Here is a 576,716-nt window from a genome sequence, read left to right as displayed (position 1 = left end):
TGCTCTTCTCCACGTAAACATCTTTTTTTTTTTCTTCTTTCTTTCTCTTAAGTATTTTCGTTATTGTTTCCCTACTTTTCCCACCCAGGAGTTGGTAGGCATGGAGGTTGGTTTGAGCTCTGCCCTGCGCCAGGTGTGGACTTCTGATGGCTGCCAAGTGGAAAAGTAAGAAGGTGCTGGTGTGGTTTGGGGGTGCTTTTTTGTGTGTTTTGAGTTTACCTTTGTTTATTTTCTTACTCCTGAGAACCAGCATAATGTGGCAACAGTGCAGGCTTTTACTTGTTTTCTGATGGGAATGCTATATGTAATAAGGAGGGAAGGAACGTTTACTTTACATTTACTTTACTCATGTCTAAAACATGAGTCTTAGATGAGCAGTTTAGTTTCCTGCATAGCCATTCTTTTGCATAACAAAACCCCGCGTATCTAATGCCATTTGTTACGCATGTGTGGTGTGGATTAATTTATTTTTTTTAATACTAAGAACAAGAGCTGGTGAATGAACATCTTGTTTTTTGTGGACAAAGACACTGTTTCCCTTTCTATTCTTCCCACCACTTCTCTCACCTTCCCCAGGAAGGCTTGCGGCAGTGGCTGCGGGGGTGATGTGGGATGGTGATGGGGATACTTGGCCTGACCCCTGCCACTGGGACATTGGCTGCCAATACTGTGCGGGCATAGCCTTGACTTGTAGGGCTTTGGTTGCTGTGAGTCTTGTGAGTCTGGGAGGCATCCAGGCCCAGGCAAGGATGCACCACCAGTCTCTCGCTCTCTTGCTAGAGGCAAAAAAACCCAAATATGTTTGTGGGGACTACTGGCTCAGGCTCGCAGAGCAGCTGCATTTTTTGGGAAGATCTGAAGACACATGACTCATCTTCTTTTCTTTGGCCTCATGATTTCCAGCACAACCAAATGATGTGGCTGACAGACCCACAGCCCTTGTTCTGTAGGTTATTGTAGACTTTGTCACAAAAAAACAAACGAAAAATCCCCACAAAGCAGAATAGAGACTTTGGCTATAGCTGGAGGGAAAAAAAACTAACGTGAGCTTTAGTATGTGGCAATTGGGCTTCTAGTTGTGTTCGGGTGACCAAAGCTAAGCTTCCCCTGTGTGTGTTCTGTGCTGTCCAAATTCAGGCCCCATTTCCCTGTGCAGCACCTCCACCTTCACGGATCCTATACACAAATGTGCTGTGTCAATGCTGACTTTTGTTGTCATACTTGAAAGGGCTTCTTAGTCTTGTCTTAGTGTTAACGTAATAAACATGACTGGTTTTCAGAATGTGCGGTGTTCTCTGCTTCATTTCTGTTCTTTTGCATTACAAATCACAAAGAAACCAGAGTGTTGAGCAGCAGGGGGCAGGGCTGGGCCTCCTGACCTGGCTGTTCTGGGAAGGGCAATGCTGGCTCAGCAGTGGTTCCAGGCCCCTTTACCAATGTGTCCCAAAGGAGGGGCACTGCTGTCCCAAAGAAGCTGCCCAGCAGGGGCATGCAAACAAAAAGGCATCTCTGTTAGTGGAAACACACCATAAGAAGAAACACATCATGAGAAGTTTTCAGCGTATATATTTTTTTGTTATTTATTACAAAATTATCCAGAGTTGTAATACAGAATAACTGGAAAAGTCTCACATCATAATAAAACATCTTTATTCCTTCTTAAATATGATCTCTAAGACTATAAGCCTATAATTCCCACTAAATCTCACTTAATTAAATCTCACTTAATTGAATGGTCTTTATAGGCTTTCCTTGTGGAGAATGAACATTGAATACTGGCTTCAACACAGCACTGGGAAAAGAGCGGAACATGGGATACATCACAAGGTTTTAGTTCCCCCGTGAAGCACTGCAGAGCCTGGAGGAGACACAAGCCAGGGAAAGGAGCACGTGTGGAGCTGTGGCTATGGGACCAGGGCTGAGCAGCGCTGATGGGACTGCATCTCCCCTCTCTCAAATGGCCGTGGCTGGGGAATGAAGACATAGTGTGTTATGCAAGGGCCTGAAGCCAAAAGAAGGGATGAGCAGCAGGCCCTTAGGGGAAGCTGGAAAACACTGGAGTGATGAAGAGCACAGTGGGAAGGGTGGTATGGTACCAACAAGGGCTGCTATGATGCTGCTTCTTCCTGCTGAGCATCCATCACTCCACTGAGGGTCTGTGGCTGTCTGGCTCCAGCCATCACACTCAGATTAAATTGTCCTTAGAGGACTCCATAAAAGGATTTAAAGCCACATGGCTCCTCACCCAGCTCCTTGTGCAGTCCTAAACCTGTGGCCTGCTTCAGAGAAGTGCATTTGTGAGTGAACGTATATTATTTTGTGTTCCCCCACAAAACCAGGCTGACCACTGTTCCCCTCTACTCTGCAGTTTTCAGTCCCTGATCTACATGGGGTCTAAACCTCTGTGCTACCCCAGCACGGTCAGGGAACTATGTCCACTGCATTGTGTTCCTGATTCTGCTAGATCCAGATGCAGAGGGACGACCTGGAGCCCTGCACTCTCCCTGTAAGCCTGGACTCACTGGCAGAGCAGCACTGGACACCACGGTTCCTCTCTGCTGCTCCTTGATCAGCCCACTGGTGGCAAGAACATGGTATGGTGAACTGGAGTGAATAGAAGTTAAAAAACATGGGATTGTTTCTTGCACGTGAGTAGTTTCTTGTTCAGCATGCTAGCTCCTCAGCTGATGGAGTCTTGGTGCAAATGAAAGGAATAGAGAAGCTAATGGAGTGAGGGAAGAGGAGCACCAGAGGGGCCGGGCTGCTGGTCCAGCTGAAAGGACTCAAAGCAGTTGTATGAGAAGCTCCACAGCCCCTTTGGATTAACACAGAGTTCTGTCACTTAGAGTTTGCTCCCGATCTCAATGTTCACGGTGTCCATCCATGACAGCCAACCTAAGGGCAGCAGTATGGGCACAGCGTGCTTCTCTCCAGTCGGACCAATGCACGCTGCCTTCTCCCCAGGTCCAGCTTAAAACACCTCCTCAGAGACAAGCGTGACATAGAAACTAGGGTAGACCCAGTAAAAATCTGCTCTGTCTCCAGTGCCTTTTTACTGTCACATAGCAGGAAAAAATGTGTTTCCACTTAGCTGTTGCATAATTCAGGCAAAATGCTGCTAGTACAAACCAGAATATTTTATGGAACCTCCTTTTGCACTCTCCAGTCCCTGGAGCAAGCTGGTAGAGATGACAAAATCTGTTCTCCAGTCCCCCTGCTGGAATTGGACAGAACCAAATAATATTTCCAGCCACATCTCTGACCAACATAGATGACTTTCCAACACTTTGTTTCAATTTTTCACATATCATTTTTGTCTTGGCTTTACTTTATCTTCCCCACTGCTTTAATCACATCCTTCTCCCGACAGCTTGCCTCTCATTATGGGATGTGGTGTCAGAAGGAGGCAGTATCAAGTGAGCACTGCTACTGAATTCCTGCACTTGCATCCTGCCCCGGCTGTCCTCTCATCCTCAGGTTAGCTGGTAAGCTCAGGGCAGAAGCATCGTACCAATGTGCTCTGGCAAAATCCAGCATAAGCTGCAGGAAATCAAAGAATTTTCCAAGCTTGCACATTTATCTGCAGGACGAAGGGTGCCATTGCCATCAGCACATATTACACCAGCTTCTGCACATCATGCCTGAGGACAGGTATCACCTACACACAACTTGCTCTCAGCATTCTGTGAGCTGCTGCAGGAGACCTGCACTCCGCCGCTGGTGCCACAGCCAGAACAATGCCTTCTTAACTAGTTATGGGGTTTGAAGTGATTGGTTTTTGGTTACTTCAGCTCCACCTGCCAGACCTGATCAGAAGTGCAGAGCACCTGGCTTGAAAACCAGGGTGCTGGCTAAGAGCCTCTGGAACCCAGCCCAAAGCCCTGCTCACTTTGGGAGGCTCTGGTTGACGCGAGAGCATATGGAGCACCCTGGTTAGACAGCTGCAGGGTGGAACCAGCGCTGGGACATGGGATGAAGGAACTGCAGTCCTAACTGGGCACAGACCACAACGTTTGATACAGGTGAGGTGACACCACAGCACATAATGCTTCTGGAAGGTGAGGGGCAGCTATCACAGCGAGAAGCTGCTCTCAGTTCATGGGTATTGACAGACACAGGGAAGACCACGGCATGTAACATACCCATGTGCAGCCACAACCTGCAGTCTCTGGGGCTGCCAAGAGCACCTAGACGTGGCCTAGATGTGTGGCTCCCCCATAGCTGCATTTCTCTTCTCAAACTTCATTTTGAGCTCTGACACCAGGGCATTGTGGGCACTGCTATGACCTCTCTTCTTCAGCTGCTTGTTGATGAACTTGGGAGTGAGGGAGCCGGACACAGTTGGCACCCGCCACACTGCGGTGTTCCCGCTGGCGGCCAGGGCAGGGGGCGGTGGGGGCAAGGGAGCGGCTGGGGGCACTGGAGCTGCCTGGACGTTGTTGTTGCTGTTCTCGTTCTGCAAGCTCTTTGCATCGTCCTCGACGACAAACTTCTCCGCGGCATTACTGGGCCTCTTGAACTTCAGCCACTCCATCCTCACTGTGCGGGACTGCGGGGTCTGTCTCTTTTTAATGATCCTTCTTACCGGCATGATTTTGTTGGACCGCTTATTGCGCCAGAACATGGCAGTAGAGATCATGATAGTTATCAGCACCATTATGCCCATGACACCAGCTAGCACTCCTAAGGCTTTCATGGGGTTATCTTTAGTTTGCATCAAAAAGGCGGCCATAGGCCCTTTGTGAAGAGTCTGTAAAAGAGTACAAAGAAAACACATGACTTACTCTGTGGGACAGACAGTGACCTAGAAATTTCATTTGTCCAAAATATGTATTGAGCAGGGATCACTAATGGAAGTTGCCTCTAACGAAAATAAGAGTCAACGAGCCATTCCAGCTTTGGGCAATTTAGAGCTTGGGCAAGCACGGCAGTACTGTTAGATGGATGGCCACATATCATGAGCATGTACAGGAGTAGTACTGCCAGATAAGAGTGGGCTCCTGAGTATCACCTAGCATTTGCTTAATTTGCAAGAAGTGAGCAAGAAAATAATTGGCTCTGGGAACTGCAGCAGCACTGTTGCTCTGCATTGCAGAATTAATTTCCTAGGAATAACTGCTCTAAACCAGATACAGGTTTATGATTAGAAAATGATCTTTCAAGAGCAGCCACAGGTGACACGATGATGTGCTTTGCAGGACTCTTACTGAATATGGCATTACAAAGATTATGAGAAAACTTTGCTTTATAAAATTACAGTGTATAGATGAGTGATCTGCAGATAGGTGCTGCATTCTGTTTTCAAGTACTCTTTTACAGACATAACAAAACTCTTCGAGGTAGGGGACATGAGTAGTACTAAAGAGCTTTGTTTTTAAAAGAAATAAGCAAAAAACATAAGCTACATATGGCATATTAAGGACAAATGAATGACCAGTTCACTTTGCAGCTTAGCACAATGTGCGTCTTGGCGGTCCCCGTATAATTTTGCGGATTTTGCCCTGGGGGTGGAGCTTGGATCTTTTCACACTTTTCCAGTACATGATGGTGGAGATCACCATTGTTACAGAAATGGTGGAAAGGACGCCACTCATGCAAATTCCAAATATCGTCCATGGACGCTTCTTGAGGCCTAAAATATAGGTTTTTACCCTGGACTTGATCTGGAAATGTCAAAAATAAGAGAAACGGTCAACCCATACACAGTTATACTTGAAAGAGGTGAGCACCTATTATAAATGCAACTGGGGAAGTAAGCTAAAATGCGTATGGAACATGGACAATTAAGAAAGTTAAGCGTCTTCACCTCACTTCTGTATTTTCACTAACTGCCTGTGAGGCCACTGTTCCCCTATCGTAAATATTTCTGATTGCTAACTAGAAATGGGCAAAGAAACGCTGTTGAAAGTCATATAGCGTCTTACTTTAAAGGAAGGGAGAAATTTTCATAGTTTTGCTGTGCAAAGAGTTTTTCCATTATGTAATCAGCAACAGAGCTTAGCTAGAAAAAAAAAAAAGCAGAACAGCCAGTGACTGTCAGAGCTTTGCCATGCTGTATTACATGGAAATTGTGTACATAAATTCCATCAGATGGCTATAATGAGAACCGGCCCAGGGAAAAGTTGGGAACAACTGAACAGTTACAGAACCAAGATGGAAGTCTGGAATTAGCTGTATATCGGTTTTGAGAAACCTGAATTCTGCTCCTGGGACAAGATTATAATTCTAAACCTGAATTAACCAGATAGGATGTCCATGCCTCTTTTCGTTACTGATCTTGTGACTTCTTTCCTTTGGTTTTCACTCTTCTGCCACTACAGTTTGCAGCAGGCAGACATCACAGCGTGCACACACCTGGCAGTATCTCAAAAGGCCCTCATAGCGCGTGGGTTGCTGTGAGCAGAATGAGTGGGCAGCACATCCAGAAGTAGGACCCAACTGAAGGAGCACGTGGTTGAGCTTTCAGACATGAGAGCAGCTATGGCTCATTGTCTATATTTAGAAGCTTAAGTAAGCGTGCAAAGCTGTTAAGAGCCCCAGTCAGATTATGTCAACTTGAGCAAGTGGGTATGTAAAACCAACCAGCTGGTTCTGAGGAGCCCACTCCCACCTTTTCAGCATCCCTTGAGTTCTTCCTCAGATTAAACCTAGGCTTGTTACAGCTGTGGTCACAGAGTATGGTAGAGGAGGAAATATGCATATTAATTCAAAGACAATATTTGTTGAAACTTTAAATCAGAGGCATCTAAAACTAAGACTCACCAGCTATGTTTAGACATCTAAACCAGTGGTCAAAGCTATTAAGAACCAAAGGTATCACAGATTAAGCTGTCTAAATGTGGATTTAAGCTTCAGTCCTCAGAGAGCTGTAAATAAACACCCCCATATCCTTGCAGGACTGCAAGAAGGAGGCAATGGGATCCCCCATCAGGTCGAGATTCAGAATCAGTTGCTATCAGTGAAAATCTTGGGCAGGAGGAATATATCTTGGTATGATATAAGGGTGAAAAAAGCATAGCTTTTTCAGCACATGCTTCTTACTCTGTTGAAAAAGGACAGGAGGTTAACAGATGCTATTCAACACCAATTTCTGTAAAACGAAACTCCATTAAAGTAAAAGACCTCTGGAGTTTTTCATTGCTCTATTTTTCAAAGAACCAAAGATCCTTTTGATGTGCAATACTGTTGAACTCAGCCACAAGGCATCTATCTTGAAGGGTACCGCCTTGCATTAATTGTGGTGGTAAATGTTAATAAGAAAATATGCCTGTTTAATTGCTTAGTGTGATTAACCCTGCAAGAAATCCCTTAGAGAACACACTCAAAAAATATCTTTTTACCCAAAATCAGTAATACATAAACAACCATGTGACAGCTAACTAAAAGAACATTTTTTTCAGCTGGAGCATAAAGGGAAGATGTGGACACTTGTAATAGTCAGAGAGAGAGCAAACACACGATGTCTCTACACTAAGAGGCTGTACTCCAGATCCTGTTGAAGAGACCTACTCAACTGAAGAAGAAAGATGCTGTTGCTATTTCAGCATATGTGTTCAGACTTGACATGGAGGAAAGCATGGGAAGAAGGAATAGCTGTGTTTGAGAGGTGTCCCTGTCTTCAGAGCCCTCTTTGCTTCTCCTTTACACTTTATTGGGACAAAGTCTCCCTCACTTTGTGCCAGATTTGTATTCCTGGGATGAAAGGAAGCAGAAACGGGTTGTTGTAGGAGACACCTTCTTTACATCAGGTGCTAATGTCGCTTCACAGGTTAGAAAGAAATCCAATAAACTCTTCATCCCAAAGCACTAGATACTTTTTTTTTTTTTTTTTTTTTTTTTTTAAAATTTTTTATTTTTTTCCCTTCCAGATATCCTTTATCTACCAGTGTAGATGCTGGAAACCTCAGCTCAGGTATGTATTAGCTCATCTCAGATGAGGAAGCGTGGGGCTCTCTTTCTCCCCTCAACACCCCTCAGACCTGTACCTTAGCTCCTATGGAGCCCCAGTGCTGCCGCCTTGGTGGGTTGGTGCCAAGAGCAGGTATGGGGAGCTCCTCCTGTGCACTTGGTACTCAGTTTACCTTCTTGATGAGCATTAGTGCTATGTGCTGAAACTTTTTAACTTCCAGCAAGCCCTGAACCATAATCAAGGAGTGTAATATAAATCCACTTGATAAGGAATATCAGTAGGGAAAAAAAAGGAGGCAGAGATAAGAGAAAAAAATCATCTGATTGTATTTTTTCCAAAGCAAAAAGAGAAGGTACTGTGTGTAGGAAGAAATTTGTATGTTTACCCAGTCTGTGCCTGGTCCAGTAGCTAATGAAGTGGATCTCATCCACATTAAAGCCCATTTCCTCTTTGCTAGTGCCTACTTAAAGACACGGTAAGTAGCAATAAATAACAATTATGTAAGCATGCACTGCTCACCATAAATCACTCCCTGTTCTTTGGTAGACGATAAAGTTGGACTGATGAGAAAGCCAACCTATGTGTGCTGTCTTTTACAGTTTGGCTACACTTTGGTGCCTCTCAAGAATCATCCCACCTAAGATTTTTTCTAAAACGTTTTCTTACCTCCTCTGTAATATCAATCTTCAGGACTGCTGTGGTACTGAAGGACGGGGAGCCTCGGTCTTTGGCCTGCACCACCAACGACCATATGCAGTCTTTATTCTTTGTAATGTTGTGGATAATGTCCAGGGAACGGATATAGGACTTCAGCTTGATTTCCCCTGTGCTTTGGTCTATATCAAACACATTGGCTGGATCTGCTTGCATGATGGAATAATCCACGATGTTGTTTGGTTCTTCTGCATCTTGATCTATAGCCTGGCAGGTAAAGCATAGAAAACAGAGATGACAGTGCTTGTGTCTTTGCCCAGAGACAAAACTTCAGAAATTTCTGAGCGTTAACTTTCGGTAATGTCCATGCAATAAAATTACCGGTCTGTTTAAATCTGACCTTGGAAACAAATGATCCTTTCTTGATATCAGCTGTGCTTTATTTACTAGTGAAAAACATCAGCGCTAGCAATGTAGCATTCTGTAAATGATATCTATGTGAGATTAGAGGAAAGAAGAGGAGAAGCTGTAGAATGCGAACAGCTCATTGCTAGGAACTATCTCACACAGTGTTGTGGACAAAAGTTGAAGTGAATAGGGAACAATGGGATTAGCTCCATACACTTTATAGTGCCTTAAGTTTTGTGCAGTAGTATTTATTCTATTCATGCTAGGTGTTGCATATTCAGGCTTGACTACATGAGTTCAAATATGTGTAACACAGGATGTTCTGCTCTTTTGCCTGTGAATTGCTACTGCAATAATTTCTAACCCTGTTCTGCACTGGATCACTATGTACAGTTTTACAAAACAAAGGGAAAGAGCACAGTGGAATCATGGGAAAGTTAAGTATTCAAAACACTGTACTTTCAGTCACTGTGTTCAGATTTCTTATGATCACCACATTATCCTAGATTCTCCACTGGCTGATGGTTCAAATGCCGTAATAGAACTGTATCTTTTGCCTATAAAATTTTATTTCTCTTTTTCAGCAGTCTGTAAATACTATTTTTTCATGCTGTCATGCATTTGTTACGCATAAATGGATGTGAAGAATGAAGCCTAGAGGGAAAATGGCAACTGTCAGGCATTCGTCATAGTGATCCCTGAGCAATAAACCACATAGCTGGGGCTTTTCCAAAGCACTCTGCTTTGTGATACGCTATGTTGTTTCTCACCTCTATCTTCACTGGTGTCCCAATGATCATCGTCTTTTCCTGGATGTTTTCATTGAATTCTGGAGAATGATCATTGACATCTAGCACTGTGATAAACACTTCAGCCAAGCTGTATTTCCCATCTGTGTCCTCTGCTTTCACGTAGAAATTATACTTTGAGTTTACTTCAGCATCTAGTACAGCCCAGGGCTGGGTGTAAATTATACCTGTCGATGGGTGGATTAGGAACCTGAAAAAGAAGCATTGAGAGATTTCTGGGTGGGTTTGTTTTTCTTTATTTTGGTTGCTTAGTGTGTATTTATAGTCTAGAGCAAAGGTGTGTTCTAAACACTGAAATGCCATGCCCCAGAGGTTCATATAGTTCACCAACCTTACGCCTGGCTGATGTTTTCGTATAATTCATTCGGCCTATCACAAAACAACCAATGTCTGGTGTTTTTCTATTCACTGTTCATGTCATTTCAGCTGCCTTTTCTGTTAAAGGCTTTGTCCTGAATAAATTTTCACCACATTGGCCTTCTCCCAGAATATTTTCTTTGCATTAAAACATTAAGGAACTGCCTATTCCTTCAGTTTATAAGAAATGCAATATATTAGATCATGTTCTGAATAAATTAAGATTGGTTGATATATCCTTGTTAGCTAATGGAAGTTTGCTGCATATCATCTTTAAGCTCTTTTCTTCTTAGAATGGCTAAGAAAAATAACTGTTCTCAAATCCTCAAAACTGCAGGCCAAATTATTTCTTGCAAATATAATCACTTTTCCACAGACTTGTGTGGGGATGGAGTGGACGTTCAGATCTGTCTGTAGCAAGTTCAATTCTATACAATTGTAATTACTGAGTCACTGTCAAAAATGACAGGCAAAAGCTTGGATTTATAGTGAAGATACTAACACACCATCATTTGTAAATGGACTGCTAGTATAGGCTCCAAACAGCAGGGCTTTTAACGAATAGAAGGTTTTGTCTACCCTTTAATTAGTGTAAAGAATGACAAAATGTTTTCTGTACTACAAAGGTGAGTAGAGTGGAGAGTGATTATAAAACAAGGACTTAATAACAGAGGTTCATCAATTGTTCCCACTTATCTGTTTAATACAAATAATAGACATGGAGGTGGAAAGAAGCTGTGCGTAATCTTAGTAGGAGTCAGTGCCTGTGCTGAGTGCCCTCTTAATGTCCAGCTCACTGAAACCACGTAGAGAAGACTCTTGCCACCCCCAGATGGGTAAATGGAATAACAGAAGCACAGAAAAGTGAAGATACTGCAGCAATGTACCCCATTCCCAGAGCCATCTTGGAGGGAACAGGAGAAATGTAATGCTTATGTCTTCAACAGCTATCAGCATTCCTCTTACTCAAGTAAAATCACTTTTCAGTCAACGTAACTGCATTCATGCTACTGTAACAGTGAGACAAGAAAAACATGTTCCTAACTGAAAATCTCAGATCCGTGCAATCAGTGGATCTGAAGATACAATACTGAAAATCATTCCAGCCTTGGAAAGCCATGCCAGCCTGGCACAAGTAGAACAAAACAACAAAAAAATCATGTTTGAGAACAGAAAAAAGTCCTGATATCCCAGTTTCCTTATTTGACAGTGTAAGAACAGTAAGTCTGAATATCCCCACAACTCCAATCAGAAGAAAGTAGCACCTACACCTTTTCCTGAATCCTTCATTAACACCTTTCACAAGCTTTTTTGCACCAGCTGTTACATTTTAAACCAGAGAGGCCTGCCTTTATGACCTGACCTTTGCCTGCTTGCCTCTATGCAGCTAGCTTAAGGACTTATTGAGTAGATCAAAATAATCCATCCTGGAAATGCTCCCATATGTGTTCCTCTCTGTCTACAGAAGAGGTTCACCCTTAGCATCTGGGATTCTGGACTTTGACTATGTCATCTAAATGGCTTTTACCCTAACAAGAGGAGTTCAGCTCTAACTCCAGGGGATAAAGCATGGAGAAAAATGGATTGTGGGGATGATTGCCTGAACAGCTCATTCTTTTCCAGGTTCTGTGTTCAGGAGATGTGGCTTCCAGCAATGTTATCTGTGACTGACCACTGATTCTAGGCAAGGCTGGGAGCCCCAGCCAGCAGACCAGAGGAACCACTGGGATTGGAGCAGCGTGGGCAAAACCAGTCTATTGGGATTCTCTTACCCCATGCTTCCCAAAGGCAAGGAGAGGGAACTAGAGATCATTACACCATCAAGTAAGCATCAAATTCCATTCTTCCCTGGTGTAGGGTTATAAGGTTTAAATATACTGGATGCTTTGAACATTCAATACAGTTGGCCTTCAGTGTTCAGGTTTATATCTTTGAATGTGTTGTCTTCTTTGATTTATTTTGACAGGAGTTGAAACTCAGCTATTTGTACAGATATATGGAAAGGGAAGGTACAGAGCGAGGAATTTTTTTCCCCCTCAGAATGGACTTTTCACAACTAGACCAACATCTCTCATTTCTCTCCCCCATGTGCTTTAATAGTCTGCTCAAATGTCATTTAGTTTCCTTTTTTAACTTACAGATCTGCTCCCGTTCCATAGATGGAGTACTTGACTTCTCCCCAAAGCCCAGAGTCTGGATCCGTGGCCTTAAAAATAGAAGGGAGTCAGCCTTATTTATTTATTTATTTTTAAATTCCAAAAAAGAAACAGGTTCATTTCTCCCTTAAAAACAAGTCACTTAACAATGAAAAGACTTTGCTCTCCTTACACGGCAACATTTTCAGGGGGAAGTTGCATTAACAGTCGTGCACCTCAAAAACTGTCATTAATAAATGATGACGATGATTATTATTTTTTAATGCAGGCAAATGTTCTCCGTTAGCACAAAGAAATGCACCTGGGTGTTTCCAGGGAGGCAGCTTAGATGCTGCAAGTCTCCCCTCCAGGGCTGGTGCCGGAGACTTTGGCAGGAGAGCCACTAGATGGCTCCATTCATTAACATTGAACTCATCCTTCCTTTACGAGCAGCAACGTTGATCTCAATGACGCAAACTGCCCGCCCTCAAGCATTCCCAATTATCACTGACATATTAATGGGCATTCCCAGGTCAAAATTATTTACTTTAGCCAGAAATTTTTATTATTATTATTATGTCTGCTTGTTTAATTGATTCAGTTCAAAGCAATGCATTAAAGAGGTACAGCTTGCATCTAATAGCTGGAAGCACTACTCCAGCACAGCACCTGTATAACACTCTGATTTTCTTATTATGAAAATGTGAGATTCGTAGGCATATTATTCCCTCCGTGAGGAGGTGCTTACAATAATCTTTCTTTCCCAGCTCTAAGCATTTCGGTGTCATAATCTTGCTTTCAGTAATTGTCTAATTAGGATCGGAGCAGCCAGGTTCTTTCCAGGAAGAGGATACTAATACCCACTAAACAGCCATCTTGTTTTCTTTTTACTCGTACTTAAGCAAGCAAATCCAGTAAATCTAATACCACTTAGTCATAATCAAATATTCCCAATGGACACAGACTTGACCAGGGCTTTCCTAGTACTTGCTGATCATGTGATTTCTCTTAAAAGCAGATGGCCTTTAATTCAAATGAAATACATAAATAGATAAAAAAAAATTGTTGTTCTGAAAAATAGTTGCCTGCAAGCTTATCAATGTATTTTATATATATATATATTAAATACATATATATATTATCTTGTTGATTCTGGAAAGGAACTGGAGCTGAATCCAGAGGCTAAATGGCAAGTTGGCTTTTTAGGATCCCTTCCAACTCAAACAGTTCCATGACTTTATGATTTTTCAGGCCTTTGAGCTGTCTGCACAAATAGCTAGAAAATAGAACGTTTATTTACAAGTGAATAAAACTTACAGTTACAGCAACTACATTTGAACCCCCTGGAGAGTTCTCAGGGATCCTGGCAATGTAGTAGTCAGAGGAGAACTTTGGGACGTTGTCATTGGTGTCCAGCAGGCGTATCGCTACGTCAGCCGTCGAGCTGAATTTCTCTGGTGTGTTCACCTCTATTGCAAGAAGCTACAAAAAAAGAAACAGAAAATGATTACAAAACACATGTTATTACATCTTAAAGGAATGTCCTATTGCAAGTTTTGAGTTTCAAATGGCGCAGAACAGACACAAAACTAATCACACGGAGTGGGTGGGAACAAAACCCAGGAAGTCTGTCTTCTGGACTCTGCTAAAAATGCCATTTTGTATACAAAATGAAACTTAGCTTGTGTTTGCACTCAACTATATAGTTTTGATTTTTTTTTTTTTTTTTTTTAATGTCTACAGGGATTGTCTACACCATTTGATGCGGACAGAACAGAGTATCTATGCTTATGTTCAGAGACAGCTGATGGAAACCAGGCTACATAATTATCTCCATGAACCAATGAATACGTCAAGGAAGGTGATAATTTAAGTTTCCAGCTTTTGGATGAACTCTGGCTCTTGCATGGCTGGCTTGGAGCATCGGTAAGATGGCCTTGGATTGATCTGCAAAGGGCCACATAGGTAGATGCACTCTGACAAAGGCAGTGAGCAATACTGGAAAATGATCTTCTGGTCAGACAGGGTGTTTGGCCAGCCAGTATTCAGTGTATGATAACAAACTGAATTACTTCTGGCTAAGCAGAATTTCTGGCTCCAAGGACATTAGAATTTCACTCTAGCACTGTAAGAACAGCAATAACACCCTTAGAGTTGGACCACATACAGTTTTCACTGAGACTTAATACTCAACAGTTCGTACTGTCTAGAGTAAATTATGGATTTAATGGATGCACCCACTAAACTTTTTGGAAGTTGAAGAAACACAATGGGATATGAGTATTATTTCTGTGGAATATAAATTCAGTCACAAATCATCAGAAAGCTCCACGAGGATGCAGGAGATAAATCCCATCAGATTTATCAGCCATCATACACATGATGGAGAGGGTCCAGAAAGCACAAGTACCTTGAAGGTTAACACCTTGAATTTTTCATAGTCAATAGCAGCAGAATTTTCCACTATTATTGTGACCTGAGCCTCATTCAGGACCGTCTGGGGAACCACTCGGAAGATGCCACCGGGTCCGACAAGACGGAGGTTGAATTTAGCGTTGGCTCCCTGTGAAGAAAAGCAGGTACTGCATGGTTTTTGGTGAATGATGCATTTCTTACAGCTAATGCTGCCTCTGTTTCTTCATGCTGTATAAATTTAGAATCAGTCCCACTGTTCTCCATCCCCAGGGAAAGAAGCTTAGCTATATAATCCCTCCAGCCCTGGTCACAAGACAGATATGGCTTTTCTGTACATAGATTGACAGGCTTGGTTATTCTTTCAGTCATCACAGAAAAGCCCTGCAGCAGGGCTGGCTACTGGAAGCACTCCTTTGGCAAGAAGTTTTTGGCTTCCTGCCTCTTGCTGCAGGACAGTGCAGGTGAGAGGGGTGGCAACGCTTGCGTATGAGCCGGGAAGTTCTGCCTTCTGGTTCCTGCTGAGGGGAGATGACTGACCCACCCGAGCCAAGTCGATGGACCTGTCAAAAAATCCAACATATGGCTTAAGAGCTCGCATCCTGGGATGAGCAGAGCTGTGAAAACATGTGACTTCCAAACAGAAGCGGGACCTGACATCTTACACCAACTGGGTTAAACTGGCCCTGAGCTGTGGCCTCTGAGCCTTTTGGAAGTCAATGTGCCTGGGAGCAGAATGAAATGTGACACAAAACTGACGTCTCCAGGTGAAGGGAAAGACCAAATCCCATCATATAGATAAACCTTATAGATAGGGAGGACCAGAGAAGCGATGATACCTGGAAGGTTAGCAGCACTGGTGTGTGAGATGGCAACGGTGTGCCAGAGTGCCAGACAAACTCTTTAAAATTAGCCAGAGCATGGAGAAGAAAAATGAAGCGGGGATTCCCACATCTCTGCCTTACAGGGGAGCCCACCGAACTGCCTTTCTGACATCACTGCTTTCTGCATCAGTGGAACGATAACACTGGGGTAACAAGCCACATTCCCCAGCTGGCTGGCTCCCCCACAGTCAATCTTCAGATGAAGAATTTCTAATAACAACTTTTGAACAGGATAATTTTGATGTATTCCTGAGGGTCTTGCAGTTCCCACTGCAGCCCTGTGTCAAGAGGAAAAGTATTCCATGGTAGATCCCAAGGAAACAGAAGCGATCCTGCATCTAAGTTCAGTGGTCTGAGTCATTCAGTTCCAAAACCCCCCTCAGCTATACAGGAGACAGCAGGCTTCTTTATGCCAGGCACAAAAGCGTGCAAAGCAAAGCCAGAGCTGTCAGGATAAGGGGAACTGTGCCAGTGGGGAAAACTGACCACAAGAAGCCCTCTGTGCTTGAACCAGCAGCACTGCTGGGGACAGCGCTGCCTGCCTTCTAAGGCTGAGTGATTTTTGGCAGTGAAATCTACCGAACCCAGATTTGCGCAGAGTAAACCATGCCGCATATAGCAAAGCAGACAGCCATGGGACTTAGGAGCAATACAAGGGACAATGACACCAGGCCTTCAATGGTGTCAGCTGGCTAAAGAGAGTGGAGTGAGAAATTTCTGCACAATGTTCTTGCAAGATGGCGTTTCCATCAAACTGTAGATCACAGCTTCCTTCTCAGCTGGACCACCAGAAACATAGATGTCTGTTACAGAAACAAAAGTCTTTATATGAGCGTAAACATTGCTTTCGGTGCCTTGAAACAGTATCAACCTGTAGCGGAAATGCTAAATCAGGGCCCTAACCAGTGATGGAGCACCTGGTGGGAAGGCTGAGCCATCCCAGGTGCACAAAATGCAGCTGAGTGACAGGAAGGGCTGGAGCTGGGATCCACCCCTTCCCAGACCTCATTTAAGGGTTGGCAGTGGAAGCAAGAGCCTTTTTGACTAGGGACCCTGTCTTCCTGAGGCCTTCTGAAGGTAAGTAGCTCATTTTCTTCATTTCTATGTCTGTGGCTGCAGCATCTGGGCTTGTTCTCATTTGCCTTAGTCAAAGGTTTTGCCATCATAGTGCTTTCTATCCTGTGATAACATTACACAACTCAGTCCCTATAGAGTGATGTTGTACTAGTAAGTTTCTTGAGAAGTCTGTGTTTTTAGCTATATTTTTTGCTTATTGTGTAGCCTGGCTTGGTGCCCTGAATATTCAGTGAGTCTAGGTGATATGTATAAGTTTTGTTTCCAGATGAAAGAGATGAGTTTTGTTTCTTTTCTTCTGCTGCAACATCCTCAGTGACAGTAGTAGGATAGATGCAGAGCTGCTTTGAAAGCAGTCATTTATCTGCTTGCTGCAGAGTAGTAGGAGGGAGGGGGAAGAAGCTGGTGGGTTTGATGGAGTACAACACAGTCAAAACAGTGCAATATTAAGAACAGTTGAATAAGAGCATTCTTTGCAATAGAGGTGCAGTTCTTGATGCTTTGAGATTTCTCTTGTTGCTACCTATCCTGAGGTTAACTCAGATGCATCTAGCTTAGGGATTCCTATAGTAACCATTGCTATAGTATCTGTGGGTACCAGATGTCAGTTTCATAACAGGCTGAGATGGATGGAGTCTTCCTTTATTTGGCAAGAGTTGGTTTGACTGTGGCTTTATTTTTAAGATCACGTGAACATATCATTCCAAAGGGCATGATATATCAAAGCATGGATTACAGACTCAGGTTGTAACATAAGCTCTAGAAGGATAATATGCTGTCATAAAAATAATGTAAGGGTGAGGACAGCATTATTTCTGGAGGGCTTTGAGATGCTCTCAACAGAAATTTAAAGCACTTAAAGTTACTAAAGCAATCGGGAGCCCAAAGTAGATATCTAAAGGGCATATGTTCCAGACATAATGCTGACAGCAACCAAATGTAACCAACAGACAAAAGAAATATGTGGCCACGATTCTATTTTAGTGGACTCGAGAGGTGGGCTGCCGATTCAGGACTGCCATTCTTCTCTTTGACATGATGGTCAGACTAAATGACGTAAGACAAACTAAATATGGTGTGGAGTCAAAACACTCTGTGATAATGGACCCTGTAGATAATTTGCCTGACATAAATTTTCTGGAAATGCGTGTGAAACAATTGTGTTCCAAAAAAGCAAAGACCTGACATTTCTCACTCTCATGTCCCTTTCTTCCTTTGGGAAAACAGGGCAAGAAAACTTACAGTTTCCACATACCTGATCTGAATCATTGACAGTAATCTTCAGTCCTCTCAAGATTTCACCCTCTGGGGGATGCTCGTACATGGTCAATTCAAATCTGTTCTGGGGACCGCTTTCTCCATAAAAAGTTGGCGGGTGGTTGTTGAGATCGACCACCCTTATAGTCACTGTGGCGAAGGCGTACGCTGAGACATCGCCTTCTGGGCTGACTTCTGATGCCTGCACAAAGTAAGGAGAGAGAGAACAGCAATAAGGGAATATTCCCTTCTTAGCCACAGCTGGTTCCTTCCTTTGCTCCACGTTTGTGTATTGTTCTGCGTGCCCAAGTCACCCCAACAGCAATTTTGCACAAGCATTCACAGCCTTACATTTCCATAGAAACCTCAGCCTGCTGTACACTGGAACTTGTGATTGTTAGAAAGTTTGGTAATAATTCAGTCCCAACCAAGCTCTGACAGAAAAAATTCTTGTTTTATGAGCTTTGTTTTTCACCCCTGGTAAAAACAGTTTTCTAAAGACGGGTAACCTGGTAAGGTAATTACTTGTCTGAAGTGTTGATGAATTGGAACAGGAAGATGAACTTGACGTTTCCTGAATAACTCGTGTGTTTAATTGGCACAGTTTTGGAAGGACATCAGCTTTGGAACTCTGAGAGATAGGCTCTACTTGCAGAATTGGGGCTGTGTGAAATTTTAAAGGGCAAAATGACAAATCTGTTCTCTGCTTTAGAATTCTGCTTTGTCACCTCGATTGGCTTAATTTATGCTGGGTGTAGGTTGTACAGATGAGCAAATCTAGTCAGTGTTTTATTAACTGAAAAATGAAATCTGTTTAAACAATTCTAACATACTGTCAAACTCAGCTCCTTCAATATAAGGTGTTTATTCTGTCAGGACAGAAACTGTTGTAACAAAACACATCCCTAACTGGCATGTTAGCATCCAAAGGTCTTAGAAACAAAGGTGTTGGTCTGCTGAACCCCTCTGAAGAATTACTGTTCAGTCTTTTAGAGCATGCCAGACTTAGGGCAGTGCTTAATTAAATTACTTACAACACTTGCTGACTTCCTTTTGAACAATTTAGATGTTCACTCATATGGTATTACAGCTCTGCAATATAGAGATATAACTGAATTTCCCTAAAAGATTGTTGTCTTTCTCTGAGTATGGAAAGAAAGATCCTCATCTTGATGTAGGTGCAGTTAGAACTGATAGCAGTACCAAGGTGCCATATCACTTTAGTTATCAGGGGGGATTTGTAAATGATTTCTAAACTCCTAGATGTATAACAATGTACTGTGATGCATCTGGTCACAACAAGATAAGGATCAACACCAACAACAAGCAGGGGATTTCCCTGCAAAGGACCTGCCAGGAAGGTCGGGGTAGCAGGGTAAACCGAGCGCAGCCAGTTCTGTCAGTACATACCTGAACTCTTAGTTCATACACTTCTTTCTTGAGCTGATTTGGACTTTTTATTACAGAAATTGCTCCAGTTGTGTTGTTGATTTCAAATGAACCTTCACTTCCTGCAGTAAACCAAGATATTCCAGTTACATGCCATTCTTTCTGTTTCTGGAACAAGCATGATATACTAACTGTATGCTGTATTAAGCATATCTCTGTCTGTGAATCCACTTCTATCATCACATCTGTGGCTATTTTTATTTTTTATTTTTCCTTAAGCTGAAGCATTTCTATGCCTGGTGCATAGATGAAAGCACAGATGAGGACCTCCAAGACTTTGCTCCCCTAGGAGCTGCTCAGCAGAGCTCTGACCCTGCAGGCAGCTGCCGTCGCTTTCCTTTCTCCTGTGTTTGCAAGGTTCCCTTTAAGCCTCAGCAACCAGGCATGCATGTTTGGTATTTGTTGCCATTATGCTGTCTACTTAACGTGCTGTCTTAGATTAAAAAAAAAAAAAAAAAAGCACTTTTTAATTAGTCAATGCATACATAATTAGGTATCTGAGCAACAGCAACATCTCTCTTGCTAATATCAGCTAAGGTGAGAAATTTGACAATTGATCCTAAAGAAGCTTTGTCACTCTGCAAACAGCACCTTGGGAGAAGCATCTTCTAGTTTTAGACACCCACTTGGTTAATAAACACTCAGCTTCTTGCAAGGCTGGCCTGTATGAAAAGGGATTTAGGAGAATCTAGATTAAAGGCCAGGCTTTTTTCATAGAGGTTGAGGCTGTGCTGCAGGTCTTTTTCTGAACAGAAGACCAGTTACAGGGCTTTGATCCCTTTACATCTGGTGAATTTGCCTTGCTCAGGGAGGGGACAGCTGGCAGCTGAGGACTTGTCCTGCCCTGTGCACCCCCGTGTGCTGTCTCACCTGTAGGATTGGCCACATGCCCTGCTGTGTTGCAGAGCCTATCAGTGAAAGGAGACAAGGGAATATCTCCTAAAAGGGAGGAACTTGAGGCTTTTAGAAAAAAGGATGACAATCTGAAAGCTCAGTCACGTCTATTTCTCTCTAACTCAATTCCAATGTTGTTTTTTTGTTGTTTTGTTTTAAGCCTTATGGTAGGATCCCATTGTGCTAACACCTGCAGCAACCGCAATTTCACTGAAGTATACTTGACATGACTTTGAACATATAATGACTTATTTAAGGGTCAATTACTAAGAAATGTTGGCCTGGAAAGCACATCCTGACTGAGAAGGAGCTGAAATCAATAGCGGTTTTAATTCGCAGTAGCTCACTTTATTGTCTATGTACAGGGTTATGGTGCATAGGGAAACTGATAACTCAGGCTGTGTAGCACTGCACGTTTTCCTCCATTTGGAGTTTTTAGAGGTTTAGAGTACTTTAAGTTGTCCTACACAATCCGAATAAAAAAAGTCTTATTCTTCATAAGATTCCTGTTTGCTGATTTCCTACCACCCCACCCTAACCTTCTCTTCTCCAGATTGAACAGTCCCATATCTCTCAACCTTCCCTCATATGGGAGGTGTTCCAGGCCCCTCATCATCATTGTGGCCCTCCGATGGACTCTCTCTAGGAGTATTCTGTCTTTAACTGGGGAGCCAAGAGCTGGACGTGGTCCTTCAGATACAGCAGAGTAGAGAGGGTAGATCACTTCCATTGACCCACTGACCTGACAGCTATGCTCATTTTAATGTGCCTCATACATGTTCCTCCAACTCCTCTGGTTCATCTGCCTTTCTTTACACTGCCTCAACAGTTTTCTCCCTTGTTTAGCTTCTTTCTGTCCCACTTATTTGTTTTTCCTTCTCATTCTCCACTTTTCTTTTTAACTTTTCTCATTTTTCATCTGTTTTTCTCTTTTGCAATCCCTACTCTACCTATTCCCTTGCATCAGGGGAGAAGGGATGGCAGCATGAGTTCCATTCCATGTGAAGACAAAATCTGAACTTTGACCCTCTCCATCTGCTCTAGACATTGCTATTTAGACAATATAACACACTGAACAATTTCCTGAATAGCTCTGCAAGTCAGCTTCACAGTTCTTGTATGAAACTGTGGGGTCCTGGAAGACTGAGTGCCCTGTTACTATTGAAGTCCTGTTTTGAATGAAGAGAAAACCAAACAAAACCAAAGGTGTAGCTTGGAGCTAAGTGGTTGTCTTCACTAGATAATGAATCATCTATTCAGCAAGCTTTGTACTCATGCTATTAAAAGACAGGCTACAGACGCCCTCAGATGAGTATTAATGTTTTGGTAATATATTCTTTCTTACAGTATGGTTAACAGATTCTCTTCACTAGTAAACATTATTTCTTCCAAGGAAGCCAGAGTTTTGGTCATTTACCCACTTCCATGAGAGTATTAATAAAAATAGTCCTCTTAATGCCATGTCTGTGTCTCCCAATGCATTTTCTCATTTCCTAGATTAAATGACAGAGATGTTCAGTGGCACCAAATGTGTTTCCCTTTATGTTTTCTGAAGCGACACACAGCCTACTAATGCCTAACAAATGGACCACGTTAACAACTCGAAGCACAGTGCTGTGAAGCAGTTACTGAAACTCAGTGAATCCTATCTTATTTTTCTGGTAGGCAGGGCCCTTGAGTGGTTTGAGTTATCTGATGCTATTCCATGAGAGTTGGTTACAGTGTTATTAAGCTTTAGGCTCATCTCTCTCTAATTCAATGTCACATCTAAATTTGACTTCCATTCAGATTTCATATGAGCCAAGTCTACTCACCATTCACAAAGCAGTAATGAATACCGTTTGGCTTTCCTCTGTCTCCATCGAGTGCGACGACAGTGAGGACCTCGGAGCCCTGGGGAGAAATAAGGAATTAGGGTTTGTGCGTTGAGATCAAAGCACAATGAAATCGCAGTGGTGTATTAATAAACTGAATTTCAGTGAATCTTTCTGCTGTATGGTGTGGAGGGAATAGCGATCCTTTTCTCATGCTGTATGGGGGACCCCCTGAGTTCCACTGATTTCCATTGAGAAACATGTTCCTGCCAAGAGACTGTGCCTGTTTGCCCAGTGCCCGGCCACTCATCTTTTTCTTCGGATTTGGAGTAACAAATCTGAGACCTGATTGCTTTGCTTTGCTACTGTGATGCCCTATGGCAGTTGCTAGTCCCATGGTAAATACTGATTTGTTTGTACCTGATAGTTATTTCAAGGTTTATATGTAACTTAGAATAAGTCAATGTACCATACTTTCTGAACATCCACAAAGCATGCAAGCATTACTCCGCCCTGCTGAAATGTAACAGCCTACAGATGGAAATGCAGCATACTGTAATGAATTTACCTTGCATTTTAGGATAGAAATTGAAGACGTGAACTTTCCTGATATGGGAGAAGAATGATGTGACTGGGGTGCCAACACACCAACAATAGTCTAAGGATAAGCTTCGTAAGTAGATACCATTTTTTATCCTATGTATGAAGAAAATGTTAACTGAAACATATGTATCTGGGTGAAAGTTGATCCATATTTAGTATTGTGCCTCTGCTTAGCTGTAGAGAAGACTGGTTAGTTTGCAGCTTCTGGAGTGATATGTGGCTGGAAGCATCAGCAGCATCAAGACTGCTGTGTGGCTGAAAGCACTGTAATAGGAACAAAACACTGACTGGCTAAAGTCTACATTCCCGTTTGAGCAAATCGGACAGTAGGAGTTTCTGAGATGATGGCACAGCTAGGAGATCACTGTACTCCTTAGACTGTCTGTGATGGGTAAGGGGCCTATCTGCAACAGCAGCATGCTGTTCCAGCAGATAAGTCTTTAGGAGAACTCATGTGGTTCCCCTCAGTATGCCCCTGCTTGCTTCGTGTTCTGGTGCTTTTAGGCCCAGTAGGATTTCCTGGGCCCTTCCTCCTGCCTAGATGAGCAGAAAGTGTCCTGTGCTACGCAGATGTCAGGGTTGCCTCAGCCCAGATGATGCCAAGAGGACAGCATGGCAGCTCAGAGCATGTGTTTACCTTGTGTGAGACATGAAAAACTGCACTTATACAGGCCAAAAGCAGGACTTACCGCAAGTGTATCCTCATAGACGTATCCATAGTAGGGAGTGCCAATGAACATGGGAGGAGTGTCCTGAACATCCTCCACGTTGACAGTAACAGTTGTTGTGGCTGAGAACACTTTGTTGTCTCCCCTCAGTTTCCCACCGCCATCCTAGAAAAGAATTCTGCGTCAGATCCCTGTGCTGAAATATGCAGGCAAATCCATTTATGGCACTGTGTGCATCATGTGAGTCTTCACAAACACAGTTCCAGGAATTTCTTATTTCTCCCAGTGCGCACTCCTTTGTACTGCCCTGTTCCCATCCCTTTTCCATCTGTTCCACTTTCTCTCTGATTGGGCAGGCACCTTGTGAAGCCTCAGAAGCACTTCCTTCTATTAATGTAGTTGTGCCTATTTATGCAGTCATATGTTATTACTTAATCAACAGCACGAAGGACTGAGAATTCAAGCTGTTTTTTCTTTTTGTTTGTTCTTTTTGGTTATTTTTTGTGGGGAGAGATGATAAGAGAAAGCTAGAAACAGATGCCAAAAGTTAGCATATCAAGACAGCAGTCTTTGCAGTAGCAAAGCAGTGCATTTTCAGAGGAAGATTAAACAGCTGAGTGTGACCAAAGTCTCTCAGGGGTTCTTCTATGGCCTAAGTGAGAGCGTGGTGGAGCACAAACCCAGGAGCTGTGCATTAACCACAGCATATAAACAGTCTCTGGAGACCTGGTGGTACGGCAAGGCCAATTAGAGAAATGCCTCACAGTTTCAGAAGCTTTTAATGCCCTCAGCCTCAGAGCACCATCCAGAGGTCTGTGGCCATGCTGGTGTGAATTGTTCTGCCTATCTGCTGTGGCCATTCTGAGAGTTCCATCCTAGGGAAGAGATTTGCTCCTTACTTCCCAAAGGCAGCAGTTTGCCCAAATTGTGTTATTATTCATCAGCTGAATCCTGGCTAAATAAATAACATAGTCTGCATATTTTTCTCAAAACAAGAACCTCACAGTCACTGTAAGTAGCAGCAAAGTTATTCTGTTTCCACCCATGTGGCTGGCTGCTTGACCGCTCTCCGCAGGATCCTGGGAGACTTTACTTGGGAAACTGCCACAGGCACCATACTGCTGAGAGCAACAGTGGCAAGAAAGGATTTGCAGCAGCAGCTGTGGGATTTATGTGAGATCACACAAAGTGGCAGAGGTGTGGAATGAAGAAATGAAGATAAACTCTTCGAGAGCTCTGCTGCTGTTGTGACAGGGCCGCGTGCCAGGCAGCATGAGGGAGTCCAAAGGGACTGATGCATCCCAAAGCTGGGGCTGACGATGCCTATGTTTGTTTCTGAGTGACTATCAAAGCATACTGTTGACTTTCTTCAGAGGAGATCTCTGCGCTGGCACTGGTGACTGAACTCTGTGTGGGGAATCTGCCCTGGCCACCTCAGGATGTTGCCAGGCAGCAGGCGCTGGCCAGCTTTCCACTTTGCCTCTCCCTGGTACTCTCTGCTCCTTCAGATGTGGCAGAGGGAGTGACTCTGCTGTCTCAACATTACTTGTCTTATTTTTTTTTAACCTTAATTTCCCTACTCAAATGCAATCCTTCATCTCCTCCAGTTTCAGCAGAAAGCTTTGTACCTTGGCTACCACGACGACAAAATGCGTTCTTGACTTCTCGTAGTCCAGGGTAACCCCCGATTTGATGCGCAGGACGCCGCTGTGACGGTCTATTGTGAACTTATTAGCGTGGATGTTCTAGAGGAAAAGGGAAGGAGGAACAGCAGAAGATTACAGGTACAGAAATAAAATTTCTGTAGCGATTAATCTTCTATTTCATCTGCTAAGGGAAAAGACTAGAATAATGATACAGCTTGGGTGAATAATGTATGTGATGAATTTCACCTCTGTGTGTTCATGAACAATTCATGAACCAGCCACAAGCCTTTCATTATTCAGAATAAATCAGGTAGCTTCAGTGTGGATTTCAAAAGTATTCTTCATAGTGAACAGAAACCTAAAAGACATCCGACTTTCAAAAGGGCCTGACAATGTCTCCCTCCCCTTATGGAGAGAATCCATAAACACACAACTTTGGGTTACCGTGTACCGCGGTCACTATCAGACACTCTTTGTCCTTTTGATAGACATTGCTACCTGCCCGCACCAAACCTTCTGAGTGTTCTTTCTGAGCAACTTAAGAACTGTGCCAAAGCATTTTTTCAAAATCTAGACTTATTTAGTTATTTTTTTGTTACAGAAGTATATTAACTAGGCCTGGAAGCTTGAAATAGCTGTTCCTGGCTTCAGAGTCTATTGGCTTACTGGAAAAAGCCCCGTGCTCGGCTGCTCACTGGCAGACAATATATGTTTGCCAAAGCTTGTTTTCTTGCGCGTGCTAAAGAATTGTCCCTATAGACACTAGTAGCAGCTCAGTCCTCTGAATCTTAAATGAGAGATGAGTCTTGAAGGTACAGAAGATACTTTACCTGCAAGAAGTAGGTGATGCTTCCTCCAGAACCAGTGTCTCTGTCCACTGCCTCGATCTTATAAATACTGCTGCCAGAGGGAGAGTTCTGTGACCAAAAAGAAGTACAAGATTCAGAGAGAAGTGGCAAAGCAGCAGAACTACAAAAAGTGAAAATGGAGCGTGCAAGGAGGCAGAGAAAGGGAGTGATGGTAGAAAAAACACTAATGAATGAGGGAACTAAACAGGCAGGAAATTAAGAATGGAGGAAACTGAAGCTGAACAAGGAAGTAAAGCTTTCTGGAAGAAACAGGACAGGAGATCTGCTAAAACAGAGCGTACTCTATTTCAACCGAAACCAATTCTAAAATCACATTGTGGAACTTACCTGCTAAGTAGCATGCCTTAAGTCCATATCAACTTTGGCCAAACCCCATAATAAAAGAATGCGAATTAGCCCTACACATCTTGTGACTTCAGTGAAAACATTCTGGCTCTTCTTTACATTCTACTGAAAGATAGCATGCAAAGAGACTTCACCAACCTCTGGGACTTGGACTATGTAAGGTGTATTGATGAACTCCGGGCTCTCATCATTAGCATCTGTTACAAGGATCCTCACTTTCTCTGAAACCTGGAGGACAATGTGAAGAACTCATTATGACTCTTGCTCTTTATATAGCAGGTTGTAGACTGAGGCCAATTTTCAAAAGTCTTTTTTCTGTTTTATGGCATTCAAGCTACTGCGACGCATTTTATGAGAATACCTAAAACACTAAAACACTGCATAAGTTGGTACCTGACAGCCAAGAGCATTAATTAATATCTCAATTGATATAATTTTTCTAGGTCAACTGCACGCAGAATTTGAATGTGTGATTACATGCTTTTAGTATTTAACAGTCTAGCCTGAACAATATGCCTTTTTAAAACCACAGAACCAAAATATATTTGATCAACAGAACTACACGGATTTCTGCAAAGTGGGCAAGTGGATGTGATCCCATTAATAGCTATTTACAGACATGATGAGAGCTGTTGTGCCAGTGGGGCGTAGGTGCACTCCAAACATAGGATAATTTCGCTCCGTTTGTTTGAGATGAGGAAGAGCTCTAGAGTTATCTGATTTTAGGGGTAGTCAGAGAATTGGACTGTTGTGGTGTGTCTAGGGGCAAAGCCCAGGTCCTCTTACAGGCAGACTAATATGCTGGCCGTGTAAACTGAAAATGTCATGCAAATTTGTAGAACTAGGGCTGGCTGCTTGTGCCTCATATAAGCCCTTAATGATTAGACATGATCAAAGCTGTGTCCAGCAGCAGTCAAGAAAACCACCTTGGCCTCAGGAAATCTTCTTAATGTCACTCTGGAGAAACATTATGGGGGTGGAGGGCCAGTCAGCTTTGCATGTCTAACTGGTTACAGTCCTTTTATACTTAGCGCCAAAAAAATCTTCATCTCTTTCTTAGTTATGATTCCCACTGAAAATTCATGGGAAGCTGCTGTTATTCTGTGAACTACTATGTCAAGCTTTCAGCTCACGCTGTAATTACCCTCAAAAAACTGGAGCGAGATCTGAGTTACTGGCAGTCTGGTGTTTCTTGAATCAGGAGGTGAGGCTCTAATGAGGTTGTATTTTCTGATAAGATGAGATAGTCCCTGCAAGGTAATTTAATGAAAGGAGGTACAATTGCAGGCTGAGCAGATGGACAAGTTAGAGTTAAATACTTACTGTACTCATGCCATCTGAAATACTGACGATGACTTCAATCTCATCTTCTTTCTGTAAAACAGTAGCATACATTGGTTAGATGCTTTTGCTCTTACTGGGGGAGGAACTGCAGACTTAAACACATCTCAGCATGTACAAGAAAATAGCAACTGATACAAGAAAACCACCGCAGCAGAGACTAAGGAGACCCCTCAGAGCCTTCAGCTAAAGTACTCCGCAGGCTTTCTGGACTTATGGTCAAGAGATGGCTGCTCCAGGAATTCATGTGGCATTATGAAGCACTATTGAAAAAAATCAGTCATCTTTGTAAAGAAATACTTCCTAGAACAGCATTATTAGTTGAAAATTATTCTGTGTCAGTATGCAGCATTTTGAAAGGTTTACTCAGTATTTTGTTGCCTTTAATGCGTGCGCAACACGATGGGTGACATCTGCGCTCTCAGAAGAAAGTTGTCTTCACTCCCATCTTTAACCCAAGTGATTGAGGGTTAACAGAGGGTGAAATAACCAGAAATGTGTCCTCAGACACCGCTTATATAAATTTCTACTTCCCAATATGACAGGAGAGTTCTGAAGAAATTTAGTTGTGTCTGAGGATTAAAGGACTGTTCTTGATAGTGTGCAGATAGGGGCAGATATGAATAAAAAATAAACTCTGCTGACAGAAGCTTGAAAAAAAGCCCTCAGCTGCCAGAATTTTGATCGTAGTGTCAGTGGTTCAAGTCAACTGGAAAACAACCCGATGGGGGAATTATAGCATCTCAGAATTACAAGTTGCACGTCACAGGTACAAACAAGTTGGCATTGTCCCTCAAGTACATCGATCGAGTGAAAGTCAAGGAAATTCCAGGAAAGCAGAGCGAGGGCATCTCACTGAACACTACCTCTCTGTCAAGTTCCTCAATCAGCGTCACGTTTCCAAGGTTCCCATCAACAGAAAAGTAGCGCCTGGATCCAGCCTCATAGGTCAGGCCGTACGTCACGGGATCTCCTTCCGGATCAGTTCCATTCAGAGTATACACATGGGCACCTGAAAAAGTAGCCACTGAACACTTCTCTGTGGTTATGTCAGCGGTGAATATTTCATCAGCCTGCTTCCTAGGGACTTAGCCATTCTGCAGCAGGCAAAGCTTTTGCGAATCAAACCTGCTGCGAAGTACGGGCATGTGGGCAGTTCAGTGGTTCCAACTATGGGCTTGTACCCTGACGGCTAAACTGAATTCACCAGTGCTGTTTTTCCTCATTTAGAGGCCTTTCCTGTGCAGCTGTACCATTTGCACCACAGAGTCTACACAGCTAACAAATTCCTGACTATCAACCCAGGCGAGTCTGAAGCGATGCTGCTGTAGAACAGGGAAACAACCTTGGCAGCACCAAAAGGCCCTCCCACAAACCAGCCTGGGCTGAAGGCAGAGCTCCCACTGGATAAAACACGGGCTCAGGAGACAAAGGGACATCTGTAAACTTCTTTGCTTTCAGAGATAGAAGCAGAAGTCTTCCTTCCTGTTTAGCTCCCATCGTTACTTCTCTCTCATTAACTGCTCTACTTAGCACATCCGCTTGTGCGCATACCACCGAATAAATTTTCTAACTTCACCAATACATTTCCTTCACAAGCTGGAGAAAGAAAGATCGTCATTTCTATTTTTACACATCTGAGAACTAAGTGCCAGTTTTCACAGTAAACTGACTTGGTGTAACAGAAGTGATAATTTCCAGGGGAGTTATAACACCCACACTTTCAAAAGATGGTGAGTGTTTATTGATATCATTCTTATTAAGCTTGGATGTCTGTCATTCTACTGTGCATTAATATCTTCATCCAAACAACTGCGGGCACTTCGTGATTATCAGTAACTGAGCCTGATATATAAAACACTTTTCTGTAGTTTTCTTGTACCTCATGGCAGCCTGCTGTGATCGTGGAGCCTTATCAGAGAGACCCAGGTTATGGAGATACAGAACAGAAACTGAGAGGGACGTGCACGGACAGGCCACCCCACCTGAGGTTATTCACCTGTTTTCTATGTGCCCCTCCAGGAAAGGCGATGAGCAATCAACACCAAGCTCACAAATAGCTCTGGACTGCAAGCTCACCGTAGGGCGAGGAGCTAATAGAGGACACTGACCATAAACCATGACCCCAGACCTATTCTTTATGGACCACTGCTGCTGCTGCTTTCCACCTGCACCCTGGCTGACTTGGGAGTGGAGGTGGCTGCGCCAGAAAACAGCAAAGGAACTGAAGGAGCCGTGGGGGAAGCTTGAAGGATGGAGAGATTTCAAGCTGTCAGACAGCCAGAAGCAGACAGCGGGGAGCTGGAGCTGTGAGCGCAAAGAAGTGCTACTGCAAACTGCTTTCAGCGGGAGGGAGCACATATGTGGAGGCATGGGGAAAAAAAAGAAAGAAGAAAAGCAAGCATGAGAGGAATGCAGAAATCTCCTAAGCACTGCCTGGACTTTCAGAAGTGAGCCCTTATGGGCGTGCTTCGATGCCTTGTTTTGCATCTCAGCGTTCTGCTATGAGGGCTTACAGGATTAATGGGGTAAGATGAAGCAAACAACCTGAAATAGCATCTCACACACACTCTAAGACCTTGATTAGGGTCACATACGTCTTGTATGTACACAGGCAGCTCTTTGCTGAGAGCTCAGCACCAAACATCCCTGCCTGCCCCACTGTGTGACTACTCAAACTGCAGCTGCCGCTTCAGCTCATTACTTTTCCCCTGGTTCTTATGCGTGCCACTGGAAGGGGCTGCTGCTCTGGCCCCTATGACAACAAGTCGTCTAATGATCTGCAGTTCTGAAAGGAATCTGGAGATACATGGGCAATTCCAAGCTGCCACATACAAATAGCAACTGTTTTCTTTATGGTAAACTTACATCATGAGGTAAATAACCAGTGGTCCACAGCTGCCTATGAGGTATACCACGAGGGAAAAGAAGATCAGCTCAAAGATGACACAAGCACGATAATGTGCTTTTCTGGAACTTGGCACGTTTTTGCAGCTGCAGCATTTCTTTCTGCATCAGCATAGACAACCATCACCTCCTTTCGGTGCTCTGAACTACCACATGTCCCACACCTGCACGTGCTGGCGATTGGAACTAACACACAACTCGTAACCTCAGCAGAGCCAAAGCCTGTAGCGTTTCTGGAGGTTTGTTAAAGCTTGTGGTGTTGATCCCATCAGATGCTGGCTGCAGCTGAGGCACAGCCAAATAAAGCATCCTCCCTGAACTCCCATTTCTTTGTGAGCACAGAGAAGACCGGATGCCAACCCGCCCCTTCATTTCTGCAGCACTAACACTGACAAACTGGTACAAACTGCAGCCCTGCAAGGGGGAACATCTCTGACCGTGCCACTCTCAGCTCACCATCCCCGTGGAGGTTGCTGAAGACCCAGCAGGGAGCAGCCAATGCTCTGTAAAGGCTTGCAGGCCAGCGGCACACCAGGGTCAGAGCCCAGTGGAATGGCTGCCTGCAGTGCAGTGGGGGCTGGCAGCCGTCACCCATGTGGACTGGGTCAGGTCTCACTTTGTTCCAGTATGCACCTCATGTTACAGGTGCTATCTACACGAGTATGGAAGCTATCCCACCATCCAGCCTTGGTACAGCAACCAGCTGAGTATTTCTGGTGGCTGAGGCCGGCTGTGGTTTCAGGCAAATCTGGGCAAAGGCACAACACAAATCTCAGCTTCTTGGTCTGCATGTGCTTCTGTACTGCTGTTGGTCCTCAGCTGAGGCTTCCACCTAAGCCTGGCTGAGCTTACAGCAAAGCCCTGCTGCATCATAAGCGAGATCAATGCCCGGTCACCCTCTGCATGCGTCTCTTCTATGCTCTGCAATGCTTTCTTCCCCTCTGCTTCTCTGGTTGAAGAACAAGAGTAGAAGTCGCTGCCTCCCAGCCATCTGCTCCTCACCTCGAACATGCCCAGTGTGGATCTTAGCTGGCATTTAAATCTCCTGGCCAGAAACTGAGATTTTTGAGCAAGCCCCAGGTACTGAATGTCTGGCCACGGTTAGGAAGCCTGTGCCCTCAGCCTGCCCTCAGCTCTGTCTCCACTGCTGCCTGAGCCCTTCCAGGGGAGGGGCTGGGTGCAGCCATCCTGTGTGCACATGGGCAATAGTAAATGGGTGCTCGGGTACTCTGTTGGCAATAGTTGAGTACTTTTCTTTACAGACAAACAAGCAAAGCCTAAAGAAAACCCCAGCGCTACACCTGGAGGTCTTCATGACAGTGATTTATTATATGTAGCATTTTTTAGGCCTTAGCAAGTTATCCTTTTCCCACGGGAAATGCTGATTATTAATCATCCATTTTTTTCCTATTGCATTTTTGTTAAATGCAATTACAGTTTTAAAAAGAAATGTGTAAGCCCACCCACAAAATATTCTGAGTCAGAAAATGCATCAGTTTTTGAATTGTCAGTAAACCAAAACTGGACTTGTTTAAGAAGAAACTGTTGTTACCAAGCAGTTCTCACTCTAAGCAGAAATGCATTCTACCATTTGTGCTGTACATGAGGAACATGGTGACTCTTCACAGAAAACCGTGCCTCTCACTTTGCCATGTACAGCTTGCTCTTTTCAGGGCTGACAAAGTTATCGGAGATAATTTTGTTCTCTCTTCTCATGAGCACTTACAGCCCTGATGAGAAGATCCCAAAGGTCCGTGCTCTGATGCCGTGAACACGGACCGAGGAAAGGGGAGCAAAACATCATGCTTTAAATTACAGCTGAGATTCAAATGTGCCGTTGTAAATCAAAAGCTCGAAAAGAAAACCCACAGTGTTTAACACCACCTATGACAAAAGCATGCTGCTGATCAAAAGAGCAACTGGCTTCAGCTCCGTATTTCAATCGTACGTGTTTGAATACTGACCAACAGGTGTGTCCTCGGAAAGGCTGAGGAGCGCCATGTTCCCATTTGTGCTCCTGGCTCCGTTGTCGAAGAAATAGGGGGCATAATTTGCCTGAACTGCAATTAAAACAGAAGCCAAAGAAAAGCACGTCATCGGTGGCAGTTACCAAGCTATTACCGACGCTCAGTAAACACGAGCTCCGTGGGGAACACTACAAGGGCACAACAAACCCATCGCTGCAGTGCGCTTTCAGGGTTCTATCTGCACAGGAACTTTCAATGCAATCACTTCTATGTGCTACCGTGCGTTCACACAGCAGCCAGCAGAGAAGAAGAGCATGTAATAAAACATCGAGGGAGCGAAACCAAGCAGCAGGATCTCTCTAAGAAGTCTCAGTCTGCTCTGGGCATCATCGTTGCAAAACGTTAACCCTCCTGGCAATGCCCGCAAGCCTCTCCCTGCACTGCACGAGCGGGTCTGCAGCTTGAGGTGCCTCAGCACCAATCCCAGCGCTCTGAACACATTCTGCCTTAAAGTTATGCCTACCACACGAGCAATTAGCCAGAATTAAATTGTTACTTACTTCCTGCCAGACAACAGCAGAGTTTAAGAAAACAAAAAACAAAGAACAGGTTAGTGGTGTGCCTACTGACACCTTCGCTTCAAAACAGCCCATCTGAAACAAATCTATGTAAGCACAGAGGGGAACAATTGCACGGGGGTCAGCAGTTGGCACGGAAAATATTTCAGGACAACATTACCACATCAGTAAGGATTACCATAGGATTTAAGGTTGTGCTGGACCCTCCTATATTCTTATTTAAATCGATGATTTTACTCACCCAGGCAAACATGCACCAGATGGAGAAATAAGGAAGGGACAAAGTGCCTCACATGCTTCATCCTGCTGGAGAAGGTGACAATTTCTTCTCTGTTTCAAGGATTTTAATTTGTTTTTCTCTGAATCGTTCAGGAAAGCGTCCTTCAGGCTGATGCAGGGGAGAAATGTGCAAGAGGCAGTAACAGATGCTAAGATGTTAAGCGGATGACACGTCTTAATTTCTGAGGAATTTAAAGAAGCTCCTTCCTACCCACTAATTAGAGTGATTAGTTTGCAGGGAGCTGTGGAACTCAGACAAGACTTGGAGGAAGCCGTGTACCTCTCACAGGTTCGGCTGCTGAGTTTGCGCTGCCCAAACGTGAAAGTCAGAGAAAAGGTGAATCTGAAGGTTTCTTTCTTTCTAATGTCTCTAATCCTCTAAGCCAGCCCTCTGCTTCTAAGGGGCAGACAAGGTTTCTCTTTGCTTCAGGACATTACAATAAACCATAAAGGAAGAAAGTCTAACCCAAGCAGCAAGGAGTAAATGCCATTGTTACTGGCTTAAAGGAGACGATCACATATATGATGGCAGAGAATACAAAAATTGCACACTGAAAATACAGAAGACAAAAGGGCTCCCCTCCCTTTCCCCCCTCCCACCTCCCCTGTGAGTTGGGAAGGTTATTTAATTGTTAAATGCAAGCATTTCTGGAAACACCTTGCATTCAGCAAGCAATTTGTCACCAACACGCTAAAAACACAGAAAAACTTCAGAACTAGCTTTTCTTTATTGCTTTGGTTCTCTGCGCATAAAACCTGTCTGTGTTAATTAAAATACATGTATCATCAGTTAATCATAGAGCTAAAAAGCAGTCAGTCTGGGAAAGCTGATGACCAAGTTTTTGGCTGCTGAAAGGAACTCCCTCAAGTGTGATGCTTCTGGTCAGGGATGCTTCATAGAGGATTAGCTGTTTAGGTGTGACTGTAGGCAGAATTTATCATTCTGCTTTGTGAAGATCTCTGCAGCTGTCAGATAACCCAGCTGAACTATGGCGTCTCTGCTGTTAAGTATAGAATATTGAAGATCTTTGATTTATTTTGTCATTTTCAGTAGGAAAGTAACCAAAGCAGAGCCATTTTGCTATCCCACTAGCCTGGTTTTAACGGAAATGGGCACTTTATTGCATGGTTTTGATCACTGCGTTGCGGTGAGAAAAACAAACACCAGCATACAGTTGAAAATGCATGAATAAAAGCAGAAGGATTAGTTCCTGTTAATACAGTTTACTCCTCATGTACTATTTATTTATGTAAATGAATTTTGAGGAGGGCATCAGAAGTATTGGAAATTCAGACTCGAATTTCCAACCTTTTTTTTTTTTTTTAATCCCCATTACTTGCAGCATAGTTCACGTGGCCATTGCATTTAGTTGCTTGGGGGTGGCCACTCAGGTGCATTCTGGGCAATAAGAAAAAACTCTATTGTTTCAGCTCATCAGATATGCTATTTTGGGAGAGCAATCCACATTGCTGATCGTTCCTTACTACTCACTTATACAGTTAGTTGCCTGTTTGCTTAATTAATGCTGTTATGGCAGAAATTAGCTCAGAGATGAGAAGGCTCCAGGGAGAACTCGTTGTGGCCTTCCAGTACTTGAAGGGAGTGTATAAACAGGAGGAGGAACGGCTGCTTACAAGGGTGGGTAGCTGGCTCAGTTGTGACGGAGAGAGATATAAGCAGTTCAGTGAAGTAATTTCAGAAGGCTTAGGGCCCAATAGTGTGCAGAGAAGTGGCATCAGTGCCTCTTTGTCCTGGTGTTTGGCTGTGAGTTCGGCTGTCATCTTTAATTTTGGCTGTGTGAAAGGTTTCTGTCACCTGTAGAAACCTCATGAGTATTGAACGCTGCAGTGAACTTCTCAGCAATGTTTTTCCACTCTGTTTTGAATTACTGTAGCAATCCCTTGTTAAAGCAAAGCTAGGTGAAACATCACTGACTGCAATTCCTCTTTGAATCAGCTGTAGCATCTTATAGCCACTTAAGGATAAATCTTTCCAGTTATGAAAGACAGAGGTAATTAACAAGCAAATGGGAATTCATCCACAGGCGTGTGTGTGTATGTTTGTAAGCTTTGTTTGCCTTCACGAGTGTCTGTGGATCTCACAAAGAAACTTGTGGAAAAATGAGTTGCCCTGTATTGACCTGGTCTTGTTTTTAATTTCTATAAGATCCTGAAAGAAAATGTAGATGTCCTAATTTTGATAACTTAGACATAACATATGCTTTTTATCAATGTATGAGAATGTACTCTGTTTCTGTTAGTCCAGAAGTTTTACCTCAAAGCAAAGGACCCATTTGGAGCACCGAGTCCAGAGCGGGGGGTCCCCACGCAAGAAGGACATGGAACTCTTGGAGCAGGTTCAGAGGAGGCCACTAAGGTGATCAGAGGGCTGGAGCACCTCTCCTGTGAGTAAAGTTTGAGGGAGATGTGATTGTTTAGCTTGCAGCAGACAAGGCTCTGGGGAGACCTCATTGTGGCCTTAAAATACTTGAATGGAGCATGTAAACAGAAGGGAAATGACTGTTTACATGTGTTGACAGTGACAGGACAAGGGGGAATGATTTTAAAACGAGACAGGAGAAGTATAGATCAGATATTAGGAGGAAATTTTTAACCCAGAGGGCGGTGATGGACTGGAACAGGTTGCCCAAGGAGCCTGTGGGTGCCCCATCTCTGGAGGCATTCAAGGCTAGGCTGGATGTGGCTCTGGGCAGCCCGGTCTGGTGGTTGGTGACCCTGCACATTAGCAGGGGGGTTGAAACTGGCACTCTGGTCCTTTTCAACCCAGGACACTCCATGATGCTAGGATTCTATATGCTCAAAATTGGGGAAAAAGTACAAGTGAAATTTGTTGATCTGCTAGTTTTGAACTTCATTCACCTTTTCTCTTGAGTATACTGCATGTTATTACTTCAAAATTAACATCTTCCTAGTTCTTCTTCAAGATCTCAGGGTCAGCAAACTAGGTTTCCTATATAACTGCTTGGAACTGTGAAACTCAGGAAAGCATGTACTAATACAAACACCTAAAAACCTTTTCAAAGATTATGGAGCTGGGGGCTGGGGGCTAACAGAATATTTTTGCTTTCTCTAACCTCATACAATCTTATTTAGCATTTAACTGCTTGGAAATTGTTAAAGAACTTTCATTCAGCTGTACCCAGTAAGAGCTTATTTGAAGTTGTCATTTTTTATGGTAGAATGTCACGCTTCTTCTGTTGCACTCTGGCATGGGATCAACTAGAAAATTTCATCTGACTGACAATGGAAAGCACTGGAAGGAGAAAGGAAAATTGGCTTTAGGACTTAGATATCAGTTGAGCTAATCTAAAATGCAAAGCTAAAGGGGGCAACTCTGTAAAAAAATAGCATTTTGAAGCTGAAAATGTGCTCCATCAAATAGTGTTGTTATGCTCTTTTTATCCGCTGTAGTTCACGCGTCAAGAAATAGGAAGCATTGCTTTCAGAGCAACCAATGCATATTTGAGGTACGTATATATACACATAGATTCTTCAAGATCCCACTAGTGTTTCAGCTCTGGAAGTCAGCATGTTCAAGTCATACACATTTTAGTATTTGCTGCATGGAATAATGTAGTTGTAATGGAAATACAAGTCACGGCTTGAAACAGTGACAAAGCACCTGTCGGGAAGGCAGGGGCAACCCAGGGCTCCTCAGGTGCGTGCAGTCCACCAGACCTCATTTAAGGGCTGGCAGTGGAAGAGAGGTTTTCTTACACGGAGATCTCAAGACCTTACAGTCTTTCTGAAGGTGTGTCTTCATTTTAGTATTGAAAGAAAACTGGTTTCGAGACATAGGTATCAGTTGAGCTATTTTACATCAAATACTCATGTGATAATTTTCACTTATGATGTTAGAAAATAATAGTAGCAATTGCAATGCAAGCTGAGACAGTGTTAGTAGTAGACAGGAGGTTTTGTTGTTGCTGAGTGATGAATGCATATTACCAGTGTCTATTTCTTGGTATTTCTTCCCTTCTGCACTTCAAGCCACTTCCTCCTTTGCATTTTTTTTAGAAGAAGAAAATAAATGTGCTCACATCTTTGAACAAGTCATTAGTTCAGATACTACAATTTTCCCCATCATTCTGACAAGGGGTTAATATCCATGTCATTGCTAGACCAATGGAAACATAAGGATATTTCAGATAGTGAAGCAATAGAAAATCAGCAGGCAAGATTTCTGTCTTGTGTTTCTTCTGGAAGATGGCAGATATTGGTTTGTTATCTATCCATTAAGCGGCAAAACAGCTTAGAGATAAATCTATGACATAAGAACTTCTGTTAGCGGAACATCAGCGTACTCAGGTTTGGGTATTCCCAACTGAGCTTTCAGTTTGTCTTTCTCAGAACAAATTCCCAGAGAGAAAAAATGTTCAGTGTCAATAGATCACCATCTTCAGTTTGTATTGGCAGCTGAGGAGAGCCGTTTGCCTCAGTAGCAAGCACAAAATGACTGAGGTTGCAAGGGGCCACTTATGGTAGTACTCTTGTTGGCTGACAGAGGAAAAAATGGAGGGAATCCAGGTTGTCTTTCTAGTTAATCTGTGTCCTGTTTACAGAATTACAGGTATTTCAATCTGGACTGTGTATGGTTTTCAGGTTTCTTTTGCCCTCATTCAAATTAGTTTGGATGTTTTGAGATTTGTTTCTAAAGAAGGGAAACATATTTTCCTTAGAGAAAATCACCAGATTGTGGAAGGTAAGTTCTGTTTAAACAGCTTTTTAGTTTTTCCTATAAGCTTTGCTTTCATACACCTTAGATAATAGGGGAAGTGATTACCTGTGTTGGAAAATTAATGTTTTATTCTGATTTACTAACTAATTTTATGGTGAGTTCTTTTACACATGGCTCATTTTCACGTGTCTTTACACAAGGAGAAGACCAGCCTCGCCTACCGTAGCTCACAGACTCCAAACTGCATGTAAGGGATGAGTCGGATGCATTCAAGCGTATTAGGTGGATCAGCGCTGGTCCAGATGAAACCACAAGAAGGTAAGAGCAAGGTTAGTAGAAAGGTTTTTTGAGCCCAAGTCGGTGAGCGATCAGTAGTTTAGCAGAGCCGAGATGAAAAAACTCAATTATTGATGTTTCGGGACCAACCAAAAGGTCAGAGGTTTACAAGTATTTGTTTGTAGACACTGCACAGTTAGGAAAGGCTCCAGAAGATGAGCTGAGAAACAAGCAGATGCAAAGGGCAATTCTTAATGTTGTAGTGCAGCCTATTCTACGGGTGGTCTGAGGTGTCAGAAATAGTACTGAAAAAGCAATTATGATTGTCCTGAACACTTTTCCCCTCCCTGTCAGTAACTGCAATGTTGCTCACTTTAAAACCCAACTTTATATTTCAGTGTCTTCCTCCTGCTTCAATAGTTTGAATTTGGTGGGTTCTCCTGAAATGACACTAATACATACAAAAGGCTGAAAATGAGCGTGAGCGATTGTCCTCGTATCTCTCATACATTGTCATCCTAATGCAATTCCCCTGAATTTTGGCAGCTTTTCCGTAGTGAAGATAGTGCCAGTCTCACGGAGAGCTTCATAACTTTAAAACTGATAGATTTCACAAGCAATCACAGCTGCCTCGCCCTTCCTAAAACTTTCTGACATAAGGGTTTCTAAACTGTATACGTAGCTCTGTGTGTTTTCCAGCTCAAAATGAGGTTTGATATAGTCAAATTAGAGATTTAGTGTCTGCTTTAATTCCAGTTTCTTTGTTCATTCCACCTATGTCTTTCGGTGTACTTCAGCTGTCACGTATGTGTTGCAAAACCTGAAGTGTGTAAGGAGCAAATCTGGCCATTAGGTTTACATACCACGTAGCGATGTTGCTCTGGACAGTGGGCGTGGGGAAAAATAAAACATACGCTTGGGAACTTATACTATTGAGGAAAATCTTTCCATCTTCATGTGAGTTTTATTTCAGATAACTGGGCTGTAGAGAGTAAGAAGCTGAGCTACCAGCTTTGGGTTCTGTAAAGTTTATCATAGGAAGAGGATAAGAAATGTTAAGGCATTGGTTGGGGTTGATTAAACATGTCAACAAAATGGAGGAGAAGCGTGCAAAACCCAGTATTGCGAGCTCATGTTAGATAATGCGATAGATAAAAATCATTTCAGGTCTGTATCCCAGCTACTAAAAGCACTCTTGTTTTAGTTTTGCAAGAATGTGGTATAAAGGCATAGAGACTTCTACTTTTGGGAGGGATAAGCTGAATACAACAGGAAATTATGCATTACTTATTTCTTATGTCATATTTTTGTTTTGAACAGGAATTAAATACTGTAGAGGAAACGCTAAGTCAGGGCTCAACACAGTGACGGACCACCTGGTGGGAAGGCAGGGCCAACCCAGGGGAGCCCAGGCATGCACAGTGCAGCTAAGTGTCTGGAAGGACTAGAGCCGGGATCCACCCCTTCCTAGCTGTCATTTAAGGGTTGGCAGCCAAGGTGAGCGTACCTTGCTGGAGATTCCAGCGTACCTGTGGTTTGCTGAAGGTGAGCAGTTTCTTTTCTTTCTGTATCCTCTGCTGTTGTGTTTGAGCAAGTCCAAATTTGCTGCAGCCTGCTTTTTTGGTGCTCTGTTGTCATTGCTGTGCTTTCTATTCTGTTACGAGTGTACGTGCAGTTTTTATGTCAACCTGAGTTTCAAGTCAGCTTTGGCCCTCTTTATTTCCAGCTGAAAAGCATTAAAAAGGCTGAATAAATATTTAAGTGTGTTCAACTTCAGCCTGTGCTGAATTGATTTAAATTACTGAGGCTAATTGCTTCTGTACTGAGTTTATGTTGTACGGAAATTTTGGAGTAACTCTGTTAAAATACCTTATGGGTAAAAGCTTTGTTACAATCAATATCCTTTAGTGAGAAACTAAGGCACTAAGTGCTTGAAGAGTCTGTTTTCCCGTGAAGTAGAAGTTTCATTCTGATTTGTAGAGTCAGATTTTCATCTCTGTATTTTTGGGTAAATTGTTTTAGCTTTTTAGTCAGTTAAGGAAGAAAAATGTTGTCCCGCTGCGTGTTCTACGGAAGTACCTGAGGATGTTTTCTGTCTCTTTGTAACTCTTTTGTACATGTGTTTATCTCTCCCTAACAAAAACAGGATGTGAATCTGATATTGAAATACTGCTTGCAGTAGAAGGAGATAACCATTTTGTCTTCTCCATTGTCTTGTGGGTAGATGTGGTGAGATATTGCAGTTCTGCACAGCATTTCGTACACAGTACAGACACGGATGTCCTGAGCGTTCCTAATATTCACCTCATCCACCAGACCGGTAAGTATCCGTGATGTACTTATTGAAATTTTAGTAATCAAACCCAGAATTTTATGAACTGGTGTGGCGTGTTATTTGTGAAAATAGAGTTGTTTTTTTTTTGCTTTTTGCAGCACTCCTGCAAGCACGGAGCACTGCTGTGTGACCGTGTATTCTGAGCAGCCGGAAGTTCTTACCAGTCAGAACTATATCAACATTGTTTTGATGCTAAGGTGATATTCTTTTTAGTATTTATATGCAGTTCTATATTGTATGGCAGCTTGTTTTAAGTGCATGTCATGATTTAAAATGCCACAATATATGCAAATATTGACTTGTAATTGTTTTCTGTCTGAGGCTTGTTTCACGTTTTGCACCTTTGAAAGACTTGTGGGAATGGGATCTTCCTTCAGTTGTTTGTTATTTATAGAATGCCAAAAACCTTTTTCTCTCTCAAGCACTGTTGCTTTTATTGCTGATGAAGCCTCATATCGCTTCAGTGACTCACAAGAAACTTGTGATGTTCTTTTCAGAGATCTGTCGGCCTCACCTATATCCTCCTGGAAGCTACGCTAGGGCACATGGAAGAGAGGGAGGTGACAGGTGACAACTAGCGTGGCTTCACCAGGGATGGATCCTGTCTTAACAATTTACTGGCCTTTCTTTCTATGATGGACTAAATGGACCAGAGAAGAGTCGCTGATATTAACTATCCGGATTTTTGGTAAGGCTTTTAACACTGTCCCCCACAGTATCCTTCTCTCCAAATGGCAAAGGTAAAGATTTGATGGCTGGACCATTTCGTGAATGAAGAAAATGAGTCACTGCCTGAAGGTGATGAGTGGTTTCCCTCACTGGGCAGTATTGGTACCAATGCTTTTCAGTGTTTTCATCAGTGGAATGAAGAGTACCCACAGCAGGACAGCAGATGGCACCTTGCTGTTCAGTGTGGATAAGAGGTTTGAGTGGCAGGATGTGATGCTAGGACACCTAGACGAGCTCAAGCAGCGGGCCTTGTAGAATCTCCACAAACTCATTTTCAGGATCTGCCACCCAGATGCCCCAGCTTCAACGTTTCCCACTACCAATAGAAGCTGGGGGACAAAAGGATTGATCACAGCCCTGCCCAAAAGGACTTTGGGGGTGCTGGTGGATGGGGGAGTTGGATGTGACCCAGCAACAGCCTCTGATTTGACTATTGTATTATAGATTCTTAGTTCTGTGGAAACTCAAAATGTGCCTGCCATACAAAACATAGGATAGATCATGCTGGCTACTTTACCTCCAATCCATTTTACCGTGAAATGGTTTTAAACATTTAAGCACTATGAACACTTCTGAGTCATTATTTTTTCTTCAAAGAAATCTACCTTAGTATTTTTCATGTTTAACGTTTTGCCCTGCGCTCATCACATGCTATGACAAAACAAATCTAAGAAGTGGGAAATTTATTTCTTTGGAAAGGGGCCATTAAAATCTGGGGTTTGCGGCAGCTTATTTTTAATTATTTTTAGGTCTGCTAGAGCTTCCAATAAATGTTGGGAACATGGAAGTTGTTTCACCTGCAAAAACATGAATAGCACTGTTATTTATGTATTTATTTTATGTTCTTTGCCCTGTCATGATCTGCCTGCTCAGCAGGGGGAAATCTATTGAAATACTGGAAGGCCATAGTGATATCTTCCGTCAAGCCTTCTGTTCTCCAAGCTGCAGAAGTCCAGCTCCTTCAAACTTTCTTCATAGGAGAGGTGCTCCAGCTCTCTGAGCATCTTTGTGGCCCTCTGGGTGACGGGTCTTCTAGTTCTGATAGAACTTTCCTGGGTGGAATAAGCAAGCTGTTGTATTTCTAAATAGACAGACATGGGTTTGAAAGGGTTAGTAAAGGTCTGCATAATCTGTTTAATTTATGATGAATCATTCTTATGATATGAGAACATTTTTATGATTAACATCTGCTAGAAGTGGGTCTAGCGACCCTATTGTCTATTTTTTCTGGGTGTAGTCAGCAAAGGTAGTAAGTTAAGTATTGATTTTTATCTTGCTGTATTGTTAGCCCTACCTGTGTTGGTCTGTTTGTGCTCATAGCTCCTTCTTTCCCTGCTTTTCCAGCACTTCAAACTATCCTTGGAATGAGAAACAGATCTAAGATTCAAGTCCAAGTTGCAAATTCAGCGCTGTTGTTGAAGAGCACCAATGCTGAAACTTGTCGTTTTCTACAGGGCTCTCTTGCTCCAGTTCTGGCAACTAAAGACTGACTGTAAGCTTGATAAGCAGCCGGACGCAAGTTATGCACCCTATAATGTGTTCAAAGCCTCTCGTGCAGTAACGCTTCAGTTTCTTTGTAACCATAAGGCCACAGTTTTTTCACTTTTTAATGAATTGTGTTTTTGAGAACTGTGGTTGGTAGGTGTTTGTCTGCCGCTTGCCCGCTATTATGTAAAACAACTTGTATTGTGTTACTTGTATGTTCTTGGAAACAATTTCTTGGAAATGATTGTGCACTGAGCATTGTATTAGTGATTTCAGCGAGTTGTTAATTGTTAATGCTTGGAAGACTAAGTAAGATCACCCCTAGGACATGAGTACTCTTGCTTCTTTGTATATGTAACAGTATTGGGCTGATACAAACTATCTGACCAAAGTGAAATAATGTTTCCTTTGCTGCGAGAAAAAAAATGGTTGTAGAGCTTTCAAGGGAGACACTTAACTTGTATCCTATGGATTATCAATGCTGTGTTTATGGAGCAAACATTAAATTGTTACTAACAGTAACCTGTTTGAAAACTTAACTGAGCAGTGGCATTCTTTGTCTTTTTGCGTTCGCTTCTGTTTGCAGATAAACATATATCAATGACCCACAGAGCATCACAGAATCGTTCTGCTGAGAGAACATGTTAGACAGATTGTATCTCAGAAACTAAATGCAGTTTATTGTCTAGACTTTATAAGCAGAACAAAGAATGTGGCCGCTGGAGCTTTGCTCATCCTTTCCAGCAAGCACAGACACATTTCCCTTGAAACAGAAAAGCACAGAGGGCAGAAAAACAGGCCATTTAAACTTTTGTTCACTGAGATTATTTTCATGCAGAACAATCCTTCACGATTGCAGTGTAACACCATATCTGTAATTAGGAAAACTTTCTGGTTTTGAAATCTGTTGCAATTGGTCTCAGTATGGCTGAGTGTGCAGCTAAACACCTCAAATCCTTCCTATCCTTCAAGCTACCTTCAGTTTTCAGAATGTTTCAGCTCTGAGATTCTGTTTGAAGTTTTCCCGTAGGGTTTCACCTGGGATCATTTATCTGGCAGTAACAAGAACCTGGCAGTTCCGATGGCCTGACCTCTGAGGTACGAGGCAGCTTCAACTGGGGAAACTCCAGGGCAGCAGCACGTCCTGGTGAAAAACACTCACTGTAACGAGCTTTTTGTCACTAGATTGTCAGTGCTCATAAAGCACGCTCAGGGTTTATGCATTTTACTGTTCAATACTGAAATAAAAAACGATACTTCAAATTCTGATATTAAAGTAGGTACACGAGGATGAAAATCCAGGGAGCTGCATGGAAGCATCGGAATGGAACATGAGAAAGTACACCTCAGAATTATTCTTTTAGATTTAAGTGTACCTAGTAAACCAGTCTGTATTCAGAAAGGTGTTTAAAGCCCATCTGATACCTGCACATATTTCTGCCTGTTCTCTTACTCAGAACTCCAGCCCCCATCCGGAACAAACGAAGCTACCGTGTTACGTCACACACCAAATTTCAAGCGGTGATAAATGGGGGAGTCGAGTAGCTGTATTGTAAACACCACAATTATCGAGGGTTCATTTTCTTTTGTATTTTCCCTCCATCATTCCCATACTACTGGATCTGTGGAAACTGAATAAATGATTTTACATTTAAAAAGATCTCTTGGGTATAACTTATCACATTTACAATATCTATATATTCTTTCAGAATTTTATTGAAATTACAAGCAAGACTAGCTTGATATGTTACAAATTGGCTTTCTCTTCCTTTTGCATTTCAATTATGTCTGCCAAAGCTATTTAAAGCCTTTCAGTACACTACTTAAAGGAGCTCTTGGAGAAAAATCTCTAGCAGTTTTCCAGTGCCAAAAACACCACTCATGTCATTACTGGGGAAGTTTTCTGGGTGCTGCCCTGTAGGGGATATGGTATTTCAGCATATATCCAGGGTACGTGAAGTAATTCAGAACAGCAGAGGTCAGATTCCAGCAACTGCCCTATTCTGCTCAGCCCCATTCCAGGAGCACAGGCGGCTCTACTAAGGGAAGCGATCTGCAGTTATGTTACACCCAGGTCAAGTTTAAAGAGCGCTTACAGTTCATCGGGAATCGCTGCCCGAGTGCGGTGAAATTCCCCCAGACGGCTGAACACAGCTCCCACCTTTGAAGAACAACTGTATTACTTTTCAGCTGTACCATTTCTGCTCGCTCAATTACTATTTAATCAATTGTTCTGGGAAAAAATAATTAAAGAAAACAAATAATAATAATAATAATTAAAAAAATAACCTATTGTCTCGCTTGAGCCAATTGCTATGAACAAGCTATTATTTTTGGGGGGCGTTATGATAAAATCTCCTAAGTTGTCTTCCTGGTTTATTTTTAACCTAACTTAAATGTGTATGGATTACAAACACAAAATCATACTTCATCAGTGCACCTGCTACTTTTCACCAGGCGGAATCGGCCTCTTTCTGCAGTTCAGGTACGAATCAATAAGAACCTTTGTGCATTTTCTTCAAAGAAAAAGTGACCGAACTAGGCCAGAAAAAAATGGAGCAGGTTACAGAAGGCGAGAGGAGCCCATTCCGCTTGAATCACTGCAGCTCCAGCGGCTTCACATCGCCTGTTGGTTTGCGAGCACGAAGCGGTTGGAGAAGAACCCAGCGGTGACCGCTTTGGGCCTCTCGTTCAGAATCTGTAACCCAGGACATGTTCGCTTTGAGCACACGCACCCATTTGCAGGCAGTAGGTTCGGAAAGCGAGAGATGTCTGTTATTTATACATTTATAAGCCAAGGAGTTGTATGTGCCAGTACCCAACCGCTGTAGTTCACAACTACATTAACTGATGGCTTTGCCAGAAAACCAGCAGGCAAAGGTTTCCTCCCGCCACCCCCAAAACATCCAGATTTCCAATTAAGAACAAGACTGCAAAGCAAAGTGAGTTTAATTACTGAAGTCTTTACACAGTACCGGTGTCCTTGGAGAGGATTGAACTCTTTCCGAAAGCGTTCCTACCCATGTATGCGTCACATCAATGTAACCCCGATAAGCACCGTACAGAGCCGTTCATAAAGCTGTGCTGCAAATGTCCTTCATCAGCTAATCTGTCAGGCACATCATTAACCCCTGCAGGAGTTTGCCACATCCCTGCTCCCATATTTCCACCTCCACCTTTAGTTTTTTTTCCTCAGTCAGGTATAAAGTTGTTACATATTTAACAAACTTGTTTTGTTGTCGTTTTTTGGGGTTTGTTTGGTTTTTTGTTTTGTTGTAGTTGTTGTTTGTTTTAGTGTGGTTTTTTTTTTTTTTTTCTCCTTTTTTTTTCTTTGGATGAGGGCCAAGAGAAAGCGTGGCAGAGACAGAAAGCGCACAGCAGGGGACTCTGGAGACCGTTAATGCCGGGGTCGTTCTTAGGAAGGGTGTCTCGTGAGACGCAAAGCGATCCGTTCCAATTTGACACAATTATTTAATTGATTTATGAATCCGTCAAAGAGGCGAGAAGGGGAAGCGCGTACTAAGCTGTCATTTACAGAAACGTCATCTCAGCCCCTAATTCAGATCTCGGGTTCACGTGTCAAACTGTCACGGCCCCGGGCCGACCGTAACGAGCCCCAGCTGCGCTAACGAGGCGGCGAGCGTCAGGCGGGGCCGCGACCGCTCCGGCGCAGCTGCGGCGGCCCGGGAGCGGCTGCGGTTCGTCGGCAGCCCGGGGGCGGAACCGCGCTGACGCCTCTTAAGCTCCGCCTGAGGCCGCCGGTAGCCACGAGGGATCAGACCGGAATCAGCATTACGAGGAGCCGGAGCGGGTGGCGTTTCTTCGTCCGGTCGTCGCGTCGGTGAGGCCGAAAGGCGGTAGGTGGGGCTGTTTTTTTAGGCGTGTTTTTGGGCTTGATTGTGATGGTTTTCGTCGTTTCGTTTCAGGCTGCTGCCGGACCTTTCGCGTCGAGGATCGGCCCTGACCGGTGAGTCGTTCTATTAGAACCGGAGCCGCGGAGACGGCGCGCTTCGGAGCCGTCAGGGGCCCGGCTTCCCCGGTGGGAGACCGCCGGGCTTTCGCCGCGCTCCGTTCGGGGCAGACGCGGGGTCCCTGCTGTGCTCCCCTGGCTTCTGGGAGCCGGCGCGGCGTCGCCGTCCGGCCGCCGTCACGTTTTCGGAGGGAGCCGCCGCTCGGTTTTCCGAGTCGCAGCGCAGCCCCGCCGCGTTCTCGGTCCACCCCGAGTTTTTCAGCGGCTTTCTCGGGTCCTTCCTTTTTGTCGAGCCGGAGCGAGCGGGACGGGGCCGCGTTCCTGCGGCCTCGGTGCCGCCGGGAGTAAGAAGCGACGGCGAGAGCCGCTTAAACGGAATCTTTTTCGCAGATCGACCGAGGGTCGCGGCGGAGACTCCTTTATGCCGGAATTGCTGAGGCGGTGGAAGCCTTGAGCCTTTAGAGGCTAACAGGTATGTCTTTTTTGTTTTGTTTTTGTAGTAATCTCGCAGGTCCGCCGTTCGGCCGCTTCTATTTCCTCGCCTTTAATTAGGCGCGGCGGTCGGGTTCCGACCCGGCGTTTCGGAAGGGCCGGCGCGGTACCGCCGCCGGACGAGCCCGGGCGGAGGGGGACCCCGGGGCGGCCTCGCCCCTTCGGCCGGCGTTTTTGGGCGCATCGGTCCGTCTCGCTTTCGGGGACGGGATCGTGTGTTCTCTTGTTTTCTGTGTAGTTTCAGGAGCGTCGCCTCATTCTCCACACGGAGACGCGGCTGGACAGGAACGCTGTCGTGGAGGACTTACAGATTTTTACAGGAATACGTTCCGGGGACGAGGCGGCGGAGTCGGTGTTGTGGCGAGAGTTCCTCGAGGGACGCGGAAGCGAGGGGAGCGCCGAGGAGCGGGGCTCGAGCGGCCGGTCCGCGTGGGTTTCATTGCCCGGGGTCGTCCGTCGCAGGCCGGGACCGAGCAGCGTGGAAATGGGCGTGCACGCATCCAAAAGGAGCTTCTCAACTTCAGTCGTTTGTTCTAGCTGTAGGTTTGTACGTCCCTGCTAGTTGTTAGGAAAGTGAAATGTACCTTTGCAGGAGGTTCGGTCAGCGAGTCTAACACTAAAATTTTTGTGCAGGTGACAGGAGACCGGGAGGAGCGCGAGGCCTCCGGAGCTCGTCTTCAATTGCGAGTAAGTGACGGGAGTAACCTGAACAAAGGGAGTTGGGGTGAGTGATTTTTCAGGTAGCTTTTCACTCAATGAATCATTTTATTTTTGCAAGGGACAGGAGGACTGCAGGGTAAAGACGATCGGCGCAGCTTTTCGGAAGCGTGAGAAGGACGGCCGGCAGAACTACAGGTTTTCACTCTCCAGACAGGTTGTGGAGTCGTGTGGTCCCGGGATACTCAAGTTGGGCCCGCAGCATTCGCAATGGAATAACCATCACAAAGCCACGGAAGCAAGGGAGATGAACAGCAGGATTTTTTTTCACATCGGCAAGGGAGATGAACAGCAATATTTTCTGTTCACATCGGCAAGGGAGCCGAAGAGCAGGATTTTTCTTTCACATCGCGTTCTGTAGCGGAGCATCGGCTTCGACGGGGAGGACGGAGGGGAGCGAGCCGTCAGACGAGAAGGTCGGCCACCCGGAAGCCCGTCGGGATGAGGATACGGCGTCACCAGGTAGGGGCTGTGTTTTTTCTACTCTTTTTTTGGAGGAAGGTGGAGCGGTTTCAGTCGTGCGAGTTGTTAGAGGATTAGGGTTAATGGAGAGAGGGTTGAGAAATATTGGTGTGGTTGTCCTGTAAGGGTTTTGTAGTGTGAGGTGCTATGTCTTAGAGCTGTTTAGTTTTGTCAGGTTCTAGTGCAGCTGGTGCGTCTGTCGATGCCGTGGCTGGCGGGCAAAGGCAGGAGAAAGGTCGTGCTAGAGTGTCTAGCGGGCTGTTTTTTGGGGTTCAGCAGACGGTCTGTTGGAGGTTAGCACTGCGGTGAGGGGGTTGTTTTTCTGTTGCCGTTTGGCCATAGTTAGTGGTTATGGTGGAATGTTTGTTCATGTTGCCGCAGGGAGTTGCAACGGGCACGGTGGCAGGGGGCGAGTCGGGTGGCTCGTTTGGATCAGGTCTAGGGGCTCGCATAGGTTGGCGTTGTGTTCTTTTGTGCTGTTTCTGTTAGCGCGGAGCCTGATGTCTGGAAGGCAGGGAAGCTCTGTTGAGGCGTGTAGCATCGGCAACTTGTGCAGTTTTTGGTGTATGTATGTTTTTTGTGTGGTTCGGAGGCTAGAGTATGTAGTGTTGTTTGTGCTTCATTAGGGGACGGAGCCGTCGGGGGTTAGCTCGATCGTGTTATTGTTGGCACCGTCAGTTTAGCGCATGCGGTGTCTTTGTAGCATTTGCCTCGGTCAGCAGTTGGTTTTGTTGAAGGTCAGTTAATGTTTCTCGCTGAGTAGTTGGTTGTTTGTGTCTTGTTAGGACTTGGCTGGTTTCTGTTTTTTGCGGCACCGAGTTTTCTGAGTTTTGGCTGCTGTTTTTTGAGGGAAAATCTTCGTGTCGGTGAGCGTGCAGAGTTTTCGGCTTTTGTCAGCGGTCGTTGAATTTTCTTCGTAGAGTAGTTGCGGTTGTGGTGTGTCAGGACTCGGTTTGTTTCTGTAGTGTTGAGTTCGGTGTTTTTTGCAAATTCAGTTTGTTGTTTGAGCATGCAGAGTTTGCTTTGGTTGTCGGTTAAATGTTGTTGAGGAGTTAGATGTTAGTGTGTTTGTTAGGACTTGGCTTGTTTTTTGTGGGAAAGTGTAGTTGCTTGAGTTTCTTTTTCTGTGATTGGTTTGTTAGGTGTTGGCTTGTTTAGTGTTTTGTGGTGTTGAGTTGTCTTTGTTAGTTTTGGCTGGTTTTTTGCGGAGTTAGTGTTTGAACACGGAGAGTTTTCTTCTTTTGTTGTTTAAATTTGGTTGGAGTTGGATGTTTGAGGTGTGTTTGTTAGGTCTTGGCTTGTTTAGTTGTCTTAGTTTTTGGCTGGTGTTTTTTTTTCAGAGTTTTGTTATTTGGTAGTTTCAACTTCTTTTTTGAGAAGTTAGATGTTTTGTTAGTACTTGGCTGTTGTTTTTTTGGTGTTTGTTTGTAAGGACTTTAGCTTTTTGGTAGGTCTTTGAGTCTGTTTTTTTTTCTTGGCTGTTAAGTGTTGTTTGTTTGGACTTTGCTTTTGTCTTGTATGATTTGGAATGTAAGGGGGAAACTCTGGCTGCTCACTCTTAGAGTGAGTGGTCAGAGTTTCCCCCTTTGTAATGGGGCTAGACACCGGGTTTTGCACTATCTCTAAAGAGATATATTTTTTTTATTTTTGGGCGGGATGGTGGGTTCATGTCGGTCTTTTTGCCGGTGGGGGGGGCCTGTCAAGGCCCCCCCTGAGTGGGGGTGTGAGGGGGGCCCCACCTGGCATAGGGGCCCCCTGAGTGGGGGTGAGGAGGGGGCCCCACCTGGCATAGGGGCCCCCTGAGTGGGGGTGTGGGGGGCCCCTCCTGGCATCGGGGCCCCCTGAGTGGGGGTGAGGAGGGGAAGCCCCTATAGAAGGGGCTTCCCCTGAGTGGGGGGCAGCTTCTGCTGATGTTGTCTTCCCTGTGTGCTTGACTGTTTCCCACGTGGTGATGGTGGTTTTGTGGTAGGGCTCCTGGGCTGTAAAGGAAGAGGCTTGGAGGAGCTGGGCTTTATGTCCTGTAAAAGAAGAAAAATGAATTGAAGTGTTAGGGCAAACCAGAATGATTAAATAGCTTTTCTCTGTGTAGTCACTAAATGGCAATTGAGAAGCAGAGGGAGCTGCCCTCTAAAAGGGTTTGGTAAGTGGCTGGAGGGTAAGTGTGCCTGCAGTGTATGTGTCTGGTGTGCTGTGGGTGTTTTATAGTATTGATTGAAATAGTTTGAGATACCTGAGAAGGAGTTAAGTTGCCACTTTGCTCTCTAAGTGTTTTGTGTTCTCTTCTAGGAAAGCAAGTCAATTAAGCAGAAGAATAAAGAAGATGGTCCTGATGGTTCCTCTTGTGCCAAGTCAAAGACTGACTCCACTGCTTTTCTACATTTGTATAACATTAAATAAACTCTTTTTGCATTACTGAGGTTTAACTTAGTATTTCTAAGTAAGTGTGCCTCCCTAAATGTGTGCTGATTGCAATCTGTAGGCAGACAACTTAAATTTCAAAAATAAAATATGAACTAGGACTTGCTTTGTAAGAGAAGTCTTCTACTTTGTATTACTACTTTAATAATAATTAAAATAAATTAATAATTAAAGTAATAATTAATACTTTATTACTACTTTATTATTTATTACTTAAGCCCAGCTGTAGAGGGCAGCATCAGGATATAACTCTGTTCTCATTTCAGCGTGTACCACTGGCATATCTCTAAGCTCGCTTCTGTGATGTGAGAAACAGGTTATGATGTCTGTCTTGTTTGGAGACAAGTAAAATAAAGGCTCAAAATGGTCTTTCAATAAAGCTGTTGTGGGTGTCAGAGTGAGTGCTGTGTGTCCTAAGAAGTGAGTGGGATGCCATGCAATTGAGGGAAAGAGAAGCCATGCTCAGCACTTTGTACAGAGGATGCCTGTCTGTCTCTGAATAAAACAAAGATAAACCCCACTGTAAAATGTCACTTACCTCAATAAAAGATGTGCTGGCTACTTCTGGACTTGAGCCTTGTTCCTTTGGTGGGGGTGTTAGGCTGTTTATCATGATTAAGGCAAAAGGTGATGAAGATGATCCCTTGTAAGCAAGCCTACTTGCTTGTTTTGTAGCCTGTAGAAACAGAAATTGAGACTTAAATTCAAATGAAGCTAATGCAGAACTATAACATATCAGATATGCTTTATGCGACAAGTAAAACTGCAGAGTATGATACCAGTGGTCTTATTGCTGCAGTTGAGCATATGGATAGAAGTATTCCTTTAATTCAGTAAAGCCCTGAGCTCTTGAGAAAACAATTCTTTCCGTGTTACAGTTAAGTTTGCTGACAATTTACTTGGTTTTTCCCTAGGAAACTCTCTAGCTGCTGCTTCTCTTTGAAAGCCTTTGCCTTGAAACTTGGTGATTTTCTGTGAGCCTTGGTCCCAAACTGAGACTTAACTCTAATACAAAAGCGTGGGTTGGTATTGTATCACATTGTTCTGACTGAAATAAAAGGAACTGCATTCCCTTCTGCCTCTGTAAAATAAAAGTAAACAGATTGAATCTTTTCTGCTGTAGTCTGCAATTATGTTTAATAAATGCTACATGTTTAATAAATGATCTGTTTCTGCTACCATTGAAGTGCAACAGTTGTTAGATAATTCAGGATTGTGTGCAGAGCTCACTTAAAAATGATTCTGCTTTCCTATTGATATGAACAGCACAGCACTACATTACTAGCTATTTCTAATTAATAGTTCAAGAACACGTTAAAAGGCAAATGATCATCACAACAAGCATAATGATGGATTGTTTTCCTGAGGAATGCTTGAAGTCTCTTTAACTGCGCTAATAAATGCTTATAAGAAACAACAAGCTCATCACAATTACAAGTCTGACTTTTCTAGTAAATACAAAAAGAAAACACCCTATTGCTCCTTGCTGCTCACTGTCAGTCTGTTGACTGCCCCGGCTATTGCTGAGAGTCCGGTCCAAATGCTTCGGCAAGGGGGTTATAACAGGTCAGTCTCCTGCACCCTCGCTGTCTATGTAAGATCTAAACCAGCTAACAGATAACCAGTCACAGCCACACTAATAAAGTATGAAACTTGGTGCGTTACCTACCCTTTCCTTGAACACCTCTCGGGATACTGACTATGAATCAGTAAAAAAATAATAAAAAAAAAAAAATAATAAAAAAGTATTTATATATATATATAAATAAAGAGCAGAATTGCTCTTGCCAAACTGCACATGCTTTGCCAGCCTCTCCTCTCGTCATTTATCCTAACAAACGCTTGCAGTCTCCTTTGTAGGGGGTCTGAGTCAGTGCTTAGCTTTTATTTTTATTATATATAAGAGGTACAAGGAGGAAGGGCTGTCTGCTGAGATAGGACTGACTTTCTGCATCCCCCTGCCCGACAAGCATCTTCCTTACATGCTCAGATAATACAGAACTAGAACACGGCACAGACGCCTCTCTTTTGTTATGCGTGCGCTCAGTGGAGCGAGCTGATGTTAGAAACGGCAAAAATAAAGGAAGGCAAACTCGAAAGCAGAACTTATAGCAATTAATTACTGAATCAGAATTGCTTCAACCGCTGCAGTTAATGAGCCTATCCCCTTCATGCAAAATGGCAAACAGGTCAGAATCAGTAATACCGATATAGCTAACAAGTACAGATTGTCTCCCACGCAGCATCAAAGACTTTCAATTGCTAAAATCCAAGACGTTTCACTAAACATATTGTCTGCATAGAATCAGTATTAGTGTGTTCTACCACCAATACCCAGAAGGGCTGAACAGAAAGTAAGTTCTGTAGCTATGAAGACTCAAACAGCCAAACACGCCCCTCTCTTGATCCCCTACATTGAAAAACGCCCTCCCTTGTCACGCCCTGTGGGAGCTCCCACATTCTCTAGGATCTACGCTCACGTGGGGAAATCTCATCTACAGTAATAGCCCTTCTGCATCAAATTGACTTTTCAAGCTGACAAGATAAATCCCTGCCCTCAAAACCGTGCAATAAATGTCAAAGTAAGGGGATTTTTTTCCCAATTAAAGAGAAATCAAACCTACAATGACAATAGAAGGAGATCTTTTAAATTCCTTTCTCTGATATAACCCTTCTCAGCAGTTTCTAAGTTCTTAATTACTTCACACGTCAAAATCCAGCCATATAAATAGAAATATTAAGGCTACAAAGGAAAGGCTACAGCTATTATCTTTGTAACAGCACCGGAACCACTGCCGTGAGATCACGTAACAAAAAGAACAAGGCTTACCTGTCTCTGAAGATCTAGGCTCACTGAAAAACTCCACAAAGGAGGGATCTCGAGAGAGATATCCTTCCTCGCTGGCAAAAGGCCCTCGAGTGAGGTCTGAGAGGGGCAGAACCTGGTTCCAGCCCTTCCCGTTGTTATGGTAAATCGCCTCCGCCTGTGCTCCTGAGACAGACCCGGTCTCCTCGCCCAGGTGCCGGATCCGGTGATTCGGACGTGGATTCTGCAGTTCCCTGACAGTCTTGCAAATCTTACTGCTTATGATACAAGCTATATATATGAATACTATATATGTATATATATATACACATATATACATGTATATATGTATATGTGTATATATATATGATGTATATATATATATACCGGTATCTATATATATATACTGGTATCTATCTATCTAAATATATCAATATATCTATATGTATCTATAGATATCTACAAATATATATCTATATATCTATATCTATAGATATCTATAGATAGATAGATAAAGATATCTATATATAAATCTATATATATATATCTATACCACTATATATATATATTGCTATACTCCAGTACCTAGACACACAAGCCTTGGATAAGTCAGGCACAACCACTTTGTAGAGGGAAGCAGAATCACTTATCCTTCTCAAAGCCTTTCCTGAGAAATGGGATCCCCCAAACTTCGCTAGCTTAGCAAAAGCTCAATGAGAGCTTAGCGAAAGCTCACCGGAACTCCATGGATTCTGACTGAGCTCAGTGCGTGAGGAAAGAAGGCTGCGGAGACTGTCTGACTGACAGGCTTTTTTACTGTTCTGTTTTAAATGGAACTCTGATCAAGTGAGATGATCACACAAGAAAGCTCACGCCTCAAGTCGCTGTCTGACTTGCTGAACCCTCATCTCCACTACTTGTTCAATCTGACATTTCTCAAAGAGAAGCCACTGGCAGAATTTGCTCAATTCCCAGAAGGGGCAATTGTTTAACTAAAAGAAACCTCACAGTCATATATTCAAAAGCTCACAGGTTTCCAACCCATCTTGTTTGCAATGCCAATACTCCAAGTATTTCACTTGTTTTACAGAGAAAAAAAGAACCAAACACACAACACCACCATCAACAACAATAACAACAACAAAAGATGAAATCATCCTTTCTTGACATCTCAAATCATTAACCCTGCAGCATGTACTCTGCTCACACAAGTCTCAGTTTTCTTTACCCCACGGGGACGAATAGCATCCCTTAAGACCCGCTCTATGGAGCAATGCTCTTCAGCCTCGTACCCGATAACGCAAATATTGGATTCGTGCGCACCCTAGACATGTTCACTGATGGCACCGAGCTCGGTGGTGCTGCTGATATAATAGAAGGGAGGGATATCATCCAAAGGGATCTAGACAGATATGAGAAGCAAGCCCACGTGAACACTACGAGGTTCAAAGAAGCCCGGTGTCCCGCTTGGGTCAGGGTTCTAGAGGACTAAAAGCTGAACGTGAGCGCAACGGCACCCCCTTGCGGCCAGGAATGCCGGCGGCATCTTGGGCCGCGACAGAAGAGAAAGGGCGTCGGGAAGAGGGAGGTGACGGTCCCCCTCCGCTCTGCCCCGAAGGGCCCCGGCTGGAGTCCCGCGCCCGGGCCTTGGGGGGAGAAATACTGCCGGAGCGGCTCCGGGGGAAGGCCGCAAAGGGAGCAAAGGGCTACAATACTTCTTCCAACGAGAAACATTGAGGGATTTGGGTCTGTTTATCACAAGGGACAAAGGCCTCATTACAGCCTCCTAGCACACGAAGCGAGCTCATAAACAGGACAGACGCTGACCTGTTATGCGGTCTGTGTGATACTGTTGTACTGACGTGAAGTACAGCAATAACAGGAGGGTGGCAAAGCGCTAGGCTGCGGCAACCTAAGACGAGCCCGAACGCAGCAACTGCCACAGAAGCAGCACCAAAGAAAAGAAAAACGCCTCACCTTCTAAAGATCTCTCTACTACTCACAGAACTCGGGCACGATGCTCTCACCTCCGCCGCCGAGTCTTAAATGAGGGCTGCGAAGGGGTGGATCCCGGCTCCGCCCCTTACGCTGCGGCGCCCGCACCTGAGCTCTCCCGGGTCGGCCCGGCCCCTTCTCGCCACGTGCTCCGTCATCGCTTCCAGCTGTGACTTGTCATCTCTGTTACAGCCTGAAAGAGACAGGATAAGGCAGAACGGCTATAAACTAACACAGGGGACATTTAGGTGACATCTGATGAGGCAGGAATGTCTTACTCGGGGCGGCGAGGCGCTGGCGCGGGGCGCGCGGAGGAGCCGTGACGGCCCCGCGTCCGGAGGCGTTCCGCACCCGGTCGGACGGGGCTCCGGGCGGCTCCGCCGAGCGGGTGGCGGCCCTGCCTGCAGCGGAGGTGTTCCGACGACGTGATTCTTAAGCTCTGTTGCCACCCGAGCCGCTCTGTCATAGAAATGGACGCTGAGCCAATATGTCAAAATGTTTTTTAACATTCGTAAGAAAACCCACAACCGACGCCCAAATTTCCACAGAGGATTTTACTGCACAGAGCAGAGCCAGAAGAGATTTATTGCAGAGAAACGAAGCTCTCTTTGGGAACTGAGACTCCATTCGCACGTGCTTCAACTGTGGTTCTCTCACTTCCTGACAATTAATGTTGAGAAAGTTCTTTGTGAAATATTGGTGTGATTCCTGTCTCTTCTATTTAAAATGAGTTTGTTTTTGTTTTTTGTTTGTTTGTTTGTTTGTTTTTTAGCAATATACTATGTAAAGCAGGCCATTAATATTAACTTGAAAGGCCTCAAAGAAGAATTTAATGACAATTGGGGCTGTTCAGCAGTACAGAGGATCCCAGACTGATTCCAGAGTTACCCCTTCTTTGAAGAGCTCCTTAGCACACGTCTGAAACGTTAGATTTTGATTTTGGTTTACTCTCGCAGGATGATCATACATAATAACTCAGTATTTTTAGTATTAAAAGCTATTCTTAAAATGGAATCTGTGTAAAATTATCTTCAATGTCTTGAACCGTAAACTTCTAAAGACAACACTAACAGCAGCATTATCACTTTCAGTCTACTGTAAATAGTTTCCATAATGACTCTCACATGCCAATAGAATAAATTTATTTTCCAATTGAACCGTCTCCTGTGAAACATGTTGCTTTCACTGAACGTGTGCTAAAAGAGGTTGGAAAAAAATAGTGCAGACTTATAGGATAGATATTAATTCAGTAAACATTTATTTAACTATTTATTTAATTAACTATTTATTTATTAACTCTATATTTTTTTAATTTAACTATTTAATTAACATTTATTGTGTTGTGTTTTTTTTTTTTTGTTCTGTTTTGTTTTCTTGTTTTTCTTTTTTCCTTGAGGATGATAGAGATCTCAAATGAAGGTCGTTGTTTCAGACCCTGCCACGTTCAACTGCAAAATCTGAATGCTCGCCCATAGCAGAGTGCATCTGAGCCCATGTGAAACATGTTTGCATTTAATAATAGAATTCATTATCTCCTCAAGGGTTTCTGCCAGAACCCGGACTCTAAATGAAGCTTCGGGTCCATCATATTGCCCTGTTGCAGGACACAAAGTCATCTTTCATTGTTCTAATTTTCAATTTCACTGTGACTCTTAATAGGCAGAGCTGGGAATTCCTATTGCCCTCAAATACCTATCAAAGATAGTGCCCAGGAAATGTAGAAACTATCCAAAGGCTCCGATGCTGTAAGATATGTGTGTGTCCCCCAGTGGCTCTCACACAGGAAGCGTCCAGCCTTTTGCAGCTATCGGTACCTAAGCGGACACTTAACAGGCAGAAGCCCTAATATTAAGATGAATGAAAGGGCGACAGCTGACCTGCATGGAAACCTGCCAGATGAAAAACTTGCTTAGGTTCTAGGTATTTACAGCAACCGCTGTTATATGATATGCTTTTCTAATTGCCAGATGCCTCTTTCTGCTGGAAGTACCTCAGAAAAGACTAGCAACACATTACACATTCATTACCAAGAAAATGAGGACTACGATACCTTTATTTCAAAATATTCTAAGTGAAAAATCATTGTGGAATCAGAATTCCAATTTTAATATGTCCTTACATCTCTATGTATAGTCATTTTGTAGCAGATGTACAGGAAGAAATCAGGAAACAAGCCTTCAATATATTAATTATCTGGTCCGCAAGTGAAGGCCAGGAAGAGTTTCACTCAAAACCACATAAAAAAGACTCTCAAGAACTACCGGTGAGCTCTGATTTTTGGTTGACGTTGCAGACGTAAAATCAGTTCAAGCACTGAGAATGTAATGTTTGACTTCCAGTTACCAAAGCCCTTCTGTTGGGTTGTTTGGATACTCAGCTCATTTACCCATAGCACACATAGGAACAATGGGACCGTACAGCCCTTCTTCACACTTTCATTTATATTCCTTCTTTTTCCATAAATACCAAAGGATGTCAGTTGTCATTTGTGACCATCTGATAGAGAAAATGAACCTTGTAACACACGGGGAAAAAAAGGAAAAAAAAAAAAAAAAAGAAAAAAAAAAGAGAGAAAGAAAGAAAGAAAAAGAAAGAAAGAAAGAAAGAAAGAAAGAAAGAAAGAAAGAAAGAAAGAAAGAAAGAAAGAAAGAAAGAAAGAAAGAAAGAAAGAAAGAAAGAAAGAAAGAAAGAAAGAAAGAAAGAAAGAAAGAAAGAAAGAAAGAACTATATTATGCAGTCATACATAATATTATGCAGTCTCAACTGGAAAAACAAACAAACAAACATTTCAAGCTGTGCCTTGTGAAGCTGTTACTAGAGATGAGTATGTTTTTCTCAGCATGCTTAGGGAAGTCTCTTTCCATTATAATAACTGGACACGCTGGAGCACAGAATAAAAAGCAAATCTCTTTGTGGAACAACTATTGTAACATTCTGAAAGGCTTGCGAGGCCTTTTTAGGCCACCGTTTTTGCCAGCCACAAAACTGAGAGCCCATTTTCCAGTGACAGATTGCACTTTGAGCATGATGCAATGTGCTGAGTCACCACAAATAGCAGAAAGGGATATCACATAACCAACACAAAAAGTTTAAGGATTAAAGAAAAAAACAAAACAAAACAAAACAAAAAACAAAACAAACAACAACAACAAAAAACAAAACAAACAACAGCAACAACAACAACAAAAAAAAAACAACGTTTATTTGTGAATAAAAGCTGCCTGACAAAATCTTCTTCACTTAAGAAAGCAAAACTTTCAGTAATAGCAGCTTTAAACAGCTTAGGGTTTATTACTTGATGCTGAGAAAGGAGACATATAATACAATGAAACCGCATGAAACTGAGGGTTCGAAAGATGAATACAAATAGAGTAAGGCATGCTTTGTGTTACACAGAGAGCCGTTCAGAATTCTGCATGATTCTGCAAATAATCTCTTGTGTTACAGATCTGCTTTTAATTCGGGTCCTTCGTTCAAATCCCTCAAGTGAACACAAGTAAAAATGTGATTTAAAGTCACAGATGTACATTAGGACTCAAAAGCAAAGGTGATCTTCTGCATAGAGCACTGTGTCTGGCAGAGATGCGCTAAGTGTGGAAAATCTGACAGTTATAATCCATTTTTAGTCTCAAATACTCTTTCATTTTATCGCGGTACAACTTAGGTTATTTATCCATAAATTGTAACATCAGAAATATTGAAAAACCAACCAGAATGTGTGACATTAGGAAAACTATACTTGGTATTTATACTGCATTGTAGTCTGTCATGCAGTTCGTTTGCCAGATTTAATATGGGCTTAGTGCTTCTCAGCTTTTCTCTTCACTCTCTTTATACAATGCTGTGTTTGCTCACTTCAGTTCTCCGTGGTCCATTCGCATTTTTCAGTCTTCAATAATAGGATTCCCACCTACGTGAGTGAAGCGCTGTCAGGCTTCTCCTCAGGAGGAGTCTGCCTTTTAACTTTGCCTTTTTGATGCAGACTCACGGAATGCCTTCTCTACCTCTTAAAAGAAGAAACTTGCTCCAACAGATTAAAAGCGGAGGGAAAGCAGATCATTTCCAAAGAAAAGAATTCATCGGTGTGCAGACTTTCAATTCTGTCCATAAAAATAAAGAGGGAAGGAGCCCGGGTAGGTGCACAGCCCTGAGACAAACCTAACCCAGCAAGTCTGTCGTCACCTTCATGTTGTTCCTCATCTGTACCTTGGTTTTTCCTGCAGTTTAACTAGCAGCCTGAATTCGCAAATGCACCACCTCATCCTGTCCTTAGAAGGGTGCAAACCATCGGCTTCTCCTCCTTTTCGGATTCCTTGTATCACCCTGCTCGTCTGCCAGCGCTGCGTATCAGTCACGTAAACCCTAGCGAGCATAAAACAGCCCCTAAGATTAAGCACCGTTACCTCTTCAGAGCACTTAAGTTTCAGTACGTGAAAACAACATCTGAAAGCACAATCAGTCAAATTTATCCATGTGGTTCCACTGCAGCTCTGCTTTCAAGCATTTTCATAAGCACGTCCCTCTAACTAGTCACGCAGAGAAGTAACACTAATAGCACATAGCACAGGATAAGAGGCAAAGGGCACAAGCTGCAATGCAGGCAGTTTCCCCTGAACATCAGGAAAGCCTTCTTTAATGTGTGGTTGTCAGAACACTGTCACAGGCTGTGCAGTACCCTACCAAGGAGACCTTCAAAAGCAGCCTGAACTTGACCCTAGGGGGCTTGAGATAGGGGGTCCAGCTTGAGGTCCTCTGGAAATATCTTCTGACATCGGCCATACCGTGTATTTAAATCCATCACAATCATGTGCAGTCACTCTCAAATATCAGAGAAGCTGGCTTATGGGTGAAAGCACATAAAAATTGACTGACATTAAAGAAAGACTTCTCTGTGAAATAGCACTGAGAATAGACAAGTGTACACATTTTTCAACACTAATAAAACTTAACTACTTTGCTGCTATTTCTCCTAACCATAATCAAATGTATTTGTGATGTAGGAGTACTTATGATGTACTGATAGATTTTTCCCAAACAGTCTCTCCCGTTTGAACTCCAACAAAGTTTCCGCTGGCATCAACTCACCAAGTGGGAAAAAATACATCCTATAGGAAAAAGGAGAAGAAAAAAACTACTGAAATGATGAGAAGAGTTACTGACTGAATGTATTAAGATTAAATAGGAATGCACTATTAAAACGCTAAAGCATAGGGGTGAGTACTACCGCAATCTTTGGCAAGTGTCTTCCTCCTTGAAAATCACGGTCTACAGTGGATTATTTGGACATCTGAGTGACATCGTGAGTTTGACGTGGAGGGGAAAGAAAGGGTAAATGCGCTCATGACAGCTGATTTAGCAAACACTTCCACTGCATCATGATAAGAGAGCTGAAAAAACAAAACAAAACAAAACAAAACAAAAAAATAATAAAACAGAAGGGCATTAAGGAGCCAGAAATAATCTTGTATTAAGCAGATTTCGGATGATTAGTAAACATTATAAAACGCTAGTTAGCAATGCTGAAAAATCAGATTATTCTGAAACAAGCTAAATTCACAACTCTCGCTTCCCAGTATGTGCTTTTTCCTTGGAAGAGATGGCAAATCAGGCTGCAAAATCGTCTGCTGTATCACATTTAAATATAATTGACTACTAAATTCAAGACTTTAGTACTTCATAAGGTAAACAAATCTATTTCCTTAAAATATAGCTCTACCTCACAGTCATCACCGAGTCATTTCACTGTTACTGTCTGCATTAGAGACATCGTTTGACATATAAATAAATAACTGCAAAAGCCAGTGAGGAAAAGTATGACCTGGTAACAACATAATAACACTGATTCATAGGATAGTTTGGGTTGGATGGGACTTCGAGGACCGTCAAGCTCCAACCCCCCTGCTAAAGCCTGTTAACTGAAGGCTCTCCATGAGCGCCGAATAACGCCTGCTGTCAATGTCTTCAGAAAAATAGTACCCTGCTTATAAAAGCAGAAAAAGCACAAGAGGAAAGAAAATTTCTAAGGAAAGAAAGACAGTGGACTTCACATACTAGAATATAGTGCTTTACGGACTATGCATACATGCATAGAATATAATGGCAGTTCCTTAGCAGACTAACATTCTGTTTTAGATCCCGTGTTAATAAAAATTAACTTACGTGCTGAAATAGACATACCTCAGGACTGAGATGGATTCATCACTACGGAGGAATGAGCGGTGACTTTTACTACTCAGAAATGTGTGTTACAGAACACTGGGTGGAGCAGGCAAAACCTTTGAAAAGGTGCTGTTTCAAGAACTGCCACGGACTTTCCTGCGTGAAAACACATAGGATGGATAAGATAACTGGATTTGGTCATAGCAAAAGTAGAAATAGATTCTTAAATGATAAGAAACAGTAAGAATAACCAGGCAGAAAAACTGCCCTTTAACAGGTGGGGTCTAAGAGGTCTTAGAGAAGTTCACAGCTTTTCAAACTGCTCTACACTTTTTGCTTAGTTTTAGCATTTCAGTTCAAAAGTTCAGAACTGCAGAAGAGTACATCTGATGGAACTAACTGAGAACAATAGTAAAACAAAGCAGTTATCAGCATAAACCTGACAGGTTTTTGGAATATAAATATATATATATATTACACAGAATAACCTAGGCCAAGAGCGTAAAAGGATTAAAAATACTAAAGCAGATGGAGATAGATAATGACTGAATCCAAATCACAACACCAAATCAATTTGTGAGTTTACTTCATATCTGCAGGAAATTTGTCATCAGCGTGTGGTGTTGGTCACTTCCAGGTCATAATTTCCACATGAACAGAAAAATGACAACATTAATCTTGTGTATGTGCTGAACAAAGAATAAACCCAATACTTTAAAACTAAAACAAAACAAACCAAAACAGAAAACCCATACGGCTACGTGCTGAATACAAGCCTCAGTGCTGAGGCAATTATTAAGATTCCCCAAAAAATACCAGAGATCCCTGATCTCTGATATGCATAGCATCCGATTAAATGAACAAAACCATTCCCATCTGGAATTTAAAAACCTATCACTAGCTCTAATTTAATGATCCCTTATGGCTTTCTAAACATATACAGGAGAACAACAGCAAGGACTTTGCCTTCTCAACTCCCGGTGCAACATACCTCAGACACACAAGGAACTGAAGATGTTTTTCCACCTTCCCTCATCTTTTATTGTACAGACGGGAGGATGTAAGAGAGAGTTCCTTCAGACTTTTGACAAACAATGTCTATAAACCGTTTGAGAGGATATGTGTCAAGTACAACAACATTGAAAGACTGCTTAATAAGCTTCATTTAGAAGACTTATCTGATCCATAAATACATGAGATAAATGGAAACTAGGGTCCTTCTGACATCCCTAGTTTGGAACCTGATTTCTTTTTTTTTCATTTATTTGGCAAGCTAACACTTTTTTAAATTCTTCTTTCTAAAAATATTGAGTACATTAGGCAACAGGCACAAGCACTGAGTACTGATATCTAGATTTCCACACCTTCTAACACACTTATATTATCTAATAATAGATACAAGTGAATTTAATCGCAGTTCCAAAAACTGAAACCAAAGCAGGATTACCCAACGTTGAAGAACAGCCAGGTTGCAGCATTTACAGCCCTGTGGTTGCTCCAGCTCCTATGACAAACCCTGTTGCTGCTCCAAGCCTTGCAACAAGTCCTGCAGCTGCTCTGCTCCCTATGTCAGGCCTCGCGATTGCTTCGAGCTGTGTGACGGACCTGTGGGTACAGCAACACTTCTAAAGGGTGCAGACATTGCCACAAAGCTCACATCTAGCCTTGAGGTCACTCCAATCACTCTAAGTCTCACAGTTCAACCAAACAACCAGTGCCTGTAACTGTTGTCCCCTATAAGCAAAAAGAAAAAATGCCCAAAAAGCCAGAACATTTAACAAGGAGAGCTCATAAGATAAGACAAAGGAGGAGCAATGTCACAACAAAAATGGGTGGAGAAAGAAATAGACTGACTTTTAGCATTAAACAAGCTATGAGGTATGCGAAAAGATTATAGCCATTGGCCACCCAAACACCACACACTTACAACCACTGGATCGTTGGAAACAGACCCCGTGTACGTGGCTACTGCCCAAAATACTGTCCTGGCCCCAATAAAAGCAAGCCTTCCGGTGACTCGACACCCCAGGACGAACTGAATCAGACAATGGGATTCATTTCTGAAACAATCACGCAATCACACAGGCCCACTGATCAGGGACACATTAATGCATGAAGTCCAATAAAATCACGTTCAAAGAAAGGAAGGATAAAGCACCAGAAGAGAAAATGACACAAAGAGTGGATGGAGAACCAGGCAAATATAATTACCCCCAAGAACCCAATTCATCCCATAAATCCAAATCAATATCTAGCTTTGGCAGACAGCGCTGACAAACGGCAACGGAAGAAAAGCTCAGCAAAAGGGTAGCTGGAAGTGAGGCAACGTACTTCACTGAATATCTAAACCAGACCCCGCCTGACAGAGGACGTGGGCAAGATTAAGGGAAGAGCTGTGCCATATCAGTCACGACTACTAACTAAAAAACAAGCCAGTATAACCCACAGCTCCAATAAAAGGATTTTCCTTACGGGTGCAGAAAGGAAACTAATGTGTAGCTGGCAGTTCAAACAGTAGGAAAGACGTTTCAAAGAACCAGAGACGTCATTTAAAACTAAAACTCAGTGCACGCCAGAGATTAAAAGCAAACGTCGCTGGAAGAAAACATGAAAATAAATTCTATTCTCAAAGGTATATGGTGGCAATAAGGAGCTAACAGGAGCAAAACACTTGCTTGAACCGAGGCTTCCAAGGACAAAAGGTAAGTCGAGGAGATCGATAATCGACAGCAGCCGCTTCGAGCTCGCTCCTGCCGGCCAGGTCCTCCGCGCCGCTTCTTCTTTCTTCCGCAGCAGCTCCCGAAACATCAGCGGCGACACCGTCAGACCCGCGGAGCGGCAAGTCCCAACAACAGAAGGAAAAGGGAAACCTGGCGTCAAAAAACGAACGGGTCACGCAACCACCCAGCCAAGGAAGGCCTTGCATTCCCCCCTAATTGCGCCCCCCAACCCAATTCACCCCGGCAAAACCCGCTTAGAGCAGCTTTTCTCACCTCACTGACTCACTCTGGACTACAGCCGATGCTGCGGGGGATCGCAGAGGCGGGCAGACCGGGCAAATGGTGCCGGGCACACAAAAAGCAGCGGCCAAAAGACAGCTTCCCTGCTTACAGGGGACCCCCAGCCACCGCCTCCGTTGCAAAGGGCCTGGGACCCCGGGACAGCTTCTCTCTGGCTTACGGGGCAGCCCCCGTCCCTACGGCCTAGGGAGGCTCCTTCTCCCACCAGTCCGGGGCACCCAGAAACGCACCCCGCTAACGGGGCGGTCACCCCACGCAGGCTGCCAGCAGAGCACAAAAGCTCACACACCAAGCACCTGATTACAGGCGGGTGGACGACACCCGTGGAGCCACAGAGCTCGGCTTCACCCCCGCCCCCCAGTGGCAGGAACGACTCTCAGCAGCCAGGTAACGGAAAGCCGAACGCCTTTCATTCTGCTTTTGGCTACATCATTCGCTTTCATTGTAGCAACGAGATAAACTCTATTGATTGTTACAGTAAAAAGCTTTGGAAACAATCTCGTGTTGATACATCAGTATCCTTTACGCTCAGTTACAGTCACCATCCTGACTTCTTGTCTGCAAACTGCAAAATGTAACAGCTTTTCAATCAACCTATGTAACTTCTTCCAAGAGCATATAAAAACCAACTGTCAATATATGAAAGCCACATAAAATGAACAAATAAAGAGATGCTTTTTATTAAAACACATAGCAAAATTCAGGGACTGTGCCAACTGGACTGTGCCAACTGGACTGTGCCAACTGGACTGTGCCAACTGGACTGTGCCAACTGGACTGTGCCAACTGGACTGTGCCAACTGGACTGTGCCAACTGGACTGTGCAAACTGGACTGTGCAAACTGGACTGTGCAAACTGGACTGTGCAAACTGGACTGTGCAAACTGGACTGTGCAAACTGGACTGTGCAAACTGGACTGTGCAAACTGGACTGTGCAAACTGGACTGTGCAAACTGGACTGTGCAAACTGGACTGTGCAAACTGGACTGTGCAAACTGGACTGTGCAAACTGGACTGTGCAAACTGGACTGTGCAAACTGGACTGTGCAAACTGGACTGTGCAAACTGGACTGTGCAAACTGGACTGTGCAAACTGGACTGTGCAAACTGGACTGTGCAAACTGGACTGTGCAAACTGGACTGTGCAAACTGGACTGTGCAAACTGGACTGTGCAAACTGGACTGTGCAAACTGGACTGTGCAAACTGGACTGTGCAAACTGGACTGTGCAAACTGGACTGTGCAAACTGGACTGTGCAAACTGGACTGTGCAAACTCTATGATTGCCCATAGAACTTGCTGTTAAACACATGCTGTTGATTAAATACATACAGGTGCACTATTCTTATTCAAAGCATGGTCCAGAAAATCTGCAATGGAGAAAAAATAAACACGTCTATTTAAGCTACAGCAGCGCGCAGTAAGTTTGGATGTCATCTAGATCTGCAGACAGAATACTTCCAGGCATACTTATAGGGACCGCTGGATTCATATACAGAGAAACATGTTCAAATACAGCATGAATGAAAAGTTAATTTTATTATCTAAGTACTCTTAATTTAGGAAGAAGACATGCAGATTATTCTGTGCTCAAAATGTATCTTTCTGGCAGCAGCAGGTTATCCAGCAACATCTATTTCCTGTCTTTATGAATACACAGTATTCAAGACTGATCAGATCTTAGGCTGTCACATCCATTAACATATCTTCTGCACCTGAAAGTGTAAAAATACATTGCTTTCTTAAACTGTATCCTCTCTCAAAGGTCTGTTTGGACATATACTTGCAGGATTCATTGCCTACTAAATACAGAGATGCTCTCTGCAAAGGGCATGCCATGATTTTCATTGGGCATCCAGACGTTGCACATCACCGTCATCAAGTATTCTGTAGATAGCAGATCTCAGTTCACATTATCGTGAAACAGCTGTACATCCATCTTATCACTGTAGATTACCTGCCAAGTACCACAGGTCATAACCATTTGAACACTGCTATACATGTCCTTGATTTTTGTAAAGCCTTTTGGTATTGCGTTACACTGCACCAATTGCACAGGGAAATGCTAATATGGGTGCAGTCACACCATCAAGCCAACTCTCACTTGGGTGATAAACTGTTCTACAAGCACCTTTCTCTTAAAAAGTAATTGAACAGATCTTACCTCTCGCTCCAGCAACATCAGAGATGCCACGTCTTGCAGGAGATGCAGTCGCGTCAGGCTCTAATTCAGACAGTCCTAGCGGCTTCTGGACATAGCTCTGTTGCACTAAACTGTGTTGTTTGTAACATTCTGCAACATTTACTGAGTAGAAATTTGACTGGAAGCTGATGAATGAAAATTAATTCTCTACAGCCAAATCCAGTTAAGTGTATCTCAAGCAACTTCTATTGCTTTGAATTAATGGTAAACTCATCATGGTATAAAATAATATAACCACTTTGCATAGAACACTTACTCTGTAATGTAACTATTTTTCTTGGTTGACATTGTTGTGTTAATGCAGACTTGTGGAATTAAAGGACAGCTTATTACACCTAATAAGTACTATAAATATCACTTCAACCTTCTTGTATTCTACCTGCTCTTTCCTCTCCAGCAAGAAAACTCCTTTAGGATTTCACAACGCAAGGGAACTTCAAGCAGCTCCTAAGGATGTTCATTGTGCCACATAGAACCGTCAGCTTTCAGGTAACTTGTAATACAGTTATCAGCATCTGCAAACACAACATAAAAAAGTCACAATGATTTTTATTATTAATTAAATAAGTATAAAGAAACATAAGTGACTTATCTTTGGCCTCACAGCTACTGAATCAAGCACCTGCACGCATCACCAAAGCCATAAATCATCAGTTGCATTCCAGAAGCATAGCAGGACAGAGATAGAAATCCCTACATCACAAAATAACACAAACTTATTGAGAATTCTTTGGCAGACCACCCAGTTGTAAACCAGCTGTACAAAACAAATAGTCTCTTAACATTACTGCTTTGAGGACATTCCTCTCTAGGATGATAGAAATGATTCTTAGGGTAAAAGTTGCTGTATGGATATATGCAGCATAATGCATATATTAAAAATAAATAAATAAACAAATGGATTCTGTGCCTTGAACATCACATGCGCGTTGACCTGAGAGCATACAGAGATAAAGTACTTCTAATCCAAGATGAATTTCAAAAACAATGAGCAGCACAAACTAAAACCCCACTCATATCATAATCCAGTAGGCCCATAACTATCACTGCTGCATCCAAAGTCACTTTGGTAAAGGCAAGCATTACAGGGTCCAGCATGTCTCAGTTTTACAAATTTGACTAGCGGGGATGTCTGCGCTACCTGGGCAAGTGGTGGTGCGTGCAGCTGATGGGTCCCCACAACATAACAGTTCTCAACCAATTTAATAATTTGTAATGACACAAACTGGTTGATAAGGACTACAATGCAGAGAAACCTTCTAAGCTTTAGCACTAATACCTGAACAGTAAGACTCATACAGTTATTTGAGTTGTTAAAAGCAGATTATTGTGAATCAGCCCTGTATTGGAGTTAGCATAGACAGATTTTTCTTCAAGCTGAAGTTGACTGAATATGAGCATAGGGGAGTATTCAAACTCATGAAGACTTTATTATAAGAGACATACAGAAATACAGTGCAAAATACTGGATACGTAGCTTCTACCACAAAATCAGAAGGATCTTTTTGATCTCAGAAACATTATAAGCACCCTTTATTCATTACTTTATTCATTACTTCCAGAGCAGTCCTGTTTTCACAGTTCACATGTAGATTAGCGTGAATGTAAATTTTGCAACAGAACATATTTGAAATAGATACCATCAATTTGCAGATTTAAGTAGCTATGAACAAGAACAATTTTATTTTTTAAGAACAAGCCATCAATTCACTTAATGTACTTCCAATAAAGTCATAGGAGGGATCCGGAATTTCAAGTCCTGTCCTATTCTTTTACGGTTATTTCATCTCTCTAATATACCTTCAAGAAAGCTTCAATTTTATAGCCATTTGCATCCAGAAAAAACCTTGTAAAAAAAAAATTCTGAGCACACAAAACAGCCATTCACTTTCTATACAGTGTCTTTGCATGCATACAACAAATGAATGACTGGGGAATTAATATTCCATACACAGGCTCATGCTGACATCCTCATAATAATGTACAGTCAGTGGCTTGATGCAGTGGCTGCTTAGCACTGTGCAGCTATTAAACTGAGCACCTCTTGGCAGACGTTTTGCCATTGGTTCCAGAGCAGACAAGTGTTAACAACACAGAGCTCTCAATAATTCTTAATGTCGATTTAAGTATGGACATTGATCTTAAAGTTTTAACTTCCGCCAGTGAACTACACAGGAAGTATCAGAACAATACTAAATAGAAAACACCCCTCTGACAACTATGCAAATGTAACACTGGAGATTCCAAGGACTGGAGTGTAAAGCAAAACAATTATAAACAACACAGTAAAAACCCAATAAATTCAGATTTAAGGTAGGTTTTACATGCTGTTTTTAGCTTCAATTTATGAAAAATCATATACAGCTGCTTAATCTGAATTATATTATTTTGCTCTGGAAGAGGAAGGTGATTAGAATACTAATTTAGGTCTCCCAGATAAAGCTCAGTTTTAATTTTTTGAAGTATTTATTTTCATTGGATTTTTCTCCTTGAAATAGACCACAGTAAAAATATCTGTTCCATTGGTAAACATTACCTGGAAACAGAAATTCCTCCCAGAGGCAGGACTAAGTCCCAGATATGTGTAATCACATTCTTATCCAATACACAAGCAACACTCAGTGAGCAAGCTTTATTTCCTCTTGGCTTCTACCAGGAGAAAGAGTAATTCTGGTTGCTATACAGACGAGGGAATAATTCATAGCTTTTTTCTATTAAAGAACTAAGCCATGTTCTCCACAAAGACATTAGATAGGAAACACAAAGTGAACTTAAGAAATGCATCTTCATATCTTCAAACAGTTTGCAATTGCCTTGCCACAGGATTTTGTGTCCAGTTCATCTTACAGATGTTGAAAAAAAAAAAAAAAGACCATCTAAACACAAAGGCTGCTAAACACGGAGCTACCTGTGGCTGAGGCAGGCACTCAACTGCAGCTTTCTGAAGGACAGAAGGATACCCAGTGAAGTGTACACCGTAAGTGCATCTTGTTTGATGCTTCCTAAGCATTTTCTGCAGGCTGTTACACACTGGGTACTGGGTTGGCTAAACTTTGGGACTTCATATAGACAGTCTTGTACTCTTAGGTATTAACCTTACATACTTGTAGTTCTTGATTTCAGTATTTTGAGTATTCCAGAGAGGCTAAAAGACATCCACACCTACAAGAAATGACAAGTTAAAACTTATGCCAAATACATGGCAAACATCACTGTAATGCTCAATTCAAGTTACAAGCTCACTGTACATCAGCACTCAAATCCATCTCCAGTCAACATTGCACAGTGTGTGATAAGTCAAGGCAATAACACTAAAAGTAGTTTTAACACCATGGCTAAAAAGATAAGAGAAACAGAATGGAGGTAAAAAACACATCAGCTTCAGACCCTAACATTAAAAATAAGAAAGCCCCCTCACCTTCTAATAGCATTTGGACAAATCTTTTTCGTCCTCTCCTAACTGTTTTCCAGGATAACATGTAAGCATTGGAGCATTCTCATTGCAGCATAAGCATCAGGCAAACAAAGCAATTCATGCTCATTTAGGAAAACTCTATATTGATGCAGCTAGATAGCAGTTCAACACTACTAATAACAACAAACTAAAATTAAAGCAGCAGACAGAAAATTAAAGGTGTGGGAAGATGGAGCTGAAACAATGTAACATAAGCAGAGGAAAGTTAGCAGAGAAAGTTTCTGATTTCTCTCACATTGCACACCAGGCAAGTAAGAGTTCATCAGGCTCCAGTTTACAGCTGGGGACAACTGAAAGTGTGAGACTGCAGGAAGAATAAAGGCCATTCTGGTGTATTTTTTCTTTTATAAATGGTGAAAATTACTGGACTCTGGGTTCACATTACAATGTACAAAGAAAACAATGAACACTTCTTTGAGAAGAGGTTATTTGTAGATCACAGCTCCTTTGAAGTACAATTCTCTACAACAATACGGCAACACATTAAGAAATCGCCACCAAACCAGCATCATATATCTACCAGGAAATATCAGTGAAGAACCAGAAAATGCACCATTAATTCCGTGATGGGCATGTACAGAGACCTACAGTCCTATTAGTAGTTGTGATTTTATTTTTTTATTATATATATTTATTATATATAAACTATTTTATTATAATTATGCATTACACAGAACCTGGTTGCCCCCTGTTAGTTACAGTTAGTACAAAAATCACGCACCAACCGCTTAGTTCTCAAGAATTAACAGAATGAGCATTCAACAGAGGAACACTCCTACTGGGCCTTTTCTGCCCTCAAGATCCACTGAACGAGGGGACCACAGCTCAGCTCCTCACCCTCTTCCCTGTAACATTCTTTCCTTTAAAGACAAATGAAAGTCCTGTAATTTGAACGGCGTAGATGGTAGATCTATCTGATGGTAGATGCCTACAGAAGAGCACACCCTTTTATCAGGCAAATAATGGCACTCCCCAGAGGGCTCCTACATCTTCAGCTATTTGTGATTCCAGTTCTGGTAAAGGTGGTTTCTCTATAGTTAACGGTCTTCAGTAGGTTTATCTTCCACAAATTTGTCACTCTTTCCAGCAGTGAATGCAGTACCTAAAAAGCTGTATCATCCTGGTTCAGTACATTTCATAGATCAAGAGGTTAAGCAAGATTTACTTCTGATCTGACCCAGTCACAGCTTGCAAACACTCAGAAACAGAACAGGAGCTGCCATAGCGTGGGAATCAAATGTTGTTTTTGCATTTAGAACAAAGTAAGAACACGTAAGTAAAGAAATTTGTAGTTATTAGGTAGAAGTCATAGGTACAAAGGCTGCAGCTCCTGTCTGTCCAGCTGTCTGAAATAAAACTACCGATTTTTGGAGCTGGACAAATAAGACCTGAGTAATAAAGGATCTAAAGAGGCGAAGTTAAAATAATTAACAGTATATAGATATAAACTAGCAACAACATGTGTTTTAATGTTTTCTACTACACACTGTAAAAAATATACAAGTAGTGACATATCTAAGGATGTGCCTGAAGAGATATCGGTAAGGACTGGAATCACCCCCCAGGCTCTTTGCTCAGCAAAGGTCTCCGGGACAGAATGGAAGAAGCTTTGAAGGGAATCAACATAATCAATACCATAAGAGTACCGAGACATCTTGGAAACAGAAGCAGTAGGATGGCGACTGACTGGCACAAGATAGCACGTGAATTAACAAGTTTTAGAATGAAATTAACAAATGCAAACCTCAGGTAAAACTGTAAAATTATATTACCAGCAGCATTTTAAAAACAGCAAGTGAAATAGCTCAGATCTGGGTTCAGGTGCCAAGTTGGTATTCATTTATGCTGACCTCACTTCACATGTATTTAATATACACTGTGTGCCCCCAGTGGCGCAGTGGTTTAAGCTGCTGCCTGCGGCACTGGAGGGCCCGGGTTTGAATCCCCCCCCTGTGGCGCAGGGGTAGAAGTGCCGCTTCGCTACACAGGGGGCTCGAAACCCGGGAGTTGAACTCGATGATCTCTAAGGTCCCTTCCAACTCGCACGATACTATGATACTATGATATCAACATACTCACTTGTGACCCATAGACCTGACCTCGGCAAGACCAATCCCTTCTAGAAAGGCATCTAGTAGCCTGCTGATAATCTGTGAAGAGAATGCACTACAGTAGTCCTTCACTGCCTGCTCCCTCCTGTTCTTCAATGGGGAAAACTGTTTCAGTGCAGTCGGTATTCTCTTGGTAATGCGCTATCACTCCTCCTTCCACGCAGAGCAAATAAACAGTTCATCCAAAATTAATTCATTGCAAGCTCCATGTCTTAGAGAAAGCCCAAGGCTGGTGATGTTTTCACTTCAGGTTGCAGTATCTCCAGGCTGTCCCAGGGAAAAAGAGAGAAGCAGCACAACTCTACAGTGGTGGTGCGGGGAACTATACACTGGTGTAATAACACTTGCTACATAAGACTGCACTCATCGAAAGTGCCGAACCAGAAATAACCCATACAAATCCCTTTGGTTTGAAAGCACTTTTCATCTAACAGACAGATGTTAACATGTGACCGTAAATAACACATACAAATAAACACATGGATAAACACCTAACAGTTCTAAAGTTCTCATAGGGCTGAACTTGCTTCATAAGATGTGTGGAATCCTGTACAGCTTACATGGCAAGAGAAGTAAGAGTAGCTACAATGTATTTAAAAAGTACCACACTGAAGTACTGCTAGCCTTAGTGTTCTTCCAGACCTTGCCTGAAGCCATCTGTTCTCACAGCGCACAAAGGGCTAGTATACGCCTAGCCTGACTTCACCTGCTTTGCTGCCTTGAAGCACAAGGAGAAGGAGAAAAGGAAGATACGTTGAGATTCCTGCACTGAGAAACTTGAAATTCTCTGGGGGAAAGGCCTCCTTTTTGTCCAGCTGCATATACTAGAATGTAGTGGAAAAGATTGAATGCAGGAGTGGAGTACATTCGGGAGCAGAAGGCTTTGGGGGAGTTTTTAAAGGGCTAGGAGGCAAGCACAAGAAGCATTTTGTCTGTCATGGAGTGAAGAGGTGCAGGAGGAGAGGTTCTGGGAGTTACTCACCGGGAAAGGAGGAGCTGTAGCACAAAGTTGGATAGGTTGTCAACTATGTTGCTGAGACAGAAGGGGGATGGACAGTAGAAAGTGAGGAGCTAGATGCTCTGTAATGGAATGAGCTGCAAATTGGGACATACACTGAGGGGCATTCAGCTAAGAGACAATGAAAAGTAGAGTGAAAACCCTACAGGGTGTGCAGGACTTTGAAGGAGGTTTAAATTCAAAATAATTCTAGCCAAGGATACCCTAATTAAGGATTTGGGTACTTAAGCACATATTCGAGAATTTTCCCCTGATCACCCTACCCACACATCAAGTCTTCCTACTCCTATTGCCAGAGATGCACTAATTATGGCTCACATATTCCAGTCCATCAATTGGAGCATAAAAGACATTACATTCTCTATAGGTATTGGGAACCAAGGAAATACCCTGGTGTATTCCTGGATCCCAAAAATCCATGTGAGAGTTGAGCCTCAATCACAGAAAAACTAAGAGGGTACCAGGAAAACAGAGAAAATGAATAAAATTCCTTAAGACAGTGAAACTCAAAAACACTGTCTCAGTTCACAATGGTTTTGAGAAGTCAGATGCTGCACTGTTCGAGTTAACACTAATCACAACAGTTTGCTGTCTACTTGCTTTTACATGTTCACAACCTAATTGTAAAGGACGCCAAAGGACCCGCTTGGCTATTGAGGATACCAACTAAGCAGTAATCTAGTGACACACACACACAAAAAAAACATAAGAAATCTCACAGTCCATTTTCAGCCCTTAAGTAACCAGCTCTGCTTCTTTCATTAGGGAAACAGATTGAAGTAGGAGTTTTGCCTGCAGGCTCACGTGCCACAGTAAGGCTATAATAAACAGCACCTGAATTCGAGTAGACTGGGACTATGATAGGTAAGGGATCAGTTTGTTAGTCAGATCCAAATTCAATGGTGCTTTCTCAGGTGTCCTGGAATGTAAACAACATTGTAAACTATAAATCGTGTTGTAAACAAGGGAAACTAAGAAGCTGCATGCACTGCAAAATACACATTGCCAGGGCACATAAGCTGCTAGAAAATAACCAGAGTAACAGAAAAGATTGCTGAATTTCACCCCCTCGATCATCAGGAGACAAGAATTCCCGTCTGCAACACCAGGGGGCCCGGGTTCGAATCCCCCCTGCGGAGCAGGGGGTAGAAGTGCCGCTCTGCTACACAGAGGGCTCGAATCCCGGGAGTTGGACTCGATGATCTCTAAGGTCCCTTCCAACTCGCACAATACTATGATACTATGATACTATGAAAGTGCACCCCCACAAACAACAACATAGGACCCCAGCAATAACCTGTGCAGCCACAAGAATGACTGGAACATATGCAAGAGATAAGAACTGTGTAACTGCAGAACTGATCCTTTGTTCAAGTTGAGACCTTGGCACCTTGGTGGAGTGTAGACTGCCCTCAGCACCCAGCACTGTTTTGCTCACTGCACCACCTTGCTTAATTGAATAAATCTATCCCTTTATGTATCACACTAGACTTTGTCTGGCTTTGTCATGGGAATCAGTAACAGGGACATTATACTAGACCTTAAGGAGAAGTAGGTAAAGCATCTACTGAAGACACTGGGCAAAGAAGAGGAGGCCAGGAAGAAAACTAGCCTCAAGAGCAGCCTATGAGGGGAAATTGCAGTGCCAGCCTTGAAACTTAACAGGTTCCGTGCTACTCAGTTACATGCGCTGGGAGCCATCAGAGGTAAGCGGAAATAACTGACAGCCACCACAATACTCTTCCTACACTATCAAAACAGCACAGCAACATTGACAGCTAAATCCCATAAACAAGCTATTGCAATTAGAAGAAAGCATAGGGCTTACCTGTGGAGGTCAAGAGATCATCTTGCCAGCATGGGAAAACAGAGCCAATACAACTGTGTATATTGCTGATGCCCGTTCCGTTCAAAATTTCCAGCAAACTGAAAGGCGAGGTATCTAAAACAGGAGAGAGAAATATAAAGCCACAGTGGATCCTATAAAACACATTTAAATCAACACAGGCCCATAGACTGCTCAGCCATCATAAATCCCTCTGCCACAGGTAAGGAAGGAAAGCAGCAGTCCCTTGGCTTTCTGCCTTCACCTGTGTTGCCACTACACTGTAGGCTGCCCACCCTACACAACTGACCTCTTAACCTCCTGGTTGAAAAACATCCACTCTTCCTTAGGGGTGAATTTTGAACCTACAGCGTGCCCCACAGTTGCTTTCCCAAATGCAATACGGTGAGTAAGGCTAACAGCAACGCATTTACAACAGGACGCTTTCTGCTTCTGGTGTTCAAGGGAGATTTGACTACAGTAATTGTTCTGTTTCCTGTATTTAAAGAGGCTGCATTGCATACCACGGTTTTCATTTTATTTAACCAAGTGGAGAACAACATGACTAACCTAGAGATGGATTTAATAACTAACAAAATAGACTTGAAAAAAGGGCAATTAAAGGTCTTAAAAGTTCCCACAAGTATGGATGAACATTAAGAATACTCGTGGAATCACTAAATCATTTGGGTTGAAAGGAACATTTAGAAGATCACCTAGTTGCAATTGCCCTGCTGTCAGCAGGGACACCTCCCTCTAGACAAAGTTGCTTCATGCCTCATCCAGCCTGGCTTTGAATGCTTGGGAAGGGGGGGGAGGGATTCATAACCTCAATGGGCAACACGTTCCAGCATCTCACCGCCCTCACAGTAAAACACTTCTTTATGATTTCTAGTACAAATCTACCCTTTTCCAGTTTAAAGCTATTTTCTTCCATCCTGCTACTGCACACCCTTAAAGAAGTCCCTCCCCCATAGCCTTCAGCACATCAGCAAGCACAGGTAAGTCCTAATCAAAAACAGTTAACGCTGCAGGTGAGATGAGGGAAGAAAAGCAGTATGTGATGCAAAGTGGAAAAGTATAAGTCCTAATGATGCTTGCCTGGATGTTCCAGAGCAAACCTTCAACAAAACAGCTCTGACAGTGTTCATCCATACCTCAGCACCTCTGGAAATAACTGAGGACATACATGCATTCTTTGTTTTTATTTTATATATACAGGCAGCAGCTTCCAAAGTTTAATCAAGGCAAAAAGTTGATTAACTGCCTTCAGCTGAAGCCTGCCAAAAAAACAGCCCTCTACCTATGCACTGTGCATTTGTCGTGTGCTGTTTTAGCCTTTGAACATTTCTGTGGCACCCCATCCCAAAAGCTCACCACTCACCTCAGCAGCTGGCTGGAAGATTAGCTCTACAGCTCACATCAGAAAGGAACACTTTTACAGATAAATGTGGAGGAAACTGAGGAATTCTGACTGTGCATGAGGAAAAAGGGCCAGAACAGAAAGAAGTACAGAAATAACTTTTGCTTTGCAACGAAGACAAGCATTTCTAGGTATACATATGCAAAATGAAGCTGAAGTACTAAGAAATACCTTCAGACCAAACACAACACAACCTGTGTAAAAACAGCGTTCAATATAAGTAGTAGTACTACAAACATGTCTCACCCATTCCTTTCAGCAAGCAAATCTCTCTAGTCACTTAATGGAAGTCACCAGTTAACCGAGTTTGGGGAGAAACTTAGTAGGAATAGGCAGGACTTGGGAGGAGTTTGATAGAATGGGGGCAAGGCTTTGGCTTATCCATTGCACATTTCAAAGGAATAAGCTCCTGGAACTGCAGATCTGAAACCTTCAGATAAGAAACTGGACCAATCACCATAAAAGAAAGCTCATTCAAACTGACTTGACTATACGTTGTGCATGTCCAAGAAGGAGTGAAAAGCAAGAAAACATTCAAGGTATTAGTTAGCATAGGACAACCCACTGTGTAGAATGGTTTAGCAATACCTGCTTTGGGTAATCATGAATGTACAATTTGCATGGTATAAATATGACTGCTTGAGGGACACTAGTTGCACAGATCGGGTAGTGGAAAATCCACATCCTTCAGGTGTATATACTTTAAATGAACTACCTTACATTGTGACTCTTGTTAGTCAGAGTGTTGTTCTGCAGGTCAACTGCACTGTTCCAGCAACTGGTTAATACAATACAGCAGAGAGATGACAGGATGAACATGAAGTAGTCAGCATGTCAAGGTGTAGCTATGGCCTCATTCATTGAAATGTCATCATTTCATTATTCTTAAAAATAAAACCAATGCCATTATTTAAAGAACATGCAAAAGGATTTCAGAAATGTGAACCTGTACTTGCCTTCAGTGACACTGAAGAACTGGCTTCCTCTTCCGTCAGCTAACAAACTTGAGGATTCAAGTTGACTCCTTGTCAAAACATCCTGATCACCACTTTTTGCCAAGCAACACATGCCTGTACCCCAAAAGAACATAATATTAAGTGACAAATTAGTTAAGAACACCCCTCCCCAGAAGGAATTATGTCCTTACCTTACTTTTCTGAAAGAAATCAAAGACTAGTTAATAAAAGAAGGAAATTCTCACTTAGCACTCTAATCCTCCCAGGCACAACTGTTGCTGCAGAGTTTCAGCAACAGCTGTGTATGCCTCTTATTACTAATCCCTTCACTTCCCCTGGAGGCACCCATATCACCTGGGAGTGGTTACTGTGGAAACCACAGACAGTTGGTTTTCCCTCAGAGAAAGTGTTACTAAGAGGGAAGTGAGGAGGAAGGAGGGTATTCAGGTGATGTTATTGAACAGTGCAGCAATCAAAACTACATACTAAAGCTCAGAGGATTTGAATCAATTTATTTTTCCAGCAACAGGAATTTCAGTACATCTCCTCTGCTCAAAACAGACTTAACAGCCTCAGTGCCACTCACTCCACATTAGATAACGGTGCCACATAAAACCTCAAATGTCGGAAAGAAGCTATGGGAGTCAGTGAGGCAAGGTGTGCAACAGAGCAAAACCAGACAAGGCAAAATGCTGTCTACACAGCTTTGCCCTCAGCTCAAAGGAAACAAACCTATCCGCAACCATGGCAGGGCAAGCGAACATATCGGAGGCTATCTAGGAGACAGGAAGATGAGGGCCCCAATACTGTGGCTGTGTGGGCTGGCATGGTCTCCCCTTTTCAGTCAGCAACTGAACAAGCTGAACAAGGTGATCCTTTACTCAGCCCCAGTAAGGACTCATCTGCAGAACTGTGTCCAGTTCTGGGCTCCCTAGTACAAAAGAAGACAGGGACCTCTTGGAAAAAATCCAGCAGAGGGCCACAAAGATAGTGAAGGGACTGGAGCATCTCCCCTATGAAGAAAGGCTAAGCAAACTGGGTCTGTTTAGCCTTGAAAAAAGACAACTGAGAGAGGATCTAATTCAGGTATATAATTATCTGAGGTGTGGGGGCAATAGCAGCAAGGCCAGTCTCTCTTCAGTGGTATGTGGAGACATGACAAGGGGAAGTGGACATACTATGGAACATAGGAAGATCAACACAAATGTGCGCAAGAACTTCTTTACAGTGGGTGTGACGGTGCACTGGAACAGGCTGCCCAATGGGGTTGTGGAGTCTCCTTCTCTGGAGATATTCAAGTCCCACTTGGACTCCTACCTGTGCAACCTGGTCCCTTCCAACCCCTACAGTTATGTGACTTTGTGAAGTACATGGCTGGGGAAAGACACAAAGCAGTGGTCACAGTAATAGATGGTTAGTGAGCCCTGTGAAACAGGTTGGCACTGTGCCTCCCTGACAGCCACACCTGTGAGTAGGCTCTTAACAGGCAAGAAAAGTCACAAGTAGTTAAACATCAGAACAACACATTTACACAAAAATGAGCAACTTCAGATGGAAGAAAATTGCTGGGCAAGTGCTGAGGTTTAACCTTACAGGTGGGAATGCACCACACAGTCACTAACTACAGTGGCACGGGGAGAGAATTGGGGGAAAATTATATAACAGCACATAGGTTGATATAAGACTATTTCCTAAAATAGAGAAAAGGATATCCATTACAAGCTTATATACATAAATGGATATAAACAACTGGTGATGCACAAGTAATTGCTCACCACCTCCTGACCAATGCTCCAGCTAAACCCCGAGCAGAAGACAGATGAACACCCACCCCCCTTAGGTCAGATTCAGGCCACTCTCCTAACTCTGCTACCTCCCGGCTCCTTGCACACTTTGCCGAGAACAGTCTCAACTCTGTACAACAATGCTTCACAACACCTTCAATAATAATAAAAAATATTATTATTAATTAATAAAATGATACTGGAGTTATCAACTAGAGAAAAAATTAAACCAATATGCCACGCACTCTGAATAAAGCAATTACAGCCCAGTTGAAACAAAGACAGTAAACTGAGGACAGCTCTACCTTGGAGATGATAGTTGTGATTCAGAAGATAGCTCTCTTCAGACCAGTCAATCTCAACATCTATTAACATAACATGCATTAATACAAGGGCACCAATCTCGCTCCCCTGACATACTCAAAAGACAAACAAGACAAAGCCGCCTGTCTACAGACTATTTCCCAACAGCTTACCTAAAATCCTCATGCACTGCATGAAGGGGCAATCACCGTTAACGGACCACAGAAGCAGGAAGCATTTCTCTAAACCACACAGCCTTCACAATCCTGTCTCATGGACAAGAACTTCTCACGCTGCCTGAAGACAGGAGTCTATTGACAGATCTCTTCCCCAAGCAGCTAATGGAAAAACAAGTCCAGGGGCTCACAGAAAAAGCAGTAGCTGACTCAAGTGGCTGGAACATACTCTAAGCCCAGGCCCCCGCAAAAGATTTATCTACCTGGGAGCTCTCATGTTCTATCCAGAGAACCAATATTACAAAGACAACAACCACAGCACATTACAAACTACCTCTTTCTTTTTAAAATAGAAACTAAATGAGAGTTTTTCATTCTCTTCTGAATAAATCCTATATCCAAACAGCAAAGTAATTATACACTGTCTTACTGAAGCAACTGTGTAGTGTCATAGGTAATACAGCACACTCAGAAGAAAAACAACTAAATAGAAAGACACCGTGATCAGGTTCTAAAGAGTTAAGCTGACGCCTACATTCATGCAGTAAAGGCATTTTCCTACATAATTCCTTGAACTTCAAATGGCATATAGTACAGAGACAACACGATGGATAACTTGAGACATTAAAACCACAACAGAAGATGACAAAGAAATGAAGCTAAAAATTAACAAAAACATAAAATAGAAACATAACAAGTTCTCATGCCGTATCAGTTGTCACAGCATGAATCATCAGCTTAAGCACAGCGTTAGAGGACATGCTTACATGACTTTTATAACATGACATTTAGAACAAGTTAATAAACATTTGGTCAGCTCAGCATGAAGTCAGATCCATCTCCACTCACCTATGCAATCTTCCATGGGCGGTCACTTGCTGCTTCCTCAAGCACATAATAGGGTTTAGGGGTGTTAGACATCTCACTACCACCAGTAAGCTGCCTAAGAGGGAACATAACAGCACTTAGTTGGAAAAAGAGTTTAGGATAAGAAATCTAACTGGGGATTCCAGGCTACCCAGGTTTCTGATGTCACTAAGCTGATCCGCTGAGAGGATGCACAGCAATTGCTGTGTGGCTGGGCTGCTCGGAATACAAATCGTACTACCATCTCTCGGCAGTACGGAGAACTGCACCTTCAGAGTGCCTCCCTCCTCTAAGAAGTCACTGTACTCCTTCAATCTAGTCAATGAAACAACCGCTTCCATATGGAGATGCCCAGTACAGTCAATGAGCCGAGTCCTTCACAGAAAGCAACTTCTCGTGGATGTACCCAGAAGAAGGTTAGTAATTATGGACAACTGCATTACACTCGAAGGGAAAAAAACACCAGTCTTAAACTGATCAGTTATGATGCAACTACATCTACTTCACATCTCACACCAAAACCCTTGGAATCAGCTCCACATTTCCTCTAGCACTTCCTGTCTGTGGGACCATAGCAGCATTCAGTACCCAAATAAGTCAGTACCCATCAGAGCTGGTATTGATTTTAGACTCTGATTCACAATGTGTAGTTTTTATCTAGGCCAATTTAGTAGTGATGAACAGTACTACTTTAAATAGATAACCATACATTACACAAACTTATTTTCTAGGGAGAAGGTGTCATGCACAATTAACTCTCCTCGTTAGAAGAGTCAGCACCCTGCAAAGAAAGCACTGGCATTCAGGGCATGCATTTTGGCACATGGAGTTTTGTAACGCTCCACCAATTTATGATGAAACCAAGGCAAAAATCACACTCAATGATTTTTCATTTTCACTAATTATCTCCATGTACTCAATTAAAAAAAAGTAAATCCTTAGATATCTCTGAAAATAATGATCCATAATCCAACCTAAATACCCAACACATCTCTCTTGATACTCCTTAATCTCTTAGCTTTTGTTTCCTCAAAAACATGCATTTCATTTGAAAAGCATTAAAGCCACCTGCTTAATGCACATTTTCAACCTTTTATTATAAACCAAAAATACCCGGAAAACAGCATGACGACCCAAGTAAACATCTTAAAGGGACCTAAAAGAAAAAAAGTCTCACAGTATATTCTGGAAAAAAAACAAAGGGTTTGTGGAATAAATGCCAATTAGGAAGTTTAAAGATGACAGAAACCAGCTCATTTTCAAAAACATATGCACCAGTGAAAGGAACCTAAAACTGCAGAAACACCTTGAATCAGCCAAATAAACCCTCCCACACAAAACAAGACTATTAGCGAAACAAGAACCACAAAATATCCCTACTCAGACATCAGAGCTGGTTGAAGTAGGCCTGCTACAAGCATACACCTCAAAAAGCAAAGGAGAGAGGGATTACACATTGCTTCAGTCTATTGCAAAGCCAGGCAGATGAAAGGGCTCACCATGCCGAGATACCTACGTAGAATAAGGAACAAGTGAGCCACATAACGGCTAAAACCCTCCTCAGAAGCTTCATACCCGCTCAATTAGAGTGTGCCAGCAAAAATAAAAATGTACCTGGTGTACAGCTCGGTTCTACATCCACCCACGTCAGTTCGGACTTGCTGTCACTTCTTTCAAAAGGTCTCTGGATGAGCCGCTAAAAGACTAAGATCCATCAGATTCTGCATCCTTTCTTCCACTGTGAATAAAGAAAAAGATAAAATGTCACTCAATCAGATCATTCACAGCACATAGTATATGAAAGCATAAGCACATAAATCAGTTCCAGCAAACAGTGACATTTTAAAGTACCTAAGACAAAAATGAGCTTCTTCGCATTAACAGCAGAACACGCTCACGGAGGAGCCCGCATAAACATCCCTACCCTTGTTTTACCTCTGAAGAGATCCTGTATTTTCAGACTGCCATTCCTTTTCACCTCCAAAAGGTGACGCTGTATCGTACGTTCCTAGTTCTGCTCTTCACAAAGGCTGCCCTACAGCAGAAATTAACATCCTGCATAATTCAATAACTTGCAGGTACAAATTAGACAGGCAAGACGAATAAGTCAAAACTTTCTCCACATTTGCCAATTATATCCGCCCTACTCCAACTGATCCAAAGAAGTCAGTCTTTGTCCTTATGAGTAGTCTCAAGCAAATATAAATATGTTTATATTTCAGACACAGCCTAGCAGATAAATAAGTCCCAGGCCGAAAAGCCTCATTGGTAGCATTCCTGCCATCACACCCCAGGCCCAGCAACTTGAGGCAGAGCTAGCTACTTGATTTCAAACCCCTTAGCATAGTCAGTGGAACTCATAACTGAAAACGGAGTGCCCATCCATTCTTGGAGACTCCAGCAGCTCAGCTGCCTCCCAAATTGATCCACAAGAAGAATGATAAACAGCCAAAAGAGCATTAAAGGAAGGTTGTGATACTCTCCCATATTTAATTTGGGATTCCCAACCCAAAACACAACACATTTAGGCTGGCTCCATTCTCCTCCCATTATAGGAAGAGAACAATGCAGCAATACACCTTGCAGCAACGGAAAACAATGTTATCCCAGCCTGTACCAGGAGGTGTTACCACTACCTCAAAGGAGGACATCCAGCAGCATGAAGTGTACTGTGTTCAGACAAACTAAAGTGCAGGAATTCCCCTATGAGCATTGAGAATAATTCCTTACTGTTCCCCCACTGAGAATGGCCTGCAAAACTTACACAAACATTGCAGAGTCTGTCTACTTGTAGATATCCTGAAGCTGTTTAGATACAGTCCTGAGCCACCTGCCCTTTGTAGCCCTACCTAGGCACAAATGCTAGAGAAGACACCATCCTAGAGGTGCCTTAGAACCTCAACCATTCTGTAACTCCAGTCTCTATCCTAATAGGTCAAACCTGCGATTAACTTACACATACCTGACTCTTTTCTCACACATAACATCCAGTCTTTCACGCAGAAAAACCTAATTCTTACTTCCAGAGCTCCTCCCGAGCCCAGATAACCTATCAATACTACCTCCGAACACAATTTAACCACCATTAAGGACAAGCCTGCTTTTCAAATGAGAGCTATTAAATCCTGCATGTCACATTTCTGCAACAGTACAAGTTGAGTATTTGACACATCAGTTGGTGAATTACTCCACACGCCAGATACCTCAAAAACAAAATAATCCCATTAAAGCATGCAGGCTACTCAAAACAACTGAGAATAGTTAGCAAACTATGTAACAAATAAGAAACAACAACAAAAAGGAGAAGGAGAGTAACAATACCTATAGAAAGGTCAAAAGTTAAATAGGCACACACAGCTCCTTTCTTCACTGCTACACCTCCCACTACATTTTCACCTGAGAACTCCCACCTTCCAATTTCACTAGCTAAGTTCCCTACATCAAAACTCAACTTACCAATAGTATAACAAGCAACCACTTTATAGAGGACCATTCCTAAGCAACCTGAGCAGTCAAATCTGGTCTAAAAGAAAAAAATGGCCACACCCAACCAGCTGTGCAACATAAGTGAGTCATTAAGAGATAACTGAATAGAAACATCACTGAAGAGCAACCACAAAAAGCTAAAAATGAAGATAGGCCCCTAAAGTTTGTTCAACCTTCAAGTTTTAACACACTCTTTCTTTCTCTCACTGATAAACAGGGGAGATTTGTGTCAAAAGACACGCCAGATGCAGCATTACGCAAACACCTCCTTGTTCAGTTTGTAAGCACTCTCACTAACCTTGTGGATTTCTTTGCAGATAAAAACCCCATCCACTTCTCAAAATCTTCCCTTGTTTTGCGTAACAATCACTCGCTTGATCTTTACAGTTGCTCTTAGTAACTTCAAGCATTACCTGCTAATTTATGAAACCTATGAGCTGAGCAGGCTGCCAAAACATTTCCATAAAACATTAAGTAATAACCTCCAAAACTCTCAGTTCTGTCCATTTGAGTAAAAAAAAAACATTTCCACTAGTACTAAAGAGCAATTGAACTAGACAAAGACATTCATGAGCCACCTGTCAGCCCTATCAAGCCAGGCTTTTTTCTCTAGAACAGGTAGCTTCACACTACCTTAACCTGAAATAATGAACATAAAATAGAAATAAACGTGTATCTGTAAGCCAGAGAAAATAAGGTAAACAGCAAAAAAGAAACTCTAGAGGCAACTCTTCAGTCCTAACTCACAAAACTTCACAGCTTTGGTCCATAATTCATACCTGTTTATTCCTGCTTCTTCTGCACCTTTGAGAAGTTGCTACTCCTTCTCTAAAAAGTGGAAAAATAAATGTAGAAAAAGCCTGCCTGTTTAAAGTGGCTCACCCAGGCTTGGTAGCCTTCTACAACAACAGTACTACACAGCAGCAGGACTTCCTTTCCTAAGCAGCAGATGTTGGAACACTAACAATGTTTCTCAAGTCTGAAGAAACTGAAGGTATATGTGACTGATTAAAAAAATTAAGTAAAACACCACAGTACTCTTTTCTCTTACCAAAATAAAACCTCTGCTTCTGTTTCAAGGAAACTCATACACACACACTGTCTCTTAAGATCTTGAAGGATAGCTCACATTTTCTGACTATGATGCTTCCTGTTTCAAGATTCCAACTGCATACAAGAATAACACAACATAAAGAAAAAACAACAACGCAACAACAGCCCAAGCCACAGAAAGCTAAAATTTACTGAAAGAAAAATGCAGCCACAGGAAGAAAATTAAGAAAGCCCACCACTTACCTACAGAAAACTTCTCTTATTCAGATACCTGTAACAAAAGGTACCCCCAACATCCCATACCAGCCCTTAAATGAGGACTGCAAAGGGGAGGATCCTGGCTCCACCCCTTCTTGTCAGCTGCATTGTGTGCACCTGAGCTCCCCCAAGTCAGCCCTAGCTTCCTACCTGGTGCTGTCACCTGTTTAATCTCTGACCTGCAATTCTGCTGCCACATGAAATGAAAACCTGCTTTCAAAACATAACAAAAGGAAACATGCAGTGAGATCTCTAATGAGAAAGCATTATTTCATAGAATGACAGTTTATGGATTATGACAAATCATGAAATACACGTGAAATGTAAAGGTTAAGCATAAAAGACTGCAATTGCTGCTACAAATCAAACACTTGTAGTGAAAACAGTCCTCAGTAACATGTTCTTACAGAGAGAAAAATAGCTAAAGCTTAATGTACACATGCATGTACAGTGATGTTTAGCAACAATAATGCAAAGGTACTACAGGAGAGGCATCAGAGCCTAAACTGAAGCCATTTAGCCTGCTCAGGTTCAAGTAGGCCTTCTGGACAAACAACTGAGCCCTGAGCAGAGACACTGCCTGATTCACCCACAGACACAGCAACACTGCTAAAAAGGAGGTGGTGGAAGGGACCGCCTTCGTCCCAGCTAAGGAAGATGGGACAAAGGCTCCAGTGTGCAGAACTGATGACTTTATTCATGCCTCTAGAGAAGAACCTCACTGCAGGATGGCACAGGGACTGACTGGACTGTAACATGTGCCGTGAGGCTCCTCCCCGCTCTCCCCTGCTCCAAGCAAGGACCTGCTCTCCAGTGGGAAGACAGGTGGAATTTTAAGCCCATTCATCAATTCTGTATAAAGCTCTAGCTCTGCTTGGTGAACTTTGCTCCTATTTCAGTGCACATTGTGTGATCTGTAGGGAAGGAAGGGAACGAAGCCATTGCATTACTGATCATAACAACCTTGGCTGATAAGTAAGCCACAGAAACCAGCGCTGAGCTTAGAGCAGGAAAAGATCAGTAACAGCCCAAACAATGTTCTGTGGAACATACAGCTACGCTGACAAAATCTTGCTATGTATTAAGAATAAGGACTATCATTAAGGAGCTTCGGGCCAATTATGGATGAATGTATGACTGTGACTGGGCTGTAGCCAACCTGTGTACGCTATACAACTTCTGTGTTGCTGATCATTAGGGGCTCCCAGAACCAGGGTGAAGCATGAGATGAACAGAAACTGTGCATTGCAGAGAATTTTCCTTTTGTAATTCTGTTCTTAACAGTGTCTGTGTCTCTGTTGTGCTTTTGCCTTGGCATGCAGCTGTGTACCTCTTAGGTGCTAGATACACTTCCTGGGTGGAACAGGGGAGAGAATTGGGAAAGTGAATGTACAAGGATTCGCGAGTTGAGAAGAAGACTGTTTACTCAGTAAAGCAAAAGCTGCATGACCAAGAAAAAGAAAAGAACAAATTCATTCACTACTCCACACTGAGTAGTGAATATATGCAACATACTCCAATATATACTAAAATGTCCATACCCAGTGGAGGAATGGTGTTGGAACAGGTGACATCCAGGTGTTCCAAACACAACTATTCTGTGATTTTGTGAGTCTGCCTTTATGCTCAAAAAATGGCAACAGTTCATACTTGTCTTCACACAGGAGAGCTGATCCCTGCTAGAAACAGAGGAGCAGAGAAGCATGCAGTGAAGCACAGTCCCCCGTGCCACATCTGGGCTGGTGCAAGAAAACAAGTGGGGAGAGCTGCAGCGTGCCCACTGCGCCTCATCCCTTGCCATCTCCAACATCCCATCTCACGGACAAAGGCTGATACTGGTTGCATGGCCACGGAACTGTCATTAGTGGGCTCTCTGTGATTCACAAAGCAAGAAAAGAACATCTGTTCTCAGGCGAGGAAATAAATGGACAGTGCTCTGCCTTTTGTTGTTATAGCCACCAGCTTGGGATCCTTTACAGACTGGCAGGGGACAAAAATGCACTGGAACTTTTCTGTCGCCAAAAGGCGTTTGTGTCCTTGTAGTAGCAGTTAACACAGACCACAAAGCTGAAATTCTTTTGCGCAGTCACCAGACCACATCAACGTCTTTTTAAATGTGGAAGTGGTGAAGCACAAGAACATGGCAGAACATGGCACAGTCTTGGATGGTGTGTGATGCTGACATCTCCTTCCTCTTGGTTTAGAAGTTCATTTGGGCAGAGGAAAGAAGCCATCTTAAAAAGATGGCAATCTTTGCTCTTAGCTATTACACGTGCAGTCTCTCAGCACAGCGCCAAGTCTCAGTGTAATGTTCCACACCGTAACTTTGCCTTCTCCACAGTCCACCGTCCTTCCACGCAACCTGAATACTGTCCCTTGTGAATCTCTGTTTTTGGAGATGTCTGGAGCTGGTGCACTAGTGCTTGCTTGTGTGTTGCCTTCTTCCCTAATGGTGAATCTCATCTTCCAGACAGGATCTTGTGGCCTGGGTTCTACAACCACATCTCATCCAGGTATGCATTATAATGACATTCTTCTACTCCACAGCTGGCAGCAAGAAGTACCACAGATGTCCCAGGTGGGGATGTGCAGCCAGTGACCAAACCTGACTAGAAGGAAAGTGCCAGCAGTTCCTGGGGTCTTCTTGTACTCACTCTCTCATCTCCTGCTGTGAAAACTGGGTGAAACCCCTGCTTGGCTCTTCAGTGCTGCAGCTTTGAGCCTCGGCAGCAGCCTTAGGGCTGTAGCATGAAGTGATGCTTATGCATCTGTTTTGCAGCAATGCTGCCGGGCCACCTGCATGCTGCTTGCAGCACAGCCATTCACATCCCAGATCCCATGGACTCGACACCTCCACATCACCAGCTGACCAGCCAGCCAGCCCTGAGCTGTCTCTGACCATGGCCCTAATAATTTGTTTGGGACACCAGGGCCTTGGAGTTCCTTCCAAAGCAGCGGAGCCCGTAAGGTCTTAATTTCTATCCCATCCTCCAACCCCCAAGTGCCGCCTCTTGTGTGCTTCCTCCCCGCACTGTGGTGACTCCTCCTCATTTAGGAGTTTCCTGTCACACTGTACTAAATAAAAGTCACAGCTGATACCCTGAACCATTGCCAGACGGAGGAAACGGTCGAGGTGGAACTACCCAGAGGAGAGACAGGCACAGATCCTCGCAAATACCCAAAGAGTGGCAACGTGAGTCCTAGGTGGGCAGAGTACAAGGGACCTGGGGAAAAGAGGTGGCTCTGTGGGGTTGGCTGAGACGCTGAGGACAGTGGAGTATTTTGCTAGGGCACGTGTATGTGTTTCAGAGGATAAGGGGTGTGAAAATATATTGAAAAGGGGCTTATATGTGTAGCGTCCCCATTCTACAGGAAGCCCTCCAGAGGATCAGGAGGAAGTGTTCTGCCTCCTTAATAGCTTGAATTAGCACTGAATAATTAGAGGAGACTTTATGGTTATGGGCCAGGAGGGAGTTGGGCTTTCTTGTGTATGTAGAGTGGGCCCGGGTCATTTACCATTTGGGAGGGACAGGTGTCAAGGTGATCTTTCTTTGTCTCAATCCCCTGTTGGGCAAGAGTGCATCTGAGGGTCAGGAGAGTTTCCTAGGGAGTTGTAGGTTGTGTTGGGTGCAGCAGGGGCACCTGAGTTACCTGGGACTCTCACAGAGCAGTGAGTTTCTCTTACAATTTCCTTCCTAGGCAGCCGTGGCCATGAGCTCCCTGTGGTGGTCTGCTGTCCTGCTCCTAGCCCTGTCAGTGTCTATGTGCCATGGTCAAGCAACCTATCAGACTTTTTTGAACAGACACGTGGACTTCCCCAGGACACGATCCTCGAGTAATAACCAATACTGCAATGTCATGATGGCGCGACGTGGCATGGGTACCCCTGGAGCATGCAAAGCCCTCAACACCTTTGTGCATTCTCTACGCACACGTCTGAGAAATCTCTGCGTAAACCAGCCCAATCAGGCTCTACGTACTACTCAGCAGCAACTTCCTGTCACAGTCTGTAGGCTGATTGGGCGACGTCCAACCTGCACATACTCTGGCACACGGTTCAACCATCGGGTCCAAGTGGGATGTAGGGGAGGTTTTCCTGTGCATCTGCAAAACACCTTCCCATGACACTCGCCGCTTAGAACATGCCTTATTCTTTTGGGTGTCCCTGACCAACCCTGAGGCTGTCCTTACTCTGTCCACTGCTCTTCAGCTCAGAGAAGAAGGTGTCAAAGTCTCTGGCACCCTGAATGCTGCTCCTTAACCTTCGTATCCCCTAAAGCCTTGGGAGGTGCCTAAGTCCCACTGGATGCCCCTAATTTCCTGAGTCTCTTCTAGCAACGTTGGGCCATTTCCAACCCTCCTGAGATGGTTGCATTCAGGCTCACAGACACTCCCTTTCCAGCTTTTACTTGCATTGAAGAATACAAAATAAAAAAAATAAATAAATAAAAAAAAGCAAAGCAAAACAAAATAAAGAGTTCTTCATCAGTAATGTTTACAGAGAAATTCTTATTGGAATAGCTATTAAAAAGTACCATAAGGTACCCATGCAACAAGTTAAACATGTTTAACTTTGAATCACTGGATACCTCTGTCTCTGGTGTCGAAGCACCAGAGGACAAGGAGGATTGCTTCCACTTCTTGTTGGGGAGGGAGAGGCTGCACCAGCACTGCCCATGTATTCCTCTGGGCCGAGGGCTGAGGCTGCGCCCTGGGATCTGGGCTTTGTCTGTGGGCAGCGCTGCAGAGCAGAAGCCCTCATGCTTTCACCAGCTCGTGTGTCCTGAGCTCTCCACCAGGACATCCCCCAGGCTGAAGGCTGGGCTCGAGCCAGACCAGGGGAGAAAAACCCCCGCAGGCTCCTGCCACACAAAGCCCCTCGACTCCATTACCCTCGCCTTCCCACCTGATGCTCCATCACTGCTTCAGGCCGTGACTTGGCATTTCAGCTACACGCAGAAAGTAAAAATGCACACAAATAAAACCTGTTCACGACCCACCTGCCTGTATGACCAAGTGTATTCTTCACTCCGGTAGACAGTTGTCCTTTGTGTACACTACTAAGCGATTTGCAGAGATTTTCAAGGTCTGCAGAGAGGCTATAAGAAAAGAGAGGACACATTCTATTCTTTAGCAGGGTGTGTCATGATGGGGAAAGCAGAAATGATTTCAAACCATAGATTAAATCAGTGATACACGTTTGCTTCGTACACACTTGCACGTCAGGTGGCGTTCTGTCAGACTGACCCTCTGCTGCCATCTGTCACACAGCAACAACATGTAACGGGATGTCAGTGGGAAGGTTCAGACTCTTCTGTCGTACCGATGACATCTGTCTCTGATGTTGTGGGACAACTTCTGAAGCAACCCTTGTATATTGCCATCCTCTAGTTACATTAACGTACCTTTGAAAACCTGAGAGCTGAGCTCAGTCTCGTGTTGCATGTTAAACAAATACATATGTATTAGTATATGCATTTGTGCATGTATATGGGAAATTGGTAATCACAGCCTGAACCACTGATTGATCAGCTGAGGCAAGCTTCAGGTCAGCTATGGGAGCACAGGTGAGGGTAATTCAGCTGTGCTCTGTATGGGGTAGAGCCTGACTCCACCTCCTCTAGACCTCATTTAAGGGCTGACCACGGCTGGAGCAGCATCCCTTTGAGGTTGTTCTTTGGTGGAGTTTGCTCCAGTGTTTCCAGCTGACTGAAGGCCTCTATTGGGTGAGTCTTTCCTTTAAATTACATTTGGGATACTTATCACTGTTTCTCTTGTACTATCTTTATATTATTGTTGCTTTATATCACTGTATGTGCAAGTATACATTGAGCTTTAGCTATTTTTTTCACTGTAAGAACATGTTACTGAGGACTGTGTTTTCACTACAAGTGTTTGGTTTGTAGCAGCAATTCCAGACTTTTATGCTTAACCTTTACATTTCACGTGTAATTCATGATTTGTCATAATCCATAAACTATCATTCTATGAAATAATGCTTTCCCATTAGAGATCTCACTGCATGTTTCCTTTTGTTATGTTTTGAAAGCAGGTTTTCATTTCATGTGGCAGCAGAATTGCAGGTCAGAGATTAAACAGGTGACAGCACCAGGTAGTTAGCTGGGGCTGACTCAGGGGAGCTCAGGTGCACACAATGCAGCTGACAAGAAGGGGTGGAGCCAGGATCCTCCCCCTTGCAGTCCTCATTTAAGGGCTGGTATGGGATGTTGGGGGTACCTTTTGTTACAGGTATCTGAATAAGAGAACTTTTCTGTAGGTAAGTGGTGGGCTTTCTTAATTTTCTTCCTGTGGCTGTATTTTCTTTTTTTTTTAAGTAAATTTTAGCTTTCTGTGGTTTGGGATGTTTTTTAATCAGTCATAAATGCCTTCGGTCTCTTTAGAGTTGAGAAACATTGTTAGTGTTCCAACAACTGCTGCTTAGGAAAGGAAGTCCTGCTGCTGTGTAGTACTGTTGTTGTAGAAGGCTACCAAGCCTGGGTGAGCCACTTTAAACAGGCAGGCTTGTTCTACATTTATTTTTCCACTTTTAAGGGAAGGAGTAGCAACTACTCAAAGGTGCAGTAGAAGCAGGAATAAACAGGTATGAATTATGGACCAAAGCTGTGAAGTTTTGTAAGTTAGGACTGAAGAGTTGCCTCTAGAGTTTCTTTTTAGTTGTTTACCTTATTTTCTTTGGCTTACAGATACACTTTTATTTCTGTTTTATGTTCATTATTTCAGGTTAGGGCAGTGTGAAACTACCTGTTCTAGAGAAAAAAGCCTGGCTTGATAGGGCTGACAGGTGACTCCTGAATGTCTTTGTCTAGTTCAATTGCTCTTTAATACTAGTGGAAATGGTTTTTTTACTCAAATGGACAGAACTGAGAGTTTTGGAGGTTTTTACTTAATGTATTATGGAAATGTTTTGGCAGCCTGCTCAGCTCATAGGTTTCATAAATTAGCAGGTAATGCTTGAAGTTACTAAGAGCAACTGTAAAGATCAAGCAAGTGATTACGTTATGCAAAAAAAAGGGAAGATTTTGAGAAGCAGAAATCACATTGACTCCCTGTAGGGGTACAAATATCACTCTGCTAAGGAACAGGGTCTGTAGGGGCGTGTAGACATCCATTTGTAGCCGGGAGCCCGAATGCCAATGTTAATTTCTGAATAGAAGATGGTGTTCTGTGGTAATACTGTTTTTGTAATTCCTACAGAGTCTTCAGAGTTAATTCCCCACAGAGTCTACATTGAAGTAACAATTAAATAAGGAGAAAGAAATAAGCATCGGAGGAGCTAGAGTGCGTTCATTGTACTCCCTATTCAGCACTGTGTGAGCAGGTTGTAAAACTGAGCTTATCGCAGAGAGGGTTTTGTTAGCAGTCTTCTCTGAATGTTTCCTTCCTGAAGTTAATTGTGCTGCATGGTGTCCCTTAGCTGCCTCCATTCATACTGATGGAAAACACTTGGTGTGGACAGAGACTGACTTTACTTTTTTGGATCAGTTGGAGCAGGGCTGTTTTGGTGAATGTGGAGAAAGTTTGTACCTTCTATCTCCAGCTGTTTCAGCATAAGTATTTTTTACATTCTTTGTAGGACTGTGTTTATTAATGACAATACTGAGGTTTATTTTTACTTCTGTAGTTACTAACTTGCTTTTGTTTGGGATTTATTTTTACCTTTTTATAGACCAGCTGGCAGTTCACATACTGTTGAGTTTTGAAGCTTCTGATATCGGATGTATGAGGGTAAGGAGAGGTGTTAAGAACTTCCAGTTGGTGGATTCTTAATATTGTGTCATAGTTAATGAAGTAGTTAGCTATGAAGGTTCATTTCCTGCAGAGAGAATGATCTGTGAAGATTATTTGCTGAACTTTTGTTGATCCAGATTGTTATTCCAGAGTAATGTTATCTCAGTAGCTTCCAGCAGTTTGTCTTCAAGTGAGAGTTCACTTACTCTCATTTTAGCTGAGATGACTGGCTTCAAAGCTACGTCTAGGAAGTTGTCTGATTAAAACACAGAATGTATTCTCACTTCAGTAAGAGCAACCCATTTTGTAGCACTGTCTGTGGTGCAGTCCTGAACAGGGAAGCAGAAAACAGATGCTCTGCTGGAATTCAGAATAAAGGGGGGCTAGAAGGGGGATAGTTAAAGGTAGTTTTCAGAAAATGATTTAGTTAGGTAGAATAACAAGGAATGGAGTTTTCAGAAAATGATTTAGTTAGGTAGAATAACAAGGAATGGAGACAGTGGGTCTGGGAGAGCAGATAAGGAGTGAGAACTCCCTGAGACATCTGGCGAGGAGGGGATTAGGGGTTGTAAATATCAAAAGAGGAGTTGCATCTCCCTGACAAGATGGGCGATAACAAGAGGGGGTCTACATGATAAAGAATATGTATCAGAATTACGGGACATCATTGACTATGCATGAGGTGTACCTATATCTGTATCACGGTTTTACCAGTTGGTGTGCAAGTTTGGAGGAGCTATCCCCCTTGCACCCTGCGCTGAAATAAACATACCTGCTTTATAACCCATCTCTGGATTATAGAGTTTGATTCCGCAAATCAGTCCTGCTAGTTATTGAATTATGCAGGATGTTAATTTCTGCTGTAGGGCAGCCTCTGTGAAGAGCAAAACTAGGAACCTACGATACAGCGTCACCTTTTGGAGGTGAAAAGGAATGGCAGTCTGAAAATACAGGATCTCTTCAGAGGTAAAACAAGGGTAGGGATGTTTATGCGGGCTCCTCCGTGAGCGTGTTCTGCTGTTACTGTGAAGGAGATCATTTCTGTCTTAGATATTTTAAAATGTCCCTGTTTGCTGGAACTGCTTTATGTGCTTATGCTTTCATATACTATGTGCTGTGAATGATCTGATTGAGTGACATTTTATCTTTTTCTTTATTCACAGTGGAAGAAAGGATGCAGAATCTGATGGATCTTAGTCTTTTAGCAGCTCATCCAGAGACCTTTTGAAAGAAGTGACAGGAAGTCCGAACTGATGTGGGTGGATGTAGAACCGAGCTGTACACCAGGTACACTTTTTTTTTGCTGGCACAGTCACATACTCTAATTGAGCAGATATGAAGCTTCTGAGGAGGGTTTTAGCCGTTATGTGGCTCAGTCTGGTTCCTTATTGTATGTAGTTTGCAATAGCCTGAAGCAATGTGAAATCCCTCAGTCCTCTGTGCTTTTTGAGATGTATGCTTGTAGTATTGAAGTATGCCTACTTCACTTAGCTCTGATGTCTGAGTAGGGATGTTTTGTGGTTCTTGTCTCGCTGGTGGTCTTGTTTTGTGTGGGAGGGTACGTCTGGCTGATTGAAGATGTTTCTGCAGTTTTAGGTTCCTTTCACTGGTGCGTTTGATGTTGGAAATGAGCTGCTTTCTTTTAAACTTCCTAATTGGGATTTATTCCACAAATCCTTCGCTGTTTTCCAAAATATACTGTGGGACTTAATTTTCTGTTAGGTCTCTTTAAGATGTTTACTTGGGTCGTCATGCCGTTTTCCGGGTATTTTTGGTGTAGAATAAAAGCTTGAAAACGCGCATTAAGCAGGTGGCTTCAATGCTTTTCAAAAAGGAGTCCGTGTTTTTGAGGAAACAAAAGCTAAGAGATTAAGGAGCATCAAAAGAGATGTGTCGGGTATTTAGGTTAGATTGTGGTTCATTATATTCATGCTGAAGCATGCAGAGATATCTAAGGATTTACTTTTTTTTTAATTGAGTACATGGTAATAATCAGTGTAAATGAAAAATCATTGTGTGTTGTTTCCCATGTAGAGGAAGGTGCATTTTGTGGACCTGTTTCCTATGGTAAATCTTGTTTGAGTGGGCCTTTCCAATAGGAGTATTGTTCAAATTACTCTGTAAAAGAGAGTCCACATTGTGAACACGAGGAGTGTTGCCACAAATATTTCCTTTGAGTAATGCAATGCATAAGTCCAAAACTGTAAGTCTAACAAGATGGAAGTAGAAGAATGAGTTACTTACATAAACCAAGCATAGACAACTGTTAGTAGATAGAAATGAGCCGAAAGAAATCAAAACAACCCTTTACATCTACCTATATTTCAACTCCAGTTCTGCTAGGAAAGAGTCAGGATGCTTTAGTGTTTTATGGCTGGGATCCAGTTCTCAAAGCACTGATTTCAATATCACTGATGGATTTAAATACCTGGATTTAAATATCACCAATGAAAACTCAGTTTGCGGTTACCTCTGTCTGATAGATGCCCAGGCTTTTCTTAAAATTCTCCTTGGTTTCAGATGCTTTCCACGTTTTCTTTTACTGCAACAGTTTCTTAGAGGTTGGTTTGAATATTACTCATACAGGACTGGTACCATTGGGTGTGTTGTGTAGTGCAGTGTGGTATGAGAAAACTGGGTGAGATGGCTGGATGTCTGCCACTGCTTTGTATGAGCAGAGAAATATTATTAGTAATACTAGAAAACATGAGCTATTGCTCTGTTTAAACATAGCCAGGATAAAAGCATGTTCTATATAACTGAGGGAGTGAAAGCACTGCTGAGGGATGGGGGCTATGGAAGTTCAGTGTTTCTTGTAATACCGTGTGAATCTGAGTTATTCAGCTGTACAACATTACCTCCATCTAGCTGGTATGGAAGTCAAACTCGCACACTGGTTGTCCAGTGTGAGGGTGTTAGCCAGTGCTGTACTATGCTGTGTAAAGGTCTCATACTGGAAGGCTGTGGATTAGAGGTCAAAATGGAATGTGAATTGGGACCCTTGGTTTCTGGTTCAAATAACATTGTTGCCTTTATGGATTGTTGCAGCTGAGAACATCCAATGTATGTATTAGAGTTAGTAGGTACACTCCTTATTGTATATACTTCTAATTACACCAGAGGAACTTGGAGTTAGCGGGACTGGGTGAGTGAGAGTAGTCAATAGTAAGTAACACCTGTCTTGACTTCCTTTGTATTTCTTGACTTTGGTCATAGGTATGTACTGTGTTCTGATTTCTTTCCACCTGCATCGAATAATTGAGAGCTCCTTAAAACTGCTTTCTGTTGAATTAAAATACCTATCCTTTGTCTTCCTCCAGGCTGCGGATCCATTTATTAGATACCGCTGATAAAATTCCAGCTGCACTGAGGCCCGTATTAAATATGTTTTTCTTTTCAGTGAAGATATGATTTTTGCCTTGGTTTCATTATAAATTGGTGTAGTGCTACAAAACACCATGTGCCAAAATGCGTGCCCTGAATGCCAGTGCTTTCTTTGCGGGATGCTGACTCTTCAAACAAGGTCAGTTAATTCTGCATGACACCTTCTCCCTAGAAAACTTTCTGTAATGCATGGTTATCTACTTCAAGTAATACTGTCCATCGCTACTAAATTGTCCTAGATAAAAACTACACACTGTGAATCAGTCTAAAATCAAATCCAGCTCTGATGGGTACTGACTCATTTGGGTTTTGAATGCTGCTATGGTCCCACAGACAGGAAGTGTCAGAGGAAACATGGAGCTGATTCCAAGGAATTTGGTGAGATATGTGATGTAGATGTAGTTGCTTCTTAGCTGATCAGTTTAAGACTGGTGTTTTTTTTCCCTTCGAGTGTAATGCAGTTGTCCATAATTACTAACCTTCTTCTGGGTACGTCCACACAAAGTTGCTTTCTGTGAAGGACTCGGCTCATTGACTGTACTGGGCATCTCCATATGGAAGCGGTTGTTTCATTGACTAGGTTAAAGGAGTACAGTGACTTCTTAGAGGGGGTAGGCACTCTGAAGGTGCAGTTCTCCATACAGCCAAAAGATGGTAGTACAATTTGTATTCCCAGCAGCCCAGCGGCATAGAAATTGCTGTGCATCCTCTCAGCCGATCTGCTTAGTGAGATCAGAAACGTGCGTAGCCTGGAGTAGCCGGTTAGATGGAGAAAGAGTTTAGGATAAGAAATCTAAGTGCTGTTATGTTCCTTCTTAGGCAACTTACTGGTGGTGGTGAGATGTTTGACACCCCCACACCCCATTATGTGCTTGAGGAATGTGCAAGTGACCTCCCATTGAAGATCTGCATAGGTGAGTGAAGATGGATCAGACTTCATGCTGAGCAGGCCAAATGTTTCTTAACTTGTTCTAAAAGTCATGTAAGCATGTCATCTAATGCTGTGCTTAAGCTGATGGTTCATGCTGTGACAACTGATACAGCATGAGAATTGGTTATTTTTTTATCTTTTTGTTAAATTTTAGCTTCATTCCTTTACCATCTTCTGTTGTATTAATGTCTTAAGTTATCCATCATGCTGTCTCTGTACTATATGCTATTTGTAGTTGAAGGTTTTATGTCGGAAAATGCCTCTACTGCATGAATGTAGGTGTCAGCTTAACACTTTCAAACCTGATTACGATCTTTCTATTTGTTTTTCTTCTGAGTGTGCTGTCTTACCTATGACACAATATAGGTGCTTCAGTAAGACAGTGTATAATTACTTTGCTTTTTGGATATAGGATTTATTTGGAAGAGGATGAAGAATTCTCATTTAGTTTTTATTTTAAAAAGCAAGAGGTAGTTTGTAATATGCTGTGGTTGTTGTCTTTGTAATGTTGGTTCTCTGGATAGAATATGAGAGCTCCCAGGTAGATAAATCTTTTGCAGGAGCCTGGGCTTAGAGTATGTTCCAGCCACTTGAGTCAGCTACTTCTTTTTCTGTGAGCCCCTGGACTTGTTTCTCCATTAGCTACTCATCGAAGAGATGTCAATTACTCACGCTGCCTGAAGGCAGGAGTCAGTTTTTGTCCATGAGACAGGATTGGGAAGGCTGTGAGGATTAGAGAAATGCTTCCTGCATTTTGAGTATGTCAGGGGAGAGAATTTGGTGTCCTTGTATTAACATAACATGCATTAATAGAAGTTGTGATCGACTGGTCTGAAAAGAGCTATCTTCTGTGTCACAACTATCACCTCCAAGGTAGAGCTGTCCTCAGTTGACTGTCTTGGTTTCAACTGGGTTGTAATTATTTTATTCAGAGTGCATGGCATATTGGTTTAATTTTTTCTCTAGAAGAGAAATAATGTTTAACTCTGATATTATTAATAATATGATAATTAATAAAATGATATTTTTATTTATTATTGAGTGTTGTAAAGCAGCGTTGTTCAGAGCTGAGGCTGTTCTCAGCAAAGTGTGCAAGGTGCCGGGAGGTAGCAGAGTTAGGAGAGTGGCCTGAATCTGACCTAAGGAGGGTGGGTGCTCATCCGTCTTCTGCTCGGGGTTTAGCTGGAGCACCAGTCAGGAGGCAGTGAGCAATTACTTGTGCATCACCAGTTGTTTATATCCATTTATGTATATAAGCTTGTAATTGATATCCTTTTCTCTATTTTAGGAAATAGGCTTATCTCAACCTATGAGTTGTTATATAATTTTCCCCCGATTCTCTCCCTGCCCCACTGTACTGTTAGTGACTGTGTGGTGGTTTTGCCACCTGTAAGGTTAAACCTCAGCACTTGCCCAGCAATTTTCTTCCATCTGAAGTTGCTGGTTTTTGTGTAAATATGTTACTCTGATGTTTAACTACTTGACTTGTGATTTTTCTTGCCTGTTAAGAGCCTACTCACAGGTGTGGCTGGCAGGGAGGCGCAGTGCCTACCTGTTTCACAGGGCTCACTAATCATCTTTTACCATGACCACTGCTTTGTGTCTTTCCCAGCCTTGTACTTCACAGAATCGCAGAATTGTAGGCATTGAAAGGGACCTCCAGAGATGATTGAGTCCAACCCCCCTGCTAAAGCAGGCTCCCTACACCAGGTTGCACAGGTAGGAGTCCAAGCAAGACTTGAGTATCTCCAGAGGAGACTCCACAACCCCCTTGAGCAGCATGTTCCAGTGCACCGTCACACTCACTGTAAAGAAGTTTTTGCGCATATTTGTGTGGATCTTCCTATGTTCCATAGTATGTCCATTTCCCCTTGTCAAGTCTCCACATACCACTGAAGAGATTCTGGCCTTGCCACTATGGCCCCCGTACCTCAGATACTTATAAACCTGAATTAGATCCCCTCTCAGTTGTCTTTTCTCAAGGCTAAACAGACCCAGTTCGCTTAGCCTTTCTTCATAGGGGAGATGATCCAGTCTCTTCACCATCTTTGTGGCCCTCTGCTGGACTTTTTCCAAGAGGTCCCTGTCTTTTTTGTACTGGGGAGCCCAGAACTGGACACAGTACTGCAGATAAGACCAGGGCAGAGTAAAGGGGGAGGATCACCTTGTTCAGTTGCTGACTTAGAAGGGGAGACCATGCCAGCCCACACAGCCACAGTATTGGGGCCCTCATCTTCCCGTCTCCTAGATAGCCTCCAATATGTTTGCTTGCCCTGCCATGGTTGCAGATAAGTTTGGTTCCTTTGAGCTGAAGGTGGAGATGTGTAGACAGCATTTTGCCTTTTCTGTTTTTGCTCTGTTGCACACCATGCCTCACTGACTCCTGTAGCTTCTTTCAGACTCTTGAGGTTTTATGTGGCACTGTTATCTAATGTGGAGTGAGCAGCACTGAGGCTGTTAGCTCTGTTTAAGCAGAGGAGATGTACTGAAATTCCAATTGCTGGAAGTATAAATAGACTCATATACTCTCAACTTTAGTATGTGGTTTTGATTGCTGCACTGTTCAATAACATCACCTGAATACCCTCCTTCCTCCTCACTTCCCTCTTAGTAACATTTTCTGAGGGAAAACCAACTGTCTGGTTTCCACAGTAACCACTCCCAGGTGATATGGGTACCTCCAGGGAAGGTGAAGGGATTAGTAATAAGAGGCATACACAGCTGTCACAGAAACACTGCAGCAACAGCTGTGCCTGGGAGGATTACAGTGCTAAGTGAGAATTTCCTTCTTTTATTAACTAGTCTTTGATTTCTTTCAGAAAAGTAAGGTAAGGACAGAATTCCTTCTGGGGAGGGGTGTCCTTAACTAATTTGTCAGTTAATATTATGTTCTTTTGGGGTACAGGCATGTGTTGCTTGGCCAAAAGTGTAATTGGTGATCAGGATGTTTTGACAAGGAATCAACTCGAGTCCTCACGTTTGTTAGCTGATGGAAGAGGAAGCCAGTTCTTCAGTGTTGCTTAAGGCAAGTATGGGTTCACATTTCTGAAATCCTTTTGCATGTTCTTTAACTAATGGCATTGCTTTTATTTTTAAGAGCAATTAAATGATGACATTTCAATGAATGAGGCCATAGCTACACCTTGACATGCTGACTACTTCATGTTCATCCTGTCATCTCTCTGCTGCTCTGTGGGCAAAGCAGGCTGACAAGGCTATTAAATCTGGCAGCTGTGTTGTGTGCACATAAGAAGCAAGTAGATCAGAGAATATAGGGAATAAGTAGCTTTCGCTTCTAGGAGGCTTAAAAAGCAGACTAAAAATCTTTCTACTTGGTGTCATAACCAGTTGCTGGAACAGTGCAGTTGACCTGCAGAGCAACACTGATAACAAGAGCCAGAATGGAAGGTAGTTCATTTAAGGTACATACACTTGAACGATGTGGATTTTCCTCTACCCTAGCTGTGCAACTAGTGTCCCTCAAGCAGTCATATTTATACCATGTAATATGCACACTCACGATTACACAGAGCAGGTATTGCTGACTCATTTTACACAGTGGGTTGTCCTATGCAATTAATGCCTTGATTGTTTTCTTGCTTTTGGCTCCTTATTGGACATGCACAGTGTGTAGTCAAGTCAGTTTGAACGAGTTTTCTTTTACGGTGATTGGTCCAGTTTCTTATCTGAAGGTTTGAGATCTGCAATTCCAGGAGCTTATTCCTTTGAAATGTGCTATGGATAAGCCAAAGCCTTGCCCCCGTTCTATCAAACTCCTCCCAAGTCCTGCCTATTCCTACTAAGTTCCTCCCCAAACTCTGTCTCTGCAGTAAGGGGTCCCGCTTTCTTTGTTTTCTATGCAATTCAAGCGAGGGCCTCCCCCACTTGTACAGGGATCGTCCTAGGGTTTCTACCTTTACTCACATGAGTAATAGAAATTTAGTAGCTTATGTAAGTACTCTCTGCCTCTGTGGTGTTTTCAGATTGCTGTTCAGGATTTCTGCCTTGGTGTTCCTCTCAGAAAAGCAGAGCGATGGAAGCTGAAGCTGTTCTGGGAGTGAATGCTCCTCTACAGTATTGCTTTGGCTTTCAGTGGAGGAGCTGCTGAGAGGAAGGGGTTTGAGGAAGTTTTCTAGAATGCATTGCTTGCTGCTGTGTAACATTGTTTGGCCATGTTTGCTTGCTACTTTGTGAGGGGAGAAGCTGAGCAAATGCAGCAGGTGCTTCTGGGTAAGTGGTTTTCAGCTTATGTTAGATAGGCAGAGAGGAAAACCTTTGGCACTAACAACCAGCTTGTGAACATGCACTGGAGTACTGTCATGGTATTTTTCACTTCGAACCTTTAAAGCTTTAAAGCTTCATAAATGCTCAACTGGACTTCTTATGAAGTATCTCAGCAGTGCCTTATTGCAAGTGTAAACAAACCATTGTCAAGAGGGGCAGCTGTAAGTCTGGATCTGACCTGCTGAGAACAAGGGGAGTAGCATAATGAGTAGCGTAGCGTGTTGTTTTAAACCTATTTTAGCCTGCTTGTATTTTAGCCTGTATTTGTAGACGGTATTTGTCTGATGTGCGGCAATGAGGCCCCACGGTAAGAGATGGCTGGGAAGTAATGGAACTGCAGCGTACTTGGTATTGCAGTGAAACCATAGAGGAGAGAATGGTGAGTCCTTACCTGGATTTTTCCTGGTCCTCTGCCAAAGAAGAGTCTTGTTTCCTAGGCTCCTTTCTGATTCAAAGCTTCTGTTGTGCTACTGTTCCATGGAGTCTATGGGTAGGAAATTTTTATGCTGTGAATTAAAGCTTCTCGTTGAAAACTAGCATGCAAATATCCAATATGTATGAGAAATACAGAATGCAGCTAGTTTGCTTGAATTGCTCTATTGTGTTTTTTTGTTTGGTTTCCATGATTTGTTGTTTCTTAGGAGTCCTGTAAGCTTTTTGTGAGCCCTGTGACAAAAGTCATAACAGTTAACTGGTGACTACCATTAAGTGACTAGAGAGATTACTGAAAGGAATGGATGAGACACATTTGTAGTACTACTACTTTTCTTGAACGCTGTTTTTACACAGGTTTTGTTGTGTTTGGTCTGAATGTATTTCTTAGTACTTCAGCTTCATTTTGCATATGTATACCTAGAAATGCTTGTCTTCATTGCAAAGCAAAATAAATTTCTGTTCTTTTCTGGCCCTTTTTCCTCATGCGCAGTCAGAATTCCTTAGTTTCCTTCACATTTATCTGTAAAAATGGTCCTTTGTGATGTGAGCTGTAGAGCTAATCTTCTAGCCAGCTGCTGAGGTGAGTGGTGAGCTTTTGGGACAGGGTGCCACAGAAATGTTTGAAGGCTAAAATGGCACATGGCAAATGCTCAGTGCATAGGTAAAGTGCTGTTTGCTGGCAGGCTTCAGCTGTAGGCAGTTAATCAACTTTTTGCCTGGATTAAACCTTGGAAGCTGCTACCTGTGTGTGTACATATATATATAATAAAAAGAAAGAATGCATGTATGTCCTCAGATATTTCCAGAGGTTCTGAGGTATGGATGAACACTGTCAGAGCTGTTTTGTTGAAGGTTTGATCTGGAACATCCAGACAAGCATCATTAGGACTTGTACTTCTCCACTTTGTATCACATACTGCTTTTCCTCCCTCATCTCACCTGCAGTGTTAACTGATTTTGATTAGTACTTACCAGTGCATGCTGATGTGCAGAAGGCTATGGGGGGGCTGACAAGAAAGCTGGGGAGGGACTTTTTTAAGAGTGTGCAGTAGCAGGATGGAAGAAAATAGCTTTAAATTGGAGGAGGGTAGTTTTTAAACTAGAAAATGGAAAGAAATGTTTTACTATGAGGGCAGTGAGATGCTGGAATGTGTTGCCCATTGAGGTTATGAATCCCTCCCCCCCTTCCCAAGCATGCAAAGCCAGGCTGGATGAGGCTTTAAGCAACTGTTGTCTAGAGGGAGGTGTCCCTGCTGACAGCAGGGCAATCGCAACTAGGTGATCTTCTAAACGTTCCTTTCAACCCAAATGATTTAGCGATTCCATGAGTATTCTTAATGTTCATCCACACCTGTGGAAACTTTTAAGACCTTTAATTGCCCTTTTTTCAAGTCTATTTTGTTAGTTATTAAATCCATCTCCAGGTTAGTCATGTTGTTGTTCTCCACTTCATTAAATAAAATGAAAATCATAGTATGCAATGCAGCCTCTTTAAATACAGGGAACAGAACAATTACTGTAGTCAAATCTCCCTTGAACACCAGAAGCAGAAAGTGTCCTGTTGTAAATGCGTTGCAGTTAGCCTTACTCACAGTACTGCATTTGGGAAAGCAGTTGAGGAGCACACTGTAGGGTCAAGATTCATCCTTAAGGAAGAACAGATGTTTTAAAACTAGGACATTAAGAGGTCAGTCATGTATGGTGGCCAGCCTACAGTGTAGTGGCAACACAGGTGAAGGCAGAAAGCCAAGGGACTGCTGCCTTCCGTCCTTACCTGTGGCAGAAGGAATTACGGTGGCTGAGCAGTCTTTGGGCCTGTGCTGCTTTAAATGTGTTTAATAGGATCCACTGTGGCTTTATATTTCTCCTGTTTTAGATACCTTGCCTTTCAGCTTGCTGGAAATTTTGAACGGAACAGGCATCAGCAATATACCCAGTTGTATTGGCTCTGTTGTTTGCCCATGCTGGCAAGATGATCTCTTGACCTCCACAGGCAAGCCCTATGCTTTCTTCTAATTGGTATTGCTTGTTTATGGGATTTAGCTGTCAATGTTGCAGTGCTGTTTTGATAGTGTAGGAAGGGACTTGTGGTGGCTGTCAGTTCTTCCCTCTTAGCTCTGGTTCAAAGCGCATGTAACTGAGAAGCACGAAAGCTGTTAAGTTTCAAGGCTGGCAATGCAATTTCCCTCATAGGTTTCTACTGAGGCTAGTTTTCTTCCTGGCCTCCTCCTCATTGTCCAGTGTCTTCAGTAGATGGTTTGCCTACTGCTCCTTAAGGTCTAGTATAATGTCCCTGGTATAGATTCCCATGACAAAACCAGACAAAGTCTAGTGTGATACATAAAGGGATAGCTTTATTCAATTAAGCAAGGTGGTTAAAGTGAGTAAAAGAGCACTGGGCAGCATGGGGATCCTACACTCCACCAAGGTCACAATTTGAATAAACGATCACTTCTGCAGCTTTGTGGGAGGGAAGGGCTGTGCACTTTCTTGTCTCCTGATGGTTGTGGGGGTGAAAGTCAGCAGTCTTTTCTGTTATTCTCTGGTTATTTTCTAGCAGCTTATGTGTCCTGGCAATGTGTAGTTTGTAATGTCTGCAGCTTCTTAGTTTCTCTGGTTTACAACATGATTTATAGTTTACAATGCTGTTTACATTCCAGGACACCTGAGAAAGCACAACTGAGTTTTGATCTGACTAACAAACTGAACCCTTACCTATCACAGTCCCTGTCCACTTGAATTCAGGTGCTGTTTGTTATAGCCTTACTGTGGCATGTGAGCCTGCAGGCAAAACTCCTACTTAATTCTATGTTTTCCTAATGAAAGCAGCAGAGCTGGTTACTTAAGGGCTGAAAATGGACTGTGAGATTTCTTATGTTTTTTGTGTGTGTCATTAGATTTATATGATAAACATATATAAACATATAAACATATGATTTAGCAGAGTTTTGGTGGTGATGGTTTTTTTTGTTTTTTTTTTGTTTTTTTTGTTTTTTTTTTTTTTAGAGATAGGCTACTGGTTAGGCTGTGGTTGGACTTGATGATCTTCAAGGTCTTTTCCAACCTGAGAAATTCTATGGTTCTATGATTTCTGCTTAGTTGGTATGCTTGCTAGCCAAGCTGGGCCTTTGGCCTCCTTTACAATTAGGTTGTGAACATGTAAAAGCAAGTAAGACAGCAAAATGTTGTGATTATTGTTAACTCGAGCACTGCAGCATCTGACTTCTTAGCTCACAATGGTTCCTAGACAGTATTTTGAGTTTTACTATCTTAAGGAATTTTATTCATTTTCTCTGTTTTCCTGGTACTCTCTCTTAAATTTTCTGTGATCTAGGCTTTGACTCTCACATGGATTTTTGGGATCTAGAGATATACCAGGGTATTTCCTTAGTTCCCAATAGCTATAGAGAATATGCTCCAATTCATAGACTGGAATACATGAGCCATAATTAGTGCATCTCTGGCAATGAGAGTAGGAAGACTTGATGTGTGGGTAGGATGATCAGGGGAAAATTGTCAAATATGTGCTTAAGTAATGACCAAAATCCTTACTTAGGGTATCCTTGGCTAGGATTCTTTGAATTTAAACCTATTTCTAAGTCCTGCACACCCTGCTGGGTTTTCACTCTACTTTTCATTGTCTCCTAGCTGAATGCCCCTCAGTGTATGTCCCGATTCGCAGGTCATTCCAGTACAGAGCATCTAGCTCCTCAATTTCTACTGTCCATTCCCCCCTCTGCCTCAACAACATAGTTGACAACCTGTCCAACTTTGTGCTACAGCTCCTCCTTTCCCGGTGAGTAACTCCCCAAACCTCTCCTCCTGCACCTCTTCATGACGGACAAAATGCTTCTTGTGCTTGCCTCCTAGCCCTTTAAAAACTCCCCCAAAGCCTTCTGCTCCCTAATGTACTCCACTCCTGCATTCAGTCTTTTCCACTGCATTCTAGTATATGCAGCTGGACAAAAAGGAGGCCTTTTCCCAACAAGAATTTCAAGTTCCGCAGTGCAGGAATCTCAACATATGTCCCTTTTCTCCTTCTCCTTGTGCTTCAAGGCAGCAAAGCAGGTGAAGTCAGGCTCGGTGTGTACTAGCCCTTTGTGCATTGGGAGAACGGATGGCTCCAGGCAAGGTCTGGAAGAACACTAAGGCTAGCAATACTTCAGTGTGGTACTTTTTAAATACATTGATGCTACTTTTATTTCTCTTGCCAGGTAAGCTGTACAGGATTCAACGTATCTTATGGAGCAAGTTCAGCCCAATGGGGGCTTTTGAACTGTTTGGTGTGTTTATCCATGTGATTATTTGTGTATGTGTTATTTACGGTCACATGTTAGCATCTGTCTGTTAGATGAAATGTGTTTTCAAACCAAAGGGATTTGGATGTATTATTGCTGGTTTAGCACTTTTGATGAATGCAGTCTTAAGGAGCAAGTGTTATTACACCAGTGTTTCCTGCATGTGTGTTTGAAATGTTAGCGTACGTAAATGTAAGTCTGTGGAAAACAGTAATGTTGACACATAGTAGCTTAGCAGGAGCTGAGACCTCTACTGTAGAGTTGTGCTGCTTCTCTCTTTTCCCTGGGGACAGCCAGGAACTACTGCAACCTGCAGTGAAAACATCACCAGCCTTGGGCTTTCTCTAAGACATGGAGGTTGTAATGAAATAATTTTGGCTGAACTGTTTATTTGCTCTGTGTGGACGAGGAGTGATATCGCATTACCAAGCAGAATGCTGACAGCACTGAAACAGTTTTTCCCATTGAAGAATGGGAGCAGGCAGTGAAGGACTACTGTAGTGCATTCTCTTCACAGATTATCAGCAGGCAACTAGATGCCTTTCTAGAAGGGATGGGTCTTGCCAAGGTCAGGTCTATGGGTCACGAGTGAATATGTTGATATTAAATACATGTGAAGTGAGGTCTGCATAAATGAATACCAACTTGGCACCTGAATCTAGATCTGAGCTATTTCACTTGCTGTTATTATAATGCTGCTGGTAGTATAATTTTACAATTTTTCCCGAGGTTTGCATTTGTTAATTTCATTCTGTAACTAGTTAATTCACACGCTATCTTGTGCCAGTCAGTTGCCATCCTACTGTTTCCAAGATGTCTTGGTACTCTTATATTGATATGTTGATTCCATTCAAAGCTTCTTCCATTCTGTCCTGGAGACTGTTGCTGGACAAAGAGCCTGGGGGGTGATTCCAGTCCTTCCTGATATCACTTCAGGCACATCCTTAGATATGTCGCAACCTGTATATTTTTACACTGTGTACAACAAAGCATTAAAACATAAGTTGTTGCTAGTTTATACAGGTATACTGTTAATTATTTTAACTTCTCCTCTTGAGATCCTTTATTTCTCAGGTCTTATTTGTCCAGCTCCAAAAATCGGTAGCTCTATTTCAAACAGCTGGACAGACAGGAGCTGCAGCCTTTGTACCTATGACTTCTACCTAATCACTACAAATTTCTTCACTTATATATTCTTACTTTGTTCTAAATGAAGAAACATTTGATTCCCACACTATGGCACCTCCTGTTACATCTATACCGAGTATTTGCAAGCTGCGACTGGGTCAAATCAGAAGTAAATCTAGCTTAACCTTGTGATCTATGAAATGTACTGGTACAGCTTTTTAGGTATTGCATTCACTGCTGGAAAGAGTGACAAATTCATTAAAGATAAACCTATTAAAGAATGTTAACTATAGAGAAACTACCTCTTCCAGAACCAGAGCTGGAATCACAAATAGCTGAAGATGTAGGAGCCCTCTGGGGAGTGCCATTATTTGTCTGATAAAAGGGTATGCTCTTCTGCAGGCATCTAGCGTCAGCCGCCGTTCAAATTGCAAAGCTTTCATTTGTCTTTAAAGGAAAGCATGTAACAGGGAAGAGAGTGAGGAGCCGAGCCGTCGTCCCCCGTCCCTGTTCAGTGGGCCTTGAGGGTAGAAAAGGCCAATTAGGAGTGTTCCTCTTTTGAATGCTTGTTCCTTAATTCTTGACCACTATGCGGTTGGTGTGTGCTTTTTGTACTAACTTACTTAAACTAACGGAGGGCAACCAGGTTTTGTGAAATGCCTAAATATATTGAAGTATTTTATATACAAAACATAAATAAAAATATAACTACTGATTGGACTGTAGGTCTCTAAGTGCCCATCATGGAATTAATGGTGTGTTTTCCAGTTCTTCACTGATATTTTGTGATAGACGTATTATGTTGGTTTGGTGTCTATTTCTTAATGTGTGGCTCTATTGTTGTAGAGAATTGTACTTCAAAGGAGCTGTGATCCACAAATAACCTCTTCTCAAAGAAGTGTTCGCTGTTTTCTTCATACTTTGGGCTCTGGGTTCACCTTACAGTAGTTTTCACCATTTATTAAAGAAAAAATACACCAGAATGTCCTTTATTCTTCCTGCAGTCTCATACTTTCAACTGTGCCCACCTGTAAACTGGAGCCTGATGATCTCTTAGTTGCCTGGTGTGGAATGTGAGAGAAATCAGAAACTTTCTCAGCTAACTTTCTTCTGTTTATGTTACGTTTTTTCCAGCTCTATCTTACCACACCTTTGATTTTCTGTCTGCTGCTTTAATTTTAGCTTGTTGTTATTAGTAGTGTTGAACTGCTGTCTAGCTGCATCAATATAGAGTTAAGTTTTCCTAAATGAGCATGTATTGCTTTGTTTGCCTGATGCTTATGCTGCAATGAGAATGCCCCGATGTTTACATGTTATCCTAGAAAACAGTTACGAGAGGATGAAAAAGATTTGTTCAAATACTATTAGAAACTGAGGGGGCTTTCTTATTTTTTACATTAGGGACTGAAGATGATGTGTTTTTACCTCCATTGTGTTTCTCTTATCTTTTTAGCCATGGTGTTAAAACTACTTTTAGTGTTATTTCCTCAACTTATCACACACTGTTCAATATTGACTGGAGATGGACTTGAGTGCTGATGTACAGTGAGGTTGTAATTTGAATTAAGCATTACAGTGATGTTTGCCATGTATTTGGCATAAGTTTTAACTTGTCATTTCTTGTAGGTGTGGATGTCTTTTAGCCTCTCTGGAATACTCAAAATACTGAAATGACTACAAGTATGAAAAGTATGAAGTATGAAATACTTCATAGAATTATAAAGCATGAAAGAACTACAAGTATGTAAGGTTAATATGTAAGAGTACAAGATTGTCTACATGAAATTCCATAGTTTAGCCAACCCAGTATCCAGTGTCTAACAGCAGCCAGCAGAAAATGCTTAGGAAGCATCAAACAAGATGCACTTATGGTGTACACTTCACTGGGTATCCTTCTGTCCTTCAGAAAGCTGCAGTTGAGTGCCTGCCTCAGCCACAGGTAGCTCTGTGTTTAGCAGCCTTTGTGTATAGGTGGTATTTTTTATTTTTTTTTCAACATCTGTAAGATGAACTGGACACAAAACCCTGTGGCAAAGTATTCGCTAAGTGTTTGAAGATACGAAGATGCGTTTCTTAAGTTCACTTTGTGTTTCCTATCTAATGTCTTTGTGGAGAACATGGCTTAGTTCAATAATAGAAAATAGCTATGTATTATTCCCTCGTCTGTATAGCAACCAGAATTAGTCATTCTCCCAGTAGAAGAGCCAAGAGAAAATAAAGCTTGCTCACTGAGTGCTGCTTGTGTATTGGATAAGAATGTGATTACACATATCTGGGACTTAGTCCTGCCTATGGGAGGCATTTCTGTTTCCAGGTAGTGTTTACAAATGGAACAGATATTTTTACTGTGGTGGTCTGTTTCAAGGAGAAAAATTCAGTGAAAATAGATACTTAACAAAAAAGTAAAAATGAGCTTTATCTGGGAGACCTAAATTAGTATTCTAATCACCTTTCTCTTCCAGAGCAAAATAATATGATTCAGTTTAAGCAGCTGTATATGATTTTTCATATATTGAAGCTAGAAACAGGATGTAAAACCTACCTTAAATCTGAATTTATTGGGTTTTTACTGTGTTGTTTATAATTGTTTTGCTTTACACTCCAGTCCTTGGAATCTCCAGTGTTACATTTGCGTAGTTGTCAGAGGGATTTATTCTATTTGGTATTGTTCTGATACTTCCTGTGTAGTTCACTGGTGGAAGTTAAAACTTTAAGAACAATGTCCATACTTGATTTGACATTAAGAATTATTGAGAGCTCTGTGTTGTTAACACTTGTCTGCTCTGGAACCAATGGCAAAACGTCTGCCAAGAGGTGCTCAGTTTAATAGCTGCACAGTGCTAAGCAGCCACTGCATCAAGCCACTGACTGTACATTATTATGAGGATGTCAGCATGGGCCTGTGTATGGAATATTAATTCCCCAGTCATTCATTTGTTGTATGCATGCAAAGACACTGTATAGAAAGTGAATGGCTGTTTTGTGTGCTCTGAATTTTTTTTTTACAAGGTTTTTTCTGGATGCAAATGGCTATAAAATTGAAGCTTTCTTGAAGGTATATTAGAGAGATGAAATAACCGTAAAAGAATAGGACAGGACTTGAAATTCCGGATCCCTCCTATGACTTTATTGGAAGTACATTAAGTGAATTGATGGCTTGTTCTTAAAAAATAAAATTGTTCTTGTTCATAGCTACTTAAATCTGCAAATTGATGGTATCTATTTCAAATATGTTCTGTTGCAAAATTTACATTCACGCTACTCTACATGTGAACTGTGAAAACAGGACTGCCCTGGAAGTAATGGCTTCCTCCCAGGGTGCATATAATGTTTCTGAGATCAAAAAGATCCTTCTGATTTTGTGGTAGAAGCTACGTATCCAGTATTTTGCACTGTATTTCTGTATGTCTCTTATAATAAAGTCTTCATGAGTTTGAATACTCCCCTATGCTCATATTCAGTCAACTTCAGCTTGAAGAAAAATCTGTCTATGCTAACTCCAATACAGGGCTGATTCACAATAACCTGCTTTTAACAACCCAAATAACTGTCTGAGTCTTACTGTTCAGGTATTAGTGCTAAAGCTCAGAAGGTTTCTCTGCATTGTAGTCCTTATCAACCAGTTTGTGTCATTACAAATTAGTAAATTGGTTGAGAACTGTTATGTTGTGGATACCCATCAGCTGCACGCACCACCACTTGCCCAGGTAGCGCAGACATCCCTGCTAGTCAAATTTGTAAAACTGAGACATGCTGGACCCTGTAATGCTTGCCTTTACCAAAGTGACTTTGGATGCAGCAGTGATAGTTATGGGCCTACTGGATTATGAAATGAGTGGGGTTTTAGTTTGTGCTGCTGATTGTTTTTGAAATTCATCTTGGATTAGAAGTACTTTATCTCTGTATGCTCTCAGGTCAACGCGCATGTGATGTTCAAGGCACAGCATCCATTTGTTTATTTATTTATTTTTAATATATGTATTATGCTTAATATATCCTTACAGCAACTTTTACCCTAAGAATCATTTGTATCATCCTAGAGAGGAATGTCCTCAAAGCAGTAATTTTAAAGGACTATTTGTTTTGTACAGCTTGTTTACAATTGGAAGGTCTGCCAATGAATTCTCAGTAAGTTTGTGTTGTTATTTTGTGATGTAGGGATTTCTATCTCTGTCCTGCTATGCTTCTGAAACGCAACTGATGATTTATGGCTGTGGTGATGCATACAGGTGCTTGATTCAGTAGCTGTGAGGCCAAAGATAAATCACTTAAGTTTCTTCACACTTATTTAATTAATAATAAAAATCATTGTGACTTTTTTATGTTGTGTTTGCAGATGCTGATAACTGTATTACAAGTTACCTGAAAGCTGACGGTTCTATGTGGCACAATGAACATCCTTAGGAGCTGCTTGAAGTTCCCTTGCGTTGTGAAATCCTAAAGGTGTTTTCTTGCTGGAGAGGAAAGAGCAGGTAGAATACAAGAAGGTTGAAGTGATATTTATAGTACTTACTAGGTGTAATAAGCTGTCATTTAATTCCACTAGTCTGCATTAACACAACAATGTCAACCAAGAAAAATAGTTACATTACAGAGTAAGTGTTCTATGCAAAGTGGTTATATTATTTCATACCATGATGAGTTGACCATTAATTCAAAGCAATAGAAGTTGCTTGAGATACACTTAACTGGATTTGGCTGTAGAGAATTAATTTTCATTCATCAGCTTCCAGTTAAATTTCTACTCAGTAAATGTTGCAGAATGTTACAAACAACATAATTTAGGGCAACAGAGCTATTTCCACAAGCCGGTAGAACTGTCTGAATTAGAGCCTGACGCGACTGCAGCGACTGCAAGAAGTGGCATCTCAGATGTTGCTGGACCGAGAGGTAAGATCTGTTCAACTATTTTTTTTTAAGAGAAAGGTGCTTGTAGAACAGTTTATCACCAAAGTGAGAGTTGGCTTGATGGTGTGACTGCACCCATATTAGCATTTCCCTGCGCAATTGGTGCAGTGTAACGCAATACCAAAAGGCTTTACAAAAATCAAGGACATGTATAGCAGTGTTCAAATGGTTATGACCTGTGTTACTGGGCAGGTGCCTACAGTGATAAGATGGATGTACAGCTGTTTCACAATAATGTGAACTGAGATCTGCTATCTACAGAATACTAGATGACAGTGATGTGCAACATCTGGATGCCCAATGAAAATCATGGCATGCCCATTGCATAGAACATCTCTGTAGTAAGTAGGCAATGAATCCTGCTAGAATATGTCCAAACAGACCTTTGAAAGAGGATACAGCTTAAGAAAGCAATGTATTTTTACACTTTCAGGTGCAGAAGATATGTTAATGGATGTGACAGCCTAAGATCCGCTCAGTCTTGAATACTGTGTATTCATAAAGACAGGAAACAGACGTTGTTGGATAACCTGCTGCTGCCAGAAAGATACATTTGGAGAACAGAATAATCTGCATGTCTCCTACCTAAATTAAGAGTACTTAGATAATAAAATTAACTTTTCATTCATGCTGTATTTGAACATGGTTCTCTGTATATGAATTCAGCGGTCCCTGTAAGTATGCCTGGAAGTATTCTGTCTGCAGATCTAGGTGACATCCAAACTTACTGCGTGCTGCTGTAGCTTAAATAGACATGTTTTTCTTCTTCTTTGCTGATATTCTGGACCATGCTTTGAACCAGAATAGTGCATCTGCATGTATGTAATCAACAGCATGTGTTTATTAACAAGTTCTATGGGCAATCTTTGTTTGCACAGTCCAGTTTGCACAGTCCAGTTTGCACAGTCCAGTTTGCACAGTCCAGTTTGCACAGTCCAGTTTGCACAGTCCAGTTTGCACAGTCCAGTTTGCACAGTCCAGTTTGCACAGTCCAGTTTGCACAGTCCAGTTTGCACAGTCCAGTTTGCACAGTCCAGTTTGCACAGTCCAGTTTGCACAGTCCAGTTTGCACAGTCCAGTTTGCACAGTCCAGTTTGCACAGTCCAGTTTGCACAGTCCAGTTTGCACAGTCCAGTTTGCACAGTCCAGTTTGCACAGTCCAGTTTGCACAGTCCAGTTTGCACAGTCCAGTTTGCACAGTCCAGTTTGCACAGTCCAGTTTGCACAGTCCAGTTTGCACAGTCCAGTTTGCACAGTCCAGTTTGCACAGTCCAGTTTGCACAGTCCAGTTTGCACAGTCCAGTTTGCACAGTCCAGTTTGCACAGTCCAGTTTGCACAGTCCAGTTTGCACAGTCCAGTTTGCACAGTCCAGTTTGCACAGTCCAGTTTGCACAGTCCAGTTTGCACAGTCCAGTTTGCACAGTCCAGTTTGCACAGTCCAGTTTGCACAGTCCAGTTTGCACAGTCCAGTTTGCACAGTCCAGTTTGCACAGTCCAGTTTGCACAGTCCAGTTTGCACAGTCCAGTTTGCACAGTCCAGTTTGCACAGTCCAGTTTGCACAGTCCAGTTTGCACAGTCCAGTTTGCACAGTCCAGTTTGCACAGTCCAGTTTGCACAGTCCAGTTTGCACAGTCCAGTTTGCACAGTCCAGTTTGCACAGTCCAGTTTGCACAGTCCAGTTGGCACAGTCCAGTTGGCACAGTCCAGTTGGCACAGTCCAGTTGGCACAGTCCAGTTGGCACAGTCCAGTTGGCACAGTCCAGTTGGCACAGTCCAGTTGGCACAGTCCAGTTGGCACAGTCCAGTTGGCACAGTCCAGTTGGCACAGTCCAGTTGGCACAGTCCAGTTGGCACAGTCCCTGAATTTTGCTATGTGTTTTAATAAAAAGCCTCTCTTTATGTGTTCATTTTGTGGCTTTCACATATTGACATTTGTTTTGTATATGCTCTTGGAAGAAGTTACATAGGTTGATTGAAAAGCTGTTACGTTTTGCAGTTTGCAGACAAGAAGTCAGGATGGTGACGGTAACTGACAATAAAGGATACTAATGTATCAACACAAGATTGTTTCCAAAGCTTTTTACTGTAACAATCAATAGAGTTTATCTCGTTGCTGCAATGAAAGCGAATGTAGCCAACAGCAGAATGAAAGGCGTTCGGCTTTCCGTTACCTGGCTGCTGAGAGTCGTTCCTGCCACTGGGGGGCGGGGGTGAAGCCGAGCTCTGTGGCTCCAGGGGTGTCGTCCTCCCGCCTGTAATCAGGTGCTTGGTGTGTGAGCGTTTGTGCTCTGCTGGCAGCCTGCGTGGGGTGACCGCCCCGTTAGCGGGGTGCGTTTCTGGGTGCCCCGGACTGGAGGGAGAAGGAGCCTCCCTCGGCCGTAGGGACGGGGGCTGCCCTGTAAGCCCGGGAGAAGCTGCCCCGGGGTCCCAGGCCCTTTGCAACGGAGGCGGTGGCTGGGGGTCCCCTATAAGCAGGGAAGCTGTTTTTTGGCCGCTGCTTTTTGTGTGCCCGGCACCATTTGCCCGGTCTGCCCGCCTCTGCGATCCCCCGCAGCACCGGCTGTAGTCCGCAGTGAGTCAGTGAGGTGAGAAAAGCTGCTCAAAGCGGGTTTTGGCGGGGTGAATTGGGTTGGGGGGGGAATGAGGGGGGAATGCAAGGCCTTCCCTGGCTGGGTGGTTGCGTGACCCGTTCGTTTTTTGACGTCAGGTTTCCCTTTTCCTTCTGTTGTTGGGACTTGCCGCTCCGCGGGTCTGACGGTGTCGCCGCTGATGTTTCGGGAGCTGCTGCGGAAGAAAGAAGAAGCGGCGCGGAGGACCTGGCCGGCAAGAACGAGCACGAAGCGTTTGCTGTCGATTATCGATCTCCTTGACTTACCTTTTGTCCTTGGAAGCCTCGGTTCAAGTAAGTGTTCTGCTCTTTTTAGCTCCTTATTGCAACCAAATACCTTTGAGAACAGAATTTATTTTCATGCTTTCTTCCAGCGACGTTTGCTTTTAATCTCTGGTGTGCACTGAGTTTTAGTTTTAAATGACGTCTCTGGTTCTTTGAAACGTCTTTCCTACTGTTTGAACTGCCAGCTACACATTAGTTTCCTTTCTGCACCCGTAAGGAAAATCCTTTTATTGGAGCTGTGGGTTATACTGGCTTGTTTTTTAGTTAGTAGTCGTGACTGATATGGCACAGCTCTTCCCTTAATCTTGCCCACGTCCTCTGTCAGGCGGGGTCTGGTTTAGATATTCAGTGAAGTACGTTGCCTCACTTCCAGGAGCACTTTGGCTGAGCTTTTCTTCCATTGCCGTTTGTCAGCGCTGTCTGCCAAAGCTAGATATTGATTTGGATTTATGGGATGAATTGGGTTCTCGGGGGTAATTATATTTGCCTGGTTCTCCATCCACTCTTTGTGTCATTTTCTCTTCTGGTGCTTTATCCTTCCTTTCTTTGAACGTGATTTTATTGGACTTCATGCATTAATGTGTCCCTGATCAGTGGGCCTGTGTGATTGCGTGATTGTTTCAGAAATGAATCCCATTGTCTGATTCAGTTCGTCCTGGGGTGTCGAGTCACCGGAAGGCTTGCTTTTTTAGGGGCCAGGACAGTATTTTGGGCAGTAGCCACGTACACGGGGTCTGTTTCCAACGATCCAGTGGTTGTAAGTGTGTGGTGTTTGGGTGGCCAACGGCTATAATCTTTTCGCATTCCTCATAGCTTGTTTAATGCTAAAAGTCAGTCTATTTCTTTCTCTACCCATTTTTGTTGTGACATTGCTCCTCCTTTGTCTTATCTTATGAGCTCTCCTTGTTAAATGTTCTGGCTTTTTGGGCATTTTTTCTTTTTGCTTATAGGTGACAACAGTTACAGGCACCGGTTGTTTGGTTGAACTGTGAGACTTAGAGTGATTGGAGTGACCTCAAGGCTAGATGTGAGCTTTGTGGCAATGTCTGCACCCTTTAGAAGTGTTGCTGTACCCACAGGTCCGTCACACAGCTCGAAGCAATCGCGAGGCCTGTCATAGGGAGCGGAGCAGCTCCAGGACTTGTTGCAAGGCTTGGAGCAGCAACAGGGTTTGTCACAGGAGCTGGAGCAACCACAGGGCTGTAAATGCTGCAACCTGGCTGTTCTTCAACGTTGGGTAATCCTGCTTTGTTTTCAGTTTTTGGAACTGCGATTAAATTCACTTGTATCTATTATTAGATAATATAAGTGAGTTAGAAGGTGCGGAAATCTAGATATCAGTACTCAGTGCTTGTGCCTGTTGCCTAATGTACTCAATATTTTTAGAAAGAAGAATTTAAAAAAGTGTTAGCTTGCCAAATAAATGAAAAAAAAAGAAATCAGGTTCCAAACTAGGGATGTCAGAAGGGCCCTAGTTTCCATTTATCTCATGTATTTATGGAACAGATAACTCTTCTAAATGAAGCTTATTAAGCAGTCTTTCAGTGTTGTTGTACTTGACACGTATCCTCTCAAACGGTTTATTGACAGTGTTTGTCAAAAGTCTGAAGGAACTTTCTCTTACATCCTCCCGTCTGTACAATAAAAGATGGGGGAAGGTGGAAAAACATCTTCAGTTCCTTGTGTGTCTGAGGTATGTTGCACCGGGAGTTGAGAAGGCAAAGTCCTTGCTGTTGTTCTCCTGTATATGTTTAGAAAGCCATAAGGGATCATTAAATTAGAGCTAGTGATAGGTTTTTAAATTCCAGATGGGAATGGTTTTGTTCATTTAATCGGATGCTATGCATATCAGAGATCAGGGATCTCTGGTATTTTTTGGGGAATCTTAATAATTGCATCAGCGCTGAGGCTTGTATTCAGCACGTAGCCGTATGGGTTTTCTGTTTTGGTTTGTTTTGTTTTAGTTTTAAAGTATTGGGTTTATTCTTTGTTCAGCACATACACAAGATTAATGTTGTCTTTTTTCTGTTTATGTGGAAATTATGACCTGGAAGTGACCAACACCACACAGCAGTGACAAATTCCCTGCAGTTACAAAGTAACCACACAAATTGATTTGGTGCTGTGATTGGATTCAGCCATTTTGTATCTCCATCTGCTTTAGTATTTTTGATCCTTTTAAGCTCCTGGTCTAGGTTATTCTGTTCCAAATATATATATATATATATATATTCCATATATATAGTCAAATTAGAGATTTAGTGTCTGCTTTAATTCCAGTTTCTCTGTTCATTCCTCCTATGTCTTTCGGTGTACTTCAGTTGTCACGTATGTGTTGCAAAACCTGAAGTGTGTAAGGAGCAAATCTGGCCATTAGGTTTACATACCACGTAGCAATGTTGCTCTGGACAGTGGGTGTGGGGAAAAATAAAACATACGCTTGGGATCTTATACTATTGAGGAAAATCTTTCCATCTTCATGTGAGTTTTATTTCAGATAACTGGGCTGTAGAGAGTAAGAAGCTGAGCTACCAGCTTTGGGTTCTGTAAAGTTTATCGTAGGAAGAGGATAAGAAATGTTAAGGCATTGGTTGGGGTTGATTAAACATGTCAACAAAATGGAGGAGAAGCGTGCAAAACCCAGTATTGCGAGCTCATGTTAGATAATGCGATAGATAAAAATCATTTCAGGTCTGTATCCCAGCTACTAAAAGCACTCTTGTTTTAGTTTTGCAAGAATGTGGTATAAAGGCATAGAGACTTCTACTTTTAGGAGGGATAAGCTGAATACAACAGGAAATTATGCATTACTTATTTCTTATGTCATATTTTTGTTTTGAACAGGAATTAAATACTGTAGAGTAAACGCTAAGTCAGGGCCCGACACAGTGACGGACCACCTGGTGGGAAGGCAGGGCCAACCCAGGGGAGCCCAGGCATGCACAGTGCAGCTAAGTGTCTGGAAGGACTAGAGCCGGGATCCACCCCTTCCTAGCTGTCATTTAAGGGTTGGCAGCCAAGGTGAGCGTACCTTGCTGGAGATTCCAGCGTACCTGTGGTTTGCTGAAGGTGAGCAGTTTCTTTTCTTTCTGTATCCTCTGCTGTTGTGTTTGAGCAAGTCCAAATTTGCTGCAGCCTGCTTTTTTGGTGCTCTGTTGTCACTGCTGTGCTTTCTATTCTGTTACGAGTGTACGTGTAGTTTTTATGTCAACCGGAGTTTCAAGTCAGCTTTGGCCCTCTGTATTTCCAGCTGAAAAGCATTAAAAAGGCTGAATAAATATTTAAGTGTGTTCAACTTCAGTCTGTGCTGAATTGATTTAAATTACTGAGGCTAATTGCTTCTGTACTGAGTTTATGTTGTACGGAAATTTTGGAGTAACTCTGTTAAAATACCTTATGGGTAAAAGCTTTGTTACAATCAATATCCTTTAGTGAGAAACTAAGGCACTAAGTGCTTGAAGAGTCTGTTTTCCCGTGAAGTAGAAGTTTCATTCTGATTTGTAGAGTCAGATTTTCATCTCTGTATTTTTGGGTAAATTGTTTTAGCTTTTTAGTCAGTTAAGGAAGAAAAATGTTGTCCCGCTGCGTGTTCTACGGAAGTACCTGAGGACATTTTCTGTCTCTTTGTAACTCTTTTGTACATGTGTTTTTCTCTCCCTAACAAAAACAGGATGTGAATCTGATATTGAAATACTGCTTGCAGTAGAAGGAGATAACCATTTTGTCTTCTCCATTGTCTTGTGGGTAGATGTGGCGAGATAATGCAGTTCTGCACAGCATTTCGTACACAGTACAGACACGGATGTCCTGAGCGTTTCTAATATTCACCTCATCCACCAGACCGGTAAGTATCCGTGATGTACTTATTGACATTTTAGTAATCAAAGCCAGAATTTTATGAACTGCCGTGGCGTGTTATTTGTGAAAATAGAGTCGTTTTTTTTGCTTTTTGCAGCACTCCTGCAAGCATGGAGCACTGCTGTGTGACCGTGTATTCTGAGCAGCCGGAAGTTCTTACCAGTCAGAACTATATCAACATTGTTTTGATGCTAAGGTGATGTTCTTTTTAGTATTTATGTGCAGTTCTATATTGTATGGCACCTTGTTTTAAGTGCATGCCATGATTTAAAATGCCACAATACATGCAAATATTGACTTGTAATTGTTTTCTGTCTGAGGCTTGTTTCACATTTTGCACCTTTGAAAGACTTGTGGGAATGGGATCTTCCTTCAGTTGTTTGTTATTTATAGAATGCCAAAAACCTTTTTCTCTCTCAAGCACTGTTGCTTTTATTGCTGATGAAGCCTCATATCGCTTCAGTGACTCACAAGAAACTTGTGATGTTCTTTTCAGAGATCTGTCGGCCTCACCTATATCCTCCTGGAAGCTACGCTAGGGCACATGGAAGAGAGGGAGGTGACAGGTGACAACTAGCATGGCTTCACCAGGGATGGATCCTGTCTTAACAATTTACTGGCCTTTCTTTCTATGATGGACTAAATGGACCAGAGAAGAGTCGCTGATATTAACTATCCGGATTTTTGGTAAGGCTTTTAATACTGTCCCCCACAGTATCCTTCTCTCCAAATGGCAAAGGTAAAGATTTGATGGCTGGACCATTTCGTGAATGAAGAAAATGAGTCACTGCCTGAAGGTGATGAGTGGTTTCCCTCACTGGGCAGTATTGGTACCAATGCTTTTCAGTGTTTTCATCAGTGGAATGAAGAGTACCCACAGCAGGACAGCAGATGGCACCTTGCTGTTCAGTGTGGATAAGAGGTTTGAGTGGCAGGATGTGATGCTAGGACACCTAGACGAGCTCAAGCAGCGGGCCTTGTAGAATCTCCACAAACTCATTTTCAGGATCTGCCACCCAGATGCCCCAGCTTCAACGTTTCCCACTACCAATAGAAGCTGGGGGACAAAAGGATTGATCACAGCCCTGCCCAAAAGGACTTTGGGGGTGCTGGTGGATGGGGGAGTTGGATGTGACCCAGCAACAGCCTCTGATTTGACTATTGTATTATAGATTCTTAGTTCTGTGGAAACTCAAAATGTGCCTGCCATACAAAACATAGGATAGATCATGCTGGCTACTTTACCTCCAATCCATTTTACCGTGAAATGGTTTTAAACATTTAAGCACTATGAACACTTCTGAGTCATTATTTTTTCTTCAAAGAAATCTACCTTAGTATTTTTCATGTTTAACGTTTTGCCCTGCGCTCATCACATGCTATGACAAAACAAATCTAAGAAGTGGGAAATTTATTTCTTTGGAAAGGGGCCATTAACATCTGGGGTTTGCGGCAGCTTATTTTTAATTATTTTTAGGTCTGCTAGAGCTTCCAATAAATGTTGGGAACATGGAAGTTGTTTCACCTGCAAAAACATGAATAGCACTGTTATTTATGTATTTATTTTATGTTCTTTGCCCTGTCATGATCTGCCTGCTCAGCAGGGGGAAATCTATTGAAATACTGGAAGGCCATAGTGATATCTTTCATCAAGCCTTCTGTTCTCCAAGCTGCAGAAGTCCAGCTCCTTCAAACTTTCTTCATAGGAGAGGTGCTCCAGCTCTCTGAGCATCTTTGTGGCCCTCTGGGTGACGGGTCTTCTAGTTCTGATAGAACTTTCCTGGGTGGAATAAGCAAGCTGTTGTATTTCTAAATAGACAGACGTGGGTTTGAAAGGGTTAGTAAAGGTCTGCATAATCTGTTTAATTTATGATTAATCATTCTTACGATATGAGAACATTTTTATGATTAACATCTGCTAGAAGTGGGTCTAGCAACCCTATTGTCTATCTTTTCTGGGTGTAGTCAACGAAGGTAGTAGCTGTAGAATTGATTTTTATCTTGCTGTATTGTTAGCCCTACCTGTGTTGGTCTGTTTGTGCTCATAGCTCCTTCTTTCCCTGCTTTTCCAGCACTTCAAACTATCCTTGGAATAAGAAACAGTTCTAAGAATCAAGTCCAAGTTGCAAATTCAGCGCCGTTGTTGAAGAGCACCAACGCTGAAGCTTGTCGTTTTCTACAGGGCTCTCTTGCTCCAGTTCTGGCAACTAAAGACTGACTGTAAGCTTGATAAGCAGCCGGACGCAAGTTATGCACCCTATAATGTGTTCAAAGCCTCTCGTGCAGTAACGCTTCAGTTTCTTTGTAACCACAAGGCCACAGTTTTTTCACTTTTTAATGAATTGTGTTTTTGAGAACTGTGGTTGGTAGGTGTTTGTCTGCCGCTTGCCCGCTATTATGTAAAACAACTCGTATTGTGGTACTTGTATGTTCTTGGAAACAATTTCTTGGAAATGATTGTGCACTGAGCATTGCATTAGTGATTTCAGCGAGTTGTTAATTGTTAATGCTTGGAAGGCTAAGTAAGATCACCCCTAGGACATGAGTACTATTGCTTCTTTGTATATGTAACAGTATTGGGCTGATACAAACTATCTGACCAAAGTGAAATAATGTTTCCTTTGCTGCGAGAAAAAAAATGGTTGTAGAGCTTTCAAGAGAGACACTTAACTTGTATCCTATGGATTATCAATGCTGTGTTTATGGAGCAAACATTAAATTGTTACTAACAGTAACCTGTTTGAAAACTTAACTGAGCAGTGGCATTCTTTGTCTTTTTGCGTTCCCTTCTGTTTGCAGATAAATATATATCAATAACCCACAGAGCATCACAGAAGCGTTCTGCTGAGAGAACACGTTAGACAGATTGTATCTCAGAAACTAAATGCAGTTTTTTGTCTAGACTTTATAAGCAGAACAAAGAATGTGGCCGCTGGAGCTTTGCTCATCCTTTCCAGCAAGCACAGACACATTTCCCTTGAAACAGAAAAGCACAGAGGGCAGAAAAACAGGCCATTTAAACTTTTGTTCACTGAGATTATTTTCATGCAGAACAATCCTTCACGATTGCAGTGTAACACCATATCTTACACATATATGTAATTAGGAAAACTTTCTGGTTTTGAAATCTGTTGCAATTGGTCTCAGTATGGCTGAGTGTGCAGCTAAACACCTCAAATCCTTCCTATCCTTCAAGCTACCTTCAGTTTTCAGAATGTTTCAGCTCTGAGATTCTGTTTGAAGTTTTCCCGTAGGGTTTCACCTGGGATCATTTATCTGGCAGTAACAAGAACCTGGCAGTTCCGATGGCCTGACCTCTGAGGTACAAGGCAGCTTCAACTGGGGAAACTCCAGGGCAGCAGCACGTCCTGGTGAAAAACACTCACTGTAACGAGCTTTTTGTCACTAGATTGTCAGTGCTCATTAAGTACGCTCAGGGTTTATGCATTTTACTGTTCAATACTGAAATAAAAAACAATACTTCAAATTCTGATATTAAAGTAGGAGCACGAGGATGAAAATCCAGGGAGCTGCATGGAAGCATCGGAATGGAACATGAGAAAGTACACCTCAGAATTATTCTTTTAGATTTAATGTACCTAGTAAACCAGTCTGTATTCAGAAAGGTGTTTAAAGCCCATCTGATACCTGCACATATTTCTGCCTGTTCTCTTACTCAGAACTCCAGCCCCCATCCGGAACAAACGAAGCTACCGTGTTACATCACACACCAAATTTCAAGCGGTGATAAATGGGGGAGTCGAGTAGCTGTATTGTAAACACCACAATTATCGAGGGTTCATTTTCTTTTGTATTTTCCCTCCATCATTCCCATACTACTGGATCTGTGGAAACTGAATAAATGATTTTACATTTAAAAAGATCTCTTGGGTATAAGTTATCACATTTACAATATCTATATATTCTTTCAGAATTTTATTGAAATTACAAGCAAGACTAGCTTGATATGTTACAAATTGGCTTTCTCTTCCTTTTGCATTTCAATTATGTCTGCCAAAGCTATTTAAAGCCTTTCAGTACACTACTTAAAGGAGCTCTTGGAGAAAAATCTCTTGCAGTTTTCCAGTGCCAAAAACACCACTCATGTCATTACTGGGGAAGTTTTCTGGGTGCTGCCCTGTAGGGGATATTGTATTTCAGCATATATCCAGGGTACGTGAAGTAATTCAGAACAGCAGAGGTCAGATTCCAGCAACTGCCCTATTCTGCTCAGCCCTGTTCCAGGAGCACAGGCGACTCTACTAAGGGAAGCGATCTGCAGTTATGTTACACCCAGGTCAAGTTTAAAGAGCGCTTACAGTTCATCGGGAATCGCTGCCCGAGTGCGGTGAAATTCCCCCAGACGGCTGAACTCAGCTCCCACCTTTGAAGAACAACTGTATTACTTTACAACTGTACCATTTCTGCTTGCTCAATTACTATTTAATCAATTGTTCTGGGAAAAAATAATTAAAGAAAACAAATAATAATAATAATAATTAAAAAAATGACCTATTGTCTCGCTTGAGCCAATTGCTATGAACAAGCTATTATTTTTGGGGGCGTTATGATAAAATATCCAAAGTTGTCTTCCTGGTTTATTTTTAACCTAATTTAATGTGTATGGATTACAAACACAAAATCATACTTCATCAGTGCACCTGCTACTTTATACCAGGCGGAATCGGCCTCTTTCTGCAGTTCAGGTACGAATCAATAAGAACCTTTGTGCATTTTCTTCAAAGAAAAAGTGACCGAACTAGGCCAGAAAAAAATGGAGCAGGTTACAGAAGGCCGGAGGAGCCCATTCCGCTTGAATCACTGCAGCTCCAGCGGCTTCACATCGCCTGTTGGTTTGCGAGCACGAAGCGGTTGGAGAAGAACCCAGCGGTGACCGCTTTGGGCCTCTCGTTCAGAATCTGTAACCCAGGACATGTTCGCTTTGAGCACACGCACCCATTTGCAGGCAGTAGGTTCGGAAAGCGAGAGATGTCTGTTATTTACACGTTTATAAGCCAAGGAGTTGTATGTGCCAGTACCCGATCGCTGTAGTTCACAACTACATTAACTGATGGCTTTGCCAGAAAACCAGCAGGCAAAGGTTTCCTCCCGCCACCCCCAAAACATCCAGATTTCCAATTAAGAACAAGACTGCAAAGCAAAGTGAGTTTAATCACTGAAGTCTTTACACAGTACCGGTGTCCTTGGAGAGGACTGAACTCTTTCCGAAAGCGTTCCTACCCATGTATGCGTCACATCAATGTAACCCCGAAAAGTACCGTACAGAGCCGTTCATAAAGCTGTGCTGCAAATGTCCTTCATCAGCTATTCTGTCAGGCACATCATTAACCCCTGCAGGAATCTGCCACATCCCTGCTCCCATATTTCCACCTCCACCTTTAGTTCTATTTTCTCAGTCAGGTACAACGTTGTTACATATTTAACAATTTATTCTTATTATTATTTCCTATTTTTTTCTTTGGATGAGGGCCAAGAGAAAGCATGGTAGAGACAGAAAGCGGACAGCAGGGGACTCTGGAGACCGTTAATGCCGGGGACGTTCTTTGGAAGGGTGTCTCGTGAGACGCAAAGCGATCCGTTCCAATTTGGCACAATTATTTAATTGATTTATGATTCCGTCAAAGAGGCGAGAAGGGGAAGCGCGTACTAAGCTGTCATTTACAGAAACGTCATCGCAGCCCCTAATTCAGATCTCGGGTTCACGTGTCAAACCGTCACGGCCCCGGGCCGGCCGTAACGAGCCCCAGCTGCGCTAACGAGGCGGCGAGCGTCAGGCGGGGCCGCGACCGCCCCGTCGCAGCTGCGGCGGCCCGGGAGCGGCTGCGGTTCGTCGGCAGCCCGGGGGCGGAACCGCGCTGACGCCTCTTAAGCTCCGCCTGAGGCCGCCGGTAACCACGAGGCAGCCGACGGGAATCAGCATTACGAGGAGCCGGAGCGGGTGGCGTCTCTTCGTCCGGTCGTCGTGTCGGTGAGGCCGAAAGGCGGTAGGTGGGGCTGTTTTTTTACGCGTGTTTTTGGGCTTGGTTGTGATGTTTTTCGTCGTTTCGTTTCAGGTTGCTGCCGGACCTTTCGCGTCGAGGATCGGCCCTGACCGGTAAGTCGTTCTATTAGAACCGGAGCCGCGGAGACGGCGCGCTTCGGAGCCGTCCGGTGCTCTCTGCGGGAGACCGCCGTGCTCTCGCCGGGCTTTCGCCGCGCTCCGTTCAGGGCAGACTCGGGGTCCCTGCTGTGCTCCCCCGGCTTCTCGGAGCCGGCGCGGCGTCGCCGTCCGGCCGCCGTCACGTTTTCGGAGGGAGCCGCCGCTCGGTTTTCCGAGTCGCAGCGCAGCCCCGCCGCGTTCTCGGTCCACCCCGAGTTTTTGAGCGGCTTTCTCGGATCATTCCTTTTTGTCGCGACGGAGCGAGCGGGACGGGGCCGCGTTCCTGCGGCCTCGGTGCCGTCGGGTGTAAGAAGCGACGGTGAGAGCCGCTTAAACGGAATCTTTTTCTTTTCGCAGATCGACCGAAGGTCGCGGCGGAGACTCCTTTATGCCGGAATCGCTGAGGCGGTGGAAGCCTTGAGCGTTTAGGAGTTAATAGGTATTTCTTTTTTGTTTTGTTTTTTGCAGTAATCTCGCAGGTCCGCCGTTCGGCCGCTTCTATTTCCTCGCCTTTAGTTAGGCGCGGCGGTCGGGTTCCGACCCGGCGTTTCGGATGGGCCGGTGCGGTACCGCCGCCGGACGGGCCCGGGCGGAGGGGGACCCCGGGGCGGCCTCGCCCCTTCGGCCGGCGTTTTCGGCCGCTTCGGTCCGTCCCGCTTTCGGCGAGGGGGACGGGGTCGTGTTTTGTCTCCTTTTCTCTTTTGTGTAGTTTCAGGAGCGTCGTCTCATTCTCCACACGGAGACGCGGCTGGACAGGAACGCTGTCGTGGAGGGCTCACAGATTTTACAGGAATACGTTCCGGGGACGAGGCGGCGGAGTCGGTGTTGTGGCGAGAGTTCCTCGAGGGACGCGGAAGCGAGGGGAGCGCCGAGGAGCGGGGCTCGAGCGGCCGGTCCGTGTGGGTTACATTACCGGGGTTGTCCGTCGCAGGCCGGGACCGAGAAGCGTGGAAATGGGCGTGCAAGCATCCAAAAGGAGCTTCTCGGCTTCATTCGTTTGTTCTAGCTGTAGGTTTGTACGTCCCTGCTAGTTGTCAGGAAAGTGAATGGTGCCACTGTGGGAGACTAACACTAAAATTTTTGTGCAGGTGACAGGAGACCGGGAGGAGCGCGAGGCCTCCGGGGCTCGTCTTCAATTGCGAGTAAGTGACGGGAGTAACCTGAACAAAGGGAGCTGGGGTGAGTGATTTTTCAGGTAGTTTTTTACTCAATGATTCATTCTATTATTGCAAGGGACTGGAGGACTGCGGGGTAAAGACGATCGGCGCAGCTTTTGGGAAGCGTGAGAAGGACGGCCGGCAGAACTACAGGTTTTCACTCTCCAGACAGGTTGTGGAGTCGTGTGGTCCCGGGATACTCAAGTTGGGCCCGCAGCATTCGCAATGGAATAACCATCACAAAGCCACGGAAGCAAGGGAGATGAACAGCAGGATTTTTCTTTCACATCGGCAAGGGAGCCGAACAGCAGGATTTTTCTTTCACATCGCGTTCTGTAGCGGAGCATCGGCTTCGACAGGGAGGACGGAGGGGAGCAGGGGAGCGAGCCGTCAGACGAGAAGGTCGGCCACCCGGAAGCCCGTCGGGATGAGGATGTGGCGTCACCAGGTAGGGGCTGTGTTTCTTTTTCACGTTTTGGAGAAAGGTGGAGCGTTTTCAGTGGTGCCCTCGAGGCGTGTGGTCAGTGACTTGTTAGAGGATTAGGGTTGTTAAATATCGGTGTGGTTGTATATGTAAGGGTTTTGTTGCGTGAGGTGCTATGTCTTAGAGCTGTTTAGTTTTGTCAGGTTCTAGTGCAGCTGGTGCATCTGGTGATGCCGTGGCTGGAGGGCAAAGGCAGGAGAAAGGTCGTGCTAGAGTGTCTAGAGGGCTGTTTTTTGGGGTTCAGCAGACGGTCTGTTGGAGGTTAGCACTGCGGTGAGGGGGTTGTTTTTCTGTTGCCGGTTAGCCACAGTTAGTGGTTATGGTGGAATGTTTGTTAATGTTGCCGCAGGGAGTTGGAATCGGCACGGTGGCAGGGGGCGAGTCAGGTGGCTTTTTTTGCTCAGGTTTAGGGGCTCGCTTAGGTTGGCGTTGTTCTTTTGTCGTGCGGTTTCTGTTAGTGCGGAGCCTGTTGTCCGGAAGGCAGGGCAGCTCGGTTGAGGCGTGTAGCATCGGCCACTTGTGTAGGTTTTGGTGTGTGTTCTTTTTCGTGTGGTTTGGAGGCTAGAGTTTGTAGTGTTGTTTTTTGTGCTGTTTGTGCTTCATTCTGGGTTGGAGTTGACGGGGGTTAGCTCGATCGTGTTATTGTTGGCAGCGTCACGTTTGCAGGGTGGCTACTTAGTTGCATTTGTATCGGTCAGCGGATGGTTTTGTTAGTGGCCGGTTAATGTCACTTGGCGAGTAGTTGGTTGTTTCTTGTTAAGAGTTGGCTGTTTTCTGTTTTTAGCGGCACTGAGTTTTCTGTATTAGTTTCGGCTGCTGTTGTTTTTTTTTTTTTAGAGAGAGTTTTTGTTGTTGAGCGTGCAGAGTTTTCTGCTTTTGTTTTGCTGAGTTTTCCTTGTAGAGCAGTTGTGAGGTTGGTCTGTTAGGACTCGGCTTGTTTTGCGTTTTAGAGGTCTTGAGTTGTCTTTGTTAGTTGTGGCTGGTGTTTTGTGTGGAAAGTCTAGTTGCTTGAGTAGTTTTCTTTGTTTTAGTGCTGAGGTTCTTTTTGTTGGTCTCTTAGGACGTGGCTTTTTTTATTGTGTGGATTTTAGTTGCCTTAGTTTAGGCTATTTTTTTTGCATATTTAGCGTGTTGTTTGAGCATGTGGAGTTAGCTGCTTTGGTTGTTGGTTAAATTTCGTTGTTGAGGAGTTAGATGTTTGATGTGCGTTTGTTAGGACTTGGCTTTTGTTTTGTGGGGAATTAGTTGCTTGAGTTTTCTGTGATGAATTTGGTCTGTTAGTCCTTGGCTTGTTTTGTAAGTTGCGGTGTTGTCTTTGTTAGTTTCGGCTGGTGTTTTTTTGCAGAGTTAGTGTTTGAACATGCGGAGTTTGCCTCTTTTGTTGTTGAGGAGTTAGATGTGATAGGTCTTGGCTTGTTTTGTTGAGTTGTCTTTGTTAGTTTTTGGCTTTTTTTTTCAGAGTTTACTTCTTTGGTAGTTTAAATTTCTTTGAGAAGTTAGATGTTTTGTTAGTACTTGGCTGTTTTTTGGTTAATTTATTGTTGTGAGTAGTTTGATTTTTTTTTTTGGTGTTTGTTTGTAAGGACTTCAGCTTTTTGGTGGCTCTTTGAGTATGTGTTTTTTGGTTGGACTTTGCTTTTGTCTTGTATGATTTGGAATGTAAGGGGGAAACTCTGGCTGCTCACTCTTGGAGTGAGTGGTCAGAGTTTCCCCCTTTGTAATGGGGCTAGACACTGGGTTTTGCACTATCTCTAAAGAGATATATTTTTTTTATTTTTGGGTGGGATGGTGGGTTCATGTCGGTCTTTTTGCTGGTGGGGGGGCCTGTGAAGGCCCCCCCTGAGTGGGGGTGTGAGGGGGGCCCCACCAGGCATAGGGGCCCCCTGAGTGGGGGTGAGGAGGGGCCCCACCTGGCATAGGGGCCCCCTGAGTGGGGGTGAGGAGGGGCCCCACCTGGCATAGGGGCCCCTGAGTGGGGGTGAGGAGGGGCCCCACCTGGCATAGGGGCCCCTCTGAGTGGGGGTGTGGGGGGGCCCCTCCTGGCATAGGGGCTTCCCCTGAGTGGGGGTATGAGGGAAGGCCCCTTCTTCCTATAGGGGCTTCCCCTGAGTGGGGGGCGGCTTCTGCTGATGTTGTCTTCCCTGTGTGCTTGACTGTTTTCTATGCGGTGATGGTTGTATTCTTGTAGGGCTCCTGGGATGTAAAGGAAGAGGCTTGGAGGAGCTGGGCTCTATGTCCTGCAAAAGAAGAAAAATGAATTGAAGTGTTAGGGCAAACCAGAATGATGAAAGGGCTTTTCTATATGCAGTCACTAAATGGCAATTGAGAAGTAGAGGGGGTTGCCCTCTAAAAGGGTTTGGATAAGTGGCTGGAGGGGAAGTGTGCCTGTAGGGTATGTGTCTGGTGTGCTGTGGGTGATTTATGGTATCGATTGAAATAGCTTGATATACCTGAGAAGGAGTTAAGTTGCTACTTTGCTCACTAAGTGTTTTGCCTTTTCTTCTAGGAAAGCAAGTCAATTAAATGGAAGAATAAAGAAGATGGTCCTGATGGCTCCTCTTGTGTCAAGTCCAAGGCTGACTCGACTGCTTTTCTACATTTATATTAAATTAAATAAACTCTTTGCATTAATGAGGTTTAACTCTGTATTTCTAAGTGTGCTTCCCTAAATGTGTGCTGACTGCAATCTGTAGGCAAACAACTTAAATAATTTCAAAAACAAAATATGAACTAGGACTTGCTTTGTAAGAAAAGTCTTCTACTTTGTATTACTACTTTAATAATTAAAATGAAAATAATTTTTATTTTATTATTTTATTTTTATTTTAATTATTTTAATTATTACTTTAAGTAATAATAAAGTAGTAATACTTAAGCCCAACTGTAGAGGGCAACATCAGGGTATAACTCTATTCTCATTTCAGTGTGTACCACAGGCATATCTCTAAGCTCGCTTCTGTGATGGGCTGTGATGTGAGAAGCAGGTTATGATGTCTGTCTTGTTTGGAGACAAATAAAATAAAGGCTCAAAGTGGTCTTTCAATAAAGCTGTTGTGTCTCTCAGAGTGAGTGCTGTGTGTCCTAAGAAGTGAGTGGGATGTCTTATGCAATTGAGGGAAAGAGAAGCCACGCTCAACACTTTGTACAGAGGATGCCTGTCTGTCCCTGAATAAAGCAAAGATTAAACCCCACAGTAATATGCCACTTACCTCAATAAAAGATGTGCTGGCTACTTCTGGACTTGAGCCTTATTCCTGTGGGGTGGGTGTTAGGCTGTTTACCTCAACTAAGGCAAAGGTGACAAAGATGTTCCCTTGTAAGCAAGCCCGCTTGCTGTGTTTCGTAGCCTGTAGAAACAGAAATTGAGACTTAAATTCAAATTAACTAATGCAGACCTATAACATATCAGATATGCTTTATTCAGCAAGTGAAACTGCAGAGTATGATACCAGTGATCTTATTGCTGCAGTTGAACATATGGTTAAAAGCATTCCTTAAATTCAGTAGAACTTTGAGCTCTTGAGAAAACACTTTGACATAGAAAGCAAAAGTGTTAACTTTGCTGAGAATTTACTTGGTTTTTCCCTAGGAAACTCTCTAGCTGCTGCTTCTCCTTGAAAGCCTTTGCCAAGAAACTCGGTGATTTCCTTTGAACCTTGGTCCCAAACTGAGACTTAACTGTAATACAAAAGGGGGTGGTGGTATTGTATCACATTGTTCCGACTGAAATAAAAGGAACTGCATTCCCTTCTGCCTCTGTGTTAATAAAAATAAACAGACTGAATCTTTTCTGCTGTAGTCTGCAGTTGTTATGTACTGGCTACATGTTTAATAAATGATCTGTTTCTGCTACCATTGAAGTGCAACAGTTGTTAGATAATTCAGGATTGTGTGCAGAGCTCACTTAAAAATGATTCTGCTTTCCTATTGATATGAAGAGCACAGCAGTACATTACTAGCTATTTCTAATTAATAGCTCAAGAACACGTTAGAAGGCAAATGATCATCGCAACAAACATAATGATGGAATGTTTTCCTGAGGAATGCTTGAAGTCTCTTTAACTGAGCTAATAAATGCTTATAAGGAACAACAAGCTCATCACAATTACAAGTCTGAATTTTCTAGTAAACACAAAGAGAAAACACCCTATTGCCCCTTGCTGCTCACTGTCAGAGTGTTGACTGCCCTGGCTGTTGCTGAGAGTCTGCTGTGGCCTCTCGTATCCCACTCCGCACGCTTAAGTAGAACTGCTCCTGCCAAACTGTACGTGCTTTGCTATCATAGGGCCCGATGCTGAGACAACATCGATCTGCAACACCTTCCTACCCCGGTGGAGTCCACAGCTCTTCCTTCTTTAGTTTACTGTCATCAACAAACAAACTTAACACACACACTGCGGTGCCCTGATTGTTCCTAGAAATACCCGAGTGGACTCTGCCCATAAATGAAGCAAGCCATGAGGCGAATGACCGGTGCCCCTCTGCTGGCCTTTCCCCTCGTCATTTATCCTAACAAACGCTTGCATTCTCCTTTGTAGGGGTCTGAGTCAGTGCTTAGATTTCTCTTTTTTTTTCTTTTTTTATTTTTTCTTTTTTTTTTTTTTTAATTATTTTTAATATGATATATATATACATATCATAATAATAAGAGGTACAAGGAGGAAGGGCTGTCTGCTGAGGTAGGACTGACTTTCTGCATCCCCCTGCCCGACAAGCATCTTCCCTACATGCTCAGATAATACAGAACTAGAACACGGCACAGACGCCTCTCTTTTGTTATGCGTGCGCTCAGTGGAGCGAGCTGATGTTAGAAACGGCAAAAATAAAGGAAGGCAAAATCGAAAGCAGAACTTATAGCAATTAATTACTGAATCAGAATTGCTTAAACCGCTGCAGTTAATGACTCTATCCCATTCATGTAAAATGGCAAACAGGTCAGAATCAGTAATACAGATATAGCTAACAAGTACAGATTGTCTCTCACGCAACATCAAATACTGCTAAAACCGCTACGAACCAAGTCATTTCTCTAAACACACTGTCTGCATAGAATCAGTATTAGTGTGTTCTACCACCAATACCCAGAAGGGCTGAACAGAAAGTAAGTTTCGTAGCTATGAAGACTCAAACAGCCAAACACGCCCCTCTCTTGATTCCCTACATTGAAAAACGCCCTCCCTTGTCACGCCGTGTGGGAGCTCCCACATTCTCTAAGATCTACGCTCACGTGGGGAAATCTCATCTACAGCAATAGCCCTTCTGCATCAAATTGACTTTTCAAGCTGACAAGATAAATCCCTGCCCTCAAAACCGTGCAATAATGTCATAGTAAGGGGATTTTTTTACCCAATTAAAGAGAAATCAAACCTACAATGACAATAGAAGGAGATCTTTTAAATTCCTTTCTCTGATATAACCCTTCTCAGCAGTTTCTAAGTTCTTAATTACTTCACACGCCAAAATCCAGCCATATAAATAGAAATATTAAGGCTACAAAGGAAAGGCTACAGCTATTATCTTTGTAACAGCACCGGAACCACTGCCGTGAGATCACGTAACAAAAAGAACAAGGCTTACCTGTCTCTGAAGATCTAGGCTCACTGAAAAACTCCACAAAGCAGGGATCTCGAGCGAGAGATCCTTCCTCGCTGGCAAAAGACCCTCGAGTGAGGTCTGAGAGGGGCAGAACCTGGTTCCAGCCCTTCCCGTTGTTATGGTAAATCGCCGCCGCCTGTGCTCCTGAGACAGACCCCGTTTCCTCGCCCAGGTGCCGGATCGGTGATTCCGACGTGGATTCTGCAGTTCCCAGACAGTCTTGCAAATCTTACTGCTTATGATACAAGCTATATATATGAATACTATATATGTATGCATATATATACACATATACATATACATATATACATGTACATATGTATATGTGTATATATATATGATGTATATATATATATATACCGGTATCTATATCTATATACTGGTATCTATCTATCTAAATATATCAATATATCTAAATGTATCTATAGATATCTATAAATATATATCTATATATCTATATCTATAGATATCTATAGATAGATAGATAAAGATATCTATATATAAATCTATATATATATCTATACCACTATATATATATATATTGCTATACTCCAGTACCTAGACACACAAGCCTTGGATAAGTCAGGCAGAACCACTTTGTAGAGGGAAGCAGAATCACTTATCCTTCTCAAAGCCTTTCCTGAGAAATGGGATCCCCCAAACTTCGCTAGCTTAGCAAAAGCTCAATGAGAGCTTAGCGAAAGCTCACCGAAACTCCATGGATTCTGACTGAGCTCAGTGCGTGAGGAAAGAAGGCTGCGGAGACTGTCTGACTGACAGGCTTTTTTACTGTTCTGTTTTAAATGGAACTCTGATCAAGTGAGATGATCACACAAGAAAGCTCACACCTCAAGTCGCTGTCTGACTTGCTGAACCCTCATCTCCACTACTTGTTCAATCTGACATTTCTCAGAGAGAAGCCACTGGCAGAATTTGCTCAACTCCCAGAAGGGGCAATTGTTTAACTAAAAGAAACCTCACAGTCATATATTCAAAAGCTCACAGGTTTCCAACCCGTCTTGTTTGCAATGCCAATACTCCAAGTATTTCACTTGTTTTACAGAGAAAAAAAAAAACCAAACACACAACACCAGCATCAACAACAATAACAACAACAAAAGATGAAATCATCCTTTCTTGGCATCTCAAATCATTAACCCTGCAGTACGTACTCTGCTCACACAAGTCTCAGTTTTCTTTACCCCACGGGGATTAATAGCATCCCCTAAGGCCCGCTCTATGGAGCAATGCTCTTCAGCCTCGTACCCGGTAACGCAAATATTGGATTCGTGCGCACCCTAGACATGATCACTGATGGCACCGAGCTCGGTGGTGCTGCTGATATAATAGAAGGGAGGGATATCATCCAGAGGGATCTAGACAGACATGAGAAGCAAGCCCACGTGAACACTACGAGGTTCAAAGAAGCCCGGTGTCCCGCTTGGGTCAGGGTTCTAGCGGACTAAAAGCTGAACGTGAGCACAACGGCACCCCCTTGCGGCCAGGAATGCCGGCGGCATCTTGGGCCGCTTCAGAAGAGAAAGGGCGTCGGGAAGAGGGAGGTGACGGTCCCCCTCCGCTCTGCCCCGAAGGGCCCCGGCTGGAGTCCCGCGCCCGGGTCTTGGGGGGAGAAATACTGCCGGAGTGGCTCCGGGGGAAGGCCACAAAGGGAGCAAAGGGCTACAATACTTCTTCCAACGAGAAACATTGAGGGATTTGGGTCTGTTTATCACAAGGGACAAAGGCCTCATTACAGCCTACTAGCACACGAAGCGAGCTCATAAACAGGACAGACGCTGACCTGTTATGCGGTCTGTGTGATACTGTTGTACTGATGTGAAATACAGCAATAGCAGGAGGGTGGCAAAGCGCTAGGCTGCGGCAACCAAAGACGAGCCCGAACGCAGCAACTGCCGCAGAAGCAGCACCAAAGAAAAGAAAAACGCCTCACCTTCTAAGGATCTCTCTACTACTCACAGAACTCGGGCACGATGCTCTCACCTCCGCCGCCGAGTCTTAAATGAGGGCTGCGAAGGGGTGGATCCCGGCTCCGCCCCTTACGCTGCGGCGCCCGCACCTGAGCTCTCCCGGGTCGGCCCGGCCCCTTCTCGCCACGTGCTCCGTCATCGCTTCCAGCTGTGACTTGTCATCTCTGTTACAGCCTGAAAGAGACAGGATAAGGCAGAACGGCTATAAACTAACACAGGGGACATTTAGGTGACATCTGAGGAGGCAGGAATGTCTTACTCGGGGCGGCGAGGCGCTGGCGCGGGGCGCGCGGAGGAGCCGTGACGGCCCCGCGTCCGGAGGCGTTCCGCACCCGGTCGGACGGGGCTCCGGGCGGCTCCGCCGAGCGGGTGGCGGCCCTGCCTGCAGCGGAGGTGTTCCGACGACGTGATTCTTAAGCTCTGTTGCCACCCGAGCCGCTCTGTCATAGAAATGGACGCTGAGCCAATATGTCAAAACGTTTTTTAACATTCGTAAGAAAACCCACAACCGACGCCCAAATTTCCACAGAGGATTTTACTGCACAGAGCAGAGCCAGAAGAGATTTATTGCAGAGAAACGAAGCGCTCTTGGGGAACTGAGACTCCGTTCGCACGTGCTTCAACTGTGGTTCTCTCATTTCCTGACAATTAATGTTGAGAAAGTTCTTTGTGAAATATTGGTGTGATTCCTGTCTCTTCTATTTAAAATGAGGGTTTTTTTGTTTTTGTTTTTTGTTTGTTTGTTTTTTAGCAATATACTATGTAAAGCAGGTCATTAATATTAACTTGAAAGGCCTCAAAGAAGAATTTAATGACAATTGGGGCTGTTCAGCAGTACAGAGGATCCCAGACTGATTCCAGAGTTGCCCCTTCTTTGAAGAGCTCCTTAGCAGACGTCTGAAACGTTAGATTTTGATTTTGGTTTACTCTCGCAGGATGATCATACATAATAACTCAGTATTTTTAGTATTAAAAGCTATTCTTAAAACGGAATCTGTGTAAAATTATCTTCAATGTCTTGAACCGTAAACTTCTAAAGACAACACTAACAGCAGCATTATCACTTTCAGTCTACTTTAAATAGTTTCCATAATGACTCTCATGTGCCAATAGAATAAATTTATTTTCCAGTTGAACCGTCTCGTGTGAAACATGTTGCTTTCACTGAACGTGTGCTAAAGAAGTTGGAAAAAAAATATTACAGACTTCACCTGGTATAGGAAAGTTATTAATTCAGTAACATTTATTTAACTATTTATTTAATGAACTATTTATTTATTAACTCTTTATTTTTTTAATTTAACTATTTAATTAACATTTATTTTGTTTTGGGTGTGTTTTTTTTTTGTTGTTGTTGTTTCGTTTTGTTTTTTTCTTTTTTCCTTGAGGATGATAGAGATCTCAAATGAAGGTCGCTGTTTCAGACCCTGCCACGTTCAACTGCAAAATCTGGATGCTCGCCCATAGCAGAGTGCATCTGAGCCCATGTGAAACATGTTTGCATTTAATAACAGAATTCATTATCTGCTCAAGGGTTTCTGCTCGAAACCAGACTCTAAATGAAGCTTCGGGTCCATCGTAATTCCCTGTCACAGGACACAAAGTCATCTTTCATTGTTCTAATTTTCAATTTCACTGTGACTCTTAATAGGCAGAGCTGGGAATTCCTATTGCCCTGAAATGCCTATCAAAGATAGTGCCCAGGAAATGTAGAAACTATCCAAAGGCTCCGATGCTGTAAGATATGTGTGTGTCACCCAGCAGCTCTCACACAGGAAGCGTCCAGCCTTTTGCAGCTATCGGTACCTAAGCAGACACTTAACAGGCAGAAGCCGTAATATTAAGAAACCTGCCAGATGAAAAACTTGCTTAGGTTCTAGGTATTTACAGCAACTGCTGTTATATGATATGCTTTTCTAATTGCCAGATGCCTTTTTCTGATGGAAGTACCTCCGAGAAGACTAGCAACACATTACACATTCATTACCAAGAAAATGAGGACTACGATACCTTTATTTCAAAATATTCTAAGTGAAAAATCATTGTGGAATCAGAATTCCAATTTTAATATGTCCTTACATCTCTATGTATAGTCATTTTGTAGCAGATGTACAGGAAGAAATCAGGAAACAAGCCTTCAATATATTAATTATCTGGTCCGCAAGTGAAGGCCAGGAAGAGTTTCACTCAAAACCATATAAAAAAGACTCTCGAGAACTCTGATTTTTGGTTGACGTTGCAGGCGTAAAATCAGTTCAAGCACAGAGAATGTAATGTTTGACTTCCAGTTACCAAAGCCCTTCTGTTGGGTTGTTTGGATACTCAGCTCATTTACCCATAGCACACATAGGAACAATGGGACCGTACAGCCCTTCTTCACACTTTCATTTATATTCCTTCTTTTTTCATAAATACCAAAGGATGTCAGTTGTCACCTTGTAACATACGGGGAAAAAAAGAAAAAAAAAAAAAAAAAAAAAGAAAAAAAAAAAAAAGAAAGAGCGAAAGAGAGAAAGAGAGAAAGAGAGTACTATATTATGCAGTCATACATAATATTATGCAGTCTCAACTGGAAAAACAAACAAACAAACATTTCAAGCTGTGCCTTGTGAAGCTGTTACTAGAGATGAGTATGTTTTTCTCAGCATGCTTAGGGAAGTCTCTTTCCATTATAATAACTGGACACGCTGAGCACAGAACAAAAAGCAAATCTCTTTGTGGAACAACTATTGTAACATTCTGAAAGGCTTGCGAGGCCATTTTAAGCCACCGTTTTTGCCAGCCACAAAACTGAGAGCCCATTTTCCAGTGACAGATTGCACTTTGAGCATGATGCAATGTGCTGAGTCACCACAAATAGCAGAAAGGGATATCACATAACCACAACAAAAAGTTTAAGGATTAAAGAAAAAAACAAAACAAAACAAACAAACAAAAAAAACCAAAACAAACAAACAAACAAAAAAAAAAACAACGTTTATTTGTGAATAAAAGCTGCCTGACAAAATCTTCACTTAAGAAAGCAAAACTTTCAGTAATAGCAGCTTTAAACAGCTTAGGGTTTATTACTTGATGCTGAGAAAGGAGACATATAATACAATGAAACCGCATGAAACTGAGGGTTCGAAAGATGAATACAAATAGAGTAAGGGATGTTTCGGTGTTACACAGAGAGCCATTCAGAATTCTGCATGATTCTGCAAATAATCTCTTGTGTTACAGATCTGCTTTTAATTCGGGTCCTTCGTTCAAATCCCTCAAGTAAACACAAGTGAAAATGAGATTTAAAGTCACATATGTACATTAGCACTCGAAAGCAAATGGCGATCTGCATAGAGCACTGTGTCTGGCAGAGATGTGCTAAGTGTGGAAAATCTGACAGTTATAATCCATTTTTAGTCTCAAATACTCTTTCATTTTATCACTGTACAACTTAGGTTATTTATCCATAAATTGTAACATCAGAAATATTCAAAAACCAACCAGAATGTGTGACATTAGGAAAACTATACTTGGTATTTATACTGCATTGTAGTCTGTCATGCAGTTCGTTTGCCAGATTTAATATGGGCTTAGTGCTTCTCAGCTTTTCTCTTCACTCTCTTTATACAATGCTGTGTTTGCTCACTTCAGTTCTCCGTGGTCCATTCGCATTTTTCAGTCTTCAATAATAGGATTCCCGCCTACATGAGTGAAGCGCTGTCAGGCTTCTCTTCAGGAGGAGTCTGCCTTTTAACTTTGCCTTTTTGACGCAGACTCACGGAATGCCTTCTGTACCTCTTAAAAGAAGAAACTTGCTCAAACAGATTAAAAGCGGAGGGAAAGCAGATCATTTCCAAAGAAAAGAATTCATCGGTGTGCAGACTTTCAATTCTGTCCATAAAAATAAAGAGGGAAGGAGCCCGGGTAGTTGCACAGCCCTGAGACAAACCTAACCCAGCAAGTCTGTTGTCACCTTCATGTTGTTCCTCATCTGTACCTTGGTTTTTCCTGCAGTTTAACTAGCAGCCTGAATTCGCAAACGCACCACCTCATCCTGTCCTTAGAAGGGTGCAAACCATCGGCTTCTCCTCCTTTTCAGATTCCTTGTATCACCCTGCTCGTCTGCCAGTGCTGCGTATCAGTCACGTAAACCCTAGCGAGCATCAAGCAGCCCCTAAGATTAAGCACCGTTACCTCTTCAGAGCTCTTAAGTTTCAGTACGTGAAAACAACTTCTGAAAGCAGAATCAGTCAAATTTATCCATGTGGTTCCACTGCAGCTCTGCTTTCAAGCATTTTCATAAGCACGTCCCTCTAACTAGTCACGCAGAGAAGTAACACTAATAGCACATAGCACAGGACAAGAGGCAAAGGGCACGAGCTGCAATGCAGGCAGTTTCCCCTGAACATCAGGAAAGCCTTCTTTAATGTGTGGTTGTCAGAACACTGTCACAGGCTGTGCAGTACCCTACCAAGGAGATCTTCAAAAGCAGCCTGAACTTGACCCTAGGGGGCTTGAGATAGGGGGTCCAGCTTGAGGTCCTCTGGAAATATCTTCTGACATTGGCCATACCGTGTATTTAAATCCATCACAATCATGTGCAGTCACTCTCAAATATCAGAGAAGCTGGCTTATGGGTGAAAGCACATAAAAATTGACTGACATTAAAGAAAGACTTCTCTGTGAAACAGCACTGAGAATAGAAAAGTGTACACATTTTTCAACACTAATAAAACTTAACTACTTTGCTGCTATTTCTCCTAACCATAATCAAATGTATTTGTGATGTATTAGTACTTACGATGTACTGATAGATTTTTCCCAAACAGTCTCTCCCGTTTGAACTCCAACAAAGTTTCCGCTGGCATCAACTCACCAAGTGGGAAAAAATACATCCATAGGAAAAAGGAGAAGAAAAAAACTACTGAAATGATGAGAAGAGTTACTGACTGAATGTATTAAGATTAAATAGGAATGCACTATTAAAACACTAAAGCATAGGGGTGAGTACTACCGCAATCTTTGGCAAGTGTCTTCCTCCTTGAAAATCACGGTCTAGAGTGGATTATTTGGACATCTGAGTGACATCGTGAGTTTGACGTGGAGGGAAAAGAAAGGGTAAATGCGCTCGTGACATCTGATTTAGCAAACACTTCCACTGCATCATGATAAGAGAGCTGAAAAAACAAAACAAAACAAAACAAAACAAAAAAATAATAAAACAGAAGGACATTAAGGAGCCAGAAATAATCTTGTATTAAGCAGATTTCGGATGATTGGTAAACATTATAAAACGCTAGTTAGCAATGCTGAAAAATCAGATTATTCTGAAACAAGCTAAATTCACAACCCTCGCTTCCCAGTATGTGCTTTTTCCTTGGAAGAGATGGCAAATCAGGCTGCAAAATCGTCTGCTGTATCATGTTTAAATATAATTATTTGACTACTAAATTCAAGACTTTAGTACTTCATAAGGTAAACAAATCTATTTCCTTAAAAAATAGCTCTACCTCACAGTCATCACCGAGTCATTTCACTGTTACTGTCTGTATTGGAGACATCGTTTGACATGTAAATAAATAACTGCAAAAGCCAGTGAGGAAAAGTATGACCTGGTAACAACATAATAACACTGATTCATAGGATAGTTTGGGTTGGATGGGACTTCGAGGACCGTCAAGCTCCAACCCCCCTGCTAAAGCCTGTTAACTGAAGGCTCTCCATGAGCGCTGAATAACGCCTGCTGTCAATGTCTTCAGAAAAATAGTACCCTGCTTATAAAAGCAGAAAAAGCACAAGAGGAAAGAAAATTTCTAAGGAAAGAAAAACAGTGGACTTCACATACTAGTATATAGTGCTTTACGGACTATGCATACATGCATAGAATATAATGGCAGTTCCTCAGCAGACTAACATTCCGTTTTAGATCCCGTGTTAATAAAAATTAACTTACGTGCTGAAATAGCCATACCTCAGGACTGAGATGGATTCATCACTATGGAGGAATGAGCGGTGACTTTTACTACTCAGAAATCTGTGTTACAGAACACTGGGTGGAGCAGGCAAAACCTTTCAAAAGGTGCTGTTTCAAGAACTGCCACGGACTTTCCTGCGTGAAAACACATAGGATGGATAAGATAACTGGATTTGGTCATAGCAAAAGTAGAAATAGATTCCTAAATGATAAGAAACAGTAAGAATAACCAGGCAGAATAACTGCCCTTTAACAGGTGGGGTCTAAGAGGTCTTAGAGAAGTTCACAGCTTTTCAAACTGCTCTACACTTTTTGCTTAGTTTTAGCATTTCAGTTCAAAAGTTCAGAACTGCAGAAGAGTACATCTGGTGGAACTAACTGAGAACAATAGTAAAACAAAGCAGTTATCAGCATAAACCTGACAGGTTTTTGGAATATAAATATATATATTACACAGAATAACCTAGGCCAAGAGCGTAAAAGGATTAAAAATACTAAAGCAGATGGAGATAGATAATGACTGAATCCAAATCACAACACCAAATTAATTTGTGAGTTTACTTCATATCTGCAGGAAATTTGTCATCAGCGTGTGGTGTTGGTCACTTCCAGGTCATAATTTCCACATGAACAGAAAAATGACAACATTAATCTTGTGTATGTGCTGAACAAATAATAAACCAAATATTTTAAAACTAAAACAAAACAAACCAAAACAGAAAACCCATACTGCTATGTGCTGAAGAGAAGCCTCAGTGCTGAGGCAATTATTAAGATTCCCCAAAAAATACCAGAGATTCCTGATCTCTGATATGCATAGCATCCGATTAAATGAACAAAACCATTCCCATCTGGAATTTAAAAACCTATCACTAGCTCTAATTTAATGATCCCTTATGGCTTTCTAAACATATACAGGAGAACAACAGCAAGGACTTTGCCTTCTCAACTCCCGGTGCAACATACCTCAGACACACAAGGAACTGAAGATGTTTTTCCACCTTCCCTCATCTTTTATTGTACAGACGGGAGGATGTAAGAGAAAGTTCTTTCTGACTTTTGACAAGCACTGTCTATAAACCGTTTGAGAGGATACGTGTCAAGTACAACAACACTGAAAGACTGCTTAATAAGCTTCATTTACAAGTCTTATCTGTTGCATAAATACATGAGATAAATGGAAACTAGGGCCCTTCTGACACCCCTAGTTTGGAACTTGATTTCTTTTTTTATGTATTTGGCAAGCTAACTTTTTTTTTTTTTTTTTTTTTTTTTTTCTTCTTCATCTTCTTTCTAAAAATATTGAGTACATTAGGCAACAGGCACAAGCACTGAGTACTGATATCTAGATTTCCGCACCTTCTAACTCACTTATATTATCTAATAATAAATACAAGTGAATTTAATCGCAGTTCCAAAAACTGAAACCAAAGCAGGATTACCCAACGTTGAAGAACAGCCAGGTTGCGGCCTTTACAGCCCTGTGGTTGCTCCGGCTCCTGTGACAGGCCCTGTTGATGCTCCAAGCCTTGCGACAAGTCCTGCAGCTGGTCCGCTCCCTATGACAGGCCTCGCGATTGCTTCAAGCCATGTGACGGACCTGTGGGTACAGCAACACTTCTAAAGTGTGCAGACATTGCCACGAAGCTCACAGCTAGCCTTGAGGTCACTCCAATCACTCTAAGTCTCACAGTTCAACCAAACAACCAGTGCCTGTAACAGTTGTCCCCTATAAGCAAAAAGAAAAAATGCCCAAAAAGCCAGAACATTTAACAAGGAGAGCTCATAAGATAAGACAAAGGAGGAGCAAGGTCACAACAAAAATGGGAGGAAAAAGAAATAGTTTGACTCCTAGCATTAAATGAGCTAAGAGATGTGTGAAAAGATTATAGCTGTTGGCCACCCAAACACCACACACTTACAACCACTGGATCGCTGGAAACAGACACCGTGCACATGGCTACTGCCCTAAAAAGCAAGCCTTCTGGAGACTCGACACCCAGGATGAACTGAATCAGACAACGGGACTCATTTCTGAAACAGTCACGCAATCACACAGGCCCACTGATCAGGGACACATTAATGCATAAAGTCCAATAAAATCATGTTTGAAGAAAGGAAGAATAAAGCACCAGAAGAGAAAATGACACAAACAGTAGATAGGGAACCAGGCAAATATAATTACCCCCGAGTACCAAATTCATCCCATAAATCCAAATCAATATCTAGCTTTGGCAGACAGCGCTGACAAACTGCAACGGAAGAAAAGATCAGCAAAAGGGTAGCTGGAAGTGAGCAACGTACTTCACTGAAAATCTAAGGCAGACCCTGCCTGACAGAGGACGTGGGCGAGATTAAGGGAAGAGCTGTGCCATATCAGTCACGACTACTAACTAAAAAACAAGCCAGTATAACCCACAGCTCCAATAAAAGGATTTTCCTTACGGGTGCAGAAAGGAAACTAATGTGTAGCTGGCAGTTCAAACAGTAGGAAAGACGTTTCAAAGAACCAGAGACGTCATTTAAAACTAAAACTCAGTGCACACCAGAGATTAAAAGCAAACGTCGTTGGAAGAAAACATGAAAATAAATTCTATTCTCAAAGGTATATGGTGGCAATAAGGAGCTAAAAGGAGCAAAACACTTACTTGAACCGAGGCTTCCAAGGACAAAAGTTAAGTCGAGGAGATCGATAATCGACAGCAAACGCTTCGTGCTCGTTCTTGCCGGCCAGGTCCTCCGCGCCGCTTCTTCTTTCTTCCGCAGCAGCTCCCGAAACATCAGCGGCGACACCGTCAGACCCGCGGAGCGGCAAGTCCCAACAACAGAAGGAAAAGGGAAACCTGACGTCAAAAAACGAACGGGTCACGCAACCACCCAGCCAAGGAAGGCCTTGCATTCCCCCCTTATTGCGCCCCCCAACCCAATTCACCCCGGCAAAACCCGCTTTGAGCAGCTTTTCTCACCTCACTGACTCACTCTGGACTACAGCCGGTGCTGCGGGGGATCGCAGAGGCGGGCAGACCGGGCAAATGGTGCCGGGCACACAAAAAGCAGCGGCCAAAAGACAGCTTCCCTGCTTACAGGGGACCCCCAGCCACCGCCTCCGTTGCAAAGGGCATGCGACCCCGGGGCAGCTTCTCCCTGGCTTACAGGGCAGCCCCCGTCCCTACGGCCGAGGGAGGCTCCTTCTCCCTCCAGTCCGGGGCACCCAGAAACGCAGCCCGCTAACGGGGCGGTCACCCCACGCAGGCTGCCAGCAGAGCACAAACGCACACGCACCCACGACCTGATTACAGGCGGGTGGACGACACCCCTGGAGCCACAGAGCTCGGCTTCACCCCCGCCCCCCAGTGGCAGGAACGACTCTCAGCAGCCAGGTAACGGAAAGCCGAACGCCTTCCATTCTGCTTTTGGCTACATTCTCTTTCATTGTAGCAACGAGATAAACTCTATTGATTGTTACAGTAAAAAGCTTTGGAAACAATCTTGTGTTGATACATCAGTATCCTTTATTGTCAGTTACCGTCACCATCCTGACTTCTTGTCTGCAAACTGCAAAATGTAACAGCTTTTCAATCAACCTATGTAACTTCTTCCAAGAGCATATAAAAACCAACTGTCAATATATGAAAGCCTCATAAAATGAACAAATAAAGAGAGGCATTTTATTAAAACACATAGCAAAATCCAGGGACTGTGCAAACTGGACTGTGCAAACTGGACTGTGCAAACTGGACTGTGCAAACTGGACTGTGCAAACTGGACTGTGCAAACTGGACTGTGCAAACTGGACTGTGCAAACTGGACTGTGCAAACTGGACTGTGCAAACTGGACTGTGCAAACTGGACTGTGCAAACTGGACTGTGCAAACTGGACTGTGCAAACTGGACTGTGCAAACTGGACTGTGCAAACTGGACTGTGCAAACTGGACTGTGCAAACTGGACTGTGCAAACTGGACTGTGCAAACTGGACTGTGCAAACTGGACTGTGCAAACTGGACTGTGCAAACTGGACTGTGCAAACTGGACTGTGCAAACTGGACTGTGCAAACTGGACTGTGCAAACTGGACTGTGCAAACTGGACTGTGCAAACTGGACTGTGCAAACTGGACTGTGCAAACTGGACTGTGCAAACTGGACTGTGCAAACTGGACTGTGCAAACTGGACTGTGCAAACTGGACTGTGCAAACTGGACTGTGCAAACTGGACTGTGCAAACTGGACTGTGCAAACTGGACTGTGCAAACTGGACTGTGCAAACTGGACTGTGCAAACTGGACTGTGCAAACTGGACTGTGCAAACTGGACTGTGCAAACTGGACTGTGCAAACTGGACTGTGCAAACTGGACTGTGCAAACTGGACTGTGCAAACTGGACTGTGCAAACTGGACTGTGCAAACTGGACTGTGCAAACAATATGAATGTCCATAGAACTTGCTGTTAAACACATGCTGTTGATTACATACATGCAGATGCACTATTCTTATTCAAAGCATGGTCCAGAAAAATCAGCAAAGAAGAAGAAAAACATGTCTATTTAAGCTACAGCAGCACGCAGTAAGTTTGGATGTCACCTAGATCTGCAGACAGAATACTTCCAGGCATACTTACAGGGACCGCTGAATTCATATACAGAGAAACATGTTGAAATACAGCATGAATGAAAAGTTAATTTCATTATCTAAGTACTCTTAATTTAGGAAGAAGACATGCAGATTATTCTGTTCTCAAAATGTACCTTGCTGGCAGCAGCAGGTTATCCAGCAACATCTATTTCCTGTCTTTATGAATACACAGTATTCAAGACTGATCAGATCTTAGGCTGTCACATCCATTAACATATCTTCTGCACCTGAAAGTGTAAAAATACATTGCTTTCTTAAGCTGTATCCTCTCTCAAAGGTCTGTTTGGACATATACTAGCAGGATTCATTGCCTACTAAATACAGAGATGCTCTCTGCAAAGGGCATGCCATGATTTTCATTGGGCATCCAGACGTTGCACATCACTGTCATCAAGTATTCTGTAGATAGCAGATCTCAGTTCACATTATCGTGAAACAGCTGTACATCCATCTTATCACTGTAGATTACCTGCCAAGTACCACAGTTCATAACCATTTGAACGCTGCTATACATGTCCTTGATTTTTGTAAAGCCTTTTGGTATTGCATTACACTGCACCAATTCTGCAGGGAAATGCTAATATGGGTGCAGTCACACCATCAAGCCAACTCTCACTTGGGTGATAAACTGTTCTACAAGCACCTTTCTCTTAAAAAAATAGTTGAACAGATCTTACCTCTCGGTCCAGCAACATCTGAGATGCCACGTCTTGCAGTCGCTGCAGTCGCGTCAGGCTCTAATTCAGACAGTCCTACCGGCTTCTGGAAATAGCTCTGTTGCCCTAAATTATGTTGTTTGTAACATTCTGCAACTTGTACTGAGTACAAATTTGACTGGAAGCTGATGAATGAAAATTAATTCTCTACAGCCAAATCCAGTTAAGTGTATCTCAAGCAACTTCTATTGCTTTGAATTAATGGTAAACTCATCATGGTATGAAATAATATAACCACTTTGCATAGAACACTTACTCTGTAATGTAACTATTTTTCTTGGTTGACATTATTGTGTTAATGCAGACTTGTGGAATTAAAGGACAGCTTATTACACCTAGTAAGTACTATAAATATCACTTCAACCTTCTTGTATTCTACCTGCTCTTTCCTCTCCAGCAAGAAAACTCCTTTAGGATTTCACAACGCAAGGGAACTTCAAGCATCTCCTAAGGATGTTCATTGTGCCACATAGAACCGTCAGCTTTCATGTAACTTGTAATACAGTTATCAGCATCTGCAAACACAACATAAAAAAGTCACAATGATTTTTATTATTAATTAAATAAGTATAAAGAAACATAAATGATTTATCTTTGGCCTCACAGCTACTGAATCAAGCACCTGCACGCATCACCAAAGCCATAAATCATCAGTTGCGTTCCAGAAGCATAGCAGGACAGAGATAGAAATCCCTACATCACAAAATAACACAAACTTATTGAGAATTCATTGGCAGACCTTCCAATTGTAAACAAGCTGTACAAAACAAATAGTCTCTTAACATTACTGCTTTGAGGACATTCCTCTCTAGGATGATAGAAAGGATTCTTAGGATAAAAGTTGCTGTAAGGATATATGCAGCATAATGCATATATTAAAAATAAATAAATAAACAAATGGATGCTGTGCCTTGAACATCACATGCGCGTTGACCTGAGAGCATACAGAGATAAAGTACTTCTAATCCAAGATGAATTCCAAAAACAGTCAGCAGCACAAACTAAAACCCCACTCATATCATAATCCAGTAGGCCCGTAACTATCACTGCTGCATCCAAAGTCACTTTGGTAAAGGCAAGCATTACAGGGTCCAGCATGTCTCAGTCTTACACATATGACTAGCGGGGATGTCTGCGCTACCTGGGCAAGTGGTTGTGCGTGCAACTGATGGGTCCCCACAACATAACAGTTCTCAACCAATTTACTAATTTGTAATGACACAAACTGGTTGATAAGGACTACAATGCAGAGAAACCTTCTAAGCTTTAGCACTAATACCTGAACAGTAAGACTCATACAGTTATTTGGGTTGTTAAAAGCAGGTTATTGTGAATCAGCCCCGTATTGGAGTTAGCATAAACAGATTTTCTTCAAGCTGAAGTTGACTGAATATGAGCATAGGGGAGTATTCAAACTCATGAAGACTTTATTATAAGAGACATACAGAAATACAGTGCAAAATACTGGATACGTAGCTTCTACCACAAAATCAGAAGGATCTTTTTGATCTCAGAAACATTATATGCACCCTGGGAGGAAGCCATTACTTCCAGGGCAGTCCTGTTTTCACAGTTCACATGTAGATTAGCGTGAATGTAAATTTTGCAACAGAACATATTTGAAATAGATACCATCAATTTGCAGATTTAAGTAGCAATGAACAAGAACAATTTTATTTTTTAAGAACAAGCCATCAATTCACTTAATGTACTTCCAATAAAGTCATAGGAGGGATCCGGAATTTCAAGTCCTGTCCTATTCTTTTACGGTTATTTCATCTCTCTAATATACCTTCAAGAAAGCTTCAATTTTATAGCTATTTGCATGCAGAAAAAACGTTGTTAAAAAAAAAATTCTGAGCACACAAAACAGCCATTCACTTTCTATACAGTGTCTTTGCATGCATACAACAAATGAATGACTGGGGAATTAATATTCCATACACAGGCCCATGCTGACATCCTCATAATAATGTACAGTCAGTGGCTTGATGCAGTGGCTGCTTAGCACTGTGCAGCTATTAAACTGAGCACCTCTTAGCAGACGTTTTGCCATTGGTTCCAGAGCAGACAAGTGTTAACAACACAGAGCTCTCAATAATTCTTAATGTCGATTTAAGTATGGACATTGATCTTAAAGTTTTAACTTCCGCCAGTGAACTACACAGGAAGTATCAGAACAGTACTAAATAGAAAACACCCCTCTGACAACTATGCAAATGTAACACTGGAGATTCCAAGGACTGGAGTGTAAAGCAAAACAATTATAAACAACACAGTAAAAACCCAATAAATTCAGATTTAAGGTAGGTTTTACATGCTGTTTTTAGCTTCAATTTATGAAAAATCATATAGAGCTGCTTAATCTGAATTATATTATTTTGCTCTGGAAGAGGAAGGTGATTAGAACACTAATTTAGGTCTCCCAGATAAAGCTCAGTTTTAATTTTTTGAAGTATTTATTTTCACTGAATTTTTCTCCCTGAAACAGACCACCACAGTAAAAATATCTGTTCCATTGGTAAACATTACCTGGAAACAGAAATTCCTCCCATAGGCAGGACTAAGTCCCAGATATGTGTAATCACATTCTTATCCAACACACAAGCAACACTCAGTGAGCAAGCTTTATTTCCTCTTGGCTTCTACCAGGAGAAAGAGTAATTCTGGTTGCTATACAGACGAGGGAATAATTCATAGCTTTTTTTCTATTAAAGAACTAAGCCATGTTCTCCACAAAGACATTAGATAGGAAACACAAAGTGAATTTAAGAAATGCATCTTCATATCTTCAAACAGTTTGCAATTGCTTTGCCACAGGATTTTGTGTCCAGTTCATCTTACAGATGTTGGAAAAAAAAAAATTACCATCTAAACACAAAGGCTGCTAAACACGGAGCTACCTGTGGCTGAGGCAGGCACTCAACTGCAGCTTTCTGAAGGACAGAAGGATACCCAGTGAAGTGTACACCGTAAGTGCATCTTGTACAGTGCTTCCTAAGCATTTTCTGCAGGCTGCTGTTAGACACTGGATACTGGGTTGGCTAAACTTTGGGAATTCATATAGACAGCCTTGTACTCTTACGTATTAACCTTACATACTTGTAGTTCTTGATTTCAGTATTTTGAGTATTCCAGAGAGGCTAAAAGACATCCACACCTACAAGAAATGACAAGTTAAAACTTATGCCAAATACATGGCAAACATCACTGTAATGCTCAATTCAAGTTACAAGCTCACTGTACATCAGCACTCAAATCCATCTCCAGTCAACATTGCACAGTGTGTGATAAGTCAAGGCAATAACACTAAAAGAAATTTTAACCGCTTCTAAAAAGATAAGAGAAACACAATGGAGGTAAAAAACACATCATCTTCAGACCCTAACATAAAAAATAAGAAAGCCCCCTCACCTTCTAATAGCATTTGGACAAACCTTTTTTATCCTCTCCTAACTGTTTTCTAAGATAACATGTAAGCATCAGGACATTCTCATTGCAGCATAAGCATCAGGCAAACAAAGCAATTCATGCTCATTTAGGAAAACTCTATATTGATGCAGCTAGATAGCAGTTCAACACTACTAATAACAAACTAAAATTAAAGCAGCAGACAGAAAATTAAAGGTGTGGGAAGATGGAGCTGCAACAATGTAACATAAGCAGAGGAAAGTTAGCAGAGAAAGTTTCTGATTTCTCTCACATTGCACACCAGGCAACTAAGAGCTCATCAGGCTCCAGTTTACAGCTGGGGACAGCTGGAAGTGTGAGACTGCAGGAAGAATAAAGGCCATTCTGGTGTATTTTTTCTTTAATAAATGGTGAAAATTACTGGACTCTGGGTTCACATTACAAAGTACAAAGAAAACAATGAACACTTCTTTGAGAAGAGGTTATTTGTAGATCACAGCTCCTTTGAAGTACAATTCTCTACAACAATATGGCAACACATTAAGAAATTGCCACCAAACCAGCATCATACATCTACCAGGAAATATCAGTGAAGAACCAGAAAATGCACCATTAATTCCATGATGGGCATGTACAGAGACCTACAGTCCTATCAGTAGTTGTGTTTTTATTTTTTATTATATATATTTATTATATATAAACTATTTTATTATAATTTGGCATTACACAAAACCTGGTTGTCCCCTGTTAGTTACAGTTAGTACAAAAAGCACGCACCAACCGCTTAGTTCTCAAGAATTAAAAGAACGAGCATTCAACAGAGGAACACTCCTAATTGGCCTTTTCTGCCCTCAAGACCCACTGAACGAGGGGACCACAGCTCGGCTCCTCACTCTCTTCCCTGTTACATGCTTTCCTTTAAAGACAAATGAAAGCTTTGCAATTTGAACGGCGGCTGACGCTAGATGCCTGCAGAAGAGCATACCCTTTTATCAGACAAATAATGGCACTCCCCAGAGGGCTCCTACATCTTCAGCTATGTGCGATTCCAGTTCTGGTAAAGGTGGTTTCTCTATATTTAACGGTCTTCCACGAATTTGTCACTCTTTCCAGCAGTGAATGCAATACCTAAAAAGCTGTATCATCCTGATACAGTACATTTCATAGATCAAGATGTTAAGCAAGATTTACTTCTGATCTGACCCAGTCACAGCTTGCAAACACTCAAACAGAACAGGAGCTGCCATAGCGTGGGAAACAAATGTTGTTTTTGCATTTAGAATAAAGTAAGAACAAGTAAAGAAATTTGTAGTTATAAGGTAGAAGTCATAGGTACAAAGGCTGCAGCTCCTGTCTGTCCAGCTGTCTGAAATAAAACTACCGATTTTTGGTGCTGGACAAATAAGGCCTGAGTAATAAAGGATCTAAAGAGGCAAAGTTCAAATAATTAACAGTATATAGATATAAACTAGCAACAACATGTGTTTTAATGTTTTCTAGTACACACTGTAAAAATATACAAGTAGTGACATATCTAAGAATGTGCCTGAAGAGATATCGGTAAGGACTGGAATCACCCCCCAGGCTCTTTGTTCAGCAAAGGTCTCCGGGACAGAATGGAAGAAGCTTTGAAGGGAATCAACATATCAATACCATAAGAGTACCGAGACATCTTGGAAACAGAAGCAGTAGGATGGCAACTGACTGGCACAAGATAGCACGTGAATTAACAACTTTCAGGATGAAATTAACAAATGCAAACCTCAGGTAAAACTGTAAAATTATACTACCAGCAGCATTTTAAAAACATCAAGTGAAATAGCTCAGATCTGGGTTCAGGTGCCAAGTTGGTATTCATTTATGCTGACCTCACTTCACATGTATTTAATATCAACATACTCACTTGTGACCCATAGACCTGACCCTGGCAAGACCAAACCCTTCTAGAAAGGCATCTAGTAGCCTGCTGATAATCTGTGAAGAGAATGCACTACAGTAGTCCTTCACTGCCTGCTCATATTCTTCAGTGGGGAAAACTGTTTCAGTGCTGTCGGTATTCTGCTTGGTAATGCGCTATCACTCCTCCTTCCACGCAGAGCAAATAAACAGTTCAGCCAAAATTAATTCATTGCAAGCTCCATGTCTTAAAGAAAGCCCAAGGCTGGTGATGTTTTCACTTCAGGTTGCAGTATCTCCAGGCTGTCCCAGGGAAAAAGAGAGAAGCAGCACAACTCTACAGTGGTGATCCGGGCAACTATACACTGGTGTAATAACATTTGCTCCATAAGACTGCATTCATCAAAAGTGCCAAACCAGAAATAATCCATCCAAATCCCTTTGGTTTGAAAGCACTTCTCATCTAACAGACAGATGTTAACATGTCACCGTAAATAACACATACAAATAAACACATGGATAAACACCTAACAGTTCTATAGCTCTCATAGGGCTGAACTTGCTTCATAAGATGTGTGGAATCCTGTACAGCTTACTTGGCAAGAGAAATAAGAGGAGCATCAATGTATTTTAAAAGTACCACACTGAAGTATTGCTAGCCTTAGTGTTCTTCCAGACCTTGCCATCCATTCTCACAGCGCACAAAGGGCTAGTATACGCCTAGCCTGACTTAACCTGCTTCGCTGCCTTGAAGCACAAGGAGAAGGAGAAAAGGGACATACGTTGAGATTCCTGCACTGAGGAACTTGAAATTCTCTGGGGGAAAGGCCTCCTGTTTGTCCAGCTGCATATACTAGAATGTAGTAGAAAAGATTGAATGCAGGAGTGGAGTACATTAGAGAGCAGAAGGCTTTGGGGGAGTTTTTAAAGGACTAGAAGACAAGCACAATAAGCATTTTGTCTGTCATGGGTTAAAGAGGTGCAGGAGGAGAGGTTCTGGGAGTTACTCACCGGGAAAGGAGGAGCTGTAGCACAAAGTTGGACAGGTTGTCAACTATGTTGTTGAGGCAGAGGGGGGAATGGACAGTAGAAATTGAGGAGCTAGATGCTCTGTACTGGAATGACCTGCGAATCGGGACAAACAGTGAGGGGCATTCAGCTAGGAGACGATGAAAAGTAGAGTGAAAACCCAGCAGGGTGTGCAGGACTTAGAAATAGGTTTAAATTCAAAGAATCCTAGCCAAGGATACCCTAAGTAAGGATTTTGGTCATTACTTAAGCACATATTTGACAATTTTCCCCTGATCATCCTACCCACACATCAAGTCTTCCTACTCTCATTGCCAGAGATGCACTAATTATGGCTCATGTATTCCAGTCTCTGAATTGGAACATATTCTCTATAGCTATTGGGAACTAAGGAAATACCCTGGTATATTTCTAGATCCCAAAAATCCATGAGAGAGTCAAAGCCTAGATCACAGAAAATGTAAGAGAGAGTACCAGGAAAACAGAGAAAATGAATAAAATTCCTTAAGATAGTAAAACTCAAAATACTGTCTAGAAACCATTGTGAGCTAAGAAGTCAGATGCTGCAGTGCTCGAGTTAACACTAATCACAACAGTATGCCGTCTTACTTGCTTTTACATATTCACAACATAATTGTAAAGGAGGCCAAAGGCCCCGCTTGGCTAGCAAGCATACCAACTAAGCAGAAATCTAATGACACACACAAAAAACATAACAAATCTCATAGTCCATTTTCAGCCCTTAACTAACCAGCTCTGCTTCTTTCATTAGGGAAACACAGAATTAAGTAGGAGTTTTGCCTGCAGGCTCACATGCCACAGTAAGGCTATAACAAACAGCACCTGAATTCGAGTAGACTGGGACTGTGATAGGTAAGGGTTCAGTTTGTTAGTCAGATCAAAACTCAATGGTGCTTTCCCAGGTGTCCTGGAATGTAAACAGCATTGTAAACTATAAATCGTGTTGCAAACCAGAGAAACTAAGAAGCTGCATGCACTGCAAACTACACATTGCCAGGGCACATAAGCTGCTAGAAAATAACCAGAGAATAACAGAAAAGACTTCTGACTTCCACCCCCACAGCCATCAGGAGACAAGAAAGTGCACAGCCCTCCACCTCCCCAGAACTGCAGACGTGATCCTTTATTCAAATTGTGACCTTGGTGGAGTGTAGGCTCCCCTTGGTGCCTAGAGCTGTATTGCTCACTTTAACTACCTTGCTTAATTGAATAAAGCTATCCCTTTATGTATCATACTAGACTTTGTCTGGTTTTGTCATGGGAATCTGTAACAGGGACATTATACTAGACCTTAAGGAGCAGTAGGTAAACCATCTACTGAAGACACTGGACAAAGAGGAGGAGGCCAGGAGGAAAACTAGCCTCAGTAAAAACCTATGAGGGAAATTGCACTGCCAGCCTTGAAACTTAACAGGTTTCGTGCTTCTCAGTCACATGTGCTTTGAACCAGAGCTAAGAGGGAAGAACTGACAGCCACCACAAGTCCCTTCCTACACTATCAAAACAGCACTGCAACATTGACAGCTAAATCCCATAAACAAGCTATTGCAATTAGAAGAAAGCATAGGGCTTGCCTGTGGAGGTCAAGAGATCATCTTGCCAGCATGGGCAAACAACAGAGCCAATACAACTGGGTATATTGCTGATGCCTGTTCCGTTCAAAATTTCCAGCAAGCTGAAAGGCTAGGTATCTAAAACAGGAGAGAGAAATATAAAGCCACAGTGGATCCTATTAAACACATTTAAAGCAGCACAGGCCCAAAGACTGCTCAGCCACCGTAATTCCCTCTGCCACAGGTAAGGAAGGAAGGCAGCAGTCCCTTGGCTTTCTGCCTTCACCTGTGTTGCCACTACACTGTAGGCTGGCCACCATACGTGACTGACCTCTTAACCTCCTGGTTGTAAAACATCCGTTCTTCCTTAAGGATGAATCTTGAACCTACAATGTGCTCCTCAATTGCTTTCCCAAATGCAGTACTTTAAGTAAGGCTAACAGCAATGCATTTACGACAGGAGACTTTCTGCTTCTGGTGTTCAAGGGAGATTTGACTACAGTAATTGTTCAGTTCCCTGTATTTAAAGAGGCTGCATTGCATACTATGATTTTCATTTTATTTAACCAAGTGGAGAACAACAACATGACTAACCTGGAGATGGATTTAATAACTAACAAAATAGACTTGAAAAAAGGGCAATTAAAGGTCTTAAAAGTTTCCACAGCTGTGGATGAACATATACATATATATGAGAATACTCATGGAATCGCTAAATCATTTGGGTTGAAAGGAACATTTAGAAGATCACCTAGTTGCGATTGCCCTGCTGTCAGCAGGGACACCTCCCTCTAGACAACAGTTGCTTAAAGCCTCATCCAGCCTGGCTTTGAATGCTTGGGAAGGGGGGGAGAGATTCATAACCTCAATGGGCAACACATTCCAGCATCTCACTGCCCTCACAGTAAAACATTTCTTTCCATTTTCTAGTTTAAAAACTACCCTCCTCCAATTTAAAGCTATTTTCTTCCATCCTGCTACTGCACACTCTTAAAGTCCCTCCCCAGCTTTCTTGTCAGCCCCCCCATAGGCTTCTGCACATCAGCATGCACTGGTAAGTACTAATCAAAATCGGTTAACACTGCAGGTGAGATGAGGGAGGAAAAGCAGTATGTGATACAAAGTGGAGAAGTACAAGTCCTAATGATGCTTGTCTGGATGTTCCAGATCAAACCTTCAACATAACAGCTCTGACAGTGTTCATCCATACCTCAGCACCTCTGGAAATAACTGAGGACATACATGCATTCTTTCTTTTTATTATATATATATGTACACACACAGGTAGCAGCTTCCAAGGTTTAATCCAGGCAAAAAGTTGATTAACTGCCTACAGCTGAAGCCTGCCAGCAAACAGCACTTTACCTATGCACTGAGCATTTGCCATGTGCCGTTTTAGCCTTCAAACATTTCTGTGGCACCCTGTCCCAAAAGCTCATCACTCACCTCAGCAGCTGGCTAGAAGAATAGCTCTACAGCTCACATCACAAAGGACCATTTTTACAGATAAATGTGAAGGAAACTAAGGAATTCTGACTGCGCATGAGGAAAAAGGGCCAGAAAAGAACAGAAATATATTTTGCTTTGCAATGAAGACAAGCATTTCTAGGTATACATATGCAAAATGAAGCTGAAATACTAAGAAATACATTCAGACCAAACACAACAAAACCTGTGTAAAAACAGCGTTCAAGAAAAGTAGTAGTACTACAAATGTGTCTCATCCATTCCTTTCAGCAAGCAAATCTCTCTAGTCACTTAATGGTAGTCACCAGTTAACTGTTATGACTTTTGTCACAAGGCTCACAAAAAGCTTACAGGACTCCTAAGAAACAACAAATCATGGAAACCAAACAAAAAAAACACAATAGAGCAATTCAAGCAAACTAACTGCATTCTGTATTTCTCATACATATTGGATATTTGCATGCTAGTTTTCAACGAGAAGCTTTAATTCACAGCATAAAAATTTCCTGCCCATAGACTCCATGGAACAGTAGCACAACAGAAGCTTTGAATCAGAAAGGAGCCTAGGAAACAAGACTCTTCTTTGGCACAGGACCAGGAAAAATCCAGGTAAGGACTCACCATTTTCTCCTCTATGGTTTCACTGCAATACCAAGTACGCTGCAGTTCCATTACTTCCCAGCCATCTCTTACCGTGGGGCCTCATTGCCGCACATCAGACAAATACCGTCTACAAATACAGGCTAAAATACAAGCAGGCTAAAATAGGTTTAAAACAACACGCTACGCTACTCATTATGCTACTCACCTTGTTCTCAGCAGGTCAGATCCAGACTTACAGCTGCCCCTCTTGACAATGGTTTGTTTACACTTGCAATAAGGCACTGCTGAGATACTTCATAAGAAGTCCAGTTGAGCATTTATGAAGCTTTAAAGCTTTAAAGGTTCAAAGTGAAAAATACCATGACAGTACTCCAGTGCATGTTCACAAGCTGGTTGTTAGTGCCAAAGGTTTTCCTCTCTGCCTATCTAACATAAGCTGAAAACCACTTACCCAGAAGCACCTGCTGCATTTGCTCAGCTTCTCCCCTCACAAAGTAGCGAGCAAACATGGTCAAACAATGTTACACAGCAGCAAGCAATGCATTCTAGAAAACTTCCTCAAACCCCTTCCTCTCAGCAGCTCCTCCACTGAAAGCCAAAGCAATACTGTAGAGGAGCATTCACTCCCAGAACGGCTTCAGCTTCCATCGCTCTGCTTTTCTGAGAGGAACACCAAGGCAGAAATCCTGAACAGCAATCTGAAAACACCACACAGGCAGAGAGTACTTACATAAGCTACTAAATTTCTATTACTCATGTGAGTAAAGGTAGAAACCCTAGGACGATCCCTGTACAGGTGGGGGAGGCCCTCGCTTGAATTGCATAGAACACAAAGAAAGTGGGACCCCTTACTGCAGAGACAGAGTTTGGGGAGGAACTTAGTAGGAAGAGGCAGGACTTGGGAGGAGTTTGACAGAACGGGGGCAAGGCTTTGGCTTATCCATAGCACATTTCAAAGGAATAAGCTTGTGGAATTGCAGATCTCAAACCTTCAGATAAGAAACTGGACCAATCACCGTAAAAGAAAACTCGTTCAAACTGACTTGACTACACACTGTGCATGTCCAATAAGGAGCCAAAAGCAAGAAATCAATCAAGGCATTAATTGCATAGGACAACCCACTGCGTAAAATGAGTTAGCAATACCTGCTTTGTGTAATCGTGAGTGTGCATATTACATGGTATAAATATGACTGTTTGAGGGACACTAGTTGCACAGCTAGGGTAGAGGAAAATCCACATCGTTCAAGTGTATGTACCTTAAATGAACTACCTTCCATTCTGGCTCTTGTTATCAGTGTTGCTCTGCAGGTCAACTGCACTGTTCCAGCAACTGGTTATGACACCAAGTAGAAAGATTTTTAGTCTGCTTTTTAAGCCTCCTAGAAGCGAAAGCTACTTATTCCCTATATGCTCTGATCTACTTGCTTCTTATGTGCACACAACACAGCTGCCAGATTTAATAGCCTTGTCAGCCTGCTTTGCCCACAGAGCAGCAGAGAGATGACAGGATGAACATGAAGTAGTCAGCATGTCAAGGTGTAGCTATGGCCTCATTCATTGAAATGTCATCATTTTATTGCTCTTAAAAATAAAAGCAATGCCACTAGTTAAAGAACATGCAAAAGGATTTCAGAAATGTGAACCCATACTTGCCTTCAGCAACACTGAAGAACTGGCTTCTTCTTCCATCAGCTAACAAACCTGAGGATTCAAGTTGATTCCTTGTCAAAACATCCTGATCACCAATTACACTTTTTGCCAAGCAACACATGCCTGTACCCCAAAAGAACATAATATTAACTGACAAATTAGTTAAGAACACCCCTCCCCAGAAGGAATTATGTCCTTACCTTACTTTTCTGAAAGAAATCAAAGACTAGTTAATAAAAGAAGGAAATTCTCACTTAGCACTTAAACCCTCCCAGGCACAGCTGTTGCTGCAGAGTTTCAGCAACAGCTGTGTATGCCTCTTATTACTAATCCCTTCACTTTCCCTGGAGGCACCCATATCACCTGGGAGCAGTTACTGTGGAAACCACAGACAGTTGGTTTTCCCTCAGAGAAAGTGTTACTAAGAGGGAAGTGAGGAGGAAGGAGGGTATTCAGGTGATGTTACTGAACAGTGCAGCAATCAAAACCACATACTAAAGTTGAGAGTATATGAGTCTATTTATTCTTCCAGCAATTGGAATTTCAGTACATCTCCTCTGCTTAAGCAGAGCTAACAGCCTCAGTGCTGCTCACTCCACATTAGATAACAGTGCCACATAAAACCTCAAGAGTCTGAAAGAAGCTACAGGAGTCAGTGAGGCATGGTGTGCAACAGAGCAAAAACAGAAAAGGCAAAATGCTGTCTACACAGCTCCACCTTCAGCTCAAAGGAACCAAACTTATCGGCAACCATGGCAGGGCAAGCAAACATATTGGAGCATATCTAGGAGACAGGAAGATGAGGGCCCCAATACTGTGGCTGTGTGGGCTGGCATGGTCTCCCCTTCTAAGTCAGCAACTGAACAAGGTGATCCTCCCCCTTTAGTCTGCCCTGGTAAGGCCTTATCTGCAGTACTGTGTCCAGTTCTGGGCTCCCCAGTACAAAAAAGACAGGGACCTCTAGGAAAAAGTCCAGCAGAGGGCCACAAAGATGGTGAAGAGACTGGATCATCTCCCCTATGAAGAAAGGCTAAGCGAACTGGGTCTGTTTAGCCTTGAGAAAAGACAACTGAGAGGGGATCTAATTCAGGTTTATAAGTATCTGAGGTACAGGGGCCATAGTGGCAAGGCCAGAATCTCTTCAGTGGTATGTGGAGACTTGACAAGGGGAAATGGACATACTATGGAACATAGGAAGATCCGCACAAATATGCGCAAAAACTTCTTTACAGTGAGTGTGATGGTGCACTGGAACATGCTGCCCAAGGGGGTTGTGGAGTCTCCTCTGGAGATACTCAAGTCTCGCTTGGACTCCTACCTGTGCAACCTGGTGTAGGGAGCCTGCTTTGGCAGGGGGGTTGGACTCAATCATCTCTGGAGGTCCCTTTCAATGCCTACAATTCTGTGATTCTGTGAAGTACAAGGCTGGGAAAGACACAAAGCAGTGGTCATGGTAAAAGATGATTAGTGAGCCCTGTGAAACAGGTAGGCACTGCGCCTCCCTGCCAGCCACACCTGTGAGTAGGCTCTTAACAGGCAAGAAAAATCACAAGTCAGGTAGTTAAACATCAGAGTAACATATTTACACAAAAACCAGCAACTTCAGATGGAAGAAAATTGCTGGGCAAGTGCTGAGGTTTAACCTTACAGGTGGCAAAACCACCACACAGTCACTAACAGTACAGTGGGGCAGGGAGAGAATCGGGGAAAAATTATATAACAACTCATAGGTTGAGATAAGCCTATTTCCTAAAATAGAGAAAAGGATATCAATTACAAGCTTATATACATAAATGGATATAAACAACTGGTGATGCACAAGTAATTGCTCACTGCCTCCTGACTGGTGCTCCAGCTAAACCCCGAGCAGAAGACAGATGAGCACCCACCCTCCTTAGGTCAGATTCAGGCCGCTCTCCTAACTCTGCTACCTCCCGGCACCTTGCACACTTTGCTGAGAACAGCCTCAGCTCTGAACAACGCTGCTTTACAACACTCAATAATAAATAAAAATATCATTTTATTAATTATCATATTATTAATAATATCAGAGTTAAACATTTTTCTCCTAGAGAAAAAATTAAACCAATATGCCATGCACTCTGAATAAAATAATTACAACGCAGTTGAAACCAAGACAGTAAACTGAGGACAGCTCTACCTTGGAGGTGATAGTTGTGACACAGAAGATAGCTCTTTTCAGACCAGTCGATCACAACTTCTATTAATGCATGTTATGTTAATACAAGGACACCAAATTCTCTCCCCTGACATACTCAAAATGCAGGAAGCATTTCTCTAATCCTCACAGCCTTCCCAATCCTGTCTCATGGAGAAAAACTGACTCCTGCCTTCAGGCAGCGTGAGTAATTGACATCTCTTCGACGAGTAGCTAATGGAGAAACAAGTCCAGGGGCTCACAGAAAAAGAAGTAGCTGACTCAAGTGGCTGGAACATACTCTAAGCCCAGGCTCCTGCAAAAGATTTATCTACCTGGGAGCTCTCATATTCTATCCAGAGAACCAACATTACAAAGACAACAACCACAGCATATTACAAACTACCTCTTGCTTTTTAAAATAAAAACTGAGAATTCTTCATCCTCTTCCAAATAAATCCTATATCCAAAAAGCAAAGTAATTATACACTGTCTTACTGAAGCACCTATATTGTGTCATAGGTAAGACAGCACACTCAGAAGAAAAACAAATAGAAAGATCGTAATCAGGTTTGAAAGTGTTAAGCTGACACCTACATTCATGCAGTAGAGGCATTTTCCGACATAAAACCTTCAACTACAAATAGCATATAGTACAGAGACAGCATGATGGATAACTTAAGACATTAATACAACAGAAGATGGTAAAGGAATGAAGCTAAAATTTAACAAAAAGATAAAAAAATAACCAATTCTCATGCTGTATCAGTTGTCACAGCATGAACCATCAGCTTAAGCACAGCATTAGATGACATGCTTACATGACTTTTAGAACAAGTTAAGAAACATTTGGCCTGCTCAGCATGAAGTCTGATCCATCTTCACTCACCTATGCAGATCTTCAATGGGAGGTCACTTGCACATTCCTCAAGCACATAATGGGGTGTGGGGGTGTCAAACATCTCACCACCACCAGTAAGTTGCCTAAGAAGGAACATAACAGCACTTAGATTTCTTATCCTAAACTCTTTCTCCAGCTAACCGGCTACTCCAGGCTACGCACGTTTCTGATCTCACTAAGCAGATCGGCTGAGAGGATGCACAGCAATTTCTATGCCGCTGGGGTGCTGGGAATACAAATTGTACTACCATCTTTTGGCTGTATGGAGAACTGCACCTTCAGAGTGCCTACCCCCTCTAAGAAGTCACTGTACTCCTTTAACCTAGTCAATGAAACAACCGCTTCCATATGGAGATGCCCAGTACAGTCAATGAGCCGAGTCCTTCACAGAAAGCAACTTTGTGTGGACGTACCCAGAAGAAGGTTAGTAATTATGGACAACTGCATTACACTCGAAGGGAAAAAAAAACACCAGTCTTAAACTGATCAGCTAAGAAGCAACTACATCTACATCACATATCTCACCAAATTCCTTGGAATCAGCTCCATGTTTCCTCTGACACTTCCTGTCTGTGGGACCATAGCAGCATTCAAAACCCAAATGAGTCAGTACCCATCAGAGCTGGATTTGATTTTAGACTGATTCACAGCGTGTAGTTTTTATCTAGGACAATTTAGTAGCGATGGACAGTATTACTTGAAGTAGATAACCATGCATTACAGAAAGTTTTCTAGGGAGAAGGTGTCATGCAGAATTAACTGACCTTGTTTGAAGAGTCAGCATCCCGCAAAGAAAGCACTGGCATTCAGGGCACGCATTTTGGCACATGGTGTTTTGTAGCACTACACCAATTTATAATGAAACCAAGGCAAAAATCATATCTTCACTGAAAAGAAAAACATATTTAATACGGGCCTCAGTGGAGCTGGAATTTTATCAGCGGTATCTAATAAACGGATCCGCAGCCTGGAGGAAGACAAAGGATAGGTATTTTAATTCAACAGAAAGCAGTTTTAAGGAGCTCTCAATTATTCGATGCAGGTGCAAAGAAATCAGAACACAGTACATACCTATGACCAAAGTCAAGAAATACAAAGGAAGTCAAGATAGGTGTTACTTACTATTGACTACTCTCACTCACCCAGTCCCGCTAACTCCAAGTTCCTCTGGTGTAATTAGAAGTATATACAATAAGGAGTGTACCTACTAACTCTAATACATACATTGGAAGTTCTCAGCTGCAACAATCCATAAAGGCAACAATGTTATTTGAACCAGAAACCAAGGGTCCCAATTCATATTCCATTTTGACCTCTAATCCACAGCCTTCCAGTATGAGACCTTTACACAGCATAGTACAGCACTGGCTAACACCCTCACACTGGACAACCAGTGTGCGAGTTTGACTTCCATACCAGCTAGATGGAGGTAATGTTGTACAGCTGAATAACTCAGATTCACACGGTATTACAAGAAACACTGAACTTCCATAGCCCCCATCCCTCAGCAGTGCTTTCACTCCCTCAGTTATATAGAACATGCTTTTATCCTGGCTATGTTTAAACAGAGCAATAGCTCATGTTTTCTAGTATTACTAATAATATTTCTCTGCTCATACAAAGCAGAGGCAGACGTCCAGCCATCTCACCCAGTTTTCTCATACCACACTGCACTACACAACACACCCAATGGTACCAGTCCTGTATGAGTAATATTCAAACCAACCTCTAAGAAACTGTTGCAGTAAAAGAAAACGTGGAAAGCATCTGAAACCAAGGAGAATTTTAAGAAAAGCCTGGGCATCTATCAGACAGAGGTAACCGCAAACTGAGTTTTCATTGGTGATATTTAAATCCAGATATTTAAATCCATCAGTGATTTTTAAATCACTGCTTTGAGAACTGGATCCCAGCCATAAAACACTAAAGCATCCTGACTGTTTCCTAGCAGAACTGGAGTTGAAATATAGGTAGACGTAAAGGGTTGTTTTGATTTCTTTCGGCTCATTTCTATCTACTAACAGTTGTCTATGCTTGGTTTATCTAAGTAACTCATTCTTCTACTTCCATCTTGGTAGACTTAGTTTTGGACTTATGCATTGCATTACTCAAAGGAAATATTTGTGGCAACACTCCTCGTGTTCACAATGTGGACTCTCTTTTACAGAGTAATTTGAACAATACTGCTATTGGAAAGGCTCACTCAAACAAAATTTACCATAGGAAACAGGTCCACAAAATGCACCTTCCTCCACATGGGAAACAACACACAATGATTTTTCATTTACACTGATTATTTCCACGTACTCAAAAAAAAGTAAATCCTTAGATATCTCTGCATGCTTCAGCATGAAAATAATGAACCACAGTCTAACCTAAATACCCGACACATCTCTTTTGATGCTCCTTAATCACTTAGCTTTTGTTTCCTCAAAAACACGGACTCCTTTTTGAAAAGCATTAAAGCCACCTGCTTAATGCACGTTTTCAAGCTTTTATTCTACACCAAAAATACCCGGAAAACGGCATGACGACCCAAGTAAACATCTTAAAGAGACCTAACAGAAAATTAAGTCCCACAGTATATTCTGGAAAATAGCGAAGGGTTTGTGGAATAAATCCCAATTAGGAAGTTTAATGATTAAAGAAACCACCTCATTTCCAACATCAAACGCACCAGTGAAAGGAACCTAAAACTGCAGAAACATCTTCAATCAGCCAAACGTACCCTCCCACACAAAACAAGACCACCAGCGAGACAAGAACTGCAAAACATCCCTACTCAGACATCAGAGCTAAGTGAAGTAGGCCTGCTACAAGCATACACCTCAAAAAGCACGAAGGACTGAGGGATTTCACATTGCTTCAGGCTATTGCAAACTACATACAATAAGGAACCAGACTGAGCCACATAACAGCTGAAACCCTCCTCAGAAGCTTCATATCTGCTCAATTAGAGTAAGTGAGTGAGCCAGCAAAAATAAAAGTGTACCTGGTGTACAGCTCGGTTCTACATCCACCCACATCAGTTCAGACTTCCTGTCACTTCTTTCAAAAGGTCTCTGGATGAGCCACTAAAAGACTAAGATCCATCAGATTCTGCATCCTTTCTTCCACTGTGAATAAAGAAAAAGAAAATGTTACTCAATCAGATCACTCACAACACATAGTATATGAAAGCATAAGCACATAAAGTAGTTCCAGCAAACAGTGACATTTTAAAGTATCTAAGACAGAAATGAGCTCCTTCACAGTAACAGCAGAACACGCTCACGGAGGAGCCCGCATAAACATCCCTACCCTTGTTTTACCTCTGAAGAGATCCTGTATTTTCAGACTGCCATTCCTTTTCACCTCCAAAAGGTGACGCTGTATCGTAGGTTCCTAGTTATGCTCTTCACAGAGGCTGCCCTACAGCAGAAATTAACATCCTGCATAATTCAATAACTAGCAGGACTGCACCACAGACAGTGCTACAAAATGGGTTGCTCTTACTGAAGTGAGAATACATTCAGTGTTTTAATCGGACAACTTCCTAGACGTAGCTTTGAAGCCAGTCATCACAGCTAAAATGAGAGTAAGTGAACTCTCACTTGAAGACAAACTGCTGGAAGCTACTGAGATAACATTACTCTGGAATAACAATCTGGATCAACAAAAGTTCAGCAAATAATCTTCACAGATCATTCTCTGTGCAGGAAATGAACCCTCATAGCTAACTACTTCATTAACTATGACACAACGCTAAGAATCCACCAACTGGAAGTTCTTAACACCTCTCCTTACCCTCATACACCTGATATCAGAAGCTTCAAAACTCAACAGTATGTGAGCTGCCAGCTGGTCTTTAAAAAGGTAAAAATAAATCCCAAACAAAAGCAAGTTAGTAACTACAGAAGTAAAAATAAACCTCAGTATTGTCATTAATAAACACAGTCCTACAAAGAATGTAAAAAAATACTTGTGCTGAAACAGCTGGAGATAGAAGGTACAAACTTTCTCCACATTCGCCAAAACAGCCCTGCTCCAACTGATCCAAAAAAGTAAAGTCAGTCTCTGTCCACATCGAGTGTTTTCCATCAGTATGAATGGAGGCAGCTAAGGGACGCCATGCAGCACAATTAACTTCAGGAAGGAAACATTCAGAGAAGACTGCTAACAAAACCCTCTCTGCGATAAGCTCAGTTTTACAACCTGCTCACACAGTGCTGAATAGGGAGTACAATGAACGCACTCTAGCTCCTCCGATGCTTATTTCTTTCTCCTTATTTAATTGTTACTTCAATGTAGACTCTGTGGGGAATTAACTCTGAAGACTCTGTAGGAATTACAAAAACAGTATTACCACAGAACACCATCTTCTATTCAGAAATCTCTTCAGTCCTAACTCACAAAACTTCACAGCTTTGGTCCATAATTCGTACCTGTTTATTCCTGCTTCTTCTGCACCTTTGAGTAGTTGCTACTCCTTCCCTTAAAAGTGGAAAAATAGATGTAGAAAAAGCCTGCCTGTTTAAAGTGGCTCACCCAGGCTTGGTAGCCTTCTACAACAACAGTACTACACAGCAGCAGGACTTCCTTTCCTAAGCAGCAGGTGTTGGAACACTAACAGTGTTTCTCAACTCTAAAGAGACTGAAGGCATATATGACTGATTAAAAAACAACATCCCAAACCACAGAAAGCTAACATTTACTTAAAAAAAAAAAAAAAGAAAATACAGCCACAGGAAGAAAATTAAGAAAGCCCACCACTTACCTACAGAAAACTTCTCTTATTCAGATACCTGTAACAAAAGGTACCCCCACCATCCCCTACCAGCCCTTAAATGAGGACTGAGAAGGGGAGGATCCTGGCTCCACCCCTCTTGTCAGCTGCATTGTGTGCACCTGAGCTCCCCTGAGTCAGCCCCAGCTTCCTACCTGGTGCTCTGTCACCTGTTTAATCTCTGACCTGCAATTCTGCTGCCACATGAAATGAAAACCTGCTTTCAAAACATAACAAAAGGAAACATGCAGTGAGATCTCTAATGAGAAAGCATTATTTCATAGAATGACAGTTTATGGATTATGACAAATCATGAAATACACGAGAAATGTAAAGGTTAAGAGTAAAAGACTGCAATTGCTGCTACAAATCAAACACTTGTAGTGAAAACACAGTCCTCAGTAACATGTTCTTACAGTGAAAAAAATAGCTAAAGCTCAATGTATACATGCACATACAGTGATGTATAGCAACAATAATACAAAGATAGTACAAGAGAAACAGTGATAAGTATCCCAAATGTAATTTAATGGGAAGACTCACCCAATAGAGGCCTTCAGTCAGCTGGAAACACTGGAGCAAACTCCACCAAAGAACAACCTCAAAGGGATGCTGCTCCAGCCGTGGTCAGCCCTTAAATGAGGTCTAGAGGAGGTGGAGTCAGGCTCTACCCCATACAGAGCACAGCTGAATTACCCTCACCTGTGCTCCCATAGCTGACCTGAAGCTTGCCTCAGCTGATCAATCAGTGGTTCAGGCTGTGATTACCAATTTCCCATATACATGCACAAATGCATATACTAATACATATGTATTTATTTAACATGCAACACGAGACTGAGCTCAGCTCTCAGGTTTTCAAAGGTACGTTAATGTAACTAGAGGATGGCAATATACAAGGGTTGCTTCAGAAGTTGTCCCACAACATCAGAGACAGATGTCATCGGTACGACAGAAGAGTCTGAACCTTCCCACTGACATCCCGTTACATGTTGTTGCTGTGTGACAGATGGCAGCAGAGGGTCAGTCTGACAGAACGCCACCTGACGTGCAAGTGCGTACGAAGCAAACGTGTGTCACTGAATTAATCCATGGTTTGAAATCATTTCTGCTTTCCCCATCATGACACACCCTGCTAAAGAATAGAATGTGTCCTCTCTTTTCTTATAGCCTCTCTACAGACCTTGAAAATCTCTGCAAATCGCTTAGTAGTGCACACGAAGGACAACTGTCTACCGGAGTGAAGAATACACTTGGTCATACAGGCAGATGGGTCGTGAATAGGTTTTATTTGTGTGCATTTTTACTTTCTGCGTGTAGCTGAAATGCCAAGTCACGGCTTGAAGCAGTGATGGAGCATCAGGTGGGAAGGCAAGGGTAATGGAGTCAAGGGACTTTGTGTGGCAGGAGCCTGCAGGAGTTTTTCTCCCCTGGTCTGGCTCGAGCCCAACATTCAGCCTGGGGGATGTCCTGGTGGGGAGCTCAGGACACACGAGCTGGTGAAAGCATGAGGGCTTCTGCTCTGCAGCGCTGCCCACAGACAAAGCCCAGACCCCAGGGCGCAGCCTCAGCCCTCGGCCCAGAGGAATATGTGGGCAGTGCTGGTGCAGCCTCTCCCTACCCAACAAGAAGTGGAAGCAATCCTCCTTGTCCTCTGGTGCTTCTTCACCAGAGACAGAGGTATCCAGTGATGAAAAATAAGATCCCTTGGGTCCATGAAGCACACTGTGACACTGTCTGTAGCAGGGGATGGTAACACGCAGCATTATCTGATTTCGTTCAGGGGTGGATGCTGGGAAACACACAAGGCCTGTGGTTCTCAAGTTCCTACGAAAGCGCTACAACCCACTGATGGCAGTGCTTATAGCTGTGCTGCTGCCTCAGCTGGTGATGACCTGTATTGTTTTCTCATGGATGTGGCACGAATGTCAGTGAGTTGGCTTTTCCCCAAAATACTGCTGCATTTGGCAATGAAGCATTTGTGGTGATAGGATCCTGGATGACCAACTCAGCTGCTGGCAGTATGCTGCTAGGATGAATGTTGCAATGTCTTTTAAGCATGCTCTTAGTTCCCATCAGCGAGCAATGCTTTCTGAAACTCATTCTCACAGAGTGTGCAAGAGAGAAGAGACAGCTCCAGGACAAGGTCATCCTGACCGTGACCAGGAGAGAGGCCAAACTGGAGGTGAAGCAGAGTTGCAGGAGGCAGCAAAAGAGGATGTACTTGCCCGAGAAAGAAAGAATCTCTGCAGCAGATCCGGCCCATTCTCCCGCTCCTTTGAAGCAGAGTTTGACTCCCTGTGCAGCAAAATCAGCACAGACCCTTCCCTTTGGCCCACGTGTCCCAGCAGCTCTCCCACAGACAGCGTCTCTTCCCCAGATACCCGCAATTCTCAGGGTTCCCCATAGCCATCTAGTGCCCCAGTTACCTGTGTCAGCAGGTCCAGGGTTCCCTGAAAGACCCCCTTTCTGAGTAATAAAGACACCCTTTGCAAAAGCAGCTGTTTTGACCATTTCCATTGGTTATAGTGCATAGGGCTGAGACCAGCACTTTGTGCAAGGGAAGGTGTTGGACAGCTGCACACCATTGAGGGACTCCTTGGTCCCAGCATCAGCTTGCTTTTCTAATTGGACTGTCACCCAGGCTCCCACCAGAACAGGGAAGTGCTAGGGAGGCTTGATACGTGAAGAGTTGTCCTTCTAGGCTACTGCCCTGAATAAGGGAAGGCAGTGAGAGAAGGAAGCACCTGGAAGGAGGAGTTTCCAGCAGTGAGCACATCTAGGAGAAACAACATGGTAGCTAAGGCTGCCAGTAAAATGCTTATGTCTGCAGGTGAATAGATGACAGCCTGCTTCATGGCAGAGACCAGAAATCACAGAAATCATTTTACGAGTCATGGCAGAAATCATCGAATGGTGTGGATTGGAAGGGACCTCAAGGACCTTTGAGTTCCAAACTCCCTGCCACAGCCAGGCTTGTGAATCATGAAAGCATCTTTTCTATATAAAGGTGGACTCCATTACCCAGCAAACAGGTTTTTTTTTAATAAAGGTCCCCGTTTTGCTGTGGACATTGGTTACAACTCTTGTCCAGGGAATTTGGTGTTCCCTTGCCCTGGGTAAGTAGGAGGACTCCATTACCCAGCAAAACACAAAGGATTTTCACCCTATACCTGAGACCAGCTAGCAGAAATAACTGTTATGGGGCAAAGGTTGTCAAAAGAGATACTGAGAAAGTGAAGGCTCCGGGGAGGCTTCATTGTAGCCTTCCAGTACTTGAAAGGAACATATAAATAGGTGGGGGAATGGCTGTTTATGAGGGTGTATAGTGATAGGACAAGGGGGGGATGGTTTTAAACTGAGATAAGGGATATTTTGTTTGGATATTTGGAGGATGGTTTTCACACAGAGGGTGGTGAAGCACTGGAACAGGTTGTTCAAGGAATTAGCGGATGCCCAATCCCTGGATGCAATCAAGGCCAGTCTGTATCTTGCTCTGGGCAGCCTGGTCTAGTGGTCGGTGATCCTGCACAAAGAAGGGGGGTAGAAAGTAGGTGATCATTCCGGTCCTTTTCAACCCAGGCCGTTCTGTGATTCTATGATTCAAAATTAAACACGTTAAACTTGTTGCATGGATACCTTATGGTACTTTTTAATAGCTATTCCAATAAGAATTTCTCTGTAAACACTATTGATGAAGAACTCTTATTTTTATTTTGTTTTGTTTTGCTTTTTTTTTTGTTTTTGTTTTATCTTGTTTTATTTTGTATTCTTCTATGCAAGTAAAAGCTGGAAAGGGAGTGTCTGTGAGCCTAAACGCAACCATTTCTGGAGGGTTGGAAATGGCTCAACGTTGCTAGAAGAGACTCAGGAAATTAGGGGCACCCAGTGGGACTTAAGCACCTCCCAAGGCTTTAGGGGATACCAAGGTTAAGGAGCAGCATTCAGGGTGCCAGAGACTTTGACATCTTCTCTGAGCTGAAGAGCAGTGGACAGAGTGAGGACAGACTCAGGGTTGGTCAGGGACACTCAAAAGAATAAGGCATGTTCTAAGCGGCAAGTGTCATGGGAAGGTGTTTTGCAGATGCACAGGAAGACCTCCCCAACATCCCACTTGGACCCGATGGTTGAACTGTGCGCCAGAGTATGTGCAGGTTGGATATCGCCTGATCAGACTACAGACTGTGACAGGAAATTGCTGCTGAGTAGTACGTAGAGCCCGATTGGGCTGGTATACGCAGAGAGGGTTCAGACTTGTGGGTGGAGCATGCACAAAGGTGTTGAGGCTTTTGCATGCTCCAGGGTTACCCATGCCACGCTGCGCCATCATGACATTGCAATATTGGTTAGTACTCGAGGATGGTGTCATGGGGAAGTCCACGTGACTGTTCAAAAAATCTTGGTAGGTTGGAACAGCATGGCACATAGACACTGTCAGGGCTAGGAGCAGGACAGCAGTCCACCACAGGGAGCTCATGGCCACGGCTGCCTAGGAAGGAAACTGTAAGAGTAACTCATTGCTCTGTGAGAGTCCCAGGTAACTCAGGTGCCCCTGCTGCACCCAACACAACCCACCACTCCCTAGGAAATTCTCCTGACCCCCAGATGCACTAATGTCCAACAGGAGATTGAGACAAAGATCACCTTGACACCTGTCCCTCCCAAATGGTAAATGACTCCAGCCCACTCTACATACACAAGAAAGCCCAACTCCCTCCTGGCCCATAACCATAAAGTCTCCTCTAATTATCCAGTGCTAATTCGAGCTATTAAGGAGGCAGAACACTTCCTCCTGATCCTCTGGAGAGCTTCCTGTAGAACGGGGATGCTACACATATAAGCAAATTCCCACCCCCTTTTCAATACATTTTCACACCCCTTGTCCTCTCAAACACATACATGTGCCCCAGCAAAATACTCCACTGTCCTCAGCGTCTCAGCCAACCCCACAGAGACACCTCTTTTCCCCGGGTCCCTCGTATCCTGCCCACCTAGGACTCACGTTGCCACTCTTTGGGTATTTGTGAGGATCTGTGCCTGTCTCTCCTCAGGGTCGTTCCACCTCGACCGTCGACCGTTTCCTCCGTCTGGCAATGGTTCAGGGTATCAGCTGTGTCTTTTATTTAGTACAGTGTGACAGGAAACTCCTAAACAAGGAGGAGTCACCACAGTGCAGGGAGGAAGCACACAAGAGGCGGCACTTGGGGGGTTGGAGGATGGGATAGAAATTAAGAACTTACGGGCTCTGCTACTTTGGAAGGAACTCCAAGGCCCTGGTGTCCCAAACAAATTATAAGGGCCATGGTCAGTGACAGCTCAGGGCTGGCTGGCTGGTCAGCTGGTGATGTGGAGGTGCCGAGTCAATGGGATCTGGGATGTGGATGGCTATGCTGCAAGCGACACGCAGGTGGCCCGGCAGCATTGCTGCAAAACAGATGCATAAGCAGCACTTCATGCTACAGCCCTAAGGCTGCTGCCGAGGCTCAAAGCTGCAGCACTGCAGGGCCAAGCAGGGGTTTCACCCAGTTTTCACAACAGGAGATGAGAGAATGAGTACAAGAAGACCCCAGGAACTGCTGGCACTTTCCTTCTAGTCAGGTTTGGTCACTGGCTGCACATCCCCACCTGGGACATCTGTGGTACTTCTTGCTGCCAGCTGTGGAGTAGAAGAATGTCATTATAATGCATACCTGGATGAGATGTGGTTGAAGAACCCAGGCCACAAGATCCTGTCTGGAAGATGAGATTCACCATTAGGGAAGAAGGCAACACACAAGCAAGCACTAGTGCACCAGCTCCAGACATCTCCAAAAACAGAGATTCACAAGGGACAGTTTTCAGGTTGTGTGGAAGGACTGTGCACTGTGGAGAAGGCAAAGTTACGGTCTGGAACAGCACACTGAGACTTGGCACTGTGCTGAGAGACTGCACCTGTATAGCTAAGAGCAAAGATTGCCATATTTTTAAGATGGCTTCTTTCCTCTGCCCAAATGAACTTCTAAACCAAGAGGAAGGAGATGTCAGCATCACACACCATCCAAGACTGTGCCATGTTCTGCCATGTCCTTGTGATTCACCACTTCCTCATTTAAAAAGACGTTGATGTGGTCTGGTGACTGTGCAAAAGAATTTCAGCTTTGTGGTCTGTGTTACCTGCTGCTACAAGGACACAAATGCCTTTTGGCTATAGAAAAGTTCTGGTGCATTTTTGTTCCCTGCCAGTCCGTAAAGGATCCCAAGCCGGTGGCTATAACAACAAAAGGCAGAGCACTGTCCATTTATTTTCTCACCTGAGAACAGATGTTCTTGTCTTGCTTTGTGAATCACAGGGAGTCCACTAATGACAGTTCCGTGGCCATGCAACCAGTATCAGCCTTTGTCCGTGAGATGGGATGTTGGAGATGGCAAAGGATGAGGCGCAGTGGGCACGCTGCAGCTCTCCCCACTCGTTTTCCTGCACCAGCCCAGATGTGGCACGGGGCACTGGGCTTCACTGCATGCTTCTCTGCTCCTCTGATTCTAGCAGGGCTAAGCTCTCCTGTGTGAAGACAAGTATGAACTGTTGCCACTTTTTGATCATAAAGGCAGACTCACAGAATCACAGAATGGTTGTGTTTGGGACACCTGGATGTTGCCTGTTCCAACACCACTCCTCCACTGGGTATGGACTTTTTAGTATATATTGGAGTATGTTGCATATATTCACTACTCAGTGTGGAGTAGTGAATGAATTTGTTCTTTTCTTTTTCTTAGTCATGCAGCTTTTGATTTACTCAGTAAACAGTCTTCTTCTCAACTCGCGGATCCTTGTACATTCACTTTCCCAGTTCTCTCTCCTGTTCCACTCGGGAAGTGTATCTAGCACCTAAGAGGTACACAGCTGCACGCCAAGGCAAAAGCACAACAGAGACACATACACTGTTAAGTACAGAATTACAAAAGGAAAATTCTCTGCAGCCCTTGTATATTGCCATCCTCTAGTTACATTAACGTACCTTTGAAAACCTGACAGCTGAGCTCAGTCTCATGTTGCATGTTAAATAAATACATATGTATTAGTATATGCATTTGTGCATGTATGTATATGTATATGTAATCACAGCCTGAACCACTGATTAATCAGCTGAGGCAAGCTTCAGGTCAGCTTTGGGAGCACAGGTGAGGGTAATTCAGCTGTGCTCTGTATGGGGTAGAGCCTGACTCCACCTCCTCTAGACCTCATTTAAGGGCTGACCACGGCTGGAGCAGCATCCCTTTGAGGTTGTTCTTTGGTGGAGTTTGCTTCAGTTTTTCCATCAGACTGGCGGTTTCTATTGGGTGAGTCTTTCCATTTATTAACCTGTTAAATACTTGTTACTGTTTGCTTGCTTCAGTGTTTCTAGCAGACTGAAGGCCTCTATTGGGTGAGTCTTTCCTTTCTTTCATACATGTGTACATTAAGCTTTAGCTATTTTTCTTTCTGTAAGAACATGTTTCTGAGGACTGTGTTTCCACTGCAAGTGCTTGATCTGTAGCAGCAATTCCAGTCTTTTATGCTTAACCTTTACATTTCACCTGTATTTCATGATTTGTCATAATCCATAAACTGTCATTCTATGAAATAATGCTTTCCCATTAGAGATCTCACTGCATGTTTCCTTTTGTTATGTTTTGAAAGCAGGTTTTCATTTCATGTGGTAGCAGAATTGCAGGTCGGAGATTAAACAGGTGACAGCATCAGGTAGGAAGCTAGGGCTGACTTGGGGGAGCTCAGGTGCACACAATGCAGCTGGCAAGAAGGGGTGGAGCCAGGATCCTCCCCTTTGCAGTCCTCATTTAATGGATGTTGGGGGTACCTTTTGTTACAGGTACCTGAATAAGGGAGGTTTTCTGTAGGTAAGTGGTGGGTTTACTTAATTTTGTTCCTGTAGCTGTATTTTTCTTTAAGTAAATTTTAGTTTTCTGTGGTTTGGGATGTTTTTTTCTAATCAGTCACTTATACCTTCAGTTACTTCAGAGTTGAGAAACATTGTTAGTGTTCCAACACCTGCTGCTTAGGAAAGAAAGTCCTGCTGCTGTGTAGTACCGTTGTTGTGGAGAGCTACAGTGCCTGGGTGAGCCACTTTAAACAGGCAGGCTTGTCTACTTTTATTTTTCCGCTTTTAAGGGAAGGAGTAGCAACTACTCAAAGGTGCAGGAGAAGCAGGAGTAAACAGGTATGAATTATGGACCAAAGCTGTGAAGTTTTGTAAGTTAGGACATAAGAGTTGTCTCTAGAGTTTCTTTTTTGCTGTTTACCTTATTTTCTCAAGCTTACAGATACACTTTTATTTCTGTTTTATATTCATTATTTCAGGTTAGGGTAGTGTGAAGCTACCTGTTCTAGGGGAAAAAAGCCTGGCTTGATAGGGCTGAGAGGTGACTCATGAATGTCATTGACTAGTTCAATTGCTCTTTAGTACTAGTGGAAATGATTTTTTACTTGAATGTACAGAACTGTGAGTTTTGGAGGTTATTACTTGACGTATAATGTAAATGTTTTGGCAGCCTGCTCAGCTCATAGGTTTCATAAATTAGCAGGTAATGCTTGAGGTTACTAAGAGCAACTGTAAAGATCAAGCAAGTGATTATATTATGCAAAACAAGGGAAGATTTTGAGAATCGGAAATTACATGCACTTCCTGTAGGGTTACGAATCTTGCTCTGATAAGGAACAGGGTCTTTAGGGATGTGTAGACATCCCTTTGTAGCCGGGAGCCTGAATGCCAGTGTTGATTTCTGAATAGAAGATGGTGTTCAGTGGTAATACTGTTTTTGTAATTCCTACAGAGTCTTCAGAGTAAATCCCCACAGAGACTACAGTCATGCAACATTTACATAGGGTGGAAAAAATAACATCCCAGGAACTAGAGTGCATTCATTATACTCCCTATTCAGTACTGTGTGAGTAGGCTGTAAAGCTGGGCATATCACAGAGAGGGTTTTGTTAGGAGTCTTCACTGAATGTTTCCTTCCTGAAGTTAATTGTGCTGCATGGTGTCCCTTAGCTGCCTCCATTCATATTGATGGAAAACACTCAATGTGGACAGAGACTGACTTTACTTCTTTGGGTCAGTTGGAGCAGGGCTGTTTTAATTGGCAAATGTAGGGACAGTTTGTACCTTAGGTCTCCAGCTCTTTGAGCACAAGTTTTTTTTTTACATTCTTTGAAGGACTGAGTTTATTAATGTCATTACTGGAGTTTATTTTTACTTCTGTAGTTACTAACTTGCTATTGTTTGGGATTTATTTTTTTACTTTTTTAAAGACCGGCCGGCAGCTCACATACTGTTGAGATTTGAAGCTTCTGATATCAGGTGTATGAGGGAAAGGAGAGGTATTAAGAATTTCCAGTTGGTGGATTCTTAAGGGTTCAATTGGGTTCTTAAGGGTTCTTTGAGGGTTCAATTTCTGCAGAGATAATGATCTGTGAAGATTATTTGCTGAATTTTTGTTGATCCAGGTTGTTATTCCAGAGTAATGTTATCTCAGTAGCTTCCAGCAGTTTGTCTTCAAGTGAGAGTTCACTTACTCTCATTTTAGCTGACATTACTGGCTTTGAAGCTATATCTAGGAAGTGGTCTGATTAAAACACAGAATGTATTCTCACTTCAGTAAGAGCAACCCATTTTGCAGTGCTGTCTGCAGTGCAGTCCTGCAAGTTATTGATTTATGCAGGCTGTTAATTTCTGCTGTAGGGCAGCCTCTGTGAAGAGCAGAACTAGGAACCTACGATACAGCGTCACCTTTTGGAGGTGAAAAGAAATGGCAGTCTGAAAATACAGGATCTCTTCAGAGGTAAAACAAGGGTAGGGATGTTTATGCGGGCTCCTCCGTGAGCGTGTTCTGCTGTTACTGTGAAGGAGCTCATTTCTGTCTTAGGTACTTTAAAATGTCAGTGTTTGCTGGAACTGCTTTATGTACGTATGCTTTCATATACTATGTGTTGTGAATGATCTGATTGAGTTACATTTTATCTTGTTCTGTTGTCACAGTGGAAGAAAGGATACAGAGTCTGATGGATTTTAGTCTTTTGGCGGCTCATCCAGAGACCTTTAGAAAGAAGTTACAGGAAGTCCCAGCTGATGTGGGTGGATGTAGAACCGAGCTGTACACCAGGTACACATTTTTTGTCTTTTTTTTTTTTTTTGCTGGCACAGTCACTTACTCTAATTGAGCAGTTATGAAGCTTCTGAGGAGGGTTTTAGCTGTTATGTGGCTCAGTCTGGTTCCTTATTCTATGTAGTTTGCGATAGCCTAAAGCAATGTTTAATCCCTCATTCCTTTGTGCTTCTTGAGGTGTATGTTTTTAGCAGGCCTACTTCACTTAGCTCTGATGTCTGAGTAGGGATATTTTGTGGTTCTTGTCTCACTGAAGGTCTTGTTTTGTGTGGGAGGGTACGTTTGGCTGTTTGAAGATGTTTCTGCAGTTTTAGGTTCCTTTCACTGGTGCATTTGATGTTGGAAATGAGCTGGTTTCTTTCATCTTTAAAGTTCCTAATTGGGGTTTATTCCACAAACCCTTTGCTTTTTTTCCAGAGTATACTGTGAGACTTAATTTTCTTTTAGGTCCCTTTAAGATGTATATTTGGGTTGTCATGCTGTTTTCCAGGTATTTTTGGTGTAGAATAAAAGCTTGAAAATGTTTGTTAAGCAGGTGGCTTTAATGCTTTTCAAATGGCTGGACATCTGCCACTGCTTTGTATGAGCAGAGAAATGGTGAAATGTTATTAGTAATACTAGAAAGCATGAGCTTTTGCTCTGTTTAGACATAGCCAGGATAAAAACATATTCTATATAACTGAGGAAGTCGGAGCACTGCTGAGGGATAGGGGCAGTGGGCAGTTCAGTGTTTCTTGTGGTCCTGAGTGAATCTGAGTTATTCAGCTGTACAACATTACCTCCATCTAGCTGGTATGGAAGTCAAACTCTCGCACTGGTTGTCCAGTGTGAGGGTGTTAACCAGTGCTGTACTATGCTGTGTGAAGGTCTCTTACTGGAAGGCTGTGGATTAGAGGTCAGAATGGAATGTGAATTGAGACCCTTGGTTTCTGGTTGCAGTGACATTGTTGCCTTCATGGAATATTGCAGCTGAGAACATCCAATGTATGTATTAGAGTTAGTAGGTACGCTCCTTATTGTATATACTTTTAATTACACCAGAGGAACTTGGAGTTAGTGGGACTGGGCGAGTGAGAGTAGTCAATAGTAAGTAACACCTGTCTTGACTTCGTTTGTATTTCTTGACTTTGGTCATAGGTGTGTACTGTGTTCTGATTTCTTTGCACCTGCATCGAATAATTGAGAGCTCCTTAAAACTGCTTTCTGTTAAATTAAAATACCTATCCTTTGTCTTCCCCCAGGCCATGGATCCATTTATTAGATACCACAGGTAAAATTCGAGCTCCACTGAGGCCCGTAGTAAATATGTTTTTCTTTTCAGTGAAGGTATGATTTTTGCCTTGGCTTCATTATAAATTGGTGACCTGCTACAATACAGTGTGCCAAAATGCATGCCCTGAATGCCAGTGCTTTCTTTGCAGGGTGCTGACTCTTCAAACAAGGACAGTTAATTGTGCATGACACCTCCATAGAAAAGAAAACTTTCTGTAATGCGTGGTTATTTATTTAAAGTAGTACTGTCCATCACTACTAACTTGGCCTAGATAAAAACTACACATTGTGAATCAGAGTCTAAAATCAATACCAGCTCTGATGGGTACTGACTTATTTGGGTATTGAATGCTGCTATGGTCCCACAGACAGGAAGTGCTAGAGGAAACGTGGAGCTGATTCCAAGGTTTTTGGTGTGAGATGTGAACTAGATTTAGTTGCTTCTTAGCTGATCAGTTTAAGACTGTTTTTTTTCCTTTCAAGTGTAATGCAGTTGTCCAAAATTACTAACCTTCTTCTGGGTACGTCCACAAGAAGTTGCTTTCTGTGAAGGACTCGGCTCATTGACTGTACTGGACATCTCTATATGGGAGCGGTTGTTTCATTGACTAGATTGAAGGAGTACAGTGACTTCTTAGAGGAGGGAGGCACTCTGAAGGTGCAGTTCTCCGTGCAGCCAAAAGATGGTAGTACAATTTGTATTCCGAGCAGCCCAGCCACACAGTAATTGCTGTGCATCCTCTCAGCGGATCAGCTTAGTGAGATCAGAAACCTGGGTAGCCTGGAATCCCTACTTAGCTGGAGAAAGAGTTTAGGATAAGAAATCTAAGTGCTGTTATGTTCCCTCTTAGGCAACTTACTGGTGGCAGTGGGATGTCTAACACCCCCAAACCCTATTATGTGCTTGAGGAAGCAGCAAGTGACTGCCCATTGAAGATTGCATAGGTGAGTGGAGATGGATCTGACTACGTGCTGAGCTGACCAAATGTTTATTAACTTGTTCTAGAAGTCATGTAAGCATGTCACCTTATGCTGTGCTTAAGCTGATGATTCATGCTGTGACAACCGATATGTTATGATAATTGGTTATGTTTCTTTTTATGATGTTGTTAAATTTTAGCTTCATTTCTTTACCATCTTCTGTTGTGGTATTAATGTCTCAAGTTATCCATCATTCTGTCTCTGTACTATATGCTATTTGAAGTTCAAGGTATTATGTAGGAAAATGCCTCTACTGCATGAATGTAGGCGTCAGCTTAACTCTTTAAAACCTGATCACGGTCTCTTTCTATTTAGTTGTTTTTCTTTGGAGTGTGCTGTCTTACCTATGACACTACACAGGTGCTTCAGTAAGACAGTGTATAATTATTTTGCTGTTTGGATATAGGATTTATTCAGAAGAGGATGAAAAACTCTCATTTAGTTTTTATTTTAAAAAGAAAGAGGTAGTTTGTAATGTGCTGTGCTTGTTGCCTTTGTAATCTTTGTTCTCTGGATAGCACATGAGAGCTCCCAGGTAGATAAATCTTTTGTGGGGGCCTGGGCTTAGAGTGTGTTCCAGCCACTTGAGTCAGCTACTGCTTTTTCTGTGACCCCCTGGACTTGTTTCTCCATTATCTGCTTGGGGAAGAGATATGTCAATTGAATCCTGCCTTCAGGCAGTGTGAGTAGTTCTTGTCCTCCAGACAGGATTGTGAAGGCTGTGTGGCTTAGAGAAATGCTTCCTGCCTCTGTGGCCCATCAACGGTGAATGCCCCTTTGTGCAGTGCAGGATCTTAGGTAAGCTGTTGGGAAATAGTCTGTAGACAGGCTGCTTTGTCTTGTTTGTCTTTTGAGTATGTCAGGGGAGAGAAATCGGTGCCCTTGTATTAATGCATGTTATGTTAATAGATGTTGAGATTGACTGGTCTGAAGAGAGCTATCTTCTGTGTCACAACTATCACCTCCAAGGTTGAGCTGTCCCCAGTTTACTGGCTTTGTTTCAACTGGGCTGTAATTGCTTTATTCAGAGTGTGTGGCATATTGGTTTAAATTTTTCTCAAGGAGAAAAATCATGTTGATAACTCAATTAATAAAATGAAAACTTTTATTATTGAAGGTGTTGTAAAGCATTGTTGTACAGAGCTGAGGCTGTTCTCAGCAAAGTGTGCAAGGAGTTGGGAGGTAGCAGAGTTAGGAGAGTGGCCTGAATCTGACCTACGGGGGGTGGATGTTCATCTGTCTTCTGCTTGGGATTTAGCTGGAGCATTGGTCAGGAGGTGGTGAGCAATTACTTGTGCATCACCAGTTGTTTATATCCATTTATGTATATAAGCTTGTAATGGATATCCTTTTCTCTATTTTAGTAAATAGGTTGATATAAGCCTATGTGTTATATAATTTTCCCCCAATTCTCTCCCCGTGCCACTGTAGTTAGTGACTGTGTGGTGCATTCCCACCTGTGAGGTTAAACCTCAGCACTTGCCCAGTGTATGGGAGATTGGTAATCACAGCCTGAACCTCTGATTAATCAGCTGAGGCAAGTATGGGGTCAGCTGTGGGAGCACAGGTGAGAGTAATGTAGCTGTGCTCCCGGAAGGGGTGGAGCTTGACTCCATCCCCTCTGAGACCTCATTTAAGGGCTGACTCCCACTGGATCAGTATCTCTTGGAGATCGCTCACCAGGGAGGACTGCCTCAGCTGCTTCAGTCAAGGCACCACCGTTGGTGAGTTTTCCCTTTACTCATTCACTTATATACCTTCTGTACATTTTGTTTCCATCTGTACATTTAAAACCAATACATTTGGCGAGCCAGGCAGGAGCCTGCAAATATCGGAAAAAAAAAAAATGTCTTTCCTATGGAATGTGTTTAGCTGGTTCAAGGGGGAGAAGATCACCCCCTTAGGGAAAATCCTCCCTGGACAAATACCAGGGTTTGAGGCGTCCCCATATTTTCAATTAGCGACGATTATCGAACAATGGGGGCCCTTACGGGTAACGGGCAATATGTCCCCTTACCATCTAACTGAATACTTTCAGGGGTTGCAAAAAGATATTTTGACAACCAAAGAAAGGCAAATGGCTGCATCCATGGCTGCTTGGCCTTTATTGAATGCTTTAAATCAGGCAGAGGTTAAATCAGATAAGATTGAACATGAAAATCAATTATTAAAAGCCCGCATTGAAAAATTGGAGGGCGAAATTAATCTATTAACGGGGAAAAATTCATCATTTTTTTCAAACACCCCCCAAATTAGATATATTACAATGGATGATAGTAAGGATCCTGAAACATCGGATCAAACTAAGGTCACTAAATCTGACCTAGAAGAGCCACTTAGGACGGACTTATTAGAAGTCCGTCCTATGGTAACTCAAAAAACAAAAAAAGTCCAGGAGCGACCAGCAGGGGTGCCTCCTGATCAATGGACCCCTGCTGACTCCTATTTACACGTAACAGCACGTCCATACACACCCACCGAACTTATGGATCTAGTACAGCGCTTCAGGCAAAGACCGAGGGAAAGTGTCCCAGCCTGGCTGCTACGATTATGGGACTCGGGAGCAGAAAGTGTAATAGTTAACGGCTCCGAGGTATCTAAGCTAGCAACAATAACAGTCCATCCTGCCCTGAGGCAGAGATTGTACTCAGGGTCCCAGTTCCCTGAAGAGAATCATTCAATCGTAGATTGGATAATGGCTGCCTGCCGTATGGTATGGTCAAATAAAACAGACATGCCAATACATACAGGAATGTGGTCTTCTATGGAAGACCTACAAAATTATATCCGGGAACTAGGCATGCGAGAGGCTGTCTATGAAGATGTATCTGTTAGTCCGGACATGGTGAAGTTTTCCGCGGGAATGAGGGACCTAATCTTACAACAGGCTCCCTCACATATGTATGGAACATTGGTTTCTATATTGAATCCTTTAGTGGCCGCAGAGGCAGCAGTCCAGCATGCTGCCCAATTGGTAGCGGACCTGGGGGAAACGGAGCGCCTGAGAACCAAGCGCAATATTAGAGTAATTGAAGATTCTGAAGTTTTTCCAATAGCCCGAGCCAGGAGATCGGCTCCGCGAACCCCTCGGGCGGGACCCATTAGGGTGTCCCGAAAACAAATGTTTAATGATCTACTCCGAGCAGGTGTTCAATTTGCCAAAATTGATGGGCAGCCCAATCACGTTCTGCTTCAGTTGTGGAAACAGCTGAAGGATGAACAAAAATTTCAAAACCGCCCCAAAAGACCGGGGATAAGGCTTATAGAACGACGACCAACAACAGTTTGGAATCTAGAAGACTTTATCGTGCCAAATAGGAAAAAGAGGCCACCTCAGGTGCCTCGGGTCACAGTACCAGAGGCATCAGAGGTAAAAGACTTGAATCTGGCCCAGTTTATGGCGTGATGAGGGACGTCAGTCACCCTAGGGCCTCTAGACGGGACCGGAGGCCCTATGTGGAATTGACAATATATTGGTCCCGAGAAAATGTGCAGAAGGTTATGGCCCTCGTTGATACTGGGGCGGAAACATCTATAATATATGGAGACCCAACAAAATTCAGAGGGAACAAAGTAATGATTGGAGGCTTTGGGGGACAGACCGTTCCAGTCACCCAAACTTGGGTAAAATTGGGGGTCGGGCGCCTCCCACCACGGGAGTACAAGGTATCTATTGCTCCAATTCCGGAGTACATATTGGGAATTGATATCTTGTGGGGTCTGGCTCTCCACACAACAGTGGGAGAGTTCCGGTTGCGGCAGAGATGCATTAGTATCCGGGCAATTCAGACAATATTGAGAGGCCATGCAAAACATGAGCCTATTTGTCTGCCCAAGCCACGTCGGATTACTAATGTAAAACAGTACAGACTCCCAGGTGGGCAGGATGAAATAACAAAAACAGTGCAGGAATTAGAAAGAGTGGGTATTATAAGGCCTGCACATAGCCCGTACAACTCCCCAATATGGCCAGTGCGAAAATCGGATGGAACATGGAGGATGACAGTGGATTACAGGGAATTAAACAAGGTCACGCCGCCCGTTCATGCAGCCGTACCCAATATTGCCTCCCTAATGGACACACTAAGTAGAGAAATTAAAACGTATCACTGTGTCCTAGACTTAGCGAATGCATTCTTCAGTATTCCAATTAGTGAAGAATCACAAGACCAGTTTGCATTCACATGGGAAGGCAGGCAGTGGACTTTTCAGGTTCTGCCGCAAGGGTACGTGCATTCACCTACTTTTTGTCATAATTTGGTGGCGCGTGATCTGGCTAAGTGGCAGAAGCCACATAATGTAAATTTATATCATTATATTGATGACCTCCTGTTAACATCCGATTCATTAGAGGCGGTGAGACAAGCAGCAGATTTATTGATAGCTTATCTGCAAAAGAGAGGGTGGGCTATAAACCCACAGAAGGTGCAAGGTCCGGGGCTATCTGTAAAATTCCTGGGAGTAATTTGGTCCGGAAAAACCAAAGTACTACCCAGTGCAGTAGTGGATAAAATCCAAGCATTCCCAGTCCCTACAACATCGAAACAGCTACAAGAGTTCTTAGGTATATTGGGGTATTGGCGCTCCTTTATACCTCACTTAGCTCAGTTGTTGAGGCCATTGTATAAGCTTACCAAGAAGGGTCAATCGTGGAACTGGGGGAAGGTAGAACAAGATGCTTTCCAACAGGCAAAGCTGGCAGTTAAACAAGCCCAGGCATTGGGTATATTTGATCCGACCCTCCCAGCTGAACTAGACGTTCATGTTACCCAGGATGGTTTTGGCTGGGGCCTGTGGCAACGCCAGAGTTCTGTTCGAACCCCCATTGGATTCTGGTCTCAGGTTTGGCACGGAGCAGAAGAAAGATACAGCATGATTGAAAAACAGTTATTGGCTGCCTATTCAGCGTTACAAGCGGTAGAGCCAATAACGCAAACAGCAGAGGTTATAGTTAAAACTACATTACCGATCCAGGGGTGGGTAAGAGATCTAACTCACCTTCCTAAGACAGGGGTGGCCCAAGCACAGACGGTAGCACGATGGGTCGCCTATCTAAGTCAAAGAAGCAGCCTGTCTTCGTCTCCACTCAAGGAGGAATTACAGAAGATCCTAGGCCCAGTGACATATCGCAGTGATACGCCGAAAGAACCAATGGTCGCTCCACCAGAGAAGAGCCCTGTTCAGGAAGGAAGATATCCTATTCCTGAAGATGCCTGGTATACGGATGGGTCCAGCAGAGGCAACCCGAGCAAGTGGCGAGCTATAGCATACCATCCCTCTACTGAGACAATCTGGTTTGATGAGGGGGATGGTCAGAGCAGCCAATGGGCAGAATTACGAGCCGTGTGGATGGTTATAACTAAAGAACCTGGTGATGGAATCCTGAACATCTGTACGGATAGTTGGGCCGTGTACCGGGGGCTTACTCTGTGGATTACGCAGTGGGCTACCCAGGAATGGACTATCCACGCCCGACCGATCTGGGGGAAAGACATGTGGGTAGACATTTGGAATACAGTCAAACACAGGACGGTATGTGTCTACCATGTCTCTGGTCATCAACCCCTGCAGTCACCAGGAAACGATGAAGCGGACACACTGGCCCGAGTTCGATGGATTGGGAATTCACAATCCGAAAATATTGCCCGATGGTTACATCAGAAGCTACGGCATGCTGGACAAAAGATAATGTGGGCAGCTGCTAAAGCATGGGGGCTGCCTGTACAGCTATCTGATATCGTCCAAGCATGTCAGGACTGTGACGCTTGCTCGAAGATGAGACCAAGACCGTTGCCTGAAACAACATCCCACATTGCTAGAGGATATAGTCCTCTTCAGAGATGGCAGGTTGATTACATTGGGCCCCTCCCTCGGTCTGAGGGGGCGAGATATGCCCTGACCTGCGTTGATACTGTAAGTGGACTGCTGCAAGCTTATCCCGTACCAAAGGCAAATCAAGCATATACAATTAAGGCACTCACTAAACTGATGTCTGCATATGGGACACCTCAAGTCATCGAGAGCGACCAAGGGACTCACTTTACTGGAGCGATGATACAGCGCTGGGCAGAAGAGAACAACATTGAATGGCGATTCCATCTGCCATATAATCCAACAGGGGCAGGCCTTATTGAACGCTACAATGGTATTCTTAAGGCTGCCCTGAAGACAGACTCCCAGTCCCTGCAGGGGTGGACAAAAAGATTATACGAAACCCTGCGGGACTTGAACGAAAGACCTCGGGATGGCAGACCCAGTGCTCTGAAAATGTTACACACTATATGGGCCTCCCCTCTTAGGATTCAAATTACGGGTGCTGATAATGAGGTAAAACCGCAGGTTGGTAATGACAATAATCTTCTGCTCCCTGCCCCTGAGAATCTAAAACCAGGAATCCATAAGATAAATTGGCCCTGGAAGGTGCAAGTAGGACCCAAGTGGTGTGGCCTACTTGCACCTTGGGGGAGACTATTGGAGGTGGGAGGTTCAGTTACCCCCTCGGTGATAGGTACATGGCCTACTGACATCGTGGTCAATACTCCGGTCTTTATTGCTAAAGGGACACCCATCATGTCCCTATGGCAGATCAGGACTCCTCCTCTGGTGCCAGATATAGTTATACAGCCACAGATATCTGGCCAGAGGGTATGGTATCGGAGGCCGGGACATAATCCGGTGCGAGCAGAAGTATTGACCCAAGACAAGAATACGGCCTGTATCTTGCCCTGGAGGGCAGACCTTCCTCTCCTGGTACCCTTGAAACATCTGTATTACTCTCCCTAAGATTCTAAGCCTCTAGGACCATCAGAGAACAATTTGTGTGGACTGATGAAACGCAAATGGACCTGCACCTCGAGATGGCTTGTCTCCAGTAACATCTATCAAGCACTGGCCCACGGAAGATCGTGAATACCCATCCAATCATCATTTGAATAACATCAGCATTCGGTGCGACGGGAAATTGTATCAGCGTCGCGTTGGGTCTCTGTGATAAGGGAAAACTCACCTAATCATTGGTTCACGCTGTGAAGGGGTGGAGTGTATGGGAGATTGGTAATCACAGCCTGAACCTCTGATTAATCAGCTGAGGCAAGTATGGGGTCAGCTGTGGGAGCACAGGTGAGAGTAATGTAGCTGTGCTCCCGGAAGGGGTGGAGCTTGACTCCATCCCCTCTGAGACCTCATTTAAGGGCTGACTCCCACTGGAGCAGTATCTCTTGGAGATGGCTCACCAGGGAGGACTGCCTCAGCTGCTTCAGTCAAGGCACCACCGTTGGTGAGTTTTCCCTTTACTCATTCACTTATATACCTTCTGTACATTTTGTTTCCATCTGTACATTTAAAACCAATACACCCAGCAATTTTCTTCCATCTGAAGTTGCTCATTATTGTTTAAATGGCTTGTTCTGATGTTTAACTACTTGTGACTTTTCTTGCCTGTTAAGAGCCTACTCACAGTGTGGCTGTCAGGGAGGCACAGTGCCTACCTGTTTCACAGGGCTCACTAACCATCTATTACTGTGACCTCTGCTTTGTGTCTTTTCCAGCCATGTACTTCACAGAATCACAGAATTGTAGGGGTTGGAAGGGACAAAGTTGCACAGGTAGGAGTCCAAGTGGGACTTGAATATCTCCAGAGAAGGAGACTCCACAACCCCCTGGGCAGCCTGTTCCAGTGCACCGTCACACTCACTGTACAGAAGTTCTTGCGCATGTTTATGTGGATCTTCCTATGTTCCATAGTATGTTCATTTCCCCTTGTCATGTCTCCACACACCACTGAAGAGAGACTGGCCTTGCTGCTATGGCCCCCACACCTCAGATATTTATATACCTGAATTAGATCCCCTCTGTTGTCTTTTCTCAAGGCTAAACAGACTGTTTTCTTAGCCTTTCTTCATAGGGGAGATGCCCCAGTCCCTTCACCATCTTTGTGGCCCTCTGCTGGATTTTTTCCAAGAGGTCCCTGTATTTTTTTTGGACTAGGGAGCCCAGAACTGGACACAGTACTGCAGCTGAATCCTTACTGGGGCTGAGTAAAGGATCACCTTGTTCAGCTTGTTCAATTGCTGACTAAAAAGGGGAGACAATGCCAGCCCACACAGCCACAATATTGGGGACCTCATCTTCCTGTCTCCTAGACTGGCTCCGATATGTTTGCTTGCCCTGCCATGGTTGTGGATAGGTTTGTTTCCTTTGAGCTGAGGGCAAAGCTGTGTAGACAGCATTTTGCCTTGTCTGTTTTTGCTCTGTTGCACACCTTGCCTCACTGACTCCCATAGCTTCTTTATGACACTTGAGGTTTTATGTGGCACCGTTATCTAATGTGGAGTGAGCGGCACTGCAGCTGTTATCTCTGTTTTGAGCAGAGGAGATGTACTGAAATTCCTGTTGCTGGAAAAATAAATTGATTCAAATCCTCTGAGCTTTAGTATGTAGTTTTGATCGCTGCACTGTTCAATAACATCACCTGAATACCCTCCTTCCTCCTCACTTCCCTCTTAGTAACACTTTCTCTGAGGGAAAACCAACTGTCTGTGGTTTCCACAGTAACTGCTCCCAGGTGATATGGGTGCCTCCAGGGGAAGTGAAGGGACTAGTAATAAGAGGCATACACAGCTATCGCTGAAACTCTGCAGCAACAGCTGTGCCTGGGTGGGTTTAAGTACTAAGTGAGAATTTCCTTCTTTTATTAACTAGTCTTTGATTTCTTTCAGAAAAGTAAGGTAAGGACATAATTCCTTCTGGGGAGGGGTGTTCTTTACTAATTTGTCAGTTAATATTATGTTCTTTTTGGGTACAGGCACGTGTTACTTGGCCAAAAGTGTAATTGTTGATCAGGATGTTTTGACAAGGAATCAGCTCGAGTCTTCAGGTTTGTTAGCTGATGGAAGAGGAAGTCAGTTCTGCAGTGTCACTGAAGGCAGGTACGGGTTTGCATTTCTGAAATCCTTTTGAGTGTTATTTAACTAATGGTGTTAATTTTATTTTTAAGAGCAACACGACATTTCAATGAATGTGGCCATAGCTACACCTTGACATGCTGACTTCATCATGTTTATCCTGTCTTCTCTCTGCTCTATGGGATATGCAGGCTGTTGAGGTTATTAAATCTGGCAGGTGTGTTGTGCGCATGTAGGAAGCAAGTAGATCCCAGCATATAGGGAATGAGTAGCTTTTGCTTCTAGGAGGCTTAAAAGACAGACTAAAAAGCTTTCTCCTTAGTGTCTTAACCTGTTGCTGGAACAGTGCAGTTGACCTGCAGAACAACACTCTGACTAACAAGAGTCAGAATGGAAGGTAGTTCATTTAAGGTATATACACCTGAATGATGTGGAGTTTCCCCTACACTACCCCAGCTTTGCAACTAGTGTCCCTCAAGCAGTGATATTTATACCATGCAAAATGCACACTCATGATTACCCAAAGTAGGTATTGCTAAACCATTTTACACAGTGGGTTGTCCTATGCTAACTAATACCTTGAATGTTTTCTTGCTTTTCACTCCTTCTTGGATATGCACAATGTATAGTCAAGTCAGTTTGAACGAGCTTTCTTTTATGGTGATTGGTCCAGTTTCTTATCTGAAGGTTTCAGATCTGCAATTCCAGGAGCTTATTCCTTTGAAATGTGCAATGGATAAGCCAAAGTCTTGCCCCCATTCTATCAAACTCCTCCCAAGTCCTGCCTATTCCTACTAAGTTTCTCCCCAAACTCGGTTAACTGGTGACTGCCATTAAGTGACTAGAGAGATTTGCTTGCTGAAAGGAATGGATGAGACACGTTTGTAGTACTACTACTTATATTGAACGCTTCTTTTACACAGGTTGTGTTGTGTTTGGTCTGAATGTATTTCTTAGTACTTCAGCTTCATTTTGCATATGTATACCTAGAAATGCTTGTCTTCGTTGCAAAGCAAAAGCTATTTCTGTACTTCTTTCTGTTCTGGCCCCTTTTCCTCATGCACAGTCAGAATTCCTCAGTTTCCTCCACATTTATCTGTAAAAGTGGTCCTTTCTGATGTGAGCTGTAGAGCTAATCTTCCAGCCAGCTGCTGAGGTGAGTGGTGAGCTTTTGGGATGGGGTGCCACAGAAATGTTCAAAGGCTAAAACAGCACACAGCAAATGCTCAGTGCATAGGTAGAGGGCTGTTTGCTGACAGGCTTCAGCTGAAGGCAGTTAATCAACTTTTTGCCTTGATTAAACTTTGGAAGCTGCTGCCTGTATATATAAAATAAAAACAAAGAATGCATATATGTCCTCAATTCCAGAGGTGCTGAGGTATGGATGAACACTGTCGGAGCTGTTTTGTTGAAGGTTTGCTCTGGAACATCCAGGCAAGCATCATTAGGACTTATACTTTTCCACTTTGCATCACATACTGCTTTTCTTCCCTCATCTCGCCTGCAGCGTTAACTGTTTTTGATTAGGACTTACCTGTGCTTGCTGATGTGCTGAAGGCTATGGGGGAGGGACTTCTTTAAGGGTGTGCAGTAGCAGGATGGAAGAAAATAGCTTTAAACTGGAAAAGGGTAGATTTGTACTAGAAATCATAAAGAAGTGTTTTACTGTGAGGGCGGTGAGATGCTGGAACGTGTTGCCCATTGAGGTTATGAATCCCTCCCCCCCTTCCCAAGCATTCAAAGCCAGGCTGGATGAGGCATGAAGCAACTTTGTCTAGAGGGAGGTGTCCCTGCTGACAGCAGGGCAATTGCAACTAGGTGATCTTCTAAATGTTCCTTTCAACCCAAATGATTTAGTGATTCCACGAGTATTCTTAATGTTCATCCACACCTGTGGGAACTTTTAAGACCTTTCATTGCCCTTTTTTCAAGTCTATTTTGTTAGCTATTAAATCCATCTCTAGGTTAGTCATGTTGTTCTCCACTTGGTTAAATAAAATGAAAACCGTGGTATGCAATGCAGCCTCTTTAAATACAGGAAACAGAACAATTACTGTAGTCAAACCTCCCTTGAACACCAGAAGCAGAAAGTGTCCTGTTGTAAATGCGTTGCTGTTAGCCTTACTCACCGTATTGCATTTGGGAAAGCAACTGTGGGGCACGCTGTAGGTTCAAAATTCACCCCTAAGGAAGAGTGGATGTTTTTCAACCAGGAGGTTAAGAGGTCAGTTGTGTAGGGTGGGCAGCCTACAGTGTAGTGGCAACACAGGTGAAGGCAGAAAGCCAAGGGACTGCTGCCTTCCTTCCTTACCTGTGGCAGAGGGATTTATGATGGCTGAGCAGTCTATGGGCCTGTGTTGATTTAAATGTGTTTAATAGGATCCACTGTGGCTTTATATTTCTCTCTCCTGTTTTAGATACCTCGCCTTTCAGCTTGCTGGAAATTTTGAACGGAACGGGCATCAGCGATATACACAGTTGTATTGGCTCTGTTTTCCCATGCTGGCAAGATGATCTCTTGACCTCCACAGGTAAGCCCTATGCTTTCTTCTAATTGCAATAGCTTGTTTATGGGATTTAGCTGTCAGTGTTGCTGTGCTGTTTTGATAGTGTAGGAAGAGTATTGTGGTGGCTGTCAGTTATTTCCGCTTACCTCTGATGGCTCCCAGTGCATGTAACTGAGTAGCACGGAACCTGTTAAGTTTCAAGGCTGGCACTGCAATTTCCCCTCATAGGCTGCTCTTGAGGCTAGTTTTCTTCCTGGCCTCCTCCTCTTTGTCCAGTGTCTTCAGTAGATGGTTTACCTACTGCTCCTTAAGGTCTAGTATAATGTCCCTGTTACAGATTCCCATGACAAAGCCAGACAAAGTCTAGTGTGATACATAAAGGGATAGCTTTATTCAATTAAGCAAGGTGGTGCAGTGAGCAAAACAGTGCTGGGTGCTGAGGGCAGTCTACACTCCGCCAAGGTCTCAACTTGAACAAAGGGTCAGTTCTGCAGTTACACAGTTCTTATCTCTTGCATATGTTCCAGTCATTCTTGTGGCTGCACAGGTTATTGCTGGGGTCCTATGTTGTTGTTTGTGGGGGTGCACTTTCTTGTCTCCTGATGATCGAGGGGGTGAAATTCAGCAATCTTTTCTGTTACTCTGGTTATTTTCTAGCAGCTTATGTGCCCAGGCAATGTGTATTTTGCAGTGCATGCAGCTTCTTAGTTTCCCTTGTTTACAACACGATTTATAGTTTACAATGCTGTTTACATTCCAGGACACCTGAGAAAGCACCATTGAATTTGGATCTGACTAACAAACTGATCCCTTACCTATCATAGTCCCAGTCTACTCAAATTCAGGTGCTGTTTATTATAGCCTTACTGTGGCATGTGAGCCTGCAGGCAAAACTCCTACTTCATTCTGTTTCCCTAATGAAAGCAGCAGAGCTGGTTACTTAAGGGCTGAAAATGGACTGTGAGATTTCTTATGTTTTTTTGTGTGTGTGTCACTAGATTACTGCTTAGTTGGTATCTTCAATAGCCAAGCGGGGCCTTTGGCGTCCTTTACAATTAGGTTGTGAACATGTAAAAGCAAGTAGACAGCAAACTGTTGTGATTAGTGTTAACTCGAACAGTGCAGCATCTGACTTCTCAGTTCACAATGGTTTTGAGACAGTGTTTTTGAGTTTCACTGTCTTAAGGAATTTTATTCATTTTCTCTGTTTTCCTGGTACCCTCTTAGTTTTTCTGTGATTGAGGCTCAACTCTCACATGGATTTTTGGGATCCAGGAATACACCAGGGTATTTCCTTGGTTCCCAATAGCTATAGAGAATGTAATGTCTTTTATGCTCCAATTGACGGTCTGGATTACGTGAGCCATAATTAGTGCATCTCTGGCAATAGGAGTAGGAAGACTTGATGGTGTGGGTAGGATGATCAGGGGAAAATTCTCGAATATGTGCTTAAGTACCTAAATCCTTACTTAGGGTATCCTTGGCTAGAATTACTTTGAATTTAAACCTCCTTCAAAGTCCTGCACACCCTGCAGGGTTTTCACTCTACTTTTCATTGTCTCTTAGCTGAATGCCCCTCAGTGTATGTCCCAATTTGCAGCTCATTCCAGTACAGAGCATCTAGCTCCTCACTTTCTACTGTCCATCCACCTTCTGCCTCAGCAACATAGTTGACAACCTATCCAACTTTGTGCTACAGCTCCTCCTTTCCCGGTGAGTAACTCCCAGAACCTCTCCTCCTGCACCTCTTCACCCCATGACAGACAAAATGCTTCTTGTGCTTGCCTCCTAGCCCTTTATAAACTCCCCCAAAGCCTTCTGCTCTCTAATGTAATCCACTCCTGCATTCAATCTTTGCCACTACATTCTAGTATATGCAGCTGGACAAACAGGAGGCCTTTCCCCCAGAGAATTTCAAGTTCCTCAGTGCAGGAATCTCAACGCATGTCCCTTTTCTCCTTCTCCTTGTGCTTCAAGGCAGCAAAGCAGGTTAAGTCAGGCTAGGCGTATACTAGCCCTTTGTGCGCTGTGAGAAGGGATTGCTCCAGGCAAGGTCTGGAAGAACACTAAGGCTAGCAATACTTCAGTGTGGTACTTTTTAAATACGTTGTTTCTACTCTTATTTCTCTTGCCAAGTAAGCTGTACAGGATTCCACACTTCTTATGAAGCAAGTTCAGCCCTATGAGAGCTTTAGAACTGTTAGGTGTTTATCCATGTGTTTATTTGTATGTGTTATTTACGGTCACATGTTAACATCTGTCTGTTAGATGAAAAGTGCTTTCAAACCAAAGGGATTTGGATGGGTTATTTCTGGTTTGGCACTTTCGATGAATGCAGTCTTATGGAGCAAGTGTTATTACACCGGTGTATAGTTGCCCGGACCACCACTGTAGAGTTGTGCTGCTTCTCTCTTTTTCCCTGGGACAGCCTGGAGATACTGCAACCTGAAGTGAAAACATCACCAGCCTTGGGCTTTCTCTAAGACATGGAGCTTGCAATGAATTAATTTTGGATGAACTGTTTATTTGCTCTGCGTGGAAGGAGGAGTGATAGCGCATTACCAAGAGAATACCGACAGCACTGAAACAGTTTTCCCCATTGAAGAACAGGAGCAGGCAGTGAAGGACTACTGTAGTGCATTCTCTTCACAGATTATCAGCAGGCTACTATATGCCTTTCTAGAAGGGATTGGTCTTGCCGAGGTCAGGTCTATGGGTCACAAGTGAGTATGTTGATATTAAATACATGTGAAGTGAGGTCAGCATAAATGAATACCAACTTGGCACCTGAACCCAGATCTGAGCTATTTCACTTGCTGTTTTTAAAATGCTGCTGGTAGTATAATTTTACAGTTTTACCTGAGGTTTGCATTTGTTAATTTCATTCTGTAACTAGTTAATTCACGTGCTATCTTGTGCCAGTCAGTCGCCATCCTACTGCTTCTGTTTCCAAGATGTCTCGGTACTCTTATGGTATTGATTATGTTGATTCCCTTCAAAGCTTCTTCCATTCTGTCCCGGAGACCTTTGCTGAGCAAAGAGCCTGGGGGGTGATTCCAGTCCTTACCGATATCTCTTCAGGCACATCCTTAGATATGTCACTACTTGTATATTTTTTACAGTGTGTTCTAGAAAACATTTAAACACATGTTGTTGCTAGTTTATATCTATATACTGTTAATTATTTTAACTTCGCCTCTTTAGATCCTTTATTACTCAGGTCTTATTTTTCCAGCTCCAAAAATCGGTAGTTTTATTTAGACAGCTGGACAGACAGGAGCTGCAGCCTTTGTACCTATGACTTCTACCTTATAACTACAAATTTCTTTACTTACGTCTTCTTACTTTGTTCTAAATGCAAAAACAACATTTGATTCCCACGCTATGGCAGCTCCTGTTCTGTTTCTGAGTGTTTGCAAGCTGTGACTGGGTCAGATCAGAAGTAAATCTTGCTTAACCTCTTGATCTATGAAATGTACTGAACCAGGATGATACAGCTTTTTAGGTACTGCATTCACTGCTGGAAAGAGTGACAAATTTGTGGAAGATAAACCTACTGAAGACTGTTAACTATAGAGAAACCACCTTTACCAGAACTGGAATCACAAATAGCTGAAGATGTAGGAGCCCTCTGGGGAGTGCCATTATTTGCCTGATAAAAGGGTGTGCTCTTCTGTAGGCATCTACCATCAGATAGATCTACCATCTACGCCGTTCAAATTACAGGACTTTCATTTGTCTTTAAAGGAAAGAATGTTACAGGGAAGAGGGTGAGGAACCGAGCTGTGGTCCCCTCGTTCAGTGGATCTTGAGGGCAGAAAAGGCCCAGTAGGAGTGTTCCTCTGTTGAATGCTCATTCTGTTAATTCTTGATAACTAAGCGGTTGGTGCGTGCTTTTTGTACTAACTGTAACTAACAGGGGGCAACCAGGTTCTGTGTAATGCGTAATTATAATAAAATAGTTTATATATAATAAATATATATAATAAAAAAAAACACAACTACTGATAGGACTGTAGGTCTCTGTACATGCCCATCATGGAATTAATGGTGCATTTTCTGGTTCTTCACTGATATTTCCTGGTAGATATATGATGCTGGTTTGGTGGCGATTTCTTAATGTGTTGCCATATTGTTGTAGAGAATTGTACTTCAAAGGAGCTGTGATCTACAAATAACCTCTTCTCAAAGAAGTGTTCATTGTTTTCTTTGTACTTTGTAATGTGAACCCAGAGTCCAGTAATTTTCACCATTTATAAAAGAAAAAATACACCAGAATGGCCTTTATTCTTCCTGCAGTCTCACACTTCCAGCTGTCCCCAGCTGTAAACTGGAGCCTGATGAACTCTTAGTTGCCTGGTGTGCAATGTGAGAGAAATCAGAAACTTTCTCTGCTAACTTTCCTCTGCTTATGTTACATTGTTGCAGCTCCATCTTCCCACACCTTTAATTTCCTGTCTGCTGCTTTAATTTTAGTTTGTTATTAGTAGTGTTGAACTGCTATCTAGCTGCATCAATATAGAGTTTTCCTAAATGAGCATGAATTGCTTTGTTTGCCTGATGCTTATGCTGCAATGAGAATGCCCTGATGCTTACACGTTATCTTAGAAAACAGTTAGGAGAGGACGAAAAAGATTTGTCCAAATGCTTTTAGAAGGTGAGGGGGCTTTCTTATTTTTTATGTTAGGGTCTGAAGATGATGTGTTTTTGACCTCCTTTGTGTTTCTCTTATCTTTTTAGAAGCGGTTAAAATTTCTTTTAGTGTTATTGCCTTGACTTATCACACACTGTGCAATGTTGACTGGAGATGGATTTGAGTGCTGATGTACAGTGAGCTTGTAACTTGAATTGAGCATTACAGTGATGTTTGCCATGTATTTGGCATAAGTTTTAACTTGTCGTTTCTTGTAGGTGTGGATGTCTTTTAGCCTCTCTGGAATACTCAAAATACTGAAATCAAGAACTACAAGTATGTAAGGTTAATACGTAAGAGTACAAGACTGTCTATATGAAGTCCCAACGTTTAGCCAACCCAGTATCCAGTGTCAAACAGCAGCCTGCAGAAAATGCTTAGGAAGCATCAAACAAGATGCACTTACGGTGTACATTTCACTGGGTATCCTTCTGTCCTTCAGAAAGCTGCAGTTGAGTGCCTGCCTCAGCCACAGGTAGCTCCGTGTTTAGCAGCCTTTGTGTTTAGATGGTCATTTTTTTTTTCCAACATCTGTAAGATGAACTGGACACAAAATTCTGTGGCAAAGCAATTGCAAACTTTTTGAAGATATGAAGATGCATTTCTTAAATTCACTTTGTGTTTCCTATCTAATGTCTTTGTGGAGAACATGGCTTAGTTCTTTAATAGAAAAAAAGCTATGAATTATTCCCTCGCCTGTATAGCAACCAGAATTACTCTTTCTCCTGATAGAAGCCAAGAGGAAATAAAGCTTGCTCACTGAGTGTTGCTTGTGTATTGGATAAGAATGTGATTACACATATCTGGGACTTAGTCCTGCCTCTGGGAGGAATTTCTGTTTCCAGGTAATGTTTACCAATGGAACAGATATTTTTACTGTGGTCAATTTCAAGGAGAAAAATCCAATGAAAATAAATACTTCAAAAAATTAAAACTGAGCTTTATCTGGGAGACCTAAATTAGTATTCTAATCACCTTCCTCTTCCAGAGCAAAATAATATAATTCAGATTAAGCAGCTGTATATGATTTTTCATAAATTGAAGCTAAAAACAGCCTGTAAAACCTACCTTAAATCTGAATTTATTGGGTTTTTACTGTGTTGTTTATAATTGTTTTGCTTTACACTCCAGTCCTTGGAATCTCCAGTGTTACATTTGCATAGTTGTCAGAGGGGTGTTTTCTATTTAGTATTGTTCTGATACTTCCTGTGTAGTTCACTGGTGGAAGTTAAAACTTTAAGATCAATGTCCATACTTAAATCGACATTAAGAATTATTGAGAGCTCTGTGTGGTTAACACTTGTCTGCTCTGGAACCAATGGCAAAACGTCTGCCAAGAGGTGCTCAGTTTAATAGCTGCACAGTGCTAAGCAGCCACTGCATCAAGCCACTGACTGTACATTATTATGAGGATGTCAGCATGGGCCTGTGTATGGAATATTAATTCCCCAGTCATTCATTTGTTGTATGCATGCAAAGACACCGTATAGAAAGTGAATGGCTGTTTTGTGTGCTCAGAATTTTCTTTATTTTCTTAAAATTTCTTTTTTTCTGCATGCAAATAGCTATAAAATTGAAGCTTTCTCGAAGGTATATTAGAGAGATGAAATAACCATAAAAGAATAGGACAGGACTTGAAATTCCGGATCCCTCCTATGACTTTATTGGAAGTACATTAAGTGAATTGATGGCTTGTTCTTAAAAAATAAAATTGTTCTTGTTCATTGCAACTTAAATCTGCAAATTGATGGTATCTATTTCAAATATGTTCTGTTGCAAAATTTACATTCACGCTAATCTACATGTGAACTGTGAAAACAGGACTGCTCTGGAAGTAATGGCTTCCTCCCAGGGTGCATATAATGTTTCTGAGATCAAAAAGATCCTTCTGATTTTGTGGTAGAAGCTACGTATCCAGTATTTTGCACTGTATTTCTGTATGTCTCTTATAATAAAGTCTTCATGAGTTTGAGTACTCCCCTATGCTCATATTCAGTCAATTTCAGCTTGAAGAAAATCTGTCTATGCTAACTCCAATACAGGGCTGATTCACAATAACCTGCTTTTAACAACCCAAATAACTGTATGAGTCTTACTGTTCAGGTATTAGTGCTAAAGCTTAGAAGGTTTCTCTGCATTGTAGACCTTATCAACCAGTTTGTGTCATTACAAATTAGTAAATTGTTTGAGAACTTTTATGTTGTGGGGACCCATCAGTTGCACGCACCACCACTTGCCCAGCTAGCAAGTAATGCTTGCCTTTACCAAAGTGACTTTGGATGCAGCAGTGATAGTTATGAGCCTACTGGATTATGAAATGAGTGGGGTTTTAGTTTGTGCTGCTCATTGTTTTTGAAATTCATCTTGGATTAGAAGTACTTCATCTCTGTATGCTCTCAGGTCAACGCGCATGTGATGTTCAAGGCACAGCATCCATTTGTTTATTTATTTATTTTTAATATATGCATTATGCTGCATATATCCTTACAGCAACTTTTACCCTAAGAATCATTTGTATCATCCTAGAGAGGAATGTCCTCAAAGCAGTAATTTTAAAGGACTATTTGTTTTGTACAGCTTGATTACAATTGGAAGGTCTGCCAATGAATTCTCAGTAAGTTTGTGTTGTTATTTTGTGATGTAGGGATTTCTATCTCTGTCCTGCTATGCTTCTGAAACGCAACTGATGATTTATGGCTGTGGTGATGCATACAGGTGCTTGATTCAGTAGCTGTGAGGCCAAAGATAAATCACTTAAGTTTCTTTACACTTATTTAATTAATAATAAAAATCATTGTGACTTTTTTATGTTGTGTTTGCAGATGCTGATAACTGTATTACAAGTTACCTGAAAGCTGACGGTTCTATGTGGCACAATGAACATCCTTAGGAGCTGCTTGAAGTTCCCTTGCGTTGTGAAATCCTAAAGGAGTTTTCTTGCTGGAGAGGAAAGAGCAGGTAGAATACAAGAAGGTTGAAATGATATTTATAGTACTTATTAGGTGTAATAAGCTGCCCTTTAATTCCACAAGTCTGCATTAACACAACAATGTCAACCAAGAAAAATAGTTACATTACAGAGTAAGTGTTCTATGCAAAGTGGTTATATTATTTCATACCATGATGAGTTGACCATTAATTCAAAGCAATAGAAGTTGCTTGAGATACACTTAACTGGATTTGGCTGTAGAGAATTAATTTTCATTCATCAGCTTCCAGTTAAATTTCTACTCAGTAAATGTTGCATAATGTTACAAACAACATAATTTAGGGCAACAGAGCTATTTCCAGAAGCCGGTAGGACTGTCTGAATTAGAGCCTGACGCGACTGCATCTCCTGCAAGACGTGGCATCTCAGATGTTGCTGGACCGAGAGGTAAGATCTGTTCAATTACTTTTTAAGAGAAAGGTGCTTGTAGAACAGTTTATCACCCAAGTGAGAGTTGGCTTGATGGTGTGACTGCACCCATATTAGCATTTCCCTGTGCAATTGGTGCAGTGTAATGCAATACCAAAAGGCTTTACAAAAATCAAGGACATGTATAGCAGCGTTCAAATGGTTATGACCTGTGGCACTGGGCAGGTGCCTACAGTGATAAGATGGATGTACAGCTGTTTCACGATAATGTGAACTGAGATCTGCTATCTACAGAATACTTGATGACGGTGATGTGCAACGTCTGGATGCCCAATGAAAATTATGGCATGCCCTTTGCAGAGAGCATCTCTGTAGTAAGTAGGCAATGAATCCTGCTAGAATATGTCCAAACAGACCTTTGAGGGAGGATACAGCTTAAGAAAGCAATGTATTTTTACACTTTCAGGTGCAGAAGATATGTTAATGGATGTGACAGCCTAAGATCTGATCAGTCTTGAATACTGTATATTCATAAAGACAGGAAATAGATGTTGCTGGATAACCTGCTGCTGCCAGCAAGATACATTTTGAGCACAGAATAATCTGCATGTCTTCTTCCTAAATTAAGAGTACTTAGATAATAAAATAAACTTTTCATTCATGCTGTATTTGAACATGGTTCTCTGTATATGAATTCAGCGATCCCTGTAAGTATGCCTGGAAGTATTCTGTCTGCAGATCTAGGTGACATCCAAACTTACTGCGCGCTGCTGTAGCTTAAATAGACATGTTTTTCTTCTTCTTTGCTGATTTTCTGGACCATGCTTTGAACCAGAATAGTGCATCTGCATGTATGTAATCAACAGCATGTGTTTATTAGCAAGTTCTATGGGCAATCTTTGTTTGCACAGTCCAGTTTGCACAGTCCAGTTTGCACAGTCCAGTTTGCACAGTCCAGTTTGCACAGTCCAGTTTGCACAGTCCAGTTTGCACAGTCCAGTTTGCACAGTCCAGTTTGCACAGTCCAGTTTGCACAGTCCAGTTTGCACAGTCCAGTTTGCACAGTCCAGTTTGCACAGTCCAGTTTGCACAGTCCAGTTTGCACAGTCCAGTTTGCACAGTCCAGTTTGCACAGTCCAGTTTGCACAGTCCAGTTTGCACAGTCCAGTTTGCACAGTCCAGTTTGCACAGTCCAGTTTGCACAGTCCAGTTTGCACAGTCCAGTTTGCACAGTCCAGTTTGCACAGTCCAGTTTGCACAGTCCAGTTTGCACAGTCCAGTTTGCACAGTCCAGTTTGCACAGTCCAGTTTGCACAGTCCAGTTTGCACAGTCCAGTTTGCACAGTCCAGTTTGCACAGTCCAGTTTGCACAGTCCAGTTTGCACAGTCCAGTTTGCACAGTCCAGTTTGCACAGTCCAGTTGGCACAGTCCAGTTGGCACAGTCCAGTTGGCACAGTCCAGTTGGCACAGTCCAGTTGGCACAGTCCAGTTGGCACAGTCCAGTTGGCACAGTCCAGTTGGCACAGTCCAGTTGGCACAGTCCAGTTGGCACAGTCCAGTTGGCACAGTCCCTGTATTTTGCTATGTGTTTTAATAAAAAGCCTCTCTTTATGTGTTCATTTTATGTGGCTTTCATATATTGACAGTTGGTTTTTATATGCTCTTGGAAGAAGTTACATAGGTTGATTGAAAAGCTGTTACATTTTGCAGTTTGCAGACAAGAAGTCAGGATGGTGACTGTAACTGAGCATAAAGGATACTGATGTATCATCACGAGATTCTTTCCAAAGCTTTTTACTGTAACAATCAATAGAGTTTATCTCGTTGCTACAATGGAAGCGAATGTAGCCAAGGGCAGAATGAAAGGCGTTCGGCTTTTCGTTACCTGGCTGCTGAGAGTCGTTCCTGCCACTGGGGGGCGGGGGAGAAGCCGAGCTCTGTGGCTCCACGGGTGTCGTCCACCCGCCTGAAATCAGGTCGTGGGTGCGTGAGCGTTTGTGCTCTGCTGGCAGCCTGCGTGGGGTGACCGCCCCGTTAGCGGGGTGCGTTTCTAGGTGCCCCGGACTGGTGGCAGAAGGAGCCTCCCTCGGCCGTAGGGACGGGGGCTGCCCTGTAAGCCAGGGAGAAGCTGCCCCGGGGTCCCAGGCCCTTTGCAACGGAGGCGGTGGCTGGGGGTCCCTATAAGCAGGGAAGCTGTCTTTTGGCCGCTGCTTTCTGTATGTCCGGCACCATTTGCCCGGTCTGCCCGCCTCTGCGATCCCCCGCAGCACCGGCTGTAGTCCGCAGTGAGTCAGTGAGGTGAGAAAAGCAGCTCAAAGCGGGTTTTGCAGGGGTGAATTGGGTTGGGGGGGGAATGAGGGGGGAATGCAAGGCCTTCCTTGGCTGGGTGGTTGCGTGACCCGTTCGTTTTTTGACGTCAGGTTTCCCTTTTCCTTCTGTTGTTGGGACTTGCCGCTCCGCGGGTCTGACGGTGTCGCCGCTGATGTTTCGGGAGCTGCTGCGGAAGAAAGAAGAAGCGGCGCGGAGGACCTGGCCGGCAGGAGCGAGCTCGAAGCGTTTGCTGTCGATTATCGATCTCCTTGACTTACCTTTTGTCCTTGGAAGCCTCGGTTCAAGTAAGTGTTCTGCTCCTTTTAGCTCCTTATTGCGACCATATACCTTTGAGAACAGAATTTATTTTCATGCTTTCTTCCAGCGACGTTTGCTTTTAATCTCTGGTGTGCACTGAGTTTTAGTTTTAAATGACGTCTCTGGTTCTTTGAAACGTCTTTCCTACTGTTTGAACTGCCAGCTACACATTAGTTTCCTTTCTGCACCCGTAAGGAAAATCCTTTTATTGGAGCTGTGGGTTATACTGGCTTGTTTTTTAGTTAGTAGTCGTGACTGATATGGCACAGCTCTTCCCTTAATCTTGCCCACGTCCTCTGTCAGGCGGGGTCTGGTTTAGATATTCAGTGAAGTACGTTGCCTCACTTCCAGGAGCACTTTGGCTGAGCTTTTCTTCCGTTGCCGTTTGTCAGCGCTGTCTGCCAAAGCTAGATATTGATTTGGATTTATGGGATGAATTGGGTTCTTGGGGGTAATTATATTTGCCTGGTTCTCCATCCACTCTTTGTGTCATTTTCTCTTCTGGTGCTTTATCCTTCCTTTCTTTGAACGTGATTTTATTGGACTTCATGCATTAATGTGTCCCTGATCAGTGGGCCTGTGTGATTGCGTGATTGTTTCAGAAATGAATCCCATTGTCTGATTCAGTTCGTCCTGGGGTGTCGAGTCACCGGAAGTCTTGCTTTTTTAGGGGCCAGGACAGTATTTTGGGCAATAGCCACGTACACGGGGTCTGTTTCCAACGATCCAGTGGTTGTAAGTGTGTGGTGTTTGGGTGGCCAACGGCTATAATCTTTTCGCATACCTCATAGCTTGTTTAATGCTAAAAGTCAGTCTATTTCTTTCTCCACCCATTTTTGTTGTGACATTGCTCCTCCTTTGTCTTATCTTATGAGCTCTCCTTGTTAAATGTTCTGGCTTTTTGGGCATTTTTTCTTTTTGCTTATAGGGGACAACAGTTACAGGCACCGGTTGTTTGGTTGAACTGTGAGACTTAGAGTGACTGGAGTGACCTCAAGGCTAGATGTGAGCTTTGTGGCAATGTCTGCACCCTTTAGAAGTGTTGCTGTACCCACAGGTCCGTCACACAGCTCGAAGCAATCGTGAGGCCTGTCATAGGGAGCAGAGCAGCTGCAGGACTTGTCGCAAGGCTTGGAGCAGCAACAGGGCCTGTCACAGGAGCCGGAGCAACCACAGGGCTGTAAATGCTGCAACCTGGCTGTTCTTCAACGTTGGGTAATCCTGCTTTGGTTTCAGTTTTTGGAACTGCGATTAAATTCACTTGTATCTATTATTAGATAATATAAGTGTGTTAGAAGGTGCGGAAATCTAGATATCAGTACTCAGTGCTTGTGCCTGTTGTCTAATGTACTCAATATTTTTAGAAAGAAGAATTTAAAAAAGTGTTAGCTTGCCAAATAAATGAAAAAAAAAGAAATCAGGTTCCAAACTAGGGATGTCAGAAGGACCCTAGTTTCCATTTATCTCATGTATTTATGGAACAGATAACTCTTCTAAATGAAGCTTATTAAGCAGTCTTTCAATGTTGTTGTACTTGACACGTATCCTCTCAAACGGTTTATAGACATTGTTTGTCAAAAGTCTGAAGGAACTTTCTCTTACATAGAATCATAGAATCATAGAATTACTCAGGTTGGAAAAGACCTTGAAGATCATCAAGTCCAACCGCAGCCTAACCAGTAGCCTATCTCTTAAAAAACAACCACAAAACAATACCACAACAACAAACCTCTGCTAAATCATATCCCTGAGTACCACATCCAAGCGGCTCTTAAACACATCCAGGGACGGCGATTTAACCACCTCCCTGGGGAGCCCATTCCAGTACCTAACCACCCTTTCTGTAAAGAAGTTCTTTCTAATATCCAACCTAAACTTGCCCTGGCGCAACTTGAGGCCATTTCCCCTCGTCCTGTCACAAGTCAGTAGTGAGAATAGACCTGCCCCACTCTCACTGTAAGAACCTTTCAGGTACTGGAAGACAGCAATAAGGTCTCCCCTCAGCCTCCTCTTCCTCAGACTAAACAGCCCCAGCTTCCTTAGTCTCTCCTCATAGGGCTGATTCTCCAAGCCCTTAACAAGCCTCGTTGCCCTTCTCTGGACCTGCTCCAGTACCTCCATGTCCTTCTTGTGCTGAGGTGCCCAAAACTGGACACAGTACTCGAGGTGAGGCCTCACCAATGCTGAGTACAGGGGCAGGATGACTTCCTTAGTCCTGCTCACCACACCATTCCTGATACAAGCCAGGATGCCATTGGCCTTCTTGGCCACCTGGGCACACTGCTGGCTCATATTCAGCCGACTGTCCATCAGCACACCAAGGTCCCTTTCCGTCTGGGAGCTTTCCAGCCACACCTCCCCAAGCCTGTAGGATTGCCTGGGGTTGTTATGACCAAAATGCAGGACCCGACACTTGGCCCTGTTGAAACTCATTCCATTAACCTTGGCCCATCGATCAAGTCTATCCAGGTCTCTCTGTAGTGCCCTTCTCCCCTCAGGCAGATCAACACTCCCTCCCAGCTTAGTGTCGTCTGCGAACTTACTGAGGGTGCACTCAATCCCCTCATCCAAATCATCAATGAAGATGTTAAACAGAAGCGGCCCAAGCACCGAGCCCTGGGGGACGCCACTTGTGACCGGCCGCCAACTGGATTCCACTCCATTGACCACAACTCTCTGGGCCCGGCCATCCAACCAGTTCTTCACCCAGCGGAGCGTGCACCCATCCAAACCACGGGCAGCCAGCTTCTCTACCAGAATGTTATGGGGGACAGTGTCAAAGGCCTTACTGAAGTCCAGGTAGACCACGTCGACAGCCTTTCCCTCATCTACTAAGCGGGTCACCTTGTCATAGAATGAAATCAGGTTAGTCAGGCAGGATCTACCATTCATAAACCCATGCTGACTAGGCCCGATCCCATGGCTGACCTTTAGTTCGTCCATGATGATACCTGAGATTATCCTTTCCATAACCTTCCCAGGCACCGAGGTGAGACTGATGGGCCTGTAGCTGCCAGGATCATCTTTCCGGCCCTTTTTGAAGATAGGTGTCACATTTGCCAGTCTCCAATCCACCGGGACATCCCCAGTCAGCCAAGACTGCTGAAAAATTATGGACAGTGGTTTGGCGACCACATCCGCCAACTCCCTCAGAACTCTAGGGTGCAACCCATCCGGCCCCATGGACTTATAAACATTCAGCTTTCTAAGTAGATCCAGGACCATCTCATCACGGATCACGCAAGGCTCTTTTGGTTCCCCCTTCCCGTCTACCAGTGTAGGGGGCTGCGTTCCCAGGGAGTTACAAGCATAACTATTGAAGACCGAGGCAAAGAAGGTATTAAGTACCTCAGCCTTGTCCCGATCCTCAGTGACCAAGTTGCCCTCAGAATCCAACAAGGGATGGGGATTTTCCTTAGCCTTCCTCTTGGTATTGATGTGTTTATAAAAACATTTACTATTCTCCTTAACCTTAGAAGCCAAACTCAGTTCTAGCTGCGCCTTGGCCTTCCTAATTTTCTCCCTGCACAGCCTCACTACAAACCTGTAATCCTCATAAGTAGCTCCCCCATTCTTCCAGAGACCGTAAACTCTCTTTTTGTTCTTTAGATCAAGCCAAAGGTCTCTGGTCAGCCAGCCCGGCCTCCTCACCCGTCGGCTCATCTTTCGCGATTTTGGGACAGTCAGCTCTTGCGCCTTTAGGACAATTTCCTTAAAGTATTCCCAACCTTCCTGGGCTCCCACACTCTCCAAAGATACTCCCCAGGGGGCCCTCTCAACCATAGTCCTGAGGAGGTTGAAGTCCGCCCTCCGGAAGTCCAAGGTGGCAGTTCTGCTGACTCCCTTCCGCGGTTCGACAAGGATCGAGAAATCTAGCATTTCATGATCACTTTGTCCCAGACGGCCTCCAACCTTTACATCCCTCACCAGACCATCTCTGTTAACAAACAGCAGGTCCAGAGTTTTGTTTCCCCTCGTCGGCTCCTTCACCAACTGTGTCAGGAAGTTATCTCCCACACACTCTAGGAACCTCCGAGACTGTTCCCTGTCTGCTGTATTGTAATCCCAGCAGATGTCTGGGAAGTTGAAATCCCCCACCAGAATGAGGGGGAGTGACCTTGAGACCTCCCCCAATTGCCTATAAAGCATCTCATCCACCTCATCATCCTGGGTAGGTGGCCTGTAGCAAACTCCCACAATAACATCGGTATTGTTGGCCTTGGTTTTTATTCTGATCCATAAGCTTTCAACCCTGTCATCATCATTATTGATTTCCACGCATTCACAATCTTTTTTAACATAGAGAGCTACACCACCACCTTTCCTACCTAGCCTATTTTTTTTAAAAAGTTGGTAGCCCTCAATCACTGCACTCCATGTGTGGGAGTCATTCCACCATGTTTCAGTGACGGCAACTATATCAAAATTTTCTGAACAAACAATGGCCTCCAGCTCCTCTTGTTTATTACCCATGCTGCGTGCATTAGCATAAAGGCACCTGAGCTTGGCCTCCTTGCGATCAGCAGCAGCCCTAATAGCCTTGTGACTACTATTAGGCGTTTCCACAGCCACCAGCTTAACACCAGCCCTCGTGTTTTTCCTACAAGGAGGCAAGTCATCCTCCTCCTTCACCAAGGGCCAAGACCTTAGGGGTTTAGAAGCATACCCCTCTCCTGCAAGCACAGGGACATTGCATGCAGTTTCCATATTGGTGACCCCAGCTACTGCCCCACCCCCCTTCATAACTAGTTTAAAGCCCTCTGGATGAACCTACCCAATTCTCTCCTTAAGATCCCTTTTGACCGGTGGAACCCAAGGTCAAAAAACCCAAACCCCTGCCGGGCACACCAAGCTCGGAGCCAGGTATTGATCTGTTGGCCCATTATATTGAATCCCTCATTCTTCCCTGAAGCAGGTGGGATAGAGTTGAACACAACTTGTGCTCCCGAACCCTTTACCTGTCGCCCCAAAGCTCTGAAATCCTTTTTCAGAGTCCTCATGGAAGTTCTGCCTACCTCATCACTACCAACTTGGAACATTAATAGGGGATAGTAGTCAGAGGGGTGGACTAGAGAAGGAAGCTTCATCCTTACATCCTTAACCCGGGCACCCGGGAGGCAGCAGACCTCTCTATGTAGAGGGTCTGGCCGACATATTGGCCCTTCTGCTCCCTTCAGCGCAGAGTCACCAATAACGATGACCCGTCGTTTTTTCTTTGATGGTGATGTTCTAATGGTGGGTGAGGAACGGATGGACTTGGGGGGCACCACCAACTGAGGAGTACTACCATCATCACCATCCGAGGACCTACTCAGCTTAGGGGGTTCCCTTTTAGGTAGTTCCTCCACCCTCTCTCCACTCACCTCCTGATTGATTTCCAGTGCCTGAAACCTATTGCTCAGGGAGAGTGGTGGACACGGGGCAGGCAGGCAGGGGGGATACCCACGACGGCGAGTTGGAATTCTCTGCCAGCCCTCCTCAGTGGTAGGGATTGTCCTCCTGTGGTAGGGCAGGGGGTCCACCACCTTCCTGGTGTTTTTTCCATACTCCTCACCCTGCTTCTTACTCCCACGTTCTCTGGTGGCCCTTAGCCGCTGCACTTCCTCCCTGAGTTCCACCACCAGGCTTAGCAGCTCGTCCACCTGCTCACATCTCACGCAGGTGGGGGCCCTGCCACCCTCCCCAGGCAGCAACAACTCCAGGCACTCCATACAGCCAGAAACCTGAACTGCGGCATTCCTGGCCTGGCCCTCTGTCTGAGTTGCCACAGTTTTGGAAGAGTAGGATCTCTTCCTGGTGGAGACCATGATTATACTGTAGTCCCAAGAACAGCAAGAAGAGCGTAGGAAAAACTAAAGGCTAATACTTACAGCCCCTGCTACTTCAGCCACTACCTATAAGCACAGCTTACTATGAGCAGAGATAGTGACTACCACGCTGGTGTAAGCTGTGGGCGGAAGCTAGCTTCCGCCCTCCTTGAGGCTCTTTAAAGCTTGTTGTCAGGTGCTGACGTTAATGACCAGCAACAACAACACGTTTGCAGGCTGTTTACAGGCTGTTTAAACTGCCCGGCAGTGTCAGCTCCACCCCGATGACTCAGGAGCCTGCCTACAGCTGACAGCTCCCCAGCACAGGCAAAGCAAGGCACTGCTACTGCCTTCACAGAAGCCTTAAACAGAGTTTTTCTTGAGGAAGAAGAACTTACTTTTGGTTTTTTCTACTCCAGATCCCTTCTACTCCAGATCCCTTGCCCAGTGCAGTCTTACCTGCTCTGTAGCTAGTCTCCGCAGAAAGTGATCAGTGATCCTCCCGTCTGTACAATAAAAGATGAGGGAAGGTGGAAAAACATCTTCAGTTCCTTGTGTGTCTGAGGTATGTTGCACCGGGAGTTAAGAAGGCAAAGTCCTTGCTGTTGTTCTCCTGTATATGTTTAGAAAGCCATAAGGGATCATTAAATTAGAGCTAGTGATAGGTTTTTAAATTCCAGATGGGAATGGTCTAGTTCATTTAATCGGATGCTATGCATATCAGAGATCAGGGATCTCTGGTATTTTTTGGGGAATCTTAATAATTGCATCAGCGCTGAGGCTTGTATTCAGCACGTAGCCGTATGGGTATTCTGTTTTGGTTTGTTTTGTTTTAGTTTTAAAGTATTGTGTTTACTATTTGTTCAGCACATACACAAGGTTAATGTTGTCATTTTTCTGTTTATGTGGAAATTATGACCTGGAAGTGACCAACACCACACAGCAGTGACAAATTCCCTGCAGTTACAAAGTAACCACACGAATTGATTTGGTGCTGTGATTGGATTCAGCCATTTTGTATCTCCATCTGCTTTAGTATTTTTGATCCTTTTAAGCTCCTGGTCTAGGTTATTCTGTTCCAAATATATATATATATATTCCATATATATAGTCAAATTAGAGATTTAGTGTCTGCTTTAATTCCAGTTTCTCTGTTCATTCCTCCTATGTCTTTCGGTGTACTTCAGTTGTCAGGTATGTGTTGCAAAACCTGAAGTGTGTAAGGAGCAAATCTGGCCATTAGGTTTACATACCACGTAGCGATGTTGCTCTGGACAGTGGGTGTGGGGAAAAATAAAACATACACTTGGGATCTTATACTATTGAGGAAAATCTTTCCATCTTCATGTGAGTTTTATTTCAGATAACTGGGCTGTAGAGAGTAAGAAGCTGAGCTACCAGCTTTGGGTTCTGTAAAGTTTATTGTAGGAAGAGGATAAGAAATGTTAAGGCATTGGTTGGGGTTGATTAAACATGTCAACAAAATGGAGGAGAAGCGTGCAAAACCCAGTATTGCGAGCTCATGTTAGATAATGCGATAGATAAAAATCATTTCAGGTCTGTATCCCAGCTACTAAAAGCGCTCTTGTTTTAGTTTTGCAAGAATGTGGTATAAAGGCATAGAGACTTCTACTTTTAGGAGGGATAAGCTGAATACAACAGGAAATTATGCATTACTTATTTCTTATGTCATATTTTTGTTTTGAACAGGAATTAAATACTGTAGAGGAAACGCTAAGTCAGGGCCCGACACAGTGACGGACCACCTGGTGGAAAGGCAGGGCCAACCCAGGGGAGCCCAGGCATGCACAGTGCAGCTAAGTGTCTGGAAGGACTAGAGCCGGGATCCACCCCTTCCTAGCTGTCATTTAAGGGTTGGCAGCCAAGGTGAGCGTACCTTGCTGGAGATTCCAGCGTACCTGTGGTTTGCTGAAGGTGAGCAGTTTCTTTTCTTTCTGTATCCTCTGCTGTTGTGTTTGAGCAAGTCCAAATTTGCTGCAGCCTGCTTTTTTGGTGCTCTGTTGTCACTGCTGTGCTTTCTATTCTGGTACGAGTGTACGTGTAGTTTTTATGTCAACCGGAGTTTCAAGTCAGCTTTGGCCCTCTGTATTTCCAGCTGAAAAGCATTAAAAAGGCTGAATAAATATTTAAGTGTGTTCAACTTCAGTCTGTGCTGAATTGATTTAAATTACTGAGGCTAATTGCTTCTGTACTGAGTTTATGTTGTACGGAAATTTTGGAGTAACTCTGTTAAAATACCTTATGGGTAAAAGCTTTGTTACAATCAATATCCTTTAGTGAGAAACTAAGGCACTAAGTGCTTGAAGAGTCTGTTTTCCCGTGAAGTAGAAGTTTCATTCTGATTTGTGGAGTCAGATTTTCATCTCTGTATTTTTGGGTAAATTGTTTTAGCTTTTTAGTCAGTTAAGGAAGAAAAATGTTGTCCTGCTGCGTGTTCTACGGAAGTACCTGAGGACATTTTCTGTCTCTTTGTAACTCTTTTGTACATGTGTTTCTCTCTCCCTAACAAAAACAGGATGTGAATCTGATATTGAAATACTGCTTGCAGTAGAAGGAGATAACCATTTTGTCTTCTCCATTGTCTTGTGGGTAGATGTGGTGAGATAATGCAGTTCTGCACAGCATTTCGTACACAGTACAGACACGGATGTCCTGAGCGTTCCTAATATTCACCTCATCCACCAGACCGGTAAGTATCCGTGATGTACTTATTGACATTTTAGTAATCAAAGCCAGAATTTTATGAACTGGTGTGGCGTGTTATTTGTGAAAATAGAGTTGTTTTTTTTTTTTTTTTGCTTTTTGCAGCACTCCTGCAAGCACGGAGCACTGCTGTGTGACCGTGTATTCTGAGCAGCCGGAAGTTCTTACCAGTCAGAACTATATCAACATTGTTTTGATGCTAAGGTGATGTTCTTTTTAGTATTTATGTGCAGTTCTATATTGTATGGCACCTTGTTTTAAGTGCATGCCATGATTTAAAATGCCACAATATATGCAAATATTGACTTGTAATTGTTTTCTGTCTGAGGCTTGTTTCACATTTTGCACCTTTGAAAGACTTGTGGGAATGGGATCTTCCTTCAGTTGTTTGTTATTTATAGAATGCCAAAAACCTTTTTCTCTCTCAAGCACTGTTGCTTTTATTGCTGATGAAGCCTCATATTGCTTCAGTGACTCACAAGAAACTTGTGATGTTCTTTTCAGAGATCTGTCGGCCTCACCTATATCCTCCTGGAAGCTACGCTAGGGCACATGGAAGAGAGGGAGGTGACAGGTGACAACTAGCGTGGCTTCACCAGGGATGGATCCTGTCTTAACAATTTACTGGCCTTTCTTTCTATGATGGACTAAATGGACCAGAGAAGAGTCGCTGATATTAACTATCCGGATTTTTGGTAAGGCTTTTAATACTGTCCCCCACAGTATCCTTCTCTCCAAATGGCAAAGGTAAAGATTTGATGGCTGGACCATTTCGTGAATGAAGAAAATGAGTCACTGCCTGAAGGTGATGAGTGGTTTCCCTCACTGGGCAGTATTGGTACCAATGCTTTTCAGTGTTTTCATCAGTGGAATGAAGAGTACCCACAGCAGGACAGCAGATGGCACCTTGCTGTTCAGTGTGGATAAGAGGTTTGAGTGGCAGGATGTGATGCTAGGACACCTAGACGAGCTCAAGCAGCGGGCCTTGTAGAATCTCCACAAACTCATTTTCAGGATCTGCCACCCAGATGCCCCAGCTTCAACGTTTCCCACTACCAATAGAAGCTGGGGGACAAAAGGATTGATCACAGCCCTGCCCAAAAGGACTTTGGGGGTGCTGGTGGATGGGGGAGTTGGATGTGAGCCAGCAACAGCCTCTTGCAGCCCAAGAAACCAACGGTATCCTGGGCTTCAGTTAAAAGGTACTTTTGGAAATTCATCAAAAGCAAACAAGCAACAAAGGGTTTTGATGAAGGGTTTTTGGTGAATGATATCTTGTAAGAAACAATTAAGTTAGACAGAGGCTTCACTTCATTCCCACTTCTGGTTGCCTCTTATTTGACTTTATATGTGACTACTGTATTATAAAGTCTTAGTTCTGTGGAAACTCAAAATGTGCCTGCCATACAAAACATAGGATAGATCATGCTGGCTACTTTACCTCCAATCCATTTTACCGTGAAATGGTTTTAAACATTTAAGCACTATGAACACTTCTGAGTCATTATTTTTTCTTCAAAGAAATCTACCTTAGTATTTTTCATGTTTAACGTTTTGCCCTGCGCTCATCACATGCTATGACAAAACAAATCTAAGAAGTGGGAAATTTATTTATTTGGAAAGGGGCCATTAACATCTGGGGTTTGCGGCAGCTTATTTTTAATTATTTTTAGATCTGCTAGAGCTTCCAATAAATGTTGGGAACATGGCAGTTGTTTCACCTGCAAAAACATGAATAGCACTGTTATTTATGTATTTATTTTATGTTCTTTGCCCTGTCATGATCTGCCTGCTCAGCAGGGGGAAATCTATTGAAATACTGGAAGGCCATAGTGATATCTTTCGTCAAGCCCTCTGTTCTCCAAGCTGGAGAAGGCCAGCTCCTTCAAACTTTCTTCATAGGAGAGGTGCTCCAGCTCTCTGAGCATCTTTGTGGCCCTCTGGGTGACGGGTCTTCTAGTTCTGATAGAACTTTCCTGGGTGGAATAAGCAAGCTGTTGTATTTCTAAATAGACAGACGTGGGTTTGAAAGGGTTAGTAAAGGTCTGCATAATCTGTTTAATTTATGATGAATCATTCTTATGATATGAGAACATTTTTATGATTAACATCTGCTAGAAGTGGGTCTAGCGACCCTATTGTCTATCTTTTCTGGGTGTAGTCAGCAAAGGTAGTAAGTTAAGTATTGATTTTTATCTTGCTGTATTGTTAGCCCTACCTGTGTTGGTCTGTTTGTGCTCATAGCTCCTTCTTTCCCTGCTTTTCCAGCACTTCAAACTATCCTTGGAATGAGAAACAGATCTAAGATTCAAGTCCAAGTTGCAAATTCAGCGCCGTTGTTGAAGAGCACCAACGCTGAAGCTTCTCGTTTGCTACAGGGCTCTCTTGCTCCAGTTCTAGCAACTAAAGACTGACTGTAAGCTTGATAAGCAGCCGGACGCAAGTTATGCACCCTATAATGTGTTCAAAGCCTCTCGTGCAGTAAAGCTTCAGTTTCTTTGTAACCATAAGGCCACAGTTTTTTCACTTTTTAATGAATTGTGTTTTTGAGAACTGTGGTTGGTAGGTGTTTGTCTGCCGCTTGCCCGCTATTATGTAAAGCAACTTGTATTGTGTTACTTGTATGTTCTTGGAAACAATTTCTTGGAAATGATTGTGCACTGAGCATTGTATTAGTGATTTCAGCGAGTTGTTAATTGTTAATGCTTGGAAGACTAAGTAAGATCACCTCTAGGACATGAGTACTATTGCTTCTTTGTATATGTAACAGTATTGGGCTGATACAAACTATCTGACCAAAGTGAAATAATGTTTCCTTTGCTGCGAGAAAAAAAAAAATGGTTGTAGAGCTTTCAAGGGAGACACTTAACTTGTATCTCATGGATTATCAATGCTGTGTTTATGGAGCAAACATTAAATTGTTACTAACAGTAACCTGTTTGAAAACTTAACTGAGCAGTGGCATTCTTTGTCTTTTTGCGTTCCCTTCTGTTTGCAGATAAACATATATCAATGACCCACAGAGCATCACAGAATCGTTCTGCTGAGAGAACATGTTAGACAGATTGTATCTCAGAAACTAAATGCAGTTTTTTGTCTAGACTTTATAAGCAGAACAAAGAATGTGGCCGCTGGAGCTTTGCTCATCCTTTCCAGCAAGCACAGACACATTTCCCTTGAAACAGAAAAGCACAGAGGGCAGAAAAGCAGGCCATTTAAACTTTTGTTCACTGAGATTATTTTCATGCAGAACAATCCTTCACGATTGCAGTGTAACACCATATCTTACACATATATGTAATTAGGAAAACTTTCTGGTTTTGAAATCTGTTGCAATTGGTCTCAGTATGGCTGAGTGTGCAGCTAAACACCTCAAATCCTTCCTATCCTTCAAGCTACCTTCAGTTTTCAGAATGTTTCAGCTCTGAGATTCTGTTTGAAGTTTTCCCGTAGGGTTTCACCTGGGATCATTAATCTGGCAGTAACAAGAACCTGGCAGTTCCGATGGCCTGACCTCTGAGGTACAAGGCAGCTTCAACTGGGGAAACTCCAGGGCAGCAGCACGTCCTGGTGAAAAACACTCACTGTAACGAGCTTTTTGTCACTAGATTGTCAGTGCTCATAAAGTACGCTCAGGGTTTATGCATTTTACTGTTCAATACTGAAATAAAAAACGATACTTCAAACTCTGATATTAAAGTAGGAGCACGAGGATGAAAATCCAGGGAGCTGCATGGAAGCATCGGAATGGAACATGAGAAAGTACACCTCAGAATTATTCTTTTAGATTTAATTGTACCTAGTAAACCAGTCTGTATTCAGAAAGGTGTTTAAAGCCCATCTGATACCTGCACATATTTCTGCCTGTTCTCTTACTCAGAACTCCAGCCCCCATCCGGAACAAACGAAGCTACCGTGTTACATCACACACCAAATTTCAAGCGGTGATAAATGGGGGAGTCGAGTAGCTGTATTGTAAACACCACAATTATCGAGGGTTCATTTTCTTTTGTATTTTCCCTCCATCATTCCCATACTACTGGATCTGTGGAAACTGAATAAATGATTTTACATTTTAAAAGATCTCTTGGGTATAAGTTATCACATTTACAATATCTATATATTCTTTCAGAATTTTATTGAAATTACAAGCAAGACTAGCTTGATATGTTACAAATTGGCTTTCTCTTCCTTTTGCATTTCAATTATGTCTGCCAAAGCTATTTAAAGCCTTTCAGTACACTACTTAAAGGAGCTCTTGGAGAAAAATCTCTGGCAGTTTTCCAGTGCCAAAAACACCACTCATGTCATTACTGGGGAAGTTTTCTGGGTGCTGCCCTGTAGGGGATATTGTATTTCAGCATATATCCAGGGTACGTGAAGTAATTCAGAACAGCAGAGGTCAGATTCCCGCAAGTGCCCTATTCTGCTCAGCCCCCTTCCAGGAGCACAGGCGGCTCTACTAAGGGAAGCGATCTGCAGTTATGTTACACCCAGGTCAAGTTTAAAGAGCGCGTACAGTTCATCGGGAATCGCTGCCCGAGTGCGGTGAAATTCCCCCAGACGGCTGAACTCAGCTCCCACCTTTGAAGAACAACTGTATTACTTTACAGCTGTACCATTTCTGCTCGCTCAATTACTATTTAATCAATTGTTCTGGGAAAAAATAATTAAAGAAAACAAATAATAATAATTTAAAAAATAACCTATTGTCTCGCTTGAGCCAATTGCTATGAACAAGCTATTATTTTTGGGGGGCGTTATGATAAAATCTCCTAAGTTGTCTTCCTGGTTTATTTTTAACCTAACTTAAATGTGTATGGATTACAAACACATAATCATACTTCATCAGTGCACCTGCTACTTTTCACCAGGCGGAATCGGCCTCTTTCTGCAGTTCAGGTACGAATCAATAAGAACCTTTGTGCATTTTCTTCAAAGAAAAAGTGACCGAACTAGGCCAGAAAAAAATGAAGCAGGTTACGGAAGGCCGGAGGAGCCCATTCCGCTTGAATCGCTGCAGCTCCAGCGGCTTCACATCGCCTGTTGGTTTGCGGGCACGAAGCGGTTGGAGAAGAACCCAGCGGTGACCGCTTTGGGCCTCTCGTTCAGAATCTGTAACCCAGTAACTGTTCGCTTTGAGCACACGCACCCATTTGCAGGCAGTAGGTTCGGAAAGCGAGAGATGTCTGTTATTTATACATTTATAAGCCAAGGAGTTGTATGTGCCAGTACCCAACCGCTGTAGTTCACAACTACATTAACTGATGGCTTTGTCAGAAAACCAGCAGGCAAAGGTTTCCTCCTGCCACCCCCAAAACATCCAGATTTCCAATTAAGAACAAGACTGCAAAGCAAAGTGAGTTTAATCACTGAAGTCTTTACACAGTACCGGTGTCCTTGGAGAGGACTGAACTCTTTCCGAAAGCGTTCCTACCCATGTATGCGTCACATCAATGTAACCCCGAAAAGCACCGTACAGAGCCGTTCATAAAGCTGTGCTGCAAATGTCCTTCATCAGCTATTGTGTCAGGCACATCATTAACCCCTGCAGGAGTTTTCCACATCCCTGCTCCCATATTTCCACCTCCACCTTGAGTTTTTTTTCCTCAGTCAGCTTTAAAGTTCTTACATATTTAACAAACTTTTTTTGTTGTCGTTTTTTGGGGTTTGTTTGGTTTTTTGTTTTGTTGTTGTTGTTGTTGTTTTTAGTGTGGTTTTTTTTTTTTTCTCCTTTTTTTTTCTTTGGATGAGGGCCAAGAGAAAGCATGGTAGAGACAGAAAGCGGACAGCAGGGGACTCTGGAGACTGTTAATGCCGGGGACGTTCTTAGGAAGGGTGTCTCGTGAGACGCAAAGCGATCCGTTCCAGTTTGACACAATTATTTAATTGATTTATGAATCCGTCAAAGAGGCGAGAAGGGGAAGCGCGTACTAAGCTGTCATTTACAGAAACGTCATCTCAGCCCCTAATTCAGATCTCGGGTTCACGTGTCAAACCGTCACGGCCCCGGGCCGACCGTAACGAGCCCCAGCTGCGCTAACGAGGCGGCGAGCGTCAGGCGGGGCCGCGACCGCTCCGGCGCAGCTGCGGCGGCCCGGGAGCGGCTGCGGTTCGTCGGCAGCCCGGGGGCGGAACCGCGCCGACGCCTCTTAAGCTCCGCCTGAGGCCGCCGGTAGCCACGAGGGATCAGACCGGAATCGGCATTACGAGGAGCCGGAGCGGGTGGCGTTGCTTCGTCCGGTCGTCGCGTCGGTGAGGCCGAAAGGCGGTAGGTGGGGCTGTTTTTTTACGCGTGTTTTTGGGCTTGATTGTGATGTTTTTCGTCGTTTCGTTTCAGGCTGCTGCCGGACCTTTCGCGTCGAGGATCGGCCCTGACCGGTGAGTCGTTCTATTAGAACCGGAGCCGCGGAGACGGCGCGCTTCGGAGCCGTCCGGGGCCCGGCTTCCCCGGTGGGAGACCGCCGGGCTTTCGCCGCGCTCCGTTCGGGGCAGACGCGGGGTCCCTGCTGTGCTCCCCTGGCTTCTGGGAGCCGGCGCGGCGTCGTCGTCCGGCCGCCGTCACGTTTTCGGAGGGAGCCGCCGCTCGGTTTTCCGAGTCGCAGCGCAGCCCCGCCGCGTTCTCGGTCCACCCCGAGTTTTTCAGCGGCTTTCTCGCATCCTTCCTTTTTGTCGAGGCGGAGCGAGCGGGACGGGGCCGCGTTCCTGCGGCCTCGGTGCCGCCGGGAGTAAGAAGCGACGGCGAGAGCCGCTTAAACGGAATCTTTTTCGCAGATCGACCGAGGGTCGCGGCGGAGACTCCTTTATGCCGGAATCGCTGAGGCGGTGGAAGCCTTGAGCCTTTAGAGGCTAACAGGTATGTCTTTTTTGTTTTGTTTTTGTAGTAATCTCGCAGGTCCGCCGTTCGACCGCTTCTATTTCCTCGCCTTTAATTAGGCGCGGCGGTCGGGTTCCGACCCGGCGTTTCGGAAGGGCCGGCGCGGTACCGCCGCCGGACGAGCCCGGGCGGTGAGGGACCCCGGGGCGGCCTCGCCCCTTCGGCCGGCGTTTTCGGGCGCATCGGTCCGTCTCGCTTTCGGGGACGGGATCGTGTGTTCTCTTGTTTTCTGTGTAGTTTCAGGAGCGTCGTCTCATTCTCCACACGGAGACGCGGCTGGACAGGAACGCTGTCGTGGAGGGCTTACAGATTTTTACAGGAATACGTTCCGGGGACGAGGCGGCGGAGTCGGTGTTGTGGCGAGAGTTCCTCGAGGGACGCGGAAGCGAGGGGAGCGCCGAGGAGCGGGGCTCGAGCGGCCGGTCCGCGTGGGTTTCATTGCCCGGGGTCGTCCGTCGCAGGCCGGGACCGAGAAGCGTGGAAATGGGCGTGCACGCATCCAAAAGGAGCTTCTCAACTTCAGTCGTTTGTTCCAGCTGTAGGTTTGTACGTCCCTGCTAGTTGTCAGGAAAGTGAAATGTACCTTTGCAGGAGGTTCGGTCAGCGAGTCTAAGACTAAAAGTTTTGTGCAGGTGACAGGAGACCGGGAGGAGCGCGAGGCCTCCGGAGCTCGTCTTCAATTGCGAGTAAGTGACGGGAGTAACCCGAACAAAGGGAGCTGGGGTGAGTGATTTTTCAGGTAGCTTTTCACTCAATGAATCATTTTATTTTTGCAAGGGACTGGAGGACTGCAGGGTAAAGACGATCGGCGCAGCTTTTGGGAAACGTGAGAAGGACGGCCGGCAGAACTACAGGTTTTCACTCTCCAGACAGGTTGTGGAGTCGTGTGGTCCCGGGATACTCAAGTTGGGCCCGCAGCATTCGCAATGGAATAACCATCACAAAGCCACGGAAGCAAGGGAGATGAACAGCAGGATTTTTTTTCACATCGGCAAGGGAGATGAACAGCAATATTTTCTGTTCACATCGGCAAGGGAGCCGAACAGCAGGTTTTTTCTTTCACATCGCGTTCTGTAGCGGAGCATCGGCTTCGACAGGGAGGACGGAGGGGAGCGAGCCGTCAGACGAGAAGGTCGGCCACCCGGAAGCCCGTCGGGATGAGGATACGGCGTCACCAGGTAGGGGCTGTGTTTTTTCTACTCTTTTTGGAGGAAGGTGGAGCGGTTTCAGTCGTGCGAGTTGTTAGAGGATTAGGGTTAATGGAGAGAGGGTTGAGAAATATTGGTGTGATTGTCCTGTAAGGGTTTTGTAGTGTGAGGTGCTGTCTTCGAGCTGTTTAGTTTGGTCAGGTTCTAGTGCAGCTGGTGCGTCTGTCGATGTCGTGGCTGCCGGGCAAAGGCAGGAGAAAGGTCGTGCTAGAGTGTCTAGCGGGCTGTTTTTTGGGGTTCAGCAGACGGTCTGTTGGAGGTTAGCACTGCGGTGAGGGGGTTGTTTTTCTGTTGCCGTTTGGCCATAGTTAGTGGTTATGGTGGAATGTTTGTTCATGTTGCCGCAGGGAGTTGCAACGGGCACGGTGGCAGGGGGCGAGTCGGGCGGCTCCTTTGGATCAGGTCTAGGGGCTCGCATAGGTTGGCGTTGTGTTCTTTTGTGCTGTTTCTGTTAGCGCGGAGCCTGATGTCCGGAAGGCAGGGAAGCTCTGTTGAGGCGTGTAGCATCGGCAACTTGTGCAGTTTTTGGTGTATGTATGTTTTTTGTGTAGTTTGGAGGCTAGAGTATGTAGTGTTGTTTGTGCTTCATTAGGGGACGGAGCCGTCGGGGGTTAGCTCGATCGTGTTATTGTTGGCACAGTCAGGTTAGCGCACGCGGTGGCTTCTTTGTAGCATTTGCCTCGGTCAGCAGTTGGTTTTGTTGAAGGTCAGTTAATGTTTCTCGCTGAGTAGTTGGTTGTTTGTGTCTTGTTAGGACTTGGCTGGTTTCTGTTTTTTGCGGCACCGAGTTTTCTGAGTTTTGGCTGCTGTTTTTTGAGGGAAAATCTTCGTGTCGGTGAGCGTGCAGAGTTTTCGGCTTTTGTCAGCGGTCGTTGAATTTTCCTCGTAGAGTAGTTGCGGTTGTGGTGTGTCAGGACTCGGTTTGTTTCTGTAGTGTTGAGTTCGGTGTTTTTTGCAAATTCAGTTTGTTGTTTGAGCATGCAGAGTTTGCTTTGCTTGTTGGTTAAATGTTGTTGAGGAGTTAGATGTTAGTGTGTTTGTTAGGACTTGGCTTGTTTTTTGTGGGGAAAGTGTAGTTGCTTGAGTTTCTTTTTCTGTGATTGGTCTGTTAGGTGTTGGCTTGTTTAGGATTTTGTGGTGTTGAGTTGTCTTTGTTAGTTTTGGCTGTTTTTTTGCGGAGTTAGTGTTTGAACACGCAGAGTTTTCTTCTTTTGTTGTTTAAATTTGGTTGAGTTGGATGTTTGAGGTGTGTTTGTTAGGTCTTGGCTTGTTTAGTTGTCTTAGTTTTTGGCTGGTGTTTTTTTTTCAGAGTTTTGTTCTTTGGTAGTTTCAACTTCTTTTTTGAGAAGTTAGATGTTTTGTTAGTACTTGGCTGTTGGTTTTTTTTGGTGTTTGTTTGTAAGGACTTTAGCTTTTTGGTAGGTCTTTGAGTCTGTTTTTTTTTTTCTTGGCTGTTAAGTGTTGTTTGTTTGGGCTTTGCTTTTGTCTTGTATGATTTGGAATGTAAGGGGGAAACTCTGGCTGCTCACTCTTGGAGTGAGTGGTCAGAGTTTCCCCCTTTGTAATGGGGCTAGACACCGGGTTTTGCACTATCTCTAAAGAGATATATTTTTTTTATTTTTGGGCGGGACGGTGGGTTCATGTCGGTCTTTTTGCCGGTGGGGGGGGCCTGTCAAGGCCCCCCCTGAGTGGGGGTGTGAGGGGGGCCCCACCTGGCATAGGGGCCCCCTGAGTGGGGGTGTGGGGGGGCCCCTCCTGGCATCGGGGCCCCCTGAGTGGGGGTGAGGAGGGGAAGCCCCTATAGAAGGGGCTTCCCCTGAGTGGGGGTGTGAGGGAGGGCCCCTTCTTCCTATAGGGGCTTTCCCTGAGTGGGGGGCAGCTTCTGCTGAGTCTTCCCTGTGTGCTTGACTGTTTCCTATGTGGTGATGGTGGTTTTGTGGTAGGGCTCCTGGGCTGTAAAGGAAGAGGCTTGGAGGAGCTGGGCTTTATGTCCTGCAAAAGAAGAAAAATGAATTGAAGTGTTAGGGCAAACCAGAATGATTAAATAGCTTTTCTCTGTGTAGTCACTAAATGGCAATTGAGAAGCAGAGGGAGTTGCCCTCTAAAAGGGTTTGGATAAGTGGCTGGAGGGTAAGTGTGCCTGCAGTGTATGTGTCTGGTGTGCTGTGGGTGTTTTATAGTATTGATTGAAATAGTTTGAGATACCTGAGAAGGAGTTAAGTTGCCACTTTGCTCTCTAAGTGTTTTGTGTTCTCTTCTAGGAAAGCAAGTCAATTAAGCAGAAGAATAAAGAAGATGGTCCTGATGGTTCCTCTTGTGCCAAGTCAAAGGCTGACTCCACTGCTTTTCTACATTTGTATAACATTAAATAAACTCTTTTTGCATTACTGAGGTTTAACTTAGTATTTCTAAGTAAGTGTGCCTCCCTAAATGTGTGCTGATTGCAATCTGTAGGCAGACAACTTAAATTTCAAGAATAAAATATGAACTAGGACTTGCTTTGTAAGAGAAGTCTTCTACTTTGTATTACTACTTTAATAATAATTAAAATAAATTAATAATAATTAAAGTAATAATTAATACTTTATTACTACTTTATTATTTATTACTTAAGCCCAGCTGTAGAGGGCAGCATCAGGATATAACTCTGTTCTCATTTCAGTGTGTACCACTGGCATATCTCTAAGCTCGCTTTTGTGATGTGAGAAGCAGGTTATGATGTCTGTCTTGTTTGGAGACAAATAAAATAAAGGCTCAAAATGGTCTTTCAATAAAGCTGTTGTGGGTGTCAGAGTGAGTGCTGTGTGTTGTCAGAAGTGAGTGGGATGTCTTATGCAATTGAGGGAAAGAGAAGCCATGCTCAACACTTTGTACAGAGGATGCCTGTCTGTCTCTGAATAAAACAAAGATAAACCCCACTGTAAAATGTCACTTACCTCAATAAAAGATGTGCTGGCTACTTCTGGACTTGAGCCTTGTTCCTTTGGTGGGGGTGTTAGGCTGTTTATCATGATTAAGGCAAAAGGTGACAAAGATGATCCCTTGTAAGCAAGCCTACTTGCTGTGTTTCGTAGCCTGTAGAAACAGAAATTGACACTTAAATTCAAATGAAGCTAATGCAGAACTATAACATATCAGATATGCTTTATGCGACAAGTAAAACTGCAGAGTATGATACCAGTGGTCTTATTGCTGCAGTTGAGCATATGGATAGAAGTATTCCTTTAATTCAGTAAAGCCTTGAGCTCTTGAGAAAACACTTCTTTCTGTGTTACAGTTAAGTTTGCTGACAATTTACTTGGTTTTTCCCTAGGAAACTCTCTAGCTGCTGCTTCTCTTTGAAAGCCTTTGCCTTGAAACTCGGTGGTTTTCTGTGAGCCTTGCTCCCAAACTGAGACTTAACTCTAATACAAAAGGGTGGGGTGGTATTGTATCACATTGTTCTGACTGAAATAAAAGAAACTGCATTCCCTTCTGCCTCTGTATAATAAAAGTAAACAGATTGAATCTTTTCTGCTGTAGTCTGCAGTTATGTACTGACTACATGTTTAATAAATGATCTATTTCTGCTACCATTGAAGTGCAACAGTTGTTAGATAATTCAGGATTGTGTGCAGAGCTCACTTAAAAATGATTCTGCTTTCCTATTGATATGAACAGCACAGCAGTACATTAGTAGATATTTCTAATTAATAGTTCAAGAACACGTTAAAAGGCAAATGATCATCGCAACAAACATAATGATGGATTGTTTTCCTGAGGAATGCTTGAAGTCTCTTTAACTGCGCTAATAAATGCTTATAAGAAACAACAAGCTCATCACAATTACAAGTCTGATTTTTCTAGTAAATACAAAAAGAAAACACCCTATTGCTCCTTGATGCTCACTGTCAGTCTGTTGACTGCCCCGGCTACTGCTGAGAGTCCGGTCCAAATGCTTCGGCAAGGGGGTTATAACAGGTCACTCTCCTGCACCCTCGCTGTCTATGTAAGATCTAAACCAGCTAACAGATAACCAGTCACAGCCACACTAATAAAGTATGAAACTTGGTGCGTTACCTACCCTTTCCTTGAACACCTCTCGGGATACTGACTATGAATCAGTAAAAAAATAAAATAATAATAATAATAAAAAGTATTTATATATAAATAAAGAGCAGAATTGCTCTTGCCAAACTGCACATGCTTTGCCAGCCTCTCATCATTTATCCTAACAAACGCTTGCAGTCTCCTTTGTAGGGGGTCTGAGTCAGTGCTTAGCTTTTACTTTTATTATATATAAGAGGTACAAGGAGGAAGGGCTGTCTGCTGAGATAGGACTGACTTTCTGCATCCCCCTGCCCGACAAGCATCTTCCCTACATGCTCAGATAATACAGAACTAGAACACGGCACAGACGCCTCTCTTTTGTTATGCGTGCGCTCAGTGGAGCGAGCGGATGTTAGAAACGGCAAAAAAAAAGGAAGGCAAACTCGAAAGCAGAACTTATAGCAATTAATTACTGAATCAGAATTGCTTCAACCGCTGCAGTTAATGACCCTATCCCCTTCATGCAAAATGGCAAACAGGTCAGAATCAGTAATACAGATATAGCTAACAAGTACAGATTGCCTCCCACGCAGCATCAAAGACTTTCAACTGCTAAAATCCAAGACATTTCACTAAACATATTGTCTGCATAGAATCAGTATTAGTGTGTTCTACCACCAATACCCAGAAGGGCTGAACAGAAAGTAAGTTCTGTAGCTATGACGACTCAAACAGCCAAACACGCCCCTCTCTTGATCCCCTAGATTGAAAAACGCCCTCCCTTGTCACGCCGTGTGGGAGCTCCCACATTCTCTAGGATCTACGCTCACGTGGGGAAATCTCATCTACAGTAATAGCCCTTCTGCATCAAATTGACTTTTCAAGCTGACAAGATAAATCCCTGCCCTCAAAACCGTGCAATAAATGTCAAAGTAAGGGGATTTTTTTACCCAATTAAAGAGAAATCAAACCTACAATGACAGTAGGAGATCTTTTAAATTCCTTTCTCTGATATAACCCTTCTCAGCAGTTTCTAAGTTCTTAATTACTTCACACGTCAAAATCCAGCCATATAAATAGAAATATTAAGGCTACAAAGGAAAGGCTATAGCTATTATCTTTGTAACAGCACCGGAACCACTGCCGTGAGATCACGTAACAAAAAGAACAAGGCTTACCTGTCTCTGAAGATCTAGGCTCACTGAAAAACTCCACAAAGCAGGGATCTCGAGAGAGAGATCCTTCCTCGCTGGCAAACGACCCTCGAGTGAGGTCTGAGAGGGGCAGAACCTGGTTCCAGCCCTTCCCGTTGTTATGGTAAATCGCCTCCGCCTGTGCTCCCGAGACAGACCCGGTCTCCTCGCCCAGGTGCCGGATCGGTGATTCCGACGTGGATTCTGAAGTTCCCTGACAGTCTTGCAAATCTTACTGCTTATGATACAAGCTATATATATGCATACTATATATATATATATATATATATATATGTATATACGTATATTTTATATATTATATATATTATATATATTATATATATACTGGTATACTCCTGTACCTAGACACACTAGCCTCGGATAAGTCAGGCAGAACCGCTTATCCTTCTCAAAGCCTTTCCCGAAAGATGGGATCCCCCAAACTTCGCCACCTTAGCAAAAGCTTGGCAAGAGCTTAGCGAAAGCTCCACAGAACTCCAAGGACTCTGAGCTCAGTACATGAGGAAAGAAAACTGCGGAGACTGTCTGACTGACAGGCTTTTCTACTGTTCTGTTTTAAATGGAACTCTGATCAAGTGAGATGATCAAATAAGAAAGCTCACGCCTCAAGTCGCTGTCTGACTTGCTGAACCCTCATCTCCACTACTTGTTCAATCTGACATTTCTCAGAGAGAAGCCACTGGCAGAATTTGCTCAATTCCCAGAAGGGGAAATTGTGTAACTAAAAGAAACCTCACAGTCATATATTCAAAAGCTCACAGGTTTCCAACCCATCTTGTTTGCAATGCCAATACTCCAAGTATTTCACTTGTTTTACAGAGAAAAAAAAAAACCAAACGCACAACACCACCGTCAACAACAATAACAACAACAAAAAGAGGAAATCATCCTTTCTTGGCATCTCAAATCATTAACCCTGCAGTATGTACTCTGCTCACACAAGTCTCAGTTTTCTTTACCCCACGGGGACGAATAGCATCCCCTAAGACCCGCTCTATGGAGCAGTGCTCTTCAACCTCGTACCCGATGACGCAAATATAGAAATCGCGCGCACCCTAGACATGATCACTGATGGCACCGAGCTCGGTGGTGCTGCTGATACAATAGAAGGGAGGGATATCATCCAGAGGGATCTAGACAGATATGAGAAGCAAGCCCACGTGAACACTACGAGGTTCAAAGAAGCCCGGTGTCCCGCTTGGGTCAGGGTTCTAGCGGACTAAAAGCTGAACGTGAGCGCAACTGCACCCCCTTGCGGCCAGGAATGCCGGCGGCATCTTGGGCCGCGACAGAAGAGAAAGGGCGTCGGGAAGAGGGAGGTGACGGTCCCCCTCCGCTCTGCCCCGAAGGGCCCCGGCTGGAGTCCCGCGCCCGGGCCTCGGGGGGAGAAATACTGCCGGAGTGGCTCCGGGGGAAGGCCGCAAAGGGAGCAAAGGGCTACAATACTTCTTCCAACGAGAAACATTGAGGGATTTGGGTCTGTTTATCACAAGGGACAAAGGCCTCATTACAGCCTACTAGCACACGAAGCGAGCTCATAAACAGGACAGACGCTGACCTGTTATGCGGTCTGTGTGATACTGTTGTACTGATGTGAAATACAGCAATAACAGGAGGGTGGTAAAGCGCTAGGCTGCGGCAACCAAAGACGAGCCCGAACGCAGCAACTGCCGCAGAAGCAGCACCAAAGAAAAGAAAAACGCCTCACCTTCTAAAGATCTCTCTACTACTCACAGAACTCGGGCAAGATGCTCTCACCTCCGCCGCCGAGTCTTAAATGAGGGCTGCGAAGGGGTGGATCCCGGCTCCGCCCCTTACGCTGCGGCGCCCGCACCTGAGCTCTCCCGGGTCGGCCCGGCCCCTTCTCGCCACGTGCTCCGTCATCGCTTCCAGCTGTGACTTGTCATCTCTGTTACAGCCTGAAAGAGACAGGATAAGGCAGAACGGCTATAAACTAACACAGGGGACATTTAGGTGACATCTGATGAGGCAGGAATGTCTTACTCGGGGCGGCGAGGCGCTGGCGCGGGGCGCGCGGAGGAGCCGTGACGGCCCCGCGTCCGGAGGCGTTCCGCACCCGGTCGGACGGGGCTCCGGGCGGCTCCGCCGAGCGGGTGGCGGCCCTGCCTGCAGCGGAGGTGTTCCGACGGCGTGATTCTTAAGCTCTGTTGCCACCCGAGCCGCTCTGTCATAGAAATGGACGCTGAGCCAATATGTCAAAATGTTTTTTAACATTCGTAAGAAAACCCACAACCGACGCCCAAATTTCCACACAGGATTTTACTGCACAGAGCAGAGCCAGAAGAGATTTATTGCAGAGAAACAAAGCTCTCTTTGGGAACTGAGACTCCATTCGCACGTGCTTCAACTGTGGTTCTCTCACTTCCTGACAATTAATGTTGAGAAAGTTCTTTGTGAAATATTGGTGTGATTCCTGTCTCTTCTATTTAAAATGAGTTTTTTTTTTATTTTGTTTTTGTTTTTTGTTTGTTTGTTTGTTTGCTTTTTAGCAATATACTATGTAAAGCAGGTCATTAATATTAACTTGAAAGGCCTCAAAGAAGAATTTAATGACAATTGGGGCTGTTCAGCAGTACAGAGGATCCCAGACTGATTCCAGAGTTACCCCTTCTTTGAAGAGCTCCTTAGCATACGTCTGAAACGTTAGATTTTGATTTTGGTTTACTCTCGCAGGATGATCATACATAATAACTCAGTATTTTTAGTATTAAAAGCTATTCTTAAAATGGAATCTGTGTAAAATTATCTTCAATGTCTTGAACCGTAAACTTCTAAAGACAACACTAACAGCAGCATTATCACTTTCAGTCTACTGTAAATAGTTTCCATAATGACTCTCACCTGCCAATAGAAAAAATATATTTTCCAGTTGAACCGTCTCGTGTGAAACATGTTGCTTTCACTGAACGTGTGCTAAAAGAGGTTGGAAAAAAAATATTACAGACTTCACCTGGTATAGGAAAGTTATTAATTCAGTAACATTTATTTAACTATTTATTTAATTAACTATTTATTTATTAGCTCTTTATTTTTTTAATTTAACTCTTTATTTAATTAACATTTATTGTGTGGGGTTTTTTTTGTTTGTTTGGTTGGTTGGTTTTGGTTTTTTTTGTTTTTTTTTGTTTTTTTTTTCCTTGAGGATGATAGAGATCTCAAATGAAGGTCGCTGTTTCAGACCCTGCCACGTTCAACTGCAAAATCTGGATGCTCACCCATAGCAGAGTGCATTTGATCCCATGTGAAACATGTTTGCATTTAATAATAGAATTCATTATCTCCTCAAGGGTTTCTGCTTGAAACCAGACTATAAATGAAGCTTTGGGTCCATCATATTGCCCTGTTGCAGGACACAAAGTCATCTTTCATTGTTCTAATTTTCAATTTCACTGTGACTCTTAATAGGCAAAGCTGGGAATTCGTATTGCCCTCAAATACCTATCAAAGATAGTGCCCAGGAAATGTAGAAACTATCCAAAGGCTCCGATGCTGTAAGATATGTGTGTGTCCCCCAGCAGCTCTCACACAGGAAGCGTCCAGCCTTTTGCAGCTATCGGTACCTAAGTGGACACTTAACAAGCAGAAGCCCTAATATTAAGATGAATGAAAGGGCGACAGCTGACCTGCATGGAAACCTGCCAGATGAAAAACTTGCTTAGGTTCTAGGTATTTACAGCAACCGCTGTTATATGATACGCTTTTCTAATTGCCAGACGCCTTTTTCTGCTGGAAGTACCTCAGAAAAGACTAGCAACACATTACACATTCATTACCAAGAAAATGAGGACTACGATACCTTTATTTCAAAATATCCTAAGTGAAAAATCATTGTGGAATCAGAATTCCAATTTTAATATGTCCTTACATCTCTATGTATAGTCATTTTGTAGCAGATGTACAGGAAGAAATAAGGAAACAAGCCTTCAATATATTAATTATCTGGTCCGCAAGTGAAGGCCAGGAAGAGTTTCACTCAAAACCATATAAAAAAGACTCTCGAGAACTCTGATTTTTGGTTGACGTTGCAGACGTAAAATCAGTTCAAGCACTGAGAATGTAATGTTTGACTTCCAGTTACCAAAGCCCTTCTGTTGGGTTGTTTGGATACTCAGCTCATTTACCCATAGCACACATAGGAACAATGGGACCGTACAGCCCTTCTTCACACTTTCATTTATATTCCTTCTTTTTCCATAAATACCAAAGGATGTCAGTTGTCATTTGTGACCATCTGATAGAGAAAATGAACCTTGTAACACACGGGGGAAAAAAGAAAAAAAGAAAAAAAAAAAAAAGAGAGAGAGAGAGAAAGAAAGAGAGAAAGAAAGAAAGAAAGAAAGAAAGAAAGAAAGAAAGAAAGAAAGAAAGAAAGAAAGAAAGAAAGAAAGAAAGAAAGAAAGAAAGAAAGAAAGAAAGAAAGAAAGAAAGAAAGAAAGAACTATATTATGCAGTCATACATAATATTATGCAGTCTCAACTGGAAAAACAAACAAACAAACAAACATTTCAAGCTGTGCCTTGTGAAGCTGTTACTAGAGATGAGTATGCTTTTCTCAGCATGCTTAGGGAAGTCTCTTTCCATTATAATAACTGGACACGCTGGAGCACAGAACAAAAAGCAAATCTCTTTGTGGAACAACTATTGTAACATTCTCAAAGGGTTGTGAGGCCTTTTTAGGCCACCGTTTTTGCCAGACTCACAAACTGAGAGCCCATTTTCCAGTTACAGACTGCACTTTGAGCGTGATGCAAATGACATGTGCTGAGTCACCACAAATAGCAGAAAGGGATATCACATAACCAACACAAAAAGTTTAAGGATTAAAGAAAAAAACAAAACAAAACAAACAAACAAAAACAAACAAACAAACAAACAAAAAAACCCTACGTTTATTTGTGAATAAAAGCTGTCTGACAAAATCTTCTTCACTTAAGAAAGCAAAACTTTCAGTAATAGCAGCTTTAAACAGCTTAGGGTTTATTACTTGATGCTGAGAAAGGAGACATATAATGCAATGAAACCGCATGAAACTGAGGGTTTGAAAGATGAATACAAATAGAGTAAGGCATGCTTTGTGTTACACAGAGAGCCTTCAGAATTCTGCATGATTCTGCAAATAATCTCTTGTGTTACAGATCTGCTTTTAATTCGGGTCCTTCATTCAAATCCCTCAAGTGAACACAAGTGAAAATGAGATTTAAAGTCACATATGTACATTAGCACTCGAAAGCAAATGGCGATCTGCATAGAGCACTGTGTCTGGCAGAGATGTGCTAAGTGTGGAAAATCTGACAGTTATAATCCATTTTTAGTCACAAATACTCTTTCATTTTATCGCGGTACAACTTAGGTTATTTATCCATAAATTGTAACATCAGAAATATTCAAAAACCAACTAGAATGTGTGACATTAGGAAAACTATACTTGGTATTTATACTGCATTGTAGTCTGTCATGCAGTTCGTTTGCCAGATTTAATATGGGCTTAGTGCTTCTCAGCTTTTCTCTTCACTCTCTTTATACAATGCTGTGTTTGCTCACTTCAGTTCTCCGTGGTCCATTCGCATTTTTCAGTCTTCAATAATAGGATTCCCGCCTACATGAGTGAAGCGCTGTCAGGCTTCTCCTCAGGAGGAGTCTGCCTTTTAACTTTGCCTTTTTGATGCAGACTCACGGAATGCCTTCTCTACCTCTTAAAAGAAGAAACTTGCTCCAACAGATTAAAAGCGGAGGGAAAGCAGATCATTTCCAAAGAAAAGAATTCATCGGTGTGCAGACTTTCAATTCTGTCCATAAAAATAAAGAGGGAAGGAGCCCGGGTAGGTGCACAGCCCTGAGACAAACCTAACCCAGCACGCCTGTCATCACCTTCATGTTGTTCCTCATCTGTAGCTTGGTTTTTCCTGGAGTTTAACTAGCAGCCTGAATTCACAAACGCACCACCTCATCCTGTCCCGAGAAGGGTGCAAACCATCGGCTTCTGCTCCTTTTCGGATTCCTTGTACCACCCTGCTCGTCTGCCAGCACTGCGTATCAGTCACGTAAACCCTAGTGAGCATAAAACAGCCCCTAAGATTAAGCACCGTTACCTCTTCAGAGCTCTTAAGTTTCAGTACGTGAAAACAACTTCTGAAAGCAGAATCAGTCAAATTTATCCATGTGGTTCCACTGCAGCTCTGCTTTCAAGTGATTACCTCTATATTCCAATTCAGTCAAAGATAAAAAGACAAAAGGAATGGAGAGTGAAATTAAGTATTCTCATAAGCATGTCCCTCTAACTAGTCACGCAGAGAAGTAACACTAATAGCACATAGCACAGGACAAGAGGCAAAGAGCACGAGCTGCAATGTAGGCAGTTTCCCCTGAACATCAGGAAAGCCTTCTTTAATGTGTGGGTGTCAGAACACTGTCACAGGCTGTGCAGTACCCTACCAAGGAGATCTTCAAAAGCAGCCTGAACTTGACCCTAGGGGGCTTGAGATAGGGGGTCCAGCTTGAGGTCCTCTGGAAATATCTTCTGACATCGGCCATACCGTGTATTTAAATCCATCACAATCATGTGCAGTCACTCTCAAATATCAGAGAAGCTGGCTTATGAGTGAAAGCACATAAAAATTGACTGACATTAAAGAAAGACTTCTCTGTGAAATAGCACTGAGAATAGACAAGTGTACACATTTTTCAACACTAATAAAACTTAACTACTTTGCTGCTATTTCCCCTAACCATAATCAAATGTATTTGTGATGCAGGATTACTTACAATGTACTGATAGATTTTTCCCAAACAGTCTCTCCCGTTTGAACTTCAACAAAGTTTCCGCTGGCATCAACTCACCAAGTGGGAAAAAATATATCCTATAGAAAAAGGAGAAGAAAAAAACTACTGAAATGATGAGAAGAGTTACTGACTGAATGTATTAAGATTAAATAGGAATGCACTATTAAAACAGTAAAGCATAGGGCTGAGTACTACCGCAATCTTTGGCAAGTGTCTTCCTCCTTGAAAATCACGGTCTAGAGTGGATTATTTGGACATCTGAGTGACATCGTGAGTTTGACGTGGAGGGGAAGGAAAGGGTAGATGCGCTCGTGACAGCTGATTTAGCAAACACTTCCACTGCATCATGATAAGAGAGCTGGAAAAACAAAACAAAACAAAACAAAACAAGAAAAAAATAATAAAACAGAAGGACATTAAGGAGCCAGAAATAATCTTGTATTAAGCAGATTTCGGATGATTAGTAAACATTATAAAACGCTAGTTAGCAATGCTGAAAAATCAGATTATTCTGAAACAAGCTAAATTCACAACCCTCGCTTCCCAGTATGTGCTTTTTCCTTGGAAGAGATGGCAAATCAGGCTGCAAAATCGTCTGCTGTATCACGTTTAAATATAATTATTTGACTACTAAATTCAAGACTTTAGTACTTCATAAGGTAAACAAGTCTATTTCCTTAAAATATAGCTGTACCACACAGTCATCACCGAGTCATTTCACTGTTACTGTCTGCATTGGAGACATCGTTTGACATATAAATAAATAACTGCAAAAGCCAGTGAGGAAAAGTATGACCTGGTAACAACATAATAACACTGATTCATAGGATAGTTTGGGTTGGATGGGACTTCGAGGACCGTCAAGCTCCAACCCCCCTGCTAAAGCCTGTTAACTGAAGGCTCTCCATGAGCGCTGAATAACGCCTGCTGTCAATGTCTTCAGAAAAATAGTACCCTGCTTATAAAAGCAGAAAAAGCACAAGAGGAAAGAAAATTTCTAAGGAAAGAAAAACAGTGGACTTCACATACTAGAATATAGTGCTTTACGGACTATGCATACATGCATAGAATACAATGGCAGTTCCTTAGCAGACTAACATTCTGTTTTAGATCCCGTGTTAATAAAAATTAACTTACGTGCTGAAATAGACATACCTCAGGACTGAGATGGATTCATCACTATGGAGGAATGAGCGGTGACTTTTAATAATCAGAAATCTGTGTTTCAGAACACTGGGTGGAGCAGGCAAAACCTTTCAAAAGGTGCTGTTTCAAGAACTGCCACGGACTTTCCTGCATGAAAACACATAGGATGGATAAGATAAGCGGATTTGATTGTAGCAAAAGTAGAAATAGATTCCTAAATGATAAGAAACAGTAAAAATAACCAGGCAGAATAACTGCCCTTTAACAGATGGGATCTAAGTGGTCTTAAAGAGGTTCTCAGCTTTTCAAACTGCTCTACACTTTTTGCTTAGTTTTAGCATTTCAGTTCAAAAGTTCAGAACTGCAGAAGAGTACATCTGATGGAACTAACTGAGAACAATAGTAAAACAAAGCGGTTATCAGCATAAACCTGACAGGTTTTTGGGATATACATATATATATTCTTGCATGGAATTACCTAGGCCAGGAGCTTAAAAGGATTAAAAACACTAAAGCAGATGGAGATAGATAATGACTGAATCCAATCACAACACCAAATCAATTTGTGTGGTTACTTTGTAACTGCAGGGAATTTGTCATCAGCTTGAGGTTTTAGTCACTTCCAGGTCATAATTTCCACATGAATGGAAAAATGACAACATTAATCTTATGTATGTGCTGAACAAATAAAAAACCCAATACTTTAAAACTAAAAAAAAAAAAAAAAAAAAAAAACAAAACCTCCAAAAAAAAAAAAACAACTAAAAAAACTAAAACTACTTTAAAACTAAAACAAAACAAACCAAAACAGAAAACCCATACTGCTATGTGCTGAAGAGAAGCCTCAGTGCTGAGGCAATTATTAAGATTCCCCAAAAAATACCAGAGATCCCTGATCTCTGATATGCATAGCATCCGATTAAATGAACAAAACCATTCCCATCTGGAATTAAAAACCTATCACTAGCTCTAATTTAATGATTCGTTATGGCTTTATAAACATATACAGGAGAACAACAGCAAGGACTTTGCCTTCTCAACTCCCGGTGCAACATTCCTCAGACACACAAGGAACTGAAGATTTTTTTCCACCTTCCCCCATCTTTTATTGTACAGACGGGAGGATTTAAGAGAAAGTTCCTTCTGACTTTTGACAAGCACTGTCTATAAACCGTTTGAGAGGATACGTGTCAAGTACAACAACATTGAAAGAGTGCTTAATAAGCTTCATTTAGAACAGATATCTGTTCCATAAATACATGAGATAAATGGAAACTAGGGCCCTAGTTTGGAACTTGATTTCTTTTTTTTATATATTTGGCAAGCTAACTTTTCTTTTCTTTTCTTTTCTTTTCTTTTCTTTTCTTTTCTTTTCTTTTCTTTTCTTTTCTTTTCTTTTCTTTTCTTTTCTTTTCTTTCCTTTTCTTTTCTTCTCTTTTCTTTTCTTTTCTTCTCTTTTCTTTTCTTTTCTTCTCTTTTCTTTTCTTCTCAATTCTTCTTTCTAAAAATATTGAGTACATTAGGCAACAGGCACAAGCACTGAGTACTGATATCTAGATTTCCGCAGCTTCTAACTCACTTATATTATCTAATAATAAATACAAGTGAATTTAATCGCAGTTCCAAAAACTGAAACCAAAGCAGGATTACCCAATGTTGAAGAACAGCCAGGTTGTGGCCTTTACAGCCCTGTGGTTGCTCCGGCTCCTGTGACAGACCCTGTTGCTGCTCCAAGCCTTGCAACAAGTCCTGCAGCTGGTCCGCTCCCTATGACAGGCCTCGCGATTGCTTCAAGCCATGTGACAGACCTGTGGGTACAGCAACACTTCTAAAGTGTGCAGACATTGCCACGAAGCTCACAGCTAGCCTTGAGGTCACTCCAGTCACTCTAAGTCTCACAGTTCAACCAAACAACCAGTGCCTGTAACTGTTGTCCCCTATAAGCAAAAAGAAAAAATGCCTACAAAAGCCAGAACATTTAACAAGGAGAGCTCATAAGATAAGACAAAGGAGGAGCAATGTCACAACAAAAATGGGAGGAAAAAGAAATAGTTTGACTCCTAGCATTAAATGAGCTAAGAGATGTGTGAAAAGATTATAGCTGTTGGCCACCCAAACACCACACACTTACAACCACTGGATCGCTGGAAACAGACCCCGTGCACGTGGCTACTGCCCTGAAAAGCAAGCCTTCCAGATACTCGACACCCAGGACGAACTGAATCAGACAACGGGACTCATTTCTGAAACAGTCACGCAATCACACAGGCCCACTGATCAGGGCGACATTAATGCATGAAGTCCAATAAAATCATGTTTGAAGAAAGGAAGAATAAAGCACCAGAAGAGAAAATGACACAAACAGTAGATGGGGAACCAGGCAAATATAATTACCCCCGAGTACCCAATTCATCCCATAAATCCAAATCAATACCTAGCTTTGGCAGACAGCGTTGACAGCAAAAGGGTAGCTGGAAGTGAGGCAACGTACTTCACTGAAAATCTAAAGTAGACCCTGCCTGACAGAGGACGTGGGTGAGATTAAGGGAAGAGCTGTGCCATATCAGTCACGACTACTAACTAAAAAACAAGCCAGTATAACCCACAGCTCCAATAAAAGGATTTTCCTTACGGGTGCAGAAAGGAATGTAATGGGTAGCTGACAATTCAAACAGTAGGAAAGACGTTTCAAAGAACCAGAGACATCATTTAAAACTAAAACTCAGTGCACACCAGAGATTAAAAGCAAACGTCGTTGGAAGAAAGCATGAAAATAAATTCTGTTCTCAAAGGTATATGGTGGCAATAAGGAGCTACAAAGAGCAGAACACTTACTTGAACCGAGGCTTCCAAGGACAAAAGGTAAGTCAAGGAGATCGATAATCGACAGCAAACGCTTCGAGCTCGCTCCTGCCGGCCAGGTCCTCCGCGCCGCTTCTTCTTTCTTCCGCAGCAGCTCCCGAAACATCAGCGGCGACACCGTCAGACCCGCGGAGCGGCAAGTCCCAACAACAGAAGGAAAAGGGAAACCTGACGTCAAAAAACGAACGGGTCACGCAACCACCCAGCCAGGGAAGGCCTTGCATTCCCCCCTCATTCCCCCCCCAACCCAATTCACCCTGGCAAAACCCGCTTTGAGCAGCTTTTCTCACCTCACTGACTCACTGCGGACTACAGCCGGTGCTGCGGGGGATCGCAGAGGCGGGCAGATCGGGCAAATGGTGCCGGGCACACAAAAAGCAGCGGCCAAAAAACAGCTTCCCTGCTTATAGGGGACCCCCAGCCACCGCCTCCGTTGCAAAGGGCCTGGGACCCCGGGGCAGCTTCTCCCGGGCTTACAGGGCAGCCCCCGTCCCTACGGCCGAGGGAGGCTCCTTCTCCCTCCAGTCCGGGGCACCCAGAAACGCACCCCGCTAACGGGGCGGTCACCCCACGCAGGCTGCCAGCAGAGCACAAACGCACACGCACCCACGACCTGATTACAGGCGGGTGGACGACACCCCTGGAGCCACAGAGCTCGGCTTCTCCCCCGCCCCCCAGTGGCAGGAACGACTCTCAGCAGCCAGGTAACGGAAAGCCGAACGCCTTTCATTCTGCCCTTGGCTACATTCGCTTTCATTGCAGCAACGAGATAAACTCTATTGATTGTTACAGTAAAAAGCTTTGGAAACAATCTTGTGTTGATACATTAGTATCCTTTATTGTCAGTTACCGTCACCATCCTGACTTCTTGTCTGCAAACTGCAAAATGTAACAGCTTTTCAATCAACCTCTGTAACTTCTTCCAAGAGCGTATAAAAACCAACTGTTAATATATGAAAGCCACATAAAATGAACACATAAAGAGAGGCTTTTTATTAAAACACATAGCAAAATTCAGGGACTGTGCCAACTGGACTGTGCCAACTGGACTGTGCCAACTGGACTGTGCCAACTGGACTGTGCCAACTGGACTGTGCCAACTGGACTGTGCAAACTGGACTGTGCAAACTGGACTGTGCAAACTGGACTGTGCCAACTGGACTGTGCCAACTGGACTGTGCAAACTGGACTGTGCAAACTGGACTGTGCAAACTGGACTGTGCAAACTGGACTGTGCAAACTGGACTGTGCAAACTGGACTGTGCAAACTGGACTGTGCAAACTGGACTGTGCAAACTGGACTGTGCAAACTGGACTGTGCAAACTGGACTGTGCAAACTGGACTGTGCAAACTGGACTGTGCAAACTGGACTGTGCAAACTGGACTGTGCAAACTGGACTGTGCAAACTGGACTGTGCAAACTGGACTGTGCAAACTGGACTGTGCAAACTGGACTGTGCAAACTGGACTGTGCAAACTGGACTGTGCAAACTGGACTGTGCAAACTGGACTGTGCAAACTGGACTGTGCAAACTGGACTGTGCAAACTGGACTGTGCAAACTGGACTGTGCAAACTGGACTGTGCAAACTGGACTGTGCAAACTGGACTGTGCAAACTGGACTGTGCAAACTGGACTGTGCAAACTGGACTGTGCAAACTGGACTGTGCAAACTGGACTGTGCAAACTGGACTGTGCAAACTGGACTGTGCAAACTGGACTGTGCAAACTGGACTGTGCAAACTGGACTGTGCAAACTGGACTGTGCAAACTGGACTGTGCAAACTGGACTGTGCAAACTGGACTGTGCAAACTGGACTGTGCAAACTGGACTGTGCAAACTGGACTGTGCAAACTGGACTGTGCAAACTGGACTGTGCAAACTGGACTGTGCAAACTGGACTGTGCAAACTGGACTGTGCAAACTGGACTGTGCAAACTGGACTGTGCAAACTGGACTGTGCAAACTGGACTGTGCAAACTGGACTGTGCAAACTGGCACTATGATTGTCCATATAACTTGTTGCTAAACACATGCTGTTGATTAAATACATGCAGGTGCACTATTCTGGTTCAAAGCATGGTCCATAAAATCAGCAAAGAAGAAGAAAAACATGTCTATTTAAGCTACAGCAGAGTACAGTAAGTTTGGGCATCACCTAGATCTGCAGACAGAATACTTCCAGGCATACTTACAGGGACCGCTGAATTCATATACAGAGAACCATGTTCAAATACAGCATGAATGTAAAGTTAATTTTATTATCTAAGTACTCTTAATTTAGGTAGAAGACATGCAGATTATTCTGTTCTCAAAATGTATCTTGCTGGCAGCAGCAGGTTATCCAGCAACATCTATTTCCTGTCTTTATGAATACACAGTATTCAAGACTGATCAGATCTTAGGCTGTCACATCCATTAACATATCTTCTTCACCTGAAAGTGTAAAAATACATTGCTTTCTTAAGCTGTATCCTCTCTCAAAGGTCTGTTTGGACATATACTTGCAGGATTCATTGCCTACTAAATACAGAGATGCTCTCTGCAAAGGGCATGCCATGATTTTCATTGGGCATCCAGACGTTGCACATCACCGTCATCAAGTATTTTGTAGATAGCAGATCTCAGTTCACATTATTGTGAAACAGCTGTACATCCATCTTATCACTGTAGGCACCTGCCCAGTAACACAGGTCATAACCATTTCAACGCTGCTATACATGTCCTTGATTTTTGTAAAGCCTTTTGGTATAGCGTTACGCTGCACCAATTGCGCAGGGAAATGCTAATATGGGTGCAGTCACACCATCAAGCCAACTCCCACTTGGGTGATAAACTGTTCTACAAGCACCTTTCTCTTAAAAAGTAATTGAACAGATCTTACCTCTCGGTCCAGCAACATCTGAGATGCCACGTCTTGCAGGAGATGCAGTCGCGTCAGGCTCTAATTCAGAAAGTCCTACCGGCTTGTGGAAATAGCTCTGTTGCCCTAAATTATGTTGTTTGTAACATTCTGCAACATTTACTGTGTAGAAATTTGACTGGAAGCTGATGAATGAAAATTAATTCTCTACAGCCAAATCCAGTTAAGTGTATCTCAAGCAACTTCTATTGCTTTGAATTAATGGTGAACTCATCATGGTATAAGATAATATAACCACTTTGCATAGAACACTTACTCTGTAATGTAACTATTTTTCTTGGTTGACATTGTTGTGTAAATGCAGAATTGTGGAATTAAAGGACAGCTTATTACACCTAATAAGTACTATAAATATCACTTCAACCTTCTTGTATTCTACCTGCTCTTTCCTCTCCAGCAAGAAAACTCCTTTAGGATTTCACAGCACAAGAGAACTCCAAGCAGCTCCTAAGGATGTTCATTGTGCCACATAGAACCGTCAGCTTTCATGTAACTTGTAATACAGTTATCAGCATCTGCAAACACAACATAAAAAAAGTCACAATGATTTTTATTATTAATTAAATAAGTGTAAAGAAACTTATGTGATTTATCTTTGGCCTCACAGCTACTGAATCAAGCACCTGCACACATCACCAAAGCCATAAATCATCAGTTGCATTCCAGAAGCATAGCAGGACAGAGATAGAAATCCCTACATCACAAAATAACAACACAAACTTACTGAGAATTCATTGGCAGACCTTCCAATTGTAAACAAGCTGTACAAAACAAATAGTCCTTTAAAATTACTGCTTTGAGGACATTCCTCTCTAGGATGATACAAATGATTCTTAGGGTAAAAGTTGCTGTAAGGATATATGCAGCATAATGCATATATTAAAAATAAATAAATAAACAAATGGATGCTGTGCCTTTAACGTCACATGCGCGTTGACCTGAGAGCATACAGAGATAAAGTACTTCTAATCCACGATGAATTTCAAAAACAATCAGCAGCACAAACTAAAACCCCACTCATATCATAATCCAGTAGGCTCATAACTATCACTGCTGCATCCAAAGTCACTTTGGTAAAGGCAAGCATTACAGGGTCCAGCATGTCTCAGTTTTACAAATTTGACTAGCGGGGATGTCTGCGCTACCTGGGCAAGTGGTGGTGCGTGCAACTGATGGGTCCCCACAACATAACAGTTCTCAACCAATTTACTAATTTGTAATGACACAAACTGGTTGATAAGGACTACAATGCAGAGAAACCTTCTAAGCTTTAGCACTAATACCTGAACAGTAAGACTCATACAGTTATTTGGGTTGTTAAAAGCAGGTTATTGTGAATCAGCCCTGTATTGGAGTTAGCATAGACAGATTTTTCTTCAAGCTGAAGTTGACTGAATATGAGCATAGGGGAGTATTCAAACTCATGAAGACTTTATTATAAGAGACATACAGAAATACAGTGCAAAATACTGGATACGTAGCTTCTACCACAAAATCAGAAGGATCTTTTTGATCTCAGAAACATTATATGCACCCTGGGAGGAAGCCATTACTTCCAGAGCAGTCCTGTTTTCACAGTTCACATATAGAGTAGCGTGAATGTAAATTTTGCAACAGAACATATTTGAAATAGATACCATCAATTTGCAGATTTAAGTAGCAATGAACAAGAACAATTTTATTTTTTTAAGAACAAGCCATCAATTCACTTAATGTACTTCCAATAAAGTCATAGGAGGGATCCGGAATTTCAAGTCCTGTCCTTTTACAGTTATTTCATCATTCTAATATACTTATATGTATATATATTCAAGAAAGCTTCAATTTTATAGCTATTTGCATGCAGAAAAAAGTTGTTAAGTAAAATAAAGAAAATTCTGAGCACACAAGACAGCCATTCACTTTCTATACGGTGTCTTCACATGCATACAACAAATGAATGACTGGGGAATTAATATTCCATACACAGGCTCATGCTGACCTCCTCATAACACTGACTGTACATTAGAAGCTTGATGCAGTGGCTGCTTAGCACTGCGCTGCTATTAAACTGAGCACCTCTTGGCAGACATTTTGCCATTGGTTCCAGAGCAGACAAGTGTTAACAACACAGAGCTCTCAATAATTCTTAATGTCAAATCAAGTATGGACCTTGTTCTTAAAGTTTTAACCTCCACCAGTGAACTACACAGGAAGTATCAGAACAATACCAAATAGAATAAATCCCTCTGACAACTATGCAAATGTAACACTGGAGATTCCAAGGACTGGAGTGTAAAGCAAAATAATTATAAACAACACAGTAAAAACCCAATAAATTAAGATTTAAGGTAGGTTTTACATGCTGTTTTTAGCTTCAATTTATGAAAAAATCATATACAGCTGCTTAATCTGAATTATATTATTTTGCTCTGGAAGGGGAAGGTGATTAGAATACTAATTTAGGTCTCCCAGATAAAGCTCAGTTTTAATTTTTTGAAGTATTTATTTTCATTGGATTTTTCTCCCTGAAACAGACCACCACAGTAAAAATATCTGTTCCATTGGTAAATATTAACTAGAAACAGAAATGCCTCCCATAGGCAGGACTAAGTCCCAGGTATGTGTAATCACATTCTTATCCAATACACAAGCAGCACTCAGTGAGCAAGCTTTATTTTCTCTTGGCTCTTCTACGGGGAGAATGACTAATTCTGGTTGCTATACAGACAAGGGAATAATCCATAGCTTTTTTTCTATTAAAGAACTAAGCCATGTTCTCCACAAAGACATTAGATAGAAAACATAAAGTGAACTTAAGAAACGCATCTTCATATCTTCAAACAGTTTGCAATTGCTTTGCCACAGGTTTTTGTGTCCAGTTCATCTTACAGATGTTGGGAAAAAAAAATAAATTACCATCTAAACACAAAGGCTGCTAAACATGGAGCTACCTGTGGCTGAGGCAGGCACTCAACTGCAGCTTTCTGAAGGACAGAAGGATACCCAGTGAAATGTACACCGTAAGTGCATCTTGTTTGATGCTTCCTAAGAATTTTCTGCAGGCTGCTGTTACACACTGGGTACTGGGTTGGCTAAACTTGGGGACTTCATATAGACAGTCTTGTACTCTTAGGTATTAACCTTACATACTTGTAGTTCTTGATTTCAGTATTTTGAGTATTCCAGAGAGGCTAAAAGACATCCACACCTACAAGAAATGACAAGTTAAAACTTAGGCCAAATACATGGCAAACATCACTGTAATGCTTAATTCAAATTACAACCTCACTGTACATCAGCACTCAAGTCCGTCCCCAGTCAATATTGAACAGTGTGTGATAAGTTGAGGCAATAACACTAAAAGTAGTTTTAACACCATGGCTAAAAAGATAAGAGAAACACAATGGAGGTAAAAACACATCATCTTCACTCCCTAATGTAAAAAATAAGAAAGCCCCCTCAGTTTCTAATAGTATTTGAACAAATCTTTTTCATCCTCTCGTAACTGTTTTCTAGGATAACATGTAAGCATCGGGGCATTCTCATTGCAGCATAAGCATCAGGCAAACAAAGCAATACATGCTCATTTAGGAAAACTTAACTCTATATTGATGCAGCTAGATAGCAGTTCAACACTACTAATAACAACAAGCTAAAATTAAAGCAGCAGACAGAAAATCAAAGGTGTGGTAAGATAGAGCTGCAAAAAACGTAACATAAACAGAAGAAAGTTAGCAGAGAAAGTTTCTGATTTCTCTCACATTGCACACCAGGCAACTAAGAGATCATCAGGCTCCAGTTTACAGCTGGGTACAGTTGAAAGTATGAGACTGCAGGAAGAATAAAGGACATTCTGGTGTATTTTTTCTTTAATAAATGGTGAAAACTACTGTAAGGTGAACCCAGAGTCCAAAGTATGAAGAAAACAGCGAACACTTCTTTGAGAAGAGGTTATTTGTGGATCACAGCTCCTTTGAAGTACAATTCTCTACAACAATAGAGCCACACATTAAGAAATAGACACCAAACCAACATAATACGTCTATCACAAAATATCAGTGAAGAACTGGAAAACACACCATTAACTCCATGATGGGCACTTAGAGACATACAGTCCAATCAGTAGTTATGTTTTTATTTATGTTTTATATATAAAACACTTCAATATATTTAGGCATTACACAAAACCTGTTTGCCCTCCGTTAGTTTAAGTAAGTTAGTACAAAAAGCACACACCAACCGCATAGTGGTCAAGAATTAAGGAACAAGCATTCAATAGAGGAACACTCCTAATTGGCCTTTTCTGCCCTCAAGGCCCACTGAAAGAGGGAACGATAGCTCAGCTCCTCACTCTCTTCCCTGTTACATGTTTTCCTTTAAAGACAAATGAAAGCCTTGCAATTTGAACAGCAGCTGATGGTAGATGCCTGCAGAAGAGCATACCCTTTTATCAAACAAATAATGGCACTTCCCAGAGGGCTCCTACATCTTCAGCTATTTGTGATTCCAGCTCTGGTTCTGGAAGAGGCGATTTCTCTATAGTTAACGTTCTTTAATAGGTTTATCTTTGATGAATTTGTCACTCTTTCCAGCAGTGAATGCAATACCTAAAAAGCTGTACCAGTACATTTCATAGATCACAAGGTTAAGCTAGATTTACTTCTGATTTGACCCAGTCGCAGCTTGCAAACACTCGGTATAAATGTAACAGGAGCTGCCATAGTGTGGGAATCAAATGTTTCTGCATTTAGAACAAAGTAAGAATATATAAGTGAAGAAATTTGTAGTTATTAGGTAGAAGTCATAGGTACAAAGGCTGCAGCTCCTGTCTGTCCAGCTGTTTGAAATAAAACTACCGATTTTTGGAGCTGGACAAATAAGACCTGAGAAATAAAGGATCTCAAGAGGAGAAGTTAAAATAATTAACAGTATACCTGTATAAACTAGCAACAACTTATGTTTTAATGCTTTGTTGTACACACTGTAAAAATATACAAGTAGTGACAAATCTAAGGATGTGCCTGAAGTGATATCAGGAAGGACTGGAATCACCCCCCAGGCTCTTTGTTCAGCAGTGGTCTCCGGGACAGAATGGAAGAAGCTTTGAATGGAATCAACATATCAATATAAGAGTACCGAGACATCTTGGAAACAGTAGGATGGCAACTGACTGGCACAAGATAGCGTGTGAATTAACTAGTTACAGAATGAAATTAACAAATGCAAGCCTCGGGTAAAATTGTAAAATTATACTACCAGCAGCATTTTAATAACAGCAAGTGAAATAGCTCAGATCTAGATTCAGGTGCCAAGTTGGTATTCATTTATGCAGACCTCACTTCACATGTATTTAATATCAACATATTCACTCGTGACCCATAGACCTGACCTTGGCAAGACCCATCCCTTCTAGAAAGGCATCTAGTTGCCTGCTGGTAATATGTGAAGAGAATGCACTACAGTAGTCCTTCACTGCCTGCTCCCATTCTTCAATGGGAAAAACTGTTTCAGTGCCGTCAGCATTCTGCTTGGTAATGCACTACCACTCCTCCTTCCACACAGAGCAAATAAACAGTTCAGCCAAAATTATTTCGTTACAACCTCCATGTCTTAAAGAAAGCCGAAGGCTGGTGATGTTTTCACTGCAGGTTGCAGTAACTCCTGGCTGTCCACAGGGAAAAGAGAGAAGCAGCACAACTCTACAGTGGAGGTCTCAGTTCCTGCTAAGCTACTATGTGTCAACATTACTGTTTTCCACGGACTTACATTTACGCATGCTAACTTTTCAAACACATGCAGGAAACACTGGTGTAATAACACTTGCTCCATAAGACTGCATTCATCAAAAGTGCTAAACCAGCAATAACACATCCAAATCCCTTTGGTTTGAAAACCCTTTTCATCTAACAGACAGATGCTAACATGTGACCGTAAATAACACATACACAAATAATCACATGGATAAACACACCAAACAGTTCAAAAGCCCCCATTGGGCTGAACTTGCTCCATAAGATACGTTGAATCCTGTACAGCTTACCTGGCAAGAGAAATAAAAGTAGCTACAATGTATTTAAAAAGTACCACACTGAAGTATTGCTAGCCTTAGTGTTCTTCCAGACCTTGCCTGGAGCCATCCGTTCTCCCAATGCACAAAGGGCTAGTACACGCCGAGCCTGACTTCACCTGCTTTGCTGCCTTGAAGTACAAGGAGAAGGAGAAAAGGGACATACGTTGAGATTCCTGCACTGCGGAACTTGAAATTCTTGTTGGGAAAAGGCCTCCTTTTTGTCCAGCTGCGTATACTAGAATGTAGTGGAAAAGACTGAATGCAGGAGTGGAGTACATTAGGGAGCAGAAGGCTTTGGGGGAGTTTTTAAAGGGCTAGGAGGCAAGCACAAGAAGCAATTTGTCTGTCATGAAGAGGTGCAGGAGGAGAGGTTCTGGGAGTTACTCACCAGGAAAGGAGGAGCTGTAGCACAAAGTTGGACAGTTTGTCAACTATGTTGTTGAGGCAGAGGGGGGAATGGACAGTAGAAAGTGAGGAGCTAGATGCTCTGTACTGGAATGAGCTGCAAATCAGGACAAACAGTGAGGGGCATTCATCTAGGAGACAATGAAAAGTAGAGTGAAAACCCAGCAGGGTGTGCAGGACTTAGAAATAGGTTTAAATTCAAAGAATCCTAGCCAAGGATACCCTAAGTAAGGATTTTGGTCATTACTTAAGCACATATTTGACAATTTTCCCCTGATCATCCTACCCACACATCAAGTCTTCCTACTCTCATTGCCAGAGATGCACTAATTATGGCTCATGTATTCCAGTCTGTGAATTGGAACATATTCTCTATAGCTATTGGGAACTAAGGAAATACCCTGGTATATTTCAAGATCCCAAAAATCCATGAGAGAGTCAAAGCCTAGATCACAGAAAAACTAAGAGAGTGTACCAGGAAAACAGAGAAAATGAATAAAATTCCTTAAGATAGTAAAACTCAAAATACTGTCTAGAAACCATTGTGAGCTAAGAAGTCAGATGCTGCAGTGCTCGAGTTAACACTAATCACAACAGTATGCCGTCTTACTTGCTTTTACATATTCACAACATAATTGTAAAGGAGGCCAAAGGCCCCGCTTGGCTATGGAGCATACCAACTAAGCAGAAATCTAATGACACACACAAAAAACATAACAAATCTCATAGTCCATTTTCAGCCCTTAACTAACCAGCTCTGCTTCTTTCATTAGGGAAACACAGAATTAAGTAGGAGTTTTGCCTGCAGGCTCACATGCCACAGTAAGGCTATAACAAACAGCACCTGAATTCAAGTAGACTGAGACTGTGATAGGTAAGGGTTCAGTTTGTTAGTCAGATCAAAACTCAATGGTGCTTTCCCAGGTGTCCTGGAATGTAAACAGCATTGTAAACTATAAATCGTGTTGTAAACCAGAGAAACTAAGAAGCTGCAGGCACTGCAAACTACACATTGCCTGGGCACATAAGCTGCTAGAAAATAACCAGAGAATAACAGAAAAGATTGCTGACTTCCACCCCCACAGCCATCAGGAGACAAGAAAGTGCACAGCCCTCCACCTCCCCAGAACTGCAGACGTGATCCTTTATTCAAATTGTGACCTTGGTGGAGTGTAGGCTCCCCTTGGTGCCTAGAGCTGTATTGCTCACTTTAACTACCTTGCTTAATTGAATAAAGCTATCCCTTTATGTATCATACTAGACTTTGTCTGGTTTTGTCATGGGAATCTGTAACAGGGACATTATACTAGACCTTAAGGAGCAGTAGGTAAACCATCTACTGAAGACACTGGACAAAGAGGAGGAGGCCAGGAGGAAAACTAGCCTCAGTAAAAACCTATGAGGGAAATTGCACTGCCAGCCTTGAAACTTAACAGGTTTCGTGCTTCTCAGTCACATGTGCTTTGAACCAGAGCTAAGAGGGAAGAACTGACAGCCACCACAAGTCCCTTCCTACACTATCAAAACAGCACTGCAACATTGACAGCTAAATCCCATAAACAAGCAATACCAATTAGAAGAAAGCATAGGGCTTGCCTGTGGAGGTCAAGAGATCATCTTGCCAGCATGGGCAAACAACAGAGCCAATACAACTGGGTATATTGCTGATGCCTGTTCCGTTCAAAATTTCCAGCAAGCTGAAAGGCGAGGTATCTAAAACAGGAGAGAGAAATATAAAGCCACAGTGGATCCTATTAAACACATTTAAAGCAGCACAGGCCCAAAGACTGCTCAGCCACCGTAATTCCCTCTGCCACAGGTAAGGACGGAAGGCAGCAGTCCCTTGGCTTTCTGCCTTCACCTGTGTTGCCACTACACTGTAGGCTGGCCACCATACGTGACTGACCTCTTAATGTCCTAGTTTTAAAACATCCGTTCTTCCTTAAGGATGAATCTTGAACCTACAGTGTGCTCCTCAATTGCTTTCCCAAATGCAGTACTGTGAGTAAGGCTAACAGCAACGCATTTACAACAGGAGACTTTCTGCTTCTGGTGTTCAAGGGAGATTTGACTACAGTAATTGTTCAGTTCCCTGTATTTAAAGAGGCTGCATTGCATACTATGATTTTCATTTTATTCAATGAAGTGGAGAACAACAACATGACTAACCTGGAGATGGATTTAATAACTAACAAAATAGACTTGAAAAAACGGCAATTAAAGGTCTTAAAAGTTTCCACAGGTGTGGATGAACATATACATATATATGAGAATACTCATGGAATTGCTAAATCATTTGGGTTGAAAGGAACATTTAGAAGATCACCTAGTTGCGATTGCCCTGCTGTCAGCAAGGACACCTCCCTCTAGACAACAGTTGCTTAAAGCCTCATCCAGCCTGGCTTTGCATGCTTGGGAAGGGGGGGAGGGATTCATAACCTCAATGGGCAACACATTCCAGCATCTCACTGCCCTCACAGTAGAACATTTCTTTCCATTTTCTAGTTTAAAAACTACCCTCCTCCAATTTAAAGCTATTTTCTTCCATCCTGCTACTGCACACTCTTAAAAAAGTCCCTCCCCAGCTTTGTTGTCAGCCCCCCCATAGCCTTCTGCACATCAGCATGCACTGGTAAGTACTAATCAAAATCGGTTAACACTGCAGGTGAGATGAGGGAGGAAAAGCAGTATGTGATACAAAGTGGAGAAGTACAAGTCCTAATGATGCTTGTCTGGATGTTCCAGATCAAACCTTCAACAAAACAGCTCTGACAGTGTTCATCCATACCTCAGCACCTCTGGAAATAACTGAGGACATACATGCATTCTTTCTTTTTATTATATATATATATATATATATATGTACACACACAGGTAGCAGCTTCCAAGGTTTAATCCAGGCAAAAAGTTGATTAACTGCCTACAGCTGAAGCCTGCCAGCAAACAGCACTTTACCTATGCACTGAGCATTTGCCATGTGCCATTTTAGCCTTCAAACATTTCTGTGGCACCCTGTCCCAAAAGCTCATCACTCACCTCAGCAGCTGGCTAGAAGATTAGCTCTACAGCTCACATCACAAAGGACCATTTTTACAGATAAATGTGAAGGAAACTAAGGAATTCTGACTGCGCATGAGGAAAAAGGGCCAGAAAAGAACAGAAATATATTTTGCTTTGCAATGAAGACAAGCATTTCTAGGTATACATATGTAAAATGAAGCTGAAATACTAAGAAATACATTCAGACCAAACACAACAAAACCTATGTAAAAACAGCGTTCAAGAAAAGTAGTAGTACTACAAATGTGTCTCATCCATTCCTTTCAGCAAGCAAATCTCTCTAGTCACTTAATGGTAGTCACCAGTTAAGTGTTATGACTTTTGTCACAGGGCTCACAAAAAGCTTACAGGACTCCTAAGAAACAACAAATCATGGAAACCAAACAAAAAAAACACAATAAAGCAATTCAAGCAAACTAGCTGCATTCTGTATTTCTCATACATATTGGATATTTGCATGCTAGTTTTCAACGAGAAGCTTTAATTCACAGCATAAAAATTTCCTGCCCATAGACTCCATGGAACAGTAGCACAACAGAAGCTTTGAATCAGAAAGGAGCCTAGGAAACAAGACTCTTCTTTGGCAGAGGACCAGGAAAAATCCAGGTAAGGACTCACCATTCTCTCCTCTATGGTTTCACTGCAATACCAAGTACGCTGCAGTTCCATTACTTCCCATCCATCTCTTACCGTGGGGCCTCATTGCCGCACATCAGACAAATACCGTCTACAAATACAGGCTAAAATACAAGCAGGCTAAAATAGGTTTAAAACAACACGCTACGCTACTCATTATGCTACTCTCCTTGTTCTCAGCAGGTCAGATCCAGACTTACAGCTGCCCCTCTTGACAATGGTTTGTTTACACTTGCAATAAGGCACTGCTGAGATACTTCATAAGAAGTCCAGTTGAGCATTTATGAAGCTTTAAAGCTTTAAAGGTTCAAAGTGAAAAATACCATGACAGTTCTCCAGTGCATGTTCACAAGCTGGTTGTTAGTGCCAAAGGTTTTCCTCTCTGCCTATCTAACATAAGCTGAAAACCACTTACCCAGAAGCACCTGCTGCATTTGCTCAGCTTCTCCCCTCACAAAGTAGCGAGCAAACATGGCCAAACAATGTTACACAGCAGCAAGCAATGCATTCTAGAAAACTTCCTCAAACCCCTTCCTCTCAGCAGCTCCTCCACTGAAAGCCAAAGCAATACTGTAGAGGAGCATTCACTCCCAGAACAGCTTCAGCTTCCATCGCTCTGCTTTTCTGAGAGGAACACCAAGGCAGAAATCCTGAACAGCAATCTGAAAACACCACAGAGGCAGAGAGTACTTACATAAGCTACTAAATTTCTATTACTCATGTGAATAATGGTAGAAACCCTAGGACGATCCCTGTACAGGTGGGGGAGGCCCTCGCTTGAATTGCATAGAAAACAAAGAAAGAGGGACCCCTTACTGCAGAGACAGAGTTTGGGGAGAAACTTAGTAGGAATAGGCAGGACTTGGGAGGAGTTTGATAGAACGGGGGCAAGGCTTTGGCTTATCCATAGTACATTTCAAAGGAATAAGCTTGTGGAATTGCAGATCTCAAACCTTCAGATAAGAAACTGGACCAATCACCATAAAAGAAAACTCATTCAAACTGACTTGACTACACACTGTGCATGTCCAATAAGAAGCCAAAAGCAAGAAAACAATCAAGGCATTAATTGCATAGGACAACCCACTGTGTAAAATGAGTTAGCAATACCTGCTTTGTGTAATCGTGAGTGTGCATATTACATGGTATAAATATGACTGTTTGAGGGACACTAGTTGCACAGCTAGGGTAGAGGAAAATCCACATCGTTCAAGTGTATGTACCTTAAATGAACTACCTTCCATTCTGGCTCTTGTTATCAGTGTTGCTCTGCAGGTCAACTGCACTGTTCCAGCAACTGGTTATGACACCAAGTAGAAAGATTTTTAGTCTGCTTTTTAAGCCTCCTAGAAGCGAAAGCTACTTATTCCCTATATGCTCTGATCTACTTGCTTCTTATGTGCACACAACACAGCTGCCAGATTTAATAGCCTTGTCAGCCTGCTTTGCCCACAGAGCAGCAGAGAGATGACAGGATGAACATGAAGTAGTCAGCATGTCAAGGTGTAGCTATGGCCTCATTCATTGAAATGTCATCATTTTATTGCTCTTAAAAATAAAAGCAATGCCACTAGTTAAAGAACATGCAAAAGGATTTCAGAAATGTGAACCCATACTTGCCTTCAGCAACACTGAAGAACTGGCTTCTTCTTCCATCAGCTAACAAACCTGAGGATTCAAGTTGATTCCTTGTCAAAACATCCTGATCACCAATTACACTTTTTGCCAAGCAACACATGCCTGTACCCCAAAAGAACATAATATTAACTGACAAATTAGTTAAGAACACCCCTCCCCAGAAGGAATTATGTCCTTACCTTACTTTTCTGAAAGAAATCAAAGACTAGTTAATAAAAGAAGGAAATTCTCACTTAGCACTTAAACCCTCCCAGGCACAGCTGTTGCTGCAGAGTTTCAGCAACAGCTGTGTATGCCTCTTATTACTAATCCCTTCACTTTCCCTGGAGGCACCCATATCACCTGGGAGCAGTTACTGTGGAAACCACAGACAGTTGGTTTTCCCTCAGAGAAAGTGTTACTAAGAGGGAAGTGAGGAGGAAGGAGGGTATTCAGGTGATGTTACTGAACAGTGCAGCAATCAAAACCACATACTAAAGTTGAGAGTATATGAGTCTATTTATACTTCCAGCAATTGGAATTTCAGTACATCTCCTCTGCTTAAACAGAGCTAACAGCCTCAGTGCTGCTCACTCCACATTAGATAACAGTGCCACATAAAACCTCAAGAGTCTGAAAGAAGCTACAGGAGTCAGTGAGGCACAGTATGCAACAGAGCAAAAACAGAAAAGGCAAAATGCTGTCTACACATCTCCACCCTCAGCTCAAAGGAACCAAACTTATCGGCAACCATGGCAGGGCAAGCAAACATATTGGAGCATATCTAGGAGACAGGAAGATGAGGGCCCCAATACTGTGGCTGTGTGGGCTGGCATGGTCTCCCCTTCTAAGTCAGCAACTGAACAAGGTGATCCTCCCCCTTTACTCTGCCCTGGTAAGGCCTTATCTGCAGTACTGTGTCCAGTTCCTGTCTCCCCAGTACAAAAAAGACAGGGACCTCTAGGAAAAAGTCCAGCAGAGGGCCACAAAGATGGTGAAGTGACTGGATCATCTCCCCTATGAAGAAAGGCTAAGCAAACTGGGTCTGTTTAGCCTTGAGAAAAGACAACTGAGAGGGGATCTAATTCAGGTTTATAAGTATCTGAGGTACGGGGGCCATAGTGGCAAGGCCAGAATCTCTTCAGTGGTATGTGGAGACTTGACAAGGGGAAATGGACATACTATGGAACATAGGAAGATCCGCACAAATATGCGCAAAAACTTCTTTACAGTGAGTGTGATGGTGCACTGGAACATGCTGCCCAAGGGGGTTGTGGAGTCTCCTCTGGAGATACTCAAGTCTCGCTTGGACTCCTACCTGTGCAACCTGGTGTAGGGAGCCTGCTTTGGCAGGGGGGTTGGACTCAATCATCTCTGGAGGTCCCTTTCAATGCCTACAATTCTGCGATTCTGTGAAGTACAAGGCTGGGAAAGACACAAAGCAGTGGTCATGGTAAAAGATGATTAGTGAGCCCTGTGAAACAGGTAGGCACTGCGCCTCCCTGCCAGCCACACCTGTGAGTAGGCTCTTAACAGGCAAGAAAAATCACAAGTCAGGTAGTTAAACATCAGAGTAACATATTTACACAAAAACCAGCAACTTCAGATGGAAGAAAATTGCTGGGCAAGTGCTGAGGTTTAACCTTACAGGTGGCAAAACCACCACACAGTCACTAACAGTACAGTGGGGCAGGGAGAGAATCGGGGGAAAATTATATAACAACTCATAGGTTGAGATAAGCCTATTTCCTAAAATAGAGAAAAGGATATCAATTACAAGCTTATATACATAAATGGATATAAACAACTGGTGATGCACAAGTAATTGCTCACTGCCTCCTGACCGGTGCTCCAGCTAAACCCCGAGCAGAAGACAGATGAGCACCCACCCTCCTTAGGTCAGATTCAGGCCGCTCTCCTAACTCTGCTACCTCCCGGCACCTTGCACACTTTGCTGAGAACAGCCTCAGCTCTGAACAACGCTGCTTTACAACACTCAATAATAAATAAAAATATCATTTTATTAATTATCATATTATTAATAATATCAGAGTTAAACATTATTTTTCTCCTAGAGAAAAAATTAAACCAATATGCCATGCAATCTGAATAAAATAATTACAACCCAGTTGAAACCAAGACAGTCAACTGAGGACAGCTCTACCTTGGAGGTGATAGTTGTGACACAGAAGATAGCTCTTTTCAGACCAGTTGATCACAACTTCTATTAATGCATGTTATGTTAATACAAGGGCACCAAATTCTCTCTCCTGACATACTCAAAATGCAGGAAGCATTTCTCTAAGCCTCACAGCCTTCCCAATCCTGTCTCATGGACAAAAACTGACTCCTGCCTTCAGGCAGCGTGAGTAATTGACATCTCTTCCACAAGTAGCTAATGGAGAAACAAGTCCAGGAGGGGTCACAGAAAAAGAAGCTGACTCAAGTGGCTGGAACATACTCTAAGCCCAGGCTCCTGCAAAAGATTTATCTACCTGGGAGCTCTCATATTCTATCCAGAGAACCAACATTACAAAGACAACAACCACAGCATATTACAAACTACCTCTTGCTTTTTAAAATACAAACTAAATGAGAATTCTTCATCCTCTTCCAAATAAATCCTATATCCAAAAAGCAAAGTAATTATACACTGTCTTACTGAAGCACCTATATTGTGTCATAGGTAAGACAGCACACTCAGAAGAAAAACAAATAGAAAGATCGTAATCAGGTTTGAAAGTGTTAAGCTGACACCTACATTCGTGCAGTAGAGGCATTTTCCGACATAAAACCTTCAACTACAAATAGCATATAGTACAGAGACAGCATGATGGATAACTTAAGACATTAATACAACAGAAGATGGTAAAGGAATGAAGCTAAAATTTAACAAAAACATAAAAAAAAAATAACCAATTCTCATGCTGTATCAGTTGTCACAGCATGAACCATCAGCTTAAGCACAGCATTAGATGACATGCTTACATGACTTTTAGAACAAGTTAAGAAACATTTGGCCTGCTCAGCATGAAGTCTGATCCATCTTCACTCACCTATGCAGATCTTCAATGGGAGGTCACTTGCACATTCCTCAAGCACTTAATAGGGTGTGGGGGTGTCAGACATCTCACCACCACCAGTAAGTTGCCTAAGAAGGAACATAACAGCACTTAGATTTCTTATCCTAAACTCTTTCTCCAGCTAACCGGCTACTCCAGGCTACGCACGTTTCTGATCTCACTAAGCAGATTAGCTGAGAGGATGCACAGCAATTTCTATGCCGCTGGGGTGCTGGGAATACAAATTGTACTACCATCTTTTGGCTGCACGGAGAACTGCACCTTCAGAGTGCCTACCCCCTCTAAGAAGTCACTGTACTCCTTTAATCTAGTCAATGAAACAACCACTTCCATATGGACTTGTCCAGTACAGTCAATGAGCCGAGTCCTTCACAGAAAGCAACTTTGTGTGGACGTACCCAGAAGGTTAGTAATTTTGGACAACTGCATTACACTTGAAAGGAAAAACACCAGACTTAAACGGATCAGCTAAGAAGCAACTACATCTACATCACATATCTCACCAAATTCCTTGGAATCAGCTCCATGTTTCCTCTGACACTTCATGTCTGTGGGACCATAGCAGCATTCAAAACCCAAATGAGTCAGTACCCATCAGAGCTGGATTTGATTTTAGACTCTTATTCACAATGTGTAGTTTTTATCTAGGACAATTTAGTAGCGATGGACAGTACTACATGAAGTAGATAACCATGCATTACAGAAAGTTTTCTAGGGAGAAGGTGTCATGCAGAATTAACTGACCTTGTTTGAAGAGTCAGCATCCCGCAAAGAAAGCACTGGCATTTAGGGCACGCATTTTGGCACATGGTGTTTTGTAGCACTACACCAATTTATAATGAAACCAAGGCAAAAATCATACCTTCACTGAAAAGAAAAACATATTTAATACGGGCCTCAGTGCAGCTGGAATTTTATTTGTGGTATCTAACAAACGGATCCGCAGCCTGGAGGAAAACAAAGGATAGGTATTTTAATTCAACAGAAAGCAGTTTTAAGGAGCTCTCAATTATTCGATGCAGGTGCAAAGAAATCAGAACACAGTACATACCTATGAGCAAAGTCAAGAAATACAAAGGAAGTCAAGACAGGTGTTACTTACTATTGACTACTCTCACTCACCCAGTCCCGCTAACTTTAAGTTCCTCTGGTGTAATTAAAAGTATATACAATAAGGAGTGTACCTACTAACTCTAATACATACATTGGATGTTCTCAGCTGCAACAATCCATAAAGGCAACAAGGTTATTTTAACCAGAAACCAAGGGTCCCAATTCACATTCCATTTTGACCTCTAATCCACAGCCTTCCAGTATGAGACCTTTACACAGCATAGTGCAGCACTGGCTAACACCCTCACACTGGACAACCAGTGTGCGAGTTTGACTTCCATACCAGCTAGATGGAGGTAATGTTGTACAGCTGAATAACTCAGATTCACACGGTATTACAAGAAACACTGAACTTCCATAGCCCCCATCCCTCAGCAGTGCTTTCACTCCCTCAGTTATATAGAACATGCTTTTATCCTGGTTATGTTTAAACAGAGCAATAGCTCATGTTTTCTAGTATTACTAATAATATTTCTCCGCTCATACAAAGCAGTGGCAGACGTCCAGCCATCTCACCCAGTTTTCTCATACCACACTGCAATACACAACACACCCAATGGTACCAGTCCTGTATGAGTAATATTCAAACCAACCTCTAAGAAACTGTTGCAGTAAAAGAAAACGTGGAAAGCATCTGAAACTAAGGAGAATTTTAAGAAAAGCCTGGGCATCTATCAGAGAGAGGTAACCGCAAACTGAGTTTTCATTGGTGATATTTAAATCCAGATATTTAAATCCATCAGTGATTTTTAAATCACTGCTTTGAGAACTGGATCCCAGCCATAAAACACTAAAGCATCCTGACTCTTTCCTAGCAGAACTGGAGTTGAAATATAGGTAGATGTAAAGGGTTGTTTTGATTTCTTTCAGCTCATTTCTATCTACTAACAGTTGTCTATGCTTGGTTTATGTAAGTAACTCATTCTTCCACTTCCATCTTGTTAGACTTACAGTTTTGGACTTACACATTGCATTACTCAAAGGAAATATTTGTGGCAACACTCCTCGTGTTCACAATGTGGATTCTCTTTTACAGAGTAATTTGAACAATACTCCTATTGGAAAGGCCCACTCAAACAAAATTTACCATAGGAAACAGGTCCACAAAATGCACCTTCCTCTACATGGGAAACAGCATACAATGGTTTTTCATTTACACTGATTATTTCCAAGTACTCAAAAAAAAGTAAATCCTTAGATATCTCTGCACGCTTCAGCATGAAAATAATGAATCACAATCTAACCTAAATACCCGACACATCTCTTTTGATGCTCCTTAATCTCTTAGCTTTTGTTTCCTCAAAAACACGGACTCCTTTTTGAAAAGCATTAAAGCCACCTGCTTAATGCACGTTTTCAAGCTTTTATTCTACACCAAAAATACCCGGAAAACGGCATGATGACCCAAGTAAACATCTTAAAGAGACCTAACAGAAAATTGAGTCTCACAGTATACTTTGGAAAACAGCGAAGGCTTTGTGGAATAAATCCCAATTAGGAAGTTTAATGATTAAAGAAAGCAGCTCATTTCCAACATCAAACGCACCAGTGAAAGGAACCTAAAACTGCAGAAACATCTTCAATCAGCCAAACGTACCCTCCCACACAAAACAAGACCATCAGCGAGACAAGAACCACAAAACATCCCTACTCAGACATCAGAGCTAAGTGAAGTAGGCATACTTCAATACTACAAGCATACATCTCAAAAAGCACAGAGGACTGAGGGATTTCACATTGCTTCAGGCTACTGCAAACTACATACAATAAGGAACCAGACTGAGCCACATAACGGCTAAAACCCTCCTCAGAAGCTTCATATCTGCTCAATTAGAGTATGTGACTGTGCCAGCAAAAATAAAAGTGTACCTGGTGTACAGCCCGGTTCTACATCCACCCACATCAGTTCGGACTTCCTGTCACTTCTTTCAAAAGGTCTCTGGATGAGCCACTAAAAGACTAAGATCCATCAGATTCTGCATCCTTTCTTCCACTGTGAATAAAGAAAAAGAAAATGTCACTCAATCAGATCATTCACAGCACATAGTATATGAAAGCATAAGCACATAAAGCAGTTCCAGCAAACAGTGACATTTTAAAGTATCTAAGACAAAAATGAGCTCCTTCACAGTAACAGCAGAACACGCTCACGGAGGAGCCCGCATAAACATCCCTACCCTTGTTTTACCTCTGAAGAGATCCTGTATTTTCAGACTGCCATTCCTTTTCACCTCCAAAAGGTGACGCTGTATCGTAGGTTCCTAGTTTTGCTCTTCACAGAGGCTGCCCTACAGCAGAAATTAACATCCTGCATAATTCAATAACTAGCAGTACTGCACCACAGACAGTGCTACAAAATGGGTTGCTCTTACTGAAGTGAGAATACATTCTGTGTTTTAATCGGACAACTTCCTAGACGTAGCTTTGAAGCCAGTCATCTCAGCTAAAATGAGAGTAAGTGAACTCTCACTTGAAGACAAACTGCTGGAAGCTACTGAGATAACATTACTCTGGAATAACCACCTGGATCAACAAAAGTCCAGCAAATAATCTTCACAGACCATTCTCTCTGCAGGAAATGAACCCTCAAAGCTAACTACTTCGTTAACTATGACACAATGTTAAGAATCCACCAACTGGAAGTTCTTAACATCTCTCCTTACCCTCATACACCTGATATCAGAAGCTTCAAAACACAACAGTATGTGAACTGCCAGCTGGTCTTTAAAAAGGTAAAAATAAATCCCAAACAAAAGCAAGTCAGTAACTACAGAAGTAAAAATAAACCTCAGTATTGTCATTAATAAACACCGTCCTACAAAGAATGTAAAAATACTTATGCTGAAACAGCTGGAGATAGAAGGTACAAACTTTCTCCACATTCGCCAAAACAGCCCTGCTCCAACTGATCCAAAAAAGTAAAGTCAGTCTCTGTCCACACCGAGTGTTTTCCATCAGTATGAATGGAGGCAGCTAAGGGACGCCATGCAGCACAATTAACTTCAGGAAGGAAACATTCAGAGAAGACTGCTAATAAAACCCTCTCTGCGATAAGCTCAGTCTTACAACCTGCTCACACAGTGCTGAACAGGGAGTACAATGAACGCACTCTAGCTCCTCCGATGCTTATTTCTTTCTCCTTATTTAATTGTTACTTCACTGTAGACTCTGTGGGGAATTAACTCTGAAGACTCTGTAGGAATTACAAAAACAGTATTACCACAGAACACCATCTTCTATTCAGAAATTAACATTGGCATTCGGGCTCCCGGCTACAAATGGATGTCTACACGCCCCTACAGACCCTGTTCCTTAGAAGAGAGATATTTGTACCCCTACAGGGAGTCAATGTAATTTCTGCTTCTCAAAATCTTCCCTTGTTTTGCATAATGTAATCACTTGCTTGATCTTTACAGTTGCTCTTAGTAACTTCAAGCATTACCTGCTAATTTATGAAACCTATGAGCTGAGCAGGCTGCCAAAACATTTCCATAACACATTAAGTAATAACCTCCAAAACTCTCAGTTCTGTCCATTTGAGTAAAAAAACCATTTCCACTAGTACTAAAGAGCAATTGCACTAGACAAAGACATTCATGAGTCACCTGTCAGCCCTATCAAGCCAGGCTTTTTTCTCTAGAACCGGTAGTTTCACACTGCCCTAACCTGAAATAATGAACATAAAACAGAAATAAAAGTGTATCTGTAAGCCAAAGAAAATAAGGTAAACAACTAAAAAGAAACTCTAGAGGCAACTCTTCAGTCCTAACTTACAAAACTTCACAGCTTCGGTCCATAATTCATACCTGTTTATTCCTGCTTCTTCTGCACATTTGAGTAGTTGCTACTCCTTCCCTTAAAAGAGGAAAAATAAATGTAGAAAAAGCCTGCCTGTTTAAAGTGGCTCACCCAGGCTTGGTAGCCTTCTACAACAACAGCACTACACAGCAGCAGGACTTCCTTTCCTAAGCAGCAGTTGTTGGAACACTAACAATGTTTCTCAACTCTAAAGAGACTGAAGGCATATATGACTGATTAAAAAACATCCCAAACCACAGAAAGCTAAAATTTACTTAAAAAAAAAAAAAAGAAAATACAGCCACAGGAAGAAAATTAAGAAAGCCCACCACTTACCTACAGAAAAGTTCTCTTATTCAGATACCTGTAACAAAAGGTACCCCCTCCATCCCCTACCAGCCCTTAAATGAGGACTGCGAGGGGGAGGATCCTGGCTCCACCCCTTCTTGTCAGCTGCATTGTGTGCACCTGAGCTCCCCTGAGTCAGCCCCAGCTTCCTACCTGGTGCTGTCACCTGATTAATCTCTGACCTGCAATTCTGCTGCCACATGAAATGAAATCCTGCTTTCAAAACATAACAAAAGGAAACATGCAGTGAGATCTCTAATGGGAAAGCATTATTTCATAGAATGACAGTTTATGGATTATGACAAATCACGAAATACACATGAAATGTAAAGGTTAAGAGTAAAAGACTGCAATTGCTGCTACAAATCAAACACTTGTAGTGAAAACACAGTCCTCAGTAACATGTGCTTACAGTGAAAAAAATAGCTAAAGCTCAATGTATACATGCACATACAGTGATGTATAGCAACAATAATACAAAGAGAGTACAAGAGAAACAGTGATAAGTATCCCAAATGTAATGTAAAGGGAAGACTCACCCAATAGAGGCCTTCAGTCAGCTGGAAACACTGGAGCAAACTCCACCAAAGAACAACCTCAAAGGGATGCTGCTCCAGCCGTGGTCAGCCCTTAAATGAGGTCTAGAGGAGGTGGAGTCAGGCTCTACCCCATACAGAGCACAGCTGAATTACCCTCACCTGTGCTCCCATAGCTGACCTGAAGCTTGCCTCAGCTGATCAATCAGTGGTTCAGGCTGTGATTACCAATTTCCCATATACATGCACAAATGCATATACTAATACATATGTATTTGTTTAACATGCAACACGAGACTGAGCTCAGCTCTCAGGTTTTCAAAGGTACGTTAATGTAACTAGAGGATGGCAATATACAAGGGTTGCTTCAGAAGTTGTCCCACAACATCAGAGACAGATGTCATCGGTACGACAGAAGAGTCTGAACCTTCCCACTGACATCCCGTTACATGTTGTTGCTGTGTGACAGATAGCAGCAGAGGGTCAGTCTGACAGAACGCCACCTGACGTGCAAGTGCGTACGAAGCAAATGTGTGTCACTGAATTAATCCATGGTGTGAAATCATTTCTGCTTTCCCCATCATGACACACCCTGCTAAAGAATAGAATGTGTCCTCTCTTTTCTTATAGCCTCTCTGCAGACCTTGAAAATCTCTGCAAATCGCTTAGTAGTGCACACAAAGGACAACTGTCTACCGGAGTGAAGAATACACTTGGTCATACAGGCAGGTGGGTCGTGAACAGGTTTTATTTATGTGCATTTTTACTTTCTGCGTGTAGCTGAAATGCCAAGTCACGGCCTGAAGCAGTGATGGAGCATCAGGTGGGAAGGCGAGGGTAACGGAGTCAGGGGCTTTGTGTGGCAGGAGCCTGCGGGGGTTTTTCTCCCCTGGTCTGGCTCGAGCCCAGCCTTCAGCCTGGGGGATGTCCTGGTGGAGAGCTCAGGACACAGGAACTGGTGAAAGCATGAGGGCTTCTGCTCTGCAGCGCTGCCCACAGACAAAGCCCAGATCCCAGGGCGCAGCCTCAGCCCTCGGCCCAGAGGAATACATGGGCAGTGCTGGTGCAGCCTCTCCCTCCCCAACAAGAAGTGGAAGCAATCCTCCTTGTCCTCTGGTGCTTCGACACCAGAGACAGAGGTATCCAGTGATTCAAAGTTAAACATGTTTAACTTGTTGCATGGGTACCTTATGGTACTTTTTAATAGCTATTCCAATAAGAATTTCTCTGTAAACATTATTGATGAAGAACTCTTTATTTTGTTTTGCTTTGCTTTTTTTTAATTTTATTTTATTTTATTTTATTTTATTTTATTTTATTTTATTTTGTATTCTTCAATGCAAGTAAAAGCTGGAAAGGGAGTGTCTGTGAGCCTGAACGCAACCATCTCAGGAGGGTTGGAAATGGCCCAACGTTGCTAGAAGAGACTCAGGAAATTAGGGGCATCCAGTGGGACTTAGGCACCTCCCAAGGCTTTAGGGGATACGAAGGTTAAGGAGCAGCATTCAGGGTGCCAGAGACTTTGACACCTTCTTCTCTGAGCTGAAGAGCAGTGGACAGAGTAAGGACAGCCTCAGGGTTGGTCAGGGACACCCAAAAGAATAAGGCATGTTCTAAGCGGCGAGTGTCATGGGAAGGTGTTTTGCAGATGCACAGGAAAACCTCCCCTACATCCCACTTGGACCCGATGGTTGAACCGTGTGCCAGAGTATGTGCAGGTTGGACGTCGCCCAATCAGCCTACAGACTGTGACAGGAAGTTGCTGCTGAGTAGTACGTAGAGCCTGATTGGGCTGGTTTACGCAGAGATTTCTCAGACGTGTGCGTAGAGCATGCACAAAGGTGTTGAGGGCTTTGCATGCTCCAGGGGTACCCATGCCACGTCGCGCCATCATGACATTGCAGTATTGGTTATTACTCGAGGATCGTGTCCTGGGGAAGTCCACGTGTCTGTTCAAAAAAGTCTGATAGGTTGCTTGACCATGGCACATAGACACTGACAGGGCTAGGAGCAGGACAGCAGACCACCACAGGGAGCTCATGGCCATGGCTGCCTAGGAAGGAAATTGTAAGAGAAACTCACTGCTCTGTGAGAGTCCCAGGTAACTCAGGTGCCCCTGCTACACCCAACACAACCTACCACTCCCTAGGAAACTCTCCTGACTCTCAGATGCACTCTTGCCCAACAGGGGATTAAGACAAAGAAAGATCACCTTGACACCTGTCCCTCCCAAACGGTAAATGACCTGGGCCCACTCTACATACACAAGAAAGCCCAGCTCCCTCCTGGCCCATAACCATAAAGTCTCCTCTAATTATCCAGTGCTAATTCAAGCTATTAAGGAGGCAGAACACTTCCTCCTGATCCTCTGGAGGGCTTCCTGTAGAATGGGGACGCTACACATATAAGCCCCTTTTCAATATATTTTCACACCCCTTATCCTCTGAAACACATACACGTGCCCCAACAAAATACTCCACTGTCCTCAGCGTCTCAGCCAACCCCACAGAGCCACCTCTTTTCCCCAGGTCCCTTGTACTCTGCCCACCTAGGACTCACGTTGCCACTCTTTGGGTATTTGCGTATGTGCCTGTCTCTCCTCTGGGTAGTTCCACCTCGACCGTTTCCTCCGTCTGGCAATGGTTCAGGGTATCAGCTGTGACTTTTATTTAGTACAGTGTGACAGGAAACTCCTAAATGAGGAGGAGTCACCACAGTGCGGGGAGGAAGCACACAAGAGGCGGCACTTGGGGGTTGGAGGATGGGATAGAAATTAAGACCTTACGGGCTCCGCTGCTTTGGAAGGAACTCCGAGGCCCTGGTGTCCCAAACAAATTATAAGGGCCATGGTCAGAGACAGCTCAGGGCTGGCTGGCTGGTCAGCTGGTGATGTGGAGGTGTCGAGTCCATGGGATCTGGGATGTGAATGGCTGTGCTGCAAGCAACATGCAGGTGGCCCGGCAGCATTGCTGCAAAACAGATGCATAAGCATCACTTCATGCTACAGCCCTAAGGCTGCTGCCGAGGCTCAAAGCTGCAGCACTGCAGGGCCAAGCAGGGGTTTCACCCAGTTTTCACAGCAGGAGATGAGAGAGTGAGTACAAGAAGACCCCAGGAACTGCTGGCACTTTCCTTCTAGTCAGGTTTGGTCACTGGCTGCACATCCCCACCTGGGACATCTGTGGTACTTCCTGCTGCCAGCTGTGGAGTAGAAGAATGTCATTATAATGCATACCTGGATGAGATGTGGTTGTAGAACCCAGGCCACAAGATCCTGTCTGGAAGATGAGATTCACCATTAGGGAAGAAGGCAACACACAAGCAAGTACTAGTGCACCAGCTCCAGACATTTCCAAAAACAGGGATTCACAAGGGACAGTATTCAGGTTGCGTGGAAGGACGGTGGACTGTGGAGAGGGCAAAGTTACGGTGTGGAACATTACACTGAGACTTGGCGCTGTGCTGAGAGACTGCACGTGTAATAGCTAAGAGCAAAGATTGCCATCTTTTTAAGATGGCTTCTTTCCTCTGCCCAAATGAACTTCTAAACCAAGAGAAAGGAGATGTCAGCATCACACACCATCCAAGACTGTGCCACGTTCTGCCATGTTCTTGTGCTTCACCACTTCCGCATTTAAAAAGACGTTGATGTGGTCTGGTGACTGCGCAAAAGAATTTCAGCTTTGTGGTCTGTGTTAACTGCTACTACAAGGACACAAACGCCTTTTGGCTACAGAAAAGTTCCAGTGCATTTTTGTCCCCTGCCAGTCTGTAAAGGATCCCAAGCTGGTGGCTATAACAACAAAAGGCAGAGCACTGTCCATTTATTTCCTCGCCTGAGAACAGATGTTCTTTTCTTGCTTTGTGAATCACAGAGAGCCCACTAATGACAGTTCCGTGGCCATGCAACCAGTATCAGCCTTTGTCCGTGAGATGGGATGTTGGAGATGGCAAGGGATGAGGCGCAGCGGGCACGCTGCAGCTCTCCCCACTTGTTTTCTTGCACCAGCCCAGATGTGGCACGGGGGACTGGGCTTCACTGCATGCTTCTCTGCTCCTCTGTTTCTAGCAGGGATCAGCTCTCCTGTGTGAAGACAAGTATGAACTGTTGCCATTTTTTGAGCATAAAGGCAGACTCACAGAATCACAGAATAGTTGTGTTTGGGATACCTGGATGTCACCTGTTCCAACACCATTCCTCCACTGAGTATGGACTTTTTAGTATATATTGGAGTATGTTGCATATATTCACTACTCAGTGTGGAGTAGTGAATGAATTTGTTCTTTTCTTTTTCTTGGTCATGCAGCTTTTGCTTTACTGAGTAAACAGTCTTCTTCTCAACTCGCGAATCCTTGTACGTTCACTTTCCCAATTCTCTCCCCTATTCCACCCAGGAAGTGTATCTAGCACCTAAGAGGTACACAGCTGCATGCCAAGGCAAAAGCACAACAGATACACAGACACTGTTAAGAACAGAATTACAAAAGGAAAATTCTCTGCAATGCACAGTTTCTGTTCATCTCATGCTTCACCCTGGTTCTGGGAGCCCCTAATGATCAGCAACACAGAAGTTGTATAGCGTACACAGGTTGGCTACAGCCCAGTCACAGTCATACATTCATCCATAATTGGCCCGAAGCTCCTTAATGATAGTCCTTATTCTTAATACATAGCAAGATTTTGTCAGCGTAGCTGTATGTTCCACAGAACATTGTTTGGGCTGTAACTGATCTTTTCCTGATATAAGCTCAGCGCTGGTTTCTGTGGCTTACTTATCAGCCAAGGTTGTTATGATCAGTAATGCAATGGCTTCATTCCCTTCCTTCCCTACAGATCACACAGTGTGCATTGAAATAGGAGCAAAGTTCACCAAGCAGAGCTAGAGCTTTATACAGAATTGATGAATGGGCTTAAAATTCCACCTGTCTTCCCACTGGAGAGCAGGTCCTCGCTTGGAGCAGGGGAGAGCGGGGAGGAGCCTCACGGCACATGTTACAGTCCAGTCAGTCCCTGTGCCATCCTGGAGCGAGGTTCTTCTCTAGAGGCATGAATAAAGTCATCAGTTCTGCACACTGGAGCCTTTGTCCCATCTTCCTTAGCTGGGACAAAGGCGGTCCCTTCCACCACCTCCTTTTTAGCAACGTTGCTGTGTCTGTGGGTGAATCAGGCAGTGTCTCTGCTCAGAGCTCAGTTGTTTGTCCAGAAGGCCTACTCGAACCTGAGCAGGCTAAATGGCTTCAGTTTAGGCTCTGATGCCTCTCTTGTGCTATCTTTTCATTATTGTCGCTTTACATCGTTGTACATGCATGTATACATTAAGCTTTAGCTTTTTTTTTCACTGTAAGAACATGTTACTGAGGACTGTGTTTTCACTACAAGTGTTTGATTTGTAGCAGCAATTGCAGTCTTTTATGCTTAACCTTTACATTTCACGTGTAATTCATGATTTGTCATAATCCATAAACTATCATTCTATGAAATAATGCTTTCCCATTAGAGATCTCACTGCATGTTTCCTTTTGTTATGTTTTGAAATCAGGTTTTCATTTCATGTGGCAGCAGAATTGCAGGTTAGAGATTAAACAGGTGACAGCACCAGGTAGGAAGCTAGGGCTGACTCAGGGGAGCTCAGGTGCACACAATGCAGCTGACAAGAAGGGGTGGAGCCAGGATCCTCCCCCTCGCAGTCCTCATTTAAGGGCTGTTATGGGAAGTTGGGGGTACCTTTTGTTACAGGTATCTGAATAAGAGAAGTTTTCTGTAGGTAAGTGGTGGGCTTTCTTAATTTTCTTCCTGTGGCTGCATTTTTCTTTCAGTAAATTTTAGCTTTCTGTGGCTTGGGATGTTGTTGCGTTGTTGTTTTTTCTTTATGTTGTGTTATTCTTGTATGCAGTTGGAAGCTTGAAACAGGAAGCATCATAGTCAGAAATTGTGAGCTATCCTTCAAGATCTTAAGCGACAGTGTATGTGTATGAGTTTCCTTGAAACAGAAGCAGAGGTTTTATTTTGGTAAGAGAAAAGAGTACTGTGGTGTTTTACTTAATTTTTTTAATCAGTCAAACATATACCTTCAGTTTCTTCAGACTTGAGAAACATTGTTAGTGTTCCAACATCTGCTGCTTAGGAAAGGAAGTCCTGCTGCTGTGTAGTACTGTTGTTGTGGAAAGCTGCAGTGCCTGGGTGAGCCACTTTAAACAGGCAGGCTTGTTCTGCTTTTATTTTTCCACTTTTTAGAGAAGGAGTAGCAACTTCCCAAAGGTGCAGAAGAAGCAGGAATAAACAGGTATGAATTATGGACCAAAGCTGTGAAGTTTTGTGAGTTAGGACTGAAGAGTTGCCTCTAGAGTTTCTTTTTTGCTGTTTACCTTATTTTCTCTGGCTTACAGATACACGTTTATTTCTATTTTATGTTCATTATTTCAGGTTAAGGTAGTGTGAAGCTACCTGTTCTAGAGAAAAAAGCCTGGCTTGATAGGGCTGACAGGTGACTCATGAATATCATTGTCTAGTTCAATTGCTCTTTAGTACTAGTGGAAATGTTTTTTTTTACTCAAATGGACAGAACTGAGAGTTTTGGAGGTTATTACTTAATGTTTTATGGAAATGTTTTGGCAGCCTGCTCAGCTCATAGGATTCATAAATTAGCAGGTAATGCTTGAAGTTACTAAGAGCAACTGTAAAGATCAAGCGAGTGATTGTTACGCAAAACAAGGGAAGATTTTGAGAAGTGGATGGGGTTTTTATCTGCAAAGAAATCCACAAGGTTAGTGAGAGTGCTTACAAACTGAACAAGGAGGTGTTTGCGTAATGCTGCATCTGGTGTGTCTTTTGACACAAATCTCCCCTGTTTATCAGTGAGAGAAAGAAAGAGTGTGTTAAAACTTGAAGTTTGAACAAACTTTAGGGGCCTATCTTCTTTTTTCGCTTTTTGTGGTTGCTCTTCAGTGATGTTTCTATTCAGTTATCTCTTAATGACTCACTTATGTTGCTCAGCTGGTCGTGTGTGGCCATTTTTTTCTTTTAGACCTGATTTGACTGCTCAGGTTGCTTAGGAATGGTCCTCTATGAAGTGGTTGCTTGTTATACTATTGGTAAGTTGAGTTTTGATGTAGGGAACTTAGCTAGTTAAATTTGAAGGTGGGACTTCTCAGGTGAAAATGTAGTGGGAGGTGTAGCAGTGAAGAAAGGAGCTGTGTGTGCCTATTTAACTTTTGACCTTTCTATAGGTATTGTTACTCTCCTTCTCCTTTTTGTTGTTGTTTCTTATTTGTTACATAGTTTGCTAACTATTCTCAGTTGTTTTGAGTAGCCTGCATGCTTTAATGGGATTATTTTGGTTTTGAGGTATCTGGCGTGTGGAGTAATTCACCAACTGATGTGTCAAATACTCAACTTGTACTGTTGCAGAAATGTGACATGCAGGATTTAATAGCTCTCATTTGAAAAGCAGGCTTGTCCTTAATGGTGGTTAAATTGTGTTCGGAGGTAGTATTGATAGGTTATCTGGGCTCGGGAGGAGCTCTGGAAGTAAGAATTAGATTTTTCTGCGTGAAAGACTGGATGTTATGTGTGAGAAAAGAGTCAGGTATGTGTAAGTTAATCGCAGGTTTGACCTATTAGGGTAGAGACTGGAGTTACAGAATGGTTGAGGTTCTAAGGCACTTCTAGGATGGTGTCTTCTCCAGCATTTGTGCCTAGGTAGGGCTACAAAGGGCAGGTGGCTCAGGACTGTATCTAAACAGCTTCAGGATATCTACAAGTAGGCAGACTCTGCAATGTTTGTGTAAGTTTTGCAGGCCATTCTCAGTGGGGGAACAGTAAGGAATTATTCTCAATGCTCATAGGGGAATTCCTGCACTTTAGTTTGTCTGAACACAGTACACTTCATGCTGCTGGATGTCCTCCTTTGAGGTAGTGGTAACACCTCCTGGTACAGGCTGGGATAACATTGTTTTCCGTTGCTGCAAGGTGTATTGCTGCATTGTTCTCTTCCTATAATGGGAGGAGAATGGAGCCAGCCTAAATGTGTTGTGTTTTGGGTTGGGAATCCCAAATTAAATATGGGAGAGTATCACAACCTTCCTTTAATGCTCTTTTGGCTGTTTATCATTCTTCTTGTGGATCAATTTGGGAGGAAGCTGAGCTGATGGAGTCTCCAAGAATGGATGGGCACTCCGTTTTCAGTTATGAGTTCCACTGACTATCCTAAGGGGTTTGAAATCAAGTAGCTATCGCTGCCTCAAGTTGCTGGGCCTGGGGTGTGATGGCAGGAATGCTACCAATGAGGCTTTTCGGCCTGGGACTTCATTATCTGCTACGCTGTGTCTGAAATATAAACATTTATATTTGCTTGAGACTACTCATAAGGACAAAGACTGACTTCTTTGGATCAGTTGGAGTAGGGCTGATATAATTGGCAAATGTGGAGAAAGTTTTGACTTATTCATCTTGCCTGTCTAATTTGTACCTGCTAGTTATTGAATTATGCAGGATGTTAATTTCTGCTGTAGGGCAGCCTCTGTGAAGAGCAAAACTAGGAACCTACGATACAGCGTCACCTTTTAGAGGTGAAAAGGAATGGCAGTCTGAAAATACAGGATCTCTTCATAGGTAAAACAAGGGTAGGGATGTTTATGCGGGCTCCTCCGTGAGCGTGTTCCGCTGTTACTGTGAAGGAGATCATTTCTGTCTTAGATACTTTAAAATGTCCCTGTTTGCTGGAACTGCTTTATGTGCTTATGCTTTCATATACTATGTGTTGTGAATGATCTGATTGAGTGACATTTTCTTTTTCTTTATTCACAGTGGAAGAAAGGATGCAGAATCTGATGGATCTTAGTCTTTTAGCGGCTCATCCAGAGACCTTTTGAAAGAAGTGACAGGAAGTCCGAACTGATGTGGGTGGATGTAGAACCGAGCTGTACACCAGGTACACTTTTATTTTTGCTGGCACAGTCACATACTCTAATTGAGCAGATATGAAGCTTCTGAGGAGGGTTTTAGCCGTTATGTGGCTCAGTCTGGTTCCTTATTGTATGTAGTTTGCAATAGCCTGAAGCAATGTGAAATCCCTCAGTCCTCTGTGCTTTTTGAGATGTATGCTTGTAGTATTGAAGTATGCCTACTTCACTTAGCTCTGATGTCTGAGTAGGGATGTTTTATGGTTCTTGTCTCGCTGATGGTCTTCTTTTGTGTGGGAGGGTACGTTTGGCTGTTTGAAGATGTTTCTGCAGTTTTAGGTTCCTTTCACTGGTGCATTTGATGTTGGAAATGAGCTGCTTTCTTTTAAACTTCCTAATTGGGATTTATTCCACAAAGCCTTCACTGTTTTCCAAAATATACTGTGGGACTTAATTTTCTGTTAGGTCTCTTTAAGATGTTTACTTGGGTCATCATGCCGTTTTCCGGGTATTTTTGGTGTAGAATAAAAGCTTGAAAACGTGCATTAAGCAGGTGGCTTTAATGCTTTTCAAAAAGGAGTCCGTGTTTTTGAGGAAACAAAAGCTAAGAGATTAAGGAGCATCAAAAGAGATGTGTCGGGTATTTAGGTTAGATTGTGGTTCATTATATTCATGCTGAAGCATGCAGAGATATCTAAGGATTTACTTTTTTTTGAGTACGTGGAAATAATCAGTGTAAATGAAAAATCATTGTGTGTTGTTTCCCATGTAGAGGAAGGTGCATTTCGTGGACCTGTTTCCTATGGTAAATTTTGTTTGAGTGGGCCTTTCCAATAGGAGTATTGTTCAAATTACTCTGTAAAAGAGAGTCCACATTGTGAACACGAGGAGTGTTGCCACAAATATTTCCTTTGAGTAATGCAATGCATAAGTCCAAAACTGTAAGTCTAACAAGATGGAAGTAGAAGAATGAGTTACTTAGATAAACCAAGCATAGACAACTGTTAGTAGATAGAAATGAGCCGAAAGAAATCAAAACAACCCTTTACATCTACCTATATTTCAACTCCAGTTCTGCTAGGAAAGAGTCAGGATGCTTTAGTGTTTTATGGCTGGGATCCAGTTCTCAAAGCAGTGATTTTAAAAATCACTGATGGATTTAAATATCTGGATTTAAATATCACCAATGAAAACTCAGTTTGCGGTTACCTCTCTCTGATAGATGCCCAGGCTTTTCTTAAAATTCTCCTTGGTTTCAGATGCTTTCCACGTTTTCTTTTACTGCAACAGTTTCTTAGAGGTTGGTTTGAATATTACTCATACAGGACTGGTACCATTGGGTGTGTTGTGTAGCGCAGTGTGGTATGAGAAAACTGGGTGAGATGGCTGGACGTCTGCCACTGCTTTGTATGAGCAGAGAAATATTATTAGTAATACTAGAAAACATGAGCTATTGCTCTGTTTAAACATAGCCAGGATAAAAGCATGTTCTATATAACTGAGGGAGTGAAAGCACTGCTGAGGGATGGGGGCTATGGAAGTTCAGTGTTTCTTGTAATACTGTGTGAATCTGAGTTATTCAGCTGTACAACATTACCTCCATCTAGCTGGTATGGAAGTCAAACTCGCACACTGGTTGTCCAGTGTGAGGGTGTTAGCCAGTGCTGTACTATGCTGTGTAAAGGTCTCATACTGGAAGGCTGTGGATTAGAGGTCAAAATGGAATGTGAATTGGGACCCTTGGTTTCTGGTTAAAATAACATTGATGCCTTTATGGATTGTTGCAGCTGAGAACATCTAATGTATGTATTAGAGTTAGTAGGTACACTCCTTATTGTATATACTTCTAATTACACCTGAGGAACTGGGAGTTAGCGGGACTGGGTGAGTGAGAGTAGTCAATAGTAAGTAACACCTGTCTTGACTTCCTTTGTATTTCTTGTCTTTGGTCATAGGTATGTACTGTGTTCTGATTTCTTTGCACCTGCATCGAATAATTGAGAGCTCCTTAAAACTGCTTTCTGTTGAATTAAAATACCTATCCTTTGTCTTCCACCAGGCTGCGGATCCATTTATTTGATACCACTGATAAAATTCCAGCTGCACTGAGGCCCGTATTAAATGTTTTTCTTTTCAGTGAAGATATGATTTTTGCCTTGGTTTCATTATAAATTGGTGTAGTGCTACAAAACACCGTGTGCCAAAATGCGTGCCCTACATGCCAGTGCTTTCTTTGCCAGGAGCCAACTCTTCAAATAAGGACAGTTAATTCTGCATGACACCTTCTCTGTAGAAAAAAAGACTTTCTGTAATGCATGGTTATCTACTTCAAGTAGTCCTGTCCATCGCTACTTAATTAGCCTAGATAAAAGCTACACATTCTGAATCAGAGTCTAAAATCAAATCCAGCTCTGATGGGTACTGACTCATTTGGGTATTGAATGCTGCTATGGTCCCACAGACAGGAAGTGCCAGAGGAAATGTGGAGCTGATTCCAAGGAATTTGGTGAGATATGTGATGTAGATGTAGTTGCTTCTTAGCTGATCTGCTTAAGTCTGGTGTTTTTCCTTTCAAGTGTAATGCAGTTGTCCAAAATTACTAACGTACTTCTGGGCAAGTCCTCACAGTTGTTTTCCATGAAGAACTCTGCTTATTGTCTGTACTGGACAAGTCCATATGGAAGTGGTTGTTTCATTGACTAGATTGAAGCAGTACAGTGACTTCTTAAAGGAGGGAGGTACTCTGAAGGTGCAGTTCTCCATACAGCCAAAAGATGGTAGTACAATTTGTATTCCCAGCAGCCCAGCGTCTCAGCAATTGCTGTGCATCCTCTCAGCTAATCTGCTTAGTGAGATCAGAAACATGCGTAGCCTGGACTCCCCGGTTAGCTGGAGAAAGAGTTTAGGTTAAGAAATCTAAGTGCTGTTATGTTCCTTCTTAGGCAACTTACTGGTGGTGGTGAGATGTTTGACACCCCCACACCCCATTATGTGCTTGGGGAAGCAGCAAGTGACCTCCCATTGAAGATTAGCATAGGTGAGTGGTGATGGATCAGACTTCATGCTGAGCAGGCCAAATGTTTCTTAACTTGTTCTAAAAGTCATGTAAGCATGTCATCTAATGCTGTGCTTAAGCTGATGGTTCATGCTGTGTCAACTGGTACGGCATGAGAATTGGTTATGTTTCTTTTTTTGTTTTTGTTAAATTTTAGCTTCTTTTCTTTACCATCTTCTGTTGTGGTATTAATGTCTCAAGTTATCCTTTGTGCTATCTCTGTACTATATACTATTTGATGTTCAAGGTTTTATGTGGGAAAATGCCTGTACTGCCTGAATGTAGGTGTCTGCTTAACTCTTTCAAACCTGATCACGGCATTTGTCTATTTAATTGTTTTTCTTGAGTGTGCTGTCTTACCTATGACACTATATAGGTGCTTCAGTAAGACAGTGTATAATTATTTTGCTATTTGCGTATGGGATTTATTCAGAACAGGATGAAAAATTCTCATTTAGTTTTTATTTTAAAAAGCAAGAGGTAGTTTGTAATGTGCTGTGGTTGTTGTCTTTGTAATATTGGTTTTCTGCATAGAACATGAGAGCTCCCAGGTAGATAAATCTTTTGCAGGGGCCTGGGCTTAGAGTATGTTCCAGCCACTTGAGTCAGCTACTGCTTTTTCTGTGACCCCCTGGACTTGTTTCTCCATTAGCTGCTTGGGGAAGTGATATGTCAATCGACTCCTGCCTTCAGGCAGCATGAGTAGTTCTTGTCCACGAGACAGGATTGTGAAGGCTGCGTGGTTTAGAGAAATGCTTCCTGCCTCTGTGGCCCGTCAACGATGAATACCCCTTTGTGCAGTGCAGGAGAACCTTAGGTAAGCTGTTGGGAAATAGTCTGTAGACAGGCTGCTCTCTCTTGTTTGTCTTTTGAGTAAGTCGGGGAGAGAAATTGGTGCCCTTGTATATTAATGCATGTTAAGTTAATAGAAGTTGAGATCGACAGGTCTGAAGAGAGCTATCTTGTGAGTCACAACTAATACTTCCAAGGTAGAGCTGTCCTCAGTTTACTGTCTTTGTTTCTACTGGGTTGTAATTGTTTTATTCAGAGCATGTGGCATATTGTTTAATGTTTTCTCTAGGAGAAAAATCATGTTGGTAATTCTGATATTATTATTATTAATTAATATGATAATTAATGAATACAATGATGATTTCATTTACGTTTAAAGGTGTTGTAAAGCAGTGTTGTTCAGAGCTGAGGCTGTTTTCAGCAAGGTGTGCAAGGAGCCGGGAAGTAGCAGAGTTAGGAGAGCGGCCTGAGTCTGACCTAAAGGGGGGTGGGTGTTCATCTGTCTTCTGCTCAGAGTTTTGCTGGAGCATCAGTCAGGAGGTAGTGAGCAATTCCTTGTGCATCACCAGTTGTTTATATCCAGTTATGTATATGAGTTTGTAATTGATATCTTTTTTTTATTTTAGTAGATAGGCTTATATCAACCTATGAGTTGTTATATTTTTCCCCTGATTCTCTCCCAATCCCACTGTAGTTAGTGACTGTGTGGTGCTTTGCCACCTGTGAGGTTAAACCTCAGCACTTGACCAGCAATTTTCTTCCATTTGAAGTTGCTGATTTTTGTGTAAATATGTTGCTCTGATTAACTGCTTGTGATTTCTCTTGCCTGTTAAGAGCCTATTCACAGGTGTGGCTGGCAGGGAGGCATAGCGCCAACCTGTTTCACAGGGCTTGCTAACCATCTATTACTGTGACCACTGCTTTGTGCCTTTCCCAGACTTGTACTTCACAGAATCACAGAATTGTAGGCATTGAAAGGGACCTCCAGAGATGACTGAGTCCAACCCCCCTGCCAAAGCAGGTTCCCTACACCAGGTTGCACAGGTAGGAGTCCAAGCAAGACTTGAATATCTCCAGAGAAGGAGACTCCACATCTCCCTTGGGCAGCATGTTCCAGTGCACCGTCATACACACTGTAAAGAAGTTCTTGTGCACGTTTGTGTGGAACTTTGTTCCGTAGTATGTCCATTTCCCCTTGTCATGTCTCCACATACCACTGAAGAGAGTCTGGTCTTGCCACTATGGCCCCCGTACCTCAGATACTTATAAATGTGAATTAGATCCCCTCTCAGTTGTCTTTTCTCAAGGCTAAACAGACCCAGTTCGCTTAGCCTTTCTTCATAGGGGAGATGATCCAGTCACTTCACCATCTTTGTGGCCCTCTGCTGGACTTTTTCCTAGAGGTCCCTGTCTTTTTTGTACTGGGGAGGCAGGAACTGGACACAGTATTGCAGATAAGGCCTTACCAGAGCTGAGTAAAGGATCAGCTTGTTCAGTTGCAGACTTAGAAGGGGAGACCTTGCCAGCCCACACAGCCACAGTATTGGGGCCCTCATCTTCCCGTCTCCTAGCTAGGCTCCGATATGTTTGCTTGCCCTGCCATGGTTGTTTCCTTTGAGCTGAGGGTGGAGATGTGTAGACAGCATTTTGCCTTTTCTGTTTTTGCTCTGTTGCATACTGTGCCTCACTGACTCCTGTAGCTTCTTTCAGACTCTTGAGGTTTTATGTGGCACTGTTATCTAATGTGGAGTGAGCAGCACTGAGGCTGTTAGCTCTGTTTAAGCAGAGGAGATGTACTGAAATTCCAATTGCTGGAAGAATAAATGGACTCAAATCCTCTCAACTTTAGTATGTGGTTTTGATTGCTGCACTGTTCAATAACATCACCTGAATACCCTCCTTCCTCCTCACTTCCCTCTTAGTAACATTTTCTGAGGGAAAACAAACTGTCCATGGTTTCCACAGTAACCACTCCCAGGTGATATGGGTACCTCCAGGGAAAATGAAGGGGTTAGTAATAAGAGGCATACACAGCTGTCGCGGAAACTCTGCAGCAACTGCTGTGCCTGGGAGGATTACAGTGCTAAGTGAGAATTTCCTTCATTTATTACCTAGTCTTTGATTTCTTTCAGAAAGTAAGGTAAGGACATAATTCCTTCTGGGGAGGGGTGTCCTTAACTAATTTGTCAGTTAATATTATGTTCTTTTGGGGTACAGGCATGTGTTGCTTGGCAAAAAGTGTAATTGGTGATCAGGATGTTTTGACAAGGAGTCAACTTGAATCCTCAAGTTTGTTAGCTGACGGAAGAGGAAGCCAGTTCTTCAGTGTCACTGAAGGCAAGTACGGGTTCACATTTCTGAAATCCTTTTGCATGTTCTTTAACTAATGGCATTGGTTTTATTTTTAAGAATAATGAAATGATGACATTTCAATGAATGTGGCCATAGCTACACCTTGACATGCTGACTTCATGTTCATCCTGTCATCTCTCTACTGCTCTGTGGGCAAAGCAGGCTGACAAGGCTATTAAATCTGGCAGCTGTGTTGTGTGCACATAAGAAGCAAGTAGATCAGAGCATATAGGGAATAAGTAGCTTTTGCTTCTAGGAGGCTTAAAAGGCAGACTAAAAATCTTTCTCCTTGGTGTCATAACCAGTTGATGAACAGTGCAGTTGACCTGCAGGACAACACTCTGACTAACAAGAGTCAGAATGGAAGGTAGTTCATTTAAGGTATATACACCTGAATGATGTGCAGTTTCCTCTACTCTAGCTGTGCAACTAGTGTCCCTCAATCAGTCATATTTATACCATGCAAAATGCACAATTGTGATTACCCAAAGCAGGTATTGCTAAACCATTCTACACAGTGGGTTGTCCTATGCTAACTAATACCTTGAATGTTTCCTTGCTTTTGGCTCCTTATTGGACATGCACAATGTGTAGTCAACTCAGTTTGAATGAGTTTTCTTTTATGGTGATTGGTCCAGTTTCTTATCTGAAGGTTTCAGATCTGCAATTCCACAAGCTTATTCCTTTGAAATGTGCTGTGGATAAGCCAAAGCTTTGCCCCCGTTCTATCAAACTCCTCCCAAGTCCTGCCTATTCCTTCTAAGTTCCTCCCTAAACTCTGTCCCTGCAGTAAGGGGTCCCCCCCTTCTTTGTTTTCTATGCAATTCAAGCGAGGGCCTCCCCCGCCTGTACAGGGATCGTTTCTATCTTTACTCACATGAGTAATAGAAATTTGTGAGTACTCTCTGCCTCTGTGGTGTTTTCAGATTGCTGTTCAGGATTTCTGCCTTGGTGTTCCTCTCAGAAAAGCAGAGTGATGGAGGCTGAAGCCGTTCCGGGAGTGAATGCTCCTCTACAGTATTGCTTTGACTTTCAGTGGAGGAGCTGCTGAGAGGAAGGGGTGTGAGAAAGTTTTCTAGAATGCATTGCTTGCTGCTGTGTAACATTGTTTGGCCATGTTTGCTTGCTACTTTGTGAGGGGAGAAGCCGAGCAAATGCAGCAAGTGATTATGGGTAGGTGGTTTTCAGCTTATGTTGGATAATACTAGATAGTGCCAAAGGTTTTTCTCACTGCCTAACGGCCTGCTTGTGAACATGTAGTGGAGAACTGTCAAGGTATTTTTCACTTTGAACCTTTAAGGCTTCATAAATGCTCAACTGGGCTTCTTATGAAGTATCTCAGCAGTGCCTTATTGCAAGTGTAAACGAACCATTGTTGTGAGGCAGCAGTAAGACAGGATCTGACCAGCTGTGAACAAGGAAAGTAGCATAGTGAGTAGCGTAGTATGTTGTTTTAAACCTATTTAAGTAAGATGGCATACTGTTGTCATTAGTGTTAACTAGAGCACTGCAGCATCTGACTTCTCAGCTCACAATGGTTTCTAGACAGTGTTTTTGAGTTTCACTGTCTTAAGGAATTGTATTCATTTTTCTCTATTTTTCTGGTACGCTCTCTTAGTTTTTCTGTGATCTAGGCTTTGACTCTCACATGGATTTTTGGGATCCAGAAATACACCAGGGTATTTTCTTGGTTCCCAATAGCTATAGAGAATGTTATGCCTTTTTTGCTCCAATTCACAGACTGGAATACGTGAGCCATAATTAGTGCATCTCTGGCAATGAGAGTAGGAAGACTTGATGTGTGGGTAGGATGATCAGGGGAAAATTGTCAAATATGTGCTGAAATACTTAAATCCTTACTTAGGGTATCCTTGGCTAGGATTCTTTGAATTTAAACCTGCTTCTAAGTCCTGCTCACTCTGCAGGGTTTTCACTCTACTTTTGATTGTCTCCTAGCTGAATGCCCCTCACTGTCCCTATTTGCAGCTCATTCCAGTACAGAGCATCTAGCTCCTCACTTTCTACTGTCCATTCCCCCTATGCCTCAACAACATAGTTGACAACCTGTCCAACTTTGTGCTACAGCTCCTCCTTTCCCGGTGAGTAACTCCCAGAACCTCTCCTCCTGCACCTCTTCATGACGGACAAAATGCTTATTGTGCTTGCTTCCTAGCCCTTTAAAAACTCCCCCAAAGCCTTCTGCTCCCTAATGTACTCCACTCCTGCATTCAATCTTTTCCACTACATTCTAGTATATGCAGCTGGACAAACAGGAGGCCTTTTCCCAACAAGAATTTCAAGTTCCTCAGTGCAGGAATCTCAATGTATCCTCCTTTTCTCCTTCTCGTTGTACTTCAAGGCAGCAAAGCAGGTGAAATCAGGCTCGGCGTGTACTAGCCCTTTGTGCATTGGGAGAACGGATTGCTCCAGGCAAGGTCTGGAAGAACACTAAGGCTAGCAATACTTCAGTGTGGTACTTTTTAAATACATTGTAGCTACTCTTATTTCTCTTGCCAGGTAAGCTGTACAGGATTAAACATATCTTATGGAGCAAGTTCAGCCCAATGGGGGCTTTTGAACTGTTTGGTGTGTTTATCCATGTGATTATTTGTGTATGTGTTATTTACGGTCACATGTTAGCATCTGTCTGTTAGATGAAAAGGGTTTTCAAACCAAAGGGATTTGGATGTGTTATTGCTGGTTTAGCACTTTTGATGAATGCAGTTTTATGGAGCAAGTGTTATTACACCAGTGTTTCCTGCATGTGTGTTTGAAATGTTAGCTTACATAAATGTAAGTCTGTGGAAAACAGTAATGTTGACACATAGTAGCTTAGCAGGAGCTGAGATCTCCACTGTAGAGTTGTGCTGCTTCTTTCTTTTCCCTGGGGACAGCCAGGAGCTACTGCAACCTGCAGTGAAAACATCACCGGCCTTGGGCTTTCTCTAAGACATGGAGGTTGCAATGAATTAATTCTGGCTGAACTGTTTATTTGCTCTGTGTGGACGAGGAGTGATATCGCATTGCCAAGCAGAATACCGACAGCACTGAAACAGTTTTTCCCATTGAAGAATGGGAGCAGGCAGTGAAGGACTACTGTAGTGCATTCTCTTCACAGATTACCAGCAGGCATCTAGATGCCTTTCTAGAAGGGATCGGTATTGCCGAGGTCAGGTCTATGGGTCACGAGTGAATATGTTGATATTAAATACATGTGAAGTTAGGTCAGCATAAATGAATAACAACTTGGCACCTGAATCTAGATCTGAGCTATTTCACTTGCTGTTATTAAAATGCTGCTGGTAGTATAATTTTACAGTTTTAACTGAGGTTTGCATTTGTTAATTTCATTTTGAAACTTGTTAATTCACACACTATCTTGTGCCAGTCAGTTGCCATCCTACTGTTTCCAAGATGTCTTGGTACTCTTATTGTGTTGATATGTTGATTCCCTTCAAAGCTTCTTCCATTCTGTCCCGGAGACCTTTGCTGAGCAAAGAGCCTGGGGGGTGATTCCAGTCCTTCCTGATATCACTTCAGGCACATCCTTAGATATGTCGCTACTTGTATATTTTTACAGTGTGTACAACAAAGCATTAAAACATAAGTTGTTGCTAGTTTATACAGGTATACTGTTAATTATTTTAACTTCTCCTCTTGAGATCCTTTATTACTCAGGTCTTATTTGTCCAGCTCCAAAAATGGGTAGTTTTATTTCAGACAGCTGGACAGACAAGAGCTGCAGTCTTTGTACCTATGACTTCTGCCTAGTAACTACAAATTTCTTCACATATATATTCTTACTTTGTTCTAAACGAAGAAACAACACTTGATTCCCACACTATGGCAGCTCCTGTTACGTCTATACTGAGTGTCTGCAAGCTGCGACTGGGTCAAATCAGAAGTAAATCTAGCTTAACCTTGTGATCTATGAAATGTACTATGCCAGGATGGTACAGCTTTTTAGGTACTGCATTCACTGCTGGAAAGAGTGACAAATTCATCAAAGATAAACCTATTAAAGAACGTTAACTATAGAGAAATCACCTCTTCCAGAACCAGAGCTGGAATCACAAATAGCTGAAGATGTAGGAGCCCTCTGGGGAGTGCCATTATTTGTCTGATAAAAGGGTATGCTCTTCTGCAGGCATCTACCATCAACTGCTGTTCAAATTGCAAAGCTTTCATTTGTCTTTAAAGGAAAACATGTAACAGGGAAGAGAGTGAGGAGCTGAGCTATCCCTCCTTCAGTTGGCCTTGAGGGCAGAAAAGGCCAATTAGGAGTGTTCCTCTATTGAATGCTTGTTCCTTAATTCTTGACCACTATGCGGTTGGTATGTGCTTTTTGTACTAACTTACTTAAACTAACGGAGGGCAACCAGGTTTTGTGTAATGCCTAAATATATTAAAGTATTTTATATATAATAGATAAATATACATAATAAAAACATAAGTACTGATTAGACTGTAGGTCTCTGTATGTGCCCATCATGGAATTAATGGTGTGTTTTCCAGTTCTTCACTGATATTTTGTGATAGACGTATTATGTTGGTTTGGTGTCAATTTCTTAATGTGTGGCTCTATTGTTGTAGAGAATTGTACTTCAAAGGAGCTGTGATCCACAGATAACCTCTTCTCAAAGAAGTGTTCGCTGTTTTCCTCATCCTTTGGACTCTGGGTTCACCTTACAGTAGTTTTCACCATTTATTAAAGAAAAAATACACCAGAATGTCCTTTATTCTTCCTGGAGTCTCATACTTTCAACTGTGCCCACCTGTGAACTGGAGCCTGATGAACTCTTAGGTGCCTGGTATGCAATGTGAGAGAAATCAGAAACTTTATCTGCTAACTTTCCTCTCTTTATGTTACATTGTTGCAGCTCTATCTTCCCACACCTTTAATTTTCTGTCTGCTGCTTTAATTTTAGCTTGTTGTTATTAGTAGTGTTGAACTGCTGTCTAGCTGCATCAATATAGAGTTAAGTTTTCCTAAATGAGCATGAATTGCTTTGCTTTCCTGATGCTTATGCTGCAATGAGAATGCCCCGATGCTTACATGTTATCCTAGAAAACAGTTACGAGAGGATGAAAAAGATTTGTTCAAATACTATTAGAAACTGAGAGGGCTTTCTTATTTTTTACATTAGGGAGTGAAGATGATGTGTTTTTACCTCCATTGTGTTTCTCTTATCTTTTTAGCCATGGTGTTAAAACTACTTTTAGTGTTATTGCCTCAACTTATCACACACTGTTCAATATTGACTGGAGACAGACTTGAGTGCTGATGTACAGTGAGCTTGTAATTTGAATTAAGCATTACAGTGATGTTTGCCATGTATTTGGCCTAAGTTTTAACTTGTCATTTCTTGTAGGTGTGGATGTCTTTTAGCCTCTCTGGAATACTCAAAATACTGAAATCAAGAACTACAAGTATGTAAGGTTAATACCTAAGAGTACAAGACTGTCTATATGAAGTCCCCAAGTTTAGCCAACCCAGTACCCAGTGTGTAACAGCAGCCTGCAGAAAATGCTTAGGAAGCATCAAACAAGATGCACTTACGGTGTACACTTCACTGGGTATTCTTCTGTCCTTCAGAAAGCTGCAGTTGAGTGCCTGCCTCAGCCACAGGTAGCTCCATGTTTAGCAGCCTTTGTGTTTAGATGGTAATTTATTTATTTATTTATTTTTCAACATCTGTAAGATGAACTGGACACAAAATCCTGTGGCAAAGCAATTGCAAACTGTTTGAAGATATGAAGATGCATTTCTTAAATTCACCTTGTGTTTCCTATCTAATGTCTTTGTGGAGAACATGGCTTAGTTCTTTAATAGAAAAAAGCTATGAATTATTCCCTCGCCTGTATAGCAACCAGAATTACTCTTTCTCCTGGTAGAAGCCAAGAGGAAATAAAGCTTGCTCACTGAGTGTTGCTTGTGTATTGGATAAGAATGTGATTACACATATCTGGGACTTAGTCCTGCCTCTGGGAGGAATTTCTGTTTCCAGGTAATGTTTACCAATGGAACAGATATTTTTACTGTGGTCTATTTCAAGGAGAAAAATCCAATGAAAATAAATACTTCAAAAAATTAAAACTGAGCTTTATCTGGGAGACCTAAATTAGTATTCTAATCACCTTCCTCTTCCAGAGCAAAATAATATAATTCAGATTAAGCAGCTGTATATGATTTTTCATAAATTGAAGCTAAAAACAGCATGTAAAACCTACCTTAAATCTGAATTTATTGGGTTTTTACTGTGTTGTTTATAATTGTTTTGCTTTACACTCCAGTCCTTGGAATCTCCAGTGTTACATTTGCATAGTTGTCAGAGGGATTTATTCTATTTAGTATTGTTCTGATACTTCCTGTGTAGTTCACTGGTGGAAGTTAAAACTTTAAGAACAATGTCCATACTTGATTTGACATTAAGAATTATTGAGAGCTCTGTGTTGTTAACACTTGTCTGCTCTGGAACCAATGGCAAAACGTCTGCCAAGAGGTGCTCAGTTTAATAGCTGCACAGTGCTAAGCAGCCACTGCATCAAGCTACTAATGTACAGTCAGTGTTACGTGGATGTCAGCATGAGCCTGTGTATGGAATATTAATTCCCCAGTCATTCATTTGTTGTATGCATGCAAAGACACTGTATAGAAAGTGAATGGCTGTCTTGTGTGCTCAGAATTTTCTTTATTTTTTTTTAACAACTTACTTTTTTCTGCATGCAAATAGCTATAAAATTGAAGCTTTCTTGAAGGTATATTAGAGTGATGAAATAACTGTGAAAGAATAGAACAGGACTTGAAATTCCGGATATCTCCTATGACATTATTGGAAGTACATTAAGTGAATTGATGGCTTGTTCTTAAAAAATAAAATTGTTCTTGTTCATTGCTACTTAAATCTGCAAATTGATGGTATCTATTTCAAATATGTTCTGTTGCAAAATTTACATTCACGCTACTCTACATGTGAACTGTGAAAACAGGACTGCCCTGGAAGTAATGGCTTCCTCCCAGGGTGCGTATAATGTTTCTGAGATCAAAAAGATCCTTCTGATTTTGTGGTAGAAGCTACGTACCCAGTATTTTGCACTGTATTTCTGTATGTCTCTTGTAATAAAGTCTTCATAAGTTTGAATACTCTCCTATGCTCATATTCAGTCAATTTCAGCTTGAAGAAAATCTGTCTATGCTAACTCCAATAAGGGGCTGATTCACAATAATCTGCTTTTAACAAACCAAATAACTGTGTGAGTCTTACTGTTCAGGTACTAGTGCTAAAGCTTAGAAGGTTTCTCTGCATTGTAGTCCTTGTCAACCAGTTTGTGTCATTACAAAATAGTAAATTGGTTGAGAACTGTTATATTGTGGATACCCATCAGTTGCACGCACCACCACTTGCCCAGGTAGCGCAGACATCCCCGCTAGTCATATGTGTAAGACTGAGACATGCTGGACCCTGTAATGCTTGCCTTTACCAAAGTGACTTTGGATGCAGCAGTGATAGTTATGAGCCTACTGGATTATGAAATGAGTGGGGTTTTAGTTTGTGCTGCTGATTGTTTTTGAAATTCATCTTGGATTAGAAGTACTTTATCTCTGTATGTTCTCAGGTTAACGCGCATGTGACGTTAAAGGCACAGCATCCATTTGTTTATTTATTTATTTTTAATATATGCATTATGCTGCATATATCCTTACAGCAACTTTTACCCTAAGAATCATTTCTATCATCCTAGAGAGGAATGTCATCAAAGCAGTAATGTTAAGAGACTATTTGTTTTGTACAGCATGATTACAATTGGAAGGTCTGCCAATGAATTCTCAGTAAGTTTGTGTTGTTATTTTGTGATGTAGGGATTTCTATCTCTGTCCTGCTATGCTTCTGAAACGCAACTGATGATTTATGGCTTTGGTGATGCGTGCAGGTGCTTGATTCAGTAGCTGTGAGGCCAAAGATAAATCACTTATGTTTCTTTACACTTATTTAATTAATAATAAAAATCATTGTGACTTTTTTATGTTGTGTTTGCAGATGCTGATAACTGTATTACAAGTTACCTGAAAGCCGACGGTTATATGTGGCACAATGAACATCCTTAGGAGCTGCTTGAAGTTCCCTTGCGTTGTGAAATCCTAAAGGAGTTTTCTTGCTGGAGAGGAAAGAGCAGGTAGAATACAAGAAGGTTGAAGTGATATTTATAGTACTTATTAGGTGTAATAAGCTGTCATTTAATTCCACAAGTCTGCATTTACACAACAATGTCAACCAAGAAAAATAGTTACATTACAGAGTAAGTGTTCTATGCAAAGTGGTTATATTATTTTATACCATGATGAGTTGACCATTAATTCAAAGCAATAGAAGTTGCTTGAGATACACTTAACTGGATTTGGCTGTAGAGAATTAATTTTCATTCATCAGCTTCCAGTTAAATTTCTACTCAGTAAATGTTGCAGAACGTTACAAACAACATAATTTAGGGCAACAGAGCTATTTCCAGAAGCCGGTAGGACTGTCTGAATTAGAGCCTGACGCGACTGCGTCTCCTGCAAGACGTGGCATCTCAGATGTTGCTGGACCGAGAGGTAAGATCTGTTCAATTACTTTTTAAGAGAAAGGTGCTTGTAGAACAGTTTATCACCCAAGTGAGAGTTGGCTTGATGGTGTGACTGCACCCATATTAGCATTTCCCTGCGCAATTGGTGCAGTGTAACGCAATACCAAAAGGCTTTACAAAAATCAAGGACATGTATAGCAGTGTTCAAATGGTTATGACCTGTGGTACTTGGCAGGTAATCTACAGTGATAAGATGGATGTACAGCTGTTTCACGATAATGTGAACTGAGATCTGCTATCTACAGAATACTAGATGACAGTGATGTGCAACGTCTGGATGCCCAATGAAAATCATGGCATGCCCTTTGCAGAGAGCATCTCTTTATTTAGTAGGCAATGAATCCTGCAAGTATATGTCCAAACAGACCTTTGAGAGAGGATACAGCTTAAGAAAGCAATGTATTTTTACACTTTCAGGTGCAGAAGATATGTTAATGGATGTGACAGCCTAAGATCTGATCAGTCTTGAATACTGTGTATTCATAAAGACAGGAAACAGACGTTGTTTGATAACCTGCTGCTGCCAGCAAGATACATTTTGAGAACAGAATAATCTGCATGTCTTCTACCTAAATTAAGAGTACTTAGATAATGAAATTAACTTCTCATTCATGCTGTATTTGAACTTGGTTCTCTGTATATGAATTCAGCGGTCCCTGTAAGTATCCCTGGAAGTATTCTGTCTGCAGATCTAGGTGACATCCAAACTTACTGCGCGCTGCTGTAGCTTAAATAGACATGTTTTTTTTCTCCATTGCAGATTTTCTGGACCATGCTTTGAATAAGAATAGTGCACCTGCATGTATTTAATCAACAGCATGTGTTTAACAACAAGTTCTATGGGCAATCTTTGTTTGCACAGTCCAGTTTGCACAGTCCAGTTTGCACAGTCCAGTTTGCACAGTCCAGTTTGCACAGTCCAGTTTGCACAGTCCAGTTTGCACAGTCCAGTTTGCACAGTCCAGTTTGCACAGTCCAGTTTGCACAGTCCAGTTTGCACAGTCCAGTTTGCACAGTCCAGTTTGCACAGTCCAGTTTGCACAGTCCAGTTTGCACAGTCCAGTTTGCACAGTCCAGTTTGCACAGTCCAGTTTGCACAGTCCAGTTTGCACAGTCCAGTTTGCACAGTCCAGTTTGCACAGTCCAGTTTGCACAGTCCAGTTTGCACAGTCCAGTTTGCACAGTCCAGTTTGCACAGTCCAGTTTGCACAGTCCAGTTTGCACAGTCCAGTTTGCACAGTCCAGTTTGCACAGTCCAGTTTGCACAGTCCAGTTTGCACAGTCCAGTTTGCACAGTCCAGTTTGCACAGTCCAGTTTGCACAGTCCAGTTTGCACAGTCCAGTTTGCACAGTCCAGTTTGCACAGTCCAGTTTGCACAGTCCAGTTTGCACAGTCCAGTTTGCACAGTCCAGTTTGCACAGTCCAGTTTGCACAGTCCAGTTTGCACAGTCCAGTTTGCACAGTCCAGTTTGCACAGTCCAGTTTGCACAGTCCAGTTTGCACAGTCCAGTTGGCACAGTCCAGTTGGCACAGTCCAGTTGGCACAGTCCAGTTGGCACAGTCCAGTTGGCACAGTCCAGTTGGCACAGTCCAGTTGGCACAGTCCAGTTGGCACAGTCCAGTTGGCACAGTCCAGTTGGCACAGTCCAGTTGGCACAGTCCAGTTGGCACAGTCCAGTTGGCACAGTCCAGTTGGCACAGTCCAGTTGGCACAGTCCCCTGAATTTTGCTATGTGTTTTAATAAAAAGCATCTCTTTATATGTTCATTGTATGTGGGTTTCACTTATTGCTAGTTGGTTTTTTTATGCTCTTGGAAGAAGTTACATAGGTTGATTGAAAAGCTGTTACATTTTGCAGTTTGCAGACAAGAAGTCAGGATGGTGACGCTAACTGACAATAAAGGATACTAATGTATCAACACAAGATTGTTTCCAAAGCTTTTTACTGTAACAATCAATAGAGTTTATCTCGTTGCTGCAATGAAAGCGAATGTAGCCAACAGCAGAATGGAAGGCGTTCGGCTTTCCGTTACCTGACTGCTGAGAGTCGTTCCTGCCACTGGGGGGCGGGGGAGAAGCCGAGCTCTGTGGCTCCAGGGGTGTCGTCCACCCGCCTGAAATCAGGTCGTGGGTGCGTGAGCGTTTGTGCTCTGCTGGCAGCCTGCGTGGAGTGACCGCCCCGTTAGCGGGGTGCGTTTCTAGGTGCCCCGGACTGGTGGGAGAAGGAGCCTCCCTCGGCCGTAGGGACGGGGGCTGCCCTGTAAGCCAGGGAGAAGCTGCCCCGGGGTCGCATGCCCTTTGCAACGGAGGCGGTGGCTGGGGGTCCCTGTAAGCAGGGAAGCTGTCTTTTGGCCGCTGCTTTCTGTATGTCCGGCACCATTTGCCCGGTCTGCCCGCCTCTGCGATCCCCCGCAGCACCGGCTGTAGTCCAGAGTGAGTCAGTGAGGTGAGAAAAGCTGCTCAAAGCGGGTTTTGCCGGGGTGAATTGGGTTGGGGGTGAATGAGGGGGGAATGCAAGGCCTTCCCTGGCTGGGTGGTTGCGTGACCCGTTCGTTTTTTGACGTCAGGTTTCCCTTTTCCTTCTGTTGTTGGGACTTGCCGCTCCGCGGGTCTGACGGTGTCGCCGCTGATGTTTCGGGAGCTGCTGCGGAAGAAAGAAGAAGCGGCGCGGAGGACCTGGCCGGCAGGAGCGAGCACGGAGCGGCTGCTGTCGATTATCGATCTCCTTGACTTACCTTTTGTCCTTGGAAGCCTCGGTTCAAGTAAGTGTTTTGCTCCTGTTAGCTCCTTATTGCCACCATATACCTTTGAGAATAGAATTTATTTTCATGTTTTCTTCCAACGACGTTTGCTTTTAATCTCTGGTGTGCACTGAGTTTTAGTTTTAAATGATGTCTCTGATTCTTTGAAACGTCTTTCCTACTGTTTGAATTGTCAGCTACACATTAGTTTCCTTTCTGCACCCGTAAGGAAAATCCTTTTATTGGAGCTGTGGGTTATACTGGCTTGTTTTTTAGTTAGTAGTCGTGACTGATATGGCACAGCTCTTCCCTTAATCTCGCCCACGTCCTCTGTCAGGCGGGGTCTGGTTTAGATTTTCAGTGAAGTACGTTGCCTCACTTCCAGGAGCACTTTGGCTGAGCTTTTCTTCCGTTGCAGTTTGTCAGCGCTGTCTGCCAAAGCTAGATATTGATTTGGATTTATGGGATGAATTGTGTACTCGGGGGTAATTATATTTGCCTGGTTCCCCATCTACTGTTTGTGTCATTTTCTCTTCTGGTGCTTTATCCTTCCTTTCTTTGAACGTGATTTTATTGGACTTCATGCATTAATGTGTCCCTGATCAGTGGGCCTGTGTGATTGCGTGACTGTTTCAGAAATGAATCCCGTTGTCTGATTCATTTCGTCCTGGGGTGTCGAGTCACCGGAAGGCTTGCTTTTTTAGGGGCCAGGACAGTATTTTGGGCAGTAGCCACGTACACGGGGTCTGTTTCCAACGATCCAGTGGTTGTAAGTTTGTGGTGTTTGGGTGGCCAACGGCTATAATCTTTTCGCATATCTCATAGCTTGTTTAATGCTAAAAGTCAGTCTATTTCTTTCTCCACCCATTCTTGTTGTGACATTGTTCCTCCTTTGTCTTATCTTATGAGCTCTCCTTGTTAAATGTTTTGGCTTTTTGGGCATTTTTTCTTTTTGCTTATAGGTGACAACAGTTACAGGCACCGGTTGTTTGGTTGGACTGTGAGACTTAGAGTGATTGGAGTGACCTCAAGGCTAGATGTGAGCTTCGTGGCAATGTCTGCACCCTTTAGAAGTGTTGCTGTACCCACAGGTCCGTCACACAGCTCGAAGCAATCGCGAGGCCTGTCATAGGGAGCAGAGCAGCTGCAGGACTTGTCGCAAGGCTTGGAGCAGCAACAGGGTTTGTCATAGGAGCTGGAGCAACCACAGGGCTGTAAATGCTGCAACCTGGCTGTTCTTCAACATTGGGTAATCCTGCTTTGGTTTCAGTTTTTGGAACTGCGATTAAATTCACTTGTATCTATTATTAGATAATATAAGTGTGTTAGAAGGTGTGGAAATCTAGATATCAGTACTCAGTGCTTGTGCCTGTTGTCTAATGTACTCAATATTTTTAGAAAGAAGAATTTAAAAAAGTGTTAGCTTGCCAAATAAATGAAAAAAAAAGAAATCAAGTTCCAAACTAGGGATGTCAGAAGGGCCCTAGTTTCCATTTATCTCATGTATTTATGGAACAGATAACTCTTTTAAATGAAGCTTATTAAGCAGTCTTTCACTGTTGTTGTACTTTACACGTATCCTCTCAAACGGTTTATAGACAGTGCTTGTCAAAAGTCAGAAAGAACTTTCTCTTACATCCTCCCGTCTGTACAATAAAAGATGAGGGAAGGTGGAAAAACATCTTCAGTTCCTTGTGTGTCTGAGGTATGTTGCACCGGGAGTTGAGAAGGCAAAGTCCTTGCTGTTGTTCTCCTGTATATGTTTAGAAAGCCATAAGGGATCATTAAATTAGAGCTAGTGATAGGTTTTTAAATTCCAGATGGGAATGGTTTTGTTCATTTAATCGGATGCTATGCATATCAGAGATCAGGGATCTCTGGTATTTTTTGGGGAATCTTAATAATTGCATCAGCGCTGAGGCTTGTATTCAGCACGTAGCCGTATGGGTTTTCTGTTTTGGTTTGTTTTGTTTTAGTTTTAAAGTATTGTGTTTACTATTTGTTCAGCACATACACAAGATTAATGTTGTCATTTTTCTGTTTATGTGGAAATTATGACCTGGAAGTGACCAACACCACACAGCAGTGACAAATTCCCTGCAGTTACAATGTAACCACACGAATTGATTTCGTGCTGTGATTGGATTCAGCCATTTTGTATCTCCATCTGCTTTAGTATTTTTGATCCTTTTAAGCTCCTGGTCTAGGTTATTCTGTTCCAAATATATATATATATATATATTCCATATATATAGTCAAATTAGAGATTTAGTGTCTGCTTTAATTCCAGTTTCTCTGTTCATTCCACCTATGTCTTTTGGTGTACTTCAGCTGTCACGTATGTGTTGCAAAACCTGAAGTGTGTAAGGAGCAAATCTGGCCATTAGGTTTACATACCACGTAGCGATGTTGCTCTGGACAGTGGGCGTGGGGAAAAATAAAACATACGCTTGGGAACTTATACTATTGAGGAAAATCTTTCCATCTTCATGTGAGTTTTATTTCAGATAACTGGGCTGTAGAGAGTAAGAAGCTGAGCTACCAGCTTTGGGTTCTGTAAAGTTTATCGTAGGAAGAGGATAAGAAATGTTAAGGCATTGGTTGGGGTTGATTAAACATGTCAACAAAATGGAGGAGAAGCGTGCAAAACCCAGTATTGCGAGCTCATGTTAGATAATGCGATAGATAAAAATCATTTCCGGTCTGTATCCCAGCTACTAAAAGCACTCTTGTTTTAGTTTTGCAAGAATGTGGTATAAAGGCATAGAGACTTCTACTTTTAGGAGGGATAAGCTGAATACAACAGGAAATTATGCATTACTTATTTCTTATGTCATATTTTTGTTTTGAACAGGAATTAAATACTGTAGAGTAAACGCTAAGTCAGGGCCCAACACAGTGACGGACCACCTGGTGGGAAGGCAGGGCCAACCCACGGGAGCCCAGGCATGCACAGTGCAGCTAAGTGTCTGGAAGGACTAGAGCCGGGATCCACCCCTTCCTAGCTGTCATTTAAGGGTTGGCAGCCAAGGTGAGCGTACCTTGCTGGAGATTCCAGCGTACCTGTGGTTTGCTGAAGGTGAGCAGTTTCTTTTCTTTCTGTATCCTCTGCTGTTGTGTTTGAGCAAGTCCACATTTGCTGCAGCCTGCTTTTTTGGTGCTCTGTCGTCACTGCTGTGCTTTCTATTCTGGTACGAGTGTACGTGTAGTTTTTATGTCAACCGAAGTTTCAAGTCAGCTTTGGCCCTCTTTATTTCCAGCTGAAAAGCATTAAAAAGGCTGAATAAATATTTAAGTGTGTTCAACTTCAGTCTGTGCTGAATTGATTTAAATTACTGAGGATAATTGCTTCTGTACTGAGTTTATGTTGTACGGAAATTTTGGAGTAACTCTGTTAAAATACCTTATGGGTAAAAGCTTTGTTACAATCAATATCCTTTAGTGAGAAACTAAGGCACTAAGTGCTTGAAGAGTCTGTTTTCCCGTGAAGTAGAAGTTTCATTCTGATTTGTAGAGTCAGATTTTCATCTCTGTATTTTTGGGTAAACTGTTTTAGCTTTTTAGTCAGTTAAGGAAGAAAAATGTTGTCCTGCTGCGTGTTCTACGGAAGTACCTGAGGACATTTTCTGTCTCTTTGTAACTCTTTTGTACATGTGTTTATCTCTCCCTAACAAAAACAGGATGTGAATCTGATATTGAAATACTTCTTGCAGTAGAAGGAGATAACCATTTTGTCTTCTCCATTGTCTTGTGGGTAGATGTGGTGAGATATTGCAGTTCTGCACAGCATTTCGTACACAGTACAGACACGGATGTCCTGAGCGTTCCTAATATTCACCTCATCCACCAGACCGGTAAGTATCCGTTGAAATCCATTGAAATTTTAGTAATCAAAGCCAGAATTTTATGAACTGGTGTGGCGTGTTATTTGTGAAAATAGAGTTGTTGTTTTTTTTTTTTGCTTTTTGCAGCACTCCTGCAAGCACGGAGCACTGCTGTGTGACCGTGTATTCTGAGCAGCCGGAAGTTCTTACCAGTCAGAACTATATCAACATTGTTTTGATGCTAAGGTGATGTTCTTTTTAGTATTTATGTGCAGTTCTATATTGTATGGCACCTTGTTTTAAGTGCATGCCATGATTTAAAATGCCACAATATATGCCAATATTGGCTTGTAATTGTTTTCTGTCTGAGGCTTGTTTCACATTTTGCACCTTTGAAAGACTTGTGGGAATGGGACCTTCCTTCAGTTGTTTGTTATTTATAGAATGCCAAAAACCTTTTTCTCTCTCAAGCACTGTTGCTTTTATTGCTGATGAAGCCTCATATTGCTTCAGTGACTCACAAGAAACTTGTGATGTTCTTTTCAGAGATCTGTCGGCCTCACCTATATCCTCCTGGAAGCTACGCTAGGGCACATGGAAGAGAGGGAGGTGACAGGTGACAACTAACGTGGCTTCACCAGGGATGGATCCTGTCTTAACAATTTACTGGCCTTTCTTTCTATGATGGACTAAATGGACCAGAGAAGAGTCGCTGATATTAACTATGCGGATTTTTGGTAAGGCTTTTAACACTGTCCCCCACAGTATCCTTCTCTCCAAATGGCAAAGGTAAAGATTTGATGGCTGGACCATTTCGTGAATGAAGAAAATGAGTCACTGCCTGAAGGTGATGAGTGGTTTCCCTCACTGGGCAGTATTGGTACCAATGCTTTTCAGTGTTTTCGTCAGTGGAATGAAGAGTACCCACAGCAGGACAGCAGATGGCACCTTGCTGTTCAGTGTGGATAAGAGGTTTGAGTGGCAGGATGTGATGCTAGGACACCTAGACGAGCTCAAGCAGCGGGCCTTGTAGAATCTCCACAAACTCATTTTCAGGATCTGCCACCCAGATGCCCCAGCTTCAACGTTTCCCACTACCAATAGAAGCTGGGGGACAAAAGGATTGATCACAGCCCTGCCCAAAAGGACTTTGGGGGTGCTGGTGGATGGGGGAGTTGGATGTGACCCAGCAACAGCCTCTGATTTGACTATTGTATTCTAGATTCTTAGTTCTGTGGAAACTCAAAATGTGCCTGCCATACAAAACATAGGATAGATCATGCTGGCTACTTTACCTCCAATCCATTTTACCGTGAAATGGTTTTAAACATTTAAGCACTATGAACACTTCTGAGTCATTATTTTTTCTTCAAAGAAATCTACCTTAGTATTTTTCATGTTTAACGTTTTGCCCTGCGCTCATCACATGCTATGACAAAACAAATCTAAGAAGTGGGAAATTTATTTCTTTGGAAAGGGGCCATTAACAACTGGGGTTTGCGGCAGCTTATTTTTAATTATTTTTAGGTCTGCTAGAGCTTCCAATAAATGTTGGGAACATGGCAGTTGTTTCACCTGCAAAAACATGAATAGCACTGTTATTTATGTATTTATTTTATGTTCTTTGCCCTGTCATGATCTGCCTGCTCAGCAGGGGGAAATCCATTGAAATACTGGAAGGCCATAGTGATATCTTTCGTCAAGCCCTCTGTTCTCCAAGCTGGAGAAGGCCAGCTCCTTCAAACTTTCTTCATAGGAGAGGTGCTCCAGCTCTCTGAGCATCTTTGTGGCCCTCTGGGTGACGGGTCTTCTAGTTCTGATAGAACTTTCCTGGGTGGAATAAGCAAGCTGTTGTATTTCTAAATAGACAGACGTGGGTTTGAAAGGGTTAGTAAAGGTCTGCATAATCTGTTTAATTTATGATGAATCATTCTTATGATATGAGAACATTTTTATGATTAACATCTGCTAGAAGTGGGTCTAGCAACCCTATTGTCTATCTTTTCTGGGTGTAGTCAACGAAGGTAGTAGCTGTAGAATTGATTTTTATCTTGCTGTGTTGTTAGCCCTACCTGTGTTGGTCTGTTTGTGCTCATAGCTCCTTCTTCCCCTGCTTTTCCAGCACTTCAAACTATCCTTGGAATGAGAAACAGATCTAAGATTCAAGTCCAAGTTGCGAGTTCAGCGCCGTTGTTGAAGAGCACCAACGCTGAAGCTTGTTGTTTTCTACAGGGCTCTCTTGCTCCAGTTCTGGCAACTAAAGACTGACTGTAAGCTTGATAAGCAGCCGGACGCAAGTTATGCACCCTATAATGTGTTCAAAGCCCCTCGTGCAGTAACGCTTCAGTTTCTTTGTAACCATAAGGCCACAGTTTTTTCACTTTTTAATGAATTGTGTTTTTGAGAACTGTGGTTGGTAGGTGTTTGTCTGCCGCTTGCCCGCTATTATGTAAAACAACTCGTATTGTGTTACTTGTATGTTCTTGGAAACAATTTCTTGGAAATGATTGTGCACTGAGCATTGTATTAGAGATTTCAGCGAGTTGTTAATTGTTAATGCTTGGAAGACTAAGTAAGATCACCCCTAGGACATGAGTACTCTTGCTTCTTTGTATATGTAACAGTATTGGGCTGATACAAACTATCTGACCAAAGTGAAATAATGTTTCCTTTGCTGCGAGAAAAAAAATGGTTGTAGAGCTTTCAAGGGAGACACTTAACTTGTATCCTATGGATTATCAATGCTGTGTTTATGGAGCAAACATTAAATTGTTACTAACAGTAACCTGTTTGAAAACTTAACTGAGCAGTGGCATTCTTTGTCTTTTTGCGTTCCCTTCTGTTTGCAGATAAATATATATCAATGACCCACAGAGCATCACAGAAGCGTTCTGCTGAGAGAACACGTTAGACAGATTGTATCTCAGAAACTAAATGCAGTTTTTTGTCTAGACTTCATAAGCAGAACAAAGAATGTGGCCGCTGGAGCTTTGCTCATCCTTTCCAGCAAGCACAGACACATTTCCCTTGAAACAGAAAAGCACAGAGGGCAGAAAAGCAGGCCATTTAAACTTTTGTTCACTGAGATTATTTTCATGCAGAACAATCCTTCACGATTGCAGTGTAACACCATATCTGTAATTAGGAAAACTTTCTGGTTTTGAAATCTGTTGCAATTGGTCTCAGTATGGCTGAGTGTGCAGCTAAACACCTCAAATCCTTCCTATCCTTCAAGCTACCTTCAGTTTTCAGAATGTTTCAGCTCTGAGATTCTGTTTGAAGTTTTCCCGTAGGGTTTCACCTGGGATCATTTATCTGGCAGTAACAAGAACCTGGCAGTTCCGATGGCCTGACCTCTGAGGTACGAGGCAGCTTCAACTGGGGAAACTCCAGGGCAGCAGCACGTCCTGGTGAAAAACACTCACTGTAACGAGCTTTTTGTCACTAGATTGTCAGTGCTCATTAAGTACGCTCAGGGTTTATGCATTTTACTGTTCAATACTGAAATAAAAAACGATACTTCAAATTCTGATATTAAAGTAGGAGCACGAGGATGAAAATCCAGGGAGCTGCATGGAAGCATCGGAATGGAACATGAGAAAGTACACCTCAGAATTATTCTTTTAGATTTAAGTGTACCTAGTAAACCAGTCTGTATTCAGCAAGGTGTTTAAAGCCCATCTGATACCTGCACATATTTCTGCCTGTTCTCTTACTCAAAACTGCAGCCCCCATCCGGAACAAACGAAGCTACCGTGTTACGTCACACACCAAATTTCAAGCGGTGATAAATGGGGGAGTCGAGTAGCTGTATTGTAAACACCACAATTATCTGGGGTTCATTTTCTTTTGTATTTTCCCTCCATCATTCCCATACTACTGGATCTGTGGAAACTGAATAAATGATTTTACATTTTAAAAGATCTCTTGGGTATAAGTTATCACATTTACAATATCTATATATTCTTTCAGAATTTTATTGAAATTACAAGCAAGACTAGCTTGATATGTTACAAATTGGCTTTCTCTTCCTTTTGCATTTCAATTATGTCTGCCAAAGCTATTTAAAGCCTTTCAGTACACTACTTAAAGGAGCTCTTGGAGAAAAATCTCTCGCAGTTTTCCAGTGCCAAAAACACCACTCATGTCATTAGTGTGGAAGTTTTCTGGGTGCTGCCCTGTAGGGGATATTGTATTTCAGCACATATCCAGGGTACGTGAAGTAATTCAGAACAGCAGAGGTCAGATTCCAGCAACTGCCCTATTCTGCTCAGCCACATTCCAGGAGCACAGGCGGCTCTACTAAGGGAAGCGATCTGCAGTTATGTTACACCCAGGTCAAGTTTAAAGAGCGCTTACAGTTCATGAGGAATCGCTGCCCAAGTGCGGTGAAATTCCCCCAGACGGCTGAACACAGCTCCCACCTTTGAAGAACAACTGTATTACTTTTCGGCTGTACCATTTCTGCTCGCTCAATTACTATTTAATCAATTGTTCTGGGAAAAAATAATTAAAGAAAACAAATAATAATAATAATAATTAAAAAAATAACCTATTGTCTCACTTGAGCCAATTGCTATGAACAAGCTATTATTTTTGGGGGCGTTATGATAAAATCTTCTAAGTTGTCTTCCTGGTTTATTTTTAACCTAACTTAGATGTGTATGGATTACAAACACAAAATCATACTTCATCAGTGCACCTGCTACTTTTCACCAGGCAGAATCGGCCTCTTGCTGCAGTTCAGGTACGAATCAATAAGAACCTTTGTGCATTTTCTTCAAAGAAAAAGTGACCGATCTAGGCCAGAAAAAAATGGAGCAGGTTACAGAAGGCCGGAGGAGCCCATTCCACTTGAATCGCTGCAGCTCCAGCGGCGTCACATCGCCTGTTGGTTTGCGAGCACGAAGCGGTTGGAGAAGAACCCAGTGGTGACCGCTTTGGGCCTCTCGTTCAGAATCTGTAGCCCAGTAAATGTTCGCTTTGAGCACACGCACCCATTTGCAGGCAGTAGGTTTGGAAAGCGAGAGATGTCTGTTATACATTTATAAGCCAAGGAGTTGTATGTGCCAGTACCCAACCGCTGTAGTTCACAACTACATTAACTGATGGCTTTGCCAGAAAACCAGCAGGCAAAGGTTTCCTCCCGCCACCCCCAAAACATCCAGATTTCCAATTAAGAACAAGACTGCAAAGCAAAGTGAGTTTAATCACTGAAGTCTTTACACAGTACCGGTGTCCTTGGAGAGGATTGAACTCTTTCCGAAAGCGTTCCTACCCATGTATGCGTCACATCAATGTATCCCCGAAAAGCACCGTACAGAGCCGTTCATAAAGCTGTGCTGCAAATGTCCTTCATCAGCTATTCTGTCAGGCACATCATTAACCCCTGCAGGAGTTTGCCACATCCCTGCTCCCATATTTCCACCTCCACCTTTAGTTTTTTTTCCTCAGTCAGGTATAAAGTTGTTACATATTTAACAAACTTTTTTTGTTGTCGTTTTTTGGGGTTTGTTTGGTTTTTTGTTTTGTTGTTGTTGTTGTTTTTAGTGTGGTTTTTTTTTTTTCTCCTTTTTTTTTCTTTGGATGAGGGCCAAGAGAAAGCGTGGCAGAGACAGAAAGCGGACAGCAGGGGACTCTGGAGACCGTTAATGCCGGGGACGTTCTTTGGAAGGGTGTCTCGTGAGACGCAAAGCGATCCGTTCCAATTTGGCACAATTATTTAATTGATTTATGAATCCGTCAAAGAGGCGAGAAGGGGAAGCGCGTACTAAGCTGTCATTTACAGAAACGTCATCGCAGCCCCTAATTCAGATCTCGGGTTCACGTGTCAAACTGTCACGGCCCCGGGCCGGCCGTAACGAGCCCCAGCTGCGCTAACGAGGCGGCGAGCGTCAGGCGGGGCCGCGACCGCTCCGGCGCAGCTGCGGCGGCCCGGGAGCGGCTGCGGTTCGTCGGCAGCCCGGGGGCGGAACCGCGCTGACGCCTCTTAAGCTCCGCCTGAGGCCGCCGGTAGCCACGAGGGATCCGACCGGAATCAGCATTACGAGGAGCCGGAGCGGGTGGCGTTTCTTCGTCCGGTCGTCGCGTCGGTGAGGCCGAAAGGCGGTAGGTGGGGCTGTTTTTTTTACGCGTGTTTTTGGGCTTGGTTGTGATGTTTTTCGTTGTTTCGTTTAGGCTGTTGCCGGATCTTTCGCGTCGAGGATCGGCCCTGACCGGTGAGTCGTTCTATTAGAACCGGAGCCGCGGAGACGGCGCGCTTCGGAGCCGTCCGGGGCCCGGCTTCCCCGGTGGGAGACCGCCGGGCTTTCGCCGCGCTCCGTTCGGGGCAGACGCGGGGTCCCTGCTGTGCTCCCCTGGCTTCTGGGAGCCGGCGCGGCGTCGCCGTCCGGCCGCCGTCACGTTTTCGGAGGGAGCCGCCGCTCGGTTTTCCGAGTCGCAGCGCAGCCCCGCCGCGTTCTCGGTCCGTCCCGAGTTTTTGAGCGGCTTTCTCGCATCCTTCCTTTTTGTCGAGCCGGAGCGAGCGGGACGGGGCCGCGTTCCTGCGGCCTCGGTGCCGCCGGGTGTAAGAAGCGACGGCGAGAGCCGCTTAAACGGAATCTTTTTCGCAGATCGACCGAGGGTCGCGGCGGAGACTCCTTTATGCCGGAATTTCTGAGGCGGTGAAGCCTTGAGCCTTTAGAGGCTAACAGGTATGTCTGTTTTGTTTTGTTTTTTGTAGTAATCTCGCAGGTCCGCCGTTCGGCCGCTTCTATTTCCTCGCCTTTAGTTAGGCGCGGCGGTCGGGTTCCGACCCGGCGTTTCGGAAGGGCCGGCGCGGTACCGCCGCCGGACGAGCCCGGGTGGAGAGGGACCCCGGGGCGGCCTCGCCCCTTCGGCCGGCGTTTTTGGGCGCATCGGTCCGTCTCGCTTTCGGGGACGGGATCGTGTGTTCTCTCGTTTTCTGTGTAGTTTCAGGAGTGTCATCTCATTCTCCACACGGAGACGCGGCTGGACAGGAACGCTGTCGTGGAGGGCTTACAGATTTTTACAGGAATACGTTCCGGGGACGAGGCGGCGGAGTCGGTGTTGTGGCGAGAGTTCCTCGAGGGACGCGGAAGCGAGGGGAGCGCCGAGGAGCGGGGCTCCAGCGGCCGGTCCGCGTGGGTTTCATTGCCCGGGGTCGTCCGTCGCAGGCCGGGACCGAGAAGCGTGGAAATGGGCGTGCACGCATCCTAAAGGAGCTTCTCAACTTCAGTCGTTTGTTCCAGCTGTAGGTTTGTACGTCCCTGCTAGTTGTTAGGAAAGTGAAATGTATCTTTGCAGGAGGTTCGGTCAGCGAGTCTAACACTAAAATTTTTGTGCAGGTGACAGGAGACCGGGAGGAGCGCGAGGCCTCCGGAGCTCGTCTTCAATTGCGAGTAAGTGACGGGAGTAACCTGAACAAAGGGAGTTGGGGTGAGTGATTTTTCAGGTAGCTTTTCACTCAATGAATCATTTTATTTTTGCAAGGGACTGGAGGACTGCAGGGTAAAGACGATCGGCGCAGCTTTTGGGAAGCGTGAGAAGGACGGCCGGCAGAACTACAGGTTTTCACTCTCCAGACAGGTTGTGGAGTCGTGTGGTCCCGGGATACTCAAGTTGGGCCCGCAGCATTCGCAATGGAATAACCATGACAAAGCCACGGAAGCAAGGGAGATGAACAGCAGGATTTTTCTCTCACATCGGCAAGGGAGATGAACAGCAGGATTTTTTCTTTCACATCGGCAAGGAGCCGAACAGCAGGATTTTTTTCACATCGCGTTCTGTAGCGGAGCATCGGCTTCGACAGGGAGGACGGAGGGGAGCGAGCCGTCAGACGAGAAGGTCGGCCACCCGGAAGCCCGTCGGGATGAGGATACGGCGTCACCAGGTAGGGGCTGTGTTTTTTCTACTCTTTTTTTGGAGGAAGGTGGAGCGGTTTCAGTCGTGCGAGTTGTTAGAGGATTAGGGTTAATGGAGAGAGGGTTGAGAAATATTGGTGTGGTTGTCCTGTAAGGGTTTTGTAGTGTGAGGTGTTATGTCTTAGATGTTTAGTTTTGTCAGGTTCTAGTGCAGCTGGTGCGTCTGTCGATGCCGTGGCTGGTGGACAAAGGCAGGAGAAGGGTCGTGCTATAGTGTCTAGCGGGCTGTTTTTTGGGGTTCAGCAGACGGTCGGTTGGAGGTTAGCACTGCGGTGAGGGGGTTGTTTTTCTGTTGCCGTTTGGCCATAGTTAGTGGTTATGGTGGAATGTTTGTTAATGTTGCCGCAGGGAGTAGGAATCGGCACGGTGGCAGGGGGCGAGTCAGGTGGCTTTTTTTGCTCAGGTTTAGGGGCTCGCTTAGGTTGGCGTTGTTCTTTTGTCGTCCGGTTTCTGTTAGCGCGGAGCCTGATGTCTGGAAGGCAGGGCAGCTCGGTTGAGGGGTGTAGCATCGGCCACTTGTGTAGGTTTTGGCGTGTGTTCTTTTTCGTGTGGTTTGGAGGCTAGAGTTTGTAGTGTTGTTTATTGTGCTGTTTGTGCTTCATTCTGGGTTGGAGTTGACTTGGGTTCGCTCGAATTATTGTTGGCAGCGTCACGTTTGCAGGGTGGCTACTTAGTTGCATTTGTATCGGTCAGCGGATGGTTTTGTTAAAGGCCGGTTAATGTCACTCGGCGAGTAGTTTGTCTTCTTAGGACTTGGCTGGTTTATGTTTTTAGCGGCACTGAGTTTTCTGTGTTAGTTTTGGCTGCTGTTTTTTTTTAGGGAAAGTGTGTTGTTGAGCGTGCAGAGTTTTCTGCTTTTGTTTTGCTGAGTTTTCCTTGTAGAGCAGTTGTGAGGTTGGTCTGTTAGGACTCGGCTTGTTTTGCGTTTTTAGGGGTGTTGAGCTGTCTTTGTTAGTTGTGGCTGGTGTTTTGTGTGGAAAGTCTAGTTGCTTGAGTAGTTTTCTTTAGTGCTGAGTTTTTTCTGTCGGTCTCTTAGGATGTGGCTTTTTTTATTGTGTGGATTTTAGTTGCCTTAGTTTTGGCTTTTTCTTTGCATATTTAGCGTGTTGTTTGAGCATGCGGAGTTAGCTGCTTTGGTTGTTGGTTAAATTTCGTTGTTGAGGAGTTAGATGTTTGTGTGTTTGTTAGGACTTGGCTTTTTTTTTGTGGGGAATTAGTTGCTTGAGTTTTTTTCTGTGATGAATTTGGTCTGTTAGTCCTTGGCTTGTTTTGCAAGTTGCGGTGTTGTCTTTGTTAGTTTTGGCTGGTGTTTTTTTTTTTTGCAGAGTTAGTGTTGTTTGAACATGTGGAGTTTGCTTTTGTTTCAAATTTGGTTGTTGAGATTTTTTGAATGTGTTTGTTAGGTCTTGGCTTGCTTTGTTGTCTTTGTTTTTGGCTGTTTTTTTTCAGAGTTTTCTTTGGTAGTTTAAATTTCTAGAGGAGTGAGATGTTTTGTTAGTACTTGGCTGTTTTTTGGTTTTTGAGGTGTTAAGTTGACTTTGTTAGTTTTGGTTAATTGTTTGTGAGGACTTTAGTGTTGTCTTAGTGTTTTTTTTCTTGGCTGTTAGTTAAGTGTTTGGACTTTGCTTTTGTCTTGCATGGTTTGGAATGTAAGGGGGAAACTCTGGCTGCTCACTCTTGGAGTGAGTGGTCAGAGTTTCCCCCTTTGTAATGGGGCTAGACACCGGGTTTTGCACTATCTCTAAAGAGATATATTTTTTTTATTTTTGGGCGGGACGGTGGGTTCATGTCGGTCTTTTTGCTGGTGAGGGGGCCTGTGAAGGCCCCCCCTGAGTGGGGGTGTGAGGGGGGCCCCACCTGGCATAGGGGCCCCCTGAGTGGGGGTGAGGAGGGGGGCCCCACCTGGCATAGGGGCCCCCTGAGTGGGGGTGAGGAGGGGCCCCACCTGGCATAGGGGCCCCCCTGAGTGGGGGTGAGGAGGGGAAGCCCCTTCTTCCTGTAGGGGCTTTCCCTGAGTGGGGGGCGGCTTCTGCTGATGTTGTCTTCCCTGTGTGCTTGACTGTTTCCTATGTGGTGATGGTTGTATTCTTGTAGGGCTCCTGGGATGTAAAGGAAGAGGCTTGGAGGAGCTGGGCTCTATGTCCTGCAAAAGAAGAAAAATGAATTGAAGTGTTAGGGCAAACCAGAATGATGAAAGGGCTTTTCTCTATGTAGTCACTAAATGGCAATTGAGAAGTAGAGGGGGTTGCCTTCTTAAAAGGGTTTGGATAAGTGGCTGGAGGGGAATTGTGCCTGCAGTATATGTGTTGGGTATGCTGTGGGTGGTTTATGGTATTGATTGAAATAGCTTGATATCTGAGAAGGAGTTGAGTTGCTACTTTGCTTACTAAGTGTTTTGCCTTTTCTTCTAGGAAAGCAAGTCAATTAAATGGAAGAATAAAGAAGATGGTCCTGATGGCTCCTCTTGTGTCAAGTCCAAGGCTGACTCGACTGCTTTTCTACATTTATATTAAATAAACTCTTTGCATTAATGAGGTTTAACTCTGTATTTCTAAGTGTGCTTCCCTAAATGTGTGCTGACTGCAATCTGTAGGCAGACAACTTACTTAAATAATTTCAAAAACAAAATATGAACTAGGACTTGCTTTGTAAGAGAAGTCTTCTACTTTGTATTACTATTTTAATAATTAAAATGAAAATAATTTTTATTTTATTACTTTATTTTTATTTTAATTATTTTAATTATTACTTTAAGTAATAATAAAGTAGTAATACTTAAGCCCAACTGTAGAGGGCAACATCAGGGTATAACTCTATTCTCATTTCAGTGTGTACCACAGGCATATCTCTAAGCTTGCTTCTGTGATGGGCTGTGATGTGAGAAGCAGGTCATGATGTCTGTCTTGTTTGGAGACAAATAAAATAAAGGCTCAAAATGGTCTTTCAATAAAGCTGTTGTGTCTCTCAGAGTGAGTGCTGTGTGTCCTAAGAAGTGAGTGGGATGTCTTATGCAATTGAGGGAAAGAGAAGCCATGCTCAACACTTTGTACAGAGGATGCCTGTCTGTCCCTGAATAAAACAAAGATTAAACCCCACAGTAATATGCCACTTACCTCAATAAAAGATGTGCTGGCTACTTCTGGACTTGAGCCTTATTCCTTTGGGGTGGGTGTTAGGCTGTTTACCTCAACTAAGGCAAAGGTGACAAAGATGTTCCCTTGTAAGCAAGCCCGCTTGCTGTGTTTCATAGCCTGTAGAAACAGAAATTGAGACTTAAATTCAAATGAACTAATGCAGAACTATAACATATCAGATATGCTTTATTCAGCAAGTGAAACTGCAGAGTATGATACCAGTGATCTTATTGCTGCAGTTGAACATATGGTTAAAAGTATTCCTTAAATTCAGTAGAACTTTGAGCTCTTGAGAAAACACTTTGACATAGAAAGCAAAAGTGTTAACTTTGCTGAGAATTTACTTGGTTTTTCCCTAGGAAACTCTCTAGCTGCTGCTTCTCCTTGAAAGCCTTTGCCAAGAAACTCGGTGATTTCCTTTGAACCTTGGTTCCTAACTGAGACTTAACTGTAATACAAAAGGGGGCGGTGGTATTGTATCACATTGTTCCGACTGAAATAAATGGAACTGCATTCCCTTCTGCCTCTGTGTTAAGAAAAATAAACAGACTGAATCTTTTCTGCTGTAGTCTGCAGTTGTTATGTACTGGCTACATGTTTAATAAATGATCTGTTTCTGCTACCATTGAAGTGCAACAGTTGTTAGATAATTCATGACTCTTTGCAGAGCTCACTTAAAAATGATTCTGCTTTCCTATTGATATTAACAGCACAGCAGTACATTACTAGCTATTTCTAATTAATAGCTCAAGAACACGTTAGAAGGCAAATGATCATCGCAACAAACATAATGATGGAATGTTTTCCTGAGGAATGCTTGAAGTCTCTTTAACTGAGCTAATAAATGCTTATAAGGAACAACAAGCTCATCACAATTACAAGTCTGAATTTTCTAGTAAACACAAAGAGAAAACACCCTATTGCTCCTTGCTGCTCACTGTCAGACTGTTGACTGCCCTGGCTGTTGCTGAGAGTCTGCTGTGGCCTCTCGTATCCCACTCCGCACGCTTAAGTAGAATTGCTCCTGCCAAACTGCACATGCTTTGCTATCATAGGGCCCGATGCTGAGACAACATCGATCTGCAAAGCCTTCCTACCCCGGTGGAGTCCACAGCTCTTCCTTCTTTAGTTTACTGTCATCAACAAACAAACTTAGTACACACACTGCGGTGCCCTGATTGTTCCTAGAAATACCCGAGAGGACTCTGCCCATAAATGAAGCAAGCCATGAGGCAAATGACCGGTGCCTCTCTGCTGGCCTTTCCCCTCGTCATTTATCCTAACAAACGCTTGCATTCTCCTTTGTAGGGGTCTGAGTCAGTGCTTAGGTTTCTCTTTTTTTTTCTTTTTTTTTTCTTTTTTTTTTTTTTTTAATTATTTTTAATATGATATATATATACATATCATAATAATAAGAGGTACAAGGAGGAAGGGCTGTCTGCTGAGGTAGGACTGACTTTCTGCATCCCCCTGCCCGACAAGCATCTTCCCTACATGCTCAGATAATACAGAACTAGAACACGGCACAGACGCCTCTCTTTTGTTATGCGTGCGCTCAGTGGAGCGAGCTGATGTTAGAAACGGCAAAAATAAAGGAAGGCAAACTCGAAAGCAGAACTTATAGCAATTAATTACTGAATCAGAATTGCTTAAACCGCTGCAGTTAATGACTATCCCATTCATGCAAAATGGCAAACAGGTCAGAATCAGTAATACAGATATAGCTAACAAGTACAGATTGTCTCCCACGCAACATCAAATACTGCTAAAACCGCTACAAACCAAGTCATTTCTCAAAACACACTGTCTGCATAGAATCAGTATTAGTGTGTTCTACCAATACCCAGAAGGGCTGAACAGAAAGTAAGTTTCGTAGCTATGAAGACTCAAACAGCCAAACACGCCCCTCTCTTGATCCCCTACATTGAAAAACGCCCTCCCTTGTCACGCCGTGTGGGAGCTCCCACATTCTCTAGGATCTACGCTCACGTGGGGAAATCTCATCTACAGTAATAGCCCTTCTGCATCAAATTGACTTTTCAAGCTGACAATATAAATCCCTGCCCTCAAAACCGTGCAATAATGTCATAGTAAGGGGATTTTTTTACCCAATTAAAGAGAAATCAAACCTACAATGACAATAGAAGGAGATCTTTTAAATTCCTTTCTCTGATATAACCCTTCTCAGCAGTTTCTAAGTTCTTAATTACTTCACACGTCAAAATCCAGCCATATAAATAGAAATATTAAGGCTACAAAGGAAAGGCTACAGCTATTATCTTTGTAACAGCACCGGAACCACTGCCGTGAGATCACGTAACAAAAAGAACAAGGCTTACCTGTCTCTGAAGATCTAGGCTCACTGAAAAACTCCACAAAGCAGGGATCTCGAGCGAGAGATCCTTCCTCGCTGGCAAAAGGCCCTCGAGTGAGGTCTGAGAGGGGCAGAACCTGGTTCCAGCCCTTCCCGTTGTTATGGTAAATCGCCGCCGCCTGTGCTCCTGAGACAGACCCGGTCTCCTCGCCCAGGTGCCGGATCGGTGATTCCGACGTGGATTCTGCAGTTCCCAGACAGTCTTGCAAATCTTACTGCTTATGATACAAGCTATATATATGAATACTATATATGTATATATATATATACACATATACATATACATATATACATGTACATATGTATATGTGTATACATATATGATGTATATATATATATACCGGTATCTATATATATATACTGGTATCTATCTATCTAAATATATCAATATATCTATATGTATCTATAGATATCTATAAATATATATCTATATATCTATATCTATAGATATCTATAGATAGATAGATAAAGATATCTATATATAAATCTATATATATATCTATACCACTATATATATATATATATTGCTATACTCCAGTACCTAGACACACAAGCCTTGGATAAGTCAGGCACAACCACTTTGTAGAGGGAAGCAGTATCACTTATCCTTCTCAAAGCCTTTCCTGAGAAATGGGATCCCCCAAACTTCGCTAGCTTAGCAAAAGCTCAATGAGAGCTTAGCGAAAGCTCACCGGAACTCCATGGATTCTGACTGAGCTCAGTGCGTGAGGAAAGAAGGCTGCGGAGACTGTCTGACTGACAGGCTTTTTTACTGTTCCGTTTTAAATGGAACTCTGATCAAGTGAGATGATCACACAAGAAAGCTCACACCTCAAGTCGCTGTCTGACTTGCTGAACCCTCATCTCCACTACTTGTTCAATCTGACATTTCTCAAAGAGAAGCCACTGGCAGAATTTGCTCAACTCCCAGAAGGGGCAATTGTTTAACTAAAAGAAACCTCACAGTCATATATTCAAAAACTCACAGGTTTCCAACCCATCTTGTTTGCAATGCCAATACTCCAAGTATTTCACTTGTTTTACAGAGAAAAAAAAAACCAAACACACAACACCACCGTCAACAACAATAACAACAACAAAAAGAGGAAATCATCCTTTCTTGGCATCTCAAATCATTAACCCTGCAGTATGTACTCTGCTCACACAAGTCCCAGTTTTCTTTACCCCACGGGGACGAATAGCATCCCCTAAGGCCCGCTCTATGGAGCAATGCTCTTCAGCCTCGTACCCGATAACGCAAATATTGGATTCGTGCGCACCCTAGACATGTTCACTGACGGCACCGAGCTCGGTGGTGCTGCTGATATAATAGAAGGGAGGGATATCATCCAGAGGGATCTAGACAGATATGAGAAGCAAGCCCACGTGAACACTACGAGGTTCAAAGAAGCCCGGTGTCCCGCTTTGGTCAGGGTTCTAGCGGACTAAAAGCTGAACGTGAGCGCAACGGCACCCCCTTGCGGCCAGGAATGCCGGCGGCATCTTGGGCCGCGTCAGAAGAGAAAGGGCGTCGGGAAGAGGGAGGTGACGGTCCCCCTCCGCTCTGCCCCGAAGGGCCCCGGCTGGAGTCCCGCGCCCGGGCCTTGAGGGGAGAAATACTGCCGGAGTGGCTCCGGGGGAAGGCCGCAAAGGGAGCAAAGGGCTACAATACTTCTTCCAACGAGAAACATTGAGGGATTTGGGTCTGTTTATCACAAGGGACAAAGGCCTCATTACAGCCTACTAGCACACGAAGCGAGCTCATAAACAGCACAGACGCTGACCTGTTATGCGGTCTGTGTGATACTGTTGTACTGATGTGAAATACAGCAATAACAGGAGGGTGGCAAAGCGCTAGGCTGCGGCAACCAAAGACGAGCCCGAACGCAGCAACTGCCGCAGAAGCAGCACCAAAGAAAAGAAAAACGCCTCACCTTCTAAAGATCTCTCTACTACTCACAGAACTCGGGCACGATGCTCTCACCTCCGCCGCCGAGTCTTAAATGAGGGCTGCGAAGGGGTGGATCCCGGCTCCGCCCCTTACGCTGCGGCGCCCGCACCTGAGCTCTCCCGGGTCGGCCCGGCCCCTTCTCGCCACGTGCTCCGTCATCGCTTCCAGCTGTGACTTGTCATCTCTGTTACAGCCTGAAAGAGACAGGATAAGGCAGAACGGCTTTAATTAACACAGGGGACATTTAGGTGACATCTGAGGAGGCAGGAATGTCTTACTCGGGGCGGCGAGGCGCTGGCGCTGGGCGCGCGGAGGAGCCGTGACGGCCCCGCGTCCGGAGGCGTTCCGCACCCGGTCGGACGGGGCTCCGGGCGGCTCCGCCGAGCGAGTGGCGGCCCTGCCTGCAGCGGAGGTGTTCCGACGACGTGATTCTTAAGCTCTGTTGCCACCCGAGCCGCTCTGTCATAGAAATGGACGCTGAGCCAATATGTCGAAATGTTTTTTAACATTCGTAAGAAAACCCACAACCGACGCCCAAATTTCCACAGAGGATTTTACTGCACAAAGCAGAGCCAGAAGAGATTTATTGCAGAGAAACAAAGCGCTCTTGGGGAACTGAGACTCCGTTTGCACGTGCTTCAACTGTGGTTCTCTCATTTCCTGACAATTAATGTTGAGAAAGTTCTTTGTGAAATATTGGTGTGATTCCTGTCTCTTCTATTTAAAATGAGTTTTGTTTTGTTTTTGTTTTTGTTTTTTGTTTGTTTGTTTTTTAGCAATATACTATGTAAAGCAGGTCATTAATATTAACTTGAAAGGCCTCAAAGCAGAATTTAATGACAATTGGGGCTGTTCAGCAGTACAGAGGATCCCAGACTGATCCCAGAGTTACCCCTTCTTTGAAGAGCTCCTTAGCAGACGTCTGAAACGTTAGATTTTGATTTTGGTTTACTCTCGCAGGATGATCATACATAATAACTCAGTATTTTTAGTATTAAAAGCTATTCTTAAAATGGAATCTGTGTAAAATTATCTTCAATGTCTTGAACCGTAAACTTCTAAAGACAACACTAACAGCAGCATTATCACTTTCAGTCTACTGTAAATAGTTTCCATAATGACTCTCACGTTTCTGCTCGAAACCAGACTCTAAATGAAGCTTTGGGTCCATCGTATTGCCCTGTCGCAGGACATAAAGTCATCTTTCATTGTTCTAATTTTCAATTTCACTGTGACTCTTAATAGGCAGAGCTGGGAATTCGTAGTGCCCTCAAATACCTATCAAAGATAGTGCCCAGGAAATGTAGAAACTATCCAAAGGCTCCGATGCTGTAAGATATGTGTGTGTCACCCAGCGGCTCTCACACAGGAAGCGTCCAGCCTTTTGCAGCTATCGGTACCTAAGCGGACGCTTAACAGGCAGAAGCCCTAATATTAAGATGAATGAAAGGGCGACAGCTGACCTGCATGGAAACCTGCCAGATGAAAAACTTGCTTAGGTTCTAGGTATTTACAGCAACCGCTGTTATATGATATGCTTTTCTAATTGCCAGACGCCTTTTTCTGCTGGAAGTACCTCAGAAAAGACTAGCAACACATTACACATTCATTACCAAGAAAATGAGGACTACGATACCTTTATTTCAAAATATTCTAAGTGAAAAATCATTGTGGAATCAGAATTCCAATTTTAATATGTCCTTACATCTCTATGTATAGTCATTTTGTAGCAGATGTACAGGAAGAAATCAGGAAACAAGCCTTCAATATATTAATTATCTGGTCCGCAAGTGAAGGCCAGGAAGAGTTTCACTCAAAACCACATAAAAAAGACTCTCAAGAACTCTGATTTTTGGTTGACGTTGCTGACGTAAAATCAGTTCAAGCACTGAGAATGTAATGTTTGACTTCCAGTTACCAAAGCCCTTCTGTTGGGTTGTTTGGATACTCAGCTCATTTACCCATAGCACACATAGGAACAATGGGACCGTACAGCCCTTCTTCACACTTTCATTTATATTCCTTCTTTTTTCATAAATACCAAAGGATGTCAGTTGTCGTTTGTGACCATCTGAGAGAGAAAATGAACCTTGTAACACACGGGGAAAAAAAGAAAAAAAAAAAAAAAAGAGAGAGAGAAAGAAAGAGAGAGAGAAAGAAAGAAAGAAAGAAAGAAAGAAAGAAAGAAAGAAAGAAAGAAAGAAAGAAAGAAAGAAAGAAAGAAAGAAAGAAAGAAAGAAAGAAAGAAAGAAAGAAAGAAAGAAAGAAAGAAAGAAAGAAAGAAAGAAAGAAAGAAAGAAAGAAAGAAAGAACTATATTATGCAGTCATATATAATATTATGCAGTCTCAACTGGAAAAACAAACAAACAAACAAACATTTCAAGCTGTGCCTTGTGAAGCTGTTACTAGAGATGAGTATGCTTTTCTCAGCATGCTTAGGGAAGTCTCTTTCCATTATAATAACTGGACACGCTGGAGCACAGAATAAAAAGCAAATCTCTTTGTGGAACAACTATTGTAACATTCTGAAAGGCTTGCGAGGCCTTTTTAGGCCACCGTTTTTGCCAGCCACAAAACTGAGAGCCCATTTTCCAGTGACAGATTGCACTTTGAGCGTGATGCAATGTGCTGAGTCACCACAAATAGCAGAAAGGGATATCACATAACCAACACAAAAAGTTTAAGGATTAAAGAAAAAAACAAAACAAAACAAAAAACAAAACAAACAACAACAACAAAAAAAAACGTTTATTTGTGAATAAAAGCTGCCTGACAAAATCTTCTTCACTTAAGAAAGCAAAACTTTCAGTAATAGCAGCTTTAAACAGCTTGGGTTTATTACTTGATGCTGAGAAAGGAGACATATAATACAATGAAACTGCATGAAACTGAGGGTTCGAAAGATGAATACAAATAGAGTAAGGGATGTTTTGGTGTTACACAGAGAGACGTTCAGAATTCTGCATGATTCTGCAAATAATCTCTTGTGTTACAGATCTGCTTTTAATTCGGGTCCTTCGTTCAAATCCCTCAAGTGAACACAAGTGAAAATGAGATTTAAAGTCACATATGTACATTAGGACTCGAAAGCAAATGGCGATCTGCATAGAGCACTGTGTCTGGCAGAGATGTGCTAAGTGTGGAAAATCTGACAGTTATAATCCATTTTTAGTCTCAAATACTCTTTCATTTTATCGCGGTACAACTTAGGTTATTTATCCATAAATTGTAACATCAGAAATATTCAAAAACCAACCAGAATGTGTGACATTAGGAAAACTATACTTGGTATTTATACTGCATTGTAGTCTGTCATGCAGTTCGTTTGCCAGATTTAATATGGGCTTAGTGCTTCTCAGCTTTTCTCTTCACTCTCTTTATACAATGCTGTGTTTGCTCACTTCAGTTCTCCGTGGTCCATTCGCATTTTTCAGTCTTCAATAATAGGATTCCCGCCTACGTGAGTGAAGCGCTGTCAGGCTTCTCCTCAGGAGGAGTCTGCCTTTTAACTTTGCCTTTTTGATGCAGACTCACAGAATGCCTTCTCTACCTCTTAAAAGAAGAAACTTGCTCCAACAGATTAAAAGCGGAGGGAAAGCAGATCATTTCCAAAGAAAAGAATTCATCGGTGTGCAGACTTTCAATTCTGTCCATAATAATAAAGAGGGAAGGAGCCCGGGTAGGTGCACAGCCCTGAGACAAACCTAACCCAGCAAGTCTGTCGTCACCTTCATGTTGTTCCTCATCTGTAGCTTGGTTTTTCCTGCAGTTTAACTAGCAGCCTGAATTCGCAAATGCACCACCTCATCCTGTCCTTAGAAGGGTGCAAACCATCGGCTTCTGCTCCTTTTCGGATTCCTTGTATCACCCTGCTCGTCTGCCAGCGCTGCGTATCAGTCACGTAAACCCTAGTGAGCATAAAACAGCCCCTAAGATTAAGCACCGTTACCTCTTCAGAGCTCTTAAGTTTCAGTACATGAAAACAACTTCTGAAAGCAGAATCAGTCAAATTTATCCATGTGGTTCCACTGCAGCTCTGCTTTCAGGCATTTTCATAAGCACGTCCCTCTAACTAGTCACGCAGAGAAGTAACACTAATAGCACATAGCACAGGACAAGAGGCAAAGGGCACGAGCTGCAATGCAGGCAGTTTCCCCTGAACATCAGGAAAGCCTTCTTTAATGTGTGGTTGTCAGAACACTGTCACAGGCTGTGCAGTACCCTACCAAGGAGATCTTCAAAAGCAGCCTGAACTTGACCCTAGGGGGCTTGAGATAGGGGGTCCAGCTTGAGGTCCTCTGGAAATATCTTCTGACATCGGCCATACCGTGTATTTAAATCCATCACAATCATGTGCAGTCACTCTCAAATATCAGAGAAGCTGGCTTATGGGTGAAAGCACATAAAAATTGACTGACATTAAAGAAAGACTTCTCTGTGAAATAGCACTGAGAATAGACAAGTGTACACATTTTTCAACACTAATAAAACTCAACTACTTTGCTGCTATTTCTCCTAACCATAATCAAATGTATTTGTGATGTAGGAGTACTTATGATGTACTGATAGATTTTTCCCAAACAGTCTCTCCCGTTTGAACTCCAACAAAGTTTCCGCTGGCATCAACTCACCAAGTGGGAAAAAATATATCCATAGGAAAAAGGAGAAGAAAAAAACTACTGAAATGATGAGAAGAGTTACTGACTGAATGTATTAAGATTAAATAGGAATGCACTATTAAAACACTAAAGCATAGGGGTGAGTACTACCGCAATCTTTGGCAAGTGAAAATCACGGTCTAGAGTGGATTATTTGGACATCTGAGTGACATCGTGAGTTTGACGTGGAGGGAAAAGAAAGGGTAAATGCGCTCGTGACAGCTGATTTAGCAAACACTTCCACTGCATCATGATAAGAGAGCTGGAAAAACAAAACAAAACAAAAACAAAACAAAACAAACAAACAAACAAAAAATAATAAAACAGAAGGACATGAAGGAGCCAGAAATACTCTTGTATTAAGCAGATTTCAGATGATTGGTAAACATTATAAAACGCTAGTTAGCAATGCTGAAAAATCAGAATATTCTGAAACAAGCTAAAATCACAACCCTCGCTTCCCAGTATGTGCTTTTTCCTTGGAAGAGATTGCAAATCAGGCTGCAAAATCATCTGCTGTATCACGTTTAATTATTTGACTACTAAATTCAAGACTTTAGTACTTCATAAGGTAAACAAATCTATTTCCTTAAAATATAGCTCTACCTCACAGTCATCACCGAGTCATTTCACTGTTACTGTCTGTATTGGAGACATCGTTTGACATGTAAATAAATAACTGCAAAAGCCAGTGAGGAAAAGTATGACCTGGTAACAACATAATAACACTGATTCATAGGATAGTTTGGGTTGGATGGGACTTCGAGGACCGTCAAGCTCCAACCCCCCTGCTAAAGCCTGTTAACTGAAGGCTCTCCATGAGCGCCGAATAACGCCTGCTGTCAATGTCTTCAGAAAAATAGTACCCTGCTTATAAAAGCAGAAAAAGCACAAGAGGAAAGAAAATTTCTAAGGAAAGAAAAACAGTGGACTTCACATACTAGAATATAGTGCTTTACGGACTATGCATACATGCATAGAATATAATGGCAGTTCCTTAGCAGACTAACATTCCGTTTTAGATCCCGTGTTAATAAAAATTAACTTACGTGCTGAAATAGACATACCTCAGGACTGAGATGGATTCATCACTATGGAGGAATGAGCGGTGACTTTTAATAATCAGAAATCTGTGTTTCAGAACACTGGGTGGAGCAGGCAAAACCTTTCAAAAGGTGCTGTTTCAAGAACTGCCACGGACTTTCCTGCATGAAAACACATAGGATGGATAAGACAAGCGGATTTGATTGTAGCAAAAGTAGAAATAGATTCCTAAATGATAAGAAACAGTAAAAATAACCAGGCAGAATAACTGCCCTTTAACAGATGGGATCTAAGTGGTCTTAAAGAGGTTCTCAGCTTTTCAAACTGCTCTACACTTTTTGCTTAGTTTTAGCATTTCAGTTCAAAAGTTCAGAACTGCAGAAGAGTACATCTGGTGGAACTAACTGAGAACAATAGTAAAACAAAGCGGTTATCAGCATAAACCTGACAGGTTTTTGGGATATACATATATATATTCTTGCATGGAATTACCTAGGCCAGGAGCTTAAAAGGATTAAAAACACTAAAGCAGATGGAGATAGATAATGACTGAATCCAATCACAACACCAAATCAATTTGTGTGGTTACTTTGTAACTGCAGGGAATTTGTCATCAGCTTGAGGTTTTAGTCACTTTCAGGTCATAATTTCCACATGAATGGAAAAATGACAACATTAATCTTATGTATGTGCTGAACAAATAAAAAACCCAATACTTTAAAAATAATAAAAAAAAAAACCCTCCAAAAAAAAAACCTAAAAAAAACTAAAACTGCTTTAAAACTAAAACAAAACAAACCAAAACAGAAAACCCATACTGCTACGTGCTGAAGAGAAGCCTCAGTGCTGAGGCAATTATTAAGATTCCCCAAAAAATACCAGAGATTCCTGATCTCTGATATGCATAGCATCCGATTAAATGAACAAAACCATTCACATCTGGAATTAAAAACCTATCACTAGCTCTAATTTAATGATTCGTTATGGCTTTCTAAACATATACAGGAGAACAACAGCATGGACTTTGCCTTCTCAACTCCCGGTGCAACATACCTCAGATACACAAGGAACTAAAAATTTTTTCCCCCTTCCCTCATCTTTTATTGTACAGACGGGAGGATGTAAGAGAGAGTTCCTTCTGACTTTTGACAAGCACTGTCTATAAACCGTTTGAGAGGATACATGTCAAGTACAACAACATTGAAAGAGTGCTTAATAAGCTTCATTTAGAAGAGTTATCTGTTCCATAAATACATGAGATAAATGGAAACTAGGGCCCTAGTTTGGAACTTGATTTCTTTTTTTTATACATTTGGCAAGCTAACTTTCTTTTCTTTTCTTTTCTTTTCTTTTCTTTTCTTTTCTTTTCTTTTCTTTTCTTTTCTTTTCTTTTCTTTTCTCTTCTCTTCTCTTCTCTTCTCTTCTCTTCTCTTCTCTTCTCTTCTCTTCTTTTCTTTTCTTTTCTCTTCTTTTCTTTTCTATTTTATTTTTTTTAAATTCTTCTTTCTAAAAATATTGAGTACATTAGGCAACAGGCACAAGCACTGAGTACTGATATCTAGATTTCTGCACCTGCTAACTCACTTATATTATCTAATAATAGATACAAGTGAATTTAATCGGAGTTCTAAAAACTGAAACCAAAGAAGGATTACCCAACGTTGAAGAACAGCCAGGTTGCAGCATTTACAGCCCTGTGGTTGCTCCGGCTCCTCTGACGGGCCCTGTTGCTGCTCCAAGCCTTGAAACAAGTCCTGCAGCTGGTCTGCTCCCTATGACAGGCCTCGCGATTGCTTCAAGCTGTGTGACGGACCTGTGGGTACAGCAACACTTCTAAAGTGTGCAGACATTGCCACAAAGCTCACATCTAGCCTTGAGGTCACTCCAGTCACTCTAAGTCTCACAGTTCAACCAAACAACCGGTGCCTGTAACTGTTGTCCCCTATAAGCAAAAAGAAAAAATGCCCAAAAAGCCAGAACATTTAACAAGGAGAGCTCATAAGATAAGACAAAGGAGGAGCAAGGTCACAACAAAAATGGGTGGAGAAAGAAATAGACTGACTTTTAGCATTAAACAAGCTATGAGGTATGCGAAAAGATTATAGCCGTTGGCCACCCAAACACCACACACTTACAACCACTGGATCGCTGGAAACAGACCCCGTGCACGTGGCTACTGCCCTAAAAAGCAAGCCTTCTGGAGACTCGACACCCAGGACGAACTGAATCAGACAACGGGACTCATTTCTGAAACAGTCATGCAATCACACAGGCCCACTGATCAGGGACACATTAATGCATGAAGTCCAATAAAATCATGTTTGAAGAAAGGAAGAATAAAGCACCAGAAGAGAAAATGACAGAAACAGTAGATGGGGAACCAGGCAAATATAATTACCCCCGAGTACCCAATTCATCCCATAAATCCAAATCAATATCTAGCTTTGGCAGACAGCGCTGACAAACTGCAACGGAAGAAAAGATCAGCAAAAGGGTAGCTGGAAGTGAGGCAACGTACTTCACTGAAAATCTAAAGCAGACCCGGCCTGACAGAGGACGTGGGTGAGATTAAGGGAAGAGCTGTGCCATATCAGTCACGACTACTAACTAAAAAACAGACCAGTATAACCCACAGCTCCAATAAAAGGATTTTCCTTACGGGTGCAGAAAGGAAACTAATGTGTAGCTGACAGTTCAAACAGTAGGAAAGACGTTTCAAAGAACCAGAGACATCATTTAAAACTAAAACTCAGTGCACGCCAGAGATTAAAAGCAAACGTCGCTGGAAGAAAGCATGAAAATAAATTCTATTCTCAAAGGTATATGGTGGCAATAAGGAGCTAAAAAGAGCAGAACACTTACTTGAACCGAGGCTTCCAAGGACAAAAGTTAAGTCGAGGAGATCGATAATCGACAGCAGCCGCTTCGAGCTCGCTCCTGCCGGCCAGGTCCTCCGCGCCGCTTCTTCTTTCTTCCGCAGCAGCTCCCGAAACATCAGCGGCGACACCGTCAGACCCGCGGAGCGGCAAGTCCCAACAACAGAAGGAAAAGGGAAACCTGACGTCAAAAAAAGAACGGGTCACGCAACCACCCAGCCAGGGAAGGCCTTGCATTCCCCCCTCATTCCCCCCCAACCCAATTCACCCCGCCAAAACCCGCTTTGAGCAGCTTTTCTCACCTCACTGACTCACTCTGGACTACAGCCGGTGCTGCGGGGGATCGCAGAGGCGGGCAGACCGGGCAAATGGTACCGGGCACACAAAAAGCAGCGGCCAAAAGACAGCTTCCCTGCTTACAGGGGACCCCCAGCCACCGCCTCCGTTGCAAAGGGCATGCGACCCCGGGGCAGCTTCTCCCTGGCTTACAGGGCAGCCCCCGTCCCTACGGCCGAGGGAGGCTCCTTCTCCCTCCAGTCCGGGGCACCCAGAAACGCACCCCGCTAACGGGGCGGTCACTCCACGCAGGCTGCCAGAAGAGCACAAAAGCTCACACACCAAGCACCTGATTACAGGCGGGTGGACGACACCCCTGGAGCCACAGAGCTCGGCTTCACCCCCGCCCCCCAGTGGCAGGAACGACTCTCAGCAGCCAGGTAACGGAAAGCCGAACGCCTTTCATTCTGCTTTTGGCTACATTCGCTTTCATTGCAGCAACGAGATAAACTCTATTGATTGTTACAGTAAAAAGCTTTGGAAACAATCTCGTGATGATACATCAGTATCCTTTATTGTCAGTTACCGTCACCATCCTGACTTCTTGTCTGCAAACTGAAAAATGTAACAGCTTTTCCATCAACCTATGTAACTTCTCCCAAGAGCATATAAAAACCAACTAGCAATAAGTGAAAGCCACATACAATGAACATATAAAGAGATGCTTTTTATTAAAACACATAGCAAAATCCAGGGACTGTGCCAACTGGACTGTGCCAACTGGACTGTGCCAACTGGACTGTGCCAACTGGACTGTGCCAACTGGACTGTGCCAACTGGACTGTGCCAACTGGACTGTGCCAACTGGACTGTGCAAACTGGACTGTGCAAACTGGACTGTGCAAACTGGACTGTGCAAACTGGACTGTGCAAACTGGACTGTGCAAACTGGACTGTGCAAACTGGACTGTGCAAACTGGACTGTGCAAACTGGACTGTGCAAACTGGACTGTGCAAACTGGACTGTGCAAACTGGACTGTGCAAACTGGACTGTGCAAACTGGACTGTGCAAACTGGACTGTGCAAACTGGACTGTGCAAACTGGACTGTGCAAACTGGACTGTGCAAACTGGACTGTGCAAACTGGACTGTGCAAACTGGACTGTGCAAACTGGACTGTGCAAACTGGACTGTGCAAACTGGACTGTGCAAACTGGACTGTGCAAACTGGACTGTGCAAACTGGACTGTGCAAACTGGACTGTGCAAACTGGACTGTGCAAACTGGACTGTGCAAACTGGACTGTGCAAACTGGACTGTGCAAACTGGACTGTGCAAACTGGACTGTGCAAACTGGACTGTGCAAACTGGACTGTGCAAACTGGACTGTGCAAACTGGACTGTGCAAACTGGACTGTGCAAACTGGACTGTGCAAACTGGACTGTGCAAACTGGACTGTGCAAACTGGACTGTGCAAACTGGACTGTGCAAACTGGACTGTGCAAACTGGACTGTGCAAACTGGACTGTGCAAACTGGACTGTGCAAACTGGACTGTGCAAACTGGACTGTGCAAACTGGACTGTGCAAACTGGACTGTGCAAACTGGACTGTGCAAACTGGACTGTGCAAACTGGACTGTGCAAACTGGACTGTGCAAACTGGACTGTGCAAACTGGACTGTGCAAACTGGACTGTGCAAACTGGACTGTGCAAACTGGACTGTGCAAACTGACACTATGATTGTCCATAGAACTTGCTGTTAAACACATGCTGCTGATTAAATACATGCAGGTGCACTATTCTGGTTCAAACATGGTCCATAAAATCAGCAAAGAAGAAGAAAAAAAACACGTCTATTTAAGCTACAGCAGTGCACAGTAAATTTAAGCATTACCTAGATCTGCAGACAGAATACTTCCAGGCATACTTACAGGGACCAGTGAATTCATATACAGAGAAATGTGTTCAAAAACAGCATGAATGAAAAGTTTATTTTATTATCTAAGTACTCTTACTTTAGTTAGAAGATATGCAGATTATTCTGTTCGCAAAATGCATCTTGTTGGCAGCAACTGGTTATCCAACAACATCTATTTCCTGTCTTTATGAATATACAGTATTCAAGACTGATCAGATCTTAGGCTGTCACATTGATTAGCCTAACTCCTACCCATGAAACTTGTAAAATATGTTGCTTTCTTAAGCTGTATCCTCTCTCAAAGATCTGTTTGGACATATTCTAGCAGGATTCATTGCCTACTTACCACAGAGATGCTCTCTGCAAAGGGCATGCCACGATTTTCATTGGGCATCCAGATGTTGCACATCACTGTCATCTAGTATTCTGTAGATACCAGATCCCAGTTCACATTCCCATGAAACAGCTGTAGATCCATCTTATCAGTGTAGATATATCTGCCCAGTACCACAGGTCACAACCTTTTGAACACTGCTATACATGTCCTTGATTTCTGTAAAGCCTTTTGGTATTGCATTACACTGCACTGATTCTACAGCGAAATACTAACACGGGTGCAATCACACCATCAAGCCAATTCTCACTTTGATAATAAACTGTTCTACAAGCACCTTTCTCTTAAAAAGTAACTGAACAGATCTTACCTCTCACTCCAGAAACATCTGAGATGCCACTTCTTGCAGGAGCTGCAATCGCGGTAGGCTCTAATTCAGCCAGTCCTACTGGCTTGTGGAAGTAGCTCTGTTGCACTAAACTATGTCATTTGCGACTTTCTGCAGCTTTTATTGTGTAGATGTTTGATTGGAAGCTGATGAATGAGAACTAATTCTCTACAGCTAAATCCGCTACCTCAAATGGGAAAAACTTTCAAGCATGGTTCAAGCAACTTCTGTGGCTTCAAATAAATGGTAAACTAATTATGGTATGAAACAACATAACCATTTTGTACATAGAACACTTACTCTGTATCTATTTTCTTGGGTGACGTTGTTGTGTAAATGCAGAATTGTGGAATTAAATGACAACTTATTTCACCTAATAAGTACTATAAATATCATAAATATCACTTCAACCTTCTTGTATTCTACCTGCTCTTTCCTCTCCAGCAAGAAAACTACTTCAGGATTTCACTATGCAAGGGAACTTCAAGCAGCTCCTAAGGATGTTCATTGTGCCACATGTAACCGTCAGCGATCGCGTAACTTGTAATACAGTTACCAGCATCTGCAAACACAACATTAAAAAAGGTCACATTGATTTTTTATTATTAATTAAATAAGTGTAAAGAAACTTAATAAAGTGATCTATCTTTGGCATTTAATCTTTGCAATTGAATGAAATATTACTGCACCTCCATGCATCACCACAGCCATAAATCATCAGTTGCATTTCAAGAGCAAAGCAGGGCAGAGCTATAAATCCCTACATCACAAAATAACAACACAAACTTACTGAGAATTCTTTGGCAGACTACCCAATTGTAAACCAGCTGTACAAAACAAATAGTCTCTTAACATTACTGCTTTGAGGACATTCCTCTCTAGGAAGATAGAAATGATTCTTAAGATAAAAGCTGCTGTGAAGATATATTCAGCATACTGAATATACTCAAAATACGGAAGGCATGCATTGAAGATCACATGCGCGTTGACCTGAGAGCATACAGAGATAAAGTACTTGTAATCCAAGATGAATTTCAAAAGCAATGAGCAGCACAACACATAGAATGAGCAAATTATCTATAATGAAAATAAACTCCACCAAGTTTTCAAACTAAAACCCCGCTCATTTCATAATCCAGTAGGCCCATAACTATCACTGCTGCATCCAAAATTACTTTGGTAAAGGCAAGTGCTACAGGGTCCAGCATGTCTCAGTCTAATACATTTGACTAGCGGGGATGTCTGCTTTACCTGGGCAAGTGGTGGTGCGTGCTGCTGATGGGTCCCCACAACATAACAGTTCTCAACCAGTTTACTAATATGTAATGGCACAAATTGGTTGATAAGGACTACAATGCAGAGAAACCTTCTAAGCTTTAGCAGTAATACCTGAACAGTAAGAATCATAGCATTATTCAGGTTGTTAAAAGCAGACTGTTGTGAATCAGCCCCGTATTGGAGTTTGCATAGACAGATTTTCTTCAAGCTGAAATTGACTGAATATGAGCATAGAGTATTCCACCTCATGAAGGCTTTATTACAAGAGACATACAGAAATACAGTGCAAAATACTGGATACATAACTGCTACTGCAAAATCAAAAAGGATCTGTTTGACCTCAGAAACATTAAATGCAACCTGGGAGGAAGCCATTACTTTCAGGGCAGTCCTGTTTTCACAGTTCACATGTAGAGTAGCGTGAATGTAGATTTTGCAACAGAAAATATTTGAAAAAGATACCTTCAATTTGCAGATTTAAGTAGCTATGAACAAGAACAATTGTATTTTTTAAGAACAAGCCATCAATTCACTTAACGTACTTCCAATGTCATAGAAGGTATCTGGAATTTCAAGTCCTGTCCTCTTCTTTTACAGTTATTTCATCACTGTAATCTACCCTCAAGAAAGCTTCAATTTTACAGCTATTTACAAGCAGAAAAAGTTTAAAAAAAAAAATTTTGAGCACTCAAGACAGCCATTCAATTTCTATATGGTGTCTTCACATGCATACAACAAATGAATGACTGGGGAATTAATATTCCATACACAGGCCCATGCTGACATCCTCATAACACTGACTGTACATTAGTAGCTTGATGCAGTTCCTGCTTAGCACTGTGCAGCTATTAAACTGAGCACCTCTTGGCAGACGTGTTGCCATTGGTTCCAGAACAGACAAGTGTTAACAACACAGAGCTCTCAATAATTCTTAATGTCGAATGAAGCATGGACATCGTTCTTAATAAAGTTTTAATTTCCACTAGTGAACTATGCAGGAAGTATCAGAACAATACTAAATAGAAAAAAATCCCTCTGACAACTATGTAAATGTAACACAGGAGATTCCAAGGACTGGAGTGTAATGCAAAACAATTATAAACCACACAGTAAAAATCTATTAGATTCAGATCTAAGGTAAGTTTTACATGCTGTTTCTAGCTTCAGTATATGAAAAGTCATATACAACTGCTTAATCTGAATCATTATTTTGCTCTGGAAGAGGAAGGTGATTAGAATACTAATTTAGGTCTCCAAGATAAAGCTCAGTTTTAATTTTTTAAAGTATTTATTTTCATTGAACTTTTCTCCCTGAAATAGACCACCACAGTAAAAATATCTGTTCCATTTGTAAATGTTACATGAAGTATGGACATTGTTCTTAATAAAGTTTTAATTTCCACCAGTGAGCTATGCAGGAAGTATCAGAAAACCCACTGACAACTACATAAATGTAACAGTGGAGATTCCAAGGACTGGAGCGTAAAGCAAAACAATTATAAACCACACAGTAAAAATCTAATAAATTCAGATTTAAGGTAGGTTTTACATGCTGATACTAGCTTCAATATATAAAAGTCATATTCTATTGCTTAATCTGAATTTTATTATTTTGCTCTGGAAGAGGAAGGTGATCAGAATACTAATTTAGGTCTCCCAAATAAAGCTCAATTTTAATTTTTTGAAGTACTTTTTCATTGCATTTCTCCCCCTGAAATATACCGCCACAGTAAAAACATCTGTTCCACTTGTAAACATTACCTAGAAACAGAAATGCCTCTCACAGGCAGGACTAAGTCCCAGATATGTGTAATCACACTCTTATCCAATACACAAGCAACACTCAGTGAGCAAGCTTTATTTTCTCTTGGCTCTTCTACCATGAGAATGAGTAATTCTGGTTGCTATACAGACAAGGGAACAATTCATAGCTTTTTTCCTATTAAAGAACTAAGCGATGTTCTCCACAGAGACATTAGATAGAAAACACAAAGTGAACTTAAGAAATGCATCTTCATATCTTCAAACTCTTAGTGAATACTTTGCCACAGGATTTTGTGTCCAGTTTGTCTTACAGATGTTGAAAAAACCTATCATCTATACACAAAGGCTGCTAAACACAGAGCTACCTGTGGTTGAGGCAGGCACTCAACTGCAGCTTTCTGAAGGACAGAAGGATACCCAGTGAAATGTACACCATAAGTGCATCTTGTTCGATGCTTCCTAAGCATTTTCTGCAGGCTGCTGTTACACACTGGATACTGGGTTGGCTAAACTTTGGGAATTCATATAGACAGCCTTGTACTCTTACGTATTAACCTTACATACTTGTAGTTCTTGATTTCAGTATTTTGAGTATTCCAGAGAGGCTAAAAGACATCCACACCTACAAGAAATGACAAGTTAAAACTTAGGCCAAATACATGGCAAACATCACTGTAATGCTTAATTCAAATAACAAGCTCACTGTATTTCAGCACTCAAATCCATCTCCAGTCAATAATGCACAGTGTGTGATAAGTCGAGGCAATAACACTAAAAAATTTTAACCATGGCTAAAAAAAAAGAAACACAATGGAGATAAAAAACACATCATCTTCACACCCTAACTTAAGAAATAAGAAAGCCCCATCACTTTCTAATAGCATTTGGACAAATCTTTCTCATCCTCTCCTAACTGTTTTCTAAGATAACATGTAAGCATCGGGGCATTCTCATTGCAGCATAAGCATCAGGCAAACAAAGCAATTCATGCTCATTTAGGAAAACTCTATATTGATGCAGCTAGATAGCAGTTCAACACTACTAATAACAAACTAAAATTAAAGCAGCAGACAGAAAATTAAAGGTGTGGGAAGATGGAGCTGCAACAATGTAACATAAGCAGAGGAAAGTTAGCAGAGAAAGTTTCTGATTTCTCTCACATTGCACACCAGGCAACTAAGAGCTCATCAGGCTCCAGTTTACAGCTGGGGACAACTGAAAGTGTGAGACTGCAGGAAGAATAAAGGCCATTCTGGTGTATTTTTTCTTTAATAAATGGTGAAAATTACTGGACTCTGGGTTCACATTACAAAGTACAAAGAAAACAATGAACACTTCTTTGAGAAGAGGTTATTTGTAGATCACAGCTCCTTTGAAGTACAATTCTCTACAGCAATATGGCAACACATTAAGAAATTGCCACCAAACCAGCATCATATATCTACCAGGAAATATCAGTGAAGAACCAGAAAATGCACCATTAATTCCATGATGGGCATGTACAGAGACCTACAGTCCTATCAGTAGTTGTGTTTTTATTTTTTTATTATATATATTTATTATATGTAAACTATTTTATTATAATTTGGCATTACACAAAACCTGGTTGTCCCCTGTTAGTTACAGTTAGTACAAAAAGCACGCACCAACCGCTTAGTTCTCAAGAATTAACAGAACGAGCATTCAACAGAGGAACACTCCTACTGGGCCTTTTCTGCCCTCAAGACCCACTGAACGAGGGGACCACAGCTCGGCTCCTCACCCTCTTTCCTGTAACATTCTTTCCTTTAAAGACAAATGAAACTCCTGTAATTTGAACGGTTGCTGATGGTAGATGCCTGCAGAAGAGTATACCCTTTTATCAGGCAAATAATGGCACTCCCCAGAGGGCTCCTACATCTTCAGCTATGTGCGATTCCAGTTCTGGTAAAGGTGGTTTCTCTATAGTTAACGGTCTTCCACGAATTTGTCACTCTTTCCAGCAGTGAATGCAATACCTAAAAAGCTGTATCATCCTGATACAGTACATTTCATAGATCAAGATGTTAAGCAAGATTTACTTCTGATCTGACCCAGTCACAGCTTGCAAACACTCAAACAGAACAGGAGCTGCCATAGCGTGGGAAACAAATGTTGTTTTTGCATTTACAATAAAGTAAGAACAAGTAAAGAAATTTGTAGTTATAAGGTAGAAGTCATAGGTACAAAGGCTGCAGCTCCTGTCTGTCCAGCTGTCTGAAATAAAACTACCGATTTTTGGTGCTGGACAAATAAGGCCTGAGTAATAAAGGATCTAAAGAGGCAAAGTTAAAATAATTAACAGTATATAGATATAAACTAGCAACAACATGTGTTTTAATGTTTTCTAGTACACACTGTAAAAATATACAAGTAGTGACATATCTAAGAATGTGCCTGAAGAGATATCGGTAAGGACTGGAATCACCCCCCAGGCTCTTTGTTCAGCAAAGGTCTCCGGGACAGAATGGAAGAAGCTTTGAAGGGAATCAACATATCAATACCATAAGAGTACCGAGACATCTTGGAAACAGAAGCAGTAGGATGGTGACTGACTGGCACAAGATAGCACGTGAATTAACAACTTTCAGGATGAAATTAACAAATGCAAACCTCAGGTAAAACTGTAAAATTATACTACCAGCAGCATTTTAAAAACATCAAGTGAAATAGCTCAGATCTGGGTTCGGGTGCCAAGTTGGTATTCATTTATGCTGACCTCACTTCACATGTATTTAATATCAACATACTCACTTGTGACCCATAGACCTGACCCTGGCAAGACCAAACCCTTCTAGAAAGGCATCTAGTAGCCTGCTGATAATCTGTGAAGAGAATGCACTACAGTAGTCCTTCACTGCCTGCTCATATTCTTCAGTGGGGAAAACTGTTTCAGTGCTGTCGGTATTCTGCTTGGTAATGCGCTATCACTCCTCCTTCCACGCAGAGCAAATAAACAGTTCATCCAAAATTAATTCATTGCAACCTCCATGTCTTAGAGAAAGCCCAAGGCTGGTAATGTTTTCACTGCAGGTTGCAGTATCTCCAGGCTGTCCCAGGGAAAAAGAGAGAAGCAGCACAACTCTACAGTGGTGGTGCGGGCAACTATACACTGGTGTAATAACACTTGCTCCATAAGACTGCACTCATCGAAAGTGCCGAACCAGAAATAACCCATCCAAATCCCTTTGGTTTGAAAGCACTTTTCATCTAACAGACAGGTGTTAACATGTGACCGTAAATAACACATACAAATAAACACATGGATAAACACCTAACAGTTCTAAAGCTCTCACAGGGCTGAACTTGCTTCATAAGATGAGTGGAATCCTGTACAGCTTACTTGGCAAGAGAAATAAGAGTAGCAACAATGTATTTTAAAAGTACCACACTGAAGTATTGCTAGCCTTAGTGTTCTTCCAGACCTTGCCTGGAGCAATCCGTTCTCACAGCGCACAAAGGGCTAGTATACGCCTAGCCTGACTTCACCTGCTTTGCTGCCTTGAAGCACAAGGAGAAGGAGAAAAGGAAGATACGTTGAGATTCCTGCACTGAGGAACTTGAAATTCTTGTTGGGAAAAGGCCTCCTGTTTGTCCAGCTGCATATACTAGAATGTAGTGGAAAAGATTGAATGCAGGAGTGGAGTACATTAGAGAGCAGAAGGCTTTGGGGGAGTTTTTAAAGGGCTAGGAGGCAAGCACAAGAAGCATTTTGTCTGTCATGGAGTGAAGAGGTGCAGGAGGAGAGGTTCTGGGAGTTACTCACCAGGAAAGGAGGAGCTGTAGCACAAAGTTGGACAGGTTGTCAACTATGTTGCTGAGGCAGAAGGTGGATGGACAGTAGAAAGTGAGGAGCTAGATGCTCTGTACTGGGATGAGCTGCAAATTGGGACATACACTGAGGGGCATTCAGCTAAGAGACAATGAAAAGTAGAGTGAAAACCCTGCAGGGTGTGCAGGACTTTGAAGGAGGTTTAAATTCAAAATAATTCTAGCCAAGGATACCCTAAGTAAGGATTTAGGTACTTAAGCACATATTCGAGAATTTTCCCCTGATCATCCTACCCACACATCAAGTCTTCCTACTCCTATTGCCAGAGATGCACTAATTATGGCTCACGTAATCCAGACCGTCAATTGGAGCATAAAAGACATTACATTCTCTATAGCTATTGGGAACCAAGGAAATACCCTGGTGTATTTCTGGATCCCAAAAATCCATGTGAGAGTTGAGCCTCAATCACAGAAAAACTAAGAGGGTACCAGGAAAACAGAGAAAATGAATAAAATTCCTTAAGACAGTGAAACTCAAAAACACTGTCTCAGTTCACAGTGGTTTTGAGAAGTCAGATGCTGCACTGTTCGAGTTAACACTAATCACAACAGTTTGCTGTCTACTTGCTTTTACATGTTCACAACCTAATTGTAAAGGACGCCAAAGGCCCCGCTTGGCTATTGAGGATACCAACTAAGCAGTAATCTAGTGACACACACACAAAAAACATAACAAATCTCACAGTCCATTTTCAGCCCTTAAGTAACCAGCTCTGCTTCTTTCATTAGGGAAACAGAATGAAGCAGGAGTTTTGCCTGCAGGCTCACATGCCACAGTAAGGCTATAACAAACAGCACCTGAATTCGAGTAGACTGGGACTATGATAGGTAAGGGATCAGTTTGTTAGTCAGATCCAAATTCAATGGTGCTTTCTCAGGTGTCCTGGAATGTAAACAGCATTGTAAACTATAAATCGTGTTGTAAACAAGGGAAACTAAGAAGCTGCATGCACTGCAAAATACACATTGCCAGGGCACATAAGCTGCTAGAAAATAACCAGAGTAACAGAAAAGATTGCTGAATTTCACCCCCACGATCATCAGGAGACAAGAAAGTGCACCCCCACAAACAACAACATAGGACCCCAGCAATAACCTGTGCAGCCACAAGAATGACTGGAACGTATGCAAGAGATAAGAACTGTGTAACTGCAGAACTGATCCTTTGTTCAAGTTGAGACCTTGGCGGAGTGTAGACTGCCCTCAGCACCCAGCACTGTTTTGCTCACTGCACCACCTTGCTTAATTGAATCAATCTATCCCTTTATGTATCACACTAGACTTTGTCTGGCTTTGTCATGGGAATCTGTAACAGGGACATTATACTAGACCTTAAGGAGAAGTAGGTAAAGCATCTACTGAAGACACTGGGCAAAGAAGAGGAGGCCAGGAAGAAAACTAGCCTCAAGAGCAGCCTATGAGGGGAAATTGCAGTGCCAGCCTTGAAACTTAACAGGTTCCGTGCTACTCAGTTACATGCACTGGGAGCCATCAGAGGTAAGCGGAAATAACTGACAGCCACCACAATACTCTTCCTACACTATCAAAACAGCACAGCAACACTGACAGCTAAATCCCATAAACAAGCTATTGCAATTAGAAGAAAGCATAGGGCTTACCCGTGGAGGTCAAGAGATCATCTTGCCAGCATGGGAAAACAGAGCCAATACAACTGTGTATATTGCTGATGCCCGTTCCGTGCAAAATTTCCAGCAAGCTGAAAGGCAAGGTATCTAAAACAGGAGAGAGAAATATAAAGCCACAGTGGATCCTATAAAACACATTTAAATCAACACAGGCCCATAGACTGCTCAGCCATCATAAATCCCTCTGCCACAGGTAAGGAAGGAAAGCAGCAGTCCCTCGGCTTTCTGCCTTCACCTGTGTTGCCACTACACTGTAGGCTGGCCACCATACATGACTGACCTCTTAATGTCCTAGTTTTAAAACATCTGTTCTTCCTTAAGGATGAATCTTGACCCTACAGTGTGCTCCTCAATTGCTTTCCCAAATGCAGTATTGTGAGTAAGGCTAACAGCAACGCATTTACAACAGGAGACTTTCTGCTTCTGGTGTTCAAGGGAGATTTGACTACAGTAATTGTTCAGTTCCCTGTATTTAAAGAGGCTGCATTGCATACTATGATTTTCATTTTATTTAATGAAGTGGAGAACAACAACATGACTAACCTGGAGATGGATTTAATAACTAACAAAATAGACTTGAAAAAAGGGCAATTAAAGGTCTTAAAAGTTCCCACAGGTGTGGATGAACATTAAGAATACTCGTGGAATCGCTAAATCATTTGGGTTGAAAGGAACATTTAGAAGATCACCTAGTTGCAATTGCCCTGCTGTCAGCAGGGACACCTCCCTCTAGACAACAGTTGCTTAAAGCCTCATCCAGCCTGGCTTTGCATGCTTGGGAAGGGGGGGAGGGATTATAACCTCAATGGGCAACACGTTCCAGCATCTCACCGCCCTCACAGTAAAACACTTCTTTATGATTTCTAGTACAAATCTACCCTTTTCCAGTTTAAAGCTATTTTCTTCCATCCTGCTACTGCACACCCTTAAAGAAGTCCCTCCCCCATAGCCTTCAGCACATCAGCAAGCACAGGTAAGTCCTAATCAAAAACAGTTAACGCTGCAGATGAGATGAGGGAAGAAAAGCAGTATGTGATGCAAAGTGGAAAAGTATAAGTCCTAATGATGCTTGCCTGGATGTTCCAGAGCAAACCTTCAACAAAACAGCTCCGACAGTGTTCATCCATACCTCAGCACCTCTGGAATTAATTGAGGACATATATGCATTCTTTGTTTTTATTTTATATATACAGGCAGCAGATTCCAAAGTTCAATCAAGGCAAAAAGTTGATTAACTGCCTTCAGCTGAAGCCTGCCAAAAAAACAGCCCTCTACCTATGCACTGTGCATTTGTCGTGTGCTGTTTTAGCCTTTGAACATTTCTGTGGCACCCCATCCCAAAAGCTCACCACTCACCTCAGCAGCTGGCTGGAAGATTAGCTCTACAGCTCACATCAGAAAGGAACACTTTTACAGATAAATGTGGAGGAAACTGAGGAATTCTGACTGTGCATGAGGAAAAAGGGCCAGAACAGAAAGAAGTACAGAAATAGCTTTTGCTTTGCAACGAAGACAAGCATTTCTAGGTATACATATGCAAAATGAAGCTGAAGTACTAAGAAATACCTTCAGACCAAACACAACACAACCTGTGTAAAAAAAGCGTTCAATATAAGTAGTAGTACTACAAACATGTCTCATCCATTCCTTTCAGCAAGCAAATCTCTCTAGTCACTTAATGGAAGTCACCAGTTAACTGAGTTTGGGGAGAAACTTAGTAGGAATAGGCAGGACTTGGGAGGAGTTTGATAGAATGGGGGCAAGGCTTTGGCTTATCCATTGCACATTTCAAAGGAATAAGCTCCTGGAACTGCAGATCTGAAACCTTCAGATAAGAAACTGGACCAATCACCGTAAAAGAAAGCTCGTTCAAACTGACTTGACTATACATTGTGCATGTCCAAGAAGGAGTGAAAAGCAAGAAAACATTCAAGGTATTAGTTAGCATAGGACAACCCACTGTGTAGAATGGTTTAGCAATACCTGCTTTGGGTAATCATGAATGTACAATTTGCATGGTATAAATATGACTGCTTGAGGGACACTAGTTGCACAGATCAGGTAGTGGAAAATCCACATCCTTCAGGTGTATATACCTTAAATGAACTACCTTACATTGTGACTCTTGTTAGTCAGAGTGTTGTTCTGCAGGTCAACTGCACTGTTCCAGCAACTGGTTAATACAATATGGAGAAAGCTTTTAGTTTGTCTGTTAAGCTTCCTAGCAGCAAAAGCTACTCATTCCCTATATGCTGTGATCTACTTGCTTCCCACGTGCACACAACACAGCTGCCAGATTTAATAGCCTTGTCAGACTGCTCTGCCCATAGAGCAGCAGAGATGACAGGACAAACATGAAGTAGCCAGCATGTCAAAGTGAAGCTATGGCCACATTCATTGAAATGTCATCATTTCATTACTCGTAAAAATAGAACTAACGCCATTGGTTAAAGAACACTCAAAAGGATTTCAGAAATGTGAACGCGTACCTGCCTTCAGTGACACTGAAGAACTGGCTTCCTCTTCCATCAGCTAACAAACCTGAGGACTCGAGTTGATTCCTTGTCAAAACATCCTGATCAACAATTACACTTTTGGCCAAGCAACACGTGCCTGTAACCCAAAAGAACATAATATTAACTGACAAATTAGTTAAGAACACCCCTCCCCAGAAGGAATTATGTCCTTACCTTACTTTTCTGAAGGAAATCAAAGACTAGTTAAAAGAAGGAAATTCTCACTTAGTACTTAAACCCTCCCAGGCACAGCTGTTGCTGCAGAGTTTCAGCGACAGCTGTGCATGCCTCTTATTACTAATCCCTTCACTTCCCCTGGAGGCACCCATATCACCTGGGAGCAGTTACTGTGGAAACCACAGACAGTTGGTTTTCCCTCAGAGAAAGCGTTACTAAGAGGGAAGTGAGGAGGAAGGAGGGTATTCAGGTGATGTTATTGAACAGTGCAGCAATCAAAACTACATACTAAAGCTCAGAGGATTTGAATCAATTTATTTTTCCAGCAACAGGAATTTCAGTACATCTCCTCTGCTCAAAACAGAGATAACAGCCTCGGTGCCGCTCACTCCACATTAGATAACGGTGCCACATAAAACCTCAAATGTCGGAAAGAAGCTATGGGAGTCAGTGAGGCATGGTGTGCAACAGAGCAAAACCAGACAAGGCAAAATGCTGTCTACACAGCTTTGCCCTCAGCTCAAAGAAAACAAACTTATCCGCAACCATGGCAGGGCAAGCGAACATGTCGGAGGCTATCTAGGAGACAGGAAGATGAGGGCCCCAATACTGTGGCTGTGTGGGCTGGCATGGTCTCCCCTTTTTAGTCAGCAACTGAACAAGCTGAACAAGGTGATCCTTTACTCAGCCCCACTAAGGACTCATCTGCAGAACTGTGTCCAGTTCTGGGCTCCCTAGTACAAAAGAAGACAGGGACCTCTTGGAAAAAATCCAGCAGAGGGCCACAAAGATGGTGAAGGGACTGGAGCATCTCCCCTATGAAGAAAGGCTAAGCAAACTGGGTCTGTTTAGCCTTGAAAAAAGACAACTGAGAGAGGATCTAATTCAGGTATATAAATATCTGAGGTGTGGGGGCAATAGCAGCAAGGCCAGTCTCTCTTCAGTGGTATGTGGAGACATGACAAGGGGAAGTGGACATACTATGGAACATAGGAAGACCAACACAAATGTGCGCAAGAACTTCTTTACAGTGGGTGTGACGGTGCACTGGAACAGGCTGCCCAATGGGGTTGTGGAGTCTCCTTCTCTGGAGATATTCAAGTCCCACTTGGACTCCTACCTGTGCAACCTGGTCCCTTCCAACCCCTACAATTCTGTGATTCTGTGAAGTACATGGCTGGGGAAAGACACAAAGCAGTGGTCACAGTAATAGATGGTTAGTGAGCCCTGTGAAACAGGTTGGCACTGTGCCTCCCTGACAGCCACACCTGTGAGTAGGCTCTTAACAGGCAAGAAAAGTCACAAGTAGTTAAACATCAGAACAACACATTTACACAAAAATGAGCAACTTCAGATGGAAGAAAATTGCTGGGCAAGTGCTGAGGTTTAACCTCACAGGTGGGAATGCACCACACAGTCACTAACTACAGTGGGACAGGGAGAGAATTGGGGGAAAATTATATAACAGCACATAGGTTGATATAAGACTATTTCCCAAAATAGAGAAAAGGATATCCATTACAAGCTTATATACATAAATGGATATAAACAACTGGTGATGCACAAGTAATTGCTCACCACCTCCTGACTGATGCTCCAGCTAAACTCTGAGCAGAAGACAGATGAACACCCACCCCCCTTTAGGTCAGACTCAGGCCGCTCTCCTAACTCTGCTACTTCCCGGCTCCTTGCACACCTTGCTGAAAAACAGCCTCAGCTCTGAACAACACTGCTTTACAACACCTTTGAACGTAAATGAAATCATCATTGTATTCATTAATTATCATATTAATTAATAATAATAATAATATCAGAATTACCAACATGATTTTTCTCCTAGAGAAAACATTAAACAATATGCCACACGCTCTGAATAAAACAATTACAACCCAGTAGAAACAAAGACAGTAAACTGAGGACAGCTCTACCTTGGAAGTGTTAGTTGTGACTCACAAGATAGCTCTCTTCAGACCTGTCAATCTCAACTTCTATTAACTTAACATGCATTAATATACAAGGGCACCAATTTCTCTCCCCGACTTACTCAAAAGACAAACAAGAGAGAGCAGCCTGTCTACAGACTATTTCCCAACAGCTTACCTAAGGTTCTCCTGCACTGCACAAAGGGGTATTCATCGTTGACGGGCCACAGAGGCAGGAAGCATTTCTCTAAACCACGCAGCCTTCACAATCCTGTCTCGTGGACAAGAACTACTCATGCTGCCTGAAGGCAGGAGTCGATTGACATATCACTTCCCCAAGCAGCTAATGGAGAAACAAGTCCAGGGGGTCACAGAAAAAGCGGTAGCTGACTCAAGTGGCTGGAACATACTCTAAGCCCAGGCCCCTGCAAAAGATTTATCTACCTGGGAGCTCTCATGTTCTATGCAGAAAACCAATATTACAAAGACAACAACCACAGCACATTACAAACTACCTCTTGCTTTTTAAAATAAAAACTAAATGAGAATTTTTCATCCTGTTCTGAATAAATCCCATACCCAAATAGCAAAATAATTATACACTGTCTTACTGAAGCACCTATATAGTGTCATAGGTAAGACAGCACACTCAAGAAAAACAATTAAATAGACAAATGCCGTGATCAGGTTTGAAAGAGTTAAGCAGACACCTACATTCAGGCAGTACAGGCATTTTCCCACATAAAACCTTGAACTTCAAATAGTATATAGTACAGAGATAGCACAAAGGATAACTTGAGACATTAATACCACAACAGAAGATGGTAAAGAAATGAAGCTAAAATTTAACAAAAACAAAAAAAGAAACATAACCAATTCTCATGCCGTACCAGTTGACACAGCATGAACCATCAGCTTAAGCATAGCATTAGATGACATGCTTACATGACTTTTAGAACAAGTTAAGAAACATTTGGCCTGCTCAGCATGAAGTCTGATCCATCACCACTCACCTATGCTAATCTTCAATGGGAGGTCACTTGCTGCTTCCTCAAGCACATAATGGGGTGTGGGGGTGTCAAACATCTCACCACCACCAGTAAGTTGCCTAAGAAGGAACATAACAGCACTTAGATTTCTTAACCTAAACTCTTTCTCCAGCTAACCGGGGAGTCCAGGCTACGCAGGTTTCTGATCTCACTAAGCAGATTAGCTGAGAGGATACACAGCAATTGCTGAGATGCTGGGCTGCTGGGAATACAAATTGTACTAACATCTTTTGGCTGTATGGAGAACTGCACCTTCAGAGTACCTCCCTCCTTTAAGAAGTCACTGTACTGCATCAATCTAGTCAATGAAACAACCACTCCCGTATGGAGATGTCCAGTACAGACAATGAGCAGAGTTCTTCATGGAAAACAACTGTGAGGACCTGCCCAGAAGTAGGTTAGTAATTTTGGACAACTGCATTACTCTTGAAAGGAAAAACACCAGACTTAAACAGATCAGCTAAGAAGCAACTACATCTACATCACATATCTCACCAAATTCCTTGGAATCAGCTCCACGTTTCCTCTGGCACTTCCTGTCTGTGGGACCATAGCAGCATTCAAAACCCAAATGAGTCAGTACCCATCAGAGCTGGATTTGATTTTAGACTCTGATTCAGAATGTGTAGCTTTTATCTAGGCTAATTAAGTAGCGATGGACAGTACTACTTGAAGTAGATAACCATGCATTACAGAAAGTCTTTTTTTTCTAGGGAGAAGGTGTCATGCACAATTAACTGTCCTTATTTGAAGAGTTGGCTCCTGACAAAGAAAGCACTGGCATGTAGGGCACGCATTTTGGCATACGGTGTTTTGTAGCACTACACCAATTTATAATGAAACCAAGGCAAAAATCATATCTTCACTGAAAAGAAAAACATTTACTACAGGCCTCAGTGCAGCTGGAATTTTATCAGCGGTATCTAATAAATGGATCCGCAGCCTGGAGGAAAACAAAGGATAGGTATTTTAATTCAACAGAAAGCAGTTTTAAGGAGCTCTCAATTATTCGATGCAGGTGCAAAGAAATCAGAACACAGTACATACCTATGACCAAAGTCAAGAAATACAAAGGAAGTCAAGACAGGTGTTACTTACTATTGACTACTCTCACTCACCCAGTCCCGCTAACTCCAAGTTCCTCTGGTGTAATTAAAAGTATATACAATAAGGAGTGTACCTACTAACTCTAATACATACATTGGATGTTCTCAGCTGCAACAATCCATAAAGGCAACAATGTTATTTTAACCAGAAACCAATGGTCCCAATTCACATTCCATTTTGACCTCTAATCCACAGCCTTCCAGTATGAGACCTTTACACAGCATAGTACAGCACTGGCTAACACCCTCACACTGGACAACCAGTGTGCGAGTTTGACTTCCATACCAGCTAGATGGAGGTAATGTTGTACAGCTGAATAACTCAGATTCACACGGTATTACAAGAAACACTGAACTTCCATAGCCCCCATCCCTCAGCAGTGCTTTCACTCCCTCAGTTATATAGAACATGCTTTTATCCTGGCTATGTTTAAACAGAGCAATAGCTCATGTTTTCTAGTATTACTAATAATATTTCTCTGCTCATACAAAGCGGAGGCAGACATCCAGCCATCTCACCCAGTTTTCTCATACCACACTGCACTACACAACACACCCAATGGTACCAGTCCTGTATGAGTAATATTCAAACCAACCTCTAAGAAACTGTTGCAGTAAAAGAAAACGTGGAAAGCATCTGAAACCAAGGAGAATTTTAAGAAAAGCCTGGGCATCTATCAGACAGAGGTAACCGCAAACTGAGTTTTCATTGGTGATATTTAAATCCAGATATTTAAATCCATCAGTGATTTTTAAATCACTGCTTTGAGAACTGGATCCCAGCCATGAAACACTAAAGCATCCTGACTGTTTCCTAGCAGAACTGGAGTTGAAATATAGGTAGATGTAAAGGGTTGTTTTGATTTCTTTCGGCTCATTTCTATCTACTAACAGTTGTCTATGCTTGGTTTATGTAAGTAACTCATTCTTCCACTTCCATCTTGTTAGACTTACAGTTTTGGACTTACGCATTGCATTACTCAAAGGAAATATTTGTGGCGACACTCCTCGTGTTCACAATGTGGACTCTCTTTTACAGAGTAATTTGAACAATACTGCTATTGGAAAGGCCCACTCAAACAAAATTTACCATAGGAAACAGGTCCACAAAATGCACCTTCCTCTACATGGGAAACAACACACAATGATTTTTCATTTACACTGATTATTTCCACGTACTCAAAAAAAAGTAAATCCTTAGATATCTCTGCATGCTTCAGCATGAAAATAATGAACCACAGTCTAACCTAAATACCCGACACATCTCTTTTGATGCTCCTTAATCTCTTAGCTTTTGTTTCCTCAAAAACACGGACTCCTTTTTGAAAATCATTAAAGCCACCTGCTTAATGCACGTTTTCAAGCTTTTATTCTACACCAAAAATACCCGGAAAACGGCAACGCGACCCAAGTAAACATCTTAAAGAGACCTAACAGAAAATTAAGTCCCACAGTATATTCTGGGAAATAGCGAAGGGTTTGTGGAATAAATCCCAATTAGGAAGTTTAATGATTAAAGAAACCACATCATTTCCAACATCAAACGCACCAGTGAAAGGAACCTAAAACTGCAGAAACATCTTCAATCAGCCAAACGTACCCTCCCACACAAAACAAGACCATCAGCAAGACAAGAACCACAAAACATCCCTACTCAGACATCAGAGCTAAGTGAAGTAGGCCTGCTACAAGCGTACACCTCAGAAAGCACAGAGGACTGAGGGATTTCACATTGCTTCAGGCTATTGCAAACTACATACAATAAAGAACCAGACTGAGCCACATAACGGCTAAAACCCTCCTCAGAAGCTTCATATCTGCTCAATTAGAGTATGTGACTGTGCCAGCAAAAATAAAAGTGTACCTGGTGTACAGCTCAGTTCTACATCCACCCACATCAGTTCGGACTTCCTGTAACTTCTTTCAAAAGGTCTCTGGATGAGCTGCTAAAAGACTAAGATCCATCAGATTCTGCATCCTTTCTTCCACTGTGAATAAAGAAAAAGATAAAATGTCACTCAGTCAGATCATTCACAACACATAGTATATGAAAGCATAAGCACATAAAATAGTTCCAGCAAACAGTGACATTTTAAAGTACCTAAGACAGAAATGAGCTCCTTCACATTAACAGCGGAGCACGCTCACAGAGGAGCCCGCATAAACATCCCTACCCTTGTTTTACCTATGAAGAGATCCTGTATTTTCAGACTACCATTCCCTTTCACCTCCAAAAGGTGACGCTGTATCGTAGGTTCCTAGTTTTGCTCTTCACAGAGGCTGCCCTACAGCAGAAATTAACATCCTGCATAATTCAATAACTAGCAGGTACAAATTAGACAGGCAAGACGAATAAGTCAAAACTTTCTCCACATTTGCTAATTATATCAGCCCTACTCCAACTGATCCAAAGAAGTCAGTCTTTGTCCTTATGAGTAGTCTCAAGCAAATATAAATATGTTTATATTTCAGGCACAGCCTAGCAGATAAATAAGTCCCAGGCTGAAAAGCCTCATTGGTAGCATTCCTGCCATCACACCCCAGGCCCAGCAACTTGAGGCAGCGCTAGCTACTTTATTTCAAACCCCTTAGCATAGTCAGTGGAACTCATAACTGAAAACGGAGTGCCCATCCATTCTTGGAGACTCCAGCAGCTCAGCTGCCTCCCAAATTGATCCACAAGAAGAATGATAAACAGCCAAAAGAGCATTAAAGGAAGGTTGTGATACTCTCCCATATTTAATTTGGGATTCCCAACCCAAAACACAACACATTTAGGCTGGCTCCATTCTCCTCCCATTATAGGAAGAGAACAAGGCAGCAATACACCTTGCAGCAACGGAAAACAATGTTATCCCAGCCTGTACCAGGAGGTGTTACCACTACCTCAAAGGAGGACATCCAGCAGCATGAAGTGTACTGTGTTCAGACAAACTAAAGTGCAGGAATTCCCCTATGAACATTGAGAATAATTCCTTACTGTTCCCCCACTGAGAATGGCCTGCAAAACTTACAGAAACATTGCAGAGTCTGCCTACTTGTAGATATCCTGAAGCTGTTTAGATACAGTCCTGAGCCACCTGCCCTTTGTAGCCCTACCTAGGCACAAATGCTAGAAAAGACACCATCCTAGAGGTGCCTTAGAACCTCAACCATTCTGTAACTCCAGTCTCTATCCTAATAGGTCAAACCTGCGATTAACTTACACATACCTGACTCTTTTCTCACACATAACATCCAGTCTTTCACGCAGAAAAACCTAATTCTTACTTCCAGAGCTCCTCCCGAGCCCAGATAACCTATCAATACTACCTCCGAACACAATTTAACCACCATTAAGGACAACCCTGCTTTTCAAATGAGAGCTATTAAATCCTGCATGTCACATTTCTGCAACAGTACAAGTTGAGTATTTGACACATCAGTTGGTGAATTACTCCACACGCCAGATACCTCAAAAACAAAATAATCCCATTAAAGCATGCAGGCTACTCAAAACAACTGAGAATAGTTAGCAAACTATGTAACAAATAAGAAACAACAACAAAAAGGAGAAGGAGAGTAACAATACCTATAGAAAGGTCAAAAGTTAAATAGGCACACACAGCTCCTTTCTTCACTGCTACACCTCCCACTACATTTTCACCTGAGAAGTCCCACCTTCAAATTTAACTAGCTGTCACAGGTTACCCTAAAATCTACCGGTACCTATGACAGGGGTATAGACAGCCTGCAGGGCCGCTATCCCAAAAGGAAAAGAAAACAGGGAAAGAGAAAATAAATACAGCGGCAGCGATCTAAGGAGGCACACTATTTTACTAAATGCTATATCAGAATACAGAATAACACAATATAATACAATATAATTGGAATTAAGGCTAACGAATCAAGTAAAATAAGAGAGAGTGAGTCCCGAAACCGAGAGGCCTACTGTAACTCTAGGCGGAACGGCTGGAACGCTTCCACACACTCCCCCATGGCTGGCAGGATCCGAGAGCGAGAGTCCAGCACTGAAGTGAGATTATATAGTCCTGGTCATATGACTGACCGTGGTGCTCCCTGGGACATGTAGTCTTCTTTCTGTGAGCAGCAGATTCGTCAAAATTATCTATGCTTAACATGATGTTATGATGTGGAATACTGATAGCAAAATTACAACATTGCAAAACCATGACACTAGCTAAGTTCCCTACATCAAAACTCAACTTACCAATAGTATAACAAGCAACCACTTTATAGAGGACCATTCCTAAGCAACCTGAGCAGTCAAATCTGGTCTAAAAGAAAAAAATGGCCACACCCGACCAGCTGTGCAACATAAGTGAGTCATTAAGAGATAACTGAATAGAAACATCACTGAAGAGCAACCACAAAAAGCTAAAAATGAAGATAGGCCCCTAAAGTTTGTTCAACCTTCAAGTTGTAACACACTCTTTCTTTCTCTCACTGATAAACAGGGGAGATTTGTGTCAAAAGACACACCAGATGCAGCATTACACAAACACCTCCTTGTTCAGTTTGTAAGCACTCTCACTAACCTTGTGGATTTCTTTGCAGATAAAAACCCCATCCACTTCTCAAAATCTTCCCTTGTTTTGCATAACAATCACTCGCTTGATCTTTACAGTTGCTCTTAGTAACTTCAAGCATTACCTGCTAATTTATGAAACCTATGAGCTGAGCAGGCTGCCAAAACATTTCCATAATACATTAAGTAATAACCTCCAAAACTCTCAGTTCTGTCCATTTGAGTAAAAAAAACCATTTCCACTAGTACTAAAGAGCAATTGAACTAGACAATGACATTCATGTGTCACCTGTCAGCCCTATCAAGCCAGGCTTTTTTCTCTAGAACAGGTAGCTTCACACTACCTAAACCTGAAATAATGAACATAAAATAGAAATAAACGAGTATCTGTAAGCCAGAGAAAATAAGGTAAACAGCAAAAAAGAAACTCTAGAGGCAACTCTTCAGTCCTAACTCACAAAACTTCACAGCTTTGGTCCATAATTCATACCTGTTTATTCCTGCTTCTTCTGCACCTTTGAGTAGTTGCTACTCCTTCTCTAAAAAGTGGAAAAATAAAAGCAGAACAAGCCTGCCTGTTTAAAGTGGCTCACCCAGGCACTGTAGCTTTCCACAACAACAGTACTACACAGCAGCAAGACTTCCTTTCCTAAGCAGCAGATGTTGGAACACTAACAATGTTTCTCAAGTCTGAAGAAACTGAAGGTATATGTTTGACTGATTAAAAAAATTAAGTAAAACACCACAGTACTCTTTTCGCTTACCAAAATAAAACCTCTGCTTCTGTTTCAAGGAAACTCATACACATACACTGTCTCTTAAGATCTTGAAGGATAGCTCACATTTTCTGACTATGATGCTTCCTGTTTCAAGCATCCAACTGCATACAAGAATAACACAACATAAAGAAAAAACAACAACGCAACAACACCCCAAGCTACAGAATGCTAAAATTTACTGAAAGAAAAATGCAGCCACAGGAAGAAAATTAAGAAAGCCCACCACTTACCTACAGAAAAGTTCTCTTATTCAGATATCTGTAACAAAAGGTACCCCCACCATCCCATACCAGCCCTTAAATGAGGACTGCAAGGGGGAGGATCCTGGCTCCACCCCTTCTTGTCAGCTGCATTGTGTGCACCTGAGCTCCCCTGAGTCAGCCCTAGCTTCCTACCTGGTGCTGTCACCTGTTTAATCTCTGACATGCAATTCTGCTGCCACATGAAATGAAAACCTGCTTTCAAAACATAACAAAAGGAAACATGCAGTGAGATCTCTAATGGGAAAGCATTATTTCATAGAATGACAGTTTATGGATTATGACAAATCATGAATTACACGTGAAATGTAAAGGTTAAGCATAAAAGACTGCAATTGCTGCTACAAATCAAACACTTGTAGTGAAAACACAGTCCTCAGTAACATGTTCTTACAGTGAAAAAAATAGCTAAAGCTCAATGTATACATGCATGTACAACGATGTATAGCGACAATAATGAAAAGATAGCACAAGAGAGGCATCAGAGCCTAAACTGAAGCCATTTAGCCTGCTCAGGTTCGAGTAGGCCTTCTGGACAAACATCTGAGCCCTGAGCAGAGACACTGCCTGATTCACCCACAGACACAGCAACGTTGCTAAAAAGGAGGTGGTGGAAGGGACCGACTTCGTCCCAGCTAAGGAAGATGGGACAAAGGCTCCAGTGTGCAGAACTGATGACTTTATTCATGCCTCTAGAGAAGAACCTCGCTCCAGGATGGCACAGGGACTGACTGGACTGTAACATGTGCCGTGAGGCTCCTCCCCGCTCTCCCCTGCTCCAAGCGAGGACCTGCTCTCCAGTGGGAAGACAGGTGGAATTTTAAGCCCATTCATCAATTCTGTATAAAGCTCTAGCTCTGCTTGGTGAACTTTGCTCCTATTTCAGTGCACATTGTGTGATCTGTAGGGAAGGAAGGGAATGAAGCCATTGCATTACTGATCATAACAACCTTGGCTGATAAGTAAGCCACAGAAACCAGCGCTGAGATTAGAGCAGGAAAAGATCAGTTACAGCCCAAACAATGTTCTGTGGAACATACAGCTACGCTGACAAAATCTTGCTATGTATTAAGAATAAGGACTATCATTAAGGAGCTTCGGGCCAATTATGGATGAATGTATGACTGTGACTGGGCTGTAGCCAACCTGTGTACGCTATACAACTTCTGTGTTGCTGATCATTAGGGGATCCCAGAACCAGGGTGAAGCACGAGATGAACAGAAACTGTGCATTGCAGAGAATTTTCCTTTTGTAATTCTGTTCTTAACAGTGTCTGTGTATCTGTTGTGCTTTTGCCTTGGCATGCAGCTGTGTACCTCTTAGGTGCTAGATACACTTCCTGGGTGGAATAGGGGAGAGAATTGTGAAAGTGAATGTACAAGGATTCGTGAGTTGAGAAGAAGACTGTTTACTCAGTAAAGCAAAAGCTGCATGACCAAGAAAAAGAAAAGAACAAATTCATTCACTACTCCACACTGAGTAGTGAATATATGCAACATACTCCAATATATACTAAAAAGTCCATACTCAGTGGAGGAATGGTGTTGGAACAGGTGACATCCAGGTATCCCAAACACAACTATTCTGTGATTCTGTGAGTCTGCCTTTATGCTCAAAAAATGGCAACAGTTCATACTTGTCTTCACACAGGAGAGCTGATCCCTGCTAGAAACAGAGGAGCAGAGAAGCATGCAGTGAAGCCCAGTCCCCCGTGCCACATCTGGGCTGGTGCAAGAAAACAAGTGGGGAGAGCTGCAGCGTGCCCGCTGCGCCTCATCCCTTGCCATCTCCAACATCCCATCTCACGGACAAAGGCTGATACTGGTTGCATGGCCACGGAACTGTCATTAGTGGGCTCTCTGTGATTCACAAAGCAAGAAAAGAACATCTGTTCTCAGGCGAGGAAATAAATGGACAGTGCTCTGCCTTTTGTTGTTATAGCCACCAGCTTGGGATCCTTTACAGACTGGCAGGGGAAAAAAATGCACTAGAACTTTTCTGTAGCCAAAAGGCGTTTGTGTCCTTGTAGTAGCAGTTAACACAGACCACAAAGCTGAAATTCTTTTGCGCAGTCACCAGACCACATCAACGTCTTTTTAAATGCGGAAGTGGTGAAGCACAAGAACATGGCAGAACATGGCACAGTCTTGGATGGTGTGTGATGCTGACATCTCCTTCCTCTTGGTTTAGAAGTTCATTTGGGCAGAGGAAAGAAGCCACCTTAAAAAGATGGCAATCTTTGCTCTTAGCTATTACACGTGCAGTCTCTCAGCACAGCGCCAAGTCTCAGTGTAATGTTCCACACCGTAACTTTGCCTTCTCCACAGTCCACCGTCCTTCCACGCAACCTGAATACTGTCCCTTGTGAATCTCTGTTTTTGGAGATGTCTGGAGCTGGTGCACTAGTACTTGCTTGTGTGTTGCCTTCTTCCCTAATGGTGAATCTCATCTTCCAGACAGGATCTTGTGGCCTGGGTTCTACAACCACATCTCATCCAGGTATGCATTATAATGACATTCTTCTACTCCACAGCTGGCAGCAGGAAGTACCACAGATGTCCCAGGTGGGGATGTGCAGCCAGTGACCAAACCTGACTAGAAGGAAAGTGCCAGCAGTTCCTGGGGTCTTCTTGTACTCACTCTCTCATCTCCTGCTGTGAAAACTGGGTGAAACCCCTGCTTGGCTCTTCAGTGCTGCAGCTTTGAGCCTCGGCAGCAGCCTTAGGGCTGTAGCATGAAGTGATGCTTATGCATCTGTTTTGCAGCAATGCTGCCGGGCCACCTGCATGTTGCTTGCAGCACAGCCATTCACATCCCAGATCCCACGGACTCGACACCTCCACATCACCAGCTGACCAGCCAGCCAGCCCTGAGCTGTCTCTGACCATGGCCCTTATAATTTGTTTGGGACACCAGGGCCTCGGAGTTCCTTCCAAAGCAGCGGAGCCCGTAAGGTCTTAATTTCTATCCCATCCTCCAACCCCCAAGTGCCGCCTCTTGTGTGCTTCCTCCCCGCACTGTGGTGACTCCTCCTCATTTAGGAGTTTCCTGTCACACTGTACTAAATAAAAGTCACAGCTGATACCCTGAACCATTGCCAGACGGAGGAAACTGTCGAGGTTGAACTACCCAGAGGAGAGACAGGCACAGATCCTCGCAAATACCCGAAGAGTGGCAACGTGAGTCCTGGGTGGGCAGGATACAAGGGACCTGGGGAAAAGAGGTGGCTCTGTGGGGTTGGCTGAGACGCTGAGGACAGTGGAGTATTTTGGTGGGGCACGTGTATGTGTTTCAGAGGATAAGGGGTGTGAAAATATATTGAAAAGGGGCTTATATGTGTAGCGTCCCCATTCTACAGGAAGCCCTCCAGAGGATCAGGAGGAAGTGTTCTGCCTCCTTAATAGCTTGAATTAGCACTGGATAATTAGAGGAGACTTTATGGTTATGGGCCAGGAGGGAGTTGGGCTTTCTTGTGTATGTAGAGTGGGCCCGGGTCATTTACCATTTGGGAGGGACAGGTGTCAAGGTGATCTTTCTTTGTCTTAATCCCCTGTTGGGCAAGAGTGCATCTGAGGGTCAGGAGAGTTTCCTAGGGAGTGGTAGGTTGTGTTGGGTGTAGCAGGGGCACCTGAGTTACCTGGGACTCTCACAGAGCAGTGAGTTTCTCTTACACTTTCCTTCCTAGGCAGCCATGGCCATGAGCTCCCTGTGGTGGTCTGCTGTCCTGCTCCTAGCCCTGTCAGTGTCTATGTGCCATGGTCAAGCAATCTATCAGACTTTTTTGAACAGACACGTGGACTTCCCCAGGACACGATCCTCGAGTAATAACCAATACTGCAATGTCATGATGGCGCGACGTGGCATGGGTACCCCTGGAGCATGCAAAGCCCTCAACACCTTTGTGCATGCTCCACGCACACGTCTGAGAAATCTCTGCGTAAACCAGCCCAATCAGGCTCTACGTACTACTCAGCAGCAACTTCCTGTCACAGTCTGTAGGCTGACTGGGCGACGTCCAACCTGCACATACTCTGGCACACGGTTCAACCATCGGGTCCAAGTGGGATGTAGGGGAGGTTTTCCTGTGCATCTGCAAAACACCTTCCCATGACACTCGCCGCTTAGAACATGCCTTATTCTTTTGGGTGTCCCTGACCAACCCTGAGGCTGTCCTTACTCTGTCCACTGCTCTTCAGCTCAGAGAAGAAGGTGTCAAAGTCTCTGGCACCCTGAATGCTGCTCCTTAACCTTCGTATCCCCTAAAGCCTTGGGAGGTGCCTAAGTCCCACTGGATGCCCCTAATTTCCTGAGTCTCTTCTAGCAACGTTGGGCCATTTCCAACCCTCCAGAAATGGTTGCGTTTAGGCTCACAGACACTCTCTTTCCAGCTTTTACTTGCATAGAAGAATACAAAAAAAAAAAAATAAAATAAAATAAAATAAAATAAAATAAAATAAAGCAAAGCAAAACAAAATAAAGAGTTCTTCATCAATAATGTTTACAGAGAAATTCTTATTGGAATAGCTATTAAAAAGTACCATAAGGTACCCATGCAACAAGTTAAACATGTTTAACTTTGAATCACTGGATACCTCTGTCTCTGGTGTCGAAGCACCAGAGGACAAGGAGGATTGCTTCCACTTCTTGTTGGGGAGGGAGAGGCTGCACCAGCACTGCCCATGTATTCCTCTGGGCCAAGGGCTGAGGCTGCGCCCTGGGATCTGGGCTTTGTCTGTGGGCAGCGCTGCAGAGCAGAAGCCCTCATGCTTTCACCAGCTCGTGTGTCCTGAGCTCTCCACCAGGACATCCCCCAGGCTGAAGGCTGGGCTCGAGCCAGACCAGGGGAGAAAAACCCCCGCAGGCTCCTGCCACACAAAGCCCCTGACTCCATTACCCTCGCCTTCCCACCTGATGCTCCATCACTGCTTCAGGCCGTGACTTGGCATTTCAGCTACACGCAGAAAGTAAAAATGCACACAAAACCTGTTCACGACCCATCTGCCTGTATGACCAAGTGTATTCTTCACTCCGGTAGACAGTTGTCCTTTGTGTGCACTACTAAGCGATTTGCAGAGATTTTCAAGGTCTGCAGAGAGGCTATAAGAAAAGAGAGGACACATTCTATTCTTTAGCAGGGTGTGTCATGATGGGGAAAGCAGAAATGATTACACACCATGGATTAATTCAGTGACACACGTTTGCTTCGTACGCACTTGCACGTCAGGTGGCGTTCTGTCAGACTGACCCTCTGCTGCCATCTGTCACACAGCAACAACATGTAACGGGATGTCAGTGGGAAGGTTCAGACTCTTCTGTCGTACCGATGACATCTGTCTCTGATGTTGTGGGACAACTTCTGAAGCAACCCTTGTATATTGCCATCCTCTAGTTACATTAACGTACCTTTGAAAACCTGAGAGCTGAGCTCAGTCTCGTGTTGCATGTTAAATAAATACATATGTATTAGTATATGCATTTGTGCATGTATATGGGAAATTGGTAATCACAGCCTGAACCACTGATTGATCAGCTGAGGCAAGCTTCAGGTCAGCTATGGGAGCACAGGTGAGGGTAATTCAGCTGTGCTCTGTATGGGGTAGAGCCTGACTCCACCTCCTCTAGACCTCATTTAAGGGCTGACCACGGCTGGAGCAGCATCCCTTTGAGGTTGTTCTTTGGTGGAGTTTGCTCCAGTGTTTCCAGCTGACTGAAGGCCTCTATTGGGTGAGTCTTTCCTTTAAATTACATTTGGGATACTTATCACTGTTTCTCTTGTACTATCTTTGTATTATTGTTGCTATACATCACTGTATGTGCATGTATACATTGAGCTTTAGCTATTTTTTTCACTGTTAGAACATGTTACTGAGGACTGTGTTTTCACTACAAGTGTTTGATTTGTAGCAGCAATTGCAGTCTTTTACTCTTAACCTTTACATTTCATGTGTATTTCATGATTTGTCATAATCCATAAACTGTCATTCTATGAAATAATGCTTTCCCATTAGAGATCTCACTGCATGTTTCCTTTTGTTATGTTTTGAAAGCAGGTTTTCATTTCATGTGGCAGCAGAATTGCAGGTCAGAGATTAAACAGGTGACAGCACCAGGTAGGAAGCTGGGGCTGACTCAGGGGAGCTCAGGTGCACACAATGCAGCTGACAAGAAGGGGTGGAGCCAGGATCCTCCCCCTCGCAGTCCTCATTTAAGGGCTGGTAGGGGATGTTGGGGGTACCTTTTGTTACAGGTATCTGAATAAGAGAAGTTTTCTGTAGGCAAGTGGTGGGCTTTCTTAATTTTCTTCCTGTGGCTGTATTTTCTTTTTTTTTAAGTAAATTTTAGCTTTCTGTGGTTTGGGATGTTTTTTAATCAGTCATATATGCCTTCAGTCTCTTTAGAGTTGAGAAACATTGTTAGTGTTCCAACAACTGCTGCTTAGGAAAGGAAGTCCTGCTGCTGTGTAGTACTGTTGTTGTAGAAGGCTACCAAGCCTGGGTGAGCCACTTTAAACAGGCAGGCTTTTTCTACATTTATTTTTCCACTTTTAAGGGAAGGAGTAGCAACTACTCAAAGGTGCAGAAGAAGCAGGAATAAACAGGTATGAATTATGGACCGAAGCTGTGAAGTTTTGTAAGTTAGGACTGAAGAGTTGCCTCTAGAGTTTCTTTTTAGTTGTTTACCTTATTTTCTTTGGCTTACAGATACACTTTTATTTCTGTTTTACATTCATTATTTCAGGTTAAGGTAGTGTGAAGCTACCTGTTCTAGAGAAAAAAGCCTGGCTTGATAGGGCTGACAGGTGACTCATGAATGTCATTGTCTAGTTCAATTGCTCTTTAGTACTAGTGGAAATGGTTTTTTTACTCAAATGGACAGAACTGAGAGTTTTGGAGGTTATTACTTAATGTTTTATGGAAATGTTTTGGCAGCTCATAGGTTTCATAAATTAGCAGGTAATGCTTGAAGTTACTAAGAGCAACTGTAAAGATCAAGCAAGTGATTACGTTATGCAAAACAAGTGAAGATTTTGAGAAGCAGAAATTACATTGACTCCCTGTAGGGGTACAAATATCGCTCTGCTAAGGAACAGGGTCTGTAGGGGCGTGTAGGCATCCATTTGTAGCCGGGAGCCCGAATGCCAATGTTAATTTCTGAATAGAAGATGGTGTTCTGTGGTAATACTGTTTTTGTAATTCCTACAGAGTCTTCAGAGTTAATTCCCCACAGAGTCTACAGTGAAGTAACAATTAAATAAGGAGAAAGAAATAAGCATCGGAGGAGCTAGAGTGCGTTCTTTGTACTCCCTATTCAGCACTGTGTGAGCAGGTTGTAAAACTGAGCTTATCGCAGAGAGGGTTTTGTTAGCAGTCTTCTCTGAATGTTTCCTTCCTGAAGTTAATTGTGCTGCATGGTGTCCCTTAGCTGCCTCCATTCATACTGATGGAAAACACTCGATGTGGACAGAGACTGACTTTACTTTTTTGGATCAGTTGGAGCAGGGCTGTTTTGGCGAATGTGGAGAAAGTTTGTACCTTCTATCTTCAGCTGTTTCAGCACAAGTATTTTTTACATTCTTTGTAGGACTGTGTTTATTAATGACAATACTGAGGTTTATTTTTACTTCTGTAGTTACTGACTTGCCTTTGTTTGGGATTTATTTTTACCTTTTTAAAGACCAGGTTGCAGCTCACATACTGTTGAGTTTTGAAGCTTCTGATATCGGGTGTATGAGGGTAAGGAGAGATGTTAAGAACTTCCAGTTGGTGGATTCTTAACATTGTGTCATAGTTAATGAAGTAGTTAGCTTTGAGGGTTCATTTCCAGCAGAGAGAATGGTCTGTGAAGATTATTTGCTGAACTTTTGTTGATCCAGATTGTTATTCCAGAGTTATGTTATCTCAGTAGCTTCCAGCAGTTTGTCTTCAAGTGAGAGTTCACTTACTCTCATTTTAGCTGAGATGACTGGCTTCAAAGCTACGTCTAGGAAGTTGTCCGATTAAAACACAGAATGTATTCTCACTTCAGTAAGAGCAACCCATTTTGTAGCACTGTCTGTGGTGCAGTCCTGAACAGGGAAGCAGAAAACAGATGCTCTGCTGGAATTCAGAATAAAGGGGGGCTAGAAGGGGGATAGTTAAAGGTAGTTTTCAGAAAATGATTTAGTTAGGTAGAATAACAAGGAATGGAGTTTTCAGAAAATGATTTAGTTAGGTAGAATAACAAGGAATGGAGACAGTGGGTCTGGGAGAGCAGATAAGGAGTGAGAACTCCCTGAGACATCTGGCGAGGAGGGGATTAGGGGTTGTAAATATCAAAAGAGGAGTTGCATCTCCCTGACAAGATGGGCGATAACAAGAGGGGGTCTACATGATAAAGAATATGTATCAGAATTACGGGACATCATTGACTATGCATGAGGTGTACCTATATCTGTATCACGGTTTTACCAGTTGGTGTGCAAGTTTGGAGGAGCTATCCCCCTTGCACCCTGCGCTGAAATAAACATACCTGCTTTATAACCCATCTCTGGATTATAGAGTTTGATTCCGCAAATCAGTCCTGCTAGTTATTGAATTATGCAGGATGTTAATTTCTGCTGTAGGGCAGCCTCTGTGAAGAGCAAAACTAGGAACCTACGATACAGCGTCACCTTTTGGAGGTGAAAAGGAATGGCAGTCTGAAAATACAGGATCTCTTCAGAGGTAAAACAAGGGTAGGGATGTTTATGCGGGCTCCTCCGTGAGCGTGTTCTGCTGTTACTGTGAAGGAGATCATTTCTGTCTTAGATACTTTAAAATGTCCCTGTTTGCTGGAACTGCTTTATGTGCTTATGCTTTCATATACTATGTGCTGTGAATGATCTGATTGAGTGACATTTTATCTTTTTCTTTATTCACAGTGGAAGAAAGGATGCAGAATCTGATGGATCTTAGTCTTTTAGCGGCTCATCCAGAGACCTTTTGAAAGAAGTGACAGGAAGTCCGAACTGATGTGGGTGGATGTAGAACCGAGCTGTACACCAGGTACACTTTTATTTTTGCTGGCACAGTCACATACTCTAATTGAGCAGATATGAAGCTTCTGAGGAGGGTTTTAGCCGTTATGTGGCTCAGTCTGGTTCCTTATTGTATGTAGTTTGCAATAGCCTGAAGCAATGTGAAATCCCTCAGTCCTCTGTGCTTTTTGAGATGTATGCTTGTAGTATTGAAGTATGCCTACTTCACTTAGCTCTGATGTCTGAGTAGGGATGTTTTGTGGTTCTTGTCTCGCTGATGGTCCTGTTTTGTGTGGGAGGGTACATCTGGCTGATTGAAGATGTTTCTGCAGTTTTAGGTTCCTTTCACTGGTGCGTTTGATGTTGGAAATGAGCTGCTTTCTTTTAAACTTCCTAATTGGGATTTATTCCACAAAGCCTTCGCTGTTTTCCAAAATATACTGTGGGACTTAATTTTCTGTTAGGTCTCTTTAAGATGTTTACTTGGGTCGTCATGCCGTTTTCCGGGTATTTTTGGTGTAGAATAAAAGCTTGAAAACGTGCATTAAGCAGGTGGCTTCAATGCTTTTCAAAAAGGAGTCCGTGTTTTTGAGGAAACAAAAGCTAAGAGATTAAGGAGCATCAAAAGAGATGCGTCGGGTATTTAGGTTAGATTGTGGTTCATTATATTCATGCTGAAGCATGCAGAGATATCTAAGGATTTACTTTTTTTTGAGTACGTGGAAATAATCAGTGTAAATGAAAAATCATTGTGTGTTGTTTCCCATGTAGAGGAAGGTGCATTTTGTGGACCTGTTTCCTATGGTAAATCTTGTTTGAGTGGGCCTTTCCAATAGGAGTATTGTTCAAATTACTCTGTAAAAGAGAGTCCACATTGTGAACACGAGGAGTGTTGCCACAAATATTTCCTTTGAGTAATGCAATGCATAAGTCCAAAACTGTAAGTCTAACAAGATGGAAGTAGAAGAATGAGTTACTTAGATAAACCAAGCATAGACAACTGTTAGTAGATAGAAATGAGCCGAAAGAAATCAAAACAACCCTTTACATCTACCTATATTTCAACTCCAGTTCTGCTAGGAAAGAGTCAGGATGCTTTAGTGTTTTATGGCTGGGATCCAGTTCTCAAAGCACTGATTTCAATATCACTGATGGATTTAAATACCTGGATTTAAATATCACCAATGAAAACTCAGTTTGCGGTTACCTCTGTCTGATAGATGCCCAGGCTTTTCTTAAAATTCTCCTTGGTTTCAGATGCTTTCCACGTTTTCTTTTACTGCAACAGTTTCTTAGAGGTTGGTTTGAATATTACTCATACAGGACTGGTACCATTGGGTGTGTTGTGTAGTGCAGTGTGGTATGAGAAAACTGGGTGAGATGGCTGGACGTCTGCCACTGCTTTGTATGAGCAGAGAAATATTATTAGTAATACTAGAAAACATGAGCTATTGCTCTGTTTAAACATAGCCAGGATAAAAGCATGTTCTATATAACTGAGGGAGTGAAAGCACTGCTGAGGGATGGGGGCTATGGAAGTTCAGTGTTTCTTGTAATACCGTGTGAATCTGAGTTATTCAGCTGTACAACATTACCTCCATCTAGCTGGTATGGAAGTCAAACTCGCACACTGGTTGTCCAGTGTGAGGGTGTTAGTCAGTGCTGTACTATGCTGTGTGAAGGTCTCATACTGGAAGGCTGTGGATTAGAGGTCAAAATGGAATGTGAATTGGGACCCTTGGTTTCTGGTTCAAATAACATTGTTGCCTTTATGGATTGTTGCAGCTGAGAACATCCAATGTATGTATTAGAGTTAGTAGGTACACTCCTTATTGTATATACTTTTAATTACACCAGAGGAACTTAAAGTTAGCGGGACTGGGTGAGTGAGAGTAGTCAATAGTAAGTAACACCTGTCTTGACTTCCTTTGTATTTCTTGACTTTGGTCATAGGTATGTACTGTGTTCTGATTTCTTTGCACCTGCATCGAATAATTGAGAGCTCCTTAAAACTGCTTTCTGTTTAATTAAAATACCTATCCTTTGTCTTCCTCCAGGCTGCGGATCCATTTATTAGATACTGCTGATAAAATTCCAGCTGCACTGAGGCCTGTAGTAAATGTTTTTCTTTTCAGTGAAGATATGATTTTTGCCTTGGTTTCATTATAAATTGGTGTAGTGCTACAAAACACCGTGTGCCAAAATGCGTGCCCTAAATGACAGTGCTTTCTTTGCCGGGAGCCAACTCTTCAAATAAGGACAGTTAATTGTGCATGACACCTTCTCCCTAGAAAAAAAGACTTTCTGTAATGCATGGTTATCTACTTCAAGTAGTACTGTCCATCGCTACTTAATTAGCCTAGATAAAAGCTACACATTGTGAATCAGAGTCTAAAATCAAATCCAGCTCTGATGGGTACTGACTTATTTGGGTATTGAATGCTGCTATGGTCCCACAGACAGGAAGTGCCAGAGGAAACGTGGAGCTGTTTCCAAGGAATTTGGTGAGATATGTGATGTAGATGTAGTTGCTTCTTAGCTGATCCGTTTAAGTCTGGTGTTTTTCCTTTCAAGAGTAATGCAGTTGTCCAAAATTACTAACCTACTTCTGGGCAAGTCCTCACAGTTGTTTTCCATGAAGAACTCTGCTCATTGTCTGTACTGGACATCTCCATACGGGAGTGGTTGTTTCATTGACTAGATTGAAGCAGTACAGTGACTTCTTAAAGGAGGGAGGTACTCTGAAGGTGCAGTTCTCCATACAGCCAAAAGATGGTAGTACAATTTGTATTCCCAGCGTCTCAGCAATTGCTGTGCATCCTCTCAGCTAATCTGCTTAGTGAGATCAGAAACCTGCGTAGCCTGGACTCCCCGGTTAGCTGGAGAAAGAGTTTAGGTTAAGAAATCTACGTGCAGTTATGTTCCTTCTTAGGCAACTTACTGGTGGTGGTGAGATGTCTGACACCCCCACACCCCATTATGTGCTTGAGAAAGCAGCAAGTGACCTCCCATTGAAGATTAGCATAGATGAGTGGTGATGGATCAGACTTCATGCTGAGCAGGCCAAATGTTTCTTAACTTATTCTAAAAGTCATGTAAGCATGTCATCTAATGCTATGCTTAAGCTGATGGTTCATGCTGTGTCAACTGGTACGGCATGAGAATTGGTTATGTTTCTTTTTTTGTTTTTGTTAAATTTTAGCTTCATTTCTTTACCATCTTCTGTTGTGGTATTAATGTCTCAAGTTATCCTTTGTGCTATCTCTGTACTATATACTATTTGAAGTTCAAGGTTTTATGTGGGAAAATGCCTGTACTGCCTGAATGTAGGTGTCTGCTTAACTCTTTCAAACCTGATCATGGCATTTGTCTATTTAATTGTTTTTCTTGAGTGTGCTGTCTTACCTATGACACTATATAGGTGCTTCAGTAAGACAGTGTATAATTATTTTGCTATTTGGGTATTGGATTTATTCAGAACAGGATGAAAAATTCTCATTTAGTTTTTATTTTAAAAAGCAAGAGGTAGTTTGTAATGTGCTGTGGTTGTTGTCTTTGTAATATTGGTTTTCTGGATAGAACATGAGAGCTCCCAGGTAGATAAATCTTTTGCAGGGGCCCGGGCTTAGAGTATGTTCCAGCCACTTGAGTCAGCTACCGCTTTTTCTGTGACCCCCTGGACTTGTTTCTCCATTAGCTGCTTGGGGAAGTGATATGTCAATCGACTCCTGCCTTCAGGCAGCATGAGTAGTTCTTGTCCACGAGACAGGATTGTGAAGGCTGCGTGGTTTAGAGAAATGCTTCCTGCCTCTGTGGCCCGTCAACGATGAATACCCCTTTGTGCATTGCAGGAGAACCTTAGGTAAGCTGTTGGGAAATAGTCTGTAGACAGGCTGCTCTCTCTTGTTTGTCTTTTGAGTAAGTCGGGGAGAGAAATTGGTGCACTTGTATATTAATGCATGTTAAGTTAATAGAAGTTGAGATCAACAGGTCTGAAGAGAGCTATCTTGTGAGTCACAACTAACACTTCCAAGGTAGAGCTGTCCTCAGTTTACTGTCTTTGTTTCTACTGGGTTGTAATTGTTTTATTCAGAGCGTGTGGCATATTGTTTAATGTTTTCTCTAGGAGAAAAATCATGTTGGTAATTCTGATATTATTATTATTAATTAATATGATAATTAATGAATACAATGATGATTTTATTTATGTTTAAAGGTGTTGTAAAGCAGTGTTGTTCAGAGCTGAGGCTGTTTTCAGCAAGGTGTGCAAGGTGCCGGGAAGTAGCAGAGTTAGGAGAGTGGCCTGAGTCTGACCTAAGGGGGGGTGGGTGTTCATCTGTCTTCTGCTCAGAGTTTTGCTGGAGCATCAGTCAGGAGGTAGTGAGCAATTCCTTGTGCATCACCAGTTGTTTATATCCAGTTATGTATATGAGTTTGTAATTGATATCTTTTTTTTATTTTAGTAGATAGGCTTATATCAACCTATGAGTTTTTATATTTTTCCCCTGATTCTCTCCCAGTCCCACTGTAGTTAGTGACTGTGTGGTGCTTTGCCACCTGTGAGGTTAAACCTCAGCACTTGACCAGCAATTTTCTTCCATTTGAAGTTGCTGATTTTTGTGTGAATATGTTGCTCTGATTAACTGCTTGTGATTTTTCTTGCCTGTTAAGAGCCTATTCACAGGTGTGGCTGGCAGGGAGGCATAGCACCAACCTGTTTCACAGGGCTTGCTAACCATCTATTACTGTGACCACTGCTTTGTGCCTTTCCCAGACTTGTACTTCACAGAATCACAGAATTGTAGGCATTGAAAGGGACCTCCAGAGATGACTGAGTCCAACCCCCATGCCAAAGCAGGTTCCCTACACCAGGTTGCACAGGTAGGAGTCCAAGCAAGACTTGAATATCTCCAGAGAAGGAGACTCCACATCTCCCTTGGGCAGCATGTTCCAGTGCACCGTCATACACACTGTAAAGAAGTTCTTGTGCACGTTTGTGTGGAACTTTGTTCCATAGTATGTCCATTTCCCCTTGTCATGTCTCCACATACCACTGAAGAGAGTCTGGTCTTGCCACTATGGCCCCAGTACCTCAGATACTTATATACCTGAATTAGATCCCCTCTCAGTTGTCTTTTCTCAAGGCTAAACAGACCCAGTTCGCTTAGCCTTTCTTCATAGGGGAGATGATCCAGTCTCTTCACCATCTTTGTGGCCCTCTGCTGGACTTTTTCCTAGAGGTCCCTGTCTTTTTTGTACTGGGGAGGCAGGAACTGGACACAGTACTGCAGATAAGGCCTTACCAGGGCTGAGTAAAGGATCAGCTTGTTCAGTTGCAGACTTAGAAGGGGAGACCTTGCCAGCCCACACAGCCACACTACCAGGGCCCTCATCTTCCCGTCTCCTAGCTAGGCTCCGATATGTTTGCTTGCCCTGCCGTGGTTGTGGATAGGTTTGTTTCCTTTGAGCTGAGGGTGGAGATGTGTAGACAGCATTTTGCCTTTTCTGTTTTTGCTCTGTTGCATACTGTGCCTCACTGACTCCTGTAGCTTCTTTCAGACTCTTGAGGTTTTATGTGGCACTGTTATCTAATGTGGAGTGAGCAGCACTGAGGCTGTTAGCTCTGTTTAAGCAGAGGAGATGTACTGAAATTCCAATTGCTGGAAGAATAAATGGACTCAAATCCTCTCAACTTTAGTATGTGGTTTTGATTGTTGTGCTGTTCAATAACATCACCTGAATACCCTCCTTCCTCCTCACTTCCCTCTTAGTAACATTTTCTGAGGGAAAACAAACTGTCCATGGTTTCCACAGTAACCACTCCCAGGTGATATGGGTACCTCCAGGGAAGGTGAAGGGATTAGTAATAAGAGGCATGCACAGCTGTCGCAGAAACTCTGCAGCAACTGCTGTGCCTGGGAGGATTACAGTGCTAAGTGAGAATTTCCTTCTTTTATTAACTAGTCTTTGATTTCTTTCAGGAAGTAAGGTAAGGACATAATTCCTCCTGGGGAGGGGTGTCCTTAACTAATTTGTCAGTTAATATTATGTTCTTTTGGGTTACAGGCATGTGTTGCTTGGCAAAAAGTGTAATTGTTGATCAGGATGTTTTGACAAGGAGTCAACTTGAATCCTCAAGTTTGTTAGCTGACGGAAGAGGAAGCCAGTTCTTCAGTGTCACTGAAGGCAAGTACAGGTTCACATTTCTGAAATCCTTTTGCATGTTCTTTAACTAATGGCATTGGTTTTATTTTTAAGAATAATGAAATGATGACATTTCAATGAATGTGGCCATAGCTACACCTTGACATGCTGACTACTTCATGTTCATCCTGTCATCTCTCTACTGCTCTGTGGGCAAAGCAGGCTGACAAGGCTATTAAATCTGGCAGCTGTGTTGTGTGCACGTAAGAAGCAAGTAGATCAGAGCATATAGGGAATAAGTAGCTTTTGCTTCTAGGAGGCTTAAAAGGCAGACTAAAAATCTTTCTCCTTGGTGTCATAACCAGTTGAACAGTGCAGTTGACCTGCAGGACAACACTCTGAATAACAAGAGTCAGAATGGAAGGTAGTTCATTTAAGGTATATACACCTGAATGATGTGCAGTTTCCTCTACTCTAGCTGTGCAACTAGTGTCCCTCAATCAGTCATATTTATACCATGCAAAATGCACAATTGTGATTACCCAAAGCAGGTATTGCTAAACCATTCTACACAGTGGGTTGTCCTATGCTAACTAATACCTTGAATGTTTCCTTGCTTTTTCACTCCTTCTTGGACATGCACAGTGTGTAGTCAACTCGGTTTGAATGAGTTTTCTTTTATGGTGATTGGTCCAGTTTCTTATATGAAGGTTTCAGATCTGCAATTCCATAAGCTTATTCCTTTGAAATGTGCTATGGATAAGCCAAAGCTTTGCCCCCGTTCTATCAAACTCTTCCCAAGTCCTGCCTATTCCTTCTAAGTTCCTCCCTAAACTCTGTCCCTGCAGTAAGGGGTCCCCCCCTTCTTTGTTTTCTATGCAATTCAAGCGAGGGCCTCCCCCGCCTGTACAGGGATCGTTTCTACCTTTACTCACATGAGTAATAGAAATTTGTGAGTACTCTCTGCCTGTGTGGTGTTTTCAGATTGCTGATCAGTATTTCTGCCTTGGTGTTCCTCTCAGAAAAGCAGAGTGATGGAGGCTGAAGCCGTTCCGGGAGTGAATGCTCCTCTACAGTATTGCTTTGACTTTCAGTGGAGGGGCTGCTGAGAGGAAGGGGTGTGAGAAAGTTTTCTAGAATGCATTGCTTGCTGCTGTGTAACATTGTTTGGCCATGTTTGCTTGCTACTTTGTGAGGGGAGAAGCCGAGCAAATGCAGCAAGTGATTATGGGTAGGTGGTTTTCAGCTTATGTTGGATAATACTAGATAGTGCCAAAGGTTTTTCTCACTGCCTAACGGCCTGCTTGTGAACATGTAGTGGAGAACTGTCAAGGTATTTTTCACTTTGAACCTTTAAGGCTTCATAAATGCTCAACTGGGCTTCTTATGAAGTATCTCAGCAGTGCCTTATTGCAAGTGTAAACGAACCATTGTTGTGAGGCAGCAGTAAGACAGGATCTGACCAGCTGTGAACAAGGAAAGTAGCATAGTGAGTAGCGTAGTATGTTGTTTTAAACCTATTTAAGTAAGATGGCATACTGTTGTCATTAGTGTTAACTAGAGCACTGCAGCATCTGACTTCTCAGCTCACAATGGTTTCTCGACAGTGTTTTTGAGTTTCACTGTCTTAAGGAATTGTATTCATTTTTCTCTATTTTTCTGGTACGCTCTCTTAGTTTTTCTGTGATCTAGGCTTTGACTCTCACATGGATTTTTGGGATCCAGAAATACACCAGGGTATTTTCTTGGTTCCCAATAGCTATAGAGAATGTAATGCCTTTTTTGCTCCAATTCACAGACTGGAATACGTGAGCCATAATTAGTGCATCTCTGGCAATGAGAGTAGGAAGACTTGATGTGTGGGTAGGATGATCAGGGGAAAATTGTCAAATATGTGCTGAAATACTTAAATCCTTACTTAGGGTATCCTTGGCTAGGATTCTTTGAATTTAAACCTGCTTCTAAGTCCTGCTCACTCTGCAGGGTTTTCACTCTACTTTTGATTGTCTCCTAGCTGAATGCCCCTCACTGTCCCAATTTGCAGCTCATTCCAGTACAGAGCATCTAGCTCCTCACTTTCTACTGTCCATTCCCCCTATGCCTCAACAACATAGTTGACAACCTGTCCAACTTTGTGCTCCAGCTCCTCCTTTCCCGGTGAGTAACTCCCAGAACCTCTCCTCCTGCACCTCTTCATGACAGACAAAATGCTTATTGTGCTTGCCTCCTAGCCCATTAAAAACTCCCCCAAAGCCTTCTGCTCCCTAATGTACTCCACTCCTGCCTTCAATCTTTTCCACTACATTCTAGTATATGCAGCTGGACAAACAGGAGGCCTTTTCCCAACAAGAATTTCAAGTTCCTCAGTGCAGGAATCTCAATGTATCTTCCTTTTCTCCTTCTCGTTGTACTTCAAGGCAGCAAAGCAGGTGAAGTCAGGCTCGGCGTGTACTAGCCCTTTGTGCATTGGGAGAACGGATGGCTCCAGGCAAGGTCTGGAAGAACACTAAGGCTAGCAATACTTCAGTGTGGTACTTTTTAAATACATTGTAGCTACTCTTATTTCTCTTGCCAGGTAAGCTGTACAGGATTAAACATATCTTATGGAGCAAGTTCAGCCCAATGGGGGCTTTTGAACTGCTTGGTGTGTTTATCCATGTGATTATTTGTGTATGTGTTATTTACGGTCACATGTTAACATCTGTCTGTTAGATGAAAAGTGTTTTCAAACCAAAGGGATTTGGATGTGTTATTGCTGGTTTAGCACTTTTGATGAATGCAGTCTTATGGAGCAAGTGTTATTACACCAGTGTTTCCTGCATGTGTGTTTGAAATGTTAGCTTACATAAATGTAAGTCTGTGGAAAACAGTAATGTTGACACATAGTAGCTTAGCAGGAGCTGAGATCTCCACTGTAGAGTTGTGCTGCTTCTTTCTTTTCCCTGGGGACAGCCAGGAGCTACTGCAACCTGCAGTGAAAACATCACCAGCCTTGGGCTTTCTCTAAGACATGGAGGTTGCAATGAATTAATTCTGGCTGAACTGTTTATTTGCATTGTGTGGACGAGGAGTGATATCGCATTGCCAAGCAGAATACCGACAGCACTGAAACAGTTTTTCCCATTGAAGAATGGGAGCAGGCAGTGAAGGACTACTGTAGTGCATTCTCTTCGCAGATTACCAGCAGGCAACTAGATGCCTTTCTAGAAGGGATCGGTATTGCCGAGGTCAGGTCTATGGGTCACGAGTGAATATGTTGATATTAAATACATGTGAAGTGAGGTCTGCATAAATGAATAACAACTTGGCACCTGAATCTAGATCTGAGCTATTTCACTTGCTGTTATTAAAATGCTGCTGGTAGTATAATTTTACAATTTTACCTGAGGTTTGCATTTGTTAATTTCATTTTGAAACTTGTTAATTCACACACTATCTTGTGCCAGTCAGTTGCCATCCTACTGTTTCCAAGATGTCTTGGTACTCTTATTGTATTGATATGTTGATTCCCTTCAAAGCTTCTTCCATTCTGTCCCGGAGACCATTGCTGAACAAAGAGCCTGGGGGGTGATTCCAGTCCTTCCTGATATCACTTCAGGCACATCCTTAGATATGTCACTACTTGTATATTTTTACAGTGTGTACAACAAAGCATTAAAACATAAGTTGTTGCTAGTTTATACAGGTATACTGTTAATTATTTTAACTTCTCCTCTTGAGATCCTTTATTTCTCAGGTCTTATTTGTCCAGCGCCAAAAATGGGTAGTTTTATTTCAGACAGCTGGACAGACAAGAGCTGCAGTCTTTGTACCTATGACTTCTGCCTAGTAACTACAAATTTCTTCACATATATATTCTTACTTTGTTCTAAACGAAGAAACAACACTTGATTCCCACACTATGGCAGCTCCTGTTACGTCTATACTGAGTGTCTGCAAGCTGCGACTGGGTCAAATCAGAAGTAAATCTAGCTTAACCTTGTGATCTATGAAATGTACTATGCCAGGATGGTACAGCTTTTTAGGTACTGCATTCACTGCTGGAAAGAGTGACAAATTCATCAAAGATAAACCTATTAAAGAACGTTAACTATAGAGAAATCACCTCTTCCAGAACCAGAGCTGGAATCACAAATAGCTGAAGATGTAGGAGCCCTCTGGGGAGTGCCATTATTTGTCTGATAAAAGGGTATGCTCTTCTGCAGGCATCTACCATCAACTGCTGTTCAAATTGCAAAGCTTTCATTTGTCTTTAAAGGAAAACATGTAACAGGGAAGAGAGTGAGGAGCTGAGCTATCCCTCCTTCAGTTGGCCTTGAGGGCAGAAAAGGCCAATTAGGAGTGTTCCTCTATTGAATGCTTGTTCCTTAATTCTTGACCACTATGCGGTTGGTATGTGCTTTTTGTACTAACTTACTTAAACTAACGGAGGGCAACCAGGTTTTGTGTAATGCCTAAATATATTAAAGTATTTTATATATAATAGATAAATATACATAATAAAAACATAAGTACTGATTGGACTGTAGGTCTCTGTATGTGCCCATCATGGAATTAATGGTGTGTTTTCCAGTTCACTGATATTTTGTGATAGACGTATTATGTTGGTTTGGTGTCAATTTCTTAATGTGTGGCTCTATTGTTGTAGAGAATTGTACTTCAAAGGAGCTGTGATCCACAGATAACCTCTTCTCAAAGAAGTGTTCGCTGTTTTCTTCATCCTTTGGACTCTGGGTTCACCTTACAGTAGTTTTCACCATTTATTAAAGAAAAAATACACCAGAATGTCCTTTATTCTTCCTGGAGTCTCATACTTTCAACTGTGCCCACCTGTGAACTGGAGCCTGATGAACTCTTAGGTGCCTGGTGTGCAATGTGAGAGAAATCAGAAACTTTCTCTGCTAACTTTCCTCTGTTTATGTTACGTTTATGCAGCTCTATCTTACCACACCTTTGATTTTCTGTCTGCTGCTTTAATTTTAGCTTGTTGTTATTAGTGGTGTTGAACTGCTATCTAGCTGCATCAATATAGAGTTAAGTTTTCCTAAATGAGCATGAATTGCCTTGCTTTCCTGATGCTTATGCTGCAATGAGAATGCCCCGATGCTTACATGTTATCCTAGAAAACAGTTACGAGAGGATGAAAAAGATTTGTTCAAATACTATTAGAAACTGAGAGGGCTTTCTTATTTTTTACATTAGGGAGTGAAGATGATGTGTTTTTACCTCCATTCTGTTTCTCTTATCTTTTTAGCCATGGTGTTAAAACTACTTTTAGTGTTATTGCCTCAACTTATCACACACTGTTCAATATTGACTGGAGACAGACTTGAGTGCTGATGTACAGTGAGCTTGTAATTTGAATTAAGCATTATAGTGATGTTTGCCATGTATTTGGCCTAAGTTTTAACTTGTCATTTCTTGTAGGTGTGGATGTCTTTTATCCTCCCTGGAATACTCAAAATACTGAAATCAAGAACTACAAGTATGTAAGGTTAATACCTAAGAGTACAAGACTGTCTATATGAAGTCCCAAAGTTTAGCCAACCCAGTACCCAGTGTGTAACAGCAGCCAGCAGAAAATGCTTAGGAAGCATCAAACAAGATGCACTTACGGTGTACACTTCACTGGGTATCCTTCTGTCCTTCAGAAAGCTGCAGTTGAGTGCCTGCCTCAGCCACAGGTAGCTCTGTGTTTAGCAGCCTTTGTGTATAGTTGGTAGTGTTTGTTTGTTTTTTGTTTTTTTTTTTTTCAACATCTGTAAGATGAACTGGACACAAAATCCTGTGGCAAAGCACTTGCAAACTGTTTGAAGATATGAAGATGCATTTCTTAAATTCACTTTGTGTTTCCTATCTAATGTCTTTGTGGAGAACATGGCTTAGTTCTTTAATAGAAAAAAGCTATGAATTATTCCCTTGTCTGTATAGCAACCAGAATTACTCTTTCTCCTGGTAGAAGCCAAGAGGAAATAAAGCTTGCTCACTGAGTGTTGCTTGTGTATTGGATAAGAATGTGATTACACATATCTGGGACTTAGTCCTGCCTCTGGGAGGAATTTCTGTTTCCAGGTAATGTTTACCAATGGAACAGATATTTTTACTGTGGTCTATTTCAAGGAGAAAAATCCAATGAAAATAAATACTTCAAAAAATTAAAACTGAGCTTTATCTGGGAGACCTAAATTAGTATTCTAATCACCTTCCTCTTCCAGAGCAAAATAATATAATTCAGATTAAGCAGCTATATATGATTTTTCATAAATTGAAGCTAAAAACAGCATGTAAAACCTACCTTAAATCTGAATTTATGGTTTTTACTGTGTTGTTTATAATTGTTTTGCTTTACACTCCAGTCCTTGGAATGTCCAGTGTTACATTTGCATAGTTGTCAGAGGGGTGTTTTCTATTTAGAATTGTTCTGATACTTCCTGTGTAGTTCACTGGCGGAAGTTAAAACTTTAAGATCAATGTCCATACTTAAATCGACATTAAGAATTATTGAGAGCTCTGTGTTGTTAACACTTGTCTGCTCTGGAACCAATGGCAAAACGTCTGCCAAGAGGTGCTCAGTTTAATAGCTGCACAGTGCTAAGCAGCCACTGCATCAAGCCACTGACTGTACATTATTATGAGGATGTCAGCATGGGCCTGTGTATGGAATATTAATTCCCCAGTCATTCATTTGTTGTATGCATGCAAAGACACTCTCTAGAAAGTGAATGGCTGTTTTGTGTGCTCAGAATTTTTTTTTTTAACAACGTTTTTTCTGGATGCAAATGGCTATAAAATTGAAGCTTTCTTGAAGGTATATTAGAGAGATGAAATAACCGTAAAAGAATAGGACAGGACTTGAAATTCCGGATCCCTCCTATGACTTTATTGGAAGTACATTAAGTGAATTGATGGCTTGTTCTTAAAAAATAAAATTGTTCTTGTTCATTGCTACTTAAATCTGCAAATTGATGGTATCTATTTCAAATATGTTCTGTTGCAAAATTTACATTCACGCTAATCTACATGTGAACTGTGAAAACAGGACTGCCCTGGAAGTAATGGCTTCCTCCCAGGGTGCATATAATGTTTCTGAGATCAAAAAGATCCTTCTGATTTTGTGGTAGAAGCTACGTATCCAGTATTTTGCACTGTATTTCTGTATGTCTCTTATAATAAAGTCTTCATGAGTTTGAATACTCCCCTATGCTCATATTCAGTCAACTTCAGCTTGAAGAAAAATCTGTCTATGCTAACTCCAATACAGGACTGATTCACAATAACCTGCTTTTAACAACCCAAATAACTGTATGAGTCTTACTGTTCAGGTATTAGTGCTAAAGCTTAGAAGGTTTCTCTGCATTGTAGACCTTATCAACCAGTTTGTGTCATTATAATTTAGTTAATTGGTTGAGAACTGTTATATTGTGGATACCCATCAGTTGCACGCACCACCACTTGCCCAGGTAGCGCAGACATCCCCGCTAGTCAAATTTGTAAAACTGAGACATGCTGGACCCTGTAATGCTTGCCTTTACCAAAGTGACTTTGGATGCAGCAGTGATAGTTATGAGCCTACTGGATTATGAAATGAGTGGGGTTTTAGTTTGTGCTGCAGATTGTTTTTGAAATTCATCTTGGATTAAGAAGTACTTTATCTCTGTATGCTCTCAGGTTAACGCGCATGTGATGTTCAAGGCACAGCATCCATTTGTTTATTTATTTATTTTTAATATATGCATTATGCTTAATATATCCTTACAGCAACTTTTATCCTAAGAATCATTTGTCTCATCCTCGAGAGGAATGTCCTCAAAGCAGTAATTTTAAAGGACTATTTGTTTTGTACAGCTTGTTTACAATTGGAAGGTCTGCCAATGAATTCTCAGTAAGTTTGTGTTGTTATTTTGTAATGTAGGGATTTCTATCTCTGTCCTGCTATGCTTCTGAAACGCAACTGATGATTTATGGCTTTGGTGATGCATGCAGGTGCTTGATTCAGTAGCTGTGAGGCCAAAGATAAATCACTTATGTTTCTTTATACTTATTTAATTAATAATAAAAATCATTGTGACTTTTTTATGTTGTGTTTGCAGATGCTGATAACTGTATTACAAGTTACCTGAAAGCCGACGGTTCTATGTGGCACAATGAACATCCTTAGGAGCTGCTTGAAGTTCCCTTGCATTGTGAAATCCTAAAGGAGTTTTCTTGCTGGAGAGGAAAGAGCAGGTAGAATACAAGAAGGTTGAAGTGATATTTATAGTACTTACTAGGTGTAATAAGCTGTCCTTTAATTCCACAATTCTGCATTTACACAACAATGTCAACCAAGAAAAATAGTTACATTACAGAGTAAGTGTTCTATGCAAAGTGGTTATATTATTTCATACCATGATGAGTTGACCATTAATTCAAAGCAATAGAAGTTGCTTGAGATACACTTAACTGGATTTGGCTGTAGAGAATTAATTTTCATTCATCAGCTTCCAGTTAAATTTCTACTCAGTAAAAGTTGCAGAATGTTACAAACAACATAATTTAGGGCAACAAAGCTATTTCCAGAAGCCGGTAGGACTGTCTGAATTAGAGCCTGACGCGACTGCATCTCCTGCAAGAAGTGGCATCTCAGATGCTGCTGGAGCGAGAGGTAAGATCTGTTCAATTACTTTTTAAGAGAAAGGTGCTTGTAGAACAGTTTATCACCCAAGTGAGAGTTGGCTTGATGGTGTGACTGCACCCATATTAGCATTTCCCTGCGCAATTGGTGCAGTGTAACGCAATACCAAAAGGCTTTACAAAAATCAAGGACGTGTATAGCAGCGTTGAAATGGTTATGACCTGTGTTACTGGGCAGGTGCCTACAGTGATAAGATGGATGTACAGCTGTTTCACGATAATGTGAACTGAGATCTGCTATCTACAGAATACTTGATGACGGTGATGTGCAACATCTGGATGCCCAATGAAAATCATGGCATGCCCTTTGCAGAGAGCATCTCTGTATTTAGTAGGCAATGAATCCTGCTAGAATATGTCCAAACAGACCTTTGAGAGAGGATACAGCTTAAGAAAGCAATGTATTTTTACACTTTCAGGTGCAGAAGATATGTTAATGGATGTGACAGCCTAAGATCTGATCAGTCTTGAATACTGTGTATTCATAAAGACAGGAAATAGATGTTGTTGGATAACCTGCTGCTGCCAGCAAGATACATTTTGAGAACAGAATAATCTGCATGTCTTCTTCCTAAATTAAGAGTACTTAGATAATGAAATTAACTTTTCATTCATGCTGTATTTGAACATGTTTCTCTGTATATGATTTCAGCGGTCCCTGTAAGTATGCTTGGAATTATTCTGTCTGCAGATCTAGGTGATGCCCAAACTTACTGCGCTCTGCTGTAGCTTAAATAGACATGTTTTTCTTCTTCTTTGCTGATTTTCTGGACCATGCTTTGAACCAGAATAGTGCATCTGCATGTATGTAATCAACAGCATGTGTTTAACAGCAAGTTCTATGGGCAATCTTTGTTTGCACAGTCCAGTTTGCACAGTCCAGTTTGCACAGTCCAGTTTGCACAGTCCAGTTTGCACAGTCCAGTTTGCACAGTCCAGTTTGCACAGTCCAGTTTGCACAGTCCAGTTTGCACAGTCCAGTTTGCACAGTCCAGTTTGCACAGTCCAGTTTGCACAGTCCAGTTTGCACAGTCCAGTTTGCACAGTCCAGTTTGCACAGTCCAGTTTGCACAGTCCAGTTTGCACAGTCCAGTTTGCACAGTCCAGTTTGCACAGTCCAGTTTGCACAGTCCAGTTTGCACAGTCCAGTTTGCACAGTCCAGTTTGCACAGTCCAGTTTGCACAGTCCAGTTTGCACAGTCCAGTTTGCACAGTCCAGTTTGCACAGTCCAGTTTGCACAGTCCAGTTTGCACAGTCCAGTTTGCACAGTCCAGTTTGCACAGTCCAGTTTGCACAGTCCAGTTTGCACAGTCCAGTTTGCACAGTCCAGTTTGCACAGTCCAGTTTGCACAGTCCAGTTTGCACAGTCCAGTTTGCACAGTCCAGTTTGCACAGTCCAGTTTGCACAGTCCAGTTTGCACAGTCCAGTTTGCACAGTCCAGTTTGCACAGTCCAGTTTGCACAGTCCAGTTTGCACAGTCCAGTTTGCACAGTCCAGTTTGCACAGTCCAGTTTGCACAGTCCAGTTTGCACAGTCCAGTTTGCACAGTCCAGTTTGCACAGTCCAGTTTGCACAGTCCAGTTTGCACAGTCCAGTTTGCACAGTCCAGTTTGCACAGTCCAGTTTGCACAGTCCAGTTTGCACAGTCCAGTTTGCACAGTCCAGTTTGCACAGTCCAGTTTGCACAGTCCAGTTTGCACAGTCCAGTTTGCACAGTCCAGTTTGCACAGTCCAGTTTGCACAGTCCAGTTTGCACAGTCCAGTTTGCACAGTCCAGTTTGCACAGTCCAGTTTGCACAGTCCAGTTTGCACAGTCCAGTTTGCACAGTCCAGTTTGCACAGTCCAGTTTGCACAGTCCAGTTTGCACAGTCCAGTTTGCACAGTCCAGTTTGCACAGTCCAGTTTGCACAGTCCAGTTTGCACAGTCCAGTTTGCACAGTCCAGTTTGCACAGTCCAGTTTGCACAGTCCAGTTGGCACAGTCCAGTTGGCACAGTCCAGTTTGCACAGTCCAGTTGGCACAGTCCAGTTGGCACAGTCCAGTTGGCACAGTCCAGTTGGCACAGTCCAGTTGGCACAGTCCAGTTGGCACAGTCCAGTTGGCACAGTCCAGTTGGCACAGTCCAGTTGGCACAGTCCCTGTATTTTGCTATGTGTTTTAATAAAAAGCATCTCTTTATATGTTCATTTTATGTGGGTTTCACATATTGCTAGTTGGTTTTTATATCCTCTTGGGAGAACTTACCTAGGTTGATTGAAAAACTCACATTTTGCAGTTTGCAGACAAGAAGTCAGGATGGTGACGGTAACTGACAATAAAGGATACTGATGTATCAACATAAGATTATTTCCAAAGCTTTTTACTGTAACAATCAATAGAGTTTATCTCGTTGCTGCAATGAAAGCGAATGGAGCCAAGGGCAGAATGAAAGGCGTTCGGCTTTCCGTTACCTGGCTGCTGAGAGTCGTTCCTGCCACTGGGGGGCGGGGGTGAAGCCGAGCTCTGTGGCTCCAGGGGTGTCGTCCACCCGCCTGTTATCAGGTGCTTGGTGTGTGAGCTTTTGTGCTCTGCTGGCAGCCTGCGTGGGGTGACCGCCCCGTTAGTGGGGTGCGTTTCTGGGTGCCCCGGACTGGTGGGAGAAGGAGCCTCCCTCGGCCGTAGGGACGGGGGCTGCCCTGTAAGCCAGAGAGAAGCTGCCCCGGGGTCGCATGCCCTTTGCAACGGAGGCGGTGGCTGGGGGTCCCCTGTAAGCAGGGAAGCTGTCTTTTGGCCGCTGCTTTCTGTATGTCCGGCACCATTTGCCCGGTCAGCCCGCCTCTGCGATCCCCCGCAGCACCGGCTGTAGTCCAGAGTGAGTCAGTGAGGTGAGAAAAGCTGCTCAAAGCGGGTTTTGCCGGCGTGAATTGAGTGGGGGGGGGGGGAGTGAGGGGGGAATGCAAGGCTTTCCTTGGCTGGGTAGCTGCGTGACCCGTTCGTTTTTTGACGTCAGGTTTCCCTTTTCCTTCTGTTGTTGGGACTTGCCGCTCCGCGGGTCTGACGGTGTCGCCGCTGATGTTTCGGGAGCTGCTGCGGAAGAAAGAAGAAGCGGCGCGGAGGACCTGGCCGGCAGGAGCGAGCACGAAGCGTTTGCTGTCGATTATCGATTTCCTCGACTTAACTTTTGTCCTTGGAAGCCTCGGTTCAAGTAAGTGTTTTGCTCCTTTTAGCTCCTTATTGCCACCATATACCTTTGAGAATAGAATTTATTTTCATGTTTTCTTCCAATGACGTTTGCTTTTAATCTCTGGCGTGCACTGAGTTTTAGTTTTAAATGTTGTCTCTGGTTCTTTGAAACGTCTTTCCTACTGTTTGAATTGTCAGCTACCCATTACATTCCTTTCTGCACCCATAAGGAAAATCCTTTTATTGGAGCTGTGGGTTATACTGGTCTGTTTTTTAGTTAGTAGTCGTGACTGATATGGCACAGCTCTTCCCTTAATCTCACCCACGTCCTCTGTCAGGTGGGGTCTGCTTTAGATTTTCAGTGAAGTACGTTGCCTCACTTCCAGCTACCCTTTTGCTGTCAACGCTGTCTGCCAAAGCTAGGTATTTATTTGGATTTATGGGATGAATTGGGTACTCGGGGGTAATTATATTTGCCTGGTTCCCCGTCTACTGTTTGTGTCATTTTCTCTTCTGGTGCTTTATTCTTCCTTTCTTCAAACATGATTTTATTGGACTTTATGCATTAATGTCGCCCTGATCAGTGGGCCTGTGTGATTGCGTGACTGTTTCAGAAATGAGTCCCGTTGTCTGATTCAGTTCGTCCTGGGTGTCGAGTCTCCGGAAGGCTTGCTTTTTAGGGCAGTAGCCACGTGCACGGGGTCTGTTTCCAGCGATCCAGTGGTTGTAAGTGTGTGGTGTTTGGGTGGCCAACAGCTATAATCTTTTCACACATCTCTTAGCTCATTTAATGCTAGGAGTCAAACTATTTCTTTTTCCTCCCATTTTTGTTGTGACCTTGCTCCTCCTTTGTCTTATCTTATGAGCTCTCCTTGTTAAATGTTCTGGCTTTTGTAGGCATTTTTTCTTTTTGCTTATAGGGGACAACAGTTACAGGCACTGGTTGTTTGGTTGAACTGTGAGACTTAGAGTGACTGGAGTGACCTCAAGGCTAGATGTGAGCTTCGTGGCAATGTCTGCACCCTTTAGAAGTGTTGCTGTACCCACAGGTCCGTCACACGGCTTGAAGCAATCGCGAGGCCTGTCATAGGGAGCGGACCAGCTGCAGGACTTGTTGCAAGGCTTGGAGCAGCAACAGGGCCTGTCACAGGAGCCGGAGCAACCACAGGGCTGTAAATGCTGCAACCTGGCTGTTCTTCAACGTTGGGTAATCCTGCTTTGGTTTCAGTTTTTGGAACTGCGATTAAATTCACTTGTATCTATTATTAGATAATATAAGTGTGTTAGAAGGTGCGGAAATCTAGATATCAGTACTCAGTGCTTGTGCCTGTTGTCTAATGTACTCAATATTTTTAGAAAGAAGAAGAAAAAAAAAAAAAAAAAAAAAAAAAAAAGAATGAAAGTTAGCTTGCCAAATACATAAAAAAAGAAATCAAGTTCCAAACTAGGGATGTCAGAAGGGCCCTAGTTTCCATTTATCTCATGTATTTATGGAACAGATAACTCTTCTAAATGAAGCATATTAAGCAGTCTTTCAGTGTTGTTGTACTTGACACGTATCCTCTCAAACGGTTTATAGACATTGTTTGTCAAAAGTCAGAAGGAACTTTCTCTTACATCCTCCCGTCTGTACAATAAAAGATGAGGGAAGGTGGAAAAACATCCTCAGTTCCTTGTGTGACTGAGGTATGTTGCACCGGGAGTTGAGAAGGCAAAGTCCTTGCTGTTGTTCTCCTGTATATGTTTAGAAAGCCATAATGGATCATTAAATTAGAGCTAGTGATAGGTTTTTAAATTCCAGATGGGAATGGTTTTGTTCATTTAATCGGATGCTATGCATATCAGAGATCAGGGATCTCTGGTATTTTTTGGGGAATCTTAATAATTGCATCAGCGCTGAGGCTTGTATTCAGCACGTAGCCGTATGGGTTTTCTGTTTTGGTTTGTTTTGTTTTAGTTTTAAAGTATTGGGTTTATTCTTTGTTCAGCACATACACAAGATTAATGTTGTCTTTTTTCTGTTTATGTGGAAATTATGACCTGGAAGTGACCAACACCACACAGCAGTGACAAATTCCCTGCAGTTACAAAGTAACCACACAAATTGATTTGGTGCTGTGATTGGATTCAGCCATTTTGTATCTCCATCTGCTTTAGTATTTTTGATCCTTTTAAGCTCCTGGTCTAGGTTATTCTGTTCCAAATATATATATATATATATTCCATATATATAGTCATATTAGAGATTTAGTGTGTGCTTTAATTCCAGTTTCTCTGTTCATTCCTCCTATGTCTTTCGGTGTACTTCAGTTGTCACGTATGTGTTGCAAAACCTGAAGTGTGTAAGGAGCAAATCTGGCCATTAGGTTTACATACCACGTAGCAATGTTGCTCTGGACAGTGGGTGTGCGGAAAAATAAAACATACGCTTGAGAACTTATACTATTGAGGAAAATCTTTCCATCTTCATGTGAGTTTTATTTCAGATAACTGGGCTGTAGAGAGTAAGAAGCTGAGCTACCAGCTTTGGGTTCTGTAAAGTTTATCGTAGGAAGAGGATAAGAAATGTTAAGGCATTGGTTGGGGTTGATTAAACATGTCAACAAAATGGAGGAGAAGCGTGCAAAACCCAGTATTGCGAGCTCATGTTAGATAATGCGATAGATAAAAATCATTTCAGGTCTGTATCCCAGCTACTAAAAGCGCTCTTGTTTTAGTTTTGCAAGAATGTGGTATAAAGGCATAGAGACTTCTACTTTTAGGAGGGATAAGCTGAATACAACAGGAAATTATGCATTACTTATTTCTTATGTCATATTTTTGTTTTGAACAGGAATTAAATACTGTAGAGGAAACGCTAAGTCAGGGCCCAACACAGTGACGGACCACCTGGTGGGAAGGCAGGGCCAACCCAGGGGAGCCCAGGCATGCACAGTGCAGCTAAGTGTCTGGAAGGACTAGAGCCGGGATCCACCCCTTCCTAGCTGTCATTTAAGGGTTGGCAGCCAAGGTGAGCGTACCTTGCTGGAGATTCCAGCGTACCTGTGGTTTGCTGAAGGTGAGCAGTTTCTTTTCTTTCTGTATCCTCTGCTGTTGTGTTTGAGCAAGTCCAAATTTGCTGCAGCCTGCTTTTTTGGTGCTCTGTTGTCACTGCTGTGCTTTCTATTCTGTTACGAGTGTACGTGCAGTTTTTATGTCAACCTGAGTTTCAAGTCAGCTTTGGCCCTCTTTATTTCCAGCTGAAAAGCATTAAAAAGGCTGAATAAATATTTAAGTGTGTTCAAATTCAGTCTGTGCTGAATTGATTTAAATTACTGAGGCTAATTGCTTCTGTACTGAGTTTATGTTGTACGGAAATTTTGGAGTAACTCTGTTAAAATACCTTATGGGTAAAAGCTTTGTTACAATCAATATCCTTTAGTGAGAAACTAAGGCACTAAGTGCTTGAAGAGTCTGTTTTCCCATGAAGTAGAAGTTTCATTCTGATTTGTAGAGTCAGATTTTCATCTCTGTATTTTTGGGTAAACTGTTTTAGCTTTTTAGTCAGTTAAGGAAGAAAAATGTTGTCCTGCTGCGTGTTCTACGGAAGTACCTGAGGACATTTTCTGTCTCTTTGTAACTCTTTTGTACATGTGTTTATCTCTCCCTAACAAAAACAGGATGTGAATCTGATATTGAAATACTGCTTGCAGTAGAAGGAGATAACCATTTTGTCTTCTCCATTGTCTTGTGGGTAGATGTGGTGAGATATTGCAGTTCTGCACAGCATTTCGTACACAGTACAGACACGGATGTCCTGAGCGTTCCTAATATTCACCTCATCCACCAGACCGGTAAGTATCCGTTGAAATCCATTGAAATTTTAGTAATCAAAGCCAGAATTTTATGAACTGGTGTGGCGTGTTATTTGTGAAAATAGAGTTGGTTTTTTTTTGCTTTTTGCAGCACTCCTGCAAGCACGGAGCACTGCTGTGTGACCGTGTATTCTGAGCAGCCGGAAGTTCTTACCAGTCAGAACTATATCAACATTGTTTTGATGCTAAGGTGATGTTCTTTTTAGTATTTATGTGCAGTTCTATATTGTATGGCACCTTGTTTTAAGTGCATGCCATGATTTAAAATGCCACAATATATGCCAATATTGGCTTGTAATTGTTTTCTGTCTGAGGCTTGTTTCACATTTTGCACCTTTGAAAGACTTGTGGGAATGGGACATTCCTTCAGTTGTTTGTTATTTATAGAATGCCAAAAACCTTTTTCTCTCTCAAGCACTGTTGCTTTTATTGCTGATGAAGCCTCATATCGCTTCAGTGACTCACAAGAAACTTGTGATGTTCTTTTCAGAGATCTGTCGGCCTCACCTATATCCTCCTGGAAGCTACGCTAGGGCACACGGAAGAGAGGGAGGTGACAGGTGACAACTAGCGTGGCTTCACCAGGGATGGATCCTGTCTTAACAATTTACTGGCCTTTCTTTCTATGATGGACTAAATGGACCAGAGAAGAGTCGCTGATATTAACTATCCGGATTTTTGGTAAGGCTTTTAACACTGTCCCCCACAGTATCCTTCTCTCCAAATGGCAAAGGTAAAGATTTGATGGCTGGACCATTTCGTGAATGAAGAAAATGAGTCACTGCCTGAAGGTGATGAGTGGTTTCCCTCACTGGGCAGTATTGGTACCAATGCTTTTCAGTGTTTTCATCAGTGGAATGAAGAGTACCCACAGCAGGACAGCAGATGGCACCTTGCTGTTCAGTGTGGATAAGAGGTTTGAGTGGCAGGATGTGATGCTAGGACACCTAGACGAGCTCAAGCAGCGGGCCTTGTAGAATCTCCACAAACTCATTTTCAGGATCTGCCACCCAGATGCCCCAGCTTCAACGTTTCCCACTACCAATAGAAGCTGGGGGACAAAAGGATTGATCACAGCCCTGCCCAAAAGGACTTTGGGGGTGCTGGTGGATGGGGGAGTTGGATGTGAGCCAGCAACAGCCTCTTGCAGCCCAAGAAACCAACGGTATCCTGGGCTTCAGTTAAAAGGTACTTTTGGAAATTCATCAAAAGCAAACAAGCAACAAAGGGTTTTGATGAAGGGTTTTTTGGTGAATGATATCTTGTAAGAAACAATTAAGTTAGACAGAGGCTTCGCTTCATTCCCACTTCTGATTGCCTCTGATTTGACTATTGTATTCTAGATTCTTAGTTCTGTGGAAACTCAAAATGTGCCTGCCATACAAAACATAGGATAGATCATGCTGGCTACTTTACCTCCAATCCATTTTACCGTGAAATGGTTTTAAACATTTAAGCACTATGAACACTTCTGAGTCATTATTTTTTCTTCAAAGAAATCTACCTTAGTATTTTTCATGTTTAACGTTTTGCCCTGCGCTCATCACATGCTATGACAAAACAAATCTAAGAAGTGGGAAATTTATTTCTTTGGAAAGGGGCCATTAACAACTGGGGTTTGCGGCAGCTTATTTTTAATTATTTTTAGGTCTGCTAGAGCTTCCAATAAATGTTGGGAACATGGCAGTTGTTTCACCTGCAAAAACATGAATAGCACTGTTATTTATGTATTTATTTTATGTTCTTTGCCCTGTCATGATCTGCCTGCTCAGCAGGGGGAAATCTATTGAAATACTGGAAGGCCATAGTGATATCTTTCGTCAAGCCCTCTGTTCTCCAAGCTGGAGAAGGCCAGCTCCTTCAAACTTTCTTCATAGGAGAGGTGCTCCAGCTCTCTGAGCATCTTTGTGGCCCTCTGGGTGACGGGTCTTCTAGTTCTGATAGAACTTTCCTGGGTGGAATAAGCAAGCTGTTGTATTTCTAAATAGACAGACGTGGGTTTGAAAGGGTTAGTAAAGGTCTGCATAATCTGTTTAATTTATGATGAATCATTCTTACGATATGAGAACATTTTTATGATTAACATCTGCTAGAAGTGGGTCTAGCGACCCTATTGTCTATCTTTTCTGGGTGTAGTCAGCAAAGGTAGTAAGTTAAGTATTGATTTTTATCTTGCTGTATTGTTAGCCCTACCTGTGTTGGTCTGTTTGTGCTCATAGCTCCTTCTTTCCCTGCTTTTCCAGCACTTCAAACTATCCTTGGAATGAGAAACAGATCTAAGATTCAAGTCCAAGTTGCAAATTCAGCGCCGTTGTTGAAGAGCACCAACGCTGAAGCTCCTCGTTTGCTACAGGGCTCTCTTGCTCCAGTTCTGGAAGCTTTGAAGACTGACTGTAAGCTTGATAAGCAGCCGGACGCAAGTTATGCACCCTATAATGTGTTCAAAGCCTCTCGTGCAGTAACGCTTCAGTTTCTTTGTAACCATAAGGCCACAGTTTTTTCACTTTTAAATGAATTGTGTTTTTGAGAACTGTGGTTGGTAGGTGTTTGTCTGCCGCTTGCCCGCTATTATGTAAAACAACTTGTATTGTGTTACTTGTATGTTCTTGGAAACAATTTCTTGGAAATGATTATGCACTGAGCATTGCATTAGTGATTTCAGCGAGTTGTTAATTGTTAATGCTTGGAAGACTAAGTAAGATCACCCCTAGGACATGAGTACTCTTGCTTCTTTGTATATGTAACAATATTGGGCTGATACAAACTATCTGACCAAAGTGAAATAATGTTTCCTTTGCTGCGAGAAAAAAAAATGGTTGTAGAGCTTTCAAGGGAGACACTTAACTTGTATCCTATGGATTATCAATGCTGTGTTTATGGAGCAAACATTAAATTGTTACTAACAGTAATCTGAAAACTTAACTGAGCAGTGGCATTCTTTGTCTTTTTGCGTTCCCTTCTGTTTGCAGATAAACATATATCAGTGACCCACAGAGCATCACAGAATCGTTCTGCTGAGAGAACACGTTAGACAGATTGTATCTCAGAAACTAAATGCAGTTTTTTGTCTAGACTTTATAAGCAGAACAAAGAATGTGGCCGCTGGAGCTTTGCTCATCCTTTCCAGCAAGCACAGACACATTTCCCTTGAAACAGAAAAGCACAGAGGGCAGAAAAGCAGGCCATTTAAACTTTTGTTCACTGAGATTATTTTCAGGCAGAACAATCCTTCACGATTGCAGTGTAACACCATATCTGTAATTAGGAAAACTTTCTGGTTTTGAAATCTGTTGCAATTGGTCTCAGTATGGCTGAGTGTGCAGCTAAACACCTCAAATCCTTCCTATCCTTCAAGCTACCTTCAGTTTTCAGAATGTTTCAGCTCTGAGATTCTGTTTGAAGTTTTCCCGTAGGGTTTCACCAGGGATCATTTATCTGGCAGTAACAAGAACCTGGCAGTTCCGATGGCCTGACCTCTGAGGTACAAGGCAGCTTCAACTGGGGAAACTCCAGGGCAGCAGCACGTCCTGGTGAAAAACACTCACTGTAACGAGCTTTTTGTCACTAGATTGTCAGTGCTCATAAAGCACGCTCAGGGTTTATGCATTTTACTGTTCAATACTGAAATAAAAAACGATACTTCAAATTCTGATATTAAAGTAGGAGCACGAGGATGAAAATCCAGGGAGCTGCATGGAAGCATCGGAATGGAACATGAGAAAGTACACCTCAGAATTATTCTTTTAGATTTAAGTGTACCTAGTAAACCAGTCTGTATTCAGCAAGGTGTTTAAAGCCCATCTGATACCTGCACATATTTCTGCCTGTTCTCTTACTCAGAACTCCAGCCCCCATCCGGAACAAATGAAGCTACCGTGTTACATCACACACCAAATTTCAAGCGGTGATAAATGGGGGAGTCGAGTAGCTGTATTGTAAAAACCACAATTATCGGGGGTTCATTTTCTTTTGTATTTTCCCTCCATCATTCCCATACTACTGGATCTGTGGAAACTGAATAAATGATTTTACATTTTAAAAGATCTCTTGGGTATAAGTTATCACATTTACAATATCTATATATTCTTTCAGAATTTTATTGAAAGTACAAGCAAGACTAGCTTGATATGTTACAAATTGGCTTTCTCTTCCTTTTGCATTTCAATTATGTCTGCCAAAGCTATTTAAAGCCTTTCAGTACACTACTTAAAGGAGCTCTTGGAGAAAAATCTCTCGCAGTTTTCCAGTGCCAAAAACACCACTCATGTCATTACTGGGGAAGTTTTCTGGGTGCTGCCCTGTAGGGGATATTGTATTTCAGCATATATCCAGGGTACGTGAAGTAATTCAGAACAGCAGAGGTCAGATTCCCGCAAGTGCCCTATTCTGCTCAGCCCCATTCCAGGAGCACAGGTGGATCTACTAAGGGAAGCGATCTGCAGTTATGTTACACCCAGGTCAAGTTTAAAGAGCGCTTACAGTTCATCGGGAAACGCTGCCCGAGTGCGGTGAAATTTCCCCAGACGGCTGAACACAGCTCCCACCTTTGAAGAACAACTGTATTACTTTACAGCTGTACCATTTCTGCTCGCTCAATTACTATTTAATCAATTGTTCTGGGAAAAAATAATTAAAGAAAACAAATAATAATAATAATAATTAAAAAAAACTATTGTCTCGCTTGAGCCAATTGCTATGAACAAGCTATTATTTTTGGGGGCGTTATGATAAAATCTCCTAAGTTGTCTTCCTGGTTTATTTTTAACCTAATTTAATGTGTATGGATTACAAACACAAAATCATACTTCATCAGTGCACCTGCTACTTTTCACCAGGCGGAATCGGCCTCTTTCTGCAGTTCAGGTACGAATCAATAAGAACCTTTGTGCATTTTCTTCAAAGAAAAAGTGACCGAACTAGGCCAGAAAAAAATGGAGCAGGTTACAGAAGGCCGGAGGAGCCCATTCCACTTGAATCGCTGCAGCTCCAGCGGCGTCACATCGCCTGTTGGTTTGCGAGCACGAAGCGGTTGGAGAAGAACCCAGTGGTGACCGCTTTGGGCCTCTCGTTCAGAATCTGTAGCCCAGTAAATGTTCGCTTTGAGCACACGCACCCATTTGCAGGCAGTAGGTTCGGAAAGCGAGAGATGTCTGTTATTTATACATTTACAAGCCAAGGAGTTGTATGTGCCAGTACCCGATTGCTGTAGTTCACAACTAAATTAACTTATGGTTTTGTCAGAAAACCAGCAGGCAAAAGTTTCCTCCCGCCACCCCCAAAATATCCAGATTTCCAATTAAGAACAAGACTGCAAAGCAAAGTGAGTTTAATCACTGAAGTCTTTACACAGTACCGGTGTCCTTGGAGAGGACTGAACTCTTTCCGAAAGCGTTCCTACCCATGTATGTGTCACATCAATGTAACCCCGAAAAGCACCGTACAGAGCCGTTCATAAAGCTGTGCTGCAAATGTCCTTCATCAGCTATTGTGTCAGGCACATCATTAACCCCTGCAGGAGTTTGCCACATCCCTGCTCCCATATTTCCACCTCCACCTTGAGTTTTTTTTCCTCAGTCAGCTTTAAAGTTCTTACATATTTAACAAACTTTTTTTGTTGTCGTTTTTTGGGGTTTGTTTGGTTTTTTGCTTTGTTGTTGTTTTTAGTGTGAGTTTTTTTTTTTTTCTCCTTTTTTTTTCTTTGGATGAGGGCCAAGAGAAAGCATGGCAGAGACAGAAAGCGGACAGCAGGGGACTCTGGAGACCGTTAATGCCGGGGACGTTCTTTGGAAGGGTGTCTCGTGAGACGCAAAGCGATCCGTTCCAATTTGACACAATTATTTAACTGATTTATGAATCCATCAAAGAGGCGAGAAGGGGAAGCGCGTACTAAGCTGTCATTTACAGAAACGTCATCTCAGCCCCTAATTCAGATCTCGGGTTCACGTGTCAAACTGTCACGTCCCCGGGCCGACCGTAACGAGCCCCAGCTGCGCTAACGAGGCGGCGAGCGTCAGGCGGGGCCGCGACCGCCCCGTCGCAGCTGCGGCGGCCCGGGAGCGGCTGCGGTTCGTCGGCAGCCCGGGGGCGGAACCGCGCTGACGCCTCTTAAGCTCCGCCTGAGGCCGCCGGTAGCCACGAGGGATCAGACCGGAATCAGCATTATGAGGAGCTGGAGCGGGTGGCTTTTCTTCGTCCGGTCGTCGTGTCGGTGAGTCCAAAAGGCGGTAGGTGGGGCTGTTTTTTTACGCGTGTTTTTGGGCTTGATTGTGATGTTTTTCGTCGTTTCGTTTCAGGCTGCTGCCGGACCTTTCGCGTCGAGGATCGGCCCTGACCGGTGAGTGGTTCTATTAGAACCGGAGCCGCGGAGACGGCGCGCTTCGGAGCCGTCCGGGGCCCGGCTTCCCCGGTGGGAGATCGCCGGGCTTTCGCCGCGCTCCGTTCGGGGCAGACGCGGGGTCCCTGCTGTGCTCCCCTGGCTTCTGGGAGCCGGCGCGGCGTCGCCGTCCGGCCGCCGTCACGTTTTCGGAGGGAGCCGCCGCTCGGTTTTCCGAGTCGCAGCGCAGCCCCGCCGCGTTCTCGGTCCGTCCCGAGTTTTTCAGCGGCTTTCTCGCATCCTTCCTTTTTGTCGAGGCGGAGCGAGCGGGACGGGGCCGCGTTCCTGCGGCCTCGGTGCCGCCGGGAGTAAGAAGCGACGGCGAGAGCCGCTTAAACGGCATCTTTTTCGCAGATCGACCGAGGGTCGCGGCGGAGACTCCTTTATGCCGGAATCGCTGAGGCGGTGGAAGCCTTGAGCCTTTAGAGGCTAACAGGTATGTCTTTTTTGTTTTGTTTTTTGCAGTAATCTCGCAGGTCCGCCGTTCGGCCGCTTCTATTTCCTTGCCTTTAATTAGGCGCGGCGGTCGGGTTCCGACCCCGCGTTTCGGAAGGGCCGGCGCGGTACCGCCGCCGGACGAGCCCGGGCGGAGAGGGACCCCGGGGCGGCCTCGCCCCTTCGGCCGGCGTTTTTGGGCGCATCGGTCCGTCTCGCTTTCGGGGACGCGTTCGTGTGTTCTCTTGTTTTCTGTGTAGTTTCATGAGCGTCGTCTCATTCTCCACACGGAGACGCGGCTGGACAGGAACGCTGTCGTGGAGTGCTTACAGATTTTTACAGGAATACGTTCCGGGGACGAGGCGGCGGAGTCGGTGTTGTGGCGAGAGTTCCTCGAGGGACGCGGAAGCGAGGGGAGCGCCGAGGAGCGGGGCTCGAGCGGCCGGTCCGCGTGTGTTTCATTGCCCGGGGTCGTCCGTCGCAGGCCGGGACCGAGAAGCGTGGAAATGGGCGTGCACGCATCCAAAAGGAGCTTCTCAACTTCAGTCGTTTGTTCTAGCTGTAGGTTTGTACGTCCCTGCTAGTTGTCAGGAAAGTGAAATGTATCTTTGCAGGAGGTTCGGTCAGCGAGTCTAACACTAAAATTTTTGTGCAGGTGACAGGAGACCGGGAGGAGCGCGAGGCCTCCGGAGCTCGTCTTCAATTGCGAGTAAGTGACGGGAGTAACCTGAACAAAGGGAGTTGGGGTGAGTGATTTTTCAGGTAGCTTTTCACTCAATGAATCATTTTATTTTTGCAAGGGACTGGAGGACTGCAGGGTAAAGACGATCGGCGCAGCTTTTGGGAAACGTGAGAAGGACGGCCGGCAGAACTACAGGTTTTCACTCTCCAGACAGGTTGTGGAGTCGTGTGGTCCCGGGATACTCAAGTTGGGCCCGCAGCATTCGCAATGGAATAACCATCACAAAGCCACGGAAGCAAGGGAGATGAACAGCAGGATTTTTTGTTCACATCGGCAAGGGAGCCGAACAGCAGGATTTTTCTTTCACATCGCGTTCTGTAGCGGAGCATCGGCTTCGACAGGGAGGACGGAGGGGAGCGAGCCGTCAGACGAGAAGGTCGGCCACCCGGAAGCCCGTCGGGATGAGGATACGGCGTCACCAGGTAGGGGCTGTGTTTTTTCTACTCTTTTTTTGGGGGAAGGTGGAGCGGTTTCAGTCGTGCGAGTTGTTAGAGGATTAGGGTTAATGGAGAGAGGGTTGAGAAATATTGGTGTGGTTGTCCTGTAAGGGTTTTGTAGTGTGAGGTGCTATGTCTTCGAGCTGTTTAGTTTGGTCAGGTTCTAGTGCAGCTGGTGCGTCTGTCGATGTCGTGGCTGGCGGGCAAAGGCAGGAGAAAGGTCGTGCTAGAGTGTCTAGCGGGCTGTTTTTTGGGGTTCAGCAGACGGTCTGTTGGAGGTTAGCACTGCGGTGAGGGGGTTGTTTTTCTGTTGCCGTTTGGCCATAGTTAGTGGTTATGGTGGAATGTTTGTTCATGTTGCCGCAGGGAGTTGCAACGGGCACGGTGGCAGGGGGCGAGTCGGGCGGCTCCTTTGGATCAGGTCTAGGGGCTCGCATAGGTTGGCGTTGTGTTCTTTTGTGCTGTTTCTGTTAGTGCGGAGCCTGATGTCTGGAAGGCAGGGAAGCTCGGTTGAGGCGTTAGTGCACGCGGTGGCTTCTTTGTTGCATTTGCCTCGGTCAGCAGTTGGTTTTGTTGAAGGTCAGTTAATGTTTCTCGCTGAGTAGTTGGTTGTTTGTGTCTTGTTAGGACTTGGCTGGTTTCTGGTTTTTGCGGCACCGAGTTTTCTGAGTTTTGGCTGCTGTATTTTGAGGGAAAATCTTCGTGTCGGTGAGCGTGCAGAGTTTTCGGCTTTTGTCAGCGGTCGTTGAATTTTCTTCGTAGAGTAGTTGCGGTTGTGGTGTGTCAGGAGTCGGTTTGTTTCTGTAGTGTTGAGTTTGGTGTTTTTTGCAGATTCAGTGTGTTGTTTGAGCATGCAGAGTTTGCTTTGGTTGTTGGTTAAATGTTGTTGAGGAGTTAGATGTTAGTGTGTTTGTTAGGACTTGGCTTGTTTTTTGTGGGGAAAGTGTAGTTGCTTGAGTTTCTTTTTCTGTGATTGGTCTGTTAGGTGTTGGCTTGTTTAGTATTTTGTGGTGTTGAGTTGTCTTTGTTAGTTTTGGCTGGTTTTTTGCGGAGTTAGTGTTTGAACATGCAGAGTTTTCTTCTTTTGTTGTTTAAATTTGGTTGAGTTGGATGTTTGAGGTGTGTTTGTTAGGTCTTGGCTTGTTTAGTTGTCTTAGTTTTTGGCTGGTGTTTTTTTTTCAGAGTTTTGTTCTTTGGTAGTTTAAACTTCTTTTTTGAGAAGTTAGATGTTTTGTTAGTACTTGGCTGTTGTTTTTTTTGGTGTTTGTTTGTAAGGACTTTAGCTTTTTGGTAGGTCTTTGAGTCTTTTTTTTTTCTTGGCTGTTAAGTGTTGTTTGTTTGGGCTTTGCTTTTGTCTTGTATGATTTGGAATGTAAGGGGGAAACTCTGGCTGCTCACTCTTGGAGTGAGTGGTCAGAGTTTCCCCCTTTGTAATGGGGCTAGACACCGGGTTTTGCACTATCTCTAAAGAGATATATTTTTTTTATTTTTGGGCGGGATGGTGGGTTCATGTCGGTCTTTTTGCCGGTGGGGGGGGCCTGTCAAGGCCCCCCCTGAGTGGGGGTGTGAGGGGGGCCCCACCTGGTATAGGGGCCCCCTGAGTGGGGGTGAGGAGGGGGCCCCACCTGGTATAGGGGCCCCCTGAGTGGGAGTGTGGGGGGGGCCCCACCTGGTATAGGGGCCCCCTGAGTGGGAGTGTGGGGGGGGCCCTCCTGGCATCGGGGCCCCCTGAGTGGGGGTGAGGAGGGGAAGCCCCTATAGAAGGGGCTTCCCCTGAGTGGGGGTGTGAGGGAAGGCCCCTTCTTCCTATAGGGGCTTTCCCTGAGTGGGGGGCAGCTTCTGCTGATGTTGTCTTCCCTGTGTGCTTGACTGTTTCCCACGTGGTGATGGTGGTTTTGTGGTAGGGCTCCTGGGCTGTAAAGGAAGAGGCTTGGAGGAGCTGGGCTCTATGTCCTGCAAAAGAAGAAAAATGAATTGAAGTGTTAGGGCAAACCAGAATGATTAAATAGCTTTTCTCTGTGTAGTCACTAAATGGCAATTGAGAAGCAGAGGGAGTTGCCCTCTAAAAGGGTTTGGATAAGTGGCTGGAGGGTAAGTGTGCCTGCAGTGTATGTGTCTGGTATGCTGTGGGTGTTTTATAGTATTGATTGAAATAGTTTGAGATACCTGAGAAGGAGTTAAGTTGCCACTTTGCTCTCTAAGTGTTTTGTGTTCTCTTCTAGGAAAGCAAGTCAATTAAGCAGAAGAATAAAGAAGATGGTCCTGATGGCTCCTCTTGTGCCAAGTCAAAGGCTGACTCCACTGCTTTTCTACATTTGTATAACATTAAATAAACTCTTTTTGCAGTACTGAGGTTTAACTTAGTATTTCTAAGTAAGTGTGCCTCCCTAAATGTGTGCTGATTGCAATCTGTAGGCAGACAACTTAAATTTCAAGAATAAAATATGAACTAGGATTTGCTTTGTAAGAGAAGTCTTCTACTTTGTATTACTACTTTATTTTAATTATTATTAAAGTAATAATTAATACTTTTATTAATTTATTTACTACTACTTTATTATTTATTACTTAAGCCCAGCTGTAGAGGGCAGCATCAGGATATAACTCTGTTCTCATTTCAGTGTGTACCACTGGCATATCTCTAAGCTCGCTTCTGTGATGTGAGAAACAGGTTATGATGTCTGTCTTGTTTGGAGACAAATAAAATAAAGGCTCAAAATGGTCTTTCAATAAAGCTGTTGTGGGTGTTAGTGAGTGCTGTGTGTTGTCAGAAGTGAGTGGGATGTCTTATGCAATTGAGGGAAAGAGAAGCCATGCTCAACACTTTGCACAGAGGATGCCTGTCTGTCTCTGAATAAAACAAAGATAAACCCCACAGTAAAATGTCACTTACCTCAATAAAAGATGTGCTGGCTACTTCTGGACTTGAGCCTTGTTCCTTTGGTGGGGGTGTTAGGCTGTTTATCATGATTAAGGCAAAAGGTGACAAAGATGATCCCTTGTAAGCAAGCCCACTTGCTGTGTTTTGTAGCCTGTAGAAACAGAAATTGACACTTAAATTCAAAAGAAGCTAATGCAGAACTATAACATATCAGATATGCTTTATGCGACAAGTAAAACTGCAGAGTATGATACCAGTGGTCTTATTGCTGCAGTTGAGCATATGGATAGAAGTATTCCTTTAATTCAGTAAAGCCTTGAGCTCTTGAGAAAACACTTCTTTCTGTGTTACGGTTAAGTTTGCTGACAATTTACTTGGTTTTTCCCTAGGAAACTCTCTAGCTGCTGCTTCTCTTTGAAAGCCTTTGCCTTGAAACTTGGTGATTTTCTGTGAGCCTTGGTCCCAAACTGAGACTTAACTCTAATACAAAAGGGTGGGGTGGTATTGTATCACATTGTTCTGACTGAAATAAAAGAAACTGCATTCCCTTCTGCCTCTGTATAATAAAAGTAAACAGATTGAATCTTTTCTGCTGTAGTCTGCAGTTATGTACTGGCTACATGTTTAATAACTGATCTGTTTCTGCTACCATTGAAGTGCAACAGTTGTTAGATAATTCAGGATTGTGTGCAGAGCTCACTTAAAAATGATTCTGCTTTCCTATTGATATGAACAGCACAGCACTACATTAGTAGATATTTCTAATTAATAGTTCAAGAACACGTTAAAAGGCAAATGATCATCACAACAAGCATAATGATGGATTGTTTTCCTGAGGAATGCTTGAAGTCTCTTTAACTGCGCTAATAAATGCTTATAAGAAACAACAAGCTCATCACAATTACAAGTCTGACTTTTCTAGTAAATACAAAAAGAAAACACCCTATTGCTCCTTGCTGCTCACTGTCAGTCTGTTGACTGCCCCGGCTATTGCTGAGAGTCCGGTCCAAATGCTTCGGCAAGGGGGTTATAACAGGTCAGTCTCCTGCACCCTCGCTGTCTATGTAAGATCTAAACCAGCTAACAGATAACCAGTCACAGCCACACTAATAAAGTATGAAACTTGGTGCGTTACCTACCCTTTCCTTGAACACCTCTCGGGATACTGACTATGAATCAGTAAAAAAATAAAAAAAAAAATAATAAAAAAAAAGTATTTATATATATATATAAATAAAGAGCAGAATTGCTCTTGCCAAACTGCACATGCTTTGCCAGCCTCTCCTCTCGTCATTTATCCTAACAAACGCTTGCAGTCTCCTTTGTAGGGGGTCTGAGTCAGTGCTTTTTATTATATATAAGAGGTACAAGGAGGAAGGGCTGTCTGCTGAGATAGGAGTGACTTTCTGCATCCCCCCGCCCGACAAGCATCTTCCTTACATGCTCAGATAATACAGAACTAGAACACGGCACAGACGCCTCTCTTTTGTTATGCGTGCGCTCAGTGGAGCGAGCTGATGTTAGAAACAGCAAAAATAAAGGAAGGCAAACTCGAAAGCAGAACTTATAGCAATTAATTACTGAATCACAATTGCTTAAACCGCTGCAGTTAATGACCCTATCCCCTTCATGCAAAATGGCAAACAGGTCAGAATCAGTAATACAGATATAGCTAACAAGTACAGATTGCCTCCCACGCAGCATCAAAGACTTTCAACTGCTAAAATCCAAGACATTTCACTAAACATATTGTCTGCATAGAATCAGTATTAGTGTGTTCTACCACCAATACCCAGAAGGGCTGAACAGAAAGTAAGTTCTGTAGCTATGAAGACTCAAACAGCCAAACACGCCCCTCTCTTGATCCCCTACATTGAAAAACGCCCTCCCTTGTCACGCCGTGTGGGAGCTCCCACATTCTCTAGGATCTACGCTCACGTGGGGAAATCTCATCTACAGTAATAGCCCTTCTGCATCAAATTGACTTTTCAAGCTGACAAGATAAATCCCTGCCCTCAAAACCGTGCAATAAATGTCAAAGTAAGGGGATTTTTTTCCCAATTAAAGAGAAATCAAACCTACAATGACAGTAGGAGATCTTTTAAATTCCTTTCTCTGATATAACCCTTCTCAGCAGTTTCTAAGTTCTTAATTACTTCACACGTCAAAATCCAGCCATATAAATAGAAATATTAAGGCTACAAAGGAAAGGCTACAGCTATTATCTTTGTAACAGCACCGGAACCACTGCCGTGAGATCACGTAACAAAAAGAACAAGGCTTACCTGTCTCTGAAGATCTAGGCTCACTGAAAAATTCCACAAAGGAGGGATCTCGAGCGAGATATCCTTCCTCGCTGGCAAAAGGCCCTCGAGTGAGGTCTGAGAGGGGCAGAACCTGGTTCCAGCCCTTCCCGTTGTTATGGTAAATCGCCTCCGCCTGTGCTCCCGAGACAGACCCGGTCTCCTCGCCCAGGTGCCGGATCCGGTGATTCGGACGTGGATTCTGAAGTTCCCTGACAGTCTTGCAAATCTTACTGCTTATGATACAATCTATATATATACATAATATATATATATATACATACTATATATATATATATATGTATATATATATATATATATGTATGTATGTATGTATGTATGTATGTGTATATATATATATATATATATATATATATATATATATATATATATACTATATATATATATACTGGTATACTCCAGTACCTAGACACACTAGCCTCGGATAAGTCAGGCAGAACCGGTTATCCTTCTCAAAGCCTTTCCCGAAAGATGGGATCCCCCAAACTTCGCCACCTTAGCAAAAGCTTGGCAAGAGCTTAGCGAAAGCTTCCCAGAACTCCAAGGACTCTGAGCTCAGTACATGAGGAAAGAAGGCTGCGGAGACTGTCTGACTGACAGGCTTTTCTACTGTTCTGTTTTAAATGGAACTCTGATTAAGTGAGATGATCAAACAAGAAAGCTCATGCCTCAAGTCGCTGTCTGACTTGCTGAACCCTCATCTCCACTACTTGTGCTGAGATAGAAGATCAAATCTGACATTTCTCAGAGAGAAGCCACTAGCAGAATTTGTTCAATTCCCAGAAGGGGCAATTGTTTAATTCAAAGAAACCTCACAGTCATATGTTCAAAAGCTCACAGGTTTCCAACCCATCTTGTTTGCAATGCCAATACTCCAAGTATTCCAACTATTTTACCAGGGGAAAAAAACCAAACACACAACAGCACTATCAACAACAACAACAGCAACAACAACAACAAAAGATGAAATCATCCTTTCTTTGCATCTCAAATCATTAACCCTGCAGTACGTACTCTGCTCACACAAGTCTCAGTTTTCTTTACCCCACGGGGATGAATAGCATCCCCTAAGACCCGCTCTATGGAGCAGTGCTCTTCAGCCTCGTACCCGATAACGCAAATATAGAAATCGCGCGCACCCTAGACATGATCACTGATGGCACCAAGCTCGGTGGTGCTGCTGATACAATAGAAGGGAGGGATATCATCCAAAGGGATCTAGACAGATATGAGAAGCAAGCCCACGTGAACACTACGAGGTTCAAAGAAGCCCGGTGTCCCGCTTGGGTCAGGGTTCTAGCGAACTAAAAGCTGAACGTGAGCACAACGGCACCCCCTTGCGGCCAGGAATGCCGGCGGCATCTTGGGCCGCGACAGAAGAGAAAGGGCGTCGGGAAGAGGGAGGTGACGGTCCCCCTCCGCTCTGCCCCGAAGGGCCCCGGCTGGAGTCCCGCGCCCGGGCCTCGGGGGGAGAAATACTGCCGGAGTGGCTCCGGGGGAAGGCCGCAAAAGGGAGCAAAGGGCTACAATACTTCTTCCAACGAGAAACATTGAGGGGTTTGGGTCTGTTTATCACAGGGGACAAAGGCCTCATTACAGCCTACTAGCACACGAAGCGAGCTCATAAACAGGACAGACGCTGACCTGTTATGCGGTCTGTGTGATACTGTTGTACTGACGTGAAGTACAGCAATAACAGGAGGGTGGCAAAGCGCTAGGCTGCGGCAACCTAAGACGAGCCCGAACGCAGCAACTGCCGCAGAAGCAGCACCAAAGAAAAGAAAAACGCCTCACCTTCTAAAGATCTCTCTACTACTCACAGAACTCGGGCACGATGCTCTCACCTCCGCCGCCGAGTCTTAAATGAGGGCTGCGAAGGGGTGGATCCCGGCTCCGCCCCTTACGCTGCGGCGCCCGCACCTGAGCTCTCCCGGGTCGGCCCGGCCCCTTCTCGCCACGTGCTCCGTCATCGCTTCCAGCTGTGACTTGTCATCTCTGTTACAGCCTGAAAGAGACAGGATAAGGCAGAACGGCTTTAAACTAACACAGGGGACATTTAGGTGACATCTGATGAGGCAGGAATGTCTTACTCGGGGCGGCGAGGCGCTGGCGCGGGGCGCGCGGAGGAGCCGTGACGGCCCCGCGTCCGGAGGCGTTCCGCACCCGGTCGGACGGGGCTCCGGGCGGCTCCGCCGAGCGGGTGGCGGCCCTGCCTGCAGCGGAGGTGTTCCGACGGCGTGATTCTTAAGCTCTGTTGCCACCCGAGCCGCTCTGTCATAGAAATGGACGCTGAGCCAATATTTCAAAATGCTTTTTAACATTCGTAAGAAAACCCACAACCGACATCAGAATTTCCACAGAGGATTTTACTGCACAAAGCAGAGCCAGAAGAGATTTATTGCAGAGAAACGAAGCGCTCTTGGGGAACTGAGACTCCATTTGCACGTGCTTCAACTCTGGTTCTTTCATTTTTAATTAGTGTTGAGAAAGTTCTTTGTGAAATATTGGTGTGATTCCTGTCTCTTCTATTTAAAATGAGGGGTTTTTTTGTTTTTGTTTTTGTTTTTTGTTTGTTTGTTTTTTAGCAATATACTATGTAAAGCAGGCCATTAATATTAACTTGAAAGGCCTCAAAGAAGAATTTAATGACAATTGGGGCTGTTCAGCAGTACAGAGGATCCCAGACTGATTCCAGAGTTACCCCTTCTTTGAAGAGCTCCTTAGCATACGTCTGAAACGTTAGATTTTGATTTTGGTTTACTCTCGCAGGATGATCATACATAATAACTCAGTATTTTTAGTATTAAAAGCTATTCTTAAAATGGAATCTGTGTAAAATTATCTTCAATGTCTTGAACCGTAAACTTCTAAAGACAACACTAACAGCAGCATTATCACTTTCAGTCTACTGTAAATAGTTTCCATAATGACTCTCATGTGCCAATAGAATCAATTTATTTTCCAGTTGAACCGTCTCGTGTGAAACATGTTGCTTTCACTGAACGTGTGCTAAAGAAGTTGGAAAAAAAATATTACAGACTTCACCTGGTATAGGAAAGTTATTAATTCAGTAACATTTATTTAACTATTTATTTATTTTACTATTTATTTATTAACTCTTTATTTTTTTAATTTAACTATTTAATTAACATTTATTGTGTTTTGGGTGTGTTTTGTTGTTGTTGTTGTTGTTTCGTTTTGTTTTTTTCTTTTTTCCTTGAGGATGATAGAGATCTCAAATGAAGGTCGCTGTTTCAGACCCTGCCACGTTCAACTGCAAAATCTGGATGCTCGCCCATAGCAGAGTGTATTTGAGCCCATGTGAAACATGTTTGCATTTAATAACAGAATTCATTATCTCCTCAAGGGTTTCTGCCAGAACCCGGACTCTAAATGAAGCTTTGGGTCCATCGTATTGCCCTGTCGCAGGACATAAAGTCATCTTTCATTGTTCTAATTTTCAATTGCACTCTGACTCTTAATAGGCAGAGCTGGGAATTCCTATTGCCCTCAAATACCTATCAAAGATAGTGCCCAGGAAATGTAGAAACTATCCAAAGGCTCCAATGCTGTAAGATACGTGTGCGTCCCCCAGCGGCTCTCCCACAGGAAGCGTCCAGCCTTTTGCAGCTATCGGTACCTAAGTGGACACTTAACAGACAGAAGCCCTAATATTAAGATGAATGAAAGGGCGACAGCTGACCTGCATGGAAACCTGCCAGATGAAAAACCTGCTTAGGTTCTAGGTATTTACAGCAACTGCTGTTATATGATACGCTTTTCTAATTGCCAGACGCCTTTTTCTGCTGGAAGTACCTCCGAGAAGACTGGCAACACATTACACATTCATTACCAAGAAAATGAGGACTAAGATACCTTTATTTCAAAATATTCTAAGTGAAAAATCATTGTGGAATCAGAATTCCAATTTTAATATGCCCTTACATCTCTATGTATAGTCATTTTGTAGCAGATGTACAGGAAGAAATCAGGAAACAAGCCTTCAATATATTAATTATCTGGTACGCAAGTGAAGGCCAGGAAGAGTTTCACTCAAAACCACATAAAAAAGACTCTCAAGAACTCTGATTTTTGGTTGACGTTGCAGACGTAAAATCAGTTCAAGCACGGAGAATGTAATGTTTGACTTCCAGTTACCAAAGCCCTTCTGTTGGGTTGTTTGGATACTCAGCTCATTTACCCATAGCACACATAGGAACAATGGGACCGTACAGCCCTTCTTCACACTTTCATTTATATTCCTTCTTTTTCCATAAATACCAAAGGATGTCAGTTGTCATTTGTGACCATCTGATAGAGAAAATGAACCTTGTAACACACGGGGAAAAAAAGAAAAAAAGAAAAAAAAAAAAAGAGAGAGAGAAAGAAAGAAAGAAAGAAAGAAAGAAAGAAAGAAAGAAAGTACTATATTATGCAGTCATACATAATATTATGCAGTCTCAACTGGAAAAACAAACAAACAAACAAACATTTCAAGCTGTGCCTTGTGAAGCTGTTACTAGAGATGAGTATGCTTTTCTCAGCATGCTTAGGGAAGTCTCTTTCCATTATAATAACTGGACACGCTGGAGCACAGAACAAAAAGCAAATCTCTTTGTGGAACAACTATTGTAACATTCTCAAAGGGTTGTGAGGCCTTTTTAGGCCACCGTTTTTGCCAGCCTCACAAACTGAGAGCCCATTTTCCAGTTACAGACTGCACTTTGAGCGTGATGCAAATGACATGTGCTGAGTCACCACAAATAGCAGAAAGGGATATCACATAACCAACACAAAAAGTTTAAGGATTAAAGAAGAAGAAGAAAAAAAAAAAAGAAAAAAAGAAAAAAAAAAGCACATTTATTTGTGAATAAAAGCTGCCTGACCAAATCTTTTTAACTTAAAAAAGCAAAACTTCCAGTGACAGCAGCTTTAAATAGCTTAGTGTTTATTACTTGATGCTGAGAAAGGACACAAATAATGCAATGAAACCGCATGAAACTGAGGGTTTGAAAGATGAATACAAATAGAGTAAGGCATGCTTTGTGTTACACAGAGAGCCTTCAGAATTCTGCATGATTCTGCAAATAATCTCTTGTGTTACAGATCTGCTTTTAATTCGGGTCCTTCGTTCAAATCCCTCAAGTGAACACAAGTGAAAATGAGATTTAAAGTCACATATGTACATTAGCACTCGAAAGCAAATGGCGATCTGCATAGAGCACTGTGTCTGGCAGAGATGTGCTAAGTGTGGAAAATCTGACAGTTATAATCCAGTTTTAGTAACAAATACTCTTTCATTTTATCGCGGTACAAATTAGGTTATTTATCCATAAATTGTAACATCAGAAATATTCAAAAACCAACTAGAATGTGTAACACTAGGAAAACTATACTTGGTATTTATACTGCATTGTAGTCTGTCATGCAGCTCGTTTGGCAAATTTAATATGGGCTTAGGGCTTCTCAGCTTTTCTCTTCTCACTCTTTATAAAATGCTGTGTTTGCTCAGTTCGGTTCTCCGTGGCCCATTCGCATTTTTTGATCTTCAATAATAGGATTCCCACCTACGTGAGTGAAGCGCTGTCAGGCTTCTCCTCAGGAGGAGTCTGCCTTTTAACTTTGCCTTTTTGATGCAGACTCACGGAATGCCTTCTGTACCTCTTAAAAGAAGAAACTTGCTCCAACAGATTAAAAGCGGAGGGAAAGCAGATCATTTCCAAAGAAAAGAATTCATCGGTGTGCAGACTTTCAATTCTGTCCATAAAAATAAAGAGGGAAGAAGCCCGGGTAGGTGCACAGCCCTGAGACAAACCTAACCCAGCAAGCCTGTCGTCACCTTCATGTTGTTCCTCATCTGTAGCTTGGTTTTTCCTGGAGTTTAACTAGCAGCCTGAATTCGCAAACACACCACCTCATCCTGTCCTTAGAAGGGTGCAAACCATCGGCTTCTCCTCCTTTTCGGATTCCTTGTACCACCCTGCTCGTCAGCCAGCGCTGCGTATCAGTCACGTAAACCCTAGCGAGCATCAAGCAGCCCCTAAGATTAAGCACCGTTACCTCTTCAGAGCTCTTAAGTTTCAGTACGTGAAAACAACTTCTGAAAGCAGAATCAGTCAAATTTATCCATGTGGTTCCACTGCAGCTCTGCTTTCAAGCATTTTCATAAGCACGTCCCTCTAACTAGTCACGCAGAGAAGTAACACTAATAGCACATAGCACAGGACAAGAGGCAAAGGGCACGAGCTGCAATGCAGGCAGTTTCCCCTGAACATCAGGAAAGCCTTCTTTAATGTGTGGTTGTCAGAACACTGTCACAGGCTGTGCAGTACCCTACCAAGGAGATCTTCAAAAGCAGCCTGAACTTGACCCTAGGGGGCTTGAGATAGGGGGTCCAGCTTGAGGTCCTCTGGAAATATCTTCTGACATCGGCCATACCGTGTATTTAAATCCATCACAATCATGCGCAGTCACTCTCAAATATCAGAGAAGCTGGCTTATGGGTGAAAGCACATAAAAATTGACTGACATTAAAGAAAGACTTCTCTGTGAAATAGCACTGAGAATAGACAAGTGTACACATTTTTCAACACTAATAAAACTTAACTACTTTGCTGCTATTTCTCCTAACCATAATCAAATGTATTTGTGATGTAGGAGTACTTACAATGTACTGATAGATTTTTCCCAAACAGTCTCTCCCGTTTGAACTCCAACAAAGTTTCCGCTGGCATCAACTCACCAAGTGGGAAAAAATATATCCTATAGGAAAAAGGAGAAGAAAAAAACTACTGAAATGATGAGAAGAGCTACTGACTGAATGTATTAAGATTAAATAGGAATGCACTATTAAAACACTAAAGCATAGGGGTGAGTACTACCGCAATCTTTGGCAAGTGTCTTCCTCCTTGAAAATCACGGTCTAGAGTGGATTATTTGGACATCTGAGTGACATCGTGAGTTTGACGTGGAGGGAAAAGAAAGGGTAAATGCGCTCGTGACAGCTGATTTAGCAAACACTTCCACTGCATCATGATAAGAGAGCTGGAAAAACAAAACGAAACAAAAACAAAACAAAACAAAAAATAAAAATAATAAAACAGAAGGACATTATGGAGTCAGAAATACTCTTGTATAAAGCGGATTTCTGATGATTGGTAAACATTATAAAACGCTAGTTAGCAATGCTGAAAAATCAGATTATTCTGAAACAAGCTAAATTCACAACCCTCGCTTCCCAGTATGTGCTTTTTCCTTGGAAGAGATGGCAAATCAGGCTGCAAAGTCGTCTGCTGTATCACGTGTAAATATAATTATTTGACTACTAAATTCAAGACTTTAGTACTTCATAAGGTAAACAAATCTATTTCCTTAAAATAAAGCTCTACCTCACAGTCATCACTGAGTCATTTCACTGTTACTGTCTGCATTGGAGACATCGTTTGACATGTAAATAAATAAGTGCAAAAGGCAGTGAGGAAAAGTATGACCTGGTAACAACATAATAACACTGATTCATAGGATAGTTTGGGTTGGATGGGACTTCGAGGACCGTCAAGCTCCAACCCCCCTGCTAAAGCCTGTTAACTGAAGGCTCTCCATGAGCGCTGAATAACGCCTGCTGTCAATGTCTCCAGAAAAATAGTACCCTGCTTATAAAAGCAGAAAAAGCACAAGAGGAAAGAAAATTTCTAAGGAAAGAAAAACAGTGGACTTCACATACTAGAATATAGTGCTTTACGAACTATGCATACACGCATAGAATATAATGGCAGTTCCTCAGCAGACTAATATTCCGCTTTAGATCCCGTGTTAATAAAAATTAACTTATGTGCTGAAATAGCCATACCTCAGGACTGAGATGGATTCATTGCTATGGAGGAATGAACGGTGAATTTCACTACTCAGAAAACTGTGTTTCGGAACACTGGGTGGAGCAGGCAAAACCTTTCAAAAGGTGCTGTTTCAAGAACTGCCACGGACTTTCCTGCATGAAAACACATAGGATGGATAAGATAAGCGGATTTGGTTGTAGCAAAAGTAGAAATAGATTCCTAAATGATAAGAAACAGTAAGAATAACCAGGCAGAATAACTGCCCTTTAACAGATGGGATCTAAGTGGTCTTAAAGAGGTTCTCAGCTTTTCAAACTGCTCTGCACTTTTTGCTTAGTTTTAGCATTTCAGTTCAAAAGTTCAGAACTGCAGAAGAGTACATCTGATGGAACTAACTGAGAACAATAATAAAACAAAGCGGTTCTCAGAATAAACCTGACAGGTTTTTGGGATATACATATATATATTCTTGCATGGAATTACCTAGGCCAGGAGCTTAAAAGGATTCAAAACACTAAAGCAGATGGAGATAGATAATGACTGAATCCAATCACAACACCAAATCAGTTTGTGTGGTTACTTTGTAACTGCAGGGAATTTGTCATCAGCTTGAGGTTTTAGTCACTTCCAGGTCATAATTTCCACATGAATGGAAAAATGACAACATTAATCTTATGTATGTGCTGAACAAATAAAAAACCCAATACTTTAAAAATAATAAAAAAAAAACCCTCCAAAAAAAAAAACTAAAAAAACTAAAACTACTTTAAAACTAAAACAAAACAAACCAAAACAGAAAACCCATACTGCTATGTGCTGAAGAGAAGCCTCAGTGCTGAGGCAATTATTATGATTCCCCAAAAAATACCAGAGATTCCTGATCTCTGATATGCATAGCATCCGATTAAATGAACAAAACCATTCCCATCTGGAATTAAAAACCTATCACTAGCTCTAATTTAATGATCCATTATGGCTTTCTAAACATATACAGGAGAACAACAGCAAGGACTTTGCCTTCTCAGCTCCCGGTGCAACATACCTCAGACACACAAGGAACTGAAAATTTTTTCCCCCTTCCCTCATCTTTTATTGTACAGACGGGAGGATGTAAGAGAAAGTTCTTTCTGACTTTTGACAAGCACTGTCTATAAACCGTTTGAGAGGATACGTGTCAAGTACAACAACATTGAAAGACTGCTTAATAAGCTTCATTTAGAAGAGTTATCTGTTCCATAAATACATGAGATAAATGGAAACTAGGGCCCTAGTTTGGAACTTGATTTCTTTTTTTTATATATTTGGCAAGCTAACTTTCTTTCCTTTCCTTTCCTTTCCTTTCCTTTCCTTTCCTTTCCTTTCCTTTCCTTTCCTTTCCTTTTCTTTTCAAATTCTTCTTTCTAAAAATATTGAGTACATTAGGCAACAGGCACAAGCACTGAGTACTGATATCTAGATTTCCACACCTTCTAACTCACTTATATTATCTAATAATAGATACAAGTGAATTTAATCGCAGTTCCAAAAACTGAAACCAAAGCAGGATTACCCAACGTTGAAGAACAGCCAGGTTGCAGCATTTACAGCCCTGTGGTTGCTCCGGCTCCTGTGACAGGCCCTGTTGCTGCTCCAAGCCTTGCGACAAGTCCTGCAGCTGCTCTGCTCCCTATGACAGGCCTTGCAGTTGCTTCAAGCCGTGTGACGGACCTGTGGGTACAGCAACACTTCTAAAGGGTGCAGACATTGCCACAAAGCTCACATCTAGCCTTGAGGTCACTCCAGTCACTCTAAGTCTCACAGTTCAACCAAACAACCAGTGCCTGTAACTGTTGTCACCTATAAGCAAAAAGAAAAAATGCCTTAAAAAGCCAGAACATTTAAATAGGAGAGCTTGTAAGATAAGACAAAGGAGGAGCAATGTCACAGCAAAAATTGGAGGAAAAAGAAATAGTCCAACTCCTAGCATTAAATAAGCTATGAGATATGCGAAAAGATTATAGCCGTTGGCCACCCAAACACCACACACTTACAACCACTGGATCGTTGGAAACAGACCCCGTGCACGTGGCTACTGCCCAAAATACTGTCCTGGCCCCTAAAAAAGCAAGACTTCCGGTGACTCGACACCCCAGGACGAACTGAATCAGACAATGGGATTCATTTCTGAAACAATCACGCAATCACACAGGCCCACTGATCAGGGACACATTAATGCATGAAGTCCAATAAAATCACGTTCAAAGAAAGGAAGGATAAAGCACCAGAAGAGAAAATGACACAAACAGTGGATGGAGAACCAGGCAAATATAATTACCCCCGAGTACCCAATTCATCCCATAAATCCAAATCAATATCTAGCTTTGGCAGACAGCGCTGACAAACTGCAACGGAAGAAAAGCTCAGCCAAAGTGCTCCTGGAAGTGAGGCAACGTACTTCACTGAAAATCTAAAGCAGACCCCACCTGACAGAGGACGTGGGCAAGATTAAGGGGAGAGCTGTGCCATATCAATCATGACTACTAACTAAAATACAGACCAGTATAAACCACAGCTCCAAGAAAAGGATTTTCCTTACGGGTGCAGAAAGGAAACTAATGTGTAGCTGGCAGTTCAAACAGTAGGAAAGACGTTTCAAAGAACCAGAGACGTCATTTAAAACTAAAACTCAGTGCACACCAGAGATTAAAAGCAAACGTCGCTGGAAGAAAGCATGAAAATAAATTCTATTCTCAAAGGTATATGGTGGCAATAAGGAGCTACAAAGAGCAGAACACTTACTTGAACCGAGGCTTCCAAGGACAAAAGGTAAGTCGAGGAGATCGATAATCGACAGCAACCGCTCCGTGCTCGCTCCTGCCGGCCAGGTCCTCCGCGCCGCTTCTTCTTTCTTCCGCAGCAGCTCCCGAAACATCAGCGGCGACACCGTCAGACCCGCGGAGCGGCAAGTCCCAACAACAGAAAAAAAAGGGAAACCCGACGTCGACAAACGAACGGGTCACGCAACCACCCAGCCAAGGAAGGCCTTGCATTCCTCCCCGCATTGCGTCCCCCAACCCAATTCACCCCGGCAAAACCCGCTTTGAGCGGCTTTTCTCACCTCACTGACTCACTGCGGACTACAGCCGGTGCTGCGGGGGATCGCAGAGGCGGGCAGACCGGGCAAATGGTGCCGGGCACACAAAAAGCAGCGGCCAAAAGACAGCTTCCCTGCTTACAGGGGACCCCCAGCCACCGCCTCAGTTGCAAAGGGTCTGGGACCCCGAGGCAGCTTCTCCCTGGCTTACAGGGCAGCCCCCGTCCCTACGGCCGAGGGAGGCTCCTTCTCCCACCAGTTCGGGGCACCCAGAAACGCACCCCGCTAACGGGGCGGTCACCCCACGCAGGCTGCCAGCAAAGCACAAACGCTCACGCACCCACGATCTGATTACAGGCGGGTGGACGACACCCGTGGAGCCACAGAGCTCGGCTTCACTCCCGCCCCCCAGTGGCAGGAACGACTCTCAGCAGCCAGGTAACGGAAAGCCGAACGCCTTTCATTCTGCTTTTGGCTACATTCGCTTCCATTGTAGCAACGAGATAAACTCTATTGATTGTTACAGTAAAAAGCTTTGGAAACAATCTTATGTTGATACATCAGTATCCTTTACGCTCAGTTACCGTCACCATCCTGACTTCTTGTCTGCAAACTGCAAAATGTAACAGCTTTTCAATCAACCTATGTAACTTCTTCCAAGAGCATATAAAAACCAACTGTCAATATATGAAAGCCACATACAATGAACATATAAAGAGATGCTTTTTATTAAAACACATAGCAAAATCCAGAGACCGCGCAAACTGGACTGCGCAAACTGGACTGCGCAAACTGGACTGCGCAAACTGGACTGCGCAAACTGGACTGCGCAAACTGGACTGCGCAAACTGGACTGCGCAAACTGGACTGCGCAAACTGGACTGCGCAAACTGGACTGCGCAAACTGGACTGCGCAAACTGGACTGCGCAAACTGGACTGCGCAAACTGGACTGCGCAAACTGGACTGCGCAAACTGGACTGCGCAAACTGGACTGCGCAAACTGGACTGCGCAAACTGGACTGCGCAAACTGGACTGCGCAAACTGGACTGCGCAAACTGGACTGCGCAAACTGGACTGCGCAAACTGGACTGCGCAAACTGGACTGCGCAAACTGGACTGCGCAAACTGGACTGCGCAAACTGGACTGCGCAAACTGGACTGCGCAAACTGGACTGCGCAAACTGGACTGCGCAAACTGGACTGCGCAAACTGGACTGCGCAAACTGGACTGCGCAAACTGGACTGCGCAAACAAAGATTGCCCATAGAACTTGCTAATAAACACATGCTGTTGATTACATACATGCAGGTGCACTATTCTGGTTCAAAGCATGGTCCAGAAAATCAGCAAAGAAGAAGAAAAACATGTCTATTTAAGCTACAGCAGCATGCAGTAAGTTTGGATGTCACCTAGATCTGCAGACAGAATACTTCCAGGCATACTTACAGGGACCGCTGGATTCATATACAGAGAAACATGTTCAAATACAGCATGAATGAAAAGTTAATTTTATTATCTAAGTACTCTTAATTTAGGAAGAAGACATGCAGATTATTCTGTGCTCAAAATGTATCTTGCTGGCAGCAGCAGGTTATCCAACAACATCTATTTCCTGTCTTTATGAATACACAGTATTCAAGACTGATCAGATCTTAGGCTGTCACATCCATTAACGTATCTTCTGCACCTGAAAGTGTAAAAATACATTGCTTTCTTAAGCTGTATCCTCTCTCAAAGGTCTGTTTGGACATATACTAGCAGGATTCATTGCCTACTAAATACAGAGATGCTCTCTGCAAAGGGCATGCCATGATTTTCATTGCGCATCCAGACGTTGCACATCACCGTCATCAAGTATTCTGTAGATAGCAGATCTCAGTTCACATTATCGTGAAACAGCTGTACATCCATCTTATCACTGTAGGCACCTGCCAATTACCACAGTTCATAACCATTTGAACACTGCTATACATGTCCTTGATTTTTGTAAAGCCTTTTGGTATTGCGTTACACTGCACCAATTGCACAGGGAAATGCTAATATGGGTGCAGTCACACCATCAAGCCAACTCTCACTTGAGTGATAAACTGTTCTACAAGCACCTTTCTCTTAAAAAGTAATTGAACAGATCTTACCTCTCGGTCCAGCAACATCTGAGATGCCACGTCTTGCAGGAGATGCAGTCGCGTCAGGCTCTAATTCAGACAGTCCTACCGGCTTCTGAAAATAGCTCTGTTGCCCTAAATTATGTTGTTTGTAACATTCTGCAACTTTTACTGAGTAGAAATTTAACTGGAAGCTGATGAATGAAAATTAATTCTCTACAGCCAAATCCAGTTAAGTGTATCTCAAGCAACTTCTATTGCTTTGAATTTATGGTCAACTCATCATGGTATGAAATAATATAACCACTTTGCATAGAACACTTACTCTGTAATGTAACTATTTTTCTTGGTTGACATTGTTGTGTTAATGCAGACTTGTGGAATTAAAGGACAGCTTATTACACCTAGTAAGTACTATAAATATCACTTCAACCTTCTTGTATTCTACCTGCTCTTTCCTCTCCAGCAAGAAAACTCCTTTAGGATTTCACAACGCAAGGGAACTTCAAGCAGCTCCTAAGGATGTTCATTGTGCCACATAGAACCGTCAGCTTTCAGGTAACTTGTAATAGAGTTATCAGCATCTGCAAACACAACATAAAAAAGTCACAATGATTTTTATTATTAATTAAATAAGTATAAAGAAACATAAGTGATTTATCTTTGGCCTCACAGCTACTGAATCAAGCACCTGCACGCATCACCACAGCCATAAATCATCAGTTGCGTTTCAGAAGCATAGCAGGACAGAGATAGAAATCCCTACATCACAAAATAACAACACAAACTTACTGAGAATTCATTGGCAGACCTTCCAATTGTAAACAAGCTGTACAAAACAAATAGTCCTTTAAAATTACTGCTCTGAGGACATTCCTCTCTAGGATGATACAAATGATTCTTAGGGTAAAAGTTGCTGTAAGGATATATGCAGCATAATGCATATATTCAAAATAAATAAATGGATGCTGTGCCTTTAACGTCACATGCGCGTTGACCTGAGAGCATACAGAGATAAAGTACTTCTAATCCAAGATGAATTTCAAAAACAATCTGCAGCATAAACTAAAACCCCACTCATTTCATAATCCAGTAGGCTCATAACTATCACTGCTGCATCCAAAGTCACTTTGGTAAAGGCAAGCATTACAGGGTCCAGCATGTCTCAGTCTTACACATATGACTAGCGGGGATGTCTGCACTACCTGGGCAAGTGGTGGTGCGTGCAGCTGATGGGTCCCCACAACATAACAGTTCTCAACCAATTTACTAATTTGTAATGACACAAACTGGTTGATAAGGACTACAATGCAGAGAAACCTTCTAAGCTTTAGCACTAATACCTGAACAGTAAGACTCATACAGTTATTTGGGTTGTTAAAAGCAGGTTATTGTGAATCAGCCCCTTATTGGAGTTAGCATAGACAGATTTTTCTTCAAGCTGAAATTGACTGAATATGAGCATAGGAGAGTATTCAAACTCATGAAGACTTTATTATAAGAGACATACAGAAATACAGTGCAAAATACTGGATACGTAGCTTCTACCACAAAATCAGAAGGATCTTTTTGATCTCAGAAACATTATACGCACCCTGGGAGGAAGCCATTACTTCCAGAGCAGTCCTGTTTTCACAGTTCACATGTAGATTAGCATGAATGTAAATTTTGCAACAGAAAATATTTGAAATAGATACCATCAATTTGCAGATTTAAGTAGCTATGAACAAGAACAATTCTATTTTTTAAGAACAAGCCATCAATTCACTTAATGTACTTCCAATAAAGTCATAGGAGGGATCCGGAATTTCAAGTCCTGTCCTATTCTTTTATGGTTATTTCATCTCTCTAATATACCTTCGAGAAAGCTTCAATTTTATAGCAATTTGCATGCAGAAAAAAAGAAATTTTAAGAAAATAAAGAAAATTCTAAGCACACAAAACAGCCATTCACTTTCTATACAGTGTCTTTGCATGCATACAACAAATGAATCACTGGGGAATTAATATTCCATACACAGGCCCATGCTGACATCCTCATAATAATGTACAGTCAGTGGCTTGATGCAGTGGCTGCTTAGCACTGTGCAGCTATTAAACTGAGCACCTCTTGGCAGACGTTTTGCCATTGGTTCCAGAGCAGACAAGTGTTAACAACACAGAGCTCTCAATAATTCTTAATGTCGATTTAAGTATGGACATTGATCTTAAAGTTTTAACTTCCGCCAGTGAACTACACAGGAAGTATCAGAACAATACTAAATAGAAAACACCCCTCTGACAACTATGCAAATGTAACACTGGAGATTCCAAGGACTGGAGTGTAAAGCAAAACAATTATAAACAACACAGTAAAAACCCAATAAATTCAGATTTAAGGTAGGTTTTATATGCTGTTTTTAGCTTCAATTTATGAAAAATCATATACAGCTGCTTAATCTGAATTATATTATTTTGCTCTGGAAGAGGAAGGTGATTAGAATACTAATTTAGGTCTCCCAGATAAAGCTCAGTTTTAATTTTTTGAAGTATTTATTTTCATTGGATTTTTCTCCTTGAAATAGACCACAGTAAAAATATCTGTTCCATTGGTAAACATTACCTGGAAACAGAAATTCCTCCCAGAGGCGGGACTAAGTCCCAGATATGTGTAATCACATCCTTATCCAATACACAAGCAACACTCAGTGAGCAAGCTTTATTTCCTCTTGGCTTCTACCAGGAGAAAGAGTAATTCTGGTTGCTATACAGGCGAGGGAATAATTCATAGCTTTTTTTCCTATTAAAGAACTAAGCCATGTTCTCCACTAAGACATTAGATAGAAAACACAAAGTGAACTTAAGAAACGCATCTTCGTATCTTCAAACACTTAGTGAATACTTTGCCACAGGGTTTTGTGTCCAGTTCATCTTACAGATGTTGAAAAAAAAATAAAAAATACCACCTATACACAAAGGCTGCTAAACACAGAGCTACCTGTGGCTGAGGCAGGCACTCAACTGCAGCTTTCTGAAGGACAGAAGGATACCCAGTGAAGTGTACACCATAAGTGCATCTTGTTTGATGCTTCCTAAGCATTTTCTGCAGGCTGCTGTTACACACTGGGTACTGGGTTGGCTAAACTTTGGGACTTCATATAGACAGTCTTGTACTCTTACGTATTAACCTTACATACTTGTAGTTCTTGATTTCAGTATTTTGAGTATTCCAGAGAGGCTAAAAGACATCCACACCTACAAGAAATGACAAGTTAAAACTTATGCCAAATACATGGCAAACATCGCTGTAATGCTTAATTCAAATTACAACCTCACTGTACATCAGCACTCAAGTCTGTCTCCAGTCAACATTGACCAGTGTGTGATAAGTTGAGGCAATAACACTAAAAGTAGTTTTAACACCATGGCTAAAAAGATAAGAGAAACACAATGGAGGTAAAAACACATCATCTTCACTCCCTAATGTAAAAAGTAAGAAAGCACCCTCAGTTTCTAATATTATTTGAACTAATCTTTTTCATCCTCTCGTAACTGTTTTCTAGGATAACATGTAAGCATCGGGGCATTCTCATTGCAGCATAAGCATCAGGCAAACAAAGCAATACATGCTCATTTAGGAAAACTTAACTCTATATTGATGCAGCTAGATAGCAGTTCAACACTACTAATAACAACAAGCTAAAATTAAAGCAGCAGACAGAAAATCAAAGGTGTGGTAAGATAGAGCTGCAAAAAACGTAACATAAACAGAAGAAAGTTAGCAGAGAAAGTTTCTGATTTCTCTCACATTGCACACCAGGCACCTAAGAGATCATCAGGCTCCAGTTTACAGCTGGGTACAGTTGAAAGTGTGAGACTCCAGGAAGAATAAAGGATATTCTGGTGTATTTTTTCTTTAATAAATGGTGAAAACTACTGTAAGGTGAACCCAGAGTCCAAAGTATGAAGAAAACAGTGAACACCTCTTTGAGAAGAGGTTATTTGTGGATCACAGCTCCTTTGAAGTACAATTCTCTACAACAATAGAGCCACACATTAAGAAATTGACACCAAACCAACATAATACGTCTATCACAAAATATCAGTGAAGAACTGGAAAACACACCATTAATTCCATGATGGGCACTTAGAGACCTACAGTCCAATCAGTAGTTATGTTTTTATTTATGTTTTATATATAAAACACTTCAATATATTTAGGCATTTCACAAAACCTGGTTGCCCTCCATTAGTTTAAGTAAGTTAGTACAAAAAGCACACACCAACCGCATAGTGGTCAAGAATTAAGGAACAAGCATTCAATAGAGGAACACTCCTAATTGGCCTTTTCTGCCCTCAAGGCCAACTGAAGGAGGGATAGCTCAGCTCCTCACTCTCTTCCCTGTTACATGTTTTCCTTTAAAGACAAATGAAAGCTTTGCAATTTGAACAGCAGTTGATGGTAGATGCCTGCAGAAGAGCATACCCTTTTATCAGACAAATAATGGCACTTCCCAGAGGGCTCCTACATCTTCAGCTATTTGTGATTCCAGCTCTGGTTCTGGAAGATGTGGTTTCTCTATAGTTAACGTTCTTTAATAGGTTTATCTTTGATGAATTTGTCACTCTTTCCAGCAGTGAATGCAGTACCTAAAAAGCTGTACCATCCTGGCATAGTACATTTCATAGATCACAAGTTTAAGCTAGATTTACTTCTGATTTGACCCAGTCGCAGCTTGCAAACACTCAGTATAGATGTAACAGGAGCTGCCATAGTGTGGGAATCAAATGTTTCTGCATTTAGAACAAAGTAAGAATATATAAGTGAAGAAATCTGTAGTTATTAGGCAGAAGTCATAGGTACAAAGGCTGCAGCTCCTGTCTATCCAGCTCTAACAATTTTTGGAGCTGGAAAAATAAGACCAGGACAACAAAGGATCTAAAGAGGAGAAGTTAAAATAATTAATAGTATACCTGTATAACCTAGCAACAACTTATGTTTTAATGCTTTGTTGTACACAGTGTAAAAATATACAGGTTGCGACATATCTAAGGATGTGCCTGAAGTGATATCAGGAAGGACTGGAATCACCCCCCAGGCTCTTTGTCCAGCAATGGTCTCCAGGACAGAATGGAAGAAGCTTTGAATGGAATCAACATATCAATATAAGAGTACCAAGACATCTTGGAAACAGTAGGGTGGCAACTGACTGGCACAAGATAGCATGTGAATTAACTAGTTACAGAATGAAATTAACAAATGCAAACCTCGGGTAAAATTGTAAAATTATACTACCAGCAGCATTTTAATAACAGCAAGTGAAATAGCTCAGATCTAGATTCAGGTGCCAAGTTGTTATTCATTTATGCTGACCTCACTTCACATGTATTTAATATCAACATATTCACTCGTGACCCATAGACCTGACCTTGGCAAGACCCATCCCTTCTAGAAAGGCATCTAGTTGCCTGCTGATAATCTGTGAAGAGAATGCACTACAGTAGTCCTTCACTGCCTGCTCCCATTCTTCAATGGGAAAAACTGTTTCAGTGCTGTCAGCATTCTGCTTGGTAATGCACTACCACTCCTCGTCCACACAGAGCAAATAAACAGTTCAGCCAAAATTATTTCATTACAACCTCCATGTCTTAGAGAAAGCCCAAGGCTGGTGATGTTTTCACTGCAGGTTGCAGTAGTTCCTGGCTGTCCCCAGGGAAAAGAGAGAAGCAGCACAACTCTACAGTAGAGGTCTCAGCTCCTGCTAAGCTACTACGTGTCAACATTACTGTTTTCCACAGACTTACACTTACGTACGCTAACATTTCAAACACACATGCAGGAAACACTGGTGTAATAACACTTGCTCCTTAAGACTGCATTCATCAAAAGTGCTAAACCAGCAATAATACATCCAAATCCCTTTGGTTTGAAAACCCTTTTCATCTAACAGACAGATGTTAACATGTGACCGTAAATAACACATAAAAATAAACACATGGATAAACACCTAACAGTTCTAAAGCTCTCATAGGGCTGAACTTGCTTCATAAGATGTGTGGAATCCTGTACAGCTTACTTGGCAAGAGAAGTAAGAGTAGCATCAATGTATTTAAAAAGTACCACACTGAAGTACTGCTAGCCTTAGTGTTCTTCCAGACCTTGCCTGAAGCCATCTGTTCTCACAGCGCACAAAGGGCTAGTACACACCTAGCCTGACTTAACCTGCTTTGCTGCCTTGAAGTACAAGGAGAAGGAGTAAAGGAAGATACGTTGAGATTCCTGCACTGAGGAACATGAAATTCTTGTTGGGAAAAGGCCTCCTTTTTGTCCAGCTGCATATACTAGACTGTAGTGGAAAAGACTGAATGCAGGGGAGGAGTACATTAGGGAGCAGAAGGCTTTGGGGGAGTTTTTAAAGGGCTAGGAAGCAAGCACAATAAGCATTTTGTCCGTCATGAAGAGGTGCAGGAGGAGAAGTTCTGGGAGTTACTCACCGGGAAAGGAGGAGCTGTAGCACAAAGTTGGACAGGTTGTCAACTATGTTGCTGAGGCAGAAGGAGGAATGGACAGTAGAAATTGAGGAGCTAGATGCTCTGTACTGGAATGAGCTGCGAATCGGGACAAACAGTGAGGGGCATTCAGCTAGGAGACGATGAAAAGTAGAGTGAAAACCCAGCAGGGTGTGCAGGACTTAGAAATAGGTTTAAATTCAAAGAATCCTAGCCAAGGATACCCTAAGTAAGGATTTTGGTCATTACTTAAGCACATATTTGACAATTTTCCCCTGATCATCCTACCCACACATCAAGTCTTCCTACTCTCATTGCCAGAGATGCACTAATTATGGCTCATGTATTCCAGTCTGTGAATTGGAGCATATTCTCTATAGCTATTGGGAACTAAGGAAATACCCTGGTATATCTCTAGATCCCAAAAATCCATGTGAGAGTCAAAGCCTAGATCACAGAAAAACTAAGAGAGTGTACCAGGAAAACAGAGAAAATGAATAAAATTCCTTAAGATAGTAAAACTCAAAATACTGTCTAAAAACCATTGTGAGCTAAGAAGTCAGATGCTGCAGTGCTCGAGTTAACACTAATCACAACAGTATGCCGTCTTACTTGCTTTTACATATTCACAACATAATTATAAAGGAGGCCAAAGGCCCCGCTTGGCTATGGAGCATACCAACTAAGCAGAAATCTAATGACACACACAAAAAACATAACAAATCTCATAGTCCATTTTCAGCCCTTAACTAACCAGCTCTGCTTCTTTCATTAGGGAAACACAGAATTAAGTAGGAGTTTTGCCTGCAGGCTCACATGCCACAGTAAGGCTATAACAAACAGCACCTGAATTCAAGTAGACTGGGACTGTGATAGGCAAGGGTTCAGTTTGTTAGTCAGATCAAAACTCAATGGTGCTTTCCCAGGTGTTCTGGAATGTAAACAGCATTGTAAACTATAAATCGTGTTGTAAACCAGAGAAACTAAGAAGCCGCAGGCACTGCAAACTACACATTGCCTGGGCACATAAGCTGCTAGAAAATAACCAGAGAATAACAGAAAAGACTTCTGACTTCCACCCCCACAGCCATCAGGAGACAAGAAAGTGCACAGCCCTCCACCTCCCCAGAACTGCAGACGTGATCCTTTATTCAAATTGTGACCTTGGTGGAGTGTAGGCTCCCCTTGGTGCCTAGAGCTGTATTGCTCACTTTAACTACCTTGCTTAATTGAATAAAGCTATCCCTTTATGTATCATACTAGACTTTGTCTGGTTTTGTCATGGGAATCTGTAACAGGGACATTATACTAGACCTTAAGGAACAGTAGGTAAACCATCTACTGAAGACACTGGACAAAGAGGAGGAGGCCAGGAGGAAAACTAGCCTCAGTAAAAACCTATGAGGGAAATTGCACTGCCAGCCTTGAAACTTAACAGGTTTCGTGCTTCTCAGTCACATGTGCTTTGAACCAGAGCTAAGAGGGAAGAACTGACAGCCACCACAAGTCCCTTCCTACACTATCAAAACAGCACTGCAACATTGACAGCTAAATCCCATAAACAAGCAATACCAATTAGAAGAAAGCATAGGGCTTGCCTGTGGAGGTCAAGAGATCATCTTGCCAGCATGGGCAAACAACAGAGCCAATACAACTGGGTATATTGCTGATGCCTGTTCCGTTCAAAATTTCCAGCAAGCTGAAAGGCGAGGTATCTAAAACAGGAGAGAGAAATATAAAGCCACAGTGGATCCTATTAAACACATTTAAAGCAGCACAGGCCCAAAGACTGCTCAGCCACCGTAATTCCCTCTGCCACAGGTAAGGACGGAAGGCAGCAGTCCCTTGGCTTTCTGCCTTCACCTGTGTTGCCACTACACTGTAGGCTGGCCACCATACGTGACTGACCTCTTAATGTCCTAGTTTTAAAACATCCGTTCTTCCTTAAGGATGAATCTTGAACCTACAGTGTGCTCCTCAATTGCTTTCCCAAATGCAATACGGTGAGTAAGGCTAACAGCAACGCATTTACAACAGGAGACTTTCTGCTTCTGGTGTTCAAGGGAGATTTGACAACAGTAATTGTTCAGTTCCCTGTATTTAAAGAGCCTGCATTGCATACTATGATTTTCATTTTATTCAATGAAGTGGAGAACAACAACATGACTAACCTGGAGATTGATTTAATAACTAACAAAATAGACTTGAAAAAAGGGCAATTAAAGGTCTTAAAAGTTTCCACAGGTGTGGATGAACATATACATATATATGAGAATACTCATGGAATTGCTAAATCATTTGGGTTGAAAGGAACATTTAGAAGATCACCTAGTTGCGATTGCCCTGCTGTCAGCAGGGACACCTCCCTCTAGACAACAGTTGCTTAAAGCCTCATCCAGCCTGGCTTTGCATGCTTGGGAAGGGGGGAGGGATTCATAACCTCAATGGGCAACACATTCCAGCATCTCACTGCCCTCACAGTAGAACATTTCTTTCCATTTTCTAGTTTAAAAACTACCCTCCTCCAATTTAAAGCTATTTTCTTCCATCCTGCTACTGCACACTCTTAAAAAAGTCCCTCCCCAGCTTTGTTGTCAGCCCCCCCATAGCCTTCTGCACATCAGCATGCACTGGTAAGTACTAATCAAAATCGGTTAACACTGCAGGTGAGATGAGGGAGGAAAAGCAGTATGTGATACAAAGTGGAGAAGTACAAGTCCTAATGATGCTTGTCTGGATATTCCAGATCAAACCTTCAACAAAACAGCTCTGACAGTGTTCATCCATACCTCAGCACCTCTGGAAATAACTGAGGACATACATGCATTCTTTCTTTTTATTATATATATATATATGTACACACACAGGTAGCAGCTTCCAAGGTTTAATCCAGGCAAAAAGTTGATTAACTGCCTACAGCTGAAGCCTGCCAGCAAACAGCACTTTACCTATGCACTGAGCATTTGCCATGTGCCATTTTAGCCTTCAAACATTTCTGTGGCACCCTGTCCCAAAAGCTCATCACTCACCTCAGCAGCTGGCTAGAAGATTAGCTCTACAGCTCACATCACAAAGGACCATTTTTACAGATAAATGTGAAGGAAACTAAGGAATTCTGACTGCGCATGAGGAAAAAGGGCCAGAAAAGAACAGACATATATTTTGCTTTGCAATGAAGACAAGCATTTCTAGGTATACATATGTAAAATGAAGCTGAAATACTAAGAAATACATTCAGACCAAACACAACAAAACCTATGTAAAAACAGCGTTCAAGAAAAGTAGTAGTACTACAAATGTGTCTCATCCATTCCTTTCAGCAAGCAAATCTCTCTAGTCACTTAATGGTAGTCACCAGTTAAGTGTTATGACTTTTGTCACAGGGCTCACAAAAAGCTTACAGGACTCCTAAGAAACAACAAATCATGGAAACCAAACAAAAAAAACACAATAAAGCAATTCAAGCAAACTAGCTGCATTCTGTATTTCTCATACATATTGGATATTTGCATGCTAGTTTTCAACGAGAAGCTTTAATTCACAGCATAAAAATTTCCTGCCCATAGACTCCATGGAACAGTAGCACAACAGAAGCTTTGAATCAGAAAGGAGCCTAGGAAACAAGACTCTTCTTTGGCAGAGGACCAGGAAAAATCCAGGTAAGGACTCACCATTCTCTCCTCTATGGTTTCACTGCAATACCAAGTACGCTGCAGTTCCATTACTTCCCAGCCATCTCTTACCGTGGGGCCTCATTGCCGCACATCAGACAAATACCGTCTACAAATACAGGCTAAAATACAAGCAGGCTAAAATAGGTTTAAAACAACATGCTACGCTACTCATTATGCTACTCACCTTGTTCTCAGCAGGTCAGATCCAGACTTACAGCTGCCCCTCTTGACAATGGTTTGTTTACACTTGCAATAAGGCACTGCTGAGATACTTCATAAGAAGTCCAGTTGAGCATTTATGAAGCTTTAAAGCTTTAAAGGTTCAAAGTGAAAAATACCATGACAGTACTCCAGTGCATGTTCACAAGCTGGTTGTTAGTGCCAAAGGTTTTCCTCTCTGCCTATCTAACAAAAGCTGAAAACCACCTACCCAGAAGCACCTGCTGCACTTGCTCAGCTTCTCCCCTCACAAAGTAGCCAGCAAACATGGCCAAACAATGTTACACAGCTGCAAGCAATGCATTCTAGAAAACTTCCTCAAACCCCTTCCTCTCAGCAGCTCCTCCACTGAAAGCCAAAGCAATACTGTAGAGGAGCATTCACTCCCAGAACGGCTTCAGCTTCCATCGCTCTGCTTTTCTGAGAGGAACACCAAGGCAGAAATCCTGATCAGCAATCTGAAAACACCACAGAGGCAGAGAGTACTTACATAAGCTACTAAATTTCTATTACTCATGTGAGTAAAGGTAGAAACCCTAGGACGATCCCTGTACAGGTGGGGGAGGCCCTCGCTTGAATTGCATAGAAAACAAAGAAAGCGGGACCCCTTACTGCAGAGACAGAGTTTGGGGAGGAACTTAGTAGGAATAGGCAGGACTTGGGAGGAGTTTGACAGAATGGGGGCAAGGCTTTGGCTTATCCATAGCACATTTCAAAGGAATAAGCTTGTGGAATTGCAGATCTCAAACCTTCAGATAAGAAACTGGACCAATCACCGTAAAAGAAAATTCGTTCAAACTGACTTGACTACACACTGTGCATGTCCAATAAGGAGCCAAAAGCAAGAAAACAATCAAGGCATTAATTGCATAGGACAACCCACTGTGTAAAATGAGTTAGCAATACCTGCTTTGTGTAATCGTGAGTGTGCATATTGCATGGTATAAATATGACTGCTTGAGGGACACTAGTTGCACAGCTAGGGTAGAGGAAAATCCACATCGTTCAAGTGTATGTACCTTAAATGAACTACCTTCCATTCTGGCTCTTGTTATCAGTGTTGCTCTGCAGGTCAACTGCACTGTTCCAGCAACTGGTTATGACACCAAGTAGAAAGATTTTTAGTCTGCTTTTTAAGCCTCCTAGAAGCGAAAGCTACTTATTCCCTATATGCTCTGATCTACTTGCTTCTTACGTGCACACAACACAGCTGCCAGATTTAATAGCCTTGTCAGCCTGCTTTGCCCACAGAGCAGCAGAGAGATGACAGGATGAACATGAAGTAGTCAGCATGTCAAGGTGTAGCTATGGCCTCATTCATTGAAATGTCATCATTTTATTGCTCTTAAAAATAAAAGCAATGCCATTAGTTAAAGAACATGCAAAAGGATTTCAGAAATGTGAACCTGTACTTGCCTTCAGTGACACTGAAGAACTGGCTTCCTCTTCCGTCAGCTAACAAACTTGAGGATTCAAGTTGACTCCTTGTCAAAACATCCTGATCACCAATTACACTTTTGGCCAAGCAACACATGCCTGAACCCAAAAGAACATAATATTAACTGACAAATTAGTTAAGGACACCCCTCCCCAGAAGGAATTATGTCCTTACCTTACTTTTCTGAAAGAAATCAAAGACTAGTTAATAAAAGAAGGAAATTCTCACTTAGCACTCTAATCCTCCCAGGCACAGCTGTTGCTGCAGTGTTTCTGTGACAGCTGTGTATGCCTCTTATTACTAATCCCTTCACCTTCCCTGGAGTTACCCATATCACCTGGGAGTGGTTACTGTGGAAACCAGACAGTTGGTTTTCCCTCAGAAAATGTTACTAAGAGAGAAGTGAGGAGGAAGGAGAGTATTCAGGTGATGTTATTGAACAGTGCAGCAATCAAAACCACATACTAAAGTTGAGAGTATATGAGTCTATTTATTCTTCCAGCAATTGGAATTTCAGTACATCTCCTCTGCTTAAACAGAGCTAACAGCCTCAGTGCTGCTCACTCCACATTAGATAACAGTGCCACATAAAACCTCAAGAGTCTGAAAGAAGCTACAGGAGTCAGTGAGGCATAGTGTGCAACAGAGCAAAAACAGAAAAGGCAAAATGCTGTCTACACAGCTCCACCCTCAGCTCAACGGAAACAAACCTACCCACAACCATGGCAGGGCAAGCAAACATATCGGAGCCTAGCTAGGCGACGGGAAGATGAGGGCCCTGGTAGTGTGGCTGTGTGGGCTGGCAAGGTCTCCCCTTCTAAGTCCGCAACTGAACAAGCTGATCCTTTACTCAGCCCTGGTAAAGCCTTATCTGCAGTACTGTGTCCAGTTCCTGTCTCCCCAGTACAAAAAAGACAGGGACGTCTAGGAAAAAGTCCAGCAGAGGGCCACAAAGATGGTGAAGTGACTGGAGCATCTCTCCTATGAAGAAAGGCTAAGTGAACTGGGTCTGTTTGGCCTTGAGAAAAGACAACTGAGAGGGGATCTAATTCAGGTTTATAAGTATTTAAGGTACGGGGGCCATAGTGGCAAGGCCAGACTCTCTTCAGTGGTATGTGGAGACATGACAAGGGGAAATGGACATACTACGGAACAAAGTTCCACACAAACGTGCACAAGAACTTCTTTATAGTGTGTATGACGGTGCACTGGAACATGCTGCCCAAGGGGGATGTGGAGTCTCCTTCTCTGGAGATATTCAAGTCTCGCTTGGACTCCTACCTGTGCAACCTGGTGTAGGGAACCTGCTTTGGCAGGGGGGTTGGACTCAATCATCTCTGGAGGTCCCTTTCAATGCCTACAATTCTGTGATTCTGTGAAGTACAAGTCTGGGAAAGGCACAAAGCAGTGGTCACAGTAATAGATGGTTAGTGAGCCCTGTGAAACAGGTTGGTGCTATGCCTCCCTGACAGCCACACCTGTGAATAGGCTCTTAACAGGCAAGAGAAATCACAAGCAGTTAATCAGAGCAACATATTTACACAAAAATCAGCAACTTCAAATGGAAGAAAATTGCTGGTCAAGTGCTGAGGTTTAACCTCACAGGTGGCAAAGCACCACACAGTCACTAACTACAGTGGGACTGGGAGAGAATCAGGGGAAAAATATAAAAACTCATAGGTTGATATAAGCCTATCTACTAAAATAAAAGATAGATATCAATTACAAACTCATATACATAACTGGATATAAACCACTGGTGATGCACAAGGAATTGCTCACTACCTCCTGACTGATGCTCCAGCAAAACTCTGAGCAGAAGACAGATGAACACCCACCCCCCTTAGGTCAGACTCAGGCCGCTCTCCTAACTCTGCTACTTCCCGGCTCCTTGCACCCCTTGCTGAAAACAGCCTCAGCTCTGAACAACACTGCTTTACAACACCTTTAAACGTAAATGAAATCATCATTGTATTCATTAATTATCATATTAATTAATAATAATAATATCAGAATTACCAACATGATTTTTCTCCTAGAGAAAACATTAAACAATATGCCACACGCTCTGAATAAAACAATTACAACCCAGTAGAAACAAAGACAGTAAACTGAGGACAGCTCTACCTTGGAAGTGTTAGTTGTGACTCACAAGATAGCTCTCTTCAGACCTGTCGATCTCAACTTCTATTAACTTAACATGCATTAATATACAAGGGCACCAATTTCTCTCCCCGACTTACTCAAAAGACAAACAAGAGAGAGCAGCCTGTCTACAGACTATTTCCCAACAGCTTACCTAAGGTTCTCCTGCACTGCACAAAGGGGTATTCATCGTTGACGGGCCACAGAGGCAGGAAGCATTTCTCTAAACCACGCAGCCTTCACAATCCTGTCTCGTGGACAAGAACTACTCATGCTGCCTGAAGGCAGGAGTCGATTGACATATCACTTCCCCAAGCAGCTAATGGAGAAACAAGTCCAGGGGGTCACAGAAAAAGCGGTAGCTGACTCAAGTGGCTGGAACATACTCTAAGCCCAGGCCCCTGCAAAAGATTTATCTACCTGGGAGCTCTCATATTCTATCCAGAGAACCAACATTACAAAGACAACAACCACAGCATATTACAAACTACCTCTTGCTTTTTAAAATAAAAACTGAGAATTCTTCATCCTCTTCCAAATAAATCCTATATCCAAAAAGCAAAGTAATTATACACTGTCTTACTGAAGCACCTATATTGTGTCATAGGTAAGACAGCACACTCAGAAGAAAAACAAATAGAAAGATCGCAATCAGGTTTGAAAGTGTTAAGCTGACACCTACATTCATGCAGTAGAGGCATTTTCCGACATAAAACCTTCAACTACAAATAGCATATAGTACAGAGACAGCATGATGGATAACTTAAGACATTAATACAACAGAAGATGGTAAAGGAATGAAGCTAAAATTTAACAAAAAGATAAAAAAAATAACCAATTCTCATGCTGTATCAGTTGTCACAGCATGAACCATCAGCTTAAGCACAGCATTAGATGACATGCTTACATGACTTTTAGAACAAGTTAAGAAACATTTGGCCTGCTCAGCATGAAGTCTGATCCATCTTCACTCACCTATGCAGATCTTCAATGGGAGGTCACTTGCACATTCCTCAAGCATTTAATAGGGTGTGGGGGTGTCAGACATCTCACCACCACCAGTAAGTTGCCTAAGAAGGAACATAACAGCACTTAGATTTCTTATCCTAAACTCTTTCTCCAGCTAACCGGCTACTCCAGGCTACGCAGGTTTCTGATGTCACTAAGCAGATTAGCTGAGAGGATGCACAGCAATTTCTGTGCCTCTGGGCTGCTCGGAATACAAATTGTACTACCATCTTTTGGCTGCACGGAGAACTGCACCTTCAGAGTACATCCCTCCTCTAAGAAGTCACTGTACTCCTTTAATCTAGTCAATGAAACAACCTCTCCCATATGGAGGTGGCCAACACAGTCAATGAGCTGAGTCCCTCATGGAAAGAAACTTCATGCAGATGTATCCAGAAGAAGGCTATTAATTTTGGAGAACTGCATTACACTTGAAAGGAAAAAACACCAGACTTAAACTGATCAGCTAAGAAGCAACTACATCTACATCACATATCTCACCAAATTCCGTGGAATCAGCTCCACGTTTCCTCTGGCACTTCCTGTCTGTGGGACCATAGCAGCATTCAATACCCAAATAAGTCAGTACCCATCAGAGCTGGATTTGATTTTAAACTCTGATTCACAATGTGTAGCTTTTATCCAGGCTAATTAAGTAGAGATGGACAGTACTACTTGAAGTAGATAACCATGCATTACAGAAAGTCTTTTTTTCTAGGGAGAAGGTGTCATGCACAATTAACTGACCTTGTTTGAAGAGTCAGCACCCAGCAAAGAAAGCACAGTCATTTAGGGCACGCATTCTGGCACACGGTGTTTTGTAGCGCTACACCAATTTATAATGAAACCAAGGCAAAAATCATACCATCACTGAAAATAAAAACATTTACTACAGGCCTCAGTGCAGCTGGAATTTTATCAGCGGTATCTAATATATGGATCCGCAGCCTGGAGGAAGACAAAGGATAGGTATTTTAATTCAACGGAAAGCAGTTTTAAGGAGCTCTCAATTATTCTATGCAGGTGCAAAGAAATCAGAACACAGTACATGCATATGACCAAAGTCAAGAAATACAAAGGAAGTCAAGACAGGTGTTACTTACTATTGACTCTCACTCACCCAGTCCCGCTAACTCCCAGTTCCTCAGGTGTAATTAGAAGTATATACAATAAGGAGTGTACCTACTAACTCTAATACATACATTGGATGTTCTCAGCTGCAACAATCCATAAAGGCAGCAATGTTACTGCAACCAGAAACCAAGGGTCTCGATTCACATTCCATTTTGACCTCTAATCCACAGCCTTCCAGTAAGAGACCTTTACACAGCATAGTACAGCACTGGCTAACACCCTCACACTGGACAACCAGTGTGCGAGTTTGACTTCCATACCAGCTAGATGGAGGTAATGTTGTACAGCTGATTAACTCAGATTCACACGGTATTACAAGAAACACTGAACTTCCACAGCCCCCATCCCTCAGCAGTGCTTTCACTCCCTCAGTTATATAGAACATGCTTTTATCCTGGCTATGTTTAAACAGAGCAATAGCTCATGTTTTCTAGTATTACTAATAATATTTCTCCGCTCATACAAAGCAGTGGCAGACGTCCAGCCATCTCACCCAGTTTTCTCATACCACACTGTGCTACACAACACACCCAATGGTACCAGTCCTGTATGAGTAATATTCAAACCAACCTCTAAGAAACTGTTGCAGTAAAAGAAAACGTGGAAAGCATCTGAAACCAAGGAGAATTTTAAGAAAAGCCTGGGCATCTATCAGAGAGAGGTAACCCCAAACTGAGTTTTCATTGGTGATATTTAAATCCAGATATTTAAATCCAGTGATTTTTAAATAACTGCTTTGAGAACTGGATCCCAGCCATAAAACACTAAAGCATCCTGACTGTTTCCTAGCAGAACTGGAGTTGAAATATAGGTAGATGTAAAGGGTTGTTTTGATTTCTTTCGGCTCATTTCTATCTACTAACAGTTGTCTATGCTTGGTTTATCTAAGTAACTCATTCTTCTACTTCCATCTTGGTAGACTTAGTTTTGGACTTATGCATTGCATTACTCAAAGGAAATATTTGTGGCAACACTCCTCGTGTTCACAATGTGGACTCTCTTTTACAGAGTAATTTGAACAATACTGCTATTGGAAAGGCTCACTCAAACAAAATTTACCATAAGAAACAGGTCCACAAAATGCACCTTCCTCTACATGGGAAACAACACACAATGATTTTTCATTTACACTGATTATTTCCACGTACTCAAAAAAAAGTAAATCCTTAGATATCTCTGCATGCTTCAGCATGAATATAATGAACCACAGTCTAACCTAAACACCCAACACATCTCTTTTGATGCTCCTTAATCTCTTAGCTTTTGTTTCCTCAAAAACACGGACTCCTTTTTGAAAAGCATTAAAGCCACCTGCTTAATGCGCGTTTTCAAGCTTTTATTCTACACCAAAAATACCCGGAAAACGGCATGACGACCCAAGTAAACATCTTAAAGAGACCTAACAGAAAATTAAGTCCCACAGTATATTCTGGAAAACAGTGAAGGCTTTGTGGAATAAATCCCAATTAGGAAGCTTAAAAGAAAGCAGCTCATTTCCAACATCAAATGCACCAGTGAAAGAAACCTAAAACTGCAGAAACATCTTCAATCAGCCAAACGTACCCTCCCACACAAAACAAGACCACCAGCGAGACAAGAACCGCAAAACAACCCTACTCAGACATCAGAGCTAAGTGAAGTAGGCATACTTCAATACTACAAGCATACATCTCAAAAAGCACGAAGGACTGAGGGATTTCACATTGCTTCAGGCTATTGCAAACTACATACAATAAGGAACCAGACTGAGCCACATAACGGCTAAAACCCTCCTCAGAAGCTTCATATCTGCTCAATTAGAGTAAGTGAGTGAGCCAGCAAAAATAGAAGTGTACCTGGTGTACAGCTCGGTTCTACATCCACCCACGTCAGTTCGGACTTCCTGTCACTTCTTTCAAAAGGTCTCTGGATGAGCCACTAAAAGACTAAGATCCATCAGATTCTGCATCTTTTCTTCCACTGTGAATAAAGAAAAAGAAAATGTCACTCAATCAGATCATTCACAGCACATAGTATATGAAAGCATAAGCACATAAAGCAGTTCCAGCAAACAGGGACATTTTAAAGTATCTAAGACAGAAATGATCTCCTTCACAGTAACAGCAGAACACGCTCACGGAGGAGCCCGCATAAACATCCCTACCCTTGTTTTACCTCTGAAGAGATCCTGTATTTTCAGACTGTCATTCCTTTTCACCTCCAAAAGGTGACGCTGTATCGTAGGTTCCTAGTTTTGCTCTTCACAGAGGCTGCCCTACAGCAGAAATTAACATCCTGCATAATTCAATAACTAGCAGGACTGCACCACAGACAGTGCTACAAAGTGGGTTGCTCTTACTGAAGTGAGAATACATTCTGTGTTTTAATCGGACAACTTCCTAGACGTAGCTTTGAAGCCAGTCATCTCAGCTAAAATGAGAGTAAGTGAACTCTCACTTGAAGACAAACTGCTGGAAGCTACTGAGATAACATTACTCTGGAATAACAATCTGGATCAACAAAAGTTCAGCAAATAATCTTCACAGATCATTCTCTCTGCAGGAAATGAACCCTCATAGCTAACTACTTCATTAACTATGACACAACACTAAGAATCCACCAACTGGAAGTTCTTAACACCTCTCCTTACCCTCATACACCCGATATCAGAAGCTTCAAAACACAACAGTATGTGAGCTGCCAGCTGGTCTTTAAAAAGGTAAAAATAAATCCCAAACAAAAGCAAGTCAGTAACTACAGAAGTAAAAATAAACCTCAGTATTGTCATTAATAAACACCGTCCTACAAAGAATGTAAAAAATACTTATGCTGAAACAGCTGGAGATAGAAGGTACAAACTTTCTCCACATTCGCCAAAACAGCCCTGCTCCAACTGATCCAAAAAAGTAAAGTCAGTCTCTGTCCACACCGAGTGTTTTCCATCAGTATGAATGGAGGCAGCTAAGGGACGCCATGCAGCACAATTAACTTCAGGAAGGAAACATTCAGAGAAGACTGCTAACAAAACCCTCTCTGCGATAAGCTCAGTTTGACAACCTGCTCACACAGTGCTGAATAGGGAGTACAATGAACGCACTCTAGCTCCTCCGATGCTTATTTCTTTCTCCTTATTTAATTGTTACTTCACTGTAGACTCTGTGGGGAATTAACTCTGAAGACTCTGTAGGAATTACAAAAACAGTATTACCACAGAACACCATCTTCTATTCAGAAATTAACATTGGCATTCGGGCTCCCGGCTACAAATGGATGTCTACACGCCCCTACAGACCCTGTTCCTTAGCAGAGTGATATTTGTACCCCTACAGGGAGTCAATGTAATTTCTGCTTCTCAAAATCTTCCCTTTTTTTGCATAACGTAATCACTTGCTTGATCTTTACAGTTGCTCTTAGTAACTTCAAGCATTACCTGCTAATTTATGAAACCTATGAGCTGAGCAGGCTGCCAAAACATTTCCATAACACATTAAGTAATAACCTCCAAAACTCTCCCAAAACTCTCAGTTCTGTCCATTTGAGTAAAAAAAACCATTTCCACTAGTACTAAAGAGCAATTGAACTAGACAAAGACATTCATGAGTCACCTGTCAGCCCTATCAAGCCAGGCTTTTTTCTCTAGAACAGGTAGTTTCACACTGCCCTAACCTGAAATAGTGAACATAAAACAGAAATAAAAGTGTATCTGTAAGCCAAAGAAAATAAGGTAAACAACTAAAAAGAAACTCTAGAGGCAACTCTTCAGTCCTAACTTACAAAACTTCACAGCTTTGGTCCATAATTCATACCTGTTTATTCCTGCTTCTTCTGCACCTTTGAGTAGTTGCTACTCCTTCCCTTAAAAGAGGAAAAATAAATGTTGAAAAAGCCTGCCTGTTTAAAGTGGCTCACCCAGGCTTGGTAGCCTTCTACAACAACAGTACTACACAGCAGCAGGACTTCCTTTCCTAAGCAGCAGGTGTTGGAACACTAACAATGTTTCTCAACTCTAAAGAGACTGAAGGCATATATGACTGATTAAAAAACATCCCAAACCACAGAAAGCTAAAATTTACTTAAAAAAAAAAGAAAATACAGCCACAGGAAGAAAATTAAGAAAGCCCACCACTTACCTACAGAAAACTTCTCTTATTCAGATACCTGTAACAAAAGGTACCCCCACCATCCCCTAACAGCCCTTAAATGAGGACTGCAAGGGGGAGGATCCTGGCTCCACCCCTTCTTGTCAGCTGCATTGTGTGCACCTGAGCTCCCCTGAGTCAGCCCCAGCTTCCTACCTGGTGCTGTCACCTGTTTAATCTCTGACCTGCAATTCTGCTGCCACATGAAATGAAAACCTGCTTTCAAAACATAACAAAAGGAAACATGCAGTGAGATCTCTAATGAGAAAGCATTATTTCATAGAATGATAGTTTATGGATTATGACAAATCATGAAATACACATGAAATGTAAAGGTTAAGAGTAAAAGACTGCAATTGCTGCTACAAATCAAACACTTGTAGTGAAAACACAGTCCTCAGTAACATGTTCTTACAGTGAAAAAAATAGCTAAAGCTCAATGTATACATGCACATACAGTGATGTATAGCAATAATAATACAAAGATAGTACAAGAGAAACAGTGATAAGTATCCCAAATGTAATGTAAAGGGAAGACTCACCCAATAGAGGCCTTCAGTCAGCTGGAAACACTGGAGCAAACTCCACCAAAGAACAACCTCAAAGGAATGCTGCTCCAGCCGTGGTCAGCCCTTAAATGAGGTCTAGAGGAGGTGGAGTCAGGCTCTACCCCATACAGAGCACAGCTGAATTACCCTCACCTGTGCTCCCATAGCTGACCTGAAGCTTGCCTCAGCTGATCAATCAGTGGTTCAGGCTGTGATTACCAATTTCCCATATACATGCACAAATGCATATACTAATACATATGTATTTATTTAACATGCAACACAAGACTGAGCTCAGCTCTCAGGTTTTCAAGGGTACGTTAATGTAACTAGAGGATGGCAATATACAAGGGTTGCTTCAGAAGTTGTCCCACAACATCAGAGACAGATGTCATCGGTACGACAGAAGAGTCTGAACCTTCCCACTGACATCCCGTTACATGTTGTTGCTGTGTGACAGATAGCAGCAGAGGGTCAGTCTGACAGAACGCCACCTGACGTGCAAGTGCGTACGAAGCAAACGTGTGTCACTGAATTAATCCATGGTGTGAAATCATTTCTGCTTTCCCCATCATGACACACCCTGCTAAAGAATAGAATGTGTCCTCTCTTTTCTTATAGCCTCTCTGCAGACCTTGAAAATCTCTGCAAATCGCTTAGTAGTGCACACAAAGGACAACTGTCTACCGGAGTGAAGAATACACTTGGTCATACAGGCAGATGGGTCGTGAACAGGTTTTGTGTGCATTTTTACTTTCTGCGTGTAGCTGAAATGCCAAGTCACGGCCTGAAGCAGTGATGGAGCATCAGGTGGGAAGGCGAGGGTAATGGAGTCAGGGGCTTTGTGTGGCAGGAGCCTGCGGGGGTTTTTCTCCCCTGGTCTGGCTCGAGCCCAGCCTTCAGCCTGGGGGATGTCCTGGTGGAGAGCTCAGGACACACGAGCTGGTGAAAGCATGAGGGCTTCTGCTCTGCAGCGCTGCCCACAGACAAAGCCCAGATCCCAGGGCGCAGCCTCAGCCCTCGGCCCAGAGGAATACATGGGCAGTGCTGGTGCAGCCTCTCCCTCCCCAACAAGAAGTGGAAGCAATCCTCCTTGTCCTCTGGTGCTTCGACACCAGAGACAGAGGTATCCAGTGATTCAAAGTTAAACATGTTTAACTTGTTGCATGGGTACCTTATGGTACTTTTTAATAGCTATTCCAATAAGAATTTCTCTGTAAACATTATTGATGAAGAACTCTTTATTTTGTTTTGCTTTGCTTTTTTTTATTTTTTTATTTTTTTTTATTTTGTATTCTTCAATGCAAGTAAAAGCTGGAAAGGGAGTGTCTGTGAGCCTGAATGCAACCATCTCAGGAGGGTTGGAAATGGCCCAACGTTGCTAGAAGAGACTCAGGAAATTAGGGGCATCCAGTGGGACTTAGGCACCTCCCAAGGCTTTAGGGGATACGAATGTTAAGGAGCAGCATTCAGGGTGCCAGAGACTTTGACACCTTCTTCTCTGAGCTGAAGAGCAGTGGACAGAGTAAGGACAGCCTCAGGGTTGGTCAGGGACACCCAAAAGAATAAGGCATGTTCTAAGCGGCGAGTGTCATGGGAAGGTGTTTTGCAGATGCACAGGAAAACCTCCCCTACATTTCACTTGGACCCGATGGTTGAACCGTGTGCCAGAGTATGTGCAGGCTGGACGTTGCCCAATCAGCCTACAGACTGTGACAGGAAGTTGCTGCTGAGTAGTACGTAGAGCCTGATTGGGCTGGTTTACGCAGAGATTTCTCAGACGTGTGCGTAGAGCATGCACAAAGGTGTTGAGGGCTTTGCATGCTCCAGGGGTACCCATGCCACGTCGCGCCATCATGACATTGCAGTATTGGTTATTACTCGAGGATCGTGTCCTGGGGAAGTCCACGTGTCTGTTCAAAAAAGTCTGATAGGTTGCTTGACCATGGCACATAGACACTGACAGGGCTAGGAGCAGGACAGCAGACCACCACAGGGAGCTCATGGCCACGGCTGCCTAGGAAGGAAATTGTAAGAGAAACTCACTGCTCTGTGAGAGTCCCAGGTAACTCAGGTGCCCCTGCTACACCCAACACAACCTACCACTCCCTAGGAAACTCTCCTGACTCTCAGATGCACTCTTGCCCAACAGGGGATTAAGACAAAGAAAGATCACCTTGACACCTGTCCCTCCCAAACGGTAAATGACCTGGGCCCACTCTACATACACAAGAAAGCCCAGCTCCCTCCTGGCCCATAACCATAAAGTCTCCTCTAATTATCCAGTGCTAATTCAAGCTATTAAGGAGGCAGAACACTTCCTCCTGATCCTCTGGAGGGCTTCCTGTAGAATGGGGACGCTACACATATAAGCCCCTTTTCAATATATTTTCACACCCCTTATCCTCTGAAACACATACACGTGCCCCACCAAAATACTCCACTGTCCTCAGCGTCTCAGCCAACTCCACAGAGCCACCTCTTTTCCCCAGGTCCCTTGTACTCTGCCCACCTAGGACTCACGTTGCCACTCTTTGGGTATTTGCGTATGTGCCTGTCTCTCCTCTGGGTAGTTCCACCTCGACCGTTTCCTCCGTCTGGCAATGGTTCAGGGTATCAGCTGTGACTTTTATTTAGTACAGTGTGACAGGAAACTCCTAAATGAGGAGGAGTCACCACAGTGTGGGGAGGAAGCACACAAGAGGCGGCACTTGGGGGTTGGAGGATGGGATAGAAATTAAGACCTTACGGGCTCCGCTGCTTTGGAAGGAACTCCGAGGCCCTGGTGTCCCAAACAAATTATAAGGGCCATGGTCAGAGACAGCTCAGGGCTGGCTGGCTGGTCAGCTGGTGATGTGGAGGTGTCGAGTCCATGGGATCTGGGATGTGAATGGCTGTGCTGCAAGCAACATGCAGGTGGCCCGGCAGCATTGCTGCAAAACAGATGCATAAGCATCACTTCATGCTACAGCCCTAAGGCTGCTGCCGAGGCTCAAAGCTGCAGCACTGAAGAGCCAAGCAGGGGTTTCACCCAGTTTTCACAGCAGGAGATGAGAGAGTGAGTACAAGAAGACCCCAGGAACTGCTGGCACTTTCCTTCTAGTCAGGTTTGGTCACTGGCTGCACATCCCCACCTGGGACATCTGTGGTACTTCCTGCTGCCAGCTGTGGAGTAGAAGAATGTCATTATAATGCATACCTGGATGAGATGTGGTTGTAGAACCCAGGCCACAAGATCCTGTCTGGAAGATGAGATTCACCATTAGGGAAGAAGGCAACACACAAGCAAGTACTAGTGCACCAGCTCCAGACATCTCCAAAAACAGAGATTCACAAGGGACAGTATTCAGGTTGCGTGGAAGGATGGTGGACTGTGGAGAAGGCAAAGTTACGGTGTGGAACATTACACTGAGACTTGGCGCTGTGCTGAGAGACTGCACGTGTAATAGCTAAGAGCAAAGATTGCCATCTTTTTAAGATGGCTTCTTTCCTCTGCCCAAATGAACTTCTAAACCAAGAGGAAGGAGATGTCAGCATCACACACCATCCAAGACTGTGCCACATTCTGCCATGTTCTTGTGCTTCACCACTTCCGCATTTAAAAAGACGTTGATGTGGTCTGGTGACTGCGCAAAAGAATTTCAGCTTTGTGGTCTGTGTTAACTGCTACTACAAGGACACAAACGCCTTTTGGCTACAGAAAAGTTCCAGTGCATTTTTGTCCCCTGCCATTCTGTAAAGGATCCCAAGCTGGTGGCTATAACAACAAAAGACAGAGCACTGTCCATTTATTTCCTCACCTGAGAACAGATGTTCTTTTCTTGCTTTGTGAATCACAGGGAGTCCACTAATGACAGTTCTGTGGCCATGCAACCAGTATCAGCCTTTGTTTGTGAGATGGGATGTTGGAGATGGCAAGGGATGAGGCGCAGTGGGCACGCTGCAGCTCCCCCCACTTGTTTTCTTGCACCAGACCAGATGTGGCACGGGGGACTGGGCTTCACTGCATGCTTCTCTGCTCCTCTGTTTCTAGCAGGGATCAGCTCTCCTGTGTGAAGACAAGTATGAACTGTTGCCGTTTTTTGAGCATAAAGGCAGAATCACAGAATCACAGAATAGTTGTGTTTGGGATACCTGGATGTCACCTGTTCCAACACCGCTCCTCCACTGGGTATGGACTTTTTAGTATATATTGGAGTATGTTGCATATATTCACTACTCAGTGTGGAGTAGTGAATGAATTTGTTCTTTTCTTTTTCTTGGTCATGCAGCTTTTGCTTTACTGAGTAAACAGTCTTCTTCTCAACTCATGAATCCTTGTACGTTCACTTTCACAATTCTCTCCCCTATTCCACCCAGGAAGTGTATCTAGCACCTAAGAGGTACACAGCTGCATGCCAAGGCAAAAGCACAACAGATACACAGACACTGTTAAGAACAGAATTACAAAAGGAAAATTCTCTGCAATGCACAGTTTCTGTTCATCTCATGCTTCACCCTGGTTCTGGGAGCCCCTAATGATCAGCGACACAGAAGTTGTATAGCGTACACAGGTTGGCTACAGCCCAGTCACAGTCATACATTCATCCATAATTGGCCCGAAGCTCTTTAATGATAGTCCTTATTCTTAATACATAGCAAGATTTTGTCAGCGTAGCTGTATGTTCCACAGAACATTGTTTGGGCTGTAACTGATCTTTTCCTGCTCTAAGCTCAGCGCTGGTTTCTGTGGCTTACTTATCAGCCAAGGTTGTTATGATCAGTAATGCAATGGCTTCTTTCCCTTCCTTCCCTACAGATCACACAATGTGCACTGAAATAGGAGCAAAGTTCACCAAGCAGAGCTAGAGCTTTATACAGAATTGATGAATGGGCTTAAAATTCCACCTGTCTTCCCACTGGAGAGCCGGTCCTTGCTTGGAGCAGGGGAGAGCGGGGAGGAGCCTCACGGCACACGTTACAGCCCAGTCAGTCCCTGTGCCATCCTGGAGCGAGGTTCTTCTCTAGAGGCATGAATAAAGTCATCAGTTCTGCACACTGGAGCCTTTGTCCCATCTTCCTTAGCTGGGACGAAGGCGGTCCCTTCCACCACCTCCTTTTTAGCAACGTTGCTGTGTCTGTGGGTGAATCAGGCAGTGTCTCTGCTCAGGGCTCAGTTGTTTGTCCAGAAGGCCTACTCGAACCTGAGCAGGCTAAATGGCTTCGGTTTAGGCTCTGATGCCTCTCTTGTGCTATCTTTTCATTATTGTCGCTTTACATCGTTGTACATGCATGTATACATTGAGCTTTAGCTTTTTTTTTCACTGTAAGAACATGTTACTGAGGACTGTGTTTTCACTACAAGTGTTTGATTTGTAGCAGCAATTGCAGTCTTTTATGCTTAACCTTTACATTTCACGTGTAATTCATGATTTGTCATAATCCATAAACTATCATTCTATGAAATAATGCTTTCCCATTAGAGATCTCACTGCATGTTTCCTTTTGTTATGTTTTGAAAGCAGGTTTTCATTTCATGTGGCAGCAGAATTGCAGGTCAGAGATTAAACAGGTGACAGCACCAGGTAGGAAGCTGGGGCTGACTCAGGGGAGCTCAGGTGCACACAATGCAGCTGACAAGAAGGGGTGGAGCCAGGATCCTCCCCCTCGCAGTCCTCATTTAAGGGCTGGTAGGGGATGTTGGGGGTACCTTTTGTTACAGGTATCTGAATAAGAGAACTTTTCTGTAGGTAAGTGGTGGGCTTTCTTAATTTTCTTCCTGTGGCTGCATTTTTTTTTAAGTAAATTTTAGCTTTCTGTGGCTTGGGATGTTGTTGCGTTGTTGATTTTTCTTTATGTTGTGTTATTCTTGTATGCAGTTGGAGGCTTGAAACAGGAAGCATCATAATCAGAAAATGTGAGCTATCCTTCAAGATCTTAAGAGACAGTGTACGTATATGAGTTTCCTTGAAACAGAAGCAGAGGTTTTATTTTGGTAAGAGAAAAGAGTACTGTGGTGTTTTACTTAATTTTTTTAATCAGTCACATATACCTTCAGTTTCTTCAGACTTGAGAAACATTGTTAGTGTTCCAACATCTGCTGCTTAGGAAAGGAAGTCCTGCTGCTGTGTAGTACTGTTGTTGTGGAAAGCTGCAGTGCCTGGGTGAGCCACTTTAAACAAGCAGGCTTGTTCTGCTTTTATTTTTCCACTTTTTAGAGAAGGAGTAGCAACTTCCCAAAGGTGCAGAAGAAGCAGGAATAAACAGGTATGAATTATGGACCAAAGCTGTGAAGTTTTGTGAGTTAGGACTGAAGAGTTGCCTCTAGAGTTTCTTTTTTGCTGTTTACCTTATTTTCTCTGGCTTACAGATACACGTTTATTTCTATTTTATGTTCATTATTTCAGGTTAAGGTAGTGTGAAGCTACCTGTTCTAGAGAAAAAAGCCTGGCTTGATAGGGCTGACAGGTGACTCATGAATGTCATTGTCTAGTTCAATTGCTCTTTAGTACTAGTGGAAATGGTTTTTTTTACTCAAATGGACAGAACTGAGAGTTTTGGAGGTTATTACTTAATGTTTTATGGAAATGTTTTGGCAGCCTGCTCAGCTGATAGGTTTCATAAATTAGCAGGTAATGCTTGAAGTTACTAAGAGCAACTGTAAAGATCAAGCGAGTGATTGTTACGCAAAACAAGGGAAGATTTTGAGAAGTGGATGGGGTTTTTATCTGCAAAGAAATCCACAAGGTTAGTGAGAGTGCTTACAAACTGAACAAGGAGGTATTTGCGTAATGCTGCATCTGGTGTGTCTTTTGACACAAATCTCCCCTGTTTATCATTGAGAGAAAGAAAGAGTGTGTTAAAACTTGAAGGTTGAACAAACTTTAGGGGCCTATCTTCATTTTTAGCTTTTTGTGGTTGCTCTTCAGTGATGTTTCTATTCAGTTATCTCTTAATGACTCACTTATGTTGCACAGCTGGTTGGGTGTGGCCATTTTTTTCTTTTAGACCAGATTTGACTGCTCAGGTTGCTTAGGAATGGTCCTCTATAAAGTGGTTGCTTGTTATACTATTGGTAAGTTGAGTTTTGATGTAGGGAACTTAGCTAGTTAAATTTGAAGGTGGGAGTTCTCAGGTGAAAATGTAGTGGGAGGTGTAGCAGTGAAGAAAGGAGCTGTGTGTGCCTATTTAACTTTTGACCTTTCTATAGGTATTGTTACTCTCCTTCTCCTTTTTGTTGTTGTTTCTTATTTGTTACATAGTTTGCTAACTATTCTCAGTTGTTTTGAGTAGCCTGCATGCTTTAATGGGATTATTTTGTTTTTGAGGTATCTGGCGTGTGGAGTAATTCACCAACTGATGTGTCAAATACTCAACTTGTACTGTTGCAGAAATGTGACATGCAGGATTTAATAGCTCTCATTTGAAAAGCAGGGTTGTCCTTAATGGTGGTTAAATTGTGTTCGGAGGTAGTATTGATAGGTTATCTGGGCTCGGGAGGAGCTCTGGAAGTAAGAATTAGATTTTTCTGTGTGAAAGACTGGATGTTATGTGTGAGAAAAGAGTCAGGTATGTGTAAGTTAATCGCAGGTTTGACCTATTAGGATAGAGACTGGAGTTACAGAATGGTTGAGGTTCTAAGGCACCTCTAGGATGGTGTCTTCTCTAGCATTTGTGCCTAGGTAGGGCTACAAAGGGCAGGTGGCTCAGGACTGTATCTAAACAGCTTCAGGATATCTACAAGTAGGCAGACTCTGCAATGTTTGTGTAAGTTTTGCAGGCCATTCTCAGTGGGGAACAGTAAGGAATTATTCTCAATGCTCATAGGGGAATTCCTGCACTTTAGTTTGTCTGAACACAGTACACTTCATGCTGCTGGATGTCCTCCTTTGAGGTAGTGGTAACACCTCCTGGTACAGGCTGGGATAACATTGTTTTCCGTTGCTGCAAGGTGTATTGCTGCATTGTTCTCTTCCTATAATGGGAGGAGAATGGAGCCAGCCTAAATGTGTTGTGTTTTGGGTTGGGAATCCCAAATTAAATATGGGAGAGTATCACAACCTTCCTTTAATGCTCTTTTGGCTGTTTATCATTCTTCTTGTGGATCAATTTGGGAGGCAGCTGAGCTGCTGGTGTCTCCAAGAATGGATGGGCACTCAGTTTTCAGTTATGAGTTCCACTGACTATGCTAAGGGGTTTGAAATAAAGTAGCTAGCTCTGCCTCAAGTTGCTGGGCCTGGGGTGTGATGGCAGGAATGCTACCAATGAGGCTTTTTGGCCTGGGACTTATTTATCTGCTAGGCTGTGTCTGAAATATAAACATATTTATATTTGCTTGAGACTACTCATAAGGACAAAGACTGACTTCTTTGGATCAGTTGGTGTAGGGCTGATATAATTGGCAAATGTGGAGAAAGTTTTGACTTATTCGTCTTGCCTGTCTAATTTGTACCTGCAAGTTATTGAATTATGCAGGATGGTAATTTCTGCTGTAGGGCAGCCTCTGTGAAGAGCAGAACTAGGAACCTACGATACAGCGTCACCTTTTGGAGGTGAAAAGGAATGACAGTCTGAAAATACAGGATCTCTTCATAGGTAAAACAAGGGTAGGGATGTTTATATGGGCTCCTCTGTGAGCGTATTCTGCTGTTAATGTGAAGAAGCTCATTTTTGTCTTAGGTACTTTAAAATGTCACTGTTTGCTGGAACTGATTTATGTGCTTATGCTTTCATATACTATGTGCTGTGAATGATCTGATTGAGTGACATTTTATCTTTTTCTTTATTCACAGTGGAAGAAAGGATGCAGAATCTGATGGATCTTAGTCTTTTAGCGGCTCATCCAGAGACCTTTTGAAAGAAGTGACAGCAAGTCCGAACTGATGTGGGTGGATGTAGAACCGAGCTGTACACCAGGTACACTTTAATTTTTGCTGGCACAGTCACATACTCTAATTGAGCGGGTATGAAGCTTCTGAGGAGGGTTTTAGCCGTTATGTGGCTCACTTGTTCCTTATTCTACGTAGGTCTCTCGGCATGGTGAGCCCTTTCATCTGCCTGGCTTTGCAATAGACTGAAGCAATGTGTAATCCCTCTCTCCTTTGCTTTTTGAGGTGTATGCTTGTAGCAGGCCTACTTCAACCAGCTCTGATGTCTGAGTAGGGATGTTTTGTGGTTCTTGTTTCGCTAATAGTCTTGTTTTGTGTGGGAGGGTTTATTTGGCTGATTCAAGGTGTTTCTGCAGTTCTAGGTTCCTTTCACTGGTGCATATGTTGTTGAAAATGAGCTGGTTTCTGTCATCTTTAAAATTCCTAATTGGCATTTATTCCACAAACCCTTTGTTTTTTTTTTCCAGAATATACTGTGAGACTTTTTTTCTTTTAGGTCCCTTTAAGATGTTTACTTGGGTCGTCATGCTGTTTTCCGGGTATTTTTGGTGTATAATAAAAGGTTGAAAATGTGCATTAAGCAGGTGGCTTTAATGCTTTTCAAATGGAATGCATGTTTTTGAGGGAACAAAAGCTAAGAGATTAAGGAGTATCAAGAGAGATGTGTTGGGTATTTAGGTTGGATTATGGATCATTATTTTCAGAGATATCTAAGGATTTACTTTTATTTTTTCAATTGAGTACACGGAGATAATTAGTGAAAATGAAAAATCATTGAGTGTGATTTTTGCCTTGGTTTCATCATAAATTGGTGGAGCGTTACAAAACTCCATGTGCCAAAATGCATGCCCTGAATGCTAGTGCTTTCCTTGCAGGGTGCTGACTTTTCAAACAAGGACAGTTAATTGTGCATGACACCTCCATAGAAAAGAAAGCTTTCTGTAATGCATGGTTATCTATTTAAAGTAGTACTGTTCATCACTACTAAATTGGCCTAGATAAAAACTACACATTGTGAATCAGAGTCTAAAATCAATGCCAGCTCTGATGGGTACTGACTTATTTGGGTACTGAATGCTGCTATGGTCCCACAGACAGGAAGTGCTAGAGGAAATGTGGAGCTGATTCCAAGGGTTTTGGTGTGAGATGTGAAGTAGATGTAGTTGCATCATAACTGATCAGTTTAAGACTGGTGTTTTTTTCCCTTCGAGTGTAATGCAGTTGTCCATAATTACTAACCTTCTTCTGGGTACATCCACAAGAAGTTGCTTTCTGTGAAGGACTCGGCTCATTGACTGTACTGGGCATCTCCATATGGAAGCGGTTGTTTCATTGACTAGATTGAAGGAGTACAGTGACTTCTTAGAGGAGGGAGGCACTCTGAAGGTGCAGTTCTCCGTACTGCCGAGAGATGGTAGTACAATTTGTATTCCGAGCAGCCCAGCCACACAGCAATTGCTGTGCATCCTCTCAGCGGATCAGCTTAGTGACATCAGAAACCTGGGTAGCCTGGAATCCCCAGTTAGATTTCTTATCCTAAACTCTTTCTCCAACTAAGTGCTGTTATGTTCCCTCTTAGGCAGCTTACTGGTGGTAGTGAGATGTCTAACACCCCTAAACCCTATTATGTGCTTGAGGAAGCAGCAAGTGACTGCCCATGGAAGATTGCATAGGTGAGTGGAGATGGATCTGACTTCATGCTGAGCTGACCAAATGTTTATTAACTTGTTCTAAATGTTATGTTCTAAAAGTCATGTTAGCATGTCCTCTAACGCTGTGCTTAAGCTGATGATTCATGCTGTGACAACTGATACGGCATGAGAACTTGTTATGTTTCTTTTTTTATGTTTTTATTAATTTTTAGCTTCATTTCTTTACCATCTTCTATTGTGGTATTAATGTCTCAAGTTATCCATCGTGCTGTCTCTGTATTATATGCTATTTGAAGTTCAAGGTTTTATGTAGGAAAATGCCTCTACTGCATGAATGTAGGCGTCAGCTTCACTCTTTAGAACCTGATCACGGTTTCTTTCTATTTAGTTGTTTTTCTTCTGAGTGTGCTGTCTTACCTATGACACTACACAGGTGCTTCAGTAAGACAGTGTATAATTTTGCTGTTTGGATATGGGACTTATTCAGAAGAGGATGAAAAACTCTCATTTAGTTTTTATTTTAAAAAGAAAGAGGTAGTTTGTAATATGCTGTGCTTGTTGTCTTCGTAATATTGGTTCTCTGGATAGCACGTGAGAGCTCCCAGGTAGATAAATCTTTTGCGGGGGCCTGGGCTTAGAGTATGTTCCAGCCACTTGAGACAGCTACTGCTTTTTCTGTGACCCCCTGGACTTGTTTCTCCATTATCTGCTTGGGGAAGTGATATGCCAATCGACTTCTGCCTTCAGGTAGCATGATTTGTTCTTGTCCACGAGACAGGATTCTGAAGGCTGTGTGGTTTAGAGAAATGCTTCCTGCCTCTGTGGCCCATCAATGGTGAATGCCCCTTTGTGTAGTGCATGAGGATCTTAGGTAAGCTGTTGGGAAATAGTCTGTACACAGGCTGCTTTGTCTTGTTTGTATTTTGAGTATGTCAAGAGAGAAATCTGTGCCCTTGTTTTAATGCATGTGATGTTAATAGGAGTTGTGATCGACAGGTCTGAAGAGAGCTATCTTCTGAATCACAGCTATCACCTCCAAGGTAGAGCTGTCCTCAGTTTACTGTCTTTGTTTCAACTGGGCTGTAATTGCTTTATTCAGAGTGCGTGGCATATTGGTTTAATTTTTTCTCTAGTTGATAACTCTGATATCATTTTATTAATTAATAATAATATTTTTTATTATTGAAGGTGTTGTGAAGCATTGTTGTACAGAGTTGAGACTGTTCTCGGCAAAGTGTGCAAGGAGCCGGGAGGTAGCAGAGTTAGGAGAGTGGCCTGAATCTGACCTACAGGGGGTGGGTGTTCATCTGTCTTCTGCTCGGGGTTTAGCTGGAGCATTGGTCAGGAGGTGGTGAGCAATTACTTGTGCATCACCAGTTGTTTATATCCATTTATGTATATAAGCTTGTAATGGATATCCTTTTCTCTATTTTAGTAAATAGTCTTATATCAACCTATGTGCTGTTATATAATTTTCCCCCAATTCTCTCCCCGTGTCACTGTAGTTAGTGACTGTGTGGTGCATTCCCACCTGTGAGGTTAAACCTCAGCACTTGCCCAGCAATTTTCTTCCATCTGAAGTTGCTCATTTTTGTGTAAATGTGTTGTTCTGATGTTTAACTACTTGTGACTTTTCTTGCCTGTTAAGAGACTACTCACAGGTGTGGCTGTCAGGGAGGCACAGTGCCAACCTGTTTCACAGGGCTCACTAACCATCTATTACTGTGACCACTGCTTTGTGTCTTTCCCCAGCCATGTACTTCACAGAATCACATAACTGTAGGGGTTGGAAGGGACCAGGTTGCACAGGTAGGAGTCCAAGTGGGACTTGAATATCTCCAGAGAAGGAGACTCCACAACCCCATTGGGCAGCCTGTTCCAGTGCACCGTCACACCCACTGTAAAGAAGTTCTTGCGCACATTTGTGTGGATCTTCCTATGTTCCATAGTATGTCCACTTCCCCTTGTCATGTCTCCACATACCACTGAAGAGAGACTGGCCTTGCTGCTATTGCCCCCACACCTCAGATATTTATATACCTGAATTAGATCCCCTCACAGTTGTCTTTTCTCAAGGCTAAACAGACCCAGTTTGCTTAGCCTTTCTTCATAGGGGAGATGCTCCAGTCCCTTCACTATCTTTGTGGCCCTCTGCTGGATTTTTTCCAAGAGGTCCCTGTCTTCTTTTGTACTAGGGAGCCCAGAACTGGACACAGTTCTGCAGATGAGTCCTTAGTGGGGCTGAGTAAAGGATCACCTTGTTCAGCTTGTTCAGTTGCTGACTAAAAAGGGGAGACCATGCCAGCCCACACAGCCACAGTATTGGGGCCCTCGTCTTCCTGTCTCCTAGATAGCCTCCGATATGTTTGCTTGCCCTGCCATGGTTGCGGATAGGTTTGTTTCCTTTGAGCTGAGGGCAAAGCTGTGTAGACAGCATTTTGCCTTGTCTGGTTTTGCTCTGTTGCACACCTTGCCTCACTGACTCCCGTAGCTTCTTTCCGACATTTAAGGTTTTATGTGGCACCGTTATCTAATGTGGAGTGAGCGGCACCGAGGCTGTTAAGTCTGTTTTGAGCAGAGGAGATGTACTGAAATTCCTGTTGCTGGAAAAATAAATTGATTCAAATCCTCTGAGCTTTAGTATGTAGTTTTGATTGCTGCACTGTTCAATAACATCACCTGAATACCCTCCTTCCTCCTCACTTCCCTCTTAGTATCACTTTCTCTGAGGGAAAACCAACTGTCTGTGGTTTCCACAGTAACTGCTCCCAGGTGATATGGGTGCCTCCAGGGGAAGTGAAGGGATTAGTAATAAGAGGCATACACAGCTGTCGCTGAAACTCTGCAGCAGCAGCTGTGCCTGGGAGGGTTTAAGTACTAAGTGAGAATTTCCTTCTTTTAACTAGTCTTTGATTTCTTTCAGAAAAGTAAGGTAAGGACATAATTCCTTCTGGAGAGGGGTGTTCTTAACTAATTTGTCAGTTAATATTATGTTCTTTTGGGTTACAGGCACGTGTTGCTTGGCCAAAAGTGTAATTGTTGATCAGGATGTTTTGACAAGGAATCAACTCGAGTCCTCAGGTTTGTTAGCTGATGGAAGAGGAAGCCAGTTCTGCAGTGTCACTGAAGGCAGGTACGCGTTCACATTTCTGAAATCCTTTTGAGTGTTCTTTAACCAATGGCGTTAGTTCTATTTTTACGAGTAATGAAATGATGACATTTCAATGAATGTGGCCATAGCTTCACTTTGACATGCTGGCTACTTCATGTTTGTCCTGTCATCTCTGCTGCTCTATGGGCAGAGCAGTCTGACAAGGCTATTAAATCTGGCAGCTGTGTTGTGTGCACGTGGGAAGCAAGTAGATCACAGCATATAGGGAATGAGTAGCTTTTGCTGCTAGGAAGCTTAACAGACAAACTAAAAGCTTTCTCCATATTGTATTAACCAGTTGCTGGAACAGTGCAGTTGACCTGCAGAACAACACTCTGACTAACAAGAGTCACAATGTAAGGTAGTTCATTTAAAGTATATACACCTGAAGGATGTGGATTTTCCTCTACCCTAGCTGTGCAACTAGTGTCCCTCAAGCAGTCATATTTATACCATGCAAATTGTACATTCATGATTACCCAAAGCAGGTATTGCTAAACCATTCTACACAGTGGGCTGTCCTATGCTAACTAATACCTTGAATGTTTTCTTGCTTTTCACTCCTTCTTAGACATGCACAATGTATAGTCAAGTCAGTTTGAACGAGCTTTCTTTTACGGTGATTGGTCCAGTTTCTTATCTGAAGGTTTCAGATCTGCAGTTCCAGGAGCTTATTCCTTTGAAATGTGCAATGGATAAGCCAAAGCCTTGCCCCCATTCTATCAAACTCCTCCCAAGTCCTGCCTATTCCTACTAAGTTTCTCCCCAAACTCGGTTAACTGGTGACTTCCTTTAAGTGACTAGAGAGATTTGCTTGCTGAAAGGAATGGATGAGACATGTTTGTAGTACTACTACTTATATTGAACGCTTTTTTTACACAGGTTGTGTTGTGTTTGGTCTGAAGGTATTTCTTAGTACTTCAGCTTCATTTTGCATATGTATACCTAGAAATGCTTGTCTTCGTTGCAAAGCAAAAGCTATTTCTGTACTTCTTTCTGTTCTGGCCCTTTTTCCTCATGCACAGTCAGAATTCCTCAGTTTCCTCCACATTTATCTGTAAAAGTGTTCCTTTGTGATGTGAGCTGTAGAGCTAATCTTCCAGCCAGCTGCTGAGGTGAGTGGTGAGCTTTTGGGATGGGGTGCCACAGAAATGTTCAAAGGCTAAAACAGCACACGACAAATGCACAGTGCATAGGTAGAGGGCTGTTTTTTTGGCAGGCTTCAGCTGAAGGCAGTTAATCAACTTTTTGCCTTGATTGAACTTTGGAATCTGCTGCCTGTATATATAAAATAAAAACAAAGAATGCATATATGTCCTCAATTAATTCCAGAGGTGCTGAGGTATGGATGAACACTGTCGGAGCTGTTTTGTTGAAGGTTTGCTCTGGAACATCCAGGCAAGCATCATTAGGACTTATACTTTTCCACTTTGCATCACATACTGCTTTTCTTCCCTCATCTCACCTGCAGCGTTAACTGTTTTTGATTAGGACTTACCTGTGCTTGCTGATGTGCAGAAGGCTATGGGGGAGGGACTTCTTTAAGGGTGTGCAGTAGCAGGATGGAAGAAAATAGCTTTAAACTGGAAAAGGGTAGATTTGTACTAGAAATCATAAAGAAGTGTTTTACTGTGAGGGCGGTGAGATGCTGGAACGTGTTGCCCATTGAGGTTATGAATCCCTCCCCCCCTTCCCAAGCATGCAAAGCCAGGCTGGATGAGGCTTTAAGCAACTGTTGTCTAGAGGGAGGTGTCCCTGCTGACAGCAGGGCAATTGCAACTAGGTGATCTTCTAAATGTTCCTTTCAACCCAAATGATTTAGCGATTCCACGAGTATTCTTAATGTTCATCCACACCTGTGGGAACTTTTAAGACCTTTAATTGCCCTTTTTTCAAGTCTATTTTGTTAGTTATTAAATCCATCTCCAGGTTAGTCATGTTGTTGTTCTCCACTTCATTAAATAAAATGAAAATCATAGTATGCAATGCAGCCTCTTTAAATACAGGGAACTGAACAATTACTGTAGTCAAATCTCCCTTGAACACCAGAAGCAGAAAGTCTCCTGTTGTAAATGCGTTGCTGCTAGCCTTACTCACAATACTGCATTTGGGAAAGCAATTGAGGAGCACACTGTAGGGTCAAGATTATCCTTAAGGAAGAACAGATGTTTTAAAACTAGGACATTAAGAGGTCAGTCATGTATGGTGGCCAGCCTACAGTGTAGTGGCAACACAGGTGAAGGCAGAAAGCCGAGGGACTGCTGCTTTCCTTCCTTACCTGTGGCAGAGGGATTTATGATGGCTGAGCAGTCTATGGGCCTGTGTTGATTTAAATGTGTTTTATAGGATCCACTGTGGCTTTATATTTCTCTCTCCTGTTTTAGATACCTTGCCTTTCAGCTTGCTGGAAATTTTGCACGGAACGGGCATCAGCAATATACACAGTTGTATTGGCTCTGTTTTCCCATGCTGGCAAGATGATCTCTTGACCTCCACGGGTAAGCCCTATGCTTTCTTCTAATTGCAATTGCTTGTTTATGGGATTTAGCTGTCAATGTTGCTGTGCTGTTTTGATAGTGTAGAAAGAGTATTGTGGTGGCTGTCAGTTATTTCCACTTACCTCTGATGGCTCCCAGCGCATGTAACTGAGTAGCACGGAATCTGTTAAGTTTCAAGGCTGGCACTGCAGTTTCCCTCATAGGCTGCTCTTGTGGCTAGTTTTCTTTCTGGCCTCCTCTTCTTTGTCCAGTGTCTTCAGTAGATGCTTTACCTACTGCTCCTTAAGGTCTAGTATAATGTCCCTGTTACAGATTCCCATGACAAAGCCAGACAAAGTCTAGTGTGATACATAAAGGGATAGATTGATTCAATTAAGCAAGGTGGTGCAGTGAGCAAAACAGTGCTGGGTGCTGAGGGCAGTCTACACTCCGCCAAGGTCTCAACTTGAACAAAGGATCAGTTCTGCAGTTACACAGTTCTTATCTCTTGCATATGTTCCAGTCATTCTTGTGGCTGCACAGGTTATTGCTGGGGTCCTGTGTTGTTGTTTGTGGGGGTGCACTTTCTTGTCTCCTGATGATCGTGGGGGTGAAATTCAGCAATCTTTTCTGTTACTCTGGTTATTTTCTAGCAGCTTATGTACCCTGGCAATGTGTATTTTGCAGTGCATGCAGCTTCTTAGTTTCCCTTGTTTACAACACGATTTATAGTTTACAATGCTGTTTACATTCCAGGACACCTGAGAAAGCACCATTGATTTGGATCTGACTAACAAACTGATCCCTTACCTATCATAGTCCCAGTCTACTCAAATTCAGGTGCTGTTTATTATAGCCTTACTGTGGCATGTGAGCCTGCAGGCAAAACTCCTACTTCATTCTGTTTCCCTAATGAAAGCAGCAGAGCTGGTTACTTAAGGGCTGAAAATGGACTGTGAGATTTCTTATGTTTTTTTGTGTGTGTGTCACTAGATTACTGCTTAGTTGGTATCCTCAATAGCCAAGCGGGGCCTTTGGCGTCCTTTACAATTAGGTTGTGAACATGTGAAAGCAAGTAGACAGCAAACTGTTGTGATTAGTGTTAACTCGAACAGTGCAGCATCTGACTTCTCAGTTCACAATGGTTTTGAGACAGTGTTTTTGAGTTTCACTGTCTTACGGAATTTTATTCATTTTCTCTGTTTTCCTGGTACCCTCTTAGTTTTTCTGTGATTGAGGCTCAACTCTCACATGGATTTTTGGGATCCAGGAATACACCAGGGTATTTCCTTGGTTCCCAATAGCTATAGAGAATGTAATGTCTTTTATGCTCCAATTGACGGTCTGGATTACGTGAGCCATAATTAGTGCATCTCTGGCAATAGGAGTAGGAAGACTTGATGGTGTGGGTAGGATGATCAGGGGAAAATTCTCGAATATGTGCTTAAGTACCTAAATCCTTACTTAGGGTATCCTTGGCTAGAATTACTTTGAATTTAAACCTCCTTCAAAGTCCTGCACACCCTGCAGGGTTTTCACTCTACTTTTCATTGTCTCTTAGCTGAATGCCCCTCAGTGTATGTCCCAATTTGCAGCTCATTCCAGTACAGAGCATCTAGCTCCTCACTTTCTACTGTCCATCCACCTTCTGCCTCAGCAACATAGTTGACAACCTATCCAACTTTGTGCTACAGCTCCTCCTTTCCTGGTGAGTAACTCCCAGAACCTCTCCTCCTGCACCTCTTCACTCCATGACAGACGAAATGCTTCTTGTGCTTGCCTCCTAGCCCTTTAAAAACTCCCCCAAAGCCTTCTGCTCCCTAATGTACTCCACTCCTGCATTCAATCTTTTCCACTACATTCTAGTATATGCAGCTGGACAAACAGGAGGCCTTTCCCCCAGAGAATTTCAAGTTTCTCAGTGCAGGAATCTCAACGTATCTTCCTTTTCTCCTTCTCCTTGTGCTTCAAGGCAGCAAAGCAGGTTAAGTCAGGCTAGGAGTATACTAGCCCTTTGTGCGCTGTGAGAACGGATTACTCCAGGCAAGGTCTGGAAGAACACTAAGGCTAGCAATACTTCAGTGTGGTACTTTTTAAATACATTGATGCTACTCTTATTTCTCTTGCCAAGTAAGCTGTACAGGATTCCACACATCTTATGAAGCAAGTTCAGCCCTATGAGAGCTTTAGAACTGTTAGGTGTTTATCCATGTGTTTATTTGTATGTGTTATTTACGGTCACATGTTAACATCTGTCTGTTAGATGAAAAGTGCTTTCAAACCAAAGGGATTTGGATGGGTTATTTCTGGTTCGGCACTTTCGATGAGTGCAGTCTTATGGAGCAAGTGTTATTACACCAGTGTATAGTTGCCTGCACCACCACTGTAGAGTTGTGCTGCTTCTCTCTTTTTCCCTGGGACAGCCTGGAGATACTGCAACCTGAAGTGAAAACATCACCAGCCTTGGGCTTTCTCTAAGACATGGAGCTTGCAATGAATTAATTTTGGCTGAACTGTTTATTTGCTCTGCGTGGAAGGAGGAGTGATAGCGCATTACCAAGAGAATACCGACTGCACTGAAACAGTTTTCCCCATTGAAGAATGGGAGCAGGCAGTGAAGGACTACTAGTGCATTCTCTTCACAGATTATCAGCAGGCTACTAGATGCCTTTCTAGAAGGGATTGGTCTTGCCGAGGTCAGGTCTATGGGTCACAAGTGAGTATGTTGATATTAAATACATGTGAAGTGAGGTCAGCATAAATGAATACCAACTTGGCACCTGAACCCAGATCTGAGCTATTTCACTTGCTGTTTTTAAAGTGCTGCTGGTAGTATAATTTTACAGTTTTACCTGAGGTTTGCATTTGTTAATTTCATTCTAAAACTTGTTAATTCACGTGCTATCTTGTGCCAGTCAGTCACCATCCTACTGCTTCTGTTTCCAAGATGTCTTGGTACTCTTACGGTATTTATTATGTTGATTCCCTTCAAAGCTTCTTCCATTCTGTCCCGGAGACCTTTGCTGAGCAAAGAGCCTGGGGGGTGATTCCAGTCCTTACCGATATCTCTTCAGGCACATCCTTAGATATGTCACTACTTTTATATTTTTTACAGTGTGTACTAGAAAACATTAAAACACATGTTGTTGCTAGTTTATATCTATATACTGTTAATTATTTTAACTTCACCTCTTTAGATCCTTTATTACTCAGGTCTTATTTGTCCAGCTCCAAAAATCGGTAGTTTTATTTCAGACAGCTGGACAGACAGGAGCTGCAGCCTTTGTACCTATGACTTCTACCTTATAACTACAAATTTCTTTACTTACGTGTTCTTACTTTGTTCTAAATGCAAAAACAACATTTGATTCCCACGCTATGGCAGCTCCTGTTCTGTTTCTGAGTGTTTGCAAGCTGTGACTGGGTCAGATCAGAAGTAAATCTTGCTTAACCTCTTGATCTATGAAATGTACTGAACCAGGATGATACAGCTTTTTAGGTACTGCATTCACTGCTGGAAAGAGTGACAAATTCGTGGAAGGTAAACCTACTGAAGACCGTTAACTATAGAGAAACCACCTTTACCAGAACTGGAATCACAAATAGCTGAAGATGTAGGAGCCCTCTGGGGAGTGCAATTATTTGCCTGATAAAAGGGTGTGCTCTTCTGTAGGCATCTACCATCAGATAGATCTACCATCTACGCCGTTCAAATTACAGGACTTTCATTTGTCTTTAAAGGAAAGAATGTTACAGGGAAGAGGGTGAGGAGCCGAGCTGTGGTCCCCTCGTTCAGTGGATCTTGAGGGCAGAAAAGGCCCAGTAGGAGTGTTCCTCTGTTGAATGCTCATTCTGTTAATTCTTGAGAACTAAGCGGTTGGTGCGTGCTTTTTGTACTAACTGTAACTAACAGGGGGCAACCAGGTTCTGTGTAATGCGTAATTATAATAAAATAGTTTATATATAATAAATATATAAAATAAAAAAATAAAAACACAACTACTGATAGGACTGTAGGTCTCTGTACATGCCCATCATGGAATTAATGGTGCATTTTCTGGTTCTTCACTGATATTTCCTGGTAGATATATGATGCTGGTTTGGTGGCGATTTCTTAATGTGTTGCCATATTGCTGTAGAGAATTGTACTTCAAAGGAGCTGTGATCTACAAATAACCTCTTCTCAAAGAAGTGTTCATTGTTTTCTTTGTACTTTGTAATGTGAACCCAGAGTCCAGTAATTTTCACCATTTATAAAAGAAAAAATACACCAGAATATCCTTTATTCTTCCTGCAGTCTCACACTTTCAGTTGTCCCCAGCTGTAAACTGGAGCCTGATGAACTCTTAGTTGCCTGGTGTGCAATGTGAGAGAAATCAGAAACTTTCTCTGCTAACTTTCCTCTGCTTATGTTACATTGTTGCAGCTCCATCTTCCCACACCTTTAATTTTCTGTCTGCTGCTTTAATTTTAGTTTGTTGTTATTAGTAGTGTTGAACTGCTATCTAGCTGCATCAAGATAGAGTTTTCCTAAATGAGCATGAATTGCTTTGTTTGCCTGATGCTTATGCTGCAATGAGAATGCTCCAATGCTTACATGTTATCCTGGAAAACAGTTAGGAGAGGACGAAAAAGATTTGTCCAAATGCTATTAGAAGGTGAGGGGGCTTTCTTATTTTTTATGTTAGGGTCTGAAGATGATGTGTTTTTTACCTCCATTGTGTTTCCCTTATCTTTTTAGAAGCGGTTAAAATTTCTTTTAGTGTTATTGCCTCGACTTATCACACACTGTGCAATATTGACTGGAGATGGATTTGAGTGCTGATGTACAGTGAGCTTGTAACTTGAATTGAGCATTACAGTGATGTTTGCCATGTATTTGGCATAAGTTTTAACTTGTCGTTTCTTGTAGGTGTGGATGTCTTTTAGCCTCTCTGGAATACTCAAAATACTGAAATCAAGAACTACAAGTATGTAAGGTTAATACGTAAGAGTACAAGACTGTCTATATGAAGTCCCAAAGTTTAGCCAACCCAGTATCCAGTGTCTAACAGCAGCCTGCAGAAAATGCTTAGGAAGCATCAAACAAGATGCACTTACGGTGTACATTTCACTGGGTATCCTTCTGTCCTTCAGAAAGCTGCAGTTGAGTGCCTGCCTCAGCCACAGGTAGCTCCGTGTTTAGCAGCCTTTGTGTATAGGTGGTATTTTTTTTTTTTTCAACATCTGTAATATGAACTGGACACAAAACCCTGTGGCAAAGCAATTGCAAACTGTTTGAAGATATGAAGATGCATTTCTTAAATTCACTTTGTGTTTCCTATCTAATGTCTTTGTGGAGAACATGGCTTAGTTCTTTAATAGAAAAAAGCTATGAATTATTCCCTCGTATGTATAGCAACCAGAATTACTCTTTCTCCTGGTAGAAGCCAAGAGGAAATAAAGCTTGCTCACTGAGTGTTGCTTGTGTATTGGATAAGAATGTGATTACACATATCTGGGACTTAGTCCTGCCTCTGGGAGGAATTTCTGTTTCTAGTTAATGTTTACCAATGGAACAGATATTTTTACTGTGGTCTATTTCAAGGAGAAAAATCCAATGAAAATAAATACTTCAAAAAATTAAAACTGAGCTTTATCTGGGAGACCTAAATTAGTATTCTAATCACCTTCCCCTTCCAGAGCAAAATAATATAATTCAGATTAATCAGCTGTATATGATTTTTCATAAATTGAAGCTAAAAACAGCATGTAAAACCTACCTGAAATCTGAATTTATTGGGTTTTTACTGTGTTGTTTATAATTGTTTTGCTTTACACTTCAGTCCTTGGAATCTCCAGTGTTATATTTGCATAGTTGTCAGAGGGGTGTTTTCTATTTAGTATTGTTCTGATACTTCCTGTGTAGTTCACTGGCAGAAGTTAAAACTTTAAGATCAATGTCCATACTTAAATCGACATTAAGAATTATTGACAGCTCTGTGTTGTTAACACTTGTCTGCTCTGGAACCAATGGCAAAATGTCTGCCAAGAGGTGCTCAGTTTAATAGCTGCACAGTGCTAAGCAGCCACTGCATCAAGCCACTGACTGTACATTATTATGAGGATGTCAGCATGGGCCTGTGTATGGAATATTAATTCCCCAGTCATTCATTTGTTGTATGCATGCAAAGACACCGTATAGAAAGTGAATGGCTGTTTTGTGTGCTCAGAATTTTTTTTTTACAAGGTTTTTTCTGGATGCAAATGGCTATAAAATTGAAGCTTTCTTGAAGGTATATTAGAGAGATGAAATAACCGTAAAAGAATAGGACAGGACTTGAAATTCCGGATCCCTCCTATGACTTTATTGGAAGTACATTAAGTGAATTGATGGCTTGTTCTTAAAAAATAAAATTGTTCTTGTTCATTGCTACTTAAATCTGCAAATTGATGGTATCTATTTCAAATATGTTCTGTTGCAAAATCTACATTCACGCTACTCTACATGTGAACTGTGAAAACAGGACTGCTCTGGAAGTAATGGCTTCCTCCCAGGGTGCGTATAATGTTTCTGAGATCTAAAAGATCCTTCTGATTTTGTGGTAGAAGCTACGTATCCAGTATTTTGCACTGTATTTCTGTATGTCTCTTATAATAAAGTCTTCATGAGTTTGAATACTCCCCTATGCTCATATTCAGTCAACTTCAGCTTGAAGAAAAATCTGTCTATGCTAACTCCAATACAGGGCTGATTCACAATAACCTGCTTTTAACAACCCAAATAACTGTATGAGTCTTACTGTTCAGGTATTAGTGCTAAAGCTCAGAAGGTTTCTCTGCATTGTAGACCTTATCAACCAGTTTGTGTCATTACAAATTAGTAAATTGGTTGAGAACTGTTATGTTGTGGATACCCATCAGTTGCACGCACCACCACTTGCCCAGGTAGCGCAGACATCCCCGCTAGTCAAATTTGTAAAACTGAGACATGCTGGACCCTGTAATGCTTGCCTTTACCAAAGTGACTTTGGATGCAGCAGTGATAGTTATGGGCCTACTGGATTATGATATGAGTGGGGTTTTAGTTTGTGCTGCTCATTGTTTTTGAAATTCATCGTGGATTAGAAGTACTTTATCTCTGTATGCTCTCAGGTCAACGCACATGTGATGTTCAAGGCACAGCATCCATTTGTTTATTTATTTATTTTTAATATATGCATTATGCTGCATATATCCTTACAGCAACTTTTACCCTAAGAATCATTTGTATCATCCTAGAGAGGAATGTCCTCAAAGCAGTAATGTTAAGAGACTATTTGTTTTGTACAGCTTGTTTACAATTGGAAGGTCTGCCAATGAATTCTCAGTAAGTTTGTGTTGTTATTTTGTGATGTAGGGATTTCTATCTCTGTCCTGCTATGCTTCTGAAACGCAACTGATGATTTATGGCTGTGGTGATGCATACAGGTACTTGATTCAGTAGCTGTGAGGCCAAAGATAAATCACTTAAGTTTCTTTACACTTATTTAATTAATAATAAAAATCATTGTGACTTTTTTTATGTTGTGTTTGCAGATGCTGATAACTGTATTACAAGTTACCTGAAAGCTGACGGTTCTATGTGGCACAATGAACATTCTTAGGAGCTGCTTGAAGTTCCCTTGCGTTGTGAAATCCTAAAGGTGTTTTCTTGCTGGAGAGGAAAGAGCAGGTAGAATACAAGAAGGTTGAAGTGATATTTATAGTACTTACTAGGTGTAATAAGCTGTCCTTTAATTCCACAATTCTGCATTAACACAACAATGTCAACCAAGAAAAATAGTTACATTACAGAGTAAGTGTTCTATGCAAAGTGGTTATATTATTTCATACCATGATGAGTTGACCATTAATTCAAAGCAATAGAAGTTGCTTGAGATACACTTAACTGGATTTGGCTGTAGAGAATTAATTTTCATTTGTCAGCTTCCAGTCAAATTTCTACACAGTACAAGTTGCAGAATGTTACAAACAACATAGTTTAGTGCAACAGAGCTACTTCCACAAGCCGGTAGGACTGTCTGAATTAGAGCCTGCTGCGACTGCATCTCCTGCAAGAAGTGGCATCTCAGATGTTGCTGGACCGAGAGGTAAGATCTGTTCAATTACTTTTTAAGAGAAAGGTGCTTGTAGAACAGTTTATCACCAAAGTGAGAGTTGGCTTGATGGTGTGACTGCACCCATATTAGCATTTCCCTGCGCAATTGGTGCAGTGTAACGCAATACCAAAAGGCTTTACAAAAATCAAGGACATGTATAGCAGTGTTCAAATGGTTATGACCTGTGGTACTGGGCAGGTATGCCTACGGTGATAAGATGGATGTACAGCTGTTTCACGATAATGTGAACTGAGATCTGCTATCTACAGAATACTTGATGACGGTGATGTGCAACGTCTGGATGCCCTATGAAAATCATGGCATGCCCTTTGCAGAGAGCATCTCTGTAGTAAGTAGGCAATGAATCCTGCTAGAATATGTCCAAACAGACCTTTGAGGGAGGATACAGCTTAAGAAAGGAATGTATTTTTACACTTTCAGGTGCAGAAGATATGTTAATGGATGTGACAGCCTAAGATCTGATCAGTCTTGAATACTGTGTATTCATAAAGACAGGAAATAGGTGTTGCTGGATAACCTGCTGCTGCCAGAAAGATACATTTTGAGAACAGAATAATCTGCATGTCTTCTTCCTAAATTAAGAGTACTTAGATAATGAAATTAACTTTTCATTCATGCTGTATTTGAACATGGTTCTCTGTATATGAATTCAGCGATCCCTGTAAGTATGCCTGGAAGTATTCTGTCTGCAGATCTAGGTGACATCCAAACTTACTGCGTGCTGCTGTAGCTTAAATAGACATGTTTTTCTTCTTCTTTGCTGATTTTCTGGACCATGCTTTGAACCAGAATAGTGCATCTGCATGTATGTAATCAACAGCATGTGTTTATTAACAAGTTCTATGGGCAATCTTTGTTTGCACAGTCCAGTTTGCACAGTCCAGTTTGCACAGTCCAGTTTGCACAGTCCAGTTTGCACAGTCCAGTTTGCACAGTCCAGTTTGCACAGTCCAGTTTGCACAGTCCAGTTTGCACAGTCCAGTTTGCACAGTCCAGTTTGCACAGTCCAGTTTGCACAGTCCAGTTTGCACAGTCCAGTTTGCACAGTCCAGTTTGCACAGTCCAGTTTGCACAGTCCAGTTTGCACAGTCCAGTTTGCACAGTCCAGTTTGCACAGTCCAGTTTGCACAGTCCAGTTTGCACAGTCCAGTTTGCACAGTCCAGTTTGCACAGTCCAGTTTGCACAGTCCAGTTTGCACAGTCCAGTTTGCACAGTCCAGTTTGCACAGTCCAGTTTGCACAGTCCAGTTTGCACAGTCCAGTTTGCACAGTCCAGTTTGCACAGTCCAGTTTGCACAGTCCAGTTTGCACAGTCCAGTTTGCACAGTCCAGTTTGCACAGTCCAGTTTGCACAGTCCAGTTTGCACAGTCCAGTTTGCACAGTCCAGTTTGCACAGTCCAGTTTGCACAGTCCAGTTTGCACAGTCCAGTTTGCACAGTCCAGTTTGCACAGTCCAGTTTGCACAGTCCAGTTTGCACAGTCCAGTTTGCACAGTCCAGTTTGCACAGTCCAGTTTGCACAGTCCAGTTTGCACAGTCCAGTTTGCACAGTCCAGTTTGCACAGTCCAGTTTGCACAGTCCAGTTTGCACAGTCCAGTTTGCACAGTCCAGTTTGCACAGTCCAGTTTGCACAGTCCAGTTTGCACAGTCCAGTTTGCACAGTCCAGTTTGCACAGTCCAGTTTGCACAGTCCAGTTTGCACAGTCCAGTTTGCACAGTCCAGTTTGCACAGTCCAGTTTGCACAGTCCAGTTTGCACAGTCCAGTTTGCACAGTCCAGTTGGCACAGTCCAGTTGGCACAGTCCAGTTGGCACAGTCCAGTTGGCACAGTCCAGTTGGCACAGTCCAGTTGGCACAGTCCAGTTGGCACAGTCCCTGAATTTTGCTATGTGTTTTAATAAAAAGCATCTCTTTATATGTTCATTTTATGTGGGTTTCACATATTGACAGTTGGTTTTTATATGCTCTTGGGAGAACTTACATAGGTTGATGGAAAAACTTACATTTTGCAGTTTGCAGACCAGAAGTCAGGATGGTGACGGTAACTGACAATAAAGGATACTGATGTATCAACACAAGATTGTTTCCAAAGCTTTTTACTGTAACAATCAATAGAGTTTATCTCGTTGCTGCAATGAAAGCGAATGTAGCCAAGGGCAGAATGAAAGGCGTTCGGCTTTCCGTTACCTGGCTGCTGAGAGTCGTTCCTGCCACTGGGGGGCGGGGGTGAAGCCGAGCTCTGTGGCTCCAGGGGTGTCGTCCACCCGCCTGTAATCAGGTCGTGGGTGCGTGTGCGTTTGTGCTCTGCTGGCAGCCTGCGTGGGGTGACCGCCCCGTTAGCGGGGTGCGTTTCTGGGTGCCCCGGACTGGAGGGAGAAGGAGCCTCCCTCGGCCGTAGGGACGGGGGCTGCCCTGTAAGCCCGGGAGAAGCTCCCCCGGGGTCCCAGGCCCTTTGCAACGGAGGCGGTGGCTGGGGGTCCCCTATAAGCAGGGAAGCTGTTTTTTGGCCGCTGCTTTTTGTGTGCCCGGCACCATTTGCCCGGTCTGCCCGCCTCTGCGATCCCCCGCAGCACCGGCTGTAGTCCAGAGTGAGTCAGTGAGGTGAGAAAAGCTGCTCAAAGCGGGTTTTGCCAGGGTGAATTGGGTTGGGGGGGGAATGAGGGGGGAATGCAAGGCCTTCCCTGGCTGGGTGGTTGCGTGACCCGTTCGTTTTTTGACGTCAGGTTTCCCTTTTCCTTCTGTTGTTGGGACTTGCCGCTCCGCGGGTCTGACGGTGTCGCCGCTGATGTTTCGGGAGCTGCTGCGGAAGAAAGAAGAAGCGGCGCGGAGGACCTGGCCGGCAGGAGCGAGCTCGAAGCGTTTGCTGTCGATTATCGATGTCCTTGACTTACCTTTTGTCCTTGGAAGCCTCGGTTCAAGTAAGTGTTCTGCTCTTTTTAGCTCCTTATTGCCACCATATACCTTTGAGAACAGAATTTATTTTCATGCTTTCTTCCAACGACGTTTGCTTTTAATCTCTGGCGTGCACTGAGTTTTAGTTTTAAATGACGTCTCTGGTTCTTTGAAACGTCTTTCCTACTGTTTGAACTGCCAGCTACACATTAGTTTCCTTTCTGCACCCGTAAGGAAAATCCTTTTCTTGGAGCTGTGGGTTATACTGGCTTGTTTTTTAGTTAGTAGTCGTGACTGATATGGCACAGCTCTTCCCTTAATCTTGCCCACGTCCTCTGTCAGGCGGGGTCTGGTTTAGATATTCAGTGAAGTACGTTGCCTCACTTCCAGGAGCACTTTGGCTGAGCTTTTCTTCCGTTGCAGTTTGTCAGCGCTGTCTGCCAAAGCTAGATATTGATTTGGATTTATGGGATGAATTGGGTTCTTGGGGGTAATTATATTTGCCTGGTTCTCCATCCACTCTTTGTGTCATTTTCTCTTCTGGTGCTTTATCCTTCCTTTCTTTGAACGTGATTTTATTGGACTTCATGCATTAATGTGTCCCTGATCAGTGGGCCTGTGTGATTGCGTGATTGTTTCAGAAATGAATCCCATTGTCTGATTCAGTTCGTCCTGGGGTGTCGAGTCACCAGAAGGCTTGCTTTTTTAGGGGCCAGGACAGTATTTTGGGCAGTAGCCACGTACACGGGGTCTGTTTCCAACGATCCAGTGGTTGTAAGTGTGTGGTGTTTGGGTGGCCAACGGCTATAATCTTTTCGCATACCTCATAGCTTGTTTAATGCTAAAAGTCAGTCTATTTCTTTCTCCACCCATTTTTGTTGTGACATTGTTCCTCCTTTGTCTTATCTTATGAGCTCTCCTTGTTAAATGTTCTGGCTTTTTGGGCATTTTTTCTTTTTGCTTATAGGGGACAACAGTTACAGGCACCGGTTGTTTGGTTGAACTGTGAGACTTAGAGTGATTGGAGTGACCTCAAGGCTAGATGTGAGCTTCGTGGCAATGTCTGCACCCTTTAGAAGTGTTGCTGTACCCACAGGTCCGTCACACAGCTCGAAGCAATCGCGAGGCCTGTCATAGGGAGCAGAGCAGCTGCAGGACTTGTTGCAAGGCTTGGAGCAGCAACAGGGTTTGTCATAGGAGCTGGAGCAACCACAGGGCTGTAAATGCTGCAACCTGGCTGTTCTTCAACGTTGGGTAATCCTGCTTTGGTTTCAGTTTTTGGAACTGCGATTAAATTCACTTGTATCTATTATTAGATAATATAAGTGTGTTAGAAGGTGTGGAAATCTAGATATCAGTACTCAGTGCTTGTGCCTGTTGTCTAATGTACTCAATATTTTTAGAAAGAAGAATTTAAAAAAGTGTTAGCTTGCCAAATAAATGAAAAAAAAAGAAATCAGGTTCCAAACTAGGGATGTCAGAAGGACCCTAGTTTCCATTTATCTCATGTATTTATGGATCAGATAAGTCTTCTAAATGAAGCTTATTAAGCAGTCTTTCAATGTTGTTGTACTTGACACGTATCCTCTCAAACGGTTTATAGACATTGTTTGTCAAAAGTCTGAAGGAACTTTCTCTTACATCCTCCCGTCTGTACAATAAAAGATGAGGGAAGGTGGAAAAACATCTTCAGTTCCTTGTGTGTCTGAGGTATGTTGCACCGGGAGTTGAGAAGGCAAAGTCCTTGCTGTTGTTCTCTTGTATATGTTTAGAAAGCCATAAGGGATCATTAAATTAGAGCTAGTGATAGGTTTTTAAATTCCAGATGGGAATGGTTTTGTTCATTTAATCGGATGCTATGCATATCAGAGATCAGGGATCTCTGGTATTTTTTGGGGAATCTTAATAATTGCATCAGCGCTGAGGCTTGTATTCAGCACGTAGCCGTATGGGTTTTCTGTTTTGGTTTGTTTTGTTTTAGTTTTAAAGTATTGTGTTTACTATTTGTTCAGCACATACACAAGATTAATGTTGTCATTTTTCTGTTTATGTGGAAATTATGACCTGGAAGTGACCAACACCACACAGCAGTGACAAATTCCCTGCAGTTACAAAGTAACCACACGAATTGATTTGGTGCTGTGATTGGATTCAGCCATTTTGTATCTCCATCTGCTTTAGTATTTTTGATCCTTTTAAGCTCCTGGTCTAGGTTATTCTGTTCCAAATATATATATATATATATATTCCATATATATAGTCAAATTAGAGATTTAGTGTCTGCTTTAATTCCAGTTTCTCTGTTCATTCCTCCTATGTCTTTTGGTGTACTTCAGCTGTCACGTATGTGTTGCAAAACCTGAAGTGTGTAAGGAGCAAATCTGGCCATTAGGTTTACATACCACGTAGCGATGTTGCTCTGGACAGTGGGCGTGGGGAAAAATAAAGCATACGCTTGGGAACTTATACTATTGAGGAAAATCTTTCCATCTTCATGTGAGTTTTATTTCAGATAACTGGGCTGTAGAGAGTAAGAAGCTGAGCTACCAGCTTTGGGTTCTGTAAAGTTTATCGTAGGAAGAGGATAAGAAATGTTAAGGCATTGGTTGGGGTTGATTAAACATGTCAACAAAATGGAGGAGAAGCGTGCAAAACCCAGTATTGTGAGCTCATGTTAGATAATGCGATAGATAAAAATCATTTCCGGTCTGTATCCCAGCTACTAAAAGCACTCTTGTTTTAGTTTTGCAAGAATGTGGTATAAAGGCATAGAGACTTCTACTTTTAGGAGGGATAAGCTGAATACAACAGGAAATTATGCATTACTTATTTCTTATGTCATATTTTTGTTTTGAACAGGAATTAAATACTGTAGAGTAAACGCTAAGTCAGGGCCCAACACAGTGACGGACCACCTGGTGGGAAGGCAGGGCCAACCCAGGGGAGCCCAGGCATGCACAGTGCAGCTAAGTGTCTGGAAGGACTAGAGCCGGGATCCACCCCTTCCTAGCTGTCATTTAAGGGTTGGCAGCCAAGGTGAGCGTACCTTGCTGGAGATTCCAGCCTACCTGTGGTTTGCTGAAGGTGAGCAGTTTCTTTTCTTTCTGTATCCTCTGCTGTTGTGTTTGAGCAAGTCCAAATTTGCTGCAGCCTGCTTTTTTGGTGCTCTGTCGTCACTGCTGTGCTTTCTATTCTGTTACGAGTGTACGTGCAGTTTTTATGTCAACCTGAGTTTCAAGTCAGCTTTGGCCCTCTTTATTTCCAGCTGAAAAGCATTAAAAAGGCTGAATAAATATTAAAGTGTGTTCAACTTCAGTCTGTGCTGAATTGATTTAAATTACTGAGGATAATTGCTTCTGTACTGAGTTTATGTTGTACGGAAATTTTGGAGTAACTCTGTTAAAATACCTTATGGGTAAAAGCTTTGTTACAATCAATATCCTTTAGTGAGAAACTAAGGCACTAAGTGCTTGAAGAGTCTGTTTTCCCGTGAAGTAGAAGTTTCATTCTGATTTGTAGAGACAGAGTTTCATCTCTGTATTTTTGGGTAAATTGTTTTAGCTTTTTAGTCAGTTAAGGAAGAAAAATGTTGTCCTGCTGCGTGTTCTACGGAAGTACCTGAGGACATTTTCTGTCTCTTTGTAACTCTTTTGTACATGTGTTTATCTCTCCCTAACAAAAACAGGATGTGAATCTGATATTGAAATACTGCTTGCAGTAGAAGGAGATAACCATTTTGTCTTCTCCATTGTCTTGTGGGTAGATGTGGTGAGATAATGCAGTTCTGCACAGCATTTCGTACACAGTACAGACACGGATGTCCTGAGCGTTCCTAATATTCACCTCATCCACCAGACCGGTAAGTATCCGTGATGTACTTATTGAAATTTTAGTAATCAAAGCCAGAATTTTATGAACTGGTGTGGCGTGTTATTTGTGAAAATAGAGTTTTTTTTTTTTTTTTTTTTTTTGCTTTTTGCAGCACTCCTGCAAGCACGGAGCACTGCTGTGTGACCGTGTATTCTGAGCAGCCGGAAGTTCTTACCAGTCAGAACTATATCAACATTGTTTTGATGCTAAGGTGATGTTCTTTTTAGTATTTATGTGCAGTTCTATATTGTATGGCACATTGTTTTAAGTGCATGTCATGATTTAAAATGCCACAATACATGCAAATATTGACTTGTAATTGTTTTCTGTCTGAGGCTTGTTTCACATTTTGCACCTTTGAAAGACTTGTGGGAATGGGATCTTCCTTCAGTTGTTTGTTATTTATAGAATGCCAAAAACCTTTTTCTCTCTCAAGCACTGTTGCTTTTATTGCTGATGAAGCCTCATATCGCTTCAGTGACTCACAAGAAACTTGTGATGTTCTTTTCAGAGATCTGTCGGCCTCACCTATATCCTCCTGGAAGCTACGCTAGGGCACATGGAAGAGAGGGAGGTGACAGGTGACAACTAGCGTGGCTTCACCAGGGATGGATCCCGTCTTAACAATTTACTGGCCTTTCTTTCTATGATGGACTAAATGGACCAGAGAAGAGTCGCTGATATTAACTATCCGGATTTTTGGTAAGGCTTTTAACACTGTCCCCCACAGTATCCTTCTCTCCAAATGGCAAAGGTAAAGATTTGATGGCTGGACCATTTCGTGAATGAAGAAAATGAGTCACTGCCTGAAGGTGATGAGTGGTTTCCCTCACTGGGCAGTATTGGTACCAATGCTTTTCAGTGTTTTCGTCAGTAGAATTAAGAGTACCCACAGCAGGACAGCAGATGGCACCTTGCTGTTCAGTGTGGATAAGAGGTTTGAGTGGCAGGATGTGATGCTAGGACACCTAGACGAGCTCAAGCAGCGGGCCTTGTAGAATCTCCACAAACTCATTTTCAGGATCTGCCACCCAGATGCCCCAGCTTCAACGTTTCCCACTACCAATAGAAGCTGGGGGACAAAAGGATTGATCACAGCCCTGCCCAAAAGGACTTTGGGGGTGCTGGTGGATGGGGGAGTTGAATGTGAGCCAGCAACCGGCCCTTGCAGCCCAAGAAACCAACGGTATCCTGGGCTTCAGTTAAAAGGTACTTTTGGAAATTCATCAAAAGCAAACAAGCAACAAAAGGTTTTGATGAAGGGTTTTTTGGTGAATGATATCTTGTAAGAAACAATTAAGTTAGACAGAGGCTTCACTTCATTCCCACTTCTGATTGCCTCTTATTTGACTATTGTATTATAGATTCTTAGTTCTGTGGAAACTCAAAATGTGCCTGCCATACAAAACATAGGATAGATCATGCTGGCTACTTTACCTCCAATCCATTTTACCGTGAAATGGTTTTAAACATTTAAGCACTATGAACACTTCTGAGTCATTATTTTTTCTTCAAAGAAATCTACCTTAGTATTTTTCATGTTTAACGTTTTGCCCTGCGCTCATCACATGCTATGACAAAACAAATCTAAGAGGTGGGAAATTTATTTCTTTGGAAAGGGGCCATTAACAACTGGGGTTTGCGGCAGCGTATTTTTAATTATTTTTAGGTCTGCTAGAGCTTCCAATAAATGTTGGGAACATGGCAGTTGTTTCACATGCAAAAACATGAATTGCACTGTTATTTATGTATTTATTTTATGTTCTTTGCCCTGTCATGATCTGCCTGCTCAGCAGGGGGAAATCTATTGAAATACTGGAAGGCCATAGTGATATCTTTCGTCAAGCCTTCTGTTCTCCAAGCTGCAGAAGGCCAGCTCCTTCAAACTTTCTTCACAGGAGAGGTGCTCCAGCTCTCTGAGCATCTTTGTGGCCCTCTGGGTGACGGGTCTTCTAGTTCCGATAGAACTTTCCTGGGTGGAATAAGCAAGCTGTTGTATTTCTAAATAGACAGACGTGGGTTTGAAAGGGTTAGTAAAGGTCTGCATAACCTGTTTAATTTATGATTAATCATTCTTATGATATGAGAACATTTTTATGATTAACATCTGCTAGAAGTGGGTCTAGCGACCCTATTGTCTATCTTTTCTGGGTGTAGTCAGCAAAGGTAGTAAGTTAAGTATTGATTTTTATCTTGCTGTATTGTTAGCCCTACCTGTGTTGGTCTGTTTGTGCTCATAGCTCCTTCTTTCCCTGCTTTTCCAGCACTTCAAACTATCCTTGGAATGAGAAACAGATCTAAGATTCAAGTCCAAGTTGCGAGTTCAGCACCGTTGTTGAAGAGCACCAACGCTGAAGCTCGTCGTTTTCTACAGGGCTCTCTTGCTCCAGTTCTGGAAGCTTTGAAGACTGACTGTAAGCTTGATAAGCAGCCGGACGCAAGTTATGCACCCTATAATGTGTTCAAAGCCTCTCGTGCAGTAACGCTTCAGTTTCTTTGTAACCACAAGGCCACAGTTTTTTCACTTTTTAATGAATTGTGTTTTTGAGAACTGTGGTTGGTAGGTGTTTGCCTGCCGCTTGCCCGCTATTATGTAAAACAACTCGTATTGTGTTACTTGTATGTTCTTGGAAACAATTTCTTGGAAATGATTGTTCGCTGAGCATTGTATTAGTGATTTCAGCGAGTTGTTAATTGTTAATGCTTGGAAGACTAAGTAAGATCACCCCTAGGACATGAGTACTATTGCTTCTTTGTATATGTAACAGTATTGGGCTGATACAAACTATCTGACCAAAGTGAAATAATGTTTCCTTTGCTGCGAGAAAAAAAATGGTTGTAGAGCTTTCAAGGGAGACACTTAACTTGTATCCTATGGATTATCAATGCTGTGTTTATGGAGCAAACATTAAATTGTTACTAACAGTAACCTGTTTGAAAACTTAACTGAGCAGTGGCATTCTTTGTCTTTTTGCGTTCCCTTCTGTTTGCAGATAAATATATATCAATGACCCACAGAGCATCACAGAATCGTTCTGCTGAGAGAACACGTTAGACAGATTGTATCTCAGAAACTAAATGCAGTTTTTTGTCTAGACTTTATAAGCAGAACAAAGAATGTGGCCGCTGGAGCTTTGCTCATCCTTTCCAGCAAGCACAGACACATTTCCCTTGAAACAGAAAAGCACAGAGGGCAGAAAAGCAGGCCATTTAAACTTTTGTTCACTGAGATTATTTTCATGCAGAACAATCCTTCACGATTGCAGTGTAACACCATATCTGTAATTAGGAAAACTTTCTGGTTTTGAAATCTGTTGCAATTGGTCTCAGTATGGCTGAGTGTGCAGCTAAACACCTCAAATCCTTCCTATCCTTCAAGCTACCTTCAGTTTTCAGAATGTTTCAGCTCTGAGATTCTGTTTGAAGTTTTCCCGTAGGGTTTCACCTGGGATCATTTATCTGGCAGTAACAAGAACCTGGCAGTTCCGATGGCCTGACCTCTGAGGTACAAGGCAGCTTCAACTGGGGAAACTCCAGGGCAGCAGCACGTCCTGGTGAAAAACACTCACTGTAACGAGCTTTTTGTCACTAGATTGTCAGTGCTCATTAAGTACGCTCAGGGTTTATGCATTTTACTGTTCAATACTGAAATAAAAAACGATACTTCAAATTCTGATATTAAAGTAGGTACACGAGGATGAAAATTCAGGGAGCTGCATGGAAGCATCGGAATGGAACATGAGAAAGTACACCTCAGAATTATTCTTTTAGATTTAATGTACCTAGTAAACCAGTCTGTATTCAGAAAGGTGTTTAAAGCCCATCTGATACCTGCACATATTTCTGCCTGTTCTCTTACTCAGAACTCCAGCCCCCATCCGGAACAAACGAAGCTACCGTGTTACGTCACACACCAAATTTCAAGCGGTGATAAATGGGGGAGTCGAGTAGCTGTATTGTAAACACCACAATTATCGAGGGTTCATTTTCTTTTGTATTTTCCCTCCATCATTCCCATAATTTGTTTTAAGTTAAAACTACTGGATCTGTGGAAACTGAATAAATGATTTTACATTTAAAAGATCTCTTGGGTATAAGTTATCACATTTACAATATCTATATATTCTTTCAGAATTTTATTGAAATTACAAGCAAGACTAGCTTGATATGTTACAAATTGGCTTTCTCTTCCTTTTGCATTTCAATTATGTCTGCCAAAGCTATTTAAAGCCTTTCAGTACACTACTTAAAGGAGCTCTTGGAGAAAAATCTCTTGCAGTTTTCCAGTGCCAAAAACACCACTCATGTCATTACTGGGGAAGTTTTCTGGGTGCTGCCCTGTAGGGGATATTGTATTTCAGCATATATCCAGGGTACGTGAAGTAATTCAGAACAGCAGAGGTCAGATTCCCGCAAGTGCCCTATTCTGCTCAGCCCCCTTCCAGGAGCACAGGCGGCTCTACTAAGGGAAGCGATCTGCAGTTATGTTACACCCAGGTCAAGTTTAAAGAGCGCTTACAGTTCATCGGGAATCGCTGCCCGAGTGCGGTGAAATTCCCCCAGACGGCTGAACTCAGCTCCCACCTTTGAAGAACAACTGTATTACTTTACAGCTGTACCATTTCTGCTCGCTCAATTACTATTTAATCAATTGTTCTGGGAAAAAATAATTAAAGAAAACAAATAATAATAATTTAAAAAATAACCTATTGTCTCGCTTGAGCCAATTGCTATGAACAAGCTATTATTTTTGGGGGGCGTTATGATAAAATCTCCTAAGTTGTCTTCCTGGTTTATTTTTAACCTAACTTAAATGTGTATGGATTACAAACACAAAATCATACTTCATCAGTGCACCTGCTACTTTTCACCAGGCGGAATCGGCCTCTTTCTGCAGTTCAGGTACGAATCAATAAGAACCTTTGTGCATTTTCTTCAAAGAAAAAGTGACCGAACTAGGCCAGAAAAAAATGGAGCAGGTTACAGAAGGCCGGAGGAGCCCATTCCACTTGAATCGCTGCAGCTCCAGCGGCGTCACATCGCCTGTTGGTTTGCGAGCACGAAGCGGTTGGAGAAGAACCCAGTGGTGACCGCTTTGGGCCTCTCGTTCAGAATCTGTAGCCCAGTAAATGTTCGCTTTGAGCACACGCACCCATGTGCAGGCAGTAGGTTCGGAAAGCGAGAGATGTCTGTTATTTATACATTTACAAGCCAAGGAGTTGTATGTGCCAGTACCCGATTGCTGTAGCTCACAACTAAATTAACTTATGGTTTTGTCAGAAAACCAGCAGGCAAAGGTTTCCTCCCGCCACCCCCAAAACATCCAGATTTCCAATTAAGAACAAGACTGCAAAGCAAAGTGAGTTTAATTACTGAAGTCTTTACACAGTACCGGTGTCCTTGGAGAGGACTGAACTCTTTCCGAAAGCGTTCCTACCCATGTATGCGTCACATCAATGTAACCCCGAAAAGCACCGTACAGAGCCGTTCATAAAGCTGTGCTGCAAATGCCCTTCATCAGCTATTCTGTCAGGCACATCATTAACCCCTGCAGGAGTTTGCCACATCCCTGCTCCCATATTTCCACCTCCACCTTTAGTTTTTTTTCCTCAGTCAGGTATAAAGTTGTTACATATTTAACAAACTTTTTTTGTTGTCGTTTTTTGGGGTTTGTTTGGTTTTTTGTTTTGTTGTTGTTGTTGTTGGTTTTAGTGTGTTTTTTTTTTTTTTTTTCTCCTTTTTTTTTTCTTTGGATGAGGGCCAAGAGAAAGCATGGCAGAGACAGAAAGCGGACAGCAGGGGACTCTGGAGACCGTTAATGCCGGGGACGTTCTTTGGAAGGGTGTCTCGTGAGACGCAAAGCGATCCGTTCCAATTTGACACAATTATTTAACTGATTTATGAATCCGTCAAAGAGGCGAGAAGGGGAAGCGCGTACTAAGCTGTCATTTACAGAAACGTCATCGCAGCCCCTAATTCAGATCTCGGGTTCACGTGTCAAACTGTCACGGCCCCGGGCCGACCGTAACGAGCCCCAGCTGCGCTAACGAGGCGGCGAGCGTCAGGCGGGGCCGCGACCGCTCCGGCGCAGCTGCGGCGGCCCGGGAGCGGCTGCGGTTCGTCGGCGGCCCGGGGGCGGAACCGCGCTGACGCCTCTTAAGCTCCGCCTGAGGCCGCCGGTAGCCACGAGGGATCAGACCGGAATCAGCATTACGAGGAGCCGGAGCGGGTGGCGTTTCTTCGTCCGGTCGTCGCGTCGGTGAGGCCGAAAGGCGGTGGGTGGGGCTGTTTTTTTACGCGTGTTTTTGGGCTTGATTGTGATGTTTTTCGTCGTTTCGTTTCAGGCTGCTGCCGGACCTTTCGCGTCGAGGATCGGCCCTGACCGGTGAGTCGGTCTATTAGAACCGGAGCCGCGGAGACGGCGCGCTTCGGAGCCGTCCGGAGCCCGGCTTCCCCGGTGGGAGACCGCCGGGCTTTCGCCGCGCTCCGTTCGGGGCAGACGCGGGGTCCCTGCTGTGCTCCCCTGGTTTCTGGGAGCCGGCGCGGCGTCGCCGTCCGGCCGCCGTCACGTTTTCGGAGGGAGCCGCCGCTCGGTTTTCCGAGTCGCAGCGCAGCCCCGCCGCGTTCTCGGTCCGTCCCGAGTTTTTCAGCGGCTTTCTCGGATCCTTCCTTTTTGTCGCGACGGAGCGAGCGGGACGGGGCCGCGTTCCTGCGGCCTCGGTGCCGCCGGGAGTAAGAAGCGACGGCGAGAGCCGCTTAAACGGAATCTTTTTCTTTTCGCAGATCGACCGAGGGTCGCGGCGGAGACTCCTTTATGCCGGAATTGCTGAGGCGGTGGAAGCCTTGAGCCTTTAGAGGCTAACAGGTATGTCTGTTTTGTTTTGTTTTTGTAGTAATCTCGCAGGTCCGCCGTTCGACCGCTTCTATTTCCTCGCCTTTAGTTAGGCGCGGCGGTCGGGTTCCGACCCGGCGTTTCGGAAGGGCCGGCGCGGTACCGCCGCCGGACGAGCCCGGGCGGAGAGGGACCCCGGGGCGGCCTCGCCCCTTCGGCCGGCGTTTTCGGGCGCATCGGTCCGTCTCGCTTTCGGGGACGGGATCGTGTATTCTTTCCTTTTCTGTAGTTTCAGGAGCGTCGTCTCATTCTCCACACGGAGACGCGGCTGGACAGGAACGCTGTCGTGGAGGGCTTACAGATTTTACAGGAATACGTTCCGGGGACGAGGCGGCGGTGTCGGTGTTGTGGCGAGAATTCCTCGAGGGGCTCGAGCGGCCAGTCCGCGTGGGTTTCATTGCCCGGGGTCGTCCGTCGCAGGCCGGGACCGAGAAGCGTGGAAATGGGCGAGCACGCATCCAAAAGGAGCTTCTCAACTTCAGTCGTTTGTTCCAGCTGTAGGTTTGTACGTCCCTGCTAGTTGTTAGGAAAGTGAAATGTATCTTTGCAGGAGGTTCGGTCAGCGAGTCTAACACTAAAATTTTTGTGCAGGTGACAGGAGACCGGGAGGAGCGCGAGGCCTCCGGAGCTCGTCTTCAATTGCGAGTAAGTGACGGGAGTAACCTGAACAAAGGGAGTTGGGGTGAGTGATTTTTCAGGTAGCTTTTCACTCAATGAATCATTTTATTTTTGCAAGGGACTGGAGGACTGCAGGGTAAAGACGATCGGCGCAGCTTTTGGGAAGCGTGAGAAGGACGGCCGGCAGAACTACAGGTTTTCACTCTCCAGACAGGTTGTGGAGTCGTGTGGTCCCGGGATACTCAAGTTGGGCCCGCAGCATTCGCAATGGAATAACCATCACAAAGCCACGGAAGCAAGGGAGATGAACAGCAGGATTTTTCTCTCACATCGGCAAGGGAGATGAACAGCAGGATTTTTTCTTTCACATCGGCAAGGGAGCCGAACAGCAGGATTTTTCTTTCACATCGCGTTCTGTAGCGGAGCATCGGCTTCGACAGGGAGGACGGAGGGGAGCGAGCCGTCAGACGAGAAGGTCGGCCACCCGGAAGCCCGTCGGGATGAGGATACGGCGTCACCAGGTAGGGGCTGTGTTTTTTCTACTCTTTTTTTGGGGGAAGGTGGAGCGGTTTCAGTCGTGCGAGTTGTTAGAGGATTAGGGTTAATGGAGAGAGGGTTGAGAAATATTGGTGTGGTTGTCCTGTAAGGGTTTTGTAGTGTGAGGTGCTATGTCTTCGAGCTGTTTAGTTTGGTCAGGTTCTAGTGCAGCTGGTGCGTCTGTCGATGCCGTGGCTGGCGGGCAAAGGCAGGAGAAAGGTCGTGCTAGAGTGTCTAGCGGGCTGTTTTTTGGGGTTCAGCCGACGGTCTGTTAGAGGTTAGCACTGCGGTGAGGAGGTTGTTTTTCTGTTGCCGTTTGGCCATAGTTAGTGGTTATGGTGGAATGTTTGTTCATATTGCCGCAGGGAGTTGCAACGGGCACGGTGGCAGGGGGCGAGTCGGGCGGCTCCTTTGGATCAGGTCTAGGGGCTCGCATAGGTCGGCGTTGTGTTCTTTTGTGCTGTTTCTGTTAGTGCGGAGCCTGATGTCTGGAAGGCAGGGAAGCTCGGTTGAGGCGTGTAGCATCGGCAACTTGTGCAGTTTTTGGTGTATGTATGTTTTTTGTGTGGTTCGGAGGCTAGAGTATGTAGTGTTGTTTGTGCTTCATTAGGGGACGGAGCCGTCGGGGGTTAGCTCGATCGTGTTATTGTTGGCACAGTCAGGTTAGCGCATGCGGTGGCTTCTTTGTAGCATTTGCCTCGGTCAGCAGTTGGTTTTGTTGAAGGTCAGTTAATGTTTCTCGGTGAGTAGTTGGTTGGTTGTGTCTTGTTAGGACTTGGCTGGTTTCTGTTTTTTGCGGCACCGAGTTTTCTGAGTTTTGGCTGCTGTTTTTTGAGGGAAAATGTTCGTGTCGGTGAGCGTGCAGAGTTTTCGGCTTTTGTCAGCGGTCGTTGAATTTTCTTCGTAGAGTAGTTGCGGTTGTGGTGTGTCAGGACTCGGTTTGTTTCTGTAGTGTTGAGTTTGGTGTTTTTTGCAGATTCAGTGTGTTGTTTGAGCATGCAGAGTTTGCTTTGGTTGTTGGTTAAATGTTGTTGAGGAGTTAGATGTTAGTGTGTTTGTTAGGACTTGGCTTGTTTTTTGTGGGGAAAGTGTAGTTGCTTGAGTTTCTTTTTCTGTGATTGGTCTGTTAGGTGTTGGCTTGTTTAGTATTTTGTGGTGTTGAGTTGTCTTTGTTAGTTTTGGCTGGTTTTTTGCGGAGTTAGTGTTTGAACATGCAGAGTTTTCTTCTTTTGTTGTTTAAATTTGGTTTGAGTTGGATGTTTGAGGTGTGTTTGTTAGGTCTTGGCTTGTTTAGTTGTCTTAGTTTTTGGCTGGTGTTTTTTTTTCAGAGTTTTGTTCTTTGGTAGTTTAAACTTCTTTTTTGAGAAGTTAGATGTTTTGTTAGTACTTGGCTGTTGTTTTTTTTGGTGTTTGTTTGTAAGGACTTTAGCTTTTTGGTAGGTCTTTGAGTCTGTTTTTTTTTCTTGGCTGTTAAGTGTTGTTTGTACGGACTTTGCTTTTGTCTTGCATAGTCTGGAATGTAAGGGGGAAACTCTGGCTGCTCACTCTTGGAGTGAGTGGTCAGAGTTTCCCCCTTTGTAATGGGGCTAGACACCGGGTTTTGCACTATCTCTAAAGAGATATATTTTTTTTATTTTTGGGCGGGACGGTGGGTTCATGTCGGTCTTTTTGCCGGTGGGGGGGCCTGTCAAGGCCCCCCCTGAGTGGGGGTGTGAGGGGGGCCCCACCTGGCATAGGGGCCCCCTGAGTGGGGGTGAGGAGGGGGCCCCACCTGGCATAGGGGCCCCCTGAGTGGGGGTGTGGGGGGCCCCTCCTGGCATCGGGGCCCCCTGAGTGGGGGTGAGGAGGGGAAGCCCCTATAGAAGGGGCTTCCCCTGAGTGGGGGTGTGAGGGAAGGCCCCTTCTTCCTATAGGGGCTTTCCCTGAGTGGGGGCAGCTTCTGCTTGATGTTGTCTTCCCTGTGTGCTTGACTGTTTCCTATGTGGTGATGGTGGTTTTGTGGTAGGGCTCCTGGGCTGTAAAGGAAGAGGCTTGGAGGAGCTGGGCTTTATGTCCTGTAAAAGAAGAAAAATGAATTGAAGTGTTAGGGCAAACCAGACTGATTAAATAGCTTTTCTCTATGTAGTCACTAAATGGCAATTGAGAAGCAGAGGGAGTTGCCCTCTAAAAGGGTTTGGATAAGTGGCTGGAGGGTACGTGTGCCTGCAGTGTATGTGTCTGGTATGCTGTGGGTGTTTTATAGTATTGATTGAAATAGTTTGAGATACCTGAGAAGGAGTTAAGTTGCCACTTTGCTCTCTAAGTGTTTTGTGTTCTCTTCTAGGAAAGCAAGTCAATTAAGCGGAAGAATAAAGAAGATGGTCCTGATGGTTCCTCTTGTGCCAAGTCAAAGGCTGACTCCACTGCTTTTCTACATTTGTATAACATTAAATAAACTCTTTTTGCATTACTGAGGTTTAACTTAGTATTTCTAAGTAAGTGTGCCTCCCTAAATGTGTGCTGATTGCAATCTGTAGGCAGACAACTTAAATTTCAAAAATAAAATATGAACTAGGACTTGCTTTGTAAGAGAAGTCTTCTACTTTGTATTACTACTTTAATAATAATTAAAATAAATTAAAGTATTAATTATTACTTTATTTATTACTACTTTATTATTTATTACTTAAGCCCAGCTGTAGAGGGCAGCATCAGGATATAACTGTGTTCTCATTTCAGTGTGTACCACTGGCATATCTCTGAGCTCGCTTCTGTGATGTGAGAAACAGGTCATGATGTCTGTCTTGTTTGGAGACAAATAAAATAAAGGCTCAAAATGGTCTTTCAATAAAGCTGTTGTGGGTGTCAGAGTGAGTGCTGTGTGTTGTCAGAAGTGAGTGGGATGTCTTATGCAATTGAGGGAAAGAGAAGCCATGCTCAACACTTTGTACAGAGGATGCCTGTCTGTCTCTGAATAAAACAAAGATAGACCCCACTGTAAAATGTCACTTACCTCAATAAAAGATGTGCTGGCTACTTCTGGACTTGAGCCTTGTTCCTTTGGTGGGGGTGTCAGGCTGTTTATCATGATTAAGGCAAAAGGTGACAAAGATGATCCCTTGTAAGCAAGCCCACTTGCTGTGTTTTGTAGCCTGTAGAAACAGAAATTGACAATTAAATTCAAATGAAGCTAATGCAGAACTATAACATATCAGATATGCTTTATGCGACAAGTAAAACTGCAGAGTATGATACCAGTGGTCTTATTGCTGCAGTTGAGCATATGGATAGAAGTATTCCTTTAATTCAGTAAAGCCTTGAGCTCTTGAGAAAACACTTCTTTCTGTGTTACAGTTAAGTTTGCTGACAATTTACTTGGTTTTTCCCTAGGAAACTCTCTAGCTGCTGCTTCTCTTTGAAAGCCTTTGCCTTGAAACTCGGTGATTTTCTGTGAGCCTTGGTCCCGAACTGAGACTTAACTCTAATACAAAAGGATGGGGTGGTATTGTATCACATTGTTCTGACTGAAATAAAAGAAACTGCATTCCCTTCTGCCTCTGTATAATAAAAGTAAACAGATTGAATCTTTTCTGCTGTAGTCTGCAATTATGTTTAATAAATGCTACATGTTTAATAAATGATCTGTTTCTGCTACCATTGAAGTGCAACAGTTGTTAGATAATTCATGACTGTGTGCAGAGCTCACTTAAAAATGATTCTGATTTCCTATTGATATGAACAGCACAGCACTACATTAGTAGATATTTCTAATTAATAGTTCAAGAACACGTTAGAAGATAAATGATCATCACAACAAGCATAATGATGGATTGTTTTCCTGAGGAATGCTTGAAGTCTCTTTAACTGCGCTAATAAATGCTTATAAGAAACAACAAGCTCATCACAATTACAAGTCTGATTTTTCTAGTAAATACAAAAAGAAAACACCCTATTGCTCCTTGCTGCTCACTGTCAGTCTGTTGACTGCCCCGGCTATTGCTGAGAGTCCGGTCCAAATGCTTCGGCAAGGGGGTTATAACAGGTCAGTCTCCTGCACCCTCGCTGTCTATGTAAGATCTAAACCAGCTAACAGATAACCAGTCACAGCCACACTAATAAAGTATGAAACTTGGTGCGTTACCTACCCTTTCCTTGAACACCTCTCGGGATACTGACTATGAATCAGTAAAAAAATAAAAAAAAATAATAAAAAAAAGTATTTATATATATATATAAATAAAGAGCAGAATTGCTCTTGCCAAACTGCACATGCTTTGCCAGCCTCTCCTCTCGTCATTTATCCTAACAAACGCTTGCAGTCTCCTTTGTAGGGGGTCTGAGTCAGTGCTTAGCTTTTATTTTTATTATATATAAGAGGTACAAGGAGGAAGGGCTGTCTGCTGAGATAGGACTGACTTTCTGCATCCCCCCGCCCGACAAGCATCTTCCTTACATGCTCAGATAATACAGAACTAGAACACTGCACAGACACCTCTCTTTTGTTATGCATGCGCTCAGTGGAGCGAGCTGATGTTAGAAACGGCAAAAATAAAGGAAGGCAAACTCGAAAGCAGAACTTATAGCAATTAATTACTGAATCAGAATTGCTTAAACCGCTGCAGTTAATGACCCTATCCCCTTCATGCAAAATGGCAAACAGGTCAGAATCAGTAATACAGATACAGCTAACAAGTACAGATTGTCTCCCACGCAACATCAAAGACTTTCAACTGCTAAAATCCAAGACATTTCACTAAACATATTGTCTGCATAGAATCAGTATTAGTGTGTTCTACCACCAATACCCAGAAGGGCTGAACAGAAAGTAAGTTCTGTAGCTATGAAGACTCAAACAGCCAAACACGCCCCTCTCTTGATTCCCTACATTGAAAAACGCCCTCCCTTGTCACGCCGTGTGGGAGCTCCCACATTCTCTAGGATCTACGCTCACGTGGGGAAATCTCATCTACAGTAATAGCCCTTCTGCATCAAATTGACTTTTCAAGCTGAGAAGATAAATCCCTGCCCTCAAAACCGTGCAATAATGTCATAGTAAGGGGATTTTTTTACCCAGTTAAAGAGAAATCAAACCTACAATGACAACAGAAGGAGATCTTTTAAATTCCTTTCTCTGATATAACCCTTCTCAGCAGTTTCTAAGTTCTTAATTACTTCACACGTCAAAATCCAGCCATATAAATAGAAATATTAAGGCTACAAAGGAAAGGCTACAGCTATTATCTTTGTAACAGCACCGGAACCACTGCCGTGAGATCACGTAACAAAAAGAACAAGGCTTACCTGTCTCTGAAGATCTAGGCTCACTGAAAAACTCCACAAAGCAGGGATCTCGAGCGAGAGATCCTTCCTCGCTGGCAAAAGGCCCTCGAGTGAGGTCTGAGAGGGGCAGAACCTGGTTCCAGCCCTTCCCGTTGTTATGGTAAATCGCCGCCGCCTGTGCTCCCGAGACAGACCCGGTCTCCTCGCCCAGGTGCCGGATCGGTGATTCCGACGTGGATTCTGCAGTTCCCAGACAGTCTTGCAAATCTTACTGCTTATGATACAATCTATATATATGAATACTATATATGTATATATATATATACACATATACATATACATATATACATGTACATATGTATATCTGTATATATATATGATGTATATATATATATACCGGTATCTATATATATATACTGGTATCTATCTATCTAAATATATCAATATATCTATATGTATCTATAGATATCTATAAATATATATCTATATATCTATATCTATAGATATCTATAGATAGATAGATAAAGATATCTATATATAAATCTATATATATATCTATACCACTATATATATATATATATTGCTATACTCCAGTACCTAGACACACAAGCCTTGGATAAGTCAGGCACAACCACTTTGTAGAAGGAAGCAGTATCACTTATCCTTCTCAAAGCCTTTCCTGAGAAATGGGATCCCCCAAACTTCGCTAGCTTAGCAAAAGCTCAATGAGAGCTTAGCGAAAGCTCACCGGAACTCCATGGATTCTGACTGAGCTCAGCGCGTGAGGAAAGAAGGCTGCGGAGACTGTCTGACTGACAGGCTTTTTTACTGTTCTGTTTTAAATGGAACTCTGATCAAGTGAGATGATCACACAAGAAAGCTCACACCTCAAGTCGCTGTCTGACTTGCTGAACCCTCATCTCCACTACTTGTTCAATCTGACATTTCTCAAAGAGAAGCCACTGGCAGAATTTGCTCAACTCCCAGAAGGGGAAATTGTTTAACTAAAAGAAACCTCACAGTCATATATTCAAAAACTCACAGGTTTCCAACCCATCTTGTTTGCAATGCCAATACTCCAAGTATTTCACTTGTTTTATAGAGAAAAAAAAAAAACCAAACACACAACACCACCGTCAACAACAATAACAACAACAAAAAGAGGAAATCATCCTTTCTTGGCATCTCAAATCATTAACCCTGCAGTATGTACTCTGCTCACACAAGTCCCAGTTTTCTTTACCCCACGGGGACGAATAGCATCCCCTAAGGCCCGCTCTATGGAGCAGTGCTCTTCAGCCTCGTACCCGATAACGCAAATATTGGATTCGTGCGCACCCTAGACATGTTCACTGACGGCACCGAGCTCGGTGGTGCTGCTGATATAATAGAAGGGAGGGATATCATCCAGAGGGATCTAGACAGATATGAGAAGCAAGCCCACGTGAACACTACGAGGTTCAAAGAAGCCCGGTGTCCCGCTTGGGTCAGGGTTCTAGCGGACTAAAAGCTGAACGTGAGCGCAACGGCACCCCCTTGCGGCCAGGAATGCCGGCGGCATCTTGGGCCGCGACAGAAGAGAAAGGGCGTCGGGAAGAGGGAGGTGACGGTCCCCCTCCGCTCTGCCCCGAAGGGCCCCGGCTGGAGTCCCGCGCCCGGGCCTTGGGGGGAGAAATACTGCCGGAGTGGCTCCGGGGGAAGGCCACAAAGGGAGCAAAGGGCTACAATACTTCTTCCAACGAGAAACATTGAGGGATTTGGGTCTGTTTATCACAAGGGACAAAGGCCTCATTACAGCCTACTAGCACTCGAAGCGAGCTCATAAACAGGACAGACGCTGACCTGTTATGCGGTCTGTGTGATACTGTTGTACTGATGTGAAATACAGCAATAACAGGAGGGTGGCAAAGCGCTAGGCTGCGGCAACCAAAGACAAGCCCGAACGCAGCAACTGCCGCAGAAGCAGCACCAAAGAAAAGAAAAACGCCTCACCTTCTAAAGATCTCTCTACTACTCACAGATCTCGGGCACGATGCTCTCACCTCCGCCGCCGAGTCTTAAATGAGGGCTGCGAAGGGGTGGATCCCGGCTCCGCCCCTTACGCTGCGGCGCCCGCACCTGAGCTCTCCCGGGTCGGCCCGGCCCCTTCTCGCCACGTGCTCCGTCATCGCTTCCAGCTGTGACTTGTCATCGCTGTTACAGCCTGAAAGAGACAGGATAAGGCAGAACGGCTATAAACTAACACAGGGGACATTTAGGTGACATCTGAGGAGGCAGGAATGTCTTACTCGGGGCGGCGAGGCGCTGGCGCGGGGCGCGCGGAGGAGCCGTGACGGCCCCGCGTCCGGAGGCGTTCCGCACCCGGTCGGACGGGGCTCCGGGCGGCTCCGCCGAGCGGGTGGCGGCCCTGCCTGTAGCGGAGGTGTTCCGACGACGTGATTCTTAAGCTCTGTTGCCACCCGAGCCGCTCTGTCATAGAAATGGACGCTGAGCCAATATGTCAAAATGTTTTTTAACATTCGTAAGAAAACCCACAACCGACGCCCAAATTTCCACACAGGATTTTACTGCACAGAGCAGAGCCAGAAGAGATTTATTGCAGAGAAACAAAGCTCTCTTTGGGAACTGAGACTCCATTCGCACGTGCTTCAACTGTGGTTCTCTCACTTCCTGACAATTAATGTTGAGAAAGTTCTTTGTGAAATATTGGTGTGATTCCTGTCTCTTCTATTTAAAATGAGTTTGTTTTTGTTTTTGTTTTTGTTTTTTGTTTGTTTGTTTGTTTGTTTTTTAGCAATATACTATGTAAAGCAGGCCATTAATATTAACTTGAAAGGCCTCAAAGAAGAATTTAATGACAATTGGGGCTGTTCAGCAGTACAGAGGATCCCAGACTGATTCCAGAGTTACCCCTTCTTTGAAGAGCTCCTTAGCATACGTCTGAAACGTTAGATTTTGATTTTGGTTTACTCTCGCAGGATGATCATACATAATAACTCAGTATTTTTAGTATTAAAAGCTATTCTTAAAATGGAATCTGTGTAAAATTATCTTCAATGTCTTGAACCGTAAACTTCTAAAGACAACACTAACAGCAGCATTATCACTTTCAGTCTACTGTAAATAGTTTCCATAATGACTCTCATGTGCCAATAGAATCAATTTATTTTCCAGTTGAACCGTCTCGTGTGAAACATGTTGCTTTCACTGAACGTGTGCTAAAGAAGTTGGAAAAAAAATATTACAGACTTCACCTGGTATAGGAAAGTTATTAATTCAGTAACATTTATTGAACTATTTATTTAATTAACTATTTATTTATTAACTCTTTATTTTTTTAATTTAACTATTTAATTAACATTTATTGTGTTTTGGGTGTGTTTTTTTTTTGTTGTTGTTGTTGTTTCGTTTTGTTTTTTTCTTTTTTCCTTGAGGATGATAGAGATCTCAAATGAAGGTCGCTGTTTCAGACCCTGCCACGTTCAACTGGAAAATCTGGATGCTCGCCCATAGCAGAGTGCATTTGAGCCCATGTGAAACATGTTTGCATTTAATAATAGAATTCATTATCTGCTCAAGGGTTTCTGCTCGAAACCAGACTCTAAATGAAGCTTCGGGTCCATCGTAATTCCCTGTCGCAGGACACAAAGTCATCTTTCATTGTTCTAATTTTCAATTTCACTGTGACTCTTAATAGGCAGAGCTGGGAATTCCTATTGCCCTGAAATGCCTATCAAAGATAGTGCCCAGGAAATGTAGAAACTATCCGAAGGCTCCGATGCTGTAAGATATGTGTGTGTCACCCAGCAGCTCTCACACAGGAAGCGTCCAGCCTTTTGCAGCTATCGGTACCTAAGCAGACACTTAACAGGCAAAAGCCCTAATATTAAGATGAATGAAAGGGCGACAGCTGACCTGCATGGAAACCTGCCAGATGAAAAACTTGCTTAGGTTCTAGGTATTTACAGCAACTGCTGTTATATGATATGCTTTTCTAATTGCCAGACGCCTTTTTCTGCTGGAAGTACCTCAGAAAAGACTAGCAACACATTACACATTCATTACCAAGAAAATGAGGACTACGATACCTTTATTTCAAAATATTCTAAGTGAAAAATCATTGTGGAATCAGAATTCCAATTTTAATATGTCCTTATATCTCTATGTATAGTCATTTTGTAGCAGATGTACAGGAAGAAATCAGGAAACAAGCCTTCAATATATTAATTATCTGGTCCGCAAGTGAAGGCCAGGAAGAGTTTCACTCAAAACCATATAAAAAAGACTCTCGAGAACTCTGATTTTTGGTTGACGTTGCAGACGTAAAATCAGTTCAAGCACGGAGAATGTAATGTTTGACTTCCAGTTACCAAAGCCCTTCTGTTGGGTTGTTTGGATACTCAGCTCATTTACCCATAGCACACATAGGAACAATGGGACCGTACAGCCCTTCTTCACACTTTCATTTATATTCCTTCTTTTTCCATAAATACCAAAGGATGTCAGTTGTCATTTGTGACCATCTGATAGAGAAAATGAACCTTGTAACACACGGGGAAAAAAAGAAAAAAAGAAAAAAAAAAAAAGAGAGAGAGAGAAAGAAAGAAAGAAAGAAAGAAAGAAAGTACTATATTATGCAGTCATACATAATATTATGCAGTCTCAACTGGAAAAACAAACAAACAAACAAACATTTCAAGCTGTGCCTTGTGAAGCTGTTACTAGAGATGAGTATGCTTTTCTCAGCATGCTTAGGGAAGTCTCTTTCCATTATAATAACTGGACACGCTGGAGCACAGAACAAAAAGCAAATCTCTTTGTGGAACAACTATTGTAACATTCTCAAAGGGTTGTGAGGCCTTTTTAGGCCACCGTTTTTGCCAGCCTCACAAACTGAGAGCCCATTTTCCAGTTACAGACTGCACTTTGAGCGTGATGCAAATGACATGTGCTGAGTCACCACAAATAGCAGAAAGGGATATCACATAACCAACACAAAAAGTTTAAGGATTAAAGAAAAAAACAAAACAAAACAAACAAACAAAAACAAACAAACAAACAAACAAAAAAACCCTACGTTTATTTGTGAATAAAAGCTGTCTGACAAAATCTTCTTCACTTAAGAAAGCAAAACTTTCAGTAATAGCAGCTTTAAACAGCTTAGGGTTTATTACTTGATGCTGAGAAAGGAGACATATAATGCAATGAAACCGCATGAAACTGAGGGTTCGAAAGATGAATACAAATAGAGTAAGGCATGCTTTGTGTTACACAGAGAGCCGTTCAGAATTCTGCATGATTCTGCAAATAATCTCTTGTGTTACAGATCTGCTTTTAATTCGGGTCCTTCGTTCAAATCCCTCAAGTGAACACAAGTAAAAATGTGATTTAAAGTCACAGATGTACATTAGGACTCAAAAGCAAAGGTGATCTTCTGCATAGAGCACTGTGTCTGGCAGAGATGCGCTAAGTGTGGAAAATCTGACAGTTATAATCCATTTTTAGTCTCAAATACTCTTTCATTTTATCGCGGTACAACTTAGGTTATTTATCCATAAATTGTAACATCAGAAATATTGAAAAACCAACCAGAATGTGTGACATTAGGAAAACTATACTTGGTATTTATACTGCATTGTAGTCTGTCATGCAGTTCGTTTGCCAGATTTAATATGGGCTTAGTGCTTCTCAGCTTTTCTCTTCACTCTCTTTATACAATGCTGTGTTTGCTCACTTCAGTTCTCCGTGGTCCATTCGCATTTTTCAGTCTTCAATAATAGGATTCCCACCTACGTGAGTGAAGCGCTGTCAGGCTTCTCCTCAGGAGGAGTCTGCCTTTTAACTTTGCCTTTTTGATGCAGACTCACGGAATGCCTTCTCTACCTCTTAAAAGAAGAAACTTGCTCCAACAGATTAAAAGCGGAGGGAAAGCAGATCATTTCCAAAGAAAAGAATTCATCGGTGTGCAGACTTTCAATTCTGTCCATAATAATAAAGAGGGAAGGAGCCCGGGTAGGTGCACAGCCCTGAGACAAACCTAACCCAGCAAGTCTGTCGTCACCTTCATGTTGTTCCTCATCTGTAGCTTGGTTTTTCCTGCAGTTTAACTAGCAGCCTGAATTCGCAAATGCACCACCTCATCCTGTCCTTAGAAGGGTGCAAACCATCAGCTTCTCCTCCTTTTCGGATTCCTTGTATCACCCTGCTCGTCTGCCAGCGCTGCGTATCAGTCACGTAAACCCTAGCGAGCATCAAGCAGCCCCTAAGATTAAGCACCGTTACCTCTTCAGAGCACTTAAGTTTCAGTACGTGAAAACAACATCTGAAAGCACAATCAGTCAAATTTATCCATGTGGTTCCACTGCAGCTCTGCTTTCAAGCATTTTCATAAGCACGTCCCTCTAACTAGTCACGCAGAGAAGTAACACTAATAGCACATAGCACAGGATAAGAGGCAAAGGGCACAAGCTGCAATGCAGGCAGTTTCCCCTGAACATCAGGAAAGCCTTCTTTAATGTGTGGTTGTCAGAACACTGTCACAGGCTGTGCAGTACCCTACCAAGGAGACCTTCAAAAGCAGCCTGAACTTGACCCTAGGGGGCTTGAGATAGGGGGTCCAGCTTGAGGTCCTCTGGAAATATCTTCTGACATCGGCCATACCGTGTATTTAAATCCATCACAATCATGTGCAGTCACTCTCAAATATCAGAGAAGCTGGCTTATGGGTGAAAGCACATAAAAATTGACTGACATTAAAGAAAGACTTCTCTGTGAAATAGCACTGAGAATAGACAAGTGTACACATTTTTCAACACTAATAAAACTTAACTACTTTGCTGCTATTTCTCCTAACCATAATCAAATGTATTTGTGATGTAGGAGTACTTACGATGTACTGATAGATTTTTCCCAAACAGTCTCTCCCGTTTGAACTCCAACAAAGTTTCCGCTGGCATCAACTCACCAAGTGGGAAAAAATATATCCATAGGAAAAAGGAGAAGAAAAAAACTACTGAAATGATGAGAAGAGTTACTGACTGAATGTATTAAGATTAAATAGGAATGCACTATTAAAACACTAAAGCATAGGGGTGAGTACTACCGCAATCTTTGGCAAGTGTCTTCCTCCTTGAAAATCACGGTCTAGAGTGGATTATTTGGACATCTGAGTGACATCGTGAGTTTGACGTGGAGGGAAAAGAAAGGGTAAATGCGCTCATGACAGCTGATTTAGCAAACACTTCCACTGCATCATGATAAGAGAGCTGAAAAAACAAAACAAAACAAAACAAAAACAAAACAAGAAAAAAATAATAAAACAGAAGGACATTAAGGAGCCAGAAATAATCTTGTATTAAGCAGATTTCGGATGATTAGTAAACATTATAAAACGCTAGTTAGCAATGCTGAAAAATCAGATTATTCTGAAACAAGCTAAATTCACAACCCTCGCTTCCCAGTATGTGCTTTTTCCTTGGAAGAGATGGCAAATCAGGCAGCAAAATCGTCTGCTGTATCACGTTTAAATATAATTATTTGACTACTAAATTCAAGACTTTAGCACTTCATAAGGTAAACAAGTCTATTTCCTTAAAATATAGCTCTACCTCACAGTCATCACCGAGTCATTTCACTGTTACTGTCTGTATTGGAGACATCGTTTGACATGTAAATAAATAACTGCAAAAGCCAGTGAGGAAAAGTATGACCTGGTAACAACATAATAACACTGATTCATAGGATAGTTTGGGTTGGATGGGACTTCGAGGACCGTCAAGCTCCAACCCCCCTGCTAAAGCCTGTTAACTGAAGGCTCTCCATGAGCGCTGAATAACGCCTGCTGTCAATGTCTCCAGAAAAATAGTACCCTGCTAATAAAAGCAGAAAAAGCACAAGAGGAAAGAAAATTTCTAAGGAAAGAAAATCAGTGGACTTCACATACTAGAATATAGTGCTTTACGAACTATGCATACATGCATAGAATATAATGGCAGTTCCTCAGCAGACTAATATTCCGCTTTAGATCCCGTGTTAATAAAAATTAACTTATGTGCTGAAATAGCCATACCTCAGGACTGAGATGGATTCATCGCTACGGAGGAATGAACGGTGACTTTCACTACTCAGAAAACTGTGTTTCGGAACACTAGGTGGAGCAGGCAAAACCTTTCAAAAGGTGCTGTTTCAAGAACTGCCACGGACTTTCCTGCATGAAAACACATAGGATGGATAAGATAAGCGGATTTGGTTGTAGCAAAAGTAGAAATAGATTCCTAAATGATAAGAAACAGTAAAAATAACCAGGCAGAATAACTGCCCTTTAACAGATGGGATCTAAGTGGTCTTAAAGAGGTTCTCAGCTTTTCAAACTGCTCTACACTTTTTGCTTAGTTTTAGCATTTCAGTTCAAAAGTTCAGAACTACAGAAGAGTACATCTGATGGAACTAACTGAGAACAATAGTAAAACAAAGCGGTTATCAGAATAAACCTGACAGGTTTTTGGGATATACATATATATATTCTTGCATGGAATTACCTAGGCCAGGAGCTTAAAAGGATTAAAAACACTAAAGCAGATGGAGATAGATAATGACTGAATCCAATCACAACACCAAATCAATTTGTGTGGTTACTTTGTAACTGCAGGGAATTTGTCATCAGCTTGAGGTTTTAGTCACTTCCAGGTCATAATTTCCACATGAATGGAAAAATGACAACATTAATCTTATGTATGTGCTGAACAAATAAAAAACCCAATACTTTAAAAATAATAATAAAAAAAAACCCTCAAAAAAAAAAAACTAAAAAAAACTAAAAAAAACTAAAAAAACTAAAACTACTTTAAAACTAAAACAAAACAAACCAAAACAGAAAACCCATACTGCTATGTGCTGAAGAGAAGCCTCAGTGCTGAGGCAATTATTAAGATTCCCCAAAAAATACCAGAGATTCCTGATCTCTGATATGCATAGCATCCGATTAAATGAACAAAACCATTCCCATCTGGAATTAAAAACCTATCACTAGCTCTAATTTAATGATCCATTATGGCTTTCTAAACATATACAGGAGAACAACAGCAAGGACTTTGCCTTCTCAACTCCCGGTGCAACATACCTCAGACACACAAGGAACTGAAGATGTTTTTCCAACTTCCCCCATCTTTTATTGTACAGACGGGAGGATGTAAGAGAAAGTTCCTTCTGACTTTTGACAAGCACTGTCTATAAACCGTTTGAGAGGATACGTGTCAAGTACAACAACATTGAAAGACTGCTTAATAAGCTTCATTTAGAAGAGTTATCTGTTCCATAAATACATGAGATAAATGGAAACTAGGGCCCTAGTTTGGAACTTGATTTCTTTTTTTTATATATTTGGCAAGCTAACTTTCTTTTCTTTCCTTTTCTTTCCTTTTCTTTTCTTTTCTTTCCTTTTCTTTCCTTTCCTTTCCTTTCCTTTCCTTTCCTTTCCTTTCCTTTCCTTTCCTTTCCTTTCCTTTCCTTTCCTTTCCTTTCCTTTCCTTTCCTTTCCTTTCCTTTTCTTTTCTTTTCTTTTCTTTTCAAATTCTTCTTTCTAAAAATATTGAGTACATTAGGCAACAGGCACAAGCACTGAGTACTGATATCTAGATTTCCACACCTTCTAACTCACTTATATTATCTAATAATAGATACAAGTGAATTTAATCGCAGTTCCAAAAACTGAAACCAAAGCAGGATTACCCAACGTTGAAGAACAGCCAGGTTGCAGCATTTACAGCCCTGTGGTTGCTCCGGCTCCTGTGACAGGCCCTGTTGCTGCTCCAAGCCTTGCGACAAGTCCTGCAGCTGCTCTGCTCCCTATGACAGGCCTTGCAGTTGCTTCAAGCCGTGTGACGGACCTGTGGGTACAGCAACACTTCTAAAGGGTGCAGACATTGCCACAAAGCTCACATCTAGCCTTGAGGTCACTCCAGTCACTCTAAGTCTCACAGTTCAACCAAACAACCAGTGCCTGTAACTGTTGTCACCTATAAGCAAAAAGAAAAAATGCCTTAAAAAGCCAGAACATTTAAATAGGAGAGCTTGTAAGATAAGACAAAGGAGGAGCAATGTCACAACAAAAATTGGAGGAAAAAGAAATAGTCCAACTCCTAGCATTAAATAAGCTATGAGATATGCGAAAAGATTATAGCCGTTGGCCACCCAAACACCACACACTTACAACCACTGGATCGTTGGAAACAGACCCCGTGCACGTGGCTACTGCCCAAAATACTGTCCTGGCCCCTAAAAAAGCAAGCCTACCGGTGACTCGACACCCCAGGACGAACTGAATCAGACAACGGGATTCATTTCTGAAACAGTCACACAATCACACAGGCCCACTGATCAGGGACACATTAATGCATGAAGTCCAATAAAATCACGTTCAAAGAAAGGAAGGATAAAGCACCAGAAGAGAAAATGACACAAACAGTGGATGGAGAACCAGGCAAATATAATTACCCCCGAGTACCAAATTCATCCCATAAATCCAAATCAATATCTAGCTTTGGCAGACAGCGCTGACAAACTGCAACGGAAGAAAAGCGCAGCCAAAGTGCTCCTGGAAGTGCGGCAACGTACTTCACTGAAAATCTAAAGCAGACCCCACCTGACAGAGGACGTGGGCAAGATTAAGGGGAGAGCTGTGCCATATCAATCATGACTACTAACTAAAATACAGACCAGTATAACCCACAGCTCCAAGAAAAGGATTTTCCTTACGGGTGCAGAAAGGAAACTAATGTGTAGCTGGCAGTTCAAACAGTAGGAAAGACGTTTCAAAGAACCAGAGACGTCATTTAAAACTAAAACTCAGTGCACGCCAGAGATTAAAAGCAAACGTCGCTGGAAGAAAGCATGAGAATAAATTCTATTCTCAAAGGTATATGGTGGCAATAAGGAGCTACAAAGAGCAGAACACTTACTTGAACCGAGGCTTCCAAGGACAAAAGGTAAGTCGAGGAGATCGATAATCGACAGCAACCGCTCCGTGCTCGCTCCTGCCGGCCAGGTCCTCCGCGCCGCTTCTTCTTTCTTCCGCAGCAGCTCCCGAAACATCAGCGGCGACACCGTCAGACCCGCGGAGCGGCAAGTCCCAACAACAGAAAAAAAAGGGAAACCTGACGTCAAAAAACGAACGGGTCACGCAACCACCCAGCCAAGGAAGGCCTTGCATTCCTCCCCGCATTGCGTCCCCCAACCCAATTCACCCCGGCAAAACCCGCTTTGAGCGGCTTTTCTCACCTCACTGACTCACTGCGGACTACAGCCGGTGCTGCGGGGGATCGCAGAGGCGGGCAGACCGGGCAAATGGTGCCGGGCACACAAAAAGCAGCGGCCAAAAGACAGCTTCCCTGCTTACAGGGGACCCCCAGCCACCGCCTCAGTTGCAAAGGGTCTGGGACCCCGAGGCAGCTTCTCCCTGGCTTACAGGGCAGCCCCCGTCCCTACGGCCGAGGGAGGCTCCTTCTCCCACCAGTTCGGGGCACCCAGAAACGCACCCCGCTAACGGGGCGGTCACCCCACGCAGGCTGCCAGCAAAGCACAAACGCTCACGCACCCACGATCTGATTACAGGCGGGTGGACGACACCCGTGGAGCCACAGAGCTCGGCTTCACTCCCGCCCCCCAGTGGCAGGAACGACTCTCAGCAGCCAGGTAACGGAAAGCCGAACGCCTTTCATTCTGCTTTTGGCTACATTCGCTTTAATTGTAGCAACGAGATAAACTCTATTGATTGTTACAGTAAAAAGCTTTGGAAACAATCTTATGTTGATACATCAGTATCCTTTACGCTCAGTTACCGTCACCATCCTGACTTCTTGTCTGCAAACTGCAAAATGTAACAGCTTTTCAATCAACCTATGTAACTTCTTCCAAGAGCATATAAAAACCAACTAGCAATAAGTGAAACCCACATACAATGAACATATAAAGAGATGCTTTTTATTAAAACACATAGCAAAATCCAGAGACCGTGCCAACTGGACTGTGCCAACTGGACTGTGCCAACTGGACTGTGCCAACTGGACTGTGCAAACTGGACTGTGCAAACTGGACTGTGCAAACTGGACTGTGCAAACTGGACTGTGCAAACTGGACTGTGCAAACTGGACTGTGCAAACTGGACTGTGCAAACTGGACTGTGCAAACTGGACTGTGCAAACTGGACTGTGCAAACTGGACTGTGCAAACTGGACTGTGCAAACTGGACTGTGCAAACTGGACTGTGCAAACTGGACTGTGCAAACTGGACTGTGCAAACTGGACTGTGCAAACTGGACTGTGCAAACTGGACTGTGCAAACTGGACTGTGCAAACTGGACTGTGCAAACTGGACTGTGCAAACTGGACTGTGCAAACTGGACTGTGCAAACTGGACTGTGCAAACTGGACTGTGCAAACTGGACTGTGCAAACTGGACTGTGCAAACTGGACTGTGCAAACTGGACTGTGCAAACTGGACTGTGCAAACTGGACTGTGCAAACTGGACTGTGCAAACTGGACTGTGCAAACTGGACTGTGCAAACTGGACTGTGCAAACAAAGATTGCCCATAGAACTTGTTAATAAACAAATGCTGTTGATTACATACATGCAGATGCACTATTCTGGTTCAAAGCATGGTCCATAAAATCAGCAAAGAAGAAGAAAAACATGTCTGTTTAAGCTACAGCAGAGCACAGTAAGTTTGGGCATCACCTAGATCTGCAGACAGAATACTTCCAAGCATACTCACAGGGACCGCTGAAATCATATACAGAGAAACATGTTCAAATACAGCATGAATGAAAAGTTAATTTCATTATCCAAGTACTCTTAATTTAGGTAGGAGACATGCAGATTATTCTGTTCTCAAAATGTATCTTGCTGGCAGCAGCAGGTTATCCAACAACATCTATTTCCTGTCTTTATGAATACACAGTATTCAAGACTGATCAGATCTTAGGCTGTCACATCCATTAACATATCTTCTGCACCTGAAAGTGTAAAAATACATTGCTTTCTTAAGCTGTATCCTCTCTCAAAGGTCTGTTTGGACATATACTTGCAGGATTCATTGCCTACTAAATACAGAGATGCTCTCTGCAAAGGGCATGCCATGATTTTCATTGGGCATCCAGACGTTGCACATCACTGTCATCAAGTATTCTGTAGATAGCAGATCTCAGTTCACATTATTGTGAAACAGCTGTACATCCATCTTATCACCGTAGGCATACCTGCCCAGTACCACAGGTCATAACCATGTCAACGCTGCTATACATGTCCTTGATTTTTGTAAAGCCTTTTGGTGTTGCGTTACACTGCACCAATTGCACAGAGAAGTGCTAATATGGGTGCAGTCACACCATCAAGCCAACTCCCACTTGGGTGATAAACTGTTCTACAAGCACCTTTCTCTTAAAAAGTAATTGAACAGATCTTACCTCTCGGTCCAGCAACATCTGAGATGCCACATCTTGCAGGAGATGCAGTCGCAGCAGGCTCTAATTCAGACAGTCCTACCGGCTTGTGGAAGTAGCTCTGTTGCACTAAACTATGTTGTTTGTAACATTCTGCAACTTGTACTGTGTAGAAATTTGACTGGAAGCTGACGAATGAAAATTAATTCTCTACAGCCAAATCCAGTTAAGTGTATCTCAAGCAACTTCTATTGCTTTGAATTAATGGTAAACTCATCATGGTATGAAATAATATAACCTCTTTGCATAGAACACTTACTCTGAAATGTAACTATTTTTCTTGGTTGATATTGTTGTGTAAATGCAGAATTGTGGAATTAAAGGACAGCTTATTACACCTAATAAGTACCATAAATATCACTTCAACCTTCTTGTATTCTACCTGCTCTTTCCTCTCCAGCAAGAAAACTCCTTTAGGATTTCACAACGCAAGGGAACTTCAAGCAGCTCCTAAGGATGTTCATTGTGCCACATATAACCGTCGGCTTTCAGGTAACTTGTAATAGAGTTATCAGCATCTGCAAACACAACATAAAAAAGTCACAATGATTTTTATTATTAATTAAATAAGTATAAAGAAACATAAGTGATTTATCTTTGGCCTCACAGCTACTGAATCAAGCACCTGCACGCATCACCAAAGCCATAAATCATCAGTTGCATTCCAGAAGCATAGCAGGACAGAGATAGAAATCCCTACATCACAAAATAACAACACAAACTTACTGAGAATTCATTGGCAGACCTTCCAATTGTAAACAAGCTGTACAAAACAAATAGTCCTTTAAAATTACTGCTTTGAGGACATTCCTCTCTAGGATGATACAAATGATTCTTAGGGTAGAAGTTGCTGTAAGGATATGTTAAGCATAATGCATATATTAAAAATAAATAAATAAAGGGATTCTGTGCCTTGAACATCACATGCGCGTTGATCTGAGAGCATACAGAGATAAAGTACTTCTAATCCAAGATGAATTTCAAAAACAATCAGCAGCACAAACTAAAACCCCACTCATAACATAATCCAGTAGGCTCATAACTATCACTGCTGCATCCAAAGTCACTTTGGTAAAGGCAAGCATTACAGGGTCCAGCATGTCTCAGTTTTACAAATTTGACTAGCGGGGATGTCTGCACTACCTGGGCAAGTGGTGGTGCGTGCAACTGATGGGTCCCCACAACATAACAGTTCTCAACCAATTTAATAATTTGTAATGACACAAACTGGTTGATAAGGTCTACAATGCAGAGAAACCTTCTAAGCTGTAGCACTAATACCTGAACAGTAAGACTCATACAGTTATTTGGGTTGTTAAAAGCAGGTTATTGTGAATCAGCCCTGTATTGGAGTTAGCATAGACAGATTTTTCTTCAAGCTGAAGTTGACTGAATATGAGCATAGGGGAGTATTCAAACTCATGAAGACTTTATTATAAGAGACATACAGAAATACAGTGCAAAATACTGGATACGTAGCTTCTACCACAAAATCAGAAGGATCTTTTTGATCTCAGAAACATTATAGGCACCCTGGGAGGAAGCCATTACTTCCAGAGCAGTCCTGTTTTCACAGTTCACATGTAGATTAGTGTGAATGTAAATTTTGCAACAGAACATATTTGAAATAGATACCATCAATTTGCAGATTTAAGTAGCAATGAACAGGAACAATTTTATTTTTTAAGAACAAGCCATCAATTCACTTAATGTACTTCCAATAAAGTCATAGGAGGGATCCGGAATTTCAAGTCCTGTCCTATTCTTTTACGGTTATTTCATCTCTCTAATATACCTTCAAGAAAGCTTCAATTTTATACCTATTTGCATGCAGAAAAAACGTTGTTAAAAAAAAAAATTCTGAGTACACAAAACAGCCATTCACTTTCTATACAGTGTCTTTGCATGCATACAACAAATGAATGACTGGGGAATTAATATTCCATACACAGGCCCATGCTGACATCCTCATAATAATGTACAGTCAGTGGCTTGATGCAGTGGCTGCTTAGCACTGTGCAGCTATTAAACTGAGCACCTCTTGGCAGACGTTTTGCCATTGGTTCCAGAGCAGACAAGTGTTAACAACACAGAGCTCTCAATAATTCTTAATGTCGATTTAAGTATGGACATTGATCTTAAAGTTTTAACTTCCGCCAGTGAACTACACAGGAAGTATCAGAACAATACTAAATAGAAAACACCCCTCTGACAACTATGCAAATGTAACACTGGAGATTCCAAGGACTGGAGTGTAAAGCATAACAATTATAAACAACACAGTAAAAACCCAATAAATTCAGACTTAAGGTAGGTTTTACATGCTGTTTTTAGCTTCAATATATGAAAAATCATATACAGCTGCTTAATCTGAATTATATTATTTTGCTCTGGAAGAGGAAGGTGATTAGAATACTAATTTAGGTCTCCCAGATAAAGCTCAGTTTTAATTTTTTGAAGTATTTATTTTCATTGGATTTTTCTCCTTGAAATAGACCACAGTAAAAATATCTGTTCCATTGGTAAACATTACCTGGAAACAGAAATTCCTCCCAGAGGCAGGACTAAGTCCCAGATATGTGTAATCACATTCTTATCCAATACACAAGCAACACTCAGTGAGCAAGCTTTATTTCCTCTTGGCTTCTACCAGGAGAAAGAGTAATTCTGGTTGCTATACAGGTGAGGGAATAATTCATAGCTTTTTTTCTATTATTGAACTAAGCCATGTTCTCCACAAAGACATTAGATAGGAAACACAAAGTGAACTTAAGAAACGCATCTTCATATCTTCAAACAGTTTGGAATTGCTTTGCCACAGGATTTTGTGTCCAGTTCATCTTACAGAGGTTGAAAAAAAAAAAAAATTACCATCTAAACACAAAGGCTGCTAAACACGGAGCTACCTGTGGCTGAGGCAGGCACTCAACTGCAGCTTTCTGAAGGACAGAAGGATACCCAGCGAAATGTACACCGTAAGTGCATCTTGTTTGATGCTTCCTAAGCATTTTCTGCTGGCTGCTGTTAGACACTGGATACTGGGTTGGCTAAACTTTGGGACTTCATATAGACAGTCTTGTACTCTGAGGTATTAACCTTACATACTTGTAGTTCTTGATTTCAGTATTTTGAGTATTCCAGAGAGGCTAAAAGACATCCACACCTACAAGAAATGACAAGTTAAAACTTATGCTAAATACATGGCAAACATCACTGTAATGCTTAATTCAAATTACAACCTCACTGTACATCAGCACTCAAGTCCGTCTCCAGTCAATATTGCACAGTGTGTGATAAGTTGAGGCAATAACACTAAAAGTAGTTTTAACACCATGGCTAAAAAGATAAGAGAAACAGAATGGAGGTAAAAACACATCATCTTCACTCCCTAATGTAAAAAATAAGAAAGCCCCCTCAGTTTCTAATAGTATTTGAACAAATCTTTTTCATCCTCTCGTAACTGTTTTCTAGGATAACATGTAAGCATCGGGGCATTCTCATTGCAGCATAAGCATCAGGCAAGCAAAGCAATACATGCTCATTCAGGAAAACTCTATATTGATGCAGCTAGACAGCAGTTCAACACTACTAATAACAACAAACTAAAATTAAAGCAGCAGACAGAAAATTAAAGGTGTGGGAAGATGGAGCTGCAACAATGTAACATAAGCAGAGGAAAGTTAGCAGAGAAAGTTTCTGATTTCTCTCACATTGCACACCAGGCAACTAAGAGTTCATCAGGCTCCAGTTTACAGCTGGGGACAACTGAAAGTGTGAGACTGCAGGAAGAATAAAGGATATTCTGGTGTATTTTTTCTTTTATAAATGGTGAAAATTACTGGACTCTGGGTTCACATTACAAAGTACAAAGAAAACAATGAACACTTCTTTGAGAAGAGGTTACTGGTAGATCACAGCTCCTTTGAAGTACAATTCTCTACAACAATACGGCAACACATTAAGAAATCGCCACCAAACCAGCATCATATATCTACCAGGAAATATCAGTGAAGAACCAGAAAATGCACCATTAATTCCGTGATGGGCATGTACAGAGACCTACAGTCCTATCAGTAGTTGTGATTTTATTTTTTTATTATATATATTTATTATATATAAACTATTTTATTATAATTACGCATTACACAGAACCTGGTTGCCCCCTGTTAGTTACAGTTAGTACAAAAAGCACGCACCAACCGCTTAGTTCTCAAGAACTAACAGAATGAGCATTCAACAGAGGAACACTCCTACTGGGCCTTTTCTGCACCCAAGATCCACTGAACGAGGGGACCACAGCTCGGCTCCTCACCCTCTTCCCTGTAACATTCTTTCCTTTAAAGACAAATGAAAGTCCTGTAATTTGAACGGCGTAGATGGTAGATCTATCTGATGGTAGATGCCTACAGAAGAGCACACCCTTTTATCAGGCAAATAATGGCACTCCCCAGAGGGCTCCTACATCTTCAGCTATTTGTGATTCCAGTTCTGGTAAAGGTGGTTTATCTATAGTTAACGGTCTTCAGTAGGTTTATCTTCCACGAATTTGTCACTCTTTCCAGCAGTGAATGCAGTACCTAAAAAGCTGTATCATCCTGGTTCAGTACATTTCATAGATCAAGAGGTTAAGCAAGATTTACTTCTGATCTGACCCAGTCACAGCTTGCAAACACTCAGAAACAGAACAGGAGCTGCCATAGCGTGGGAATTAAATGTTGTTTCTTCATTTAGAACAAAGTAAGAACACGTAAGTAAAGAAATTTGTAGTTATAAGGTAGAAGTCATAGGTACAAAGGCTGCAGCTCCTGTCTGTCCAGCTGTCTGAAATAAAACTACCAATTTTTGGAGCTGGACAAATAAGACCTGAGTAATAAAGGATCTAAAGAGGCGAAGTTAAAATAATTAACAGTATATAGATATAAACTAGCAACAACATGTGTTTTAATGTTTTCTAGTACACACTGTAAAAAATATACAAGTAGTGACATATCTAAGGATGTGCCTGAAGAGATATCGGTAAGGACTGGAATCACCCCCCAGGCTCTTTGCTCAGCAAAGGTCTCCGGGACAGAATGGAAGAAGCTTTGAAGGGAATCAACATAATCAATACCATAAGAGTACCGAGACATCTTGGAAACAGAAGCAGTAGGATGGCGACTGACTGGCACAAGATAACACGTGAATTAACAAGTTTTAGAATGAAATTAACAAATGCAAACTTCAGGTAAAACTGTAAAATTATACTACCAGCAGCATTTTAAAAACAGCAAGTGAAATAGCTCGGATCTGGGTTCAGGTGCCAAGTTGGTATTCATTTATGCAGACCTCACTTCACATGTATTTAATATCAACATACTCACTTGTGACCCATAGACCTGACCTCGGCAAGACCAGTCCCTTCTAGAAAGGCATCTAGTAGCCTGCTGATAATCTGTGAAGAGAATGCACTACAGTAGTCCTTCACTGCCTGCTCCTGTTCTTCAATGGGGAAAACTGTTTCAGTGCTGTCGGTATTCTCTTGGTAATGCGCTATCACTCCTCCTTCCACGCAGAGCAAATAAACAGTTCAGCCAAAATTAATTCATTGCAAGCTCCATGTCTTAGAGAAAGCCCAAGGCTGGTGATGTTTTCACTTCAGGTTGCAGTATCTCCAGGCTGTCCCAGGGAAAAAGAGAGAAGCAGCACAACTCTACAGTGGTGGTGCAGGCAACTATACACTGGTGTAATAACACTTGCTCCATAAGACTGCACTCATCGAAAGTGCCAAACCAGAAATAACCCATCCAAATCCCTTTGGTTTGAAAGCACTTTTCATCTAACAGACAGATGTTAACATGTGACCGTAAATAACACATACAAATAAACACATGGATAAACACCTAACAGTTCTAAAGCTCTCATAGGGCTGAACTTGCTTCATAAGATGTGTGGAATCCTGTACAGCTTACTTGGCAAGAGAAATAAGAGTAGCATCAATGTATTTAAAAAGTACCACACTGAAGTATTGCTAGCCTTAGTGTTCTTCCAGACCTTGCCTGGAGCAATCCGTTCTCACAGCGCACAAAGGGCTAGTATACGCCTAGCCTAACTTAACCTGCTTTGCTGCCTTGAAGTACAAGGAGAAGGAGAAAAGGGACATACGTTGAGATTCCTGCACTGAGAAACTTGAAATTCTCTGGGGGAAAGGCCTCCTTTTTGTCCAGCTGCGTATACTAGAATGTAGTGGAAAAGATTGAATGCAGGAGTGGAGTACATTAGGGAGCAGAAGGCTTTGGGGGAGTTTTTAAAGGGCTAGGAGGCAAGCACAAGAAGCATTTTGTCTGTCATGGAGTGAAGAGGTGCAGGAGGAGAGGTTCTGGGAGTTACTCACCAGGAAAGGAGGAGCTGTAGCACAAAGTTGGACAGGTTGTCAACTATGTTGCTGAGGCAGAAGGGGGAATGGACAGTAGAAAGTGAGGAGCTAGATGCTCTGTACTGGAATGAGCTGCAAATTGGGACATACACTGAGGGGCATTCAGCTAAGAGACAATGAAAAGTAGAGTGAAAACCCTGCAGGGAGTGCAGGACTTTGAAGGAGGTTTAAATTCAAAATAATTCTAGCCAAGGACACCCTAATTAAGGATTTAGGTACTTAAGCACATATTCGAGAATTTTCCCCTGATCATCCTACCCACACATCAAGTCTTCCTACTCCTATTGCCAGAGATGCACTAATTATGGCTCACGTAATCCAGACCGTCAATTGGAGCATAAAAGACATTACATTCTCTATAGCTATTGGGAACCAAGGAAATACCCTGGTGTATTCCTGGATCCCAAAAATCCATGTGAGAGTTGAGCCTCAATCACAGAAAAACTAAGAGGGTACCAGGAAAACAGAGAAAATGAATAAAATTCCTTAAGACAGTGAAACTCAAAAACACTGTCTCAGTTCACAATGGTTTTGAGAAGTCAGATGCTGCACTGTTCGAGTTAACACTAATCACAACAGTTTGCTTTCTACTTGCTTTTACATGTTCACAACCTAATTGTAAAGGACGCCAAAGGCCCCGCTTGGCTATTGAGGATACCAACTAAGCAGTAATCTAGTGACACACACAAAAAAAACCATAAGAAATCTCACAGTCCATTTTCAGCCCTTAAGTAACCAGCTCTGCTTCTTTCATTAGGGAAACAGAATGAAGTAGGAGTTTTGCCTGCAGGCTCACATGCCACAGTAAGGCTATAACAAACAGCACCTGAATTTGAGTAGACTGGGACTATGATAGGTAAGGGATCAGTTTGTTAGTCAGATCCAAATTCAATGGTGCTTTCTCAGGTGTCCTGGAATGTAAACAGCATTGTAAACTATAAATCGTGTTGTAAACAAGGGAAACTAAGAAGCTGCATGCACTGCAAAATACACATTGCCAGGGCACATAAGCTGCTAGAAAATAACCAGAGTAACAGAAAAGATTGCTGAATTTCACCCCCTCGATCATCAGGAGACAAGAAAGTGCACCCCCACAAACAACAACATAGGACCCCAGCAATAACCTGTGCAGCCACAAGAATGACTGGAACATATGCAATAGATAAGAACTGTGTAACTGCAGAACTGATCCTTTGTTCAAGTTGAGACCTTGGCGGAGTGTAGACTGCCCTCAGCACCCAGCACTGTTTTGCTCACTGCACCACCTTGCTTAATTGAATAAATCTATCCCTTCACGTATCACACTAGACTTTGTCTGGCTTTGTCATGGGAATCTGTAACAGGGACATTATACTAGACCTTAAGGAGAAGTAGGTAAAGCATCTACTGAAGACACTGGGCAAAGAAGAGGAGGCCAGGAAGAAAACTAGCCTCAAGAGCAGCCTATGAGGGGAAATTGCAGTGCCAGCCTTGAAACTTAAAAGGTTCCGTGCTACTCAGTTACATGCGCTGGGAGCCATCAGAGGTAAGCGGAAATAACTGACAGCCACCACAATACTCTTCCTACACTATCAAAACAGCACAGCAACACTGACAGCTAAATCCCATAAACAAGCTATTGCAATTAGAAGAAAGCATAGGGCTTACCTGTGGAGGTCAAGAGATCATCTTGCCAGCATGGGAAAACAGAGCCAATACAACTGTGTATATTGCTGATGCCCGTTCCGTTCAAAATTTCCAGCAAGCTGAAAGGCAAGGTATCTAAAACAGGAGAGAGAAATATAAAGCCACAGTGGATCCTATTAAACACATTTAAATCAACACAGGCCCATAGACTGCTCAGCCATCATAAATCCCTCTGCTACAGGTAAGGAAGGAAGGCAGCAGTCCCTTGGCTTTCTGCCTTCACCTGTGTTGCCACTACACTGTAGGCTGCCCACCCTACACAACTGACCTCTTAACCTCCTGGTTGAAAAACATCCACTCTTCCTTAGGGGTGAATTTTGAACCTACAGCGTGCCCCACAGTTGCTTTCCCAAATGCAATACGGTGAGTAAGGCTAACAGCAACGCATTTACAACAGGAGACTTTCTGCTTCTGGTGTTCAAGGGAGATTTGACTACAGTAATTGTTCTGTTTCCTGTATTTAAAGAGGCTGCATTGCATACCACGGTTTTCATTTTATTTTACCAAGTGGAGAACAACAACATGACTAACCTAGAGATGGATTTAATAACTAACAAAATAGACTTGAAAAAAGGGCAATTAAAGGTCTTAAAAGTTCCCACAGGTGTGGATGAACATTAAGAATACTCATAGAATCACTAAATCATTTGGGTTGAAAGGAACATTTAGAAGATCACCTAGTTGCAATTGCCCTGCTGTCAGCAGGGACACCTCCCTCTAGACAAAGTTGCTTCATGCCTCATCCAGCCTGGCTTTGAATGCTTGGGAAGGGGGGGAGGGATTCATAACCTCAATGGGCAACACGTTCCAGCATCTCACCGCCCTCACAGTAAAACACTTCTTTATGATTTCTAGTACAAATCTACCCTTTTCCAGTTTAAAGCTATCTTCTTCCATCCTGCTACTGCACACCCTTAAAGAAGTCCCTCCCCCATAGCCTTCAGCACATCAGCAAGCACAGGTAAGTCCTAATCAAAAACAGTTAACGCTGCAGGTGAGATGAGGGAAGAAAAGCAGTATGTGATGCAAAGTGGAAAAGTATAAGTCCTAATGATGCTTGCCTGGATGTTCCAGAACAAACCTTCAACAAAACAGCTCTGACAGTGTTCATCCATACCTCAGCACCTCTGGAATTAATTGAGGACATATATGCATTCTTTGTTTTTATTTTATATATACAGGCAGCAGCTTCCAAAGTTTAATCAAGGCAAAAAGTTGATTAACTGCCTTCAGCTGAAGCCTGCCAAAAAAACAGCCCTCTACCTATGCACTGTGCATTTGTCGTGTGCTGTTTTAGCCTTTGAACATTTCTGTGGCACCCCATCCCAAAAGCTCACCACTCACCTCAGCAGCTGGCTGGAAGATTAGCTCTACAGCTCACATCAGAAAGGAACACTTTTACAGATAAATGTGGAGGAAACTGAGGAATTCTGACTGTGCATGAGGAAAAAGGGCCAGAACAGAAAGAAGTACAGAAATCGCTTTTGCTTTGGAACGAAGACAAGCATTTCTAGGTATACATATGCAAAATGAAGCTGAAGTACTAAGAAATACCTTCAGACCAAACACAACACAACCTGTGTAAAAAAAGCGTTCAGTATAAGTAGTAGTACTACAAACATGTCTCATCCATTCCTTTCAGCAAGCAAATCTCTCTAGTCACTTAATGGAAGTCACCAGTTAACCGAGTTTGGGGAGAAACTTAGTAGGAATAGGCAGGACTTGGGAGGAGTTTGATAGAATGGGGGCAAGGCTTTGGCTTATCCATAGCACATTTCAAAGGAATAAGCTCCTGGAACTGCAGATCTGAAACCTTCCGATAAGAAACTGGACCAATCACCGTAAAAGAAAGCTCGTTCAAACTGACTTGACTATACATTGTGCATGTCCAAGAAGGAGTGAAAAGCAAGAAAACATTCAAGGTATTAGTTAGCATAGGACAACCCACTGTGTAGAATGGTTTAGCAATACCTGCTTTGGGTAATCATGAATGTACAATTTGCATGGTATAAATATGACTGCTTGAGGGACACTAGTTGCACAGATCGGGTAGTGGAAACTCCACATCCTTCAGGTGTATATACCTTAAATGAACTACCTTACATTGTGACTCTTGTTAGTCCGAGTGTTGTTCTGCAGGTCAACTGCACTGTTCCAGCAACAGGTTAAGACACTAAGGAGAAAGCTTTTAGTTTGTCTGTTAAGCTTCCTAGCAGCAAAAGCTACTCATTCCCTATATGCTGTGATCTACTTGCTTCCCACATGCACACAACACACCTGCCAGATTTAATAGCCTTGTCAGACTGCTCTGCCCATAGAGCAGCAGAGATGACAGGACAAACATGAAGTAGCCAGCATGTCAAAGTGAAGCTAGGGCCACATTCATTGAAATGTCATCATTTCATTACTCTTAAAAATAGAACTAACGCCATTAGTTAAAGAACACTCAAAAGGATTTCAGAAATGTGAACCCGTACCTGCCTTCAGTGACACTGAAGAACTGGCTTCCTCTTCCATCAGCTAACAAATCTGAGGACTCGAGTTGATTCCTTGTAAAAACATCCTGCTCAGCAATTACACGTTTTGCCAAGCAACACGTGCCTGTAACTCAAAAGAACATAATATTAACTGACAAATTAGTTAAGAACACCCCTCCCCAGAAGGAATTATGTCCTTACCTTACTTTTCTGAAAGAAATCAAAGACTAGTTAATAAAAGAAGGAAATTCTCACTTAGCACTTAAACCCTCCCAGGCACAGCTGTTGCTGCAGAGTTTCAGCAACAGCTGTGTATGCCTCTTATTACTAATCCCTTCACTTCCCCTGGAGGCACCCATAACACCTGGGAACGGTTACTGTGGAAACCACAGACAGTTGGTTTTCCCTCAGAGAAAGTGTTACTAAGAGGGAAGTGAGGAGGAAGGAGGGTATTCAGGTGATGCTATTGAACAGTGCAGCAATCAAAACTACAAACTAAAGCTCAGAGGATTTGAATCAATTTATTTTTCCAGCAACAGGAATTTCAGTACATCTCCTCTGCTCAAAACAGAGATAACAGCCTCGGTGCCGCTCACTCCACATTAGATAACGGTGCCACATAAAACCTCAAGTGTCTGAAAGAAGCTATGGGAGTCAGTGAGGCAAGGTGTGCAACAGAGCAAAACCAGAAAAGGCAAAATGCTGTCTACACAGCTTCGCCCTCAGCTCAAAGGAAACAAACCTATCCGCAACCATGGCAGAGCAAGTGAACATATCGGAGCCAGTCTAGGAGACAGGAAGATGAGGTCCCCAATATTGTGGCTGTGTGGGCCACAACATATGGTCTCCCCTTTTTAGTCAGCAACTGAACAAGCTGAACAAGGTGATCCTTTACTCAGCCCCAGTAAGACCTCATCTGCAGAACTGTGTCCAGTTCTGGGCTCCCTAGTACCAAAAAAGACAGGGACCTCTTGGAAAAAATCCAGCAGAGGGCCACAAAGATAGTGAAGGGACTGGAGCATCTCCCCTATGAAGAAAGGCTAAGAAAACAGTCTGTTTAGCCTTGAGAAAAGACAACTGAGAGGGGATCTAATTCAGGTTTATAAATATCTGAGGTGTGGGGGCAATAGCAGCAAGGCCAGTCTCTCTTCAGTGGTGTGTGGAGACAAGACAAGAGGAAGTGGACATACTATGGAACATAGGAAGATCCACAAAAACGTGCGCAAGAACTTCTTTACAGTGAGTGTGACGGTGCACTGGAACAGGCTGCCCAATGGGGTTGTGGAGTCTCCTTCTCTGGAGATATTCAAGTCCCGCTTGGACTCCTACCTGTGCAACCTTGTCCCTTCCAACCCCTACAATTCTGTGATTCTGTGAAGTACATGGCTGGAAAAGACACAAAGCAGTGGTCACAGTTATAGATGGTTAGTGAGCCCTGTGAAACAGGTAGGCACTGTGCCTCCCTGCCAGCCACACCTGTGAGTAGGCTCTTAACAGGCAAGAGAAATCACAAGTAGTTAAACATCAGAACAAGCCATTTACACAAAAATGAGCAACTACAGATGGAAGAAAATTGCTGGGCAAGTGCTGAGGTTTAGCCTCACAGGTGGGAATGCACCACACAGTCACTAACTACAGTGGCATGGGGAGAGAATTGGGGGGAAATTATATAATAACACATAGGTTGAGATAAGCCTATTTACTAAAATAGAGAAAAGGATATCCATTACAAGCTTATATACATAAAAGGATATAAACAACTGGTGATGCACAAGTAATTGCTCACCACCTCCTGACCAATGCTCCAGCTAACCCCCGAGCAGAAGACAGATGAACACCCAACCCCCTTAGGTCAGATTCAGGCCACTCTCCTAACTCTGCTACCTCCCGACTCCTTGCACACTTTGCTGAGAACAGCCTCAACTCTGTACAACACTGCTTTACAACACCTTCAATAATAAAAAATATTATTATTAATTAATAAAATGATATCAGAGTTATCAACTAGAGAAAAAATTAAACCAATATGCCACGCACTCTGAATAAAGCAATTACAGCCCAGTTGAAACAAAGACAGTAAACTGAGGACAGCTCTACCTTGGAGGTGATAGCTGTGATTCAGAAGATAGCTCTCTTCAGACCTGTCGATCACAACTCCTATTAACATCACATGCATTAAAACAAGGGCACAGATTTCTCTCTTGACATACTCAAAATACAAACAAGACAAAGCAGCCTGTGTACAGACTATTTCCCAACAGCTTACCTAAGATCCTCATGCACTACACAAAGGGGCATTCACCATTGATGGGCCACAGAGGCAGGAAGCATTTCTCTAAACCACACAGCCTTCAGAATCCTGTCTCGTGGACAAGAACAAATCATGCTACCTGAAGGCAGAAGTCGATTGGCATATCACTTCCCCAAGCAGATAATGGAGAAACAAGTCCAGGGGGTCACAGAAAAAGCAGTAGCTGTCTCAAGTGGCTGGAACATACTCTAAGCCCAGGCCCCCGCAAAAGATTTATCTACCTGGGAGCTCTCACGTGCTATCCAGAGAACCAATATTACGAAGACAACAAGCACAGCATATTACAAACTACCTCTTTCTTTTTAAAATAAAAACTAAATGAGAGTTTTTCATCCTCTTCTGAATAAGTCCCATATCCAAACAGCAAAATTATACACTGTCTTACTGAAGCACCTGTGTAGTGTCATAGGTAAGACAGCACACTCAGAAGAAAAACAACTAAATAGAAAGAAACCGTGATCAGGTTCTAAAGAGTGAAGCTGACGCCTACATTCATGCAGTAGAGGCATTTTCCTACATAAAACCTTGAACTTCAAATAGCATATAATACAGAGACAGCACGATGGATAACTTGAGACATTAATACCACAATAGAAGATGGTAAAGAAATGAAGCTAAAAATTAATAAAAACATAAAAAAAGAAACATAACAAGTTCTCATGCCGTATCAGTTGTCACAGCATGAATCATCAGCTTAAGCACAGCGTTAGAGGACATGCTTACATGACTTTTAGAACATGACATTTAGAACAAGTTAATAAACATTTGGTCAGCTCAGCATGAAGTCAGATCCATCTCCACTCACCTATGCAATCTTCCATGGGCAGTCACTTGCTGCTTCCTCAAGCACATAATAGGGTTTAGGGGTGTTAGACATCTCACTACCACCAGTAAGCTGCCTAAGAGGGAACATAACAGCACTTAGTTGGAGAAAGAGTTTAGGATAAGAAATCTAACTGGGGATTCCAGGCTACCCAGGTTTCTGATGTCACTAAGCTGATCCGCTGAGAGGATGCACAGCAATTGCTGTGTGGCTGGGCTGCTCGGAATACAAATTGTACTACCATCTCTCGGCAGTACGGAGAACTGCACCTTCAGAGTGCCTCCCTCCTCTAAGAAGTCACTGTACTCCTTCAATCTAGTCAATGAAACAACCGCTTCCATATGGAGATGCCCAGTACAGTCAATGAGCCGAGTCCTTCACAGAAAGCAACTTCTTGGGGATGTACCCAGAAGAAGGTTAGTAATTATGGACAACTGCATTACACTCGAAGGGAAAAAAACACCAGTCTTAAACTGATCAGTTATGATGCAACTACATCTACTTCACATCTCACACCAAAACCCTTGGAATCAGCTCCACATTTCCTCTAGCACTTCCTGTCTGTGGGACCATAGCAGCATTCAGTACCCAAATAAGTCAGTACCCATCAGAGCTGGCATTGATTTTAGACTCTGATTCACAATGTGTAGTTTTTATCTAGGCCAATTTAGTAGTGATGAACAGTACTACTTTAAATAGATAACCATGCATTACAGAAAGCTTTCTTTTCTATGGAGGTGTCATGCACAATTAACTGTCCTTGTTTGAAAAGTCAGCACCCTGCAAGGAAAGCACTAGCATTCAGGGCATGCATTTTGGCACATGGAGTTTTGTAACGCTCCACCAATTTATGATGAAACCAAGGCAAAAATCACACTCAATGATTTTTCATTTTCACTAATTATCTCCGTGTACTCAATTGAAAAAATAAAAGTAAATCCTTAGATATCTCTGAAAATAATGATCCATAATCCAACCTAAATACCCAACACATCTCTCTTGATACTCCTTAATCTCTTAGCTTTTGTTCCCTCAAAAACATGCATTCCATTTGAAAAGCATTAAAGCCACCTGCTTAATGCACATTTTCAACCTTTTATTATACACCAAAAATACCCGGAAAACAGCATGACGACCCAAGTAAACATCTTAAAGGGACCTAAAAGAAAAAAGTCTCACAGTATATTCTGGAAAAAAAAAACAAAGGGTTTGTGGAATAAATGCCAATTAGGAAGTTTAAAGATGACAGAAACCAGCTCATTTTCAACAACATATGCACTAGTGAAAGGAACCTAGAACTGCAGAAACACCTTGAATCAGCCAAATAAACCCTCCCACACAAAACAAGACTATTAGCGAAACAAGAACCACAAAACATCCCTACTCAGACATCAGAGCTGGTTGAAGTAGGCCTGCTACAAGCATACACCTCAAAAAGCAAAGGAGAGAGGGATTACACATTGCTTCAGTCTATTGCAAAGCCAGGCAGATGAAAGGGCTTACCATGCCGAGAGACCTACGTAGAATAAGGAACAAGTGAGCCACATAACGGCTAAAACCCTCCTCAGAAGCTTCATACCCGCTCAATTAGAGTGTGCCAGCAAAAATTAAAGTGTACCTGGTGTACAGCTCGGTTCTACATCCACCCACATCAGTTCGGACTTCCTGTCACTTCTTTCAAAAGGTCTCTGGATGAGCCACTAAAAGACTAAGATCCATCAGATTCTGCATCCTTTCTTCCACTGTGAATAAAGAAAAAGATAAAATGTCACTCAATCAGATCATTCACAGCACATAGTATATGAAAGCATAAGCACATAAAGCAGTTCCAGCAAACAGTGACATTTTAAAGTACCTAAGACAAAAATGAGCTTCTTCACATTAACAGCAGAATACGCTCACAGAGGAGCCCATATAAACATCCCTACCCTTGTTTTACCTATGAAGAGATCCTGTATTTTCAGACTGTCATTCCTTTTCACCTCCAAAAGGTGACGCTGTATCGTAGGTTCCTAGTTCTGCTCTTCACAGAGGCTGCCCTACAGCAGAAATTACCATCCTGCATAATTCAATAACTTGCAGGTACAAATTAGACAGGCAAGACGAATAAGTCAAAACTTTCTCCACATTTGCCAATTATATCAGCCCTACACCAACTGATCCAAAGAAGTCAGTCTGTGTCCTTATGAGTAGTCTCAAGCAAATATAAATATGTTTATATTTCAGACACAGCCTAGCAGATAAATAAGTCCCAGGCCAAAAAGCCTCATTGGTAGCATTCCTGCCATCACACCCCAGGCCCAGCAACTTGAGGCAGAGCTAGCTACTTTATTTCAAACCCCTTAGCATAGTCAGTGGAACTCATAACTGAAAACGGAGTGCCCATCCATTCTTGGAGACACCAGCAGCTCAGCTGCCTCCCAAATTGATCCACAAGAAGAATGATAAACAGCCAAAAGAGCATTAAAGGAAGGTTGTGATACTCTCCCATATTTAATTTGGGATTCCCAACCCAAAACACAACACATTTAGGCTGGCTCCATTCTCCTCCCATTATAGGAAGAGAACAATGCAGCAATACACCTTGCAGCAACGGAAAACAATGTTATCCCAGCCTGTACCAGGAGGTGTTACCACTACCTCAAAGGAGGACATCCAGCAGCATGAAGTGTACTGTGTTCAGACAAACTAAAGTGCAGGAATTCCCCTATGAGCATTGAGAATAATTCCTTACTGTTCCCCCACTGAGAATGGCCTGCAAAACTTACACAAACATTGCAGAGTCTGCCTACTTGTAGATATCCTGAAGCTGTTTAGATACAGTCCTGAGCCACCTGCCCTTTGTAGCCCTACCTAGGCACAAATGCTAGAGAAGACACCATCCTAGAGGTGCCTTAGAACCTCAACCATTTTGTAACTCCAGTCTCTATCCTAATAGGTCAAACCTGCGATTAACTTACACATACCTGACTCTTTTCTCACACATAACATCCAGTCTTTCACACAGAAAAATCTAATTCTTACTTCCAGAGCTCCTCCCGAGCCCAGATAACCTATCAATACTACCTCGGAACACAATTTAACCACCATTAAGGACAAGCCTGCTTTTCAAATGAGAGCTATTAAATCCTGCATGTCACATTTCTGCAACAGTACAAGTTGAGTATTTGACACATCAGTTGGTGAATTACTCCACACGCCAGATACCTCAAAAACAAAATAATCCCATTAAAGCATGCAGGCTACTCAAAACAACTGAGAATAGTTAGCAAACTATGTAACAAATAAGAAACAACAACAAAAAGGAGAAGGAGAGTAACAATACCTATAGAAAGGTCAAAAGTTAAATAGGCACACACAGCTCCTTTCTTCACTGCTACACCTCCCACTACATTTTCACCTGAGAACTCCCACCTTCGAATTTAACTAGCTAAGTTCCCTACATCAAAACTCAACTTACCAGTAGTATAACAAGCAACCACTTTATAGAGGGACATTCCTAAGCAACCTGAGCAGTCAAATCTGGTCTAAAAGAAAAAAAAATGGCCACACCAGCTGTGCAACATAAGTGAGTCATTAAGAGATATCTGAATAGAAACATCACTGAAGAGCAACCACAAAAAGCTAAAAATGAAGATAGGCCCCTAAAGTTTGTTCAACCTTCAAGTTTTAACACACTCTTTCTTTCTCTCAATGATAAACAGGGGAGATTTGTGTCAAAAGACACACCAGATGCAGCATTACGCAAATACCTCCTTGTTCAGTTTGTAAGCACTCTCACTAACCTTGTGGATTTCTTTGCAGATAAAAACCCCATCCACTTCTCAAAATCTTCCCTTGTTTTGCGTAACAATCACTCGCTTGATCTTTACAGTTGCTCTTAGTAACTTCAAGCATTACCTGCTAATTTATGAAACCTATCAGCTGAGCAGGCTGCCAAAACATTTCCATAAAACATTAAGTAATAACCTCCAAAACTCTCAGTTCTGTCCATTTGAGTAAAAAAAACCATTTCCACTAGTACTAAAGAGCAATTGAACTAGACAATGACATTCATGAGTCACCTGTCAGCCCTATCAAGCCAGGCTTTTTTCTCTAGAACAGGTAGCTTCACACTACCTTAACCTGAAATAATGAACATAAAATAGAAATAAACGTGTATCTGTAAGCCAGAGAAAATAAGGTAAACAGCAAAAAAGAAACTCTAGAGGCAACTCTTCAGTCCTAACTCACAAAACTTCACAGCTTTGGTCCATAATTCATACCTGTTTATTCCTGCTTCTTCTGCACCTTTGGGAAGTTGCTACTCCTTCTCTAAAAAGTGGAAAAATAAAAGCAGAACAAGCCTGCTTGTTTAAAGTGGCTCACCCAGGCACTGCAGCTTTCCACAACAACAGTACTACACAGCAGCAGGACTTCCTTTCCTAAGCAGCAGATGTTGGAACACTAACAATGTTTCTCAAGTCTGAAGAAACTGAAGGTATATGTGACTGATTAAAAAAATTAAGTAAAACACCACAGTACTCTTTTCGCTTACCAAAATAAAACCTCTGCTTCTGTTTCAAGGAAACTCATACACGTACACTGTCTCTTAAGATCTTGAAGGATAGCTCACATTTTCTGATTATGATGCTTCCTGTTTCAAGCTTCCAACTGCATACAAGAATAACACAACATAAAGAAAAATCAACAACGCAACAACATCCCATGACACAGAAAGCTAAAATTTACTTAAAAAAAAATGCAGCCACAGGAAGAAAATTAAGAAAGCCCACCACTTACCTACAGAAAAGTTCTCTTATTCAGATACCTGTAACAAAAGGTACCCCCAACATCCCCTACCAGCCCTTAAATGAGGACTGCGAGGGGGAGGATCCTGGCTCCACCCCTTCTTGTCAGCTGCATTGTGTGCACCTGAGCTCCCCTGAGTCAGCCCCAGCTTCCTACCTGGTGCTGTCACCTGTTTAATCTCTGACCTGCAATTCTGCTGCCACATGAAATGAAAACCTGCTTTCAAAACATAACAAAAGGAAACATGCAGTGAGATCTCTAATGGGAAAGCATTATTTCATAGAATGATAGTTTATGGATTATGACAAATCATGAATTACACGTGAAATGTAAAGGTTAAGCATAAAAGACTGCAATTGCTGCTACAAATCAAACACTTGTAGTGAAAACACAGTCCTCAGTAACATGTTCTTACAGTGAAAAAAAAAGCTAAAGCTCAATGTATACATGCATGTACAACGATGTAAAGCGACAATAATGAAAAGATAGCACAAGAGAGGCATCAGAGCCTAAACCGAAGCCATTTAGCCTGCTCAGGTTCGAGTAGGCCTTCTGGACAAACAACTGAGCCCTGAGCAGAGACACTGCCTGATTCACCCACAGACACAGCAACGTTGCTAAAAAGGAGGTGGTGGAAGGGACCGCCTTTGTCCCAGCTAAGGAAGATGGGACAAAGGCTCCAGTGTGCAGAACTGATGACTTTATTCATGCCTCTAGAGAAGAACCTCGCTCCAGGATGGCACAGGGACTGACTGGGCTGTAACGTGTGCCGTGAGGCTCCTCCCCGCTCTCCCCTGCTCCAAGCAAGGACCGGCTCTCCAGTGGGAAGACAGGTGGAATTTTAAGCCCATTCATCAATTCTGTATAAAGCTCTAGCTCTGCTTGGTGAACTTTGCTCCTATTTCAGTGCACATTGTGTGATCTGTAGGGAAGGAAGGGAAAGAAGCCATTGCATTACTGATCATAACAACCTTGGCTGATAAGTAAGCCACAGAAACCAGCGCTGAGCTTAGAGCAGGAAAAGATCAGTTACAGCCCAAACAATGTTCTGTGGAACATACAGCTACGCTGACAAAATCTTGCTATGTATTAAGAATAAGGACTATCATTAAAGAGCTTCGGGCCAATTATGGATGAATGTATGACTGTGACTGGGCTGTAGCCAACCTGTGTACGCTATACAACTTCTGTGTCGCTGATCATTAGGGGCTCCCAGAACCAGGGTGAAGCATGAGATGAACAGAAACTGTGCATTGCAGAGAATTTTCCTTTTGTAATTCTGTTCTTAACAGTGTCTGTGTATCTGTTGTGCTTTTGCCTTGGCATGCAGCTGTGTACCTCTTAGGTGCTAGATACACTTCCTGGGTGGAATAGGGGAGAGAATTGTGAAAGTGAATGTACAAGGATTCATGAGTTGAGAAGAAGACTGTTTACTCAGTAAAGCAAAAGCTGCATGACCAAGAAAAAGAAAAGAACAAATTCATTCACTACTCCACACTGAGTAGTGAATATATGCAACATACTCCAATATATACTAAAAAGTCCATACCCAGTGGAGGAGCGGTGTTGGAACAGGTGACATCCAGGTGTCCCAAACACAACTATTCTGTGATTCTGTGATTCTGCCTTTATGCTCAAAAAACGGCAACAGTTCATACTTGTCTTCACACAGGAGAGCTGATCCCTGCTAGAAACAGAGGAGCAGAGAAGCATGCAGTGAAGCCCAGTCCCCCGTGCCACATCTGGTCTGGTGCAAGAAAACAAGTGGGGGGAGCTGCAGCGTGCCCACTGCGCCTCATCCCTTGCCATCTCCAACATCCCATCTCACAAACAAAGGCTGATACTGGTTGCATGGCCACAGAACTGTCATTAGTGGACTCCCTGTGATTCACAAAGCAAGAAAAGAACATCTGTTCTCAGGTGAGGAAATAAATGGACAGTGCTCTGTCTTTTGTTGTTATAGCCACCAGCTTGGGATCCTTTACAGAATGGCAGGGGACAAAAATGCACTGGAACTTTTCTGTAGCCAAAAGGCGTTTGTGTCCTTGTAGTAGCAGTTAACACAGACCACAAAGCTGAAATTCTTTTGCGCAGTCACCAGACCACATCAACGTCTTTTTAAATGCGGAAGTGGTGAAGCACAAGAACATGGCAGAACGTGGCACAGTCTTGGATGGTGTGTGATGCTGACATCTCCTTCCTCTTGGTTTAGAAGTTCATTTGGGCAGAGGAAAGAAGCCATCTTAAAAAGATGGCAATCTTTGCTCTTAGCTATTACACGTGCAGTCTCTCAGCACAGCGCCAAGTCTCAGTGTAATGTTCCACACCGTAACTTTGCCTTCTCCACAGTCCACCGTCCTTCCACGCAACCTGAATACTGTCCCTTGTGAATCTCTGTTTTTGGAGATGTCTGGAGCTGGTGCACTAGTACTTGCTTGTGTGTTGCCTTCTTCCCTAATGGTGAATCTCATCTTCCAGACAGGATCTTGTGGCCTGGGTTCTACAACCACATCTCATCCAGGTATGCATTATAATGACATTCTTCTACTCCACAGCTGGCAGCAGGAAGTACCACAGATGTCCCAGGTGGGGATGTGCAGCCAGTGACCAAACCTGACTAGAAGGAAAGTGCCAGCAGTTCCTGGGGTCTTCTTGTACTCACTCTCTCATCTCCTGCTGTGAAAACTGGGTGAAACCCCTGCTTGGCTCTTCAGTGCTGCAGCTTTGAGCCTCGGCAGCAGCCTTAGGGCTGTAGCATGAAGTGATGCTTATGCATCTGTTTTGCAGCAATGCTGCCGGGCCACCTGCATGTTGCTTGCAGCACAGCCATTCACATCCCAGATCCCATGGACTCGACACCTCCACATCACCAGCTGACCAGCCAGCCAGCCCTGAGCTGTCTCTGACCATGGCCCTTATAATTTGTTTGGGACACCAGGGCCTCGGAGTTCCTTCCAAAGCAGCGGAGCCCGTAAGGTCTTAATTTCTATCCCATCCTCCAACCCCCAAGTGCCGCCTCTTGTGTGCTTCCTCCCCACACTGTGGTGACTCCTCCTCATTTAGGAGTTTCCTGTCACACTGTACTAAATAAAAGTCACAGCTGATACCCTGAACCATTGCCAGACGGAGGAAACGGTCGAGGTGGAACTACCCAGAGGAGAGACAGGCACATACGCAAATACCCAAAGAGTGGCAACGTGAGTCCTAGGTGGGCAGAGTACAAGGGACCTGGGGAAAAGAGGTGGCTCTGTGGGGTTGGCTGAGACGCTGAGGACAGTGGAGTATTTTGGTGGGGCACGTGTATGTGTTTCAGAGGATAAGGGGTGTGAAAATATATTGAAAAGGGGCTTATATGTGTAGCGTCCCCATTCTACAGGAAGCCCTCCAGAGGATCAGGAGGAAGTGTTCTGCCTCCTTAATAGCTTGAATTAGCACTGGATAATTAGAGGAGACTTTATGGTTATGGGCCAGGAGGGAGCTGGGCTTTCTTGTGTATGTAGAGTGGGCCCGGGTCATTTACCGTTTGGGAGGGACAGGTGTCAAGGTGATCTTTCTTTGTCTTAATCCCCTGTTGGGCAAGAGTGCATCTGAGAGTCAGGAGAGTTTCCTAGGGAGTGGTAGGTTGTGTTGGGTGTAGCAGGGGCACCTGAGTTACCTGGGACTCTCACAGAGCAGTGAGTTTCTCTTACAATTTCCTTCCTAGGCAGCCGTGGCCATGAGCTCCCTGTGGTGGTCTGCTGTCCTGCTCCTAGCCCTGTCAGTGTCTATGTGCCATGGTCAAGCAACCTATCAGACTTTTTTGAACAGACACGTGGACTTCCCCAGGACACGATCCTCGAGTAATAACCAATACTGCAATGTCATGATGGCGCGACGTGGCATGGGTACCCCTGGAGCATGCAAAGCCCTCAACACCTTTGTGCATGCTCTACGCACACGTCTGAGAAATCTCTGCGTAAACCAGCCCAATCAGGCTCTACGTACTACTCAGCAGCAACTTCCTGTCACAGTCTGTAGGCTGATTGGGCGACGTCCAACCTGCACATACTCTGGCACACGGTTCAACCATCGGGTCCAAGTGGGATGTAGGGGAGGTTTTCCTGTGCATCTGCAAAACACCTTCCCATGACACTCGCCGCTTAGAACATGCCTTATTCTTTTGGGTGTCCCTGACCAACCCTGAGGCTGTCCTTACTCTGTCCACTGCTCTTCAGCTCAGAGAAGAAGGTGTCAAAGTCTCTGGCACCCTGAATGCTGCTCCTTAACCTTCGTATCCCCTAAAGCCTTGGGAGGTGCCTAAGTCCCACTGGATGCCCCTAATTTCCTGAGTCTCTTCTAGCAACGTTGGGCCATTTCCAACCCTCCTGAGATGGTTGCATTCAGGCTCACAGACACTCCCTTTCCAGCTTTTACTTGCATTGAAGAATACAAAATAAAAAAAAATAAAAAAATAAAAAAAAGCAAAGCAAAACAAAATAAAGAGTTCTTCATCAATAATGTTTACAGAGAAATTCTTATTGGAATAGCTATTAAAAAGTACCATAAGGTACCCATGCAACAAGTTAAACATGTTTAACTTTGAATCACTGGATACCTCTGTCTCTGGTGTCGAAGCACCAGAGGACAAGGAGGATTGCTTCCACTTCTTGTTGGGGAGGGAGAGGCTGCACCAGCACTGCCCATGTATTCCTCTGGGCCAAGGGCTGAGGCTGCGCCCTGGGATCTGGGCTTTGTCTGTGGGCAGCGCTGCAGAGCAGAAGCCCTCATGCTTTCACCAGCTCGTGTGTCCTGAGCTCTCCACCAGGACATCCCCCAGGCTGAAGGCTGGGCTCGAGCCAGACCAGGGGAGAAAAACCCCCGCAGGCTCCTGCCACACAAAGCCCCTGACTCCATTACCCTCGCCTTCCCACCTGATGCTCCATCACTGCTTCAGGCCGTGACTTGGCATTTCAGCTACACGCAGAAAGTAAAAATGCACACAAAACCTGTTCACGACCCATCTGCCTGTATGACCAAGTGTATTCTTCACTCCGGTAGACAGTTGTCCTTTGTGTGCACTACTAAGCGATTTGCAGAGATTTTCAAGGTCTGCAGAGAGGCTATAAGAAAAGAGAGGACACATTCTATTCTTTAGCAGGGTGTGTCATGATGGGGAAAGCAGAAATGATTTCACACCATGGATTAATTCAGTGACACACGTTTGCTTCGTACGCACTTGCACGTCAGGTGGCGTTCTGTCAGACTGACCCTCTGCTGCTATCTGTCACACAGCAACAACATGTAACGGGATGTCAGTGGGAAGGTTCAGACTCTTCTGTCGTACCGATGGCATCTGTCTCTGATGTTGTGGGACAACTTCTGAAGCAACCCTTGTATATTGCCATCCTCTAGTTACATTAACGTACCCTTGAAAACCTGAGAGCTGAGCTCAGTCTTGTGTTGCATGTTAAATAAATACATATGTATTAGTATATGCATTTGTGCATGTATATGGGAAATTGGTAATCACAGCCTGAACCACTGATTGATCAGCTGAGGCAAGCTTCAGGTCAGCTATGGGAGCACAGGTGAGGGTAATTCAGCTGTGCTCTGTATGGGGTAGAGCCTGACTCCACCTCCTCTAGACCTCATTTAAGGGCTGACCACGGCTGGAGCAGCATTCCTTTGAGGTTGTTCTTTGGTGGAGTTTGCTCCAGTGTTTCCAGCTGACTGAAGGCCTCTATTGGGTGAGTCTTCCCTTTACATTACATTTGGGATACTTATCACTGTTTCTCTTGTACTATCTTTGTATTATTATTGCTATACATCACTGTATGTGCATGTATGCATTGAGCTTTAGCTATTTTTTTCACTGTAAGAACATGTTACTGAGGACTGTGTTTTCACTACAAGTGTTTGATTTGTAGCAGCAATTGCAGTCTTTTACTCTTAACCTTTACATTTCATGTGTATTTCATGATTTGTCATAATCCATAAACTGTCGTTCTATGAAATAATGCTTTCTCATTAGAGATCTCACTGCATGTTTCCTTTTGTTATGTTTTGAAAGCAGGTTTTCATTTCATGTGGCAGCAGAATTGCAGGTCAGAGATTAAACAGGTGACAGCACCAGGTAGGAAGCTGGGGCTGACTCAGGGGAGCTCAGGTGCACACAATGCGGCTGACAAGAAGGGGTGGAGCCAGGATCCTCCCCCTTGCAGTCCTCATTTAAGGGCTGGTATGGGATGTTGGGGGTACCTTTTGTTACAGGTATCTGAATAAGAGAACTTTTCTGTAGGTAAGTGGTGGGCTTTCTTAATTTTCTTCCTGTGGCTGTATTTTCTTTTTTTTTTTAAGTAAATGTTAGCTTTCTGTGGTTTGGGATGTTGTTTTTTAATCAGTCATATATGCCTTCAGTCTCTTTAGAGTTGAGAAACACTGTTAGTGTTCCAACACCTGCTGCTTAGGAAAGGAAGTCCTGCTGCTGTGTAGTACTGTTGTTGTAGAAGGCTACCATGCCTGGGTGAGCCACTTTAAACAGGCAGGCTTTTTCTACATTTATTTTTCCACTTTTAAGGGAAGGAGTAGCAACTACTCAAAGGTGCAGAAGAAGCAGCAATAAACAGGTACGATTTATGGACCAAAGCTGTGATGTTTTGTGAGTTAGGACTGAAGAGATTTCTGAATAGAAGATGGTGTTCTGTGGTAATACTGTTTTTGTAATTCCTACAGAGTCTTCAGAGTTAATTCCCCACAGAGTCTACAGTGATGTAACAATTAAATAGGGAGGAAGAAATAAGCATCGGAGGAGCTAGAGTGCGTTCATTGTACTCTCTATTTAGCACTGTGAGAGCAGGTTGTAAAACTGAGCTTATCGCAGAGAGGGTTTTGTTAGCAGTCTTCTCTGAATGTTTCCTTCCTGAAGTTAATTGTGCTGCATGGCGTCCCTTAGCTGCCTCCATTCATACTGATGGAAAACACTCGGTGTGGACAGAGACTGACTTTACTTTTTTGGATCAGTTGGAGCAGGGCTGTTTTGGCGAATGTGGAGAAAGTTTGTACCTTCTATCTCCAGCTGTTTCAGCATAAGTATTTTTTACATTCTTTGTAGGACTGTGTTTATTAATGACAATACTGAGGTTTATTTTTACTTCTGTAGTTACTGACTTGCTTTTGTTTGGGATTTATTTTTACCTTTTTAAAGACCAGCTGGCAGCTCACATACTGTTGAGTTTTGAAGCTTCTGATATCGGGTGTATGAGGGTAAGGAGAGATGTTAAGAACTTCCAGTTGGTGGATTCTTAACATTGTGTCATAGTTAACGAAGTAGTTAGCTTTGAGGGTTCATTTCCAGCAGAGAGAATGGTCTGTGAAGATTATTTGCTGGACTTTTGTTGATCCAGGTGGTTATTCCAGAGTAATGTTATCTCAGTAGCTTCCAGCAGTTTGTCTTCGAGTGAGAGTTCACTTACTCTCATTTTAGCTGAGATGACTGGCTTCAAAGCTACGTCTAGGAAGTTGTCCGATTAAAACACAGAATGTATTCTGACTTCAGTAAGAGCAACCCATTTTGTAGCACTGTCTGTGGTGCAGTCCTGCTAGTTATTGAATTATGCAGGATGTTAATTTCTGCTGTAGGGCAGCCTCTGTGAAGAGCAAAACTAGCAACCTACGATACAGCGTCACCTTTTGGAGGTGAAAAGGAATGACAGTCTGAAAATACAGGATCTCTTCAGAGGTAAAACAAGGGTAGGGATGTTTATGCGGGCTCCTCCGTGAGCGTGTTCTGCTGTTACTGTGAAGATCATTTCTGTTTTAGATACTTTAAAATGTCACTGTTTGCTGGAACTGCTTTATGTGCTTATGCTTTCATATACTATGTGTTGTGAATGATCTGATTGAGTGACATTTTCTTTTTCTTTATTCACAGTGGAAGAAAGGATGCAGAATCTGATGGATCTTAGTCTTTTAGTGGCTCATCCAGAGACCTTTTGAAAGAAGTGACAGCAAGTCCGAACTGATGTGGGTGGATGTAGAACCGAGTTGTACACCAGGTACACTTTTATTTTTGCTGGCACAGTCACATACTCTAATTGAGCAGATATGAAGCTTCTGAGGAGGGTTTTAGCCGTTATGTGGCTCAGTCTGGTTCCTTATTGTATGTAGTTTGCAATAGCCTGAAGCGATGTGAAATCCCTCAGTCCTCTGTGCTTTTTGAGATGTATGCTTGTAGTATTGAAGTATGCCTACTTCACTTAGCTCTGATGTCTGAGTAGGGATGTTTTGCAGTTCTTGTCTCGCTGGTGGTCTTGTTTTGTGTGGGAGGGTACGTTTGGCTGATTGAAGATGTTTCTGCAGTTTTAGGTTCCTTTCACTGGTGCATTTGATGTTGGAAATGAGCTGCTTTCTTTTAAACTTCCTAATAGGGATTTATTCCACAAAGCCTTCGCTGTTTTCCAAAATATACTGTGAGACTTAATTTTCTGTTAGGTCTCTTTAAGATGTTTACTTGGGTCGTAATGCCGGTTTCCGGGTATTTTTGGTGTAGAATAAAAGCTTGAAAACGTGCATTAAGCAGGTGGCTTTAATGCTTTTCAAAAAGGAGTCCGTGTTTTTGAGGAAACAAAAGCTAAGAGATTAAGGAGCATCAAAAGAGATGTGTCGGGTATTTAGGTTAGATTGTGATTCATTATATTCATGCTGAAGCATGCAGAGATATCTAAGGATTTACTTTTTTTAATTGAGTACATGGAAATAATCAGTGTAAATGAAAAATCATTGTATGCTGTTTCCCATGTAGAGGAAGGTGCATTTTGTGGACCTGTTTCCTATGGTAAATTTTGTTTGAGTGGGACTTTCCAATAGCAGTATTGTTCAAATTACTCTGTAAAAGAGAGTCCACATTGTGAACACGAGGAGTGTCGCCACAAATATTTCCTTTGAGTAATGCAATGCATAAGTCCAAAACTGTAAGTCTAACAAGATGGAAGTGGAAGAATGAGTTACTTAGATAAACCAAGCACAGACAACTGTTAGTAGATAGAAATGAGCCGAAAGAAATCAAAACAACCCTTTACATCTACCTATATTTCAACTCCAGTTCTGCTAGGAAACAGTCAGGATGCTTTAGTGTTTTATGGCTGGGATCCAGTTCTCAAAGCAGTGATTTAAAAATCACTGATGGATTTAAATATCTGGATTTAAATATCACCAATGAAAACTCAGTTTGCGGTTACCTCTGTCTGATAGATGCCTAGGCTTTTCTTAAAATTCTCCTTGGTTTCAGATGCTTTCCACGTTTTCTTTTACTGCAACAGTTTCTTAGAGGTTGGTTTGAATATTACTCATACAGGACTGGTACCATTGGGTGTGTTGTGTAGTGCAGTGTGGTATGAGAAAACTGGGTGAGATGGCTGGATGTCTGCCTCCGCTTTGTATGAGCGGAGAAATATTATTAGTAATACTAGAAAACATGAGCTATTGCTCTGTTTAAACATAGCCAGGATAAAAGCATGTTCTATATAACTGAGGGAGTGAAAGCACTGCTGAGGGATGGGGGCTATGGAAGTTCAGTGTTTCTTGTAATACCGTGTGAATCTGAGTTATTCAGCTGTACAACATTACCTCCATCTAGCTGGTATGGAAGTCAAACTCGCACACTGGTTGTCCAGTGTGAGGGTGTTAGCCAGTGCTGTACTATGCTGTGTAAAGGTCTCATACTGGAAGGCTGTGGATTAGAGGTCAAAATGGAATGTGAATTGGGACCCTTGGTTTCTGGTTAAAATAACATTGTTGCCTTTATGGATTGTTGCAGCTGAGAACATCCAATGTATGTATTAGAGTTAGTAGGTACACTCCTTATTGTATATACTTTTAATTACACCAGAGGAACTTGGAGTTAGCGGGACTGGGTGAGTGAGAGTAGTCAATAGTAAGTAACACCTGTCTTGACTTCCTTTGTATTTCTTGACTTTGGTCATAGGTATGTACTGTGTTCTGATTTCTTTGCACCTGCATCGAATAATTGAGAGCTCCTTAAAACTGCTTTCTGTTGAATTAAAATACCTATCGTTTGTCTTCCTCCAGGCTGAGGATCTGTTTGTTAGATACCACAAATAAAATTCCAGCTGCACTGAGGCCCATATTAAATGTTTTTCTTTTCAGTGAAGGTATGATTTTTGCCTTGGTTTCATTATAAATTGGTGTAGTACTACAAAACACCATCTGCCAAAATGCGTGCCCTAAATGCCAGTGCTTTCTTTGCGGGATGCTGACTCTTCAAACAAGGTCAGTTAATTCTGCATGACACCTTCTCCTTAGAAAACTTTCTGTAATGCATGGTTATCTACTTCATGTAGTACTGTCCATCGCTACTAAATTGTCCTAGATAAAAGCTACACATTGTGAATCAGAGTCTAAAATCAAATCCAGCTCTGATGGGTACTGACTCATTTGGGTTTTGAATGCTGCTATGGTCCCACAGACAGGAAGTGTCAGAGGAAACATGGAGCTGATTCCAAGGAATTTGGTGAGATATGTGATGTAGATGTAGTTGCTTCTTAGCTGATCCGTTTAAGTCTGGTGTTTTTCCTTTCAAGTGTAATGCAGTTGTCCAAAATTACTAACCTTCTGGGTACGTCCACACAAAGTTGCTTTCTGTGAAGGACTCGGCTCATTGACTGTACTGGACAAGTCCATATGGAAGTGGTTGTTTCATTGACTAGATTAAAGGAGTACAGTGACTTCTTAGAGGGGGTAGGCACTCTGAAGGTGCAGTTCTCCGTGCAGCCAAAAGATGGTAGTACAATTTGTATTCCCAGCACCCCAGCGGCATAGAAATTGCTGTGCATCCTCTCAGCCGATCTGCTTAGTGACATCAGAAACGTGCGTAGCCTGGAGTAGCCGGTTAGCTGGAGAAAGAGTTTAGGATAAGAAATCTAAGTGCTGTTATGTTCCTTCTTAGGCAACTTACTGGTGGTGGTGAGATGTCTGACACCCCCACACCCTATTAAGTGCTTGAAGTATGTGCAAGTGACCTCCCATTGAAGATCTGCATAGGTGAGTGAAGATGGATCAGACTTCATGCTGAGCAGGCCAAATGTTTCTTAACTTGTTCTAAAAGTCATGTAAGCATGTCATCTAATGCTGTGCTTAAGCTGATGGTTCATGCTGTGACAACTGATACAGCATGAGAATTGTTTATTTTTTTTTATGTTTTTGTTAAATTTTAGCTTCATTCCTTTACCATCTTCTGTTGTATTAATGTCTTAAGTTATCCATCATGCTGTCTCTGTACTATATGCTATTTGTAGTTGAAGGTTTTATGTCGGAAAATGCCTCTACTGCATGAATGTAGGTGTCAGCTTAACACTTTCAAACCTGATTACGATCTTTCTATTTGTTTTTCTTCTGAGTGTGCTGTCTTACCTATGACACAATATAGGTGCTTCAGTAAGACAGTGTATAATTACTTTGCTTTTTGGATATAGGATTTATTTGGAAGAGGATGAAGAATTCTCATTTAGTTTTTATTTTAAAAAGCAAGAGGTAGTTTGTAATATGCTGTGGTTGTTGTCTTTGTAATGTTGGTTCTCTGGATAGAATATGAGAGCTCCCAGGTAGATAAATCTTTTGCAGGAGCCTGGGCTTAGAGTATGTTCCAGCCACTTGAGTCAGCTACTGCTTTTTCTGTGACCCCCCTGGACTTGTTTCTCCATTAGCTACTCGTCGAAGAGATGTCAATTACTCACGCTGCTTGAAGGCAGGAGTCAGTTTTTGTCCATGAGACAGGATTGGGAAGGCTCTGAGGATTAGAGAAATGCTTCCTGCATTTTGAGTATGTCAGGGGAGAGAATTTGGTGCCCTTGTATTAACATAACATGCATTAATAGAAGTTTTGATCGACTGGTCTGAAAAAGAGCTATCTTCTGTGTCACAACTATCACCTCCAAGGTAGAGCTGTCCTCAGTTTACTGTCTTGGTTTCAACTGGGTTGTAATTATTTTATTCAGAGTGCGTGGCACATTGGTTTAATTTTTTCTCTAGGAGAAAAATAATGTTTAACTCTGATATTATTAATAATATGATAATTAATAAAATGATATTTTTATTTATTATTGAGTGTTGTAAAGCAGTGTTGTTCAGAGCTGAGGCTGTTCTCAGCAAAGTGTGCAAGGTGCCAGGAGGTAGCAGAGTTAGGAGAGCGTCTTCTGCTCGGGGTTTAGCTGGAGCACCAGTCAGGAGGCAGTGAGCAATTACTTGTGCATCACCAGTTGTTTATATCCATTTATGTATATAAGCTTGTAATTGATATCCTTTTCTCTATTTTAGGAAATAGGCTAATCTCAACCTATGAGTTGTTATATAATTTTCCCCCGATTCTCTCCCTGCCCCACTGTACTGTTAGTGACTGTGTGGTGGTTTTGCCACCTGTAAGGTTAAACCTCAGCACTTGCCCAGCAATTTTCTTCCATCTGAAGTTGCTGGTTTTTGTGTAAATATGTTACTCTGATGTTTAACTACTTGACTTGTGATTTTTCTTGCCTGTTAAGAGCCTACTCACAGGTGTGGCTGGCAGGGAGGCGCAGTGCCTACCTGTTTCACAGGGCTCACTAATCATCTTTTACCATGACCACTGCTTTGTGTCTTTCCCAGCCTTGTACTTCACAGAATCACAGAATTGTAGGCATTGAAAGGGACCTCCAGAGATGATTGAGTCCCACCCCCCTGCCAAAGCAGGCTCCCTACACCAGGTTGCACAGGTAGGAGTCCAAGCGAGACTTGAGTATCTCCAGAGGAGACTCCACAACCCCCTTGAGCAGCATGTTCCAGTGCACCGTCACACTCACTGTAAAGAAGTTTTTGCGCATATTTGTGTGGATCTTCCTATGTTCCATAGTATGTCCATTTCCCCTTGTCAAGTCTCCACAAACCACTGAAGAGAGACTGGCCTTGCCACTATGGCCCCCGTACCTCAGATACTTATAAACCTGAATTAGATCCCCTCTCAGTTGTCTTTTCTCAAGGCTAAACAGACCCAGTTCACTTAGCCTTTCTTCATAGGGGAGATGATCCAGTCTCTTCACCATCTTTGTGGCCCTCTGCTGGACTTTTTCCTAGAGGTCCCTGTCTTTTTTGTACTGGGGAGCCCAGAACTGGACACAGTACTGCAGATGAGGCCTTACCAGGGCAGAGTAAAGGGGGAGGATCACCTTGTTCAGTTGCTGACTAAAAAGGGGAGACCATGCCAGCCCACACAGCCACAGTATTGGGGCCCTCATCTTCCTGTCTCCTAGATAGCCTCCAATATGTTTGCTTGCCCTGCCATGGTTGCAGATAAGTTTGGTTCCTTTGAGCTGAAGGTGGAGCTGTGTAGACAGCATTTTGCCTTTTCTGTTTTTGCTCTGTTGCATACTGTGCCTCACTGACTCCTGTAGCTTCTTTCAGACTCTTGAGGTTTTATGTGGCACTGTTATCTAATGTGGAGTGAGCAGCACTGAGGCTGTTAGCTCTGTTTAAGCAGAGGAGTTGTACTGAAATTCCAATTGCTGGAAGAATAAATAGACTCATATACTCTCAACTTTAGTATGTGGTTTTGATTGCTGCACTGTTCAATAACATCACCTGAATACCCTCCTTCCTCCTCACTTCTCTCTTAGTAACATTTTCTGAGGGAAAACCAACTGTCTGGTTTCCACAGTAACCACTCCCAGGTGATATGGGTACCTCCAGGGAAGGTGTAGGGATTAGTAATAAGAGGCATACACAGCTGTCACAGAAACACTGCAGCAACAGCTGTGCCTGGGAGGATTACAGTGCTAAGTGAGAATTTCCTTCTTTTATTAACTAGTCTTTGATTTCTTTCAGAAAAGTAAGGTAAGGACATAATTCCTTCTGGGGAGGGGTGTTCTTAACTAATTTGTCAGTTAATATTATGTTCTTTTGGGTTACAGGCACGTGTTGCTTGGCCAAACGTGTAATTGGTGATCAGGATGTTTTGACAAGGAATCAACTCGAGTCCTCAGGTTTGTTAGCTGATGGAAGAGGAAGCCAGTTCTGCAGTGTCACTGAAGGCAGGTACGCGTTCACATTTCTGAAATCCTTTTGAGTGTTCTTTAACTAATGGCGTTAGTTCTATTTTTACGAGTAATGAAATGATGACATTTCAATGAATGTGGCCATAGCTTCACTTTGACATGCTGGCTACTTCATGTTTGTCCTGTCATCTCTGCTGCTCTATGGGCAGAGCAGTCTGACAAGGCTATTAAATCTGGCAGCTGTGTTGTGTGCACGTGGGAAGCAAGTAGATCACAGCATATAGGGAATGAGTAGCTTTTGCTGCTAGGAAGCTTAACAGACAAACTAAAAGCTTTCTCCATATTGTATTAACCAGTTGCTGGAACAGTGCAGTTGACCTGCAGAACAACACTCTGACTAACAAGAGTCACAATGTAAGGTAGTTCATTTAAAGTATATACACCTGAAGGATGTGGATTTTCCACTACCCGATCTGTGCAACTAGTGTCCCTCAAGCAGTCATATTTATACCATGCAAAATGCATACTCATGATTACCCAAAGCAGGTATTGCTAAACCATTCTACACAGTGGGTTGTCCTATGCTAACTAATACCTTGAATGTTTTCTTGCTTTTCACTCCTTCTTGGACATGCACAATGTATAGTCAAGTCAGTTTGAACGAGCTTTCTTTTATGGTGATTGGTCCAGTTTCTTATCTGAAGGTTTCAGATCTGCAGTTCCAGGAGCTTATTCCTTTGAAATGTGCTATGGATAAGCCAAAGCCTTGCCCCCATTCTATCAAACTCCTCCCAAGTCCTGCCTATTCCTAATAAGTTTCTCCCCAAACTCGGTTAACTGGTGACTTCCATGAAGTGACTAGAGAGATTTGCTTGCTGAAAGGAATGGATGAGACATGTTTGTAGTACTACTACTTATATTGAACGCTTTTTTTACACAGGTTGTGTTGTGTTTGGTCTGAAGGTATTTCTTAGTACTTCAACTTCATTTTGCATATGTATACCTAGAAATGCTTGTCTTCGTTGCAAAGCAAAAGCTATTTCTGTACTTCTTTCTGTTCTGGCCCTTTTTCCTCATGCACAGTCAGAATTCCTCAGTTTCCTCCACATTTATCTGTAAAAGTGTTCCTTTCTGATGTGAGCTGTAGAGCTAATCTTCCAGCCAGCTGCTGAGGTGAGTGGTGAGCTTTTGGGATGGGGTGCCACAGAAATGTTCAAAGGCTAAAACAGCACACGACAAATGCACAGTGCATAGGTAGAGGGCTGTTTTTTTGGCAGGCTTCAGCTGAAGGCAGTTAATCAACTTTTTGCCTTGATTGAACTTTGGAATCTGCTGCCTGTATATATAAAATAAAAACAAAGAATGCATATATGTCCTCAATTAATTCCAGAGGTGCTGAGGTATGGATGAACACTGTCAGAGCTGTTTTGTTGAAGGTTTGCTCTGGAACATCCAGGCAAGCATCATTAGGACTTATACTTTTCCACTTTGCATCACATACTGCTTTTCTTCCCTCAACTCACCTGCAGCGTTAACTGTTTTTGATTAGGACTTACCTGTGCTTGCTGATGTGCTGAAGGCTATGGGGGAGGGACTTCTTTAAGGGTGTGCAGTAGCAGGATGGAAGAAAATAGCTTTAAACTGGAAAAGGGTAGATTTGTACTAGAAATCATAAAGAAATGTTTTACTGTGAGGGCGGTGAGATGCTGGAACGTGTTGCCCATTGAGGTTATGAATCCCTCCCCTCCTTCCCAAGCATTCAAAGCCAGGCTGGATAAGGCATGAAGCAACTGTTGTCTAGAGGGAGGTGTCCCTGCTGACAGCAGGGCAATTGCAACTAGGTGATCTTCTAAATGTTCCTTTCAACCCAAATGATTTAGTGATTCTATGAGTATTCTTAATGTTCATCCACACCTGTGGGAACTTTTAAGACCTTTAATTGCCCTTTTTTCAAGTCTATTTTGTTAGTTATTAAATCCATCTCTAGGTTAGTCATGTTGTTGTTCTCCACTTGGTTAAATAAAATGAAAACCGTGGTATGCAATGCAGCCTCTTTAAATACAGGAAACAGAACAATTACTGTATTCAAATCTCCCTTGAACACCAGAAGCAGAAAGTGTCCTGTTGTAAATGCATTGCTGTTAGCCTTACTTACAGTACTGCATTTGGGAAAGCAATTGAGGAGCACATTGTAGGTTCAAGATTCATCCTTAAGGAAGAACGGATGTTTTACAACTAGGAGGTTAAGAGGTCAGTCATGTATGGTGGCCAGCCTACAGTGTAGTGGCAACACAGGTGAAGGCAGAAAGCCAAGGGACTGCTGCCTTCCGTCCTTACCTGTGGCAGAGGGATTTATGATGGCTGAGCAGTCTATGGGCCTGTGTTGATTTAAATGTGTTTTATAGGGTCCACTGTGGCTTTATATTTCTCTCTCCTGTTTTAGATACCTTGCCTTTCAGCTTGCTGGAAATTTTGAACGGAACGGGCATCAGCGATATACACAGTTGTATTGGCTCTGTTTTCCCATGCTGGCAAGATGATCTCTTGACCTCCACAGGTAAGCCCTATGCTTTCTTCTAATTGCAATAGCTTGTTTATGGGATTTAGCTGTCAGTGTTGCTGTGCTGTTTTGATAGTGTAGGAAGAGTATTGTGGTGGCTGTCAGTTATTTCCGCTTACCTCTGATGGCTCCCAGCGCATGTAACTGAGTAGCACGGAACCTGTTAAGTTTCAAGGCTGGCACTGCAATTTCCCCTCATAGGCTGCTCTTGAGGCTAGTTTTCTTCCTGGCCTCCTCTTCTTTGCCCAGTGTCTTCAGTAGATGCTTTACCTACTTCTCCTTAAGGTCTAGTATAATGTCCCTGTTACAGATTCCCATGACAAAGCCAGACAAAGTCTAGTGTGATACATAAAGGGATAGATTGATTCAATTAAGCAAGGTGGTGCAGTGAGCAAAACAGTGCTGGGTGCTGAGGGCAGTCTACACTCCGCCAAGGTCTCAACTTGAACAAAGGATCAGTTCTGCAGTTACACAGTTCTTATCTCTTGCATATGTTCCAGTCATTCTTGTGGCTGCACAGGTTATTGCTGGGGTCCTATGTTGTTGTTTGTGGGGGTGCACTTTCTTGTCTCCTGATGATCGTCGGGGTGAAATTCAGCAATCTTTTCTGTTACTCTGGTTATTTTCTAGCAGCTTATGTGCCCTGGCAATGTGTATTTTGCAGTGCATGCAGCTTCTTAGTTTCCCTTGTTTACAACACAATTTATAGTTTACAGTGCTGTTTACATTCCAGGACACCTGAGAAAGCACCATTGAATTTGGATCTGACTAACAAACTGATCCCTTACCTATCATAGTCCCAGTCTACTTGAATTCAGGTGCTGTTTGTTATAGCCTTACTGTGGCATGTGAGCCTGCAGGCAAAACTCCTACTTCATTCTGTTTCCCTAATGAAAGCAGCAGAGCTGGTTACTTAAGGGCTGAAAATGGACTGTGAGATTTCTTATGTTTTTTTGTGTGTGTGTCACTAGATTACTGCTTAGTTGGTATCCTCAATAGCCAAGCGGGGCCTTTGGCCTCCTTTACAATTAGGTTGTGAACATGTAAAAGCAAGTAGACAGCAAACTGTTGTGATTAGTGTTAACTCGAACAGTGCAGCATTTGACTTCTCAAAACCATTGTGAACTGAGACAGTGTTTTTGAGTTTCACTGTCTTAAGGAATTTTATTCATTTTCTCTGTTTTCCTGGTACCCTCTTAGTTTTTCTGTGATTGAGGCTCAACTCTCACATGGATTTTTGGGATCCAGGAATACACCAGGGTATTTAGCTATAGAGAATGTAATGTCTTTTATGCTCCAATTGACGGTCTGGATTATGTGAGCCATAATTAGTGCATCTCTGGCAATAGGAGTAGGAAGACTTGATGTGTGGGTAGGATGATCAGGGGAAAATTCTCGAATATGTGCTTAAGTACCCAAATCCTTAATTAGGGTATCCTTGGCTAGAATTATTTTGAATTTAAACCTCCTTCAAAGTCCTGCACACCCTGCAGGGTTTTCACTCTACTTTTCATTGTCTCCTAGCTGAATGCCCCTCACTGTTTGTCCCGATTCGCAGCTCATTCCAGTACAGAGCATCTAGCTCCTCAATTTCTACTGTCCATTCCCCCCTCTGCCTCAACAACATAGTTGACAACCTGTCCAACTTTGTGCTCCTCCTTTCCTGGTGAGTAACTCCCCAAACCTCTCCTCCTGCACCTCTTCATGACGGACAAATTGCTTCTTGTGCTTGCCTCCTAGCCCTTTAAAAACTCCCCCAAAGCCTTCTGCTCCCTAATGTACTCCACTCCTGCATTCAGTCTTTTCCACTGCATTCTAGTATATGCAGCTGGACAAAAAGGAGGCCTTTTCCCAACAAGAATTTCAAGTTCCGCAGTGCAGGAATCTCAACATATGTCCCTTTTCTCCTTCTCCTTGTGCTTCAAGGCAGCAAAGCAGGTGAAGTCAGGCTCGGTGTGTACTAGCCCTTTGTGCATTGGGAGAACGGATGGCTCCAGGCAAGGTCTGGAAGAACACTAAGGCTAGCAATACTTCAGTGTGGTACTTTTTAAATACATTGATGCTACTTTTATTTCTCTTGCCAGGTAAGCTGTACAGGATTCAACGTATCTTATGGAGCAAGTTCAGCCCAATGGGGGCTTTTGAACTGTTTGGTGTGTTTATCCATGTGATTATTTGTGTATGTGTTATTTACGGTCACATGTTAGCATCTGTCTGTTAGATGAAATGTGTTTTCAAACCAAAGGGATTTGGATGTATTATTGCTGGTTTAGCACTTTTGATGAATGCAGTCTTATGGAGCAAGTGTTATTACACCAGTGTTTCCTGCATGTGTGTTTGAAATGTTAGCGTACGTAAATGTAAGTCTGTGGAAAACAGTAATGTTGACACATAGTAGCTTAGCAGGAGCTGAGACCTCTACTGTAGAGTTGTGCTGCTTCTCTCTTTTCCCTGGGGACAGCCAGGAACTACTGCAACCTGCAGTGAAAACATCACCAGCCTTGGGCTTTCTCTAAGACATGGAGGTTGTAATGAAATAATTTTGGCTGAACTGTTTATTTGCTCTGTGTGGACGAGGAGTGATAGCGCATTACCAAGCAGAATGCTGACAGCACTGAAACAGTTTTTCCCATTGAAGAATGGGAGCAGGCAGTGAAGGACTACTGTAGTGCATTCTCTTCACAGATTATCAGCAGGCAACTAGATGCCTTTCTAGAAGGGATGGGTCTTGCCAAGGTCAGGTCTATGGGTCACGAGTGAATATGTTGATATTAAATACATGTGAAGTGAGGTCTGCATAAATGAATACCAACTTGGCACCTGAATCTAGATCTGAGCTATTTCACTTGCTGTTATTATAATGCTGCTGGTAGTATAATTTTACAATTTTTCCCGAGGTTTGCATTTGTTAATTTCATTCTGTAACTAGTTAATTCACACGCTATCTTGTGCCAGTCAGTTGCCATCCTACTGTTTCCAAGATGTCTTGGTACTCTTATATTGATATGTTGATTCCATTCAAAGCTTCTTCCATTCTGTCCTGGAGACTGTTGCTGGACAAAGAGCCTGGGGGGTGATTCCAGTCCTTCCTGATATCACTTCAGGCACATCCTTAGATATGTCGCAACCTGTATATTTTTACACTGTGTACAACAAAGCATTAAAACATAAGTTGTTGCTAGTTTATACAGGTATACTGTTAATTATTTTAACTTCTCCTCTTGAGATCCTTTATTTCTCAGGTCTTATTTGTCCAGCTCCAAAAATCGGTAGTTCTATTTCAAACAGCTGGACAGACAGGAGCTGCAGCCTTTGTACCTATGACTTCTACCTAATAACTACAAATTTCTTCACTTATATATTCTTACTTTGTTCTAAATGAAGAAACATTTGATTCCCACACTATGGCAGCTCCTGTTACATCTATACCGAGTATTTGCAAGCTGCGACTGGGTCAAATCAGAAGTAAATCTAGCTTAACCTTGTGATCTATGAAATGTACTGGTACAGCTTTTTAGGTATTGCATTCACTGCTGGAAAGAGTGACAAATTCATTAAAGATAAACCTATTAAAGAATGTTAACTATAGAGAAACTACCTCTTCCAGAACCAGAGCTGGAATCACAAATAGCTGAAGATGTAGGAGCCCTCTGGGGAGTGCCATTATTTGTCTGATAAAAGGGTATGCTCTTCTGCAGGCATCTAGCGTCAGCCGCCGTTCAAATTGCAAAGCTTTCATTTGTCTTTAAAGGAAAGCATGTAACAGGGAAGAGAGTGAGGAGCCGAGCCGTCGTCCCCCCCCCCCCCCGTTCAGTGGGCCTTGAGGGCAGAAAAGGCCAATTAGGAGTGTTCCTCTATTGAATGCTTGTTCCTTAATTCTTGACCACTATGCGGTTGGTGTGTGCTTTTTGTACTAACTTACTTAAACTAACGGAGGGCAACCAGGTTTTGTGAAATGCCTAAATATATTGAAGTGTTTTATATACAAAACATAAATAAAAATATAACTACTGATTGGACTGTAGGTCTCTAAGTGCCCATCATGGAATTAATGGTGTGTTTTCCAGTTCTTCACTGATATTTTGTGATAGGCGTATTATGTTGGTTTGGTGTCTATTTCTTAATGTGTGGCTCTATTGTTGTAGAGAATTGTACTTCAAAGGAGCTGTGATCCACAGATAACCTCTTCTCAAAGAAGTGTTCGCTGTTTTCTTCATACTTTGGACTCTGGGTTCACCTTACAGTAGTTTTCACCATTTATTAAAGAAAAAATACACCAGAATGTCCTTTATTCTTCCTGCAGTCTCATACTTTCAACTGTGCCCACCTGTAAACTGGAGCCTGATGAACTCTTAGTTGCCTGGTGTGGAATGTGAGAGAAATCAGAAACTTTCTCAGCTAACTTTCTTCTGTTTATGTTACGTTTTTTGCAGCTCTATCTTACCACACCTTTGATTTTCTGTCTGCTGCTTTAATTTTAGCTTGTTGTTATTAGTAGTGTTGAACTGCTGTCTAGCTGCATCAATATAGAGTTAAGTTTTCCTAAATGAGCATGTATTGCTTTGTTTGCCTGATGCTTATGCTGCAATGAGAATGCCCCGATGCTTACATGTTATCCTAGAAAACAGTTACGAGAGGATGAAAAAGATTTGTTCAAATACTATTAGAAACTGAGGGGGCTTTCTTATTTTTTACATTAGGGACTGAAGATGATGTGTTTTTACCTCCATTCTGTTTCTCTTATCTTTTTAGCCATGGTGTTAAAACTACTTTTAGTGTTATTTCCTCAACTTATCACACACTGTTCAATATTGACTGGAGATGGACTTGAGTGCTGATGTACAGTGAGGTTGTAATTTGAATTAAGCATTACAGTGATGTTTGCCATGTATTTGGCCTAAGTTTTAACTTGTCATTTCTTGTAGGTGTGGATGTCTTTTAGCCTCTCTGGAATACTCAAAATACTGAAATGACTACAAGTATGAAAAGTATGAAGTATGAAATACTTCATAGAATTATAAAGCATGAAAGAACTACAAGTATGTAAGGTTAATATGTAAGAGTACAAGATTGTCTACATGAAATTCCATAGTTTAGCCAACCCAGTATCCAGTGTCTAACAGCAGCCAGCAGAAAATGCTTAGGAAGCATCAAACAAGATGCACTTATGGTGTACACTTCTCTGGGTATCCTTCTGTCCTTCAGAAAGCTGCAGTTGAGTGCCTGCCTCAGCCACAGGTAGCTCCGTGTTTAGCAGCCTTTGTGTATAGGTGGTATTTTTTATTTATTTTCAACATCTGTAATATGAACTGGACACAAAACCCTGTGGCAAAGTATTCGCTAAGTGTTTGAAGATACGAAGATGCGTTTCTTAAGTTCACTTTGTGTTTTCTATCTAATGTCTTTGTGGAGAACATGGCTTAGTTCAATAATAGAAAATAGCTATGTATTATTCTCTCGTCTGTATAGCAACCAGAATTAGTCATTCTCCCCGTAGAAGAGCCAAGAGAAAATAAAGCTTGCTCACTGAGTGCTGCTTGTGTATTGGATAAGAATGTGATTACACATATCTGGGACTTAGTCCTGCCTATGGGAGGCATTTCTGTTTCCATGTAATGTTTACAAATGGAACAGATATTTTTACTGTGGTGGTCTGTTTCAAGGAGAAAAATTCAGTGAAAATAGATACTTAACAAAAAAGTAAAAATGAGCTTTATCTGGGAGACCTAAATTAGTATTCTAATCACCTTTCTCTTCCAGAGCAAAATAATATGATTCAGTTTAAGCAGCTGTATATGATTTTTCATATATTGAAGCTAGAAACAGGATGTAAAACCTACCTTAAATCTGAATTTATTGGGTTTTTACTGTGTTGTTTATAATTGTTTTGCTTTACACTCCAGTCCTTGGAATCTCCAGTGTTACATTTGCATAGTTGTCAGAGGGATTTATTCTATTTAGTATTGTTCTGATACTTCCTGTGTAGTTCACTGGTGGAAGTTAAAACTTTAAGAACAATGTCCATACTTGATTTGACATTAAGAATTATTGAGAGCTCTGTGTTGTTAACACTTGTCTGCTCTGGAACCAATGGCAAAACGTCTGCCAAGAGGTGCTCAGTTTAATAGCTGCACAGTGCTAAGCAGCCACTGCATCAAGCTACTAATGTACAGTCAGTGTTACGTGGATGTCAGCATGGGCCTGTGTATGGAATATTAATTCCCCAGTCATTCATTTGTTGTATGCATGTGAAGACACCGTATAGAAAGTGAATGGCTGTCTTGTGTGCTCAGAATTTTCTTTATTTTTTTTTAACAACTTACTTTTTTCTGCATGCAAATAGCTATAAAATTGAAGCTTTCTTGAAGGTATATTAGAGTGATGAAATAACTGTGAAAGAATAGAACAGGACTTGAAATTCCGGATATCTCCTATGACTTTATTGGAAGTACATTAAGTGAATTGATGGCTTGTTCTTAAAAAATAAAATTGTTCTTGTTCATTGCTACTTAAATCTGCAAATTGATGGTATCTATTTCAAATATGTTCTGTTGCAAAATTTACATTCACGCTACTCTACATGTGAACTGTGAAAACAGGACTGCCCTGGAAGTAATGGCTTCCTCCCAGGGTGCGTATAATGTTTCTGAGATCAAAAAGATCCTTCTGATTTTGTGGTAGAAGCTACTTATCCAGTATTTTGCACTGTATTTCTGTATGTCTCTTGTAATAAAGTCTTCATAAGTTTGAATACTCTCCTATGCTCATATTCAGTCAATTTCAGCTTGAAGAAAATCTGTCTATGCTAACTCCAATAAGGGGCTGATTCACAATAATCTGCTTTTAACAAACCAAATAACTGTGTGAGTCTTACTGTTCAGGTACTAGTGCTAAAGCTTAGAAGGTTTCTCTGCATTGTAGTCCTTGTCAACCAGTTTGTGTCATTACAAAATAGTAAATTGGTTGAGAACTGTTATATTGTGGATACCCATCAGTTGCACGCACCACCACTTGCCCAGGTAGTGCAGACATCCCCGCTAGTAAGACTGAGACATGCTGGACCCTGTAATGCTTGCCTTTACCAAAGTGACTTTGGATGCAGCAGTGATAGTTATGAGCCTACTGGATTATGAAATGAGTGGGGTTTTAGTTTGTGCTGCTGATTGTTTTTGAAATTCATCTTGGATTATAAGTACTTTATCTCTGTATGTTCTCAGGTTAACGCGCATGTGACGTTAAAGGCACAGCATCCATTATTTATTTATTTATTTTTAATATATGCATTATGCTGCATATATCCTTACAGCAACTTTTACCCTAAGAATCATTTCTATCATCCTAGAGAGGAATGTCCTCAAAGCAGTAATGTTAAGAGACTATTTGTTTTGTACAGCTGGTTTACAACTGGGTGGTCTGCCAAAGAGTTCTCAATAAGTTTGTGTTATTTTGTGATGTAGGGATTTCTATCTCTGTCCTGCTATGCTTCTGGAATGCAACTGATGATTTATGGCTTTGGTGATGTGTGCAGGTGCTTGATTCAGTAGCTGTGAGGCCAAAGATAAATCACTTAAGTTTCTTTACACTTATTTAATTAATAATAAAAATCATTGTGACTTTTTTATGTTGTTTTTGCAGATGCACATAACTGTATTACAAGTTACCTGAAAGCCGACGGTTATATGTGGCACAATGAACATCCTTAGGAGCTGCTTGAAGTTCCCTTGCGTTGTGAAATCCTAAAGGAGTTTTCTTGCTGGAGAGGAAAGAGCAGGTAGAATACAAGAAGGTTGAAGTGATTTTTATAGTACATATTAGGTGTAATAAGCTGTCATTTAATTCCACAAGTCTGCATTTACACAACAATGTCAACCAAGAAAAATAGTTACATTACAGAGTAAGTGTTCTATGCAAAGTGGTTATATTATTTTATACCATGATGAGTTGACCATTAATTCAAAGCAATAGAAGTTGCTTGAGATACACTTAACTGGATTTGGCTGTAGAGAATTAATTTTCATTCATCAGCTTCCAGTTAAATTTCTACTCAGTAAATGTTGCAGAATGTTACAAACAACATAATTTAGGGCAACAGAGCTATTTCCAGAAGCCGGTAGGACTGTCTGAATTAGAGCCTGACGCGACTGCAGCGACTGCAAGACGTGGCATCTCAGATGTTGCTGGACCGAGAGGTAAGATCTGTTCAATTACTTTTTAAGAGAAAGGTGCTTGTAGAACAGTTTATCACCCAAGTGAGAGTTGGCTTGATGGTGTGACTGCACCCATATTAGCATTTCCCTGCGCAATTGGTGCAGTGTAACGCAATACCAAAAGGCTTTACAAAAATCAAGGACATGTATAGCAGTGTTCAAATGGTTATGACCTGTGGTACTGGGCAGGTGCCTACAGTGATAAGATGGATGTACAGCTGTTTCACGATAATGTGAACTGAGATCTGCTATCTACAGAATACTAGATGACAGTGATGTGCAACGTCTGGATGCCCAATGAAAATCATGGCATGCCCTTTGCAGAGAGCATCTCTGTATTTAGTAGGCAATGAATCCTGCAAGTATATGTCCAAACAGACCTTTGAGAGAGGATACAGCTTAAGAAAGCAATGTATTTTTATACTTTCAGGTGCAGAAGATATGTTAATGGATGTGACAGCCTAAGATCTGATCAGTCTTGAATACTGTGTATTCATAAAGACAGGAAATAGATGTTGCTGGATAACCTGCTGCTGCCAGCAAGATACATTTTGAGAACAGAATAATCTGCATGTCTTCTTCCTAAATTAAGAGTACTTAGATAATAAAATTAACTTTTCATTCATGCTGTATTTGAACATGGTTCTCTGTATATGAATTCAGCAGTCCCTGTAAGTATGCCTGGAAGTATTCTGTCTGCAGATCTAGGTGACATCCAAACTTACTGCGCGCTGCTGTAGCTTAAATAGACATGTTTTTCTTCTTCTTTGCTGATTTTCTGGACCATGCTTTGAACCAGAATAGTGCATCTGCATGTATGTAATCAACAGCATGTGTTTATTAACTAGTTCTATGGGCAATCTTTGTTTGCACAGTCCAGTTTGCACAGTCCAGTTTGCACAGTCCAGTTTGCACAGTCCAGTTTGCACAGTCCAGTTTGCACAGTCCAGTTTGCACAGTCCAGTTTGCACAGTCCAGTTTGCACAGTCCAGTTTGCACAGTCCAGTTTGCACAGTCCAGTTTGCACAGTCCAGTTTGCACAGTCCAGTTTGCACAGTCCAGTTTGCACAGTCCAGTTTGCACAGTCCAGTTTGCACAGTCCAGTTTGCACAGTCCAGTTTGCACAGTCCAGTTTGCACAGTCCAGTTTGCACAGTCCAGTTTGCACAGTCCAGTTTGCACAGTCCAGTTTGCACAGTCCAGTTTGCACAGTCCAGTTTGCACAGTCCAGTTTGCACAGTCCAGTTTGCACAGTCCAGTTTGCACAGTCCAGTTTGCACAGTCCAGTTTGCACAGTCCAGTTTGCACAGTCCAGTTTGCACAGTCCAGTTTGCACAGTCCAGTTTGCACAGTCCAGTTTGCACAGTCCAGTTTGCACAGTCCAGTTTGCACAGTCCAGTTTGCACAGTCCAGTTTGCACAGTCCAGTTTGCACAGTCCAGTTTGCACAGTCCAGTTTGCACAGTCCAGTTTGCACAGTCCAGTTTGCACAGTCCAGTTTGCACAGTCCAGTTTGCACAGTCCAGTTTGCACAGTCCAGTTTGCACAGTCCAGTTTGCACAGTCCAGTTTGCACAGTCCAGTTTGCACAGTCCAGTTTGCACAGTCCAGTTTGCACAGTCCAGTTTGCACAGTCCAGTTTGCACAGTCCAGTTTGCACAGTCCAGTTTGCACAGTCCAGTTTGCACAGTCCAGTTTGCACAGTCCAGTTTGCACAGTCCAGTTTGCACAGTCCAGTTTGCACAGTCCAGTTTGCACAGTCCAGTTTGCACAGTCCAGTTTGCACAGTCCAGTTTGCACAGTCCAGTTTGCACAGTCCAGTTTGCACAGTCCAGTTTGCACAGTCCAGTTTGCACAGTCCAGTTTGCACAGTCCAGTTTGCACAGTCCAGTTTGCACAGTCCAGTTTGCACAGTCCAGTTTGCACAGTCCAGTTTGCACAGTCCAGTTTGCACAGTCCAGTTTGCACAGTCCAGTTTGCACAGTCCAGTTTGCACAGTCCAGTTTGCACAGTCCAGTTTGCACAGTCCAGTTTGCACAGTCCAGTTGGCACAGTCCAGTTGGCACAGTCCAGTTGGCACAGTCCCGTTGGCACAGTCCCGTTGGCACAGTCCCGTTGGCACAGTCCCGTTGGCACAGTCCCCTGAATTTTGCTATGTGTTTTAATAAAAAGCATCTCCTTATATGTTCATTGTATGTGGGTTTCACTTATTGCTAGTTGGTTTTTTTATGCTCTTGGAAGAAGTTACATAGGTTGATTGAAAAGCTGTTACATTTTGCAGTTTGCAGACAAGAAGTCAGGATGGTGACGCTAACTGACAATAAAGGATACTAATGTATCAACACAAGATTGTTTCCAAAGCTTTTTACTGTAACAATCAATAGAGTTTATCTCGTTGCTACAATGAAAGCGAATGTAGCCAACAGCAGAATGAAAGGCATTCGGCTTTCCATTACCTGGCTGCTGAGAGTCGTTCCTGCCACTGGGGGGCGGGGGAGAAGCCGAGCTCTGTGGCTCCAGGGGTGTCGTCCACCCGCCTGTAATCAGGTCGTGGGTGCGTGTGCGTTTGTGCTCTGCTGGCAGCCTGCGTGAGGTGACCGCCCCGTTAGCGGGGTGCGTTTCTGGGTGCCCCGGACTGGAGGGAGAAGGAGCCTCCCTCGGCCGTAGGGACGGGGGCTGCCCTGTAAGCCCGGGAGAAGCTGCCCCGGGGTCCCAGGCCCTTTGCAACGGAGGCGGTGGCTGGGGGTCCCCTGTAAGCAGGGAAGCTGTCTTTTGGCCGCTGCTTTCTGTATGTCCGGCACCATTTGCCCGGTCTGCCCGCCTCTGCGATCCCCCGCAGCACCGGCTGTAGTCCAGAGTGAGTCAGTGAGGTGAGAAAAGCTGCTCAAAGCGGGTTTTGCCAGGGTGAATTGGGTTGGGGGGGGAATGAGGGGGGAATGCAAGGCCTTCCCTGGCTGGGTGGTTGCGTGACCCGTTCGTTTTTTGACGTCAGGTTTCCCTTTTCCTTCTGTTGTTGGGACTTGCCGCTCCGCGGGTCTGACGGTGTCGCCGCTGATGTTTCGGGAGCTGCTGCGGAAGAAAGAAGAAGCGGCGCGGAGGACCTGGCCGGCAGGAGCGAGCACGGAGCGGCTGCTGTCGATTATCGATCTCCTTGACTTACCTTTTGTCCTTGGAAGCCTCGGTTCAAGTAAGTGTTCTGCTCTTTTTAGCTCCTTATTGCCACCACATACCTTTGAGAATAGAATTTATTTTCATGTTTTCTTCCAACGACGTTTGCTTTTAATCTCTGGTGTGCACTGAGTTTTAGTTTTAAATGATGTCTCTGATTCTTTGAAACGTCTTTCCTACTGTTTGAATTGTCAGCTACACATTAGTTTCCTTTCTGCACCCGTAAGGAAATTCTTTTATTGGAGCTGTGGGTTATACTGGTCTGTTTTTTAGTTAGTAGTCGTGACTGATATGGCACAGCTCTTCCCTTAATCTCGCCCACGTCCTCTGTCAGGTGGGGTCTACTTTAGATTTTCAGTGAAGTACGTTGCCTCACTTCCAGCTACCCTTTTGCTGATCTTTTCTTCCGTTGCAGTTTGTCAGCGCTGTCTGCCAAAGCTAGATATTGATTTGGATTTATGGGATGAATTGGGTTCTTGGGGGTAATTATATTTGCCTGGTTCTCCATCCACTCTTTGTGTCATTTTCTCTTCTGGTGCTTTATCCTTCCTTTCTTTGAACGTGATTTTATTGGACTTCATGCATTAATGTGTCCCTGATCAGTGGGCCTGTGTGATTGCGTGACTGTTTCAGAAATGAATCCCGTTGTCTGATTCATTTCGTCCTGGGGTGTCGAGTCACCGGAAGGCTTGCTTTTTTAGGGGCCAGGACAGTATTTTGGGCAGTAGCCACGTACACGGGGTCTGTTTCCAACGATCCAGTGGTTGTAAGTTTGTGGTGTTTGGGTGGCCAACGGCTATAATCTTTTCGCATATCTCATAGCTTGTTTAATGCTAAAAGTCAGTCTATTTCTTTCTCCACCCATTTTTGTTGTGACATTGTTCCTCCTTTGTCTTATCTTATGAGCTCTCCTTGTTAAATGTTTTGGCTTTTTGGGCATTTTTTCTTTTTGCTTATAGGTGACAACAGTTACAGGCACCGGTTGTTTGGTTGGACTGTGAGACTTAGAGTGATTGGAGTGACCTCAAGGCTAGATGTGAGCTTCGTGGCAATGTCTGCACCCTTTAGAAGTGTTGCTGTACCCACAGGTCCGTCACACAGCTCGAAGCAATCGCGAGGCCTGTCATAGGGAGCAGAGCAGCTGCAGGACTTGTCGCAAGGCTTGGAGCAGCAACAGGGTTTGTCATAGGAGCGGGAGCAACCACAGGGCTGTAAATGCTGCAACCTGGCTGTTCTTCAACATTGGGTAATCCTGCTTTGGTTTCAGTTTTTGGAACTGCGATTAAATTCACTTGTATCTATTATTAGATAATATAAGTGTGTTAGAAGGTGTGGAAATCTAGATATCAGTACTCAGTGCTTGTGCCTGTTGTCTAATGTACTCAATATTTTTAGAAAGAAGAATTTAAAAAAGTGTTAGCTTGCCAAATAAATGAAAAAAAAAGAAATCAGGTTCCAAACTAGGGATGTCAGAAGGACCCTAGTTTCCATTTATCTCATGTATTTATGGATCAGATAAGTCTTCTAAATGAAGCTTATTAAGCACTCTTTCAATGTTGTTGTACTTGACACATATCCTCTCAAACGGTTTATAGACATTGTTTGTCAAAAGTCTGAAGGAACTTTCTCTTACATCCTCCCGTCTGTACAATAAAAGATGAGGGAAGGTGGAAAAACATCTTCAGTTCCTTGTGTGTCTGAGGTATGTTGCACCGGGAGTTGAGAAGGCAAAGTCCTTGCTGTTGTTCTCCTGTATATGTTTAGAAAGCCATAAGGGATCATTAAATTAGAGCTAGTGATAGGTTTTTAAATTCCAGATGGGAATGGTCTAGTTCATTTAATCGGATGCTATGCATATCAGAGATCAGGGATCTCTGGTATTTTTTGGGGAATCTTAATAATTGCATCAGCGCTGAGGCTTGTATTCAGCACGTAGCCGTATGGGTTTTCTGTTTTGGTTTGTTTTGTTTTAGTTTTAAAGTATTGTGTTTACTATTTGTTCAGCACATACACAAGATTAATGTTGTCTTTTTTCTGTTTATGTGGAAATTATGACCTGGAAGTGACCAACACCACACAGCAGTGACAAATTCCCTGCAGTTACAAAGTAACCACACGAATTGATTTGGTGCTGTGATTGGATTCAGCCATTTTGTATCTCCATCTGCTTTAGTATTTTTGATCCTTTTAAGCTCCTGGTCTAGGTTATTCTGTTCCAAATATATATATATATATTCCATATATATAGTCAAATTAGAGATTTAGTGTCTGCTTTAATTCCAGTTTCTCTGTTCATTCCTCCTATGTCTTTTGGTGTACTTCAGCTGTCACGTATGTGTTGCAAAACCTGAAGTGTGTAAGGAGCAAATCTGGCCATTAGGTTTACATACCACGTAGCAATGTTGCTCTGGACAGTGGGCGTGGGGAAAAATAAAACATACGCTTGGGAACTTATACTATTGAGGAAAATCTTTCCATCTTCATGTGAGTTTTATTTCAGATAACTGGGCTGTAGAGAGTAAGAAGCTGAGCTACCAGCTTTGGGTTCTGTAAAGTTTATCGTAGGAAGAGGATAAGAAATGTTAAGGCATTGGTTGGGGTTGATTAAACATGTCAACAAAATGGAGGAGAAGCGTGCAAAACCCAGTATTGCGAGCTCATGTTAGATAATGCGATAGATAAAAATCATTTCCGGTCTGTATCCCAGCTACTAAAAGCACTCTTGTTTTAGTTTTGCAAGAATGTGGTATAAAGGCATAGAGACTTCTACTTTTAGGAGGGATAAGCTGAATACAACAGGAAATTATGCATTACTTATTTCTTATGTCATATTTTTGTTTTGAACAGGAATTAAATACTGTAGAGGAAACGCTAAGTCAGGGCCCAACACAGTGACGGACCACCTGGTGGGAAGGCAGGGCCAACCCAGGGGAGCCCAGGCATGCACAGTGCAGCTAAGTGTCTGGAAGGACTAGAGCCGGGATCCACCCCTTCCTAGCTGTCATTTAAGGGTTGGCAGCCAAGGTGAGCGTACCTTGCTGGAGATTCCAGCGTACCTGTGGTTTGCTGAAGGTGAGCAGTTTCTTTTCTTTCTGTATCCTCTGCTGTTGTGTTTGAGCAAGTCCAAATTTGCTGCAGCCTGCTTTTTTGGTGCTCTGTTGTCACTGCTGTGCTTTCTATTCTGTTACGAGTGTACGTGTAGTTTTTATGTCAACCGGAGTTTCAAGTCAGCTTTGGCCCTCTGTATTTCCAGCTGAAAAGCATTAAAAAGGCTGAATAAATATTAAAGTGTGTTCAACTTCAGTCTGTGCTGAATTGATTTAAATTACTGAGGCTAATTGCTTCTGTACTGAGTTTATGTTGTACGGAAATTTTGGAGTAACTCTGTTAAAATACCTTATGGGTAAAAGCTTTGTTACAATCAATATCCTTTAGTGAGAAACTAAGGCACTAAGTGCTTGAAGAGTCTGTTTTCCCGTGAAGTAGAAGTTTCATTCTGATTTGTAGAGTCAGATTTTCATCTCTGTATTTTTGGGTAAATTGTTTTAGCTTTTTAGTCAGTTAAGGAAGAAAAATGTTGTCCCGCTGCGTGTTTTACGGAAGTACCTGAGGACATTTTCTGTCTCTTTGTAACTCTTTTGTACATGTGTTTATCTCTGCCTAACAAAAACAGGATGTGAATCTGATATTGAAATACTGCTTGCAGTAGAAGGAGATAACCATTTTGTCTTCTCCATTGTCTTGTGGGTAGATGTGGTGAGATATTGCAGTTCTGCACAGCATTTCGTACACAGTACAGACACGGATGTCCTGAGCGTTCCTAATATTCACCTCATCCACCAGACCGGTAAGTATCCGTGATGTACTTATTGAAATTTTAGTAATCAAAGCCAGAATTTTATGAACTGGTGTGGCGTGTTATTTGTGAAAATAGAGTTGTTTGTTTTTTTTTTGCTTTTTGCAGCACTCCTGCAAGCACGGAGCACTGCTGTGTGACCGTGTATTCTGAGCAGCCGGAAGTTCTTACCAGTCAGAACTATATCAACATTGTTTTGATGCTAAGGTGATGTTCTTTTTAGTATTTATGTGCAGTTCTATATTGTATGGCACCTTGTTTTAAGTGCATGCCATGATTTAAAATGCCACAATACATGCAAATATTGACTTGTAATTGTTTTCTGTCTGAGGCTTGTTTCACATTTTGCACCTTTGAAAGACTTGTGGGAATGGGATCTTCCTTCAGTTGTTTGTTATTTATAGAATGCCAAAAACCTTTTTCTCTCTCAAGCACTGTTGCTTTTATTGCTGATGAAGCCTCATATCGCTTCAGTGACTCACAAGAAACTTGTGATGTTCTTTTCAGAGATCTGTCGGCCTCACCTATATCCTCCTGGAAGCTACGCTAGGGCACACGGAAGAGAGGGAGGTGACAGGTGACAACTAGCGTGGCTTCACCAGGGATGGATCCTGTCTTAACAATTTACTGGCCTTTCTTTCTATGATGGACTAAATGGACCAGAGAAGAGTCGCTGATATTAACTATCCGGATTTTTGGTAAGGCTTTTAACACTGTCCCCCACAGTATCCTTCTCTCCAAATGGCAAAGGTAAAGATTTGATGTCTGGACCATTTCGTGAATGAAGAAAATGAGTCACTGCCTGAAGGTGATGAGTGGTTTCCCTCACTGGGCAGTATTGGTACCAATGCTTTTCAGTGTTTTCGTCAGTGGAATGAAGAGTACCCACAGCAGGACAGCAGATGGCACCTTGCTGTTCAGTGTGGATAAGAGGTTTGAGTGGCAGGATGTGATGCTAGGACACCTAGACGAGCTCAAGCAGCGGGCCCTGTAGAATCTCCACAAACTCATTTTCAGGATCTGCCACCCAGATGCCCCAGCTTCAACGTTTCCCACTACCAATAGAAGCTGGGGGACAAAAGGATTGATCACAGCCCTGCCCAAAAGGACTTTGGGGGTGCTGGTGGATGGGGGAGTTGGATGTGAGCCAGCAACAGGCCCTTGCAGCCCAAGAAACCAACGGTATCCTGGGCTTCAGTTAAAAGGTACTTTTGGAAATTCATCAAAAGCAAACAAACAACAAAGGGTTTTGATGAAGGGTTTTTTGGTGAATGATATCTTGTAAGAAACAATTAAGTTAGACAGAGGCTTCACTTCATTCCCACTTCTGATTGCCTCTGATTTGACTATTGTATTATAGATTCTTAGTTCTGTGGAAACTCAAAATGTGCCTGCCATACAAAACATAGGATAGATCATGCTGGCTACTTTACCTCCAATCCATTTTACCGTGAAATGGTTTTAAACATTTAAGCACTATGAACACTTCTGAGTCATTATTTTTTCTTCAAAGAAATTTACCTTAGTATTTTTCATGTTTAACGTTTTGCCCTGCGCTCATCACATGCTATGACAAAACAAATCTAAGAAGTGGGAAATTTATTTCTTTGGAAAGGGGCCATTAACAACTGGGGTTTGCGGCAGCTTATTTTTAATTATTTTTAGGTCTGCTAGAGCTTCCAATAAATGTTGGGAACATGGCAGTTGTTTCACCTGCAAAAACATGAATAGCACTGTTATTTATGTATTTATTTTATGTTCTTTGCCCTGTCATGATCTGCCTGCTCAGCAGGGGGAAATCTATTGAAATACTGGAAGGCCATAGTGTTATCTTCCGTCAAGCCTTCTGTTCTCCAAGCTGCAGAAGTCCAGCTCCTTCAAACTTTCTTCACAGGAGAGGTGCTCCAGCTCTCTGAGCATCTTTGTGGCCCTCTGGGTGACGGGTCTTCTAGTTCTGATTGAACTTTCCTGGGTGGAATAAGCAAGCTGTTGTATTTCTAAATAGACAGACGTGGGTTTGAAAGGGTTAGTAAAGGTCTGCATAATCTGTTTAATTTATGATTAATCATTCTTATGATATGAGAACATTTTTATGATTAACATCTGCTAGAAGTGGGTCTAGCGACCCTATTGTCTATCTTTTCTGGGTGTAGTCAGCAAATGTAGTAGCTGTAGAATTGATTTTTATCTTGCTGTATTGTTAGCCCTACCTGTGTTGGTCTGCTTGTGCCCGTAGCTTTTTCTTTCCCTGCTTTTCCAGCACTTCAAACTATCCTTGGAATAAGAAACAGTTCTAAGAATCAAGTCCAAGTTGCAAATTCAGCGCCGTTGTTGAAGAGCACCAACGCTGAAGCTTGTCGTTTTCTACAGGGCTCTCTTGCTCCAGTTCTGGCAACTAAAGACTGACTGTAAGCTAGATAAGCAGCCGGACGCAAGTTATGCACCCTATAATGTGTTCAAAGCCTCTCGTGCAGTAACGCTTCAGTTTCTTTGTAACCATAAGGCCACAGTTTTTTCACTTTTTAATGAATTGTGTTTTTGAGAACTGTGGTAGGTAGGTGTTTGTCTGCCGCTTGCCCGCTTTTATGTAAAACAACTTGTATTGTGTTACTTGTATGTTCTTGGAAACAATTTCTTGGAAATGATTGTGCACTGAGCATTGTATTAGTGATTTCAGCGAGTTGTTAATTGTTAATGCTTGGAAGACTAAGTAAGATCACCCCTAGGACATGAGTACTCTTGCTTCTTTGTATATGTAACAGTATTGGGCTGATACAAACTATCTGACCAAAGTGAAATAATGTTTCCTTTGCTGCGAGAAAAAAAATGGTTGTAGAGCTTTCAAGAGAGACACTTAACTTGTATCCTATGGATTATCAATGCTGTGTTTATGGAGCAAACATTAAATTGTTACTAACAGTAACCTGTTTGAAAACTTAATTGAGCAGTGGCATTCTTTGTCTTTTTGCGTTCGCTTCTGTTTGCAGATAAACATCTATCAATGACCCACAGAGCATCACAGAATCGTTCTGCTGAGAGAACACGTTAGACAGATTGTATCTCAGAAACTAAATGCAGTTTTTTGTCTAGACTTTATAAGCAGAACAAAGAATGTGGCCGCTGGAGCTTTGCTCATCCTTTCCAGCAAGCACAGACACATTTCCCTTGAAACAGAAAAGCACAGAGGGCAGAAAAGCAGGCCATTTAAACTTTTGTTCACTGAGATTATTTTCAGGCAGAACAATCCTTCACGATTGCAGTGTAACACCATATCTGTAATTAGGAAAACTTTCTGGTTTTGAAATCTGTTGCAATTGGTCTCAGTATGGCTGAGTGTGCAGCTAAACACCTCAAATCCTTCCTATCCTTCAAGCTACCTTCAGTTTTCAGAATGTTTCAGCTCTGAGATTCTGTTTGAAGTTTTCCCGTAGGGTTTCACCTGGGATCATTTATCTGGCAGTAACAAGAACCTGGCAGTTCCGATGGCCTGACCTCTGAGGTACAAGGCAGCTTCAACTGGGGAAACTCCAGGGCAGCAGCACATCCTGGTGAAAAACAGTCACTGTAACGAGCTTTTTGTCACTAGATTGTCAGTGCTCATAAAGTACGCTCAGGGTTTATGCATTTTACTGTTCAATACTGAAATAAAAAACGATACTTCAAATTCTGATATTAAAGTAGGAGCACGAGGATGAAAATCCAGGGAGCTGCATGGAAGCATCGGAATGGAACATGAGCAAGTACACCTCAGAATTATTCTTTTAGATTTAATTGTACCTAGTAAACCAGTCTGTATTCAGAAAGGTGTTTAAAGCCCATCTGATACCTGCACATATTTCTGCCTGTTCTCTTACTCAGAACTCCAGCCCCCATCGGGAACAAATGAAGCTACCGTGTTACATCACACACCAAATTTCAAGCGGTGATAAATAGGGGAGTCGAGTAGCTGTATTGTAAACACCACAATTATCTGGGGTTCATTTTCTTTTGTATTTTCCCTCCATCATTCCCATAATTTGTTTTAAGTTAAAACTACTGGATCTGTGGAAACTGAATAAATGATTTTACATTTTAAAAGATGTCTTGGGTATAAGTTATCACATTTACAATATCTATATATTCTTTCAGAATTTTATTGAAATTACAAGCAAGACTAGCTTGATATGTTACAAATTGGCTTTCTCTTCCTTTTGCATTTCAATTATGTCTGCCAAAGCTATTTAAAGCCTTTCAGTACACTACTTAAAGGAGCTCTTGGAGAAAAATCTCTCGCAGTTTTCCAGTGCCAAAAACACCACTCATGTCATTACTGGGGAAGTTTTCTGGGTGCTGCCCTGTAGGGGATATTGTATTTCAGCATATATCCAGGGTACGTGAAGTAATTCAGAACAGCAGAGGTCAGATTCCCGCAACTGCCCTATTCTGCTCAGCCCCATTCCAGGAGCACAGGTGGCTCTACTAAGGGAAGCGATCTGCAGTTATGTTACACCCAGGTCAAGTTTAAAGAGCGCTTACAGTTCATCGGGAATCGCTGCCCGAGTGCGGTGAAATTCCCCCAGACGGCTGAACTCAGCTCCCACCTTTGAAGAACAACTGTATTACTTTACAACTGTACCATTTCTGCTCGCTCAATTACTATTTAATCAATTGTTCTGGGAAAAAATAATTAAAGAAAACAAATAATAATAATAATAATTAAAAAAATGACCTATTGTCTCGCTTGAGCCAATTGCTATGAACAAGCTATTATTTTTGGGGGCGTTATGATAAAATATCCAAAGTTGTCTTCCTGGTTTATTTTTAACCTAGCTTAGATGTGTATGGATTACAAACACAAAATCATACTTCATCAGTGCACCTGCTACTTTTCACCAGGCGGAATCGGCCTCTTTCTGCAGTTCAGGTACGAATCAATAAGAACCTTTGTGCATTTTCTTCAAAGAAAAAGTGACCGAACTAGGCCAGAAAAAAATGAAGCAGGTTACAGAAGGCCGGAGGAGCCCATTCCACTTGAATCGCTGCAGCTCAAGCGGCGTCACATCGCCTGTTGGTTTGCGAGCACGAAGCGGTTGGAGAAGAACCCAGCGGTGACCGCTTTGGGCCTCTCGTTCAGAATCTGTAGCCCAGTAAATGTTCGCTTTGAGCACACGCACCCATTTGCAGGCAGTAGGTTCGGAAAGCGAGAGATGTCTGTTATTTATACATTTACAAGCCAAGGAGTTGTATGTGCCAGTACCCGATTGCTGTAGTTCACAACTAAATTAACTTATGGTTTTGTCAGAAAACCAGCAGGCAAAGGTTTCCTCCCGCCACCCCCAAAACATCCAGATTTCCAATTAAGAACAAGACTGCAAAGCAAAGCGAGTTTAATCACTGAAGTCTTTACACAGTACCGGTGTCCTTGGAGAGGACTGAACTCTTTCCGAAAGCGTTCCTACCCATGTATGTGTCACATCAATGTAACCCCGAAAAGCACCGTACAGAGCCGTTCATAAAGCTGTGCTGCAAATGTCCTTCATCAGCTATTCTGTCAGGCATACCATTAACCCCTGCAGGAATCTGCCACATCCCTGCTCCCATATTTCCACCTCCACCTTTAGGTTTTTTTCCTCAGTCAGGTATAAAGTTGTTACATATTTAACAAACTTTTTTTGTTGTTGTTTTTTGGGGTTTGTTTGGTTGTTTGTTTTGTTGTTGTTGTTGTTGTTGTTTTTAGTGTGGTGTTTATTTTTTTCTCCTTTTTTTTTCTTTGGATGAGGGCCAAGAGAAAGCGTGGCAGAGACAGAAAGCGGACAGCAGGGGACTCTGGAGACCGTTAATGGCGGGGACGTTCTTTGGAAGGGTGTCTCGTGAGACGCAAAGCGATCCGTTCCAATTTGACACAATTATTTAACTGATTTATGAATCCGTCAAAGAGGCGAGAAGGGGAAGCGCGTACTAAGCTGTCATTTACAGAAACGTCATCTCAGCCCCTAATTCAGATCTCGGGTTCACGTGTCAAACTGTCACGTCCCCGGGCCGACCGTAACGAGCCCCAGCTGCGCTAACGAGGCGGCGAGCGTCAGGCGGGGCCGCGACCGCTCCGGCGCAGCTGCGGCGGCCCGGGAGCGGCTGCGGTTCGTCGGCAGCCCGGGGGCGGAACCGCGCCGACGCCTCTTAAGCTCCGCCTGAGGCCGCCGGTAGCCACGAGGGATCAGACCGGAATCAGCATTACGAGGAGCCGGAGGCGTTTCTTCGTCCGGTCGTCGCGTCGGTGAGGCCGAAAGGCGGTAGGTGGGGCTGTTTTTTTACGCGTGTTTTTGGGCTTGATTGTGATGTTTTTCGTTGTTTCGTTTCAGGTTGCTGCCGGACCTTTCGCGTCGAGGATCGGCCCTGACCGGTGAGTCGTTCTATTAGAACCGGAGCCGCGGAGACGGCGCGCTTCGGAGCCGTCCGGGACCCGGCTTCCCCGGTGGGAGACCGCCGGGCTTTCGCCGCGCTCCGTTCGGGGCAGACGCGGGGTCCCTGCTGTGCTCCCCTGGCTTCTGGGAGCCGGCGCGGCGTCGCCGTCCGGCCGCCGTCACGTTTTCGGAGGGAGCCGCCGCTCGGTTTTCCGAGTCGCAGCGCAGCCCCGCCGCGTTCTCGGTCCACCCCGAGTTTTTCAGCGGCTTTCTCGCATCCTTCCTTTTTGTCGAGCCGGAGCGAGCGGGACGGGGCCGCGTTCCTGCGGCCTCGGTGCCGCCGGGAGTAAGAAGCGACGGCGAGAGCCGCTTAAACGGAATCTTTTTCGCAGATCGACCGAGGGTCGCGGCGGAGACTCCTTTATGGAATTGCTGAGGCGGTGGAAGCCTTGAGCCTTTAGAGGCTAACAGGTATGTCTTTTTTGTTTGGTTTTTGTAGTAATCTCGCAGGTCCGCCGTTCGACCGCTTCTATTTCCTCGCCTTTAATTAGGCGCGGCGGTCGGGTTCCGACCCGGCGTTTCGGAAGGGCCGGCGCGGTACCGCCGCCGGACGGGCCCGGGCGGTGGGGGACCCCGGGGCGGCCTCACCCCTTCGGCCGGCGTTTTCGGCCGCTTCGGTCCGTCCCGCTTTCGGCGTGGGGGACGGGGTCGTGTTTTGTCTCCTTTTCTCTTTTGTGTAGTTTCAGGAGCGTCGTCTCATTCTCCACACGGAGACGCGGCTGGACAGGAACGCTGTCGTGGAGGGCTTACAGATTTTTACAGGAATACGTTCCGGGGACGAGGCGGCGGAGTCGGTGTTGTGGCGAGAATTCCTCGAGGGACGCGGAAACGAGGGGAGCGCCGAGGAGCGGGGCTCGAGCGGCCGGTCCGCGTGGGTTTCATTGCCCGGGGTTGTCCGTCGCAGGCCGGAACAGAGCAGCGTGGAAACGGGCGTGCACGCATCCAAAAGGAGCTTCTCGGCTTCAGTCGTTTGTTCTAGCAGTAGGTTTGTACGTCCCTGCTAGTTGTCAGGAAAGTGAATGGTGCCACTGTAGGAGACTAACACTAAAATTTTTGTGCAGGTGACAGGAGACCGGGAGGAGCGCGAGGCCTCCGGAACACGTCTTCAATTGCAAGTAAGTGACGGGAGTAACCTGAACAAAGGGAGTTGGGGTGAGTGATTTTTTTTTTCAGGTAGTTTTTTACTCAATGAATCGTTTTATTTTTGCAAGGGACTGGAGGACTGCGGGGTAAAGACGATCGGCGCAGCTTTTGGGAAACGTGAGAAGGACGGCCGGCAGAACTACAGGTTTTCACTCTCCAGACAGGTTGTGGAGTCGTGTGGTCCCGGGATACTCAAGTTGGGCCCGCAGCATTCGCAATGGAATAACCATCACAAAGCCACGGAAGCAAGGGAGATGAACAGCAGGATTTTTCTCTCACATCGGCAAGGGAGATGAACAGCAGGATTTTTTCTTTCACATCGGCAAGGGAGATGAACAGCAGGATTTTTTCTTTCACATCGGCAAGGGAGCCGAACAGCAGGATTTTTCTTTCACATAGCGTTCTGTAGCGGAGCATCGGCTTCGACAGGGAGGACGGAGGGGAGCAGGGGAGCGAGCCGTCAGACGAGAAGGTCGGCCACCTGGAAGCCCGTCGGGATGAGGATGTGGCGTCACCAGGTAGGGGCTGTGTTTTTTTTCACGTTTTGGAGAAAGGTGGAGCGTTTTCAGTGGTGCCCTCGAGGCGTGTGACTTGTGACTTGTTAGAGGATTAGGGTTAAGAAATATTGGTGTGGTTGTCCTGTAAAGGTTTTGTAGTGTGAGGTGCTATGTCTTAGATGTTTAGTTTTGTCAGGTTCTAGTGCAGCTGGTGCGTCTGGCGATGCCGTGGATGGTGGACAAAGGCAGGAGAAGGGTCGTGCTATAGTGTCTAGCGGGCTGTTTTTTGGGGTTCAGCAGACGGTCTGTTGGAGGTTAGCACTGCGGTGAGGGGGTTGTTTTTCTGTTGCCGGTTAGCCACAGTTAGTGGTTATGGTGGAATGTTTGTTCATGTTGCCGCAGGGAGTAGGAATCGGCACGGTGGCAGGGGGCGAGTCAGGTGGCTTTTTTTGCTCAGGTTTAGGGGCTCGCTTAGGTTGGCGTTGTTCTTTTGTCGTCCGGTTTCTGTTAGCGCGGAGCCTGATGTCTGGAAGGCAGGGCAGCTCGGTTGAGGGGTGTAGCATCGGCCACTTGTGTAGGTTTTGGCGTGTGTTCTTTTTCGTGTGGTTTGGAGGCTAGAGTTTGTAGTGTTGTTTATTGTGCTGTTTGTGCTTCATTCTGGGTTGGAGTTGACTTGGGTTCGCTCGAATTATTGTTGGCAGCGTCACGTTTGCAGGGTGGCTACTTAGTTGCATTTGTATCGGTCAGCGGATGGTTTTGTTAGAGATCGGTTAATGTCACTCGGCGAGTAGTTTGTCTTCTTAGGACTTGGTTGGTTTATGTTTTTAGCGGCACTGAGTTTTCTGTGTTAGTTTTGGCTGCTGTTTTTTTTAGGGAAAGTGTGTTGTTGAGCGTGCAGAGTTTTCTGCTTTTGTTTTGCTGAGTTTTCCTTGTAGAGCAGTTGTGAGGTTGGTCTGTTAGGACTCGGCTTGTTTTGCGTTTTTAGGGGTGTTGAGCTGTCTTTGTTAGTTGTGGCTGGTGTTTTGTGTGGAAAGTCTAGTTGCTTGAGTAGTTTTCTTTAGTGCTGAGTTTTTTTTTTTCTGTCGGTCTCTTAGGATGTGGCTTTTTTTATTGTGTGGATTTTAGTTGCCTTAGTTTTGGCTTTTTTTTTGCATATTTAGCGTGTGGTTTGAGCATGCGGAGTTAGCTGCTTTGGTTGTTGGTTAAATTTCGTTGTTGAGGAGTTAGATGTTTGATGTGCGTTTGTTAGGACTTGGCTTTTTTTTTTTGTGGGGAATTAGTTGCTTGAGTTTTTTTCTGTGATGAATTTGGTCTGTTAGTCCTTGGCTTGTTTTGCAAGTTGTGGTGTTGTCTTTGTTAGTTTTGGCTGGTGTTTTTTTTTTTTTTGCAGAGTTAGTGTTGTTTGAACATGTGGAGTTTGCTTTTGTTTCAAATTTGGTTGTTGAGATTTTTTGAATGTGTTTGTTAGGTCTTGGCTTGCTTTGTTGTCTTTGTTTTTGGCTGTTTTTTTTTCAGAGTTTTCTTTGGTAGTTTAAATTTCTAGAGGAGTGAGATGTTTTGTTAGTACTTGGCTGTTTTTTGGTTTTTGAGGTGTTAAGTTGACTTTTAGTTTTGGTTAATTGTTTGTGAGGACTTTAGTGTTTTTTTTCTTGGCTGTTAGTTAAGTGTTTGGGCTTTGCTTTTGTCTTGTATGATTTGGAATGTAAGGGGGAAACTCTGGCTGCTCACTCTTAGAGTGAGTGGCCAGAGTTTCCCCCTTTGTAATGGGGCTAGACACCGGGTTTTGCACTATCTCTATAGAGATATATTTTTTTTATTTTTGGGCGGGACGGTGGGTTCATGTCGGTCTTTTTGCCGGTGAGGGGGCCTGTGAAGGCCCCCCCTGAGTGGGGGTGTGAGGGGGGCCCCACCTGGCATAGGGGCCCCCTGAGTGGGGGTGTGAGGGGGGCCCCACCTGGCATAGGGGCCCCCTGAGTGGGGGTGAGGAGGGGCCCCACCTGGCATACGGGCCCCCTGAGTGGGGGTGAGGAGGGGAAGCCCCTTCTTCCTGTAGGGGCTTTCCCTGAGTGGGGGGCGGCTTCTGCTGATGTTGTCTTCCCTGTGTGCTTGACTGTTTTCTATGCGGTGATGGTTGTATTCTTGTAGGGCTCCTGGGATGTAAAGGAAGAGGCTTGGAGGAGCTGGGCTCTATGTCCTGCAAAAGAAGAAAAATGAATTGAAGTGTTAGGGCAAACCAGAATGATGAAAGGGCTTTTCTCTATGTAGTCACTAAATGGCAATTGAGAAGTAGAGGGGGTGCCTTCTTAAAAGGGTTTGGATAAGTGGCTGGAGGGGAATTGTGCCTGCAGTATATGTGTTGGGTATGCTGTGGGTGGTTTATGGTATTGATTGAAATAGCTTGATATCTGAGAAGGAGTTGAGTTGCTACTTTGTTCTCTAAGTGTTTTGCCTTTTCTTCTAGGAAAGCAAGTCAATTAAATGGAAGAATAAAGAAGATGGTCCTGATGGCTCCTCTTGTGTCAAGTCCAAGGCTGACTTGACTGCTTTTCTACATTTATATTAAATAAACTCTTTGCATTAATGAGGTTTAACTCTGTATTTCTAAGTGTGCTTCCCTAAATGTGTGCTGACTGCAATCTGTAGGCAGACAACTTACTTAAATAATTTCAAAAACAAAATATGAACTAGGACTTGCTTTGTAAGAGAAGTCTTCTACTTTGTATTACTACTTTAATAATTAAAATGAAAATAATTTTTATTTTATTATTTTATTTTTATTTTAATTATTTTAATTATTACTTTAAGTAATAATGAAGTAGTAATACTTAAGCCCAACTGTAGAGGGCAACATCAGGGTATAACTCTATTCTCATTTCAGTGTGTACCACAGGCATATCTCTAAGCTCGCTTCTGTGATGGGCTGTGATGTGAGAAGCAGGTCATGATGTCTGTCTTGTTTGGAGACAAATAAAATAAAGGCTCAAAATGGTCTTTCAATAAAGCTGTTGTGTCTCTCAGAGTGAGTGCTGTGTGTCCTAAGAAGTGAGTGGGATGTCTTATGCAATTGAGGGAAAGAGAAGCCACGCTCAACACTTTGTACAGAGGATGCCTGTCTGTCCCTGAATAAAACAAAGTTTAAACCCCACAGTAATATGCCACTTACCTCAATAAAAGATGTGCTGGCTACTTCTGGACTTGAGCCTTATTCCTTTGGGGTGGGTGTTAGGCTGTTTACCTCAACTAAGGCAAAGGTGACAAAGATGTTCCCTTGTAAGCAAGCCCGCTTGCTGTGTTTCATAGCCTGTAGAAACAGAAATTGAGACTTAAATTCAAATGAACTAATGCAGAACTATAACATATCAGATACGCTTTATTCAGCAAGTGAAACTGCAGAGTATGATACCAGTGATCTTATTGCTGCAGTTGAACATATGGTTAAAAGCATTCCTTAAATTCAGTAGAACTTTGAGCTCTTGAGAAAACACTTTGACATAGAAAGCAAAAGTGTTAACTTTGCTGAGAATTTACTTGGTTTTTCCCTAGGAAACTCTCTAGCTGCTGCTTCTCCTTGAAAGCCTTTGCCAAGAAACTCGGTGATTTCCTTTGAACCTTGGTTCCTAACTGAGACTTAACTGTAATACAAAAGGGGGCGGTGGTATTGTATCACATTGTTCCGACTGAAATAAATGGAACTGCATTCCCTTCTGCCTCTGTGTTAAGAAAAATAAACAGACTGAATCTTTTCTGCTGTAGTCTGCAGTTGTTATGTACTGGCTACATGTTTAATAAATGATCTGTTTCTGCTACCATTGAAGTGCAACAGTTGTTAGATAATTCATGACTCTTTGCAGAGCTCACTTAAAAATGATTCTGCTTTCCTATTGATATTAACAGCACAGCAGTACATTACTAGCTATTTCTAATTAATAGCTCAAGAACACGTTAGAAGGCAAATGATCATCGCAACAAACATAATGATGGAATGTTTTCCTGAGGAATGCTTGAAGTCTCTTTAACTGAGCTAATAAATGCTTATAAGAAACAACAAGCTCATCACAATAACAAGTCTGAATTTTCTAGTAAACACAAAGAGAAAACACCCTATTGCTCCTTGCTGCTCACTGTCAGACTGTTGACTGCCCTGGCTGTTGCTGAGAGTCTGCTGTGGCCTCTCGTATCCCACTCCGCACGCATAAGTAGAATTGCTCCTGCCAAACTGCACATGCTTTGCTATCATAGGGCCCGATGCTGAGACAACATCGATCTGCAAAGCCTTCCTACCCCGGTGGAGTCCACAGCTCTTCCTTCTTTAGTTTACTGTCATCAACAAACAAACTTAGCACACACACTGCGGTGCCCTGATTGTTCCTAGAAATACCCGAGTGGACTCTGCCCATAAATGAAGCAAGCCATGAGGCAAATGACCGGTGCCTCTCTGCTGGCCTTTCCCCTCGTCATTTATCCTAACAAACGCTTGCATTCTCCTTTGTAGGGGTCTGAGTAAGTGCTTAGATTTCTCTTTTTTTTTCTTTTTTTTTTTTCTTTTTTTTTTTTTTTTAATTATTTTTAATATGATATATATATACATATCATAATAATAAGAGGTACAAGGAGGAAGGGCTGTCTGCTGAGGTAGGACTGACTTTCTGCATCCCCCTGCCCGACAAGCATCTTCCTTACATGCTCAGATAATACAGAACTAGAACACGGCACAGACGCCTCTCTTTTGTTATGCGTGTGCTCAGTGGAGCGAGCTGATGTTAGAAACAGCAAAAATAAAGGAAGGCAAACTCGAAAGCAGAACTTATAGCAATTAATTACTGAATCAGAATTGCTTAAACCGCTGCAGTTAATGACTCTATCCCATTCATGCAAAATGGCAAACAGGTCAGAATCAGTAATACAGATATAGCTAACAAGTACAGATTGTCTCCCACGCAACATCAAATACTGCTAAAACCGCTACGAACCAAGTCATTTCTCTAAACACACTGTCTGCATAGAATCAGTATTAGTGTGTTCTACCACCAATACCCAGAAGGGCTGAACAGAAAGTAAGTTCTGTAGCTATGAAGACTCAAACAGCCAAAAACGCCCCTCTCTTGATTCCCTACATTGAAAAACGCCCTCCCTTGTCACGCCGTGTAGGAGCTCCCACATTCTCTAGGATCTACACTCACGTGGGGAAATCTCATCTACAGTAATAGCCCTTCTGCATCAAATTGACTTTTCAAGCTGACAAGATAAATTCCTGCCCTCAAAACCGTGCAATAAATGTCAAAGTAAGGGGATTTTTTTCCCAATTAAAGAGAAATCAAACCTACAATGACAGTAGGAGATCTTTTAAATTCCTTTCTCTGATATAACCCTTCTCAGCAGTTTCTAAGTTCTTAATTACTTCACACGACAAAATCCAGCCATATAAATAGAAATATTAAGGCTACAAAGGAAAGGCTACAGCTATTATCTGTGTAACAGCACCGGAACCACTGCCGTGAGATCACGTAACAAAAAAAACAAGGCTTACCTGTCTCTGAAGATCTAGGCTCACTGAAAAATTCCACAAAGGAGGGATCTCGACCCTCGAGTGAGGTCTGAGAGGGGCAGAACCTGGTTCCAGCCCTTCCCATTGTTATGGTAAATCGCCTCCGCCTGTGCTCCCGAGACAGACCCGGTCTCCTCGCCCAGGTGCCGGATCCGGTGATTCGGACGTGGATTCTGAAGTTCCCTGACAGTCTTGCAAATCTTACTGCTTATGATACAATCTATATATATACATACTATATATATATATATATATATATATATATATATATATATATATGTATATGTATATGTATATGTATATGTATATGTATATACGTATATACATATATATATATATATATGTGTATGTATGTATGTATATACGTATATATGTATATATATATATATACACACTATATATATATATACTGGTATACTCCAGTACCTAGACACACTAGCCTCGGATAAGTCAGGCAGAACCGGTTATCCTTCTCAAAGCCTTTCCCGAAAGATGGGATCCCCCAAACTTCGCCACCTTAGCAAAAGCTTGGCAAGAGCTTAGCGAAAGATTCCCAGAACTCCAAGGACTCTGAGCTCAGTACATGAGGAAAGAAGGCTGCGGAGACTGTCTGACTGACAGGCTTTTCTACTGTTCTGTTTTAAATGGAACTCTGATTAAGTGAGATGATCAAACAAGAAAGCTCATGCCTCAAGTCGCTGTCTGACTTGCTGAACCCTCATCTCCACTACTTGTGCTGAGATAGAAGATCAAATCTGACATTTCTCAGAGAGAAGCCACTAGCAGAATTTGTTCAATTCCCAGAAGGGGCAATTGTTTAATTCAAAGAAACCTCACAGTCATATGTTCAAAAGCTCACAGGTTTCCAACCCATCTTGTTTGCAATGCCAATACTCCAAGTATTCCAATTATTTTACCAGGGGAAAAAAACCAAACACACAACAGCACTATCAACAACAACAACAGCAACAACAACAACAAAAGATGAAATCATCCTTTCTTTGCATCTCAAATCATTAACCCTGCAGTACGTACTCTGCTCACACAAGTCTCAGTTTTCTTTACCCCACGGGGACGAATAGCATCCCCTAAGACCCGCTCTATGGAGCAGTGCTCTTCAACCTCGTACCCGATGACGCAAATATAGAAATCGCGCGCACCCTAGACATGATCACTGATGGCACCGAGCTCGGTGGTGCTGCTGATACAATAGAAGGCAGGGATATCATCCAAAGGGATCTAGACAAATATGAGAAGCAAGCCCATGTGAACATTACGAGGTTCATAGAAGCCCGGTGTCCCGCTTGGGTCAGGGTTCTAGCGGACTAAAATCTGAACGTGAGCGCAACGGCACCCCCTTGCGGCCAGGAATGCCGGCGGCATCATGGGCCGCGACAGAAGAGAAAGGGCGTCGGGAAGAGGGAGGTGACGGTCCCCCTCCGCTCTGCCCCGAAGGGCCCCGGCTGGAGTCCCGCGCCAGGGTCTTGGGGGGAGAAATACTGCCGGAGTGGCTCCGGGGGAAGGCCGCAAAGGGAGCAAAGGGCTACAATACTTCTTCCAACGAGAAACATTGAGGGGTTTGGGTCTGTTTATCACAGGGGACAAAGGCCTCATTACAGCCTACTAGCACACGAAGCGAGCTCATAAACAGGACAGACGCTGACCTGTTATGCGGTCTGTGTGATACTGTTGTACTGATGTGAAGTACAGCAATAACAGGAGGGTGGCAAAGCGCTAGGCTGCGGCAACCAAAGACGAGCCCGAACGCAGCAACTGCCGCAGAAGCAGCACCAAAGAAAAGAAAAACGCCTCACCTTCTAAAGATCTCTCTACTACTCACAGAACTCGGGCACGATGCTCTCACCTCCGCCGCCGAGTCTTAAATGAGGGCTGCGAAGGGGTGGATCCCGGCTCCGCCCCTTACGCTGCGGCGCCCGCACCTGAGCTCTCCCGGGTCGGCCCGGCCCCTTCTCGCCACGTGCTCCGTCATCGCTTCCAGCTGTGACTTGTCATCGCTGTTACAGCCTGAAAGAGACAGGATAAGGCAGAACGGCTTTAAACTAACACAGGGGACATTTAGGTGACATCTGAGGAGGCAGGAATGTCTTACTCGGGGCGGCGAGGCGCTGGCGCGGGACGCGCGGAGGAGCCGTGACGGCCCCGCGTCCGGAGGCGTTCCGCACCCGGTCGGACGGGGCTCCGGGCGGCTCCGCCGAGCGGGTGGCGGCCCTGCCTGCAGCGGAGGTGTTCCGACGACGTGATTCTTAAGCTCTGTTGCCACCCGAGCCGCTCTGTCATAGAAATGGACGCTGAGCCAATATTTCAAAATGCTTTTTAACATTCGTAAGAAAACCCACAACCGACGCCCAAATTTCCACAGAGGATTTTACTGCACAGAGCAGAGCCAGAAGAGATTTATTGCAGAGAAACGAAGCGGTCTTGGGGAACCGAGAATCCGTTTGCATGTGCTTCAACTGTGGTTCTCTCATTTCCTGACAATTAATGTTGAGAAAGTTCTTTGTGATGTATTGGTGTGATTCCTGTCTCTTCTATTTAAAATGAGTTTTGTTTTTGTTTTTGTTTTCTGTTTGTTTGTTTTTTAGCAATATACTATGTAAAGCAGGCCATTAATATTAACTTGAAAGGCCTCAAAGAAGAATTTAATGACAGTTGGGGCTGTTCAGCAGTACAGAGGATCCCAGACTGATTCCAGAGTTACCCCTTCTTTGAAGAGCTCCTTAGCATACGTCTGAAACGTTAGATTTTGATTTTGGTTTACTCTCGCAGGATGATCATACATAATGACTCAGTATTTTTAGTATTAAAAGCTATTCTTAAAATGGAATCTGTGTAAAATTATCTTCAATGTCTTGAACCATAAACTTCTAAAGACAACACTAACAGCAGCATTATCACTTTCAGTCTACTGTAAATAGTTTCCATAATGACTCTCACGTTTCTGCTCGAAACCAGACTCTAAATAAAGCTTTGGGTCCATCGTATTGCCCTGTCGCAGGACACAAAGTCATCTTTCATTGTTCTAATTTTCAATTTCACTGTGACTCTTAATAGGCAGAGCTGGGAATTCCTATTGCCCTGAAATGCCTATCAAAGATAGTGCCCAGGAAATGTAGAAACTATCCAAAGGCTCCGATGCTGTAAGATATGTGTGTGTCACCCAGCAGCTCTCACACAGGAAGCGTCCAGCCTTTTGCAGCTATCGGTACCTAAGCAGACACTTAACAGGCAGAAGCCGTAATATTAAGAAACCTGCCAGATGAAAAACTTGCTTAGGTTCTAGGTATTTACAGCAACTGCTGTTATATGATATGCTTTTCTAATTGCCAGACGCCTTTTTCTGCTGGAAGTACCTCAGAAAAGACTAGCAACACATTACACATTCATTACCAAGAAAATGAGGACTACGATACCTTTATTTCAAAATATTCTAAGTGAAAAATCATTGTGGAATCAGAATTCCAATTTTAATATGTCCTTACATCTCTATGTATAGTCATAGCATAGCAGATGTACAGGAAGAAATCAGGAAACAAGCCTTCAATATATTAATTATCTGGTCCGCAAGTGAAGGCCAGGAAGAGTTTCACTCAAAACCATATAAAAAAGACTCTCGAGAACTCTGATTTTTGGTTGACGTTGCAGACGTAAAATCAGTTCAAGCACGGAGAATGTAATGTTTGACTTCCAGTTACCAAAGCCCTTCTGTTGGGTTGTTTGGATACTCAGCTCATTTACCCATAGCACACATAGGAACAATGGGACCGTACAGCCCTTCTTCACACTTTCATTTATATTCCTTCTTTTTCCATAAATACCAAAGGATGTCAGTTGTCATTTGTGACCATCTGATAGAGAAAATGAACCTTGTAACACACGGGGAAAAAAAGAAAAAAAGAAAAAAAAAAAAAAAAAAAAAAGAGAGAGAGAGAAAGAAAGAAAGAAAGAAAGTACTATATTATGCAGTCATACATAATATTATGCAGTCTCAACTGGAAAAACAAACAAACAAACATTTCAAGCTGTGCCTTGTGAAGCTGTTACTAGAGATGAGTATGTTTTTCTCAGCATGCTTAGGGAAGTCTCTTTCCATTATAATAACTGGACACGCTGGAGCACAGAACAAAAAGCAAATCTCTTTGTGGAACAACTATTGTAACATTCTGAAAGGGTTGCGAGGCCTTTTTAGGCCACCGTTTTTGCCAGCCTCACAAACTGAGAGCCCATTTTCCAGTGACAGATTGCACTTTGAGCATGATGCAAATGACATGTGCTGAGTCACCACAAATAGCAGAAAGGGATATCACATAACCAAAACAAAAAGTTTAAGGATTAAAGAAAAAAACAAAACAAAACAAAGAAAAAAACAAACAAACAAACAACAACAACAAAACCTATGTTTATTTGTGAATAAATGCTGCCTGACAAAATCTTCACTTAAGAAAGCAAAACTTTCAGTAATAGCAGCTTTAAACAGCTTAGGGTTTATTACTTGATGCTGAGAAAGGAGACATATAATACAATGAAACCGCATGAAACTGAGGGTTCGAAAGATGAATACAAATAGAGTAAGGGATGTTTCGGTGTTACACAGAGAGCCGTTCAGAATTCTGCATGATTCTGCAAATAATCTCTTGTGTTACAGATCTGCTTTTAATTCGGGTCCTTCGTTCAAATCCCTCAAGTGAACACAAGTAAAAATGCGATTTAAAGTCACATATGTACATTAGGACTCAAAAGCAAAGGTGATCTTCTGCATAGAGCACTGTGTCTGGCAGAGATGCGCTAAGTGTGGAAAATCTGACAGTTATAATCCATTTTTAGTCACAAATACTCTTTCATTTTATTGCTGTACAAATTAGGTTATTTATCCATAAATTGTAACATCAGAAATATTAAAAAACCAACCAGAATGTGTAACACTAGGAAAACTATACTTGGTATTTATACTGCATTGTAGTCTGTCATGCAGCTCGTTTGGCAAATTTAATATGGGCTTAGGGCTTCTCAGCTTTTCTCTTTTCACTCTTTATAAAATGCTGTGTTTGCTCAGTTCAGTTCTCCGTGGTCCATTCGCATTTTTCGATCTTCAATAATAGGATTCCCACCTACGTGAGTGAAGCGCTGTCAGGCTTCTCCTCAGGAGGAGTCTGCCTTTTAACTTTGCCTTTTTGACGCAGACTCACGGAATGCCTTCTGTACCTCTTAAAAGAAGAAACTTGCTCCAACAGATTAAAAGTGGAGGGAAAGCAGATCATTTCCAAAGAAAAGAATTCATCGGTGTGCAGACTTTCAATTCTGTCCATAAAAATAAAGAGGGAAGGAGCCTGGGTAGGTGCACAGCCCTGAGACAAACCTAACCCAGCAAGTCTGTCGTCACCTTCATGTTGTTCCTCATCTGTAGCTTGGTTTTTCCTGCAGTTTAACTAGCAGCCTGAATTCGCAAATGCACCACCTCATCCTGTCCTTAGAAGGGTGCAAACCATCGGCTTCTCCTCCTTTTCGGATTCCTTGTATCACCCTGCTCGTCTGCCTGCGCTGCGTATCAGTCACGTATACCCTAGTGAGCATAAAACAGCCTCTAAGATTAAGCACTGTTACCTCTTCAGAGCTCTTAAGTTTCAGTACGTGAAAACAACTTCTGAAAGCAGAATCAGTCAAATTTATCCATGTGGTTCCACTGCAGCTCTGCTTTCAAGCATTTTCATAAGCACGTCCCTCTAACTAGTCACGCAGAGAAGTAACGCTAATAGCACATAGCACAGGACAAGAGGCAAAGGGCACGAGCTGCAATGCAGGCAGTTTCCCCTGAACATCAGGAAAGCCTTCTTTAATGTGTGGTTGTCAAAACACTGTCACAGGCTGTGCAGTACCCTACCAAGGAGATCTTCAAAAGCAGCCTGAACTTGACCCTAGGGGGCTTGAGATAGGGGGTCCAGCTTGAGGTCCTCTGGAAATATCTTCTGACATCGGCCATACCGTGTATTTACATCCATCACAATCATGTGCAGTCACTCTCAAATATCAGAGAAGCTGGCTTATGGGTGAAAGCACATAAAAATTGACTGACATTAAAGAAAGACTTCTCTGTGAAATAGCACTGAGAAGAGACAAGTGTACACATTTTTCAACACTAATAAAACTCAACTACTTTGCTGCTATTTCTCCTAACCATAATCAAATGTATTTGTGATGTAGGAGTACTTACGATGTACTGATAGATTTTTCCCAAACAGTCTCTCCCGTTTGAACTCCAACAAAGTTTCTGCTGGCATCAACTCACCAAGTGGGAAAAAATATATCCATAGGAAAAAGGAGAAGAAAAAAACTACTGAAATGATGAGAAGAGTTACTGACTGAATGTATTAAGATTAAATAGGAATGCACTATTAAAACAGTAAAGCATAGGGCTGAGTACTACCGCAATCTTTGGCAAGTGTCTTCCTCCTTGAAAATCACGGTCTAGAGTGGATTATTTGGACATCTGAGTGACATCGTGAGTTTGACGTGGAGGGGAAGGAAAGGGTAAATGCGCTCGTGACAGCTGATTTAGCAAACACTTCCACTGCATCATGATAAGAGAGCTGGAAAAACAAAACAAAACAAAACAAAACAAGAAAAAAATAATAAAACAGAAGGACATTAAGGAGCCAGAAATAATCTTGTATTAAGCAGATTTCGGATGATTGGTAAACATTATAAAACGCTAGTTAGCAATGCTGAAAAATCAGATTATTCTGAAACAAGCTAAATTCACAACCCTCGCTTCCCAGTATGTGCTTTTTCCTTGGAAGAGATGGCAAATCAGGCTGCAAAATCGTCTGCTGTATCACGTTTAAATATAATTATTTGACTACTAAATTCAAGACTTTAGTACTTCATAAGGTAAACAAATCTATTTCCTTAAAATATAGCTGTACCACACAGTCATCACCGAGTCATTTCACTGTTACTGTCTGCATTGGAGACATCGTTTGACATATAAATAAATAACTGCAAAAGCCAGTGAGGAAAAGTATGACCTGGTAACAACATAATAACACTGATTCATAGGATAGTTTGGGTTGGATGGGACTTCGAGGACCGTCAAGCTCCAACCCCCCTGCTAAAGCCTGTTAACTGAAGGCTCTCCATGAGCGCTGAATAACGCCTGCTGTCAATGTCTTCAGAAAAATAGTACCCTGCTTATAAAAGCAGAAAAAGCACAAGAGGAAAGAAAATTGCTAAGGAAAGAAAAACAGTGGACTTCACATACTAGTATATAGTGCTTTACGGACTATGCATACATGCATAGAATATAATGGCAGTTCCTTAGCAGACTAACATTCCGTTTTAGATCCCGTGTTAATAAAAATTAACTTACGTGCTGAAATAGACATACCTCAGGACTGAGATGGATTCATCACTACGGAGGAATGAGCGGTGACTTTTACTACTCAGAAATCTGTGTTACAGAACACTGGGTGGAGCAGGCAAAACCTTTCAAAAGGTGCTGTTTCAAGAACTGCCACGGACTTTCCTGCGTGAAAACACATAGGATGGATAAGATAACTGGATTTGGTCATAGCAAAAGTAGAAATAGATTCTTAAATGATAAGAAACAGTAAGAATAACCAGGCAGAAAAACTGCCCTTTAACAGGTGGGGTCTAAGAGGTCTTAGAGAAGTTCACAGCTTTTCAAACTGCTCTACACTTTTTGCTTAGTTTTAGCATTTCAGTTCAAAAGTTCAGAACTGCAGAAGAGTACATCTGATGGAACTAACTGAGAACAATAGTAAAACAAAGCAGTTATCAGCATAAACCTGACAGGTTTTTGGAATATAAATATATATATTACACAGAATAACCTAGGCCAAGAGCGTAAAAGGATTAAAAATACTAAAGCAGATAGAGATAGATAATGACTGAATCCAAATCACAACACCAAATTAATTTGTGAGTTTACTTCATATCTGCAGGAAATTTGTCATCAGCGTGTGGTGTTGGTCACTTCCAGGTCATAATTTCCACATAAACAGAAAAATGACAACATTAATCTTGTGTATGTGCTGAACAAATAATAAACCAAATATTTTAAAACTAAAACAAAACAAAACAGAAAACCCATACTGCTACGTGCTGAATACAAGCCTCAGTGCTGAGGCAATTATTAAGATTCCCCAAAAATACCAGAGATTCCTTATCTCTGATATGCATAGCATCCGATTAAATGAACAAAACCATTCCCATCTGGAATTTAAAAACCTATCACTAGCTCTAATTTAATGATCCCTTATGGCTTTCTAAACATATACAGGAGAACAACAGCAAGGACTTTGCCTTCTCAACTCCCGGTGCAACATACCTCAGACACACAAGGAACTGAAGATGTTTTTCCACCTTCCCCCATCTTTTATTGTACAGACAGGAGGATGTAAGAGAGAGTTCCTTCTGACTTTTGACAAGCACTGTCTATAAACCGTTTGAGAGGATACGTGTCAAGTACAACAACATTGAAAGAGTGCTTAATAAGCTTCATTTAGAAGAGTTATCTGTTCCATAAATACATGAGATAAATGGAAATTAGGGCCCTTCTGACATCCCTAGTTTGGAACTTGATTTCTTTTTTTTTATATATTTGGCAAGCTAACTTTCTTTTCTTTTTTTTCTTTTTTTTTTTCTTTTCTTTTTTTTCTTTGTCTTTCTAAAAATATTGAGTACATTAGACAACAGGCACAAGCACTGAGTACTGATATCTAGATTTCTGCCGCTTCTAACTCACTTATATTATCTAATAATAAATACAAGTGAATTTAATCGCAGTTCCAAAAACTGAAACCAAAGCAGGATTACCCAACGTTGAAGAACAGCCAGGTTGCAGCATTTACAGCCCTGTGGTTGCTCCGGCTCCTGTGACAGGCCCTGTTGCTGCTCCAAGCCTTGCAACAAGTCCTGCAGCTGCTCTGCTCCCTATGACAGGCCTCGCGATTGCTTCAAGCCATGTGACGGACCTGTGGGTACAGCAACACTTCTAAAGTGTGCAGACATTGCCACGAAGCTCACAGCTAGCCTAGAGGTCACTCCAGTCACTCTAAGTCTCACAGTTCAACCAAACAACCAGTGCCTGTAACTGTTGTCCCCTATAAGCAAAAAGAAAAAATGCCCAAAAAGCCAGAACATTTAACAAGGAGAGCTCATAAGATAAGACAAAGGAGGAGCAAGGTCACAACAAAAATGGGAGGAAAAAGAAATAGTTTGACTCCTAGCATTAAATGAGCTAAGAGATGTGTGAAAAGATTATAGCTGTTGGCCACCCAAACACCACACACTTACAACCACTGGATCGCTGGAAACAGACCCCGTGCATGTGGCTACTGCCCAAAATACTGTCCCGGGCCCTACAAAGCAAGCCTTCCGGTGACTCGACACCCCAGGGAGAACTGAATCAGACAACGGGACTCATTTCTGAAACAGTCACGCAATCACACAGGCCCACTGATCAGGGACACATTAATGCATAAAGTCCAATAAAATCCCGTTTGAAGAAAGAAAGAATAAAGCACCAGAAGAGAAAATGACACAAACAGTAGATGGGGAACCAGGCAAATATAATTACCCCCGAGTACCCAATTCATCACATAAACCCAAATAAATATCTAGCTTTGGCAGACAGCGCTGACAAACTGCAACGGAAGAAAAGCTCAGCAAAAGTGTTCCTGGAAGTGAGGCAACATACTTCACTGAAAATCTAAAGCAGACCCCGCCTGACAGAGGACGTGGGCGAGATTAAGGGAAGAGCTGTGCCATATCAGTCATGACTACGAACTGAAAAACAGGCCAGTATAACCCACAGCTCCAATAAAAGGATTTTCCTTACGGGTGCAGAAAGGAAACTAATGGGTAGCTGACAACTCAGACAGTACGAAAGATGTTTCAAAGAACCAGAATCATCATTTAAAACTAAAACTCAGTGCACGCCAGAGATTAAAAGCAAACATCGCCGGAAGAAAACATGAGAATAAATTCTATTCTCAAAGTTATATGGTGGCAATAAGGAGCTAAAAAGAACAGAACACTTACTTGAACCGAGGCTTCCAAGGACAAAAGGTAAGTCAAGGAGATCGATAATCGACAGCAGCTGCTTCGTACTCGCTCCTGCCGGCCAGGTCCTCCGCGCCGCTTCTTTCTTCCGCAGCAGCTCCCGAACCATCAGCGGCGACACCGTCAGACCCGCGGAGCGACAAGCCCCAATAACAGAAAAAAAAGGGAAAACCGACGTCGACAAACGAACGGGTCACGCAACCACCCAGCCAAGGAAGGCCTTGCATTCCCCCCTCACTCCCTCCCCCCAACCCAATTCACCCCGGCAAAACCCCGCTTTGAGCAGCTTTTCTCACCTCACTGACTCACTCTGGACTACAGCCGGTGCTGCGGGGGATCGCAGAGGCGGGCAGACCGGGCAAATGGTGCCGGGCACACAAAAAGCAGCGGCCAAAAGACAGCTTCCCTGCTTACAGGGACCCCCAGCCACCGCCTACGTTGCAAAGGGCCTGGGACCCCGGGGCAGCTTCTCCCAGGCTTACAGGGCAGCCCCCGTCCCTACGGCCGAGGGAGGCTCCTTCTTCCACCAGTCCGGGGCACCCAGAAACGCACCCCACTAACGGGGCGGTCACCCCACGCAGGCTGCCAGCAGAGCACAAACGCTCACACACCAAGCACCTGATTACAGGCGGGAGGACGACACCCGTGGAGCCACAGAGCTCGGCTTCACCCCCGCCCCCCAGTGGCAGGAACGACTCTCAGCAGCCAGGTAACGGAAAGCCGAACGCCTTTCATTCTGCTGTTGGCTACATTCCCTTTCATTGCAGCAACGAGATAAACTCTATTGATTGTTACAGTAAAAAGCTTTGGAAACAATCTTGTGTTGATACATTAGTATCCTTTAAGCCCAGTTACCGTCACCATCCTGACTTCTTGTCTGCAAACTGCAAAATGTAACAGCTTTTCAATCAACCTATGTAACTTCTTCCAAGAGCATATAAAAACCAACTGTCAATATGTGAAAGCCACATAAAATGAACAAATAAAGAGAGGCTTTTTATTAAAACACATAGCAAAATTCAGGGACTGTGCCAACTGGACTGTGCCAACTGGACTGTGCCAACTGGACTGTGCCAACTGGACTGTGCCAACTGGACTGTGCCAACTGGACTGTGCCAACTGGACTGTGCCAACTGGACTGTGCAAACTGGACTGTGCAAACTGGACTGTGCAAACTGGACTGTGCAAACTGGACTGTGCAAACTGGACTGTGCAAACTGGACTGTGCAAACTGGACTGTGCAAACTGGACTGTGCAAACTGGACTGTGCAAACTGGACTGTGCAAACTGGACTGTGCAAACTGGACTGTGCAAACTGGACTGTGCAAACTGGACTGTGCAAACTGGACTGTGCAAACTGGACTGTGCAAACTGGACTGTGCAAACTGGACTGTGCAAACTGGACTGTGCAAACTGGACTGTGCAAACTGGACTGTGCAAACTGGACTGTGCAAACTGGACTGTGCAAACTGGACTGTGCAAACTGGACTGTGCAAACTGGACTGTGCAAACTGGACTGTGCAAACTGGACTGTGCAAACTGGACTGTGCAAACTGGACTGTGCAAACTGGACTGTGCAAACTGGACTGTGCAAACTGGACTGTGCAAACTGGACTGTGCAAACTGGACTGTGCAAACTGGACTGTGCAAACTGGACTGTGCAAACTGGACTGTGCAAACTGGACTGTGCAAACTGGACTGTGCAAACTGGACTGTGCAAACTGGACTGTGCAAACTGGACTGTGCAAACTGGACTGTGCAAACTGGACTGTGCAAACTGGACTGTGCAAACTGGACTGTGCAAACTGGACTGTGCAAACTGGACTGTGCAAACTGGACTGTGCAAACTGGACTGTGCAAACTGGACTGTGCAAACTGGACTGTGCAAACTGGACTGTGCAAACTGGACTGTGCAAACTGGACTGTGCAAACTGGACTGTGCAAACTGGACTGTGCAAACTGGACTGTGCAAACTGGACTGTGCAAACTGGACTGTGCAAACTGGACTGTGCAAACTGGACTGTGCAAACTGGACTGTGCAAACTGGACTGTGCAAACTGGACTGTGCAAACTGGACTGTGCAAACTGGACTGTGCAAACTGGACTGTGCAAACTGACACTATGATTGTCCATAGAACTTGTTGCTAAACACATGCTGTTGATTAAATACATGCAGGGGCACTATTCTTGTTCAAAGCATGGTACAGAAAATCTGCATCAGAGAAGAAAAACACATCTATTTAAGCTACAGCAGCACGCAGTAAATTTAGGCATTACCTAGATCTGCAGACCGAATACTTCCAGGCATACTTACAGGGACCGGTGAATTCATATACAGAGAAATGTGTTCAAAAACAGCATGAATTAAAAGTTTATTTTATTATCTAAGTACTCTTAATTTAGTTAGAAGACATTCAGATTATTCTGTTCTCAAAATGCATCTTGTTGGCAGCAATGGGTTATGCAACAACATCTATTTCCTGTCTTTATGAATATACAGTATTCAAGACAGATCATATCTTAGGCTGTCACATTGATTAGCCTAACTCCTGCCCATGAAACTTTTAAAATATGTTGCTTTCTTAAGCTGTATCCTCTCTCAAAGGTCTGTTTGGACATATTCAAGCAGGATTCATTGCCTACTTACCACAGAGATGCTCTCTGCAAAGGGCATGCCAGGATTTTCTTTGGGCATCCAGATGTTGCACATCACTGTCATCAAGTATTCGGTAGATACCAGATCCCAGTTCACATTCCCATGAAACAGCTGTAGATCCATCTTATCAGTGTAGGTATATCTGCCCAGTACCACAGGTCACAACCTTTTGAACACTGCTATACATGTCCTTGATTTTTGTAAAGCCTTTTGGTATTGCATTACACTGCACTGATTCTACAGTGAAATACTAACACGTGTGCAATCACACCATCAAGCCAATTCTCACTTTGATAATAAACTGTTCTACAAGCACCTTTCTCTTAAAAAGTAACTGAACAGATCTTACCTCTCACTCCAGCAACATCTGAGATGCCACTTCTTGCAGGAGCTGCAATCACAGTAGGCTCTAATTCAGCCAGTCCTACTGGCTTGTGGAAGTAGCTCTGTTGCACTAAACTATGTCATTTGCAACTTTCTGCAGCTTTTATTGTGTAGATGTTTGACTGGAAGCTGATGAATGAGAACTAATTCTCTACAGCTAAATCCGCTACCTCAAATGGGAAAAACCTTCAAGCATGGTTCAAGCAACTTCTGTTGCTTCCAATCTATGGTAAACTCATTATGGTATGAAATAATATAACCACTTTGCACATAGAACACTTACTCTGTATCTGTTTTCTCGGGTGATGTTGTTGTGTAAATGCAGAATTGTGGAATTAAATGACAACTTATTTCACCTAATAAGTACTATAAATATCACTTCATCCTTCTTGTATTCTACCTGCTCTTTCCTCTCCAGCAAGAAAACTACTTCAGGATTTCACTATGCAAGGGAACTTCAAGCAGCTCCTAAGGATGTTCATTGTGCCACCTGTAACCATCAGCGATCACGTAACTTGTAATACAGTTATCAGCATCTGCAAACACAACATAAAAAAAGGTCACATTGATTTTGTTATTATTAATTAAATAAGTGTAAAGAAACTTAATAAAGTGATCTATCTTTGGCATTTAATCTTTGCAATTGAATGAAATATTATTGCACCTCTATGCATCACCACAGCCATAAATCATCAGTTGCATTTCAAGAGCAAAGCAGGGCAGAGATATAAATCCCTACATCACAAAATAACAACACAAACTTACTGAGAATTCTTTGGCAGACTACCCAATTGTAAACCAGCTGTACAAAACAAATAGTCTCTTAACATTACTGCTTTGAGGACATTCCTCTCTAGGAAGATAGAAATGATTCTTAAGATAAAAGCTGCTGTGAAGATATATTCAGCATACTGAATATACTCACAATACAGAAGGCATGCCTTGAACATCACATGCGCATTGACCTGAGAGCATACAGAGAGTACTTGTAATCCAAGATGAATTTCAAAAGCAATGAGCAGCACAGTACATAGAATGAGCAAATTATCTATAATGAAAATAAACTCCACCAAGTTTTCAAACTAAAACTCCGCTCATTTCATAATCCAGTAGGCCCATAACTATCACTGCTGCATCCAAAATTACTTTGGTAAAGGCAAGTGCTACAGGGCCCAGCATGTCTCAGTCTTACACATTTGACTAGCGGGGATGTCTGCTCTACCTGGGCAAGTGGTGGTGCGTGCTGCTGATGGGTCCCCACAACATAACAGTTCTCAACCAGTTTACTAATATGTAATGACACAAATTGGTTGATAAGGACTACAATGCAGAGAAACCTTCTAAGCTTTAGCAGTAATACCTGAACAGTAAGAATCATAGCATTTTTCAGGTTGTTAAAAGCAGATTATTGTGAATCAGTCCCGTATTGGAGTTTGCATAGACAGATTTTCTTCAAGCTGAAATTGACTGAATATGAACATAGTAGAGTATTCCAACTCATGAAGGCTTTATTACAAGAGACATACAGAAATACAGTGCAAAATACTGGATACATAGCTGCTACTGCAAAATCAAAAAGGATCTGTTTGACCTCAGAAACATTAAATGCAACCTGGGAGGAAGCCATTACTTTCAGTGCAGTCCTTTTTTCATGGTTCACATGTAGAGTAGCGTGAATGTAAATTTCGCAACAGAACATATTTGAAATAGATACCTTCAATTTGCAGATTTAAGTAGCTATGAACAAGAACAATTTTATTTTTTAAGAACAAGCCATCAATTCACTTAACGTACTTCCAATAATGTCATAGAAGGTATCTGGAATTTCAAGTCCTGTCCTCTTCTTTTACAGTTATTTCATCACTGTAATCTACCTTCAAGAAAGCTTCGATTTTACAGCTATTTGCAAGCAGAAAAAGTTGAAAAAAAAAAATTCTGAGCACACAAGACAGCCATTCACTTTCTATACGGTGTCTTCGCATGCATACAACAAATGAATGACTGAGGAATTAATATACCATACATAGGCCCATGCTGACATCCTCATAACACTGACTGTACATTAGTAGCTTGATGCAGTGGCTGCTTAGCACTGCGCTGCTATTAAACTTAACGCCTCTTGGCAGACGTTTTGCCATTGGCTCCAGAGCAGACAAGTGTTAACAACACAGAGCTCTCGATACTTCTTAATGTTGAATGAAGCGTGGACATTGTTCTTAATAAAGTTTTAACCTCCACCAGTGAGCTATGCAGGAAGTATCAGAACAATACTAAATAGAAAAAAATCCCTCTGACAACTATGTAAATGTAACACAGGAGATTCCATGGACTGGAGTGTAACACAAAACAATTATAAACCACACAGTAAAAATCTATTAGATTCAGATCTAAGGTAAGTTTTACATGCTGTTTCTAGCTTCAGTATATGAAAAGTCATATACAACTGCTTAATCTGAATCATTATTTTGCTCTGGAAGAGGAAGGTGATTAGAATACTAATTTATGTCTCCAAGATAAAGCTCAGTTTTAATTTTTTGAAGTATTTATTTTCATTGAACTTTTCTCCCTGAAATAGACCACCACAGTAAAAACATCTGTTCCATTTGTAAACATTACCTAGCAACAGAAATGCCTCTCACAGGCAGGACTAAGTCCCAGATATGTGTAATCGCACTCTTATCCAATACACCAGCAACACTCAATGAGCAAGCTTTATTTTCTCTTGGCTCTTCTACCATGAGAATGACTAATTCTGGTTGCTATACAGACAAGGGAATAATTCATAGCTTTTTTCCTATTAAAGAACTAAGCGATGTTCTCCACAGAGACATTAGATAGAAAACACAAAGTGAACTTAAGAAACGCATCTTCATATCTTCAAACACTTACTGAATACTTTGCCACAGGATTTTGTGTCCAGTTTGTCTTACAGATGTTGAAAAAACCTATCATCTATACACAAAGGCTGCTAAACACAGAGCTACCTGTGGTTGAGGCAGGCACTCAGCTGCAGCTTTCTGAAGGACAGAAGGATACCCAGTGAAATGTACACCGTAAGTGCATCTTGTTCGATGCTTCCTAAGCATTTTCTGCAGGCTGCTGTTAGACACTGGATACTGGGTTGGCTAAACTGGGAATTCATATAGACAGTCTTGTACTCTTACGTATTAACCTTACATACTTGTAGTTCTTTATTTCAGTATTTTGAGTATTCCAGAGAGGCTAAAAGACATCCACACCTACAAGAAATGACAAGTTAAAACTTATGCCAAATACATGGCAAACATCACTGTAATGCTCAATTCAAATTACAAGCTCACCGTACATCAGCACTCAAATCCATCTCCAGTCAACATTGCACAGTGTGTGTTAAGTCGAGGCAATAACACTAAAAGAAATTTTAACCATGACTAAAAAGATAAGAGAAACACAGTGGAGGTAAAAACAAATTATCTTCAGTCCCTAACAAAAAATAAGAAAGCCCCTTCACCTTCTAATAGTATTTGGACAAATCTTTTTCATCCTCTCCTAACAGTTTTCCAGGATAACATGTAAGCACTGGGGCATTCTCATTGCAGCATAAGCATCAGGCAAACAAAGCAATTCATGCTCATTTAGGAAAACTCTATCTTGATGCAGCTAGATAGCAGTTCAACACTACTAATAACAACAACCTAAAATTAAAGCAGCAGACAGAAAATTAAAGGTGTGGGAAGATGGAGCTGCAACAATGTAACATAAGCAGAGGAAAGTTAGCAGAGACAGTTTCTGATTTCTCTCACATTGCACACCAGGCAGCTAAGAGCTCATCAGGCTCCAGTTTACAGCTAGGGACAGCTGGAAGTGTGAGACTGCAGGAAGAATAAAGGCCATTCTGGTGTATTTTTTCTTTAATAAATGGTGAAAATTACAGTAATGTGAAGCCAGAGTCCAAAGTACAAAGAAAACAATGAACACTTCTTTGAAAAGTGGTTATTTGTAGATCAGAGCTCCTTTGAAGTACAATCCTCTACAACCAGAAAACGCACCATGAATTCCATGATGGGCATGTACAGAGACCTACAGTCCAATCAGTAGTTTTGTTTTTATTTTTTTATTATATATATTTGTGTATATATAAAAACTATTTTGTTATAATTTGGCATTACACAAAACCTTGGTTGCCCTCCATTAAAGTTAATACGTAAAACAAGCACCAACCATATAGTGCTCAAGAATTAACAGAACAAGCATTCAACAGAGGAGCACAGCTAATTGGCCTTCTCTGCCCTCAAGGCCCACTGAACGAGGGAACGACGGCTCGGTTGCTCACTCTCTTCCCTGTTACATGCTTTCCTTTAAAGGCAAACGAAAGCCTTGCAATTTGAACGGCGGCTGATGGTACATGCCTGCAGAAGAGCATACCCTTTTATCAGACAAATAATGGCACTCCCCAGAGGGATCCTACATCTTCAGCTATTTGTGATTCCAGTTCTGGTTCTGGAAGAAGTAGTTTCTCTATAGAAAAACCTATTAAAGACCGTTAACTATCACGAATTTGTCACTCTTTCCAGCAGAGAATGCAGTACCTAAAAAGCTGTATCATCCAGGCATAGTACAGTTCATAGATCACAAGGTTAAGCTAGATTTACTTCTGATTTGACCCAGTCACAGCTTGCAAACACTCAGTATAGACGTAACAGGAGCTGCCATAGCGTGGGAATCAAATGTTGTTTCTGCATTTAGAACAAAGTTAGAATATATAAAACTGAAGAAATTTGTAGTTATTAGGTAGAAGTCATAGGCACAAAGGCCGCAGCTCTTGTCTGTCCAGCTGTCTGAAATAAAACTACCGATTATAGTGCTAGCCAAGTAAGACCTGAGCAATAAAAGACCTAAAGAGGAGAAGTTAAAATAATTAACAGTATACCTGTATAAACTAGCAACAACGTATGTTTTAATGTTTTCTTGTACACACTAAAAATATATAAGTAGTGACATAACTAAGGATGTGCCTGAAGAGATATCGGTAAGGACTGGAATCACCCCCCCAGGCTCTTTGTTCAGCAAAGGTCTCCGGGACAGAATGGAAGAAGCTTTGAATGGAATCAACATATCAATACCATAAGAGTACCGAGACATCTTGGAAACAGAAGCAGTAGGACGGCAACTGACTGGTACAAGATAGCACGTGAATTAACAAGTTTCAGAATGAAATTAACAAATGCAAACCTCGGGTAAAACCGTAAAATTATACTACCAGCAGCATTTTAAAAACATCTAGTGAAATAGCTCGGATCTAGGTTCAGGTGCCAAGTTGGTATTCATTTATGCTGACCTCACTTCACATGTATTTAATATCAACATACTCACTTGTGACCCATAGACCTGACCCTGGCAAGACCAATCCCTTCTAGAAAGGCATCTAGTAGCCTGCTGATAATCTGTGGAGAATGCACTACAGTAGTCCTTCACTGCCTGTCCTGTTCTTCAATGGGAAAAACTGTTTCAGTGCTGTCAGTATTCTGCTTGGTAATGCGCTATCACTCCTCCTTCCACGCAGAGCAAATAAACAGTTCATACAAAATTAATTCATTGCAAGCTCCATGTCTTAAAGAAAGCCCAAGGCTGGTGATGTTTTCACTGCAGGTTGCAGTATCTCCAGGCGGTCCCAGGGAAAAAGAGAGAAGCAGCACAACTCTACAGTGGTGGTGCAGGCAACTATACACTGGTGTAATAACACTTGCTCCATAAGACTGCACTCATCGAAAGTGCCGAACCAGAAATAACCCATCCAAATCCCTTTGGTTTGAAAGCACTTTTCATCTAACAGACAGATGTTAACATGTGACCGTAAATAACACATACAAATAAACACATGGATAAACACCTAACAGTTCTAAAGCTCTCATAGGGCTGAACTTGCTTCATAAGATGTGTGGAATCCTGTACAGCTTACTTGGCAAGAGAAGTAAGAGTAGCAACAAGTGTATTTAAAAAGTACCACACTGAAGTATTGCTAGCCTTAGTGTTCTTCCAGACCTTGCCTGGAGCCATCCGTTCTCACAGCGCACAAAGGGCTAGTATACGCCTAGCCTGACTTAACCTGCTTTGCTGCCTTGAAGCACAAGGAGAAGGAGAAAAGAAGGAGAAAAGAGATTCCTGCACAGAGGAACTTGAAATTCTCTGGGGGAAAGGCCTCCTGTTTGTCCAGCTGCATATACTAGAATGTAGTAGAAAAGATTGAATGCAGGAGTGGAGTACATTAGGGAGCAGAAGGCTTTGGGGGAGTTTATAAAGGACTAGAAGACAAGCACAATAAGCATTTTGTCTGTCATGGTGTAAAGAGGTGCAGGAGGAGAGGTTCTGGGAGTTACTCACCAGGAAAGGAGGAGCTGTAGCACAAAGTTGGATAGGTTGTCAACTATGTTGCTGAGGCAGAAGGGGGAATGGACAGTAGAAAGTGAGGAGCTAGATGCTCTGTACTGGAATGAGCTGCAAATTCGGACATACACTGAGGGGCATTCAGCTAAGAGACAATGAAAAGTAGAGTGAAAACCCTGCAGGGTGTGCAGGACTTTGAAGGAGGTTTAAATTCAAAAAAAAATCTAGCCAAGGATACCCTAATTAAGGATTTGGGCACTTAAGCACATATTCGAGAATTTTCCCCTGATCACCCTACCCACACATCAAGTCTTCCTACTCCTATTGCCAGAGATGCACTAATTATGGCTCACGTAATCCAGTCCATCAATTGGAGCATAGAAGACATTACATTCTCTATAGCTATTGGGAACCAAGGAAATACCCTGGTGTATTCCTGGATCCCAAAAATCCATGTGAGAGTTGAGCCTCAATCACAGAAAAACTAAGAGGGTACCAGGAAAACAGACAAAATGAATAAAATTCCGTAAGACAGTGAAACTCAAAAACACTGTCTCAGTTCACAATGGTTTTGAGAAGTCAGATGCTGCACTGTTCGAGTTAACACTAATCACAACAGTTTGCTGTCTACTTGCTTTTACATGTTCACAACCTAATTGTAAAGGACGCCAAAGGCCCCGCTTGGCTATTGAGGATACCAACTAAGCAGTAATCTAGTGACACACACACAAAAAAACATAAGAAATATCACAGTCCATTTTCAGCCCTTAAGTAACCAGCTCTGCTTCTTTCATTAGGGAAACAGAATAAGTAGGAGTTTTGCCTGCAGGCTCACATGCCACAGTAAGGCTATAACAAACAGCACCTGAATTTGAGTAGACTGGGACTATGATAGGTAAGGGATCAGTTTGTTAGTCAGATCCAAATTCAATGGTGCTTTCTCAGGTGTCCTGGAATGTAAACAGCATTGTAAACTATAAATCGTGTTGTAAACAAGGGAAACTAAGAAGCTGCATGCACTGCAAAATACACATTGCCAGGGCACATAAGCTGCTAGAAAATAACCAGAGTAACAGAAAAGATTGCTGAATTTAACCCCCACGATCATCAGGAGACAAGAAAGTGCACCCCCACAAACAACAACATAGGACCCCAGCAATAACCTGTGCAGCCACAAGAATGACTGGAACATATGCAAGAGATAAGAACTGTGTAACTGCAGAACTGATCCTTTGTTCAAGTTGAGACCTTGGCGGAGTGTAGACTGCCCTCAGCACCCAGCACTGTTTTGCTCACTGCACCACCTTGCTTAATTGAATAAATCTATCCCTTTATGTATCACACTAGACTTTGTCTGGCTTTGTCATGGGAATCTGTAACAGGGACATTATACTAGACCTTAAGGAGAAGTAGGTAAAGCATCTACTGAAGACACTGGGCAAAGAAGAGGAGGCCAGGAAGAAAACTAGCCTCAAGAGCAGCCTATGAGGGGAAATTGCAGTGCCAGCCTTGAAACTTAACAGGTTCCGTGCTGCTCAGTTACATGCGCTGGGAGCCATCAGAGGTAAGCGGAAATAACTGACAGCCACCACAATACTCTTCCTACACTATCAAAACAGCACAGCAACACTGACAGCTAAATCCCATAAACAAGCTATTGCAATTAGAAGAAAGCATAGGGCTTGCCTGTGGAGGTCAAGAGATCATCTTGCCAGCATGGGAAAACAGAGCCAATACAACAGCGTATATTGCTGATGCCCGTTCCGTTCAAAATTTCCAGCAAGCTGAAAGGCGAGGTATCTAAAACAGGAGAGAGAAATATAAAGCCACAGTGGATCCTATTAAACACATTTAAATCAACACAGGCCCATAGACTGCTCAGCCATCATAAATCCCTCTGCCACAGGTAAGGAAGGAAGGCAGCAGTCCCTTGGCTTTCTGCCTTCACCTGTGTTGCCACTACACTGTAGGCTGCCCACCCTACACAACTGACCTCTTAACCTCCTGGTTGAAAAACATCCACTCTTCCTTAGGGGTGAATTTTGAACCTACAGCGTGCCCCACAGTTGCTTTCCCAAATGCAATACGGTGAGTAAGGCTAACAGCAACGCATTTACAACAGGACACTTTCTGCTACTGGTGTTCAAGGGAGATTTGACTACAGTAATTGTTCTGTTTCCTGTATTTAAAGAGGCTGCATTGCATACCACGGTTTTCATTTTATTTAACCAAGTGGAGAACAACATGACTAACCTAGAGATGGATTTAATAACTAACAAAATAGACTTGAAAAAAGGGCAATGAAAGGTCTTAAAAGTTCCCACAGGTGTGGATGAACATTAAGAATACTCATGGAATCACTAAATCATTTGGGTTGAAAGGAACATTTAGAAGATCACCTAGTTGCAATTGCCCTGCTGTCAGCAGGGACACCTCCCTCTAGACAAAGTTGCTTCATGCCTCATCCAGCCTGGCTTTGAATGCTTGGGAAGGGGGGGAGGGATTCATAACCTCAATGGGCAACACGTTCCAGCATCTCACCGCCCTCACAGTAAAACACTTCTTTATGATTTCTAGTACAAATCTTCCCTTTTCCAGTTTAAAGCTATTTTCTTCCATCCTGCTACTGCACACCCTTAAAGAAGTCCCTCCCCCACAGCCTTCAGCACATCAGCAAGCACAGGTAAGTCCTAATCAAAAACAGTTAACGCTGCAGGTGAGATGAGGGAAGAAAAGCAGTATGTGATGCAAAGTGGAAAAGTATAAGTCCTAATGATGCTTGCCTGGATGTTCCAGAGCAAACCGTCAACAAAACAGCTCTGACAATGTTCATCCATACCTCAGCACCTCTGGAATTAAGGACATATATGCATTCTTTGTTTTTATTTTATATATACAGGCAGCAGCTTCCAAAGTTCAATCAAGGCAAAAAGTTGATTAACTGCCTACAGCTGAAGCCTGCCAAAAAACAGCCCTCTACCTATGCACTGTGCATTTGTCGTGTGCTGTTTTAGCCTTTGAACATTTCTGTGGCACCCCATCCCAAAAGCTCACCACTCACCTCAGCAGCTGGCTAGAAGATTAGCTCTACAGCTCACATCAGAAAGGGCCACTTTTACAGATAAATGTGGAGGAAACTGAGGAATTCTGACTGTGCATGAGGAAAAAGGGCCAGAACAGAAAGAAGTACAGAAATAGCTTTTGCTTTGCAATGAAGACAAGCATTTCTAGGTATACATATGCAAAATGAAGCTGAAGTACTAAGAAATACCTTCAGACCAAACACAACACAACCTGTGTAAAAAAAGCGTTCAATATAAGTAGTAGTACTACAAACATGTCTCATCCATTCCTTTCAGCAAGCAAATCTCTCTAGTCACTTAAAGGAAGTCACCAGTTAACCGAGTTTGGGGAGAAACTTAGTAGGAATAGGCAGGACTTGGGAGGAGTTTGATAGAATGGGGGCAAGGCTTTGGCTTATCCATTGCACATTTCAAAGGAATAAGCTTGTGGAACTGCAGATCTGAAACCTTCAGATAAGAAACTGGACCAATCACCATAAAAGAAAGCTCGTTCAAACTGACTTGACTATACATTGTGCATGTCCAAGAAGGAGTGAAAAGCAAGAAAACATTCAAGGTATTAGTTAGCATAGGACAACCCACTGTGTAGAATGGTTTAGCAATACCTGCTTTGGGTAATCATGAATGTACAATTTGCATGGTATAAATATGACTGCTTGAGGGACACTAGTTGCACAGATCGGGTAGTGGAAACTCCACATCCTTCAGGTGTATATACCTTAAATGAACTACCTTACATTGTGACTCTTGTTAGTCAGAGTGTTGTTCTGCAGGTCAACTGCACTGTTCCAGCAACTGGTTAATACAATACGGAGAAAGCTTTTAGTTTGTCTGTTAAGCTTCCTAGCAGCAAAAGCTACTCATTCCCTATATGCCGTGATCTACTTGCTTCCCACGTGCACACAACACAGCTGCCAGATTTAATAGCCTTGTCAGACTGCTCTGCCCATAGAGCAGCAGAGATGACAGGACAAACCAGTAGCCAGCATGTCAAAGTGAAGCTATGGCCACATTCATTGAAATGTCATCATTTCATTACTCGTAAAAATAGAACTAACGCCATTAGTTAAAGAACACTCAAAAGGATTTCAGAAATGTGAACGCGTACCTGCCTTCAGTGACACTGCAGAACTGGCTTCCTCTTCCATCAGCTAACAAACCTGAGGACTCGAGTTGATTCCTTGTCAAAACATCCTGATCAACAATTACACTTTTGGCCAAGCAACACGTGCCTGTAACCCAAAAGAACATAATATTAACTGACAAATTAGTTAAGAACACCCCTCTCCAGAAGGAATTATGTCCTTACCTTACTTTTCTGAAAGAAATCAAAGACTAGTTAAAAGAAGGAAATTCTCACTTAGTACTTAAACCCTCCCAGGCACAGCTGTTGCTGCAGAGTTTCAGCAACAGCTGTGTATGCCTCTTATTACTAATCCCTTCACTTCCCCTGGAGGCACCCATATCACCTGGGAGCAGTTACTGTGGAAACCACAGACAGTTGGTTTTCCCTCAGAGAAAGTGTTACTAAGAGGGAAGTGAGGAGGAAGGAGGGTATTCAGGTGATGTTATTGAACAGTGCAGCAATCAAAACTACATACTAAAGCTCAGAGGATTTGAATCAATTTATTTTTCCAGCAACAGGAATTTCAGTACATCTCCTCTGCTCAAAACAGAGATAACAGCCTCGGTGCCACTCACTCCACATTAGATAACAGTGCCACATAAAACCTCAAGAGTCTGAAAGAAGCTACGGGAGTCAGTGAGGCAAGGTGTGCAACAGAGCAAAACCAGACAAGGCAAAATGCTGTCTACACAGCTTTGCCCTCAGCTCAAAGGAAACAAACCTATTCGCAACCATGGCAGGGCAAGCGAACATATCGGAGGCTATCTAGGAGACAGGAAGACGAGGGCCCCAATACTGTGGCTGTGTGGGCTGGCATGGTCTCCCCTTTTTAGTCAGCAACTGAACGAGCTGAACAAGGTGATCCTTTACTCAGCCCCACTAAGGACTCATCTGCAGAACTGTGTCCAGTTCTGGGCTCCCTAGTACAAAAGAAGACAGGGACCTCTTGGAAAAAATCCAGCAGAGGGCCACAAAGATAGTGAAGGGACTGGAGCATCTCCCCTATGAAGAAAGGCTAAGCAAACTGGGTCTGTTTAGCCTTGAGAAAAGACAACTGAGAGGGGATCTAATTCAGGTATATAAATATCTGAGGTGTGGGGGCAATAGCAGCAAGGCCAGTCTCTCTTCAGAGGTATGTGGAGACATGACAAGGGGAAGTGGACATACTATGGAACATAGGAAGATCCACACAAATGTGCGCAAGAACTACTTTACAGTGGGTGTGACTGTGCACTGGAACAGGCTGCCCAATGGGGTTGTGGAGTCTCCTTCTCTGGAGATATTCAAGTCCCACTTGGACTCCTACCTGTGCAACCTGGTCCCTTCCAGCCCCTACAGTTATGTGATTCTGTGAAGTACATGGCTGGGGAAAGACACAAAGCAGTGGCCACAGTAATAGATGGTTAGTGAGCCCTGTGAAACAGGTTGGCACTGTGCCTCCCTGACAGCCACACCTGTGAGTAGGCTCTTAACAGGCAAGAAAAGTCACAAGTAGTTAAACATCAGAACAACACATTTACACAAAAATGAGCAACTTCAGATGGAAGAAAATTGCTGGGCAAGTGCTGAGGTTTAACCTCACAGGTGGGAATGCACCACACAGTCACTAACTACAGTGGCACGGGGAGAGAATTGAGGGAAAATTATATAACAGCACATAGGTTGATATAAGACTATTTACTAAAATAGAGAAAAGGATATCCATTACAAGCGTATATACATAAAAGGATATAAACAACTGGTGATGCACAAGTAATTGCTCACCACCTCCTGACCAATGCTCCAGCTAAACCCCGAGCAGAAGACAGATGAACACCCACCCCCCTTAGGTCAGATTCAGGCCACTCTCCTAACTCTGCTACCTCCCGGCTCCTTGCACACTTTGCTGAGAACAGTCTCAACTCTGTACAACAATGCTTCACAACACCTTCAATAATAATAAAAAATATTATTATTAATTAATAAAATGATACTGGAGTTATCAACTAGAGAAAAAATTAAACCAATATGCCACGCACTCTGAATAAAGCAATTACAGCCCAGTTGAAACAAAGACAGTAAACTGAGGACAGCTCTACCTTGGAGATGATAGTTGTGATTCAGAAGATAGCTCTCTTCAGACCAGTCAATCTCAACATCTATTAACATAACATGCATTAATACAAGGGCACCGATCTCGTTCCCCTGACACACTCAAAAGACAAACAAGACAAAGCCACCTGTCTACAGACTATTTCCCAACAGCTTACCTAAGATCCTCATGCACTGCATGAAGGGGCAATCACCATTAACGGACCACAGAGGCAGGAAGCATTTCTCTAAACCACACAGCCTTCACAATCCTGTCTCGTGGACAAGAACTTCTCACGCTGCCTGAAGACAGGAGTCGATTGACAGATCTCTTCCCCAAGCAGCTAATGGAAAAACAAGTCCAGGGGCTCACAGAAAAAGCAGCAGCTGACTCAAGTGGCTGGAACATACTCTAAGCCCAGGCCCCCGCAAAAGATTTATCTACCTGGGAGCTCTCATGTTCTATCCAGAGAACCAATATTACAAAGACAACAAGCACAGCATATTACAAACTACCTCTTTCTTTTTAAAATAAAAACTAAATGAGAGTTTTTCATTCTCTTCTGAATAAATCCTATATCCAAACAGCAAAATAATTATACACCGTCTTACTGAAGCAACTGTGTAGTGTCATAGGTAATACAGCACACTCAGAAGAAAAACAACTAAATAGAAAGACACCGTGATCAGGTTCTAAAGAGTTAAGCTGACACCTACATTCATGCAGTAAAGGCATTTTCCTACATAATACCTTGAACTTCAAATGGCATATAGTACAGAGACAGCACGATGGATAACTTGAGACATTAATACCACAATAGAAGATGGTAAAGAAATGAAGCTAAAAATTAACAAAAACATAAAATAGAAACATAACAAGTTCTCATGCCGTATCAGTTGTCACAGCATGAATCATCAGCTTAAGCACAGCGTTAGAGGACATGCTTACATGACTTTTAGAACATGACATTTAGAACAAGTTAATAAACATTTGGTCAGCTCAGCATGAAGTCAGATCCATCTCCACTCACCTATGCATCTTCCATGGGCAGTCACTTGCTGCTTCCTCAAGCACATAATAGGGTTTAGGGGTGTTAGACATCTCACTACCACCAGTAAGCTGCCTAAGAGGGAACATAACAGCACTTAGTTGGAGAAAGAGTTTAGGATAAGAAATCTAACTGGGGATTCCAGGCTACCCAGGTTTCTGATGTCACTAAGCTGATCCGCTGAGAGGATGCACAGCAATTGCTGTGTGGCTGGGCTGCTCGGAATACAAATCGTACTACCATCTCTCGGCAGTACGGAGAACTGCACCTTCAGAGTGCCTCCCTCCTCTAAGAAGTCACTGTACTCCTTCAATCTAGTCAATGAAACAACCACTTCCATATGGACTTGTCCAGTACAGTCAATGAGCCGAGTCCTTCACAGAAAGCAACTTCTTGTGGATGTACCCAGAAGAAGGTTAGTAATTATGGACAACTGCATTACACTCGAAGGGGAAAAAACACCAGTCTTAAACTGATCAGTTATGATGCAACTACATCTACTTCACATCTCACACCAAAACCCTTGGAATCAGCTCCACATTTCCTCTAGCACTTCCTGTCTGTGGGACCATAGCAGCATTCAGTACCCAAATAAGTCAGTACCCATCAGAGCTGGCATTGATTTTAGACTCTGATTCACAATGTGTAGTTTTTATCTAGGCCAATTTAGTAGTGATGAACAGTACTACTTTAAATAGATAACCATGCATTACACAAACTTATTTTCTAGGGAGAAGGTGTCATGCACAATTAACTCTCCTCGTTAGAAGAGTCAGCACCCTGCAAAGAAAGCACTGGCATTCAGGGCATGCATTTTGGCACATGGAGTTTTGTAACGCTCCACCAATTTATGATGAAACCAAGGCAAAAATCACACTCAATGATTTTTCATTTTCACTAATTATCTCCATGTACTCAATTAAAAAAAAAAAAGTAAATCCTTAGATATCTCTGAAAATAATGATCCATAATCCAACCTAAATACCCAACACATCTCTCTTGATACTCCTTAATCTCTTAGCTTTTGTTTCCTCAAAAACATGCATTCCATTTGAAAAGCATTAAAGCCACCTGCTTAATGCACATTTTCAACCTTTTATTATACACCAAAAATACCCGGAAAACAGCATGACGACCCAAGTAAACATCTTAAAGGGACCTAAAAGAAAAAAAGTCTCACAGTATATTCTGGAAAAAAAAAACAAAGGGTTTGTGGAATAAATGCCAATTAGGAATTTTAAAGATGACAGAAACCAGCTCATTTTCAACAACATATGCACCAGTGAAAGGAACCTAGAACTGCAGAAACACCTTGAATCAGCCAAATAAACCCTCCCACACAAAACAAGACTATTAGCGAAACAAGAACCACAAAACATCCCTACTCAGACATCAGAGCTGGTTGAAGTAGGCCTGCTACAAGCATACACCTCAAAAAGCAAAGGAGAGAGGGATTACACATTGCTTCAGTCTATTGCAAAGCCAGGCAGATGAAAGGGCTCACCATGCCGAGAGACCTACGTAGAATAAGGAACAAGTGAGCCACATAACGGCTAAAACCCTCCTCAGAAGCTTCATACCCGCTCAATTAGAGTATGTGACTGTGCCAGCAAAAATTAAAGTGTACCTGGTGTACAGCTCGGTTCTACATCCACCCACATCAGTTCGGACTTGCTGTCACTTCTTTCAAAAGGTCTCTGGATGAGCCGCTAAAAGACTAAGATCCATCAGATTCTGCATCCTTTCTTCCACTGTGAATAAAGAAAAAGATAAAATGTCACTCAATCAGATCATTCACAGCACATAGTATATGAAAGCATAAGCACATAAATCAGTTCCAGCAAACAGTGACATTTTAAAGTACCTAAGACAAAAATGAGCTTCTTCACATTAACAGCAGAATACGCTCACAGAGGAGCCCATATAAACATCCCTACCCTTGTTTTACCTATGAAGAGATCCTGTATTTTCAGACTGTCATTCCTTTTCACCTCCAAAAGGTGACGCTGTATCGTAGGTTCCTAGTTCTGCTCTTCACAGAGGCTGCCCTACAGCAGAAATTACCATCCTGCATAATTCAATAACTTGCAGGTACAAATTAGACAGGCAAGACGAATAAGTCAAAACTTTCTCCACATTTGCCAATTATATCAGCCCTACACCAACTGATCCAAAGAAGTCAGTCTGTGTCCTTATGAGTAGTCTCAAGCAAATATAAATATGTTTATATTTCAGACACAGCCTAGCAGATAAATAAGTCCCAGGCCAAAAAGCCTCATTGGTAGCATTCCTGCCATCACACCCCAGGCCCAGCAACTTGAGGCAGAGCTAGCTACTTTATTTCAAACCCCTTAGCATAGTCAGTGGAACTCATAACTGAAAACGGAGTGCCCATCCATTCTTGGAGACACCAGCAGCTCAGCTGCCTCCCAAATTGATCCACAAGAAGAATGATAAACAGCCAAAAGAGCATTAAAGGAAGGTTGTGATACTCTCCCATATTTAATTTGGGATTCCCAACCCAAAACACAACACATTTAGGCTGGCTCCATTCTCCTCCCATTATAGGAAGAGAACAATGCAGCAATACACCTTGCAGCAACGGAAAACAATGTTATCCCAGCCTGTACCAGGAGGTGTTACCACTACCTCAAAGGAGGACATCCAGCAGCATGAAGTGTACTGTGTTCAGACAAACTAAAGTGCAGGAATTCCCCTATGAGCATTGAGAATAATTCCTTACTGTTCCCCACTGAGAATGGCCTGCAAAACTTACACAAACATTGCAGAGTCTGCCTACTTGTAGATATCCTGAAGCTGTTTAGATACAGTCCTGAGCCACCTGCCCTTTGTAGCCCTACCTAGGCACAAATGCTAGAGAAGACACCATCCTAGAGGTGCCTTAGAACCTCAACCATTCTGTAACTCCAGTCTCTATCCTAATAGGTCAAACCTGCGATTAACTTACACATACCTGACTCTTTTCTCACACATAACATCCAGTCTTTCACACAGAAAAATCTAATTCTTACTTCCAGAGCTCCTCCCGAGCCCAGATAACCTATCAATACTACCTCCGAACACAATTTAACCACCATTAAGGACAACCCTGCTTTTCAAATGAGAGCTATTAAATCCTGCATGTCACATTTCTGCAACAGTACAAGTTGAGTATTTGACACATCAGTTGGTGAATTACTCCACACGCCAGATACCTCAAAAACAAAATAATCCCATTAAAGCATGCAGGCTACTCAAAACAACTGAGAATAGTTAGCAAACTATGTAACAAATAAGAAACAACAACAAAAAGGAGAAGGAGAGTAACAATACCTATAGAAAGGTCAAAAGTTAAATAGGCACACACAGCTCCTTTCTTCACTGCTACACCTCCCACTACATTTTCACCTGAGAACTCCCACCTTCAAATTTAACTAGCTAAGTTCCCTACATCAAAACTCAACTTACCAATAGTATAACAAGCAACCACTTTATAGAGGACCATTCCTAAGCAACCTGAGCAGTCAAATCTGGTCTAAAAGAAAAAAATGGCCACACCCAACCAGCTGTGCAACATAAGTGAGTCATTAAGAGATAACTGAATAGAAACATCACTGAAGAGCAACCACAAAAAGCTAAAAATGAAGATAGGCCCCTAAAGTTTGTTCAACCTTCAAGTTTTAACACACTCTTTCTTTCTCTCAATGATAAACAGGGGAGATTTGTGTCAAAAGACACACCAGATGCAGCATTACGCAAATACCTCCTTGTTCAGTTTGTAAGCACTCTCACTAACCTTGTGGATTTCTTTGCAGATAAAAACCCCATCCACTTCTCAAAATCTTCCCTTGTTTTGCGTAACAATCACTCGCTTGATCTTTACAGTTGCTCTTAGTAACTTCAAGCATTACCTGCTAATTTATGAAACCTATCAGCTGAGCAGGCTGCCAAAACATTTCCATAAAACATTAAGTAATAACCTCCAAAACTCTCAGTTCTGTCCATTTGAGTAAAAAAAACCATTTCCACTAGTACTAAAGAGCAATTGAACTAGACAATGACATTCATGAGTCACCTGTCAGCCCTATCAAGCCAGGCTTTTTTCTCTAGAACAGGTAGCTTCACACTACCTTAACCTGAAATAATGAACATAAAATAGAAATAAACGTGTATCTGTAAGCCAGAGAAAATAAGGTAAACAGCAAAAAAGAAACTCTAGAGGCAACTCTTCAGTCCTAACTCACAAAACTTCACAGCTTTGGTCCATAATTCATACCTGTTTATTCCTGCTTCTTCTGCACCTTTGGGAAGTTGCTACTCCTTCTCTAAAAAGTGGAAAAATAAAAGCAGAACAAGCCTGCTTGTTTAAAGTGGCTCACCCAGGCACTGCAGCTTTCCACAACAACAGTACTACACAGCAGCAGGACTTCCTTTCCTAAGCAGCAGATGTTGGAACACTAACAATGTTTCTCAAGTCTGAAGAAACTGAAGGTATATGTGACTGATTAAAAAAATTAAGTAAAACACCACAGTACTCTTTTCTCTTACCAAAATAAAACCTCTGCTTCTGTTTCAAGGAAACTCATATACGTACACTGTCTCTTAAGATCTTGAAGGATAGCTCACATTTTCTGATTATGATGCTTCCTGTTTCAAGCCTCCAACTGCATACAAGAATAACACAACATAAAGAAAAATCAACAACGCAACAACATCCCAAGCCACAGAAAGCTAAAATTTACTTAAAAAAAAATGCAGCCACAGGAAGAAAATTAAGAAAGCCCACCACTTACCTACAGAAAAGTTCTCTTATTCAGATACCTGTAACAAAAGGTACCCCCAACATCCCCTACCAGCCCTTAAATGAGGACTGCGAGGGGGAGGATCCTGGCTCCACCCCTTCTTGTCAGCTGCATTGTGTGCACCTGAGCTCCCCTGAGTCAGCCCCAGCTTCCTACCTGGTGCTGTCACCTGTTTAATCTCTGACCTGCAATTCTGCTGCCACATGAAATGAAAACCTGCTTTCAAAACATAACAAAAGGAAACATGCAGTGAGATCTCTAATGGGAAAGCATTATTTCATAGAATGATAGTTTATGGATTATGACAAATCATGAATTACACGTGAAATGTAAAGGTTAAGCATAAAAGACTGCAATTGCTGCTACAAATCAAACACTTGTAGTGAAAACACAGTCCTCAGTAACATGTTCTTACAGTGAAAAAAAAAGCTAAAGCTCAATGTATACATGCATGTACAACGATGTAAAGCGACAATAATGAAAAGATAGCACAAGAGAGGCATCAGAGCCTAAACCGAAGCCATTTAGCCTGCTCAGGTTCGAGTAGGCCTTCTGGACAAACAACTGAGCCCTGAGCAGAGACACTGCCTGATTCACCCACAGACACAGCAACGTTGCTAAAAAGGAGGTGGTGGAAGGGACCGCCTTCGTCCCAGCTAAGGAAGATGGGACAAAGGCTCCAGTGTGCAGAACTGATGACTTTATTCATGCCTCTAGAGAAGAACCTCGCTCCAGGATGGCACAGGGACTGACTGGGCTGTAACGTGTGCCGTGAGGCTCCTCCCCGCTCTCCCCTGCTCCAAGCAAGGACCGGCTCTCCAGTGGGAAGACAGGTGGAATTTTAAGCCCATTCATCAATTCTGTATAAAGCTCTAGCTCTGCTTGGTGAACTTTGCTCCTATTTCAGTGCACATTGTGTGATCTGTAGGGAAGGAAGGGAAAGAAGCCATTGCATTACTGATCATAACAACCTTGGCTGATAAGTAAGCCACAGAAACCAGCGCTGAGCTTAGAGCAGGAAAAGATCAGTTACAGCCCAAACAATGTTCTGTGGAACATACAGCTACGCTGACAAAATCTTGCTATGTATTAAGAATAAGGACTATCATTAAAGAGCTTCGGGCCAATTATGGATGAATGTATGACTGTGACTGGGCTGTAGCCAACCTGTGTACGCTATACAACTTCTGTGTCGCTGATCATTAGGGGCTCCCAGAACCAGGGTGAAGCATGAGATGAACAGAAACTGTGCATTGCAGAGAATTTTCCTTTTGTAATTCTGTTCTTAACAGTGTCTGTGTATCTGTTGTGCTTTTGCCTTGGCATGCAGCTGTGTACCTCTTAGGTGCTAGATACACTTCCTGGGTGGAATAGGGGAGAGAATTGTGAAAGTGAACGTACAAGGATTCATGAGTTGAGAAGAAGACTGTTTACTCAGTAAAGCAAAAGCTGCATGACCAAGAAAAAGAAAAGAACAAATTCATTCACTACTCCACACTGAGTAGTGAATATATGCAACATACTCCAATATATACTAAAAAGTCCATACCCAGTGGAGGAGCGGTGTTGGAACAGGTGACATCCAGGTATCCCAAACACAACTATTCTGTGATTCTGTGATTCTGCCTTTATGCTCAAAAAACGGCAACAGTTCATACTTGTCTTCACACAGGAGAGCTGATCCCTGCTAGAAACAGAGGAGCAGAGAAGCATGCAGTGAAGCCCAGTCCCCCGTGCCACATCTGGTCTGGTGCAAGAAAACAAGTGGGGGGAGCTGCAGCGTGCCCACTGCGCCTCATCCCTTGCCATCTCCAACATCCCATCTCACAAACAAAGGCTGATACTGGTTGCATGGCCACAGAACTGTCATTAGTGGACTCCCTGTGATTCACAAAGCAAGAAAAGAACATCTGTTCTCAGGTGAGGAAATAAATGGACAGTGCTCTGTCTTTTGTTGTTATAGCCACCAGCTTGGGATCCTTTACAGAATGGCAGGGGACAAAAATGCACTGGAACTTTTCTGTAGCCAAAAGGCGTTTGTGTCCTTGTAGTAGCAGTTAACACAGACCACAAAGCTGAAATTCTTTTGCGCAGTCACCAGACCACATCAACGTCTTTTTAAATGCGGAAGTGGTGAAGCACAAGAACATGGCAGAATGTGGCACAGTCTTGGATGGTGTGTGATGCTGACATCTCCTTCCTCTTGGTTTAGAAGTTCATTTGGGCAGAGGAAAGAAGCCATCTTAAAAAGATGGCAATCTTTGCTCTTAGCTATTACACGTGCAGTCTCTCAGCACAGCGCCAAGTCTCAGTGTAATGTTCCACACCGTAACTTTGCCTTCTCCACAGTCCACCATCCTTCCACGCAACCTGAATACTGTCCCTTGTGAATCTCTGTTTTTGGAGATGTCTGGAGCTGGTGCACTAGTACTTGCTTGTGTGTTGCCTTCTTCCCTAATGGTGAATCTCATCTTCCAGACAGGATCTTGTGGCCTGGGTTCTACAACCACATCTCATCCAGGTATGCATTATAATGACATTCTTCTACTCCACAGCTGGCAGCAGGAAGTACCACAGATGTCCCAGGTGGGGATGTGCAGCCAGTGACCAAACCTGACTAGAAGGAAAGTGCCAGCAGTTCCTGGGGTCTTCTTGTACTCACTCTCTCATCTCCTGCTGTGAAAACTGGGTGAAACCCCTGCTTGGCTCTTCAGTGCTGCAGCTTTGAGCCTCGGCAGCAGCCTTAGGGCTGTAGCATGAAGTGATGCTTATGCATCTGTTTTGCAGCAATGCTGCCGGGCCACCTGCATGTTGCTTGCAGCACAGCCATTCACATCCCAGATCCCATGGACTCGACACCTCCACATCACCAGCTGACCAGCCAGCCAGCCCTGAGCTGTCTCTGACCATGGCCCTTATAATTTGTTTGGGACACCAGGGCCTCGGAGTTCCTTCCAAAGCAGCGGAGCCCGTAAGGTCTTAATTTCTATCCCATCCTCCAACCCCCAAGTGCCGCCTCTTGTGTGCTTCCTCCCCACACTGTGGTGACTCCTCCTCATTTAGGAGTTTCCTGTCACACTGTACTAAATAAAAGTCACAGCTGATACCCTGAACCATTGCCAGACGGAGGAAACGGTCGAGGTGGAACTACCCAGAGGAGAGACAGGCACATACGCAAATACCCAAAGAGTGGCAACGTGAGTCCTAGGTGGGCAGAGTACAAGGGACCTGGGGAAAAGAGGTGGCTCTGTGGAGTTGGCTGAGACGCTGAGGACAGTGGAGTATTTTGGTGGGGCACGTGTATGTGTTTCAGAGGATAAGGGGTGTGAAAATATATTGAAAAGGGGCTTATATGTGTAGCGTCCCCATTCTACAGGAAGCCCTCCAGAGGATCAGGAGGAAGTGTTCTGCCTCCTTAATAGCTTGAATTAGCACTGGATAATTAGAGGAGACTTTATGGTTATGGGCCAGGAGGGAGCTGGGCTTTCTTGTGTATGTAGAGTGGGCCCAGGTCATTTACCGTTTGGGAGGGACAGGTGTCAAGGTGATCTTTCTTTGTCTTAATCCCCTGTTGGGCAAGAGTGCATCTGAGAGTCAGGAGAGTTTCCTAGGGAGTGGTAGGTTGTGTTGGGTGTAGCAGGGGCACCTGAGTTACCTGGGACTCTCACAGAGCAGTGAGTTTCTCTTACAATTTCCTTCCTAGGCAGCCGTGGCCATGAGCTCCCTGTGGTGGTCTGCTGTCCTGCTCCTAGCCCTGTCAGTGTCTATGTGCCATGGTCAAGCAACCTATCAGACTTTTTTGAACAGACACGTGGACTTCCCCAGGACACGATCCTCGAGTAATAACCAATACTGCAATGTCATGATGGCGCGACGTGGCATGGGTACCCCTGGAGCATGCAAAGCCCTCAACACCTTTGTGCATGCTCTACGCACACGTCTGAGAAATCTCTGCGTAAACCAGCCCAATCAGGCTCTACGTACTACTCAGCAGCAACTTCCTGTCACAGTCTGTAGGCTGATTGGGCAACGTCCAGCCTGCACATACTCTGGCACACGGTTCAACCATCGGGTCCAAGTGAAATGTAGGGGAGGTTTTCCTGTGCATCTGCAAAACACCTTCCCATGACACTCGCCGCTTAGAACATGCCTTATTCTTTTGGGTGTCCCTGACCAACCCTGAGGCTGTCCTTACTCTGTCCACTGCTCTTCAGCTCAGAGAAGAAGGTGTCAAAGTCTCTGGCACCCTGAATGCTGCTCCTTAACCTTCGTATCCCCTAAAGCCTTGGGAGGTGCCTAAGTCCCACTGGATGCCCCTAATTTCCTGAGTCTCTTCTAGCAACGTTGTGCCATTTCCAACCCTCCTGAGATGGTTGCATTCAGGCTCACAGACACTCCCTTTCCAGCTTTTACTTGCATTGAAGAATACAAAATAAAATAAATAAATAAATAAATAAATAAAAGCAAAGCAAAACAAAATAAAGAGTTCTTCATCAATAATGTTTACAGAGAAATTCTCATTGGAATAGCTATTAAAAAGTACCATAAGGTACCCATGCAACAAGTTAAACATGTTTAACTTTGAATCACTGAATACCTCTGTCTCTGGTGTCGAAGCACCAGAGGACAAGGAGGATTGCTTCCACTTCTTGTTGGGGAGGGAGAGGCTGCACCAGCACTGCCCATGTATTCCTCTGGGCCGAGGGCTGAGGCTGCGCCCTGGGATCTGGGCTTTGTCTGTGGGCAGCGCTGCAGAGCAGAAGCCCTCATGCTTTCACCAGCTCGTGTGTCCTGAGCTCTCCACCAGGACATCCCCCAGGCTGAAGGCTGGGCTCGAGCCAGACCAGGGGAGAAAAACCCCCGCAGGCTCCTGCCACACAAAGCCCCTGACTCCATTACCCTCGCCTTCCCACCTGATGCTCCATCACTGCTTCAGGCCGTGACTTGGCATTTCAGCTACACGCAGAAAGTAAAAATGCACATAAATAAAACCTGTTCACGACCCACCTGCCTGTATGACCAAGTGTATTCTTCACTCCGGTAGACAGTTGTCCTTTGTGTGCACTACTAAGCGATTTGCAGAGATTTTCAAGGTCTGCAGAGAGGCTATAAGAAAAGAGAGGACACATTCTATTCTTTAGCAGGGTGTGTCATGATGGGGAAAGCAGAAATGATTTCACACCATGGATTAATTCAGTGACACACGTTTGCTTCGTACGCACTTGCACGTCAGGTGGCGTTCTGTCAGACTGACCCTCTGCTGCTATCTGTCACACAGCAACAACATATAACGGGATGTCAGTGGGAAGGTTCAGACTCTTCTGTCGTATCGATGACATCTGTCTCTGATGTTGTGGGACAACTTCTGAAGCAACCCTTGTATATTGCCATCCTCTAGTTACATTAACGTACCTTTGAAAACCTGAGAGCTGAGCTCAGTCTCGTGTTGCATGTTAAATAAATACATATGTATTAGTATATGCATTTGTGCATGTATATGGGAAATTGGTAATCACAGCCTGAACCACTGATTGATCAGCTGAGGCAAGCTTCAGGTCAGCTATGGGAGCACAGGTGAGGGTAATTCAGCTGTGCTCTGTATGGGGTAGAGCCTGACTCCACCTCCTCTAGACCTCATTTAAGGGCTGACCACGGCTGGAGCAGCATTCCTTTGAGGTTGTTCTTTGGTGGAGTTTGCTCCAGTGTTTCCAGCTGACTAAAGGCCTCTATTGGGTGAGTCTTTCCTTTAAATTACATTTGGGATACTTATCACTGTTTCTCTTGTACTATCTTTGTATTATTGTTGCTATACATCACTGTATGTGCATGTATACTTTGAGCTTTAGCTATTTTTTTTCACTGTAAGAACATGTTACTGAGGACTGTGTTTTCACTACAAGTGTTTGATTTGTAGCAGCAATTGCAGTCTTTTATGCTTAACCTTTACATTTCATGTGTAATTCATGATTTGTCATAATCCATAAACTGTCATTCTATGAAATAATGCTTTCCCATTAGAGATCTCACTGCATGTTTCCTTTTGTTATGTTTTGAAAGCAGGATTTCATTTCATGTGGCAGCAGAATTGCAGGTCAGAGATTAAACAGGTGACAGCACCAGGTAGGAAGCTAGGGCTGACTCAGGGGAGCTCAGGTGCACACAATGCAGCTGACAAGAAGGGGTGGAGCCAGGATCCTCCCCCTTGCAGTCCTCATTTAAGGGCTGGTAGGGGATGTTGGGGGTACCTTTTGTTACAGGTATCTGAATAAGAGAAGTTTTCTGTAGGTAAGTGGTGGGCTTTCTTAATTTTCTTCCTGTGGCTGTATTTTCTTTTTCTTTTTAAGTAAATTTTAGCTTTCTGTGGTTTGGGATGTTTTTTAATCAGTCATATATGCCTTCAGTCTCTTTAGAGTTGAGAAACATTGTTAGTGTTCCAACATCTGCTGCTTAGGAAAGGAAGTCCTGCTGCTGTGTAGTACTGTTGTTGTAGAAGGCTACCAAGCCTGGGTGAGCCACTTTAAACAGGCAGGCTTTTTCTACATTTATTTTTCCGCTTTTAAGGGAAGGAGTAGCAACTACTCAAAGGTGCAGAAGAAGCAGGAATAAACAGGTATGAATTATGGACCAAAGCTGTGAAGTTTTGTAAGTTAGGACTGAAGAGTTGCCTCTAGAGTTTCTTTTTAGTTGTTTACCTTATTTTCTTTGGCTTACAGATACACTTTTATTTCTGTTTTATGTTCATTATTTCAGGTTAGGGCAGTGTGAAACTACCTGTTCTAGAGAAAAAAGCCTGGCTTGATAGGGCTGACAGGTGACTCATGAATGTCTTTGTCTAGTTCAATTGCTCTTTAGTACTAGTGGAAATGGTTTTTTTTACTCAAATGGACAGAGCTGAGAGTTTTGGAGGTTTTTACTTAATGTATTACGGAAATGTTTTGGCAGCCTGCTCAGCTCATAGGTTTCATAAATTAGCAGGTAATGCTTGAAGTTACTAAGAGCAACTGTAAAGATCAAGCAAGTGATTACGTTATGCAAAAAAAGGGAAGATTCTGAGAAGCAGAAATTACATTGACTCCCTGTAGGGGTACAAATATCACTCTGCTAAGGAACAGGGTCTGTAGGGGCGTGTAGACATCCATTTGTAGCCGGGAGCCCGAATGCCAATGTTAATTTCTGAATAGAAGATGGTGTTCTGTGGTAATACTGTTTTTGTAATTCCTACAGAGTCTTCAGAGTTAATTCCCCACAGAGTCTACATTGAAGTAACAATTAAATAAGGAGAAAGAAATAAGCATCGGAGGAGCTAGAGTGCGTTCATTGTACTCCCTATTCAGCACTGTGTGAGCAGGTTGTCAAACTGAGCTTATCGCAGAGAGGGTTTTGTTAGCAGTCTTCTCTGAATGTTTCCTTCCTGAAGTTAATTGTGCTGCATGGCGTCCCTTAGCTGCCTCCATTCATACTGATGGAAAACACTCGGTGTGGACAGAGACTGACTTTACTTTTTTGGATCAGTTGGAGCAGGGCTGTTTTGGCGAATGTGGAGAAAGTTTGTACCTTCTATCTCCAGCTGTTTCAGCATAAGTATTTTTTACATTCTTTGTTGGACTGTGTTTATTAATGACAATACTGAGGTTTATTTTTACTTCTGTAGTTACTGACTTGCTTTTGTTTGGGATTTATTTTTACCTTTTTAAAGACCAGCTGGCTGCTCACATACTGTTGAGTTTTGAAGCTTCTGATATCAGGTGTATGAGGGTAAGGAGAGGTGTTAAGAACTTCCAGTTGGTGGACTCTTAGTGTTGTGTCATAGTTAATGAAGTAGTTAGCTATGAAGGTTCATTTCCTGCAGAGAGAATGGTCTGTGAAGATTATTTGCTGGACTTTTGTTGATCCAGGTGGTTATTCCAGAGTAATGTTATCTCAGTAGCTTCCAGCAGTTTGCCTTCAAGTGAGAGTTCACTTACTCTCATTTTAGCTGAGATGACTGGCTTCAAAGCTACGTCTAGGAAGTTGTCCGATTAAAACACAGAATGTATTCTCACTTCAGTAAGAGCAACCCATTTTGTAGCACTGTCTGTGGTGCAGTCCTGCTAGTTATTGAATTATGCAGGATGTTAATTTCTGCTGTAGGGCAGCCTCTGTGAAGAGCAGAACTAGGAACCTACGATACAGCGTCACCTTTTGGAGGTGAAAAGGAATGACAGTCTGAAAATACAGGACCTCTTCAGAGGTAAAACAAGGGTAGGGATGTTTATGCGGGCTCCTCCGTGAGCGTGTTCTGCTGTTACTGTGAAGGAGATCATTTCTGTTTTAGATACTTTAAAATGTCACTGTTTGCTGGAACTGCTTTATGTGCTTATGCTTTCATATACTATGTGTTGTGAATGATCTGATTTAGTGACATTTTCTTTTTCTTTATTCACAGTGGAAGAAAGGATGCAGAATCTGATGGATCTTAGTCTTTTAGCGGCTCATCCGGAGACCTTTTGAAAGAAGTGACAGCAAGTCCGAACTGATGTGTGTGGTTGTAGAACCGAGCTGTACACCAGGTACACTTTTATTTTTGCTGGCACAGTCACATACTCTAATTGAGCAGATATGAAGCTTCTGAGGAGGGTTTTAGCCGTTATGTGGCTCAGCCTGGTTCCTTATTGTATGTAGTTTGCAATAGCCTGAAGCGATGTGAAATCCCTCAGTCCTCTGTGCTTTTTGAGATGTATGCTTGTAGTATTGAAGTATGCCTACTTCACTTAGCTCTGATGTCTGAGTAGGGATGTTTTGTGGTTCTTGTCTCGCTGATGGTCTTGTTTTGTGTGGGAGGGTACGTCTGGCTGATTGAAGATGTTTCTGCAGTTTTAGGTTCCTTTCACTGGTGCGTTTGATGTTGGAAATGAGCTGCTTTCTTTTAAACTTCCTAATTGGGATTTATTCCACAAAGCCTTCGCTGTTTTCCAGAATATACTGTGGGACTTAATTTTCTGTTAGGTCTCTTTAAGATGTTTACTTGGGTCGTCATGCCGTTTTCCGGGTATTTTTGGTGTAGAATAAAAGCTTGAAAACGTGCATTAAGCAGGTGGCTTTAATGCTTTTCAAAAAGGAGTCCGTGTTTTTGAGGAAACAAAAGCTAAGAGATTAAGGAGCATCAAAAGAGATGTGTCGGGTATTTAGGTTAGATTGTGGTTCATTATATTCATGCTGAAGCATGCAGAGATATCTAAGGATTTACTTTTTTTTGAGTACGTGGAAATAATCAGTGTAAATGAAAAATCATTGTGTGTTGTTTCCCATGTGGAGGAAGGTGCATTTTGTGGACCTGTTTCCTATGGTAAATTTTGTTTGAGTGGGCCTTTCCAATAGCAGTATTGTTCAAATTACTCTGTAAAAGAGAGTCCACATTGTGAACACGAGGAGTGTCGCCACAAATATTTCCTTTGAGTAATGCAATGCATAAGTCCAAAACTGTAAGTCTAACAAGATGGAAGTAGAAGAATGAGTTACTTACATAAACCAAGCATAGACAACTGTTAGTAGATAGAAATGAGCCGAAAGAAATCAAAACAACTCTTTACATCTACCTATATTTCAACTCCAGTTCTGCTAGGAAAGAGTCAGGATGCTTTAGTGTTTTATGGCTGGGATCCAGTTCTCAAAGCACTGATTTCAATATCACTGATGGATTTAAATACCTGGATTTAAATATCACCAATGAAAACTCAGTTTGCGGTTACCTCTGTCTGATAGATGCCCAGGCTTTTCTTAAAATTCTCCTTGGTTTCAGATGCTTTCCACGTTTTCTTTTACTGCAACAGTTTCTTAGAGGTTGGTTTGAATATTACTCATACAGGACTGGTACCATTGGGTGTGTTGTGTAGTGCAGTGTGGTATGAGAAAACTGGGTGAGATGGCTGGATGTCTGCCACTGCTTTGTATGAGCAGAGAAATATTATTAGTAATAGAAAACATGAGCTATTGCTCTGTTTAAACATAGCCAGGATAAAAGCATGTTCTATATAACTGAGGGAGTGAAAGCACTGCTGAGGGATGGGGGCTATGGAAGTTCAGTGTTTCTTGTAATACCGTGTGAATCTGAGTTATTCAGCTGTACAACATTACCTCCATCTAGCTGGTATGGAAGTCAAACTCGCACACTGGTTGTCCAGTGTGAGGGTGTTAGCCAGTGCTGTACTATGCTGTGTAAAGGTCTCATACTGGAAGGCTGTGGATTAGGGGTCAAAATGGAATGTGAATTGGGACCCTTGGTTTCTGGTTAAAATAACATTGTTGCCTTTATGGTTTGTTGCAGCTGAGAACATCCAATGTATGTATTAGAGTTAGTAGGTACACTCCTTATTGTATATACTTCTAATTACAGCAGAGGAACTTGGAGTTAGCGGGACTGGGTGAGTGAGAGTAGTCAATAGTAAGTAACACCTATCTTGACTTCCTTTGTATTTCTTGACTTTGTTCATAGGTATGTACTGTGTTCTGATTTCTTTGCACCTGCATCGAATAATTGAGAGCTCCTTAAAACTGCTTTCTGTTGAATTAAAATACCTATCCTTTGTCTTCCTCCAGGCTGCGGATCCGTTTGTTAGATACCACAAATAAAATTCCAGCTGCACTGAGGCCCGTATTAAATGTTTTTCTTTTCAGTGAAGGTATGATTTTTGCCTTGGTTTCATTATAAATTGGTGTAGTGCTACAAAACACCATGTGCCAAAATGCGTGCTCTAAATGCCAGTGCTCTCTTTGCCAGGAGCTGACTCTTCAAATAAGGACAGTTAATTGTGCATGACACCTTCTCCCTAGAAAAAAAGACTTTCTGTAATGCATGGTTATCTACTTCAAGTAGTACTGTCCATCGCTACTTAATTAGCCTAGATAAAAGCTACACATTGTGAATCAGAGTCTAAAATCAAATCCAGCTCTGATGGGTACTGAC

General features: G+C 42.7%; 2 protein-coding genes and 14 long non-coding RNA genes across 17 annotated transcripts; 10 read left to right on the top strand and 6 right to left on the bottom strand.

The window, feature by feature from the left end:
- Window positions 1-3,853: 3,853 nt before the first annotated feature.
- Window positions 3,854-33,435, bottom strand: CDHR1 (cadherin related family member 1). The gene is made up of 17 exons (XM_072340596.1): window positions 33,222-33,435; window positions 32,400-32,495; window positions 28,395-28,540; window positions 27,511-27,561; window positions 26,326-26,415; window positions 25,804-25,890; window positions 24,956-25,072; window positions 23,349-23,492; window positions 22,057-22,135; window positions 19,310-19,410; window positions 17,898-18,101; window positions 14,683-14,835; window positions 13,590-13,754; window positions 12,276-12,343; window positions 9,742-9,970; window positions 8,576-8,830; window positions 3,854-4,750 (listed from the first exon to the last, which is right to left on the bottom strand). The coding sequence occupies exons 1-17, from the start codon at window positions 33,280-33,282 to the stop codon at window positions 4,199-4,201; spliced, it is 2,598 nt and encodes an 865-aa protein (XP_072196697.1). The 5' UTR covers window positions 33,283-33,435; the 3' UTR covers window positions 3,854-4,198.
- A 6,191-nt stretch (window positions 33,436-39,626) lies between these two features.
- Window positions 39,627-40,766, top strand: LOC140253700 (uncharacterized). The gene is made up of 3 exons (XR_011903954.1): window positions 39,627-39,779; window positions 40,459-40,554; window positions 40,668-40,766. It is a non-coding gene; the product is annotated as an uncharacterized lncRNA (long non-coding RNA).
- Window positions 40,767-46,191: 5,425 nt separating this feature from the next.
- LOC140254259 (uncharacterized) lies at window positions 46,192-48,049 on the top strand. Of its 2 annotated transcripts, none has more exons than XR_011904110.1 (6): window positions 46,192-46,624; window positions 46,710-46,750; window positions 47,144-47,225; window positions 47,484-47,784; window positions 47,879-47,932; window positions 48,024-48,049. It is a non-coding gene; the product is annotated as an uncharacterized lncRNA (long non-coding RNA). The 2 variants fall into 2 exon arrangements; XR_011904109.1 differs by having other exon boundaries at window positions 47,484-47,788; window positions 48,024-48,047.
- A 43,967-nt stretch (window positions 48,050-92,016) lies between these two features.
- Window positions 92,017-426,010, top strand: LOC140254264 (uncharacterized). The gene is made up of 5 exons (XR_011904114.1): window positions 92,017-92,038; window positions 94,674-94,797; window positions 96,831-97,033; window positions 97,714-97,808; window positions 425,891-426,010. It is a non-coding gene; the product is annotated as an uncharacterized lncRNA (long non-coding RNA).
- On the top strand, window positions 215,119-219,938 carry LOC140254102 (uncharacterized). The gene is made up of 6 exons (XR_011904056.1): window positions 215,119-215,171; window positions 215,565-215,646; window positions 215,905-216,209; window positions 216,300-216,353; window positions 216,445-216,845; window positions 219,137-219,938. It is a non-coding gene; the product is annotated as an uncharacterized lncRNA (long non-coding RNA).
- Window positions 284,126-287,486, top strand: LOC140254490 (uncharacterized). The gene is made up of 5 exons (XR_011904233.1): window positions 284,126-284,217; window positions 285,823-286,047; window positions 286,727-286,822; window positions 286,940-287,038; window positions 287,339-287,486. It is a non-coding gene; the product is annotated as an uncharacterized lncRNA (long non-coding RNA).
- LOC140253993 (uncharacterized) lies at window positions 287,613-294,519 on the top strand. The gene is made up of 7 exons (XM_072340156.1): window positions 287,613-287,764; window positions 291,579-291,762; window positions 292,970-293,010; window positions 293,461-293,484; window positions 293,744-294,044; window positions 294,139-294,192; window positions 294,284-294,519. The coding sequence occupies exons 1-7, from the start codon at window positions 287,613-287,615 to the stop codon at window positions 294,509-294,511; spliced, it is 984 nt and encodes a 327-aa protein (XP_072196257.1). The 3' UTR covers window positions 294,512-294,519.
- Window positions 296,792-302,207, bottom strand: LOC140254213 (uncharacterized). The gene is made up of 3 exons (XR_011904100.1): window positions 302,157-302,207; window positions 297,828-297,965; window positions 296,792-296,857 (listed from the first exon to the last, which is right to left on the bottom strand). It is a non-coding gene; the product is annotated as an uncharacterized lncRNA (long non-coding RNA).
- Window positions 340,224-345,656, top strand: LOC140254483 (uncharacterized). The gene is made up of 3 exons (XR_011904231.1): window positions 340,224-340,274; window positions 343,450-343,573; window positions 345,603-345,656. It is a non-coding gene; the product is annotated as an uncharacterized lncRNA (long non-coding RNA).
- LOC140254455 (uncharacterized) lies at window positions 364,448-365,571 on the top strand. The gene is made up of 3 exons (XR_011904217.1): window positions 364,448-364,585; window positions 365,265-365,360; window positions 365,473-365,571. It is a non-coding gene; the product is annotated as an uncharacterized lncRNA (long non-coding RNA).
- On the bottom strand, window positions 375,087-380,460 carry LOC140254252 (uncharacterized). Its single transcript, XR_011904107.1, has 3 exons — window positions 380,368-380,460; window positions 376,262-376,400; window positions 375,087-375,321 (listed from the first exon to the last, which is right to left on the bottom strand). It is a non-coding gene; the product is annotated as an uncharacterized lncRNA (long non-coding RNA).
- Window positions 406,192-412,414, bottom strand: LOC140254263 (uncharacterized). The gene is made up of 5 exons (XR_011904113.1): window positions 412,357-412,414; window positions 411,971-412,030; window positions 409,532-409,655; window positions 407,310-407,510; window positions 406,192-406,624 (listed from the first exon to the last, which is right to left on the bottom strand). It is a non-coding gene; the product is annotated as an uncharacterized lncRNA (long non-coding RNA).
- Window positions 426,011-449,570: 23,560 nt separating the features above from the next.
- Window positions 449,571-450,654, top strand: LOC140254260 (uncharacterized). Its single transcript, XR_011904111.1, has 4 exons — window positions 449,571-449,672; window positions 449,758-449,798; window positions 450,197-450,278; window positions 450,535-450,654. It is a non-coding gene; the product is annotated as an uncharacterized lncRNA (long non-coding RNA).
- Window positions 450,655-450,656: 2 nt separating this feature from the next.
- On the top strand, window positions 450,657-531,689 carry LOC140254265 (uncharacterized). The gene is made up of 3 exons (XR_011904115.1): window positions 450,657-450,950; window positions 451,042-451,444; window positions 531,060-531,689. It is a non-coding gene; the product is annotated as an uncharacterized lncRNA (long non-coding RNA).
- On the bottom strand, window positions 453,099-458,839 carry LOC140254267 (uncharacterized). Its single transcript, XR_011904117.1, has 3 exons — window positions 458,712-458,839; window positions 454,453-454,591; window positions 453,099-453,514 (listed from the first exon to the last, which is right to left on the bottom strand). It is a non-coding gene; the product is annotated as an uncharacterized lncRNA (long non-coding RNA).
- LOC140254266 (uncharacterized) lies at window positions 530,720-536,053 on the bottom strand. The gene is made up of 3 exons (XR_011904116.1): window positions 535,958-536,053; window positions 531,762-531,899; window positions 530,720-530,792 (listed from the first exon to the last, which is right to left on the bottom strand). It is a non-coding gene; the product is annotated as an uncharacterized lncRNA (long non-coding RNA).
- Window positions 536,054-576,716: the final 40,663 nt, after the last annotated feature.

Source organism: Excalfactoria chinensis, chromosome 6 (genome assembly GCF_039878825.1).
Source record: "Excalfactoria chinensis isolate bCotChi1 chromosome 6, bCotChi1.hap2, whole genome shotgun sequence".
Taxonomy (NCBI): Eukaryota; Metazoa; Chordata; class Aves; order Galliformes; family Phasianidae; genus Excalfactoria; species Excalfactoria chinensis.
The sequence above is the reverse complement of the archived record's forward strand: the minus strand, read 5'-3'. Positions and strand labels throughout refer to the sequence as shown.

What these genes read in the sequence shown, in the direction of transcription:
- CDHR1 (XM_072340596.1), bottom strand. Translation starts at nt 33,282, where the DNA reads ATGAAGCATGTGAGGCACTTTGTCCCTTCCTTATTTCTCCATCTGGTG. An exon ending in TTCCGAGGACACACCTGTTG is followed by an intron (nt 28,541 to 32,399) that starts GTCAGTATTCAA and finishes CTACTTTTTCAG; the next exon opens with GTGCCCATGTGTATACTCTG. An exon ending in GCATCACCTACTTCTTGCAG is followed by an intron (nt 25,073 to 25,803) that starts GTAAAGTATCTT and finishes CTTTTCCTCTAG; the next exon opens with AACATCCACGCTAATAAGTT.
- LOC140253993 (XM_072340156.1), top strand. Translation starts at nt 287,613, where the DNA reads ATGAAGAAAATGAGTCACTGCCTGAAGGTGATGAGTGGTTTCCCTCAC. An exon ending in GAGCCTTTAGAGGCTAACAG is followed by an intron (nt 293,485 to 293,743) that starts GTATGTCTGTTT and finishes TTTTCTGTGTAG; the next exon opens with TTTCAGGAGTGTCATCTCAT. An exon ending in TTCAGTCGTTTGTTCCAGCT is followed by an intron (nt 294,045 to 294,138) that starts GTAGGTTTGTAC and finishes ATTTTTGTGCAG; the next exon opens with GTGACAGGAGACCGGGAGGA.